General features: G+C 42.1%; 1 protein-coding gene and 1 non-coding gene across 2 annotated transcripts; one reads left to right on the top strand and one right to left on the bottom strand.

Moving 5' to 3' along the window:
- Window positions 1-57,955: 57,955 nt before the first annotated feature.
- Window positions 57,956-473,626, top strand: LOC126428177 (ubiquitin carboxyl-terminal hydrolase 29-like). Its single transcript, XM_050090091.1, has 12 exons — window positions 57,956-58,016; window positions 97,384-97,431; window positions 195,549-195,654; window positions 281,000-282,972; window positions 315,066-315,116; window positions 383,413-383,613; window positions 389,355-389,546; window positions 413,347-413,538; window positions 424,423-424,596; window positions 426,560-426,605; window positions 446,628-446,700; window positions 472,831-473,626. Exons 3-12 carry the CDS (start codon window positions 195,595-195,597, stop codon window positions 472,980-472,982), a joined length of 3,114 nt encoding a protein of 1,037 aa, XP_049946048.1. The 5' UTR covers window positions 57,956-58,016; window positions 97,384-97,431; window positions 195,549-195,594; the 3' UTR covers window positions 472,983-473,626.
- Trnat-ugu (transfer RNA threonine (anticodon UGU)) lies at window positions 288,383-288,457 on the bottom strand. The gene has a single exon. It is a non-coding gene; the product is annotated as a tRNA-Thr (tRNA).
- Window positions 473,627-491,958: the final 18,332 nt, after the last annotated feature.

Below are 491,958 nucleotides of genomic sequence, written 5' to 3'. Positions count from 1 at the left end.
GTACCAACTCAGCAAAAGGCATCAAGCTATATAGAATTTTAAAATAGGAAAACAGGAGCGCGAAATGGCTGCAAAATTGTTCTGAAGAGAAATGGAATTGTGCTGTACAAGTAAAGCTATGTGAGATACGTTGTTAAAATAAATGACTGCAACTAGAATATCGTACTTCTATAGAATACAAATACATACGATTCAATTAGGCTTCATTCTCAATTCGAAATTAAGAGAGATTATGGGTGTTTCCAGCTTTTTCGCAGCCTTGCTTTCGAACAAATGGTGTTACATTTGCTGAAAATAAAATTTTAACTTCCATAAAGTTAAATTATATAATTACAGGAACTTAACAGTAAATGTGTTGTCATGTAGAGCATAGTACAAAATTTCACTGCTGTATCTTCAAAAGTGTGGATAAGGTGCATCTTTTAAATAATATGTGTTTTCAATGAGTGTCCTCACTTAAGAGAACTCTTTCAAATGTCACATACTTTTTTCATCGTGGTGTTGTGTAATCTGTTCGAAATGCTCACTCCAAAGTCATTTCTACTCTATGGAATCGACCATGGAGGTATAATATGAGTTGTCGTGTCACAAACCTGAAGGTGACATCTGCCATGTCAGTTGTTTTGAACATTAGGTTCTGGTGGAAGTGTTTCGATCAAAAATGCCAGACTGTGTCGTTTATGAATGTACTAATTGTTCTAAATATAGTCTAAACTGTGAAGGTCTCACATTTCATTCTTAAGAGAGGACATTCATAAAACTGACCGAAAATATAATGGACTAGAAGATCTCAAAATTTCAGTAATGAAATCGCATCTGAAGTACCTGAAAAACAGCTGTGTGATGCGACCTTCATGCCACACTCGCTTTTTGAAGCAACACTTTAATACTAGCTCAGTGAACAATAATTCCAAGGACTACCTTCAAGCATTCTATGGCTATCTGGTTGCTGTGATAATATTCTTTGGTTTTATAAATCACGCATGACTCTTTCCTTCATCTTAGGAATAATAACAAACCAGCTGCTTTGTTTATGAAGAAGAAATTCCTGTTTTGGCTACGCTACTGATGGATTTCATCCAGAATTGCAATTTATGATGGAGCTCTTGTTTTTAATGGTGGGAATGTAGGGAAGCTGAAGGTATTAGTTCTTGAAGGTATTTTTGTTCTGCAATTGTAACCACAAGGATGCATGATCTTTTTTTTACCTCAATAAAGCGAAATGTTTCTGGTGAAAAAAATCACGCATTTTTGTAGTTGCAATGACAGAAAAAAATACAATCAAGAATTTTAAACAACTATGGCCACACAAATAAAGAATTTGAAGGTATTAGAGAGAATGTGCTTTAAGATAGGAAATTTCACCCAAGACATTTTGAAAAAATATTTACAGCACCACTCTGCGGCTAAAAAGTAGATGAGATCTGGTAAGGCAAAGAAAACAGAAAATAAGAAGTCAAAACAGAGGTCTTGAAGGGAAAGAGGATCCTGAGTACAAATTGGCGTCCGTCTGAAGAGCTGACCTAAGAAAAAACTACATATTGCATTTCCAGAAAATTAATTTTTTAGTGTTTACATACCTTTTCCTTCGAATATATGGTTACAATTATGAAATTTTGTACACTTATTTCTGCAAATCCACTAAATGTTGTTCACAATTGACTCCATCCGAACAGACCTCGGAAGGCCAGATGGCACTGACTGGCCGCTGTGTCATCCAAGAGTGCTCGACAGACCTGGCCAGACAGCCATTCAAATTCTAGCCAAATCTGATATTGCTCAACCTCTGTGATCTGATGGGAACCACCGTTACTGATGCCACAAGACCATTGGCTGTTATATAATACTCACTAATTATTAAAATTCTCCTGTTTGATACATTGAAAACACCTCAAAGAGATTAAGCTGCTAAAATTTTGTAGAAATCTCTTGAATGGTGTGAGGAACATTATTTACTGAAAATAAAATTTTTAAATCCTATAAAAAAGATAATTATATATAATCCAAACAACTAAACAGTAAATATATTAATTTCATGTGAAGCATGGTACAAAATTTAAGTACCATATCTTGAAAATTGTGGATTTGATGCATATTAACATAGTTTCTGTTTTTCATGAACATCCTCCCTTAAGTGGACTCATTTAAGCATCACACACTTCTCTTATTGGTTATCCGAAATATATAACAGAAACGACGCGAAATACATCTTATTACTGAATCAAATATGCATTTCAATCCAGAGAAACGTCACAAAATACCTTTCTGACACTTTTATTCACAAAAGCACTGTACCATTTTCTGTTTAAAACAGCTGTTGCATGCACATGATAGGAATTAAGAGCAGGAAGCAACTGTCTGCTAATGTTTTCGGATAGTTAACATTGCAGGGCTGGCTTCAAAGCAAAGTACCGTATAAGTCTGTAGTGTCATCTTCCATGGAATCGACCATACAGTAGAAATATTTCTGGAGTGAGCATTCAGAGGCACAGGCCAATATTGTGTGGTCAACATACGTTGGTACCATGTTCATGTGGTTTTGGAACAGTGCTAGTTTGCCTGTAAAGCGCCCAGTACATTTAGAATATCATTACATCACTAGTACAGACTGATTCCCTTTGTAAGTTATGATATTTGGTACAGGCATGTTGTAGACACCATAAAAATTTGTATTCGATACCCAGAAAAACTAGACTCTTCACTTTGAACATAAAAAATAAGGCCCATTTTTTTGTTTTTCAGACAAGTGTCATAACTCAATTTACCTGTTTTTTATTTGTGTTACAGTCAGTGCTAATTTTCAGATTTATATGGCATCATTTTCCTGTTGCCGAAGCTGTCCTAATAATCTATAGCTTTGTAGGCGTTGTAAAACGAGTAGATGGTAGCCCACTTCCTTTGAAAGTGTCCTGGAAAACATAGTTTGCCAAATTTTAGTGACTATACCATTCATTATATTATATTTGTGTATTTATTTTTCGATTTTTTTTATGGTCTTGCATAATTTTGCTGACTGGTAACTCTTCGACACTTTTTAGCGCAATTTTTGTATAAGCTGCCATTAAATTATGGAATAAGTAATGTATACTATTATACACACCTCAAAAAAAATTTCCATCACCTTGGTTCCGAGAGTTGCGGAGCATGTACCGAAAATTGGAATAGAGATCATCATAAACATTTTCGCCCTTTTTATTGCTCATGAAAACCACACATTGCATGTTGTACCACCATACAGCGAGACCTACGGAGGTGATGGTCCAGATTGCTGTACACACTGGTACCTCTAATAGCCTGTAGCGCGTCCTCTTTCATTGATGCATCCTGTATTCGTCGTGTCATACCATCCACAAGTTCATCAAGGCACTGTTGATTCAGATTGTCCCACTCGTCAATGGTGATTCGATGTAGAACCTTCAGAGTGGCTGGTGGGTCATGTCATCCATAAACAGCCCTTTTCAATCTATCGCAGGTATGTTCGATAGGATTCATGCCTGGAGAACATGCTGGCCACTCTAGTCAAGCGATGTCATTATCCTGAAGGAAGTCATTCACAAGACGTGCATGAGGGGGCCTGAATTGTCGTCCATGAAGACGAATGCCTCGCCAATATGCTGTCGATAGGGTCGCATTATCGGTTGGAGGAGGGCATTCACGTATCGTACAGACGTTACGGCGCCCTCCGTGACCACCAGCAGCGTACGTTGGTCCCACATAATGCCACCCGAAAACAGCAGCTAACCTCCACCTTGCTGCACTTGCTGGACAGTGTGTCTAAGGTATTCAGCCTGACTGGGTTGCCTCCAAACACATCTTCGAAGATTGTCTTGTTGAAGGAACATGTGACACTCATCAGTGGAGAGAACGTGATGCCAACACTGAGCTGTCCATTCGGCATGTTGATGGACCCATCTATACGCACTGCATGGTGTCGTGGTTGCAAAGATGGACCTCGCCTTGGACATCGGGAGTGAAGTAGCGCATCATGCAGCCTATTGTGCACAGTTTGAGTAGTAACATGATGTTCTGTGGCTGCACAAAACGCATTATTCAACAATGTGGCGTTGCTGTCAGGGATTATCCGAGCCATAATCTGTAGGTAGCGGTCATCCACTGCAGCAGAGGCAGCGAGGTATGTCATCGACAGTTCCTGTGTCTCTCTATCTCCTCCACATCTGAACAACATCGGTTTGGTTCACTCCGAGATGCCTGGACACTTCCCTTATTGAGAGCCTTTTCTGGCACAAAGTAAGGACGCGGACGCGATCGAACCGCGGTATTGACCGTACAGGCATGGTTGAACTACAGCCAACATCACCCGTGTACCTCCTTCCTGGTGGAATGATAGGAACTGATCGGCTGTCGCACCCCCTTTGTCTAATAGGTACTACTCATGCAGAGTAGTTTACATCTTTGGGCGGGTATAGTGACATCTCAGAAAGGTGAAAGGGACTATGTCTGTGATACAAAATCCACAGTCAACGTCTGCAGGAGTTTGGGGAATCGGGAATGCAAAACTTTTTTTGATGCATGTATAGAGGCAAGTTGCAGTTTGACACTGTTACAAAAATCTTGAATGTTTCTTGACCTATTTACTTCAGATGCTTACACAATACTCGTATGAAAGTTCAGATAGAGTACACATTTTTAATGTGTATCGTACATGATAGGGAAGTGTTTTTAGCAAAAATCTCGAAAACTTTCTGACGATTTTAATTTCTTTGTTACAAAAATTAGGGCAGGCATATGCTGTACATTTTTGAATATACAGAGTGTTGCACATAAAACCGGCCCAAACCAGACTGCGAATGTGTGAGTCGCATTACTAGCTTGTCAGTCTCTTTGCTACCTTCAAACAGCAGCAATTTATTATTATTTCTTTTCTCTTAGCTTTAGCTTGTTTTGCTTCTTGTTTCGCTGAGACTAATCGTACTCCTTTTGATTTTTCTGAAGGTGACTCTGAGTTAGTTTCAGGCTTTAATATCGAATATAGTGCAGATGGCTTTACTTTAATTTTTTTAGCTCAGTATCCTAGAATTGGTTTTATAAGAATATTGTTAGCTTTAATTTTTTTAGGTGGTGATTTTTATTCTTTTATATTTTTTATTAACCTTGCTATTATATCTTTTGGTTTTCTTTGGATTAGAGGTACTTTATCATGGTTCCGTTATGATAAGTTGATATACTTAGCTTGAAAAAGTTTTTTACTTTTATCTTTAATTTTTTTTATTTTCTTTGTTGGTTTAGAATTTATTTATCTCATTTATTTAGTGAAATTTTTTAAGAAAAGGTAATAGAAGAGTTAAACTTCTAGTTTATGTTTTCAAAACATATTCTTTTCCTAAGCTAATTAACATATTTATTACTTAATTAGCTTATCTCATGCATTTGCAACATGGACATTAATTAAGAAGTTTGTAAAGTAGATAATTGTTAAGATTTGACCGGTTATGATATAAGGTTCTTCAACTGGTCGTTTACCAATTCATGTTAATAAACATACAACTGCTATAATTCAGAATAAAATCTGATTGATATAATAAAATTGGATACTCGGAATGGTGTTTTGTTATAGAATGGTAAAGTTATTAAGATTCTAATTGATAAGAATAGTGCAATAACACCTCCTAACTTCTTAGGAATTGATCGTAGAATTGCATATGCAAATGGGAAATATCATTCTGGTTGAATGTCAACTGGTGTTGCTAATGGATTGGCGGGTACAAAATTATCGGGGTCTCCTAGAAGTTAGGGGTTAATTAAACATAATATGATTAATAACGATGTTATTATTTCAGATGTGATAGAATCCTTGAAAGTGAAGTATGGGCGAAATGGAATTTTTTCGATATCTCCATTTAGCCCTAATGGGTTACTAAATCCTGTTTGATAGCGGAAGAATAAGTGAATTGCTGCCATAGATGCAATAATAACTGATAATACAAAATGAAATGTAAAGAATCGATTTAATGTTGTGTTATCAACAGCAAATCCTCTTCACACTCATTGAATTAAATCTGTTCCTAAGTATGGAATTGCTGATTAAAAATAAGTAATTACTGTTGCACCTCAGAATGATATTTCGCCTCTAGGTAAAACGTATCCTATAAATGCAGTTGCTATAACTAAGAATTGTAACACTTCTGTCACTAAAAGTAACTGGGATTTCCCTTTTGATGCTAGTCAATTGCCAAGATGAGCATTACTGCAAAGGGCATTTGATTCTAAAGCATTCTGCCAGGGTGAAAATACTAAATTAATTACTTTTTCTCTCTTAATAACATGTGGGCAGGGTGGGTACTTCCTTGGCTCGGGTATGAGGTAGAATGAAACAGCATTTTTACATAAGATAACTTTTATTGAAGATTTGTACAACTGTTTCCTTATTCGATGTTCTGGCCCAGAGAACGGCAGCTGTGTCGTTTGTGAAGCCTTCTGCTGCGGCAGCGGCGGCGTCTGATTACGCGTGGTAGTGCGTATCTCGTGTCGTCGTCTCGCCCAGTTGACTGGAGACGTGCAGCGCGAGGTGGCCCGTTCAATTATTGCGAGCGAAGTCGTGCTTCGGATAGTGATACCTTGGATGTGGCGTCCCAGTGTTTCTCTTCTCTAAGCGGACGCGTGTGTTGTGCGTCGGCCAGCGGAGCGGCGCGGCGGGGGAAGGCCAGTGTCCCGGACTCGAACAACGGACTCCCGCTTGCCAGTCTTCGGCTGTCAGATCTTCATCCCAGCTCACAGGTGACTGCTGATGTGAGGCCGTCTCCTTCCCATCCTCACAAGTCACCCGGGTATGTAAAAATCCGTCTTCAAATACCTTTTAACTTCTGTCTTCTGGCGCCGAGGCTGCTGCTTGCTATTCCATTACAGCGGCGGACTTGGTGCGTCTGTGCATGATGTAGTCTCTTCTTGCATGACGGTCTTCAGCACCGAAACTGACTGAAAACTACTGCTACTCTTCTTCACTTCTTTTTCGGGTCCACTGTGTCTCGCGTATTCATTCACTTCAGTTCACTGGAGGTGAACGACTTCACGGTCATTGCCTCTTCTGTCACATTCAAAACCTTCTCGAAGAATCTTCTTAACGTCGGTCATTGGCTCTTGGAATGTAGGCAAGGGCCTTTGATCACTTGCGACAACTGAGAAACACGTGAGCCGGTCGGGCGATGCCCTGACGGCTGAATCGACAGCGTCTGCTTATGTGGGGAGGGTGATGGCGTCTTCTGAACTTGCTGACTTCACGGTCATTGTCTCTTTCTGCTCTGCTGTTCTGCCTGCTGTTTGCCAGTGTGTAATTCTTCTAAACTAAACGAAGTTTTTCATTTATTTTCTAATTGCTACTTCACTTTGATTTCACCTATTTACTTATCTTAAGTACCACTCAACAGAATAGAATTACTGTATCAATGATTCAGGTGTGCATATATATATATATATATATATATATATATATATATATATATATATATATATATATATATATCTCTAAAAACAAAGATGATGTGACTTACCAAATGAAAGTTCTGGCAGGTCGACAGACACACAAACATACACACAAAATTCAAGCTACCACAACAAACTGTTGACTCAACAGGAAAGAGGGAAGGAGAGGGAAAGACGAAAGGATGTGGGTTTTAAGGGAGAGGGTAAGGAGTCATTCCAATCCCGGGAGCGGAAAGACTTACCTTAGGGGGGAAAAAAGGAAAAAAGGACGGGTATAGACTCGCACACGCACACATATCCATCCACACATATACAGACACAAGCAGACGTATTTAAAGACCATATATATATATATATATATATATGATCGATAGTAAATTACTCGTCCTACATGCAAAAAAATGCAAATAAAAAATATAGATGCTCCATTTTCCATTTGCATGTAAAGTTCGAATAATTCAAGCGTTATTTACGTCTCGGAAGATGTGTACTACACTACTGAATGCTATTTCAACATTTGATATATAATGTATAGCTAAAAATAGTCCAGTTACGATTTGAATTACCAAACACAATCCTAGTAGGGACCCAAAATTTCATTAAAATGAAATATTTGTTGGTGCAGGTAAATCAACTAAGGATTTGTTAATAATTTTAATTAAAGGATGTCTTAATTGTAAGGGTTTATTCATTAGTAAATTATCTTATTTTACGAATAAGCACCTGGTTAATATTAGTAACTTTAACTACTGCATATAGTGCCAAAAATAAATAATATATTTTTATTATTGTATAAATGGTTGTTGGTCTATCATATAATTTTTCTAAGGATATTGTTATTTCTTGGTAATTGATTGAATTATCAATATTTATAGTTTAGGTATTTTTGAAGAAGTCTATAAATATTGTTATGTCTAGGATAATTAATGTTGATATAGTAAAGTCCCATAGTGTTAAGGTGATAATTATGGTAATTGATTTAGGTTGAAATATTTCGTTTGATGCAATTCTTGTAATATAAATAAATAGAATTAATATACCACCAAGAAATTTTAAGAATAAAATGTATGATAATCAAAAGCTTTCCACTATTGTTCCTGTTATTAATCCAACTAAGGAAGTTTGAAGGATAATGAAAAGTATTATTGATATTGGGAGTCTTAATTTAATAAAATTAATATTTATTACATTTTATTATGATATAATTATTATTTTAATCATTTCAGGGGTTAGTTTATTTAAAAATATCGGTTTTGGGGACTGACGATGGAACCTTTCCACCTCTGAAGTTTTAAAAGTGGGGGCTAGACTTATTTCCGGTTTACAAGACTGTTTTTTTTACCATTAAAACTATTGTTTATTTCTCTGTTTTTACTTCTTTGTTGGTATATTTTTCAGGTGTAAGCATTTGTTAATGGTTCTTCTGAGATTGGAGTATATTGTTCTTTCTTGATTTATATTAATTATTGTTATTCTTATTGAATTTGATTATGATTATTTCTTTTCTGTTACTTTTTTAATTTTTTCTGTTTGTGAAGGTGTTTTGTTTCTTTCTATTTCGGTTTCAATAATTCGGTCTCATGGTAATGATTTTCTAATTCCTTTGGTTTATCTTTATGCTAAATAATTTATTTATAACTATTTTTGATCCCTCTTTGTTTATTAAATAATTGTAGGTGTTTGGTTCATTGTTTAATGTTTTTGTCGAATTTTGTTTTTATAATTTGTGTATATTCGAATGCCGATTTAAATATAATTAGATATTATTTTGGTATTGATTTTTTTGTTGTAGTTTAATGTTGTTGAGTTTTTGAGTTGGCTCTTTAATAATTGCTGATAGAGGTTCAGTTTATCTTAAGTTCTTAGTATTCAAATTTTTTTGTTTTTATGGTTTTAATTTTAGTAATTATGCTCTATTGTTCATTTGCTAGATTAAGTCTTCTTTCTTTTTATATTATTTTTAAGCTGGATTAGTTCCTACTTTGCTTTTGATTTTAGGTTGAGCTTATCAACCTGAGTGTTTGCAGCTTGTTGTTTATTTAATTGTTTATACTTTCTTTGCTGGACTGCCTTAATTGTTGGTTTTCTTTAAGGTTTATGATTTTATATTTCCCTTTAATGGTTGATTTTCGTTCTTATTATTTTATATTTTGTGTGTTTATAATTCTGGCCCTTTTAGTTAACATGCCAATATTTTTGGTTCATTTATGACTTCCTAAGCCTCATTTAGAGGCTCCTATTTCAGGTAGAATAATTCTTACTGATGTTTTATTAAAGTTATGGAATTTTTCGTGTTATAAAGATTATTTCTTATTTTGGTTTAAAGTTTAATTACTTTTAATTGTCTTTAGGTGTTTCTGGTTAGGTTTATTTGTTTTCCTCAGGTTGATTTGAAGCCTCTAATTGCATATTCTTCTGGTGCTCATATAAGAATAGTTATTGGTGGATTGATAACTATGAATTGATGGTGTTGTATAGGTTCACTTTCTTTACTGGTTGGTCATGGTTTATGTTCTTCTGGATTGTTTTATTTATCTATTATTATTATCAAATATAGCTGCTCCTCTATCATTGAATTTGCCAGGTGAACTTAGATTATTATATAGAATTTTGTTTTGATCTTGTTTTAGAATTTTTGCTTTAATCTTTTTATTTTTTTTAGAGCTGTTTATACTTTGTATATATATTCTTATTTTCAGCATGGAAATTATTATTCTGGTATTTATACTTGTTCTCTTGGCTATTTTTAGGAATATCATCTTTTACTTTTTTATTGATTGCCTTTAAATATTCTTTGTTTGACAGGTGAGTATTTCTTTATATAAATAGCTTAAGCATTTTAATTTAAAATATTGTTTTGTGGAATCAATGTTTAGAAGTTTTTCATCTTAGGCCATGAATTTATTTTCTGCTTGTTCTTTGAGATTTTTTGTTTTTCTGAGAACTGTAATTTTTAATTTAGGGATTTATTATTTAATAATTGATTATAGAGTTTGTGTTGAATGGCTCTATAGTTGTTATAACTATAATTTTGGATTGAATATCTCTTATTTTTAAGTCTTTTGTTATGCATATTTCTTCTTTGGTGATTAACTATAGAGAGGATTATATATCAGGAGAAAAAAAAATTGTTTTATTATTTTTGTTTCAATATTTATTCTTTCTATATGGTTCTTAATTATCAGTCCTAATTTGATTGGAATTTTGTTAGGATGGGATGGTTTAGGTTTGGTTTCTTATTGTTTAGTTATTTATTATCAAAATGTAAAACTTATAGTGCTGGTATCTTGACTGCTCTTACTAATCGTATTGGTCATGTTGCTATTTCAGTTTCTATTGCTTGAATATTAAATTTTTGGTGGTTGAAATTATATTTATTATTATGATTTTATTTCTAATTTTTTTAAATAAGGCTTATTACTATTTAATTGTTTTGGCGGCTATAACTAAAAAAGCTCAAATTACTTTTTCTTCTTGACTTCCTGCTGCTGTGGCTGCTCCAACTCCTGTTTCTGCTTCAGTCCATTCTTTCACTCTTGTTACTGCTGGAGTTTATTTATTGATTCGTTTTAGACAAATATTAGATACTTATAATTGTGGTTGAGTTTTACTTTTAATTGAATGTGTAACTATATTTATGGCTGGATTGGGTGCTAATTTTGAATTTGATTTAAAGATAATTATTACTCTTTCTACTTTAAGACAATTTGGTTTAATAATAAAAATTTTGGCTATAGCTTATCCAAAGCTTGCGTTCTTTCATTTATTGGCTCATGCTTTGTTTAACACATTATTATTAATGTGTGCACGTTCAATAGTTCATGATTTAAAGGATTCTCAGGATATTCGTTTTATAGGCTCAATTGTTAATTTTATGCCTTTAACTTATGTTTGTTTTAATGTTTCTAGTTTGTCTTTATGTGGTATACCTTTTTTTCAGGATTTTATTCAAAGGACTTCTTTCTTAAAATGGTTTGTTGAAGATGAATTAATTGCTTAATTTTTTTCTACTGGTTTAACTGCTTCTTATTCTTTTCGTTTTCTTTATTATTCAATATCTGGGGATAATAATCGTTATTCTAGATTTTCTTTTGATGATGAGAGTTGTTATATTTCATTTGGTATGATTGGTTTATTATTTGTTGCTGTTTTTGGTGGTAGTCTTTTATCTTGGTTGATATTCCATATTCCTCATGTGAATGCTTTGCCTTATTGTTTAAATTTTTTGACGATTACAGTTGTTGTTTTAGGTGCTTATTTAGGTTATCTTATGTCTAAGTTTGATTTATCTCATAATTTATTTTCTTTAAGTATGCTTTCTTTTGTTAGATTTCCTGGTTCTATATGATTTATACATTTCCTTTCAACTAAGTTTGTAAGATTTTTTCCTTTAAAGTTGCATTATTATTCATCAAAATCATGTGACTATGGTTGAGGTGTTATTAGGTGGTCAGGGTTTATATTGATTATTTATTTATTTAATTGGTTACATCCAGGGTTGATATGATTCTAACTTTAAGATTAATGCTTTAACTTTTATTTTTTGAGTGTTTATTTTAGTGATGTTACTTTTCTTAACTTTAATAGCAAATAATTAGAGCATGACACTGAAGTATATTTACTTTTAGGTATTTATAAATATGAATATATTATTTTTACAGTGAAAAAATGATGTTTTATTTACACTATATAAATTTTAGAAATGTTAATGGAGTTTAACCGCTAATATAAGTTAGCAGCTTTCATATTGGCTATACATTTCCTTAATTGGAACTTAATAGTTACTAACAGTAATACGCCTCTTTTTGGCTTCAATTAATAAGAATAAGAGCATATTATTTACCAAACTTACAGGTCGAAACTGACTGCAATATTTTGCTTCTCATTCTGCTTAAGGTTGGTTGATTATATCAATACTTTTTTAAGCAACCCAAATGTTATAGTTAACTACAACCCTTTATTCTGCTCATTGTAAGGCTTCTTGATATAATTCGTGGTATAGTCCGTCAAATAGAAGTAACATAAAAAACATTGTTGGTACTGTTCAGATTATAATGTCTGAAGTTTTGAAAATAATTACAATTGGTAGAATTAATGCAATTTCTACATCAAAGATTAGAAAAATTATTGCAATTAAGAAGAATCGAAGGGAGAACGGTATTCGTGCTCATCTTTTTGGATCAAAACCAGATTCGAATGTTGATTTTTTCCTGGTCATAGATTAATTTTTTTGATAACGTTGTTGCAAGGATTGTAACAATTATTGAAATAAGAAAACTAATAAAAACTCTTGTAGATAGGATTAAGATTGCTTTTCTTGATTTATATCAAGCTTTCTGATTGGAAGTCAAATGTACTATTTATACTAGAAAAACAATTATCTACCTCCTCAATAAATACAAATATATAAGAATAGTCATACTATATCTACAAAGTGTCAATATCATGTTGCTGCTTCAAATCCAAAGTGGTGTCTTGGTGAGAACTGGTTTATTGAGCGTCGAAGTAGACATGTTGTTAAGAAGATTGTTCCAATAATTACATGGAACCCTGTTGCAACGAAGAATGTTGATCCATATACTGCATCTGCAGAAGTGAAAGGTGCTTCTCAATACTCATATGCTTGAAGTATTGTGAAATATAATCCTAATAGTAATGTGAAGAATAATCCTTGTAATGCTTGTGTGTGGTTAGATTCTATTAAACTGTGATGCTCATGTTACGGTTACTCCTGAGGCTAAAAAAATAGCTGTATTAAGTAATGGAATTTGTATATTATTAAAAGGTTAAATTCCTATTGTGGGTCATAATATTCCTAGCTCAATTCTTGGTGCTAGTGTTCTTCTAAAGAAGGCTCAGAAGAATGGTACAAAGAGCAATATTTCTTATGCAATAAATAGGATTATATCTCATCATAATCCAATTGATACAATTCCTGTATGTAATCCTTGATAGGTTCCTTCCCATACTACATCCCGTCATCATCTAATTATAGTTAATAAGGTAATTCCGAATCTGATCATAAATAAATTAATGTTAAATAGGTGGAATCATTTTTTAATCCCGATACTAGGACTACTGCTCCAATTGCCCCTGTTAGTGGTCAAGGAATGGTCGATTTGAGTGAGTTGTAGACATAGGTTTAGTATACTTCTCTAGAATATAAAGTTCTTAAAATTGAGAAAACATAAGCTTGAATTATAGCTACTGCTGATTCTAGAATTAATAGAAGTATTTGTCCAATAATTAGTAGTGAAATTAAATTTATTGCTATAGATGGTCCTGTGTCTCCTAATAAGGTTAATAATAAGTGTCCTGCAATTATGTTTGCTGCTAGTTGTACTGCTAGTATACATGGTTGAATGAGGTTTCTAATTGTTTCAATTAATACTATAATTGATATTGATGCAGGTGGTGTTTCTTGTGGTACAAGGCGTGTAAATATATGGTTAGTATGATTAATTCATCCAAATAATATATATCTTAATCATATAGGCAGAGCGATTGCAAATGTTAATGCTAAATGGCTTGTTCTAGTAAAAATGTAAGGGAATAGTAGTATCAAATTATTAAATAATATTATAATAAAGATTGAGATGAAGATGAATGTTGTACCATTAAATAATACTTGTCCTAATAATGTTTTAAATTCGTTGTGTGAAGCTAAGTTTAATTTATTTCAGATAATATTAATCCGTGATGGCGTAAGTCAGAACTTTGATGGGATTAATAATAGTCCTAAGAATGTTCTAGTTCAATTTAATGACAAGTTGATGATCTTAGTTGGTGGATCAATTGTTGAGAATAAATTTGTTATCATTTTCAATTTAGGTTTTTTATCTCAATTCATCTTTTTTCTGCTCTGTTAATGAGGTTAGGTTTAAATGAGAAAAAGTTTATTTGTTTGAGTAGGAATAAGGTAGCTGAAAATATAATGAATAGGGAGAATCATATGAGAGGAGATATTTGAGGAATTTTGATTTAAATTTCCCCATCAGAAGTAGTAGTTAATTTACTATTGTTTGGTTTAAGAGACCATTACTTACTTTCAGTCATCTGATGTTTCAAGGTATACTAATTGTTTAGTTATTTTAGATTGACACTCTAATGTTATACATTTTAACTAACTCCTTAGATAATCACTTGATAAATAAATTTACTGAAGTTTTTTGAGTTACAGTTGGTATAAATCTGTGATTTGCCCCACAAATTTCTGAGCATTGGCCGAAAAATAGTCCAGGTCGGTTTATTGTTAATGTTCCTTGATTTAGTCGACCTGGTGTGGCATCAATTTTAACCCCTAAAGCAGGTACTGCTCATGAATGAAGAACATCTGATGCTCTTCTTAATACTCATACTTCTGTATTTATTGGCAGAATGGGTCGGTTATCTACATGTAAAAGTCGAAAGCCATCGTTTTCTAAATCTTGATTTTGTTCTTATGTAGGTGTCTAATTCTACGTCTATAAAGTCTGAATATTCATTTCTTCAGTATCATTGTCGTCCAATTGTTTTGATTGTGATTATTGCATCTACTGAATCATCAAGTAAATAAAGTAGTCGTAGTGATGGGAGAGCAATGAAAATTAGGGTAATTACTGGTAATGCTGTTCAGATGGTTTCAATTAAATGTCCATGAAGTATGTTTCGGTTTTTATAGGCAATAAATACCATATAACTTAGGGCATAACCTAGAATTACTGTAATTAATAATAATACAACCATAGTATGATCAGGGAAGAATGATAGTTGCGCCATTAATGGTGAAGCTCCATCATGAAGGGATAAATTTGATAATGTTGCCATTAATGATTTTTCTAATAAAAGGTCAAACCTTTATTTGTAGAGCTTCAATCTACTGCAATAATCTACCATATTAGAATCTAGAGATTAATGGTAATTCTGAGTAACTATGTTCTCCAGGTGGGTTATTTTGTAGTCATTCTGTTGATCTTCTTATATTAGTTCTAAATATAATTGCTCGGATTGTAATCATTCTTTCTCATATAATTACAATGAATATAATAATTCCCGCAATAGAAATTGCAGATCCAATTCTTGATACTACATTTCATGATGTATAAGCATCTGGGTAGTGTGAATATCGTCGTGGTATTCCTGCTAATCCTAAGAAGTGTTGAGGGAAGAATGTGAAGTTTACTCCAATAAATAAAATTGTGAACTGACTTTTTAATCATTTATTGTTTGTAGTTAATCCTGTAAATAGTGGGTATCTTCGAATACTGCTCCTATAGATAGGACATAATGGAAGTAGGCTACTACATAATATGTGTCATGTAATACAATGTCAAGTGATGAGTTTGCTAGTACTAACCCTGTTAGTCCACCAATTGTAAATAGGAAAATAAACCCTAGAGCTCATAATAATGGTGGATTAAACTTGAATGTAGTCCTATACAATGTAGGTAATCATATAAATACCATAATTCCTGTAGGTACAGCAATTATTATTGTTGCTGATGTGAAGTATGCTCGTGTGTCAACATCCATTCCTTCTGTAAATATATGGTGTGCTCATACAATAAATCCTATTAATCCAATTGTTAACATGGCATAGATTATACCTAACCTTCGAAATGATTCAATTTTTCCTCTTTCTTGACATACAATGTGTGAAATAATACCAAAGTCTGGTAAAATTAGAATGTAAACTTCTGGGTGCCAAAAGAATCAGAATAGGTGTTGATATAGAATCGGATCTCCTCCTCCCACAGGGTCAAAGAATGATGTATTTAGGTTTCGGTCTGTTAATAATATAGTAATAGCTCCTGCAAAAACTGGAAGTGAAAGAAGAAGAAGGGCTGTAATAGCTACAGACCAAACAAATAAAGGTGTTTGGTCTAAAGTTATACTTTCATATCGTATGTTAATAGCTGTTGTAATAAAGTATACTGTGCCAAGAGTTGATGATACACCTGCTAAGTGTAGTGAAAAAATGGATAGATCTACAGATGCACCTCCGTGTGCAATAGCTCCTGCTAGAGGCGGTAAACTTTTCATCCTGTACCAGCACCATTATCTACTATAGAAGATGTAAGAAGAGGGGTTAATGAGGGAGGTATTAATCAAAAACTTATATTATTTATTCGTGGGAATGCTATAGCTGGTGCACCAATTATTAATGGTACAAGACAATTACCAAATCCACAAATTATAATGGGCATTACTATGAAGAAAATTATTACAAATGTGAGGGCTGTAATAATATCATTATAAATCTGGTCATCTCTAATTAGAGATCCTGGTTGACCTTGTTCCCCACAAATAAGTATTGTTATTGATGTTCCTAGTATTCCTGCTCATGCTCCAAATAGAACGTTAAACTACCAATGTCCTTATGGTTTGTTGAGAATAATCATTTTTGCAGTAAGATGGCTGAATTTTAGATGATAGACTGTAAATCTACTTATGAGACATTTGCACTCTAACCATACTCTGGTCTTATATTCAATTATCATTCTAGACTGCAATTCTAGAGGTGTTAAGTTTTACTAAGGCCTAAAAGATTATTCTTTTAATTATAACTTTAAAGGTTATTAGTTTGATATACTTAAGTCCTTCATACAATGAGATTAGGGTTGATGTTCAAATAAATCCTATTGTTGAAACTATTACGGTTATAGGAAGAATAATTCTCTATTTTTGAGACTTTGTCTTTGTAGATCATGAATTTTCGGTATATGACATAATTAGAGCCGAGAATCTAATATGTATGTAATAATAAAGTGTAATTGTAGTTAAAACCACTATAATAGTTATAATCGTTGTTGTGTTCTTTTCTATTAATGATTGTATTACAATTCATTTTGGTAGGAATCCAAGAAATGGTGGTAAACCACCTAGAGATAGTAGGGATAAAATATTATGAATTTAATTTCAGTTTTTATGTTTCTAACTGACTAAATCTCATTTATAAACAATAAATTTATTTACTTCAATAATAAGGCCATGATTAGTCTTAGTAGAGAATAAATAATAAAGTATAGTTCCCAGATGTTTTCTATGACTGTTAAGGATCTGATTATTTGCCCTAAATGTCTAATTGAAGATTATCCTAGACGTTGTCGTTAAGATGTTTGATTAAAACCTCCTATTGCCCCAATAACAGTTCTTAAAATGATAATGGTTCAAATAAAGGTTCTTAGTTGAATACAATGTGATAGTACCATTATTGGGGCAATTTTTTGTCATGTTATTAATGTTAAACAGTTAGTTCAGGTTGAAGCGCCTATGACTTCTGGAAATCAGAAATGAAAGGGTGCATCTCCAGTCTTTAATAATAATCTAGATCTGATTGTTTCCCATCCTGCTGGGTACTTTATTTGAATCAACAAAATTGAAAATAATATTATTGTCGGATCTATTGTTTGGACAGTAAAATATTTATATTTATATTTTTATTTCTCGTTATATGTGGAATAAGTGAAAGTAAGTTGACCCCAAGTCCTATTCAAACCTCAAAACAGAAATTTGATTAAATGGACAGGATCGTTCCTATCATTAATGTTGATAGGAAGTGAAGTTTTGCAGAGTTGTTGGTCATTAAAAAGGAGAGGATTGATATCCCTGTAAATGGGTATGAACCCATTAGCTTGATTAGCTTACCATGTTAAATTAAGGTGTATGATGCACATTAGTTTTTGATACTAAAGGAGGTAGTTTACTTCTGTAATTTTTTTAATGAAGGAAATTCTTATTTACTTATTTTACCATATCAAGATAACCCTTTAATCAGGCACTTCATTTATTTAATATATAAATTAAAAGTTTTTTTTAAAAATTAGGTTGTGTATTGTGTTGGTTATTTTAAATTTACTTGTTTCGATTTAGGCATATTTTCTTCGTTTAGTACATATAAATATGTATAAAATAAATAATTGAATTTAATATATTAAATCTGATTAAATTTAATACCTATGAGAATTTAATTTATTATTATTAAGTGATTAATTTAATAGATTTATTTACTGGGGATTATAGATACTTATCTTTTTACCTTAAAATAAATTATTGTATTATAAGTATATAATAATAATATAAATTAATATGAAATATTATTAAAATTGGATATAATACATAAGATTAATAATATTAAGTATAATATCTTATGTTAATATTAATAAATATATTAATTATCATAAAATAATTATATAATTATCTATAATTAGATTATTTAATTAATTAATATTTAAGTTAACTTAATATGGTTAATTTTATATTAACAACATATTATATTAATTCACATACTGTATCAAATATATTTTTTTAATTATTGAATCTTTCTTTAATATTAGTGAAAAGAAAGATTAAATAAGAAAGAATACAATACACTTATTGGTATATGTGTTCCATATCTTTCTTCATATATATATAATAGAGAAGTTGTTGTGGTCATGAAAGGTGGTCTGTTTCTTTTCTTTTGCTGTTATTTGTAAGTTTCTTCTTTCTTTTTTCTTTAAATATTTTGTACCTTTTCTTTTTGCCTATTTTGATTAATCTTTAACTTGATTATTTTTTGTTCCTAAAGGTTTTATTCTTGCTTCTTTATGTACTTTTTCTTTGTATTATATGTAAGTTCTGTTCTTTTTACAGTAATTTGATTTAATTATCAAGTGATTTTTGATTTAGCAATTGATTTAGTATCGGCATAATTCGTGTCAGCAGCCATGAGTATACGATTAATACAAGTGAATATTATTGGTTTAAAGAGTTGCTTATATTATTAGGGTCAAATTATAAATTTTTAAGGTGAAATGTTAAAATTTATTTGTCGCTGTTTTTATGAGTATGTGAAATTTAAATAACAAACTAGGATTAGATACCCTATTATTTTAAATGTTAATTATATTTAACAGGGTAATATTACTTAAGGTCTTTAAACCCAAAGAATTTGGCAGTTTCACATTCCATTCAGAGAAAACTACCCCACGATTGATAATACACGATTTACTCTACTTAATTTATTTTTTTGCTTATCTCCGTTATCAGAGAATCTTTTTAGAGTTGTAATTATCAAGATTTATAATTATAAAAATTTCAGTTCAAGGTGCAGGTTATAGTTAAGAGGAGGTGGGTTACAATTGATTTTTGTTTATAAGGGATTTGATGCTGAAATACTGTTGATGAAGGTGGAGTTGATAGTAGTTTGATTTATTTAATTTAAGTGATATTGGCTCTGAGGTGTGTACACTTCCCCCGTCGCTCTCATTATTGATTATTCTGTATTGATTATTTTAAAGTAGCTTCAATGTAGATGAGATAAGTCGTAACATAGTAGATGTTCTGGAAAGTGTATCTAGGAAGAGTTTCAAGATATAACTTACTAGTAAAGTGTTTCACTTACACAGAAAATTTTTCTGTGCAAAACAGGATGTCTTGATTACTTATTTAATATATTAATTTTTTGTTTATTTAATTATTTAATATAAATAAATTTGTTGGTTTTGTCTTAGTACATTATATAGAATTGATTTTTAAAATTATAGTATATTGGCGATGTAAATGTTTTATGAAATATTATTTTAAATTTTTTAAAGTCGATTTTAATTATTGTACCTTTTGAATCAGGTTTTATCAAAATTTTAGTATTTATTTTACTTGTCTTGATTTGGATTGATTTGTAAATAATTTATTTTTAATGTATCATAATTATTATTAAATTATTTATAGAACTGAGATGTTAATCGTTTCCTAAGATATCTTGTTTCTTAAAAAAAAATTTAAGTTTTCTTTAGTTAGTTGCTTTTATTTGATTTTTTCACTATAAATATTAACTTATTTATTTTTTAAAGGATAAGCTTTGGAGTTATTAACCTATAATTTATTTTTTAAAAATATAATAGTAAGCTTTAAACCAGCTATCTTTAAGATTACATTTTAGTTCATTATTTTATATTTTGATTTTATAACTGTTTTAGGATTTTTTTATTAAGATTCTTGATTTAATTTTTAAATCATTGTAATAATAATAGAATTAGTATATTTATTTGCATAAAATTCTTAACTTGTAAATTTATTGTAAGGAACTAGGCAAAATTGATTTCTGCCTGTTTATCAAAAACATGTCCTCTTGAAAATATTTTGAGGTCAGGCCTGCTCACTGAGTTCATTTTTAAAGAGCCCTGGTATTTTAATTGTGTGAAGATAGCATAATTATTAGGCTCTTAATTAGTGGCTGGAATGCATGACTTCACGAGAAATCAACTGTATCTTAATAAATTTTTGAATTTAACTTTTGAGTCATAAGGCTTAAATTCTTCTTTAGGACGGGAAGACCCTATAGAGCTTAACATTCGACTTTTATATGGTTTTTTGTTTACCTTTCTATATTTGATGATGTTTTGTTGGGGTGATATGAAGAATAAATAAACTCTTCATTATTATATCATTGATATTGTAAGTAGGCTGTTTAGGTTTTCTTATTGGTAACGCCACGTAGCGCTCTGTATGAAAATCACTGGCTGTGCTGTGTGCAGTCTGTGGCTAGTTTCATTGTTGTCTGCCATTGTAGTGTTGGGCAGCTGGATGTTAACAGCGAGTAGCGTTGCGCAGTTGGAGGTGAGCCGCCAGCAGTGGTGGATGTGGGGGGAGAGATGGCGGAGTTTTGAAATTTGTAAGACTGGATGTCATGAACTGCTATATATATTATGACTATTAAGGTAAATACATTGTTTGTTCTCTATTAAAATTTTTCATTTGCTATCTATGCCTATCAGTAGTTAGTGCCTCCCGTAGTCTGAATCTTTTATTTAGCTGGCAGTAGTGGCGCTTGCTGTATTGCAGTACTTCGAGTAACGAAGATTTTTGTGAGCTAAGCGATTTGTGAAAGGTATAGGTTAATGTTAGTCAGGGCCATTCTTTTGTAGGGATTATTGAAAGTCAGATTGCATTGCGCTAAAAATATTGTGTGTCAGTTTAAGCACAGTCTTGTATAATTGTTCTAAGGGGACGTTTCATATGTCGACTCTTAGCTGAGGATACCTCACTGGAATCTTCTGATTTTTTTCTTGTAGTATGTGTAATTAGTGTAGATTTTGTTTATTGCTACCGCGTAATTGTAGAGAGAATCTCCTTTGTAGTTGCAGTCTTTCATTGTTGTACAGTAAAACAGGTGTGGCACGCATGTAAATTTGCACCAAGTATTTTGCAGCTTGCAATTAACTAGATATTATTTTCAGCGCTATGTTAATGTGTTCTCTTATTTTCTGTGTTATTGTGTGAAATATTGTGACAATAATGGCGTGTGAAAAACGTAATACTAGGCTCCAAAGTAAACTGAGAAATGACAGTGAAGACGAAAGCAGTGTGTTAGCACCACCGTGTAATGAATTAACTAATGTTCAAAGTAGTAGTTTGGTAATTGTACATAGGGAAATGCAGCGGGCTGCAAATAATGGTGCAGGCAGTGAAACAATTAGTGAACAGGGAAGCATTATCGATCGATCGGTCGGCAACAGCTTGCCTCAGGAATCCGAAATGACAGGACACAATCTTGCAAATACTGTAGATTCAGGTTTTGCGTCCTCGCCGTTTTCTCAAATAAGTCAAGACACATTTTCTGCTTTTCAAAATGCGAATATTGGCGGTTCAAATGCATTGCCGAATAGCACTGAGGAACATGTTTTAGACACAGTGCATTGTTATTACAATTAATGCAACAAATGGGGCAAAAGCTTCAAAAGTTAGACACAATGGAACAAAATCTTCAAAAGTTAGACACAATGGAACAACACCAGAGACAAACACAGCAACAGTTAGACACAATGGAACAAAATCAGAGACAAACACAGCAAAAGCTTCGAAAGTTAGACTCATTGGAACAAACTCTCGAACAAACACGTGAAGATTTAACTACTGAGTTAGACAACATTGAATCGAAATGTCAAAAAGTCTGTAATGACGTAAAAACACAAATTTGTGAGCATTTTCAACCTATTTTTTCGCGGCATGAAAATGCATTACAGAATCACGGAGCAGCCATAAAAGAACTGCAAACTATCGTTCGTGAAAATCATGAGACCTTGCAAGCTAAAACTGACTCAGTTGCATCTACCGATTCGGTTACGCAACTTGCAAAAACTCAGGAAAACTTAAAGGACACAGTAGATACTCTGAAAATTGGTTCAGAACGACACATGGAGGAAATTAGTTCATTATCAGAGAAAGTAGTTGAACTTTCGGATCAGCTAAATAATTTATCTATGAATGTAGATGATAATCTGAATGACACAAAACCAGTAGTCTTTAATGACACAGGAGAGTGCAAGACTGGATGTCATGAACTGCTATATATATTATGACTATTAAGGTCAATACATTGTTTGTTCTCTATTAAAATTTTTCATTTGCTATCTATGCCTATCAGTAGTTAGTGCCTCCCGTAGTCTGAATCTTTTATTTAGCTGGCAGTAGTGGCGCTCGCTATATTGCAGTAGTTCGAGTAACGAAGATTTTTGTGAGCTAAGCGATTTGTGAAAGGTATAGGTTAATGTTAGTCAGGGCCATTCTTTTGTAGGGATTATTGAAAGTCAGATTGCGTTGCGCTAAAAATATTGTGTGTCAGTTTAAGCACAGTCTTGTATAATTGTTCTAAGGGGACGTTTCATAATATATGTTTGTTGTTTTGATCCATAATTTATGATCATAATGTTATGTTACCTTAGAGATAACAGCGTACTTGTTTTTGAGAGCTCATATCGACAAAGCATATTGCGACCTCGATGTTGGATTAAGAAACATTTTGGGTGTAAGAGCCCAGTGATTATGTCTGTTCGACTTTTAATTCTTACATGATCTGAGTTTAGACAGGCTTGAGCCAGGTCGGTTTCTATCCTAAGACTATTAATCCATATTAGTACGAAAAGACCATATGGTTAAAATATTTTCAAATATATTTTTAATATTAATTAATTTACTATTTTGACAGTTTATTGTGTTCAATTTAGAATTAATTTATTTAGATTTTTCCACAAACAGCATTGATACTTTGATTTATTTATGTTTATTTTAATTTTTCTTTTGTTACTTATTAGTGTTTTAATTAGTGTTGCTTTTTTAACTTTGTTGGAATGAAAGGTTTTAGGTTATATTCAGATTCGTAAGGGTCCAAATAAAGTAGGATTTGTAGGGATTCCACAGCCCTTTAGTGATGCTATTAAATAAGGAGTAGCCTATTCCTATTATACCTAATTATTTACTTTATTATTTTTTTCCTGCTTTTAATTTAATGATTTCTTTGGCTGTTCGAGTAATTTTCCCTTATTTAACCCATATATGTTTTTTTATTAGGGGTTTTGTTTTTTTATGGTGTACTAGATTAGGTGTTTATACTGTTATAATTGCTGGATGATCTTCTAATTCAATTATTCGTTATTAGGCTCCCTCAGTTCTGTTGCTCAAACAATTCCATATGAAGTTAGTTTAGCTTCGATTTTATTGTCTTTAATTATTTTAATTGGTAGTTTTAACATGTTTGATTTTATAAATTATCAGCTTTATTGCTGATATATTATTATTTCTTTTCTCTTAGCTTTAGCTTGTTTTGCTTCTTGTTTCGCCAAGACTAATCGTACCCCTTTTGATATTGCTGAAGGTGAATCTGAGTTAGTTTCAGGCTTTAATATCGAATATGACGCAGGTGGTGTTACTTTAATTTTTTTAGCTGAGTGTACTACTCTTGTTTTTATAAGAATATTGTTAGCTTTAATTTTTTAGGAGGTGATTTTTTTCTTTTATATTTTTTATTAACCTTGCTATTATATCTTTTGGTTTTATTTGGGTTAGAGGTACTTTACCACAGTTGCATTATGATAAGTTGATATACTTAGCTTGAAAAAGTTTTTTACTTTTATCTTTAAATTTTTTATTTTCTTTGTTGGTTTAAAGATTTTAAATATCTCATTTATTTTGTGTAATTTTTTAAGAGAAGTTAATAGAAGAGTTAATCTTTTAGTTTTATGTTTTCAAAACATATGCTTTTCCCAAGCTAATTAACTTATTTATTCCCTAATTAGCTTATCTCATGCATTTGCAACATGGACATTAATTAATAAGTATGTAAAGTAGATAATTGTTATGTTTTGTCCTGATATGGTATAAAGTTCTTCAACTGGTCGTTTACCAATTCATGTTAATAAACATACAACAACTACTATAATTCAGAATAGGATCTGATTGATAGAATAAAATTGGATACCTCAGAGAGGTGTTTTGTTATAGAATGGTAAAATTATTAAGATTCTAATTGATAAGAATAGTGCAATAACATCTCCTAACTTCTTAGGAATTGATCATAGAATTGCATATGCAAATGGGAATTATCATTCTGGTGTTGCTAATGGATTGGCAGGTACAAAATTATCTGGGTCTCCTAGAAGTTAGGGGTTAATTATACATAACATAATTAATAACGATGTTATTATTTCAGATGTGATAGGATCCTTGAAAGTGAAGTATGGGTGAAATGGAATTTTTTCGATATCTTCGTTTAGCCCTAATGGGTTATTAGATCCTGCTTGATCGAGGAAGAATAAGTTAATTGCTGCCATAGCTGCAATAATAAATGATAATACAAAATGAAATGTAAAGAATCGATTTAATGTTGCGATATCAACAGCAAATCCTCTTCACACTCATTGAATTAAATATGTTCCTGAGTATGGAATTGCTGATTATAAATTAGTAATTACTGTTGCACCTCAGAATGATATTTGGCCTCAAGGTAAAAAGTATCCTATAAATGCAGTTGCTATAACTAAGAATAGAATTACTGTACCCATTATTCAGGTGTTCATATATATATATATATATATATATATATATATATATATATATATATATATATATATATAAGATCCATAGTAAATTCCTCATCCTACACGCAAATAAATGCAAATAAAAAATATAGATGCTCCATTTGCATGTAAAGTTCGAATAATTCAACTGTTATTTATGTCCTGGCAGATGTGTACTACACTACTGAATCCCATTTCAATATCTGATGTACAACGTATAGCTAAAAATAGTCCAGTTACGATATGAATTACCAAACACAATCCTAGTAGGGACCCAAAACTTCATCAAAATTAAATATTTGTTGGAGCGGGTAAATCAACTAAAGAGTTGTTAATAATTCTAATTAAAGGATGTCTTAATCATAAGCGTTTATTCATTAGTAAATTATCTTATTTTACGAAAAGGACCCTGGTTAATAATAGTAATTACTGCTAATAGTGCTAAAAATAAATAAATAATTATTATTATTATTGTAATATTGAATGTTGGTATATTATATAATTTTTCTAAGGATATTGTTATTTCTTGGTAATTGCTTGAATTATAGTTTCGGTATTTTTGAAGAAGTCTATAAATATTGTTATGTCTAGGATAATTAATGTTGATTTAATAATGACCCACAATGTTAAGGTGATAATTATGGTAAGTAGTTCATATGGAAAGTAGTCTTTATAAACCATTACTTCACTGTCATGCCCTACTCCATTGTAGAACAAGTGTTCATTGTCAAAGAATATGTGCAATCTAGTCCAATCAAGTTGTTCATACACTTGTCATGAAAAGATTCCTGAATGTAATATTCCTGCAAAATCGACGACTCAGGATCTAGTGAGAAAGTGATGTTTGACAGGCAGTGTTCTTAGTTCAAAGAGAAATAAGGCACCAACTGTACATACACCAGAAGTTGTGGCAAAGGTGATTGCACACACCGAAAGAAGTCCCTACAAGTAAACATGACGATTATCATAGCAATGTGGAATATCACACAGGTAATGTCAACGCGTCTTTCATGGCTTAAAAATGAAACCTTATCATGTGAGTAAAGAAGCAGACAAGGGTAATTCGTTGCTGGAAATGTCGCTAACGGGCATCTTGATCCGTTCCTCCTTTTTTCGACAGTTGAAGCTTGCTTTCATCTGTCGGGTTAAGTTTATTCACAAAACAAAAAAAAGTGGGCTACAGAGAATCCCCATAGCATACTGCAACTCCGTTATACAATTTAAAAATTGGTGCATGATGTTCTGCATCTGGTAACAGAATTATCGGGCCATTGTTCTTCAATGAAACTGTCAACACACATGTTTACCTGCACCTCTATGATGAATTTTCTGCTCCGTTAACTGTGAACGAAAAATGTTGTGCATGTTTCCAGCAAGATGGGGCAACTTCTCATACATTGGATATGTCCTTAGCTCATATACATACTGATTTTACATAAGAGAGGACCATTAGTAAGGGCTTGTGGCCACCCTGCTCTCCCGACTTGTCACCATGTGGCTTTTACCTCTGGGGATTTCTGAAGGCTAAAGTGTACCGCAACAATCCCAGAACACTTGACACATTAAAAAACGACATATGTGAAGAAATTTCGAACATTTTTCAAAGAGTACTGAAAAGTGTTTTCCTTAACATGCTTCGATGTGCATACTTTGCTTGGATGTTGGCGGAGAACATTTTGAACACAGACTTTAAATTCCTGTTGAAAATATGGTTATTAAACTAATAAATGTAAATCTGTTACTGATACTTCAAATTTCATAGTTAATCATGAAACTGTGCAATAACCATTTCTTGCATTACCATTTCTTCTCTTCAGCTTTTTCAAACAAATGTTTTACATCTACATAGTTTAGGGCATTTAGAAAGTGGTCTTCTTCAAAAGATTTATTAATTATTTCTATTAGTTTTATTTGTATTTATTGATTTTAATTTATTCATTTTGTTACTTTGCTTTGCTTTAGTCGCAAACTACTAATGTTCTGTGATGATTTGGAATTTTTGGATTGTGTATTCTTTCATTAACAAGTTCAGATATATAAAAGCAAAAAAATTATTTAGTTTTTACAGTAATGGACTCCAGAAAACTAGAGGTAATGTCAGGAATTTCGATGATAAATAAGTAGATTATTTGTGTTCTTTCTTTATAAGAACAAACTGGAACGATGTTTACACTTCAAACAACACAAATGACAAGTTTGCTAAATTTTAGGGCCACATACAAACTTTTTTAAATAGCCTTTTCTAAACAAACATCAGTAATATCATGCTAGAATAAAAGGAAATTACATGAAACTTCAAAGCAAGCCACAAATTTTGTTTTTTACTAGTTTAAACAATACAAACTAATACTTAGACAAGTTATATAAAAAGCAAAGGAGGTGAAAAATTGCAAATAAATAGAAAATTCCAGGGCCAGGACCAAGATCAAAGCAACCTGGAATATCATCACAACAGGAACAGAGTCTCTATAATTAGGCACCAACAACATAAAACTTCATGAAAATATACTAAAATAACTGAACTACAGTAGTGGCTAGTAAATTCAACAAGTACTTTTCACACATAGCACAACACATGATTACCAAACATCACAACTCACAACCAACAGCAATGCACTACATTCCATTTCAATAATTTATATGAGAACACTATTGATATCTCCTACAACACCTGAGACATTATCTATAGTAATAAATAGACTACTCAATAAATATTCAGCTGAATCTGATGACATACCAGATATTATCTTGAAATCAAGTGTAGTATTTATCATAGAACAATTAACAGATATTTTCAACTCATCAGTCATGAATGGCATATTCCAAAAAAATCTAAAAATGCCAGAAGTAACACTACTGTTATTGAATTATTGTGCCGTGATGTTATGGACAATGTGAATACACTCTGATGTGATAATACCACAAGGTGACAAACCATGACGGCAGTGTGAATTGGCTTTATTATTCACGAAGTACTGATCTTCATAAAAGAAAGCACATTGAAATGAGAAAATACCTTCAATCAAAACTGTGGACTGTATTCTAACGATACTAGGCAGAAGCATTACCCGCATCTCAATAAAATAAGTACAAACATTTATACAAGAGGAGTGTATCATACTGGCATTATGTTGTATAACTATATGCCATCCTATCTGAAACAGATATAGAATTTATGTAAGTTTAAAGTGAAACGGAAAGAATATGTGTCGGATAACTGATTCTATGCTGTTTCTGACTTTTTGGAATACCAAGAAAATATAATGTAACTGATCACATATCATTAACATTAGTATTCTTTCAATCATCTTATTGTTTTTATAATTATGCTACCAATATTCAACATCTATTGAATGATTTTTCAAAATAAAACTTGTATCAAATCTCACTTACCCTGTGTTGTTTGTACAAAGTATATACTAAATCACAATTTACAGGATAAATAAAGAAATACAAATACAAATCCTGAGATAACCCCTGCACTATTCATAAATAACCACATAAGTTGATGAAGCAATTTTTATAAAATAACATTTCAACGTGAAAATGTCAGCTCTAATGGAAGAAAAAATACAATTGTTTATGATGGTATTAGGTGCTCTTGAAAAAATTATGCATAAGGTACACAGGTTCTAGTTACCTCTTATATATATTGTTTGATGTGTATATAAGTATACATATTCAAAGACAAATACAAGTCATTGTTTTGAAATGATGTTTCACTTCTAAGCAGTTTACCACACAAAATCATTAGTATATATGTTATGAAGTTTGCTTTGGTCATTAATAAACTCTTTCGTTGTAATTTTCTCAATGTCGATAATGCACTCACACTTTTTGTGTAATGGATGGCGTCTCTGAACATAATTTCACTGTTAGGTACTGGCCTAAACAAAATGACATGACATGACATGATATCCAAGTTGTCATGCAACATTTTTAATTTGCCACATAAATAAAGCAAAATAATAAAATGAAGATTAAGAAGAGATAAAACTCAAAATAACTTACAGAACTAAGGTCAGTACAGGGGAGATTGGTTCCATTTATTTAACCATACGCTCAGGGCTCCCCGTTGAGCAGGCCATCCGCCGGGTGCTGGTCTTTCAGTTTGTCGCCACTTCAGTGACCTGCAGTCAAAAAGGATGGTAGGATTATGATGAGGACAGCACAGCACCCAGTCCCTGGGTGGAGAAAATTGCCTGACCCACCCAGGAATCGAACCCTGTCCCAGAGGAAATTACAATCCATCATGCTGACCATTCAGCTACTGGGTGCAGACAGGGGAGATTGGTTAACTACTGATGACTGTATCCATACAACGTATATCGGCAATGGGCGAATAACGAGATTAATTGACTGACTGATGCCAGCAGATGACAATACTGTTTGCTTCATCAACATCACTATCAAAACTTTCTTCCTAAGAAATCTTGACAGGGATGTGATGTGATATCATGTGTGTCACATAATGTTGAAGACCTGTGTAAATGCTAATGTTTCGACATGACATGATATGATAGTGTGAGTTGGCTTCATATCTTCATCAGTAAAATTAGAGCACGAAGGAAGGAAAAATGATCATCTGTATGATCAAAATTTCTGGATGAATGCAGTAACATGTGGTCTTTTTGTAATTGCAGATATCAGTGATGAAAACATCAAATGAGTGATTTGCTTTAGTAGTAAAGTAGAAGGCATACACACACAAGCACGCACACACGCACAAAGCACACACACACACACACACACACACACACACACACACACACACACACACACACACACACACACACACACACACACACACACACACACACACAGACACTGAAAAATTGAGTCAGCATCCCTCCATAATGAGTGAGATGTTGAGCTCAGAAAGTGGAAGAGGTGATAGTATTGTGCTATCCATAGCTTGGGGTTAAGTATTTCCAGAAAGGAAAAAACATGGAAAAAGATATAAAGTGAAGATATTATGTGGAATGTTGGATGTTTTATAATTATTATTATTATTTATTTGTATAACATTTTTTATCAAACACCTACTCTGTTTTATCGTTTTTAAATAAGTGTATTTTTGCAATTTCTTTAATCTCTTTTGTTAATTTATTGTACAGTTTTATTCCTTGGTAGAAAATGCTGTTTTGAGTTTTATGTTTATTTTTCTTGGTAAATGTAAGTTGAGTCTATTCCTTGTTGCATGGTCATGGTCATGGTCAGAGCTGTTTGTGCAGTAATTAACAACATTATTTTTGATGGGTACAACTGACTGGAAATGTATTCACATGGAGCAGTTAAAATCCCCAGTGTTTTGAACAGATCTTTACAATAAGCTCTACTAGTATTTTTGGTTGTTATTCTTATGGTTCTTTTTTGGAGTTTGACAACTGTGTTCATATTTTGTGCATTTTTTCCCCAAAGAAGAATGCCATAGCTAAGACTTGAGTGTACATATGAATAATATGTAGCTAAAAGACAGTGCATGTTAAACACTGTTGATAGAATTCTAACGGCATAACATGCTGATGACATTCTGTTTGCAAGTACCTTTGTGTGATGACACCACTTAAACTGAGAATCAGTATTCATTCCTAGAAATTTTGCATTTGTTACACAGTCTACAGAGGTGCCATCTACACTTAATTTAACATTGTCATTTTTCCTCTTCAAACTGAAACTCATGGCATTAGTTTTCTTTATGTTCAATGTCACTTTATTGCTTATTGACCAATCACAAACTTCCTTGAGAGTTTTATTTGCTTTTTCTGCAGGGAGTTCTCTTGTTTTCTCAGTGACTATAATATTGCTGTATTATTTAATTTCCCGCCACAGCCATCTCACATTTTTTTTATTTCCCCATCATCTTGGTAATGTCATTGCCTCTGCATGCAGACAATTCCTTGCTCCTTCATGTTAAGAACCCGAAGGGCACAAGCTAAAGTGGGCTTGAATCGGCATAGCCACATTGCATATACACAAACTATGAATCTATGTCATTACTCTATGTGAAGTTATTATTGAAACAAAGGTTGTGATTCTGTCTTATTAATGGAATTTGTGAACTGTGATGGTGTCTAGGCCACAGCATACAAAGATGTTGCAGAAATAATGTAAGTAAAAATGACTAACTTGCAGTGATGGGTCTGACAGTTTTACCAATCAAAGCAGAGTCTAAATCGTGTTTTTGTTTCATTAACGACGTAAACTTCACCAAAAGTTCAAAATTCGCTAAAAATACATATGAACTGATGAGTGAAATCATATCACTCTAATAACTTCCATTTTGTTATCTTTGATTTACTTTCTTATTTGAAGTAAGGAGTACTTCTCAACACAGATAACACACACCACTTGGTTTATTCAATAAATTTTAGCGATCACTTACAGTGCGCTATCAAATTTTCTCACTCATTTCTTGTCATTTCTCGATTACACTCAGCATTTGTACTGTAGTGCGGATACAGATGTATGCTGCTTGACGTCTGCCATGTAGCATGCGATTTCCACACGTGGCTGTGCCTTATAGCAATGTAAGCTCACTGGTCAAAATATTACTTGCCTCCTTAAAATAACACACTGTTCGTTATGGAGTGTAGTGGAATCTCTCCCTCGTCAAATTGCGGTTATTAGGAAGGCATTACACTGTGTTATCGAGACATCTACCAAGTTTTTTGACCATTGTGCTGATTGATTTGAGCCAAGTTATGAAGCAGGGCTCACTGATACAGCAAACTCTACTGAGGAGATTCAATAGACAGTCATCAAAGGAACCTGTATAAGGTGGATGTAAATAGCTGTACAAAGATATTTTTGCATACAGTGTATATTCCGGTCGGAAGGTAGCCAAAGAGCGTCAGTTGACCACAATCTTGATACATCAGATGGTCGACCTGCGACAGGGCAAATTCTAACTCCATTGAAGCGTAACGATATAGATCTGGTTTTGTCGGACAGGGATCAGGACACTCTTATTGATGATTACAGTTATCTTGTCTCTAATGAATCTAGTGTCTAACATAATTTAGAATTTGAAGATTATATTAATATCATGAATAGATTTCTTCTTTCAGTCATAACAAGAACCTCAAAAAGATACCATATATGTTGAGGCAAATGCTAGGGGAATAGAAAATCTGTTCAACTCGCTCAAGAGAGGAATGGCATTTCGACATGTTGCTACAGCTGCATAACACTACATAGGTTACTTGGATGGGATGTCTCCTCTTTTAAACAAAGGCAGATTTAAAGCGATCAGAAAAAAAGCATTGGTCATATTCCCTTTTTGGGGAAGATCCTGTGTAGGAGTCAACATGGATTCCGATATTGTGAAACGCGACTCGCTGTCATTGACCTTTGCAGAGCAGATGACAGTGCTGAGGTGTTCCTTGAGTTACAGAAGACATTCGATACAATTCGTCACTATTACCTAATGAACAAAAAACGAAATATTGGACTAACTTTGCGAATGAATCATAGTTTCTAAAGCACTGATCTCATCTTTCTTAATAAGATAAAATCATCTACATCTACTGTCACCATTTTCAAAAACAATAGAAGCAATTATGAAAGAGAGATTAATGAATTACCTGAATAAATACAATCATTTAAGCGAATCACAGTTCAGTTTCCCACATGGAAAAAATACAGAGTCAGCTATAGTAGAATTCATAGAAGTTGTACTTGATGCTCTTGGTAAAGATGAGTGTCACAGGCATATTTTTGGATCTTTCTAAGGACTTTGATATCGTTGATCACAAGATTCTATTAAATAAATTCGAAGCATTAGGAATAACTTTTGCAATTATATAGATTTGTCGCAAGTGAAGAGCAACATTTGAAATAATAAATCTTCTTCAGTTTAAACAATTCCAAGTCTGTGAGACATAGAGAGTACAAAGCACGCTATACAAGATTGGAATAATAGAGAACTGTGAAGGTTGTTCGATGAACACTCTGCCAGGCACTTAAATGTGATTTGCAGAGTATCCATGTAGGGAAATGGGAAAGTAATTGTCTATGTCCTCTGTATTACCTTTCTTAAGCAAAGGTACAAGTCTTACCTGTTTTAACTGCTCTGGAAATGTCCCTGACATGAAGGATTCATTTATTATATTTCTTTTAAGAGGCCTTGTATAATCCCTATGCGTTGTTTCAGTACACACATTGGTACTTTATCTAAGCTTACTGTCTTTCTATATGTTTTTCTGCATTTGTTTGCCACTCCCCATGCCCTTTTTTATAAAATCCCAGACAGCTTCTCATTTATTCTCTGCATTATATATTATTTTGTCATTAAATGACTTTTTGCAGCAATCATCACCTTCCTATAGATATGATAGAAATTTAAGAATCATGCAAACCTTTTTCATGAAACTTAGCTGTTTAAGTGCTTGGGAGGACCTTTTAATAGCTGCTGTTATCCATCTCTTTTTGTGAGATGTTGATACAGACTTGCATACTTTTGGAAATGCCTTTTCAAAGTTCAATTTAAACAATGTGGAGAACTTAGAGACTTCATATTCACATTGGTTTCCTGATTTCATCCCAGTGGAATGCACAAAATATGAACACAGTTTTCAAACTCCAGAAAAGAACCATAAGAATAATAACAGGGAATGATTTGATGCCTGACTTTACTGTTGTTATTTGACAGAGATAGTCAGATAGTCCGAGATCTTTTAAAGCTACATCACATTTTTCCCTGTCCATATTTGTGGCCACATGGTCAGTTACTGATACAGTCATTGTAGTAACCATTGTTGCACTATTGACCAATAGGGACATGCCAGAACTTTGATGGATGTTTATGAAGGTGCTGCTGGATTCATTTATTATATTAATGTTGATGTTAATGACCCCACACAAAATTATGTTGACCTTTGTACTTGAGACTTTACCTAGAACTCTCGTTAATTTATTGAAAAAAGTGTCCATACTACCACTGGGAGATCTATACACACACAAATTATTAAATTCTTGGTGGTATCAAGCACTATTGATTCAATAGCTGATATTTCAAAGAGTTTGTCTTCACTTACTGTACTGAGGTCATATCTTGATTTGAACTGTGTTCCTTTTCTGATGTAAATTAATTATCCCCCACCTCTTGAAGTAGTTCTGCAGTAAGAGTTTGTCCTCTCACATAATGATAATACTACGTGTTGGATTTCTGTGTCTCTACACCAGTGCTCAGTAATACAAACTACTGAGCAGTTCAAAGATTGGAGCTCAACTTCTAATAGTTGTATTTTATTTTTTATCGATTGCATGTTTTGATGGAGGATTGTTAAGTCTGTAAAATGCCCCATGTTACTCTTTCCAATAGTTTGTTTTTCTTTGTGACATCTGGTATGTGTGATATTTGAAGTTACAATCTGTCTTGTGACTGATTGTTGCAGGATTTTTTAAATTGCTGGAGATACTCTTTAGGCAGGGGAACCTGTTGTCTGGATTTATCCTAAAAAGACCTACTTTTCCTACCTAAGACAACAGGTATTTGACCATGTGTGAACTGAGATCCACCCCTTGTCTTTCATGAATCAGCTGTACTAATCTTCTCTTCCCAGTCCTATTTAAGTGCAGGCCATGCCTAGTGAAACCCCATCTGTTGATAGTCCCTACAGGCACCACAGAAACATGAGCAATGTTGGCCATCGTCAGAGCCATCCCTATCCCCACGCTGATTCGCCTCACAGCTCCATCAAGGTGTGGTCGATCATCACGCCGGAACAGATCAACAAAGTGTACGTTGGTGCCATGAGTGAGGGAAGCTATTTGTCCCGGTTCCCACCTATGTCACATGCCCCATCCCTGTCCAAACTGTTTCCTGTCCCACCCACTACCACTACATTGTCCTCTTTTGTAAAGTCCTTACATAAAGACCCTAGGTCATCTGACTTAGCCCTGCATTTTGCTTGAAGATATTTGTGGCCTGGTATGCTTCCCCTACACTTTCCTGCAACTGAGGGCCTACACCTCGCCCATGGCTACTGCCTAGCAGCAGCACTTACTTCTTCCTAACACGTGGTACATTCCTATGCTTCTTGGCCTTGGTTGAAGTGTGCTGCACATTTCCTGCTCCTCGTTCTACCTGAGGCTCTTCTCCACTTAACTCTGGCAGTGGTAGATACCTGGTTTTGGTGTTGATGATAAAACTGTCAGATCGCATTCTCTTTCTTCCTATCTTCCTACCAGCTGCCAGTTCCCAACCACCCACCTCCCCCCTATCTCCCTTGATCCTTATGAGTTCCTTCCTTGCTTCCTCAAACTGTGCCTGAAGGGCACAGATTTTCCTTTCCTTTTCCTCAATCAAAATATTCCTACTGCATACTCTGCAGTTCCAGGAGAGAGCCCCTTCTGTTCTCCCAACATTCTCCCCACTGCATCCCTCCCCAGTGAAAATATTTCCTACAAGATTGGCAACAACTCCCTCTACTCACCAACCTATAACAGCTCCCACATTTCTCACTCATGGTCAGATTCGAATTAAGTTTAAAGATTGTTTTAAATTTGTCAAGGACGCGAGGCTGTGTGTAAACAAAAAACAAAAAAAATGGTTCAAATGGCTTTGAGCACTATGGGACTCAACTGCTGAGGTCATTAGTCACCTAGAACTTAGAACTAGTTAAACCTAACTAACCTAAGGACATCACACACATCCATGCCCGAGGCAGGATTCGAACCTGCGACCGTAGCGGTCTCGCGGTTCCAGACTGCAGCGCCAGAACCGCGCGGCCACTTCGGCCGGCAAACAAAATACAGCACAAAGGTCTTACGTGTGTTGATCGTTGTTTTTATGCTGATTTAGAGATACAATGACACAAGAATGAATTTGTAATTACTTTGTTTTTAGAGAATTTACATTATCAGGCGGGTTTGGTGATCTTTTTAAACGTTTATAACTTGGAAAATTTTGCCCTAGATCGTGTCTATCTAACTAGTAAACAATACGAAATGTGTTGGTTAAATATGATTTAGAAACGTTTAATTACACTTCTATTGCGACAGTAGACACTGATGAAACTAGTACTTGTCTTTTTTAAACGAATTTTTCACTATCAACAAAACTTGAAAATATTTTTTTGTGTTTGTCATGCAAAATTTCGGGTTATGTCGCAATTATCGGGACCGCAACTAAAGAACAAGTCTTTTCAAGAACAAGCTCTGCTGGGACGCTAATACTCAGTTGAGTGACAAGAACGGACACTACACAAAGCATACAAAGCAAAGAAAATTTAAACTTGACACTATTTCCTCTTAAATAAGTTCTTTTAGCTGACCTGTGCTCTCACACGGTGGCCATCTTGGTTTGCATACTTCATGTCGTTAACATCATATGGAATAATTTTGCAGGGCAATTTCACAATCAAAGATTAGCTCGGGACCTTTGCCTTTCGCGGGCAAGCGCTCTACCACTGAGCTACCGAAGCACGACTCACGCCCGGTACTCACAGCTTTACTTCTGCCAGTACCTCGTCTCCTACATTCCAAACTTTACAGAAGCTCTCCTGCGAACCTTGCAGAACTAGCACTCCTGAAAGAAAGGATATTGCGGAGACATGGCTTAGCCACAGCCTGGGGGATGTTTCCAGAATGAGATTTTCACTCTGCAGCGGAGTGTGCGCTGATATGAAACTTCCTGGCAGATTAAAACTGTGTGCCCGACCGAGACTCGAACTCGGGACCTTTGCCTTTCGCGGGCAAGTGCTCTACCACTGAGCTACCGAAGCACGACTCACGCCCGGTACTCACAGCTTTACTTCTGCCAGTACCTCGTCTCCTACCTTCCAAACTTTACAGAAGCTCTCCTGCGAACCTTGCAGAACTAGCACTCCTGAAAGAAAGGATATTGCGGAGACATGGCTTAGCCACAGCCTGGGGGATGTTTCCAGAATGAGATTTTCACTCTGCAGCGGAGTGTGCGCTGATATGAAACTTCCTGGCAGATTAAAACTGTGTGCCCGACCGAGACTCGAACTCGGGACCTTTGCCTTTCGCGGGCAAGTGCTCTACCACTGAGCTACCGAAGCACGACTCACGCGCGGTACTCACAGCTTTACTTCTGCCAGTACCTCGTCTCCTACCTTCCAAACTTTACAGAAGCTCTCCTGCGAACCTTGCAGAACTAGCACTCCTGAAAGAAAGGATATTGTGGAGACATGGCTTAGCCACAGCCTGGGGGATGTTTCCAGAATGAGATTTTCACTCTGCAGCGGAGTGTGCGCTGATATGAAACTTCCTGGCAGATTAAAACTGTGTGCCCGACCGAGACTCGAACTCGGGACCTTTGCCTTTCGCGGGCAAGTGCTCTACCACTGAGCTACCGAAGCACGACTCACGCCCGGTACTCACAGCTTTACTTCTGCCAGTACCTCGTCTCCTACCTTCCAAACTTTACAGAAGCTCTCCTGCGAACCTTGCAGAACTAGCACTCCTGAAAGAAAGGATATTGTGGAGACATGGCTTAGCCACAGCCTGGGGGATGTTTCCAGAATGAGATTTTCACTCTGCAGCGGAGTGTGCGCTGATATGAAACTTCCTGGCAGATTAAAACTGTGTGCCCGACCGAGACTCGAACTCGGGACCTTTGCCTTTCGCGGGCAAGTGCTCTACCACTGAGCTACCGAAGCACGACTCACGCCCGGTACTCACAGCTTTACTTCTGCCAGTACCTCGTCTCCTACCTTCCAAACTTTACAGAAGCTCTCCTGCGAATCTTGCAGAACTAGCACTCCTGAAAGAAAGGATATTGCGGAGACATGGCTTAGCCACAGCCTGGGGGATGTTTCCAGAATGAGATTTTCACTCTGCAGCGGAGTGTGCGCTGATATGAAACTTCCTGGCAGATTAAAACTGTGTGCCCGACCGAGACTCGAACTCGGGACCTTTGCCTTTCGTGGGCAAGTGCTCTACCACTGAGCTACCGAAGCACGACTCACGGCCGGTACTCACAGCTTTACTTCTGCCAGTACCTCGTCTCCTACCTTCCAAACTTTACAGAAGCTCTCCTGCGAACCTTGCAGAACTAGCACTCCTGAAAGAAAGGATATTGCGGAGACATGGCTTAGCCACAGCCTGGTGGATGTTTCCAGAATGAGATTTTCACTCTGCAGCGGAGTGTGCGCTGATATGAAACTTCCTGGCAGATTAAAACTGTGTGCCCGACCGAGACTCGAACTCGGGACCTTTGCCTTTCGCGGGCAAGTGCTCTACCACTGAGCTACCGAAGCACGACTCACGCCCAGTACTCACAGCTTTACTTCTGCCAGTACCTCGTCTCCTACCTTCCAAACTTTACAGAAGCTCTCCTGCGAACCTTGCAGAACTAGCACTCCTGAAAGAAAGGATATTGCGGAGACATGGCTTAGCCACAGCCTGGGGGATGTTTCCAGAATGAGATTTTCACTCTGCAGCGGAGTGTGCGCTGATATGAAACTTCCTGGCAGATTAAAACTGTGTGCCCGACCGAGACTCGAACTCGGGACCTTTGCCTTTCGCGGGCAAGTGCTCTACCACTGAGCTACCGAAGCACGACTCACGCCCGGTACTCACAGCTTTACTTCTGCCAGTACCTCGTCTCCTACCTTCCAAACTTTACAGAAGCTCTCCTGCGAACCTTGCAGAACTAGCACTCCTGAAAGAAAGTATATTGCGGAGACATGGCTTAGCCACAGCCTGGGGGATGTTTCCAGAATGAGATTTTCACTCTGCAGCGGAGTGTGCGCTGATATGAAACTTCCTGGCAGATTAAAACTGTGTGCCCGACCGAGACTCGAACTCGGGACCTTTGCGTTTCGCGGGCAAGTGCTCTACCACTGAGCTACCGAAGCACGACTAACATCCCCCAGGCTGTGGCTAAGCCATGTCTCCGCAATATCCTTTCTTTCAGGAGTGCTAGTCCTGCAAGGTTCGCAGGAGAGCTTCTGTAAAGTTTGGAAGGTAGGAGACGAGGTACTGGCAGAAGTAAAGCTGTGAGTACCGGGCGTGAGTTGTGCTTCGGTAGCTCAGTGGTAGAGCACTTGCCCGCGAAAGGCAAAGGTCCCGAGTTCGAGTCTCGGTCGGGCACACGGTTTTAATCTGCCAGCAAGTTGCATATCAGCGCACACTCCGCTGCAGAGTGAAAACCTCATTCTGGAAAGGTTAGCTGTCGATTATCTAGATATGTCAATTAAGAGTCACACTCCGTACTTCAGAACAAAGGGTCATAGCTATGTTGGAATCGTTTAAGGGCACAACGTAAATGTTGAAAACCTTGACCTGCCAAGCACTTAAAGAGAGAGCCCAGCTATCACACAAAACGTTCTTATCAAGTTTCGAGAATCACTATTACGTGGGGAATTTGGGAATATGCTGTTGATTCCTGCATATCGTTGAGGGTTAAGAGAATGTGTTGCATAATATAGCTTGTTTTACTGATGTAATGTCTTTCTGTGTGTGATATCCTTACCATCTTTGCCACTTCTGAACAGCACGTGCGCATATTTATGTTGAGTTCTAGGGAATGTTCTGTGTCTTGAGTTTTTAGGTGCCTCCATTTTATTCAAGAAATAAAACTCCTTTAGCCATGGCCATTATAATTTAATTATGCCCTGTCCAACTTAGAGTTGCACTAATTACAATACGCACAGAGGCATTTAAGCAGGCATTCTTCCCCGCTAAATGGGCACACGGAATGGGTAGAAACACATGGCGGAATGAGAGTGATAAGGTAGTGGTATGAGTGCATCCTTTGCTATCCAGGTCTTCATCGACATCCATATTCTGAAAACTACTATGAAGTGCATGGCAGTAGTACTTTCCATTGTAACAGTTATCAGGTAAATACAGTGTGCAGAGGCGTAAACTTTGTCGGTTCACCAGCTTGTGTCCACTGTAAACTCGAGTGACCTCGGGTAATCTTGTGGTCAAATTTGTCACTTGACTAACCATCCACCACAGACTCGACTGTCATCCTAAATAGTACCGAACTTTGAACCGGAATCGGATGGTTTTTGTAGTACTGACCAATATCATAACATATGTGTAGGAGCACTTTAGTAAAGAAACGTCCAATTAAACTTTCATACTATTGTGCTTAGGATTAATGTAAAGAAACTTCCAATTAAACTTTCATAATATTGTGCTTAAGATTAATGTTCTTTCAGAGAGTTAATAATTAACATTGTTATGTATAAACTTATTTCACTTTTTTATGTTGGCAAGATGCGTTATCCATTGTACTGTTTTTATGTTGGCAAGTTGAAAACTGTGTGAAAAGCTGTAATGAAGTGAGAAATATTGCGACATTAAACTTGTCATTTTACCTCATGTAGTTGTTCTCAGTTCAAGAATAAGCAAGCAAATAACAAAACCCCAGCCACCTTACAAATTGCGACCCTGCCAGGATGGCAATTGGTCTGCATAGATGACAATAAGTCAAATTAGGAACAAAAACTAAATTTTTGAATTAAAAAATAGGTTTGCGATCGAAAAAATAGGAAGAAGTGATAAGTACGAAGTTAAAAACAATACAACAGATCAATAGAGACGGTTTTTGAACCATCATCACCATCAATCTCATTCTTACTATCCATCGTGATGAAGATGAGGAAGCCATGACCTTTATCTTATAGTAAAATTAAGTTAAATGCAAAAAAAAGGACAAACTAATTTTGATAGAATTAATGATACCTTTTGTAAAGTCATATAAAAATTTGTTTCATGTTTGTAAAGTTGATAGTGTAAAGTTGATAGCGTAATTTAGGGATGTATGGAAAGTAAGATTGTCACATATTGAAGATGAAGTCTGCAGCGAAGGTGCATCATCATTGCAGCCAAATTGACGACAATACTGAGGAGATCGGTTCGGCGTGAGAGAAAGGAACACTGAGTGTGAGTGCCAGGTACATCAGCTTACGAGATAACAAAAGAAGAGGCCTTGGTGGAAACGACGTTCCTAGAGGATAACTCCTCTGTGGAAAAGTTTGGAGAGATACAACGCAGCCTGAATGCAAGCAACTTGTACTCGGAAGTGAGCTTTATTCCTGCAAAAGCCACCCAAAAGCTTATCAACAATGGTTTTTGCGAAAGTGTTCTTCACTTAGTACTTCTATCGCAAGCTGTTCAAAGCTGCATATGAAGGGATAAAGAATGTCCACCGAACCGGAACGGAGGAGGACGTATTATGGCGAGGACCAGTGGAGGATTTGATTCACCACAGGAAGAATAAGAAACGCATTGCTGTAACTCAATACGCAGCATAGCGGAAACTGTCATCACACCATACGAAATTCAACATCTGCTTGACAATCCCAGACAACACATGAGACAGAGCAGGAAAAGGATGGAAGGCTGTTCAACTTATCTAGATGAACAACCGATCACAATGAAGAATAGACAACAACTGTGAAGAAGACGCCATGAGAAAAGATAAAAAACAACGATGTTAAACAGGTCTTCAGTCATAACTACCAGTCCAGAGAAGAACGAAGACACAAGTAAGAAGACAGCAAGAAGCACCAAGAACAGAAGACACAACGCAAAAGATTTGGAAGAAAGAAGAGCCTGGACCAGAAGAGATGAAGAAACCTTTTCAAATACCTTCCTATAAAAGACCATTATTACGTTTAGCCACCAGCGAGAATATAATGTAACTGTTCTAACAGCATATATATTCGATGTTCTTTATGGCAGATTGAACGCTTTTAGAGGGCATAGCAGAAAGATGGAAAAGAACAACTCGTATGGAAATCTACCGACGAAATGACCCATGATGAATCGGCATAAGGATTCGACGAATGTGGAAGCGGAAAGGTTTTGGCTGCCAAAAATGGATCTCCAATTCAACTGCACCACAGGCATATGCATAATGGAACAACGGCTACCAGACATTCACGACACACTCAGACCTTCAGACCTTTCTCTCTGCCGACCATCATTCCGTTGTCGATGGGAACACAGCAAGGCATGGGCAACCGTCATGCCACAGTCAACGGAAATGCGGCTAGACGCATACCAAGCGTCTCAAAGGAGTCACGATGAGGCACACAGCCGACCGTCATTCCACGCTCGACGGAAACACGTCGATACACTTGAAGAAAAAGTGAACTATTGCACAGGTAGGAGAAAGACTTCTATCTAAAAAAAAGGGGACAACAATTTAACTTCTTATTGTATTTAAAGACATGTTAATGTAAACTTTTCCTGTGTTGGTGATAAATCTGTATTAACGATGTTTGGTTGCTCATTTTGACATGTAAATAATATTTTCTTATATTGCAGTTTTTTTAACTTGTATAAGTAAATAAAAGACAACTATTAACAATTTTTGAGTGTAATGTGTTCACAAAAATACATAGGATAGATAAACGTGAATGGATTTAGCTCTTGCAGGATGTCAGTGTATATTTTGTAATGTAAAAATTAGGTTTAGAAATTCAGTGTTTGTGAAAGTCAATGGTGACAGTTTTTGTAAAGTCATGATGCATAGAATTAATATTTCTGGAGAGTTTAAACAGAATAATAAATAGGATTATAGCTGTGAAATCATGAGCTACGTTGAGATATACCTTGTAAAGTTTAATTGTAAGAATTAAACATGTTTTCGATTATGAGTAATCCAAAAGAAAAAAGTAACATTTTTTTGATAAAATGAGGAAGATAATATTTAATGAAGGTTTCCTCAACTAAAATACATGTCCATCATCATTCAACATAAATTAACTGAATAAAATAGAAGTCTCAAAATAAAAATGGTAATTTTAAAATGATACAAATATATAAAGATAACCACATTGTTTGAATTTCAATGTAGACAACTATATTTGAAAGAAAATAATTCCTTAAATTAGTTCAATAAAACAGTGCAAAAGATCAGAAAGTCAAGTGCGAGGTAAATAAAGGAGACGGAATAGAACCACTGCATAAATTATACTACACATTAAGATAGGAAGTTGGTCACTAAACATCTCCATTGCTACAATCAGCAGTTGAACCAGTTTTGTACTATCTTCAAACAATTACTCAACTATTTATTGACCCAGTACAAAATTGAAGATGGAAGGAGGAAGATATGTAAGGTAGCAGAATTAATTGTCAGATTCGCACCTTACATGAGACCTTTACAAATCGCAATGAGAAGGTGAAGGTGACACTTAACGTAAATCGACAGTTATTAGAACATTTGCATATCAATATCTAATGCAAAAAGGGATGACAGTCAATCAGCGGTAATTAACACACCATTCCTATACAATGCACGTCATTGAGCGGAAGGTAGAACAAGGAACTCGAGTCGAGTCACTTTTAGTTTTGAAAAGCCAACGGCGTAGCGAAACCACGCCGCAGGAGTTACGCCGGCAACCACTTAAAGGGGTGGCAGGAAAGAGGACAGCGACCACGGGCCAGGTGATTCACGCTGGAAGGCCGCCTGTAGCGAGAAGGTCGGTACAAGAGCACAGAAGAAGCTTTAGAAAACTGCGTTTCGAAATCCAACGGGATATGAACAAAAGCAAGTGGCTCATTTTTGTCCAGCGAGTGCGACGCACAGAGAGGTCAATGTATCTCAGGCGTCTAGAACGGGCACAAAACGTCCGATTGGAGGAAACCCACTTGTAAGGAGAAAACTACTGAAGTTTCGACGCAGTTTGATAGAAGGGACGTTGTGATTGATAGCCGGCCGCAGTGGCCGTGCGGTTCTACGCGCTCCAGTCCAGAGCCGCGCTGCTGCTACGGTCGCAGGTTCGAATCCTGCCTCAGGCATGGGTGTGTGTGATGTCCTTAGGTTAGTTGGGTTAAGGTAGTTCTAAGTTCTAGGGGACTGATGACCACAGCAGTTGAGTCCCATAGTGCACTGAGTCATTTGAACCATTTTTGTGATTGGTAGAGAGTGTTTCTACAAAATAAGAGGATCACACCTATTGCTCGAAAAAAGCCATCCTCTGATAAAGGAACCCAAGTGGAGGGAGGCAGTTCTGCTGTGAGTAGGACAAGAGAGAAATTTTCTGGCGACTATTCTCTGAACTGGCGTTGGGTGCAGAACAGAGCGCTTAACGCTCCATACGACGCAGAGAAGAAATTAGTGTGGACATTGCGTTCACATCGGCTGCACTCCAGCTAAAAATTAGCCGTAGCAACGTTTAGCTCCAGCTGTGGAGAAACTAACCAGCCAAATTAGTTAATTTGTTCTTGCGAGAACTGAGAAGGCACTAAAATATGCACGCTGCTCTAACAATGTGCGTGTATATCGCCACATAACAAGACTAGGGCTGAGTACGTTTTCTCGCATAACTAGAAACATAGGGAAAGTTTCTGCTGGAAAGTTCAGCAAAGGCCAGATTAGTTTTGTAGGAATTCCAGTGGGAGAGAGCGGCCTTGCAGACAGCAACACGTCGCAGCTTAAGGTAAAAACCGCGTGCAGAGGCGTAAACTTTGTTGGTTCACCAGCTTGCGTCCACTCTAAACTCGAGCGACCTTCGGTAATCTTGCGCTCAAATTTGTCACTTGACTAACCATCCACCGTAGACTCGATTGTCATCCTAAATAGTACCGAACTTTGAACCGGAATTGGATGATTTTCGTAGTATTACCAACATCATAATGTATGTGCAGGAGGAATTTTGTAAAGAAACGTCCAATTAAACTTTCATAATGTTGTGCTTAAGATTAATGTTCTTTCAGAGAGTTAATATTTAACATTGTTGTGTATAAACTTATTTGACTTTTTGGTGTTGGTAAGATGCATTATCCATTGCGCTGTTTTTATGTTGGCGAGTTGAAAACTGTGAAAATCTGTAATTTGGTGAGAAATACTGTGGCATTAAACTTGTCATTTCACCTCACACAGGTGTTCTCAATTCAAGAATAAGCAAGCAAAAACCAAACCCCCGTAACCTTACAAGTTTGCTGAACATATAAATCATTATCTTTGTTCTATTTGGCATTACAACTTTGGTGATTATTGTTGCTACAACTAACTCACTAATTTCTATATAGATAATCTATTGACAAAATCATGTTGGCCATTCAACGCCATCACATCATGGCATCATTATGTCAGGGTGTACTTACACTGTCTGTCACGACACTGCACATCAAGTCAATTCATGTCACGCGATTTCAACTTGCATTGCTGTCCTCAGCTGTTTTTTCGTGGGAATTGGAGTCTTTGTAAGACGATTTTTGACTGTTTTTTTTACATGCAAAATGCAGGTACACAATCCGGTAGCTTATATACAGTGATGCTGGAGTCCACATGGATATGAAAATTACATTTATTGGACTAAAATGGTTCAAAGCTTGTAAAGCTGGTAATAGCTTATAAATTAGAGAAGGGATATAGAAGTGCAGAGCAATGCAAAAAAGACTGTGGGGCCGAAAAATGTCACTATGTGGTACAGAAGGCTCACATACTATACAAGGTGCTTAACCGAGTGAGGTGGTGCAGTTGTTAGCACACTAGATCTGCATTCGGGAGGACGACGGTTCAAACCGGTGTCCAGCCACCCTGATTTAGGGTTTCCATGATTTCTTTAAGTCGCTTCAGGCAAATGACTGACTTTCTTCTCCATCCTTCCCTAACCCAATGGGACCACTGACCATGCTGTTTGATCCCCTCCCTCCAAATCAACCAAGGAGCCTGAGGAAGAAGAATCTGCATTTAATAAGTATTTTAGAAAGTTGAAGCACTCGTTTGTTTTCATTTGTTACATCAAATTACACCCAGAAATACTGAAAGAAACACAGTGATAAGAGCTGCAATCACTTCCTGTGGAGAATGGGTTTGTTTAAGTTCAGTTGCCACTCCAGGGTAAATTTTTATGCAATAGCCACTTGTCCCTCAGTACCTTTCCCTTCAAAATTTGCAGGTTTTTTTCACATCTTGTATTTGGCTTTTAATGGTGAAGCGCCTTATTTGTACTACGGTTAGCTAGTGAAACCACGTGAATGATGACCACTGATGCTTGCAGAACTGTTTCACACACAATTCAGACAGCTACTTAAAAATAAATAATAGTGCCACAAACACATTAATTTAAACAAGCAACTTTAATACATTACTTGATACATATTTCAAAAAACTCATATTGTCATTGTTGCAGTGCCTGAAGGTGTCAGTCCATTTTTTTATGAAACATTACAAATGCCTGACAGCATGCATATAAAGTGCACTTACTAATCAGTTTGATCCACCCACAGTACTTTTTTCACTTCAAGTTGCAGCCATACTGCAATCCATTTCATTGTCAAATATTAAACACAATACCAGTATGTATAAAAATATATTAGTAGGCAAGTAATTTAGTGCACTCATGTCATACCATTTAGATTGCTGCATCTATGCTTCAATTACTCTTTCGACACTCATCACAAAATTATAAATTTTAACAAAAGAAATTGTTGTAACTGCGACCAGGATGGTTGTGGGGTAGCACTGACAGAAGGTGCAGCGCGAGCCGTGGAGAGGCCCGCCAACAACAACACAACGGGAGAGGAGGGACGCGACCAGCGGAGGACGGCACGAATACGACAAGACCGAACAACAGAGTCACAAGGAAACAAACTCGTACACGAACCAGGGAGAAAGCAGTCTAGCGCATGCGAGGTGTAAACCGACGTAAGCGAGATTAGACTGACTGGACGAGCGAGTGGCCGGCGCTTGAGTACACTCTCGGGGGCTCCACTATTGGCCGCTGGGGCCACGTGTTCCACTGTGGCGCCCCCACACTGAAAGCCGGCCAGGAGGCGCGCGCCGCCACAGCTTACGGTGCAGCGACCTCTATGGGTCTTCGACGTCCATGACGTCTGGCGCGAATTCAAATTCCGTGGCGCCTGGTACTAGAGAAATAACGGAACTGAACAATTTATACGAGGGCAGTTCAATAAGTAATGCAACACATTTTTTTTCTCGGCCAATTTTGGTTGAAAAAACCGGAAATTTTTTGTGGAATATTTTCAAACATTCCCGCTTCGTCTCGTATAGTTTCATTGACTTCCGACAGGTGGTAGCTCTGTACGGAGCTGTTAAATGGCGTCTGTAATGGATGTGCGTTGCAAACAACGGGCAGTGATCGAGTTTCTTTTGGCGGAAAACCAGGGCATTTCAGATATTCATAGGCGCTTGCAGAATGTCTATGGTGATCTGGCAGTGGACAAAAGCACGGTGAGTCGTTGGGCAAAGCGTGTGTCATCATCGCCGCAAGGTCAAGCAAGACTGTCTGATCTCCCGCGTGCTGGCCGGCCGTGCACAGCTGTGACTCCTGCAATGGCGGAGCATGCGAACACACTCGTTCGAGATGATCGACGGATCGCCATCAAACAACTCAGTGCTCAACTTGACATCTCTGTTGGTAGTGCTGTCACAATTGTTCACCAGTTGGGATATTCAAAGGTTAGTTCCCGCTGGGTCCCTCGTTGTCTAACCGAACACCATAAAGAGCAAAGGAGAACCATCTGTGCGGAATTGCTTGCTCGTCATGTGGCTGAGGGTGACAATTTCTTGTCAAAGATTGTTACAGGCGATGAAACATGGGTTCATCACTTCGAACCTGAAACAAAACGGCAATCAATGGAGTGGCGCTACACCCACTCCCCTACCAAGAAAAAGTTTAAAGCCATACCCTCAGCCGGTAAAGTCATGGTTACAGTCTTCTGGGACGCTGAAGGGGTTATTCTGTTCGATGTCCTTCCCCATGGTCAAACGATCAACTCTGAAGTGTATTGTGCTACTCTTCAGAAATTGAAGAAACGACTTCAGCGTGTTCGTAGGCACAAAAATCTGAACGAACTCCTCCTTCTTCATGACAACGGAAGACCTCACACAAGTCTTCGCACCCGAGAGGAGCTCACAAAACTTCAGTGGACAGTTCTTCCTCATGCACCCTACAGCCCCGATCTCGCACCATCGGATTTCCATATGTTTGGCCCAATGAAGGACGCAATCTGTGGGAGGCACTACGCGGATGATGAAGAAGTTATTGATGCAGTACGACGTTGGCTCCGACATCGACCAGTGGAATGGTACCGTGCAGGCATACAGGCCCTCATTTCAAGGTGGCGTAAGGCCCTAGCATTGAATTGAGATTACGTTGAAAAATAGTGTTGTGTAGCTGAAAGATTGGGGAATAACCTGGTGTATTTCAATGCTGAATAAAACAACCCCTGTTTCAGAAAAAAAAATGTGTTGCATTACTTATTGAACTGCCCTCGTAACAAATAACAAAAATAATAAACAACATATAACTAATGTCAACCATGAGAACTACAATGGAATGAAATATGGAGATGTGTGCATGGCCATTTATCAGGAGGAAATGAGCTTAGGGGTGACATGAAAGACAGATGCCATCATCCATTAAAACTATTTTCCTGAGAAACCTTGACGGCGCTATGACATCACTGTGTGGATGCCGCCCTTTGCAATGCATTGCAGAATGTTTTGATGTGATGCGACATGATGGACAGCATGAACTGGCCTTCATGAACGTTACTACAGGGTTTACATAAAGTCCAGGAACACTTGCAATTATTTGTTGTACAAGAACTGAACATTGTACAGATGTCACACAAATTGCATTTAGAAGAGAAACTGTGATAATTTTTTTACAAACATTCGATGCACAACGAACCAAATTCTTTGGACTCCTTATGAATGTCTCTTGTATGCACTCCTCATTCAGCTCACACACACTGGGACATCCGCTTCTCTTTGCCAGGCACAAGCATCCCGTCATAACGAATTTGTTGTGCCAGTGGTAAATGGCCTTCCTTGTTGGTACTTCTTACCGCACTTGGTTCTAAACACCCATTGAACAGCTGTAGCGCACTTGTTTTTGTCGAACTCCAACATACAGAAAGCTCGCTTCGCACCTGAACTCGCCATGTTTGCGACTAGCGCTGACTATCGGCAAATTACCAAACAACGCTGTGGCGGTAAACATGAAAAAAAAAATAACTTTCAGGGTTTCTCTTCAAAATGACGTATGTCTGTGTATTACCACTTCAAGGTGATTTGTAGAATATGGACAAATATGTAGATATTGTGATCTTCCTTCCTTTCTGGACAGTTCCTGCAGTTGAGAATTTCTGGGAAACAACGATAAGTAGGGCTTGGCAAATGATACTTGGGTTCGAATGAGCTCAAGGTTGCCCAAGATGCCACAGCGTTCGACACAGCATCGAGCTTGTTTGAACAATCACATGGCCTTTCGCTCCCGCAGCGTGGATGCAGGGAATATGAAAGAAACTACGAACTTGCCACAACAATATGCTATGTCTCTGCTTAAAATTTAAATATTTCATGAAACACTGGAGGAAATAACATTAAATCCTACCACTGTACAAAGTCCTATTGTGTTTGAACGATTTTACAATACGAGTACACATACAATACCGGTATGTACGGATATATAAATATTTGTGCTGATTTGTAGGTGAAGGTAACAGACAAAGACGAAAATTTCGTCCTCCCAAAAATATTATTTGACTGAACCCAGTATAATATTTTTTTTTTATGAGACATTGAATTGTTACAAACGAGCAATGCACTCTCTGTTCGCATATCAGAATAATAGATAAAAATGTTACCAGATTTTAAGCTGTTTGAAAACAAGATGGCAACTTTCAATGAAACAATCAAGCCAATTAATCAAGAATTAATAGCCAAACAAACGAAATAAGTCATAATAAAGTGACAGTCATTTTTATCGTGAGAATGAATTATAATGGCAAGACCCATCTTGGAAACAGTACCATGAGAAGTCACTTGATCGTGGGACGAGTGAAACCTCGATAATTGGGCAGAATTATCTGCACACTGTAAGACATTTCAGTCTGTGTTTCACGGTTACTTTTAGTGTTAAAGTCCACAGTTCATTAGAAACGCTAGGCTGCACGTACTTTGCATCCGAAAGGCGTCCGTTCCGATCCGGTCTGGCGCCAGCTAACGATGGAGTAAAAAACGAACACCAGGTGGCTAATGCACTTGCGTACATTGGAGGGAGAATCGCTATACGCAATACGCCGGATTGGCCCACCAAACATGTTTGTTTCCTGTTTGGCAGTGCAGTCCGGTGACGCACCATGAGTGGGATGATCGAAATGGAATTTCTAGTCATCTCGTGAGGAATGAGCCTCGCTTGTGGGACCAGCGGATTAAAGGCTACCATAACCAAGATATTAAGTGAGAACTGTGGGAATCTATTGGGAAGCAACTATCAGTCAAAGGTAAATATCAAAATTACGTTGCAGTAGTTTTAATGCTTGCTTTCAAATCACTACATATTACTACAAATCAATACTAATTTCAATCATATTGCTTTTAACATATAATTTTGTTATCAAACTATCCAAAAGAAATAAGTTTTTTATTGCTAAAGTACCAGTCCATACGTTCGTTTTGCCATGGAACGGCGCTTATCCCATTGAAGTACGACTTGAATTTGTCTCTGATAATTTGAACCTGTTGTGATGGTCTGTTGAATGTTCCTGATGAACCACTTTCTTGACTTGGTGATGCACGATCTGTTGAATGTTCATGATGAACCACTTTCTTGACTTGGTGATGCACTTAGTCTTCTTCTAAATTTGCAGAGTTGAAGAAGTCACAACCTTCACAGTCACTAATTATATTGTGCAGTAACATATCTTCTGGTAAACCTTCCCGGATGTAAGGCCGTGGTCCATGAAACTCTTCAGCTCCTAACGTTTCGTCCAGAGCTGCGCTGGACATCTTCAGAGGGGTGTTTCTCCTCCGGTAAGTCTTGCCGACTGACGGGTCGGACGTCTGAGAGCGACTTATCTCTGCATATCACGTGTAACTCTGGTCACGCCCACTTTCTACGATACATAAGTCGCTCTCAGACGTCCGACCCGTCAGTCGGCAAGACTCACCGGAGGAGAAACACCCCTCTGAAGATGTCCAGCGCAGCTCTGGACGAAACGTTAGGAGCTGAAGAGTTTCATGGACCACGGACTATGATTGTGCAGTAAGCTGATACATTTCACTATCCTCTCTGCTTTGCCAGGTTCTGTTTTAATATATTTTCCCAGTAAACGCCCCTTAGCGTTGATACCAAAAGCACACTCCGCACATCTTCTAGCCCTCGACAACCTGTAATTGAAAACTTTTTCTTAGTGTGAGAGATATCGTTTGGAGTAACGTTTCATGGAAAGTTTTCAAAGGATATGCATCATCTCCAAGCAAAACAAACGGCATATCTGTAGTAATTCATTCGACAGGCGAAGGGTGAGGTAGTGTAGAATGACAGTTCTCCAAGAATGCAGAGAAAGTAGAAGCGGAAAACGTTCCTCTGTCACTCTGTTTTCCATAATTTACTACATTTTTAAAAATAAATCGACGACAGTAGTCTGCCACAGCTTGTAAAACTACTGGAAAAAGCTTTATGTAGTTAAAAAACGTAGTTCCGTTTTGTTTTGGACATTTAATTCGGATTTGCTTGCCATCAATGCATCCAACTGCACGAACAAAATTCCACTGCTCTCGATACTTTTTCAAAATTTTTCGTACCAGGAACGGGTAGATAACACTCACAGAAATTCCTCCATATCCCATCCACAACTGCACTTACCTATTGCTTAATCACTCAGTCGAAATGTTAGTCCTAGGACCGAAGACATCTACATATACATCTACATCCATACTCCGCAAGCCACCTGACGGTGTGTGGCGGAGGGTACCTTGAGTACCTCTATCGGTTCTCCCTTCTATTCCAGTCTCGTATTGTTCGTGGAAAGAAGGATTGTCGGTGTGCATCTGTGTGGGCTCTAATCTCTCTGATTTTATCCTCATGGTCTCTTCGCGAGATATACATAGGAGGGAGCAATATACTGCTTGACTCCTCGGTGAAGGTATGTTCTCGAAACTTCAACAAAAGCTCGTACCAAGCTACTGAGCGTCTCTCCTGCAGAGTCTTCCACTGGATTTTATCTATCATCTCCATAACACTTTTGCGATTACTAAATGATCCTGCAACGAAGCGTGCTGTTCTCCGTTGGATCTTCTCTATCTCTTCTATCAACCCTATCTGGTACGGATCCCATGCTGCTGAACAGTATTCAAGCAGTGGGTGAACAAGCTTACTGTAATCTGCTTCGTTTGTTTTTGGGTTGCATTTCCTTGGGATTCTTCCAATGAATCTCAGTCTGGCATCTGCTTTACCGACGATCAACTTTATATGATCATTCCATTTTAAATCACTCCTAATGCGTACTCCCAGATAATTTATGGAATTAACTGCTTCCAGTTGCTGACCTGCTATATTGTAGCTAAATGATAAAGGATGCGTCAATTCGCTGCAGATCCTCCTGCATTTCAGTACAATTTTCACGTGTTACAGCCTCTCGGTATACCACAGCATCATCCGCAAAAAGCCTCAGTGAATCTCCGATGTCATCCACAAGGTCATTTATGTATATTGTGAATAGCAACGGTCCTACGACTCTCCCCTGCGGCACACCTGAAATCACTCTTACTTCGGAAGACTTCTCTCCATTGAGAATGACATGCTGCGTTCTGTTATCTAGGAACTCTTCAATCGAATCACACAATTGGTCTGATAGTCAATATGCTCTTACTTTGTTCATTAAACGACTGTGGGGAACCGTATCGAACGCCTTGCGGCAGTCAAGAAACACGGCATCTACCTGGGAACCTGTGCCTATGGCCCTCTGAGTCTCGTGGACGAATGGCGCGAGCTGGGTTTCACACGATCGTCGTTTTCGAAACCCATGCTGATTCCTACAGAGTAGATTTCTAGTCTCCAGAAAAGTCATTGTACTCGAACATAATACGTGTTCCAAAATTCTATAACTGATAGACGTTAGAGATATAGGTCTATAGTTCTGCACATCTGTTGATGTCCCTTCTTGAAAACGGGAATGACCTGTGCCCTTTTCCAATCCTTTGGTACGCTACGCTCTTCTAGAGACCTACAGTACACCGCTGCAAGAAGGGGGGCAAGTTCCTTCGCGTACTCTGTGTAAAATCGAACTGGTATCCCATCAGGTCCAGCGGCCTTTCCTCTTTTGAGCGATTTTAATTGTTTCTCTAGCCCTCTGTTGTCTATTTCGATATCTACCATTTTGTCATCTGTGTGACAATCTAGAGAAGGAACTGCAGTGCAGTCTTCCTCTGTGAAACAGCTTTGGAAAAAGACATTTAGTATTTCGGCCTTTAGTCTGTCATCCTCTGTTTCAGTACCGTTTTGGTCACAGAGTGTCTGGACATTTTTTTTGATCCACCTACCGCTTTGACACAATACCAAAATTTCTTAGGACTTTATGCCAAATCAGTACATAGAACTTTACTTTCGAATTCATTGAACGCCTCTCGCATAGCCCTCCTCACACTACATTTCGCTTCACGTAATTTTTGTTTGTCTGCAATGCTTTGGCTATGTTTATATTTGCTGTGAAGTTCCCTTTGCTTCCTCAGCAGTTTTCTAACTTGGTTGTTGAGCCATGGTGGCTCTTTTCCATCTCTTACGATCTTGCTTGGCACAGACTCATGTAACGCATATTGTACGATGGTTTTGAACTTTGTCCACTGATCCTCAACACTATCTGTACTTGAGACAAAACTTTTGTGTTGAGCCATCAGGCACTCTGAAGTCTGCTTTTTGTCACTTTTGATAAACAGAAAAATCTTTATACCTTTTTTAATATTTCTATTTATGGCTGAAATCATCGATGCAGTAACCGCTTTATGATCGCTGATTCCCTGTTCTGCGTTAACTGTTTCAGATAGTTCGGGTATGTTTGTCACCTGAAGGTGTAATATGTTATCGCCACGAGTCGGTTCTCTGTTTAACTGCTCAAGGTAGTTTTCAGATAAAGCACTTAAAAAAATTTCACTGGATTCTTTGTCCCTGCCACCCGTTATGAACGTTTGAGTCTCTCCCAGTCTATATCCGGCAAATTAAAATCTCCACCCAGAACTATAACATGGTGGGGAAATCTACTCGAAATATTTTCCAAATTATCCTTCAGGTGCTCAGCCACAACAGCTGCTGAGCCAGGGGGCCTATTGAGACATCCAATTACCATGTCTGAGCCTGCTTTAACCATGACCTTCACCCAAATTATTTCACATTTCGGACCTCCGTCAATTTCCTTCGATACTATTGCACTTCTTATCGCTATAAACACGCCTCCCCCTTCACTGTCCATCCTGTCTCTGCGGTATACATTCCAATCTGAGTTTAGAATTTCGTTACTGTTTACATCTGGTTTCAGCGAACTTTCTGTCCTTAGTACTATGGGGGCATTGTGACGGTTTATTAATGAGAGCAGTTCTGGGACCTTTCTATAGACGCTCCTGCAGTTTACTATTAGCACATTAATATTGTTATTCCCTGTTGCATTTTGCCTACTCCTACCTTGCCGCGTCTCAGGAGGCGTCTTGTCGGGCCTAGGGAGGGAATTCTCTAACCTAAAAAACCCACATGTGCACTCCACACGTACTCCGCTACCCTTGTAGCCCGTTTCTGCGTGTAGTGCACGCCTGACCTATTTAGGGGGACCCTACATTTCTCCACCCCATAGCGGAGGTCGAGAAATTTGCATCCGAGATCTCTGCAGAATCGTCTGAGCCTCTTATTTAAGCCTTCCACTCGGCTCCAAACCAGAGGACCGCGATCGGTTCTGGGGACGATACTACAAATTGTTAGATTCCACCCCGCAAGCGAGGCTTTCTGCCTTCACCAACTCCGCCAATCGCCTGTATGAACTGAGGATGACCTCTGATCCCAGACGGCACAAGTCATTGGTGCCGATATGAGCAACAATTTTCAGTCGGGTGCACCCAGTGCTCTCTATCGCCGCCGGCAGGGCCTCCACATCTCGGATGAGGCCCCCGGGCAAGCAGACAGAGTGAACATTGGGCTTCTTTCCCTACCTTTCCGCTATTTCCCTAAGGGGCTCCATCACCTGCCTAACGTTGGAGCTCCCAATCACTAATAAACCCCTCCCACCGTGTGCCTGCTCGGACCTCGCTGAAGGAGCGGCCACATGTCCACTCACAGGCAGAGCAGGCGATACCACACGGCCAGCCTCCACATTGACCCTCCGCCTCGTGCGCCACGAACGCCGCTGAATCCGCCACTCTCCTTGGGGAAAGGGTGGCCCAACTGCGCCCGGTACCCGTGAAGATGTCTCGACAGCAAGGTCAGTGTGTGAAGCATGTAACACCTGGGGTGTACCATGCGACGCACCCGACTCCCCACTGCCGCTACACTCCGAGGCAGCAGCCTGAAGACGGCTGACCGCGGCCATCAACACGTTCAGCTGTTCGCGAACAGTGGCCAGCTCTTCCTGCGTCTGTACACCAGCAGTCACACATCCTATCCATCCTAAGAGTTACTGTAGAGAGTTAATCAACTTTTAACTAGACTGCTAATTCACTAAAGGCGGCTGATAGTTGACTAAACTGTGGTTACTAGACACTTCTTGTAGAAAACAATGAAAATAGCACTACCTGTCTCTGGACTGTATTCAAAACAAACACGAGCACTACTGGCACTATGGCTGACTAAAGGGGCTCTCTCTGACTGTATTCAAAACAAACACGAAATCTATGGAACACTATTACTACCACTCTACAATTAAAGCTTCCTAAAAGCAGACGTGGCGCAGGCGCCTGTTGCTAAGTACCTGAAACAGTGAAATGATATTGGAATATTACTCAAATGATGTTGGTAGCCTTTGTTAATGATATTTTAGGAATATTAAACATACATAAACAATAACAGAAAATTTGTTCCAAGAGCAGAGTACACCTTATGTGCTGATTTTGTGAGATTTATGTTTCCTTTTTCTGGTGAACAGGCTCTAATAATGTGGCAGAACTTGCGAGACCCTTTTAGGAAAAAATATAAAATACAATGTGACTTAAAGAGCGGTCAGGAAGCTGCTGCATCTGATAAATGGCCCTACCTAAAAAGCAAGCTGTTGTTGAACGACAGCTCAGGAAACTTGTCTGCCATAGAGAAAGAATGGCCTTCTCCACGTGATCAAAGTCATTGTACAAGCAAGTGAGAAAAGTACAAATAATGGTGAAACGTGTCTCTCTTCAGAAGAACGAGAGGCGGCTGCTTCTATGTCGTCTTCTGTGAAAGCAGGCAGAAACAGACCAAAACGTCATGTAAAAAAAAAAAAAAATATGATTGTTTCATAGGCTCTGGACATCAAGAAAAGAAAGATCGACCTATTTGAGCAACATGTTTCTCGAAAACAGAAATATCAGGATGATGACGACTACTCCTTCATGAGTTTACTGCCATCAGTCAAAGAACTGGATCAACTGGAGAAAATGAGACTATGTACGAAAATCTTGGGGGACGTCACTGAAGCCTTACAAGCTCACAACTTCAAAAGTGATAAGAGGTCGTTAAGTTTAATACAAACACACACTGCATGTCCTCTACCATCATTACAGCTGTCAACTTACCCATGACAAAGTGCATCTAATTATACCTAAGATTCGTCTTCCTTTGTGAGCGTAGCTCAAATGTGTCCCGCTGCCCATCAACCTGTTTGCAACTCATTTAATGGGCTATCCCTAATGTACTGTCAATATGTCTTTATGTATAAAGTAAGTGTTTATTATCCATAATTTTCCTAATCACATTCAGTGCTGATATTTGTCAGTCTTGAACCAAACAATTGTTTCGTTCTGATTTTCAGATTATTCATGGCTACTTGTTAACAGTTGTTTCTTTGCTGATAACATCTATTACTGTGATGGAATTTAGACATATATTTGTTAATGTTACTAAATATATTTTATTGTAACGGATGCTAGAATTTATTTATAATACTCTAACATTATTTGACCAGTTATGCTACTCACAATAACTAAAAGGCTATCAGCTGTTTTTAACTGCTTATCTGATTGTGATAGTTTTACTTATGGAGCGATACAGTCCCTGAAGTTGGATTGGTCAGTTATATCGTCTCTTATACGTTCAAGTATATAGTCAAACGTTTCTATAAACATGGTGTAATAATCTTTGAACTTGTCTGGAAAATTTCGCAGTGACTGGCAAATTGTAAAAAAATTCCCCTGCAGATCTCTCTTCAATGAAACGATGCACCCAACTCCTTTTCCTCCGTCTTTTAAGGCGAACGTTCTCGTCCAGCAGTAGCCAACACAAAAAATGATCATTCGAATCACTCATGATCGCTTCTCAACAACTGCAACTGCTGACCTATAGCGTGTAACTAAGTCCAGTGAGGAAACTCATGAATGACGACAGTACACTGGGTTGACGCTCGGTGTAATCTCTTCCATTGTCTATGTGAGGGCAGCTGGCAGCCAGTGTCCCACGTGCGTCAGCTGCGCGCCATTGCCGAATGGCTCGGATCCAGTGTAGTAGTGCACTGTGTAGGCATTGAAGTCGGACGTCGCTGGAGCGCGTTTATCGCTCTTCACCAGACAGGTTCGGATGGGACGACTTCCGGATGCAATGTAGGTGCCGCCTAAGACAAGTCGTTGTGATAGTAACAAGAAAAGTCACTACATCGCAGAGCGATCAAAAGTTCGAATAGAGCCCGAGATTTCCGAAACTGTGACGTCAACTGCTCGAACAGCATCTACTAATAGCCCTACTAATAAGATGCAAACAATCACAGAGATCGAGTACCAAAAACATAGTTATACAATTTCGCCGTCTTTGAGTATCGCGTAGCTATGTAGGTTGTAATCTTTGAAAAGCATCTTGGGGTGTGTGTGTTTTGTTTTTTGAATGTTTAGCGGAAGGGATTTTATACGAAGTAAGTGTTTGCTCCGATTATTTTTAAATCACTTCTACACTGTGATATCAGCATTAAACAAGAACGCTTATGTTACGGAAACGATCTGCGGATAGCGCATGAGTCTCAGTATATCATGGCATGGCTTATGTCATTATGTGTTTACGACTAAACAGAAGTGAAGTGTTCATGAATGCATGTTATGCGTTGTAGTTTCAACCAGTTTCGACGACTAGTGATATTTGTAGTTGATGTTTTCTGTATGATTGCATTAGATCGCTTAATAGTGGATACTGATATGTCTTCTCATACACTACCCATTACTAGTTTTCAACTGAAGACCGGGAATGTGAAACGCTGGAAGTGTCAAAATTGGATATTTTAGTTTTTCACGAATAAACTGCTTGATTGTACCATGACTAAAACCTTGGGATACGTTGAAGGGCCCAGAGAAGCCTCCTTGTACTTAAAAGTACCTCCATTAGAGTTAGCCATGTGCAAATTCATTTGTTCCTGACATGAACGCTAAATGTGGCGAGCGTGTGTTATCGCGGTGGTAAACATGCTGTAACCTGTTGCTCGCCCGCTTACGTAGAGGCAACAAGGAATAGTACTTTTTACATCATTTCAGTTATCTTAGACGTGAATGTTTTGTGCCCTGCTTTATGATGGAAAGGCGAGAGGGGGGAACACACAGAAAAATACTCAGCTAAGAACGCAAGAGAAGCCGTATACAGCAAACAAGTGGGCGGTTATTGCTCTGAAAGAAACGGCACAATGTAAGATAAAATCGTTTGATTATTTATTGGGTATTGTGTAGTAGAATGAGGTAAAAACAAATATGTGATTTTGGGGTTCAAACTGCATGATTTTCTCACCTTAGGATATAATCCTCACCATTCACTGATCAACATATTAAGTGCTGGAAAAAAAAGCATCTATTAGCCGTGGTCGATTTTTTTAAGTGTAACTCGGGGACTTTTCTTTCTTATTGTGTAAGTGATGTCAGTACTATATATTTTGTTATTGCTTCCATGGAAGTGAGGCACGACACGTCTTTACCCAAATATCAGTTTATAGATATATTTAATTTCCAAACTTATTACACTTTTTTTGTCAGACATTACAGAATGTGTAAGACTGTTATAATCGTATGTAGCATGTATCTCTTGTGGCTTCTTTGTGTTTTTTGACATTTTGGACTTAAGCGTTTCTTATTTCCAGTGTACAGTTTTTGTATTTGAGTAAACTGGAACTGTGTTTCTTTTTATATATTGTCCATACATGTATATCTTACACACTGTACCAAAGATATTTGCCACCTATGTAAGCCTGATTTACCATTGAGGTATCATTAGGCTGAGCAAATTGTAGCTCCACTTCTTCTTCCTCGAAGTGTACCTCTAATACACTGTTGTTCCAGTAGCTATACTAGATTAGATTATATTAGGTTAATACTTGTTCGATAGATCGTGAATACGACACTTCGTAATGATGTGGAACGTGTCAGGTTAATAAAAGATGTCTGTACAAGATATTACATTAAACAAAATATTGCATGACACTAATGTTTAAGTTTTTTTTTTTTTTTTCCCCCTTAATTTATATCTAAAAATTCAGCCAATGAATAGGAGTTGTCATCTAGAAATTCTTTTAATTTATTTTTAAATGTTAGTTGGCTATCTGTCAGGCTTTGGATGCTGTTTGGTAGGTGACCAAAGACTTTTGTGGCAGCATAATTTACCCCTTTCTGTGCCAAAGTCAGATTTAACCCTGCATAGTGAAGATCATCCTTTCTCCTGGTGTTATAGCTATGCACACTGCTATTACTTTTGAACTGGGCTGGATTATTAACAACAAATTTCACAAGTGAATATATATAGCCCTTCTGTGAGGATCCCTAGATCCTTAAATAGATGTCTGCAGGATGACCGTGGGTGGGCTCCAGCAATTATTCTGATTACACGTTTTTGAGCAATGAATACTTTTCTACTCAACGATGAATTACCCCAGAATATGATGCCATATGAAAGCAGTGAATGAAAGTAGGCATAGTAAGCTAATTTACTGAGATTCTTATCACCAAAATTTGCAATAACCCTAATAGCATATGTAGCTGAACTCAGATGTTTCAGCAGACCATCAATGTGTTGCTTCCAGCTTAACCTCTCATCAATGGACACACCTAAAAATTTTGAAAATTCTACCTTAGCTACAGACTTCTGTTCAAAGTCTATATTTATTACTGGAGTTGTGCCATTTACTGTACGGAACTGTATATACTGTGTTTTATCAAAATTTAAAGAGAGTCCGTTTGCTGAGAACCACTGAATAATATTGTGAAAAACATCATTTACAATTACATCACTTAGTTCTTGGTTTTTGGATGTTATTACTATACTTGTATCATCAGCAAAAAGAACTAACTTTGCATCTTCATCAATGTGGAATGGTAAGTCATTAATGTATAACAAGAACAGTAAAGGACCTAAGACCGAACCCTGTGGGACCCCGTACTTGATAGCCCCCCAGTTTGAGGAATCAGCTGATGTTTTAACATTACATGAACCACTTATTTCAACTTTCTGCATTCTTCCAGTTAAGTGTGAATTAAACCATTTGTGCACTGCCCCCCCTCAAACCATAATGACTTGGCTGATGGGTAACCTAGTATTTCAGTAAGATCTACAGGTATTTGCAGTAAATAAAGATCATCCATGTGTCCTTAAGATAAAAACATAAATAACACTGTTGTATGTAGAATGATTGACATATAATAAATCTGGAAACTCCAGAAATCATTTTCTGCATGTTGCCTGTGCCATGTTACATTTAGCACTGTATCATATCATGGTTGGGCTAGTGTGAGGTGTTATAGCCCCCCCCCCCCCCCCCCCCCCCTTGAAATATTGGTGACAGTGACAGATATGTAGTGTAGAACTATGTCTAGGTTAGGTTGGAAGATGGTGATGCGAGTTGGCAAAGCTCAATTAACGTCAGTGCCTAATAAAGGTTGTGGTTACAGATTGACCTATAGCACACCTAAATGTTAAATTTGCGCCCTATTTACCATACTTTGCCATGTTTACTGCACCTTTTGTTACAAAAACTAAAAGTGTAAGGTAAATTCAGAAAACTAGCAAAATTTTATGCATATTGTTTACACATGTTGTGCATGACCTACAAAAAATGGAAAATGCCCCACTACATAACTTTTACCCATTGCTGAGTAAATTTATCATTTTCCCAACATTATATGCTGTTTTATTGCAAGTATCCTGGGGGTCTAATGAATTGTTGGTGAAACTGCCATAGAGCAGCATCTTGAGGATTGTATAAAATCTTGATGACAGTGTTATTTAAAATTTAACTTCAGTGTACCGACAAACTACATGCTGTAAAACCTTCATCTGGATGTTTTCCATGATCAGTCCAAAAGGAAATTCAGTTAAACATTGTGCAGTAGTGCATTTACTACCCACTGCTCTTAGGTTTGATGAATTTACTGGTTTCATTTAAAATATTCAACTGTTTACTGTTTCCCAGGTTAGTCTCGGAATTGAAATTCTGTGACAATTAGACACATGTTACATTTGTATTGTGATGAAGTAGGTTCGTGGGAATTAGTTCGCAATTTCTTTTTCACAATTTTAATATCTCTTTGCATGTATACCTTCACTGTGCCAGTCTTGAGTTTCTTCTTATTTGTATTTATACTGACATCATAGTTGTTGTGTTCATCAATGCAGTAGATGACTGCATTGTGGTAATCCTTCAGTGCTATTGCAGTGTCATTAATTTTTGCCCAAAGTCAGGCATTGTAAGAGTATGTGGGTCAGCTGAACCCACCATTGTCAGTTGGTGGGTTTGTCAAGTAGCATGATGATTATGTGGCTTATGATGTCATAAATTCGAAAACAGAAACTGGGCAGAACACTGACAGTATTTTCTCTGGGTCTATATGTTGTGCTGTCACTCTGTTCCATTGTGTAGCCTGAGGTCTAATCAAGGTTGGAAGGCGGTAGTTTGGTTGAGAGTTAGCATAGCCAATGAATTCACAGAACGTCATAGATGCAGTGACATACTGATCTGCAGCATAGTCAGAGGCCTAGGTTACAGTTAGGTTGTGAGGTGACAAAGCAGTATCAAATACTTCAGTTAATCTGGATATGTAAAGTGTAAGACACCTACTTACTTTCTACCACCACACACAAGCAGATCCCTGGCTCTTCATGTTTCCACATATATCTTTCTCTGATCCTACTCGTGATGTCTTTTGCACTATAGTATCATTTTACCACTGCGCTCTACCACCTATACCTTAGCAGATGCAGCATAGGAAAAATGATTGTTGATTTGCTTTCATATATGGCTAACTTTCTGATATCCTGTAATGTTTTGTACAAGAGATATGTCGTACGATTTAAGCCTCAATGTGTTCTTGATTCATCTTAGAAGTTTTGCAGAATCATTAATTGAACCTGGCAATATTAGGACCAAGAGGCTCCCTCTTCCATCTAACCAAACAATCTACATATTTTGCAGTACATTCAGTACAATAAAGGTAAGTGACATTCAGTATACAACATGAGTACACTAAGGTGACAAAAGTTGTGGGGTACCTCGTAATATCATGTTGGATCTCCTTTTGCCTGACATAGTGCAGCAATTTGACGTGGCATGAACTCAAGTCGCTGGAAATCCTGTGTAGAGATATTGAGCTGTGCTGCTGTATAGCCATCTGTAATTTCAAAAGTGTTGCTGGTACAGGATTTTGCTCAGGAACTAGTGAGTTCTTGATTATGTCCTATCAATGTTGGGCAGTTTGAGTGGCCAAATCATTTTCTTGACCTCTCAAGAACATTCCTTAAACCTATTGGTATCAGTTGTGGCCCGTGACTTGGCGCATTGCCATCCATAAAAATTCAGTTGTTGTTCGGGGACATGAAGTCCAAGAATGGCTGAAAATGATCTCCAAGTAGCTGAACATAACCATTTCCTGTGAATCATTAGTTCAGTTGGACCAGAGGACTCCGTCCATTCCTTGTAAACACAACCCACAACAATATGAAGCCACCAACAGCTTGCACAGTGCCTTGTTGACAACTTGAGTCAATGGCTTTGTGGGGTCTGCACCACGCCTGAACACTACCATCAGCCACAGTTTTCCAGTCGCCTAGCATCCAACCGATACGGTCACGAGCTGAGGAGAGGGGCTGCAAGCAATGTCATGCAGTTAGCAAAGGCAATCACGTTGGTCGTTACTCCCGTAGCCCATTAACGTCATGTTGCACCGCACTGTCCTAACAGATACATTATTCGTACATTCCACATTGATGTCTGCAGTTTTTCATGCATTGTTGCTTTCTCTGTTAGCGATGACAACTCTAAGCAAACACACCTGCCCTTTGTCATAAAATGAAGCCCGTCGTCTACTGCGTTATCCATGGTGAGAGGTGAGGTGGTATGTCTGAAATGCCCAATATGCTAAAAGAACTCAATACCCAAGAATACAATGAACACAACATCCATCAAGGATGGATGAGTGTTGACACTGTACATCCAGGGCACCAAATCGTGCAGGGTAGCAAAATGGTTAACCTCATCACTGATGCCTCCAGCATTTCAACTAGTGGTCCAGAAAATGAAGATGAAAATATGCTGGCTGCTTTGGAGGCATTTACATGTTTAGGTACTGCTTCGCGATGGTCAGAAGCTCGAGATGAAAACAATCCGTATTAGATATCTGTCCAACAAAAAGGGTGCGACTCAGCTGCTGGTAAGCAGTAGGCTTGCTTACACAGATCAATACATTTTTTTTGTTTGTTTACTAAGCTGTACTAAATACATTCATAGTGTACTTGCCTTTGTAATAATCTCATAAGGGGGAAAGAATGGATCACACCAGGGTGCATGCATAGGTGGTTCATTAAGCTTTACAGATGGCACAACTAACAAATTGTGTGCTTGACTGTGTGCCCACTGCCTCTATGTGAGCATAAGGAAGTAGCGATGAGTGAGACATTTATGTTTCAAGAGGACATTGTATGTAAGGCTGTGACAGAGAGGGTAAAAGAGGCATTCATGTTTGGCCATGGCCATACAGTGTGTGAAGCTGCCGGATTTGTTGGTGTTTCGCAGCAGATGGTTCAATGCATTAACAAGCAGTGGTGTAACACGTGGCCACAAAACAGGACATCAGAATTATCATTGGAAAAAGATCCTCTCACTAAAACTATTTTTTTCCATTTATAATTTTCAACTATTACTTCACTTATACTGATATTCAACCAGAATAATGCTCAGTGTATTATTTATTAATATTTTTATAAAAGGCCTGAAAAGAAAAGGCAAAGTAGTATTTGAGACTGAGGATTGTGCTTACAGTGTTCGGGAGCACTCTTCAAATAACTTTCCAAGAAAGGATTGAAATTTGTATTTCATTAGTTTCATTTTGATCTTCGAGTAGCTGCATATGAACTTTATGTTCCCAGTGCAGATGATATCACAGGGGTTGGTGAAAGGCTAGCTTTGGCCTGGTGGCCATACAGTGTGAATTTTTTGAGAGAATTCTGAGAACACAGTGTGAATATGGTGAAAATATGGAGGACCGAAAATGTACTGGCAATAACATTCATAGCGAAGCACTGATGTGATTGAAAACGGCACTGGATTGCAGTTTACATCTTATGGTTGAAAACAATCTGATCACACCAGAAAGTTCCACAGTAATAATTGAAGAACATATTTAAATTGGAAGTAAAATACAAGAGAAAGTAGGGTAAGTTTTATCAGTGTGTGTTCGACAATGAGTTGATTTGATCCGAAGAAGTAGACTTGCGGGAGGGGGGCGGGGTATGAAAAAGTGGAGGGTGACTCTTCGTGTAACATAAAAAATTAAATTAAAAAGAAAAAATGTTTCCACACAGCGGCTTGTCCCCGTGAATCTCAGATTACCATTCAGTAATCTTTCTGTTGCACCAACTGCTGGCTGGTTACTACCCCAACATCAAATGGCTGTGTCTCTCTTGACCTGCGCCAAAAATTTTATTTTTTCTAAATGCTTAGTCATCTGGAACTCCCATTTCTGTCACTTCAATTTCTGGCCAAGCCCCCACATACACAAAAAATTTGGATAACATTGCTGATGATGAGTAGATGCGGTCCCCTTGTCAGTATGAATACAGCCACTGTAATCTTTTCCTGCATTTGGAATGCAGGCTTCTTCAGTGTAGACTGGCAGTTCACAGAGGTATCATATTGCGCACACCCTAGTAACTCCCTTGTGAAGTTACTTTGATTGCCGTCCCATGTTGAAGATGCACAATGTCTCTTGGTCTTGTTCTCTGCATGCAAATAAAACAATAATTCCACACAGTAGTTGTGCTGCCCACGTAATAAATTGTTTTATCATTTTTTCGTCCACAAGTATTATTCGTAGGTGAGAATGTGTTGAGATACAGATCACGCTTCTGGATTGATATGTAAAAGCACAGCTTACATATTTGTTTGTTATTACTATTCTAGTGGTGGTGCTCTATGATGGTATAATCAAACAGTACTGAATCTTTTCACCAGTTTATGCACGTCGTAATCTTCAGTCTGAAGATAGTTTTGATGCCACTCTCCCAGTCTACATTTTCAGTCTGCCAGCTGAGTTCAAGCCCCTTTACTGTTTATTCCCCACTCCCTTCCTCTCCTCCAGTACTTACATCCATTACCAAATTAATTACTCAGAAGAGTCTCATGCTGCTTTGTGTACTGAAGGTCGAGCTTTAATCATCTGCAACTCTGTATCAGGATTTGCTAACAATATTCATATGATGGATCCTTGTATACATCTGCAGCATCACACAACAGCTTTAGTGTGGTACTGACATTGTTTAGATAGTGTGGAAAAATGTTGGAATCCTCTTTGAAGCCTAGGTATATAACTCACAAGATCAGCTTAGGGGCTAACACTAAGTGAAACTACTGTTGCTGCCTAGGGCATAACATGACTACAATATATGAAATAAAACGAATGGAGACAGCAGCACAGAGAATTTTTTTATTCACTGATCATCAGAATCCATGCTCACATCAATAAGAGGGGTAGGATCAGATATAAACTCTTTGTCTTCCAGACATGATATTCAGTTCTAACACATTACTTTTACATACTGCCGTCAAAAATAGATTGCTAAGAAGCAGTAGTTCTTCTGACTAAGGTATTTTTGAAAGCAGTGTGTAAAAAGTGATGTGTTAGAATTGAATGTTATGTCTGAAAACAAGTTTATATGTGATCGTTTATTATTTGTTCCAATATCAGCTGCTGTCTTGTTGCTGTGAGCATGGTATTTAAGGATCAGTGACTGAAACATTATCTGTGCTGCTGTTTTAAATCTTAAAGCCGTGTACTGATTTGAAAGTCGTCTCTCAGTGCCTGTTTCTCACAGTAGAGCCAACACACTGGAATCAATATTGCATTCACAGTGCCTACTTCAGTACTTTGGTGTGTTGCTTAGTAGCTAAGTTTGGCAACAGGCAGAAATGACCTTTACCGACTTCCACCTATTCGTTCAGCCCTTTTGCTGTCACTTACTTACAGAGAAAGTGGTGTATGATTTCATTAACAAACCTATGGCAAAACTGATAAATAAAATCATCTATATTGCATTTTCCATAACATTATCCATGTCTCTGGATGTGGGTATAGGTCACAAAATGATACTTAACAGTTTTAAGTCAAGTTAGTGTGTTTGTGGGTGAAGCTAACAATACCTCCAAAACCATCCATCCCCAATCACTGGTATTTGTATGGAGTGCTACCCTAGGTTCCCTTATTTTATGCTGTAGTAGTTGTGTCGGTGCAGTTGTTGATGTGGAGATATGACTGTTTGAAGTGGTTGTATCATATTGTGCTAGTCGCCAAGACGTCATCTATCTAATCACTGTATTTTTCAAGGGGGAAAATTGAGCTTATTCTATAATATTCTCAAGCCTTTATGAATATTCTTGAATTTTCAAGAATAAAATTTGGTAACGGCACATATCACATTCATCCTCAGCCTGACACGATCATCTTAACCAATGGGTTGTGCATTGTAGTAAAGACAGAGGAACAAATAAAAAATGTGTATCCACTTATGAAGGGAAACTACATGAACAAGGAGTGGTTGTGCGTGCAAACAATTTTAAGATCAAAAAATGATGTATTTCATCTATCAGTGAATACAGTGTGGTGCCTAGGAAGGCTACTTACTCAGTTTGCTAGACCAATATACAAACAAGTTGTATTAATTAGTTTTATTACATTAAGAAAATTACAATACTTAACTTTTGCAATTATACAGATTTGTCGCAAGTGAAGAGCGACATTTGAAATAATAACTCTCATTCAGTATAAGCAATTCCAAGTCTGTGACACTTGCAGAGTACAAGCGAAGTAACTAGAGTTGATGCTGCTTTTGAACTGGGCCGTCAGCAGTCAGTCGCGGTAATTATGTCCTCTTCACATAGGGGCCGATGCTGTCACGTTGTCGTTCTGGTGCTGTCACGTTGTCGTTCTGGTGCTGTCACGTTGTCGTCCTGGAGAGGGGTCGGTCAACGTGCTATTGGCTGACATCTTCTCACAGCCATCTCTTCTTTATTGTTCCCAACAGGTACACGGGCACTTGACTTTACGCCGTAACATTCTTGCCCCCCCCCCCAATGTGACGGACTGTCGTTATATAAGAAGCACGACAACGGGAGGGGAGGCAGGAGCACGGACACTCTGAGGGACCGGAAGCTGTGGCTACAGGAGACGTCAAGACTTCTGGTCGTACCCCACCATCTGGCCTTCGCTCTGGTGAAAAAGTCCCCCAGAAAACGGCCAGAAGGGTATGTTTCCATCTCCTGAGGCGCATACCCAGATATAGAAGGCGTCAGCTGCTGTGGCGTGGGCGGGTCCAGCTCCATCGGCAGGAGGAGAGGAGGTGAAGGCTCCGTCTCCGTGAGGTCGTCCCATGGTGTTGTCATGACACCCTCTGGCAGCTGTTGTGGCCTCGCTGTCCTGGGATCCGTGAATCTGGGGGAAGAGATACACAAGGATTGACTATGGCGAATTTGATTGTGATGTCGGTGCTGCAATCTGTCTGGGTCTGAAATGAGATTCACGCATGCGCCATGCAGCGCGAAGCGATACTTGTGGCCTTCCTTCAGCTCCGGATGCTGAGGAGGGTGGAGCAGTGTCCGACGGCAGTGGCTGTGAAGCAATTCCACTGGCAATGGTCCACCTTGTGGATGCGAATGATAGGAGGCAAGAAACAGTTGCAGTGCTTGATCCCTGGTGTGTGTGGTGCGATTTTTGGCCATCTGCTACTTGAAGGTTCTGACAAAACGTTTCCCTTTGCTGATTGACTGTGGATGGAACGGTGCACTAGTTAGATGCTGTATGCCAGCCAGAATGTTTCAAATTCATTTGACTGAACTGAGAGCCATAGCCCGACACTATGACTTTGGGCAAACCTTTGAGGCAAAAAATAGAGGACAATGCCTGAACTGTGCTACGTGACGTTGTCGAGTTCATTGGCACAGCATAAGGAAACTTGCTATAAGAGTCTACCACACTGCACTACTGAGTGTTCCAAAAAGGTCCCACAAAGTCTATGTCCACACATTGCTGTGGTGATTGTGACTTGGGTCAAGTAGAGAATTTTTGTGGCAGAGCGGTCTGATTTTCCGCATGTGTATCACACTGTGATATCGTCTGTTCCGTTTGGGTGTCCATACCCTACCAAGTACAGTGTCGATGCGCTAATTGTTTTGTGTGAACAATCTCCCAGTGTCCTTGGTGAAGTAACTGCAACAATTCTCTTTCCAAAGCTTGGAGCATCAACACACGTGACTGTCCACTGTCATTTTGAACAAGAATCACACCATGTTATATAGCAAGGCTATGCTGATGTGCAAATATTGGTGCACTACATTCTTTATGCTATGTGAGGAATGGGGCCAACCAGTGCAAATGTATGTTAGCAAAATGTTCAAATCTGAATCAGCATCTGTGGAATTTTCCTAAAGTTTAGAGGAAAGGATTGAAGCAATTCAGAATCCTGAGCATTGATGTGACAAGGTGCAGCAGATGCGTCAAAGTCTGTATCAGGACCAATTGGAAGATGTGAAAGTGCGTCTGCATTACCATGTTGAGCTGTCAGACAATACACAGTATTGAGACAACAACAAAGCCCACATTTGCAATTTTTGGGCAGTTCATACAGGAACTAGCTTCATCAGATGAAACAAGGACTGTAATGTCTTGTGATCCGTTACTAAGTAGAATTTTCTGCAATACGAATAGTGGTGGAATTTGGTGACACCATACCCAATAGCCAGTGCCTCTTTCTCTGTTTGTGGATAGTTACATAGAGCTGTGGACAACACTTTTTATGCAAAAGCAATAGGCCTGTCTTTATCACTAATTCTGTGCAAAGGTGCTTCAGTGATTCTGTAAGAGGCTTGCAACAAAACTGGATTGTCAGGATCAAAGTGAACCAAGCATCGATCACTGAACAATGCATTTTTAAGTTTTTGAAAAGTTTCGTGGCACTCATCTGTCCAAACAAAGGGGACGTTCTTGCGATGCAATGGAGCTGCAATTTTTGCAACATTCTGTATGAACTGAATATACTACAGGGTTATTACAAATGATTGAAGCGATTTCACAGCTCTACAATAACTTTATTATTTGAGATATTTTCACAATGCTTTGCACACACATACAAAAACTTAAAAAGTTTTTTTTAGGCATTCAAAAATGTTCGATATGTGGCCCTTTAGTGATTCGGCAGACATCAAGCCTATAATCAAGTTCCTCCCACAATCGGCGCAGCATGTCCCCATCAATGAGTTCGAAAGCATCGTTGATGCGAGCTCGCAGTTCTGGCACGTTTCTTGGTAGAGGAGGTTTAAAACACTGAATCTTTCACATAACCCCACAGAAAGAAATCGCATGGGGTTAAGTCGGGAGAGCGTGGAGGCCACGACATGAATTGCTGATCATGATCTCCACCATGACCGATCCATCGGTTTTCCAATCTCCTGTTTAAGAAATGCCGAACATCATGATGGAAGTGCGGTGGAGCACCATCCTGTTGAAAGGTGAAGTCGGCGCTGTCGGTCTCCAGTTGTGGCATGAGCCACGTGTGAAACTTGCCCGCACGCGTTCAACCGTTTCTTCGCTCACTGCAGGCCGACCCGTTGATTTCCCCTTACAGAGGCATCCAGAAGCTTTAAACTGCGCATACCATCGCCGAATGGAGTTAGCAGTTGGTGGATCTTTGTTGAACTTTGTCCTGAAGTGTCGTTGCACTGTTGTGACTGTCTGATGTGAGTGGATTTCAAGCACGACATATGCTTTCTCGGCTCCTGTCGCGATTTTGTCTCACTGCGCTCTCGAGCGCTCTGGCAGCAGAAACCTGAAGTGCGGCTTCAGCTGAACAAAACTTTGAGTTTTTCCACGTATCTGTAGTGTGTCGTGACCATATGTCAATGAATGGAGCTACAGTGAATTTATGAAATCGCTTCAATCATTTGTAATAGCCCAGTAGTTAATTTTTCCTAAGACTGACTGCAATTCTATGATATTCAAGGAATTAGCAGGTCACATATCGCTAATAAATGTGACTGAAGAGGATGTACACTTTGACTGTTTGACATGACCAAGATACTGCAACTCAGGTTTTAAAAAATCACACTTGTCGAGTCTGCACTTTAGTTCTGCTTCAGATAACACACGAAATAAAGCACGCAAATTTGCAATGTGTTCTTCAGGTGTATGACCTGCTATGACAATATCGTCCAAATAGTTTGAACAGTTTGGTATTTGAGCAATCAACTGTTCCAAATACCATCAGAAAATGGTGGGTGCAGAAGCACTGCCAAAAGGCAAACACAGATATTTAAACAAGCCCAAATGAGTGTTCACAACATACACAGTTTGAGATTCTTCATCTAGTGGTATTTGAAGATATGCATCGCAGAAATCAATTTTTGAAAAGTAGCGACCAGTGCTTAATCTGTCTATGAGATCCTCTGGGTGTGGCAAGGGGTAAGTATCAATCACAGTTTGTGGGTTTACTGTGGACTTCAAGTCAACACAGAGGTGAATGACCTGAAGTTTTGGGGAGTAAAACCAGAAGACGTGCCCATTGACTAGCTTGTATGCGCAGCAATAGCTCCACTATCTTGCAGTTAAAGATGTCCAGCAGCCACTTTGTTTTGTAATGCAATGGGAACAGTTCTGGCCCGGAAAAATTTCAGCTGAGCAATGTCTTTTACGGTAATATGTGCAACAAAATTGTTAGTCTTGCCTAAACTTCAGTTTAGGGAATTCTTTCAGCAAGCTAGCTACACTGTCTTTGGCACTGACTGCAGTCACTGACACATTGTCCTGAATTTGAAAACCAAATGAATCAAGGCCAAATATGTTCACACATTCGCATGATTGTAGCACAGTGAAAGTCACAGTTTGCGTATGCGAGCGATACATGGCAGGCAAAGTACATTTTCTGAGAATGGGAATGTGTTGTCCATTCTAAGCTATCAGGTGTGTGTTAGTTTTAGACAGGTGTGGAGAGCACAACAGCTCATATGTGTTATGATTCAGCAATGTAACAGGGGCACCCGTTTGCAACTGAAATTTCACTCATTTTCCACTAATATGCAAATGAGCGAAAAGATTGTCGGGCTGTCATAGCACTGAGGAAACTTTGCTTGCTAGTTTTGCTAATCCCTGCAGGCTTTGAAGACACTGCATTGATTACATGGACCGTGTGACTAGATTTTTGTGAATGGACATAATTCTTATGTTTGATCCATTGCAAACATACGGATTTTATGTGACCTTTCCTGCCACAAGTGCAACATTGTGCTTGTCTGGATGGGCAGTCTTGACATTTGTGCTATGAATAGCACCAAGAGCATGACTTAATTCTATTTACCCGGCTTGGCACGTGTGTGGTGTTGCTATCTGTTGGACCAGTCGTGAGTAAGTGATGGCTGAACGTGACAAATTGGTGGCTGGTCAAATTTATCAGCCTCTATGGCACCTAAATCATACTGATGTAGAATTTGGACTACATGATGAAATGTTGGATATGACTGTTTCAGAATCTGTTCTCTAAATCTGACATCAGTTACATCGTACACGATCGCAGCACGCAACATCACATCTGAATATTAAGCACCACAAGCACATTTAATTTTGCATTTCCTTGTCATACTCCACAGCTCTGTTATCCACGTGCGATAAGTTTGTTCTGACCTTTTCTTGCAACGAAAGAATTGGTACCTAGCTGGCACCACATTCCCTTGTTGGTCAAAATAGTTAGTTAGCGAATCTACAACCTGATCATAGGAAAGATCACATGGAGTTGTGTTAGGGAACAATTTCTGAATGAGGCGAAAGGCTGCACTTCCTACAGTGGACAAAAAGTAATGTAGTTTCACAGTATCTGATACTTCATGAGCAATTATGTGCACTTCATACTGTTGCAACCACTTGAGCCGTCCCTCTTCTTTTTCGTTAAACTGCCAAAAAGGCGGTATAGTACTTGGAGCTACAGGTATTGCTTGTTCTGTTGGGTGCACAGCATGTGCCAGTAACTGCTGTACCCTAGTTAGTAGAGTTGAGATCTGCTGTATCTGAAACTGATACTCTTGGGTTAGCTTCGTTCCATCTATCGCTTGCAACTCAGGTGCCTTAGCAATGGGTGGGAGAGGTGGGGTGCTCATTTTGGAATAGGCAAATGCAATAAACAGAAAATGTAAGCAATAGAATTAAGCACACAAGCAAAGAAAATTCCTGCAACTTCCACCTGAAAACACTGATTACAAAAAAATGCTATAAGACACTGTTAAAACGTGTAAACACACCCCTGCAAAGAATTAAGGCACCAGCAAAACAGAAAAGCCCATGAAAACCAGAGTTATTGCAGCCAGGTTCTGGGTGCGAAACGTAAACAGGTTGTTGTGTTGGTTCTTCATATGCCTTGTCGCCAAATATGTGGTGTGTAGGAAGCCTGCTTGCACAGTTCACGAGACAAACATCCAAACAAGTCGTATTAATGACTTTTTTTTACAATGAGAAAGTTACAGTACTAAACCTTTACAATTGCACAGACGTATCACAAGCAAAGGGCGACATATGAAATAATAAATCTTCTCCAGTATAAGCAATTCCAAGTCTGTGCTGCATAAGGAGTACAAGCGAAGTAACTAGAGTTGATGCTGCTATTGAACTGGGCCATCACCAGTCAGCCGCGGAACTTATGTCCTCTTCAGATAGGGGCCGTTGCTGTTACATTATTGTGCTGGAGAGAGGTCGGTCAGTGTGCGATTGGCTGATGTCTTCTCACAGCCATCTCTTCTCTATCATTCCTGACTGGCATGCCGGCACTAGACTTTACACCGTAACATATACAATATGACACCTGGGGGTAGAAAAGTATTTCAACCCATTGGTAAATGATGCGCAAAGAAAAAAGTGTAAACTTTCCAACAGAATTCATAAATATGCGATGTTCTTAGTATACCCTTGCAAAAAATGTTGTAACTTTGTAGAAATGGAGATATTAAATGGAAAAGAAAAGGCAAGTCAGTATTCATACCACTAATTCAGCTCATTCCAGCTTACTCAACTTTCACTTTTAGGATGCTCCAGTTTACTGTAACATTTGTGTACAGTATGACTGTCTTTACAGCACAAGAGCTAACAGTTCAGTTTTGTGATGTGGAATTAGAAGAACCGTGTTTCTTGCACAGACACCTTTAAGTAGCATGTTTGCAAATTGGGCAACTACGAGCCTTGCACATCTGTACACCCGAAATCAAAACATGAAATGTAGTTCACAGTAGTATACTTTCAATAAGCTAGAAGCTAAATGAATGAGATAAATAAGTGCACATTTTCTTCCAGTTCATAAAAAAGTGAAATAGGTCCTTTCCAAATAGTATTATGTTAATGTTATGTTGCATGGCTGTAGTGGTACATTCTACAAAGAAAGAGTCACATTTCCAAACCACACCAGGTGGACCTAATCTCTCTAAAGTTTGCAAACATAAAACATGATGTCCCATAAGGTTGTATGTTGGGTCTAGTCTTTTGCTTGATAAGCAGAATCTCCAGTATTTCTTGATGACAGAAACATATTAGTATAGTGTCAAAACTTGTTCACCACAGACAGAGCTGAACAGATATGTGACTAGTTTGAGGCAAACAGTTGAAACCACACAAAAGCTTATATTATGTAATTTCAAACAAATAATAAAATTGTGTCCTTTCATTGAATCGTGTTTATGCTCAGTTTGTCATATGAATACATATAGAAACATATCTCACATGTTAAATATATCAATGGAAAGTCCATGTAAAATACAAGTACTGGAAAGAGTGACACTTACCTGTCACCATTTAGTTTTAGATCAAGTGATCAACGGGCACATAGACAAGATTGAAAATGCTGCTGAGCTTTCAGACAATGGTCTTGCTTGGAGCTAACTGGCGTGCGCGCTCACACACACACACACACACACACACACACACACACACACACACACACACAAATGCATTGCTAATTTAATAATAATAGGCTGGTTGTTAAAATGGAGATTAAACTATTGTAAATGTAATTATTCTTTTTTCATTTGTGATGGACTCAGGTTGTTTTCTTTGGTGGTTGTATATTTAGTGTTTTTCAAGAACATCAAGATTTTTGCCTTTGTGTTGGATATGTAGGATGCTGATACTTGTGTAGTTGGCATGGTGTTTTGTTTCGTGCAATTGTGTGGCTATAGCTGACATGATGTGTAGTATTTTTGGTTTTTTACTGCTGTCATGTGTTCTTTGAATTTAATCTCATACGATCTGCTTGTATGACCTACATAGAAATGCCCCCGTCCAAACATTGAATTTTCTACTTATCACTATGGTGCAGTAAATTTCATGTACACTGTTATGAGGTAACTTCTGCATTGTCAGTGGTGAAAGATATAACTATGGCTTTTCATTTGAAGGCGTTGGCAATCTGATTAGAAGTATTACCCAGAAATGGAATTTCATGGAATAATGGATTTTGTGTTCAGTTTTTGTGCTGTGATTGTTTTGTCACTATTGAGTGTCTTGGGTGTCTGCCATGGAGTTGTTATAGTCATTTTCAATGGTTGTCTGCTTTATTATTTCAGTTTCTTCTTTACATTTATCTTCAGAGTGGCAGTTGAATTACTTTGTTTTGTCAACAGAGCAATATGGCAATGCTGCCATGTTGTGGGTTGTGGGTCGATAGGAGGGGCTGTGGAGTTGTGGTGGGCTTCTGATAAATTTCAATTGGTGTCTGTTATTCATTATTCTAATGATGATGTGTGAAAAGTTTGTCACCTGCTTAAAGTTCATCTGTGACCATCATTTTTTGCATGGGAACTGCAACAGTTGGTTTGCCTCACCGATATCATCTGTTGTCCCATTGATTAAAATGATTGTGCCATCGACATTCAGGGTGTATACGACCTGGGACAACCAGGAGATCCGGAAAAAACCTGGGAATTTTTTCATTCAGGAGAAAACCGGGAAAAACCCGGAATTTTTTTAGAATTCCAGGAATTTTACATTTTTTTTAGTTTTCAGTTAAATTTTTGTAACTTTGGTAAGAACCAGTACTCTAACAAAGAATATTACTGTATCTCGCTACTGCAGAATAATGCTGCAGCAATAAAACACGAACGAAAGAAAAAAAAAACGAAAATAAAACTTAAGTTGCAAAGGAAATGCACCATATACAACAACAAAACACAGTGGTCATACAAGCGTCTGCCAACAGCAAAATGTGTCAAAGGCTTCATAACAACAAATTGCCTCCGATGAGCGTGACGTCACAACTGTTTATATTAGATTCGTTTGTGCGGTTGCGAGCGAGCTCATGCGCAGTTGAATCGCTTCTGGCTACAGAAGTGTGGCAGTCAGCCGTATAAGCAACAGCAGCAGGTAGCCAGATGCTATCCGGAAAATTTTTATTGGTGCGACAAAGCTGCCAGATTCACGTATGCGCAACAGGCCAGGAACTAGGGGGCGGGGGCAACTCCATATTATTGAGGAAAAGACCTTGTTTCACAAAGCGCCTAGCATCCAGCGCACGTTGGTCTATCCATTACTCATATGATTTTGAATGCATCCCTGTTGGTTTTTGAACAAATTCTAAGTTGATTTTTGGATGCGTGCATAGTGTACGTGATGCCTCTGCCAGGGGAATCCCCGTCGCATCTAGAAATAAACTTTCCTGTAGACAAAAGGGGACCGGGCTATACGAGCTGATCGGAATAAAGCTGAACGGATGAATGCCAATCGCTGTTTATGTGGTTGACTGGGTTTGCAAAAGATCAGTGTTGTTTATAATTACTAGCGAATTCCGTAGAGTCAGACTACCAGAGTGGAAATAGACGACTAACAGGAATAACAGGCAACAAAGTTTACGTATTGTCTTTTCCGTGTATCTAAGAAAATGAAATTTTGACAAAATTTTTGGCCAGTCCAATACACTATTAAGGGCCAGTTCTACAGTTTCAGGCTAACAGCCTGCGGGATAACTAAACTGGTGATTCTTGCAGGGTTAGTGAAGTTAACTAGAGGATAAGTTTTGACACTGTCGGGAATAGTTACAGAATTAGTGACGACAAGATTGTTTGTTAGAACGAAGAAGGAGAAGAAATGGGGCCTCACACAAATTGCGGAAGAATATGACGATTCCAAATTTATATAAAAATTTCGTACTACTGCTTTTCGATCTCATGCTTCAGAAGCTAGAGAGTATGAATGAAATGTGAAACTATTTCCTAACATAAAACTTTTTGCTTGTAGTAGGCCTAATAGAGATTTGATATTGCTACTTCGTGAATTATATCCTGTCGTGTTATGAAAATGACCATTTGTGCCAAAACAGTCTCGTTTATTTGGTGTGTGTAACAATTGCTGCAATATTAGGCAGGCCTGTTTCGTTTTATCTAGCAGACAGTGACAAAATACACGTAATCAGATCGAGAAACCACACTTGTCTTGGGTACTATTTTACTAACAGCTTTTCTGGTATTAGACAACGACATTTCGTTTTTCCATGTAGCAAAACAATGACCAACTTTGGTGAGGTAATAGATTCTTTGCCAGAAAGGAAAGTACTCCATATAAAGCTGTGGCAAGGTTAGAGAGGAAAAGAAAAAAGAGCTAGGGCTTAAGGATTGAAGAAATGTGTACTGTCTTGCTTGTCTCTTGACTTTACTCGTTTGATGTATCCTACATTTTTAATTTTATGCCCCACAAAACAACAAGTTATTAGCTAATATGCAGTAAAGACTGCAAACTTTCTGAAGAGTTCTTGTTCTGCCAGTTACAAATAATCCCATTCAGTATTAATTGCGAGATTTTTTTTTGGAGGGGCAGGAGAGGCACCACAGGACATTTTAATTTCCACTGGCTTTGAATATAGTTTGATGGCACCCATTACAAAATATTACACGTTTGAATTCCACAGAGCGAAATACAGGGACATGCAATGGAAGAATGCTGTGTGAAAAGGCATGGCTCTGCACACTTAAGACCCAAATAACATGTCTTACATTCCCTCGAACATATATGTTTTATGTATCAGACTCTTCAGAAAGATGTGCGCTACAAAATGAAGATATTTTTGAAAAGTCGATTTTTTAAATTTTTGGCGTCCTACGTCAAACGCTCGAGGGAGGGGGAGCGCCACTATCTAATATTGTCCAGGTTCGGAAATCTCGTAAATCCGGACCTGATGCACAGAGCAGTCTGAGTTGTGGTGGTGAAGGTGGTGGTCTCCACGTGACCCATGTTACCGTTTTGCTGTTTCCTCTTCGTTTATTGCTCTCGCGTCAAATGAAAACAAAACGGTTTCTGTGGCCGGGAGCTATCAAGTGAATTAAAATACATTCACATAATTACGGAAGGGCTAAAATATGTTATTAGTTTCAGATTTTATTTTGTTTCCACCATCCTGACATTCAAGCGTTAATCACCTTGCAGAACAATGAAGTTATTTTTGTCGGTTTGTTAAAGAAATTTTGTTTTTATTAATGTTAACTGCTGAGGCAGTCACTTTATTTGAAACGAAGTGTTTAATTCCACACTATTGGCTAGTTTCAAGTGTTTGATGCATTTGAATTTCACGTTTTCATCTTCTAGCACGTATGGCATTATGCCGTAATAAAGAACGAAACATGAGATAATACAGTACTGGTACTATAAGAAAATTTATACCTGTATCTGGACATACGAATGTGCACTTTAAACCGAATTATGCATTTTAGTTTGGTCTCTCAAAATTCCCATGCTCTTGGAATATCCTCTAATATCTTGTTTCTTTTATGACATAATGTAAGATCTTTTAATGCTTTACACGTACGAACGTACGGTCTTCCTGCGGGCCTGTTATCTGGTGCTCTCTGGCAACTGCTGAAACGAATCTATTTCTAACAGGTCGCAGGAAAATATTCCGAATGGTTGTTGATAATTGTTCCGGGTTATATGGCCGTGGTCCATGGAATACTTCTATTCCTAACGTTTCGTCCAATACTACGCTGCACATCCTTAGAGGTATGGCTGGTCCTGTTGAGTCCTGCCGACTGACGAGTCGGGCAAAGGATGGGGCCCCTCCACGCCCACACCAACGTGGTGACCAAACCAAAAGTTCTACTGTCACCTCCGTATAACATGTTAGTTTTTGAATCAGGAGTCACAGGATGCGGGCTGTGGTGTTATCCATGCGTCTGGGTAAGATTACTCATTAACATGTTCCACCAGGAGATAGAAAGTGGACGAAAGCGATCGAAGGGTAGCGGTTGTTAGAGCAGAGGAAAAAAAGTGCCAAGGCAGGCGCCAAGGGAAAAAAAACTCTGCGACAGTAGGACGGGTAGTAAGGGCAGTAGCGGCTTACTATCTGCGACAGTGCATGCAAGGTGTGGTTGTGTTAGTTCGAGGTATCGTGCATCGTTACCTTTGTCGTTGCTGGAGGTCGTTGCGGTGCTTGCTGCAGTTGCTGCGTCCCTGCAACAGTTCAAGGTCGTTGTACGAGGGTTGTTTCTTAAGTAAGGGCCGTTTTTATTTTTAAAAAAAGATACAAATACTTTTGTAAAAAAAACTTTTATTTTCTGATTCTACACAGTTTTACCTATTTTTCTACATAGTTGCCTTGTTTATTTAAGCACTTGTCATACCGTACAACTAAGTTTTTAATTCCCTCTTCAAAGAATTCGGCCGCCTGCTCCGACAGCCAAGAGTTCACGGCCGCTTTCACTTCGTCGTCCTCATTGAAGCGCTGCCCGCCAAGACGGTGTTTCAGGTACCGGAAAAGGTGAAAATTGCTAGGAGCAAGGTCGGGGCTGTATGGTGCACGGTCCAAAACTTCCCAGCCAAAAGAATCAATGAAATCCCAAGTCTTTTGAGAGGTGTGAGGCCTAGCGTTATCGTGCAGGAGCAAAACTCCTTTTGTCAGCATGCCGGGCCTTTTGTTTTGAATTGCTCTGTGGAGCTTCTTTACAGTTGCTCAGGAGGCATCTGAGTTGATTGTCGTTCCTCGTGGCATAAAGTCCACTAGCAAAACACCGCGCCGGTCCCAGAACACAGTTGCCATAATCTTGCGCTTTGACAGCGTCTGTTTGGCTTTGACCTTGACGGGTGAGGTTGTGTGTCGCCATTCCATCGATTGTCGCTTGCTTTCGGGAGTGATATGGGATACCCATGTTTCAACTCCAGAGACAATTTGACTCGACATGTCATCCCCTTCTTCCTCGTAACGATTTAAAAAGTCCAATGAAGTGGCAAATCTCTTCCCTTTCAGGTCCTCTGTGAGGAGTCTGGGTACCCACCGAGAACACAGTTTCTTAAAGTTTAGGTTTTCAGACACAATTTTGTACAAAACCGATCACGAAACTTGTGGAAATTCCAAAGAAAGAGTGGAAATTGTGAATGTTCTGTCCTCACGAATCTTTGTTTCGACTGCAGCCACCAAATCATCAGTGATCAGAGAGGGCCGGCCTGAGCGTTCTTCGTCATGGACGTTTTGACGGCCATTTTTAAACTCTCTAACCCATTGACGCACTTTACCTTCACTCATTGCATTCTAGCCATAAACTTCTGTTAACTGACGATGAATTTCTGCAGCTGATAGGCTTCTCGCGGTGGAAAGACGTATCACTGCCCGTATCTCACACGCGGCGGGCGATTCAATAATCGTAAACATTATAAAGTAGCACAGCGATGCGTACACGTCAGCTACAGAGCTGCAACTTGCATCAGTGTGAACGGGAAGGATGCCGGCAAGTGGCGCGGTGGCTTGTTGCGGCGTCCGCGTGAACTACGGGACTACACGCGCGAACAGCCCTTACTTAAAAAACAACCCTCGTACATTAGTGGGCGATCGGTCATAGATCGGCTCACAGACGGTGTAGAGGGTGTGTGTGGTTGGTTTGCGTGCTGTGTACAGTACGGTTTCCCTGCGGTTGCCTGTTTTTCGGCTGGTCGAACATCTGGGGTTGCCAGTAATAGCTGTGTTGCAGCGGCTCGCCAGTACTGTCGTGTTAGCGTTCTATGGACCATAGATGTTTAGTTCCTAGCCAGTAGTGTCTTTGGTCTGTTATGCTTCCATCTATGGTTGTGGTCGTAGTTACCCAGAGAAAGGATAAACGGGTTGCGCGAGTGTCTCGTGTTATTTTACAGTCGTGTGGAGAGTTTTTGGAATACCTGCAAGATAGTATCTAGCCGGTATTCCCGGCGAAGGTCCGCGATGCGTGTGTAGCGCGGAGCGTTGCTTATGATTGTGAGTACTTTGTTCTGTATGAGCTGCAGACGGCGCAGGCGAGTTGGCGCAGCGTATCCCCAGACATGGGCTGCGTACGTCATCAGGGGTCGAATAAGTGTCATGTACGTGGACCTAGACACCCCCCTGTTCAGTGTGCTTCGCCTGTTAAGCATAGGGTAGAGTTGTTTGAGCCTCGCGTTAGCTTTGTTGGTCACGTGTTGAATGTGGTCCCCCCAGAGTAGTTTCCTGTCCAGCCAGACACCGAGGTATTTGACCTTCTCGCGGAAACGAATTGGGCGTGCATGTAGTATTATTGGGTTGCAGTGCTGATGTTTGCACAGCTGCTTCGGTCTTTTAGTGAACAGAACGGCTTCGCACTTGTCGACGTTTACTCTAACACGCCATTTCACCAGCCAAGGCTCCGCCGTTCTGAGTGCAGTCTGTAGTCGTGAGTTAATGTTAGACGGCTTCCAATCTTGCGCAAGGATGGCGGTGTCATCCGCGTAGTTTGCTACCGTCGTGTTGTGTGTAGCTGGGAGGTCGTTAATGTAGAGGTTAAACAGTAAGGGCCCTAGGATACTTCCTTGGGGTACTCCTGCCTGGATACCATGTCGTGTCGATTGTTTGCCCTGCACGAGTCAGGCGTCAGAGAGCGGCCTAAATACCAAGGAAAGTGGGTGTGGTCTAGCTTTCACATAGCAGCAGAGAGTAAACTAGTCAAAGATAAAATGTAACTATCGATAATAGTCCGTCATAGATAAAAATCACTTATCGATTCTGTAACGCCACTGTCCATATCCCGCTTAATTTCAAGGCCTCTTCTTTTCTATTAAAATTATTTTCATGTTTATAAATTTCAATAGCCTCCCTATACAGTCGTGGATAATAGTTCGTGGTAGCACTTAAAACTTTAGTTTCAGAAAGCTTAACTACATGGTCACCGTACTGAAGTGCATGTTCCGCAATGGCCGATTTATCTATTTTACCCAGTCGGCAAAGACTTTTTTGCTCCTTTAGCCTCGTATTCACACTTCTTTTCGTAGTACCACACAGGTACACGAAATTTTATACACACCGCTAGATGATAATGGTGGCCTTCTATCTTCAACAGAACGAAGTACTTGTCCTATTTTTCTGGTTGGTCTGAATACCGGTTACACTTTATGTTTCAGCAAAATTTTGCCGATTCGATCTGTAACCTTACTAATGAAAGGTAAAGACACCGTGTTCTTCCATTGTTGTGAACCATTCTTGTCTTTTGGCCTGCTGTAATTAGGTCTTAAAACTATTAATTTCTTTGTTTGAGTACCCATTCTTTTCAAAGGCCTGTTTCAGATGATTCAGTTCCGTGTCCAGATGTTCCGGCGCACAACAGTACCATCCGGTCGCGAAAGCCTTCATTGTATGATTCCGAATGGTTGTTTGAAAAGCGTTACTTTCAAAGTAAATTTCCTTATAAACAAAAAGAACTCTCTTTGCAAATGTCCGATGAATTTCTTAAATCATAGAGTGTTTGACTCTCATTCAAAAATCTGATCTTTGAGGATGTCCATTTACATTATTTTTGAGCCCAGCAGAGCAGACATTTATTTAGTTGTTAAAAATTTTAGTGGAACATTTGTGTGATGTATCTTGAAGTGTAACATGCGCAAAAAAGATCAACATTATGTGTGAAAGCTTAGCTTCTCTTGCAGCTTATTGATCTTAGAGACCAATATATACGTGAAAGCTTTTCTTTTCTTTTCTTGTAGCAACACTGTGTATATTAATTTAAACCATTACCTTTACCTATTGTTGTGGTCGCGCTGCTTAACAGTGATGTTGGTATTGGCTGACTGTCACATGTCATATGCTCTGAATATCCACTGTCATCGGCTGGAGCTATCGCTTGACATGAGCCACGACTGGCTTACAAAACCGCATCGCAAACTCGATTTCAATCCTTCGGAAAATAACATGCGGTGTTTGGAGGAATTCAAATTTATACTTTCGTAATACGAAAATATGCAGTATACATGTTGCTGCACATCAGACGTCTTTCCAAAACGTGTTTTTTCCCCTGAGCTTCATTTTCTAAAGTGCCAGGAAATTCTATGCCGGTGTATAAAACCCCAACCATCGAAAGGATTGATAAGTTTTACAGTTCCGAGGAAGTATACTGTTACTGAACACGGAAAAAGTGTATTTTAATCTGGGAGAAAGAGTGTTTCTAACCGGGAAATTCGCGAATTTTTTTTTTTTCTTCGTCCACGTAGGCTATACACCCTGTAGATACAGGATGACAATTATTTAACTATATGAATAAACCATAAATTAGTTACACACTATGGTGTACACACGCTTTATTCAACATGCAAATGTCGCTACGGATATTCGCATGTAGGTTATGACATGTTCGATCAGTCTGCCATCATTGGTGATTGTTGTGTACATAGTTCCGCATAGTCAGTGCATACACAACTTTCCCTATAGAGCGCGCCCCGCTAAGCACAACAACACAGGCGCAGCGCTCGTCTGTCTCCACAATACGAGATGGCGCTGTCTTAGAGATGGACCAAATTCTGCTTCCGCCGATCCGCATATTAATATGTAACGCAGCCAATGAGATTGCTGCTAACATAGAACGTAGATCACACTCGCGCAGTGATACCTGAACATGCGAGGTATTATAACGAGTGTACAGACCTCCGATTAGTCAGTCTGCATTAGTCTGTACCAGTCTGCATTAGTCTGTAGTCAAGTTTCAGTCTGCGCCTAATAAGATTACCATATTCCTGTACGTAGCCATGAAGATAAATGTAGAGACACTTTGTCAAGTATCAGAGATATGTGAGAATAAGATTAACGTACCAAGACCAAAGGAACTTCAGATTGTCAATTGTAAACAGCATCCAGAATCAAGTTACGTACTATCTATGCTTTTTATTATTTTAATAAATGTGTGTGAAAATTAATCAAGTTCTGTTTAAAGTTGGTCACCGTCAATCTGCTACTCTTAAGCGTGCAAGTGGCATTTATATCGTCTGACCTAACGGCAGAAGATAAACACGCCACGATAAGACCACGAGACATATTCCTGACACTTGCCTACTTCGCTAGAGCGACAAGTCAGGTAATCTGATGGTGTGTGTACGAAAGGTCTTACCGTACGCACACCACAGTGATGGTATGGCACAGATGAATAGTGAAATTCTGCATGACCCACTGAAGTGTCAAAACATTGATACTATGAGTGATCACCTCTATGACTTTTCAGCTTAGCAACGGTTTTGGGGTTATTGTTGTACACATTGTCTGTAATATAACCCCAAGAAAAGGAGTCAATGTGTTCAGATCTGGAGAATATGGCAGCCAATCGAGGCCCATGCTAGTGACTTCTGGGTACCCAAAGTACTCCTCCAGGACATCACTCTCCTGCTTCAATGGGGTTGAGCTCCATCTTACGTGAACGACACGTCAAAATCAGGGTCACTTTGAATAATGGGGATGAAATCATCTTACAAATATTCATGTACTGTTCAGCAGTCACCGTGCCATCAAGGAGCATCACACCAATTATTTCATGACTCGATGTTGCACACCACAAGGTCACCGGCTGAGGGTGAAGAAACCTCTCGATCACGAAATGCGGATTGTCAGTCCCCCCCACACCAATGCGCCAATGTTGCTTATTGATGAACCCATCCAAATGAAAGTGGGCTCTGTCACTAAACCAAACCATGCATGCGCATACAAATTCCCATCTTGCCCAACTGTGCAGTTTGAATGTCTAATGCAAACAATTTAGAAGTTATGACGGTTTTATTTCATATAGGTGAATAATTGTCACCCTGTATCTAGTAACAGTAGTAATAGTTTGATCTCATTCCTAAGCCATCAGGTCCATTAATTCCGTAACGTGGGTAGAAACTATTTCTTTTTTTGTGCTTTTGTAGGTTGACATTGTCTGTGGTGTAGGATGTATCGGTTCAGAGAAATAAATGTTTTGTTTGTCAAATGAGGCAAGTGTGGCTTCTTCAGGAACTTGTATTTTTTTAACATGTTGTGTGAATTCTGCTGTGTTTCTAAGTGTTCTGATATTATTGAATGTGTACGTTTCTTCAAGATTTGTGAAGAACCTTTTGTTGAATTTGAATGCTGGGCTGCTCCTACAGTTCGTTACAGGCCTGATTGGAGTCTCATTTTGGTTCTGACTTAATGCAACATGCTTGTATGCTTATTGCTACAACATTTCTAGCATCATGAATTGTGAGTAGGAAGTTTATGTTATTTGAGAGATGTTTGTTATTTGAGAGGTGTTTAATTTCTTTATGTATCCTGGCTGTTGTATCTTTAGGTATTAGTCTTTAAGGTATATGTGAGGCCCCATTCTCTTTTCTTTTATGCTGGGAGATTTTGTGGCAGGTTGCTATTCTGTCATGTTGCTTCTCGAAGGTGATGGTTGTAATTTGTTTGCTCTCAAAGGTGATGGCTGCAATCTGTGTGATGAACTTCTCTTGGTCCATCGGAGCTTGAATGTTGTTTTTTAATCTTTTGCTGAGTAGAGTCATAGAGAAAGTGTGTAAACCGTCTGAGAATGAATCACAACAATTCGAAACCGATAACAGTTTCCTTTGAATAAAGGAATTGAAAGTAAATTTGAGGCTGGTTGCTCTCCTAACACCATCAACATTTGTCTTCAAACAACAACCACGGTCTCCATCATGTCATCATGTGACAAAATTGCACAAAGAGTCTCTTCTTCTGTAGTGTATATTATGACAGTATTGATGAGGAAAGTTGTGTAAAATGTATGTTTCTTCAGCTGTTTTCTTACAATTTGGAAGATAACTGTTGTTTGATAAGATTAGTTAGTTTCCTCTTCTGTGTGACTTTATTAAAGAAACACACACATTCAATAATAGTAGAACAACAGTTAGAAACACGGCAGAATTCACACGGGCTGTCAAAAACATAAAAGTTCCCAGTGGAGCAACATGTGCCTTGTTGACATGCAAACATGTATTCCTATGAACCAGTGGATCCTACACTACAGACAATTAATACAAACCAACAAAAACACACAAAAAAATCCCTTCCACTAAGTTCTACTGAACTATTGGACATATTGGAATTCACATTCTCACACAACTATCTCAAATTAGACAATAAACTCTACAAACAGACGGTCTAGCAATGGGATCAAATCATTCTGGATTGTTAGCTGAAATATTCATAAAAAAATTAGAAGACAAAGTTCTGAATTTCAGCAATCACCCCCTCCAAAACATCATTTACTGTTGCGGATATGTAGATGATACCATAATCTTTATCAATGGCATGAAAGATATCAGTGAATCAAACAAATTGTTCAACAGCTCCCAAGAAACCCTTCAGGCAGAAGGGTTGAAGGGGAAGGAAGAAGGGTGAAGGAAAAGGACTGTACATAGAGGTGTCAGACAGCTGTCGTAGACCTTCATTAACATATTCCTTTCGGTCAAGTACTACAGTGGTAGATCCTTTGTTTGCCGGGAACGTAGAGCCTGGAGTTCTGCACTCCATGATGAAAAATCAGCATTTAGTGCAGTGAAATGGGAATGTGCATCATTGGACCCACATCTATTGACACTACCCTCAACATGATTGCATATATGGAAATTTTTGATACATTTTGTGTTCAGCTCACTGAATATGAAAGACAATGTTGCTTCTTCCAACAAGATGTGGCAACATGCCACATGTCTAAAGTATCCCTGGGACAAGTCCATGATGTCTTTACTGAGGAACGAACTGTCAGCAAACATTTATGGCTATCATATTTCCTGGATCTAACAACATGTGATTTTTTTCCTGTGGAGACACTTGAAGAGCAAGGTCTATGAAACAAATCCATACACAATAAAGGAAATGAAACAAAAACAGCCATGAAGTTGCCACCATTGATATCTGAACTCAATGCCTGGTGTGTCTGAGAACACTTAGATGTAAACAGCTGCCTATTGATGTTGCAGGGGGTCACTTTCAGCATCTTCTGTAAATGTAATTTCCCTGTATTTTTCATTGTAAATAAATAGTAAGTTGATTACAACTCTTCATTTCTGTAATTTCACTGCATTTCATTATACATTATACTTACATGGACTACTTTTATCTGCACGATCCTGTATTTTCAAAATTGAGAACTGACTTGCCAAACCCACAAAATTCAGTAGTTCCACCCAAATGAAACCACCAGTTCAACTCCATGTATGCCTGATGTTACGTATATCTGTTTAATGAGTACATCTATCTGAATATGTTTAATTTTGTATCAGTGTATGCTGAGGATCTCACAAAGGCATTCACATGATTTCTTGTGTCATACCCCCGCATACCCTCAACCTTCCCACTGACCCCAAGAACCAGATACAAAGGAGTCCACCTTTCATCACCTGGTACCACCCTGGACTGGAACAACTGGAACACATCCTTCATCAGGGCTTTGGTGAACGCTATGAAAGTCTTTTGCGTACTAGCATCATGCCATCCCTTCACCAGCCTAAATGTGTGGGTAGGATAACTTTTATAGAAGACGGTGCTCCTCTGCACATTTCACACACAGTGAAGTGGCTGCTACAGAAGCATTTCTGAAACGCTAGAATTTTCAGCCATCATTTCCCTACAGCTTGGCTGTCAAGATCATATGATCTTAATCCTTGTAACTTCTGACTGTGGGGTTTTCTGAACTAACCAATTGTGTTAATTGTGATGCTTACATCACACATACACACAAAAAAAAAAGTTTTTCATCACCCCGGTTCTCAGAAATCCTGAAGATAGACATTGACTGTTGATATTATATCACAGACACAGTCCCTATGACTGTTCAGAGATGTCACTAAACCCGCCCAAAGATGTAAACAACCATACATGAGCAGCACCTATTAGATGGAGGGGGTCCGACAGCCAATCAGTTCCAGTCATTCCACCAAAAGAAGGTACACGGCTTGTATTGCCTGTAGTTCAACCATGCCTAGACGGTCAGTACCGCAGTTTGATCGCATCCCCATTGTTACTTTGTGCCAGGAAGGGCTCTTAACAAGGGAAGTGTCCAGGCATCTCGGAGTGATGCAAAGCGATGTTGTTCAGACATGGAGGAGATACAGGCACTGTAAATGAAATGCCTCGCTCAGGCCGCCCAAGGGCTACTACTGTAGTGGATGATCGCTACCTACGGATTATGGCTCAGAGGAACCCTGACAGCAATGCTACCATGTTGAATAATGCTTTTCGTGCAGCCACAGGACGTCATGTTAAGACTCAAACTGTGCGCAAGAGGCTGCATGATGCGCAACTTCACTCCCAACATCCGTGGCGAGGTCCATCTTTGCAACCATGACACCATGCAGTGCAGTACAGATGGGCCCAACAACATGCCGAATGGACCGCTCAGTTGAAGAGAAGCGACAGTGTTGTGAAAAGAGAATACTAGATGAATGCCAACAAAAGCAAAATGAGGATAATGGAATGTAGTCAAATTAAATCTGGTGGTGTTGAGGGAATTAGATTTAGAAGTGAGTTTTGTTATTTGGGCAGCAAAATAACTGATGATGGCGGAAATAGATAGGATATAAACTGTAGATTGGCAATGGCAAGAAAAGCGTTACTGTAGAAGAGAAATTTGTTAATACTGAATAGAGATTTAAGTGCCAGGAAGCATTTTCTTAAAGTATTTATGTGAAGTGTTGCCATGTGTGAAAGTGAAAATGGTGAATATCAGTGGAGTAGATCCTGTAACTAGTGAGGAGGAATAGAATAGAATTGGGGGGGACAGAAATTTGTGCCACAGCCCAACTAGAAGAAGGGATCAGCTGATAATAGATATTCTGAGATATCTAGGGATCACCAGTTTCGTACTGGAGGGAAGTGTGAGGGGTAGGAAAATCATAGAGGGAGACCAAGAGATGAGTACAGTAAGCAGATTCCGAAGGATGTAGGTTGCAATAGCTATTTGGAGATGCAGAGGTTTGCAGAGGATAGAGTAGCATGGAGAGATGCATTTAACCAGTCTTTGGACTGAAGAACACCACAACACAGTGACAAAATTGTCTGTTTCCTGTGGAAATCTTTTCACAGCACTTCTGAGCAATGTCAGTATGGGCTTGAAGTCCCCCCTACATTGATGCAAGCTTGAATACATCATGGCATACCATCAATAATATCATCAAATTGTCCCACTCTTCAATGACGCTTCTGTGTAAGTTGCACAAAGTACATCGTCATTGTTAACATACAAAAATGGCTTGTTTCAGTCAATCCTCCATATGTTCGATTGGGTTCATGCCTGAGGGCAGACAGGCCTGGCATACTGAAGGAACGCGTTAACGAGAACAGCACAATGAGCAAGTGAGTTATCATCAATCACGAGTAAATCATCGCTAAAATTTTGGTGATACAGATCTACTATTGGTTGCAGAAAGTCCTCCCGGTACCACCACCACCACCACAACCACCACCACCTTGGTGCACATGTGGGACACAGTGCTGAAGTTTGATATTAGCGTGTTGTCTCCAAACACATTGTCTGCGATTATCAGACAGAAACAGATCCCACTTTCGTCTATAAACAAGGATTGGTGTCGTCACCAATCCTGTGGCATCCATTTTACGTGATTTATTGCCCATCTGAGTCCATGGTGTTGTGGTGTATGGTCCTCAGGAATGGAGATTTGCACCATGCAATCATCTCCATTTGATTCGATCATGACGTCCTGTAGCCTCTTCGAATGCCAAATTCAGTTCTGTGTAGCACTCATCCCACAGTTCCTTTGACTCAAAAATTGCAGATATCGATTGAAGTCCTCAATACTAACTGTCGACTGGACCCAGTTCCATGTACGCATCACACCACATCACTTTGATACGATATTGCAGTGCTTGTGTTATTCTGATTACGAAGCAAAGTTCTAAGGAACAGGCATGGCGACTACAGCCATTATGGAATAAGGAGAACTGTCAGTTGTAGAATGGAATGATGACAATGAAAATTTGTGTCGGACTGGGACTCTAGCCCAGATTTCCCACTTACGATGAATTTACCATGATCATTTGGCTATCCGTGCATGACTCAACGGCCTGATCCAAACTTCCATATGTCATCAACCATGTGTTTATGACCTGTACTCGTACGTCCATTGTGTATATTCCCGTACAGGTCAGACGTTGTATGTGAAAGTCACTTACCCGGTATTGGCACATGGACATGCATGCATGCATGCCCAAGGAACTTTGCATCGTGATCAGAATAACACAGGCACTGCAATATTGTATTTATCTACCAATACCAGGCAAGCGACTTTCCCAGTCTGGCACAAATTTTCATTGTCGTCATTCCATTCTACAGCTGATGGTTGTCATTACTCACAACTGCGAATTCGTTTGATATGCATCACTTTGACTCCGGTGTGCACATCGAGCAACTTCTCTGGTTGAGAAGCCTTCTGCACATAACATGATGATGTGAATTTGATTATTGGTTCTGATTTTCAGTCATGGCAGGATGGATTTTCAGTCATGGATGTTCACTATACTCCTTCACAGACATCTCTTATGCGTCCCTACTGGTATTTTAATTTCACCCGAAATGCTGTAATCCATTTGATTGGAGCATTCTACCTTTAGGTAGCACTCATGTACAAGTGTGTACGTTAACAAAGTTAGGCGTGACCTTCCAATTGGTACAGGAACAGTCAATGCACACCTGCATGACACACATGAGTGTTGAAAAATTTTGTTGACATGTGTGTGTCTTCTATGTTATGTACCATTTTGTCTGCTGAATACATCTCTTTGTCTATCTGAAGCATATTTAGTGTGTGTGTGGGTAAATGAATAAATAACTCCATTGATTGTAAAGGTGAAGTATCCAGAGGGCGATGGGAAAATGGAACAAAACTTCACGGATTGTGAGGATAGGGTTCGCATGATTGATTGATTGATTTTTATTGCCCAAAAACAAAACATTTACAAGGATGTAAAGCTTGTATAAGCAACATCAATAAATGTACAAACAACAATGACAATAAATACATAAATAATTAATCTATGTTAGAAATTATGCTCACAGAAATCTTCCATTGTATAAAAACAATTTTGAATTAATAAAGTTCTTACAAATATCTTAAATTTTTTCAGCTCCAGACTCTTAACTGACTCTGGTAGTTTATTAAGTAGTTTTTCAGATGTGTGTTTGAAGCTGTTTAGAGTTGTGGTATATCATTACAGTGTCGTGTTATAACTATGTACATCAGAATTCAGATCAAATCTAGACAAGTTCTTTTTAATGTACAAGAGACATTGAAATATGTATATACATGGCAAGGTCATAATACTAAGTTTAATAAATAATTCTCTACAGTGAGTTCTAGGTGGTACTTTACATATCAGTCTTACAGCTTTTTCCTGGGCTGTAAATAAGCATTTTGAGCAGCAATTATTTCCCCACAAGAATGTCCCATACGTCAAATGAGAGTGAATATAACTATAATAAACAAAAAGCAAAATTTTCTCATCTACTTTTGCTTGTAATTTTCTGAGCATAAATATTCCTTTAGAAATTTTTGGTGTTAAATAATTCACATGTGCGTGACAGCCTAAATTATTTTGCAAAACAATGTCAAGATACTTTACAGGAACTGTCTCTAAGGTGATTCTATTGTTATAAGAAATGTTTAATTCCTGTGTTTTATTTATGTTCATAGACAGGCTATTGGCATTGCACCAGTCAGAAAGTATATCTACCTTGAGTGAGGTAGAGTTACTTACGTTATTGTTCGTAGGCACTGTAACACTTAAACTGATATCATCTGCATACACGTAACAGTTTGTAGTATCATCTATTACGTTGCTAGGTAGGTCATTCATATATAATATGAACAAGGGAGGACCCAAGATTGACCCTTGAGGAACACCATGGTTAACGGGCAAGAAACTAGAATATTGGTTATTGAAGTAAACAGTTTGAGATCTATTAGATAAGTATGACTGAATAATTTTAACAGCAGAGACTGAGAAACCTACAGTTTTTAATTTCAGCAGCAGAGTGTTGTGGCACACAGTGTCAAATGCTTTTGATAAATCAGAAAACTTTGTACTTACAATAAATTTTTCCTTTTGCTTCAAGACAAAATGGTTCAAATGGCTCTGAGCACTAGGGGACTCAACTGCTGTGGTGATAAGTCCCCTAGAACTTAGAACTACTTAAACCTAACTAACCTAAGGACAGCACACAACACCCAGCCATCACAAGGCAGAGAAAATCCCTGACCCCGCCGGGAATCGAACCCGGGAACCCGGGCGTGGGAAGCGAGAATGCTACCGCACGACCACGAGATGCGGGCGCTTCAAGACAGTGACATATGTAGCTCATAACAGCATCACATATTGATAGATTTTTCCGAAACCCAAACTGGCTATTTGAAAGTAATTGATGAGAATTTAGAAAATTGATTATTTGAATACTCATTAGTTTCTCAGTGACCTTGGATAAAAGTGGTACAAGAGAAACTGGCCTATAATTGCTAGGCAGATTATTGTCGCCTTTTTTGTGGACTGGGCTTACTTCAGCTACTTTTAATTTTTCAAGGAAACGACTTTCATCAAAGCAGTAGTTTATGATGTGACAGAGAACCTCTGCTATATTATGACTACTAAGTTTCAATATTTTAGAGCTGATATTGTAAATATCCAGTGAATCACTTTTGCTAAGAGAAAGAATGACAGAGTGTACATCTTCTACACAAATGTGTTCAAAATAAAACACATTTTCCATAGCATTTTGGTTTTTATAGCCAACATCCAAATAGTAGCTAGGTTCATGTTTACTATCAGGTATCTTAGTAACTACACTATCTTCACTGTTTACAAAATATCTATTAAAACTATCAGCGCTAATTTTGGATCTAGATACAAATTCTTTGCTACCCAATGCTAGATTGCCATTAATGATTTTCCACATTTCTTTTGGTTTATTAATAGTTTGTGCAACCAATTTGCAATTAAATTCTAATTTAGGTTTCTCAATACCCATTCTGTACTGATATTTGCATTCTTTATATCTTACTTTGGCATGCAGACAAGATGAATTCTTTGCTAGGTAGTAGAAATTGTTGCATTGATCTTTAAGTTTTCATAGTTCCTGTGTGTACCACTTATTTTTATTGATATTCGATACCCTGCTCATTTTAACACATTTGTTCTTTAGTGGCAGGCCAATGTTAACTACCCACATGAATAATTCAAGAAAGTTGTTGAACTGCTCCAGTGTTACCATACACACACAACCAAGTAATTTCTCTGAGACATTTTAGAAAAACAGATATATTACAGTCACTAATTGTATGTTGTGTCTTATAAATCACAGAAGTCTTGGTGACATTAAGAATCATTGCATCCATGTTTACATGAATAATAATTCCATGATGATCAGAAAGAAGTGTGTCAATCACATTTGTGTCGTATTTTGAAGAATGGAAAGTTGTAACAATATTGTCTATACAAGTACCCATGTTTGCACTCCAGGTCAGTGATTACAGTATCACATCAAATTTACAAAGAACTTGACAGTACAGTATGTTGATGCAACCCTTGTGGCCTGGGTGTATGCACTGATTTGAACATGAAGGATGTTGTAAAGCCGTTCTATTATCTCTTGTGGCATTCTGGCTCAGAATTGTTGGAACTGGACCTTGATATCCTGGATATTGAGTCTTTACACCCAGTGAGGGCAGATCTGAGGATCCTAATGACAATAGAGGTACCTCAACATAACACAATCAGTTCATAAATACGCATGACACATGACTGAAATATGCCATTGTAAAAACATTGCATAAAAAGGGGGATATGTCGGATGTGAACAACTACCGCCCAATCTCTCTTCTGACAGCTCTATCAAAAATTTTTGAGAAAGTAATGTATTCAAGAGTAGCCTCCCATATTTGTAAAAATAAAGTACTAACAAAATGTCAGTTCGGTTTTCAGAAAGGCTTTTCAACAGAAAATGCTATATACGCTTTCACTGATCAAATATTAAGTGCTCTGAATAACTGGACATCACCCATTGGTATTTTTTGTGATCTCTCAAAGGCCTTTGATTGTGTAAATCATGGAATTCTTTTAGATAAGCTAAATCATAATGGTTTGAGGGGGACAGTGCACAAATGGTTTAATTCATACTTAACTGGAAGAATGCAGATAGTTGAAATAAGTGGTTCATGTAATGTTAAAACAACAGCTGATTCCTCAAACTGGGGGGCTATCAAGTACGGGGTCACACAGGGTTCGGTCTTAGGTCCTTTACTGTTCTTGATATACATTAATGACTTACCATTCCACATTGATGAAGATGCAAAGTTAGTTCTTTTTGCTGATGATACAAGTATAATAATAACATCCAAAAACCAAGAACTAAGTGATGTAATTGTAAATGATGTTTTTCACAAAATTATTCAGTGGTTCTCAGCAAACGGACTCTCTTTAAAATTTAATAAAACACAGTATATACAGTTCCGTACAGTAAATGGCACAACTCCAGTAATAAATAAGACTTTGAACAGAAGTCTGTAGCTAAGGTAGAATTTTCAAAATTTTTAGGTGTGTCCGTTGATGAGAGGTTAAGCTGGAAGCAACACATTGATGGTCTGCTGAAACGTCTGAGTTCAGCTACATATGCTATTAGGGTTATTGCAAATTTTGGTGATAAGAATCTCAGTAAATTAGCTTACTATGCCTACTTTCATTCACTGCTTTCGTATGGCATCATATTCTGGGGTAATTCATCGTTGAGTAGAAAAGTATTCATTGCTCAAAAACGTGTAATCAGAATAATTGCTGGAGCCCACCCACGGTCATCCTGCAGACATCTATTTAAGGATCTAGGGATCCTCACAGTAACCTCACAGTATATATATTCACTTATGAAATTTGTTGTTAATAATCCAGCCCATTTCAAAAGTAATAGCAGTGTGCATAGCTATAACACCAGGAGAAAGGATGATCTTCACTACGCAGGGTTAAATCTGACTTTGGCACAGAAAGGGGTAAATTATGCTGCCACAAAAGTCTTTGGTCACCTACCAAACAGCATCAAAAGCCTGACAGATAGCCAACTAACATTTAAAAATAAGTTAAAAGAATTTCTACATGACAACTCCTCCTACTCATTGGCTGAATTTTTTATATAAATTAAGGGAGAAAAAAAAAACCCTTAAACATTAGTGTCATGCAATATTTTGTGTAATGTAATATCTTGTACAGACATCTTTTACTAACCGACACGTTCCACATCATTACGAAGTGTTGTATTCATGATCTATGGAACAAGTATTAATCTAATCATGCCATATGTGGACAAGACCTGTCCTGTCGAATAATGGCACTTTGTGCCATCACATGAGAGGTAATGCATAAGGATGTAGGAAGTTTGTGACATACCTCTGTGCCAACAGTTTTCTGTCACTAAGGGCCACGACGTGAAGTCAGACCAATGACTCCTCACACCGATTCCAGGAGTAACTCCACTCCACCCATCAAATACTTCAGAAGAGTGGGACCTTTTCCCAAGTCGCTGGCCTACTTACCAGCAATGGTCATCCAGAGTAGAGCAGAACTACTATTCATCACGGAGCGTACTGCGATGCTTTTCGTCAGCAGTCTGTACTTCCCAGTCGTGACACACAGCAGATGCAGTTGTTTGTGTTGTGGTGTTAATTGCAGTAACAGTAATTCCACATTATGATTCCTGCTGGTCTCTGGTGAGGGTTCCAAATGACACAGAATGTTCCAGGGAGCCTGTAACTCATTCTTAGATCGGAGGTCCAGTTGTAAACTGGTTAAACGAGGGGGTTAAAAACGCAATAATATTGCCGTTGGAGGAGCTTGAGCAGTATGCATTTCTGGCACTAGGCATGTATAGCACAACGTATGGCCATTTCAGTGCCATGTGTTGTCGACCCGGCTTGTTCTGTTCATCTGCACTGATTGTTCTTGCTGGCGCCATTTTGTACTTGTTTCCTTTTTTTAATGGCAAGTTTAAGTGAAAAATGCTGCTGCAACTGTTTTAATGTTGAAAACAGCTTACTAAGATGACGCTATGTGAAAAACTCAAGTTTACGACTGGTTTGCTCGATTTCAAAATGCCGATATGTCGATTGATGACAAAATTCGTTCTGGATGTCCATCAGCTGCCCGAATCAACGAAAATATTGAAAACATTCGAGAGCTTGTGCTCGCAGACCGTCGACAAACAACTGATCAACTGTCAGAGATGACTGGGTTATTTACGAACTCGGTTTAGCGAATTTTAATCTAAGATTTGGGAATGAAAAGGGTTCCTGCCAAGGTTTTCGTCGGGTTCAGACATACAATCAAAAGGTACGTCGAACTGAAACGTGTCGTTCTTGGAAACAACAGCTTGAAACTGATACAGATTTTCTGTCAGAGGTCTGTTGATGACTCATGATGCTATAGTTACAACCCAGAAAAAAGGCAACAGTCACCATCAATAAAAACTATTATTTGGAAGTCTTAAGAAGGTTGCACAATAGTGATAGTAAAAAAAAGAAAAGAAACGATTTGTGGCGGACAGGAGACTGGTTCTTTCACGAGGACAATGCACCTACACACACAACCGTCTTTGTTAAACAGTTTTTGGCTAAAAATCCCACAGTTTCGCTGCCCCACGCACCTTACTCGCAATTCGTGGGCGATTTTTTTCTTGTTTACATACATGGAAAGGGGCCATGAAAGGACGCAGATTTAGCAACACTGAAGAAGTTGAAGAAGAAAACTAGGGAGGAGCTGTCGGCCATTCCTAAAGATGACTACAAAAATATTTCGAACGATGGAAGCACCAGTGGGACAAATGTATTAGCTGCAACGGAGAGTATTTTCGAGGGGATAAGGTTGTTTTGTAAACAATTTGAAAATATATAGCTTTTAAGAAATAATTGCTTTTTTGGGTGCCCCCTCATAATCTGCTTGGTGCACTATACGGTGATTCTCTGTTGTTGTGGTCAGTCTGTACGACGACAGTTAGTATGCCTGCCCACGCATTCCTGTGCAGCCCAGCATTGTGCTACTGTCTCATCCAAATGCCCCAGAAACCTGGATGTTGCATGATTTGACCATCCAGCCAGATGTTGACCCACAGTGAGGCATCTTTCAAAGTTTTTCAGGTGCTGAAAATACTGTCTCACATGAGTATGCATCATCATTCAATGCCTGATGCTGTTCATGCAAGTTGTACACCCTACCAGGCCTGGTAACAACACTAAACACGAACGCTAATGCACTGTTCTACCTATAACTCTTATCATTTGCATACTTGCTGATGGTATTTATGTATGTTGAGCTACACTGACGTCAGGTTCTATATTCCAGGTGCTTCACTTTTGTTGTCAGACAAAGTAGTTTTGCATCAAAGACACCATTCCAGTGGAATTTATGAAAACTTGCTCAAACTGCAAAGGCATACGCCAGTCTATATAAAACTGTCAATGATGAGAAAGTGAAAAGAATGAAAGAATATTTTCTCCTCATTTCAGATGGTGGAACACTCCGGATTTGACTGCATAAGAGTCCGTGGCTGATGGGTAAGTGGGTATTTCTCTGTTTTTTTCTTTGGATAAAAAAATTAGTAAAAAAGACATAAGAATAGTAATGATACATATTCAGATAACAAGGATTGTGCGTAATTTGGGTGTAATTATTAGAAGATAAAATGTTTCACAATTCTGATTACAGTGTATGATTTCAGTTGGCCACTCTGTACCTCGGGTATTTGAGCAATTCAGTGAATACCACACATTTATCATTAAGCCAATTGGGTTTTTGCATCCATGATCAAAGTGTGAATCACATTTTTTAGTGGTCTCAGTTTCTGATGTTTCCCATTCATAAACAAAGGCAGTATATAACCGCCTGAAACATTTCCACACACTACGACAGTGGTTCTGTCTTTATTCTTTTTAAAGCCCCTTGCGCTGGACTCCTCAGCTCCCGCCATAACACACCAGTCTCATCAGTGTTGTAAATTTAGTGTGGGGGCAACTTATGCTTATCAACAAGCTTCTGAAGCGTTGTTTTCTACTCATTAGCAGCACACTCACAAGCAGATTTAATTTCACAAGAAACGTTTACTTTACAGACACCATGACTTATTTTGAAATTATGCTTTATGAGAATGAAAGAACGTCATCTGTGGGGAGATCTCATTTCCTCACGAGAAAAATGACTTTTCTATATTTAGAACGTCAAATTGCTATCTATGCACTGAACCACTTACACAAAACTTAATCTGCAGTTTCCAGCTTAAGTTGTTTCAGAGTTTGTCTAATTTCTAGATTCGTAACTGAAGCAGACTGTGACACAAATTTTTGAATCTGTTTTTTTTTTTTTAATATTATATATGATTGGAAAACGCGATATTAAATTCACTCATAATATAGTTTCTATTCTCGCCTTTTTCCAGTCCTCTTATGATGTCGAGTTCCGGGTGGATTGTCAACGTCACACGGTTGAGTTTTGTATTTTTAAGCGCACTTTTATACTGCTTGGAAAAACATTCACCGTGCATACGAACTGTTTGCACAATGGCTTTGTTAAACGAAAACTATAGTCATAGGAATTAACAAATATTAATGCTCTCAATTGCTTTTTAATAGAAAAAATAAAGTTTTTTAATGTGTAAATGGCAAAATATTTCTTGCTATTTTTCTCGGGTTCTTACTCTCTTGGTTATCTCCGTACATCCATGGTTCAAATGGCTCTGAGCACTATGGGACTTAACATCTGAGGTCATCAGTCCCCTAGAACTACTTAAACCTAACTAACCTAAAGACATCACACACATCCATGCTCGAGGCAGGATTCGAATCTGCGACCGTAGCGGTCGCGCGGTTCCAGACTGTAGCGCCTAGAATCGCTCGGCCACCCTGACCGGCCTCTCCGTACACGTCTCGGACAAAAGTTTTGAAGTTAAAATCCTAATGTGTTTTTTAAAATGAATCCCATTTTTTCGTAGAAAATGAAAAATAAATGTGCAACTCTTGCACATACTGAAAAAACTTGTACTGTAGCAGTTTAAATTATGCGTCGTTAACACAAAAAAAAAGATTGAAAATACTCGTGTTAGAAATTCTTAGAATCTCGTGTTAGAAATTCTGAACGAAGTTATATAATATCAACTCTTCTAGCTTTTCTGTTTGCAAAATCGTTAATGATGCTGCGAGTATCAATATCATCTAAAATGTTCCCTTCTATCGATATTATGGCGAAGTTGTAGACAATCTTTGTCGAATCATTTTTGAGCCAAGTAGTTTTTTTTATTAATTTTAATTTTGAGAAGGCTATTTCTGCATTTGCTACTGTGACTGCGATCGTTATTAAAATTCGCAATAAAATTATGAGATTAGGGCATATGGCTGTTAAATTGTCTAAAAATATAAATTCCATAATTTTTGTTATGTCATTGTCGAAACCTTTAAAAAAGGACTGACATGACATAATTTCTTCGCAGAAATCTTGTGAAAACAAATACTAAATATGTTGTTGAGACTAAATAACCTACGAAATCTTTCTTTTACGGACACTAGAGCCTGGTCTAAAATGTGAAAGCAGACATTAACCTTGAAATAGGTTATCGAGTGAATTCGAGACACCATTTCTTCATGTTCATTACCAAAGGTTTTCAGAGTTTTCCGGCACCTTTAGGGATGTATCACGTTCATCATCAAAAGTTTGCGGAGTTTTTCGGCGCCTTTAGGGATGTGTAAGTTTCAAACTCAGTTTCAACTGTGCAGCTATTTCTTTAGAACTATTTACAGCTACTTCAAATTTTTCATCACTTCAACCGCCAATCACAAAATTTTTAAATTTGCTAAAGCATCTAAAGCAATTTGCATATTCACATTAATAGGCTGAAGAATTTGACAAAGAGGAAGTTTTGGTTATTTCGTATAAAGCACTATAAATCTCTGGTAGATTATTATGCGATGGTCTTACGGATCTGTTCTACGTGACCATCTTGTCTCAGACAGAAGTTTTGAAGTTAAAATACTAATGTGTTTTTTAAAATAAATCCCATTTTTTCGTAAAAGATGAAAAACTTATGTGCAACTCTTGCACTGTACTGAAAAAACGTGTACTGTAGCAGTTTAAATTATGCGTCGTTAACAATTAAATATAAACAACTATGGGTGGCAGGCGGTACATAAAAAGTCGGCGTATTTAGCTCCAACAATCCCTTCTGTAAAAAAATCTGCGCCAGTAACAAAAAGATGGTCAAAAATCTTAGAAGTGCTCTCTTATATCCAACTGTCGTGAGTGTGTGTTCAAAGAAACGAATCTAATAATAGAACTAATTTGTTCCACACATGAATAATCGGGGTATAGTCAAGCATAATTGATAAATATTCATTGGTTCGGCAAAAATTTAAAATGTGACTTTGGATTTGGATTGCAAGTACAGAAATCATTTCTTTTTTAAATATATGGATAAAAAATCGTTGGCCAAGATCGTTAAATCTCCTTTGTTTGATAATCACTTTCGGCTCAATGACGAGCCATTTTCAGATCAATAAAAGTATTATTATTAAATTCCATATACACAAAGAGTCAGGAAGTATTCTCTGAAAGTATTTCTGTGGAGTGTAGCAGCCATGTATAGAAGTGAAGTGGACTATAAGTGGTTTAGACATGAAGAGAAAAGAAGCTTTCGAGATGTGATACTACATAAGAAAGCTGAAGATTAGATGGGTAGATCATGTAAATAATGAGGAGGTACTGAATAGGATTGGGGAAAAGAGGAATCTGTGGGACAACTTGTCTAGATTATTTGGTAGGACATGTTCTGAGGCATCAAGGGATCACCAGTTTAGTATTGGAGAGCGGCGTGGAGGCTAAAAATCGAAGGGGGAGACCAAGAGATGAATATACTAAAAAGCTTCGTTAGGTAGGTTGCAGTAGTTACTTGGAGATGAAGAAGCTTGCACAGGATAGAGTAGCATGGAGAGCTGCATCAAACCAGTCTCTGGACCGAAGACCACAATAACAACAACAATATAGGCAGCGTGGCTGAATATTTCTGCAGAGGACTTCCAACGACTTTTTGAACCTATGTCACGTCGAGTTGCTGCGCTACGCCGGGCAACAGGAGTCATACACGATATTACGAGGTATCCCATGTCTTTTGTAACCTCAGTGGGTAATAGTCACCAGGCTGGTGACTGGTATACACAGAATCAATAAAATGTTTATTGATCTGAAGATGGCTCGTTAGGGACCTGAAACTAGTTACTAAGTAGAGTTTTAGCGATCTTGACCTAGGCTTTTTATCCACATATTTCAGCATAACAGATCAAAAATCTACCAATTTGATAATATCAAACATCGTTTCATTTTGAGATTTGTCTCGCAGGTACGTCGACTTTATCATTCATCATGCGTCTTGTGTGCTCAGTAATATTTGGTTCGAATTTTTCCGACATTTCAGTACATTTCAAAAAATTACCTTTCTTTTGGGCATATAATTTTCTGCCCTTGCCACGAAACCCCATGTTTTGTGGACTCCAAATGAATCACATAAGTGTTGTTCCGGTAAATGCTATTGGTGGGTGGGGATACACTACACATGGCCTGCACCTGAATAGGATGGGGAAAAATAAGTTAGCTTCTCTATTAGTAGAAACTGTAAGGGGGTACACAGTCTCACAAGGGGTGATCGCTGTGGTTAATGGGTCCAGGCAGACAGATTTTTTAGGTTAAAGCCAAAGTCCAGACAGATTACAAGATAAATAGAATGAAAGAAACTTCATGTACAGCAAATAGGGTTAAAGCTAAGGGCAATATCAAAATATCAGGGGAACAAAAAATAAAGTAGATGAGCTATTAGTGTGCTTAGATGATCTCAAAAATAAGAATGGGATTGTCTGAACACCATGTAACTATGGGCATGAATAGTGTCAGTATAAGTAAGTATAATTTAGCATCTTACACTTGTAGATCTAGGATGGATAAAGGAGGAGTTGCCATGATCATAAAACAAGGGTATAAATGCAGTAAGCAAGTAAGCAAATTTTGTGTTGATCAGCACTTTGAGGTTTGTGCATGTGAACTTCAGCTAGGTAAAGTAGTATTGATATTAGCAACAGTGTACAGGTCCCCATTAGGAAACTGAGAGCTTTTCATAAAAAAGTTTGACTCCCTATTATGCTGCCTGTCAGACAAAAAGAAGTAGTTATTAATATGTGGTGATTTCAATGTAAGCTTTCTAAATAATTCTGAGGGAAAAGTGAACTAGAAGTGTTATTAACAGCATAGAATCAGTGATCAATTTTCCTACACGTATAGCTCAAGACAGTAGCACGCTAATAGATAATGTATTTGTACAGAAAGGTGATGTAAAACAAACACATGCTTTCCCTGTGGTAAATGGATTGTCAGACCATGATGCACAACTGATTAACTTACAAAACATAACAGGGTGTACAGTTCGGAAACCATTAAGTAAAAGTGTAAGGTCGCTCAACCCAGTATCTACAGAGCACTTTCAAAGAAAGCTTAAAGTACACAAGTAGCTTATGTATTTAACAACCGTTTCTGAAGTGTAGGAGAAAAAATTGGTGGGAACAGTTGAAAAGAAAAAGCCAGGCAGTACACGGAAGAGTCTGTTTTGAAAAAAAATTTGTCAGATTAAGTTTCACCTAACAACCTCTTGTGAAATAAGTAAAATTATTAAATCTTTGAAAAATAAATGTTCTGTCAGAGTAGATGACATCTCTAATAAGATATTAAAACAATGTGTAGCAATTACAGCTGATGTTGTGAGTCACATATGTAATCCATCATTAACTCAAGGTATTTTCGCAGACAGGTTAAAATATACCATTGTCAGGCCGCTCTACAAAAAGGGGGACACCACAGATGTCAATAATTATCGGCCAGTATCCTTGCTTACAGCATTTTCAAAAATCTTCGAGAAAGTAATGTACTCAAGAGTGGTTAGCCATCTCAACAGTAATGGGATACTTAGTAAATCACAGTTCGGATTTCAGAAATGCTCTTCCACTGAGACAGCAATATAAAATTTCACTATCCACATAATAGAGTCTTTAACTAGTAAAATGTCGCAATAGGAATTTTCTGTGACTTGTCCAAAGCTTTTGATAGTGTGAACCATGACATTATGTTACAGAAATTACAGTTCTGTGGTATAAATGGAATAGCATATGAGTGGTTTAAGTCGTACCTACAGAACAGGAAGCAAAAAGTTTCCTTACGTGGATCAAGTGATTTAAATAAGTTTGCCTCTTCATCTAACTGGGGTGAAATTGTATTAGGTGTTCCACAGGGTTTAAATTTGGGTCCCCTTCCGTTCTTGATCTATGTGAACGACCTCCCTTCCTATCTGAAACAGGAAGCTGAACTGACACTGTTTGCTGATGATACGAGCATCATTATTAATCCAGTAAAAGAAACTCCAATTGAAAGTGATACAAATAAGGTCTTTGGAAAAGTCATTAATTGGTTTTCTGCAAATGGGCTTGCTGTAAACTTTGAAAAAACACAGTACATCCAAGTTCCTGCTACAAAAAGTACAGTTCCTTCAATTAATATAGCACATCAACAAAAGTCATTAGACAGGGTAGAGCATACTAAGTTTTTGGGTGTATACATAGATGAGAATCTTAATTGGAAAATTCATATTTTGGATCTTCTAAAGTGACTAGGTTCAGCAACTTTTGCAATCAGAATAATTGCCTGTTTTGAGGATATAGAAATTAGTAAGCTAACATACTTCGCATACTTTCACTCTCTGATGTCATACAGAATAATATTTTGTGGTAACTCAACATTTAGACAAAAAGTATTCACTGCTCAAAAGAAAGTGGTTAGAATAATGTGTGGGGTTGATAGTTGCACATCTTGTAGGCATCTTTTTAAAAGATTGGGAATTCTTACAACAGCCTCACAGTACATTTACTCACTAATGAAATTTGTTCTCAGCAACATGGACCAGTTTAAAAATAATAGTGACATTCATGATTATAGTACCATAAAAAAGAAAGACTTACACTATCCTTTACTCAACCTATCTTTGGCACAGAAAGGGGTATGCTGCTATAAAATTTTTCGACAAATTACCAGATGAAATAAAATGTCTGACAGACAGCAGTAATAGCTTCAAAAATAAATTGAAATCATATCTCCTTGACAACTCCTTCTATACCATAGATGAATTCTTGAATAGGAATAAATAAATCTATAAATACAGTATATGCATTTTCTGCCATTTAAGGGAATGGGGTAAATAATAGGAATATTAATCCTTAACTCTGTAATATATAGGGTGTTACAAAAAGGTACGGCCAAACTTTCAGGAAACATTCCTCACATACAAATAAAGAAAAGATGTTATGTGGACATGTGTCCGGAAACGCTAAATTTCCATGTAAGAGCTCATTTTAGTTTCGTCAGTATGTTCTTCTACCTACGCTCAATGGAGCATGTTATCATGATTTCATAAAGGATACTCTACGTGTGCTGCTAGAAAGTGTGCCTTTACAAGTACGACACAACATCTGGTTCATGCACGATGGAGCTCCTGCACATTTCAGTCGAAGTGTTCGTACGCTTCTCAACAACAGATTCGGTGACCGATGGATTGGTAGAGGCGGACCAATTCCGTGGCCCCCACGCTGTCCTGACCTCAACCCTCTTAACTTTCATTTATGGGGGCATTTGAAAGCTCTTGTCTACGCAACCCCGGTACCAAATGTAGAGACTCTTCGTGCTCGTATTGTGGATGACTGTGATACAATACGCCATTCTCCAGGGCTGCATCAGCGCATCAGGGATTCCATGCGACGGAGGGTGGATGCATGTATCCTCGCTAACGGAGGACATTTTGAACATTTCCTGTAACAAAGTGTTTGAAGTCACGCTGGTACGTTCTGTTGCTGTGTGTTTCCATTCCATGATTAATGTGATTTGAAGAGAAGTAATAAAATGAGCTCTAACAAGGAAAGTAAGCGTTTCCGCACACATGTCCACATAACATATTTTTTTCTTTGTGTGTGAGGAATGTTTCTTGAAAGTTTGCCGTACCTTTTTGTAACACCCTGTGTATATAAAAAAAATCTTGTTTCATATGTGCATTTCTTGTGCACTTGACACGTTCCACATTGTAACGGCTACTGTACCGCTCAATTGATCAATGGAACACGTAACCAACTAACCAACCAACATGTGTAATCCTTTTAATGACATTGTACCAGCGCTCCTTTCCAGCGTCTACAAGTTTTTGATACGCACTGTCGACAGTTTTTTTTTATTGAAGACTGATTCAGCTTAGTCCATTTTTTATAAATATTGAAATGTACTGAACTTTCCTCGTTTCTATTTGAATATAAAGTTAAATGTTGCCAGTCAGTGATTCCCCCACAAAATTCGTTATGTTTTGTTTCTGAAAGCTTACAACATAACCAGACCACAGCATTTTTCGCATCTGAATGCAGTATCCATTCTCTGCGATATTTCTCGCCGTTTCCTAAATGCCTTTCAGGATAATAAGTTGAAACCCTACGATCTGACGTGTCATGCGACGCGGATAATCATGCTTTTTGATTTGTTTGGGGTGGGCTTTCTATCAAATACCGCACCACTCCAGAATTTAAAACTGCAGGTTAGGCTCCAGGATCATCTTTAGAAATACTCGGTATCGATCTTTGTATCCGTGGAGAAAGTGGTCCGAGCGGTGACGTCTGTATGTTTATGGAAACCAAACATCATTTCAGCGGCGTCGACTTATAACTTGTTATCTTCGTTAGCACTCAAGAGATCTGAAATATTAGGAAAAAAATTCTCTTACTTCTTAAATAAATTGATAGTACGAGAAAAGCGTGGCGCAGTGTCAAGTGGCACAAAATATTCTGGTACAATTTGCGAAAAGAACCATTCTCCCTCTTAATTGAAATTTAATACAGCAGTATAAATTATTGTTAGTGAATATTTCAAGAAAGACAAAGAAAACGTGAAGTCACGACCGCACTCGCGCACGTATGCGTGACATACCGAGGTTGATATTGTGGCAAAGAAGCTCGACTCTCATTTCAGTGGCTCAGTTAGTCACCAGATTCGGATTTTCCGTGGTTGTCAATACCGTATGAAGCAAATGTCGTTGTGAGGGAATGAAATGACTACGCCCACTCACGCCTCTTCCAAATACTCCGTTTCTACATCTACATCATACTCCGCAAGCCACCTAATGGTGTGTGGCGGAGGGTACTTTCGGTACCACTATCTGATCCCTCCAACCCTGTTCCACTCGCGAATAGTGCGTGGGAAGAATGATTGTCGGCAAGCCTCTTCTGTATTTGCTCTAATTTCTCGAATTTTCTCCTCTTGGTCAGTACGCGAGATGGATGTGGGGGAAATAATATGTTGTCCGATTCCTCCTGGAAAGTGCTGTCCCGAAATTTCAATAGTAAATCTTTCCGTGATGCACAACGCCTCTCTTGTAACGTCTGCCAGTGTAGTTTGTTTGCCATCTCCGTAACCCCCCCTGCGGGTCCGGGGATTAGAATAGGCCCGCGGTATTCCTGCCTGTCGTAAGAGGCGACTAAAAGGAGTCCATCCCCCTCACGGGGGTAGTTAGCGCCTGCGTCCGGAGACGGACGGTTCCACGACCTATAATCGTGGTCTTTTTGGTTTTTCACTTCTCGTTTCTTCCTTCCTTTTGTTGGTTCCTTTCCTTGCTCTTCTCAACTTCACTGTCTTCCTTACTCATTCCCTTGACTTCTCCTTGCCTTCTCATTGCCTTTTTCTCCTTGCCTTCTCATTGCCTTTTTCTCCTTGCCTTCTCATTGCCTTTTTCTCCTTGCCTTCTCATTGCCTTTTTCTCCTTACCTTCTCATTGCCTTTTTCTCCTTGCCTTCTCATTGCCTTTTTCTCCTTGCCCTCTCATTGCCTTTTTTTCCTTGCCTTCTCCTTGCCTTTTTCTCCTTGCCTTCTCATTACCTTCTTCTCCTTGCCTTCTCTGGTCTCCGCCTCGGCGTTTGAGACAGTCTGTCCTCTTTCTCCCTCTCTCTCTTCTTTTTCCTCTTCTTCCTTCCTCCCTGTGCGTGCCTGAAGGCCGACCCACGCGTTCGCACGCGTAGCCGGTGACGGGGTAACGCGTAATTCCCCGCCCTGGGTAGACATGTAAGGCACGCGCGTACCCCCTGGTAAAGGCCAGGCCCGGGGAGGGGTGATTGCCTGAGCTGATACCTTCTGACCATGCCGATTGGTCCCTCCGTCTGTTTCTCGGGAGGTGTGACCTGAGGTGTAAACATTCACCTAAGGCGGGAGTGCCCTCTGAGAGGGTCCCCACAAGGAAGGAGCGCGCCATCGGAGACGCTGGCAATCATGGGGGATTCCTCCGCAATGGATTCTACTCCATCTCTTTCGACTTCGACTCAAAAACGGAAACGTGACCAGCCAACAGTGACAAAAGTACTACCGCCTGCCCCACAGTTCCTCGTAGTTTCTCGATCTGAGGACGGAAAGGATTTTTCCTCTGTCAACCCTTTCGTTATTCAGAAGGGCGTAGATGCCATAGCCGGATCTGTCAAATCTTGTACCAGGTTGCGAAACGGCACCTTATTACTAGAAACTGAGAGTGCCTTTCAGGCACAAAAACTGCTTCGGGCCACCCTCCTGTACACGTTCCCTGTCCGGGTGGAGGCCCACCGAACTTTGAACTCGTCTCGTGGTGTAGTGTATACTAGCTCCCTCGACGGATTGACTGATGAGGAGCTTCAATCATTCCTCGCTGAGCAGGGCGTGACGGCTGTCCATAGGGTCATGAAAAAGGTCAACAATGACCTTGTACCGACCCGGACAATTTTCTTGACCTTCGATAGTGTTAAGCTGCCATCGCGCATTAAGGCGGGATACGAGGTTATTTCTGTTCGCCCCTATGTCCCGACACCTACGCGCTGTTACCAGTGTCAGCGTTTCAATCACACTAGACAGTCTTGTTCCAATGCGGCTAAATGTGTCACTTGTGGCAGGGATGCCCATGAGGGTGACTGTCCACCTCCGTCTCCTCGTTGTGTGAACTGTCAGGGTGACCATGCCGCATCCTCCCGCGACTGTCCTGTCTATAAGGAAGAACGCTGTATCCAAGAAATTCGGGTCAAAGAGAAAGTGTCCACCTCGGCTGCTCGCAAGCTATTGGCTAGTAGGAAGCCCACGCTGCTCCCAGCGGGGAAATACAGTACTGTCCTCGCCTCTCCTCGGACTACCCGGGAGGTAGCAACCCAGACATGCGATCTGACCTTCAGCACCACGGTCGTCCGTTCGGCCAGTGCTAAGATCGCGCGGTCGACGTCTCCTCTTCCTCCCATCACCCCACAGACACGAGCACCTTCCTCAGCTTCTGCTAAGACGAAGACATCGAAGTCAGATGCACGGGCCTTCAAGAAGGAACCATCCCGTGCAGACTTCCTCCGTACCTCGACCTCCCAGCCTTCGACCGGTACTTCCACTACACGTCCTTCCAAAAAGGCGCATAGGAAGCACAGTTCTCCTTCTCCGCCACGGCGCATTCCTTCTCCTGCGCCACCCAGCGGTTGCCGCCCCAGGCCGTCATCTGTTTCGCCTGGCCGCACTGCTGGTAGCCGTACATCTGGCCGTTCACTGGCGGAGGAAGCTCCCCCTCCCGGCCATCCTCCCGAGATGGCCGATGACCCTATAGACCACATGGACGATGACTGTCCGCCTACTGATAGCGGCAGCAGTGCTCGCTCGAAGCCAGGCCCTAAGCGGCCTTCGAGGTGACCACTTCTCTCATCTTCCTTTTCTTACGATGGCACTTATTCACTGGAATATTCGCAGCATTCGCTCCAACCGAGAGGACTTGAAGTTGCTGCTCCGCTTGCACCGTCCGCTCGTCGTAGCCCTCCAGGAAACGAAGCTACGCCCATGCGATCAAATTGCCTTGGCACACTACACCTCTGTGCGTTTTGACCTACCCCCTGTGGTAGGTATCCCAGCTCATGGAGGGGTTATGTTGCTGGTCCGGGATGATATTTACTACGATCCCATCACGTTGCACACCGGCCTGCAGGCAGTTGCCATCCGCATTACTCTCCCCACTTTCACGTTTTCCTTTTGTACTGTTTACACTCCATCGTCATCTGCCGTTACCAGGGCAGACGTGATGCAACTTGTTGCTCAGCTACCTACACCACTTTTGTTAACTGGAGACTTCAATGCCCACCATCCCCTTTGGGGCTCTCCAGCATCCTGCCCGAGGGGCTCCTTGTTAGCAGACCTTTTCAACCAGCTCGATCTTGTCTGCCTCAATACTGGCGCCCCAACCTTTCTTTCGGACACATCTCACACCTATTCCCATTTAGACCTCTCTATATGTACTCCCCAACTTGCACGCCGGTTTGAGTGGTATGCACTTTCTGATACATATTCGAGCGACCACTTCCCGTGTGTTATCCATCTCCTGCAGCATACCCCCTCTCCGTGCTTCTCTAATTGGACCATCTCCAAGGCAGACTGGGGGCTCTTCTCTTCCAGGGCGACCTTTCAGGATCAAACCTTTACATGTTGCGATCGTCAGGTCGCACACCTCACGGAAGTCATTCTCGCTGCTGCTGAATATTCCATCCCTCACCCTCCTTCTTCTCCACGTCGCGTACCGGTCCCCTGGTGGACCGCGGCATGTAGAGACGCTTTACGTGCTCGTCGACGTGCTTTACGCACATTTAAACGCCACCCTACAGTGGCGAATTGCATCAATTATAAACGATTACGTGCTCAGTGTCGTCGTATTGTCAAAGAAAGCAAGAAAGCCAGCTGGGCTGCTTTCACAAGCACCTTCAACAGTTTTACTCCTTCTTCTGTTGTCTGGGGTAGCCTGCGCCGGCTATCTGGCACTAAGGTCCACTCACCAGTTTCTGGCTTGAAGGTCGCGAATGACGTCCTTGTAGCCCCTGAGGCTGTCTCCAATGCCTTCGGCCGCTTTTTCGCAGAGGTTTCGAGCTCCGCTCATTACCACCCTGCTTTCCTCCCCCGCAAACAGGCAGAGGAGGCTAGGCCACCTAACTTCCGCTCCTCGAATTGTGAAAGTTATAATGCCCCATTCACCATGTGGGAACTCGAAAACGCACTTGGCCGATCACGGTCCTCTGCTCCAGGGCCAGATTCTATTCATATTCAGATGCTGAAGAACCTTTCTCCTGCGGGTAAAGGTTTTCTTCTTCGTACATACAATCGCATCTGGATTGAGGGACATGTTCCCGCATGCTGGCGCGAGTCTATTGTTGTCCCAATTCCTAAGCCGGGAAAGGACAAGCACTTGCCTTCCAGTTATCGACCTATCTCGCTTACCAGCTGTGTCTGTAAAGTGATGGAGCGAATGGTTAACTCTCGATTGGTTTGGCTGCTCGAGTCTCGACGCCTACTTACCAATGTACAATGTGGATTTCGTAGGCGCCGCTCTGCTGTTGACCATCTGGTTACCTTGTCGACCTTCATTATGAATAACTTCTTGCGGAAGCGCCCGACCGCGGCTGTGTTCTTTGATTTGGAGAAGGCTTACGACACCTGTTGGAAGGCGGGCATTCTCCGCACCATGCATACATGGGGCCTTCGCGGTCGCCTTCCTCTTTTTATTCGTTCCTTTTTAATGGATCGACAGTTCAGGGTACGTGTGGGTTCTGTCCTGTCCGACACCTTTCGCCAGGAGAATGGGGTGCCACAGGGCTCAGTCTTGAGCGTCGCTCTCTTCGCCATCGCGATCAATCCAATAATGGATTGCCTCCCAGCTGATGTATCAGGCTCCCTTTTCGTGGACGATTTTACCATCTATTGCAGCGCGCAGTGTACACGTGTCCTGGAGCGCTGTCTTCAGCGTTCTCTTGACCGTCTTTACTCCTGGAGTGTCGCCAATGGCTTCCGTTTTTCTGCCGAGAAGACGGTCTGTATTAACTTCTGGCGCTACAAAGAGTTTCTCCCACCGTCCTTACGACTCGGTCCCGTTGCTCTCCCAATCGTGGAGACAACCAAATTTTTAGGCCTTACATTTGACAGGAAACTTAGCTGGTCTCCACATGTGTCCTATTTGGCCGCCCGTTGTACCCGTTCTTTAAATGTCCTCCGTGTTCTCAGTGGTCTGTCGTGGGGAGCGGATCGAACCGTCCTACTTCGTCTATATCGGTCGATCGTCCGCTCCAAGCTGGATTATGGGAGCTTCGTATACTCCTCTGCACGGCCATCCATCTTACGCCGCCTCAACTCCATACAACATCGGGGTTTACGACTTGCGATCGGAGCATTTTATACCAGTCCCGTAGAGAGTCTTCATGCTGACGCTGGCGAATTGCCACTCACCTACAGGCGCGATATACTGCTTTGTCGGTATGCCTGTCGGCTACTGTCAATGCCCGACCATCCGTCTTATCGTTCCTTTTTTGACGACTCTCTTGACCGTCAATACGGGTTGTATGTCTCTGCCCTGCTACCCCCTGGAGTTCGCTTTCGTCGCCTCCTTCAACACCTTAATTTTTCACTCCCTGCAACCTTTAGAGTGGGCGAGAGCCGCACGCCACCTTGGCTCCAGGCTCAGGTCCGCGTTCACCTTGACCTCAGCTCGCTCCCAAAAGAGGTCACCCCCGGTTCGGTCTACCACTCCCGTTTTTTGGAACTTCGTTCAAAGTTCATCGACATGACATTCATTTATACAGATGGCTCTAAGACCAATGACGGGGTCGGGTGTTCCTTTATTGTCGAGGCACAAAGTTTCAAATACCGGCTCCATGACCATTGTTCTGTCTTCACAGCTGAGCTCTTTGCCCTCTACCAGGCTGTTCTTTACATCTGCCGCCACCGACATTCTGCTTATGTCATCTGCTCAGATTCCCTGAGCGCCATCCAGAGCCTCAGTGATCCGTACCCGGTTCACCCTTTCGTACACCGGATCCAACGCTCTCTTCAGCAGCTGGTGGACGTCGGTTCTCCAGTTAGCTTTATGTGGGTTCCTGGCCATGTCGGTATCCCTGGGAACGAAGCTGCAGATGCCGCGGCCAAGGCTGCGGTCCTCCAGCCTCGGACAGCTTTTTGTTGCGTCCCTTCGTCCGATTTTAGCAGGGTGATTTGTCGGCGCATCTTATCTCTGTGGCATGCCGATTGGGCTGCACTTACCGACAACAAGCTTCGGGCCTTAAAACCTCTTCCCGTGGCTTGGACGTCCTCCTCACGCCCTTCTCGGCGGGAGGAGGTCATTTTAGCCCGGTTAAGAATTGGACACTGCCGGTTCAGCCATCGCCATCTGCTGACGGCTGCGCCGGCGCCGTTCTGCCCATGTGGGCACTTGCTGACGGTTAGACACATTTTACTGTCCTGTCCAGATCTTAACACATTGCGCCTCGATCTTAACCTGCCAAATACTTTCGATGCCATTTTAGCGGATGACCCACGAGCAGCTGCTCGTGTTCTTCGTTTTATCAATTTGACAAACCTCGCTAAGGACATTTGATGATGCTGTTTTTTAATCCTATGCCTGTCAGTCTGTCTTTTATCGTGTTTTCCCTTTTAGTTGTTGTGGTCAACTTGTGCCTCGCGGTGTATTCTTAGAGTAGTCAGGGCGCTAATGACCATTGAAGTTGTGCGCCCTAAAACCACAAAAAAAAAAAAAAAAAAATCTCCGTAACGCTCTCTCACCAGCTAAACGATCCCGTGACGAAACGTGCCGCTTTCGTTGGATCTTCTCTGTCTCCTCTATCAGTCTGCCTGATGGCGGTCCCAGATAGATGAATAATACTCAAGAATCGGGCGAACAAGCGCCTTATAAGCCACTTCTTTTGTGGATGAGTTACATTTCCTTAAGATTCTTCCGATGACTCTGAGTGTGGTGTCTGCTTTTTCAACTATCTGTTTTATGTGGCCATTCCACTTAAGGTCACTCTGGATAGTTACGCCTAGATATTTCATGGCAGACGCTCTTTCCAGCTGTTTGTCACCAATAGTGTAACTATACGGTAGTGGATTTCTTTTCCTATGTATGCGCAATATGTTTCTAATGACCTTAGCTGTCGACCTGACGTAAAACTAACTTCCTGTCGTCGTTCGGAGTGTGTGCAATGGATAGGTCCTATTATGCTCCACTGTAGCTTTTAACAATTCATCTGCGAGAAATTAGCTGTCAGAAAAAAAAGTTATTTTTATGAAACTATACATATTGTTTTTTATAGTGCACTCTTGAGAAGTGTGGGAAGAATTGTGGGTTTCAGTCCGCGACACATGCACAGACACAGACATGCAGAAAACGGAGCAAACACACTGCAACTGTAGAATATGGCCGGCCGGAGTGGCCGAGCGGTTCTAGGCGCTACAGTCGAAACCGCGCGACCGCTATGGTCGCAGGTTCGAATCGTGCCTCGGGCATGGATGTGTGTGATGTCCTTTGGTTAGTTAGGTTTAGCTAGTTCTAAGTTCTAGGGGACTGATGACCTCAGAAGTTAAGTCCCATAGTGCTCAGAGCCATTTGAACTTTTTTGCAGAACATGTGGTTGGATGGATTCGAGTACAGCCCAGAAAAGTAATGCTTTTGCGCTAGGTGTTGTACTACATTTACAAGCAATTTTGGAGTATGGAACGGGAAGTCATGTCAGGATCGCATGGGTTCAAAAAATGGCTCTGAGCATTATGGGACTTAACAGCTATGGTCATCAGTCCCGATCGCATGGGTAGAAGCAACATAAAATCGGGAAAAGAGTGAAAATACGTATAAATCGAGGGAAAATATGCCGAAATGGGGGGAAATTGAGGGAGTACTTGCATGCCTTTTGCTTGGTGCAGGACAATTTTTGTACGTGGGGATGAGTATGCTATAGCAAGAGGAACACGAGAGAACGTTGACATGGAAGCACCGGGAACCATGCGAGTTGACTGCTGTCTTTAATGCTTTCCTGGAAAGAAAGTGCGATGGATCTGCATTAAAGAACGATAGGAAATAGGCGGAGTGCTCTGTCGAGAGGGAGAAAGGGAGATGTTGCTGCAGGTCATTTATAACGCATTTAATCATTTTTTCCGTTCTTCTCTCGGGATGCATCAGTTGTGTGGTATAACCTGCGATCGACTCCTGTAGAATTGCGTGCTCTGTGTGCGATTTAGAGCACTATCTACATGTGATCGTTAACAGAAAATGTCTCCAAATCACAGCGTTAGAGGACTTCCAACTCATGTGTAATGAAACATGTACAGCGATAGAAAACCTGTTTCGGTAACCACCTCTAGACGAACGAGGATGTATGCTAAGTAGCCCTTTCTCTGCCATATCTTGGACATAAATCGAGTCTTCAGTTTCATATAGGTAGGAAACGGCTGTTACTATACTTTTCATATTCGTCCTATCCTAAAGGCACGCAAATGGATCATCGGAGAGAGGGAAAGTCTTAGGATTTGTTAGTAGGTTGGTGTACAAGAAGCGCAGATATTCTCGTAGAAAATCAAACAGCACATAAGTATGTCAGCAACATGACTATATACATGTGAAAAACCATGGGAAAAATATGGAAGATGATATAAAATCGGTAAAATTCGAGGAAATCCTGGTGTAGTCACAAAAAATTGATGAGAGAGATGTGAAATTTGAGGGAAATACCATGAAATGTGTAAAATCGTGAAAACCTAGTAAAATTACGGAAATCGACTGAGAATACATAAAATTAGAAACAAATACCATGAAAAGAGTACTGAGCAAAATCAAGAAAATTGCGTATTCTGGAGGAGGAGAGTAGACTGATGCTACATATACCCATCTTAATAGAGGAGAGAGGAGGCATTCTAGAGACGTGACGTCAAGGCGAAACAGCAATATTATCCCGCACATGAGCAATACAGCCAAACAGCGGACCATGACTTGTGTGTGCAAGGGGAAGGTTACCAGGGACAGTGGTAAACTGCAGTAAGACTGTTACCATCTCCTTTGGCTACTAATCGTTGTGTTTATCTGCTCCTATGATGTCATTGTTCTTCGTATGCATTTTTGGCTATCGATGAACATAATATAGGGTTGTTGTGAACATATAATAATTTCCTAACCGTAATTACACATGAACAGCAAGTGACATACACATTCTTTGTTTGTGCTACAAAGAATCGATGTTTTCTTTGGTGTGCAAGGTAGTAGTTTTATCATGCGCTGGGAGGTGTATTTCTTTCATTGGAGTATTAACAGCATTGCATTCCTCACGACTAATAGGTCAGAAGCTGTACCGCTCTCGCGTTATAGTGTATTTTAAGTGCAGAACCTTGTAGCCTTAGGAATGCAGGTGTTCATGTTCTCACTTAGGGGACAAGTATGGCGAGGGGGAGGGATTGTCGGAAATGCGGTCTGGGTTGGTCTTGATAAAAACAGCATTCTCTGCCCAGTCACGGGTCTTACTCGCCTGTCATAAGCTGGGGGATGTTTCTGTTACCATCACACTGCGGTGGTCCGGTTTAATGTTAAGCTCTCTCTATACAGCTTACTTGTTGAAGAATGCGGGTTCTGCTTTCTTGCAGCGCCGATGTCTTTTGCTAACACGGGACGCTTCTCCGAATATTTCACTGTTCACTGCTGGGAAGGGGAAATTTTCACTCCCTCTCTCTCTCTCTTCTTATTTAAAAAATACGCTACTCTTATTTAAAAAATACGCTACTCTTGGAATATCATTCAATGCACCAGAGCATATTTATTTCCACTTTGTACAAAAAAAACAACTAAACTTTATGACGTAAGCCCACACATTACCGGGCACCCGGAATCAGTTAATTACACATTTCTCAACACAATTAATACATAAGCTTTTATCGTGGCTGACTATCCGCGTCCACTCCACGTACTCTCAATAGCAGTTCAACGTATAATGAACAGTCACTATCTCGAGTCACTCCATTTGTTTTTCAATACAAAACTACATTACTCTTTGCAACCGGCCACGGAGCTTCCGGGCCGTATTTGATTATTCCTGGCAGATCGCGCTGAACACTTGCCAGCGCCGACGAATTATCTCCCTTCCAGTTTCGCCTGCATAAACAATAAATGGATGTAGTATCCCATGCTCATCCTTACGCCCTGCTTTAAAATGACGCGTGAGCGAAACGGCTGGAACACAAGTGTCTCCAGACTTTCGTAAAATTCTGGGGGCACTACAACACTCCATAAGAGCTTAACTATGTTCCAGAGTATTATATTCCACAGGGACCTTCTTTTGCAGTCTGATGACGACCTGCACGCCAACTTAGAGCGACTAGGTGTTCATTTCGTCCAGCATGTCCAGCATGTCCATCGTGGTCCGAGGGATAATCAGGTTGCCACCGGTGCCTTCATCTTGGCCTTTGAGGGTGACACATTACTCGAGAAGGTACCCGAGAAGGTCAAGGTGACGGTCTACTGCTGTGTGATGTCAAGCCATATATTTCTTCCCCGATGTGGTGCTTTAAGTGCTGGAAGTTTGGGCATATGTCTTCCTGGTGTACTTCCAGCTTCATCTGCCGAGATCGTGAACGTCCTTCAAATCCTAATACTCCATGTGCCCCGTCTGTGTCAACTGCAGAGAGCACCATTCTCCTTGCTCGCCTGACTGTAGGATTTTACAGAGAGAAAGGAAAATCATAGAATACAAGACCCTGGACCGACTGACCTACACTGATGCTAAGAGTAAATTTGAACGCCTACATTCTGTGTGTATGATAACCTCTTACGCCACTGTTACAACAGTTCCACCCCATCAGTTCCCTCGCTTCCAGTCAGCTCTCAGAGCCATAAGAGTACACCTGCCCCTTGATGGTGTGAGTACCTCCCTACCTGTTGCTCCTGCACCACCTACCTTGGGAGCACTGCCCCCCCCCCCTCCCCCCAACCATCGGGGACATCAGTCCCCATTTCTCAGCTGGAGAAGCTCCTCTTGCTAGGAAGGGGTCCTTTGGGTCACCCCTTTCCCAGGTTCCTACCAGTAGCAAAGCTGACACCCGCCAGTGGCTGAAGCAACCACAGGTAGCAGGTCGTAGGGCTTCACGGTCCTCCTCAGTTTCTGAGACTGAATCAATGAAGCCCTCCCAGCCAGACAAACCTAAGGAGCAGTGAGAGAAACCTAAAAAGAAAAAGACCCCGCAAGAACCCAGGCCTAGTGGTGGCACCTATACCACCACTACCCACAAGCTCTGTGTCTGAGGGTGAGGTGGAGATTCTGGTGTCCCCTGAGGACCTAGATCTCGTTGGACCTTCAGACACGATGGGTGTTGCTCGAACGAGTACTCAGCTGGTGGCAGCAGGTGACTCTTGAGGCATAAACTGCCTCCTTGAGTGCTTCATGCCTTCCCAGCCTCGCCATAACATCATCCTCCAGTGGAGTTGCTGTGGTTTTTCCACCACCTGGCTGAGCTACGGTAACTGTTAAGCTTTACACCTGCTTTCTGCATTGCCCTCCAGGAAACCTGGTTCCCAGCATTGTGAACCCCAGCCCTCCTTAGCTATAGGGAATATTACAAGAACTCTAGCGAATATAATAGTATGTCAGGTGGAGTTTGTGTCTATGTCCTGAACTCTGTATGTAGTGAACCTGTGCCCCTTCAAATTCCTATTACAGTTGTGGCTGTCAGGCTAAGGACAACGAATGGAATAACTGTGTGCAACATATATCTTCCTCCAGATGGTGCAGTACCCCTGAACGCATTGACTGCACTGATTCATCAACTTACTAAACCTTTCTTACTTTTGAGAGATTTTAATGCCCATAATCCCTTGTGGGATGGCACCATGCTTACTGGCCAAGGTAGAGATGTCAAATCATTACTGTCTCACGTCGACGTTTGCCTCTTAAATACTGGGGCCCCCACACATGGGACCACCACACATTTCAGTGTGACTCATGGTTCTTACTCGGCCATTGATTTATCACTTTGCAGCCCAGGATTTCCCCCATCTGTCCATGTGAGAGCCCATGTTGACTTCGGTGGTAGTGTCTACTTTCCCATCTTCCTGTCATTTTCCTGGTGTCATTCCCCCAGATTTCTATCCAGATGGGCTTTAAATAAGGCAGACTGGGAAGCTTTCACCTCTGCTGTCACCGCTGAATCTTCCCCACATGGTAGCATCGATGTGGTGGTTGAGCAGGTCTGTAGAACAGGCAATTAAAGAGCGTCGGCGGGCCCTACAGCGACATAAGCGGCACCCTTCCCTGGGGCACCTAATAGCTTTTAAATGGCTCCGCACCCACATCCACCAGCTTATAAAAAGATGGAGACGGAGTGTTGGGAGAGGTACGTCTCGACCATTGGGTGCCATACGTCACCTTCCCACATCTGGACAAAGGTCAGACGTGTTTTGTGGTACCAGACCCCATAAGGTGTCTCTGGCATTAACATAGATGGCGTGTTATGTACCGACGCAAACGCGATTGCCAAGCACTTTGCTGAGCACTATGCTCGAGCCTCTGCAACGGAGAATTACCCCCCAGTGTTTCGCACCCTCAAACGGCGAATGGAAGGAATAGGTCCTCACTATACACCACAGTGAACCCTATAACGCCTCATTTACAGAGTGGGAACTTGCACATTGCCCTGACACAGCTGCTGGACCAGATCAGATCCACAGTCAGATGATTAAACATCTCTTGTCCCACTACAAGCGACATCTCCTCGCCATCTTGACCCGGATCTGGTGCGATGGCGTCTTTCCATCGCAATGGCAGGAGAGAACAATCATTCCCGTGCTCAAACCCGGAGAAACCCACTTGATTTGGATAGCCATCAGCCTCACAAACGTTCTTTGTTAGTTGCTATAACATATGGTGAGCTGGCGGTTGTTTGGGTCCTGGAGTCACGTGTCCTACTGCCTCCACTACCCCTGATAATCTTGTATCCCACGAGTCTGCCATCCAAACTGCCTTTACCAGACGCCAACACCTGGTTGCCGTCATTTTTGATTTAGAAAAGCTTACGACATGACCTGGTGATATCATATCCTTGCCACATTATATGAGTGGGGTCTCCGGGGCCCGTTCTCGATTTTTATCAAAAAATTCCTGTCGCTCCGTACTTTCTGTGTCCAAGTTGGTGGTTGGCACAGTGCCTCCCATATCCAGGAGAATGGCGTCCTGTAGGGCTCTATATTGAGTGTCTCTCTATTTTTAGTGGCCATTAACGGTCTAGCAGCAGCTGTAGGGCCGTCCGTCTCAGTTTCTCTTATGCAGACGACTCCTGCATTTCATACTACTCCTCCAGTACTGGTGCTGCTGAGCGGTGCCTATAGGGAGCCATCCACTGAGCGCTATCATGAGCTGTAGCCCATAGCTTCTAGATTTCAGCCGCGAGATCGTGTGTTATGCGTTTCTGTCGGCTTCCTCACCTCCATCAGCTTAAGCAGAAGTGCTGGCAGCACCTCAACACCCTCCACTGCCTGAGCAACACCAACTGGGGTGCAGATCGCTCTACGCTGCTGCAGCTGTACAGAGTTCTTGTTCAACCCCGCCTTGACTATGGGAGTGTGGTGTATGGTTCGGCAGCACCCTCAGCGTTGTGTTTACTCAACTCAGTGCACCACTGTGGCGTTCGCCTAGCGACGGGAGCTTTTAGGACGAGTTCAGTGACCAGTGTCTTGGTGGATGCCGGAGTCCCTCCATTGAAGGTTAGACGTCCACAACTGCTCGCCAGTTATGTTGCAAACATTCGTAGTTTCCTCAGCACCTGACTTACCATCTCCTTTTCCCAACAATGGCGGTTCATCCCTTGCATTGGCGGCCCAGGTCAGGGCTTATGATTGTGGTTGGCATCCGTTTCCTTCTGTCTGATCTGGAGTCCTTCTCTTTACCACCTCTACTTGAGGTCCATTCACATACACCTCCATGGTGTAAACCCAGGCTGATGCTTCCTCTGGACCTTTTGCATGGTCCTAAGGACTCCGTTAACCCTGTCGCTCTCTGCTGTCACTTCCTCTCGATTCTTGACGTTCTACGGGCCTATGAAGTGGTTTACACCGACGGCTTCTCCTACGTCCACAGAGGCCATATTGAACAGCATTCCTTGCCCAGTGGCTGCAGTGTATTCACTGCAGAGCTGTTTGCCATATCTTGTGCACTTCAGTACATCCGTTCATGTTCTGGTGAGTCGTTTCTTCTCTGAACTGACACCCTAAGCAGTTATAAGCTATCGACCAGTGCTGCCCTCGCCATGATTGGTAACGACCATCCAGGAGACCATCTATGCCCTGGAACGGTCCAGTTGTTCTGTGGTGTTTGTGTGGATCCCGGGACATGTTGGAATCCCAGGCAACGAACTTGCTGACATCTTCATGGTATAGCGGTTTTAATGGCCACTGGTGTACTACCTTTTAGCGCTGGCCTTACGGAACATCGCTGGCGGAGCAACAAAAAATTGTCCCCATTTCGATCAAGTGGTCAGAAAAGACGGTCCTCTCCAATTAACTCAGCACTACCTATTTCTCCACAGAGTGCAGAAAGTGGTAGACTTGTGTTCAGATCCAGCTTAAATTGGGATGATCACATGGACGAAGTTTCAGGGAGGACGGGATAGAGACTGAGGAACAGTTACAAGATGCAGAGGGACTATGTGAAGCCACGTTGTAGTTTTGCTGTACCAGATAGGTTCGAAAAAGGTGACTCGTTTTGAGATATGAGAGTGGCATGAGTATGATTCACCAGTAGCTGTAATCATTAAAAGACTTCTCCCTGATGGGATACCAGTTCGATTTTACACAGAGTACGCGAAGGAACTTGCCCCCCTTCTTGCAGCGGTGTACCATAGGTCTTTAGAAGAGCGTAGTGTTCCAAATGATTGGAAACGGGCACAGCTCATCCCCGTTTTCAAGAAGGGACGTCGAACAGATGTGCAGAACTATAGACCTATATCTCTAAAGTCGATCAGTTGTAGAATTTTGGAACACGTATTATGTTCGAGTATAATGACTTTTCTGGAGACTAGAAATCTACTCTGTAGGAATCAGCATGAGTTTCGAAAAAGACGATCGTGTGAAACCCAGCTCGCGCTATTCGTCCACGAGACTCGGGGGGGGGGAATAGACACGGGTTCCCAGGTAGATGCCGTGTTTCTTGACTGCCGCAAGGCGTTCGATACAGTTCCATACAGTCGTTTAATGAACAAAGTAAGAGCATATGTACTGTCAGACCAATTGTGTGATTGGATTGAAGAGTTCCTAGATAACAGAACGCAGCATGTAATTCTGAATGGAGAGAAGTCTTCCGAAATAAGAGTGATTTCAGGTGTGACGCAGGGGAGTGTCGTAGGACCGTTGCTATTCACAATATTCATAAATGACCTTGTAGATAACATCGGAAGTTCACTGAGGCTTTTTGCGGCTGATGCTGTAGTATATCGAGAGGTTGTAACAATGGAAAATTGTACTGAAATGCAGCTCGATCTGCAACGAATTGACGCATGGTGCAGGGAATGGCAATTGAATCTCAATGTAGACAAGTGTTATGTGCTGCGAATACATAGAAAGATAGATCCCTTATCATTTAGCTACAAAATAGCAGGTCAGCAACTGGAAGCAGTTGATTCCATAAATTATCTGGGAGTACGCATTAGGAGTGATTTAAAATGGAATGACCATATAAAATTAATCGTCGGTAAAACAGATGCCAGACAGATTCATCGGAAGAATCCTAAGGAAATGCAGTCCGGGAACAAAGGAAGTAGGTTTCAGTACACTGCTTGAATACTGCTCACCGGTGTGGGATCGGTACCAGATAGTATTGATAGAAGAGAGAGAGAAGATCCAACGGAGAGCAGCGCGCTTCGTTACAGGATCATTTAGTAATCGCGAAAGCGTTACGGAGATGATAAACTCCAGTGGAAGACTGTGCAGGAGAGACGCTCAGTATCTCGGTATGGGCTTTTGTTGAAGTTTCGAGAACATACCTTCACCGAAGAGTCAAGCAGTATATTGCTCCCTCCTACGTATATCTCGCGAAGAGACCATGAGGATAAAATCAGAGAGATTAGAGCCCACACAGAGGCATACCGACAATCTTTCTTTCCACGAACAATACGAATACGAGACTGGAATAGAAGGGAGAGCCAATAGAGGTACTCAAAGTACCCTCCGCCACACACCGTCAGGTGGCTTGCGGAGTATGGATGTAGATGCAGAAATCGTAAAGCTATCAACGACTCTTGTGTGTGCCTGTAGAACCAAGATCGCATTTTATGCTGGGTGACGGTAACATAGTAGTTGAGATCGTCTTTTTAATAGCGCAGTCATTACGCGAAATGGGTGTTGCCGGTGACAGAGTCGTTCTGTGGTCAGCTTCAAATGTCAGTAGTGTTCCGCGAAAAGATTGTCGTCTTCCCTTCAGGGATTCCCATTTGAACTACGTGGTGAGTGTAATCTGACTACTGAAAAAAAAAAAAAACTCGCCAAGCACAGTGACTCTCATGATCAATTTAATTAATTGTTGTTGTTGTGGTCTTCAGTCCTGAGACTGGTTTGATGCAGCTCTCCATGCTACTCTATCCTGTGCAAGCCTCTTCATCCCCCAGTACCTACTGCAACCTACATCCTTCTGAATCTGCTTGGTGTATTCATCTCTTGGTCTCCCTCTACGATTTTTACCCTCCACGCTGCCCTCCAATACTAAATTGGTGATCCCTTGATACCTCAGAACATGTCCTAGCAACCGATCCCTTCTTCTGGTCAAGTTGTGTCACAAACTTCTCCCCAATCCTATTCAGTACTTCCTCATTAGTTATGTGATCTACCCATCTCATCTTCAGCATTCTTCTGTAGCACCACATTTCGAAAGCTTCTATTCTCTTCTTGTCCAAACTATTTATCGTCCATGTTTCACTTCCATACATGCCTACACTCCATACAAATACTTTCATAAATGACTTCCTGACACTTAAATCTATACTCGATGTTAACAAATTTCTCTTCTTCAGAAACGCTTTCCTTGCCATTGCCAGTCTACATTTTATATCCTCTCTACTTCGACCATCATCAGTTATTTTGCTCCGCAAATAGCAAAACTCCTTTACTACTTTAAGTGTCTCATTTCCTAATCTAATTCCCTCAGCATCACCCGACTTAATTCGACTACATTCCATTATCCTCGTTTTGCTTTTGTTGATGTTCATCTTATATCCTCCTTTCAAGACACTGTACATTCCATTCAACTGCTCTTCCAAGTCCTTTGCTGTCTCTGACAGAATTAAAATGCCATCGGCGAACCTCAAAGTTTTTTATTTCTTCTCCATGGATTTTAATACCTACTCCGAATTTTTCTTTTGTTTATTTTACTGCTTGCTCAATATACAAGGAATATAATATAAGGAAACATAATTTAATTAATTAGCCTATCAATTTAATTGAGTGACATGCCGGCTGGCATGTGGAAGTGATGGCTAGGGAACCATGGAAATGATCTTTTTTTCGTTGTGATATCTTGTTAACGATTTTGAATCTGACACCTACACAGAGAGAGACGACCACCATAATAAAATCAGATTTATTACCAAATTTATTAAGCGATACTAATATAAAGCTTATACTTACAACTTCTCTGTGCTGTTACGTTAAGAGAGAGTTCGGGGCTGAGGAGGTGTCCTGTGACAGTGGTAGACATTAGCCCTCCATCGTGAGCCAAAAATGAGCTTCATATTCTAGTCCTGTGATGCAGGACGTGACAGATAAGGAAACATATTTTTCTACCTGATGAAGGAGGGAATATAGTCTATGCCACAGCCCTGTACAGCATTTCCACAACGATACTTTAGCGATGTGAAAATGTATTGTACGATTTCTTATATCTTCGAAACTAACGCGTATAAACGGGAGGAATCTACGTTCCACGTGAGGAATTCGAGGTGATCAACAACATTGCTGCCGCGGATAGGGTAAAGAGTCTTTAAAAAAAAAGAAAAAAACTGGGTGGTGCCTGTCAGGATGGAATTGTTTAGAACTGTCCACCTCCGTAGCGCAGCGGTAGCCGTTACCGCCTACCACGCAAGGGGGCCCGGGTTCGATTCCCGGCAGGGGACTGGGTGTTCTGTGTCTATCATCATTTTCATCATCACTGACACGCAAGTCGCCGAAGTGGCGTCAACTGCAAAGACTTGCAATACGGCGGCCGAACTCCGAAGGGGATAACCCGGCCAATAAATGTCATACAATCATTTCATTTCATGTTTAGAACTACTTTATACTTCCAAGCTGCACCTGCTTGTTTCGCAATGCACCGCGGCAGGCTGCAGCGGCGGACACGAGTCGGCAAGTGTGGAAGTAACGGATTACTTCAGCCTGTGACGGGTACAAAGAATGCGCCGACCTGTCTCATCTTGTCCATGGCAGCGAGGGCTGGCGAAGTGACCTGTGTGTGTGTGTGTGTGTGTGTGTGTGTGTGTGTGTGTGTGTGTGTGTGTGTGTGTGTTCATCGGAGGTGAGGGTATCATCTGGAGTGCCCCAGGGAAGTGTGGTAGGTCTGCTGTTGTTTTCTATCTACATAAATGGTTTTTTGGATAGGGTGGATAGCAATGTGCGGCTGTTTGCTGATGATGCTGTGGTGTACGGGAAGGTGTCGTCGTCGAGTGACTGTAGGAGGATACAAGATGACTTGGACAGCTTTTTTGATTGGTGTAAAGAATGGCTGCTAACTCTAAATATAGATAAATGTAAATTAATGCAGAAGAATAGAAAAAAGAATGCCGTAATGTTTGAATACTCCATTAGTAGTGTAGCGCTTGACACAGTCACGTCGATTAAATATTTGGGCGTAACATTGCAGAGCGATGTGAAGTGGGACAAGCATGTAATGGCAGTTGTGGGGAAGGCGGATAGTCGTCTTCGGTTCATTGGTAGAATTTTGGGAAGATGCGGTTCATCTGTAAAGGAGACCGCTTATAAAACACTAATACGACCTATTCTTGAGTACTGCTCGAGCGTTTGGGATCCCTATCAGGTCGGATTGAGGGAGGACATAGAAGCAATTCAAAGGCGGGCTGCTAGATTTGTTACTGGGAGGTTTGATCATCACGCGAGTGTTACGGAAATGCTTCAGTAACTGGGGTGGGAGTCTCTGGAGGAAAGGAGGCGTTCTTTTCGTGAATCGCTATTGAGGAAATTTAGAGAACCAGCATTTGAGGCTGACTGCAGTACAATTTTACTGCCGCCAACTTATATTTCGCGGAAATACTACAAAGATAAGAGGGATTAGGGCTCGTACAGAGGCATATAGGCAGTCATTTTTGTCTCGTTCTGTTTGGGAATGGAACAGGGAGAGAAGATGTAAGTTGTGGTACGAGGTACCGTCCGCCACGCACCGTATGGTAGATTGCGGAGTATATATGTAGATGTAGATGTGCTGGGAGCGCGAGACAGGAGCAGACGTGTGTGTGTTGCGTGAGTGAAGATTCAAAATGATGGGTGTTTGCGCTGGGCGTATTGATAACATCCGAATTCCCTCCACTCCAATCCCCGAATGCCCTCCATAGCTGGAGGCACAAGCTGGCGTACGTGTGTGCCCACGACTGTGCCCACGGCTGTCGTTTCCTCCGTTCCCTGAATGTTGGTGTCTGAGGGGTTTGGTGCCCTGTCTGTGGACGCCAGGGAGTTGAGGGCGCAGCATATGCGAGTGTTTCAGCGATATCCGACATCTACACACAGCAACTACTGCTACAGGCTGGGTCGTGGTTTGTGTGTCGCGTTTAGCTATTCTCAATACGTCGGTGGAGTAGTATTTGCTGTTGTCTCTATCCTGTCATGCAGTAGGGCTTACGAATCTAGCTGAGAGAACCAAGTTATTAACTTGAAATTGAAATTTGTGGTAATGTCTTAGGGGACCAAACTGCTGAGGTCATCGGTCCCTAAGCCTACACACTACTTAATCTACCTTAAATTAAATTAAACTATGGACAACACACACACACACACACACACACACACACACACACACACACACACACACACACACACACACACTCACACACTCCAGAGGCAGGACTCGAACCTGTCAAATTAATTGTTTAGCAATTTACAGGAGTCAAATAGATGGGTTAAGACACTCACCTCCACCTTACGATGATCCTTCTCTATAATAAAATAAATTTTCAACGTTTGAATATCACATGTAAACATTATGCAAATAAAGTAATGAAATTTCCGTTACAAATCGTTCATAGCATGAAATATATCCGAGGTTTTGTATGCGTCGACATTTGAGAAAACAAACACCCTCCTCCAGCACAACGTTTCCACTAAACTTACACTAAAGCGTCAAATAAACTGGTATAGGCATGCGTATTCAAATAGAGAGATATGTGCCGACCGGAGTGGCCGAGCGGTTCTAGGCGCTACAGTCTGTAACTGCGCGACCGCTACGGTCGCAGGTTCGAATCCTGCCTCGGACATGGATGTGTGTGATGTCCTTAGGTTAGATAGGTTTAAGTAGTTCTAAGTTCTAGGGGACTCATGACCTCGGAAGTTAAGTCCCATAGTGCTCAGAGCCATTTGAACCATTTGAGAGAGATAAACAGGCAGAATATGGCGCTGCGGTTGGCAAAGCCAACGCATGACAAGTGTCTGATGCAGTTGTTAGATCTGCTACTGATGCTACAATGGCAGGTTATCAAGATTTAAATGACTTTGAATGTGGTCTTATAGTCGGCGCACGAGCAATGGGACACAGCATCTCCGACGTAGCGATGACGTGGGGATTTACCCGTTCGACCATTTTACGAGTGTACTGTGAATATCAGGAATCCGGTACAACATCAAATCTCTGACATCGCTGCGGCCAGAAAAAGATCCTGCAAGAGCGGGACCCACGACGACTGAAGAGAATCGTTCAGTGTGACAAAAGTGCAAACCCTTCCGCAAATTGCTGCAGATTTCAATGCTGAGCTATCAACAAGTGTCAGTGTGCGTATGAACTTTCAGAGCCGAAGGCCCACTCATGTATGCTTGATGGCTGCATGACACAAAACTTTGCACCTTGACTGGGCCCGTCAACACCGACATTGAACTTCTGATGGCTGCAAACATGTTGCCTAGTCGGGCGAGTCTCGTTTGAAATTGTATCGAGCGAATGGACATGTTGAAGCTGGCGGAAGCTCTCTAATGATGTGGTGTGTGTGCAGTTGGGGTGACATGGAAGCCCTGACACATCTAGATACGACTCAATAGGTGACATGTACGTAAGCATCCTGTTTGATCACCTGCATTCATTCGTGTCCACTGTGCATTTCGGCAGAGTTGAGCAATTCCAGCAGGACAATGCGACATCCCACACGTCCAGAATTGCTACAGAGTGGCTCCAGTAACACTCTTCTGAATTTAAACACTTGCAATGGCCACTAAACTCCGCTCCGCAGACATGAACATTATTGAGCATATCCGGGATGCCTTGCAAAGTGCTGTTAAGAAGAGATATCTACCCCCTCGTACTCTTTACGAATTTACGGACAGCCCTGCAGGATTCATGGTGTTAGTTCCCTCAAGCACTACTTCGGACATTATTCGAGTCCATGCCACGTCGTGTTGCGGCACTTCTGCATGCGTGCTGGGGCCCTACACGATAATAGGCAGGTGTACCTGTGTCTTTGGTTCTTCAGTGTAAGTGGTGGGAAAAAAAAAATCCTGACTCACAAACTCGCGATCACGAACTGCGCCATCCACCGAAGGCAGAGTAGCCCCGTCTATGACGAGGGGGAGACACACCCGCGCCGTACCAAACGCAAGCATGCGCGCGATTCAAGTATCGGAAATGCGATAGCTCTATAGAATTCCTAAATTGGTTCTATCCGCTGCATTTGGAAGGATGGAGAAAGGTTCTACTGTGTGATAGAATAGAGGCAACAACAAATACCACTACAAGACAGAATCCATTGCAATGTAATTTTTTTTGTCGTGTGTCTAGGGCCTCCCGTCGGGTAGACCGTTTGCCGGGTGCAAGTATTTCGATTTGACGCTACTTCGGCGACCATCGCGTCGATGGGTATGAAATGATGATGATGATTAGGACAACACAACACCCAATCCGTGAGCGGAGAAAATCTATGGCCCAGCCGGGAATCGCGCGCGGGCCCTGCGGATTGACATTCTGTAGCGCTGACCACTCTGCTACCGGAGGCGGACATTGCAATGTATTAAGGGGCTCCGGAACGCCCTATACTTGCAATGTTAAAATAACGCTTATAAATTACATCTTTCCTCACAAAGTATTTGAGGTAGGAAGTTGAACTTTTTACAGATTATTTATTGGAATATGGGCTATAACTTAACACAGGGATTTTACAAAATTTTAGTTCAGTTATTAAAGATGATTTTTTTTTCAATTGTAATGAAAATTCACAACATTTTTTTGCAATTTTTTTATTTATATATTCAAAAATATACAGCTTTTTGGAAAAAGGCTGTGTTAAATTATGCAGGAGGTACTGTGTAACATTTACTGAAAGTTTGATACAAACATGTTTGGAAGATCCTTAGAAAACATGTAATTAGTATGAGAAAATAAAAGTTTTGGGAATCGAGCTACAAAGATTGGATTAACTTTTTAGTGCATTCCAGGTCCATAGGATGGATTATCTTCATCCTCTGCAAACTCCTCCTCCAGTTTCCTCTTGTTCCCCCTCCTGTTTACTCTTGCTTGTATTTCTAGACTCTTTACAGCCCTGTCTGCAGCCCGAAGGCGTTCCTTGTCTAAAGCAAGCATCACTCGTTGTTGTGTTCGTAGATTTTGCTACCATTTTCTTCAGTTGCAGTTACTGCAACACTGTTCCAAAAGGTGGTCATGTATGAACACTTATCACATTTCAGTTGTATTTCACTAGCAAGTCCTACGTGCTTTATTATGGAGAGTTCCAGACCAACTTCACTACAATGAATACATCTTACACAGTTTGAAAAAATTCCTTTGAGAACCGACATATCAAATATTTCATTCACATCCGATTCGCCCATAAAACATTCATAGTTTTCACTCATTGAACCAAGCTTCTTCTGTGAAGTTTTTTCTTTCCCACTTTGACTGCTATGGGCAGGTGTACTTGAGAGGTTAGGTTCTCTCACTTGGTTATCGTCTTTATTGTTTACAGTAATAACACATACCTTTGGCTTTCCAACATTTCTCCTTTTCTCAAGAAACAGAATTAATTAGGAATATTTTCGAGGTAACGACAGAGTAAATAAACATGAAACAATCGACAATCACACCAGCGATATATAATGAACCATCACAGGTTAGCCACAACACATACTTTATCTCACATCACTAAAATGTACCTGATGAACACGGACGTTAATAATAACACCATTTGACAGCAGTTTAACAGCGCCACAGTGGGTCACGCCCATGTAGAACACATTTCAAAAAATTTTTAAAAATAGTTGTGGTCTTCAAAATTGAATAAATTATATATCTATTAAAAGGTAATAGTCTGCAGATTCAGAAAACGCAAAAAAGTAAAAATTGAACTTTTCATGATTTTGAGCCTTTCCGGAGTCCCTTAAGAAGCGCTAAATACGACACGCTCAAATCGCGATCGAATCATTAGTAATAAGCTGTTCATGGCTAGATATCAGAGATGGCTATCAATAGGGAATGTGACGTCGCAATAGGCTGCATGGATTATTTCTCTTTATTTTTGATGTCGAAGTTGCGTCTGCTTTACCTTTGTCTCCGGTATTAGGCAACAGGAATATGGTATTCTGAGGAGAGGTGAAAACCTCCATCTTCGTGCTTGGAGATGTTGAGTCACACAGACAAACAGGAAGTGGTCTCCCTCATGGAGCCAGTCTGGAATTTGCCCATCAACAGAATGATGCTTTGTTTGGGGGGCGTGAAATCAAAGGAGGACGATATCCGGTTCGTGCTCGGTGGTATTTACCAACGTGATCTGTAATTAGGACATTGGGCTGTTTCGAGCTTCGTGGCGGCGCCCTGACAATAGACACACACACGAGAGATCTCACACGGTGGCTACTAAACTATACTTCACTCCGTTCACGATCTGTAGACACCTTCTTGCAGTGTTTAACTCTGAGTGAAATATGTAGGTATATTTCTCTATCTGTAAAAAACAGTTTGCTGCTGAAATTCTCGTAATTTGGCCGTGTGTAGAAAGCGGCGGCGGGTTTCGAAATATGCCATGAACTTTTAGATACGCAATTTTTCTGACTTTCCTGTCTGTCATTAGACACCAATGCCCTTCAAAAAGTGAGGAAAAAAAATAAGAGCCTTAATATCACTGACTCCGGCAGCAAATACAGGGTGGGCGATTCATAGTGACCGAGCCAAATATCTCACGAAATATGCGTCAAACGAAAAAACTACAAAGAACGAAACTTGTATAGCTTGAAGGGGGAAACCAGATGGCGCTATGGTTGGCCCGCTAGATGGCGCTGCCATAGGTCAAACGGATAACAACTGCGTTTTTTAAAATAGGAACCCCCATATTTATTACATATTACGTAAAGAAGTATTGATGTTTTAGTTGGACCACTTTTTTCGCTTTGTGATAGATGGCGCTGTAATAGTCACCAACATATGGCTCACAGTTTTAGACGAACAGTTGGTAACAGATAGGATTTTTAAAATAAAATACAGAACGTAGGCTCGTTTGAACATTTTATTTCGGTTCTTCCAATGTGTATATGTACCTTTGTGAACTTATCATTTCTGAGAACGCATGCCGTTACAGCATGATTACCTGTAAATACCACATTAATGCAATAAATGCTCAAAATGATGTCCGTCAACCTCAATGCATTTGGCAATACGTGTAACGACATTCCTCTCAACAGCTAGTGGTTCGCCTCCCGTGATGTTCGCACATGCATTGACAATACGCTGACGCCTGTTGTCAGGCGTTGTCGGTGGATCATGATAGCAAATATCCATCAACTTTCCCCACAGAAAGAAATCCGGGGACGTCAGATCCGGTGAACGTGCGGGCCACGGTATGGTGCTTCGACGACCAATCCACCTGTCATGAAATATGCTATTCAATACCGCTTCAACCGCACGCGAGCTATGTGCCGCACATCCATCATATTGGAAGTACATTGCCATTCTGTCATGCAGTGAAACATCTTGTAGTGACATCGGTAGAACATTGCGTAGGAAATCAGTATACATTGCACCATTTACATTCCCATCGATAAAATGGGGGCCAGTTATCCTTCCACCTATAATGCCGCACCATACATTAACCCGCCAAGGTCACTGATGTTCCACTTGTCGCAGCCATCGTGGATTTTCCGTTGCCCAATAGTGCATATAATGCCGGTTTACGTTACCGCTGTTGGTGAATGGCGCTTCGTCGCTAAATAGAACGCGTGTAGAAAATCTGTCATCGTCCCGTAATTTCTCTTGTGCCCAGTGGCAGAACTGTACACGACGTTCAAAGTCGTTGCTATGCAATTCCTGGGGCATAGAAATACGGTACCGGTAGCGTTGTCAACACCGACGTTTTAGAGATTCTCGATTGACTCGTATTTTGTCTGCTATTGATGTGCGGATTAACCGCGACAGCAACTAAAACACCTACTTGGGCATCATCATTTGTTGCAGGTCGTGGTTGACGTTTCACATGTGGCTGAACACTTCCTGTTTCCTTAAATAACGCAACTCTCCGGCGAACGGTCCAGACACTTGGATTATGTCGTCGAGGACACCGAGCAGCGTACATAGCACACGCCCGTTGGGCAGTTTGATCAGAATAGCCATAAATCAACAGGATATCGACCTTTTCCGCAATTGGTAAACGGTCCATTTTAACACGGGTAATGTATCACGAAGCAAATACCGTCCGCACTGGCAGAATGTTACGTGATACCACGTACTTATACGTTTGTGACTATTACAGTGCCATCTATCGGAGGATTTATGCTCAAGCTAGAGAGGGTTCTTGATTCATTTTATAGGTAATACCGGAAATTAGTTATATGTGATGACTTCAATATAATTTTTTATATGATGGTGCAAGAAAAAGGATGTTAGTAGATCTCTTAAATTCATATGATCTGATGCAGATTGTGTTTTTCCAACTAGGGTGCAGGGGAACAGTAGCACAGCCATAGACAATATTTTTATTCATTCTTTATTACTAGGTGGGCATTCTGTTAGTAAAAGGGTGAATGGCGTTTCAGACCATGATGCACAAATTTTAACACTAAAAGGCTTTAGTACTCAAACAAATGTCACATATGATTGAAAACTGAATAGTAAACTTAATCCAACAGCAATAGAGTTTTTTAAACCTCGTCAAGGAAGAAGAGTGGCAGGATGTTTATAGTGACGATAACATAGATGACAAATACACACATTTCTCATGCTCTTTGAGAGTTGCTTTCCATTAGAAGGTTCTAAACAGGATACCAGCAGTAAAAGGCAGCCGGGGTGGCTGACTGGTGGGATAAGGATATCATGTAGAACAAAGCAGGAGTTTATCAAAATGTTAGAAGTACAGTGGCCCATTACAAACAGTACTGTAAGGTGCTTAAAAATGTTATTAGGAAGCAAATAGAATAGCTAATTCACAGGATACAATTAAAACCATATGATCAGTTCTGAAGGAAGTGTCTGGTCGGCTGCACAAGGTTGATGATATAAAGTCAGTTCGTAGTAAAAATATTTCTCTTACTAATAAATTAGATATATGTACAGTATTTAACAGTCATTTTCTGAACATTGCCAGTGTATTAAATAAAAATTTAGTTTCCACAGGGAATCATATAACTCTCCTGGCAACTGCCTTTCCAAGATTGACATCTGAAATACTCCTCTGTGATACAGACAAGGGGGAGATTGAGTCAATAACTAAATCACTGAAGACTAAAGGACTTTCATGGATATGATGGAGTGCCTAGCAGAACACTACAGTACTGTGCTGCACATGTTAGCCCTGTATTTAGTCATATTTGTAATTTTTCCTTTAGGAATTGTCCATTCCTGAACGATTAAAGTGCTCAGTAGTAGAACCGCTTTATAAAAAGGGAGAAATGGATAATGTAGACAATTTTAGACCAATTTCTATGACATCAGTGTTTACTAAAGTTACTGAAAAGACTTTGTATGTAAGGATAATTGACCATTTTATATCACACGATTTGCTGTGAAAAGTACAGTTCGGTTTCAGAAGCTATTTAACAGCTGAAAATGCTATATTATCTTTTCTCTGTGAGGTACTGGATGGGTTAAACAAAAGGTTTCGAACGCTAGGCATATTTTTTTGGTTTAACCAAGACGTTTGATTGTGTTGATCACAAAATATTGCTCTAGGACCATTACAGAGTACGGGGAGTAGCTCACAACTGGTTCACATCTTACTTTAACAACAGACCGCAATAGGTCATTATTGACAGTGTTGAGAATGGATGTGCAGTCGGGTCTGAGTGGGGTACAGTCAAGTGGGGGGTGCCCCAGGGATCACTGTTGGGGCCACTCCTGTTCCTTATTTATATAAATGATATGCCCTCTTAGCGTTACTGGTCACTCTAAAATATTTCTGTTTGCTGTTGACGCTAGTTTGGTAGTAAAGGATGTTGTGTGCAACACTGGCTCGGTTTCAGATAAGTGCAGTTCATGACATAACTTCTTGGCTCGTAGAAAATAAACTAACACTAAATCACAGAAGGACTCAGTTTTTACAGTTTCTAACACACCATTCAACATAACCTGACATTTTAATTTCACAGAATGGGCCTATGATTAGTGAAACTGAACAGTTCAAATTTCTAGGTGTTCAGATTGGTAGTAAACTGTCGTGGAAAGCCCACTTTCAGGGTCTTCAAAGAGTTATTGCTGCAATTTTTACTATTCGAATGGTATCTGAAGTAAGTGATCGCTCGACACGAAAATTTGTCTCCTTTGCTTATTTTCATTAGTTTATGTCTTATGGTATTACATTTCTGAGGTAACGTCCCATTCTAAAATGATATTTTGGCTCAGAAGCGGGTTGTTCAGGCAATAAGTGGTGTAAGTTCACGAACCTCTTGTCGACCCCTATTCATGAGTCTGGGTATTTTGACACTGACCTCTCTATATATATATTTTCCTTACTGTCATTTCTTGATAACAATATTAGCATATCCCCAAGAATAAGCAGCTGTCACTCAGTTAATAGTTGGCAGAAATCAAACCTTCGTTTGGATCGGACTTCCTTAACTCTTGTGCAGAGAGGAGTGCAGTATACTGCTGCACCCACATTCAGTAAGATACCACAATAATTCAAAAATCTTTGCAGTTATCCACACGCTTTCCATTCGAAACTGAAGAGTTTCCTCACGGGTAACTCCTTCTGTTCTGTCGAGGAGTTCCTTGAAAAATTAAGCTGATTCTTGTTGTATTGTTTATTGCGTTTACTTAAACTTATGGCTTGACTTTTTTCGGGTTCATAAACATTTTTTTTATCTGTTATTACTTTTACGTCGTAATTTCGTGTACTGACACGTTCCATAACCTTGGAGATTTGCTCCTGAATTTGGTCCTATGGAACTTGATGTGTAAAGAAAAAAATAAAATACACTGTAATCGATTTCCCACAAAATTCTTTAAATAAATAAACTATATTCCATACACTGCCATAAATAAACGGTATTTCACACACTGTCTAAATTGTTTGAACAATATTCCATTTGCTGCAATCAATTTCCCACTAAATGGCCAGTCAGCTGTATCTTTTTCCCTCCAATTTCCTGGTGGGGGAGGAGGAGGAAGGGGAGATTGGGAGGTTTCCCAGTGGGGGGATAATTAATTCATCAATTTAATTAATTAGTCAATCAAATTTGTATCAAAAGTGTCTTTGTATCAGCAAGAAAGTTCCAGAGGGATGGAGGGGGAGAAGTGGAGGAACATTAGGTTAAGGACCTGTCAGTCAAAAGGAAGGATTGAAACTTCCTCGCACATTCAAACTGTGTGCCGGACCGAGACTCGAACTCGGGACCTTTACCTTTCGCCGGCAAGTGCTCTACCAACTGAGCTACCCAAGCACGACTCACGCCCCGTCCTCACAGCTTTACTTCCGCCAGTACCTCGTCTCCTACTTTCCAAACTTCACAGAAGCTCTCCTGTGAAACTTGCAGAACTAGCACTTCTGGAAGAAAGGATATTGCGGAGGCGTGGCTTAGCCACAGTCTGGGGAATGTTCCCAGTTTGAGATTTTCACTCCGCGGTGGAGTGTGTGCTGATATGAAGCTTCCTGGCAGATTAAAACTGTGTGCTGGACTGAGACTCGACCTCGGGACCTTTGTGTTTTATGGGCAGTGTACACTCCACTGCAGGGTGAAAATCTCATTCCCCGGGGGGGAGGGGGGGGCGAGGGGGGGGGGAGGGGGGGGGGGAGGGGGGGCATAGTCCTCTTAGCAGGACAATAGGTTAAGGACACGTCAATCAAAACAGAACAATAGATTTGCCCCTGAATGTGTACTTGTCCCTGATGTAGGCAACTTGCAATGTGCGCTATACCCGTTTTGTGCCCCTACTTATCACTAAGTTATGTTAAATGAAACTTTAAGGCGTTCTAATAGCGGGTGATCAAAAAGTCAGTATAAATTTGAAAACTTAATAAACCATGGAGTAATGTAGATAGAGAGGTAAAAATTGACACACATGCTTGGAATGACATGGGATTTTAATAGAACAAAAAAAAAAAAAAAAAACCGCCCCATATTGCTAGACGCGTGAAAAGATCTCTTGCGCGCGTCGTTTGGTGATGATCGTGTGCTCAGCCGCCACTTTCGTCATGCTTGGCCTTCCAGGTCTCCAGACCTCAGTCCGTGCGATTATTGGCTTTGGGGTTACCTGAAGTCGCAAGTGTATCGTGATTGACCGACATCTTTAGGGACGCTGAAAGACAACATCCGACGCCAATGCCTCACCATAACCCCGGACATGCTTTACAGTGCTGTTCACAACACTATTCCTCGACTACAGCTATTGCTGAGGAATGATGGTGGACATATTGAGCATTGCCTGTAAAGATCATCATATTTGCTTTGTCTTACTTTGTTATGCTAATTATTGCTATTCTGATCAGATGAAGCGACATCTGTCGGACGTTTTTTGAACTTTTGTATTTTTTTGGTTCTAATAAAACCCCATGTCATTCCAAGCACGTGTGTTAATTTGTACCTCTCTATCTACATCATTCCGTGATTTATTCAGTTTTCAAATTTATACTGACTTTTTGATCACCCAGTATATTAACACCCATCAACGTTTTTCTGAAACACGGTTTAGTCATGTAGTTTTTATTTGAAAAATCGTGTACAGTCACAGTCTCTATAGTGTTGTGCACTGATTGTCACGCTGTTAATATGCAGTATGAAAATGGCTGAGACTGCTTGCTGCACTGTAGTGAAACATGCGTGTGGAACATGGTTAAAAAGTGCCAAGAAATTGGTTGTCCTTACTGTTTTTCAGATATTTACAGAAAAGGATCGATTTTGAAGTTTGGACTGCATTTGATACAGTTATGAGAGAGGTATAGACTGGACATTTAGCGGAGTCAGTAGCATAGTAGATTGATATTCTGGTGCAGTTCATGGCTCGCTGGTCCAAGTCTCGCCTTGGTCATCTTTTTTTCGTTCAATTTGAAATACCTAAGTAGTAGTCAAGTGGCGGTATCAGCCCAGTTTTGATACCAAATTGATATGCAAATATATTAAACTGATCAGTTAATTAACCCCACCCTCACCCAGGTCCACCTCCACCCCCAGATAACGTCATCTGTGAATTTCGAATTTTGGAAAGAATTTCTAATTTTAGGGGAACTTCGAATTTTGGTGGGAATTTCTTTGTCCCAGGGCTGTGCTGACGACGTACCCCACCCCCACCTCAGAAATGACGGGAAATTAAAAATGGCAGTGCCCTTTCTGGGACTCAAACCCTGGTCCTTCTGGACAGAAAGCCCAACTGCTTATCCCAACACATGGAAACTGCCCAGATGCAGGAGAGGAGGGTTAGATTAGGGTACTTCATTTATTTTGATTGGGGAACCCAATTTCAGTCCTAATTACATAAGCAATCATAAAGATTGAGCCTAATTACAGAACTATATGCATAGCACTACACAAGGAGTACCTAAAATCACAATATAGCTAAAAAATTGGCGATGTCAGGTAGCTAGTGTTATCGTGCTGGGAGAAAATTTCGCAATACCATTCGAAACTAGTAGCTGATGTACTCAGTCTCTGTCCTTCACCTACAAGCTGGCAGGAAGAAAAAGACTGGTGTGAGAAGTACTATCTTTTTCTTTTTGGGTGGGAAATGTCTTCAACTGAAGAGATGTTAGTGTTGGACGGAGAGGAGTTTAATAAGCGTGTTACTCGTAAGCGTACGGCTGAGTACTGTATCTACCTCTGTCGTCAGACTTCTTTACAGGCGCCTCCTGATGCATTGCACGGTAATCACCCTGCAGCTTGCCACAACTGATGGTAAATGCTTCACTGTTCAAATTATACATCGAAATTGTCATGAAAAAAAAAAACTTGTAATGAATGGGTCACAATGCGACACATTGTACTGGGGAAAATCGTCGACCCAAAGGGTTGCAGATAGGTGACAGTTGATGCGCACTCTCCCCAATGTCGGCCAAGAACTGGTGAAATTATCAGTCCTATCTCCCCTCATCTCTTCCCCTCCTTCCCTTCACCTATGGTGGTGACATGACTTTTCCAAATGGTCATTGCTGCTGCACGCCTCATGGTTTCTCTGGGGTCCTTCCACCATCCCTCTGTGGTTGCGGCCACACCCGGCCTGCCTTCAGGCAACGGTCTAGGTATCAGACCCTTTAATGACACAAAAGGATGTAAAGCCAACTCAACAATACGAGATAAATGAGGGCCACCCATAGTACAACTTGTTTGTGCGTCTAAAATGTAATCGCACTGCATTGCCCCATACGCCGCCCCTTGGTCGGGGCGCAGCTGTGTTGGCGTGTTCACAAATGTACACAGGGTAGGCATCCCCCAACACCAACCATTCTGCGAGGAAGACACTTTCATCTAATGTCAAGCTATCTCTTATAATCGAGCATCTATTAAAAAGGAAAACACAATCGTGACGATGATAAATTTCCTTTTTTCATGCAAATAACACAGTCCATTTTCTTTTAGTTTTATGAGCAAAATTGGTATAGTTTTTATCTTTGGTCGCAGGATACAGTTTGCTTCTCATTATTTTGCAAAATCCAACAAAGTAGAAAAAAAGACCTACAGGACCACTGTCGATTACAGATGACCAGCCTGCTGATGTCGGGCTACACATTTCCTATAACTAACTGCCACTATTTTTCCGTGAAAATTACCGATTACCACAGAATGACCTTTTTATTTCGAAACTATCATCAGGATAAAGAAAAAGAGAGAATTTCAACTCCAAAGAAAAAACACCTATGTTAAGCAGTTTGTTTCAGCTTGATGGACAAATTACATGACTTGAGGGCATCTCTTGCATTCAAATCAGTGACTGTAAATAAACTGTCATGCTCATGTGGATTATAAACATTTCAGAATTGTGAAATATCGTTATAGAATACAGCCTTTCATGCCGTTTGCTCACATGTCGGAAAAAACAGAATGATTTTACATTTGACGACAGGTAGCTATAATTCAACGTGATGATGCTTTTTTATACACTACTGCAGGTCCTGTTCACCAGTGTGATGTTCTATTACACTGGCATTTACGAGGCAAATTGTGAGAGGCTGTCTTGTAACAGACCCTCCTATAAGATTTTACTGCATCTCTCTCTTCTGATACATCAAAACCAATTATCAAATGCGTGCTTACATTTGACATTTTTGCTCCATAATTCCCCTCTAACCAACCTGCCTGTAAGGTTTGTATCATACAGCAAACAACCATTCGCGGTAGCAGCGGATTCTTGCGTTCTACAAGGTGTGCAACTTTGCTTCCGCCGCTTTTCCCCCCCGTACATTTGAGGCTTTAATGAAACAAATTGGTTACACATGTATTATTCGAAGTATTTCCCATGGCTGGCCACTACTTTCTCCCATCTTTTGAGCTGTGTACGAATCCCACGTCGAAATAATTGTTCATCTTTTGAAGCAATCCACGAATCGATCCAATTTGTGACTCCTTGATGGACCGCTACGGTCGCAGGTTCGAATCCTGCCTCGGGCATGGATGTGTGTGATGTCCTTAGGTTAGATAGGTTTAATTAGTTCTGATAACCTTAGAAGTTAAGTCGCATAGTGCTCAGAGCCATTTGAACCATTTTTGCACTTCTTCATGAGATCGGAAGTGTTGGTCAGCCAGGCCATTTGCCATTGATCTAAACAGGGGATAGTCAGAGGGAGCAATGTCTGGAGAATACGGCGGATGGGGTAGGATTTCCCATTTTAACTTTTCCAAGTACTTTTTGACCTCTCTTGCAACGTGGGGTCGAGCGTTGTGCTGCAAAATCACGTTATCGTACCTCTCGCTGTATTGTGGTCGTTTGTCTTTTAATGCTCTGCTCAAACGCATTAATTGCGTTCGATAACGAGCACCTGTGATTGTTTCACTTGGTTTTAACACCTCATAGACACGACACCGAACTAGTGTACCAAATGCAGAGCATGATCTTGGAGCCGTGATTATTCGGTTTGGCCGTCGACGTGGAAGCATGGCCGGGATATCCCCATGATTTTTTGCGTTTAGGGTTATCACAATGAACTCATTTTTCGTCCCCGGTCACAATGCGATGCATAAATCGCTTCCATCTTTGCCCCTGAAGCAACTGTTCACAAACACTCAAACGCCGTTCGAAGTCTCTTGGTTTCAGCTCACACGGGACCCAAGTTTCTTCTTTCTGAATCATGCCCACGGCCTTGAGACGTTTTGATATGGCTTGTTGTGCCACTCCCATTAATTGTGCCAATTCTTCTTGAGTTTGATGCGAGTCTTCACTAAGCAATGTCTCCAATTCTGCATCTTCGAAAACATTCTCTCTTCCACCACTATGCCATTCTACGACGTTAAAATCACCATTCTTGTAGCGTTGAAACCACTCACGACACGATCTTTCACTAATAGCGTTCTTACCATACGTACTTGAGAGCATTCGATGAGACTCAACCGCTGTTTTCTTCATATTAGAACAAAACAGTAACACCTCCGGCAAATTACGAGAATTAGGCTCGTAAACTGACATTTTCAATCAAGAACAACTTGATGATGCAGACACAAATTGACTAATGTTGAATGAGGTTATGTTGACTGAGGTCCAAGCTAACTGCCTGACGTCTGCGATTTGTTTCTTTCGACCGCTACTCACTGTTGTTGGCACATCGGCAAACGGCGGAGGCAAAGGTACACACCTTGTAGTTTTGTATGCAATTTAATCATCACAGCCTGTTTCACGCAATCTATTAGTTCAAGTGATGTCTACTTTATAATTAGAAGTTATGACGTATGAAATAACATAGGACTTGTGGTAACACGTATTTTTAAACACACAATTGTGCGACAATAATAAAAAGAGTCGTGATTCCACAAGAATAGATACAGCTGATTTCTGTTAGTTTTATGACCAAAATGGATGTAGTTTTAAGAGAACTACAGAGGGGTCCAAAAAATTGTATCCACTGTTTAATAGTCCATAACTTGCAAACTAATTGACGGAGTTGTCTCATTATTGGTGAAAGTGTAGCTTGAAGTCCAACTTAAAGATATCACTGTAGGTGTTCGAAATGGTCACGATTAACATCCACACACAAATGATGCTGCCGAACTGCAGCACGAACTACTGACTGCAACGTGTTCAGTTGGATACTTGCACATGAATGTACGATGGATTCTCGAAGTTCATCCAATATGCGTGGCTTTTGTCGATAAACGACGTCCTTTAGTGTTCCCCACATCTAAAAGTCCAGAGGAGTTAGGTCTGGGGAACGTGGTGGATACTCCACAGCACCTCTACGGCCTATCCATCTCCCTGGTAGATTTTCGTCGAGATACGCCCTAACACGATTTTGGTAGTGGGCTGGGGCACCATCTTGTTGAAAGTAAACTCTTCCGTCTCCGTACAAGTCTCGGGTGGCAGATAAAATGGATGTCTGAAGCTTCTGAAGGTACACCTCACCGGTAACTGTGCCGTCAAAGAAGAATGGCCCAATCGAGCCTCGGTAAGACAACGCACTCCATACATTTACTCCTGGAAAATTCACGGCTTTGTCTACATGGACGTTCGGATTTTCGGCGGCCCAGAAGATGCAATTGTGGCGATTTACTGTACCACTGAGTTTGAACTGTGCCTCGTCAGACCACACAATCATCTCTGCAAACTCTTCATCGTTGAGCACCATGTTAGTAAACCGCTCGCAGTAGTCCATTCTACGATCTGGGTCGTCCTCGTTCATTGCGTGTAGTAATCGTGGAATGTAGCAGTTCCACTTTGCTGTATTCAAAATTTGCCGAACACTTGAGCGACTCACTCCAGTTTCACGGGCACACTGTCTCACAGACTTCTGTGGTGAGTGAGCGAATTGTTGTAACACGCGACGGGAGTTAGCTGGACTTGTTACTGTTACAGGTCGTCCAGATCGTTGTTTGTGTACATCTTTAACACAGCCTTCGGCTTCAAATTTGTCTCGAATGCGACGAATCGTTAAATGTGTCGGTGGCTCTGTTTGATACTCATTTCGCCATTGGCGTTTAACCTCATTAATGTTTTCGTACTTTAAATACCACTTCAAAACTGACTTCATCGAATGTGAACCTTACGCCAGTCATGTTTACTCGAGTAACTAAGTGCAGCTAAGAACAAAACACTGAGTATCTGGCGACTGTCATCTGACAAAACAAAACAACGCAATACAACGCTTGTGTGGATTGCCGGAACTACAAACTATTACACTACCAAAGATGAGACAACTCCATCAATTAGTTTGTCAGTTATGGGCTTTTAAACAGTAGATACATTTTTTGGACCCCTCTGTATATGCATCCAAACTTTCACCAGTTATACCACTCCTTGTAATAGAACCTCACATAAGATTTTACCGCGACTCACTTTTCCGATATATCAAAAAACAAATAGTGTCTGCATGTTGACATTGAACATAGTACATTTACACATATTTCTCTATTGAAGCGGGTGGCCGGTGGTCGAAGTCACTTGCTCAGGTCTGCGTAAAGTTTTGTCGACTACTGGAGGAAGACCATACCCAACGGTCTATCAGTCACAAGAGAGGGTTCCTGTACTGTTCCCTCACAAGCAGTTTCACATATTGTTTTTTCGGCTGTAACACATCCAAGCAGTGTACGACTACAGCTTTGTACACCGACATACACTTTATTTTTCTACCTTGACTTTTGAGGTCTCTGTCAGGTGCTTAACTGACATTGACCCATTTCGATCCCTTGGCTCTCACAGAAGCTGAACATTGCATGGCATAAACTATACAGCTACCACAACACAGGCTGGTAAAAATAAAACACAGAGGCGATGTTTCTTATTGACAAAAATGTGGAAGACATCGCAACATATGCAAAGTGGAAGACTTTCCGGTATTGTGGAACGCCTCCAACAGCTATTCGATGACCTGTACAGTTAATCTCATCTTCTCCATCGACAGGGTAGCGGATGTCTCAGTGTTCCACTTGGAAAAGCAGTGTTCCTTCCCCGAGGCTGTGGCTAAGCCATGTCTCTGCAGTATCCTTTCTTTCAGGAGTGCTAGTTCTGCAAGGTTCGCAGGAGAGCTCCTGTAAGGTTTGGAAGGTAGGAGACGAGGTACTGGCAGAAGTAAAGCTGTAGGACGAGGCGTGAGTCGCTCAGTTGACAGAGCACTTGCCCGCGAAAGGTAAAGGTCCCGAGTTCGAGTCTCGGTCCGGCACACAGTTTTAATCTGCCAGGAAGTTTCATATCAGTGCACACTCCGCTGCAGAGTGAAAATCTCATAGTGTTCCTTCATTTTGTAGTGAGGTACATGATTACTGTTCCATTGTTAACCATCGCCAGAAGGTGTAGGTAGTACAAATAAAAAGAGGTATTGTTATCTTATTGTTGGAAAAAAAACCATGTGGAGGGCATCGCAGCATATGGAAATAGGATGAGTCTGCAGCATTGACAAACACTTCCAAACAACTGTATGAAGGTGATGACCTCTACATTTAATCCCATGCTCCTCAGTGACAGGTAGCAGATATCCAGTGTTCCACCAAGGCTCTCTCCATCTCAACCAAGTGGTTTCAGTCAATCATTATGTGGTAATCAAAAGCTAACCAGTGGACAAAAAATGTGTGTGAAATCTTATTGGACTTAACTGCTAAGGTCATCAGTCCCTAAGCTTACACACTACTTAACCTAAACTATCCTAAGGACAAACACACACACCCATGCCCGAGGGAGGACTCGAACCTCCGCCGGGACCAGCCTCACAGGCCCTGACAGCAACGCCTCAGACCGCTCGGCTATTCCCGCACGGCTAACCAGTGGACAGATGGGATGAGAGAGACACCATTGATATGGGACAGTATACTGTAATATGCCCCACAGTTGACAGCATGATCAGTCTTAGCAATTTTACCAGTTGTTCTGTAATTTTAGCGCCAGCAAATGTCACAGCAGATTGATTCTCAATTTTTGTGTCATCGCTAAATAACCCTTCCACTACTTTGGAAGTACCATATACTAACTGTGAATGCAGATAGATTATAGTACAGTATGTACGTTCGGTCATATACACCAAAATTTGCCAAACAGCGTCCTATACTGTTGCTATTAGGTCACCTACATATTTGCAGCACATCGGCCATAGTGCAGAATTTTTCTGTGTGGATGGGTTTCAGAGTATTCTCGCATTCGTAGGATAAAGTGGGAGATTGACATTCCTCCCACATTATCCTTCATCAAGCCTCGCTGTAACACTGTCCCAGTTTAATCTGCAGCTGAGCAGAATTATGAGGATCTTACAGCCATTACAGTCCACATCTCGTGAAGGAACAAGACGAGCTGTGTCCGTAACTGTGCTTCAGCAGAGATTGGTCTGCAACAATCTTACCTATGGCACCGATCCAAATTCGCAAGATGTCTCCAGATGTGTGCATATTGAGGAAGGTAGCTCCCCTTATTGGTATGTAGTAGACATGAGAGTGTTGCAGTGATAGAACAGACGGTTAATAAGAAATATGTGGTTTATACATGATGGAGCTTCAGTGGGACGGAGTTTGTAAACATTTCACATAAATCAATTGTGCTATCAGTTCTTAAGTATTATTCCACTGTCTGGAGTCACTACCAGGAAGGTACTGGCATGAGAGAAATGATTGTAGATCATAAACACAAACTCGAATGGCTGCACGGTTCTGCACCTAAAAATGCTGTATTGTTAAAGCCATATGGTTTCCGAAGTATTAGCCATGCAACACTTTTAATACTCTAATACAGGATATATTAATCCAACATTAGACGTAGACATACAACCACCCTGCAAGTTTCCTACCTCAATCACTAGGGTGATGATAAAACTACTTCCATCTACACTATTCTGGTGCCGTAGGAAGGCATCGTCAGTGTATATCTGCTCCTCGAGCTGCTTATAAACCAACCAGAACAAAGTCAAGAGACTGTTGCTCTATCTCTTAGGAAATTAATGGAGTTTTTATGTCTTTTTAAGGGGGTAGGACATCAAAGGGGCCAACATGGAGCAGGAAAGGCACCACAGGACATATTAACTTCCACTGTGTATACTTTTACAAACAAATTCATAAAACTTTGTCAGCATGACCAGAAAGGATTCAGGATTCACACTCTTGGCAGTGGAAGTTCAAAAAGTAACAATTTTTTTTAATGTTTGAAATTTCATCATTTTTTCACTTACTTTTGGCTGCATTTGTTACTATCGGTACACTTTTCTTCATAAATAGGAGAGATTATTGACGAATTTTGCACAGCATACAAACCATACTTACAGGGGTATGCAACTCTAGAATTTCTTTAGTTTACGAAAAAATGAATGAGCTGTTATATTTTAAACTTCATGTTTATAAAAAACTCAAATTCTGCAGTTTATTATCTGAATTTTTACCGCAGTTTGTAATAGATTTGGAAAATTCTAGAGTTTCATACACCTGTGAGTGTGGTTTGTGTGGTGTGCAAAATTCATCGAAGAATTTCTCTTACTTATGAAGAAAAGTGTACCTATAGCAACATATGCTGACAATAGTAAGTGAAAAAATGATGAAATTTGACGTGTAAAAAAATTTATTTTTTTATGTTTTTGAACTCCCACTGGTACGAGTGTGAATCCTGAATCGTTCCTGGTCATGCTGACAAAGTTTTATGAATTTATTTGTAAAAGTATAGACAGTAGGAATTAAAATGTCCTGTGGTGCCTCTCCTGCTCCAAGTCGGCCCGTTTGACGTCCTACCCCCCCCCCCCCCCTAAGTTGGAAGCGTACGGACGGAGTATGCGCTGATACGAAACTTCCTGGCAGATTAAAACTGTGTGCCGGACCGAGACTCGAACTCGGGACCTTTGCCTTTCGCGGACAAGTGCTCTGCCCGCGAAAGGCAAAAGTTCGAGTCTCGGTCCCGCACACAATTTTAATCTGCCAGGAAGTTTCATTAGTAGTAGTATCATCGGTTTTGACAGATGCCGTTACATCTCACTAGGAAATGGAGCGAGGAAAAACCGACACGAACATTTTCAATAGCTAATACTCGAAGGTACCACCCCACACCCTGTTGTACAAAAATTCACACGAAGAAGCAGCAACTTATTACAAAGGAGTAAGCTCCACGATCAGCAGCCAAAGATGATGTAACAGTCTTATTGCTGTTAATAGCAGCATCACCACGGCTCTGCTAGCATTTCTTTTGCACAAAGAGGTCCTGATCTGATTTAGATAGTTTTGCGCATGTGTAGGATAATATAGCAATTTCGTCCTAACACCACGTCTCTCGAGTATGCCATATGTGGCATCGGTCTACTCTCCTACAGAGCACTGTAGGGATAAACACATCGATTCTTCTCCTTAATAGTTAAGGAATCACATTGCTTGTAAGAACCAACTATATCTATCTATCTATCTATATCCGAATCCCGCTCCAGCTACTGCCGGGTCTGGGTGCTGACGAGTCCTCTCCATTTGGCTCGGTCCTCCCACCACTTGCTGCCAGGTCACACCTCTCCTTTCTACAGATATTCTCACTCCCATTTTCCACAGTGTTCTTGAGCGCCCTCTAGGTCTTTTCCCATCCATCTTTAGTTCTTCCATAATTTTGGGGAATCTCTGCCCATGCATCCTCTTAACATGCCCATACCATCTTAATCTCTTTTTTTCTATTTCTTCTCTCATACTTTCTTGTTTAAGGTCCTTTCTAATCTCTTCATTCCGTACTCTGTCCATTTTTGTTTTTCCCTTAACTGCTCTGAGAAATTTCATTTCCCCTGCTTGCAGTCTGCTCCAGTCCCTTTCTGTCATTGTCCATGTTTCTCCACCATAGGTGACAATAGGGAAGTAATAATTCTTATACATAAGGAATTTTGCTTTTTCTGAAACTTCCTTATTCCAAACCAGGTGTTTTATTGTTTGGTAGGAATTGCCTCCCTTCTGTAGCCTCCTATTAATTTCCTTAGTTATTCTTCCATCCCTAGGTATTTCACTCCTTAAATAAGTTAAACTTTCTACCACTTTGAGGAGTTCTCCATTCAAGGTAATATTTCTGTTGATCCCTTTCTGTCTTCCAAATACCATTACTTCACTCTTATCTTTCTTTATTTTTAATCCATACCTTTCCATTATTCCCTTCCACGCATCAAGCTGTAACTGTACATCTACCTCTTTATCACCCCATATTACCATATCATCTGCAAAAATCATCTTTTTGTCTTTTTCTTTTACTATATCTTTAACTGCCCTACACATTCCCTCCATCACAACATTAAAAAGTGCAGATTATAGAATACTTCCCTGCTTAAATCTTTGTCTTATTTCGAAGTATTCAGAGTTCTCCAATGGTGTTTCTGTGTTTTGAAAGCAATATATGAAGACTTTCCTACTGGCTTGCTAGGCCTAACGCAAGAAAGGATTTTCTGTTGGGGTTATCTCCCATAGCCTTTGGAGTTTCCCCTCCACCACAAGGCTGTGGTTCCCTTCTCATTTAATCCCCAGAAAGGAGGGTTGCCTCATCTGCCAGCTACGCCGTTCCGAAGTCTTCCTTCTCTGCCGTTGCTGCCATTAAGGTCTTCACCCGCAAACCTGGGCATGGCTTCCGCGTTATACCCCACGGGATTGGGTCCCTGCCTGAACTCAGCCATCCTAGCACTCCGGCCTACTGAAGTGTGCAACATCGGGGTTTACGTCTTGCGATCGGAGCGTTCTATACTAGTCCCGTCGAGAGTCTTCATGCTGAAGTCGGTTAATTGCCACTAACCTACCGGCGCGATATACTGCTTTATCGGTATGCCTGTCGGCTATTGTCAATGCCCGACCACCCGTCTTATCGTTCCTTTTTTGACGACTCTCTCGACCGTCAATATGGGTTGTATGTCTCTGCCCTGCTACCCCCTGGAGTTCGCTTTCGTCGCCTCCTTCAGCACCTTGATTTTTCACTCCCTGCAACCTTTCGAGTGGGCGAGAGCCACACGCTACCTTGGCTCCAGGCTCAGGTTCGCGTTCACCTTGACCTCAGCTCGCTCCCAAAAGAGGTTACCCCCGGTTCGGTATACCGCTCCCGTTTTGTCGAACTTCGTTCGAAGTTCATTAATATGATCTTCATTTATACAGATGGCTCTAAGACCAATGACGGTGTCGGGCGTTCTTCTATTGTCGGGGCACACAGTTTCAAATACCGGCTCCATGGCCATTGTTCGGTCTTCACAGCTGAGAGCTATTTGCCCTCTACCAGGCTGTTCTTTACATCCGCCGTTACCGACATTCTGCTTATGTCATCTGCTCCGATTCCCTGAGCGCCATCCAGAGCCTCAGTGATCCGTATCCGGTTCACCCTTTCGTGCACCGGATCCAACGCTCTCTTCAGCAGCTGGTGGACGACGGTTCTCCGGTTACCTGGTCGTGTCGGTATCCCTGGGAACGAAGCTGCAGATGCCGCGGCCAAGGCTGCGGTCCTCCAGCCTCGGACAGCTTCTTGTCGTGTCCCTTCATCAGATTGTAGCAGGGTCATTTGTCGGCGCATTTTATCGCTGTGGCATGCCGATTGGACTGCACTTACAGACAACAAGCTTCGGGCCTTGAAACCTCTTCCCGCGGCTTGGACGTCCTCCTCACGCCCATCTGGGCGGGAGGAGGTCGTTTTGGCCCGGTTACGAATTGGACACTGCCGGTTCAGCCATCGCCATCTGCTGACGGCTGCGCCGGCGCCGTTCTGCCCGTGTGGGCAACTGCTGACGGTACGCCACATTTTAACGTCCTGTCCGACTTTTAATACACCGCGCATTGATCTTGGCCTGCCATGTACTCTGGACGCCATTTTAGCGGATGACCCAGGAGCAGCTGCTCGCGTTCTTCGTTTTATCAACTTGACAAACCTGTCTAAGGGCATTTGATTATGCTGTTTTTTTAATCCTATGCCTGTCTGTCTTTTATAGTATTGTCCCTTTTAGTTGCTGTTTTAACCTTGTGCCTCGCGGTGCATTCCTAACTTAGTCTGGGCGCTAATGACCATTGTAGTTGTGCGCCCTAAAACCCCCAAAAAAACTACTGAAGTGTTCGATGCCCACCCCCGCGTCGTGGACGCGCCAGACAGGAATTACCCCAGTGGAAGAATAGGGAAGGGGACCCTACCTCCCTGGAGCCGGGTTAATGATTGTGTATGGTGCCACAATCAAAGGTAAGACGCAACTAAAGTTAGGTAATATCTATATTTGGATGCTTGTGTGAGAACACTGTTATGGATTGGGATATATATGTTTGGCCTGGTTTGTATGGCTATGTCCATGCATGTGATGTTGTTGGACATAAAATGATTGTGTTTTTCCAACATGTGAGCAAATGGTACGAAAGGCTGTATTCTGTAATGTTATTTCATGTCTGAAAGTTTGCAGTACACGCGTGCATTACAGTTTATTTACAGTCACTGATTTGAAAATGAGAGATGTTCTCAGGTCATGTAATTTTGTCCATCAAGCTGAAAGAAACTGCTTAACATAAATGCTAGTTGAAATTGTCGCTTTTTTATTACTCCAATGATGATTTCGAATAATCAGGACATTCTGCAGTGATTGGTAGTTTTCGCAGGAAAATAGTGGAAGTTTTTTTTCCCACCTTTACGCGGGATGGTAATGAATAGGTGATGAATAGCCCGACCTCTTCAGTCTGGTCATCTGTAATATGGCTTGTTTTTTTTCTGATTTCTTTGGATGTTGCAAAATAATGAGATGCGAACTGTATCCTGAAATAAAGTGTATATGACATTTTGTAAGAGGAAAGGTAATGTAACGTTCTGAATAAAAGTATTTGTTTACAGCTAATGTCTGCGTTGGAGTTTTTTTATGCCAACTGGGAGCATATCCGTAATTACCCGGATGATCTACGCCTCTTCTTCCTTGTTCCTAATAATCAGCAGAGGATTGATGAACTTGCTATCACATTTTATGGCAACAGGATTAATTGTTCTGCAAATGTTGTAGCGTTGGAAGAATTGTGGTAATATAAGCCTCATTTGGATGATTTAGAGCGTCAGTTCAGGGACACTTATAGAGAATATGTATTTATGCCAAACGGTATAAGGTGTGCAAACAGGTACTTTAGGCAAGGCCGTTATAGGCCGTTATGGTACAATTATTAGAACCTCCACAGAGCAACCTCACAAGTCATACCTCTGACGCACAGCCGAAGGCCTTCCTAGCAAATGGCCTCACGGTTGGTGAGGTCTCCACATCAGGGTAGAAAAAAATATAGGCTTATACACAAGTTAGTCAAAGAGAAATTGCATTGGCATTGTAAATGTTCTAATAAATTTTGTTTGCAATTGAGGTGGTTGTTATTACCACGTTTGTATTATCTTTTGGACATTTCAGGATGGCGTACAATCTCCGTTCCGCTGTGGGATTCAGAACTGTACCGATTTTGCTCATAAAATGAAAATGGACTGCACCTATTTTCGTGGAAAGAGGACATTTATTATCGTCACGATTGTGTTTCCTTTTTAATAGATGCTCGATTAAAAGAGATATGTGGACATGAAATAAAAGTGCCTTACACATGTTGGAGGGTGTGCCTACTCTGTGCGCTCGCCGACGCAGCTGCATCCTGACCAGGGGGCGGCGTGTGGGCTTGGCGTGGTGCCACTACATTTTAAATGAGGAAACAAACTGTGCTCGTGGTGGTCCTCATTTATCTCGTATTGTTTAGTTGGCTTCACAAACAGGGTGATCAAAAAGTCAGTATAAATTTGAAAACTGAATAAATCACAGAATAATGTAGATAGAGAGGTACAAATTGACACACATGCTTGGAATGACATGAGGTTTTATTAGGACCAAAAAAATACAAAAGTTCAAAAAATGTCCGACAGATGGCGCTTCATCTGATCAGAATAGCAATAATTAGCATAACAAAGTAAGGCAAAGCAAAGATGATGATCTTTACAGGAATGCTCAATATGTCCATCATTCCTCAACAATAGCTGTAGTCGAGGAATAATGTTGTGAACAGCACTGTAAAGCATGTCCGGAGTTATGGTGAGGCATCGGTGTCGGATGTTGTCTTTCAGCATCCCTAGAGATGTCGGTCGATCACGATACACTTGCGACTTCAGGTAACCCCAAAGCCAATAATCGCACGGACTGAGGTCTGGGGACCTGGAGGCCAAGCATGACGAAAGTGTCGGCTGAGCACACGATCATCACCAAACGACGCGCGCAAGAGATCTTTCACGCGTCTAGCAATATGGGGTGGAGCGCCATCCTGCATAAACATCGTACGTTCCAGCAGGTGTTTGTCAGCCAGGCTGTGGATGATGCGATTCTGTAACATATCGGCGTACCTCTCACCCGTCACGGTAGCAGTTACAAAACCAGCATCACGCATTTCCTCGACGAAAAAAGGCCCGACAACGAAAGATGTGGTAAATCCAACCCATATCGTGACTTTCTCGTCATACAATGGAGTTTCCACAACAGTTCTAGGATTTTCGGTAGCCCAAATTCTGCAGTTGTGGGCGTTGACAGGCCGTAGGACCGTGAAATGAGCTTCGTCGGTTCACAACACGTTACTCAACCAATCGTCATCTTCCGCCATCTTTGGAAACGCCCACACCGCAAATGTCCTCCGCTTCACTAAATCGCCAGGTAAGAGTTCGTGATGCCGATGGATTTTGTACGGATAGCATCGGAAGGTACGCTTAAGCGCCACCAACAGTAGTGTATGGAATGCCGGCGCGACGTGCGATTGCACGAGCGCTGACTTCCCCGTGCATAGACGAACCCGCTACAGTCTCCATTTCTTCCTGAACTGTCTCGACAGTATTTCGCCTTGTGCTCGGTCGGCCACTACGGGGTCTATCGTCTAAACAACCCGTGGCTTCGAACTTATAAATCATTCTCGCCACAGCTGCATTTGTCAACGGACCTTTACCCGTTCGAATCCCCCTCATATGGCGATAGGATCGTAACGCTGAACTAGCACATTCCCCATTCTGATAATACAGCTTCACTAAAAGCGCCTTTTCAGGTAACGTCAACATGCTGCGACTGCTGGCGCATCTGATTCTCTCGTTAAAACTCCTTTTATACACGATTGTCATGAGCAGTCACTGACGTTTTGCTGTCCAGCGCCATCTGTCGATCATTTTGTGAACTTTTTTTTTTTTTTTTTTTTTTTTTTTGTTCTAATAAAACCTCATGTCATTCCAAGTATGTGTGTCAATTGTTACCTCTCTATCTACATTATTCCGTGGTTTATTAACTTTTCAAATTTATACTGACTTTTTGATCACCCGGTACTTTCGTGTTGGGCCCATACCTGGACCATCGCCTCAACCACGGGGGGATGGCAGAAGGAATGCAGAGAAACAGCGAGGCGTGCGGTAGCAGTTGACTGAAAAAGCTGTGTCCCTCACCGTAGGTGGAGGGAGGGAGGGAGCTAGGGGGTGACGAGGGGAGGTAGGAATGCCTATAATTTCACTAGTTCCCAGCCATACATCGAGGAGAACGCACATTCAACTGCCACACGTCTGCAATCTCTTGGGACATCTAAATCTACATCCATACTCCGCGAGCTACCTGTTGGTGTGTTGCGGAGGGTACCTTGAGTACCTCTATCGGTTCTCCCTTCTATTCCAGTCTCGTATTGTTCGTGGAAAGAAAGATTGTCGGTATGCCTCTGTGTGGGCTCTAATCTCTCTGATTTTATCCTCATGGTCTCTTCGGGAGATATATGTTGGAGTGAGCAATATACTGCTTGACTCCTCGGTGAAGGTATGTTCTCGAAACCTCAACAAAAGCCCGTACCGAGCTGCTGAGCGTCACTCCTGCAGAGTCTTCCACTGGGGTTTATCATCTCCGCAACAGTTTCGCGATTGCTAAATGGTTTAGATTAGATTAATACTAGTTCCATGGATCATGAATACGATATTTCGTAATGATGTGGAACGAGTCAAATTTTCCAATACATGACATAATTAAGTTAATTTAACAACATAATTAAGTTAATATAACAACTTTTTATTTTTTGTTTTTTAAAAATTTTTGTTTGGTTTTCTTTTTTTTTCTTAATTTTATACCTAAAAAGTCCTCTATCGAGTAGAAGGAGTTGTCATTCAGAAATTCTTGTAATTTCTTCTTAAATACTTGTTGGTTATCTGTCAGATTTTTGATACTATTTGGTAAGGCTTTAGTGGCTGTATAGTTCACCCCTTTCTCTTCCAAAGTTAGATTTAATTTTGAATAGTGAAGATCAGCCTTTCTCCTAGTGTTGTAGTTATGCACACTGCTATTGCTTTTGAATTGGGTTTGGTTGTTAATAACAAATTTCATAAGAGAGTATATATACTGAGAAGCTACTGTGAATATCAAATGGTTCAAATGGCTCTGAGCACTATGGGACTCAACTGCTGAGGTCATTAGTCCCCTAGAACTTAGAACTAGTTAAATCTAACTAACCTAAGGACATCACACACATCCATGCCCGAGGCAGGATTCGAACCTGCGACCGTAGCGGTCTCGCGGCTCCAGACTGCAGCGCCAGAACCGCGCGGCCACTTCGGCCGGCACTGTGAATATCCCTAGATCCTTAAATAAATGTCTGCAGGATGATCTTGGGTGGACTTCAGCTATTATTCTGATTACACGCTTTTGTGCAATAAATACTTTCTTCCTCAGTGATGAATTACCCCAAAATATGATGCCATATGCAAGCAATGAGTGAAAATAGACGTAGTAAGCTAATTTACTAAGATGTTTATCACCAAAATTTGCAGTGACCCTTATTGCATACGTAGCTGAACTCAAACGTTTCAGCAGATCATCAATGTGTTTCTTCCAATTTAATCTCTCATCAATGGACACACCTAAAAATTTGGAATATTCTACCTTAGCTATATGCTTCTGATTAAGGTCTATATTTATTAATGGCTTCATACCATCTGCTTTACGGAACTGTATGTACTGTGTCTTATCAAAATTCAGTGAGAGTCCTGTAACGAAGCGCGCTGCTCTCCTTTGGATCTTCTCTATCTCTTCTATCAATCCTATTTGGTACGGATCCCACACTTCTGAGCAGTCTGGCATCTGCTTTACCGACGGTCAACTTTATATGATCATTCCATTTTAAATCACTCCTAATGCGTACTCCCAGATAATTTATGGAATCAACTGCTTCCAGTTGCTGACCTGCTATACTGTAGCTAAATGATAAGGGATCTTTCTTTCTATGTATTCGCGGCACATCAAACTTGTCTACATTGAGATTCAATTGCCATTCACTGCACCATGCGTCAATTCGCTGCAGATCCTCTTGCATTTCAGTACAATTTTCCATTGTTACAACCTCTCGATATACCACAGCATCATGCGCAAAAAGCATCAGTGAACTTCCGATGTTATCCACAAGGTCATTTATGTATATTGTGAATAGCAAAGGTCCTACGACACTCCCCTGCGGCACACCTGAAATCACTCTTGCTTCGGAAGACTTCTCTCCATTTAGAATGACATGCTGCGTTCTGTTATCTAGGAACTCTTCAATACAATCACACAATTGGTCTGATAGTCCATATGCTCTTACTTTGTTCATTAAACGACTGTGGGGAACTGTATCGAACGCCTTGCGGCAGTCAAGAAACACTGCATCTACCTGGGAACCTATGGTCCTCTGAGTCTCGTGGACGAATAGCGCGAGCTGGGTTTCACACGATCGTCTTTTTCGAAAAACCATGCTAATTCCTATAGAGTAGGACACGATTTTCTCCAGAACATGTGTTGCATTATGACCCATTCATTATGAGCGCTGGTTTTTTCCTTTTTCGTGACAATTTAGATTTGTAATTAGAACAGTGAAGCATTTTCCACCTGTTGTAGTAGCGTTTATTGCCTTCGATTACCAGGGTTGCACAGTGATTGTCAAGCAATACATCAGGACGTGTCTGTAACAAACTCTGGCGTCAAAAACAGCGATAGATCAGTCCTCAGCTGTATGCTTGCAGGTAATAGACTTATTAAACTCCTCTCTGTTCAATACCAGCATCTCTTCAGTTGAAAATTAACATCAAGGGATCGCTGAGGAATGGGATACGACACGTCGGCTTCCACCAATGACGTCAGAAGTTACCAGAGATGATGTATCGCAAAGATTTAACGGCAAAGACGAATGTTGAGAAACAAAGGAATGCAAGACAGAGAAAACAGATGGCAGACACATATCACATACATTCATATTTCGAACATAACGTTAAGTATATCACTTCTTTGAGTCCTATTCTTCAGATAACCTATATAGCTCAACTGAAGAATGGGGTACTAGTACAAACAAGAAAGAAAAAAATGTGACAGAAGTAACGTTAGCATGGAATACCTCAGTTGACATATATTATGAGTTGTATCTCGAACTTCAGTTGATCTGTATAGCTAAGTGTAAGGTTGGGATATAAATTTAATGTATGTCGACTTTTTCGCGTTCACTAGCATTAGTATCCTGTTCTTCACTTAACCTATATATGTCAACTGAAGTACGGGATAGAAATTTTACAGGTGTTGCTTTTTTCGCCTCCGCTGCTACTACTACCATCCTTTTCTTCACTTGATACCAGTACTAGCGAAGGCGGAAAGAGCGACATACGTACAATTTGTATCCCATTCTCCATTTGACCTATATAGGTCAAGTGAAGAATGAGATACTAATGTTACCAAAGACAAAAGAACCGACGTATGTAGCATTGGCGTCCTGTACCTCATTTGAATTACACGATGGCGAAAACAAGCGACATACACAAAATTTGTGGCCGGCCGCAGTGGCCGAGCGGTTCTAGCCGCTTCAGTCTGGAACCGCGCGACCGCTACGGGCGCAGGTTCGAATCCTGTCTCGGGCATGGATGTGTGTGATGTCCTTAGGTTAGTTAGGTTTAAGTAGTTCTAAGTAACTGATGATCTCAGAAGTTAAGTCCCATAGTGCTCAGAGCCATTTGAACCATTTTGAACAAAATTTGTACCCCATACTTCATTTGACTTAAATAGGGCAAATGAAGTATGGGATACAATATTTTCTCGCCTTCGATACTAATAATATCGACTGAAAATTATCATAGTAGTACTAGCGACGGCGAAAGAAACAATAAATTTGTATCCCATACTTCAGTTGACCTATGTAGGTCAACCGAAGAATAGGATACTAACCTTCGTAATTCAACTGAGGCACAGGATACCAATGTTCCATATGCCGCGTTTTTCGTTTTTGCTAGCGCTAGTATCCTTTTCTTCAGTTGACCTATATATTTCAACTGAAGTATGGGATACAAATTTTTCGTATGTCGGTCTTTTCGCCTTCGATAGTAATAGTATCGACTGAAAAACGTAGTAGTAGTACTAGTGTTAGCGAAGTCGAAAAAAAAGTGTCAGCTGTAAAATTTGCATTCTGTATTGCAGTTGACGAACATACCTTAAAGCCTTCCATATTCGTAGGAATCGATAACTTCATACATACAAACGAAAATCGAAAAGTAAAACTTGTCCTGAATGAAAAACAATTCTTCCAAAATATCTCGAAGTCACTGAGAATGAAAATAAGTACCGAACGAACAGGAGCGAAAAAATGATTTAAATTAAAACAAGCGACAAAAACCATACAGATGAATAGCCCTGACTTCTCAAAACACATTCATTTAATTCCATTTACAATGATGATGCCTCGCCGAAGAGGATAACCAATTTATTATCTATGGCTCGAAAATAAAGACATTAATATCCATACCAGAGGTTGTACAGAGTTTCAGGGAGAGCATAAGGGAACAATTAAGAGGAATGGGGGAAAGAAATACAGTAGAAGAAGAATCGGTAGCTCTGAGGGATGAAGTAGTGAAGGCAGCAGAGGATCAAGTAGGTAAAAAGACAAGGGCTTGTAGAAATCCTTGGGTAACAGAAGAAATATTGAATTTAATTGATGAAAGGAGAAAATATAAAAATGCAGTAAATGAAGCAGGCAAAAAGGAATACAAACGTCTCAAAAATGAGATCGACAGGAAGTGCAAAATGGCTAAGCAGGGATGGCTAGAGGACAAATGTAAGGATGTAGAGGCTTATCTCACTAGGGGTAAGATAGATACTGCCTACAGGAAAATTAAAGAGACCTTTGGAGATAAGAGAACCACTTGTATGAACATCAAGAGCTCAGATGGAAACCCAGTTCTAAGCAAAGAAGAGAAGGCAGAAAGGTGGAAGGAGTATATAGAGGGTCTATACAAGGGCGATGTACTTGAGGACAATATTATGGAAATGGAAGAGGATGTAGATGAAGATGAAATGGGAGATACGATACTGCGTGAAGAGTTTGACAGAGCACTGAATGACCTGAGTCGAAACAAGGCCCCCGGGGTAGACAACATTCCATTAGAACTACTGACGGCCTTGGGAGAGCCAGTCATGTCAAAACTCTACCATCTGGTGAACAAGATGTGTGAGACAGGCGAAATACCCTCAGACTTCAAGAAGAATATAATAATTCCACTCCCAAAGAAAGCAGGTGTTGACAGATGTGAAAATTACCGAACAATCAGTTTAATAAGCCACAGCTGCAAAGTACTAACACGAATTCTTTACAGACGAATGGAAAAACTAGTAGAAGCCGACCTCGGGGAAGATCAGTTTGGATTCCGTAGAAATACTGGAACACGTGAGGCAATACTGACCTTACGACTTATCTTAGAAGAAAGATTAAGGAAAGGCAAACCTACGTTTCTAGCATTTGTAGACTTAGAGAAAGCTTTTGACAATGTTGACTGGAATACTCTCTTTCAAATTCTGAAGGTGGCAGGGGTAAAATACAGGGAGCGAAAGGCTATTTACAACTTGTACAGAAACCAGATGGCAGTTATAAGAGTCGAGGGGCATGAAAGGGAAGCAGTGGTTGGGAAGGGAGAGACAGGGTTGTAGCCTCTCCCCGATGTTATTCAATCTCTATATTGAGCAAGCAGTAAAGGAAACAAAAGAAAAATTTGGAGTAGGTATTAAAATTCATGGAGAAGAAATAAAAACTTTGAGGTTCGCCGATGACATTGTAATTCTGTCAGAGACAGCAAAGGACTTGGAAGAGCAGTTGAACGGAATGGATGGTGTCTTGAAGGGAGGATATAAGATGAACATCAACAAAAGCAAAACGAGGATAATGGAATGTAGTCGAGTTAAGTCGGGTGATGCTGAGGGTATTAGATTAGGAAATGAGACACTTAAAGTAGTAAAGGAGTTTTGCTATTTGGGGAGCAAAATAACTGATGATGGACGAAGTAGAGAGGATATAAAATGTAGACTGGCAATGGCAAGGAAAGCGTTTCTGAAGAAGAGAAATTTGTTAACATCCAGTATTGATTTAAGTGTCAGGAAGTCATTTCTGAAAGTATTTGTATGGAGTGTAGCCATGTATGGAAGTGAAATATGGACGATAAATAGTTTGGACAAGAAGAGAATAGAAGCTTTTGAAATGTGGTGCTACAGAAGAATGCTGAAGATTAGATGGGTAGATCACATAACTAATGAGGAAGTATTGAATAGGATTGGGGGGGGAGAGAAGTTTGTGGCTCAACTTGACCAGAAGAAGGGATCGGTTGGTAGGACATGTTCTGAGACATCAAGGGATCACCAATTTAGTATTGGAGGGCAGCGTGGAGGGTAAAAATCATAGGGGGAGACCAAGAGATGAATACACTAAGCAGATTCAGAAGGATGTAGGTTGCAGTAGGTACTGGGAGATGAAGCAGCTTGCACAGGATAGAGTAGCATGGAGAGCTGCATCAAACCAGTCTCAGGACTGAAGACCACAACAACAACAACAATTTCCATGCTTCAGTTGACCCAACATCAATATACCATTCTGATGTCAGTGTCCGCAGCTCGTTGTGTAGTGGATAGCGTTGCTGCCTCTGGATCACGGGGTCCCGGGCTCGATTCCCGGCCCGCTAGATTGGACTGAGTAAAACATTGGAGTATGAAAAGATTGGGACTTTTACGGGCGCTGATGACCGCGAAGATGAGCGACCCACAAAACCGATGTCAGATTAAAAATTATCGAAATAATACTACTTATATGCTGGGTATAATCAGTCTTTAAGTGAAGTCATCGGCAGGACATGTTGAACTGGGTTTACGAGCGTGTAGATAAGTATAAAACCACCGAAATGTTCATCTGCCAGTTAGCAAACGTGTTTTCCAGTCATAAAACACTTGCGCCCCAGAATTAACATCAAGACAGTAATAACACGTGCAATCAACATGGTCTAAAAATATACTATGGAAGTTTTTGTTTGACTGCTGGTCAAATATGAACAACGTAGGTTGCCAGTATATGCTGCATAATCCAAGATTATGGATAGGTCATAGGTACATAAAATCGTACATCTTTGGAAGAATTGTGTTATCTATGAATAAATCTGTAAATATATCTTTGGAAGAACTATATTATCCGTGAATACAAGATTTAAATAATATGCTTATAGCACGAAAATATGACAGCATGCCGAAAGGAGTACCCTACATCATAGACTGATTTAAAGGAGAAACACCTGTCCATCAGTGCTGTGTAGAACAATTATAACAGTGACAGGACACAACTCTCCGTCGAATCTTCTTATAAGGTGGGTCTATGTATCATACATAAATTGGATACAAAAAATTACGGATTGTGTGTTGTAACCAATATGTTGAAGAGATATAATGCATGAAATATAAGGTTTTAAAAGCATAATTCATATAATGATCGGACGCTTATAAAAATGTAGTGAGGAGCTGGAACAGAGTCGGGATTAAAGCATATGGGATGGGTATTAGGGAGGTGATGGCAGATTTATCGATGGGATGAAAGTACAACTATTAGAAGGGGGCGGTGGGGGGGGGGGTGGGATGACATGGAGTTAAGGGATGAAATGGGTGGGGAAGTATCAGGCAAGTGATAGAAAACGTGTCAACGAAGTGGAAGCCAAGGGTCTAGTTTAGCAGGGGATACAACCAGTCGGCTTTGACCAATGACGTCAGAATTGACCAGAGAGCATGTATTACAAATATGAAAGAGCTGAGAACAATATTCAGAAACAAAGGAATGCAAGAGAGAAAAACTGTACTTCACATATATAAGGGCCAGTAGTATTTTCACGTTAACGATATCGCGTGTTTGCATCTTAGTATTTCTCCGAAAAATACAACGGAAAGAAATGAATGAAATATATTACTAGCAAAGAATACATCACGTTACATGTATGTCAGTTGTATCACAGTCTAACGTTGTGTCTCGAAACTCTTTCGGGTCTAGTGAAGCAGAGGATACGACCCCTCGGCTTTGACCTAGGACGTCATACATTACTCATAGATAGTAATGTCTTCACTTCCAGCCATAGATAATAAAACAGTTCTGTGTTCCGGATAAGCACTGTCATTGTACATTAAAGTAATTGAATGTGGTTTTAAAAGGGATCGCTACATATTGCTGAAAATATTCTTCGTGTGCATTTATTAAATTAATTGGTTGTTTCTAATTCATTCGGTACTTAATTTCATTCTTAGTGATATTGAGGTAATTTGGACTATTAGTTTATTGTTTTAGAACAATTTTTAGTATCTCATTTTCGTTTGTAGGTATGGATTTATCTGTTACGATGAACCTTGATGATTTACGAGGGCGAAGACATGTTGGCCACGATTTGTTTTTTTGCAAATGTGTGGCCTCATGTTCGATGTCGTGAGTCCGGCGAACATAATGCGCCTCACAAGTTTACCTCATCGCCGTACTCACGACTTATCCGTATGGCGCTGCAGCAGAGATAGGTTGTGGCGATCCATTAAAAGAGAGACATCATGAAAATCACGTACTGTTGGTGTTTGAGATATCCTGTGTGTGCATGAATGTCGTGTGAGTAAACGTACAGTTGTGGGTTGCTATTCTTTTTATAGGGAAGCGCGTGGGGAGTACATGAAATATAGGGGGCCGTTGGAGAGGGGGGGAGTGTTATGGTCGAAATTGACGAATCACATTTTGGTAAAAGGAAGTACAACAGGGGGAACCTCCGGTGGGATTATGGGTTTGGGGGGCTGTGGTTTCAAGTCAGGAGTATGGTAATGTGTTTAAAGTAGTATCCAGCCGAAGGAAGGAAATTTTGGTCAGCTTAATTGAAGATCACGTTGCAGAGGGCTCCATTGTAATTTCAGACGGGTTTTCTTCATATAGGGATTTAGGGGAAAGGGGTTATCAGCATCTCGTAATAAAGCACAATATTGAGTTCAGATCGTTATCCACAGGGGCTTGCACAAATAACATAGAGGGTTATTGGTCAGCTGTGGAATCTCTTGTAGGGAAAGGGAAACGCCAGATTTCCACGCTTCAAACTCACCTAGACGAATATTCATGGAGACATAGTATTCCCCAAACATATTGCCCGTTTAAATGTTTTATTAAACATGTTGGGCAAATGTATCGTCAGAAATATGTCATCTAATTTCACATTACGATGGGGGGTGAAGGGGTGAATGTGTGTGTGTGTGTGTTTTCGTAATGTTGTGTTTGTTGTGTATGTGGGTATGTGATTTTTGTTGATGTCTTTCTTGGCGAGCTTCGTTTCTTTTAGGAAGTTCCCGTCTGATAAGTTCACTTTTCCATTTTCTTCTTTTCTGCTTTTGACTATTTTGACGTATTTCATTGTTGTATTACACCAATACGTATGTTTTCGTGTAGTCCAGTACGTAATAGAAATTTCGCAGCTGTCGTTCTTCTGTAGTTTCCCATCACTAGTATCAGTAAGAGTTTTTCGAATCAGTACTGGCAATATTGAAGGCGAAACGCCCGACACAACTAAAATTTGTATCCCGTCCTTCAGTTGACCTTTACACTGACACTACGTATTCGAAAAGAACGACATGTGTAACATTGATGAGATTTACCTATGTCAACTGGAGAGCAGGATAAAAATGTTGCGTTTAGCTATATAGCCCAATTAAAGAATGGATACTATTAGCACCGAAGGCGAAAAGAAACTGTACCTCATATTGAAGTACGGGACACAAATTGTATATGTGTCGTCTTATTGTCCCTACGCGTAGTTCAACTGAGGTACAGGTAACGTTCGTCCATTTCCACGTTTTCGTTAGCTGTGTACATATACAGGGTGAAAAGTATTTAAACCGACGAACTCTGGGGGGTTGTAGGGGACATCAAAACAAATATTTTTCCCTAATGTCATTTTTTCCTATGAGGATTATTTAAACCGATGGAGGCCGTATTACGATCTTCAGTTCTTACGCTCTTCAGTTGTAGGCAACTGCTGTCTACCAGTGTAGTAGTGAATTGTCTCTGTTTACTGATGGAGTGATACACCTGGAGTGAGTACACTGACATGGTTGGTGCGTACTACGTAGCACACCACAACGGACGAGCTGCACAGCGGGTTATCAACAACAATATCCTAATCGCCGTATCCCGCATCATACGACCTTTGATGCTGTGTACCAACGTCTGAGTGAGACCAGGTCATTTAGCAGATTACCTGGACAGGGACGCCGTCATACGGTAATAACGCTGCAATTCGAGGAAGCTGTCTTGCAGCATGTGGAGTGGTATCCTTCAATCAGCACTTGTGCAATTGCACGTAACACGGGGACGAATCAGACCAATGTAAGAACAGTCCTTCGAGAGAAATTGTTACGTCCATTTCACTTACAGCGTGTCCACAACCTGGAACCAGTTGATTATCCACCCAGAGCACCGTTTTCGCAGTGGTACGTGGAACAGTGTGAAATACATCCTACATTTCCATCCTCTGTGTTGTTTACCGATGAAGCAATGTTCGGGCGTGATGGAGTCTTCAACATGCACAATTCGTATGTTTGGAGTGAGGATAACCCACATGCCACAGTTACTAGCGCTCATCAAGTGCGGTTCTTCGTTAATGTGTGGGTCGGTGTCGTTGGGGACTGTTTAATTGGGCCGTATCTGCTACCTAGGTCATTAAATGGCAGGCACTATTACAATTTTCTCGCCAGAGCATTGCCAGAATTGCTGGAAGACGTCCCGCTCCCTACAAGACAACGCATGTGGTTCCAACATGACGGGGCGCCGGCACACTTCAGTCGTCGTGTGCGTCGATTCCTGGACCGACGGTTCCCAGAAACGTGGATTGGCAGAGGTGGTACTGTACCATGGTATGGTCGATCCCCAGACATGTCCCCTCTGGACTTTTGTGGGTGAGAAGAGATGCGCAACCCTGTTTACGCAACTCCTGTTGCATCAGAAGAAGATCTGGTTGCCCGGATAGTAGCAGCAGCAGGAACAATTCAGGATACTCCTGGGGTTTTTGCCCATGTCAGACAGAACGTGATCCGATGGTGTAACCTTTGTTTACGTGTCAATGGAGGCATTTTTGAAAATCTACTGTAACTGAAATTGGGTTTTGTTAATGTGTTGTCACGTGGTCAGAAAGAAATGGAAAAGTGTTTGTTGGTTTAATTAATTTGCCGCCAGCGAAATCTTCCTCTACTGGTTTACATACTCCTCATAGGAAAAAATGATATTAGGGAAAAATATTTGTTTTGATGTTCCCTACAACCTCCCAGAGTTTGTCGGTTTAAATACTTTTCATCCTGTATAGAGGTTAACGGAGTATGGGATACAAATATTATGTACGTAGCTCGTTCTGCCATCGTCAGTACTAATATCTAAGAAAGACTGTTAGTGATAGCGGAGGGCCTGCCACGGTGGCCGAGCGGTTCTAGGCGCTCAGTCCGGAACCGCGCGAGTGCTGCGTTGTCGCAGGTTCGAATCCTGCCTCGGGCATGGATGTGTGTGATGTCCTTAGGTTAGTTAGGTTTAAGTAGTTCTAAGTTCTAGGGGACTGATGACCACAGCAGTTGAGTCCCATAGTGCTTAGAACCATTTGATAGCGGAGGCGAAATAAACAACATATGTAAAATTTGTATCCCGTGCTTCCTTTAGGATTTAGTGAAGCAAGGGATACATAGTTCAACTGAACAACAGGACACTAATGCTAGTGAAAACGAAGAAATCGACGTACGGCAAACTTGTATCACGTACTGCACTTGAACAGTACAGTTCGAATAAGGTCCGAGATATACTCAGTCGCAAAAGTATTCGGACAGCACGTAACGGCGCATAATTTTGCAGTTTGCCGCATGAACAAATACAGAAATTGCACTTTGTAATGTATTTGGGACTCTGGGTACGATGTCCCAACGTGAAATACGAAGAATTGTTGTTGGACTTGTGTCTGTTACGTAATATTTCCTGAAAACGGCATGGGAAGGTGCAACAAAAGTATTCGGACAAAGGCGGACAATCTGAGAGAATAGTTCATTCCGAGACGCACATAGGGTGAAGCGCCTGCAGTGTGTCCGACATTTCCGCGAGACGATAGCGATGATTAGTAAACACGTATCGCGAGCCTGTGCAGGTCGACGATGGGACGCAGAGGGAAGTGTTCTACGTTCGAGCAAAGGTAACTTGTCGTTTATCATCACGCGAAGGGGAGAACCTGCAGGGAAATTGCCGCAGTAGTGAACATGAAGAAAAGTACGGTTCACGGCATTATTAAACGGTTCGAGAAAGGAGACCGATTGGAATTCCGTTGCATTACTGGACGGCCACGGACATTTTCACAGATAGATGAACGTGTGATTGTGCGAAAGGTACAACAGAATCCGAAAATATCTACCACACGAATTGCAAGTGAGGTGGAGGGAGACCTTGGTATAAAAGTTCATCCCGAAACCGTGCTGAGAGTACTACGACGATGGCAGTACCTTGGTCGAGTGGCACGGCGAAGGCCATTCATAAATGCAGTGAACCAGAAGAAACGTATGCAGTTTGCGAGGGAATACGCCGAATACGATCAGGCTTGGTGGAATCGGGTGACATTTTGCGACGAATGTAAATTTACATTACGGCAAAGCGACAGAAAGGCAAACGTGTGGCGAAAGACCAATGAAGAGCTGAATCCCAGGAACGTCAGACCAACAGTAAAGTCTGGAGGCGGGAGCATCATGGTGTGGGGATGCATCTCCGGCAATGGTGTGGGTGATTTAGTGTTCATCGATGATACGATGAACAAGGAAGCGTATTTGAATATGCTGCGACGACATTTGAAGCAGAGTGCATAACATCTAGGTATTGCGAACAACTTTCATTTTTATCAGGATAATGATCCCAAGCATACCGCGCATATTGTACAAATGTGGTTGCTCTTCAATTGCCCGAAAGTGTTGCACCCTCCTCCCCAATAACCAGACCTTAACCCAATCGAACATTTGTGGGATAAATTTAAACGGACCCTCCGCGCGGACAACATCTATACGGAGGAGACCTTGAAAGAGAAACTGCGCCAAGAATGGGCAAATATAGGCCCAGATTTCACGAAAAAACTCGTGGAAAGTATGCCTAGTAGATTGGAGGAGGAATTTAAAATGAAAGGTGGATCCACAAGGTATTGACATTTTCGTCGTACAACTTATGAACATTTATTGGACAGTGTCTGAATACTTTTGTAGCAGCAAGGTGTGCAGGATGTTTCATTTTTGTTGTTAATTTTTCTGTTATTTATGTTTTGGAAACCAAATAATACAATAATTCTTTTGTGGGATTGTAAGAAGTGAAGATACTAGCAGAAGGCAGAATAAGGTGGCGACCTGTTGTTGCACCCCTATAACACATAAGAAGTTAAAAGAATTAATAAATAATAATAATCAGTTTGGTAGCTTTCAGTTAAGGTGTCCTTACCACGAGCGCGTACGGACGTGTCTCGCGCGCGCTCCCGCAACTACGGTCTTTTTGTTGGTTCTTTCGGGAACAATCACGCCAGTGAACGAAAAATCAATGATCAGTGATGGATAATAGTGAAGTGAAGCAGTCCTACAAAATTTTCTCGTGTTTAGACTAGAGAAATAGTGCATTAGTGACTTCGCGGGCACATTTACAGAATGTCGGACCTCATCAAAGGTATTTCACTACAGCTAATATCCAAAAACACTACTAATACGATTAGGAACGCTTGACATTACTAACCGCAGTGTTGTGAAAGTGTTAAAAACAATATGAAAGGAAAGTTACCGTGTGACGAATCATCAAAGTAACGTATGGTAGGATTTTTCTCCGTAATTAGACGTTAAATATCCACCAAACTCACGATAACATGTTAGAACAGTGAAGGGTAGCTTCCAAAAGTGTCCCGAATAAAAAACTGATAATAACGGACTTAGACTAAAAACGAAGAATAACATATGGTAGCAAATCTCGCAGAAAAGACTAGCTTAATATGAAGAAAACCAGTGTGAACAATACCCATACAGTGAAGGGAAACGATCATAATTCTGAATTATAGACATATTGTAGGTAAAAGTCATAAACTGTCGATAGTGAAGCAAATTGATTACGAGTAACGTAAAGCGATACGCCGAGCGACGGAACGCAAAGTCCCGAGAGTAGGTCGCAGTGCGCCAGCTGACACGCACTACGCGTGAGTTTCGCAAGTAGGCCAAACTGCGCTGGCCACAGCAAACCGGTGTTCCTAAAGCCGTCGGCACACGGACCGTGCATCCGAACGTTGAGCGTTGAGCGTGCCGAGTTTCTGACGTCATAGCGTGGAATAGCACGTTCGGGAGTCTTTCCGAACGTGCAGGGCAATATCTGGCATGTCAGATATTCTGAGCGTGCGTCTGAGCGTTAACCAATGAGATGGCACAACGCCACCTACGTCACACATACGCCGTCTCCCTTCAGTACAGAGTTGTGAGGCGCCATATTGGCATTCATTTCAAGCCTGTATGTATATATGCTGTTTCTGAGCAACAGCAAATTGAGAATGATTAAAAAAACCGTTGTTAACTGTGTGATTCGTTCCAATCAAATAATGAGAAACATCATATTCGTGGCAAAAGAATTATTGTAACTTGCGTATTATGAGAGTAGGCTATTTGAAGCTAGCGACACACTGAAGATCTACCCAAAAGGCATTGTTCTTGGTACAATTTATTATAATTAAACTTCAATTAGTAACATATCCACGATTAAGGTTTCCTGCAAGAGCTAAGATACTATAATAACACATCAACAGTATGATGTTGCTGTAGCGTAGTGCCTAGCGTCACTGCCTCATAAATTATTTTGATGGGGCGGTGGTTCGTGTCTTGCCACTTCCAAATTTTTTTCCTAAGATTCGCGTTTTTATTCGATTCTGATACTTTATTATTAGTTTAATATAAGTATATATTATAATATTTGATGTTATGTAAATACACTCCTGGAAATTGAAATAAGAACACCGTGAATTCATTGTCTCAGGAAGGGGAAACTTTATTGACACATTCCTGGGGTCAGATACATCACATGATCACACTGACAGAACCACAGGCACATAGACACAGGCAACAGAGCATGCACAATGTCGGCACTAGTACCGTGTATATCCACCTTTCGCGGCAATGCAGGCTGCTATTCTCCCATGGAGACGATCGTAGAGATGCTGGATGTAGTCCTGTGGAACGGCTTGCCATGCCATTTCCACCTGGCGCCTCAGTTGGACCAGCGTTCGTGCTGGACGTGCAGACCGCGTGAGACGACGCTTCATCCAGTCCCAAACATGCTCAATGGGGGACAGATCCGGAGATCTTGCTGGCCAGGGTAGTTGACTTACACCTTCTAGAGCACGTTGGGTGGCACGGGATACATGCGGACGTGCATTGTCCTGTTGGAACAGCAAGTTCCCTTGCCAGTCTAGGAATGGTAGAACGATGGGTTCGATGACGGTTTGGATGTACCGTGCACTATTCAGTGTCCCCTCGACGATCACCAGTGGTGTACGGCCAGTGTAGGAGATCGCTCCCCACACCATGATGCCGGGTGTTGGCCCTGTGTGCCTCGGTCGTATGCAGTCCTGATTGTGGCGCTCACCTGCACGGCGCCAAACACGCATACGACCATCATTGGCACCAAGGCAGAAGCGACTCTCATCGCTGAAGACGACACGTCTCCATTCGTCCCTCCATTCACGCCTGTCGCGACACCACTGGAGGCGGGCTGCACGATGTTGGGGCGTGAGCGGAAGACGGCCTAACGGTGTGCGGGACCGTAGCCCAGCTTCATGGAGACGGTTGCGAATGGTCCTCGCCGATACCCCAGGAGCAACAGTGTCCCTAATTAGCTGGGAAGTGGCGGTGCGGTCCCCTACGGCACTGCGTAGGATCCTACGTTCTTGGCGTGCATCCGTGCGTCGCTGCGGTCCGGTCCCAGGTCGACGGGCACGTGCACCTTCCGCCGACCACTGGCGACAACATCGATGTACTGTGGAGACCTCACGCCCCACGTGTTGAGCAATTCGGCGATACGTCCACCCGGCCTCCCGCATGCCCACTATACGCCCTCGCTCAAAGTCCGCCAACTGCACATACGGTTCACGTCCACGCTGTCGCGGCATGCTACCAGTGTTAAAGACTGCGATGGAGCTCCGTATGCCACGGCAAACTGGCTGACACTGACGGCGGCGGTGCACAAATGCTGCGCAGCTAGCGCCATTCGACGGCCAACACCGCGGTTCCTGGTGTGTCCGCTGTGCCGTGCGTGTGATCATTGCTTGTACAGCCCTCTCGCAGTGTCCGGAGCAAGTATGGTGGGTCTGACACACCGGTGTCAATGTGTTCTTTTTTCCATTTCCAGGAGTGTATAAGTTCACCTTTTTTTGATGGGTGACTTTGTTCGATTGGCTTAATCTACAGGACAGCTTGCGCTACTTGTATAAAGATATTTTGCTCCTTTTTCCTTTTCGCTTCGTAATTCACGTGTTGCAAAGTTTCTGCTACTGATTAGGAACACTGATCAAGTAAGACTGACCTTGCGGTTTTACTAAAATGTAAGAATGATGAAATAATGTTTATTATACACAGAAGTATTCCAAATTTGTACCGCACTGTTTGTAATGGAACTTTTATAAACCTGTGTCCTTATTGATTGGACATAGTACTTTCCTTTTCGTGGACGATGGAGGAAATGTGCGTTTTAACAGCGCTAATGTGGGAATTTTACGCGCGCCCGTTGAGTAAACAGTGTGATTTACGAACTAGAAACATCCCTCAACTGCCGCTGAAGTGCGTTGCGATCGCGTATGCCACGCTTGGGGCCCACGTACCGTATGCACGAGTCGCATCGTTCCTGAGCGTTCTGCAGCACGTTGAACTTGGCACGCTCAACGTTGACGTTCGACGGCACGGTCCGTGTGCCGACGGCTTAAGCACGACCCGTGTTTCCGCGCCCAACCGCGGGAGTCAGCAGCTTACGCGAGCTCACAGTCCCCACCTGGTCCCGCGAACCACGTGGCCGGCTGACGTGCGGAGCTGACCGCGGCGCTCGGTGTCGATCGGACATCGCCGGCGAAGCCACCCAGCCCACATTCGGCCTCGTTCTGTGACGTATCGCTTTAGGGACTTACGTGTCACAATGTGGTGCCGTACACGCAATACACACCAAATAAAGGTCACTCTTTAAGAACTATAACACAGATTCGCAATCCTGGATCGAGCACGCCAACTAAGTGGTGCTAACACCACACCCAAGTCCACGAAAGGGACGCTTAGTAGAGCGCAGAGCAGCACCAGTTGCAAAGTATCGCCTATAGGCATGGCGTCTGGTGCCCACGAATATGCCGTCATGTCACCGAGTCAGAAGATCGCTGCAATTGACGAGCTATTAAATGACATTGGGGCGGAATTAAAGGCCAAACACGTATCGAGTAGCGTACTGAATACGATAAGGAATAAAATATTCCCTTTGGCTTTCCAACTCACGTCAGCAGAAGCAAAGGTCGAGCTGCTGCAAGAGCAGAGCAAAGATCTACTGCGCGAACTTCAGCACTCAGCTGACCCAGTTAAGGACCTTAGAATTGAGTCTCTCACAGAACAGGTCAACAAACTCGAGGAAGACAATACAAAACTCGCTGAAATAAACCAAGAGCTCAGGGACCAAATTAGGGAACTGACAGGAAAGCTTACTGAACATGCACGCCAAGAGGCCAAGACACTGACATACTCTATGGCACTCTCCACCACACCCAAAGAACATAAACGCATTGAGGTGGCAAAAGTCAAGCAGGCAACCACTCTCTTCATAAAGTCTACCAACAACCAAGACACGAAAACAATAAAACAAACGTTGACAAAAAACATCAACCCAAGACGAGACAACCTACACATTAAGTCAATAAGAAACACGAAGACAGCTGTGATTGTCGAAGCAGTAACACAGGAGGACTGTAGGAAAATAATAGAAAAGGCGAAAGATATTGAGAATATCGCGTGTGAAGGGCCCAGAAAGCGGCAACCTTTGGTGATAGTCTATCGAGTGACAGACACTATCTCGGATAGAGAATTTCTTGAGTGTTTACACGACCAAAATCTCAGTGACGATTTCACAAAAGACGAATTCGACAAAGACGTGAAAATCAGATTCCGCACAGGGCCCAAAGGAAAGGGATACAACCACTAAGTGTTGGAAGTCACACCAAGAATTTATTGGTACCTCACCATAAAAGGAAGGGTGTACATAGACTTCCAATCCCTATCTGTCAAAGACTATACGTCAGTGAGCCAGTGTTACAACTGTTGTGACCTTGGCCATACAACCAAAGCCTGCGCAGACACTGGTACGACCTGTTCAAGGTGTGGCAAAAAGGGCCACAAACGCGCGGACTGTCGAGCATCAGAGCCCATCGATTGCATCCCGTGCAGGAACAGAAACCGAATTTGCAATAAGAGCAGGGGTGTCGTCTGCCAGACCTACAAACAGCTGCTTGATAGACTAATTGACAGTACTGACTATGGCAACTGAACACCCCCGAGTCAAACAACATGCTCCATAAATCAACCCCTGAAAAAATAAGATCATACAAGTCACCACCCACCAGGCACAGAAACCATCTACGTGCAATACTCTGGCGTAAGAGGCAAAAACTATTACCTGACGACTACCCCAACAATGGTCACATTCCAGGCTTGATACACAATACAAACCTGGAAGACAGCCATCATGCAATCACTGAATACATAGACGACCTAACACTCACAGGACAAATGTCACCAGAATCCGCCAAACTAATCAAAAGACAAAGAATGTACTGGATGGCATTCCAGACGACCCTTATGAACAGGATACACGAAGTCGAAGACGAACTACTGAGAATAGACATGATAACCCCAAATCCTGATACCGACACACCAGAAAACAACACCACACATGACCAACCAAAGCAACTGCACAAAACAGCGTTGCTGACGACTCAAGATCACCCATCCACTCCAGCACGACGACGCACATACGACACTACAAAATGCGAAGGACGCATCAAACCAATCATTTTCATACAAGGTGATACCTTGAACCCAACAGTGCTAAACACAACCGTAACGCAAGCAAGCACAACTGGAGTCCAAACGGAAAACATGGACAAATCAGACTCCTCAGATTGTAATCAAATCAAACGCAAAATAACTCTCTCTGACTCACTGACAGAGGAAGAAGACGACGTCTATTATTGCCCTTACGCCAGAGATTGTAGTGTTCATAACAATGATATTCGAAACCGTAATACCGACCTTGAACAGGCCACAGCGCCGGCAGACACCGCGAATGCCACACAAAAAGCCGCAGCAACAACCGCAACAAAAGTCTGCGGAGGGTCTGGCAATAGAGGCGACAGTGCGCATAACATACCAAAAGCTGTTATGTCTGTCACAGATAGCGTAGACGAGCAGTCAAGTGGGAACCAAATCACGTCAAATCAATGCAGAATGGAGGCACAAACAACCAACACATCTGATACACATCAAGACTGCACAAACGAAACACACAAAAAACAAACGAATCATCGCAGCCTTTAGGAAACTAAAACCGCGTAGAAAACCCAAACACCCTAAGAGAGTCCCGAAAGTGAAAGCGTGTGACGACCAATCGCGGCAATCGCAGGCTGCCTCAAAACCTAGTGATACGAAAGTGCATACCCCTGATGATACCAACACCTTCGCAGCCCCCCAACCAACAGCCTCAGTGCCGACGCCCAAGGAAACCCCCTCAACAACCAACGAGGAAGTCAATCCAGCGCCCCCCGCAGAGGTGCACAACAACGCCACTACACCATCACGACACGTCACGGCTGCAGAGACGCCAACACACGCCATCGACACCGATAGTTTTAGTTACGACAAGCTAGATATAAACGTAAAATTAAGTAGGCTAGAAAAAAGAGACATCTTAGAGACGGCACAGCGGATGCTCATCCGCACCCTACACCCGTACGGCCAATCTGTTTGTTTCCGTACATCAGAGCAAACCGATAGACTGATTCTCAAAACGGAGAATATCCCAACAGATCCAGACAGCCTACTAGACCTGCTCATGCAGGTGTGCGCCCGCAGGGAGGAACCATTCGATATGGACAAGCTTTACGAGAATCACGTAAGGGCTCATGGGAGAACATACTTCGATTACAGTCAAACTGGCAGCAAGTGCTACGCCACAGTTAAACACCCAAACTGCTAATAGCACAGCTTAATGCTATGCGGAGTATACTTGTAAATTCGGAGCTCCCACGGGTCCTACGTGAACTAAAAAGTGACATTCTGTGCATACAGGAGCCATACACTAGACAAGGGCATATCCCCAACTTTCCTCCAAGTGCGGTGACAGTTGCGGAGGGGACAGGCTGCATGGCATCTGTCATAATCCTAAACAAAGAAATACATCCAGTCAAAATTACAGAACTCTGTTCCGAGCACCTAGTTACAGTTGAAGTCACACACAACGGGGATACTTGGATCATCGCGTCGCTGTACGCCCAATTCTGTCATTGCATCAAACCATACGCAGACCTCATCAGAGATGTTGCGCAATACGCTGGCAACAAAAAACTTCTCATCTGTGCAGACATAAATGCCAGATCAACCCTGTGGCATTCAGACAGAACTGACGACAGAGGTAGAATAATAAATGACATCATCCAAGAAAACAGACTACACGTACTCAACAAGGAAGGACATCACCCGACTCACATCGGACACAACGGTCATTCATCAAACATAGACATCACCCTCGTCAATAATGCCGCCATCAACCACGTACGAGACTGGACCGTACATGACCAGATCACTGCTAGCGACCACAACATCATCACACTAACCTTAAGTGGCACACCAAACGTCAACACAGAAACACTACCAAAAAGACTATTATTTGACAAAACAGATTGGGACAGGGTCAGACAAAAAATACATGAGCACATACCGCAAGACATCACCGGCAGTGTTGATTACAGAGCACACATGCTGACAGATATCATCACACACACACACAGAACACCTGCATACACACACAAAGAATGACAAAACACCAAAATATTCCCTGGACTACACAATTAACACGACTCAAACAAGACTCAAAACGTAAACGTAAACTTTACCAACGAGCAATTTCAGATAGAGAAAGACAATTACGACTACACCGGCTTGCCAAGGATAAATATAAACTTGAGCTGAATAAGACCAGGAAAGACCATTGGAACAGCCATGTAGCAGCACAAACACAATTAAACATTTGGGGGGAACCATACAAAATCGTGACAGAGAAAATTAAGAGCCCACTGGTTCTGGGAACGCTGCGACAGGAGGATGGTGAGATGACTAAGGGCTGGAGACGCACAGCGGAGTTCCTGCTGAGCAAACTCCTGCCCGACGACATCGCAGACACAGACACAACACAACATGCAGCACTGAGACGCGAAGTAGACACAGTATACACCACACGAACCGTCACCTGTCCATTTGCGCAGGAAGAAGTGGCGACAGCGATCTCAGAACTCAAAAACAAAAAGGCGCCTGGACCGGAAGGTATCCACTCTGAGGTACTGAAACAAATTGCACCGCATATCACCCCGTTTCTCACAACGTTGTTAAACGATGCATTAAGGCTGGGCCGTGTGCCTGCAGTGTGGAAGACCTCGAAGGCGGTTATCATCAAAAAGGCTCCAGACAAAGACCCATCAGACCCCAAGTCATACAGACCAATTTGCCTTATCAATACACTCGGTAAAGTACAAGAAAAACTACTCTGCAAAAGACTACAAGCACACCGAACACTACGGGGACTGACACCACACCAATACGGCTTCAGGGAAGGGAAATCTATAGACGACGCAATTAACAGAGCACTCCAAATAGTACACGACACACCCTCCAAATACACACTTGCAATTATGATAGACATCTCAGGTGCCTTCGACAACCTCTGGTGGCCGGCCTTGTTCAAGAGGCTCAGACACCTGCAGGTACCGGAGTCTCTGTATAATAGTTTCGTGGACTACTGCAGAGACAGAACGGTCGTTTGGCAAATGGACAACCAGAAAGTGATTAAACGAATTACAAAAGGCTGTCCACAAGGGTCGATCTGCGGCCCCATCTTCTGGGACATAGTTATAGAACCGCTCCTACGGTTACTAGAGGAGCACATCTTGACAGATGGAGCTGTCGCTTATGCTGATGATCTACTCGTCGTAGTTTCAGCAAATAACCGTGTCCAACTAGAAGAATGAGCCAATGGAACACTTAGGACAATAACCCAATGGTGCACAGATAATAAATTAAAGATAGCAGGAAACAAAACTTATACATTGCTAAAAGGTATCCTGCGCAGGAACCCAATAGTCAAAATCGGGGACACAAACATAAAAAGACTAGCAGTCACACGCTATCTAGGAGTATACATTGATGAACGATTGAACTTCCACGAACACATGCGAATATGCACAAACAAAGCAGAAAAGATACTACACAAACTGGCTAGGCTAAATTCGGAACAATTCAGACTACCCCTGTCAGTGACACGAACATACCATTGCGCTCTCTTCGAGTCAGTACTATGCTTTGCTGCCAGTACGTGGGCCCACAGGTTAAATCTCTCAACCAACAGAACCATTGTACGTCGAGGCCAAAGAAGTGTTCTACTTCGACTAACAGGGGCATTCAACACAACATCAAATGACGCACTATGTGTCGTCATGGGAATTTTCCCCATAGATATCACCATCAGGTACCGCGCAGCAATGTACTGGCTTAGGATGGGGAGAATAGACCAGGTTCGGCAGATCACTGGTGTACCGACTGAGACAACACGCTATGGCGAGTGGATACCTGGCAGAGCGAGTGGGCCAACAGCGATAAGGGCCGCCGTGTATACAACTTCTTCCCTGACATCCGGGAAAGACTAAAACTAAAACATATTGATCCCAGCCGCGGTATGGTACATTTCATCACAGGACATGGCCCTTATCCCACGCACCTGTACCGCGTGAGTCTGCAGCAGACTAATAGATGCACATGCGGGGAAGAAGGTTCCCCTGAACATACTGTCTTCTTCTGCGGACAACGCACGAACATAAGACACACAGTACACATAAATCGCCTGAACACACAGAACGAACTACATGCCATAATACGCGACCCGGAAAGGTGGACTGAACTCAACAAACTAACGGACGAAATCTCGAAGATCCAACAAATAGAATACTTGCGCAACAGACCCTACCTTCACTTGCGCAACAGACCCTACCGAAGGCAAGTCGGTCCAAACAGACGTCACGATGCCCAGGGGGACACAGATATGCTTAGCACCACGAGTGATGAAGAAGAAACAGATACAGACCAGGGCACCAACACAGATATTGAAGCGTCCAGCGCGGATGATCCATAGTGTCAACCAAGTCAAATTCAAAGAACAGAGTGGAACAACCGACAAGAGGTGCACAAATCACATACAATCCTAAAAACAGATTGCACCATATATATAAATAGTTAACAGCATCTCCATGTCCAATAAGAGCTTAAAGCTAGGTACCTCTTCAAGGGACCTACGCCTTCCGTTAAGAGGCAGCGCACAGTCTGTATGGAAGGATCTTAATTATGGTCCCTCTCTTTTGAGCCCAACCCGACGGATACCTATGGTAGATCGGGGAAAATCACCGCTCAGGCTGTGTTGCTGGCGGGGACGGAAGGTGCTAACTGCCACACCACGTATCATTGTAAGTCTCATTGGCTCAGTGTGAACTGTTTGTACAACCAACCTACACAGCCTATACCTCAACCTCCACTATACTAAGAACTTCTCATCTGAAGCTTAAAGTTGGGCACCTCTTCAAGGGACCTACGCCCCCCTGGTAAGAGGCGGCGCACGTCCTGGATGGAAGGATCTTAATTGTGGTTCCTCTCCTTTGAGCCCAACCCGACGGATACCTATGGTAGATCGGGGAAAACCACAGTTCAGGTCGTGTTGTCGGCGGGGCCGGGAGGTGCTTGCGCCTGATGTACTCTACTAGGAGCCTTGTAGGCTCAACACAAACCGTTAGCGTCATTACCTTATTACTTTTACCACGAGTACCCTTCCATTAGCAACTTTGAACCAAGCACAAAATCAGTGGCCTCTCGTAAATAGTTTAGCAGGCTGGACATGGAGGTCTTAGTCTTAGTTTCTAGCTTTAACGTACCCTAATCTCTTCTAGTTAAGGTAGTTTTTAGGATGGTAGATGTTAAAGGCATGGTGAGCAACGGCCAGCGTCTTGAGGGTCATTCCAAGACCCGGGCCGCCGCCCACAACCAGGTGACGGGCAATATTATACCTATAACTTCTCTATTCAGTTCTCTTCCTTCCTTCTTTCTAAATATTTAATTTCGTTTTGTTTATTAATATCTTACTTGATTTTGTATTAGTTATAAGTTTTTCTAATGCTGCACAAAAAAAAAAGATATCAAATGGATCTAAACGGAGCCCGCCTCCACGTGGCGGGACACGGTCAACGGTGTGAGTGGGGACGGGAGCCGGTGTGGTGTTACTTTCAGTCACTGCGGACCCCGGACCCAGTCACAGCGGCTAAGTTGCAATATACGAAATTAGACGGTGGGTCATAAAATATAAGCAGCTAGTGAAAAAAAAATTAATGTTGTTACACATATATATTGCTAATAAATATGTTTGGGTTTCATAGTCAGTGTTTCTCGAGTACTCATTGTGAAACTTCCCACTGTCCAAATACTTTTGCGACTGAGTGTATATGTGACGTGATGTATTCTGTGCTATCAATATTTTCCATCAATTTTTTTCCCTTTAATTTTCCAGAGAAATAATACTACACTCCTGGAAATTGAAATAAGAACACCGTGAATTCATTGTCCCAGGAAGGGGAAACTTTATTGACACATTCGTGGGGTCAGATACATCACATGATCACACTGACGGAACCACAGGCACATAGACACAGGCAACAGAGCATGCACAATGTCGGCACTAGTACAGTGTATATCCACCTTTCGCAGCAATGCAGGCTGCTATTCTCCCATGGAGACGATCGTAGAGATGCTGGATGTAGTCCTGTGGAACGGCTTGCCATGCCATTTCCACCTGGCGCCTCAGTTGGACCAGCGTTCGTGCTGGACGTGCAGACCGCGTGAGACGACGCTTCATCCAGTCCCAAACATGCTCAATGGGGGACAGATCCGGAGATCTTGCTGGCCAGGGTAGTTGACTTACACCTTGTAGAGCACGTTGGGTGGCACGGGATACATGCGGACGTGCATTGTCCTGTTGGAACAGCAAGTTCCCTTGCCGGTCTAGGAATGGTAGAACGATGGGTTCGATGACGGTTTGGATGTACCGTGCACTATTCAGTGTCCCCTCGACGATCACCAGTGGTGTACGGCCAGTGTAGGAGATCGCTCCCCACACCACGCCCGGGTTCCCGGGTTCGATTCCCGGCGGGGTCAGGGATTTTCTCTGCCTCGTGATGGCTGGGTGTTGTGTGCTGTCCTTAGGTTAGTTAGGTTTAAGTAGTTCTAAGTTCTAGGGGACTTATGACCACAGCAGTTGAGTCCCATAGTGCTCAGAGCCATTTGAACCATTTGAACCCACACCATGATGCCGGGTGTTGGCCCTGTGTGCCTCGGTCGTATGCAGTCCTGATTGTGGCGCTCACCTGCACGGCGCCAAACACGCATACGACCATCATTGGCACCAAGGCAGAAGCGACTCTCATCGCTGAAGACGACACGTCTCCATTCGTCCCTCCATTCACGCCTGTCGCGACACCACTGGAGGCGGGCTGCACGATGTTGGGGCGTGAGCGGAAGACGGCCTAACGGTGTGCGGGACCGTAGCCCAGCTTCATGGAGACTGTTGCGAATGGTCCTCGCCGATACCCCAGGAGCAACAGTGTCCCTAATTTGCTGGGAAGTGGCGGTGCGGTCCCCTACGGCACTGCGTAGGATCCTACGGTCTTGGCGTGCATCCGTGCGTCGCTGCGGTCCGGTCCCAGGTCGACGGGCACGTGCACCTTCCGCCGGCCACTGGCGACAACATCGATGTACTGTGGAGACCTCACGCCCCACGTGTTGAGCAATTCGGCGGTACGTCCACCCGGCCTCCCGCATGCCCACTATACGCCCTCGCTCAAAGTCCGTCAACTGCACATACGGTTCACGTCCACGCTGTCGCGGCATGCTACCAGTGTTAAAGACTGCGATGGAGCTCCGTATGCCACGGCAAACTGGCTGACACTGACGGCGGCGGTGCACAAATGCTGCGCAGCTAGCGCCATTCGACGGCCAACACCGCGGTTCCTGGTGTGTCCGCTGTGCCGTGCGTGTGATCATTGCTTGTACAGCCCTCTCGCAGTGTCCGGAGCAAGTATGGTGGGTCTGACACACCGGTGTCAATGTGTTCTTTTTTCCATTTCCAGGAGTGTATACCAACACGCGATATCCTTAGCGTGAAAATTGTACTGGCCGTTATCTATGTCAACTATATTGTTCGTCTCTCGTATTACTTTGTTTCTGATCATTCTTGTCAGCTCTTTCATCTGTGTGATAAATGCTCTCTGGCCAATTCTGACGTCGTTGGTCAAAGCCGACGGGTGTATCCCCTGCTTCACTAGACCCCATTGTACAGTCACTGAAGGGTTAAGTAAAGGAATTAAACTTACGATATTCAAACTACTGATTACACACGTTACATAGTTCGTGAAGGGATTGCTTTATACAGACCAAGAAAAGGTACAAATCGCGTATTCCAGATTACGTACTAAAGCCACAACTGTTACGCATACAGCAAATTATTACAGTCATGTGTACATATATAGAGGTTAACAGAGTATGGGAGACAAATATTATGCACGTAGCTTGTCATAGGCATAGAACGTATGACGCGGGAGGAAAGGGGAGGGGGAGTGAACCGGTAGCATTAGGGAGAAAGTCAAAGAATGTGGAATGATAGCCAACCATGAAAAGATTATCAGTCTTTCTTTACTTGCTGTATGTAGCGCTTTCGTTCTCTTTTGTGAAGTGTTTGTTTTCAACAATGTTTGTACCAAAAGCAGTTTCATTTTGGGAATACGCGTGCTCTTTGTAACATGGTTTAAAAAACAGTTCTGTTTGACCCATGGAACGCTGATTAAGAGTCACTGCACACCTAAGGTCAAGATGTTGTCACCTAGCCGACCGCGGTGGTCTCGCGGTTCTAGGCGCGCAGTCCGTAACCGTGCGACTGCTACGGTCGCAGGTTCGAATCCTGCCTCGGGCATGGATGTGTGTGATGTCCTTAGGTTAGTTAGGTTTAAGTAGTTCTAAGTTCTAGGGGACTTCTGACCACAGCAGTTGAGTCCCATAGTGCTCAGAGCCATTTTGTCACCTATAGGTCCGATTTTATGCTAGAGATGTAACTTAGAAGTATTATTTGTTCGAAAACCTATTGCAGCGTACGACATTTTTAAGCATTGTTCTATTGTTTGTGATTTTTACCATTATATCCCATGGCAACATGTCTAATTTGTTTTCTGGGCCTTATTCATGACTGGTTGACCCATATGTAATTCATATTGTTTCTTGATTTGTCGAGAAGTGTTATTAACATCGGCGGTTTTGTAACTTTTCGCTACAACATTTTATTTCAGTGTATCATATTCTTTATATCTTCAAACTTTATTACAATGGAAGGCGTACTAGATGGTGAATCATGGAGTATAAAAAATCTCTTCTGTAACAATGACAACGACATGAATGGGCCTTTAACATCACATCGATTCAAGTTGATTTTCAGTAGATTACGAAAACACGCTTGTGTTTTCTGGTTACAAGTAAGCTTAGGAAATTACACAGTTGTTATGCTCTAATTAAGGAATGAAGTTGATTTTAGGGTGCATGAATTCATAGTTTGTGCACGTTACCTAATGCTCGTCTTACTACCTTCAACCGCTTAATGCCTCAATAAATTTGTTCATGGAAGAAAAAAATAAAAAATTACGTCGCTCTAGAAGTACCTGAAACACCGAGGACATGACAGCACATGTCAGAAGCGTTGGAAGCTTTGTGTAGAATCTGCACCTACAGGCAATAGCGCTCGAAAACAGTTAACCGAATGCACTGGTATGAAGCGAATTCGTGATGCCCAGCTTCAAGGGGCGAAAGAGATTTGTATTGTCTACGTACCGTTTCTAATAAACGATTTTCTGGTTTAAATTTATTGTATTTCACAAAAACCTTTCTCTCCAGCTCATTGACGATTACGAGATGTGTTCAAAAAATTCCCGAACACTCGTAATTTCCCGCCAGTGCTGAGTTGGCGTGATATGCGGTTGCCATCCCTGCACGCTGTTGAATGTGTAATTGCGGAAAGTTTCATTGTTGCATGTCAGATATTGTTGAGTGCTGTATTTCGTAGAACGTTGTGTCGCACAGTTTGCGAATTGCGAGATGACTTAGAGGAGCAACGCATCTGCGTGAAATTCAAGAAAATCTATATAGAGACACACCAAATTATGCAGTAAGCCGTCGGTGATGAGTTCTTAAGCCGTACTTGGTGTTACAAATAGTTGGCACGGTTTAAAAATGGCCGGACGGAAGTTAAAGATGATCCCCGTTCAGGACGCCCTTCCACGTCTTCCGACGACGCTAATGTCAGGAACGTCAACGAAATTGTGCTCGCCATTCGAAGACTGACTGACTGAAAGACTGCAGAAGAATGTAGGATTTCAGTTGGATCATGTCACGAAATCCTGACACAGCATCTCGGAATGCATCGCGTTGTCGCCAAATTCGTCCCATGGCTCATGAGTCAAGACCAGAAAGGTCTTCGCCTCGCAATCTTGGAGGAGCATTTGGATTGCCCAAATGATTGCGCAAATGAGAACGAGATGTTCCTCACGAGAATCATGGCTGTTGATGAGACATGGGTCTACAGTTATGATGTTGACACCAAGGTTCAGTCTTCACAATGGGTCGGCTTGGTGTTACAAATAGTTGGCACGGTTTAAAAGGGGCCGGACGGAAGTTAAAGATGATCCCCGTTCAGGACGCCCTTCCACGTCTTCCGACGACGCTAATGTCAGGAACGTCAACGAAATTGTGCTCGCCATTCGAAGACTGACTGACTGAAAGACTGCAGAAGAATGTAGGATTTCAGTTGGATCATGTCACGAAATCCTGACACAGCATCTCGGAATGCATCGCGTTGTCGCCAAATTCGTCCCATGGCTCATGAGTCAAGACCAGAAAGGTCTTCGCCTCGCAATCTTGGAGGAGCATTTGGATTGCCCAAATGATTGCGCAAATGAGAACGAGATGTTCCTCACGAGAATCATGGCTGTTGATGAGACATGAGTCTACGGTTATGATGTTGACACCAAGGTTCAGTCTTCACAATGGGTCGGCTTGGTGTTACAAATAGTTGGCACGGTTTAAAAGGGGCCGGACGGAAGTTAAAGATGATCCCCGTTCAGGACGCCCTTCCACGTCTTCCGACGACGCTAATGTCAGGAACGTCAACGAAATTGTGCTCGCCATTCGAAGACTGACTGACTGAAAGACTGCAGAAGAATGTAGGATTTCAGTTGGATCATGTCACGAAATCCTGACACAGCATCTCGGAATGCATCGCGTTGTCGCCAAATTCGTCCCATGGCTCATGAGTCAAGACCAGAAAGGTCTTCGCCTCGCAATCTTGGAGGAGCATTTGGATTGCCCAAATGATTGCGCAAATGAGAACGAGATGTTCCTTACGAGAATCATGGCTGTTGATGAGACATGGGTCTACGGTTATGATGTTGACACCAAGGTTCAGTCTTCACATTGGGTCGGGAAAGATTCTTCAGGACCAAAGAAAGCTCGTGAGGTCAGGTAAAATACCAAAGCCATGCTGATAGTTTTCTTTGACTTTGAAGGAGTAGCCATCGTGAGTCCGTACCACAGGGACAAACTGTTAGTCGATGGTACTATCGGCGCGTGTTGCGACGCCTGCGAGAGAATGTGAGAAGGAAACGGGCTCAAATGTGGCGAGACGATTCATGGCTCTTGCATCACGATAACGCACTCACACATTCATCCCTGTTGGTCCACACGTGTATTTATTGCCCCGCGGGGACCCACCTTTATGTCGCTGCGGGTCAGCTTTGACTGTGGTCCACATCTTGTCGGACTGCCCGCTTTTAACTCCGCCCAGGCTGACGTTTGCGCTGCCTGATACGCTTGTCAGATGACGTTGCGATTTCTGATTTAGTTTTGAGTTTTATTCGTGCAGGGGGTTTTTATCGCTTGAATTGTCTGTCCTTTTTTTGTGTTGAGTCTGGCCTTTGGCCTACGATTTTAGGCTGGGGTTTTCAGTGCGTTTCTTGGTGGTTGGCTTTTCTTTTTTTTCCTATGGCGGGCCAATCACTGTCACACTCTGCGTGATTTTAATTCCTTTTGTCTGGTCTCAGTCTGAGTCTTTCTTGCCCTGTCTTTTTATTTCTTGTGGGGGGTTTCAACTTAATGGAAGAAGGGACCGATGGCCCTAGTATTCTGGTCCCTTCAATCCCACAAACCAACCAACCAACCAACCATCCGTGTTGGTGTTTGACTATTGCCCAAAACCGAAATCACTGTGCTGCCTCACCCTCCATACCCTCCATACTCTCCAGACCTGGCCCCTGTGGATATTTGTTTATTTGCAAACGTGAACAACCCGTTGAAAGGACGAAGATTTGCAACGAGATAAAAGAAAATTCGCAGACGGCGCTTCACGCGATCCGACCTACCAAGACTGCTATCGGAGGCGGAAACGGCATTTGGAAAGGTGTATCAGTTGTGGAGGAATGTATTTCGAAGTAGACCATCACAATAAGTAGCAGGTATTCGTAGAAAAATTTAGTGGACGAAGTTCCGTTTTTTTCAAACTGACCTCGTATTTCTTCCAATGTCCCGGCCATACTTACTGTTGCTCACTGCCAGGCCTACATTCTGGTCATAGATTTTACCATCAAAATTGAAATAGTTAAAAGAGAACACCAATTCTAAAGGCTCAACTGGTACAATTGTTTGTGTGGTACTCATCATTTTTTGTGTTAATACATTTCTTTTTATGGTTTAATAATTGACAACCAATGCTGTACAAGCACAATAGTCATGAGATGTTCAATTGACTCTTTTATTAGAACACGTTACGCGTTTCGGGATTACGCCCATGTTCAGACATCTGTTACAAAAAAGTACAAAACATAAGTGAACAGCACACTCAACGTCTCAACGTTACAGAAAATGAGATCTGGTCATGTGAGTTACATACCACAAACTTCAACTCCTTCCCAACCAACCAGGCGTACAGCCTTGACAACTCAAAGAAAGTGTCCAATAACATACGACTGCGACACATGCAGTCTTCAAGCAGAGCGTATACTGACGCTAAACAAGTCAATAAGCAGCGAAGCGCACTCGGTAGTGGGCGCTGAAGGTCATGTGCTCCATGCGCTCGCATGTAATTTGATAATAATATACTCAGCATATGCATCTAAGAGGGTGTAATTACGACTAACAATCGGAATAGTACTTCCGTACACGTTAACACTACAGGATTCTTAAATTTTTCATTTTTTTTAAAACTCCAAAATTGTTTTACATTGCCATACTATGCCTATAGCCAGAAGTGGCACAAGCACAACTCAAACCATATGTCAATCTAAAATAAATAATAAAGGGGGGGGGGAGTTCCTTCATGAATAAACCTTTCAACCTCTCAAATCTCTAAATTATTTCAGCCAAATTAAATACAACCAACATTATCCGTCATAAACTAAAAACCTGTGATCAGCTCGCGTACGCAAACGTCTTAGACGCTATCTGTTAAAGCCAACGGCAACCACATCGGCGGCAGCCATCCGCGTATCGAATTACAGCCAAGTGATACTCATGCGCCAAATAGAAGCCTTCAAACAACTTACCACCCCTCTACCACATGGAAAAAGTGTAATGGTGAGAGGAAGACCATTTTCATAAAATCCCAAAACACACGTGGGTTATACGCCATCGCTAATTTCACACACAATGATTGTCACCTGTATTGGGGAAGAAAAGCAACGCATAAGCATACGAACAATAAGTCAGGAAATTAATACCAAATGGTTTCAGATAACATATATCAACCATGATCGATTGTTTATCCCCTCCCGCCTCGTCCCCTCTTCTCAAAAGTTTGGAGTTTGAGGGAAATAGGGGTAGTTGAATCTAACGTGTCGCCCGGCTCTTTTGCGGACGGTTGATGGCTGATTGTGACACTTGCGCCGTTGTAGATAGAGGTCCTATATTTAGGCTGAATCGTTCGCCGTTGTTTTTGGGGAAGGAGAGCAGACAGCGAGGTCATCGGTCGCATCGGATTAGAGAAGGATGGGGAAGGAAGTCGGCCGTGCCCTTTCAGAGGAACCATCCCGGCATTTACCTGGAGTGATTTAGGGAAATAACGGAAAACCTAAATCAGGATGGCCGGACGCGGAATTGAACCGTCGTCCTACAGAATGCGAGTCCAGTGTCTAACCACTGCGCCTCCTCGCTCGGTCGTTCGCCGTGTTTTTTACAACTCTGAGGATTCGGTAGTGTTTACCTTTTGGGTGGCGAACATATTTACACATTTTATAATATTTCTTCTAATATACGTTATGTCGCATGTATGAAGTGTATCGAACAGTAATTTCTGTGTTTAGCGATATTTAGAATGTTCTTTCCATATAACAGAAAAAGTGAAATGTAATATTACACGGCTGTAGATGTTTGGGCTCGGAACTTTTGTGGTAGTGTGTAAATATTAAATGTAATGAGTTAAGAACTCGGTTAATGTCTTCAAATACGGGTGTTAAGCAGTGACAACCTGTGTGTTTATTTTTTAATCATAGTTGGTACTTTAAGAACTGCGACATTTTTATTGTACAGAGGGGGGGAAAGTATAGTTTCATGTTACAGTGAAAGGAATTTGCATTAACAGTTTTATCTATCACTTAATCAGTATTCATTTCATGTACTTTGTTTTTTGTTGAGTTCAGGTAAAATCATTATTCTTTGAAGTTTATGCTACTTGTGCAGGTTCCCTCACAATGACCGATCCGGTGTAAAAATATCTTAATTATAACTCGTCCATACCGTACCTACATAAGAAAGGACGGTAAGTAATATGCAGTTGCGGTATGGACGAGTTATAATTAAGATATTTTTACACTGGATCGGTCATTGTTAGGGAACCTGCACAAGTAGCATAAACTTCAAAGAATAATGATTTTACCTGAACTCAACAAAAAAACAAAGTACATGAAATGAATACTGATTAAGTGATAGATAAAACTGTTAATGAAAATTCGTTTCACTGTAACATGAAACTATACTTCCCCCCCCCCCCCCCCCCCTCTGTTCAATGAAAGTGTCGCAGTTCTTAAAGTACCAACTATGATTAAAAAATAAACACCACTGTTGCAAGGGCCTATATATGGGTAAACACTAATAAATAGGCACAGTTTGTCACTGCTTAACACTCGTATTTGAAGACATTCACCGAGTTCTTAACTCACTACATTTAATATTTACGCACTACCACAAAAGTTCCGATCCTACACTTCTACAGCCGTGTAATATTACATTTCACTTTTTCTGTTATGTGGAAAGAACATTCTAAATATCGCTAAATCAGATCAGGACCCTATGCAGGTCAGTCCATTACAGGGATGTTATTGTCGTGTAACCACTCCGCCACAGGCCGTGCATTATGAATATGTGCTCGATCGTGTTGTTAGATGCGATCGCCATCCCCGAATTGCTCTTTGGTGGGAAGCAATAAGGTGCTTAAAACATCAATATAGGCCTGTGCTGTGATAGTGCCACGCAAAACAACAAGGGGTGCAAGCCCCCTCCATGAAAAACACGACCACACCATAACATTAATGCCTCCGAATTTTACTGTTGCCACTACACGTGCTGGCAGATGGCGTTCACCAGGTATTCGCCATACCCACACCCTGCCATTGGATCGCCACATTGTATACCATGATTCGTCACTCCACACAGTGTGTTTCCACTGTTCAGTGGTACAATGTTTACACTCCTTACACCTTACTGGCGTGATGTGTGGCTTATGAGCAGCCGTTCGACCATGAAATCCAAGTTTTCTCACCTCCCGCCAAACTGTCATAGTACTTGCAGTAGATCCTGATGCAGTTTGGAATTTCTGTGTGATGGTCTGGATAGATGTGTGCCTATTACACATTACGACCCTCTCCAACTGTCTGTGGTCTTTGTCAGTCAACAGACGAAGTCGGCCTGTACGCTTTTGTGCTGTACGTGTCCCTTCACGTTTCCACTTCACTATCACATCGGAAACAGTGAACCTAGGGATGTTTAGGCGTCTGGAAATTTCGCGTTCAGACATATGACACAAATGACACCCAGTCCCTTGAACACTTTCGAAGTTCGTGTGTTCAGAGGGGCGCCACATTCTGCTCTCTGACGATGTCTAAAGGCTACTGAGGTCGCTGATATCCAGTACCTGCCAGTAGGTGGCAGCACAATTGACCTAATATGCCGGGTGATCAAAAAGTCAGTATAAATTTGAAAACTGAATAAATCACGGAATAATGTAGATAGTGAGGTACAAATTGACACGTATGCTTGGAATGACATTAGAACCAAAATAATACAAAAGTTCAAAAAACGTCCGACAGATGGCGCTTCATCTGATCAGAATAGCAATAATTAGCATAACAAAGTAAGACAAAGCAAAGATAATGATCTTTACAGGAAATTCTCAAATGATGGTGGACACCATCATTCCTCAACAATAGCTCTAGTTGGGGAATAATGTTGTGGACAGCACTGTAAAGCATGTCCGGAGTTATGGTGAGGCATTGGCGTCGGATGTTGGCTTTCAGCATCCCTAGATATGTCGGTCGATCACGATACACTTGCAACTTTAGGTAACCCCAAAGCCAATAATCGCACGGACTGAGGTCTGTGGACCTGGGAGGCCAAGCATGACGAAAGTGGCGGCTGAGCACACGATCATCACCAAACGACGCGCGCAAGACATCTTTCACGCTTCTAGCAATATGGGGTGGAGTGCCATCTTGCATTAAACCCATGTCATTCCAAGCGTGTGTGTCAATTTTTACCTCTCTATCTACATTATTCCGTGATTTATTCAGTTTTCAAATTTATACTGTCTTTTTGATCACCCGATATGTCATTTTGCAAGACGCCCCCACCTTGCAACACTTGCAATGGTCTGTTTGTACGGAAGCTGAAAAGGCACTCGCACTAAATGAGTGCAGTTCATGACATGAGACCAGTCCGCCATCGGTTTGTGCACAAAATTCGGATGTTCGCCCTGTATCGAAGCAGTTGGCCATCGTACCTTGCGACATGTTCGTTGGTTTGCTGTACCAGGAGTGGTAGTTTTTCTCTGGACAAGTAGTGGTGCAGGTTGAGAGTGAGTCTGCCGGAATCCTCAGTTGAGTCCGCATAAACCAGTGGTTCCCAACCTTTCTTAGACCATTACCCCTGTCTGCCGGAATCCTCCGTAAGTCCCTATAAACCAATGGTTTCCAACCTTTCTTAGACTATTACCCCTGAGAGCAATTAGACATTAGCTACTATTCCCACCTTCCCCCCTGCCGTCCGTTCCTCCCCCCCCCCCCCCCCCCCCCTACTCCCCCACATTATCACCAACCAACTTTAGCACCTAACTATACTGCAGAATGAAGGCTTTTTCTCGGAACATTATTATTTTAAAATGGTGAAACATGAATATTATTTAGTTTGTGTGTGTGTGTGTGTGTGTGTGTGTGTGTGGGGGGGGGGGGGGGGGTAGAATGAATGACGAAGGAATTCGTGGAGCATCGCAGGTGCTACCCACAACTCTTTCTCAGATAAGAAAGCTAACTGTCCATAGTCAGGACAGACACATGCTACGAAACATATTTCTCATGCATTGTTCATCTCCACTGCAGCACGTACTTGACTTGCAAACTGCAACCCCATTTAAAAACAACCAAGTTAAAATGTGTGCACCATACTTAGTGTTCGTAAATCACTTGATTGCTCCATTTCCTAGTTTTTAACTGGCATTTAATACGTATACAGAGTGCGTTCCACAAGTAATGCGATCAATTTTTTCTGACGCAACGGTATACCACAGCGTGTTTTAACCGGCTGGGCTAAGTGGAGGGGGGTGTTAGCTTCAAAACGCTCTTTCTCTCATTCGGCTGCGAGCTGCCGGAGAGCCAGGACGTGCGTTTCCCGTCAACCCCGTTTTGAGTTTATGTAACACGGCACAATGGGTCATTCTGGTACGCTATCAAATTTTGCGTTAAACTTGGGAAGTCCGCCACCGAAACGTTTCCATTACTTCAGCATGACTTTGGGACTGATTGCTTGTCCAAATCACAAGTTTTCCGATGGCACAAGTCGTTCACGGAGGCCCGAGAGGAGATCACCGACGATCTTCGCAGTGGACGGCCATCAACCGCACGGGTCGACGAAAATGTGACGCGTGTGCGCGTTTGTTTGAACTCTGACAGACGGCTGAGCCTTCAATTGATAGCACAAACTCTAAACATGTCAAAAACAACCATTTTCGGCATTGTGACCGAAGATTTGAACATGAGAAAGGTGTGTGCCAAACTCGTCCCAAAAGTGTTGACCGACGAACACAAACACATGCGAGTGCTTCGGTGCCGAGAAATGTTGGAAATGTGTGAAAATGATCTTCATTTTTTAAACTGACTTGTCACTGGTGATGAGTCGTGGATTTTTGAGTACGACCTTGAGACAAAAAGGCAGAGTTCAGAGTGGCACACCCCACCGTCACCCCGTCCCAAGAAGGCACGCATGAGCAAGTCCAGGATCAAAACCATGCTTGTTGTCTTCTCTCGTGTCAGAGGCATTGTCCACCACGAATTCGTACCTACCGGGACTACAGTTAACTCAGCTTTCTACTTGGAAGTGCTCAAAAGACTGAAAAGGAGGGTCTCGCGCTGCCGAAGCGACATCGAGGACACGTGGAAAGTTCAGCACGACAACGCGCCGAGTCACAGCGCCTTCATTGTCAACGACTTCTTGGCCGGGACCAAGACTCCATTGGTTCCCCAGCCTCCCTACAGTCCTGACCTGGCTCCTGCTGACTTTTTGTTTGTTTCCTCGGTTAAAAGGAGTCATCAAAGGAAAACACTGGGACACGATTGAAAGCATCCAGGCGCATGTTACATCAGCTCTAAACGACATTCCGGAAAAGGCATTCCAGGATGCCTTACAGGCATGGAAACACCACCTCCAAAAGTGTGTCGAAGCAAGAGGGTGCTATTTTGAAAATTTTTGATTATTTGTACGAATATATTCAATAAATGATTTTTTATGAATTTGGTCGCATTACTTATGGGACACACCTTGTATGTCTCACTTACCATCAGCGATGTACGGCACAAAGCACAATGCACGTGTGTGCTGAGTGAACTATGTGAGGGACATGTAACCTCCGCCGCATTAATGCTGCTAATTGAGAAAAAGAATTATTGATAACTTATATAATGAAAATTGCAGTCTTTCAAAATTGTGATAGTAGTAATGACCTTTTCAAGATAATTTAGTTTCGTACTGAAAGTGAACCGAATCATTTAGTTTTTATACATCAGAAAACTTCATTTTACCTCTAAGGAGGTAATTACCCCAAGTTGGGAACCACTGCCATAAACCATTTCAGTCAACGATGCACTGATGTCAGCTTTAGAAGGCCTCGGTTGTACACTGAAGCGTCAACGAAATGCGTGTTCAAAGTATGGAAATATGTAAACAGGCAAAATACGGTGCTGCGATCGGCAACGCTTATGTAAGACAAGTGTCAGGTGAAGTTGTTAGATCGCTTACTGATGCTAAAATGACAGGTTATCAAGATTTGAGTGAGTCTGAACGTGGTGTTATAATCGGTGCACGAGCGATGGGACGCAGCTACTCCGAGGTAGCGATGAATTGGGGATGTTTCCGCACGACTATTTTCCGATGGACTTGGCCAATTCCAGCAGGACAATGCGACACTCCACACGTCCAGAATTGCTACAGAGTGGCTCCAGGAACACTCTTCCGAGTTTAAATACTTCCACTGGCCACCAAGCTCCCCAGACATGTACATTATTTAGCATATCTGGGATGCCTTTCAACGTGTTGTTCAGAAGAGATCTCCACCCCCTCGTACTCTTACGGACAGCCCTGCAGGATTCATGGTGTCAGTTCCCTCCAGCTCTACTTTAGACATTAGTCGAGCCCACGTCACGTCGTGTTGCGGCACTTCTGCGTGCTCGCGGGGGCCCTACACGATATTAGGCAGGTGTAGCACTTTCTTTGGCTCTTCATTGTAAATAACTGTAATATCTGCATAAAGTCTAAGCTTACTATTCATATTTTCTGCAAGATCATTGATATACGATATTAACAGCAAGGGTCCCAACACACTTCCTTGGGGCACACCTGAAGTCAGTTCTACATATGACGATGAGATAACACGTTGCGTCCTCCCTACCTAAAAGTCCTGAGTCCAGTCACAAATTTCACTTGATACCACGTGTGATCGTTCTTTTGACAATAAGCGTAGGCGTGTTACTCAGTCAAGTGCTTTTCGGAAATCAAGAAATACTTTATTTATATGGCTTCCTCGATTCATAGCTTTCGGGATGTCATGTGAGAAAAGAGCGAGTCGGGTTTCACTGGATAAATGTTTTCGAAATCCATGCTGGTTGACATTGATGGAGTCATTCTGTCCAAGATACCTCATTATGTGTGAGCTCCGAGTATGTTCTAAGATTTTCCAACAAATCGGTGTCAAGGATGTTGGACGGTAGTTTTGTGTATCACTTCTACTACCCTTCTTGTAGATCGGTGTGTCCTGTGCCTACTACCCTTCTTGTAGATCGGTGTATCCTGTGCTGTTTTTCCCGAGGAATCTAAGAGGGTGAGTCAAATGGAAACCTTAAATTTGTAATAACAAATCGAAATTTCCCGCCGTTATCCTGTAAGTTGGTAAGAGTGCTAGAAGCAGCGCGCAGAATGGCCTGTAGGTGGCAGCATAGTGCAGATGCATACATATCGTCGCAGTATCAGTATAAAGATGGCCGCCCCACTTGCGACTTGCACCAGGGAAGAACGGCGTTCTGTTATTCGGTTTTTGCGTAGTGAAGGTGTGAAACCTATTGAAATTCACCGACGAATGCAGGTTCAGTACGGTGACGCATGTTTGTCACAGCAACAAGTCTACGAATGGAGTAGGAAGTTCGCAAATAGTGTGACTTCAGTGGAAGATGCTCCTCGTCCAGGTCAGCCACAACGAGTTGTGACTCCACAGAACATTGCAGCAGTTGAAACCATAGTGAAGGTAAACCGCCGAGTGACACCGAATGATATTGCAGCGTGTTTACAGATTAGTCATGGGTCAGCACACCACATTGTCAATGATGTGCTCCAGTTTCACAAAGTGTCTGCAGGATGGGTGCCACGGCGGCTGACTCGTGACATGAGAGAACGACGTGTTGGTGCTTGTGAAGAACTTCTTCGGCGCTTTGAACGAGAAGGTGATGGCTTCCTTACAAGAGTCGTTACTGGGGACGAAACCTGGGTTCACTTCCACCAACCGGAAGTGAAGAAAGCGAGCAAGGAATGGCGCCATTCCTCAACACCAAAACCAAAGAAGTTTCGAACAGAACCATTAGCAGGGAAGCGGTTATGCTTGACTCTCTTTTGAGACGAAAAAGGCGTCATTTTGGAGCATTACATGCCTAGAGGGACCACTGTCACCAGTGCACAGATCTGCAAAAAAAAAAAATCATCTGCGGCCTGCAATCAAATCAAAGCAATGTGGATTGCTGTCAGCAGGTGTCCTTTTGTAACATGACAATGCAAGGCCCCACACTGCCCGTACAACAGTTGCAACAATCACAGACTTGCATTTTAAGTGTCTTCCTCATCCACCATACTCACCAGAGTTTGCCCCAATTGATTTCCACGTGTCTGGACCACTCAAAGACCCAATGGGAGGAAAGAGGTTCCTTTCTGATGAAGAGGTACGCCACGCGGTGCACGAGTGGGTGCGCGGACTACCAAAAGAATTTTTTTCTAAAGGAATTTATGCCCTGGAGGACTTGCATTGAGCGTGGAGGAGATTATGTTGGAAAGTGATACAGCTTTGTACCACTTCTGCACAATAAATAATATTTAAAAAAATATTTAAGGTTTTCATTTGACTCACCCTCGTATCATAGGTCATAATTAGAAGAGGGGTTAATTCGGAAAAAATTCACTATAAAATCTGATAGGGATTTCATCAGGCACTGGAGTTTCGTTCAGTTTTCACGATTTCAGCTGTTTCTCAACACTGCTGACGCTAATACTTATTTCATTCACCTTTTCAGTGGTATGAGGATTAAAGTGGGGCAGTTCTCCTAGTTTTTCCTTTGAAAAGCAACATTTGAAAGTGGAGTTATACATTTCAGCTTTTCCTTTGCCACCCTCAGTTTCATTTGCTGTGTCATTCGCTAAGCACTGGAAACTAACTTTAGTGCCATCGCATACGACCATAATTTTCTGGGGTTTTGTGAAACATCAAGTGACAGTATTGTGCTGCGGTAGTCACTGAAAGCATCACGCATTACTCTTTCGACAGCCAAACAGATTTCATTCAGCATCTCCTTGTTTATAGCCCTACGCTTTATTTTACACCTATTAATGTAGTAATCTGTTTCTTAACAGTCATTGTATACTATGGAGGGTCCCCATCCATCTGAGCCATCGAGGGCACAGAGGAAAGAACAGACACCATATCCATATAAGTATACAGGGTGTTACAAAAAGGTACGGCCAAACTTTCAGAGAACATTCCTCACACACAAAGAAAGAAAAGATGTTATGTTTGACATGTGTCCGGAATCTCTTAATTTCCATGTTAGAGCTCATTTTAGTTTCGTCAGTATGTACTGTATATACTCGATTCACCGCCAGTTGGCCCAATTGAAGGAAGGTAATGATAACTTGGGTGCTTGTGTTGACATGCGACTCATTGCTCTACAGTACTAGCATCAAGCACATCAGTACGTAGCATCAACAGGTTAGTGTTAATCACGAACGTGGTTTTGCAGTCAGTGCAATGTTTACAAATGCGGAGTTGGCAGATGCCCATTTGATGTATGGATTAGCACGGGGCAATAGCCGTGGCGCGGTACGTTTGTATCGAGACAGGTTTCCAGAACGAAGGTGTACCGACAGGAAGACGTTCGAAGCAATTGATCGGCGTCTTAGGGAGCACGGAACATTCCAGCCTATGACTCGCGAAAGGGGAAGACCTAGAACGACGAGGACACCTGCAATGGACGAGGCAATTCTTCGTGCAGTTGACGATAACCCTAATGTCAGCGTCCTAGAAGTTAGTGCTGTACAAGGTAACGTTGACCACGTCACTGTATGGAGAGTGCTACGGGAGAACCAGTTGTTTCCGTACCATGTACAGCGTGTGCAGGTACTATCAGCAGCTGATTGGCCTCCACGGGTACACTTCTGCGAATGGTTCATCCAACAATGTGTCAATCCTCACTTCAGTGCAAATGTTCTCTTTGCGGATGAGGCTTCATTCCAACTTGATCAAATTGTAAATTTTCACAATCAACATGTGTGGGCTGACGAGAATCCGCACGCAATTGTGCAACCACATCATCAACACAGATTTTCTGTGAACGTTTGGGCAGGCATTGTTGGTGATGTATTGATTGGGCCCCATGTTCTTCCACCAACGCTAAATGGAGCACGTTATCATGATTTCATACGGGATACTCTACCTGTGCTGCTAGAACATGTGCCTTTACAAGTACGACACAACATGTGGTTCGTGCACGATGGAGCTCCTGCACATTTCAGTCGAAGTGTTCGTACGCTTCTCAACAACAGATTCGGTGTCCGATGGATTGATAGAGGCGGACCAATTCCGTGGCCTCCACGCTCTCCTGACCTCAACCCTCTTGACTTTCATTTATGGGGGCATTTGAAAGCTCTTGTCTACGCAACCCCGGTAACAAATGTAGAGACTCTTCGTGCTCGTATTGTGGACGGCTGTGATACAATACGCCATTCTGCAGGGCTGCATCAGCGCATCAGGGATTCCATGCGACGGAGGGTGGATGCACGTATCCTCGCTACCGGAGGATATTTTGATCATTTCCTGTAACAAAGTGTTTGAAGTCACGCTGGTACGTTCTGTTGCTGTGTGTTTCCATTCCATGATTAATGTGATTTGAAGTAATAAAATGAGCTCTGACATGGAAAGTAAGCGTTGCCGGACACATCCACATAACATATTTTCTTTCTTTGTGTGTGAGGAATGTTACCTGAAAGTTTGGCCGTACCTTTTTGTAAGAGCCTGTATAGTTCTGGCAACACCAGCAGACATATTCCCCGAACTCTTACGGGACTTGGTGAGAATGCCTTCCACTAGTAATGAGTGTGTTGGGGTGGGACACTACGAGTGTAGGACATACAAGGTGAGAATGTCGGGCTCGCGGGAGGCGTGCCAGAGATAAATCCCTGCAGTTGCACTATCCTCTGTGCCCTCGGTGGCTCAGATGGATAGAGCGTCTGCCACGTAAGCAGGAGATCCAGGGTTCGAGTACAGGTCGGGGCACACATTTTCACCTGTCCCCGTTGATATATCAACGCCCGTTAGCAGCTAAAGGTATTAATATAATTCTAATTTCGCTGTAGACGGCTGCAGGTCATCAGTGGTGTCTGTTCTTTCTGACATGTCTGTATATTTAATTTCAGTTTCAGCGAGCTGATTTGTGGACTGAAGATTATTGACCAGCGTGTTCTCAAAACTTTTTGGCTGTTCGCACAAATAATTTTCAGGCCTTTGTAAAAGGCTGTGGTATCCAAAAAATCGCACAACATTACCAAACATTTCAACTTATAATAGTGAATGATAAACTTAATGTTTATATTTTTACCCGCCACACGGCACTAGGGCCGGCCGAATGTTTCATTTGGGCCGCATTAGGCTTGCGAGCCGCAATTTGACAACCACTGTTAGAAGAGTGACGATGCCAGGTAGGCGGTGGGGAGACACACGAGTTCATACCAGCCTGTACCCCGCAACCTTCATGTGCTGACGCAGGATGTGTGTCAGACACGGCAACAAATTCCGAGGCTGTTTAATTCCATGTCACAACGAATTCAAGATATTAGTTGTATCCAGTTGTGTTGTGCTTCCCCTATACAAAATATTTAAACACTAATAGCCAAGCTGTTCTAGGCGCTTCAGTCTGGAACCGCGCGACCGCTACGGTCGCAAGTTTGAATCCTGCCTTGGGCATGGATGTGTGTGATGTCCTTAGGTTAGTTAGGTTTAAGTAGTTCTAAGTTCTAGGGGACTGATGACCTCAGATGTTAAGTCCCATAGTGCTCAGAGCCATTTGAACCACTAATAGTCATATGAACTCCTATCTTGAAAACAAATATTACTTTGTGAATGTATGCTTTCCTGGCGTATACAGCTGGTGAAGAGTTCTCGGGCTTCCAGACACCGCCACCCGGCTGGAAGCCCGAGAACTCTTCGCCAAATATTACTTTATTTTTTCTTGTGTCAATTTGCTATTGGCTGTGTAATAGGAACTTCATTTTATCTTTATTTAGAGATCTTTCTTTTTCTTTGTAGATATGTTTGCTGCAGTATTCTGCTGGATCCACTCCTGATATTAAAGATGCCGGGATCAAAGAAGTTGCGGCCTGATAGGCTAGATTCGACCGATATGGGGGAAAAGGTAAGCTCTTAGTAAATATATTTAATTTTCTACGAGGTTTATTCGGAAAGTAAGGAACGATCTGTCGCAAAATGGAAAATACAGTGAAAATGTGATGAAGCTTTGCACAGATGCATTGGGCACTTTGTCCAGTACGCCCATCGATCGCATCATGTCGCTCTTTTTAGTTCTGAGCTCACTGTGAGAACATAAGGATGGCTAGAAATTAGCGTCTCCCGCCAAGAGTGAGGGCCTGGCGAAAGATTTCGCCTGAAGCTATGCCATCCACATAACATAACTGTCAGGTGGTTCGTTCTACACGACAATTCTCGGCCGCACTCTGCAGGGGCAATGAAGATGTTCCTGCCGCGTTTTCAATGGGAAGTATTTGATCGCCCACAATAGAGCCCGTAATTGGCTACAACTGAGGTTCATCTCTGCTCAACTGAACCGCTGGCTATGAAGACAATATTTTGACACAGACAACGAACTGCAGTCCAGAGTAGAAAATTGTCGAAAAGCACTCGCGGCTGTCTTCTATAACGAGGGAATTGAAAAGTTGGTACAACGCTACGACAGATATCTAAGTCTGAGCGACGACTGTATAGAGATGTAGTTGGAAGGTGTAGCTAACTGTTGCAAATAAAACAGTTTTGATTTTCACAGTGGTTTCCATTTCGCGACCTATAGTTCCTTACCTACCGAATAGCCCTCGTATTTCAAATTACATGTAATTGCAACAAGGACGCTCCACGAAAACTAGACACTCCTTCTATACGACGAATACAGTAACTATCTTTTATTGAATTAGTGTCTTCCTAGCCCCTTATCGAATGAAGACCTATATAATTTGATGTTACAGGTATGAATTCATACGGGATACTTCACATAGTTAATTGTGATACTTGAACAGTGGATTTGATAATTGCAACGCCTCTACTTTCATAAAAAAGATGAATTTTTGATGGATGAGCATTCTATCGCCAACTCAGTGAATTGTGAAGGTGTTATTCTCTTGACTACCATCTAAACTATTGTGGATCTGTTGAAGAAGTAGGTTGTGAAAATGCAACTTTTAGACAGTCCTCTGGCTTGTGAGCAGTGACTGCACATCATATCATCTTGTACCTCATCGTCGTTCTTACGTAACTGTTTCTTTTTGATCAACTATAGCATAGGACTATTATGCCTGCGAGCAATTTTTGTTCGTATCGTAGATGCAGGCCATTTAATTAATAAGTAGAAACGACCGTATTGGAAGTCATATTCCTTCCCCTTGTCTGAGCCTTTGAAGCGACTTAGCGTACCTTTTACGGGGGGGACCTGCAATTTAAATTAGGCTCTGAAACTTTTCACCTTAAAAAAGCCCTTGCAACGGGGGAAACAAGTGGTAAGCTACATAAACAGGAGGCAAAAGTTTACTTCAGGGTACATTCAGCTCTTACATTTCATACTGCTGTTGGTAACGGTTTCCTGTGACGAACACTCGCAAGTGAAGATGACGAATCGTTAAGTCGTCTGTAGGTAGCCAATCACATTGCTCTGTCATTACTTCTTGTGCTTCATAAATGAAGGTGGCTGCTATTTCGTGCTGTTAGGACCCAAGTTACCCACATTCTCGGAAACTGCGCCAAATTCCGAGTGGAGTAGCTGTTTGCATCGACGAGCGTAGACATCGGGATACGCTATATAGCTGTTAGTTACTACAATGTTTTATCTAACTTTCGTATACTTTAGCCGCGCGGGGTAGCCACGCGGTCTTAGGCGTCGTATCACGGTGCGGGCGGCTTCCCCCCGTTGGAGGGTCGACTCCTCCCTCGGGCATATATATATATATATATATATATATATATATATATATATATCTGTGTGTGTGTGTGTGTGTGTGTGTGTGTGTGTTGTACTTAGCGTAAGTTAGGACCGATGACCTCGGCAGTTTGGTCACTTAAGAATTCACACACATTTGAAAATTTTTTTCGTTGCCTTCGCCAACTCACAACCAATTTACCACTGTCCAACCTAATATTGAAAGGGGGCTCAGCTATAGATCAATGTGTCACTACCGTATATATACAGAAGCGCGATAGAAAGTGGTTTAGGCATGCGTTTTCAAATACAGAGATGTGTAAACAGGCAGAATACGGCGCTGCGGTCGGCAACGCCTGCATAAGACAACAAGTGTCTGGCGCAGTTGTTAAATCGCTTACTGCTGGTACAATGGCAGTTATCAAGATTTAAATGAGTCGGCGCACGGGCGATGGGACACAGCATCTCCGAGGTGGCGATGAAGTGGGGATTTTCCCGTACGACCATTTCAAGATCAGCATCATAGAAGTGCAGCCCTTCCGCAAATAGCTGCAGATTTCAATGCTGGGCCATCAACAAGTGTCAGCGTGCGAACCCTTCTACGAAACATCGATATGGGCTTTCGGAGCCGAAGGCCTACTCTTATACCCTTGCTGACTGCACGACAAACCTTTAAGCCTCGCCTGGGTCCGTTAACGCCGACATTGGACCGTTGATATCTGGAAACATGTTGCTTGCTCGGAGGGGTCTCGTTTCAAATTGTATCGAGCGGATGGCTATGTACGGGTATGGAGACAACCTTATGAATCCATGGACCCTGCCTGTCAGTAGGGGACTGTTCAAGCTGGTGGAGGCTCTGTAATGGTGTGGGGCGTTCGCAGTTGGAGTGATATGGGGCCCCTGATACGTCTAGATACGACTCTTGACAGGTGACACGTACGAAAGCATCCTGTCTGATCACCTGCATTCATTCATGCCCATTGTTCATTCCGACGGACTTGGGCAGTTCCAGCAGAACAATGCGACACCCCAAATGTCCAGAAATGCCACAGAGTGGCTCCAGGAACACCCTTCTGAGTTTAAACACTTCAGCTGGCCACGAAACTCCCCAGACATGAACATTAATGAACATATCTGGGATGCCTTGCAACGTGTTGTTCAGAAGAGATCTCCACCCCCTTGTTACTCTTGCGGATTTATGGACAGCCGTGCAGGATTCATGGTGTCAGTTCCCTCCAGCACCACTTTAGACATTAGTGGAGCCCATGCCATGTCACGTTGCGGCACTTCTGCGTGCTCACGGGGGGGGGGGGGGTCTACACGATGTTAGGCAGGTGTAGCAGTTTCTTCAGTGTATAAAGCCTGTGAACACCAATGCACAGTTGTGGTAACAAGTTAAAGCACGTTCGGTCATCAGAACTCAGCGTGCATTCAGGAAACAGTTCAACATCGCGCTTGCAGGTCGTGTTCATCATGGGAAATAAATTGCTATGTGGGTAGACACCGTTATGGATACTGGAAGTGTGCAGAAATAGAAACCAGAACCTTTGAAGAACCACCGGAACGCCTGAAAACATCGAGAGGGCAAGAAAGTTGATTTTGAATTCCCCCAACCTATCTGCACGCGAACACGAGTTGCTCTTGCAATTTCTGAACGCACAGTGAGACGAATTTTTCACGAAGAGTTGAAATTTCATCCGTATCAACTGTCAGTGATGCGCACACTTCATCCATGTGATTTTGTTTCACGAAAAAATGCGTGTGAAGCCACGATCGTTGAGCTGCCTCATGACGCCATAGTGTTTTTCAGCGACGGGGCGCATTTTCATTTGTGTGGCTGCGTGAATAAACAAAATATCCGGCCCTGGAGTGACAAGAAACCCCGACAACTTCATGAACAGCCCCTGCATACAGAACGTGTGACTGTTTAGTGTACACTATCTAAAATTGGCATTATTGGCCCACGGTTTTTCGAACAGAACGATAAGGCAGTGACGGTCACTTCTGAGCGTTACGTTCAGATGATTGAAACATTTTTTATTCCAGAACTTGAAGAAATGGATGAAGAAATGGATGTGGGTGGTCTGTTTCCAACAAGATGGCGCCACAGCTCACACGGCACGAACGTCGATGACAATGTTGCGCGAACACTTCCCCGATCGTCTCATCCATTTGAGCGGCGATCTCCAGTGGACAGTAGCGTTGCTGTCTGTGGATAACGGGGTCCCGGGTTCAATTCCCGGCTGTGTTGAGGATTTTCTCTGCGCGATGACTGGGTGTTTTTGTTGTCCTCATCATTTCATCACCATCATCATTATCATTATTCGTGACAGTTGCTAGATTACAATGAGTTAAAAATTGGACTGTGTAAAAATTGGGACTTTGTACGGGCGCTAATGACCGCGCAGTTAAGCGCCCCCCAAACTAAACGTAAACATCCAGTGGCCAGCACGCTCGACAGATTTAGCGCCATGCGACTTTTCTTATGGGACCATCTCAAATCCTTGGTGTATACCAATCGTCCGCAGATTCTGGCGGGCCGACTTCTGTGGCCGAGCGGTTCTAGGGGCTTCAGTCTGGAACCGCGCAACCGCTACGGTCGCAGGTTCGAATCCTGCCTCGGGCGTGGATGTGTGTGATGTCCTCAGGTTAGTTAGGTTTAAGTAGTTCTAAGTTCTAGGGGACTGATGACCTCAGATGTTAAGTCCCATAGTGCTCTGAGCCAGACTCTGGTGGAGCTACGGAACAATATTCGTGTTGCTGTTGCCAACATCGACAGAGAAGTGTTGGAAAAAGTGGACCGAAACTTCCGATTTTGAATCTCCAAATGCATTGAGCGGAACGGAGGCCACCTTCAAGATAGCGTTTTCAAAACTTAATGAAACAAAACTTTAGATGTTTCTCTTTGTAAAGAAAAAAGAATTAAACTGATGTCTCTAATAAAACTTCCCGGCCGATTAATACTGTGTGCCAGACAGAGACTCGAACTCGAGACCTTTGTCTTTCGCGGGCACGTGCTATACCATGTGACCTACCCAAGTATGACTCACGCCCCCCCTTCACAGCTTTACTTCTGCCAGTATCTCGCCTCCTACCTTCCAAACTTTACAGAAGCTCTCCTGCGAACCATGCAGAACTAGCACTCCTGAAAGAAAGGATATAGCGGAGACATGGCTTAGCCACAGCCTGGGGGATGTTTCCAGAATGAGATTTTCACTCTGCAGCGGAGTGTGCGCTGATATGAAACTTCCTGGCAGATTAAAACCGTGTGCCCGACCGAGACTCGAGCTCGGGACCTTTGCGACCTTTGCATTTCGCGGGCAAGTGCTCTACCATCTGAGCTACCGAAGTACGAAGCACTTGCCCGCGAAAGGCAAAGGTCCCGAGTTCGAGTCTCGGTCGGGCACACGGTTTTAATCTGCCAGGAAGTTTCATATCAGCGCACACTCCGCTGCAGAGTGAAAATCTCATTCTGGAAACATCCCCCAGGCTGTGGCTAAGCCATGTCTCCGCTATATCCTTTCTTTCAGGAGTGCTAGTTCTGCATGGTTCGCAGGAGAGCTTCTGTAAAGTTTGGAAGGTAGGAGACGAGATACTGGCAGAAGTAAAGCTGTGAGTACCGGGCGTGAGTCGTGCTTCGGTAGCTCAGATGGTAGAACACTTGCCCGCGAAAGGCAAAGGTCTCGAGTTCGACTCTCGGTCCTGCACACAGTTTTAATCTGCCAGGAAGTTTAGTTCCCGCGTTGTACCCTGTACTTTGAAGGGTATAATAGTGTTATTTGAAAAAAAAGTGAAATCTTTGGTAGATAAAAAAAAATCACTCTCACTATCTTTCTCATACACCTCGAACTTACCCTAGCATAGGCCTATTGAAATTGTTTTGTGTTAAGGCTACTTGAAAAATGAATTTGATATGAGGTATGAACTAAGGCGAATTAAAGAAAAAGAAAGAAAAAGTGCGCAGTAACGCCATGTGTCTGGTACATTAAGAACGCCATGTGTCTGGTACATGACGCTCTATCAACATCCGAATGGAGAATATTCTCAAACAGTACTTGACTTCAGACTTCCAGTATGTGTTGACAATACTGTGAATATTTTGAGGACTATCAGTACTGCGGGCCAGTACTTCTAGTACTGAAAATAAGTCGACAGGTGCCGTCAGAAGGTCAATATATAGACGGTTTCACAATATTATTGTACATTTGTAAGCCTCTCACGGCTACGGTCACAGTGGCGGAGACATCGGGAGATTCCGCCGTCGACAGACATCGGTCGAAGGCGACCGATCTTTCCAAATCAATACGCCAGCACGTGTGCGGTCTCTGTGCCACGCCCGAACGCGCAGACTTCGGAGGATGGTATGTGGAATTCAGATCAGTCTGTTTTCTTCGTTGGAACTGGAGGAACATTCACGAACGTTAAAAATGGATTGGGAGAAATTTTAAAGTTCAGGACAAGAAAGGAGTGCTTTGTGGCGTCCTAAGAGTGAGAAATGTAATAACAGGGATATATCTGTGAATCTATGCTCTGAAATCGTACTTTATTGGAAACCGCAATCCTCCAACAACTTAAAAAATCAGTAATAATTAATTGAAAGTTACCGTACATTACGGTAAGCATGTTCTGTGCCTATCTAGCCAATTTAGCCTCTGCTCTTTGCGTGCCAACTGCAACACAGGCAAAATCTGTATTGGAAATTTTAAGTCTAGATTATAGCGTCAGAAAATTGTATGCTCAAGAGTCAGAGGTGCCGTATGTCAGTTCTGGTGTTTAAAGTTTATGTGCAGGATCTTTTTTGGGTTGTCGTAGGTGGGCACTAGCTGTCTAGGCGTTATTATTACTGCATACAAGCGTTTTTATGGCAGTGGACTGGTAAGTTTGTTGTGTGTGTTTCTACTTTCCAGTGCTGTACGTGTTCAGGTAGTCTTATTCTATATTTTATATTTGTCTTTCACATGTATGCTGAAAAGGCCAGCAGTGAAGGCTAACTGACGTATGTCTATTTTGCTGAAGGCACTTTAAGGTGCTGCAGTGTATTTGCAATCTTGCTTTCCAGTGTCGCCGTGAATAATTTCGAGTATGAAATGACCGTTTCTCATTTCTTCTCATATACAGGGTGGTCCATTGATAGTGACCGAGCCAAATATCCCACGAAATAAGCGTCAAAAGAAAAAACTACTGAGAACGAAACTCGTCTAGCTTGAAGAGGTAAACCAGATGGCGCTATGGTTGGCCCTCTAGATGGCGCTGCCATAAGTCAAACGGATATCAACTGCGTTTTTTCAAAATAAGAACCCCCATTTTTTTATTACATATTCGTGTAGTACGTAAAGAAATATGAATGTTTAAGTTGGACCACTTTTTCGCTTTGTGATAGATGGCGCTGTAATAGTCACAAACGTGTAAGTACGTGGTATCACGCAACATTCCGCCAGTGCCGACGGTATTTGCTTCGTGATACATTACCCGTGTTAAAATGGACCGTTTACCAATTGGGGAGAAGGTAGATATCGTGTTGATGTATGGCTATTGTGATCAAAATGCCCAACGGGCGTGTGCTATGTATGCTGTTCGGTATCCTGGACGACATCATCCAAGTGTCCGGACCATTCCCCGGATAGTTACGTTATTAAAGGAAACAGGAAGTGTTCAGCCACATGTGAAACGCCAACCACGACCTGCAACAAATGATGATGCCCAAGTAGGTTTTTAACTGCTGTCGCGTCTAATCAACACATCAGTAGCAGACAAATTGCGCGAGAATTGGGAATCTCAAAAACATCGGTGTTGAGAATGCTACATCAACATCGATTGCACCTGTACCATATTTCTATGCACCAGGAATTGCATGGCGACGACTTTGAACTTCGTGTTCAGTTCTGCCACTGGGCACAAGAGAAATTACGGGGCGATGGCAGATTTATTGCACGCGTTCTATTTAGCGACGAAGCGTCATTCACCAACAGCGGTAACGTAAACCGGCATAATATGCACTATTGGGTAACGGAAAATCCACGATGGCTGCGACAAGTGGAACATCAGCGACCTTGGCGGGTTAATGTATGGTTCGGCAGTATGGGAGGAAGGATAATTGGCCCCAATTTTATCGATGGCAGTCTAAATGGTGCAGTGTATGATGATTTCCTACGTAATGTTTTACCGATGTTACTACAAGATGTTTCACTGCATGACAGAATGGCGATGTACTTCCAACATGATGGATGTCCGGCACATAGCTCGCGTGCGGTTGAAGCGGTATTGAATAGCATATTTCATGACAGGTGGATTGGTCGTCGAAGCACCATACCGTGGCCCGCACGTTCACCGGATCTGACGTCCCCGGATTTCTTTCTGTGGGGAAAGTTGATGGATATTTCCTATCGTGATCCACCGACAACGGCTGACAACATGCGTCAGCGCATTTTCAATGCATGTGCGAACATTACGGAAGGCGAACTACTCGCTGTTGAGAGGAATGTCGTTACAGGTATTGCCAAATGCATTGAGGTTAACGGACATCATTTTGAGCATTTATTGCATTAATATGGTATTTACAGGTAATCATGCTGTAACAGCATGCGTTCTCAGAAATGATAAGTTCGCAAAGGTACATGTATGACATTGGAACAACCGAAATAAAATGTTCAAACGTACCTACTTCGTCTAAAATTGTGAGCCACATGTTTGTGACTATTACAGCGCCATCTATCACAAAGCGAAAAAAGTTGTCCAATTAAAACATTCATATTTCTTTACGTACTACACGAATATGTAATAAAAATGGCGGTTCCTATTTTAAAAAACGCAGTTGATATCCGTTTGACCTATGGCAGCGCCATCTAGTGGGCCAATCATAGCGGCATCTGGTTTCCCCCTTCAAGCTAGAGAAGTTTCGTTCGTTGTAGTTTTTTCGCTTGACGCTTCTTTCGTGAGATATGTGGCCCGGTCACGGTTAATGGACCATCCTGGTGAGTCACGTAAGACGTTATCACCTCTTTTACTTAGTAAAAGGTTCCATACATAGGGAATGATAGTAATCAAAGAGATACTTACTTCGGTATTTGATAAAGAGTCTTAACTGTTGTGTGGATCATGATACTGGAACAAGTGCCATTTTAAAAATGGATTGCTTTACTTTTTTATCGGCATCCGAAAGCTCTTGAAAAGACGAGTGCAATGATAAAATACTTGTTATTTGGAGGTTGAAACTCTTCGCAAAAGAATCCGATAATACTTTATCTGTCGACGTGCTTGTGAAACAGTAATTTTCAAGCCACCAAACGATGTGTGGTGGAGAGTACGTCAGGTACCGTTATCTGATCCTTCGTTTCCTGCTCCATTCAAGAATGGCACGAGGGAAGAACTAGCATCCTAAACTTCCGCATAAGCTCTAATTCCTCTGACTCTCTAGTCGTGCTCATATAGTAAGACATGTGGTAGGAAGTAATACAATGTCCGACGCTTCATCGAACAAAGGCTCCAAGAATTTCAACAGCGAAATTCTCCGTGATACCGTTGGTCTTCCGTAGCGACTGTGACTGGAGTCTGTTGAACATCTCCGTAGAGATTTGTTTACACGGACAATAAAAATTGCATATTGCCGACAATGTAGTCCGGCAATGTTCCCCGGCAGCATTGTTCCCTGTTGCGCTGGGCAATGCAATAGAGATATGTCTTTGTGTCGTATGGCTGTCGTTCGACTGTGAACCTATTAAATCCCTATGCACTCCACCAACGTTATCATATCGCGTATCGTATCGCCTCAGAGGAAACCGCGTCTGGTTTAAGTTAAAGATGGAATATTTTCCCAATTTATAAACTGAGCTAAAAGACCCAGTCCTCCCGATTAAAAAGTTTTCTTTCTCAAAAACTGCTAATCCTCCAGTTACGAAGTACTTACTGCTGTTTTATTATGGCACAGCAATCATAAAAGTAGATTAGGAAAAGATTCTTACTCAATTGGTCACCTCTGACACTTTTCACGGGTAAATTTGGTGGCAGTTAAGTTCCGCCGTAACTCCCGATTGCCAACATGCTATTCCGACTGGGCAATTGTTTCCTCTGTACTTTATTCGTGATGGAGTCGCCGTCAGAACACGTCTAATTGTTGGTAATCCGGAGCTACTCTGCAACGAAACTGCCACTGAATTTACCGAGGACAAAGTTTGTTTGAGAAGCGGCCAAATGAATAGGAATTTTTTCCCCAGGTTGCATTACTATTTTATGATTGCTGTGCTGTAATAAAACATCTGTAAAAATTTTATAGCAAGGTACTACCAGCTTTCGAGTCCGCCCCAGTTAGCTGAGTGGTCAGCGAGGCGGAATGCGACGACAAGGGGCGCGGGTTCGATTCCCGGCTGGGGCTGGAGATTTTCTCCGCTCAGGGACTGGGTGTTGTGTTGCCCTCATCATCATTTGATCACCATTTACGACGCGCAAGTCGCCCAATGTGGCGCCGAATGCAATAAGTACGATGGTGAGTCAAACGAAAACCTTAAATTTGTAATAAGAAATCGAAATTTCGCGCCGTTATCCTGTAAGTTGGTAAGCGTGCTACAAACAGTGCGCAGAATGGCCTGTAGGCGGCAGCATAGTGCAGATGCACACATACCGTCGCAGTGTCAGTATAAAGATGGCCGCCCCACTTGCGATTTGCACCAGGGAAGAACAGCGTTCTTTTATTCTGTTTTTGCGTAGTGAAGGTCTGAAAGCTATTTAAATTCATGAATGAAGGTTCAGTACGGTGATGCATGATTGTCACAGCAGCAAGTCTACGAATGGAGTAGGAAGTTGTCGTGACTCCACAGAACATTGCTGCAGTTGAAGCCATAGTGAAGGAAAACCGCCTAGTGACACTGAATGACATTGCAGCATGTTTACAGATTAGTCATGGGTCAGCACACCACATTGTCAATGATGTAATCCAGTTTCACAAAGTGTCTGCAGGATGGTTGCCACGGCCGCTGACTCCTGAAATGAGAGAACGACGTGTTGATGCTTGTCAAGAACTTCTTCGGCGCTTTGAACAAGGTGATGGCTTCCTTACAAGAATCGTTTTTGGGGACGACACCTGGGTTCACTTCCACCAACCGGAAATGAAGAAAGCGAGCAAGGATTGGCGCCATTCCTCATCACCTAAACCAAAGACGTTTAGAACAGAACCATCAGCAGGGAAGGTTATGCTTGACTCTCTTTTGGGACGAAAAAGGTGTCATTTTGGAGCATTACATGCCTAGAGGGACCACTGTCATAAGTGCATCATACACAAATCTCCTAAAAAATCATCTGCGGCCTGCAATCAAATCAAAGCGACGTGGATTGTTGTCAGCAGGTGTCCTTTTGCAACATGACAATGCAGGTCCCCACACTGCCCGTACCATCACAGACCTGCATTTTGAGTGTCTTCCTCATCCACCGTAGTGACCACACATTGCTCCAAGTGATTTCCATATGTTTGGACCACTCGAAGATGCAATGGAAGGAAAGAAGTTCTGATGAAGAGGTACACCACACGGACTACCAAAAGAATTTTTTTCTAAAGGAATTTATGCACTTTGTAAGCGCTGGAGGACTTAGATTGAGCTTGGGGGAGATTATGTTGAAAAGTGATACACCGTTGCCTGGTGAAACGTTGTTATGATGCCTCGTATAAGGAGGAGAAATGCGTACCATCACGTTTCCGACTTTGATAAAGGTTGGATTGTAGCCTATGCCGATTGCGGTTTATTGTATCGCGACATTGCTGCTCGCGTTAGTCGAGATCCAATGACTGTTAGCGGGATACGGAATCAGTGGGTTCAGGAGGGTAATACGGAATGCCGTGCTGGATCCCAACGGCCTCGTATCACTAGCAGTCGAGATGACAGGCATGTTATCCGCACAGCTATAACGGATCGTGCAGCCACGTCTCGATCCCTGAGTCAACAGATGGGGACGTTTGCAAGATAACAACGGTCTGCACGAACAGTTCCACGGCGTTTGCAGCAGTATGGACTATCAGCTCGGAGACCGTGGCTGTGGTTACCCTTGACGCTGCATAACAGACAGGAGCGCCTGCGATGGTGTAAACGACGAATGGCGAAACGTCATTTTTTCCGATGAATCCAGTTTCTGTTTACAGCATCATGATGGTCGCGTCCGTGTTTGGCGACATCGCGGTGAACGCACATTAGAAGCGTGTATCCGTGATCGCCATACTGGCGTATCACCCGGCGTGACAGAATGGGGTGTCATTGGTTACACGTCTCGGTCACCTCTTGTTCGCATTGACGGCACTTTGAACAGTGGACGTTACATTTCAGATGTTTTACGACGCGTGGCTCTACCCTTCATTCGATCCCTGCCAAACCCTACATTTCAGCAGGATAATGCACGACCGCATGTTGCAGGTCCTGTACGGGCCTTTCTGGACGCAGAAAATGTTCGAAGCTGCCCTGGCCAGCACATTCTCCAGACAGCACATTCTCCAGATCTCTCACCAATTGAAAACTTCTGGTCAACGGTGGCCGAGCAACTGGCTCGTCACAATACGCCAGTCACTACTCTTGATGAACTGTGGTATCGTGTTGAAGCTACATGGGCAGCTGTACCTGTACACGCCATCCAAGCTCTGTTTGACTCAATGCCCAGGCGTATCGAGGCCGTTATTACGGCCAGAGGTGGTTGTTCTGGGTATTCATTTCTCAGGACCTATACACCCAAACTGCGTGAAAATGTAATCACATGTCAGTTATAGTATAATATATTTTTCCAATGAATACCCGTGTATCATCTGCATTTCTTATTGGTGTAGCAATTTTAATGGCCAGTAGTGTATATAGTTCTGGTAATATCGGCCATGAGCTTCCTCTTACGGGACCTGGTAAGAATGTCTTCCACGAGTAATGAGTGTGTTGGGTAGGGACACTACGAATGTAGTGTGGACATACAAGGTGAGAATTTGGGTCTCGCGGGAGGCGTGCGCGAGACAGTCCCTGCAGTCGCACTATCCTCTGTGCCCTCGGTAGCTCAGATGGATAGTCTGCCATGTAAGCAGGCGATCTCGTGTTCGAGTCCTGGTCGAGGCATACATTTTCACCAGTCCCCGTTGATATATATCAATGCCCGTCAGCAGCTGAAGGTATTATTACATACTTCTAATTCACCATGTAAGTTGATCGGGTAATACAAGTGAAGCCGATGTGAAAGTGGCAGTAGTAGTATTCCGCATGTGATGCTAATGCGCTGTCATCATTATATTGGTTGTACTTTTCAGAAATAAAAAGTAGTAGTTAACACGTGGACAAATCCAAGTGGTCTGTCGTTATATTCAAATTAATTATGCAGTATATGTCTTCCATTTCTATTTCCCAAATGTTACGTGCCCTCCAAACCTGAACCATGAACTGTAGCATTTTAAAATAATCCAGAAACGGTGCATGTAGAATTCAAAAGAGTTTCTAGCTGCTTTGGTAGATAAACATGGCAATTTGTTGCAAAGAATGCACTTCAGTCTGATTAGAAAACAAAAGTAGTCGCCGGATTCTAGAACTTAAATCCTTTGACATACACTATTATGTTACCTACGCAGTTTTCGCAGATAATGTGGATGTTGTCCTGGCAACCATTCTTGCAGTTCCTTACAAGAGAAACTCCCCATTGCACCCCCCTCATGCTTAGTGGTAAGATGGCCCAGTGGAGAGTCCGTCAAAAACTAAACACAAATGAAGCGCGAAAACATGAAGGTGTACTGACTGTAAAAAAAAAGAAGCTACACATGGAATGCAATATCGAGCGCACTGGAAGAACTGCGCCGAAGTTGTTATCTAGTTCACGGTGTTGGTGCTGGACTGCAAAGCAGGAGATCGGGGTTAAAATTCATTGTCACCCCGTTTTCTTCCCACGAAATTATGAACTGTCCATCTGGTCACTGACTTGTCTCTTCTTCTACTCTATCCTTGGCGATTTCATACTACACATTGGTTATACAGTATGAGTGATGTGTTAAGAACGCACTACCGTCTCAAATAAATGTGATGAATAACAGCAGTAGTAGTACTATGGTCTTCGCCTTACGGCAGGTCTTGTCGTGGGCTCCACTTTTGTCTGTCCATAGCCAGTCTTTTCATTTCTGAATATTTGTCTCCTTTGATATTGTCCAGCATTTGATATCTTCTTTTTCCTCTTCCTCTTTTTCCCTCCACCATTCCTTCTATTCCTTCCTTCAATAAACAGCCCTCCTCAAACAATGTCCAATCCAGTTCCGTTTTCTCTTTCAGATGACTTTCAACATGTTTCTTGAAACTTTCCTGGCAGATTAAAACTGTGTGCCGGACCGAGACTCGAACTCGGGATCTTTGCCTTTCGCGGGCAAGTGCTCTACCAAGTGAGCTACCCAAACACGACTCACGCCCCGTCCTCACAGCTTGCCCGCGAAAGGCAAAGGTCCCGAGTTCGAGTCTCGGTCCGGCACACAGTTTTAATCTGCCAGGAAAGTTTCATATCAGCCCACACTCCGCTGCAGAGTGAAAATCTCATTCTGGGAACATGTTTCTTTCTTCTCCAACTCTTCTTCATACTTCACTCCTTACTAGGTCTTCCCATTTCACTTTTTCCATTCTTCTCCATATCCACATCTCTAGCGCCTCCAATCTTCTTTCATCTTCCTTCCTCAATGTCCAGGTCTCCGCACCATATAGTGAAACGCTCCAGATATAACATTTGGCAAGTCTTTTCCTCAGATCTTTGTTTAGTGGTCAGCAAAATAATTTCTGTTTCCTCTTCAATCCTCCTTTTGCCATTGCAATTCTTTTCCTAATTTCTGTGCAGCAATACGTATCATCCATTATTACACTTCCCAAGTAATTCAAGTTATTAACTCTCTATTTCCTCTACCCCTATTTTCAAATGGCATTTTCTCCCCTTTCCTCCAATTACCATGCTTTTCGTTTTCTTCTTGTTAATCTTCATTCCATATTCCTCTAATTTTGTGTTTAGATCATCTAACATTTGTTCCATCTCTCTTGCACTCTCTGCCATCACAACCATGTCCTCTGTAAATCTTAATACACTCCACTCTCCGACCCCCTATACAAACTCCTCTCCTTGATCAATAATGAGCGCTGGCGAGTTGCATAGACCGCTCACAGAAATGAAAAGCACAAATAAACGGGTGTAAACGATATTACAATAAAGGAATTCAAGGGTGAAAACTTACAAAGCGGACGGAAGAGTCAAAACATGTGGTACTTGTGCGAAACAAAAAATAGGAGATACATCTGAAGGTCCCTTCCTTAACACATCGCTGTTGTAAACAGGACGGTACACCCCAACGCAGACACAAATTTGAATACATCGAACAGACACGTCAATGAGCGGACGGGCAGTTCATATTTTTTTTTTTTTTTTTTTTAGAAAAAAAAGGGGGATTCGAACTCTAATCTCCCCTTTCGCAGTCCAATACCGTGGTCACATAACCACTACGCCGAGGCCATTCAAACACGATCTATGTTCCACATCTTAAGCTCGAACCGTTCAATGTTTCTATTTTGCTTCTTTTTTCACAGTTCAACAGACTTCCTCTCCTTCCTGTTTCATGCTTAATCCTGAACCGTGTCGTTTGCCACGGTTCCCGTTTTCCCCTCGGTTTACTCCTGTCTGGAGTTTCCGCGCTATCGTAGAGGGCGTTGCGGAGACTCCGCGAGCGCGCTGCAAGCTGGATGGGCCCAAAAGCCCGGGGCGTGACGACGCAAGAGGTCGCAAATCTGTGGACAACGGTTGGTTTCCGTTCATGGGTTGGGGAAGCTATGAAGTCCGTCTGCATCTGTCAATAACATCCAGAAGGTGGTGTCGTCACTGAAAGTAAGATTTTTCATCTCGTTAGCGCAACGGTCGTCGTCTGGCGGGGCCAATCTCCCAGTGTTTTGGGAGCTATTAATAACTGTGTGGCAACGTTTCTCTGCTTTGAGTTTGTGATCGGAAATTGCCTTGCGTGTGTGTTACTGCCCCCTTACATGAATATGCATTTTTACGCCATACTGACCTAAGGCGCGAGTCGTAAAAGAAAAAAAAAATTATTGTGGACCTTATGCAAGCCGTTGTTTTGCCTTGGACGGCGTAGATGACTGTTTGGATGAGCACGTTGTAAAATGTTAAACAACTTTGCACTGTCTGGCAGAGAGAGAGACAGAGAGAGAGAGAGAGAGAGAGAGAGAAACTGTAGTTAAATAATTTTATGGATGTCTGAAATGCGAGATTATGTTAATGTTCGCCAATATCTATTGTGTTTCAGTACGTAGGCATATTTAACTTTCATCGTTGTTATTGTGTATATATTCTTATGTTAAGGAGTTTAGTACCCGTGGCATTTAAGTGCTCTATTTAATTACATTTAAGGTAATGCAAGAGTTTCTATTTGGTAATCCCCCATGAACCATGGACCTTGCCGTTGGTGGGGAGGCTTGCGTGCCTCAGCGATACAGATAGCCGTACCGTAGGTACAACCACAACGGAGGGGTATCTGTTGAGAGGCCAGACAAACGTGTGGTTCCTGAAGAGGTGCAGCAGCCTTTTCAGTAGTTGCAGGGGCAACAGTCTCGATGATTGACTGATCTGGCCTTGTAACAATAACCAAAACGGCCTTGCTGTGCTGGTACTGCGAACGGCTGAAAGCAAGGGGAAACTACGGCCGTAATTTTTCCCGAGGGCATGTAGCTTTACTGTATGATTAAATGATGATGGCGTCTTCTTGGGTAAAATATTCCGCAGGTAAAATAGTCCCCCATTCGGATCTCCGGGCGGGGACTACTCAAGAGGATGTCGTTATCAGGAGAAAGAAAACTGGCGTTCTACGGATCGGAGCGCGGAATGTCAGATCCAATTAATCGGGCAGGTAGGTTAGAAAATTTGAAAAGGGAAATGGATAGGTTAAAGTTAGATATAGTGGGAATTAGTGAAGTTCGGTGGCAGGAGGAACAAGACTTCTGGTCAGGTGACTACAGGGTTATAAACACAAAGTCCAATAGGGGTAATGCAGGAGAAGGTTTAATAATGAATAGGAAAATAGGAATGCGGGTAAACTACTACAAACAGCATAGTGAACGCATTATTGTGGCCAAGACAGATACGAAGCCCACACCTACTACAGTAGTTCAAGTTTATATGCCTACTACCACTGCAGATGACGAAGAAATTGCAGAAATGTATGATGAAATAAAAGAAATTATTCAGATAGTGAAGGGAGACGAAAATTTAATAGTCATAGGTGACTGGAATTCGTCAGTAGGAAAAGGGAGAGAAGGAAACGTAGTAGGTGAATATGGACTGGGGGTAAGAAATGAAATAGGAAGCCGCCTGGTAGAATTTTGCACAGAGCACAACTTAATCATAGCTAACACTTGGTTCAAGAATCATAAAAGAAGATTGTATACATGGAAGAAGCCTGGAGATATCGACAAGTTTCAGATAGATTATATAATGGTAAGACAGAGATTTAGGAACCAGGTTTTAAATTGTAAGACATTTCCGGGGGCAGATGTGGACTCTGACCACAATCTATTGGTTATGACCTGTATATTAAAACTGAAGAAACTGCAAAAAGGTGGGAATTTAAGGAGATGGGACCTGGATAAACTGAAAGAACCAGAGCTTGTAGAGAGTTTCAGGGAGAGCATAAGGGAACAATTGACAGGAATGGGGGAAAGAAATACAGTAGAAGAAGAATGGGTAGCTTTGAGGGATGAAGTAGTGAAGGCAGCAGAGCATCAAGTAGGTAAAAAGACAAGGGCTAGTATAAATCCTTGGGTAACAGAAGAAATATTGAATTTAACTGATGAAAGGAGAAAATATTAAAATGCAGTAAATGAAGCAGGCAAAAAGGAATTCAAACGTCTCAAAAATGAGATCGTCAGGAAGTGCAAAATGGCTAAGCAGGGATGGCTAAAGGACAAATGTAAGGATGTAGAGGCTTATCTCACTAGGGGTAAGATAGATACTGCCTACAGGAAAATTAACGAGACCTTTGGAGAAAGGAGAACCACTTGCATGAATATCAAGAGCTCAGATGGAAACCCAGTTCTAAGCAAAGAAGGGAAAGCAGAAAGGTGGAAGGAGTATATAGAGGGTCTATACAAGGGCGATGTACTTGAGGACAATATTATGGAAATGGAAGAGGATGTAGATGAAGATGAAATGGGAGATAAGATACTGCGTGAAGAGTTTGACAGAGCACTGAAAGACCTGAGTCGAAACAAGGCCCCGGGAGTAGACAACATTCCATTAGAACTACTGACGGCCTTGGGAGAGCCAGTCCTGACAAAACTCTACCATCTGGTGAGGAAGATGTATGAGACAGGCAAACTACCCTCAGACTTCAAGAAGAATATAATAATTCCAATCCCAAAGAAAGCAGGTGTTGACAGATGTGAGAATTACCGAACGATCAGTTTAATAAGCCTCAGCTGCAAAATACTAACACGAATTCTTTACAGACGAATGGAAAAACTAGTAGAAGCCGACCTCGGGGAAGATCAGTTTGGATTCCGTAGAAATACTGGAACACGTGAGGCAATACTGACCTTACGACTTATCTTGGAAGAAAGATTAAGGAAAGGCAAACCTACGTTTCTAGCATTTGTAGACTTAGAGAAAGCTTTTGATAATGTTGACTGGAATACTGTCTTTCAAATTCTAAAGGTGGCAGGGGTAAAATACAGGGAGCGAAAGGCTATTTACAATTTGTACAGAAACCAGATGGCAGTTATAAGAGTCTAGGGGCATGAAAGGGAAGCAGTGGTTGGGAAGAGAGTGAGACAGGGTTGTAGCCTCTCCCCGATGTTGTTCAATCTGTATATTGAGCAAGCAGTAAAGGAAACAAAAGAAAAAATTCGGAGTAGGTATTAAAATCCATGGAGAAGAAATAAAAACTTTGAGGTTCGCCGATGACATTGTAATTCTGTCAGAGACAGCAAAGGACTTGGAAGAGCAGTTGAACGGAATGGATGGTGTCTTGAAGGGAGGATATAAGATGAACATCAATAAAAGCAAAACGAGGATAATGGAATGTAGTCGAATTAAGTCGGGTGATGTTGAGGGTATTAGATTAGGAAATGAGACACTTAAAGTAGTAAAGGAGTTTTGCTATTTGGGGAGCAAAATAACTGATGATGGTCGAAGTAGAGAGGATATAAAATGTAGACTGGCAATGGCAAGGAAAGCGTTTCTGAAGAAGTGAAATTTGTTAACATCGAGTATAGATTTAAGTGTCAGGAAGTCATTTCTGAAAGTATTTGTATGGAGTGTAGCCATGTATGGAAGTGAAACATGGACGGTAAATAGATTGGACAAGAAGAGAATAGAAGCTTTCGAAATGTGGTGCTACAGAAGAATGCTGAAGATTAGATGGGTAGATCACATAACTAATGAGGAGGTACTGAATAGGATTGGGGAGAAGAGGAGTTTGTGGCACAACGTGACCAGAAGAAGGGATCGGTTGGTAGGACATGTTCTGAGGCATCAAGGGATCACCAATTTAGTATTGGAGGGCAGCGTGGAGGGTAAAAATCGTAGAAGTAGACCAACAGATGAATACACTAAGCAGGTTCAGAAGGATGTAGGTTGCAGTAGGTACTGGGAGATGAAGAAGCCTGGACAGGATAGAGTAGCATGGAGAGCTGCATCAAACCAGTCTCAGGACTGAAGACCACAACAACAACGACAACAATCCGCCTAGCCACGACTGATGTCGGTTGCTCGGTCTGTCTGAAATGTTGGGCCTACTGGGTAGAGACCGTTGTTGACTCGCTCTCCTCAGTCCCGAATTCCCGTATTGATAATACGGCGGTAGTTCTGCTGGAATCTCATTTGCAGAAGTTATCAATTCTTTGAGCACAAATAACGCTACCTTTACCTCCGCTGGCCAGCAAGCTTTGGTTACTGATTAAAAATCGCCAAATGGTCTTCGTCCAACCTAGTGGCTCGTGTTAGACGAGTTCCCTTTCGAGTTCGGGTAAATGTTTCCTCCTCCTGGTGGAGCCATCCTCTTTCCCGAGCCACGCTGGGTAAGAGTTGCCCGAGGGTCTATTGCCGCTCAGTGCTCCAGGAGAATGAAATAAGAGGTTAATTATCTACTCCACGGTTATGCCCAAGAAAGGTGAATTAGCGTGGTTCTGGATAACCTGGGTATAGCACACTATTAAGATAGTTCTACGTTTGGAGAAACTGCTATTTGGTAAAATTTAGCCTTCTGTGTCGGTAATCCGGCGCATTCTAAGATCCAACATTGTTACAAAACTGAAAGATTTAGTTTTGATACATCTGCTGAGACGTGACTTAATTATTTGTTATTGATAATTGCTTTAAATGAATCTTCTTTAATTTGTGGTTATAATTCTTAATGAGTGATTGTCCTTAATGGTAATAAAAATGGAAATGCCGTGTGGCTAGGACCTCCCGTCGGGTAAACCGTTCGCCTGGTGCAAGTCTTTCGAGTTGACGCCACTTAGCCGACTAGCGTGTCGATGGGGATGAAATGATGATGAAAGACACATAACACCCAGTCATCACGAGGCAGAGAAAATCCCTGGCCCCGCCGGAAATCGAACCCGGGACCTCGTGCGCTGGAAGCGAGAACGCTACCGCAAGACCACGAGCTGCGGACGTCCTTAATGGTGTAACATTTAATGTACACTCTTTGACATAAAACTTGACCGGCGGCCGGCCGCTTCAGAGGCTAAGTCCGCGCCGATCGCGACATGGGACAAAAAAACTGGCCAACTCGCTAATTCTCTAAGTCCGGTTATCTGCACAATCTGGCAACACTGTAGACTGCAGCACTTCCTGGAGGAAAACTTGTCCCATGATAGAGAAACTCTAGTCTGATTACGCCTGTGGTCTAGCGGTAGCGTGCGTTGTTTCTGTTCATAATGTCAGCGGATCGAGAGCAGCTGGCATAAAATATTTTTATAGCCTCTTCTGTCTGAATGCTGAAGACGTGAATGTAATGGTAGCGCAGATTCAATCTATTTCGCTTTGTGACACACCGATATCAAAATTTTATCCAGTAACGACTTTGCGGCAGATTTCCTGCAGACTGTCCTCCTCTGGACGCCGTATGCGGCAAAGCTCCGGGATCCATTTGCTGGTTACTGGCAGCGGCCGTGGCGACAGCAGCGGCGCTGCACCCCCCGTTCTTTATCGAAAGCGCCTGCTACCGCTCATCGCTTTTGATGATTTAAAACGCTTTATTATTAAATGTTGCTCCACAGAAAATTTCTACAATTTCCATTCACGCTCAAAAGCAACGGAGACAGACGCCCTGATTAGTAGGCGGGTATTATATTACATTAATCGGCAAGAGCTGAGTATGGCCCGAAATTAATTTTATAGACTGGGACGAAATTAAACCACCTCACTACATTCGATGAATTTATAAATGCTTCATACCTCGTTTCTTTTCCTTTCAAACTCAATTATTTGTGCAACTTTTGGTCAATGTTTGGATGTTTTCGTCAAGCCAGAGTGAGCGTCTGTGGTGTAAAGTGTATTACAGTTCTTGTTTCATTCCTTATGGTAAGTCTATGAGATAAACTGTGTGAATACCTTGCAATGCATGCTCTGTAGCAGTGCAGGAACACTGCACATTTGGAGTTCCATGTATGGGTTCATGAAGTATTTATTGTTGATCGGGAGTGATAGTTAAGGTCATCAGATTTAAACCAGAAAAATTTGTCGTTTTGAAGGTTTCAGAGAACGGAAAGGAATTGCTAACGCCGGTGTTAGAAAACGTCTACAGTTAAATGCTATTGCAAAAATTTAGAAGAGGGGAACTACATTAATGAACATGTGCACTTCATAAACAACCTTCTGACATGTTAGACCTATATGACGAACAAAGCTCAAATTTATATCGTTGACAGTCGGTTTGAATCTTTTCAGGGTCTATTTTACAGTGAAGCACCTTGGAATTCGCAAAGCAGAAATCCATGATATTAACTTAATTTACTAAGTCGAAATCGGACGAAGATTGATGTTTAAAGGCATTCTTCAGATTTCGCATAAGAAATTTTTACTAGCAGTTTGCAACTCCATTAATTAAAATGGAATATAAAAGGTTGTACTCAGCGGCTTCTACCGTGATTCGAACTGCTATGTCTTATAGTACAAGCACTGCAACGCACAAGGGAACCTCTGAGCTAACGACACACTGGCGGCCAGAGGCGGAATATAGTCACTGCGATGTTGCCTGAGCCTCAAAACGCAACCTTAAACACACGAACAGAGGAGGTGGAGATTACTGTTTTAACGTCCCGTCGACAACGATGTCATTAGAGACGGAGCACAAGCTCGGATTAGGGAAGGATGGGGAAGGAAATCGGCCGTGCCCTTCCTAAGGAACCATCCCGGCATTTGCCTGAAGCGATTTAGGGAAATCATTGAAAACCTAAATCAGGATGGCCGGGCGCGGGATTGCACCGTCGTCCTCCCGAATGCACACACAAACAGGTGTTACTTATGTGAAGAACGCCATTATTGGAGTCCAGAAATTAAATATACTTTCTAATTGTGTCATCTTGCAGTGGATTATATCGTACGAGTCTTCGATGTGGAAAACGAATGTCAAGTGAATTTAGCGAGGTAACGCCGACTTACACACGGGAGTAAATGCACTATCAGAGTGTTGACAAATACTTGCTACGACGCTGCCATTTCTAGGCTCTCTGACGAGGCAGCTCTTCAGCGAAATGCTTGCCGTGATTCTCCGATACGGATCTTCAGAGTGGAGACGCGCGCGCACGTTTGGTTTTTATGCGGCGTTCTTCCCTGATGGTTTCTGACGTCGCCTTCTGGGCTATGTATACATATGAGACATTCAATTATCATTAATCCAGAATGATACAAGTTTCAGCTTCCGGTGTGGAAGAAGGCTGTTGACGCCGACATTATATCATTTCAACGTAGGGAAAGCAAAACGGATCATTCAATGTTTCTCATTCAACATAAAGCATGTGAGATAATTTTCCGTAACGTTCATAATCATCTAAAAATACAAACGAAGTAAAAATACACCGGAAGCTTATTCGAATTGAATATGACGCTTTGCACCTCGATGTCGAATTTGTCCACTTGCGATCTTTTGCAGCATACACACAGAATGTCATGATTACCACGAGAATGAAGAAATATGTTGGTAAGGATGGAAGCAAGAAGAGACGCAGTCAACAAATATTCTATTCCTCATGGCATTCATTTCATTTGACATGTAAGAAGAGGTAAAGCGGGAATTTACTTTCGTTAACACGAAAGATATGCCGCACATATTGATAACGAGGAAGTCTGCGTCTTCATACGTTTCCTCCTTGAAATCTGTATGCTCTATTATATACTAAGTAGCCCGATCATTGTTTCAGTAATGTTACCCTCTTGTTTGACCCCGTAACGATGAACAGATTCCAAATGCATGTCTCCCTTCCTGGGTTGTTTTTTGTGTTTTATTGCTTGGAATTCCTGAAGCAGACCACTGTGCCTTCCCCCCTCGTGGGTTAGGTCTCAAAACTAAACCGCTTTGTATCCAATGGCATAATTTATTCAGACAGCATCAGCATAAGACTATCAAACAAAGCCTTCCATTTACAGTTGCAGCACTCTAACCAGCACTGACCAAAGTGTAATCCACGGTCATGGTCCTAAATTACCAGCTGTCTGCTACTGTGGCAAAGTCCGTACTACACTGTCGATTCCGCAGCACCATTTTATCTGGTAACACTGTGTAGTTGCACAGTTGTGCTACCAGGTCTGTCCTCACACTGTCAATTTTATGCATCTCACTTCTCCTGTAGCGTAGATCACGAGGAGCCGAAGTAAATGAGTGTATTCTGCATGACGTAACATTCAGTATTCCCTTCTTTCATAGCCACTCTTCATGTGCATCGATACCAAATAGGAATGCGAAAACTCTTTCGAGTGAGAGAATGACAATAACAATCGTAACAAGAACAAGCAAATAATGAATGATGTTTATTCCAACGCAGAACGAGAATGGCTTTAAATATAAAAATCTGTATCTATATCTATATCCATATCTATTGATCTTTGAGTTGGCACAATGCAAATATATTCTTAGCATTTAGTTACTGAATTTAGTTCTGGATGTTTGCAGAGAAAAGGAAAAGTCGGTACTTCTCGCTAGTGTAATATAATGTGAACCAGCAACTACCCTTTCCTTAGAACACGACTCAAGCAGGTCCTCAAGTAGGTAGCAAGGCACTGCTGCATTCTGTTCCCTGACATTGCTCTGATGACGGTTAATGCAGATAGTTCCGATTATGAAATACGAAACGTATTGCAGGTTAGTTCCTAGGATAGTAACATTACATTTGCGTTGTAGACGGCACATGAACGTGACGACTATCCATATTACTCATCAATACAAAAGGACAATATTTAGGGAATTTAGCAGGATTACTCAAAATGAATTCTGAAATTGGGTGACTGACTGCACAGGTGCTAAACGTCGTCAAGAGTATACGATGTCCTAATCGCATTAGGAATATGAAGATCGTCTTCGACAGCTCGCAACTTTCACATTGCTATTTCCACCCTACTCCAGACAGCCCTCGGTGGAGTTGCACGACGTTGCCGATGTTATGGAAGGCCTTCGAACGACAACAGACCACATATTGAAAAATACAAGCGAATTCTCTTGCAGCGTAAGCTTATTGTAACTAATCTAAAAATTATTGGAGAGGAACATTGTCCTATTCAAAAAAAGTAAAATGTTACACACTGTTGACGTCAAACGGACATTATCTATGTCCTGTCTTGTGTCCTACTCATCTATAATATCAAGTGTACTATGAAAATGATTATATATAATGGATGATAGGGTAATGCATTGATACCAGATGGTTGGGGCCGGCCGGTGTGGCCGTGCGGTTCTAGGCGCTTCAGTCTGGAACCGCGTGACCGCTACGGTCGCAGGTTCGAATTCTGCCTCGGGCATGGATGTGAGTGATGTCCTTAGGTTAGTTAGGTTTAAGTAGTTCTAAGTTCTAGGGGACTGATGACCTTAGAAGTTAAGTCCCATAGTGCTCAGAGCCATTTGAACCATTTGAACTATTTAACACAAAATGACATTAAAAATTAAAGTTATTCACGAGCAGCTAGTTGAGAATATGTATGAACATTAAATGACACGACGAACTGAAATAATATGACGAAGAGTTCAGCGCTCACTGGGAATAGAGCCCCACACATATCGTTGTTGACTACACACAAAGAGACGTCAGCTACCGAATTTTTCTCCACCAGCTGCTCAGAATAGCATCTTGAACTTACAGTCATCTCGCAAATAGTTCTGTGTCTCAATGGGAGTTAAAAACGTCAAATATCGTTAGTGTTGACAACGAATGAAAATACATTAAAAATCAAAATTATTATCCACCAGCAGATAGGTGTTCTCATAATAGAGCTTGATAATACATAATTAAATCTTTAGTGCCGGGCCAGGATTCGATCCCATTCACGCGTAATATGTGAAGGTGTTGAGGAATCTGCAGTTTTGAACAAACAACAAATTGTAGCCGAGCTGTATTGCCACGAAGGGATCAAATTCCGCGTTAAGGGCGGTCTGAGTTGCATTCCCAGTTTAGAACCAATTTTATCGACATGCAGAAGCTCAAATAAAAGATGGAATAAGTGTCCTGTGACCATACATAGCGTTTGTGTCGTCACTTGAAATAAATAACTAGTATAAGAAAGGTTACTGGTGATAGAGTTTCTATATGTCGCCACTCCAGACTTTATTGTGGTTCAACCTACCGCCTACTTGGTAAAGAAGGAATATCATCTTTAATGTGAATTTTCAGACCACGCAGCCATTATATCTCCTCACTTGGTGTAGCCAGGAGAGAATGGAATCTGTCTCTCCCTATCTAAAATCATTGACGGAAGTGGGAATCGAACCCAGACCAGAGGTATAACAACCTACCATCCGTCCAACAGACCACGAAATCCTCTTCTCTGCGAGTCATTTTTCTATCGTAACGCAGTTGCGCCACACTGGATGAGAATTCTGACACACAGGCTCCCTGTAGTAATTTGCAGCATGTTCAGTTAATTCATTTACTTGGTTGACCGAATCACCATGAACTAGCTGCCTCGGCTACCCAGTGCATACATTCGACTATTTTGTAATCACAGAAATAAAATCACGTAACTGCCACCTACACACAACTGCCAACAGTGTAGGATGCAGAAGTTTAAATAGGAAGTGTTCCTTTCCACTTGAGCTATTCTATTGCGCTATCTGTTACTAGAAAACGTCGTTCAGTCCAAAAGAAAAGCTGTAACTGTTTGTCTCTCAGAAGTCAAGACCTGGCCATATGCATAATCTGACAGTGCTTTGGAATCCAAAAGTTCTGGAGGAATAGTTACCGAGCTCTGGAGCTGCTGTAGCTACGTGTCAGCTTGTAGCATAGATAAGATGTCGCGAGTTCGAATACATTCAGTGCTACATTTTTTAAAACGCAATTTTGCTCTCTGCTGAAGGTATCAATCTAATGGAACTTTGAACATAATTCCCTTCACTTCTCAACCCAAAGTAGTCGCATGTGGAAAAAGGGCTAACTACTGTGACATTTTGTTCTATTCAGGTTTAATAGACAGCAGGCAGCAGATGCATCTCGAAGATGTGCAGGAAGAGCGCATCGTGCCATAATATGTCAGAAAAGTATTTTCTATATTAGCCGTCGTGTGGTAGTGATATTTTATTCTTCTTCAATGTTTGACAGTTTTAACTCAGAACAAGTTTTCTACATGCATGTAATCAATAAACTGCATGTGCATTGTCAGACTGTCATAGGTAACATCTGAGAATTCGCATATATCGTTGATGATTAATTTCTCTCTCATGTTTACCATTGTTTTAACAACACTAAAGGAAACCTTACGAAAATTGTGCACTGTATTATAAGAAATGAAATAAAACTAACCATGGTAACCTTACGACGAAAGTATCTGTAAACAAGCATGCCTCTATCGACACGAATTAGTAAAATACTACTCACTTAGATTTTGATTGGGTCTGTGTTTAATTGGTATGCTGTGTCATACTCAAGAGGTATGCAAATGTGGCATTTCATAAATATAGTTACGTATTCCTAGAAACCCAAAATTCGCTTGTCAGCAGCGGAAAGAGGCCTTACCTGTTGTGCAGCATTGTAAGTTTTTCAACATTGCACTATGAGCTGAAAGCATTTTCTTGCGATTTCCTTATTGATGTTTGATCTGACTGCTTGTAGCTCTTTCACAGAAGGGATAAAAACGTTACAGTCAGTGAGACCGGAACTGCGAACCGTAACAGACGCTTTTTCACAGGTCAGCACGTTACCACAGAGCTGGCGAGGAGGTATGGGTCTTAGCTTCCTATTACGAGGGCAATAGTAACTAGAACTCGTAAACCGCAATTTGAATGTCGAGATTAGTTGCGGTTTCCACCTGCAACGACTTTCCTGGGCTGGAAACCGTAAATTTTCAATCTTTTGTTACCCTGCAAGCGATAATAACTCGGATTATTCAATGGAAATGACAGGTAAAATCAAGTGAACTTTGAGGCTTAATTCCGTGCACACCAGGAAGTAACTCGTCGATCACAGAGTTGCCAAACATACGTTGCCTTGTTGCCAAATCTCAGTTACAGTACCAGCAGGAAGAAGACGAACCGATGTGATCCTACAGCGGTCTGGGAAGTGACCATAGCTGGTGTCTCCAAGTCACGGCTGCTACGGCCTGGAATACGTAATGCGTCTGATTCGCTTTCTGTAACTAGGTTTAGGGACTGGAGCGTAGTTACTAATAATACTCAGAACTGACTGCAAACTGAGCATCATAAATCAGTAACTCTCATTGTTGTTTTTATATTTCTTTCGTAAGTGTACTCAAAACTAAGAAAGTCATTCACAGGCGTTTTCGTGCCTCGCATCACATCGGTTCGTCTTCTTCCTGCTGGTACTGTAACTGAGATTTGGCAACAAGGCAACGTATGTTTGGCAACTCTGTGATCGACGAGTTACTTCCTGGTGTGCACGGAATTAAGCCTCAAAGTTCACTTGATTTTACCTGTCATTTCCATTGAATAATCCGAGTTATTATCGCTTGCAGGGTAACAAAAGATTGAAAATTTACGGTTTCCAGCCCAGGAAAGTCGTTGCAGGTGGAAACCGCAACTAATCTCGACATTCAAATTGCGGTTTACGAGTTCTAGTTACTATTGCCCTCGTAATAGGAAGCTAAGACCCATACCTCCTCGCCAGCTCTGTGGTAACGTGCTGACCTGTGAAAAAGCGTCTGTTACGGTTCGCAGTTCCGGTCTCACTGACTGTAACGTTTTTATCCCTTCTGTGAAAGAGCTACAAGCAGTCAGATCAAACATCAATAAGGAAATCGCAAGAAAATGCTTTCAGCTCATAGTGCAATGTTGAAAAACTTACAATGCTGCACAACAGGTAAGGCCTCTTTCCGCTGCTGACAAGCGAATTTTGGGTTTCTAGGAATACGTAACTATATTTATGAAATGCCACATTTGCATACCTCTTGAGTATGACACAGCATACCAATTAAACACAGACCCAATCAAAATCTAAGTGAGTAGTATTTTACTAATTCGTGTCGATAGAGGCATGCTTGTTTACAGATACTTTCGTCGTAAGGTTACCATGGTTAGTTTTATTTCATTTCTTATAATACAGTGCACAATTTTCGTAAGGTTTCCTTTAGTGTTGTTAAAACAATAGTAAACATGAGAGAGAAATTAATCATCAACGATATATGCGAATTCTCAGATGTTACCTATGACAGTCTGACAATGCACATGCAGTTTATTGATTACATGCATGTAGAAAACTTGTTCTGAGTTAAAACTGTCAAACATTGAAGAAGAATAAAATATCACTACCACACGACGGCTAATATAGAAAATACTTTTCTGACATATTATGGCACGATGCGCTCTCCCTGCACATCTTCGAGATGCATCTGCTGCCTGCTGTCTATTAAACCTGAATAGAACAAAATGTCACAGTAGTTAGCCCTTTTTCCACATGCGACTACTTTGGGTTGAGAAGTGAAGGGAATTATGTTCAAAGTTCCATTAGATTGATACCTTCAGCAGAGAGCAAAATTGCGTTTTAAAAAATGTAGCACTGAATGTATTCGAACTCGCGACATCTTATCTATGCTACAAGCTGACACGTAGCTACAGCAGCTCCAGAGCTCGGTAACTATTCCTCCAGAACTTTTGGATTCCAAAGCACTGTCAGATTATGCATATGGCCAGGTCTTGACTTCTGAGAGACAAACAGTTACAGCTTTTCTTTTGGACTGAACGACGTTTTCTAGTAACAGATAGCGCAATAGAATAGCTCAAGTGGAAAGGAACACTTCCTATTTAAACTTCTGCATCCTACACTGTTGGCAGTTGTGTGTAGGTGGCAGTTACGTGATTTTATTTCTGTGATTACAAAATAGTCGAATGTATGCACTGGGTAGCCGAGGCAGCTAGTTCATGGTGATTCGGTCAACCAAGTAAATGAATTAACTGAACATGCTGCAAATTACTACAGGGAGCCTGTGTGTCAGAATTCTCATCCAGTGTGGCGCAACTGCGTTACGATAGAAAAATGACTCGCAGAGAAGAGGATTTCGTGGTCTGTTGGACGGATGGTAGGTTGTTATACCTCTGGTCTGGGTTCGATTCCCACTTCCGTCAATGATTTTAGATAGGGAGAGACAGATTCCATTCTCTCCTGGCTACACCAAGTGAGGAGATATAATGGCTGCGTGGTCTGAAAATTCACATTAAAGATGATATTCCTTCTTTACCAAGTAGGCGGTAGGTTGAACCACAATAAAGTCTGGAGTGGCGACATATAGAAACTCTATCACCAGTAACCTTTCTTATACTAGTTATTTATTTCAAGTGACGACACAAACGCTATGTATGGTCACAGGACACTTATTCCATCTTTTATTTGAGCTTCTGCATGTCGATAAAATTGGTTCTAAACTGGGAATGCAACTCAGACCGCCCTTAACGCGGAATTTGATCCCTTCGTGGCAATACAGCTCGGCTACAATTTGTTGTTTGTTCAAAACTGCAGATTCCTCAACACCTTCACATATTACGCGTGAATGGGATCGAATCCTGGCCCGGCACTAAAGATTTAATTATGTATTATCAAGCTCTATTATGAGAACACCTATCTGCTGGTGGATAATAATTTTGATTTTTAATGTATTTTCATTCGTTGTCAACACTAACGATATTTGACGTTTTTAACTCCCATTGAGACACAGAACTATTTGCGAGATGACTGTAAGTTCAAGATGCTATTCTGAGCAGCTGGTGGAGAAAAATTCGGTAGCTGACGTCTCTTTGTGTGTAGTCAACAACGATATGTGTGGGGCTCTATTCCCAGTGAGCGCTGAACTCTTCGTCATATTATTTCAGTTCGTCGTGTCATTTAATGTTCATACATATTCTCAACTAGCTGCTCGTGAATAACTTTAATTTTTAATGTCATTTTGTGTTAAATAGTTCAAATGGTTCAAATGGCTCTGAGCACTATGGGACTTAACTTCTAAGGTCATCAGTCCCCTAGAACTTAGAACTACTTAAACCTAACTAACCTAAGGACATCACTCACATCCATGCCCGAGGCAGAATTCGAACCTGCGACCGTAGCGGTCACGCGGTTCCAGACTGAAGCGCCTAGAACCGCACGGCCACACCGGCCGGCCCCAACCATCTGGTATCAATGCATTACCCTATCATCCATTATATATAATCATTTTCATAGTACACTTGATATTATAGATGAGTAGGACACAAGACAGGACATAGATAATGTCCGTTTGACGTCAACAGTGTGTAACATTTTACTTTTTTTGAATAGGACAATGTTCCTCTCCAATAATTTTTAGATTAGTTACAATAAGCTTACGCTGCAAGAGAATTCGCTTGTATTTTTCAATATGTGGTCTGTTGTCGTTCGAAGGCCTTCCATAACATCGGCAACGTCGTGCAACTCCACCGAGGGCTGTCTGGAGTAGGGTGGAGATAGCAATGTGAAAGTTGCGAGCTGTCGAAGACGATCTTCATATTCCTAATGCGATTAGGACATCGTATACTCTTGACGACGTTTAGCACCTGTGCAGTCAGTCACCCAATTTCAGAATTCATTTTGAGTAATCCTGCTAAATTCCCTAAATATTGTCCTTTTGTATTGATGAGTAATATGGATAGTCGTCACGTTCATGTGCCGTCTACAACGCAAATGTAATGTTACTATCCTAGGAACTAACCTGCAATACGTTTCGTATTTCATAATCGGAACTATCTGCATTAACCGTCATCAGAGCAATGTCAGGGAACAGAATGCAGCAGTGCCTTGCTACCTACTTGAGGACCTGCTTGAGTCGTGTTCTAAGGAAAGGGTAGTTGCTGGTTCACATTATATTACACTAGCGAGAAGTACCGACTTTTCCTTTTCTCTGCAAACATCCAGAACTAAATTCAGTAACTAAATGCTAAGAATATATTTGCATTGTGCCAACTCAAAGATCAATAGATATGGATATAGATATAGATACAGATTTTTATATTTAAAGCCATTCTCGTTCTGCGTTGGAATAAACATCATTCATTATTTGCTTGTTCTTGTTACGATTGTTATTATCATTCTCTCACTCGAAAGAGTTTTCGCATTCCTATTTGGTATCGATGCACATGAAGAGTGGCTATGAAAGAAGGGAATACTGAATGTTACGTCATGCAGAATACACTCATTTACTTCGGCTCCTCGTGATCTACGCTACAGGAGAAGTGAGATACATAAAGTTGACAGTGTGAGGACAGACCTGGTAGCACAACTGTGCAACTACACAGTGTTACCAGATAAAATGGTGCTGCGGAATCGACAGTGTATTACGGACTTTGCCACAGTAGCAGACAGCTGGTAATTTAGGACCATGACCGTGGATTACACTTTGGTCAGTGCTGGTTAGAGTGCTGCAACTGTAAATGGAAGGCTTTGTTTGATAGTCTTATGCTGATGCTGTCTGAATAAATTATGCCATTGGATACAAAGCGGTTTAGTTTTGAGACCTAACCCACGAGGGGGGAAGGCACAGTGGTCTGCTTCAGGAATTCCAAGCAATAAAACACAAAAAACAACCCAGGAAGGGAGACATGCATTTGGAATCTGTTCATCGTTACGGGGTCAAACAAGAGGGTAACATTACTGAAACAATGATCGGGCTACTTAGTATATAATAGAGCATACAGATTTCAAGGAGGAAACGTATGAAGACGCAGACTTCCTCGTTATCAATATGTGCGGCATATCTTTCGTGTTAACGAAAGTAAATTCCCGCTTTACCTCTTCTTACGTGTCAAATGAAATGAATGCCATGAGGAATAGAATATTTGTTGACTGCGTCTCTTCTTGCTTCCATCCTTACCAACATATTTCTTCATTCTCGTGGTAATCATGACATTCTGTGTGTATGCTGCAAAAGATTGCAAGTGGACAAATTCGACATCGAGGTGCAAAGCGTCATATTCAATTCGAATAAGCTTCCGGTGTATTTTTACTTCGTTTGTATTTTTAGATGATTATGAACGTTACGGAAAATTATCTCACATGCTTTATGTTGAATGAGAAACATTGAATGATCCGTTTTGCTTTCCCTACGTTGAAATGATATAATGTCGGCGTCAACAGCCTTCTTCCACACCGGAAGCTGAAACTTGTATCATTCTGGATTAATGATAATTGAATGTCTCATATGTATACATAGCCCAGAAGGCGACGTCAGAAACCATCAGGGGAGAATGCCGCATAAAAACCAAACGTGCGCGCGCGTCTCCACTCTGAAGAACCGTATCGGAGAATCACGGCAAGCATTTCGCTGAAGAGCTGCCTCGTCAGAGAGCCTAGAAATGGCAGCGTCGTAGCAAGTATTTGTCAACACTCTGATAGTGCATTTACTCCCGGGTGTAAGTCGGCGTTACCTCGCTAAATTCACTTGACATTCGTTTTCCACATCGAAGACTCGTACGATATAATCCACTGCAAGATGACACAATTAGAAAGTATATTTAATTTCTGGACTCCAATAATGGCGTTCTTCACATAAGTAACACCTGTTTGTGTGTGCATTCGGGAGGACGACGGTGCAATCCCGCGCCCGGCCATCCTGATTTAGGTTTTCAATGATTTCCCTAAATCGCTTCAGGCAAATGCCGGGATGGTTCCTTAGGAAGGGCACGGCCGATTTCCTTCCCCATCCTTCCCTAATCCGAGCTTGTGCTCCGTCTCTAATGACATCGTTGTCGACGGGACGTTAAAACAGTAATCTCCACCTCCTCTGTACGTGTGTTTAAGGTTGCGTTTTGAGGCTCAGGCAACATCGCAGTGACTATATTCCGCCTCTGGCCGCCAGTGTGTCGTTAGCTCAGAGGTTCCCTTGTGCGTTGCAGTGCTTGTACTATAAGACATAGCAGTTCGAATCACGGTAGAAGCCGCTGAGTATAACCTTTTATTTTCCATTTTAATTAATGGAGTTGCAAACTGCTAGTAAAAATTTCTTATGCGAAATCTGAAGAATGCCTTTAAACATCAATCTTCGTCCGATTTCGACTTAGTAAATTAAGTTAATATCATGGATTTCTGCTTTGCGAATTCCAAGGTGCTTCACTGTAAAATAGACCCTGAAAAGATTCAAACCGACTGTCAACGATATAAATTTGAGCTTTCTTGTCATATAGGTCTAACATGTCAGAAGGTTGTTTATGAAGTGCACATGTACATTAATGTAGTTCCCTTCTTCTAAATTTTTGCAATAGCATTTAACTGTAGACGTTTTCTAACACCGGCGTTAGCAATTCCTTTCCGTTTTCTGAAACCTTCAAAACGACAAATTTTTCTGGTTTAAATCTGATGACCTTAACTATCACTCCCGATCAACAATAAATACTTCATGAACCCATACATGGAACTCCAAATGTGCAGTGTTCCTGCACTGCTACAGAGCATGCATTGCAAGGTATTCACACAGTTTATCGCATAGACTTACCATAAGGAATGAAACAAGAACTGTAATACACTTTACACCACAGACGCTCACTCTGGCTTGACGAAAACATCCAAACATTGACCAAAAGTTGCACAAATAATTGAGTTTGAAAGGAAAAGAAACGAGGTATGAAGCATTTATAAATTCATCGAATGTAGTGAGGTGGTTTAATTTCGTCCCAATCTATAAAATTAATTTCGGGCCATACTCAGCTCTTGCCGATTAATGTAATATAATACCCGCCTACTAATCAGGGCGTCTGTCTCCGTTGCTTTTGAGCGTGAATGGAAATTGTAGAAATTTTCTGTGGAGCAACATTTAATAATAAAGCGTTTTAAATCATCTAAAGCGATGAGCGGTAGCAGGCGCTTTCGATAAAGAACGGGGGAGTGCAGCGCCGCTGCTGTCGCCACGGCCGCTGCCAGTAGCCAGCAAATGGATCTCGGAGCTTTGCCGCATACGGCGTCCAGAGGAGGACAGTCTGCAGGAAATCTGCCACAAAATCTTTACTGGATAAAATTTTGATATCGGTGTGTCACAAAGCGAAATAGATTGAATCTGCGCTACCATTACATTCACGTCTTCAGCATTCAGACAGAAGAGGCTATAAAAATATTTTATGCCAGCTGCTCTCGATCCGCTGACATTATGAACAGAAACAACGCACGCTACCGCTAGACCACAGGCGTAATCAGACTAGAGTTTCTCTATCATGGGACAAGTTTTCCTCCAGGAAGTGCTGCAGTCTACAGTGTTGCCAGATTGTGCAGATAACCGGACTTAGAGAATTAGCGAGTTGGCCAGTTTTTTTGTCCCATGTCGCGATCGGCGCGGACTTAGCCTCTGAAGCGGCCGGCCGCCGGTCAAGTTTTATGTCAAAGAGTGTACATTAAATGTTACACCATTAAGGACGTCCGCAGCTCGTGGTCTTGCGGTAGCGTTCTCGCTTCCAGCGCACGAGGTCCCGGGTTCGATTTCCGGCGGGGCCAGGGATTTTCTCTGCCTCGTGATGACTGGGTGTTATGTGTCTTTCATCATCATTTCATCCCCATCGACACGCTAGTCGGCTAAGTGGCGTCAACTCGAAAGACTTGCACCAGGCGAACGGTTTACCCGACGGGAGGTCCTAGCCACACGGCATTTCCATTTTTATTACCATTAAGGACAATCACTCATTAAGAATTATAACCACAAATTAAAGAAGATTCATTTAAAGCAATTATCAATAACAAATAATTAAGTCACGTCTCAGCAGATGTATCAAAACTAAATCTTTCAGTTTTGTAACAATGTTGGATCTTAGAATGCGCCGGATTACCGACACAGAAGGCTAAATTTTACCAAATAGCAGTTTCTCCAAACGTAGAACTATCTTAATAGTGTGCTATACCCAGGTTATCCAGAACCACGCTAATTCACCTTTCTTGGGCATAACCGTGGAGTAGATAATTAACCTCTTATTTCATTCTCCTGGAGCACTGAGCGGCAATAGACCCTCGGGCAACTCTTACCCAGCGTGGCTCGGGAAAGAGGATGGCTCCACCAGGAGGAGGAAACATTTACCCGAACTCGAAAGGGAACTCGTCTAACACGAGCCACTAGGTTGGACGAAGACCATTTGGCGATTTTTAATCAGTAACCAAAGCTTGCTGGCCAGCGGAGGTAAAGGTAGCGTTATTTGTGCTCAAAGAATTGATAACTTCTGCAAATGAGATTCCAGCAGAACTACCGCCGTATTATCAATACGGGAATTCGGGACTGAGGAGAGCGAGTCAACAACGGTCTCTACCCAGTAGGCCCAACATTTCAGACAGACCGAGCAACCGACATCAGTCGTGGCTAGGCGGATTGTTGTCGTTGTTGTTGTGGTCTTCAGTCCTGAGACTGGTTTGATGCAGCTCTCCATGCTACTCTATCCTGTCCAGGCTTCTTCATCTCCCAGTACCTACTGCAACCTACATCCTTCTGAACCTGCTTAGTGTATTCATCTGTTGGTCTACTTCTACGATTTTTACCCTCCACGCTGCCCTCCAATACTAAATTGGTGATCCCTTGATGCCTCAGAACATGTCCTACCAACCGATCCCTTCTTCTGGTCACGTTGTGCCACAAACTCCTCTTCTCCCCAATCCTATTCAGTACCTCCTCATTAGTTATGTGATCTACCCATCTAATCTTCAGCATTCTTCTGTAGCACCACATTTCGAAAGCTTCTATTCTCTTCTTGTCCAATCTATTTACCGTCCATGTTTCACTTCCATACATGGCTACACTCCATACAAATACTTTCAGAAATGACTTCCTGACACTTAAATCTATACTCGATGTTAACAAATTTCACTTCTTCAGAAACGCTTTCCTTGCCATTGCCAGTCTACATTTTATATCCTCTCTACTTCGACCATCATCAGTTATTTTGCTCCCCAAATAGCAAAACTCCTTTACTACTTTAAGTGTCTCATTTCCTAATCTAATACCCTCAACATCACCCGACTTAATTCGACTACATTCCATTATCCTCGTTTTGCTTTTATTGATGTTCATCTTATATCCTCCCTTCAAGACACCATCCATTCCGTTCAACTGCTCTTCCAAGTCCTTTGCTGTCTCTGACAGAATTACAATGTCATCGGCGAACCTCAAAGTTTTTATTTCTTCTCCATGGATTTTAATACCTACTCCGAATTTTTTCTTTTGTTTCCTTTACTGCTTGCTCAATATACAGATTGAACAACATCGGGGAGAGGCTACAACCCTGTCTCACTCTCTTCCCAACCACTGCTTCCCTTTCATGCCCCTAGACTCTTATAACTGCCATCTGGTTTCTGTACAAATTGTAAATAGCCTTTCGCTCCCTGTATTTTACCCCTGCCACCTTTAGAATTTGAAAGACAGTATTCCAGTCAACATTATCAAAAGCTTTCTCTAAGTCTACAAATGCTAGAAACGTAGGTTTGCCTTTCCTTAATCTTTCTTCCAAGATAAGTCGTAAGGTCAGTATTGCCTCACGTGTTCCAGTATTTCTACGGAATCCAAACTGATCTTCCCCGAGGTCGGCTTCTACTAGTTTTTCCATTCGTCTGTAAAGAATTCGTGTTAGTATTTTGCAGCTGAGGCTTATTAAACTGATCGTTCGGTAATTCTCACATCTGTCAACACCTGCTTTCTTTGGGATTGGAATTATTATATTCTTCTTGAAGTCTGAGGGTAGTTTGCCTGTCTCATACATCTTCCTCACCAGATGGTAGAGTTTTGTCAGGACTGGCTCTCCCAAGGCCGTCAGTAGTTCTAATGGAATGTTGTCTACTCCCGGGGCCTTGTTTCGACTCAGGTCTTTCAGTGCTCTGTCAAACTCTTCACGCAGTATCTTATCTCCCATTTCATCTTCATCTACATCCTCTTCCATTTCCATAATATTGTCCTCAAGTACATCGCCCTTGTATAGACCCTCTATATACTCCTTCCACCTTTCTGCTTTCCCTTCTTTGCTTAGAACTGGGTTTCCATCTGAGCTCTTGATATTCATGCAAGTGGTTCTCCTTTCTCCAAAGGTCTCGTTAATTTTCCTGTAGGCAGTATCTATCTTACCCCTAGTGAGATAAGCCTCTACATCCTTACATTTGTCCTCTAGCCATCCCTGCTTAGCCATTTTGCACTTCCTGACGATCTCATTTTTGAGACGTTTGAATTCCTTTTTGCCTGCTTCATTTACTGCATTTTAATATTTTCTCCTTTCATCAGTTAAATTCAATATTTCTTCTGTTACCCAAGGATTTATACTAGCCCTTGTCTTTTTACCTACTTGATGCTCTGCTGCCTTCACTACTTCATCCCTCAAAGCTACCCATTCTTCTTCTACTGTATTTCTTTCCCCCATTCCTGTCAATTGTTCCCTTATGCTCTCCCTGAAACTCTGTACAACCTCTGGTTCTTTCAGTTTATCCAGGTCCCATCTCCTTAAATTCCCACCTTTTTGCAGTTTCTTCAGTTTTAATATACAGGTCATAACCAATAGATTGTGGTCAGAGTCCACATCTGCCCCCGGAAATGTCTTACAATTTAAAACCTGGTTCCTAAATCTCTGTCTTACCATTATATAATCTATCTGAAACTTGTCAATATCTCCAGGCTTCTTCCATGTATACAATCTTCTTTTATGATTCTTGAACCAAGTGTTAGCTATGATTAAGTTGTGCTCTGTGCAAAATTCTACCAGGCGGCTTCCTATTTCATTTCTTACCCCCAGTCCATATTCACCTACTACGTTTCCTTCTCTCCCTTTTCCTACTGACGAATTCCAGTCACCTATGACTATTAAATTTTCGTCTCCCTTCACTATCTGAATAATTTCTTTTATTTCATCATACATTTCTGCAATTTCTTCGTCATCTGCAGTGGTAGTAGGCATATAAACTTGAACTACTGTAGTAGGTGTGGGCTTCGTATCTGTCTTGGCCACAATAATGCGTTCACTATGCTGTTTGTAGTAGTTTACCCGCATTCCTATTTTCCTATTCATTATTAAACCTTCTCCTGCATTACCCCTATTGGACTTTGTGTTTATAACCCTGTAGTCACCTGACCAGAAGTCTTGTTCCTCCTGCCACCGAACTTCACTAATTCCCACTATATCTAACTTTAACCTATCCATTTCCCTTTTCAAATTTTCTAACCTACCTGCCCGATTAATTGGATCTGACATTCCGCGCTCCGATCCGTAGAACGCCAGTTTTCTTTCTCCTGATAACGACATCCTCTTGAGTAGTCCCCGCCCGGAGATCCGAATGGGGGACTATTTTACCTGCGGAATATTTTACCCAAGAAGACGCCATCATCATTTAATCATACAGTAAAGCTACATGCCCTCGGGAAAAATTACGGCCGTAGTTTCCCCTTGCTTTCAGCCGTTCGCAGTACCAGCACAGCAAGGCCGTTTTGGTTATTGTTACAAGGCCAGATCAGTCAATCATCGAGACTGTTGCCCCTGCAACTACTGAAAAGGCTGCTGCACCTCTTCAGGAACCACACGTTTGTCTGGCCTCTCAACAGATACCCCTCCGTTGTGGTTGTACCTACGGTACGGCTATCTGTATCGCTGAGGCACGCAAGCCTCCCCACCAACGGCAAGGTCCATGGTTCATGGGGGATTACCAAATAGAAACTCTTGCATTACCTTAAATGTAATTAAATAGAGCACTTAAATGCCACGGGTACTAAACTCCTTAACATAAGAATATATACACAATAACAACGATGAAAGTTAAATATGCCTACGTACTGAAACACAATAGATATTGGCGAACATTAACATAATCTCGCATTTCAGACATCCATAAAATTATTTAACTACAGTTTCTCTCTCTCTCTCTCTCTCTCTCTCTGTCTCTCTCTCTGCCAGACAGTGCAAAGTTGTTTAACATTTTACAACGTGCTCATCCAAACAGTCATCTACGCCGTCCAAGGCAAAACAACGGCTTGCATAAGGTCCACAATAATTTTTTTTTTCTTTTACGACTCGCGCCTTAGGTCAGTATGGCGTAAAAATGCATATTCATGTAAGGGGGCAGTAACACACACGCAAGGCAATTTCCGATCACAAACTCAAAGCAGAGAAACGTTGCCACACAGTTATTAATAGCTCCCAAAACACTGGGAGATTGGCCCCGCCAGACGACGACCGTTGCGCTAACGAGATGAAAAATCTTACTTTCAGTGACGACACCACCTTCTGGATGTTATTGACAGATGCAGACGGACTTCATAGCTTCCCCAACCCATGAACGGAAACCAACCGTTGTCCACAGATTTGCGACCTCTTGCGTCGTCACGCCCCGGGCTTTTGGGCCCATCCAGCTTGCAGCGCGCTCGCGGAGTCTCCGCAACGCCCTCTACGATAGCGCGGAAACTCCAGACAGGAGTAAACCGAGGGGAAAACGGGAACCGTGGCAAACGACACGGTTCAGGATTAAGCATGAAACAGGAAGGAGAGGAAGTCTGTTGAACTGTGAAAAAAGAAGCAAAATAGAAACATTGAACGGTTCGAGCTTAAGATGTGGAACATAGATCGTGTTTGAATGGCCTCGGCGTAGTGGTTATGTGACCACGGTATTGGACTGCGAAAGGGGAGATTAGAGTTCGAATCCCCCTTTTTTTTCTAAAAAAAAAAAAAAAAAAAATATGAACTGCCCGTCCGCTCATTGACGTGTCTGTTCGATGTATTCAAATTTGTGTCTGCGTTGGGGTGTACCGTCCTGTTTACAACAGCGATGTGTTAAGGAAGGGACCTTCAGATGTATCTCCTATTTTTTGTTTCGCACAAGTACCACATGTTTTGACTCTTCCGTCCGCTTTGTAAGTTTTCACCCTTGAATTCCTTTATTGTAATATCGTTTACACCCGTTTATTTGTGCTTTTCATTTCTGTGAGCGGTCTATGCAACTCGCCAGCGCTCATTATTGATCAAGGAGAGGAGTTTGTATAGGGGGTCGGAGAGTGGAGTGTATTAAGATTTACAGAGGACATGGTTGTGATGGCAGAGAGTGCAAGAGAGATGGAACAAATGTTAGATGATCTAAACACAAAATTAGAGGAATATGGAATGAAGATTAACAAGAAGAAAACGAAAAGCATGGTAATTGGAGGAAAGGGGAGAAAATGCCATTTGAAAATAGGGGTAGAGGAAATAGAGAGTTAATAACTTGAATTACTTGGGAAGTGTAATAATGGATGATACGTATTGCTGCACAGAAATTAGGAAAAGAATTGCAATGGCAAAAGGAGGATTGAAGAGGAAACAGAAATTATTTTGCTGACCACTAAACAAAGATCTGAGGAAAAGACTTGCCAAATGTTATATCTGGAGCGTTTCACTATATGGTGCGGAGACCTGGACATTGAGGAAGGAAGATGAAAGAAGATTGGAGGCGCTAGAGATGTGGATATGGAGAAGAATGGAAAAAGTGAAATGGGAAGACCTAGTAAGGAGTGAAGTATGAAGAAGAGTTGGAGAAGAAAGAAACATGTTCCCAGAATGAGATTTTCACTCTGCAGCGGAGTGTGGGCTGATATGAAACTTTCCTGGCAGATTAAAACTGTGTGCCGGACCGAGACTCGAACTCGGGACCTTTGCCTTTCGCGGGCAAGCTGTGAGGACGGGGCGTGAGTCGTGTTTGGGTAGCTCACTTGGTAGAGCACTTGCCCGCGAAAGGCAAAGATCCCGAGTTCGAGTCTCGGTCCGGCACACAGTTTTAATCTGCCAGGAAAGTTTCAAGAAACATGTTGAAAGTCATCTGAAAGAGAAAACGGAACTGGATTGGACATTGTTTGAGGAGGGCTGTTTATTGAAGGAAGGAATAGAAGGAATGGTGGAGGGAAAAAGAGGAAGAGGAAAAAGAAGATATCAAATGCTGGACAATATCAAAGGAGACAAATATTCAGAAATGAAAAGACTGGCTATGGACAGACAAAAGTGGAGCCCACGACAAGACCTGCCGTAAGGCGAAGACCATAGTACTACTACTGCTGTTATTCATCACATTTATTTGAGACGGTAGTGCGTTCTTAACACATCACTCATACTGTATAACCAATGTGTAGTATGAAATCGCCAAGGATAGAGTAGAAGAAGAGACAAGTCAGTGACCAGATGGACAGTTCATAATTTCGTGGGAAGAAAACGGGGTGACAATGAATTTTAACCCCGATCTCCTGCTTTGCAGTCCAGCACCAACACCGTGAACTAGATAACAACTTCGGCGCAGTTCTTCCAGTGCGCTCGATATTGCATTCCATGTGTAGCTTCTTTTTTTTTACAGTCAGTACACCTTCATGTTTTCGCGCTTCATTTGTGTTTAGTTTTTGACGGACTCTCCACTGGGCCATCTTACCACTAAGCATGAGGGGGGTGCAATGGGGAGTTTCTCTTGTAAGGAACTGCAAGAATGGTTGCCAGGACAACATCCACATTATCTGCGAAAACTGCGTAGGTAACATAATAGTGTATGTCAAAGGATTTAAGTTCTAGAATCCGGCGACTACTTTTGTTTTCTAATCAGACTGAAGTGCATTCTTTGCAACAAATTGCCATGTTTATCTACCAAAGCAGCTAGAAACTCTTTTGAATTCTACATGCACCGTTTCTGGATTATTTTAAAATGCTACAGTTCATGGTTCAGGTTTGGAGGGCACGTAACATTTGGGAAATAGAAATGGAAGACATATACTGCATAATTAATTTGAATATAACGACAGACCACTTGGATTTGTCCACGTGTTAACTACTACTTTTTATTTCTGAAAAGTACAACCAATATAATGATGACAGCGCATTAGCATCACATGCGGAATACTACTACTGCCACTTTCACATCGGCTTCACTTGTATTACCCGATCAACTTACATGGTGAATTAGAAGTATGTAATAATACCTTCAGCTGCTGACGGGCATTGATATATATCAACGGGGACTGGTGAAAATGTATGCCTCGACCAGGACTCGAACACGAGATCGCCTGCTTACATGGCAGACTATCCATCTGAGCTACCGAGGGCACAGAGGATAGTGCGACTGCAGGGACTGTCTCGCGCACGCCTCCCGCGAGACCCAAATTCTCACCTTGTATGTCCACACTACATTCGTAGTGTCCCTACCCAACACACTCATTACTCGTGGAAGACATTCTTACCAGGTCCCGTAAGAGGAAGCTCATGGCCGATATTACCAGAACTATATACACTACTGGCCATTAAAATTGCTACACCAATAAGAAATGCAGATGATACACGGGTATTCATTGGAAAAATATATTATACTATAACTGACATGTGATTACATTTTCACGCAGTTTGGGTGTATAGGTCCTGAGAAATGAATACCCAGAACAACCACCTCTGGCCGTAATAACGGCCTCGATACGCCTGGGCATTGAGTCAAACAGAGCTTGGATGGCGTGTACAGGTACAGCTGCCCATGTAGCTTCAACACGATACCACAGTTCATCAAGAGTAGTGACTGGCGTATTGTGACGAGCCAGTTGCTCGGCCACCGTTGACCAGAAGTTTTCAATTGGTGAGAGATCTGGAGAATGTGCTGTCTGGAGAATGTGCTGGCCAGGGCAGCTTCGAACATTTTCTGCGTCCAGAAAGGCCCGTACAGGACCTGCAACATGCGGTCGTGCATTATCCTGCTGAAATGTAGGGTTTGGCAGGGATCGAATGAAGGGTAGAGCCACGCGTCGTAAAACATCTGAAATGTAACGTCCACTGTTCAAAGTGCCGTCAATGCGAACAAGAGGTGACCGAGACGTGTAACCAATGACACCCCATTCTGTCACGCCGGGTGATACGCCAGTATGGCGATCACGGATACACGCTTCTAATGTGCGTTCACCGCGATGTCGCCAAACACGGACGCGACCATCATGATGCTGTAAACAGAACCTGGATTCATCCGAAAAAATGACGTTTTGTCATTCGTGCACCCAGGTTCGTCGTCGAGTACACCTTGGAAGGCGCTCCGGTCTGTGATGCAGCGTCAAGGGTAACCGCAGCCACGGTCTCCGAGCTGATAGTCCGTGCTGCTGCAAACGTCGTCGAACTGTTCGTGCAGATGGTTGTTGTGCTGGAAACGTCCCCATCAGTTGACTCAGGGATCGAGACGTGGCTGCACGATCCGTTACAGCCATGCTGATAAGATGCCTGTCATCTCGACTGCTAGTGATACGAGGCCGTTGGGATCCAGCACGGCATTCCGTATTACCCTCATGAACCCACCGATTCCATATTCTGTTAACTGTCATTGGATCTCGACCAACGCGAGCAGCAATGTCGCGATACGAGAAACCGCAATCGCGATAGGCTACAATCCGACCTTTATCAAAGTCGGAAACGTGATGCTTCACATTTCTCCTCCTTACACGAGGCATCACACCAACGTTTCACCAGGCAACGCCGGTCAACTGCTGTTTGTGTATGAGAAATCGGTTGGAAACCTTCCTCATGTCATCACGTTATAGGTGTCGCCACCGGCGCCAATCTTGTGTGAATGCTCTGAAACGCTAATCATTTGCATAACACAGCATCTTCTTCCTGTCGGTTAAATTTCGCGTCTGTAGCGCGTCAACTTCGTGGTGTAGCAATTTTAATGGCCAGTAGCGTACTTACATGGATATGATGTCTGTTCATTCGGACATGTCCGAAAGAACAGACACCATGTCCATATAAGGATACGTGGTGAAAGAAGGTCTCCCACAGTGGTGGTACACATTCACCTGGTGTACCGATGGCGGGAGCAGTCTAGAGCGCTACACCCGTCAATTCACAACTAGTTCAAATCTAACTATACTTAACTTGTGTGCTTTTCTGATTCGTGCAAAGATTCTCGGGTCGCCTTTATGAGTTGTTGTCCTGAGGCCTAAGAGTTGTGTACAGCAGGAGGCTGAAGGAGGTAAAAGCGGCGGCGGTCGTGCAGCCCAGCCAGTTGCCAGGGGCAGAGTGTTTCTGGTACTGCGTACACGAGCTCAGCGTAGTGGGAGACAGAGTGCACCAGCTGTCTACGAAGAAGAGCGTTTCAGTAGCTTTTGCTTTGATCACAAAGACGAATCCCTGTATAGAAAATGCAATATTCTGACTGACTCCTCATTGCCCAGCCCAAACCCATAAGGAGAGAAACTTGAAATTTGGAGAAGGTGTCCATTTTATGCTGTGCGCGTCGATTAAGAAGAAATTGTCCGCAGTTCCACTCCGAAGAGAGTGAAGTAGGGAATTAAAGGCTTTTTGAAAGTATGTCAAGGGAATTTCGAAGCTAGAACTACGAAAACTGGTACTTGATTTCTCTGTCAGAAAATAAAAAATACGTGTTTCAGCATTCTTGGAAATTCACGAAGGGGTAAAATAGTGTGTGAAAGTTTTTTTGAAAATAAATAATTACTAAAGAACTACAATAGGATTCTTAACGCTACGTCTATGACAACTAGTATTTTCGGTTGCTAATAAAAAAATGCGTGTTTCATTGTTTTTGAAAATTGTACCCCTAAGAAGGTGAAAGAGAGGGATTAGATCTTTTATGAAAATATTTTATCAGGAAAGCATTTTTAAAAATCTATGAATCCTACAGTAGTACAAGTTTATATGCCAACTGGCTCTGCAGATGATGAAGAAATTGATGAAATGTATGACGAGATAAAAGAAATTATTCAGGTAGTGAAGGGAGACGAAAATTTAATAGTCATGGGTGACTGGAATTCGTCAGTTAGAAAAGGGAGAGAAGGAAACATAGTAGGTGAATATGGATTGGGGGAAAGAAATGAAAGAGGAAGCCGCCTGGTAGAATTTGTGCAGAGCATAACTTAATCATAGCTAACACTTGGTTCAAGAATCATAGAAGAAGGTTGTATACCTGGAAGAATCCTGGAGATACTAAAAGGTATCAGATAGATTACATAATGGTAAGACAGAGATTTAGGAACCAGGTTTTAAATTGTAAGACATTTCCAGGGGCAGATGTGAATTCTGACCACAATCTATTGGTTATGAACTGCAGATTGAAACTGAAGAAACTGCAAAAAGGTGGGAATTTAAGGAGATGGGACCTGGATAAACTGAAAGAACCAGAGGTTGTACAGAGTTTCAGGGAGAGCATAAGGGAACAATTGACAGGAATGGGGGACAGAAATACAGTAGAAGAAGAATGGGTAGCTCTGAGGGATGAAGTAGTGAAGGCAGCAGAGGATCAAGTAGGTAAAAAGACGAGGGCTAGTAGAAATCCTTGGGGAACAGAAGAAATATTGAATTTAATTGATGAAACGAGAAAATATAAAAACGCAGTAAATGAAGCAGGCAAAAAGGAATACAAACGTCTCAAAAATGAGACCGACAGGAAGTGCAAAATGGCTAAGCAGGGATGGCTAGAGGACAAATGTAAGGATGTAGAGGCTTGTCTCACTAGGGGTAAGATAGATACTGCCTACAGGAAGATTAAAGAGACCTTTGGAGATAAGAGAACGACTTGTATGAATATCAAGAGCACAGATGGAAACCCAGTTCTAAGCAAGGAAGGGAAAGCAGAAAGGTGGAAGGAGTATATAGAGGGTCTATACAAGGGCGATGTACTTGAGGACAATATTATGGAAATGGAAGAGGATGTAGATGAAGATGAAATGGGAGATACGATACTGCGTGAAGAGTTTGACAGAGCACTGAAAGACCTGAGTCAAAACAAGGCGCCGGGAGTAGACAACATTCCATTAGAACTACTGATGGCCTTGGGAGAGCCAGTCATGACAAAACTCTACCATCTGGTGAGCAAGATTTATGAGACAGGCAAAATACCTTCAGACTTCAAGAAGAATATAATAATTCCAATCCCAAAGAAAGCAGGTGTTGACAGATGTGAAAATTACCGAACTATCAGTTTAATAAGTCACAGCTGCAAAATACTAATGCGAATTCTTTACAGACGAATGGAAAAACTGGTAGAAGCGGACCTCGGGGAAGATCAGTTTGGATTCCGTAGAAATGTTGGAACACGTGAGGCAATACTGACCTTACGACTTCTTAGAAGAAAGATTAAGAAAAGGCAAACCTACGTTTCTAGCATTTGTAGACTTAGAGATAGCTTTTGACAATGTTGACTGGAATACTGTCTTTCAAATTCTAAAGGTGGCAGGGGTAAAATACAGGGAGCGAAAGGCTATTTACAATTTGTACAGAAACCAGATGGCAGTTATAAGAGTAGAGGGACATGAAAGAGAAGCAGTGGTTGGGAAAGGAGTGAGACAGGGTTGTAGCCTCTCCCCGATGTTATTCAGTCTGTATATTGAGCAAGCAGTAAAGGAAACAAAAGAAAAATTCGGAGTAGGTATTGAAATCCATGGAGAAGAGATAAAAACTTTGAGGTTCGCCGATGACATTGTAATTCTGTCAGAGACAGCAAAGGACTTGGAAGAGCAGTTGAACGGAATGGACAGTGTCTTGAAAGGAGGATATAAGATGAACATCAACAAAAGCAAAACGAGGATAATGGAATGTAGTCAAATTAAATCGGGTGATGCTGAGAGAATTAGATTAGGAAATGAGACACTTAAAGTAGTAAAGGAGTTTTGCTATTTAGGGAGTAAAATAACTGATGATGGTCGAAGTAGAGAGGATATAAAATGTAGACTGGCAATGGCAAGGAAATCGTTTCTGAAGTAGAGGAATTTGTTAACATCGGGTATAGATTTAAGTGTCAGGAAGTCGTTTTTGAAAGTATTTGTATGGAGTGTAGCCATGTATGGAAGTGAAACATGGACGATAACTAGTTTGGGTAAGAAGAGAATAGAAGCTTTCGAAATGTGGTGCTACAGAAGAATGCTGAAGATAAGGTGGGCAGATCACGTAACTAATGAGGAGGTATTGAATAGGATTGGGGAGAAGAGAAGTTTGTGGCACAACTTGACTAGAAGAAGGGATCGGTTGGTAGGACATGTTTTGAGGCATCAAGGGATCACAAATTTAGCATTGGCGGGCAGCGTGGAGGGTAAAAATCGTAGAGGGAGGCCAAGAGATGAATACACCAGGCAGATTCAGAAGGATGTAGGTTGCAGTAGGTACTGGGAGATGATGAAGCTTGCACAGGATAGAGTAGCATGGAGAGCTGCATCAAACCAGTCTCAGGACTGAAGACTACAACAACACGAATATTTAAATTTGACTTCTCAGTTGGAAATAAGAAATATACGTGTTTCACGGTTTTTGAAAATTCAGCCCCTATGGAGAGTGAAACGGGGGATGAGAGTTTTTATGGAAATATTTCATTGTGCAAGCATTTTTGACGCTAAATCTATGAAAATTTATAATTGGCTTCTCTGTTAAAAATAAAACATATGCATGTCACTGTTTTTTAAATTCAACGTCTAAGGGGTTGAAATAGGGTCCCAAATCGCCAGGGATAGAAACCTGGAATTTTAGAGGATGTGAACCTTATACTGTAGGCATCACTTAAGAAGGGACTGCGAAAACTGGTATTTGCTTCCTCAGTCAGAAAGTAAAAAATAGGTGTTTCAGCATTTTTGGAAATTCTGCCACTAAGTGGGTAAAATAATGGGTCAAAGTTTTTGTTGAAAATAAATAATTTCTAAATAACTACTAAAGGATTTTTAAGGATACATCTATGAAAGTTGATATTTGACTTCTCGGTTAGAAATTTAAAAAATAAGAAATACGAGTTTCAGTGTTTCTGGAAATTCAACGCCTAAAGGAGTGCAATAGATGACGAATGTTTTTAAGAAAATATTTCGTACATTAAAGAAATTTTAAAGCTAAATTTATGAAAATTAGTATTTTACTTCTCGGTTAGATATAAAGAAATATTTGTTAGAGCATGAAAGTTGCTGTTGAAGTATCTGCATAAGAACGCAAAATGCATGACTAACAAAAAATTTACGCTCCTGCTGCCAGAATCGTTTTTGGTGAGAAGTACGTTCGGAAAAGACCATGCTTATATGGCCTAAATTAGCGTGAAAAGCTTAGAAGGTGCTGCAATTTGCGAACAACATGAAAATTCGATCAAATAAAAACGAAAGAACATCTCTGCGCGCTATACAGCCAACGCGAACGAAGCAGCGAACGCTAAGCTAGTACCGTAATGAAGCTAAGCCCGATAAGCGGAAAATCGTTGCGGCATGAACGAATAGACGTTTTGTGGCAACAGCTAGCGCTTGGCGCATTAAACGGTCGCAATTTAACTGTCGCTATACGTAGGGCTGGGCGGGACTTGCTTTATGCCCGTCTTTGAAAAAACTGTGATCTAGTCATAAATATTTTAAAATTTCGAAAAATATTTATTGTTTTCAATTCTTCTACCAGATTCCATATACGTTTTAAACTTTTCGGTTTAACCTAACCCAAAAATTTAAGTCCTAGTAGTAGATGTCGCTTTTCCCAGTGGATGACATAGTCAATATTTTCAGTTTCGGGACCTCACGTACACATAAGTATCTCTTTAAAATCTATGTTCTGAGTAAAAGTCAACAACAGATAACAAAATTTTGCGTTTTATAAATAATTTTTAGGGTGGGTATAATGTATTCCGCCCCTTGGTAATTTTCTGAAAGTGCGTTGATATTGCTAAGTGTGTGCCGAAATATATTTTTAAAGTTCTGAACCCTGTGAACACATGAGTATCTCTTGTAACGATTTTTTTTTTAGTTTTTTCAGATGGGCATAAAGTATCCTCCCTACCTCTTCCTTGGTAATACGTGTTATGAAAAATTCGTTGGTATTGCTAGAGTTGAACACACCAAGCATTAGCAAACGTTACAATCAGGTGCCACCTAATTTAAATTTGGCTGAAGCGACGTATCAAACCTCACTAATAAACCACCTCTGTCAATCTCCCCCCAACTGATTGCTCGTTCCTGCTTGAATAAGAGGTGGGCCACCAATACCAATGAAGAGCACGCAGAAGTATCGCAACACAACGGGGCTTCGACACGACTAATGTCTGAAGTAGCGCTGGAGGGAACAGACACGTTGGGTGAGTCCTACAGGGCTGTCCGTAAATCCCTTAAGAGTACAAGGGGGTGGAGATCTCTTCTGAACAGCAAGCTGCAAGGCGTCCCAGATACGCTCAATAATGTTCGTCCGGGGAGTTTGGCGGCCAGCGGAAGTGCTTAAATTCAGAAGAGTACACCTGGAGCCAGTCTGTAGCAATTCTGGAAGTGTTGGGGTATCGCGTTGACCTGCTGGAATTGCCCAATTCAGTTGGAATGCACAGTGGACATGAATGTATGCAGGTGATCAGACAGGATGCTTACGTACGTGTCACCTGTCTGACTCGATCTAGAGGTATCAGCGGTCCCATATCACTCCAACGGCACACGCCCCACACCATTACAGAGCCTCCACCAGTTCAACAGTCCCATGCTGATACGCAGGGACCATAGATTCATGAGGTTGTCTTCATATCTGCACACGTCCAGCCGCTCGATACAATTTGAAACGAGACTTGTCCGACCAGACAACATGTTTCCAGTCATCAACGGTCCAATGTCGGTGTTGACGGGCCCAGGCGAAACGTAAACCTTTGTGCCGTGCAGCCATCAAGGGTACACGTGTGGGCGTTTGCCTCCGAAAGGCCATATCGATTGTGTTTCGTTGAATGGTTCGCACGCTGACACTTGATGGCCCAGCATTGAAATCTGCAGCAGTTTGCGGAAGGGTTGCTCTTCTCTCACGAACGATTTTCTTCAGTCGTCGTTGGTCCCGTTCTTGAAGGATCTTTCTCCAGTTGCAGTGACGTCGGGTATTTGATGTTTTACTGGATTCCTGATATTCACGGTACACTCGTGAAACGGTCGTACGGGAAAATCCCCACTTCATCGCTACCTCGGAGATGGTGTGTGCTCTCGCTCGTGCGCCGACTATAACACCACGTACAAATTCACTTTAATCTGGATAACCGACCGTTGTAATAGCAATAACCGATATAGGCGTTGCCGAACGCCGCGCCGTATACTGCCTGTTTACATATCTCTGTATTTGAATACGCATGCCTATACCAGTTTCTTTGGCACTTCATCGTAAATGAAGGTGGACGAGTATATTGCTGTTAGCAGAGAAGCAGTAATAGCAGAACAGGCGACATCCCTTCTAAAGCGGCATAAGTCGACTGTCGGTAATGTGACTGTGAAGTGCGAAGGAACCAACCACAGCTAGTCCTCACATACTGACAGTCAGGGACCAGCGATTATTGCAGAGGGTGGTAGTAAAAAGTAGCGTGAAATAAGGGCAAGGAATCATTCATGAGTTTCAATGTGCCAGAGGCAGTCCAGCGAGCTCAGTGGCTGACCATACAGAGTTGTAACCAATGATCGAACTGTCCAATACTCAGTGCTAGTCAGTGGTGGAGGTGGTGTAACGACAGACGCCACTGGGCAGTGGTTGACTGGAAATTAGTTATATGTGGTGATGCATCACGCTTTACCCTGCATCAATCCCGTGCAAGGATTGGGTTTTGTGAATACCTGGAGAACGTTACCCACTATGGTGTGCTGTGCCAGCAGTGAAGTAAGGTGTTACAGAATGCTTATCATGAGTGGTCTCCTTATTGCACCGAAGAAAACGCTAAATGCAAGAGGATAAAAACATCTTTTACAGCATTTTGTACTATGGACAGTAGAGGAACAGTTCGGAGATGTTGATTATTTCAGCATGACAATGCACCCTGTCATTAAGCAGCATGTGTGAGGCAGTGGTCTGTGGACAACATTCCTGGAATAGACTGACCTGTCCAGAGTCCCGACTTGAACCCAATGGAACACACACGCACTGAGTTGACATCGACTTCACTCCAGACCCTAGCATCCAACGTCAATAGCTTCTCTGATTTCACCTCTTGAGGTAGAATAGGCTGCCATTCCTCCATGCACATTTGACATCTCATTGAAAGCCCCTAGCCGGCCGGTGTGGCCGTACGGTTCTAGGCGCTTCAATGTGGAACCGCGTGACCGCTACGGTCGCAGGTTCGAATCCTGCCTCGGGCATGGATGTGTGTGATGTCCTTAGGTTAGTTAGGTTTAATTAGTTCTAAGTTATAGGGGACTGATGACCACAGATGTTAAGTCCCATAGTGCTCAGAGCCATTTGAATCATTTCTTTTTTTGAAAGCCCCTAACAGAATTCAAGCCACCACTAAGGTGACGGATGGACACACTCCATATTAAAATGTCCACAGATAAGTGTCTTGAAACTTCTTATCAGAAAGCATATCTCACAATTTCTATTAGAAAGATGATCATTAGCAAATGCTAGGAATTGGGCAAGACGCCACTCTGGCCATTCATTCAGAATAGCAGCAGTGCAGGTCCGCGACTAGCTACCCACGCTTTGGTTTTCTGTGATTTCCGGGGTTTGCTTAGAACAAATATTGTAGTTTTCACCAAAGAAGCTGTTTGTTTTCAGAACTTATTTTATTTACAAAACGTGTTTCAGCATCTCATTAATGCCATCTTCGGTGACCTGTATTTAAGAACATCAAGTATACATATACTACACTGAAGCGCCAAAGAAACTGGTAGAGGCATGCGTATTCAAATACAGAGATATGTAAACAGGCAGAATATTGCGCTGCGGTCGGCAAGGCTTATATAAGACAAAAAGTGTCTGGTACAGTTGTTAGATCGGTTACTGCTGGTACAGTGGCAGGTTATCAAGATTAAAGTGAGTTTGAACATGGTATCATAGTGAGCACACGACCGATGGGACACACCATCACCCAAGGTAGTGATGAAGTGGGGATTTTCCCGTACGACCATTTAACGAGTGTACCACGAATATCAGGAATCCGGCAAAACAACAAATCTCCGAAGTCGCTGCTGCCAGAAAAAAGATTCTGCAAGAACGGCGCCAAAGGCGACTGAAGAGAATCGTTCAACGTGACAGAAGTGCAACCCTTCCGCAAATTGCTGCAGATTTCAATGCTAGGCTATCAAAAAGTGTCAGCATGCGGACGATCCAACGAAATATCATCGATACGGGCTTTCGGAGTTGAAGGCCCACTCGTGTACCATTGATGACTGCACGACAAAAAGCTTTACGCTTCGCCTGGGCCCTTCAACACCGACATTGGACTGTTGATGACTGGATACATGTTGCCTGGTCGGACGAGTCTCGTTTCAAATTGTATCGAGCGGCTGGACATGTGCACGTCTGAAGACAACCTCATGAGTCTATGGGCCCTACATGTTAAGCAGGTGGAACTGTTAAGCTGGTGGAGGCTCTGTGGTGGTGTGGGACGGATGCAGTTGGAGTGATATGGCACCCCTGAGATACCTCTAGATCAACTATGACAGGTGACACGTATGTCTGATCATCTACATCCATTCACGTCCATTGTGCATTCCGACGGACTTCGGCAATTCCAGCAGGATAATGCGACAACGTACACGTCCAGAATTGCTACAGAATGGCTCCAGGAACACTCTTCTGAGTTTAGACACTTCCGCTGGCCACCAGACTCCCCAGACATGAACATTATTTAGCGTATTTGGGATGCCTTGCAACGTGCTGTTCAGAAAAGATCTCCACCCCCTCGTACTCTTACGGATAGCCGTGCACGGTTCGTGGTTTCAGTTCCCTCCAGCACTACTTCAGACCTTAGTCGAGTCCATGCGACAGCGTGTTGCGGCACTTCTGGATGCTTACGGGGGCCTTGCACAGTATTAGGCAGGTGTACCAGTTTCTTTGCCTCTTCAGTGTGTATGTCAAGTATACCACTAGTTAGCATTACAGAAAATGAAACGTAATAATAAGTCCTTAAAACTTACAAATTGCAACGTACAGCGTTAGGAAGAGTACATGCGCACATGAAGCACAACGAAAAACATAAGTACACATATTGTTTAACATCGAAACTAACCGTTTTGACATAACAGAAAAACACTTGTACTTTAACCTGAATGACCGGCAGTCAAAATTCACATAAGTTGAAAATAAAATAACCTGTAAACAACACATCCATTCCTGGATGGAAATTGAAATATCTAGAGATGCACATTTGCGCTTCTGGCGATGGACACTTGTGCAGTGGCTGGGGGGAGGGGGAATTGAGGTGCTGTGTGTAAAATTCACCACAAAAAAGTGTGTGGATTTTTGCCAACGGTTACGCAACCAACCATAGTAGAGTGTTCGAACGTGTGATGTTATATGTACTAGACATGCAGCAGCAACAGTTGAGAATGAAACACACGCGCATTCTTATTCACGAGTAAAATTGTAGCAGCCAAAACGTGGCAAATACATGTGGTCGGAAAGTATGATATTTTCTTGGGGAATAGCGTTCAATACCATACTTCTACACCACATTTCAAGACGAGAGTGCGGCGCTAACTGATGGCAGATGACTGTAGTTACACCAGCGACACAGGAGAGACCACTACAGTCATCTGTTACAATGAATATGAATGGTGTCGCTTGAGAGTTAAGCCGGAGGGCTTGCGGGAAAGACACGTGAAGGATCTAGAAGCCGCATAGTATCACGTTTGATTCATGCGCGCTAGAAGCACAGGCTGCTCTGCAGCTTAGTGGGGCGGACAGCTGTCACTGCTAGGCAGCGCACACCGACTCCTGTCTAGAGTTGCTGCTTTATAAAGGTTTCCAGAATATACATAGTCTCTCTTCTGAGTCTCATAGCTTAGCGGAAACAGCGTGAAAGCCTGTACCTTGTAATAACATAATAATTTCACATGTTCCTTAGACAAACTGATTTACACCGTAGGTATTCCTTGGTGTGATGGGAATATGATATCGATGTAGACGAAATGTTACGCTATTCGGATTCACCGTTAAGAACAGTATGTTATTTGCTAGGGACTCATCAATTCATTCATAATTCCCGCATAAACATTTCAAATTTTGCTCATCTTGTAACACCGTAGAACTGTATATAACACGTTAGAACAGCGAATATACTACAAAGTTGTCAGTTTTCTAAGTACTGTGTGTGGTCTTAGGCTTGCTACAGTGAGTATTGTATTGAAAACATTCAACTTTACACTGAAGTGCGAGTGTGATAGACACCACCAAGGCTGCAAACCATTTCTCCTCTATGGGAATGACTGTGTGATTGAGCGCCTCATACAGTGGTCGCAAACTGTAAGAGGATGAAGCTGCTAATTTGTGTGTGAAATACGACATCGAATCTCTCTGACGCAAAACATTTGCAGGTTTCTGGGGTGTATAAGGTTAACTGTTTACGAAATTCGTGTCCGAATATAATGGAGAAATTGTGGTACGTTCACATCATCCATATACCACTTGTATAATTTTTGTGACAGTGCCGCAACCCTAGCACAATGTTACCCAAGTTAAAATGGCACGGAAGTATAAGAAAACGAGCATCACACTGTACTTCAAACTGTATTGGAAAAAATGCGGCAAGTTCAATATGATGTATAGTCCTCGCAAGTAAAATTTAAAAATTAGTGTCTAGAACTGATCATACTAGCGTTTTCTGTGCTATTCTCATTTTAGTACACAACAGTACCCCAGTTCATATCAGTTAGGAAGTGTCCAGGTGTTCTTTTCGTGAGACATTATTGAGAACGGCCGTGCGGTTCTAGGCGCTACAGTCTGGAGCCGAGCGACCGCTACGGTCGCCGGTTCGAATCCTGCCTCGGGCATGGATGTGTGTGATGTCCTTAGGTTAGTTAGGTTTAATTAGTTCTAAGTTCTAGGCGACTGATGACCTCAGCAGATAAGTCGCATAGTGCTCAGAGCCATTTGAACCCTTATTGAGAACAATAAGCACCATCGAAGCTGCACCAAAGTAATGCTACCTCACCTTTGCCGTGATTACTAATTGACTAATGGCGCTGACTCAAGAAGCAATAGCACTGTGCACATCTCACAACACAAACATCTTTTGCCCATCCAGCACACATCCAAGCCAAATCAGCAAACTTTCTTCTTAAATCGATGAAACTTTTACTGAAAGAATTGAATTTCATGTCACAACGCTACACTTTTGTCTGGACTATACATAAATGTCATGATCCTAGTAAGATCTCTACAGTTTCGTTCTATACCTGTTTTACATGCATTCTAGAACTGATTGTACTAGTGTCTTCCTTTAAAAAACATGTCATTACATGTGTGTGTGTGTGTGTGTGTGTGTGTGTGTGTGTGTGTGTGTGTGTGTGTATTTACAAAAAAAAAAAAAAAAAAACCACTGTGTCGAGAGATGCACATTCATCCTCCTGATGGTGGACTGTTCCATTCTTACCCACAACATTTTAACACGAAAAACAATCGCCAGTGCCAGACGCTAGATCGTAGTGCACCCTGAATTTAACACCAACCACAAGTCAAGAACGGTAACTTTGTGTTCCAGCCAATATTTGACAACGTAATCAAAGAGCAGTTAAGATATATCCACCATAAATGGTCTCCAAATTGCAGAGTACAAATCAGACTTGTTCATCACACTTGAATGCTTAAAGTTACTTGTCACAGGCACATATTCGCCCTTCCATTGCTCCAGATGCAAGTGGAATAGCAAAAGGGACCGAGTAGCAGTGATAAAAGTTATTCTACACAGTGTGTTGTATGCAGGTGTACTATCCATTGAGAATATATTGGAGCAAGGCACTATCAAAGTGTTGAAGACCACACACAACATGCACCAGAAACTGCAAACCATAGGTCTCATTTCCGATGAATTGTGAGAGTGCTTGTTCAGGGACATGTGCTATAATAATTCAACAGACCTGTTAGTCACATTGGCTTAGTTGGTACAGTAGCATACTAACATTTGTAGTAGTACATTCAACTGATTCAAACAGTAGGCCCCGTGGCGAATTCAGACTGAAATAGGTTCCCAACTAACTGTAGGATTCTCAGCCAGCTGTACTATATTGACCCGCACACTCTTAATGGGTGGGAGTATAACTTTATTAACTGACCCCAATTTTCACTGTAGACATGCCTTGGTGTCATGCAAATATGATATCCATGGTAACAAAACGTTAAACTTCAACCGTCATTCTTGTAAACAGCATGTGATCTACTGTCCAGGCTGGCACTGTATTTTACAGTGAGTCCTCACATAAATGGCCATTGTACATAGGACATCCAATATTTTGAGCAGATTTGTGTCCACTACTCACTTGTAGTGTCCCAGCTTACTACCTATCAAGAACATATTGGTTAACACGCCCACCCTGATATAAGATTTCATTACACTGGTGAAACTTGTAGACTGCCAGTTGACATTGTAAGGTATGCCATGTGGTACTGAGAGTGATGCTACTGCTGATGATGATGATGGAAGCTGTAATTTGGGAAGTATTTTGCAACAGTTGGAATGTAGTTTGCTGTACAGTCTGCAGACATTTTCATACAATGTTTTTTGTTGTAACATGCGTGAAGCGTTACACAGTCTTCACTAATCAGTTTCCTGCTTCATATAAATTCCTCGAAGTCCAAACTTCAACTGAATTGATTCTTGAGTTTCTCCCGGCGTATTTGATAATCAAAATATCCACGGGTGTGCTGCCGGTCTATAGTGTCCAACGGGCACAATATTTCGGCGATCATACACGTCGCCATCATCAGGTGAACTGACGGACTGAGCTCCTGTGAACGTGCCGGCACGGAGATCCGTACGCTATGGCTGTTCAGAGGGAATTGGGTGCGGTCGCGGCGGCGGCCGATTTAAATACCCTCCGCCCGCGGCGCGCTCCCTCCGCCGTCCGCGCCCCGCGCCACGGTCGCGCGGTGGAACAGATTGCGACGGCGTCTGAGATGGAGAACTGTATTTCGTAAAAATTGGTACTCAGAGTGGCAGATTCAACGTGCTCTCCGCCCAACCACTGCAGCACAACCTGTTGAGATGGATGAAGTCACGAGGGAGGAGGTAGGCACTGCATTTATTCCATACACAGGCGCACTCTCGGGGAAAATCGCCCGCATTTTGAAGAAACACCGGGTCGGAACTGTGTTTGGTCCTCCGAATAAAACTCGTGCACTGGTGGGGAGCGCCAAAGATGACCTCGGTTTGAGGAAGGCCGGCGTGTACCAGATTCCGTGTCAATGTGGCAAGTCGTATATTGGTCAGACGATGCGTACCGTCGAAGATCGATGCCGTGAACACCAGAAGCACACTCGACTGATGTATCCGAGCAAGTCGGCGGTCGCTGAACATTGTTTGTCGGAAAATCACACTATGGAGTATGACCGCACGAGGATTCTGGTACAGACGTCGAGATACTGGGACAGCGTTGTTAGAGAGACCATCGAAATTCGCACCAATGACGACCTCATAAACCTTGACTGTGGCTATAATCTTAGCAAGGCTTGGGAACCAGCGATTGGGTTAATCGAGAGTAAATCGAGCAAACGAATAGTTGTGACGACCACGGCGGACAGAGCCATCACTCCGACGTCATCTCAGACGCCGTCGCAATCTGTTCCACCGCGCGACCATGGCGCGGGGTGCGGACGGCGGAGGGTGCGCGCCGCGGGCGGAGGGTATTTAAATCGGCCGCCGCCGCGACCGAACCCAGTTCCCTCTGAGCAGCCATAGCGTACGGATCTCCGTGCCGGCACGTTCACAGGAGCTCAGTCCGTCAGTACACCTGATGATGGCGACATGTATGATCGCCGAAATATTGTGCCCGTTGGACACTATAGACCGGCAGCACACCCGTGGATACTTTGTTCAACTGAATTATTTAAGATTTATTGGGAAATTTCAGAAGAAGATCCTGCTATGAGTTTCTGCCATGTTATACATATGTGACATTCCAAGTGAGCAGGATGACAGTATTTCTATGACGTCACCCTACAGGTATTAACCTACATGGTTCTTAGTATAGAATCCATGACGTTCTCGATGAGTCATAATCCAAGATGGCTGACCTTGTGATGTGGGTCTGTCCGAATTCCGTGGCGTCCACAGTTTGCGGTCTAGTGGCTAGCGTTGCTGCCTCTGGATCACAGGGTCCTGGATCTGATTCCCGGCCGGTTGGAGATTTTCTCTGACTGGGGACTGGGTGTTTGTGTTGTCCTCATCATTTTTAAAAGTTGGGACTTTGTACGGGCACTGATGATTGCGAAGTTGAGTGCCCAACAAACCGAACACCATCATCAAACCAGTTCAGTGGCGGTGCGTTCGTATACTGCGTATCGATCTACCCTCAGCATTCAGGCTTACTAAGCATCAAACAGACCCACTACTTGTGCTCTGCAATCCATAGTAAGAGGTTGAGCGTCGTCGTCGTCGTCACGAAATGTCAGCAGAGATCTACCGCCTCCAGGGAGAAAAAACTGACTTGCACACTTGAGCGTAAGTATTTGAGGACATGGGATTGTTTACATTCTTGGACTTTCCACTGTATCCAACATCTACGCCACTCGTCAGGTCGCAGCTAAGTCGCTACAGAGTGTTGTTGATCAACACTACATGTTAATGTTGGTTTAGCACCTGACAGACACTTCGAACGTGCTGGGGAACTAGAGAATGTCCAGCAGGGCACAAAGGTGCAGTTCGATGAGGCGGAGTGCGAACAACTATGCAGCAAGCTCAAACATATCGATGACTGCATGAGAACTGACTACTGACCACTCACTTGTCACGTCAGTATCTTCAGTAGCAACAACGCATCAATCATCAACAAGTTTGGGCTTGATACAATGAAATTAATATCTCAAGACCCAGCACAATATGTATATTTAAAGTGGCCAAGTGTTACGAGCCCGTGAGGCCTGTATGATGCAATATAGACCACCACGGGGAGACTCAGAATCACAAAAGTATGTAAACCACTCTTGAGTGATACAGTCAAATATCTATTGGAACACGAAGTGCACAAAGAGGATGAGGAGTTAAATTTATGTATAGATGTGCGTATGTGTGATATCCCTGTGGCTGTTAATATTAATCCTACACTCCTGGAAATTGAAATAAGAACTCCGTGAATTCATTGTCCCAGGAAGGGGAAACTTTATTGACACATTCCTGGGGTCAGATACATCACATGATCACACTGACAGATCCACAGGCACATAGACACAGGCAACAGAGCATGCACAATGTCGGCACTAGTACAGTGTATATCCACCTTTCGCAGCAATGCAGGCTGCTATTCTCCCATGGAGACGATCGTAGAGATGCTGGATGTAGTCCTGTGGATCGGCTTGCCATGCCATTTCCACCTGGCGCCTCAGTTGGACCAGCGTTCGTGCTGGACGTGCAGACCGCGTGAGACGACGCTTCATCCAGTCCCAAACATGCTCAATGGGGGACAGATCCGGAGATCTTGCTGGCCAGGGTAGTTGACTTACACCTTCTAGAGCACGTTGGGTGGCACGGGATACATGCGGACGTGCATTGTCCTGTTGGAACAGCAAGTTCCCTTGCCGGTCTAGGAATGGTAGAACGATGGGTTCGATGACGGTTTGGATGTACCGTGCACTATTCAGTGTCCCCTCGACGATCACCAGTGGTGTACGGCCAGTGTAGGAGATCGCTCCCCACACCATGATGCCGGGTGTTGGCCCTGTGTGCCTCGGTCGTATGCAGTCCTGATTGTGGCGCTCACCTGCACGGCGCCAAACACGCATACGACCATCATTGGCACCAAGGCAGAAGCGACTCTCATCGCTGAAGACGACACGTCTCCATTCGTCCCTCCATTCACGCCTCTCGCGACACCACTGGAGGCGGGCTGCACGATGTTGTGGCGTGAGCGGAAGACGGCCTAACGGTGTGCGGGACCGTAGCCCAGCTTCATGGAGACGGTTGCGAATGGTCCTCGCCGATACCCCAGGAGCAACAATGTCCCTAATTTGCTGGGAAGTGGCGGTACGGTCCCCTACAGCACTGCGTAGGATCCTACGGTCTTGGCGTGCATCCGTGCGTCGCTGCGGTCCGGTCCCAGGTCGACGGGCACGTGCACCTTCCGCCGACCACTGGCGACAATATCGATGTACTGTGGAGACCTCACGCCCCACGTGTTGAGCAATTCGGCGTTACGTCCGCCCGGCCTCCCGCATGCCCACTATACGCCCTCGCTCAAAGTCCGTCAACTGCACATACGGTTCACGTCCACGCTGTCGCGGCATGCTACCAGTGTTAAAGACTGCGATGGAGCTCCGTATGCCACGGCAAACTGGCTGACACTGACGGCGGCGGTGCACAAATGCTGCGCAGCTAGCGCCATTCGACGGCCAACACCGCGGTTCCTGGTGTGTCCGCTGTGCCGTGCGTGTGATCATTGCTTGTACAGCCCTCTCGCAGTGTCCGGAGCAAGTATGGGGGGTCTGACACACCGGTGTCAATGTGTTCTTTTTTCCATTTCTAGGAGTGTATAAACAGAAATTCCATACAAGAGGAGTTTACAGATGGCACTCCTAAGTCAATTAGTGCCCCAGTTGATTTGCGTGAAATACATGCTGAATTTAAAGCAAATAAAAATCACTTATTTGGAAAGTATTACAGAGTGATTGTGAATAGTATTGATGTAGATAACAGAGGACGACATTGTTGTTATTGTTATTTTTTCCCTCAGATCATGAAGTACAGAATGTGGATTAACAGTATGTGTGAAAACTGTATATAATAAATATATTTTTATAATTTGCATTATGTTTTATTCCATCATACATATATTCTATGCGACTTAACAGATCAGATGTTTGAGAGAGAATTTAGTAGTTCATACATCTGGAATATCAGACACTTTACAGTACAGTTGCTACTATAACCAAAAGACTTAGCATGTTTTTCATGGCATGAAATTTTTATCCTGAAAGGCAGTGTTACATTTTCTGGTACTCTCACAGTTTCTCCGAACATGTGACCATTATCAGGTGCCTTCTGATCACATTCCTACAGCAATGGGAAGAGTCTGTGAGACATTAAACTGCTAGAAAGGTAATTTCCAATGAGGTGTGAATACATGTTTGAAATTCTAAGAAAATAAGCATAGGCTGTAGCATATAGAATCGTAGTAAGACAACATCTAGAAGAACTTATTCGAATGTAATAGTGAAGAGTGACATGGTTGGATTGATATTGGGTAAGACAAATCTACAGTTGATCTTGTACATCAAAGAACAGCTTACAGCTACTGTGATTTTCCCAACAGCAGTTCCATTAGAGCACCAATTTTGTGAGGCAGCTCCAAATTATATGGTTTGTTCACAGGTCTTCTAGATGCTTTCTTGCTGATTTTACCCAGCATTCCTCCTGCTGTCATGTTGTCATCCCCAGTAGTAGACATGGTTTTTCAGTCTTGACAGAGATGAAGATATTATTATTATTCTCGTGTCACAAACGTACAGGTACAAGTACATACATTTTACACAGTTATGATTAAATTACTTTTGACCAAAACTTGGCCACTTTCAGTGCATTTTCTGTTGTTTATTGAAGATCATCTTCTGTACAGGAGATAGGAGACAATCGACACCGAAGCATGTGCCAAACTTTCTGTTCTTCTGCACAGTCACACCAAGTATCATTTGGATCAGTGTGTCCCCATGTTGCCAAGTTAACTTTTAATCTTCCAGCTCTGGATCTCAGTCTATTCAGGGACTACCAAGTTGTCCATTCCCTGTCATGGCCTGGAGGTAAAGCTTCAACAAGTCTTTTCCAGCCACGGGGAGGTATGTCGTAGCCCTCCATAGTTGTAACCTAGCTTTTTCAGCAGCGGCTCTAAGTTCCTTTCATGCCGTATGGAAACTCTTCCTTGATTTCAGTAGTTGCCGATGCGGTTCATGCCCATACAGAGGATGGGTAATTTCCTGTTCCACTGCCTTTCTTTCGTTGTTCGCATATATCTCTCTTCAAACAAGTGGTGGTGTTATTCCTGCGAGGTGGTGAAGCCATTTGACTGGGGTGGATTTCAACCAACCTTTTATATTAGAGACAACCCCCAGGCTGTGGCTTAGCCATGTCTCCGCAGTATCCTTTCTTTCAGGAGTGCTAGTTCTGCAAGTTTCGCAGGAGAGCTTCTGTAAAGTTTGGAAGGTAGGAGACGAGGTATTGGCGGAAGTAAAGCTGTGAGGACGGGGCGTGAGTCGTGCTTGGGTAGCTCAGTTGGTAGAGCACTTGCCCGGAAAGGCAAAGGTCCCGAGTTCGAGTCTCGGTCCGGCACACAGTTTTAATCTGCCAGGAAGTTTCAACCTTTTATAATTCTGCAAGTTTCGTTAAGAGCTGCATCCACCTATTTGGCATGAGTTGAATTATACCAAACAGGACAGGCATACACTGTCCCAGAATAGCATAGTTCCATTGGAGATGTTCGGATTGTTTCATGTTGACTACCCCACTGTGATCTGCCCAGATTCCGTGGGAGATTGTTCCTCGTGGTAACTATCGACTTGCATTTCATGCAGTGCTTTTTGAAAGTGAAAGACCTGTCAAGTGTCACTCCTAGGTATTTTGGAGTCTTGTAGTGTTCCACTTCGACCACTGACAATACTATTTCCAATTTGCGAGGGGCTTCCTTGTTTCTCAAATGAAATGCACACACTTGGGTCATTGAAGGGTTTGGTTTAAGCTGATTTGTGTTGTAGTATCTGGATAGATCTTTAAGGACATTCGTGAGGTTGTTCTCCACTGATTAAAAATCTGTGTTCTGGGTGGCTAGAGAGAGGTCGTCAGCATATAAGAAGCTTCTGGTGTTTGGTGCTATAGGTTGGTCGTTTGTGTATATTAAACAGAATTGGAGCCAAAACACTTGCTTGCGGAAAGCCATTCTTCTGTTGTCTGCATCTACTACGCTGTCCTTGAAAGTCGACGAAGAACCAGCGATTCTGCAGAAGGGAGGCGATGAGTCTGGTTAGATCTAAATCTTTGGTCAGATTGTAGACTTCGACTAGTTGTAGCTGGTGACTGACCGAATCATACGCCGCTGATAAGTCAACAAATGCCACTCCTGTCACATTCCGAGCTTCAAAGCTATCTTCTATAAACTGTGTGAGATTTAGCTTTTACTTGGACGAAATCCAAATTGCTGAGGTGAATTGCGGGTGATAGCTGATTTAAAATCAGTCTTTCCAGCTATTTGTAAAGATGACAAGGTAGTGCAACTGGTCTAAAATTCTTTGTATAATTTCTTTCTTTGCCAGGTAGACAGTTGTTGGAAGTGTTAGTCACTTTGACTCATCCTCTTCCAAGAAGTTGAAGGTTGCTATATACTTTGGAGCGTGCATGATGATTCACAGTCATGTCTAACTAGAATATAAGTATTGAATAGGTGAACAACACAAGGTGTTAGTGGCAGGGACTTTAAATTGTCCTGTTGGCCTAGAGAGAGGGGGTGGGAAGGTTATCTTAGTTTCAGTTCCTGTCCTGTTACAGTGGATGGGTGATATTGAATTTGGCACTTGAGTCGACGCTGTGGGTGGTTGGACAACTTTTTCTGTCGCACTGTTGCCTGAGAGGGGTGGATGGAAGGTTATCTTGACTCGTGACGGGTCTCAGGTTACATCCAAACTTGAGTATAACAGACGAAATCGTCCGAGAGATGTGGAAGGGGTATAAAATTACATATTGGCCTTGAATTTGACCCTTGAACGTGCCCTGATCAACTTCTGTAGTTCTTATAATTGAAATACATATTCACTTTCTATTGGAGTCATCTTGCGGAAATGTTTCCAGACTACTGTCCCTCTGCAAATGAGGAAAATTTGCTACCTGTTCAAACCCATTTGCAACTGATTGCCACATTGCTCTTGTAAGGGGAGATTTACACTTGTTTTTCATAACCGTTGGCAGTGCTTGACAAACATCTCTTAATTATTGTGGTGTCACCGCCAGACACCACACTTGCTAGGTGGTAGCTTTAAATCGGCCGCGGTCCATTAGTACATGTCGGACCCGCGTGTCGCCACTGTTAGTGATCGCAGACCGAGCGCCACCACACGGCAGGTCTCGAGAGACGGACTAGCACTCGCCCCAGTTGTACGGACGATTTTGCTAGCGACTACACTGACGAAGCCTCGCTCCTTTGCCGAGCAGATAGAATAGCCTTCAGCTAAGTCAATGGCTACCACCTAGCAAGTGTGGTGTCTGGCGGTGACACCACATTCCTCCCCCGCAAATCGGCGAACGGTCGTGTTATAAGGCTTCCGCCCGCCGTGGGGAGGACCCCATGTTGACGTATGCGATGTGGTGGGGAGCCTAACAACAGGCGAGGCTGTGCCGCCCGCACCCTGCCATTCGGTCCGAGGGGAGCTAGGAAACGCCTGAAAACCTAGTCCAGGGAGCACGTCAACATGCGGTGTATGCGCCCGTAAAGAGACAGGAGGGGCCGAAGGGTCGACCTCCATTGCGTCGGGGTACCCTACGCGCAAAGACGCCATGTGGTCCGGAGCGGGCAAGAGTTCCATGGCGGAGGACAGCTGATCACGGGAAGCGATCGGCGGCGCGGGACCCAGGGAGGCACCAGGCGGTTGCAGCGACGCGTCTACTGCAGGCGGCGCCGGCGGGAGACCAAGCGGCGGCGGCGGCGACGCGTCGCCATGGGGCAAAATGGAAGGCAGCGTCGGTAACACCTGGGGATGAGGCGAGCCAGTAGATGGGTCCCCAGGGCGCTGACCGGACGGCACCGTCGCTGAAAGCAGACGGGGAGCGGCAGAACCCAGGCGACGACAGAGGCGCAGCTGATTGAGATGGCCGACACAGTGTGGTTTGAGGGGACCGCAATGCACGCTATAAGCTCACGAAGGATGGCGTGAGGTCTGAAACAGGATACGTAATGAATGCTATAAAGAAAAGTACGTAGCTGCTGGAATACTTAACTTTAATCCATCCTTGTTGTACATCGCTATTGACGATACAAGTGAGACTCTGTAGATTCAGGCAATAAACTACTAATAGCGCCTTGCTAGGTCGTAGCCATTGACTTAGCTGAAGGCTATTCTAACTATCAGCAAATGAGCGAGGCTTCGTCAGTGTGCATCGCTAGCTACGTCGTCCGTACAACTGGGGCGAGTGCTAGTCCGTCTCTCGAGACCTGCCGTGTGGTGGCGCTCGGTCTGCGATCACTAACAGTGGCGACACGCGGGTCCGACATGTACTAATGGACCGCGGCCGATTTAAAGCTACCACCTAGCAAGTGTGGTGTCTGGCGGTGACACCACATTTATGACTCTTGCTGTTGAGATTTCTACTCAGAAGGGATAATGAAGGTAGGGGAAAGTACGTAAACCTACTAGTTACCTGAAAAACGAAAAAAAACCTGGTTAATTTCTGAACGAAAAAATTTATCTTGTATTTTTAAGTAACTGATATAGATTTTACTTTATTTTCTTTTTTAGGTAAGGGAAACACCTGTGTGAGACCTTCGGCAAGGCTGTAAAAAGACTAAAGCAAATCTAGTGGCTGACCTGCTATCCCAAAAAAATACATACTTAAGTTATTAAGTAAAAATTATACGAAAAACAGAGACTACAGAAAGCGTAGAAGAAGAGAACAAAGATGAAACTGTGGACAAAAATCTCCTCAGAACACAGAATGTCAAGAAGCCTATCAACTCGAACAAAGGGGGTACCCCTTGTCAATACTCAGTCATGGAGGAATCATAAAAAAATAGACGAAGTAGATATGTGGATATTAAAGACTTTGGAAGAAACAGAGCTCGAGAAATCCAACATCCAAATGTCGTTCTACCACAGTCAGCTGCCTCATACAGAGAATTTTGATTTTAATGAATGGCTTTAAATTCAGTTGGAGGTTTTTCGATTCATGTCCATTATTAAGAACCAAAATGTTGCATCTTTTCTCTATCTAGGTTACAATAAACAGTGCTTCCTAATAACAGCAACAGACCAATCAACGCCATACGAACCCCAACCAGAGACCTACCACAGCCTCCTCAACAACTTATAACAGTTCCTATTACTTCGCACTACTCACAACTTCCATATCAAACACCTTATGTCCCACCAACGATTCTTTGAGTTTCAACTCAAAATGCGTTGATTACTCCAGCATCCCATCCAAAATTCAAAACTCTGGTTTTGTATCGTCCACAATCCCCGTATCTCCCACTTTGTGGTCCACCGTCTTCCCTCAGTTTCAACCCTAAGTGATCTGCCTTACACCACCCTCCCAATTCATGTAGGACAAAATAGAAAAAAAGTGCAGCAGGAAAACTACGAAAGTTTTGACGATGAAGACTGCGAAACAAGTTCTTCAGTAAATTCCTTCAATTCATCTAGAACAGTGGAAATCAGTTTATTATTGTATAGTGTGTAATAAATCTATTTGTGTATCAAGATCTGATAATATGTGTGGGCATTTTGTATGTTTTTACAGAATTGAATCAGTAAGTCCTGTTACTTTAACATTAGTCTGAAAATGATTATCCAACACTTACCTTAGTGTTATTGCCAGCTTTTCTACAGGCTAGATACAAAAAAATGGTTCAAATGGCTCTGAGCACTATGGGACTTAACTGCTGAGGTCATAAGTCTCCTAGAACTTAGAACTACTTAAACCTAACTAACCTAAGGACAACACACACATCCATGGCCTAGGCAGGATTCGAACCTGCGACCGTAGCGGTCGCTCGGCTCCATCCCAACTCAATGGCTCACATAGTGTATCTGCAGCCTCAGCATTGCTTGCCTACTCAATAAATGGTAATTTGTATTCACGATTGTCTCCTTTCTGTTTATGGCACACCTATCGTTTAAACTAGATTTTGTTTCCAATTAGTGAGATAATTAATTTGCAGAGTAGTAAAACCTCTGTAATGGAGTTCATTGGGACAACTGGAGTTGGAACTTAGGAAATTTAAATTATATGAAGAGAGGCAATGTTAGTGTTCTGTTATTTAAAAATAGATTCGATCTTGACGTACACAGTATTATTACACAGAGTAAAGTTATTTCATCACTTAATATACTAGATAGTTATAGAAATCCTGTTCTAGCAGTAACTCATAAATTTACAGTAAACACATGCACATTTCAGACACAAATAAGAAAAGTCATGGGATACATCCTAAGATCGCGTCGGACCTCTTTTTCCCAGTATAGAGCAGCAAATCGACGTGGCGTGAAACTCAACAAGTCGTTAGAACTTCCCTGCAGGAATATTGAGCCAAGCTGCCTCTGTCACCGTCCACAATTGCGAAAGTGTTGCTGGTACAATATTTTGTGCACGAATTGAGTCCTCAATTATGTCCCATAATTTTTCGATGGTATTCACCAATCGTGAACAATTGTGGCCCTGTGACATGGAGCATTGTCATCCGTAGAAATTCCATCGCGTTTACTGCAAATAGTCTCCAAGCAGCCGAAAATGACGAGTTTCAGACCGTGATCGGTTCAGTTGGGCCAGAGGGCTCAGTCCATTCCATGTAAACACAGCCCACACTATTAGGGAGACAACACCTGCTTGCACACTGCCTTTCTGTCAACATGATTCCCTGGCTTCGTGGGGTCTGCGCCACACTCGAACCCAACCATCTGCTCTTACCAACTGAAGTCAGGACTTATCTGACCACCCCAGTCGTGTAGAGTCCAACCAATATGGTGACGAGCCTACCAGAGACACTGCAGGTGATGTGCTTTTAGCACAGGCACTCGCCTCGGTTGTCTGCTGCCATAGTCCATTATCGCCAAATTTTGCCATACTGTCCTAACAGATACGTTCTTCGGGCATCCCACATTGATATCTGTGGGTATTTGCGCACTGTTAGCATGGACAACGCTACGGAAACGCCGCTGATCTCGGTCGCAACGCCGGCCGAAGTGGCTAGGCGCTACAGTCCGGAACCGAGCGACCGCTACGGTCGCAGGTTCGAATCCTGCCTCGGGCATGGATGTGTGTGATGTCCTTAGGTTAGTTAGGTTTAAGTAGTTCTAAGTTCTAGGGGACTGATGACCTTAGAAGTCGCATAGTGCTCAGAGCCATTTGAACAATTTCGGTCGGAACATGAAGACAGTCGGCCCCTGCGTTTGTTCGTGGTGAGAGGTAATTCCTGAAACGTGGCATTCTCGGCACACTTTTGACACTGTGGATCTCGGAATATCGAATTCCCTAACAATTTCGGAAACCGAATGTCTTAAGCGTGTAGGTCCAACTACACTCCTGGAAATTGAAATAAGAACACCGTGAATTCATTGTCCCAGGAAGGGGAAACTTTATTGACACATTCCTGGGGTCAGATACATCACATGATCACACTGACAGAACCACAGGCACATAGACACAGGCAACAGAGCATGCACAATGTCGGCACTAGTACAGTGTATATCCACCTTTCGCAGCAATGCAGGCTGCTATTCTCCCATGGAGACGATCTTAGAGATGCTGGATTTAGTCCTGTGGAACGGCTTGCCATGCCATTTCCACCTGGCGCCTCAGTTGGACCAGCGTTCGTGCTGGACGTACAGACCGCGTGAGATGACGCTTCATCCAGTCCCAAACATGCTCAATGGGGGACAGATCCGGAGATCTTGCTGGCCAGGGTAGTTGACTTACACCTTCTAGAGCACGTTGGGTGGCACGGGATACATGCGGACGTGCATTGTCCTGTTGGAACAGCAAGTTCCCTTGCCGGTCTAGGAATGGTAGAACGATGGGTTCGATGACGGTTTGGATGTACCGTGCACTATGCAGTGTCCCCTCGACGATCACCAGTGGTGTACGGCCAGTGTAGGAGATCGCTCCCCACACCATGATGCCGGGTGTTGGCCCTGTGTGCCTCGGTCGTATGCAGTCCTGATTGTGGCGCTCACCTGCACGGCGCCAAACACGCATACGACCATCATTGGCACCAAGGCAGAAGCGACTCTCATCGCTGAAGACGACACGTCTCCATTCGTCCCTCCATTCACGCCTCTCGCGACACCACTGGAGGCGGGCTGCACGATGTTGGGGCGTGAGCGGAAGACGGCCTAACGGTGTGCGGAACCGTAGCCCAGCTCCATGGAGACGGTTGCGAATGGTCCTCACCGATACCCCAGGAGCAACAGTGTCCCTAATTTGCTGGGAAGTGGCGGTACGGTCCCCTACGGCACTGCGTAGGATCCTACGGTCTTGGCGTGCATCCGTGCGTCGCTGCGGTCCGGTCCCAGGTCGACGGGCACGTGCACCTTCCGCCGACCACTGGCGACAACATCGATGTACTGTGGAGACCTCACGCCCCACGTGTTGAGCAATTCGGCGGTACGTCCACCCTGCCTCCCGCATGCCCACTATACACCCTCGCTCAAAGTCCGTCAACTGCACATACGGTTCACGTCCACGCTGTCGCGGCATGCTACCAGTGTTAAAGACTGCGATGGAGCTCTGTATGCCACGGCAAACTGGCTGACACTGACGGCGGCGGTGCACAAATGCTGCGCAGCTAGCGCCATTCGACGGCCAACACCGCGGTTCCTGGTGTGTCCGCTGTGCCGTGCGTGTGATCATTGCTTTTACAGCCCTCTCGCAGTGTCCGGAGCAAGTATGGTGGGTCTGACACACCGGTGTCAATGTGTTCTTTTTTCCATTTCCAGGAGTGTATAATTTCGTGTTCAGAGTCTGTTAACTACTGTCGTGCGGCCACAATAACGTCGGGCACCTTTTCACATGAATCACCTGAGTGCAAATGACAGCTCCGCCAATGCACTGCTTATTTATACCTTGAGTATGCGATACTACCGCCATCTGTACATGTGGTGTGCGTACTGTAAGACCTTCGGTACACACACCATCAGATTATTTGACTTGTCGCTCTAACGAAGTAGGCGAGTGTCAGCAATATGTCTCGTGGTCTTATCGTGGCGTGTTTATCGTCTGCCGTTAGGTCAGACGATAGAAATGCCACTTGCACGCTTAGATTAGCAGATTGACAGTGACCAACTTTAAACAGAACTTGATTAATTTTCACACACATTTATTAAAATAATAAAAAGCATAAAAATTACGTAACTCGATTCTGGATGCTCTTTACAATAGACAGTCTGAAGGTCCTTTAGTCTTGGTACGTTAATTTTATTCTCACATATCTCTGATACTAGACAAAGTGTCTATACATTTCTCTTCATCGCTATGTACAGGAATGTGGTAATCTTATTAGGCGCAGACTGAAACTTGACTATAGACTAATGCAGACTGACTAATCGGAGGTCTGTACACTCGTTATAATACCTCGAGCGTTCAGGTATCATTGCGCGAGTGTGATCCGCGAGGAGAAAAGGTTCTACGTTAGCAGCAATCTCATTGGCTGCGTTACATATTAATACGCGGATCGGCGGATGCAGAATTTGGTCCGTCTCTAAGACAGCACCATCTCGTAGTGCGGAGACGGACGACCACTGCGCCTGCGCTGTTGTGCTTAGCGGGGCGCGCTCTAGTGGGAAAGTTGTGTACGCGCTGAGCACGCGGAACTATGTACACAACAGTATACATGCATATCACTATCCCGTCACTTTTGTCACCTCAGTGTAAACTATTGTACATATTTTGTTTTTGGGAAAACAGTAGTTGTTAGCAGTGAGGCAGGAACGATAATACCGAATTTGGTATCAAACACCAAATTCCGCTAAAAGTAGCACCGAATTCCTCAAAAATATTGAGTTTGGCAGAAAATAACACCAAACTGGTAAAACGTACATACCTAATGTGACATAACAATGAATTTGGCAAAAAAATAGCTCCTAATTTGGCAAAAACATCGAATTTGGCAAATGCACTGAATATTGCAACAGAATAACGACGATATCGGTAAAAAAAGCACCAAATTTTGGATGACACGAAAATACCAAACTATGCACTAAATTTGACAAGAAACTTCACAGATTTTGGCAAAAAAGACACCGAATTTGGCAAAAAATAACAATGTATTTGGCAAAAATAGCAACTAATTTGACATAAGTAGCAGCTAATTTGACATAAGTAGTAGCTAATTTGGCCTAAGTAGCAGCTAATTTGGCACAAATAGCTATGACTCTATCCATAAAATACAATTTTACTGTCCCTATCTACGGGTGACAAATCAGTATATTCATAACTGTCAGTCGGAATATTCTGCGATCTTCTCATATTGTAGTCTTTCTGGAAGGACTCGTCCCCACTCCTTGCTACACTGTTGCCCTGAGTCCGTCTCAGTCACTACTTCTTCTGCCATTGCACTACTAACCCAGTAGAGATAGCATCTTTCATTTTAAAAGTTGGAGTAATTTTGATTTTCAGGGATGTTGTGTGTACTACCCTTTTCCCGAAAAATTCAAGTTTTAGACCTTCTTCGCCATAGTGCATTTGTCCACCATCTTGGAAAAACCGCTAAGGAATGGCATTTTAGTTTTTCCTCAGTACACTTTAGACAAAAATGTGCCATCATGAGTTTGAAAGAGCGTTAAATTTCCTGAAAGTTTCATATATAACATGTTCGGAAATAGGGAACTGCTACTGATAATCTGCAAAAATATGAAGAAATTGCAAAAATTTAGATATGTCAGTAGTTTCGCTATAATTATTTTTAGTGCACAATGTCCAACAACCAGTGTTGCAGAGGATTTAATTTTCATCAAGATTCATACAAAATATTTGTGACTACTCCATATACACGCCGAGAAACGTTGCAGTAACAATTTTAGTGAAAGTGTACTCCAAACTGAAAATACTGTCCCGAGTCAAACCCGGAATTTCTGATGGTAATATCTTCTTTAAGCCATTATATATACAATTTATACATGTAGTTCATGAGATTCATGCAATTTCTGGGAATAAGTATTTTTGAAAAAGAAAAATATTAATAGTTAACACTTGTGCATAAACTTATATTCAACAAAATGCAGTTTAAAAATAGGTCTTAAATTTTATTTTAATGATGTATACAGAATTTTAAGTTAAAAATTCATAATTTTCTATTGTTTTGGCTCAGATGTGGTTGATGTGTACAATTCATCACTGATAGTATAACTCGTCAGGTTCCATGTTGAATGCAATCTCTGTTGCATTACCGTATGATTCAAATCCACATTGAACACATACAATGGAGGCTCAGAGTCCTTGGTTTTTGCAGTTACATTTGTTGCCACTAGTATTTTTGCACTGACGTGGAATCCTTTTCAGCAATGCCTGCTAAACTGATTCTTTATTCATTGACAGAGTTAGACCACAACTGTCTCTCTTCCAATATCACTTGACAGCGTCTTTTTCATACTCCATCCACTTGTGGACTTGGAGGTAAGTTCTATATGCGTGATATTGATCGGCATCCCTTGTTGGCTGTAGGCGTGCCAAATTGATCTAGTATTTGTATCAGCTTCATAAAAGCGAAAATAATTCATCTATAGAAGTGTTCCAGACACCTCCATAAAGTGCCACAAGGAAATTTTCAATTCCTCCCACGATCTTCTCTTTTCCTGCAGGTGGACCTTTTAAAATAAAAACACTTTTAGTGTGGGAAGCATCACTCTCAATTGTCGTGAAAAATTTAATTTCCCCCTCTCCAGAGTGCAGGTGGTATCGCATCCACTTATCACATGGAGAAATACAATGCTTCACAATATACTTATACACTCCTGGAAATTGAAATAAGAACACCGCGAATTCATTGTCCCAGGAAGGGGAAACTTTATTGACACATTCCTGGGGTCAGATACATTTCCTTCTGTGGTGCGCCCATCGAAGACTGCCACGTTTTGACTATGTCGCCGCTGTACGTAGGTCACAAACCTTTTAAAAATAGCACAAAATATTCGCTCAGGAGCAAGGCACTATCTGCTACATCGGCTTTGCTCTTTTCAACTGCTATGTCACTCGATAAGGGCGTGAAGGCAGAGTAAAATGCAGACTTTCTCTTTGCGAATGCCCTCCTCTCATAAAGTGGCAATGGAAAGGGAGCAAGTTCGTACATGAAGTATTTTTTTCGGGTCATTATCAGACTGCTTAGAGACCATCATCCTGTTGATTCAGGGCACGTGTGATGTTCAAAAGATAGAATTCAAACGCAGTGATCTTTGAAATTGAAAATATATTCATTCAATGATCTAAGAGACAGACTTGGCAGCCCTTCTTCAGAGTTAAACTTGAAATCAGCAGGCAAATTTGCATGCCATTGTAATTGAAATCAAGATTATTTCTGTAGGTAGAGGATGATATCGTACCGAATTCCACAAGGAACGTGCTTATTCACGTATACCTGAGAAACTATAACTGTAGATTCTGAGCTTTAATAACCGTATTTCCTTTTTCATGTAATGTGGTGCTAGGCTCTCTTGTGTGCTGGTGATTTTTTGTGTGCGTGAGAAGGCACAGCGCGTTCGATGTGAGGTGGGTCGGACAGGGAATGCGGTAAAAAAAGGTTCTTTGGCGAGAGAACAGGCAGGTGCAGCGGTTTTTTAATAGTAGGAGGAAATTTTTTGGTGTGATTGGTGTGAATGGTGTCATAATAAGCTGCACCTATCGATTGGTACAGTTTTTTCTTATATATAGACACCACACAGGACAGGACGATAGGTACTGCTTTCAGTCTTCTGCAACGTGGACTAGAAACAGTTTTGAAACTTATTTTCGTATAAATGATGATTACCTCTTCTCTATCGTAGCAAGACAATGCTGACGACGATTCGGCGATCGACCTTTTGAAAATTATTCCCATGCATCCGAAGATTTGCTGCAATGGTTCATGATGCCCGTAGAGTGAAACAGGTATACTTGAAGCTCATAGAAATAAAATACGTTTCTTCCACGAACTACGAGGTGCGGCTAGAAAAAAACCGGACTGATGGTGGGAAAAACATTTATTTACAATTATTTACAATTTCATGTTATCTCCTTCAATGTACTCTCCTCCTCGGTCTCTACACCGCTCCATACGAATTTTCCACTGTTCATAGCAATGCTGCAGATCATTTTCGGTAAGTCCATACATTACTTCCGTCGCTTTTTCTTTTACTACTTCAACAGTCTCAAATCAAGTTCCTTTCAAAGCTGACTTGACTGTAGGGAAAAGAAAAAAGTCACAGGGGACCAAATCAGGTGAGTAGGGTGGATGATATAAGATGGGAATGTTGTGTTTTGCCAAAAACGTCTTCACTGACAACGCACTGTGAGCTGGGGCATTGTCTTGGTGAAGGATCCATGACTTTTTTTCTCCACAAATCGTTCCGTTTTCTCCGTACTCGCTCACGTAGGGTAGCCAGGACGCTAATGTAGTAATGCTGATTCAATGTTTGTCCCTCTGGTACCCAATCAATGTGCACAATCCCTTTGATGTCATAAAAGACTTGATTTTCGATTTTGACATTCGTGCTTTTTTTTTTGTCGTGGAGAACCAGGAGTTTTCCAATGCATCGATTGGCGTTTAGTTTCGGGATCGTAAGTAAAAAACCACGATTCATCTCAAGTAATAACATTTTGTAAGAAGGTGGGATCACTTTCAATGTTTTCCAGGATGTCAGAACAAATCATTCTTCGGCGTTCCTTCTGTTCAATTGTGAGACACTTTGGAACCATTTTTGAACACACTTTGTTCATGTTGAAACTTTCATGAAGAATCTGCCTAACACTTTCCTTGTCAACTCCTGTTAACTCAGACACTGCTCTGATTGTTAAACGGCGATCTTGTCGAACAAGTTTACCGATTTTTTCAATGTTTGCATCAGTTTTTGCTGACAATGGTCTGCCAGTGCGAGTGTCATCACTGGTGTCTTCGCGGCCATCTTTAAATCGTTTAAACCACTCAAACACTTGTGTTCGCGATAAACAATCATCGCCGTACACTTGTTGTAACATTACAAACGTTTCACTTGCAGATTTTCCTAGTTTGAAACAAAATTTGATGTTAACACGCTGTTCTTTCTGTACACTCAACATTTTCCGACGCATAGACAAAACGTCAACTACTTAAAACAGACGCCACGGGCAGACTGAGTGCAGGAGGCAGATGAAACTCGAGCAGTAGGCGGAGCGAGAGTCACGTGACAGGCCACGCGACTTTCAGCCTTATTGCATTCGTTTTATTGTTTCACCAGTACTAGTCCGGTTTTTTTCTAGCCACACCTCGTATTCACTCCTTATTTGTTACACACATACACCACTGCGGACAAGAACAGAAGAGCTACGTTACAAACATTAAAACAAGATGTCTTGTTAAAAAAAATCAGAAGGTGTACCGTTTTTAATTCTTCCGTCGCCATCTTAGGTTATATTAATACGGCTTAATATGAATTAATATATCTTTGGCGCATTCATCTGGCGCCCGTAAGAATTAATACATGTCCTTTGTCTATACAGATAAACCTTATAGGTACTTACACAATTGACATCAGAGAGTAACGTTTTATTTTTAGCAGGATTCCATATGTAGGAAAAGCCTCGTTATTGGACAGCTGTTTTCTGCATATCTCTCTATTGGCGAGCAGGAACGATTCAGGGAAAGGATAGCTTGACTTTAGAATATACCAAAAAGTTCGGACTGCTTCGGAAGATGGTGGTGGTGGTAAGTTCCTATGGAATCAAACTGCGGAGGTCTTACACAGTACTAAATCTAACTTAAACCGACTTACGCTAAGGACGTGGAAGGACTCGAACCTCCCACGAGGGAAGCCGCGTGAACCGTGACAAGGCGCCTGAGACTACGTGGTTGACGTAAGACACGCAAGTGTTCGCATGTAGGACTTCTTCGGGAGACCCGGTAGTATTTGGACATAAAAGATTTTTTTTTGGAAGACACGGTAGAGTTGGCACAGAGATTTTCGTACGCAAATGAAACCAAAACTGATCACGAGGTACTATGAACATGAAGCTGTGCGCACGTGTGCATGTCACCTGTATACGTGGGAGACTGAGATCAGCGCATCGTAGCAGACGAGCCGACCGCAGTCTGCCCTCATCTCCAGCTGATAGGCATCCACACGACGCCGGCTGGGGTGGCCGAGCGGTTCTAGGCGCTTCAGTCTGGAACTGCGTGACCGCTACGGTCGCAGGTTCGAATCCTGCCTCGGGCATGGATGTGTGTGATGTCCTTAGGTCAGTTAGGTTTAAGTAGTTCTAAGTTCTAGGGGACTGGTGACCTAAGAAGTTAAGTCCCATAGTGCCCGTTTTGCAGTTAGTTACTTGGTTCACAGTCACAGTTTTTTTCGTATAGAATTCACAAGCTTTGCCATTCACTTTTTGCTCGATATTACGATCTGTATAGCCTACTTTCTCGTTCAGTCGAGTAGCACTGCTAATCAATTAAAGCCAGTAATTAGATTTCTAGCCGGCCGGAGTGGACGAGCGGTTCTAGTCGCTACAGTCTGGAACTGCACGACCGCTACGGTCGAGGTTCGAATCCTGCCTCGGGCATGGATGTGTGTGATGTCCTTAGGTTAGTTAGGTTTAAGTAGTTCTAAGTTCTAGGGGACTGATGACCATAGCAGTGAAGTCCCATAGTGCTCAGAGTCAATTTGATTTCTAAAATCTATGTTTGTATATCATTGCACATTTGCTCATAATGTATGCCTATACTGTATTTTTACAGACAGTTAGACGCACCTTAATTTTTAAGCAGTTTTTTAAAAAGAACATTTTTATTATTATTAGACTGCAAAGCCAGACTAAAAAAACTCTTAGTTTGTAAAACAGAATTTGGCTTTAAAAACCCCTGAAAATCGTCATCTGAACTTACTACTTCTTCTTCTTCTTCTTCATCATCATCGTTGCCTCCTCCATCTAATATGGTCTTCATTGCCATCTAGAGCGTTACTTACGCCGCACTTCTTGAAAATTTAAGAGTAATGTCTTCTCTCGCTCTACACAACGACTGCTCAATCCACTGACACACTTGTTTGGTTGTAGGTCGTTTTATAGTTCCATTCGGCGTGTATTCTTGTTAGGTTTCATCCCTCATCCATTTGTTCTGTTTCTCTCTCATATATATGTTAAACTGTTTATTTATCGAGACATTAAGAGGTTGTAATTGTGAAGTGAGTTCTCCCGGAATAACAGCAATCTCTGTATTTCCCTGTCTCAGTTTCTCTTTCACAGAATTTTTCAGATGACTACTATTTAACTGATCTAGCACAAATAGAGAATTCTTTTTCAATAAAGCACCTTTCCTTCTTTTCCACTCTCCGTTATCCGTAATTTCTTACGAACCTCGTCCATCCGACCCTTCTCATGTACGTGAACGCCAGAAGGTTTTTGGCTCTGTTTTTCGCTTGGAAATTATCATTGAATTAAGTTTAGTACTGTCGACACAACATGGAAGGACAACACTGTAGTGAATTTTTGCATGTCCGCTTGTTTTTATAGTTACAGTTTTAGCATCTTTCATGGCAACAGTTCTGTTACTCGGCACTTCAAATGTCAGAGAAGTTTCGTCCGCATTCGCTATTTGGCTTAGTTCCACACTGGTTTTCTTTCGATTTTGAATAATGGAGCGATGAAAATACAATATTTTCTCTTCATACTCTTGTAGCATTTTCTGAGATATTTTGGTTTTGGTTCGCATGCTGTGTCCGTGACGTTTCCTAAACCTGTAGCGTCAACCAACTCCACCCTTATATTCTACGTCGAATGTATGGTCATTTTTAAGACTGACGGGAATTTTAAATCAAACAGTGGACATCTTTATATTAATTTCGAGTTTAAGACGCACCTGAATTTTGGAGGCAATTTTTCGAAGAAAAAAGTGCGTCTTATAGTCCGTAAAATAGGGTAATTGATCTTCTTAGAAACTAAATCAACGTATTTACATGGCATATTGTTTCTGTTAGACACTTTCCCTTCAAATTAATTATTCTTTATGTAAATGCCCACTATACGATCAACAGCTTGGGCCATTAACAATTGGCGTTCTCCAATTAAATTGTGTGCACATAAAACTCACACCTTAGGTCTTAAAGGCGTGGCTCTACTCACAATTAATTTTCTGGGTTAGGATAACTTTCCACGCTCGAGGATTTCGCAACCTACTATCAGCTTGTCATTATTATGTCTCATTTGGCATGAGGAGTGAATCTGGACTTCGTTGATGCTATTTAGCAAATCAGACTGTGCTGTAAGTTTCCGCTTTCCACACGACTCACGTGGTTTATTTAAAGCTCTCTTTTCACTAACGGAGTTTCACCATCATTCAAGACTTTCAGTACAGATAAAGCATACAGCCCAATGTGAATCTGACGTTTTGAACGAATGAACACGTACTACACTACTGGCCATTAAAATCGCTACACCACGAAGATGACTTGCTACAGACGCGAAATTTAACCGACAGGAAGAAGATGCTGTGATATGCCAATGATTAGCTTTTAGGGGCATTCACACAAGGTTTGCGCCGGTGGCGACACCTACAACGTGCTGACATGAGGAAAGTTTCTAACCGATTTCTCATTCACAAACAGCAGTTGACCGGCGTTGCCTGGTGAAACGTTGTTGTGATGCCTCGTGTAAGGAGGAGAAATGCGTACCATCAAGTTTCCGACTTTGATAAAGGTCGGATTATAGCCTATCGCGATTGCGGTTTATCGTATCCCGACATTGCTGCTCGCGTTGGTCGTGATCCAATGACTGTTAGCAGAATATGGAATCGGTGGGTTCAGGAGGGTAATACGGAACGCCGTGCTGGATCCCAACGGCCTCGTATCACTAGCAGTCGAGATGACAGGCATCTTATCCGCATGGCCGTAACGGATCGTGCAGCCACGTCTCGATCCCTGAGTCAACAGATGGGGACGTTTGCAAGACAACAACCATCTGCACGAACAGTTCGACGACGTTTGCAGCAGCGTGGACTATCAGCTCGGAGTCCGTGGCTGTGGTTACCGTTGACGCTGCATCACAGACAGGAGCGCCTGCAATGGTGTACTCGACGACGAACCTGGGTGCACGAATGCCAAAATGTCATTTTTTTCAGATGAATCCAGGTTCTGTTTACAGCATCAGGATAGTCGCATCCGTGTTTGGCGACATCGTGGTGAACGCACATTGGAAGCGTGTATTCGTCATCGCCATACTGGCGTGTCACTCGGCGTGATGGTATGGGGTGCCATCGGTAACACGCTCGGTCACCTCTTGTTCGCATTGACGACACTCTGAACAGTGGACGTTACATTTCAGATGTGTTACGACCTGTGGCTATATCCTTCATTCGATCCCTGCGAAACTCTACATTTCAGCAGGATAATGCACGAGCGCATACTGCAGGTCCTGTACGGGCTTTTCTGCATACAGAAAATGTTCGACTGCTGCCCTGGCCAGCACATTCTCCAGATCTCTCACCAATTGAAAACGTCTGGTCAATGGTGACCGAGCAACTGGCTCGTCACAAAATTCGCCAGTCACTACTCTTGATGAATTGTGGTATCGTGTTGAAGCTGTATGGGCAGCTGTACCTGTACACGCCATCGAAGCTCTGTTTGACTCAATGCCCAGGCGCATCGAGGCTGTTATTACGGCTGTTCTGGGTATTGATTTCTCAGGATCTATGCATCCAAATTGCGTGAAAATGTAATCACATGTCCGTTCTAGCATAATGTATTTGTCCAATGAATACCCGTTTATCATCTGCATTGTTCTTGGTGTAGCAATTTTAATGGCCAGGTGTGTATAATACAGCAACAACGCCCATTCACAGCAGTTAAATAGTCAACTGACGGAAACCTTGCAAACTCAAAGGGCTGTCCAGTGGAAGGATGAATCCTGTCGAGGGGAGGGAATGAGGGAAGATAGGGAATTCGCGTCAACATTGGGCGAGCAGTGAAAATAAAGTAAAATTTATTTTAAATTGTGTTTTGTTGATATATAAGTATATTTAAAAGAGTTGAAAATATGAGTTTCTCTTTTTTCAAAACTACTTAGTCCCCAGAAATTACACGAATCTAATGAACTACGTGTACAGCGAGGTGACAAAAGTCATGTGATAGCAATATGCACGTATACAAATGGCGATAGTATTGCGTACACAAGGTATAAAAGGGAAGAGCATTGACAGGGTGGTTGGTTGTACACAGGTGATTCATCTGCAAGGGTTTCCCAAGTGATTATTGCTGCGCGACGATAATTAACAGACTTTGAACGCCGAATGGTAGTTGTAGCTAGAAGCATGGACATTCAATTTCGGAAATAGTTAGGGAATTCAGTATTCCGAGAGCCACAGCGTCGAGATTTTGCTGAGAATACCAAATTCCAGTCATTACCTCTCACCACGGACAACACAGCTTCCTTCACTTAACGACCGAGAACACGGGCGTTCGCGTGGAGTTGTCAATGCTAGGAGACAAGCAGCACTGTGTGAAATAACCGCGGAAAGTAATGTGGGACGTACGACGAATGTACCCGCTAAAACAGTGCATCGAAGTTTGGCATTAACGGGCTGTGGCAGCAGACGACCGATGCGATTGCAGCACCTGTCCTGGGCTCGTGTCCATATCGGTTGGACCCTAGACGACTGGAAAACCTTGGCCTGGTCGGATGAGTTGCGATTTCAGCTGGTAAGTGTTCGTGTGGCGGAGGTCCCATGAAGCCATGGACCGAAGTTGTCAACAAGGTACTGTGTGAGCTGGTATAGCTCTGTAATTGTGTGGGTAGTGTTTACATGGAATGGACTGAGTCCTCTGGTCCAACTGGGAATGGTATGTTTGTCTACTTGGAAATCATTTTCAGCCATTCATAGACTCCACGTTCGCAAAGAACGATGGAATTTTTGTGGACGACAACGCGCCATGTCACCGAACCACAGTGGTTCGCTATTGGCTTGAAGAACATACTGGAGAACTCGAACGAATGATTTTTCCACCCCGACTTCCTACATGAATTCCATCGAACATTCACGGGACGCAATCGAGAGGTCATTTGGTGTACAACATCCTGCACCGGTAACACGTTTGCAATTATTGACGGGTATAGAGGCAGCATGGCTCAATATTTCTGCAGGGGACTTCCAACGCCTTGTTGAGTTCATGCTACATGGCGTTACTGCACTACATCGGGCAAAAGGAGGTCTGACACAATACTGGGAGATGTCCTAACTTTTGTCACCTCAGTATGTATATATATACAGGGTGTTTCAAAAATGACCGGTATATTTGAAACGGCAATAAAAACTAAACGAGCAGCGATAGAAATACAGCGTTTGTTGCAATATGCTTGGGACAACAGTACATTTTCAGGCGGACAAACTTTCGAAATTACAGTAGTTACAATTTTCAACAACAGATGGCGCTGCGGTCTGGGAATCTCTATAGTACGATATTTTCCACATATCCACCATGCGTAGCAATAATATGGCGTAGTCTCTGAATGAAATTACCCGAAACCTTTGACAACGTGTCTGGCGGAATGGCTTCACATGCAGATGAGATGTACTGCTTCAGCTGTTCAATTGTTTCTGGATTCTGGCGGTACACCTGGTCTTTCAAGTGTCCCCACAGAAAGAAGTCACAGGGGTTCATGTCTGGCGAATAGGGAGGCCAATCCACGCCGCCTCCTGTATGTTTCGGATAGCCCAAAGCAATCACACAATCATCGAAATATTCATTAAGGAAATTAAAGACGTCGGCCGTGCGATGTGGCCGGGCACCATCTTGCATAAACCACGAGGTGTTCGCAGTGTCGTCTAAGGCAGTTTGTACCGCCACAAATTCACGAAGAATGTCCAGATAGCGTGATGCAGTAATCGTTTGGGATCTGAAAAATGGGCCAATGATTCCTTTGGAAGAAATGGCGGCCCAGACCAGTACTTTTTGAGGATGCAGGGACGATGGGACTGCAACATGGGGCTTGTCGGTTCCCCATATGCGCCAGTTCTGTTTATTGACGAAGCCGTCCAGGTAAAAATAAGCCTCGTCAGTAAACCAAATGCTGCCCACATGCATATCGCCGTCATCAAATGTGTGCACTATATCGTTAGCGAATGTCTCTCGTGCAGCAATGGTAGCGGCGCTGAGGGGTTGCTGCGTTTGAATTTTGTATGGATAGAGGTGTAAACTCTGGCGCATGAGACGATACGTGGACGTTGGCGTCATTTGGACCGCAGCTGCAACACGGCGAACGGAAACCCGAGGCCGCTGTCGGATCACCTGCTGCACCAGCTGCGCGTTGCCCTCTGTGGTTGCCGTACGCGGTCGCCCTACCTTTCCAGCACGTTCATCCGTCACGTTCCCAGTCCGTTGAAATTTTTCAAACAGATCCTTTATTGTATCGCTTTTCGGTCCTTTGGTTACATTAAACCTCCGTTGAAAACTTCGTCTTGTTGCAACAACACTGTGTTCTAGGCGGTGGAATTCCAACACCAGAAAAATCCTCTGTTCTAAGGAATAAACCATGTTGTCTACAGCACACTTGCACGTTGTGAACAGCACACGCTTACAGCAGAAAGACGACGTACAGAATGGCGCACCCACAGACTGCGTTGTCTTCTATATCTTTCACATCACATGCAGCGCCATCTGTTGTTGAAAATTGTAACTACTGTAATTTCGAAAGTTTGTCCGCCTGAAAATGTACTGTTGTCCCAAGCATATTGCAACAAACGGTGTATTTCTATCGCTGCTCGTTTAGTTTTTATTGCCGTTTCAAATATACCGGTCTTTTTGAAACACCCTGTATATATATATAATGGCTTAAATATATTCAGGAATATTGTTTTTGACTGAGGCTGGTATTTTCAGTACACTTTCATTGAAATTGTTAATGCAACATTCCTCAGCGTGTATGTGGAGCAATTACAAATATTTTATATGCCTGAATAAGGAAGTTAAATACTGTAGAGCATTGTGTACAAAACTGCATTGAAAAAAGTTAGTAGTACGAAACGACTGATATATATAATTTTTTGCGGGTTATTGATATTGTTGCAAATTTTCACATCCTCGTATCTCAGTAGATGTTCTGAATTTTTCACCATGTGCTCTTTAAAACTGGTAATTGCATATTGTTTGGCTAAAATGCATTGCCATTTGATTAAGATCTATTGTTTATTGTTAGTGCTATTAATTGTTCGACCTATGGCACTGCCAAACACATCGCCACTCTCCTACAGTTGTTTGCTGGAAAAAAAACTGACACATTAGAAATTCTAGTCATTTTGTCAAAGAATTAATATCCGTTATGTTGAGTCCTTGGGTGAATTATAGTCAGTTTTGTCGTATCACTGTGTGGTACGGTTCCACTTAATGATGTGATAGCAGAGTTAGGAGGTATTTGGGTCTCTCACCAACTTACTTTCAGTTGGACAAAAATTCTTATAGTGAACTGATGATGTGGCTATGGGGTACCTACTCAGCGCAGTTGTAGCAAATTTATGTTATGCAAAAGTTTGAAGGAACGATTCTTTAGGTGGCAACCATCATGTTGATTTTGCTATGTTGATGACACTTTCGTTGTGTGGGTACATGGAGAAAAAGACCCTTCAGAATTTCTAAATTTTCTGATTGATTCTAATTCTAATGACAGAAAATCCTAGTTTTGTGTTAAATCAGTAAATGGGTCAAATCTGTCTGTCCAGACACTCTGTGACTGTAATGGCATTGAAACAGAGGATGACACAGAAAAACCGGAAATACTAAACGTCTTTTTCCAAAACTGTTCCACAGAGGGATATCGCATTGTAGTTCCTCCTTTAAATCGACGCAATGACGGTTGTTGAAGTGCATTGATTAGCCAGAACATTATGACCACGTAACTAGTATATACCAGCATGTCCACCTTTGGCACAGATAACAGCAGTGACGTGTCGTGGGATGGAAGCGATGCAGCCTCGCAACAGTGCGCTGATAGCGTGTATGGCTCTTTCTGTACATACACTACTGGCCATCCTTGAGTCAGCAGATGGGGACGTTTGCAAGACAACGACCATCTGCACGAACAGTTCGACGACGTCTGCAGCAGCATGGACTATCAGCTCGGAGACCGCGGCTGCGGTTACCCTTGACGCTGCATCACAGACAGGAGCGCCTGAGATGGTGTACTCAACGACGAACCTGGGTGCACGAATGGCAAAACGTCATTTTTTCGGATGAATCCAGGTTCTGCTTACAGCATCATGATGGTCGCATCCGTGTTTGGCGATATCGCGGTGAACGTACACTGGGAGCGTTTATTCGTCATCGCCATACTGGTATATCACCCGGCGTGATGGTATGGTGTGCCATTGGTTACACGTCTCGGTCACCTCTTGTTCGCATGGACGGCACTTTGAACAGTGGACGTTATATTTCATATGTGTTACGACCCGTGGCTCTACCCTTCATTCGATTCCTGCGAAACCCTACATTTCAGCAGGATAATGCACGACAGCATGTTGCAGGTCCTGTACGGGCCTTTCTGGATACAGAAAATGTTCGACTGCTGCCCTGGCCAACACATTCTCCAGATCTCTCACCAATTGAAAACGCCTGGTCAATGGTGGCCGAGCAACTGGTTCGTCACAATACGCCAGTCACTACTCTTGATGAACTGTAGTATCGTGTTGAAGCCGCGTGGGTGGCTGTACCTGTACACGCCATCCAAGCTCTGTTTGACTCAATGCCCAGGCGTATCAAGGCCGTTATTACGGCCAGAAGTTGTTTTTCTGGGTACTGATTTCTCAGGATCTGTGCACCCAAATTGCGTCAAAATGTAATCACATGTCGTTATACTATAATATATTTGTCCAATGAATACCCGTTTACATCTGCATTTCTTCTGGGTGTAGCAATTTTAATGGCCAGTAGTGTATTTTAAATTTTTTCTTATATTGCTTGTGTGGATGACCATGCACGAGGTTGGGAGAGAATGGATGTATTTGTGTAAGGCTTATTCTTTCCCTTTTGTTTACCACTTCAATTCTTACTAATATTTGTAAGGCACTGATAACGTCGCCTTTGAACACCCAAAACACACACACACACACACACACACACACACACACACACACACACACACACACACACACACCATTTTACACTTCAACATTTTCCACTTCCACTCTGCATGTTAATTAAAAATGACAAGAGTTTTTAACATATAATTTATTTTCTTTTCCATTCCAGGAGAGCCATAAAAAGGGTCCTACCCGGAGAACGATAGACATTTTGATGAAGGAACTGGACAGGTCGGAGGTCCCCCGGGAGTTAGGTGAACCCAACAGGAAATGTATTACGGACTCGTGGCAGGAAGACTTTTGGAGGAAGTGTAACAGTGACTCAGAAAAGAGAATTCGTTCTGGGAATGTAAAGAATTTGACCAATCGGCCTTCCACCAATGCCAGACTACCTGTTGATGCCAAAATAGGTAAAGGAAGAGAGAATTTGCTAATGAAAGCGGCGGCATCATTGAAACTATCTAATCTGTTCTACAGTGCAAATCGTTATACTTTGCCTTCATTACAACCTGTTGTGATGGTAGATAAATTACATGATGAATCTACAGAGTTACCAGCTGTCAGTGGTACTACCGTAGCTACATCCCAACCCCGTGAGAGGAGAAAATTTTTTGTAACTGAACCAAAGTGGCCGACTCGCAGCAGCGGTTTAAATGGGAGAGTCAATGGAGTATGCAACGGGAGGTATTTGCCTAGCTCACCTCGTATTAAATTTGGAGGTAAGAAAGATGCCAGATTGCTGGGGAGGGGAAATGGATCTCATGCTCTGAACAGCAATCCATTGGCTACATCTACACCAGCAGAGAGAAGAAATGTTTTTGTAGCTGATCGGAACGGTCATACTATACAATATGAAGAAATGAAAGGTGCCGCTTTGCAGGAGAAAGGAAGTGGGTCCGAGGAAACTGTAGTTGGTGAATCTAGGTTGTCCAGTAGTGGAAGACGTGGCTCGAAGCAAGTGGCTGACTGCAGTGCGGAGCTAGATGAAAAAAGAGCCGAGCTGTCAACGCCCATCCAAGTGAATGGAGTACACGAAGGGAGCAGCATTTGGAAAGAAACCTTGCCCTCGAGGAAAACTGGGCCGGGTGGCTGTGCAAAGAGAAAGACTTCTCCCATTAAAGACAGCAGCATCGTTAAAGTCAGGAGGACAGATGAACGCTCAGAAGAATATGAAAGAGGTACGCGAAGTTGTGTACGTGGTTTGTTTGAAGATGAGTCAGAAGGATGCGAAAAAATACTCGCGGATGTAAATGAACTGCAACGTTCTCAGAATGGTGCTATTGTTAATCAGTCTGGTCCAACCAGGGAGGCTGTACAGTGTGAGCAACAGAGTTCTGTTTACAGTAATAGGAAATGTGTAACATCCGCACTAGAAGTTGGCGTTAGCGGTCATTTGTTTGGGAATGTAGCGAATAGTGACTGTGATTCTTCCACTGCAGACTGTAACACGGTAGAGAGCACAGGAGAGTTAAATGTACCAGGTTGTGAAAATAAAACGAGTAGTGACGATTGTCAGAGCTCTTCATATGCCGTGTCTTCCTCTTTGCAACCAGTGGTTCTGCTCAGAAAGTTAACCTGCGACGAGATCAGACATTATACCTCGGAAAGGCTCACACCGCGAGAGGAAACTTCCCAGAAGTGTGTTGAACAATCTGGAAGCATAGATAATTTGGAGCTATCAAGTGAACCGTCTCTGCTTTCCTTTGAGAACAGAATGTTTTCTGGTGGCTGCACGAAAGGCTACAGGAAGTCGTATGGCAAGAAAAGCAAGTTTTTCAAAAGTGATGCGGCATCACTTGGAGACCAAGGTAATGGGAAATCATGTGAGCAAGAAAGTCCAGAATCTGAAACTGAAGAAAGACTGTTCAGGGCAATATGGCCAAAGCCTGCAACAGAGTTGCGCCTCCCGGATGTGGAGCGAAACAGTGTGGCCAACAGCCTACGGAATTACAGTTGTAATGGTGTGAGAGAAAATGCATTGGACAAAATTGTTGAATGCACTGATGCAGAGAACTTTGTCTCCAAACGCGGGAACGATAAAGTGTCCCCAAATTCTGGTTTCAGCAACGGAGAAGTTGTAGGACCAGATATCTCTTCAGCCGAAGCAGTTCCGCCATTTAAAATGTCAGCCACTGATAACAGGTAAGTAAAATATAATTTTGCTATTACTACAACAACGTAGTTATTTTTAAATATGTTGTAAGTTATCAATGTGTCGAAGATCGATACTAAGTGTGATGGAAGAGAGTGAATGAACTCAGAAATGTGTGTAAGCGTGGGAACAAGATCTCTGTAGCACGAGGGTAATCCCAAAAGTAAGGTCTCCTATTTTTTTACAAGTACATAAACCTTTTTATTTCTGCAATGGTTTACATCAGTTTACAGCTTGAACATTTAGCTATTTTTCGACATAATCACCGTTTCTGTCGATGCATTTTTGTAGACGCTGTGGCAGTTTTTGTATCCCGTGTCATACCAGCTCACCGCCATGCTGTTCAGAAAGTTATGAACCTCTTCTTTCACCTCGTCGTAGGAGCTGAATCGCTTTCCGGCCAAATGTTCTTTTAGCTTAGGGAACAGGTGATAGTCACTGGGCGCCAAGTCAGGACTATAGAGTGGGTGGGTGATTACGTTCCACTGAAACTGTTGCAGGAGAGCAACTGTTTGCCAAGCGATGTCTGGGCGAGCGTTGTCATGTGTACGACCTTGCTCCGGTTCTGAATTGCCTGTTTGAGGCAACCTCAAACAGGCAATTCAGAACCTGTCAGCGTTAATTGTGGTCCCTGCGATTCAGCTCCGACGACGAGGTGAAAGAAGAGGTTCATAACTTTCTAAACAGCATGGCGGCGAGCTGGTATGACATGGGATACAAAAACTGCCACAGCGTCTACAAAAATGCATCGGCAGGAATGGTGGTTATGTCGAAAAATAGCTAAACGTTCAAGCTGTAAACTGATGTAAACCATTGTAGAAATAAACAGGTCTATGTACTTATAAAAAATAGGAGACCTTACTTTTTGGGTTACCCTCGTAGATGACATTCCCTCAGAGTTACTGTGATCCTTTGGTAAGCCATCCATGACAAAATTATTCCGCAAGAGAGCAAGAGAGATGAGACAGGTGAAATTCCCTCAGACTTGAGGAAGAATGAAATAATTCCAGTTCGAAAGTAGGCAGTGTTGCCAGGTGTAAGTGTAATAAGTCATGGTTGCAAAGTATTGAAACGAACTATTTACATAGGAATGGAAAAACTGGTAGAGGCTGACCTCTGGGACTATCAGTTTGAGTACTGAAGAAATGTAGGAACATGTGATGATGCAATGCTGATCCTACGACTTGTCTTAGAAGATAGGTTGAAGAAAGGCAAACCTAGATTTTGGCGATGTAAACTGGACTACAGTCTCTGAAATTTTTAAAGTGGCAGGGATAAAATGTAGAAAGAGAGGTTATTTGCAAATTGTGCAGAAACCAGTCCACAGTTACAAGAGTCAAAGGACATCAAAGGGAAACAGTGGCTGAGAAAGGAGTGCGACAGGCTTTTAGCCAATACATGACTTATTCAATATCTATACTCAGGAAGCTGTGAAGGAAACCATGGAGAAGATTGGGGGTAATCAAAGTTCAGGAAGAGAAAATAAAAACTTGGAGGTTTGTTCGTGATGTAATTCTCTCGAAAACTGAAACGGATTTGGAAGTGTTAGTTGAACTTGCAAGGTTAGTGTTTTGAGAAGGGATCATGAAATGAACTTCAATAAAAGCGAAATCAGAGTAATAGAATGTAGTCGAATTACATCAGGCGTTTCTGAGGGAATTGATTAGAAATGAGGCCCGAAAGGTAGTAAAGGAGTTGAGTTACACTATGTGATCAAAAGTATCAGGACACCTGGCTGAAAATGACTTACAAGTTCGTGGCGCCGTCCATAGGTAATGTTGGAATTCTGTATGGTGTTAGCCCACCCTTAGCCTTGATGACAGCTTCCACCCTCGCAGGCATATGTTCAATCAGGTGCTAGGTTTCTTGGGGAATGGCAGCCCGTTCTTCACGGAGTGCTGCACTGAGTAGAGGTATCGATGTCTGTCGGTGAGGCCTGGCACGAAGTCGGCGTTCCAAAACATCCCAAAGGTGTTACATAGGATTCAGGTCAGGACTCTGTGCATGCCAGTCCATTACAGGGATGTTATCGCGTAACCACTCCGCCACAGGTTGTGCATTATGAACAGGTGCTTGATCGTGTTGAAAGATGCAATCGGCATCCCCGAATTGCTCTTCAACAGTGGTAAGCAAGAAGGTGCTCAAAACACCAATGTAGACCCGTGCTGTGATAGTGCCACGCAAAACAACAAGGTGTGCAAGCTCCCTCCATGAAAAACACAACTACACCACTACACCACCGCCTCCGAATTTTACTGTTGGCACTACACACGCTGGCAGTTAATGTTCACTGAGCATTCGCCATACCCACACTCTGTCATCGGATCGCTACATTGTGTACCGTGATTCGTCACTCAACACAACGTTTTTCCACTGTGCAATCGTCCAATGTTTACGCTCCCTACTAGCCAAGATGCCAAGCGGGCATCTTCTGGCATTTGCCGGCGTGATGTTTGACTTATTAGCAGCCGCTTGGCCATGAAATCCAAGTTTTCTCACATCCCGCCTAACTGTCTTAGTACCTGCAGTGGATCTTAATGCAGTTTGGAATTCCTGTGTGATGGTCTGGATAGGTGTCTCCTATTACACATTATGACCCTCTTCAACTGTCGGCGGTCTCTGTCAATCAACAGACGAGGTCGGTCTGTACGCTTTTGTGCCGTACGTGTCCCTTAACGTTTTCACTTCACTATCACATCAGTAACAGTGGACCTAGGGATGTTTAGGAGTGTGGAAATCTCGCGTACAGACGTATGACGCAAGTGACACCCAATCACCTGGCCACATTCGAAGTCCGTGAGTCCCGCAGAGCACTCCATACTGCTCTCTCACGATGTCTAATGGCTACTGAGGTCGCTGATATGGAGTACCTGGCGGTAGGTGTCGGCACAATACCCTAATATGAAAAACGTATGTTTTTAGGGGTGTCCGGATACGTTTGATCACATAGTGTATTTGGGAAGCCTCATATCAGTCTTCGAACTGAACGCCAGACCAATATTAAGGTCTATTTGTACTCTCTACCAGCCACCACACGTTCTGTGGCGATGTGTATGTACTGGATGAAGACTAAAAACCTGGTATGAAAATCAGTACAGTCAGTGTATATTGAAATGAAGAAAATTTGCCAATTAACCAATGGTCAGGGGTGCACCATTGTATAGCTACAGCCACAAAATAGCAGGCAATTAGTGACTAGTGCCTGAAAGTCAATACCCATGATGAACTGACTGTATGAACTTTTGAGGCCAGAACGATAATTCATAATGATGAAGAATTTTCGATAGAGTGTCTCAATCATTTGTTTACCATAACAGTCATTATGTGAAATAATTATACAGGGTAATTATTAAGTCCAAGAAATATTTTTAAAATGTGGTATTAAACATAATGTAAAAAATTACAGAGTATGCGAAAGAGACTCTCAAAGTTTTCTTTCCTTTTTTTTTACAAGATACTGCCAAGTTAGTTTGAAAAACAGGCTACAGAGGCCCTGTTGACTTAAGTTGCTGAACATTGTGGCGAAACACGCAGACAAAGCATTGTGTGTGCGCAAAAATTTGCCCTTTGTCAATCAGTAGGGAGTGTGTAAAGAGCTATCCGTGGCAAGTTTCATAAGACACTACCAGTTCATATAGTGGAGCGTTACAAGAAAATTCGAAGGGAAGGGTTGTTTATGCAATTGAAATGTTCAGAAGACTGGGTGTGTGAAGGACATGATACTGCAGAGCTCCACAAAGGTGACCTATCAAGCTAGTGCAGAACTGAACATGCCTTAAGAGTGTGGTTAAGAGAGAAACTGTACAGATAGCAGCTTCTGAAAGTCATAAACCATGATGCCAAATTGCACCAGGAGCTTTCCTGAAAAGTTGCGGTTTTCTCTTGTGCAGCTACACGAAGAAAAGTGTATATATTCCACTTCTGCCACATAACCTCGAACATTTGTGACGACTCATTGAAACAGCTGCTGTTGCAGTCACTCTTGATATGCTGTGTTTGGTATAGGTGGATTACAGACTTGGTACTAAATCTCACTATCTGGAAAGAAACGCTGCATAGGTGGTAAATTACGTATCTCCCAAAGGGGTGGGTATGAAAAGGGAGTGACAAAGTGGAATTCATGGGAATGCCTGAGCAATTTCAAACAAATGTTGTACCAGGTGGTTATAATTAAAGTTCAGCTACCCACAGAAGTCGAGTGTTGGCTGTAATTACTGTATGGCAGCGGAACGTGGTAGATATTCTGATGTGTTTAATGAGGAACTAATTTAAATTGGAAAAAAGTAGTTCCCATCTTGCCTGCGAGGTGCAAATGTGGCGCTGTGAATGCAATAAAGATGTGACCGGGCCAAATATCTCTCGAAATAAGCATCAAACGAAAAAACTACAAAGAACGAAACTCGTCTAGCTTGAAGAGGGAAACCAGATGGCGCTATGGTTGGCCCACTAGATGGCGCTGCCATGGGTCAAACGGATATCAACTGCGTTTTTTAAAAATAGGAACCCCCATTTTTATTACATATTCGTGTAGTACATAAAGAAATATGAATGTTTAAGTTGGACCACTTTTTCGCTTTGTGATAGATGGCGCTGTAATAGTCACAAACGTGTAAGTACGTGGCATCACGTAGCATTCCGCCAGTGCCGACGGTATTTGCTTCGTGATACATTACCCGTGTTAAAATGGACCGTTTACCAGTTGGGGAGAAGGTAGATATCGTGTTGATGTATGGCTATTGTGATCAAAATGCCCAACGGGCGTGTGCTATGTATGCTGTTCGGTATCCTCGACGACATCATCCAAGTGTCCGGACCATTCCCCGGATAGTTACGTTATTAAAGGAAACAGGAAGTGTTCAGCCACATGTGAAACGTCAACCACGACCCGCAACAAATGATAATGCCCAAGTAGTATACTTCCAACATGATGGCTGTCCGGCACATAGCTTGCGTGCGGTTGGAGAGGTATTTGAATAGCATATGTCATGACAGGTGGATTGGTCGTCGAAGTACCATACCATGGCCCGTACGTTCACCGGATCTGACGTCCCCGGATTTCTTTCTGTGGCGAAAGGTGAAGGATATTTGCTATCGTGATCCACCGACAACGCCTGACAACATGCGTCAGCGCATTGTCAGTGGGTGTGCGAACATCACGGAAGGCGAACTACTAGCTGTTGAGAGGAATGTCGTTACACGTATTGCCAAACGCATTGAGGTTTCTGGACATCATTTTGAGCATTTATTGCATTAATTATGTATGACGGTAGTATCTGTTCCCGAAAGAACACATACCGTGGATGACCATGCAGCTTTGCTAGAAATGAAATGATAATTAAGTAGACACCCTAGCTGCAAACAGGCGTTGATATACTTCACTGGGGACATGTTGAAAATGTGTGCCCCAACCGGGACTCGAACCCGGGATCTCCTGCTTACATGGTAGACGCTCTATCCATCTGAGCCACCGAGGGCACAGAGGATAGTGCGTCTGCAGGGACTTATCCCTTGCACGCTCCCCGTGAGATCCACATTCCCAACATGTCCACACCACTACATTCGTAGTGCGCCTAATAGATGTTTGCCCATCATTGATCATGAGATAGTGCCTAATAGATGTTTGCCCATCATTGATCATGATGGGCAAACATCTATTAGGCGCACTACGAATGTAGTGGTGTGGACATGTTGGGAATGTGGATCTCACGGGGAGCGTGCAAGGGATAAGTCCCTGCAGACGCACTATCCTCTGTGCCATCGGTGGCTCAGATGGATAGAGCGTCTACCATGTAAGCAGGAGATCCCGGGTTCGAGTCCCGGTTGGGGCACACATTTTCAACATGTCCCCAGTGAAGTATATCAACGCCTGTTTGCAGCTAGGGTGTCTATTTAATTATCATTTATTGCATTAATGTGATATTTACAGGTAATCACGCTGTAACAGCATGCGTTCTCAGAAATGATAAGTTCACAAAGGTACATGTATCACATTGGAACAACCGAAATAAAATGTTCAAACGTACCTACGTTCTGTATTTTAATTTAAAAAACCTACCTGTTACTAACTGTTCGTCTAAAATTGTGAGCCATATATTTGTGACTATTGCAGCGTCATGTATCACAAAGCGAAAAAGTGGTCCAACCGAAACGTTCATATTTCTTTACGTACTACACGAATATGTAATAAAAAATGGGAGTTCCTATTTAAAAAACGCTGTTGATATCCGTTTGACCTATGGCAGCGCCATCTAGCGGGCCAACCATAGCACCATCTGGTTTCCCCCTTCAAGCTAGACAAGTTTCGTTCGTTGTAGTTTTTTCGTTTGACGCTTATTTCGTGAGATATTTGGCCCGGTGACGATCAATGGACCACCCTGCAGAAATTTTCATCTTCTCTTCAGGTATTACGCAGGAATTGCGCGTGTTACGGTACCTATCTCTGTCGCGGTCTTCCTCTGTCTCTTCTCCCGTGGCACTTATAATTTCTTGGCTTTAAGGGAAGTCTCTCACCCTCTATTCTTTGTAGATGTTCATTCCATTTTCTTCTATAATCTCGAATTTTATCATTGAGGCTAAAGATTTGCAGTTCTTCTCTAATATCTTGATTAGCCTGTCTTCTCTTGTGCAACCTTTAACACCTGTAAGGAATTTCATTTCTTGTGCCTGAACCCGGCTTTCTTGCTTCTTGGCAATCACCCATGTCTCACTTCCATAGAGCAGTGTTGGAACTGCAACAGTTTTGTAAAATTTAGTTTGACTGCCTTTCCTGGTTTTGTTTTTTAGGTTCCTGTTGATTGTTCCACATACCCGACTGAATTGACTAAGCTTAATTTCAATATCTCTGCTGTAGCCATATGTCATTTCACATCCGAGGTAACAGAAATGGTTTACTTGCTGTAAAATCTTTTGGTCTATCACTATTTTGGTTCTGATTGGTTCTTTCCCCATGGAGGCCATTGTCTTAGTTTTTTCTTTTGAAATTTCCGTGTTACATTTTTCACTCATTTGTTTTAGCAAGTAGAGTCCTTTCTGAAGGTCATCTTCCTTATCTGCTAAGATCACTGCATCATCAGCATGCAGTAAATTATTTAAAAGAATGTTCCTATCTAGTTAGACGCCTTTCTGAAATTCTGATTTCCTTATATATATTATTTCATTAATGTAGATGTTGATCATAGTTGGAGAGATGCAGCAGCCTTGTTTTACCCCTCTGTTAGTTGGTACCTCATTAGCGGTTTTCCCATTGAGATCTAGAGTGGTATTTGTATCTTGATATATGCTTTTTGTCGCATTTACTAGTTGCTTTGGATATCCGCGATTCGTCATTATTTCCCAAAGTTTCTGTCTATTGAAATTGTCAAAAGCTTTTTTTAAAGTCAACAAAAGCAATGTGTGTTTCTTTGTTATACTCACTCCGTTTTTCTATTATTTGCTGTAGAATAAAAAGTGCACCTGTTGTGGAGTGTCCTTTCCAAAAACCCGTGTGTTCCTCATGCAGAACTGCTTCTGCTATGTTTTTAAGTCTAGTATTTAAAATCTTTGCATACACCTTGTATGCTGAGTCCAGTAAATTTGTTCCTCTGTAATTAACTGCATAGACTTTTATCTCCTTTTTAAAAACTGATATCACTCCGATATCACTCTTTATCTCCTTTTTAAAAACTGATATCACTCTAGCTAATTTCCAGTCTTTGGGAATACTCTTCTTCTTCTTCTTCTTCTTCTTCTTCTTCTTCTTCTTCTTCCAACATCCATTGAAATGTTTCCATATGTAATGGATTAGGAATGGGATGTGGGCAGAAAAGGTCTAACAAACGAGAAAGGCATAATGTATACTGGCACTCAGAGACATAGAACGTGTCCCAGGTAAATACTTGTAGATATTCCCAGAACAAAAGTCACATGGATCCAGATCAGACGATCTTGCAGGCCGTGCATCTGGAATACCCCTGGAGATTACATGTTTGTGGAATGTTGCATTGAGCAGATCCTGAACTGGGTGAGTGACATGAGATGATGTCCCATCTTGCATGAAAACAGTAGTTTCCACAAAGCTGCACTCTTCCAAAGCAGGAATCACATGCTGTGCAAGGAGGTCTCAATAATGTGCAGATGTCATGGTCGACCTGATACACCCTCTAGGTGTATTTCCTTCAAAGAAGAATGGACCGAGAATTAAGTTGCTTGTGAATCCGCACCACACAGCCACATACGACGAATGCATTGACTCTTCGTGGACAACATGCAGTTTAATAGTATGCCAAAATCGGCAGTTCTGTGCATTCACTGCACCCTGTAATGTAAAATGTGCCTCGGCAGTCCACAAAGTATTGCCCAGCCACGTGTCATTAAGTGAAGAGCACGTTCGGAATGTTGCTGTGGCTAATCAGGTTTCAGTTGCGTCACTGTTGGAATATTTTATGGATGTCAATGTAAAATAGACGGAAAAACTATTCGTAATGTTTACTATTGGATGGACAAGTTTAACCAGGTTAGGATGCTTTCCTCTTCCAACTACCACCAAGATCACCCATGTTTTCGAATTGCATCATCATGTGAAACAGAGGATGACAGACTAAAGGCCGAAATACTAAATGTCTTTTTCCAAAGCTGTTTCACAGAGGAAGACTGCACTGTAGTTCCTTCTCTAGATTGTCGCACAGATGACAAAATGGTAGATGTCGAAATAGACGACGGAGTGATAGAGAAACAATTAAAATCGCTCAAAAGAGGAAAGGCCGCTGGACCTGATGGGATACCAGTTCGATTTTACACAGAGTACGCGAAGGAACTTGCCCCCTTTCTTGCAGCGGTGTACCGTAGGTCTCTAGAAGAGCGTAGCGTTCCAAACGATTGGAAAAGGGCACAGGTCATCCCCGTTTTCAAGAAGGGACGTCGAACGGATGTGCAGAATTATATACCTATATCTCTAACGTCGATCAGTTGTAGAATTTTGGAACACGTATTATGTTCGAGTATAATTACTTTTCTGGAGACTAGAAATCTACTCTGTAGGAATCAGCGTGGGTTTCGAAAAAGACGATCGTATGAAACCCAGCTCGCGCTATTCGTCCACGAGACTCAGAGGGCTATAGACACGGGTTCACAGGTAGATGCTGTGTTTCTTGACTTCCGCAAGGAGTTCGATACAGTTCCATACAGTCGTTTAATGAACAAAGTAAGATCATATGGACTATCAGACCAATTGTGTGATTGGATTGAAGAGTTCCTAGACAACAGAACGCAGCATGTCATTCTCAATGGAGAGAAGTCTTCCGAAGTAAAAGTGGTTTCAGGTGTGCCGCAGGGGAGTGGCGTAGGACCATTGCTATTCACAATATATATAAATGACCTTGTGGATAACATCGTAAGTTCACTGAGGCTTTTTGTGAATGATGCTGTAGTATATCGAGAGGTTGTAACAATGGAAAATTGTACTGAAATGCAGGAGAATCTGCAACGAATTGACGTATGGTGCAGGGAATGGCAATTGAATCTCAATGTAGGCAAGTGTAATGTGCTGCGAATACATAGAAAGAATGATCCTTTATCATTTAGCTACAATATAGCAGCTCAGCAAGTGGAAGCAGTTAATTCCATAAATTATCTCGGAGTAGGCATTAGGAGTGATTTGAAATGGAATGATCATATAAAGTTGAGGGTCGGTAAGGCAGATGCCAGACTGAGATTCAAAGCAATCCGAAAACAAAGGAAGTAGGATACAGTACGCTTGTTCGCCCACTGCTTGAATACTGCTCACCGGTGTGGGATCCGTACCAGATTGGCTTGATAGAAGAGATAGAGAAGATCCAACGGAGAGCAACGCGCTTCGTTACAGGATCATTTAGTAATCGCGAAAGCGGTACAGAGATGATAGATAAACTCCAGTGGAAGACTCTGCAAGAGAGACGCTCAGCAGCTTTTGTTGAAGTTTCGAGAACATACCTTCACCGAGGAGTCAAGCAGTATATTCCTCCCTCCTACGCGAAGAGGCCATGAGTATAAAATTAGAGAGATTAGAGCCCGAAATGAGGCATACCGGCAATCTTTCTTTCCACGAACAACACGAGACTGGAATAGAAGGGAGAACCGATAGAGGTACTCAAAGTACCCTCCGCCACACAACCGTCAGGTGGCTTGCGGAGTATGGATGTAGATGTAGATGTAGATGTAGACAATTCTTGTGACTCTGCATTGGCACTGGTACTACCTGGGCCCTTTTCTGCATGGCCAGTTATAACAACAGCAACCGTGTTAGTAACTTTAACCAGGTTATGATGGTTTCCTCTTCCAAGTGCCACCAAGATCATCCATGTTTTCGAATTGCATCATCATCTTCATCATTTAATGACATCGGGCCTCTCCTCAGACCTTTCAGACGGCGATACTCTCTCAATACAACACTGTAATTGCTGCTGTTCACATAATACAGTTTCATTAACAGAACACAATATCTGTTCTTGATAGCCGTACACGTTATGGGTTGTCAAATGACAGCTTGGAGGTCATAGGCATACAAAAAGTGAACAGTGCCAGACTTTCACCTGGCGGCCAAAATTGGAACTGTCTTTTTTTGCTGTATAATTTGGTACCGATCCGATCTAACTGCTTATCTGGAAAAGATGTGGAGAATAGATTATGTGCTGCCCATGTAGCATTCGGACGTCTTACAAAGCGTGTCTTCCTGAATAAAGACCTAACACTGTACTCCAAACTGATGGTGTACAAAGCTGTAGTCATTTCCACCCTACCGAGCGAGGTGGCGCGGTGGTTAGACACTGGACTCGCATTCGGGAGGACGACGGTTCAATCTCGCGTCCGGCCATCCTGATTTAGGTTTTCCGTGATTTCCCTAAATCGCTCCAGGCAAATGCCGGGATGGTTTCTTTCAAAGGGCACGGCCGACTTCCTTCCCCGTCCTTCCCTAATTCGATGAGACCGATGACCTCGCTGTCTGGTCTCCTTCTCCAAAACAACCAACCAACCATTTCCACCCTGCTATATGGTTGCGAAACCTGGACGTTATATTGCTGTGATCTGAAGACACTAGAACGCTTCAACCAACAGAAGTTAAGGTATATCATGAACCTGAAATGGGATGACTTCATATCCAACACGGCTGTTCTTGAGAAAGCAAAAATGTATAGCATGGAAGCTCTTATCATTGGGCGTAAACTCAGATGGGTCGGACATGTCCAGCGGATGAAAAATGACAGACTTCCACGCCAAATGCTGTACAGTGAAGTGAGCACAGGTAAAAGGCCACGAGGTGCCCCTCCCAAACGTTATAAGTATCAGTACAATAAAAATCTGAAAAACTTTAACATCGATCCGAGTAACTGGTCCACAATAGCAGAAGATCGAAGTCGCTGGCGCTCAGTTACCTCAAATGCTCTTCGAAACTTTGAGCTGGAACGTCGAAGAATGGAGAATGACAAACCTCAGGCTCAGCCACGTCTTCCAATTTCCATCAGCTGTAATGTCTGTGGCCGCCTGTTCCACGCTGGGATTGGATTGCTAAGCCATCAACGACACTTCCACGCCTGAACCGTGACAAAGGAACTCTCAGGAGAGAAATGAAAACTCGGATACGAGTATCAGCCGCCGCCGCCGCCGCCGACGACGACTTTGGTACCTTATTAACACATTAGCATATCTACTAAGTTTGTTCCATACAATAATTACAGTCCACATGAACCTCTGTGAATAGCTGCACTGTAATTATAACGACCCAGTCAGTATATACATGACTCGTAACCTGTGCAACTTTAGAAAGATCCTATGGAGGTAATATTTTCCCCTACCACCCGATGAGGTGAATGTGCGATTGGGAAGCCATGGCATGTAAAATTATTCGATAACAACCGATTTAGCATCAAATCTATAATTTTCTGGCTCACTGGCTTCATTCGTGACAGCCCCGAGGATGTCTTATCATGGGAAAGACGGGGGGGGGGAGTTGACTTTAACCTTTTAGCATATCCATGAAACTTCTGAAACCGTTTCTGCCAAACCTGAAACAAATACGTTTTGCTATCTGGAAAAAATTAACTGTGACAGTAAGATACCTGTAGCAAACCCAATGGCTCAAGCTGGGCATGAAAAGGTATTACATAAAAACTCAGGAAGGCCTGATCAATAAATTTCAACCAAATTTGATTATTACACGACTCATTACTTGTCTGTGGGGGTAAGACACTTCTAGGTGACATGTAAAACATAAAATTTACTGGATGTTGTATCTTGTATGCATTTTTTAAACTGCAAAGCAAAATCTGTCTCTTAACCCTTTCGTTGGTACATGCATGCTCTTTGTATTCTGTGCAGAAGCGACTTTTGTTGTGGCTGTACCGCTCGCCTAACGCTGGTGCCTGTGTTGAGAGATGATATTCCAGCCAGTATAAAATATTTATCATCCGATTTTTCGAGAATATTCGGCGAAAAAATTAATTTTTGCACCTTACTGTATGATATCTTCGCTTGAGAAAGGACTGATTTTCTTTTCGGTATACTATAGTTACTGTGCTGCATCAAATTAAGTTAAAACAATGCGCGAAATTTCAAAGATTTTGTAGAGATAAAAGCGCATTGCTTGTGGTTGATTTCAGCTCACACATTTTTGTGAGTGGAATGTAGGTAAGACATCAAAATTTTATTTAAAACAGAGAACAGAAGAATATCTCATATCAGTCACGGGTAATTGGGTTTTATATTCGAAGGATGGTCGCATATGACGCGCTCATTCACGTCCGTGCAAATTGCGAATCGTGGTCATAGCAATCTTCATATCTACATCTACATCCATACTCTGCAAGCCACCTTACGGTGCGTGGCGGACGGTACTTTGAGTACCTCTATCGGTTCTCCCTTCTATTCCAGTCTCGTATTGTTCGTGGAAAGGATTGTCGGTATGCTTCTGTGTGGGCTCTAATCTCTCTGATTTTATCCTCATGGTCTCTTCGCGAGATATACGTAGGAGGGAGCAATATACTGCTTGACTCCTCGGTGAAGGTATGTTCTCGAAACTTCAACAAAAGCCAGTACCGAGCTACTGAGCATCTCTCTTGCAGAGTCTTCCACTGGAGTTTATCTATCATCTCCGTAACGCTTTCGCGATTACTAAATGATCGTGTAATGAAGCGCGCTGCTCTCCGTTGGATCTTCTCTATCAACCCTATGTGGTACGGATCCCACACTGGTGAGCAGTATTCAAGCAGTGGGCGAACAAGTGTACCGTAACCTACTTCCTTTGTTTTCGGACTGTATTTCCTTAGGATTCTTCCAATGAATCTCAGTCTGGCATCTGCTTTACCGACGATTAGTTTTATATGTTCATTCCATTTTAAATCACTCCTAATGCCTACTCCCAAATAATTTATGGAATTAACTGCTTCCAGTTGCTAACCTGCTATATTGTAGCTAAATGATAAAGGATCTATCTTTCTATGTATTCACGGCACATTACACTTGTCTACATTGAGATTCAGTTGCTATTCACTGCACCTGGGAACCCATGTCTATGGCCCTCTGAGTCTCGTGGACGAATAGCGCGAGCTGGGTTTCACACGATCGTCTTTTTCGAAATCCATGCTGGTTCCTACAGAGTAGATTTCTAGTCTCCTGAAAAGTCACTATGCTCGAACATAATACGTGTTCCAAAATTATACAACTGATCGACTTTAGAGATATAGGTCTATAGTTCTTCACATCTGTGAGGATGACCTGTGCCCTTTTCCAATCTTTTGGAACTCTACGCTCTTCTAGAGACCTACAGTACACCGCTGCAAGAAGGGGGGCAAGTTCCTTCGCGTACTCTGTGTAAAATCGAACTGGTATCCAATCAGGTCCAGCGGCCTTTCCTCTTTTGAGTGATTGTAATAGTTTGTGTATCCCTCTGTCATCTATTTCGATATCTACCATTTTGTCATCTGTGCGACAATCTAGAGAAGGAACTACAGTGCAGTCTTCCTCTGTGAAACAGCTTTGGAAAAAGACATTTAGTATTTCGGCCTTCAGTCTGTCTAGCCGGCCGGTGTGGCCGTGCGGTTCTAGGCGCTTCAGTCTGGAACCGCGTGATCGCTACGGTCGCAGGTTCGAATGCTGCCTCTGGCATGGATGTGTGTGATGTCCTTAGGTTAGTTAGGTTTAAGTAGTTCTAAGTTCTAGGGGACTGATGACCTCAGATGTTCAGTCCCATAGCGCTCAGAGCCATTTGAACCTTCAGTCTGTCATCCTCTGTTTCAGTACGATTTTGGTCACAGAGTGTCTGGACATTTTGTTTTGATCCACCTACCGCTTTGACATAAGACTAAAATTTCTTAGGATTTTCCGCCAAGTCAGTACATAGAACTTTACTTTCAAATTCGTTGAACGCCTCTCGCATAGCCCTCCTCACACTATATTTATGTTTGCTGTGAAGTTCCCTTTGCTCCCGCAGCAGTTTTCTAACTCGGTTGTTGTACCATCTCTTACGATCTTGCTTGGCACATAGTCATCTCATAAACAGTTTAAGGTAATGACACGAAGCTTTTTGCAAATCATAGCACGGAATGAGACACGTATGTTGTATGATAAATATTGAAAAAAAGTTTATTCACCGGTATATGGGAATGACGTCCGCAGCACAGACATGTTGATGGCTCAGGACGCATTCAGATGTCCATAGCAATGTAGGGAAACCCATGTAGCGTGTGTAGACACATCCGCAGCACCTGAGGAACGGCGTAGCAGGACATGTATACACGCCCACAACAGTGAAAGGGTTAAGTGTGTTGTTCGAAGCGTCATCCAAGTCAGGAGAATGAGCACTATAATAATAATAATAATAATAAAGATTTTATTGTCTTTAGGCCATTACAGCAATTGACAACGTCAAATGAAGATACAATTTATAATACAGTGTGATAGGGTATTGACTACTGAAATATTTTAGCTTATATTTCAATAAATGTACAGTGGGTCATCTGTTGGATTACTGCATTTTACAGTTGAAGAATTCATTGATATCATAGAACGAGTGGGCAATAAACCATTCGTGCAGTCTTTCTTTGAATGGCTTTCAGGAAGATCCTGTATAGCATGTGGCAGCTTATTAAGTAGTTTGTGCCCTGTGACTTCATAGCTATTTATTGGTTTTTATAATCTGTGGTAAGGCGTGTATATGTGTTTGATGCTTCTTGTGTTGTAACAATGTGCATTTTCTCTACGTTTCACATCTCGTAGGATCTTCTTCGTAAATATTAAGACGTTGTATATATAGGGGTTTGTTACTGTCATAATTTTTTGTTTAGTAAATAAGGGTTTGCAGTGTGCCTTATGTGAAGAATTTGTAATTATCCTAATGGCTTTCTTCTGCAATAATAGGATATCATGTATATGACCACTGTTACCCCACAAGATAATGCCATGGGAATTATACTTTGGGGAAACGCAAAATAAGATGATCTGATGTATGTTTCAGGTACACAATTTCTGAGTTGTCTTAATATAAATAAATTACTCTAGATAGCTTACTACTCATATAGTTTACATGTTGGCCCCAGGAATTTAACAGAACTAGGGTCATCAGATAGTGGCTTGTCTCTGAGAATGAAGATTATCTGCTGAGTTTTATTTTCATTTAGCAGGAAACCATTAACTCTGAACCAACATGCTGCGTGAGTGAGTGTATTTTCAGCACAGGTTTTAAGATCATTAAGATTGTTACTGCTATGAAGAAAAGTCGTATCATCTGCATACAATACAGTGGTGGATCTAATAAACGAGGGGAGGTCATTGATCATTATCAGAAACAGTCATCCCAGCGCTTCTTGGCCAAACACAGGGCTATTCTAAATGATGGAGCCGTTTTCAAAATTTCGTATGCATTGAAGTACAAATCCAAAATGAACAACATTTATACCAATGAAACGAGGAATTTTCAAAGTTTTTGGCTGGTGGCGGCGGGCGGGCGGTGATGCTTTCAGAAGCGGCCGGTAGAGTTCGCGCGGCAATAGGGCCGTCATTCCGTTTCACTGTCAGTTGTGAGTGGGATGGGGAGTGTGGAGCACAAGGTTATGTGCATTCTTGAGTTTGCAGAAACTGAGTCGCAAATTTCAGTGCAGCGGATATTTCGTACCAAATTCGGTATTCGACCACCAACTCGCAAAAGCATTAGCCGCCGGTTTAAGCAATTGAAACAGACTGGGAGTGTGTGCAAAGGAAAAAGCACAGGCCGCGTGTGTCAGAGGGTGATGTCCGACGGATTAGAGAAAGTTCTGTGCGCAGTCCCAGTAAGTCCACCAATAGAGCCAGTCGAGAACTTGGAATATCCCAACCAACTGTATGGAAACTTCTGAGACGGTGTTTGCTGTACAAGCTCCACCGATTAGAACTCGTGCAGGCTGTCAACCCCAATGAGAAAGAGAATAGTGTCGCATTTTGTGTTTATGTGCTAGCAAAGATGGAGGATGACGCGTTTCTGCGTGTAATTTTTAGCGATGAAGCGACGTCCCACCTTAGTGAAAAAGTCGAAAGACCCAGTGTTCACATATGGGGTTTGGAAAATCCACATTCACCATTGCAACACCAAAGAGACTCACTGAAGATCAATGTGTTCTGTGCTGTATTCCGTACAAAGGTTTACTGTCCATTTTCCTGAGTGGAAAGAACTGTAATAGGACTCACATACCTGGACATGTTGGAACAATGTCTGTTCCCTCAAGCTATCGAAGATTTCCAGGACTTCATTTTCCAGCAGGATGGAGCTCTGCCCCATTGGCACCGTGATGTACGAGGCTCTTTAAATGACTCTCTTCCTCAGCGCTGGATTGCTTGCAGGGGACTTGAGAACCTGGCTATGCACTTCTGGCCTCTGAGACCTCCTGATCTCACAACCTGTGACTATTTCTTATGGGGTTATGTGAAGGAAGCTGTTTACGTCCCGCCTCTACCAACCACTCTGAACGATCTGCAGAACTGGATCACTGCTGCCGTGCACTCAGTAACAGCAGATACTCTTTCGTGTGTGTGGGTCGAGTTTGGCTACCACGTCGATGTTTGCCATGCAGCCAGCGGTGGCCACATTGAACATTTATAACATTTCTAGTTATTAAATAATTGTTAAAAATAATTAATTGCAAATTATAACAAATTATTAAATTTATTAAATTGATATCAAGCATTATGGAAAAAAAACTCTGAAAGTTCTTTTCATTGGTATAAAGCTTGTTCATTTTGGATTTGTACTTGAATAAATATGAAGTTTCGAAAATCATTTAGAATAGCCCTGTATAATGTTGCATGGCTGAATACTATAGGTAAATTTAACATAATAATATACACTATCTGATCAAAAGTATCCACACATCTCTGTGCAATGCAGAATGGACCACTAAATGTCATGAGAGGCAGACCCACCACCACGAAAGGAGGCGGGCAGCATCGTGTTGTCAGTACAGTAGCAGTCGCAGTAGAAGTGGCTGGTCAGGAGAAGCCGGCTGGAGTGGCCGAGCAGTTCTAGGCGCTTCAGTCTGGAACCGCGCGACCACTATGGTCGCAGGTTAGAATCCTGCCTTGGGCATGGATGTGTGTGATGTCCTTGGTTTAAGTAGTTCTAGGGGACTGATGACCTCAGCTGTTAAGTCCCATAGTGCTCAGAGCCATTTGAACCATTTGGTAAGGAGAGGTGTGTTACTTCGATCATGGACTAATTGCTGGATGTCAAACGACTAACAAGTCCATCGTGGACATTTGAACCCTTCTAAAGCTGCCCGAGTCGACTGTCGCTGATGTGATCGTGGAGTCGAAACGCAAAGGAACGACCACAGCTAAACCACGAAGACACACACCTTGTGCACTCGCAACAGACAGTCGAGCATTGCATAGGGTGGTTGTAGAAAATACCGTGAAATCAGCAAACGGAATCATTCGTGAGCTACAGAGTACTGCCAGCAGTCCAGCTAGTATGATGAGTGTGCCTAGGGAGTTGAAAAGAATGGAGTACAATGGTCGTAGACCTCCTCGTAAGCTGCACACTCGTGTAGTCAGTGCTAAGCGACACCTGAAGAGATGTAAACAACGACGCCACTGGACAGCGGATGACTGGAAATGAGTGGTTAGGAATTATGAATGATGCTTCCAATGGAATCTGTTGGGAGGGTTTCGGTTTGACGTATGTCTGGAGAGCGTTACCTGCCATTGTGTGTTGTGCCAACAGTGAAGTACGAAAGAGGTTGTAGGTCTTGTTGTTAAGAGTATGGTCTCCTTATTGTGCTTAAGAAAACGATAAATGCAGAAGGATATGAACACATTTAATAACATTTTGTGCTGCATGCAGTAGAGGAACAGTCACAAGACGATGACTGTATCGGCATGACGGTACGCCCTGTTATAAAGCAACATCAGTGAGGCAATGGTTTGTGGACAACATTCCTGAAACTGGCTGGCCTGCTCACAGTTCCTAACCTGAACTGAATGGAACCTCTTTGGGAAATTTTAGAAATTTGTGGTAAGTTCCTATGGGACCAAACTGCTGAGGTCATCGGTCCCTAGGCTTATACACTACTTAACCTAACTTACACTAAGGACAACACACCCACCCATGCCCGAGGGAGGACTTGAACCTCCAATGGGGGCATCTGCGCAAACTGTGGCAAGGCGTTTAAGACCGCGCGACTACCCCGCGCAGCCATCTTTGGGACGATTTAGAACATAGAATTTGCTGCAGACTCCAGCGTCCAACATCGGTACCTTCTCTCGTTTCAGATCTTCCTCCACAGACATCTCATTGAAAGTGTTCCCAGCAGAGTTCCAGTCATAATTTATCTCCAATGACTGGTGTCTGGATACTTTCGATCAGATTGTGAATGTACTTTTATGTGCCTTTCATTGGTACTTAGTTTTTTCCACGTGATGACAAGAAATATGCCTAATACACACAAATGTGTACACACACACACAAACCCACACGAGGGCGTGGCGAAAAGTAATGCCACTGAATTTTTCATGTGAAACTTTTAATAATCAACAGCCTCAGTTGCACAGATTACCTAGACTTACCTAGGTTTCAGCCGGGATAACCAAGCCTTCTTCAGAATAAAAGTAACTACCGTTTGTCCATAGTGGACATCGTCAAGCTAAAACTGCAATTCCATAAATTATCGTCATACTGTAAAAACTTACCTGAAACTGCCTCGGCCCCACTTCGTGACCGCGATGCGGCAGCCACGAGTACCATTTGTCTACTATGGACAAAAGGTAGTTACTTTTATTCTGAAGGAGGTTGGATTATCCCGACTGAAACCTAGGTAAGTCTAGGTAATCTGTGCAACTGGGGCTGTTGATTTTTAAAATTAATATTTATACAGTTACTGACAGGGCTGCGAAATGTTGAAACTTTGCCCGCATCTCGTGGTCGTGCGGTAGCGTTCTCGCTTCCCACGCCCGGGTTCCCGGGTTCGATTCCCGGCGGGGTCAGGGATTTTCTCTGCCTCGTGATGGCTGGGTGTTGTGTGATGTCCTTAGGTTAGTTAGGTTTAAGTAGTTCTAAGTTCTAGGGGACTGATGACCACAGATGTTAAGTCCCATAGTGCTCAGAGCCATTTGAACCATTTTGTTGAAACTTTTAAAGCTTTTTAAATAAAACAAACTTTCCAGAATGAAATTTTCACTCTGTAGCGTAGTGCGCGCTGGTATGAAATTTCTTGACAGATTAAAACTGTGTGCTGGACCACGACTCGAACTCAGGACCTTCCCTTTTCGCAGGCAATTGCTCTACCCCCTCAGATACTCAAGCACGACTCATGACCCACCATCAGAGCTTGTACCTGTGAAAAGCAAAGGTCCCGAGTTCGAGCCTCGATCCGGCGCATAGCTTTTATTTTGTCAGGAAATTTCAAAATAAACTTTGTTATTATAGTCACCATGGCGACAACCGAGCGATGTGGCGCAGTGGTTAGCACACTGGACTCGCATTTGGGAGGACGACTGTTCAAACCGACGTCCGGACACCCTGATTTAGGTTTTCCGTGATTTTCCTAAATTGCTTCACGCAAATGCCAGGATGGTTCCTATGAAAGCGCACAGTGACTTCCTTCCCCATCTTTCTCTAGTCTGACGGTGCCTATGACCTCGCTGTTTGGTCCCCTCCCCCAAATCAGCAATGGCGACAAACACATTCCTGCCGACGGGAGACCAGTTAGTTGATATCGTTATTGTGGAATGTTTCACATCATTGACGGAGCAACAATCTCACCTCTGCTTGCATCACGTTATCACTATCAAATTGAAATACAGGGTGTCTGCAGTGGGACTCCAACATTTGAAGTCATAAAATCTGAGGAGAAACACAATTTATTGACGAACAAATACAGGGAAATCATACAGCAGCTCATCAACTTTTCGTACACAGGTGGACGGTTCAGTACACTTGAACATGGGCGCCACGGTTAGCGCGAAGAATATCAAGTCTATAATCGATTTCGTGCCATGTGTTGCGGAGCATCTGTTCTGTGACAGAGTTGATGACAATTCGTATGCGCTGTTTCAAGTCTTGCAGGTCCTTTACTGGTGCAGCGTATACCTGGTCTTTCACATAACCCCACAAGAAAAAATCGAGGGGGGGGGGGTTATGTTGGACGGAAGTGGTGGCCAAGGAATTGGACCTTTACGGCCAATCCATTGTTGCGGGAAATCGTCATTTAAAAATTTTCGGACATCAAGGCTCCAATGGGGTGGCGCACCATCCTGTTGAAACATCACATTTGGCTGCAGGTCTGTTATCTGTGGCATGGCAAATTGTTCCAACATGTCCAGGTAGATGGCTCTATCCACAGTCGGCTCCTGAAAGAAAAACGGCCCAACAATGCGATTTATCATCGAACCACACCACACATTAACTTTTGGACTGTCGCGCGTGTGTTCCCTAGGTGCATGTGGATTTTCGGACCCCCAAATGCGCACATTGTGACGATTGACAGCCCCTGACACCTGAAAGGTTGTCTCGTCAGTAAATGTCACGCGCGATAAAAATGTCTCGTCCGCGGCAGTGCTATCTAACGTGACACATGCAAATTCTTCTCGCTTTGGTCGATCATTAGGCTTGATTTCTTGCACAACCTGCACTTTATATTTGTACAAAAATAATTGCTGATGACGCACTTTGTGCACTGTTGAACGTTTCATATGAAATTCTCGTGCTGCCTGTCACACTGACTTCTGTGGACGTTGTTGGAATGACCCCCACACATGTTCCACACAATGATCGCTGATCCCGGCTTACCACCACCATGCTCTTTCGCAACACTCCCAGGAGCCAAAAACTGATCACACCACTTCTTTATAGTCTTGAACGACGGGGGCGCTTTGTTGGAAACTCGACGAAAGTTTCTTTGCACTTGGGTCACCGATTTTGTCTCTGCATACCACCAGACCACTTGTGCACGCTCCCTCATACCCTGCACTTTGCTAAAACAATTGATTGCAGCTCCACTATGGCCACTTGGCGTATCAAATTTGCACACCACAAACTTGTTGAGCTGCTCTGTCTGCCCCCTTCAGGATTCACAGGTCCACCATCCGGAATGAGGAAGATATAGGATATTAAAATATTGGAGTCTCATTGTGGACACCCTGTACTGGAAGATTTTCTTTATTTTTGGAAACAGACGAAAATCTGTTGTGGCCAAGTTGGGACTGTATGGAGGATGATAGATTTGTAGGCGCCCCGGTGGTCCCGGTCGCCTACGGTGGACTGGAAGCCGAGCGGTGACCACTCCAGTTGACAGGATGCTAGGAAATGACTGTGGACGCGGCAGAAACGCCAAAGAAACATTATTAATTCATAACACCTTTATTCCTGCCGAGTACAATGTGACGTGGTGATATCAACGACCTTCCCCGAGTCCTCGCTGACTCGGAGCGATGACACCAGCTCCTGGCTGCACCAGTCTTGCTAGCGCAGCGCCGCGTGCTGTGATGTAGCAGTGGAACACCCTTACTTCGGCCGCGCGTGGCTGGCAGCGCCCAGCTGAGCGGCGGCTTGGCTGCGGACAGCAGGCCGCTGCGTGTTGGAGGCTCCGGGTTGGAGTCCCGGCGCTGTCGGCACAAAAAGCGTTCTCGTAGTGCCGAGTGTACTCTATCCCACCCCATCTTCTTCCCTACTCCTCCTGGTGGCTTGTCCGCAGAGGACGGGTGGAACGGGCTGCAGTCCCCCCAGCGTCATCAGCTCAACCGGTTGTGACGGTAGATGCACAGGGCCTAGGCCCCGCACGAACTCGACGACGGCTCACTGATGTGGTCAGCATTGGCGGCGAACGAGTCTGCCGCAATGTCTGCTTATCCTGGGTTGATGATTGACAGCGGCAGCAGAGAGGACCAGAGCTGGTATTGTCCCCTCACACCTGCTGCTGGATGGGCCGCCTTTACGAGGTGCATTCAAGTTCTAAGGCCTCCGATTTTTTTTTTCTAATTAACTACTCACCCGAAGTCGATGAAACTGGCGTTACTTCTCGACGTAATCGCCCTGCAGACGTACACATTTTTCACAACGCTGACGCCATGATTCCATGGCAGCGGCGAAGGCTTCTTTAGGAGTCTGTTTTGCCCACTGGAAAATCGCTGATGCAATAGCAGCACGGCTGGTGAATGTGCGGCACGGAGAGTGTCTTTCATTGTTGGAAAAAGCCAAAAGTCACTAGAAGCCAGGTCAGGTGAGTAGGGAGCATGAGGAATCACTTCAAAGTTGTTATCACGAAGAAACTGTTGCATAACGTTAGCTTGATGTGCGGGTGCGTTGTGTTGGTGAAACAACACACGCGCAGCCCTTCCCGGACGTTTTTGTTGCAGTGCAGGAAGGAATTTGTTCTTCAAAACATTTTCGTAGGATGCACCTGTTACCGTAGTGCCATTTGGAACGCAATGGGTAAGGATTACGCCCTCGCTGTGCCAGAACATGGACACCATCATTTTTTCAGCACTGGCAGTTACCCGAAATTTTCTTGGTGGTGGTGAATTTGTATGCTTCCATTGAGCTGACTGGAGCTATGTTTCTGGATTGAAAAATGGCATCCACGTCTCATCCATTGTCACAACCGACGAAAAGAAAGTCCCATTCACGCTGTCGTTGCGCGTCAACATTGCTCGGCAACATGCCACATGGGCAGCCATGTGGTTGTCCGTCAGCATTCGTGGCACCCACCTGGATGACACTTTTCGCATTTTCAGGTCGTCATGCAGGACTGTGTGCACAGAACCCACAGAAATGCCAACTCTGGAGGCGATCTGTTCAACAGTCATTCGGCGATCCTCCAAAACAATTCTCTCCACTTTCTCGATCATGTTGTCAGACCGGCTTGTGCGAGCCCGAGGTTGTTTCGGTTTGTTGTCACAAGATGTTCTGCCTTCATTAAACTGTCGCACCCACGAACGCACTTTAGACACATCCATAACTCCATCACCACATGTCTCCTTCAACTGTCGATGAATTTCAATCGGTTTCACACCACGCAAATTCAGAAAACGAATGATTGCAAGCTGTTCAAGTAAGGAAAACGTCGCCATTTTAAGTATTTAAAACAGTTCTCATTCTCGCCGCTGGCGGTAAAATTCCATCTGCCGTACGGTGCTGCCATCTCTGGGACGTATTGACAATGAACACGGCCTCAATTTATAACAATGCGCATGTTTCTATCTCTTTCCAGTCCGGAGAAAAAAAATCTGAGACCTTAGAACTTGAACGCACCTCGTCCTGCAACATCTCCTTAATAAAGATTAACATGTCAATCACCGAGCTGAGCGCTACACAGCGACCCAGTACACGTCTAACTGCAAGTCTAGCTGCGAGTGCCTTGTTGCTATTAAAGCTGGCGTATTTAAAGGAAGCACGAGCGACGTCCTGACGTCATGCTCATTTGTAGTGAACGCGTTCATTCCACTTATACTGCTGATTCATCTGTCGTACTCGCCCCTTAGGTATTCTTGCGACAGAGTTGTGTGTTGTTACGGCAGACTTACGCGAAGTTATGAAATGCCGTACAGCTGACGCTATACCTCTGTCTTGCACTCTACGAAAGTGTCCGTCTAAGACAAACCCGTGTGCTAAGCAATTCTCTCTCGCCTGTTGTGTGTAGCCTGGCCATTGCCCCTGCGTGACGACACATTCCGATACATGTGCAATCCTCTCACCTCTTGGCTAACCTACTGCCTCTGTCTCTCGGCATAGGCAACGAAAATTGGACAATATTCCACGTTTCCAACTCTTTACTATTTCGCAACACTACAGATGACAGTGAACCCAAAGCATCGGATTGCTGCAGATGTCACAGTACTTGCACGTGGTCTCACATTGTCATGCTGAAGGACAGGGTGCTCCATGTGTGGACGGACTCTTCAAATTCGTGCTTCTTGTTTGAGGGTCCCAGGATAGCGTGCAGACTTTGTTGGTGCCTTTAACCATGAAATGCAAATGCACCGCACCTCGAACATTTCAGAACACTGTAAGCATGACATTGAGGGCATGATCTTGAACTTATTTTGGCGTTGGTGATCCTTTGTGGTGGAACTCCATTGATGTTCTCGCGTTTCTGGGGTCAAAATTGTGAACCCGGCTTTCATCTACATCTACATCCATACTCTGCAGGCCACCGTACGGTGTGTGGCGGAGGGTATCTTGAGTACCTCTATCGGTTCTCCCTTCTATTCCAGTCTCGTACTGTTCGTGGAAAGAAGGATTGTCGGTATGCCTCTGTGTGGGCTCTAATCTCTCTGATTTTATCCTCGTGGTCTCTTCGCGAGATATACATAGGAGGGAGCAATATACTGCTTGACTCCTCGGTGAAGGTATGTTCTCAAAACTTCAACAAAAGCCCGTACCAAGCTACTGAGCGCTCTCTTGCAGAGTCTTCCACTGGAGTTTATCTACCATCTCCGTAATACTTTCGCGATTACTAAATGATCGTGTAATGAAGCGCGCTGCTCTCCGTTGGATCTTCTCTATCTCTTCTTCCAACCCTGTCTGGTACGGATCCCACACTGGTGAGCAGTGGCCGAACAAGTGTACTGTAACCTACTTCCTTTGTTTTTGGGTTGCATTTCCTTAGGATTCTTCCAATGAATCTAAGTCTGGCATCTGCTTTACCGACGATCAACTTCATATGATCATTCCATTTTAAAACACTCCTAATGCCTACTCCCAGATAATTCACAGAATTAACTGCTTCCAGTTGCTGACCTACTATATTGTAGCTAAATGATAAAGGATCTTTCTTCCTATGTATTCACAGCACATTACACGTGTCTACATCGAGATTCAGTTGCCATTCCCTGCACCATGCATCAATTCGTTGCAGATCCTCCTGCGTTTCAGTACAATTTTCCATTGTTACAACCTCCCGATATACTGCAGCATCATCCGCAAAAAGCCTCAGTGAATTTCCGATGTTATCCACAAGGTCATTTATCTATATTGTGAATAGCAACGGTCCTACGACACTCCCTGCGGCACACCTGAAATCACTCTTACTACGGAAGACTTGTCTCCATTGAGAATGACATGCTGCGTTCTGTTATCTAGGAACTCTTCAGTTGAATCACACAATTGGTCTGATAGTCCATATGCTCTTACTTTGTTCATTAAACGACTGTGGGGATCTGTATCGAACGCCTTGCGGAAGTCAAGAAACATGGCATCTACCTGGGGACCCGTGTCTATGGCCCTCTGAGTCTCATGGACGAATAGCTCGAGCTGGGTTTCATACGATCGTCTTCTTCGATACCCATGCTGATTCTTACAGAGTAGATTTCTGGTTTCCAGAAAAGTCATTATACTCGAACATAATACGTGTTCCAAAATTCTACAAGTGATCGACGTTAGAGATATAGGTCTATAGCTCTGCACATCTGTTCGACGTCCCTTCTTGAAAACGGGGATGACCTGTGCCCTTTTCCAATCCTTTGGAATGCTACGCTCTTCTGGAGTTCTACGGTACACAGCTGCAAGAAGGGGGGCAAGTTCCTTCGCATACTCTGTGTAAAATCGAACTGGTATTCCATCAGGTACAGCGGCCTTTCCTCTTTTGAGCAATTTTAATTGTATCTCTATCCCTCTGTCATCTATTTTGATATCTACCATTTTGTCATCCGTGCGACAATCTAGAGAAGGAACTACAGTGCAGTCTTCCTCTGTGAAACAGCTTTGGAAAAAGACATTTAGTATTTCAGCCTTTAGTCTGTCATCCTCTGTCATCAGCTGTCACAATGTTGTTAAGGAATCGATCATCTTTACGCTCTAAATGCAAAAGAAATTGTTGACAGATTTCCAGTATCCTCTGTTTCATGTCGGGAGTGAGGATTCGAGGCACCCACCGTGCACACAGTTTTCTGTTCTGCAGTGATGGTCTGTGCATGCTCTCTTGATATGCCCCACTTAATTCAGCGCTGGGTCTGTGTTATCTGATGATTTTTTTCCAATGAGTTCATGAACTGATTCCAATGAGTCTCATCGGTTCCCATACGCGATTGCCATTCCGAGCTCTGTCACAAACGTTGAGGTTAGCACCACTGCTTCCTTCAATATGAGCACAAACAACCAAACATCGCACATTGCTGATGTCAGTACAATTATCACCATGCAAAGCTTTCATCCTTCAGTTGGAGGCACATTTTCTGTGGTCAGAAACTACAGGGTGTTGCACGAAAGGTGTTACCATTTTGTTTTTGAATATAAACTTTATTGTCAATACAATCTGAAAGGAACATATACTACAATGAAGAGCCGTCCATGGAGATTTGTTCTAACTCAGCACATGCTCAATATGTCCACCATTTCGTTTCCAAACTTCCTTCAAACGAACACTGAAGTTAGTGATTAACCTATGGCACATGTCTTCCATAATTTCACTGCAAGCTTGAAGAATAAGCCTTCTGAGCTCCATTAAATCACATGGACGTTTCGGGAAAATTTTTTTCCTTTAGGTGCCCCCAAAGAAAAAAGTCACACGGATTGAGGTCTGGACTTTTGGGGGGCCAATTTTGTCCGTCATTGAAGCGACCTGGAAACCCGAGTGAAATGATCTGCACGTCGAAATGCTCGTGTAAAAACTCCAACACAGTGTTTGCAGTATGTGACCTTGCTCCATGTTGCATGAACGACTGCGTGTTGAAGGGCAAGGCAGTAGCAAGAAGCTGTGGAATGAAGCTATTGCGAAGCATGCTCAAATACTGCTCGCTGTTCACAGTTTCTTCAAAGAGAAACGGTCCAATAAGTCCGTGACTGGAAATTGCTGCCCACGCTGTAATCCTTGCAGCATAATGTTGTTGTTCGTGAAGCCTTTGTGTGTTTTCAGTGGCCCAAAAGCGTACATTTTGTTTGTTAACCACCCGTCTAAATGAAAATGCACCTCATCTGAAAACTAAACGTTGTTGAGTGTTTCTTCCCTATTCTCTGCCCACTGAGCAAACTCTGCTGCTTGTGTTCTTCAGTGGGCTTCTGTGCACAGGTCATCTTGTATGGGTACACGTGGAGGTCACTTTTAAGAATGCGTTGAATGGAGCGTCTGGATATTCCCTGTTGCACTGCTGCCATTCTACACGATTTCCCGGGACTTCTCTGTACAGCAACTCGTACCGCTTCAATATTCTCCGGCAAACAAACGGGCTTAGGCCGAGGTCGCTTCACTTCCAATACTGTTCCTTCCTGTACAAATTTATCATACAACCTGTGGATGGTCTTCTTGCAAGGGACCCATCGTGTGTTAAACTGTTGTCGAAAATGCCTCTGGGACACAACAAGGCTTTTCGTTTCATGAAAAAGTAACACAACTGCCGATCGTTGCTGTGTCGTCAGTCTTCCATTGTCAGCCATTGCTGCTTACTAGTCTCCTAGCTGCAGTATAGTGAATTATATGCCATTTCGTAACTCATTTGTTTTCCCAAGCTCAGCTGTTACTGCTGTAGAGATCCCAGCGGGATATCTAACGTGCGTCGTAAATTGTGAAAGAAACAATTGGTAACACATTTCGTGCGCCACCCTGTAGATTACAGCAGGGTGCTTTTCGCGCACCAACATAGTTACGTTACACACCACCATGTTACACACCAAAAGGCACTGGTGCTGGTTCTCGCAGTGTGGCTTCAGTTGCCAGAGACTCTGTGTGTGTGTGTGTGTGTGTGTGTGTGTGTGTGTGTGTGTGTGTGTGTGTGTGTGTGTGTGTGTTTTAACAAAAGCCTTGCTGGCTGGAAGCTTATTTGTGACACTTTTTTTGTTGTGCCTGTCTGCTACTCCACATCTCCGCTATATAGTGAGTGGCAACTATCCCTTTCATAATATTGTTACATTCCATCCTGGATTTTCCATTGTTTTATTAACTCATTTTTAAAGTGATTAAATGTGCAAAGTGCTTTTAAACATGATAGCTTGATTCTTAAAGAATCAGTAGTGGAGAGAGAGATTATTGCTCGTTCCTAACTCGCTCATCTTTCGCATTGTCAGTGCAATCCAGGTGCCAAAGTGACTGAGTGAAGAACACTTGCATCAGCATCTGAGCATCTGTCAGCAGCTGCTGGACGGTAATGCTTATGAGGATGAAATGTTTTTAAAGTAGATCATCTATGGAGATAAAAAATGGAGTCATTACTTTAAACCAGGGAGCAAACACTAGAACCTGGAATGGGAATGCCCCACATCTCCAACCACAATGAAATTCCAGGCTGAACTCTGCAGGGAAATGTGATTCTTCAGGTCCTCAGGGTGCACATGTGGCTATTCCATAATATTGCCTGGAAAAGAGTCAGTACGATATCCTTTGGAACAACATGAAGCTTGCAATTGGAAACTAATGCCGAGGCCTAATGTCAAACGACAGCCTTTTTTTGCGTGACAACATTTGTTTGCATAAGGCCATCCAGATCATTCAGATTCTTCAGAATGTGTATCCCATTACAGTTGCCTCAGCCCATGGATTTCGATTTATGAGGGGACACTGAAAGAAACTAGAATAACATTGCCAAGTGCGGAGCTTGCCTAGTATGCATTTATGCCACTAGCCATGTGTAGCACAACTCATTGCCAGTTCTGTGCCGCCTGTGTTGTCAACCTGCCTTGTTCTGTCCATATGCACAGTAGTTGTTTTTGCCAACACTGGTTTGTCCTTGTTTCATTTTGTATGATGGCAAATTTAAGTGAACAACATGTAGCTGTGAAATTTTGTTTTCTATTGAGTAAGAATGTTGCTTGAACTGTTTTAATGTTGAAAACATCTTGGCAAGATGACACTATAGGAAAAACTCAAGTACAGGGTGAAAAGTATTTAAACCGGCAAACTCTGTGAGGTTGTAGGGGACATCAAAACAAATATTTTTCCCTAATGTCATTTTTTCCTATGAGGATTACTTAAACCGGTGGAGGCCGTATCACACTCTTCAGTTGTTAGAGGGCGTATTAAGCTGTTCAGTTGCAGACAACTGCTGTCCACCAGTGTAATAGTGCATTGTCTCTGTTTAGTAATGGAGTGATACACATGGAGTGAGTACACTGATATGGTTGGTGCGTATTACGTAGCGCACCACAACGGACGAGCTGCACAGCGGGTTTATCAACAACAATATCCTAATCGCCGTATCCCGCATCACACGACCTTTGCTGCTGTGTATCAACGTCTGTGTGAGACGGGGTCATTTAGCAGATTACCTGGACAGGGTGCCATCATACGGTAGTAACGCTGCAATTCGAGGAAGCTGACTTGCAGCATGTAGAGCGGGATCCTTCAATCAGCACACGTGCAATTACACATAACATGGGAACGAATCAGATGAATGTAAGAACAGTCCTTCGAGAGCAATTGTTACATCCATTTCACGTACAGTGTGTCCACAACCTGGAACCAATTGATTATCCACCCAGAGCACAGTTTTCGCAGTGGTACCTGGAACAGAGGGAAATGCATCCTACATTTCCATCCTCTGTGTTGTTTACCGATGAAGCAATGTTCGAGCTTGATGTAGTCTTCAACATGCACAATTCGCATGTTAGGAGTGAGGATAACCCACATGCCACAGTTACTAGCGCTCACCAGTGCGGTTCTTTGTTAATTTGTGGGTCGGTGTTGTTGGGGACTGTTTAATTTGGCCGGACCTGCTACCTAGGCCATTAAATGGGAAGCAATACTACAGTTTTCGCCAGAGCATTGTCAGAATTAACGGAAGATGTCTCGCTCCCTACAAGACAACGAATGTGGTTCCAACATGACGGGGCGCTGTCGGATTTCAGTCGTCGTGTGCGTCGATTCCTGGACCGATGGTTTCCAGAAACATGGATTGGCAGAGGTGGTCCTATACCATGGCCTGCTCGATCCCCTGATATGCCCCTCTGGACTTTTTTGTGTGGGGAGAGATGCACAATCTTGTTTACGCAACTCCTGTTGCATCTGAAGAGGATCTGGTTGCCCGGATTGTAGCAGCAGCAGGAACAATTCAGGATACTCCTAGGGTTTTTGCCTGTGTCAGACAGAACATGATCCAACGGTGTAACCTTTGTTTTTGTGTCAATGGAAGCATTTTTGAAAATCTACTGTTACTGAAATTGGGTTGTGTTAATGTGTCGTCTCTTGGTAAAAAAAAAAAAAAAAAAAAAGTGTTGGTTTAATTAATTTGCTGCCAGAGAAATCTTTCTCTACCAGTTTAAATACTTCTCATAGGAAGAAATGACATTAGGGAAAAATATTTGTTTTGATGTCCTCTATAACCTCCCAGAGTTTGTTGATTTAAATACTTTTCACCCTACACGAGTGGTTTGCTCGATTTAAAAATGGCGACCTGTTGATTGATGACAGACCTTGTTCTGGATGTCCGTCAACTGCCTGAATCGATGGAAAAATTGAAAAAATTGGGGAGCTTGCTATGCTCACATGCCGCCAACAGACAGTTGATCAGCTTCAGAGATTAGTTGGTTATCTTGGAGCTTGGTTCAGCGAATTTTAATGGAAGGTTTGGGAATGAAAAGGGTCCCTGCCAAGTTTGTTCCTCGGGTTCTTACTGACATTCAAAAGGATCATCGATTTGGAACATGTTATGCTTTGTAACAACAGCTTGAAACTGATCCATGTTTTCTGTCGAAGATCATTACAGGTGATGGGTCATAGTGTTGTTGTTATGCCACAGAAACAAAGTAACAGTAAAGCCAATGGGAAATGTTATCCAGAAAAATGTTGTCAAATAAAACATCAAAACAATGCTGATTTGTTTTCTGATGGCAAGGGTGTAGTTCATTCAGGATTTGTTCTCCCAGGTTAGACGGTCAGTCAAACCTTTTATTTGAAAGTTTTAAGAAGATTGCGCAACAGTGTTCATCAACAAAGACCTGGTTTGTGACAGACAGGAGACTGGCTGTTCCACCACAACAACGCACCTGCACACACAGCCATCTCTGTCAGACAGGTTTTGGCTAAAAATGGCATGGTCCCCGCTACCTCATGCACGTTACTCGCCTGACCTGGCTCCTTGCGACTTTTTCTTGTTTCTACACATGAAAAGGGGCAAAAAAGGACAGCGATTTGGCAACAATGAATAAGCCAAGAAAAAAAATGAGCTAAGAGATATTTCTAAAGATGACCGCAAAAAAAATGTTTCAAACAGTGGAACCACTGGTAGGATAAATGTATTAGTTGTGATGTTGAGAGTGTTTTGAAGGGAATAAGATTGTTTTGTAAACAATTTGAAAATTTGTAGCTTTTAAAAAATTATTCCGGTTTTCTTGAGTACCCCCTTATATTTGGCCCACTGAAGTATGGTTTAACATGCTATTGATTTACCGTCAGTGAAGAGATGAAGCTGCTCAATTGAAAAACTTTTTTCCTGAGAAGCAGGGTGTCATACGTTCAAAAATGATGTCATAAATTTTGTAATGTTGTTACAAGTAAATTAGAAAAATGTTGTGCAGGTTTCTTCTTGACTTAACCACCTCGTAGTAGCTGTTCAACAAATTTTCAACATAATCACCTAGAAAAGTAGCAGGACATAAGATTACAGTTGAGAGTATGATTTGTAATGTGTCCTTTGTAAATTATGTCTCTGTGACCAGGTTACTGATACTTCTACCTGTTGTTTGTCATAGGAAGTGTTGCAGAAATGAAATGTGCCGAGTTGCCACTCCAGAACTGATAGGGTAAGTATAGAACACTGCTGCAGTCAGTGTCAGAAGGAGAGTAAATTCATACTTACATGGGTACGTAAGTGCATACTCAGAGGAGCCAAAACATTATGACCACTTGCTTAATAGCTTTGGAATGCAATACAGCAGTGATTTTTCTTGCGTATGGATTCAGTTTCCTCTGAAACAATAAAGTTGTTTTGTCGTGTTTGATGATCACCTTACCTACTTCTTGTATGGCGGTAAATTTTATGAAATGACAAACAGAATGGCTGTGGATTCCCCATTGTCTCCAGCAGTGGCCAACTTTTTTATGGAACATTTTGAGGAATGTGCATTAAATTCGGCTCCACTTCATCCATCTTCCTTTTATTGTTATGCTGTCGATACATTTATGGTCTGGCCACAAGGCGTAGAACCTCTTTAGCACTTCCTGAAACATATGAAGAGCATGAACCCAAACATCCAGTTCACCGTCGAGACAGAGAAAGAGGGAAGGCTGCTGTTTTTAGATGTTCTGGTACAACAAAAGTCGGATGGATGTCTCAGCCACTCAGTGTACTGCAAGCCGACACACACTAATTTATATATTGTAGTGTCCAGAGTTTTGCCATCCAGTCCAGAGGAGAGCAGCAATAAATACACTGGTACATAATCATCCGAGGTATGAGTTCTGAAAGAAAGGCTATGTATCACGTGATATGAAGTCAGCGTTTTGCAAGAAAACGAAATGTGAAAGTGTTGAACATGCACATGATGAGCCACCAATTGCATTTCTTCCCTGCTGTGGCACTAAATCCAGTGAAATAGGTGGAGTCCTGGGAAAACAAGGTTCAGATCTATTTTCTGACCTCCTAAGAAGATAAAGCAGATGCTATGCTCTGTTAAGGACGGTCTTGGACTCAGGATTCCTAGGATTTGCAACAGCCCATGTGAGTGCCGAAGCAATTACATTGGTCAGTCCACCCGCACTGTTCTCAACCACTGTGCAGAACATCAACAACATTTCAAAACTCGAGAACTGGAGAAATCTGCAGTTACTGAGCACAGCCTCACAAACAAACATAAAATACTGTTTGATGAAACAAAAGTTTTGTCTCAGGCTCCGACGTCCTTGGACTCTATAATTAGTAAGGTTTTAGAATTAAGAATGTGTGATAAAAACCTTCAACCATGATGGCGGATGTAATCTTAGGGATGCATGGAAGTGAGCTCTCAATGCAGAGAAGAGCCAGAGATATTCATCGTAATGTTTACACTATGGTGCCACCCATGCAGATGTTGACAGCATCTGCAATAGCACGACGCAATTACCGACCAATCATAAGCAATCTTGGGGCTGTTTAAGGCCACCACAATAGCAGTTTCGACAGTCTGTTGTCCCTGATGATGATGATGGAGGAAGTCATTGAAAGCTCGAGGTTTTACACTGAATTTACACAGCAGGAAGTCTGAGAAAGTTTTACATAACGTTTGGTAGGTTTCTAGAGGTGTGAGGCACTATAGTGTCTGTGCTTGTAAATTATGGGCTAGTGGTTTGTGTTCCATTGGGTTCAGATCAGGCATTTTGGTGGCCAAAACATCAAGCTAATATGGTATTCTGCTGTTCATACCACTGTAGCACAATTATGGTCTTATAACACAGACAGTTTTCCTGCTGGATAAGGTCATCACTATCGGGGAAGACACGAAACTTGTAGGAGTATACATGGTCCGCAATGGTGGTTTGATAATTTGGTGAATTGCTGTGAAAGAATGGAAATTTTCATTGAGCCTTCAAGGTTAGTAAGCCTGATTAGTCTGAAGATTTCATACAGATCATTGCCGACAGCTGTCTGAATTGGTCAGTGTGTCTGTTGCAATTGAAAATGGAAGAAGCAGTGTTTCATGCTGTTATTAAACATTTTAATTTGAAGGGTTGGACTGCCTTACAAATCAACAATTGGATGAAGTTCGTACGGACTCTGTACCATCATTGAAGACTATTTACTTTTGTATTGATGAATCAAAGGGTGGTCAGATGAACACCGAAGACAAAGTATGCCTTGGCCGTCCAATTGAGGTGACCGCAAAGGAAACCAATGACAATATCCATGATATGGTAAACGCAAGACTGCAAAATAAAAATTTGTGAGATTGCTGAGACTGCAGGCATCTCAACTGAGAATTTTCTATAAGGGAGCTGTGTGTGAGGTTGCTCACAGTCAACCAAAAGTGCATCTGGCACAACATTTCAACATAGTGTGTGGTAATGTTTAATCACAATCTGCAATATTTTTTGCACCAATTTGTGACTGGTGATGAAACCTGGATCCATCATTACACACCATAGTCTAAATGGCAGCCAAAAAAATGGACAAAGGCTGGTGAAAGCACACAGAAGAAGGCAAAGGCCATTTTATCAGCTGGTAAGGTTTTTTGGAATTCTCTCGGATAACTCTCATAGATGGCTTCGAAAAAGGCAGAATCACAACTTGGTCCTGCTGTGCTTCATTGCTGGATCATTTGAAACTTGAATTGGCTAAAAAGAGACCTAGGTTGGCATGGAAAAAAGTTCTCTTTCACCAGAATGATGCACCACCCAAACATCAGCAATAACAGTGGTAAAAATGGATGAGTTAGTCTTTGGCTTGGTTGTTGATCCACCCGTTGACCAGACTTACCCCCAAGTGACTTCTTCCTATTCTCTAACTTAAAACTTTGGCTAGCTGGGAAGAAATTGTCATGAAATGAGGAACTGATAATTGCAATCAGGTGTATTTTGCCGAGTTTGACAGAACCCATTTTTCCAGTGGGAGAGAAAAAAGCTAGAGGATTACTCGACCAAGTGTATATCCCTCAAAGGAGACTACGAGGGTTGTTTTTTAAGTAAGGACCGTTCGCGCGTATAGTCCCGTAGTTCGCGTGGACGCCGCAACAAGCCACCGTGCCACTTGCCGGCATCCTTCCCGTTCACACTGATGCAAGTTGCAGCTCTGTAGCTGACGTGTACGCATCGCTATGCTACTTTATAATGTTTACGATTATTGAATCACCTGCCGCGTGTGAGGTACGGTCAGTGATACATTTTTTGACTGTGAGAAGCCTATCAGCTGCAGAAATTCATCGTCAGTTAACAGAAGTTTATGGCTTGAATGCAATGAGTGAAGGTAAAGTGCGTCAATGGGTTAGAGAGTTTAAAAATAGCCGTCAAAACGTCCATGACAAAGAACGGTCAGGCCGGCCCTCTGTGATCACTGATAATTTGGTGGCTGCAGTCGAAACAAAGATTCGTGAGGACAGAAGATTCACAATTTCCACTCTTTCTTTGGAATTTACACAAGTTTCAAGATCAGTTTTGTACAAAATTGTGTCTGAAAACCTAAACTTTAAGAAACTGTGTTCTCGGTGGGTACCCAGACTCCTCACAGAGGACCACAAAGGGAAGAGATTTGCCACTTCATTGGACTTTTTGATTCGTTACGGGGATGTTGATTCAAATTGTCACTGGAGATGAAACATGGGTATACCATATCACTCCCGAAAGCAAGCGACAATCGATGGAATGGCAACACACAACCTCACCCGTCAAGGTCAAAGCCAAACAGACGCTGTCAAAGTGCAAGTTTATGGCAACTGTGTTCTGGGACCGGCGCGGTGTTGTGCTAGTGGACTTTATGCCACGAGGAACGACAATCAACTCAGATGCCTACTGTGCAACTCTAAAGAAGCTCTGCAGAGCAATTCAAAACAAAAGGTGTGGCATACTGACAAAAGGAGTTTTGCTCCTGCACGATAACGCTAAGCCTCACACCTCTCAAAAGACTTGGGATTTGATTGATTCTTTTGGCTGGGAAGTTTTGGACTATGCACCATACAGCCCCGACCTTGCTCCTAGCGATTTTCACCTTTTCCGGTACCTGAAACACCATCTTGGCGAGCAGCGCTTCAATGACGACGATGAAGTGAAAGCGGCCGTGAACTCTTGGCTGTCAGAGCAGGTGGCTGAATTCTTTGAAGAGGGAATTAAAAACTTAGTTGTACGGTATGACAAGTGCTTAAATACACAAGGCAACTATGTAGAAAAATAGGTAAAAGTGTGTAGAATCAGAAAATAAAAGTTTTTTTACAAAAGTATTTGTATCTTTTTTAAAAAATAAAAACGGCCCTTACTTAAAAAACAACCCTCGTATGTTGAGAAGAATAGTGAGTTGTTTATGAAACAAATATTTTTCTTGCTTTTTTAGCAGACTTATCAAGCCACCCTTGTAATTATCATATAGTCCACATCTGTCATGGTGCCTTCAATTACTACCACAGGAGCCACAGAACCCAGGTGAATCTACCCCATAGTACGAGGGTTATTCCAAAAGTAAGGTCCGATTGATTGCCAAATTGAAACCACAGTGAACATCAGAAATGTTTTACTTGTAACAATTAGCTACACCTTTCAGCTACTTCTCTACGTAGTCGCCGTTCTGACTTAGACTTTTGTCATAGCGTTGTACCAAGTTTTCAATAGCCTCATCATAGAAGGCAGTCGCCAGTGCTTTCCGCCAATTCTCCACGCTGGCCTACACCTCGTTGTCTGTGTCAAAATGTTGTCTTCAAAGACAGCGGTTCATGTGACCAGAGATGAAACTCAGGGGGAGACAATTGCGGACTGTATTGTGGGTAATCTCACATTTCCATTTGAAAACGATGCAGGAGCATCTTCATTGCCCCTGCAGAATGCGGCTGAGAATTGTCTTGAAGAAGAAACAGCATGACAGTTATGTAATGTTAGCTGCATAGCTTCAGGCGAAATTTCTCACCAGGCCCTCGTACTTGGCGGCAGACACTATTTTCTAGACATCTTTACGCACTCACTGCGAGCTCAGAAATGAGAAGAGCGACGTGATGCTAACTGGGGTTATACTAGAGACACTACCCAACACATCTGTGCAAAGCTTTATCGGATTTTCATAGTCGTTTCCATTTCGCGACCGATCGGACCTTACTTTTGGAATAACCCTCGTATAACATTGCACCCACTGGTGTGCACCTGTGGTGTGAAACGTATTTTGAGAGCAGCCATTTGGCTGGATGATTGCATATCCAGACATGACAGTCGACTTTGTGGAACCAGAAATATGGTTCATCCAATCAGGCAACACATATCCAAGATCCAGTCTTAATGGTCTTGTGCTGACTGCAATTGTAATACTGATGATATTGTTGGGCCAGCATGGGAACACGCAGGGCTTGTCTATTACAGAGCCCCATGTTTAGCAACATATTCTGAATGGTATGCTCAGAAACATTTCTGACTGCATCAGTTCTGTACTCTGTTGGCAGATCTGACACAGATTGCCACCTATACTGCTTTACCGAGTGGATGAGCCTCCGACCTCCATATTCTGTGATACGCTGTGAATGTCCAACACCTTGTCGCCTACTTGTGGTCTCACAGTCCTTCGACCACTTTCTATAAATGGTCAGGCCATAGCATGGAACAGGTGACCAGCTCTGCTGTCTGAGTTGCTCACTTCCAGGTGTTGGGCCACAACAATCTGCCTTTCATCAAAGTCGCTTATGTTTATGAATTTTCCATTTGTGATCTGTTTCATCACTAGACCCCTATTCCTCTCTGCTCCATATGTAGATTTTTGATACAGTCGCAGGGGGCATTCAGTCTCAAGGTGAGCAGTGATTGTAATGTTTTGGTTCATCAGATGTATGTTCAACTACCCGAACTCATTTCATTAATATACCGGGTGACAAAAAAGTCAGTATAAATTTGAAAACTTAATAAACCACAGAATAATGTAGATAGAGAGGTAAAAATTGACACACATGCTTGGAATGACATGGGGTTTTATTAGAACAAAAAAAAAAAAAGGGTATTGTTAGACGTGTGAAAGATCTCTTGCGTGCGTCGTTTGGTGATGATCGTGTGCTCAGCCGTCACTTTCGTCATGCTTGGCCTCCCAGGTCCCCAGACCTCAGTCCGTGCGACTATTGGCTTTGGCGTTACCTGAAGTCGCAAGTGTATCGTGATCGACCGACATCTCTAGGGATGCTGAAAGACAACATCCGACGCCAATGCCTCACCATAACTCCGGACATGCTTTACAGTGCTGTTCACAACATTATTCCTCGACTACAGCTATTGTTGAGGAATGATGGTGGACATATTGAGCATTTCCTGTAAAGAACATCATCTTTGCTTTGTCTTACTTTGTTATGCTAATTATTGCTATTCTGATCAGATGAAGCGCCATCTGTCGGACATTTTTTGAACGTTTGTATTTTTTTGGTTCTAATAAAACCAAATGTGTGTCAATTTGTACCTCTCTATCTAGATTATTCCGTGATTTATTCAGTTTTCAAATTTATACTGAATTTTTGATCACACGGTATATTAGGTCAGTAGAGAAAACACTTCCACAAGCTTTTATCATTGTACTTTTCTTGTTTTTATATGGTGTTCTAGTTGTGTTCTCGGCTTATTATGCCTTTTGCCGTCAGCTCTCCAAATCTCTGTTAGGATTTTGCTTGACTTACTGCACATCCTTCTTCTTTTTCTCTCTTCCAGAAAAATGATCAGCATGCATATGTCTTGCATGTCCACAGTAGTGATTCTTTAGTACTACTAAATCCTGTCATTTATTAATTTTGTTGATGTTCTTCACAGTTTCTTTCCATACCTATCTCTTTTTGTCTTCCCCTATCATGTTAAAAAACTTAACTTCACATCAGCCACTTCGATTCTTTTCGTATCATTTTCTTTCAGGGTTAGTATTTCAAATGCAAGACATCAAAATGGACGTAGAATAAGTGTGGTAGATGATTTGCTTGCACTTTTGTGATTTATGTTCCAAATAAGGCCTTCTATTCCACTATTTTTTTGCACATTAAAAATTTTGAGAAATAAATTATTTTATAGTTATTCCCTACTCCTGAGTAATGCTGATTTCTGAATGTGGTAAAGTATTTACACTGTCTAGTCTCATTAAAGTGACCACATGTCAAAAGCCTGAATAACCATCTTTTGCAGCACGGACCCACTGCTACAAATGCACAAAGAGAGTCAGTGAGGTTCTGGAAGGTACTAACAAGGATGTGGAGTCACGCCAACTCCAGTGCCGTGTCCAGCAGTTGAGGATCCATGGCACAAACAGCCTGATTGGATGGTCCCACATATTCTTGATTGGGTTTTAATCTGGGAGTTTTGTGTCCAGGGGAGTATGATAAACTCATCCTTGTGCACTTTGTACTATGCATGTACACTGCAAGCCATGTGACACATTGTATTGTCTTGCTGGTAGTGCCATTGTGCCGAGAAAAAACAAACTGCATGTATGGATGGACACGGATGGTCCCCAACGATAGATGCATACATGTTGATCCATTGAGCCATGAAGAATGACCAGATCACCTAAGCAATGCCACAAAAACATTCCCTATACCATAACGCATGCATGATGTTTGCTTTCAGACGTTTCATGCTGTACCTGCCACCGGCCATCTGTACAGTGGAGAATAAAACGTGATTTATCTGAGAAGGCCGATTGTCGCCACTCAGATGTCCAACTGTGGTACTGGTTACAAATTCCAGCTTCTGTCACCAATGAACAGCAGTCAGCATGGGTCCATGAACCGGGTGCCTGCTACAGAAACCCGTACACAACAACATTTGCTCACTGGTTGTTGAGGACACAGTGTTGGTACACCTCAGTCCGTCTGGGCAATCAGTTACTCAACAGTTGCATGTCTGTTCACCCATATGTGTCTCTGCAGCTGTTGTTGACCCCCGCCACCTATGTCCTGTGTTGCACAACAGTTGCCCATACAATGGTGTAGTGTTTTTTTGCCATACACTGTATACTTTAAATACGGCAGCACGCATACAAAAATGCTTCCACCCTTGCCCTGAAAGCCTATGATCATGCTCTTTTGGATGACAGATAAATTGCTGTGCTTCCACATTATGACAACAACTGCACCGTTGTCCACGTTCTGCACTCTCTCCCGACACACTGTATGTGAGTCGTTATGCACATTGACATAAAAAATAAGTGGTGGTCACGTTAATATGACTGGACCATAGTTATAAAAACTTATTTTTATTTATATGAATATAATAGAGGGAAACATTCCACGTGGGAAAAATATACATAAAAACAAAGATGCTGTAACTTACCAAATGAGAAAGCATTGGTATGTTGAGAAATACAACAAAAAACACACAAACACACGCACAAGTTTCAAGCTTTCGCAACCCAAGGTTGCTTTATCAGGAAAGAGGGAAGGACAGGGAAAGAGAAAAGGATGTGGGTTTTAAGGGAGAGGGTAAGGAGTCATTCCAATCCCGGGAGCGGAATGACTTACTGTAGTGAGAAAAAAAGGACTCGTGCGTGCGCGCGCGCGCGCACACACACACACACACACACACACACACACACACACACACACACACACACACACACACACACACGTCCATCCGCACATATACAGACGTATGTAAATGCAAAGAGGTTGGGCAGAGATGTCAGTCGAGGCGGAAGTACAGAGGCAAAGATGTTATTGAATGACAGGTGAGGTATGAAGGGCGGCAACTTGAAATTAGCGGAGGTTGAGGCCTGGTGGGTAACAGGAAGAGAGAATATATTGAAGAGTCAAAGGCAGAGCCACGTGTGAAAGCACCCACGTGATTTACCAACTGACCTGCCTACACTGTGAAGCCTTTTATGTCGGAATGACCAGCAACAAACTATCCATTCGCATGAACGGACACAGGCAGACAGCTTTTGTTGGTAATGATGCTCACCCTGTGGCTAAACATGTCTTGGTGCAGGGCCAGCACATCTTGGCACAGTGTTACACTGTCCAGGTTATCTGGATACTTCCCACTGACACCAACCTATCAGAACTCCGGAGATGGGAACTTGCCCTTCAATATATTCTCTTTTCCCGTTACCCACCAGGCCTCAACCTCCGCTAATTTCAAGTTGCCGCCCCTCGTACTTCACCTGTCATTCAATAACATCTTTGCCTCTGTACTTCTGCCTCGACTGACATCTCTGCCCAACCTTTTTGCATTTACATACATCTGCCTGTGTCTGTATATGTGCGGATGGATATGTGTGTGTGTGTGTGCGCGCGAGTGTATACCTGTCCCTTTTTCCCCCCTAAGGTAAGTCTTTCCGCTCCCGGGATTGGAATGACTCCTTACCCTCTCCCTTAAAACCCACATCCTTTCGTCTTTCCCTCTCCTTCCCTCTTTCCTGACGAAGCAACCTCGGGTTGCGAAAGCTTGAAATTTGTGTGTTTTTTGTTGTGTCTATCAACATACCAGGCTTTCTTGTTTGGTAAGTTACAGCATCTTATTTTTATTTATTTTGAAAACAGATTGTTACGCTTTAGCAATTAAATATCTCCAGTATGTAAATATTAATTTATTTTAATGCAAATGTATCAGTGTATGTTTTGTAAAAGTGAACTGAGAAAGCCAGGATAAATGCATCATTACAACACGTGGGGTGTGCCAGCTTGTGACTCGTGTGCAACACGGCATGTATGTGTCGCCTGACGATAAAATATTGGAACACGAGAGTTAGATGCTGCCAAGTATATTTAGCCATAGGTGGCTGAAAGCAACACTGTCACTCAAAATGGGTTATTGGACTCACAGTGTTTTAAGATGGCTGTTCAAAACCACTGTTACTCGAGAGCCATGTTGCTAATTAAAAGGTTAACAATACTTATCACAAGGGAAGCTCCACCCTCCTCCCCCCTCCACTCTGAGCCCCTTCCCACCCCCAGAATTAGGGGCGAAACAGCACAGTGGATAGCATGTCAAAATCTGAACACAGATTAAGGATGAAATCAAGAAGAATGTGTGTGGAACTGTGAAAAATAGAAACAGTGATCCGAGCTCAAGATGTTCGTCGTGAAGCAAATTGTGAGGACCACAGTGTATTTTCCTTATGCCTCTTTTTTTTCACAATGTTATGAATTTTCCATCCAGTTACAGACACATCTCTTCTTCTTCTGTAGTCTTGGCAGTTGTCATACCATACACTGGTTATAGAATACAAGTCATATGGTAAGAATATATTACTCTCTCAGGTAAATGTGATGAATAGTAAGAGCAGATGAAATGTCTCATAGACTTGTCACAGAAATGAGAACAACAAATAAACACGTGTGAATTACAAAGTCATTCAAAAGTCAAAACTTCCAAAACTGCGATTTATTTGCGGCAGTGTTTAGGTGGTGGATTGTGTGTTCTACTCTGATGAGGCATAGTGCAGTCTAAGTGGCTATGTAACCAGCCAGAACAACAGATATTGAAGTTCAGAAAATCCTCATGTTTTCCACAAGACCCTATTACATTCAGTGAAGATTGGAGATTGGTGTCATATTATGTGCAAAAGAATTGTCGAGTCAATTTTTTTTCTCAGAAATGATAACAGCTGAATGTTATGCAAACATCTTAGTGCAGTTCGTAACATTGTTAGACGCTGAGAAGCAACCCTGTTGGCTGCAGCAAGATGATGCAACAGCACAATGATAATGTTGCGTGACTTCTTTGGGAGACATATTGTTTTATATGACGTGTGGCCACCTATATCCCCAGATTTATCTCCCCCTGACTTTAACCTTTCAAAGGTTAACATCTATAAGAACAGCTCTAACACAATTGACCAACTGAAACGCGACATCAAAGTTGAAATATTCTGCATGTGACGACCATCCAAAAAATAACAGCCCCACAATTGCAGCACATAGAGGGCTTTTCCATTGTCTGTTGTGAAGAAATCTATAATGTGAGTGTACATATTATAAGTACATGAATAAAGATTTGAATTAGTCGGACAAGGGTGCTACCTGTCATTAGCTGAATTTATTGTGGTGTGGCAAACTCTTCGCAGTCTGTGACAAAAACATCACAATTATTTGCAGGTTGTTAGTTTGTCAAAGGTAGCCCCATAGGATAAACTACCCAAGGCATTACATAAATTAAACAGTGTTACCAAAGAATACAATATGGAAATATCTGAAACAAAAATGAAACAACGGAAATTAATGTTGAAGCCTCAATTTAAAAAAGCCTCTTCATCTGTCTCAGCTAGTTCAGTCTAAATCCAGTTTATTACAGATTTTAGAAGTCAATGCTCACGTATTTTGTTTATTCATTCCAACATTTATGACGCCCTCAATAGCCCATATTTTTTCTTAGCCAATGGCCACATCAGTGCGTAGTTAAGGAGTGCACCTCCTCAACTCTCCTCATACAGTCCTCTATATGTCAAAACCTGTTAGCCAATAAACAGTATATGTGAGCATTGATGGTATCCTCTGTAGTCAAATGCACTATGCTCCCTGATGCTCTGCACCAGCAACATTTAAAATTTGAACATGTACATCCATTTGAATCCATTTACTGTTGTCAACCCTTGGTCCGCCACTACAGTTTTTACCTTCGAGACTTCTCTGCATTGCTGAATTGATGATTTCTTGTTGCATCATGATGTATCCTATCAACTGATCTCTTCTTTTTGTTAAGTTATGCCATAAGTTATTATTTTCCCTAATTCAGTTCGATACACCTCATAGTTATTTTCAGCATTTTTCCTGTAGTAACACATTTCAAAGGCTTCTATCCTCATCTTGTCTGAACTGTTTACTGTCCATGTTTCACTTCTGCATGAGGCTAAACTACAGACAAATACTTTCAGAAATATTTGATGTCAACCAATTCCTCTTCTTCAGAAATACTTTTCTTCGTATTACCATACTTCATCAGATATCCTCTGTAACATTGCCTTCATGAGTAATTTTACTGCCTAATTAGCAAAATTCCCTTGATTTAATCCAGCTACATTCCATTATCATTGTTTTACTTTTCTTGATGTTCATCTTATATCCTTCCTTGAAGGCACTATTCAGTCTGTTCAGCCACTGTTCAAAGTTCCTTCCCAAATCCAGTAGAATTGTAACATCAGCATACCGGACTTTTTATTATTTTTTATTTGATTTCTTATCCCTAAACTTTAATTCCCTTTTCGAATGGTTCCTTGATTTCTTTTCTGCATGTTCAGTGTAGATATTGAATAACATCAGGCCTCGGTTAAAACCACGTTTAACTCCCTTCTTAACTAACGCTTCCCTTTCATTGCCCTAGACTCTTACAGCTGCTGTCTGGTTTCTGTACAAGCTGTACGTATCCATTTGCTACCTGTATTTTATCTCCGTTACCATCAGAATTACAATGTGTGTATGTCATTCGATGAATATATGCATAGTACATGCCACTGATGATGGTCTGTATGTGAAAATATCACCTTGCCAAATAAATAATTTTGAAGTGCAGTTCACGGTGTACAGTAAGATGTCCTTTATCAAACACATATTACACGGTCCAGCCACATTTATCCGACCACCACCCACGTTCGACATCAATAGGCACCACTCACAGGTGACAGGCGGCAGCACCAACGGTGGAGGTTGTACAAAGCATGCTGGAGTGATTTATCTGACATCCACAAGGGCGGGATCGCTGACTTTCGTGCCAAGGATGGAAGCACTTCTGAAGTGGCTATATTTGTAAACGGTTCACGTGTTGCCGTGGTTAGAATATACCATACGAGGCAAAATGGCACTACCCAAAACCAATACCGAGACAACTGAGGTGCGCCATGTGCCATAGATGACAGAGGTGAACAGTGAATGTGGAGATGTGTATGGGCAAATAGACGTGCAACTGATGAGCAAGTCACTGTCCAGAGGAACCAGGGGGCCTACCATCAGAGTCTCCTCAGTGATTGTTCAACAAATATTGCTGCATATGAACCTCGACAGCAAGTGCCCGGTTTGTACAACGGACTGCTGTGTATTGGCAACAGAGGCTGGAATGTGCGTGCCAGTACTGCTGCTGGATTTCCAATGAGTGGCAACAGGTGGCCTTTTCAGATGAATCACTTTTTATGCTCCATTAGACAGACGGCTGTTGGCGTGTACAGTGTGAAATGTGTGTAAGCCGTCACCCAGCAACTACAGGGTGGCGCACGAAATGTGTTACCATTTTGTTTTTGAATATAAACTTTATTGTCAATACAATCTGAAAGGAACATATACTACAATGAAGAGCCGTCCATCGAGATTTGGTCTAACTCAGCACATGCTCAATATGTCCACCATTTCGTTTACTAACTTCCTTCAAACGAACACTGAAGTTAATGATTACCCTACGGCACATGTCTTACGTAATTTCACTGCAAGCTTGTCTTCTGAGCTCCATTAAATCACGTGGACGTTTCGGGAAAATTTTTTCCTTTGGGTACCCCCCAAAGAAGAAAGTCACACGGATTGAGGTCTAGACTATTGGCGGGCCAATTTTGTCTGTCTTTGAAGTGACCTGGAAACCCGAGTGAAATGATCTGCATGTCGAAATGCTTGTGTAAAAACTCCAATACAGTGTTTGCAGTATGTGGCCTTGCTCCATCTTGCATGAACCACTGTGTATTGAATGGCAAGGCAGTAGCAAGAAGCTGCGGAATGAAGCTATTGCGAAGCATGCTCAAATAACGCTCGCTGTTCACAGTTTCTTCAAAGAAAAAGGGTCCAATAAGTCAATGACTGGAAATTTCTGCCCACGCTGTAATCCTCGGAGCATAATGTTGTCATTCCTGAAGCCTTTGTGTGTTTTCAGTGGCCCAAAAGCGTACATTTTGTTTGTTAACCACACTGTCTAAATGAAAATGCGCCTCGTCTGAAATCCAAACGTTGTTCACAGTTTCTTCCCTATTCTCCGCCCACTGAGCAAACTCTGCTGCTTGTGTTCTTCAGTGAGCTTCTGTGCACAGGTCATCTTGTATGGGTACATATGGAGGTCGCTTTTAAGAATGTGTTGAATGGAGCGTCTGGATATTCCCAGTTGCACTGCTGCCTTTCTACACGATTTCCCGGGACTTCTCTGTACAGCAACTCGTAGCGCTTCAATATTCTCCAGCGAACAAACGGGCTTAGGCCGAGGTCGCTTCACTTTCAATACTGTTCCTTCCTGTACAAATTTATCATACAACCTGTGGATGGTCTTCTTCAAGGGACCCATCGTGTGTTAAACTGTTGTCGAAAACGCCTCTGAGTCACAACAAGGCTTTTCGTTTCATGAAAAAGTAACACAATTACCGATCGTTGCTGTTTCGTCAGTTTTACATTGTCAGCCATTGCTGCTTACTAGTCTCATAGCAGCAGTATCGTGAATTACACGTCATTTTGTAACTCATTTGTTTTTCCAAGCTCAGCTGGTACTGCTGTAGAGATCCCAGCGGGATATCTTATGTGCGTCGTAAATTGTGAAAGAAACCATTGGTAACACATTTCGTGCGCCACCCTGTATCATCAGAAAGGTGCAGGCCAGATTGCATTCCCTGGGTGATCTCATCATCTTTGAATGCAAACTGGGTGAACACAAGCATGCGTCCACCCTTGGTGATCTTCTCCACTCCTGCATGCTGTTTGTTTTTGCCTGGCTCAATGGCATTTACCAGCAGGATAATGCATGCTGTCTCAGAGGTTGCAGTGTACATGCGTGGTTTGCAGAGCACCAGCACGAGTTTACCACACTCTCCTGATCACCAAACACCCCATATTTAAATCCAGTCAATAATCTGTGGGACCGTCTCGATCGGGCTGTTCGTGCCGTGGATCTCCAACTGGGAAACCTAGCTAAGCTGGCCACAGCACTGGAGTTTGCCTGACTCCACATTTCTGTCAGTACCTTCCAGTACCTTGTTGACTCTCTTCCTGCACATTTCACTGTGGCTTGTGCTGCAAATGGTGATTATTCAGGCTTCGTCACATTAATGTGACTGGACAATATAGCTATGGAGTATCCAACAAAGAAGATTTTCACTTTATTGCTTTACACCCATAGGCAGTTTTCTTTTAAATCCAATATACCAGAATGCAAAATCACACTGAACCATTGAGAAAGTCTGTTATTTTTTTATCTGACAACTGTGTAAGTCACAGTTCATCTGAAACCAATTTTTATTTAGTAATTGCAAATATTACAAAAGTATAAAGGACTGACGAGAGGATTTTAGAACTCGAGAGTCTTTAGAGAAGATTCTTCCGAGATGCCTACTTGTGTGCTTTACACAACCGAACGAGTTGGCACAGTAGTTAGCACACTGGGCTCGCATTCAGGAGGACGACAGTTCAGACCCACGCCTGGCGATCCTGATTTAGGTTTTCCGTCATTTCCTTAAATCAGTTCAGGCAAATACCGATATGATTCCTTCGGAAAAGGCACAACCAACTTCCTTCCCCATCCTTCCCTAATTCGATAGAACGATGACCTCGCTGTTTGGTCCCCTACCCCAAATCGACCAACCACCCAGTATTCTTAATGTCCTGTTTTGAAAAATGAAGCTTGTCTGCTGAATGATTCCAGAAGATATTTCCACAAGACAACATGGAATGGAAGTATGTAAAGTAAGGTACTGCTATTGTCAGTAGGATGATACAATGTGAATTATTACTACGTTTGAAATGCTTCTTGATACATTTTCAGTCTGCTGACTCCATTTCAGGATTGTATCCATTTACACAGCAATAAATTTTGAACACATGTATTAAGTTAATGTTGAATAGTAGTGACATATTTCTGCAACCTACAGGACATTCTTATTAATTTGAAGGTGAGTAATAGGAGCTGTTGTAAAATTACAAGCAGACAGAATGAGTGGCTTGTACTTTTCATTCAGGAGGCAGAACCCTCAGTACTGTCAGTAGACACTTTCTGTGCTTTTGTAATTTTGCAGAAGCTGCTAGGAGTATCATTTGACATGATACTGTGTGTATGCTTATTATAAAAAGTATGACTTACAGAGTATAAAATGAAATTTGTGTCCAGATTGGGGATTAGGTTATAGCGCAATATCGTGAATGGAGGGTCGTCGACAGAAGTAGGAGTAACTTCTTTTGTGCCACAGGGAAGTGTATTGAGACCGTTTCTATTTTCATTGTTTATTAATGATGTAGACAATAGTAATCTAGAAAGTATTGTACGTGATGCAGATGTCTGTAGTGAAATGTTGTTGAATCTTCATAAGATTTCAAAATGGTGCAATAATTGGTACTTTGTGCTTTAAATGTCCAGAAATATAAAACTGTGTTTTTCACGAAATGAGCTGTCAATAACTATGGATACTTTTCACCTCTGACATCATTTTCCAAAATTTTTGGGGAGGTAATGTATTCTAGGATAGTATCTCACAAGGGCAACAACAATAATATCCTCAGCAAATCGCAGTTTAGTTTTCAGAAGAGTTGCTCTGCTGAGAATGCCATTTACTTGTTCATTCACCAAATTTTACAAACATTAAATAATGAAAGAGTGTAGTTCAGTATTTTCTGCCACCTGCCTAAGGCCTTTGACTCTGTGAATCACAGTATTCTGCTAGATAATGTGAAGCCTGACTAGATTGATGGTATAGCCAAACATTGGATAATGCCATATCTAACCAAAATAATACAGGAAGTTGCACTTAATAATCCAACCAGTGTAGTGCAGGGAAATTACTTTGACCAGGGAGAAATCACGTATGAGTTTCCCCAAAGCTCAATCTTAGATCCACTATTGTTCTTCATATATTTAAAAGAGCTACCATCTAGTATACGACAAATGAAATTATTTCTTTTTGCAAGTAACACTAGTGTTATAACCACATTGTAAAAAAAAAATAAATGGTACAAAAGTCCTTAAAAGTGCCATTGACTGGCTTTCTGTAAATGGTATCACCCTCAGTGTTAAAAAGACACAACATAGTCTGCTCTGCTCATCTAGGAATATTACACCAATGATTAGTGTAACACATTATGAGGAAATAATAACTAGATTGGAAACGTAAAGATTCTGCCCATATTGATGAAAATCTAAACTGGAAAAAACACATTTTGGAGCTCGTAAAACAACTTAGTTCAGATACATTTTCATTTAGAATCATTATAAATCTTGGGGAGAGACAAATTAGTAAGCTGACATATTTTGCATGTTTTCATTCAGTAATGTCTTATGCAATAATGTCCTGGGGTAACTCATCTTTAAGAATGTAAGTCTTCACTGATCAAAAATGTGTTGTAAGAATAGTATTTAGTGCTCATCTATGATCATCTTGTAGACATCTGTTTAAGAAGCTAGCCATTTTGACTACTGCTTCACACTATATTACGTCATGATGTTTGTTGTAAATAATCCACTTCAGTTCAAAAGGAACAATGGTGTACATAATTACAATACCAGAAGGAAAAATGACAGTCATTGCTCCATATTTAGCTTGTCTTTAGCACAAAAACAGGGGCACAGTGTCACAACTAACGTTTCCATTATAAAATACCTGACAGCTAACAAAGTAAAATGTGTAAACATCTTATAAACATTCAGCATATATGCATGTTTATAAATTAATTTGTGATGTCTATGTAAAATGACTTGTTCCACATCATTATGATTTATCATGTAAAGTGATCCATGGAACATAAAACTAACTGGTGGGAAAAAGTAGTATGCTTTGACTACCATATCATTGTAACACTATTTATATTAGTGAACTCAAACAGCTACATTTGTGTAACAGTCTTTAGAGTTACGAAATGGAATGATCGTCATATAGGCTCAGTCATATCTCAAGTAAGTGGCAGACCTTGCTTTGATTGGTAGTGTACTAGGAAAATACAATGGGTTTATGAAAGATGTTGGTTACAAGACATTCATACTCAAGTTTGTGGGACCCATAGTAAATAGTTGAATGCATGCAAAGTATGGCAGCATGAATGACTACAGATTTGCGTGACCCGTGGGAAAGCATCACAGAAATACTGCTTCAGAATAGTTGCAGATTATCCAACAAAAACCTGTGTACAGAGTTTCAAGACTCAGCTTTAACCAAGAAATTTGGGAATATACTATAACCCCCTCTATATCACACTCATGGGGATCACCAAGTCAAGATCAGACACACAGGTGTTCAAGCTGTTGTTCATGCTACTGTGAATGGAACAGAAGCCCTAATGTTGGTGTGATGGAAAGGAACTCTTACCGTGCACTTCTCAGTGGTTTGCAGAGTATGGATGTAGACAACAGTTGGCAGAGGTAATGTATAGGTCAAGATGATGATGTACACACTTTTAAGCCAAAACTTTATGACCACTGCCCACTGTGACATTGGATGCCGGCTGGTGGTATTGTGGACACGCAATGTGGTAACAAAAGTAAGCAGAGCAGACATAGAACGGGAATCACCCCAGTGCAGATGTGGGCTGCAAATGGGGAAATCGATTGAGATAGGTGACTTTGACTAACGACAGATGATTATTATGTAGAGCCTGTGAACAAGTATCTCAAAAATGGTGAAGCTGCTCAAATGTTCATGTGCTACTGTCGTGGGCATCTACGGAAAGGTACAGGAGGACAGTGAAACTACCACTAGGTGCTAGATGATTTAATCCGTGACTCTTCACATAGCATGGGGTTCAGAGGATTGTCTGCTTTGTAAAGTAGAATAGACAGTGATCTGTGATATCTTTGCTGAAAGAGCACAATGCTAGTCCATGCACAAGTGTTTTGAAGCACACCATTCGTCGTATGGTGTCGAACATGAACCCCTACAGCAGGCCATCCGTATGTGTTCACATGCCGACCCAATGACATCATCCGTTACAATTGCAATGGCACAGGACCAGCAGGATTCAAACGTCAATCAATGGAAATGTGTCGGCTTTTCGGGTGAATCACATTTTGCTGCACTAGGTCGATGGTCGTCTCCACAAATGCCATCATCGAGGTGAACGGCATCTCGAAATATGCAGTTTGCCACAGACAAAGGGTGGTGGGAGCAATATTATGCTTGTGTGGGAACTGTGGTAGTAAACAAAGACATGCTGACAGCTGCAAACCACCTACATCCTTTCACGCTCAATGTCTACCCCAGCAGTGATGTCACCTTTCAGCAGTATAGTTGTCCGTGTGTCGGAGCCATAACCGTGCTACAGTAGTTTGAGGAGCATTATGGTGAACTCGTGTTGATGTCCCGGTGACCAAATTTTCGTGATGTAAATCCTGTGGAACCCGCCTATGTCACTATCAGGAGCCATCACTGCGTATGCAGATCAGCAGCCAGTTATTTATGTGAATTACATGATTTTTGCATAGACATCTAATGCTATATATTTCCACAAACTTACCAACAAACTGTTGGATCTCTGATATGCAGAATCAGTGATGTATTTAGTTCCAATGATGGACAAACAAGCTAGTAGGCATGTGGTCATAATGTATAATGACTGCTAAATTTTGTCTATTGGCAGTTCTTGAAATTTCAACTCCTTAAGGTAAGTACAGGTGAGCCATATTGCCTTTTAGTATTTCTACAGATTTTTCTACTGAATTTTTTTTATTGGTTTAATGAGCAAAAGAATAAAACAACTTCGATGGGAGGCGAAGTCTTTTGTGGCAGGTGTGCCACCTAACCAGACAGTAATAAAGTAATGGAATCTGTCCAGGTGCTCTATCACAACCCCAGAAGTTGAGTGCTACTTGCTGCTAGGGTATGAGGTGTCTTGCCTGCTTTTGTGGGTGCCCATTCTGAATCGGCTCTTTCTCAGCTTCTCTTTACCATAATAAGAGACCAGTCACCAAAATCTTCAAGAATTAGCACCTCAGACACGATTGTGTGCTGACGATGTTCTGCTGCCTGCCAAGGACGAGAACGACCTTTGACAAGTCCTCAGCATTAAGAAGATTTATACCTGCGCTGGTGACACATTGCACTCGACTGTTTGTGTTATGTCTAATTAGGACGGCTGTACTGCAATAGCAATGTTGCAATAGCAGCCTCTGTATGCATAGCAGACAATACAGGTTTCTGCTTCATCTTGTAAATGTAAGCTACTGGGCAATAACAGTTAGTTTTTGAGTTGCTGCCACAATGACAGCAAAGAAACGGCCGTATAACACTGTAGATATAAGTATAACAAAGCACGCATTTTTGGTAAAGGTACAAAGGAATGCAGAAAATAAGCATTTGACGATGACCAATATCGTGAAAGACTGGAAAGAATCTTAAGTCTATGACAGGGTGAGGCTGCTACTTCTCCTGTCCAGGAGCTACTAAAAAATAAGGGGCATTCAAAAATAAACGAGCCAGAGGCATAATTAACAGTACCTGTATGTTAGAAGTATTGACCCTGGCTGTTGAGACACTTGTCCCACTGTGACCCAAGGCGGTGAATGGCTGTCTCATAAAATTCCCAGGGCTGCAATGTTAACCAGTTTCGCACGTACAGCTGGACGTTGTCGTCCGAGTGAATCGTTTGCCACCTCAGATCCTTTTAAAGGGGACCAAAACTGGTGTAATAACATGGGGAGAGGTCCATACTGTATGGAGGTTGGCTGAGAACATCCCATTTGAATTTCTGTAGGAGTGCTGCGACTGTGTCGACTGTATGAAGGTTTGCATGGTTGTGGAGCAGAATGACCCCACAGGTGAGATTGCCGTGATGTTTTAATTTGAGCGCTTGGTGAAGGGTGGTCGAGGTTCGTGAGTAACGCTGGGCATTAACTGTTGTCCTGTGCTGCAGGAAGTGAATCATAAGGGGGCAATCTTGATCATAGAAGAATGTCAGCATAACCTTTCCTGCACTCGTGTGGATGGCCTTGGCCTTTGTTTTTGGTGGTGGTGACCCCGGATCCTTCCACTGGAGACCTGGAGACTTTGTCGTTTTGATTCTGGTTCGAAGTGATGACACCGTGACTCATCTCCAGCCACCACTCGTGCCAGGAACGCATTCCCTTCCTGAGCATAGCACTGCAGATGAGCAAGACAGTGGCCCATTTGACATGCTTTCTGGTGTGGTCGAAGGCTGTGGTGCACCCATCGGGCACACACTTTGCGCACGTGCAGTCTTTTCTTCATGGTGGTGCGAACACTTCCGACAGTCAATCCGACCGAGGCAGCGATGGCTTTCACTGTCACTCGGCGGTCCTGGGTAATGAGTTCATCCACCAGCCAGACAATGTCATCAGTAATGCAGTGTGGTGCTCCAGACCGTGCATCGTTGGCTAACTACACCCGTCCTTCCCTGAAGCGCTTGTGCTATGCCTTGTCCCTTGCAAGGGACGTGCAGTGTTTGCCGTACACTTGTGACATTCATTGATGAATGTGTGTTCCTCCTACTCCTTCTACTGTCAGAAAATGAACAGCACCTCTTCTTTTGACACCTCCATGCCACTGTTTGCAATGTAACTGGCAGTGTCGGATGACCGATGCGTGCTGCTGCTAGTTCTGTATAGTTACGTGACGTGTACACGCACCCTATAGTGACAGGGTGTGAACTTCCACACTGATTGAAACCGCCCCTCATTACACATGCCACAATATTACCCTCCTGTCACTGGTTTGCACATTCCAGACTCGGACTCATTTCTTTTTGAACACCCCTTATACATTATCTGATCCAAATGCCTTGGAATCTTTACGGCTCACGCCTGCATCTCTCAACTTTTACAGTAACACTCCCTTCCGTACTACTGTTCCTGCACTAATTCTAAGAGTTTTTGATGTGTGTTCCACTACTTTATTGGCAGGAACTGATGGCTGTCCGTGAATACTTGCGTATTCTTTCCGCTGCTCGTAAAACTCCCGAGTTCTCCGTAGTAACCGCAGTGCCTGACTGTCGACCGCCACATCTCGACGCAAAGCATCGTCACTAGGTGATGAAACTCTTTTCTGTACCATTTTTCACATATCAGAATTTTCTAAAGCACTGAACAATGCAAGCACGTTGTAGTAATCAACCACAGTGACTTTGTTTATGTGCGCACAAAACAAAGCCGACAATGCGTGAGCTTTGACATCACGACCAGAAGCAACTGCTGTTCTAGAATCGGTTTATGGTGCATGCCTGCTGTCTAGCACTTTTCATCCTTCACTTGTTAAACAGTTAAGCGAACAACCTGAAATGCATACACTAATTGCAAAGTTTCGGCAGCCTCGATATAATAAGTGTCAACAGATGCTAGTAATACTGAGACCGTCAAGTACGAGTTTGCCAAAGACAAATATCTTCAAGTACCTTGGCACAAAAATCACTGTCGATGATGGGTCACTTGTTCCTGAAACCATAAAATCTTGTTAGCAATGCATGGCTTCATTGGAGACCATTTGCAGCCATTCGAGGACTTCATGTTCCCAAATAACAGTGGAACTTTTATGGATGACAATGCCCCATGTCACTGGTCCACAATTGGTTTGAAGAACATCCTGGATGATTTGAGTGAGTGGTTTGGCCACCCAGATCACCCCACATCAATCCCACTGAACATTTGTGGGACATAATCGAGAGGTCAGTTTGTGCGTTGCCAACACTTTTGCAGTCGTGGACAGCTATACAGGCAGCATGGCTCATTATTTCTGCAGGGGACTTCTGACAACTTTTTGATGCCACTCCACATCGAGTTACTGCCCTATACTGGGGAAATGAGGTCTGACATAATATTAGGAGGTATCCCATGACTTTTGTCATCTTGGTGTAAAAAACTGCCATTGAAACTAAGCACTAAATGCTAGATGATACCTAAAATCTGCATCTGGAATTAATTAAAATTTTGTATCAGTTTCTGTTGTGGATGCAAAGGCTGCAACTATACTATAAAATAAAAAGATGTAATCAATTTCTGGAGAACTTTGTGATAAAATATTATAATTACACCAAGGTATGCAGTAAGTTTCACCAAAAGTAACCTGTCTGTCTTTGTCTTTCCAATACTGTTTCTCAAGAATTTCATCTCACAAGCTTGTACTTTGCTTTTCTCTCTTCCTTTCATAACCCAGGTTTCTGATGCATATGTCAGGATTGGGACATAGTATGACCGGTATATATCATTTTTACTGATTTCGGGCACATCCTTGCACCATATCAGGCTTCTGACACTCTTTCGAAATGCTTCTGCTTTTCTTCCCCACTTGCTTATTTCTCTGTCGTTTTTTCCATCTTCCTGTATCAGGCTTCCTAGGTACTTGAAACTCTCCACTCTCCTCAATCGTTCCTCTCCAATTATTATTGCAGTTGTTCCTCTCTCTTCCTTTCTTGTTGTGATTATCATCTCACTCTTACTTATACTAAATTTCATCCCATATTCTTGTACTGTTTGTTCCCATACGTCCAACTCCTCTTGTACTTCCTCCTCCTTATTCCCCCAGATCATCAGATCATCTGCAAACACCATAGCTTTCATCTTCCTTTCACCAGTTACTTGTGCTACTGTACTCATTATATCATCCGTCACTACAGTGAAGAGTAATGGTGAAAGTGCACTTCCCTGCCTCAAGCCATTCTTCTGTCCAATCCAAGCTGATCTCTCCCCTCCCACTTTCACACAGCTCACACTTCCATGGTACATTTCTCCAGGGCTTTCCACACTTTGCTTCTACACACACTATCATACACTTTTTCAATGTCCGGGAAGGTCATTAGTAGATCTGTTCCATATTCAAAGTGCTTTTCCTGCAATTGTCTTACAACAAAAATTAGATCCACCATGGACCTACCTGTTCTGAAGCCATGTTGCTCTTCTCTCATTCTTCCTTCTAATTTTTCCCGAATTTGTGTTTCCAAAATTTTCTCAAAAATCTTTGCACAATGAATCATCATTGTTATCCCTCTGAAGAAGAAGAATAAGAAGAAGAAGAAGGAGAAGAAGAAGAAAAGATAAGAAGATCAGGAAAGTAATTTGGGACAGGTAATGATGTAACCATCTAATTGTAAACTGAAATTCAAAGTCTGCAAATAGCTAAGATGTGTTACTGACATGTAATCAGACTGTGACAGACTGGTGTACTCACTAAGAGTTAACAGTATTAGATGATAACCCAGAATTGAAACTGGTCCTTTAAGCAAATATACCCATCTTTGGGTGCTGAATTAACTGTTGTCTGTGTACATTGTTCACTATCAACAAACCCAACAACAGATTCCATTTAACTTCTTTATTCCATCAAATAAATGCAGAATCTTGATAACAGTCTTTTGTTTCGTGTTTCATTGACCTTTAGTGATTTATACATTTCAAATTCCAAATAAAGTTGCTTTAACCTTGAATTCTTACACTTTTGATTAAATTAAATTTTTGTTTTCAAAATGAATTGAGACTGTGTCTATAAACAATGTCTTTATTCTATGTTTTAGTTACATGTTAATTACTGAGATATTTATCTTGCTAATATATATTCAGTGTCTGTATGAGTTATGGGTTTTGACATATACAGTGCAATCTTTTTGAGGCAAACTAATAGCGAAATGAGCTACCCAATCCCATGAACTGATGATAAAGTGACCCTTCCTACAATGTACCCAAAAAAGGAGTAAGTCTGCATCAGAATAACTGAATTAAAGGTCGAAAATCATGTCTACATGACTCTAAAAATAGATGTTGTTGTTGTTGTTGTTGTTGTGGTCTTCAGTCCTGAGACTGGTTTGATACAGCTCTCCATGCTACTCTATCCTGTGCAAGCTTCTTCATCTCCCAGCACCTACTGCAACCTACATCCTTCTGAATCTGCTTAGTGTATTCATCTCTTGGTCTCCCTCTACGATTTTTACCCTCCACGCTGCCCTCCAATACTAAATTGGTGATCCCTCGATGTCTCAGAACATGTCCTACCAACCGAACCCTTCTTCTAGTCAAGTTGTGCCACAAGCTCCTCTTCTCCCCAATTCTATTCAATACCTCCTCATTAGTTATGTGATCAACCCATCTAATCTTCAGCATTCTTCTGTAGCACCACATTTCGAAAGCTTCTATTCTCTTCTTGTCTAAGCTACTTATCGTCCACGTTTCACTTCCATACATGGCTACACTCCATACAAATACTTAGAGAAACGACTTCCTGACACTTAAATCAATACTCGATCTTAACATATTTCTCTTCTTAAGAAACGCTTTCCTTGCCATTGCCAGTCTACATTTTATAACCTCTCTACTTCGACCATCATCAGTTATTATGCTCCCCAAATAGCAAAACTCCTTTACTACATTAAGTGTGTCATTTCCTAATCTAATTCCCTCAGCATCACCTGACTTAATTCGACTACATTCCATTATGCTCGTTTTGCTTTTGTTGGTGTTCATCTTATACCCTCCTTTCAAGACACTGTCCATTCCATTCAACTGCTCTTCCAAGTCCTTTGCTGTCTCTGACAGAATTACAATGTCATCGGCGAACCTCAAAGTTTTTATTTCTTCTCCATGGATCTTAATACCTGCTCCAAACTTTTCTTTTGTTTCCTTTATTGCTTGCTCAATATACAGATTGAATAACATTGGGGATAGGCTACAACCCTGTCTCACTCCCTTCCCAACCACTGCTTCCCTTTCATACCTCTCGACTCTTATAACTGCCATCTGCTTTCTGTACAAATTGTAAATAGCCTTTCGATCTCTGTATTTTACCCCTGCCACCTTCAGAATTTGAAAGAGAGTATTCCAATCAACATTGTCAAAGCTTTCTCTAAGTCTACAAATGCTAGAAACTTAGGTTTGCCTTTCCTTAATCTTTCTTCTAAGATAAGTCGTAGGGTCAGTATTGCGTCACGTGTTTCAACATTTCTATGGAATCCAAACTGATCTTCCCCGAGGTCGGCTTCTATCAGGTTTTCCGTTCGTCTGTACAGAATTCGCGTTAGTATTTTGCAGTTGTGACTTATTAAACTGGTAGTTCTGTAATTTTCACATCTGTCAGCACCTGCTTTCTTTGGGATTGGGATTATTATATTCTTCTTGAAGTGTGAGGGTATTTCGCCTGTCTCATAGATCTTGCTCACCAGATGGTAGAGTTTTGTCAGGACTGGCTCTCCCAAGGTTGTCAGTAGTTCTAATGGAATGTTGTCTACTCTGGGGGCCTTGTTTCGACCCAGGTCTTTCAGTGCTCTGTCAAACTCTTCACACAATATCATATCTCCCATTTCATCTTCATCTACATCCTCTTCCATTTCCATAATATTGTCCTCAAGTACATCGCCCTTGTATAGACCCTGTATATACTCCTTCCATCTTTCTGCTTTCCCTTCTTTGCTTAGAACTGGGTTTCCATCTGAGCTCTTGATATTCATGCAAGTGGTTCTCCTTTCTCCAAAGGTCTCTTTAATTTTCCTGTAGACAGTATCTATCTTACCCCTAGTGAGATAAGCCTCTACATCCTTACATTTGTCCTCTAGCCATCCCTGCTCAGCCATTTTGCACTTCCTGTTGATATCATTTTTGAGACGTTTGTATTCCTTTTTGCCTGCTTCAATTACTGCATTTTTATATTTTCTCCTTTCATCAATTAAATTCAATATTTCTTCTGTTACCCAAGGGTTTCTATCAGCCCTTGTCTTTTTACCTACTTGATCCTCTGCTGCCTTCACTACTTCATCCCTCAAAGCTAGCCATTCTTCTTCTACTGTATTTCTTTTCCCCATTCCTGTCAATTGTTCCCTTATGCTCTCCCCGAAACTCTGTACAATCTCTGGTTCTTTTAGTTTATCCAGGTCCCATCTTCTTAAATTCCCTCCTTTTTGCAGTTTCTTCAGTTTTAATCTACAGTTCATAACCAATAGATTGTGGTCAGAGTCCACATCTGCCCCTGGAAATGTCTTACAATTTAAAACCTGGTTCCTAAATCTCTGTCTTACCATTATATAATCTATCTGATACCTTTTAGTATCTCCAGGGTTCTTCCATGTATACAACCTTCTTTCATGATTCTTAAACCAAGTATTATCTATGATTAAGTTATGCTCTGCGCAAAATTCTACAAGGTGGCTTCCTCTTTCATTTCTTCCCCCCAATCCATATTCACCTACTATGTTTCCTTCTCTCCCTTTTCCTACTGACGAATTCCAGTCACCCATGACTATTAAATTTTCGTCTCCCTTCACTACTTGAATAATGTCTTTTATCTCGTCATACATTTCATCAATTTCTTCGTCATCTGCAGAGCTAGTTTGCATATAAACTTGTACTACTGTAGTAGGCGTGGGCTTCGTGTCTATCTTGGCCACAATAATGCGTTCACTGTGCTGTTTGTAGTAGCTTACCCGTACACCTATTTTTTTATTCTTTATTAAACCTACTCCTGCATTACCCCTGTTTGATTTTGTATTTATAACCCTGTATTCACCTGACCAGAAGTCTTGTTTGTCCTGCCACTGAACGTTCCGATCCGTAGAACGCCATTTTTCTTTCTCCTGATAACGACGTCCTCTTGAGTAGTCCCCACCTGGAGATCCGAATGGGGGACTATTTTACCCAAGAGGACGCTGTCATCGTTTAATCATACAGTAAAGCTTCATGCCCTCGGGAAAAATTACGGCTGTAGTTTCCCCTTGCTTTCAGCTGTTCACAGTACCAGAACAGCAAGGCCATTTTGGTTAGTGTTACAAGGCCAGATCAGTCAATCATCCAGACTGTTGCCCCTGCGACTACTGAAAAGGCTGCTGCCCCTCTCAGGAACCACACGTCTGTCTGGCCTCTCAGCAGATACCCCTCCGTTGTGGTTGCACCTACGGTACGGCTATCTGTATCGTTGAGGCACGCAAGCCTCCACACCAACGGCAAGGTCTATGGTTCATGGGGGGAGATATAAAGTTTATATTCAAATGTGAAAAACTATGTGTCAGAAAGATCGTGTTAGTCATTAATCCTGCTATTAGTAATTTCAGTGTGTTGTTTCTCAGTCTGTTGCATTATGAGGTGAAGAAATCTTTCCTTGTATCAGATATTAAAATGAAAATGAAAAAGTTCTTGAAGTGTGAGTTCAGATCACACCATTGCTTGGATGTCAAACATGGGCCTTAAAAACAAGAAGGAAACACTGAAATCATGTGAAATGTGATTTGAACAAAGAAAGTTTTAAAAAATATGAGGGCAAGTAAAGTGTAAAATAAAAAAGTTATAAAAAGAATGTATGAACAAAGAAATTAATTTCTAGAAAGAATAGGTGAGCAAAGAATACTGCAGTAGACCCTTACTGGTAGAAAGGACACCTTAGTGGGACATCTGCAACAGCATTCAGCAATCAACAACTCGACACAGGAAGGGAGGAGTAGGAAGGAGTGGAGCATAGTAAGTGCAGGCTAATAGTTACATAGGATAGATTACCACAAGAAGGAAAAGATAAATGGTACAATAAAACTACTCAAAATACTGATGACTTGCAAATAAATAGTTACGGGGCCATCTAAGAGGAGTCTAAGAAGAGACAACCGCCAGGAGACAAATCAGCTGGAGGTCTGGTGCTGAGGGTTTTGAGGACTGAGTATAAGACATCTTGGCCAGAGACATATCACAAAGTTTTGCAAGAGACTGTGATCTAGGATAGAATTCTGAGTAGTTATAGTCTGGTCCATAGATAGGTTAACTTAGGATCCATAAATAGGTTAACTTAGAGCTGCATCATAGATGTAACAAAGAGTTGTTTGTGCATAGAATGTATGAAGGAAAGGTTGTATAAAAGGTTGAGTTTTGTCATGTTTATGAGAAGGAAACAGTAGTTTTTTAGCTGGACTAGAGATGAGATTGTCAATTTTCAGTGACATAGAAGTGTTGTAAATATCAAGAGCTCAGAAGGAAAACCAGCACTTAGCAAAGAAGGGAAACATTAAAGGTGGAAGGAGTATATAGAAGGGATATTCAAGGGAAGGTAATACACTACTGGCCATTAAAATTGCTACACCACGAAGATGATGTGCTACAGATGTGAAATTTAACTGACAGGAAGAAGATGCTGTGATATGCAAATGATTAGCTTTACAGAGCATTCACACAAGGTTGGTGCCATTGGCGACATCTACAACGTGCTGACATGAGGAAAGTTTCCAACCGATTTGTCGTACACAAACAGCAGTTGATCGGCGTTGCCTGGTGAAACGTTGTTGTGATGCCTCGTGTAAGGGGGAGAAATGCGTACCATCTTGTTTCCGACTTTGATAAAGGTCAGATTGTAGGCTATCATGGTTGCAGTTTATTGTATCGCGACATTGCTACTCGCGTTGGTCGAAATCCAATGACTGTTAGCAGAATATGGAATCGGTGGGTTCAAGAGGATAATATGGAACGCTGTGCTGGATCCCAATGGCCTCGTATCACTAGCAGTCGAGATGACAGGCATCTTATCCGCACTGCTGTAACAGATTGTGCAACCATGTCTTGATCCCTGAGTTACAGATGGGGACGTTTGCAAGACCAACCATCTGCATGAACAGTTTGACGACATTTGCAGTAGTGTGGACTATCAGCTTGGAGCCCATGGCTGCGGTTACCCTTGACGCTGCATCAAGAACAGGAGTGCCTGCGATGGTGTACTCAACGATGAACCTAGCTGCACGAATGGCAAAACGTCATTTTTTCAGATGAATCCAAGTTCTGTTTAAAGCATCGTGATGGTCGCCTCCGTGTTTGGCGACAGCGCGGTGAACGCACATTGGAAGCGTGTATTCGTCATCGCCATACTGGCGTATCACCCGGCGTGATGGTATGGGATCCCATTGGTTACATGTCTCTTGTCACCTCTTGTTCGCATTGACCGCACTTTGAACAGTGGACGTTACATTTCAGATGTGTTACGACCCGTGGCTCTTCCCTTCATTCGATCCCTGCGAAACCCTACATTTCAGCAGGATAATGCACGACTGCATGTTGCAGGTCCTGTACGGGCCTTTCTGGATACAGGAAATGTTCGACTACTGCTCTGGCCAGCACATTCTCCAGATCTCTCACCGATTGAAAACACCTGTTCAATGGTGGCCGAGCAACTGGCTCATCACAGTACGCCAGTCACTACTCTTGATGAACCGTGGTATCGTTTTGAAGCTGCATGGGCAGCTGTACCTGTACACGCCATCCAAGCTCTGTTTGACTCAATGCCCGGGCGTATCAAGGCTGTTATTACGGTCAGAGGTGGTTGTTCTGGGTACTGATTTCTCAGGATCTGTGCACCCAAATTGCGTGAAAATGTAATCACATGTCAGCTCTAGTATAATACATTTGTCCAATGAATACCGGTTTATCATCTGCATTTCCTCTTGGTGTAGCAATTTTAAAGGACAGTAGTGTATTATAGAATATTATATAAAGGGAAGAGGGCATAGATGAAGATGAGATGGGGGATATGATACTGTGAGAAGAGTTTGAGAGAGCACTGAATTATCTAAGTTGAGACAAGGCCCAGATAGATGGCATTCTGTTAAGACTACTGATAGCTTTGTGAGAGCCAATCGTGGCAGAACTCTTCCACCTGGTGTGCAAGATGTTAGAGACTGGTGAAATACCCTCAGACTTAAAAGAAAATGTAACAATTCCAAATGCAAAGAAAGCAGGTACTGACAGCTATGAATAATGTCCAATTATCAGTTTAGTAGACCATGGAGGCAGTTGTGGTAGGTTTCTCAGTGTGATGTGCACAGCCCGATCAAAGTGGTCCCAGAGATTCTCGATTTTATTTAAACCCAGGGAGTTTGGCGGCCGGAGGACTATGATGAAATCATTCTGGTGCTTTTTGAACCACACATGTACACTGCCAGTTGTGTGACACCCTGCATTGTCGTTTTGATAGATGCCATCGTGGTGAGGAAAAACAAACTGTGTGTAGGGGTGTGGTATGGTCCTCAGGGATAGACACTTGTGTCCTCCAGAATGACATCACCCAGAGAATGCCTCAAAAATGTTCTGTAGAACATAGCACTCCCTCCTCCGGCACAGAATCTTCCAGTGATTGTTGCAGGCTGCTTGCCTTCAGAGGTTTCATGCCATGTATGTCAACAACCATTTATCGATTTGAGCATAAAAGATGATTAATCTGAAAATGCCACCTGTTGTCACGAAATTGATGTCCAGTTACAGTATTGGCCTGCATCACCAGCATAGGTGCATGAACCAGACATGTGCTGTGGATGCCCAAATACCGCAATGGTCACTAAATGCTTGTTGAGGAGGTACTGTTGGTAGCTCCTTGATTCATCTGGGTTCCTCAACAGTTGCATGTCTGTTCGGCTGTACACATCTCTGCAGCTTTTGTTCACCCATTATCTATGGTCTGCATCACGATTGCCTCAGCTCGATTTTGGGTAGCACCATTTTATCATGCACATCCGCCCCGGTAGCTGAGTGGTCAGCGTGACAGACTGTCAATCCTAAGGGCCCGGGTTCGATTCCCAGCTGGGTCGGAAATTTTCTCCGCTCAGGGACTGGGTGTTGTGTTGTCCTAATCATCATCATTTCATCCTCATCGACACGCAGGTCGCCGAAGTGGCGTCAAATCGAAAGACCTGCACCAGGCGAACGGTCTACCCGACGGAAGGCCCTAGCCACACGACATTTCCATTTCCATGCATGGCACACTTTAACAACAGTGGCGCACAAAGTGCTGTCATACATTCCTGTTTCAGAAATGCTTCCACCCTCGGCCTGAAAGCCAATGATTGTACACTTTGAGACATCAGATAACTTGCTCCATTTCCAAATTATGACGACTGCATTGTTTTCTGCATCATCCTGACACGCCTTATATAGCCTCCACTGCTAGTGCTGCCACATGCCATCTGTGAGAAATTACTGCACATTGACGACAATCGTAGGCGATGGTCACATAATGTGATTGGACTGTATACTGTATAATAAGAGCTACAAAGTTAGTGGAGGAACGTGTAGGATTCTATGAGACAGAGGATTAGCCTGCATACAGTGGCTTAAAACTGCAGGTTCAGGTCATAAATGCCTTTATTGAGTGCAGTATCATCTTAAAATTCCACAACATGGGTCAATATGCTTGTGGATATTGAAAAACAAGGAGTGTTCAGTTGGCCCACCACGATTCCTCTCGTGTACCAACCTCTTCATCTCAGAGGAGCATGTTGCCCAACATCCTTAGTTATTGGTTGTATGTACTTCAGTCTCTATATTTGCCTCCGCGTTTAGACCTCTCAGCCTCCCTCCAGCAGCATGGAAAATATTCCCTGATGTTCTAACACATGTCCTACCATCCCATCCCTTCTCGTAGCTAGTGTTTTCCAAATATTACTTTTTCCTCATGTCCACATCATTTCTTATCTTTACTAACCCACTTAATTTTAACCGTCCTTGTGAAACACAACATCTCACACCATGATTCTTTTATTTCCCCAATATCCCACAGTTCATTTTCATACACTGCTGTGCTGCAGACATACATTGTGAGAAATTTCTTCCTCAAATTGAGGTCTGTGTTTGATGCTCCACACTGTCACACCTTTTAAATATCTAAACATAACATTCCAAAGCAACATAGCAACATGAAATAGAATGGTCACATAAAATCAGTTGCAGGTAAGGCGAATGGTTGACTTTGGCTTGTTGGGAGAATCTAGAGAATTGTAGTTCATTCACTAAGTAAAACATGTACAGAACACTAATGCAGTCCATCTTTGGGTACTGTTCATGTGTGCAGGGTCCCGAACAGGTCAGATTAAAGAAAGACAACGAAAGAATTCAGAGGCCTGCTGCTAGATTTCTTGCTGATAAGTTCAATTAACACTGGAGTATTACGGAAATGCTCCATGAAATAATATAGAAATCACTGGAGAGAATAAAACTTCCTATTTGCAGAAAGGTGTTGAGTAACTTTAGGGAAGTGGCATTTTCAGTAGATATGAAACAATTGTCCAGGGTACCCTATGCCATGTAGCATCTGGTGGCTTGTGGAGTACTTGTATAGTTGTAGATGTGCATGCTAGTCGGTTATTTTTGGTGAGAAAGGCTCTCTTTTTTTCCTGTCATAGTCTGCTTCTTACATCATCCTGCATTATTTTGTGTGATGGTCATGATAAGTTTGTCAGTAATCGTAAGGACTATTACAGATGAAAAGGTAGATTAACTCAGATATTGGGATTTGGGATGATAATGAGAATTTAAGTAAGCAGTTAAGATCATACTGTATTCCTGAAATACAGTGCTGCAGCATGCTTTGTAGGATGAATTATCTGACTGTAGGTGAATACTTTCCATCAAAAGGTTGTAGTTATTGTATTTCATCCATTGTTTGCCAAGTATGTCATTAGGTTAAGATCAATTTTGAAATCGCAAATGACAGCTCTTCAGGAAATTATAGGATCTGCATTGTCATGGGGGGGGGGGGGGGGGGGGGGGGCGATAGGGAAGACAGACAGGCGTGGTATTAGAGGTGAGAAATTCCTAGAAGGCTACCAGAGATCGTTGGAGTGGCTGTGGATGATGGTGATGGAGGTACGAGCTGTCAGTGTGTGATGATCACGTAGTTGATACTCGGTATCATCTAGCTAAATGGACGTTACAAATTCACATAAGTGTGTGTGTGTGTGTGTGTGTGTGTGTGTGTGTGTGTGTGTGTGTGTGTGTGTGTGCGTGTGCGCGCGCGCGCGCGCGTGCATGTGCGTGTGTGGGCGCTAAGCTGAATACTGTAAATCTTTCATCTTTTGAACATAATGCTGACAGTATTCTGCAACAATAATCCTCACTCGTGAAAAATATTGTTCTGCAGTCCAGTGCCAGTATTGATGAAGTGACCTTAGACATCAAGTTTACAATATTTGAGCAAGAAAATGTTGCTAATTAAAATCATAATTATGTCACAGTTCTAAACATGGCAGACAGTGGCAACTGTAAATAAATTTTCTATGTAGGGTGTGTCAAAAAGAATCACCTGATTGTAAAAAAAATCGTAACTAGTATGTCATTTTGAGATATGTGTGTAAACAACGTACTGTTGGAAAGAGTAAACTCTCGAGTTTTGCATGGTTGCCACTGGGTAGCAGCAATGTGTGCCCATTTCAGTTCTAGTAAAAATAGTGTCGGGACAACAGAATGTGTTTTGTTTTCTACATTTTGTTCAGTGCAGGTCAGTAACAACTCTTCAGCATGACTTTCATACTAGGTATGGCGTATATCCTCCTACAGCATAGACCATTAGATGATGACATGAACAATTCCGAGAAACAGGTTGTTTGTGTAAAGACAAATTATTGGGCCATGCCCGAGTGTCTGACACAGACAACAAATGGATCCACTATAGTTTCACAAGGAGTCTGCAGAAATCTGTTTTTCCTGCACCTCAACAGCTCGATGTGCCCCCGATGTCCATCTGGCATGTGTTGCGTCGTGTTTACACGTGAAACCATACAAAGTTCAGCTACTGCAAGCTCTTTGTGAAGGTGACAAACAACAATGTGTGGAGTTGTCGAACAATGGATCAGTTTCACTGAACCAAATAATTCAGCCTTACATTACTGGCCTCCAAGGTCACCGGACCTGATTGTTTGTGGTTATTTCTTGTGGGCATTTATGAAAGATTCTGTTTGTGTGCTTCTGCTACCAACAACACTGGATGGTCTGAGACATCTCATAACAACAACTGTGCAAGGTGTAACTCATGACTTGGCCGCTGCAGTGTGGGAAAAATTTGAATACCGCATTGACATATGCCATGCATCTCCAGGAGGGCATGTTGAACACCTATGAAAAGGTATGCAAAACATTTTTTTGAGTTTCTCATTCATCAAAAAACAAAATTCATTGTATATGTTTATTAGTTTCAGAAATAAGACCTACTAAATTGGATGATTCTTTTTGATACACCCTGTATAAAGTATACCACCAACTGTTTGCACACACTTAATGCAAAAGCCTCAACCAGGTTTCAATACCACTAAGGGCATCTTCTAGAGAAGGAAAGTCACCTATAATGTTTTAAACATATTGTGAAATAAGCGTCTAAAGTACTTGATACTTGACAATATTCAAATGGAGTACATGGAATAAAACAGGTAGCTATGTAAATTACATGACATTTAAAGTGTAAACATACATGGTGAGCTAAGGAACTCAAGTCAAATCATAGAAAACATGGAGTAAAGTTCTCCATGGAAACAGTAAAAATTGTTACAGAGGTACAGCTTGTTACGAGAGTGGTTTGAAAAGTTCTCGGAATCAGCACAAGAGGTCAGCTCTAGTGTGACAAGTTGTTCATGTGATGCTCATTGGACTGTAGCCTGTAAACATGTGCCACGTCAGTGCTCTTGGAAGAGAGCTGTGGAGGTGATGTGGCTCTGTTGTTGTTCCCATGTAGTTATTTGCAAAGATGGAAAAAAATCAAGATTAGAGCTGTGATTAAGTACTTTGTAAAGAAAGGTATGAAAGCAAAGGACATTCATGCCGATTTCCTTCATATTCAACTGTTGCCAAGTGGACAAATGAATTTAAATTTGATCGGGAGAGCTTAGATGATGATTGATGCAGTGGTTGGCCAAGATGTGTCATTACTCCAGAAATCATTGCAAAAGTGCACAAAATGGTCACGGAGGATCACCGATTGAGAGTGTGTGAAACTGCTCACACTTTTCAGATGTCATCTGGAAGGGTATATCACATTTTAACTGAAGAATTAGAAATGAAAAAATTATCTGCAAGATGGGTGCCACGACTATTGACTCTGGATCAAAAATGCATGAGAATGGACATATTGGAACCATGTTTGGCCCATTTTAGGAGAAACTTGGGTGCACTACTATACCCCAGGGACAAAACAACAGTCAGAGCAGTGGAAACATGCTGATTCTCTGCCACCAAAGAAAGTAAAGACAATTCCTTCAGTGGGAAAGGTCATGGTATCAGTGTTCCGGGATGTGAAGGGGATTCTGTTTGTAGATTATCTCCCCACTGGTCATACAATTACTGGAGAATACTATGCTAACCCCCTGTGCAGATTGCAACAAAAGCTATGTGAAAAAAGGCCAGGCTTAGCAAGGAAGAAAGTCATCTTCCATCAAGACAATGCGCGCCCGCACATGTGCCATCACCATGGCAAAATTACACAAACTAAGGTATGAATTGTTGCCACACTCGCCTTGTTCACCTGATTTGGCTCCGTCAGACTTCCATCTCTTCCCAAAACTGAAAAGTTTTTTTGGTGGACGAAGATTCACTTCAAATGAAGAATTGATAGCCGGAGTTGACAACTATTTTGCAGACCTGGATGAAACTCATTTTCGAGATGGGATCAAGGCACTGGAACATCGTTGGATGAAGTGCATTAATTTACAAGGAGACTACATTGAAAAATTCCGTTTCAGTGATGCAAGTACTCTTTTTCTATTCCGTTCCGAGAACTTTTCAAACCACCCTCGTAAAAGAACAGACATTGAACTGAACATGTGACAACTAGTTACAATGTCAGGTAAGCACAGTGTAGAACATGCCAGTTAGTGGGCACTAGTAGCACAATAAATGCTCAACTGTATGCAGCTGTTACAGTAATACATCAGTGTGGTACATATTTAGGTGTTTTAAATGAAGTAAGTTGTATATAGTAAAAAGAAAGAAGATATAAAACATACAAAAGGAATAAAATAATTTTTATGAAAATGAGTATGACAATATGTAGCAAAAATGAATATGTGTTGAGAATAAAGAACTACAATTGCAGGATATCATCAAGAGGTTACAGGCAGAAAGGTGGAAACGTGCTTTACATAAAATCTGCAAAACAGAATGTGGTATACAGTGCGATCTGCTGTGCTGTCAGTAAGGAACTGCAGAATTCATGAAGGAAAAGAAGAAACAGTGTTTCCGATACGGAAGCGAATGGAAATGTAACGTGATATTAGACTGTATTCTGATTTGACTTCTTCATGCCAACAAAGACTGTAACCCTGACACATTGAACCTCCGTCATTGCACAGCAGAATGTTCATCGACACTGTGTGATCAGAAGTGTTGGGACACCCCTACATAATGCAAAATTGAGCACTAAATGACACAAGAGGCAGAGCTGCCAGTATAAAAGGAGGTAGCGAGTATTGTGTTGTCAGGAGATAAGCTGTAACAGTGGAGTTGGTCAGCTAGGAGAGCTCCCTGACTTCAAACGTGGGTTTTTCATTGGTTGTCACCTGAGTGACAAATCTGTTGGGGACATTTCAACCCTTCTAAAGCTGCCCAAGACAATGATAGTGAAGTGATTACAAAGTGGAAGTACAAACAAACAACGATAGAGAAACAGAGACCAGGCAGACTTCATCTACTGATGGACTGAGACTGTCGAATATTGTAGAGAGTGGTTGTAAAAAAATTGCACAAAATCAGTAGAAAGAACCACTTGAGAGTCCCAAAGTGCTACCAGCAGTCCAAGTAGCACAGTAACTGTGCGTAGGGAGTTACAAATGAGGTAGAATGCTTGAGTAGCACATAGGCAACACATTTCTGTAGTCTGCACTAAGCGATACTTACAAATGAGGTAGAATGCTTGAGTAGCACATAGGCAACACATTTCTGTAGTCTACACTAAGCGATACTTCAGGTGGTGGAAAAAGCAATGCTTCTGGACAGTGGATGACTGGAAATGAGAGATGAGGAGTCATGAATTACAATATATGCTTGTGCAATCTGATGGAAGTGTTTGGAGTTGGCGAATGCCCAGAGTACAGTATCTGTAGTGTGATCAGTGAAGTATGGAGGAGATGGTGGTATGATATGCAGAAGTTTTTCATGGATAGAATGTGGTCCCTTTACAGAGGAAATACCAAATTCAGGAAGGTACAAAAACATTTTACAGCATTGTATACCGCATGCAGCAGAGGAACAGTACGGAGATGATGATTGTTTCATCACCATAAGACAGTGTACCCAGTCATAAATTCAACATCTGTGAGGCATTGGTTTGTGGAGAGTATGCCCAGAGTCTCAACCTGAACCCAATGAAACACATTTCGGGCGAGTCAGAATGTTGACTTGCTCTAGTCCCCAGCGTCCGACATCACTGCCTTCTCTGGTTTCAGCTGTTGAGATAGAATGGGCTTTCAGATGCCTCACTGATGGTGTCCCCGGCAGTCGTAAATGTGAAGAGTGGGCACACCCATTTTAACGTCCACTAATAGGTTTCTAGGTACTTTTGATCAGATTCGGCTGTCTGTCACCTCCACCCATCCAGAAGTTCTAGATCACCAAGCCTTCCCAAGTCCTCAGAAATGTTACGATAGAGTATTGAGCCACCTTTCAGAAAACAACCTTAGGACCTAGTGACAGTAAGCAAGCAAGGTGGCACTGTTCTAAGACTGACAGTTCGAGTCCCTGTGTGGCCATCCCAATTTAGGTTTTCTGCGATTCCCTGAAATAATCACTCGAGGCTAATGCTGAATAGGCAGTTTCTTTCCCCGTCCTTCCACAGTCTGAGACTGTACTTTGTTTTTAATGATATCTTTATAGATGGGACAATGAAACCTAACCCTTCATTCTTTTTCCAACTAACTCAGTTCAGCCTTTTTAAAGACATCAGTACTAAGAAAGCAGTACATGATCTTACAAACTCACTTCTTTTAGACCTAAAAACAAGACCCTGCTCCTATGATCATCTGAAGGCCTTCATGTATGTAATGAGCTTCTCATCTGAGCTATGAAGACGCAAGGGGGTGTCAATCAGCCACTGTCCTTCATGTATCGAAATTCTAAGATTATCCTAGGCAAACTAAAATGCTTTAGTGTTAAGACTGTTCCATTTGCATGTTGGATGTCATATTTTAATAGTAGAAGACAGAGGGTTTCATTAAAAATGATAGAGCAAGAATAAAACCATATTCAAAGTGGAGTCCCATAAGGTTTAGTACTTGGCCCACTCTTATCCTTTAGCTGTATAAATGATCTACCAAAGGCATTGAAAGACTTTCCAAACATGGTGATGCTTGCTGGTGACAGACATTTACTGATAAGGACCCTGTCACACCCATGCCAGATATCACCAGGAAACTTGATGATACTGGCTTACAATAGGCTCACAGAAAACAACCGTTAATGTTTCAGAAAGTCAAATATCATGTAGTTATAAAGAAATAAGGAAAACAGTACCAGATACCATAAGTGGAGATCAATGGGAACGCACTGGATGAGGCTCCATATGTGAAATTGCTGAGTATTTAGGTGGATAACAGACTTGTTTGGTACCAGCATGCAAATAAACTACCCAAGAAGCTCAGTTTGAGCCACTTTCCTCTTAAAACTGCTCTCACTGTGTTGAGCTACAGACAGCGTTGGTAGCATACTTTCACACTGTAGTGTCGTATAGCATAATCATCTGGGAAAATGCATCTGAGCTCAGAAAAGTAATTATTCTACAGAAATATCAAGCAGGAACATTGTGTAAAGTTGGTAACCAAAAATCTTGGAGAAGACTTTTCAAGGCCCAGCCATTCTTACGATTGTTTGCAATACATTTACACCCTAATGATATCGGTGATAAATAAGGAGTGAATTTAAGATGAACTGTGAAATCCATAATCACAATACCAGAAAGAAAAGTAATTTCTGTGTAGATTACATGTCCCTATCTAGGGTTTGGAATGAAGTTTCATATCCTGGAGAAAATGTCTGGCAGGTTGCTGGTGGACGTTTGAAATCTGAAAATGTTCAAAACCAAAGGAAAACACTATCTTATTAGCCAGAACTTGTATAAATTTATCAAAATATTTGACTTGCAGATGTAAATTCTGGTTTACACCAATGTTCATATAAAGTAGGTTTGGGACTTTTTGCACTATAAAGACAGTGCTGTAGTAGTCTCTGAAACTAATATAATGTGAAGTAGTAAATATACACAGTAGCTGAGTCATGCAAGAGTGGAGCATTGACTTTTTCAAAGTACTTCCTTTTCTTCTTATGTGCCTGTCTCAAGTAATCTAGAAGCAATTCTCATAAGTATCAGCAGGAGTTGACTATCACTAGTCATAATTGGTTCTTATCGTGTAATGGTTACTTCTGACTGATATTGTTCAACACTAGTTGTTCTGTGTCCTCTCTTCAGAATCTGATACTTGAAACATGATACATTAGTGAATCAAAGCTTCTTAAAATCCCATGGTCTTTCACCTGTATTCGCTTATCCCCTCTTCCTCATATCCAGCCTCCACTCCTGCACTTCCTCCACTGCAATACATTCTGCATGGTTGACAAAACTAATTATTCACGACAGCTAAATATTACACGGTCCAGTCACATTAATGTGACAACCACCTATGTTCATCATCTACACGCAGTAACCACTCACGACAGCAGGTGGCAGCACTAGCAGTGGTGGGGATATAAAAAGTGTATTTGGAGGGGGGGGGGCATGGAAAACAGTGCACTAATTTTCTGATGCAGAAGTGAATCAGTTTATATGATGCCCAAAAGGGCATGTCTATTGGCTTTTGGGCCAAGGGTGACAGTATTTTTGAAACAGCTATGTTCTAAACTGTTTACATGGCAAAATGGCACTAATCAAAAGATGTCGTGGCAACCGTGGTGCACCAATGGCCACATGTGACAGGGGTTAATGACAGCTGTAGAAATTTGTATTCACAAACTGATGTACAACTATTGAGTAACTCATTGCCCAGATGGACTGGGGGCTGTCAACAGTGTCTCTTCAACAACTGTTCAGCAAATGTTGCTGTGTGTATAAGCCTTTGCAGCAGGTGCATGGTTCATGCAGCTATGCTGACTGATGTTCATCGGCGTTGAAGGCTGGAATTTGCATGCCAATACTGCCCACGGATTAGGGGTAGCGTCTTTGATAAGTAATCAAAACGTCCTCAGTTCCGCGTTCGAAACCAGCCATCGATTAAATTTTGAGCAATAACCACCATTGGAGGCCGAAGACTTCCGGCATAAAAAGTCCCCTCATTCTGCCAATAGTCTTGTCAAAGGGGGCGGAGGAGCGGACAGAGGTTCAGGGCACTCTCTTGTCCTAGGGGTGGGAAACTGCCTCTGAAGGTGGAATAATCGGCAGTGATTAACGGCATGAGGATGCAGAAGGCAATGGAGACCACGGCATTAAAGACACACAACGTGTGTCCACAGGGCATGTGGCCTGTAATTGAAAAAGTGTTATGATGATCTCTCCATTGGCAAAACGAGTCTGGCTGTGGAATGTCAGAAGCTTGAATGTGATAGGGAAACTAGAAAATCTGAAAAGAGAAATGCAAAGGCTGAATCTAGATACAGAAGGGGTCAGTAAAGTGAAATGGAAAGAAGACAAGGATTTCTGGTCAGCAGAAATGGTATAGCAGGATTAGGATTTGTTATGAATAGGAAGGTAGGGTAGAGAGTGTGTTACTGTGAAGAGTTTGGTGATAGGGTTGTTCTTATCAGGATTGGCAGCAAACCGACGTGAACAACGATAGTTCAGGTATGCGTGCTGACATTGTAAGCTGAAAATGAAGAGATACAGAGAGTATATGAGGATATTGAAAGGGTAATATAGTACGTGAAGGAAGATGAAAATTAATAGTTATGAGGGACTGGAATGCAGTTGTATGGGAAGGGGGAGTAGAAGAGGTCACGGGAGAATATGGACTTGGGACAAGGAATGAGATACAAGAGACTAATTGAGTTCTGTAACGAACTTCAGCTAGTAATAGTGACTAATCTGTTCAAGAATCACAGGAGGAGAAGGTATACTTGGGAAAGGCCGGGTGATACAGGAATATTTCAGTTAGATTACAACTTGGTCAGACAGAGATTCCGAAATCAGATACTGGATTGTAATGCATACCCAGGAGCAGATATAGACTCGTATCACAATATAGTAGTGAGGAAGATTAGGCTCAAGTTTAAGACATTAGACAGGAAAAATCAATATGCAAAGAAGTGGTATACGGAAGTAGTAAGGAATTAGAATATACACGTTAAGTTCTCTAAGGCTATAGATACAACAATAAGGAATAGTCCAGTAGGCAGTACAGTTGAAGAGGAATGGACTTCACTAAAAAAAAAAAAAAAAAAAAAAAAAAAAAAAAAGGGGGGGGGGCAGCACAGAAGTTGGAAAGAAAAACATAGAAAACAAAGAAGATAATTATGAAGAAACCATGGGTAACAGGAGAAATACTTCAGTTGATCGATGAAAGGAGGAAGTATAAAAGTGTTCTGGGAAACTCAGGAATACAGAAATACAAGTAGCTGAAGAATGCAATAAATAGGAAGTGCAGGGAAGCTAAGATGAAATGACTGCATGAAATATGTGAAGAAATAGAAGTAGTTGTCGGAAGGACAGACTCAGAATTCAGGAAAGTCGAAACATCCTTCGGTGGCATTAAAAGCAAGGGTGGTAACATTAAGAGTGCAACAGAATTTCCACTATTAAATGCAGAGGAGAGAGCGGATAGGTGGAAAGAATACATTGAACGCATCTATGACGGGGAAGATTTGTCTGATGTGATAGAAGAAGAAACAGGGAGTCAATCTAGAAGAGATAGGGGATCCAGTATTAGAATCAGAATTTAAAAGAGCTTTGGAGGACTTAATATCAAATAAAGCAGAAGGGACAGCTAACATTCCATCAGAATTTCTAAAATCATTGGGGGAAGTGGCAACAAAATAACTATTCACATTGGTGTGTAGAATGTATGAGTCTGGTGACATACCATCTGACTTTCGGAAAACATCATCCACAAAATTCCGAAGATTGCAAGAGCTGACAAGTGCAAGAATTATCACACAGTCAGCTTAACAGCTCATGCAGCCAAGTTGCCAATGAGAATAATGTACAGAAGAATGAAAAGAAAACTGAGGATGTGCTAGATGAAATCAGTTAGGCTTTAGAGAAGGTAAAGGCATGAGAAAGGTAATTCTGACATTGTGTTTGATAGTGGAAACAAGACTAAAGAAAAATCAGGACACATTCATAGGATTTGTCGACCTGGAAAAAGCATTCGACAATGTAAAATGATGCAAGATGTTTGAAATTCTGAGAAAAATAGGAGTAAGCTTTAGGAAGAGACAGGTGATAAACAATATGTACAACAACCAAGAGGGAATAACAAGAGTGGATGACCAAGAACGAAATGTTCGGATTAAAAAGGGTATAAGCCAGGTATGTAGTCTTTCACCCTTAGTGTTCAATCTGTACATCAAAGAAGCAATGATGCAAATAAAAGAAAGGGTCAGGAGTGGAATTGAAATTCAAGGTGAAAGGATATCAATGATACAGTTCACTGATGACATTGCTATCCCGAGTGAGGAAGAGTTGCATGATCTGCTGAATGGAATGAACAATCTAATAAGTACAGAATATGGATTGAGAGTAATTTGAAGAAAGACGAAAGTAATGAGAAGTAGCAGAAGTGAGGACAGCGAGACACTTAACATCAGGATTGATTGATGATCACAAAGTATATGAAGTTAAGGAATTCTGCTACCTAGGCAGTAAAATAACCAATGACGCATGGAGTGAGGAGGACATAAAAAGCAGACTAGCAATGGCAGAAAGGGCATTCCTGGCCAAGAGAAGTCTACTAATATCAACCATACGACTTAATTTGAGGAAGAAATTTCTGGGAATGTACGTCTGGAGTGCAGCATTGTATGGTATTGAAACATGGACTGTGGGAAAACCAGAACAGAAGAGAATCGAAGCATTTGAGATGTGGTGGTACAGACATATGTTGAAAATTAGGTGGACTGATAAAGTAAGGAATGAGGAGGTTCTGCGAAGAATTGGAGAGGAAAGGAATATGTGGAAAACACTGATAAGGAGAAGGGACAGGATGATAGGACATTTGTTCAGACATGAGAGAATGACTTTCATGATACTAGATGGAGCTGTAGAGGGCAGAAACTGTAGAGGAAGACAGAGATTGGAATACATCCAGCAAATAATTGAGGATGTAGGTTGTAAGCGCTACTCTGAAATGAAGAGGTTGGCACGAGAGGAATTTGTGGCAGGCCACATCAGTCCAGTCAGAAGAGTGATAACCACCGAGTGGCGACAGGTGAATCACGTTTTGTACTCGATCAAACAGATGGCTGTTGATGTGTACCGCGTGAAATGTCTGAAGGCAAACAAAAAATCTGGAGGAGGGTTTGTTATGATTTGGGAATGTCTCGGTGACATTCCACGGATGTCTTGTCATTCTGAAAAGCACATTGGATCAAGACAAGTATGCATCTATCCATGGGGACCACATCTACCTCTACCGCAGGACAATGCAACATGTAACACAGCTCGTAGGGTGTCTGCATGGTATGAAGATCACCAGGATGAGTTTAATCTACTCCCCCGACCACCAAACTCTCCAGATTTAAACCCAGTCAAGAACCTGTGAGACCACCTGGATCGAGCTGTGTGTGCCCGGCATCCTCGAGCAAGTAACCTGGTGCAGATGGCCACAGCACTAGAGTTAGCATGGCTCCACATACCCGTTGGTGCCTTAAAGAACCTCAGTGTCACTCTTCACTGCACAATGTGGTTATTCTGGTTTTTGACAGGTGGTCACATTAGTGTGACCAGACAGTATAGCTCTTCTCCAACTGAACAGATTTAGTTATTCAAAATGTCCACTTTCCTAAGATTTTGTGTAGTTAGACATAAACTACCTTCTTTCATCACCTTTCCACACTCCAAACCTCGTTACCCTGCAGTACCCCACTCCTTTTAACATGAGCCATGCCCAGTCTAGTCATTGTTCTACAATGTCTTTCCCATCTCCAGTCTGCCTTCAGACCTGCTGTCACATCAGTATAACCAAATTGATCTCATCCACAACTACTTCTCCACCAAATGCAAATGTACAGAGATATCTGTGACACATCTATGGTTACTCCTGTGGACCCTTGTATGCCAGTGTATTTGCCAATCAGTTAAACATAGCTCTCTTTACCACTCAAATTTTCTGTTGGTTTGGGGTATTTATGACTCCTTGGCAAACTAAATCCTTTCCCAATAGGGCGACTATAAGACTTTTTTGATATCTTATGTTTGCTGAGTGGCAGTTATGAGGGATATTCAATAAGAAATGCAACATATTTTTTCCTGGAAGCAGATTGGTCTTATTCAGGCTTCCAGTCCACCATATTGCTCCCTACCCCTTTGGCTGCAAAACCTCTGGCCTGCCACAGGGGAGTGTTATGGGACCATTGCTTTTCACAATATATATAAATGTCCTAGTAGATAATGTCGGAAGTTCCATGCGGCTTTTCGCGGATGATGCTGTAGTATACAGAGAAGTTGAAGCATTAGAAAATTTGAGCGAAATGCAGGAAGATCTGTAGCGGATAGGCACTTGGTGTAGGGAGTGGCAACTGACCCTTAACATAGACAAATGTAATGTATTGTGAATACGTAGAAAGCAGGAGCCTTTATTGTATGATTGTATGATAGCAGAACAAACACTGGTAGCAGTTACTTCTGTAAAATATCTGGGAGTATGCGTACGGAATGATTTGAAGTGGAATGATCATATAAAATTAATTGTTGGTAAGGCGGGTGCCAGGTTGAGATTCATTGGGAGAGTCCTTAGAAAATGTAGTCCATCAACAAAGGAGGTGGCTTACAAAACACTCGTTCGACCTATACTTGAGTATTGCTCATCAGTGTGGGATCTGTACCAGATCGGGTTGACGGAGGAGATAGAGAAGATCCAAAGAAGAGCAGCGCGTTTCGTCACAGGGTTATTTGGTAAGCGTGATAGCCTTACGGAGATGTTTAGCAAACTCAAGTGGCAGAGGCGCTCTGCATCGCGGTGTAGCTTGCTGTCCAGGTTTTGAGATGGTGCGTTTCTGGATGAGATATCGAAGATATTGCTTACCCCCTACTTATACCTCCCAAGGAGATCACGAATGTAAAATTAGAGAGATTAGAGCGTGCACGGAGGCTTTCCGGCAGTCATTCTTCCCGCGGACCATACACGACTGAACAGGAAAGGGAGGTAATGATAGTGGGACGTAAAGTGCCCTCCGCCACACACCATTGGGTGGCTTGCAGAGTATAAATGTAGATGTAGATGTAGAACCCTGTTTTTCTACATAATCTCCATTCAATATGATGGCCTTTCTCCATCTTACTATGAGGCCCTGTATGCACAAGTGGTACCACCATAATAGTTGTCAGAGCTGTCTTGCTGCATCGATAGCCTCCCCATCATCCACATACTGTTTTCTGCAGAGTGCGTCCTTCATTGAGCCAAATAGATGGAAGTCGTGAGGTGGGAGATCTGGGCTCTAGTGTGGACGAGGAAGAATAGTCCAGTGAAGTTTTGTGAACTCCTCTCAGCTGTGCAGACTTGTGAAAGGCCTTGTGTTGTCATGGAGAAGAATAAGTTTGTTTGCATTTTTGTGGTGGCAAACACATTGTGGAGCCATAACTGCATGCGGCCGGCTGGCACGTGAGAGATCGGACAGGTTTGTGCGACCTCTTTGTGATGCTGATAGGCGCCTTGCCCAACAACTCATTGTGCTTTTGTTTACTGCCAGATCTCCGTAGATATTCTGCAAGCACCTATGAATATCTGTGATGCTGGGGTTTTCAACCTAAAGAAACCCAATGACAACTCTGTGCTTGGTACGCATCTCCATTACATATGCCATTTTGAAGACGAGATACAGCACTGCCACCTATTGGAACTTCATGAAACCGTAGGTGCTGAAGTGGGAGTATTCCACAATGTCCCGTAACAAATTCTACATTTTGTAAACTGAAATTACAAGGTGGCGCATGAAATTTGTTACTATTTTGTTTTTGAATATAAACTTTATTGTCAGTACAATCTGAAAGGAACATATACTACAATTAAGAGCCGTCCATGGAGATTTGGTCTAACTCAGCACATGCTCAATATGTCCACCATTTCATTTCTCAACTTCCTTCAATTGAACACTAAAGTTAGTGATTACCCTACGGCACATGTCTTCCGCAATTTCACTGCAAGCTTGAAGAATAAATCTTCTGAGCATGCTCAAATAACGCTCACTGTTCACAGTTTCTTCAAAGAAAAAGGGTCCAATAAGTCCGTGACTGGAAATTGCTGCCCACGCTGTAGTCCTTGGAGCATAATGTTGTCGTTAATGAAGCACTTGTGGGTTTTCAGTGGCCCAAAAGCATACATTTTGTTTGTTAACCTCACCGTCTAAACGAAAATGCACCTCGTCTGAAAACCAAACGTTGTTGAGAGTTTCTTCCCTATCCTCCGCCCACTGAGCAAACAGTAGTCTCTGCTGCTTGTGTTCTTCAGTGAGCTTCTGTGCACAGGTCATCTTGTATGGGTACATATGGAGGTCACTTTTAAGAATCCATTGAACGGAGCGTCTGGATATTCCCAATTGCACAGATGCCTTTCTACACGATTTCCCGGGATTTCTCTGTACACCAACTCGTACCGCTTCAATATTGTCCGGCGAACAAACAGGGTTAGGCCGAGGTCGCTTTGCTTCCAATACTGTTCCTTCCTGAACAAATGTATCGTACAACCTGTGGATGGTCTTCTTGCAAGGGACCCATCGTGTGTTAAACTGTTGTCGAAAACGCCTCTGAGTCACAACAAGGCTTTTCGTTTCATGAAAAAGTAACACAATTGCCAATGGTTGCTGTGTCGTCAGTCTTCCACTGTCAGCCATTGCTGCTTACTAGTCTCCTAGTGGCAGTATTGTGAATTACATGTCATTTCGTAACTCATTTGTTTTTCCAAGCTCTGCTGGTACTGCTGTAGAGATCCCAGCTCTTTATCTAATGTGCGTCGTAAATTGTGAAAAAAACAATTGGTAACACATTTCGTGCACCACCCTGTAGCTGAGAAAAATAATTGTTGCATTACTTACTGAACGCTCCTTGTAGTACGTGACTTGGAGGTTACTTCGCACATCTGCCACAGTGGTTAGGTCCATTTGAGATGGGCAGTGCCTGTGGAATTCTGCTGTATAGGAAAACTGAAATTATTTTTCGATCGAAATGAAATGAGCGTATGGCATCATTGGCCGGGAGGCCCCATTCGGGGAAGTGCAAGTCTTATTTTATTTGACGCAACATTGGGCGACTTGTTTGCTGGTGATGAGGATGAAATGATGACGAGGACAACACAACACCCAGTTCACAAGTGGAGAAAATCTCCAACCCGGCCTGGAATCGAACCCAGGCCCTCTTGCATGGGAGGCAAGCACATTGCCACCCAGCTAGGCAAGCGAACATTTTTTGATTATAATGTACTCTTTGCAAACATCTTAGTATGTTATTATCTTTCTGCATCCGTACACTCCCATCCCCAGTCAATTAGCACTACTGATAGTTTTTGAGTGTGAGTGGAATTTTCCATCATACGAGTTCAGTCACAGGGGTATGATTGCTAGGTTTGGATATGCCTGAGATCTTCCATTTGTTATGTACATCAAAGCTCTCCAGTGCTCCACACGTTTGCCAAAGTGGGGATCTGGATATGGGGTGGCCACTTCCTGTTAAATCCTGCTGTAAGAGAAGATTGAAATTGTTGTTCATGTTAATGTTCTGATCTTGTAAAACTTCAGCTGTCTTAATCCTCCTATATCTGCATGCCTACTCTTTTCCTCACTCAGTTGCCACCACTAGCAGTTTCTTTGTGGGGTTGAAATCTTTCAATTTACTTCCTGGGTCAGTCATATATGAGTATCATCACTAGATCTGGAGGTCTAGATGTGTCTCAGGTCTTTCCACAGCTTTGCACAATGCTTTGAACATCTGCCGTAAATGGAATCTGGGTTTGAGGTAGTCTGTGCTTATGGAATCCTGGTGTTGGGAAGACTGAAATTGTTGCTGACCTTTATGTACTCGTCATGTAGACCTTACTATGTTGTAATATTCATGCATCTGCTCATGCCTGTCCTCACTGTTGGTACCAACTACCATTTCATGGTTGGGTAGAGGCTTCGTGATGCTGTTCATAGATGATGCTGTTACAGAACAGAGGAGTCAAAGTGCTAGAAAATTGTAGTGAAGTACAGCAAAACCAGCAGATGATTGTGCAGTGATTAGTGGTAGACCTTCAACATAAACAAATGTAAGGTACTGTGCATAAACGGTTAGAATGATTATATAATTGCTGAACAGACCCTGGAAGCAGTCATGCCCGTTAAATATGTGAGAGTACAGAGCAGTTCAAAGTGAACAAGTACAAAAGTAATTGTTAAAAAAGCAGATGCCAGGCAGATGCATTGTAAGAATTCTCATGGAGGTAGGAATATTAATGGCCCTCTAATACTGAAATTATTTTTACTTCTTAACATGTCTGTTAATTAAAAATGACAAGCTGTGTTCTAATTGCAAGGAACTCTTCTAACGCAAAACTGGTGTGCCCCATCTGTTTGCACTAGTGTCATCCCATGTTCCCATTTTTGGAATGTTTGCAAATCTTGTAACTGAGATGGGACATGGGTACCAACCTGATGTTCACCTAGGCGGATGTGGGAAACTGCCTAAAAGCCACATCCAGGCTGGACAGCACAGTGGTCTTCATTGTTAATCCACTGGGCGGATTTGATTTGGGGCTGGTACGAATCTTTGAATTCTGGAAGTGGTTTGCTAACACATGTGGCTGCCCAGGTGAGTCCATCACCAAAAACATTTCCTAGAACTTCTCATTGTATTCATGACATAAGATCACCGGGCCAAAAATTAGCCACTCCGTGTGGATGGACAGATGATCAGTTACTGTGTTACAAATGGCACAGTGATCAAGTCACGTGCTCTAAATGTGTACACACTGCCTCTACGTGAGCATAATGAAGTAGTGATAAGCGAGACATATTTGTTTGGTGTTGACATTGCATGTAAATGTGGGTAAATGTCAGAACGTGACAGAGTGGCAAAAGGGGGCAATTGTGTTTGGCTGTGCCCATGGCCCTATGGTTGTGAAGTTATTAAATTTGTTGGTCTTTTGTGGCAGACTATTCAATGTGTTTACAGGCAGTGGCATGACGCATTTGGCCATGAAACACATGTCAAAATTATGATTGGAAAAAGATCCTGAGGGAGAGGGACTGGAGATATGTTTCATGGTTTGTGAATCAGAATTGATTCCAAACCCAACAGGAATTGCTACAGGCAGTGAACAAAGTTCCATCCCAACCTGTTAGTGAGAAAACATTGTGACAGACACTGCATGACAGTGAACATTTGGAATCGCTCATCTCACAACAGGCCGTTGCTCACACTGGCATATAGAGATGACAACAGGAAACTTCACTGGGTTGGAGGAATTGTGACTGGCTTTCTGAACACTAGCCAACTGTTACGTCTTGACTGGCCAGCAAAATCACCTGACTTGAATTGCACAGAAACACTGAGAGACATGTTGGAACAGCAGGCAAGATGCCGATATCAGTGTCCCTGCAATTTGGTGAAATTGCATGATCAAATTCTCAACGAGTGGCTTAACCTGGATGTGACATACTTGCACATCCTTGTGAACTCACTCACTAATGGAATCGTGGCAGTTATGAAGTTCAGGGATGGAATTATTCAGTATTAAATTATGCCTTTTGTGATTTCTTTACGGGTGACTAATTTTTTGTCCTGTGAGGTTACCTGTCACAGTGTAAGAGCCTAAATGCTTACTGCTTTCTGCTTTTTGTGAAAAATGTGGCCTTCATGTAGCTAGTTAAGCTGCACATTTCATCAGCAGTGACACATACTTTATTCAGTGAGCAGATCTCTTCCTCACCGGCTAGTAATGTTAAGCTGCGGAGAAACAGCAACAACTGGTTGTTATTTTAAGAACAGAAGGCCTTACTCCATTTGGTGCACACCTATTTCCTGAGAAATTTATTTCTTGCTCCAATATTTTGGCTGTTTTGTATCCTTGCCGGAGGAGTGCTATGGACTACCGGTGAAATGCAGACAACTGTTTGATATTGATATAAGAAACAGAACTCAAATAAGTATCCATTTACAGGTGTCCATACTACTAAAGTACAAACAGAAATATCGCTCCTAGATGCCACATGGGATATGCCTACATGAAGAAGTACCTTGAGTCGTAGTGGCATAAGAGCAGAAGGGCACTGAGGATGATCAGTAATATAAAATGTAAATGTCATGTGACGAGGGCCTCCCGTCGGCTAGACCATTCGCCGGGTGCAGGTCTTTCGATTTGACGCTTCTTCGGCGACTTGCGTGTCGATGGGAATGAAATAATGATGATTAGGACAACACGACACCCAGTCCCTGGACAGAGAAACTCTCCGACCCAGCCTGGAATCGAACCCAGGCACTTAGGATTGACATTCTGTCGCCCTGACCACTCGGCTACCACGGACGGACATCAGTGATATGATCCAACATGACATGTGAGAGCATGCCCTCAAGGACAGTGGTGATTCTGGGATGTCGGAGGTTGTCAGAGACACCCGGTCCCTGGACAGAGAAACTCTCCGACCCAGCCTGGAATCGAACCCAGGCACTTAGGATTGACATTCTGTCACCCTGACCACTCAGCTACCAGGGACGGACATCAGTGATATGATCCAACATGACATGTGAGAGCATGCCCTCAAGGACAGTGGTGATTCTGGGATGTCGGAGGTTGTCAGAGACACCCGGTCCCTGGACAGAGAAACTCTCCGACCCAGCCTGGAATCGAACCCAGGCACTTAGGATTGACATTCTGTCACCCTGACCACTCAGCTACCAGGGACGGACATCAGTGATATGATCCAACATGACATGTGAGAGCATGCCCTCAAGGACAGTGGTGATTCTGGGATGTCGGAGGTTGTCAGAGACACCCGGTCCCTGGACAGAGAAACTCTCCGACCCAGCCTGGAATCGAACCCAGGCACTTAGGATTGACATTCTGTCACCCTGACCACTCAGCTACCAGGGACGGACATCAGTGATATGATCCAACATGACATGTGAGAGCATGCCCTCAAGGACAGTGGTGATTCTGGGATGTCGGAGGTTGTCAGAGCACAGCTCGATGATGATAGTTGCCAGTGGATGATGAGGCTTCAGGGGTGTCAGTTGTTGGTGGATGTTGGAGGTGAGGGCTCAGAGGCAATAACTGCTGGTGGGTCAACGGTGCTTTTGGAATGTCGGACGTCAGCAAATGTCAGAGGTGACGGCTCGATGATGGCGACTGCTGTCGGTACGACATGTGGCAAGTTGTGGCACCAATGAGAGGAGGTAGGTGGTCTCGCATAGCGTCGGTGTCAGGTGCTCTTGGCGAGACTGATGGCTCCGATCACTCCAATCAGTGAGCAGCAAGTGTGGCTGGCGTGAGTCCCCGAGTTTACTGGTCGCAGCAAGGCCTGGTGGTAGCATAAACACTCTCTGGCAGAGGAATACCAGTGTGGCACTGAGTGAGCGTGTCATGTGGCGTAACTAGTGGTGCTCTCTACTGTGATAGGCACACTGCTATCGATGAGATTTGCACAGGCGGATAGCGTGGAGGCTGTGTGTATCTACACTGTAACAGCCTGGCCTATGTGAGGCTAGATTTGCAAACAGCTCAGTAAGTTATGTTTATGTGAATTGTGTACTGCATCCTTCTAGAGAGGCGGCAACCCACAATACGTGACTAGTATGTGAAGCAGTGTAGTCCCAGGCAGATACTGTAGGCTGTATATTCTCTGCGATTCCTGTAGGTGAGTGACCACTCTCAGAACTGTGCAAGTGGTGCAGTAGTAAATGGCTTGTATGAGGGTTGTACCAAAAGTAAGGTTTCCATATTTTTTCAAATACAAAACATTGTTTATTGTTATTAATTTATACACCATTGAAAAGATTACACTTTTGTCTTTTTTTGAACATAGTCTCCATTTATTTTATTTATTTATTTATTTATTTATTTATTTTTTGACACACGTTTGATGACAGTGCTCCAGATTTTGTATTCCTAAGTCGAGGAGTCTCCTGTCAACCCGTTGAGGAAGTGTGTGACCTCTGCTCAGACTTCATCATCGCTCTTACATCATTTGCCACCTAAGTGTTCCTTTAGCTTAGGGAAGAGGTGATAATTGTTGTCGACTAAGTCTGGGCTGCACGGGTTTGGGACATGACAGTCCATCCAAATTTCTTCAAAAGCTCCTATGTTTGACGAGTGACATGGGATCAAGCATTGTCATAAAGCACTACTCCCTCCTTCAGTTGTCCTCTCCGGCAATTCTGGATTGCTCACCGGAGTTTGAGCAATGTTTCACAGTATCTGTCTGAGTTTATCATCATCCCAGGTTGCATCAAATCAATGAGGAATACCCCCTTCCGATCCCAATACACGGTCGCCATAACCTTTCCTGCCGATTGTGTTTGTTTGAATTTCTTTGGTGGTGGTGAACCGGACTTAGCCCCCATTGATTATCACCTCTTCCCCAAGCTAAAGGAACACTTTGGTGGCAAAGGCTTTAAGGGTGATGATGAAGTCCGAGCAGAGGTCACACGCTTCCTCAACGGTTTGGCGGGAGACTTCTTGATTTAGGAATACAGAAGCTGGAGCACCATCTTCAAAAGCGTGTAAAAAATGGAGACTTTGTTAAAAAATAAACAAATGTGTAAGGTTTTCAACAGTGTGTAAATTAATAACAATAAACAATGTTTTGTATATGTAAAAAACATGGGAACCTTACTTTTGGTACAACCCTCATATTTGAGAGGGTGGTGATACAGATCCCCATCCAGCCATTCAGATTTATTTATGTTTCCCATAGCATCTGTAAAATTATTAATGTTAGTGCTGGGATGATCAAGTTCAAAAGGACACAACAAATATCATTCCCATTCGATCAAGATTCAAGCTCGTGCTTCATCTCCAACAATCTTGTTGTCATTGGGACATTAATCTCTAAGCCTCCACCTTTCTACCTGTCTAAGATAATTCTAGGATATCTGTTTCCACCAGCCGGTATGGCCGAGCGGTTCTAGGCGCTTCAGTCTGGAACCGCGCGTCCGTTACAGTCGCAGGTTCGAATGCTTCCTCGGGCATGGATGTGTGTGATGTCCTTAGGCTAGTTAGGTTTAAGTAGTTCTAAGTTCTAGGGGACTTATGACTTCAAATGTTAAGTCCCGTAGTGCTCAGAGCCATTTGAACCATATCTGTTTGCCTTGTGTATGTAAGTGTGGAAGTGATGGTGAAATTCAAAATGGATTTAGACTCGGACCCTTTGATGTAGTCTGTGTTCTGGTACTTATGCAAATGTTTTAATCAATAGCACACATCCCGAACTGCCATAAGATAAGAGATTGGGACACTTCCTGTACCAGTGTATAGTTCACTTTTTGGTGACCATTCTTGTGAGTTTGAAGTTAAGTTAGCAGTGGTTCAAATATTGTGAATGTAGTAACTGAGTGCTGTCATTAATTCAGTCCCCAACATCCATACTAGCAGAAAAGTGTTTCCCTCCTATAATTCCTTAAAGGTGGTTGAATGTGTGCTAGTGAAACATATGAGGGGGGACCCAAAAATAACCGGAATTTCTTTCTAGAAAGCATATACTTTATTGTTTTCAAATACAACCTTGATCTCCTTCAAAGTACTCTCCATTAGCATTAATACACTTGTCCAAACGTTCATTCCAGTGTTTGAAGCACCTTTTAAATTATTCCTCTTTGATACCTTCTAGCACTTTCATGACATTGTGTTTTACATCTTCCACATCCGCAAAACGCTTCCCTCTCGAGTCTCTTTTCATCCTCGGGAATAGGAAGAAGTACGAGAGTGCTAAATCCGGTGAATAGGGCATGTGGGTCAAAGTAGTTGTCTTCGTTGAAGCCAAAAACTGGCGAATGCTGAGAGCCGTGTGCTCGGGAGTGTTGTAGTGATGCAGGAACCACACACCAGCATCCCACAAAGCCAGACGTTTTCGCGACAAAATTCTGCGAAGCCGTTTCATAACCTCCAAACAGAATTGTTGACAGATCAAAATCGTTTTCACATTCAATTTCACTTGTCGAGCTTTTTTTGGTCAAGGTGAGCCAGGTAACTTCCATTTTGATGACTGTTGTTTACTTTCCGGATCGTATCCATAGCACCATGACTCATCACCTGTAATGATTTTGTTGAAAAAATGTCGATCATCTTTGAACGCATCCTTCATTTCGAGACAGGCTTGAACGTGACGATCCCTTTGATCTCCGGTAAAAAGCTTCGGCACAAATTTTGCTGCCACTCTTCGCATCCCCAAATCAATGGTCAAGATGTGCCGGATTGAGATCCAGGACAACCCGGACAAGTTCTCGAGTCGGTCGATTGTCCTGCGTCGATCTTCACTGATGAGATCACAGGTTTTGTCGATTTGTCTTTGCTTCGAGCAGTCGAAGGTCGGCCGGAACGGGGCTGATCTTCAACCACCATTTCTCCCTTTTTAAACCGAGAAAACCATTCGTACACTTGTGTTTTACTAAGAGCACGGTCTTTGCAGGCTGTCTGAATCATCGCAACAGTTTCTGCTGCATTCTTGCCGAGCAAGAAACAAAACTTCACTGTCGCACATTGTTCGTAAGAACTAGCCATTTCCTTGTGTCACGTCTCCACTGTACACACACTCAAAGAACTGCCAAAGAAACCACACCTCTCACTGTTGGGTGACGCCGCGTGGCAGAATGACTCAGCAGAGCTCCTACTACAACTCTCTGGCGGCGCAACCTGCTACTACAAGTACACGACGTGCAGCATTACGATTCCGGTTACTTTTGCGTCCCCCCTCGTATGTCTGGCAGGGCACCATTTCAACAGAAATAGGGCAACACAATAGGAAACTGCCAATATCATTTCTGAAGGGTAGTTACAAAACAGTACTTAACTTTGGTGCAGTTTCATGTGTGGCACCTGATGTGCTAAGCCTAATACAAAGATATCTAAATAACTTTGCTGTGTCTTGGCAGTGCACGATATTGTCACTTTGATAGTGCTACAGATAGTGTTGCACCTATTCCTCTGTAAATAGTGACTGCTAAGTCAGATGGTAGCCTTCAGAATACTTCACTGAGGTGCATACAGTGAACTGAGCTGTCTAAGTGTTTCGTGCCTGTCAGTGGAAGACTGTCTGTGTCCACCAGTATGAGGCAGAAGCAATGTACTCCACGATTGACAGTGTGCTCCGTGACAGACATATGCGACGTGCTGAAGGAAGCGGTGTGAATGCTGGTAGAGGTTTGGGTTTGTGAGCACCGTCTGGAGGCTGCCGCTCAGAACAGAGAGGCGCCGGGCGAGTAGTTGTGCCCGTGTGGTGGCAGCTTCTTGCAGCATTGTTCCTCGGTTCACAGAAGCACAGTTTGTACCCATCTATGAGAAGTGATTTACAAGAGAGTCTGGCGGTATCATTGACATCCGACTGCCGGAGCATCTTAGAGTACACTACGAGTTCAAAAGTAATGTGTTAACTCTTTAACAGCGTAACCTCCTTATTGTCCAGTGTGGATTCCAAGAATGTGGGTCGTAAGAAACTCAAACTTCTCTCACACGACATCCTCAAAACTGCATCAAGGCAGTTGTGCAGATTCAATGTTTCCTCACTCTTGCAAAGCAATTGAGTTGACACCACAAAAATACTTGTTAATGAAAGAAAAATCACTAGTGACTGGATTGAAAATTTCTTGGTAGGTAGACTGCAGCACATTATCTCAGACGGAGTGTCATCGACAGAAGTAAAGTTAGCATATTATCTCAGATGGAGTGTCATCGACAGAAGTAAAAGTAACTTCAGGTGTACCCTGGGGAGGTGTGTTGGCAAGTTTGTTTTTCATATATGACATGGTAGCCAATACTAACAGTAAACTAAGACTTGTTGCATATGGTGCATTAATATATGACAAATTACTCTCTGTGAAAAAATAAAACTGATATCTGATCAGATTTCAAAGTGATGTAAGGATTGGGAACTTGCTTTAAATTTTTGGAAATATAAAATTGTGCACGTCATAAAAGACAAAAATGTAATATACTGTGACTATAATTTCAGTCATTCATGACTGAAATCAATCAACTTGTACAAAGATTATTCCTGACTTGTGTGGGACCCGTACCAGACTCCAAGTGCCAGCAACAGGAGCTACATCTACATCTACATCTAAATTTATACTCTGCAAGCCACCCAATGGTGTGTGGCGGAGGGCACTTTACGTGCCACTGTCATTACCTCCCTTTCCTGTTCCAGTTGCATATGGTTCGCGGGAAGAACAACTGCTGGAAAGCCTCCGTGTGTGCTCTAATCTCTCTAATTTTACATTCGTGATCTCCTCGGGAGGTATAAGTAGGGGGAAGCAATATATTCTATACCTCATCCAGAAGTGCACCGTCTCGAAACCTGGACAGCAAGCTACACCGTGATACAGAGCGCCTCTTTTGCAGAGCCTGGCACTTGAGTTTGCTAAACATCTCCGTAACACTATCACGCTTAACAAATAGCCCTGTGACGAAACACACCGCTCTTCTTTGGATCTTCTCTATCTCCTCTGTGAACCCGACCTGGTACGGATTCCACACTGATGAGCAATACTCAAGTATAGGTCGAAAGAGTGTTTTGTAAGCCACCCCCTTTGTTGATGGACTACATTTTCTAAGGACTCTCCCAATTAATCTCAACCTGGTACCCGCCTTACCAACAATTAATTTTATATGACCATTCCACTTCAAGTCGTTCCATATGCATATTCCCAGATATTTTACAGAAGTAACTGCTACCAGTGTTTGTTCCGCAATCTTATAATCATACAATAAAGTATCCTTCTTTCTATGTATTCGCAATACATTACATTTGTCTGTCTTAAGGGTCAGTTGCCACTCCCTGCACCAAGTGCCTATCTGCTGCAGATCTTCCTGCATTTTGCTGCAATTTTCTAATACTGCAACTTCTCTGTATACTACAGCATCATCCGCAAAAAGCTGCATGGAACTTCCGACACTATCTACTAGGTCATTTATATATATTGTGAAAAGCAATGGTCCCGTAACACTCCCCTGTGGCATGCCAGAGGTTACTTTAACATCTGTAGACGTCTGTCCATTGAGAACAACATGCTGTGTTATGTTTGCTAAAAACTCTTCAATCCAGCCACACAGCTGGTCTGATATTCCGTAGGCTCTTACTTTGTTTATCAGGTGACAGTGCAGAACTGTATCGAACGCCTTCCGGAAGTCAAGAAAAATGGCATCTACCTGGGAGCCTGTATCTAATATTTTCTGGGTCTCATGAACAAATAAAGTGAGTTGGGTCTCGCACGATCGCTGTTTCCGGAATCCATGTTGATTCCTACAGAGTATATTCTGGGTTTCCAGAAATGACATGATACGTGAGCAAAAAACATGTTCTAAAATTCTACAACAGATCGATGTCAGAGATGTAGGCCTCCAGTTTTGTGCATCTGCTCGACGACCCTTCTTGAAAACTGGAACTACCTGTGCTCTTTTCCAATAATTTGGAACCTTCTGTTCCTCTAGAGACTTGCGGTACATGGCTGTTAGAAGGGGGGGTAAGTTCTTTCGCGTACTCTGTGTAGCTCCGATTGATGGACCAGCAATGGCGGTAGGCTATTGGACCGGAGCAACTCCCAGTGCGAACTGGCTCGGGTTGACTGAGAGGCTTCCTTTATAGCTGCCGGCAGTCGAATACTGCTGCAAAGGCTGCCAGAGGAGCAATTGATGCTGACAACAAACACGGTACGCTTATGTTTGTGGTCGTACTGTTTACTCTGCGGTAGAGTCACCAGTGGCCTGGAGAGGTGGCCTGCAATACACATCCATGTTGGGTGTTTAAATGATCACATATTTGATTGAAGGAAAAGTATCACAGGGATATTGAAAAGCCTGAACCAGCAGCACATAAGGATAGATATTCGGTCTCACAAAGTGGTTAGTACACTGGACTTGCATTCGGGAGGACGACGGTTCAAACCCACATCCGGTCATCCTGATTTGGGTTTTTCTTGATTTCCGTAAACTACTTCAGGCAAATGCCGAGATGGTTTCTATGACAGGGCATGCCCGATTTCGTTCCCTATGCTTCCCTCATCCGAGCTTGTGCTCTGTTTCTAATGACCTCTGTGTCGACGGGATGTTAAACACTAATCTCCAGCCCCCCACCCCCACCCCTGAAGTCTCCCAAGGAATCTTATTTATGAGGTTTCAAGTACCAATATTAGGTGTAGAATCGAGGAATGGACTACAGCCTCTCCTGTACCACAGAGAAGCTCTGAATAAAGTAATTACAGTGTGCACAGAGGAGTATTTCTTCTGATTCTCAGTAGGCAAATAAAATGAAAAGAAACCCTAATATAAGATACAGTGGCAAGAATCCTCTGGTATGACTTTTCAGTGGTTTGCAAACTACAGATGTTGATGGAAAAGTATCCTAGTGAAGCTTGAAAGATTATAAAAGAACGTCTTTTACAAAAGATCTTTGGTAGAGATTTTTTACAGTGTAATATGGACATAACATTAAGGACTCCAATGTTCGAACTTCCAGCTTTTGTAAATACTTCCTAACTTTTGTAATCCATATTGTTGTTTCTTTCCAGTGATGGATGAGCATCTGTTTGCTTATTCTTTTTTTATTCGCTCTACACATATCAGGCCACTTTTCTGCATAGTAGTGCATTGCTAATGATGCAAGCTTTTCTTTTATGAGGCAGCTTTGAACTGGACCATTTGAGAAAAGTTGTAGTGTTTCAGACACACTGCCTGACAAAAAAAAAAAGCAAAGAAGCGCCTGGGATACACTTTTGTATGTCAGTGTAACATCGCATATGTACACACCAAATGATAAGAGTTGCACACTCCTATGACAGGTATACTGGCCAGCAGAGCGTGTTAGTGTTGTTCATTTTTATTGTTGGTGCTATGCGCAGTATGGTATATAAGAGGTGTGAACAACACAGAGATACAGCATACTTGGGTGGGGCAGTGTTAATGCCAGTTGCCACAGTTTGAAACGGGACTCACTGTGGGTCTAGATTGGACTGACAAGTCAAATCTTTCAGTATCGAGATTTCTGGTGCATATGGATGTGACACTGGCCTGATGGACTTCATGGGAATATGAGGACAGGTGTACTAGTTATCCTCATTCTGATTGGCAACCACATGGGAGAATCGCCATATTGTGCACTGAGCACATCATAACCCCATGACCTGTCATCTGTAACACTGTTTGCGTGGTATAAATCCCTGCACTTTGCAATCAGATTGGTAGCTGAGCAACAAAACTTGTCACACTTTGTATTAATAAGTGCAGTCAACCATCGAGAACAAGAAATGGATTAATGGATTACCTGCAACATTCTGTGTCATCTCATGTATCAGCAGCCACATTAGGAAATTGCCATCACATGCATAGGCTACTATTAACACTTTGCCTTCCGGCGACACCACAGTGGTGTCATGAGTGTAATATCATGCAGTGGCCAGTGACAGCATTTAAGTATCTTTTTCATTTTGTTGGTGTTTTGTTTAGGTAACAATAAGCTACACACATCAACAAGTTTTTTGTTTTTACAAGTACTTGTCCACTTCATCGTGGCAGGCGAAAGAGAAGATACGATTATTTACGATGAATGCAAGGGCGTCTTGTCTGACATTCCGGACAACTTGGCCGATTGGGAAGAAGACATTGGATATCAAAAAAATGAAAGTGAAGGAGAATCATTGGAAAATAGTGAAATATGTCCAAGAAGAATTCGGCGAACGCTATGGTTGCCAACTGATTCGCATGAATCGGATGAAGAAGACAGACTATGATTTACTGAGGACCAATAATAAATTTGAAGGATCTCGGGGTCCACACATATTTCCCAAAGATACACAGAGCGTTGTGGATATCGTAGAATTATATATTGGGAATGATCTATTTGTATATATTATCAATGAAACCATCAAGTATTACAGTCAAAATTTCAATAGAAGGAAACTGGATTTTAAAAAATGCCAAATTTGTCAACATTACGGGACCCAAACTTAGAAAATGGTTTAGGCTTGCTATCCTTATGGGAATTGTAAAAAAAAGCAAGGATCAATGATTACTGGTCAACAGATCCGTTGATAGACACACCGGTATTTCGCAAAACGATGTCCCGCAACCGATTCAGACAGATATCATTTTTCCGACAACAACAATAAACCAGATAATGCCAACTGGCTTTTCAAAGTGCAATTCGTAATTGATTATTTTTCCAAAAAGTTTAAAGAAATGTTTAATCTAAGTAAAAACATCTCAATAGATGAAGGAATGATACCGTGGTGTGGACATTTAAATTTTAAAGTTTACAATCCGTAAAAAATTTTGAAATATGGGGTACTCATTCGGATGCTGTGTGATTTGAGTACGGGGTACATTTCCTCATTCAAGATATATTCCGGCACTGGACAAACTTTAGCAAAAACATTGATGGAACTATTTACACCTTCTTATGGAAAGTGGCATCACCTCTACACGGATAATTACTATAACAGTGTAGAACATGCAGATAAGTTACTTGAAAAGAAAATTCGAGTTTGTGGAACAATATGGCAAAATAGAGGATATCCGGAAAAATTAAAGTGCGCAAAAAGTCAATGTGTTTGAAGCTTGTCATCAACGGAAAGGTGACAAGTGGCCGGTGACAAACCTTGTAATCCGAATTAGCGCTGCCAACGCCAAATGAATACATTTGTACGAGGCATGTGGATGGCAAAGTGTTAACACTGTAATGCAGACTGCTGTGTTTGGAGTGGTACTGAGACTAGGGAGAGTGGACTGCTGACGAATAATGTCACATAGAGTTGAGTGATGAATTGTGGTTATGCACTACCCCAGACAACCATCATCACCAGTCAGTACGGTGGTAACCTGGGGGAGTTCCAATTCTTTCAATGTTTAGGAGAGTCACAGTGGTGTTATTCCTGGTGTAAGTGTAGGGACTCATTGCGTGTGACTTCAGTGCACGGTGTACACAGCTCGTGGTCTCATGATCGCGTTCTCACTTCCCGAGCACGGGGTACCGGGTTCGATTCCCGGCAGGGTCAGGGATTTTCACCTGCCTCGAGATGACTGGGTGTTTGTGTTGTCCTCATCATTTCATCATCATTCCTTAAAGTGGTGAGTTTGGACTGAACAAAGGTTGGGAATTTGTATGGGCTCTGATAACCGTGCAATTGAATGCCCCGCAAACCAATAATCATTGTCATCATCATCATTCAGCGCATGGCTGGCAGTGATTGAGGGAATCCTGACAGCACAGTGGTACACCATGGACATCCTGGATCCTCACATGTTACCTCTCACGCAGTAGAGTTAGGGTGCCATTTTTCAACAGAGCAATGCTAAACCACATGTGATATTTATATCTATGAACTGTCTGTGTGATGCTTATGTTTTCTTGTGGCTGGCAAGGTCCCTAGATCTGTCCCCCACAGAACACATTTGGGACCAATTCAGATGTCAACTGCGTCCCATCGTCAGTGTGCAGGATATAGAGGACCAGTTACAAAAGTTGTTGGCCAGCTTGCATCTGGACAGGATACTATGGCTTAATGACACCCTTTCTAACCAAAACTTTCATGCCTTGAGGTCAGAAAGGGTGCATTGTCATGCCGATAAGTGGGCTCATGCTGCCAAATTCCTTGTAGATTTGAATGGATTTTGTGATCACTGAAACAACACACATACCCAATCAACCAATATGGTTGAGGCCCCATATGGAGAGGGCCCGATGGAATCCTTGTCAGATTCTATACTGGATTTGCTGCTGAGCTACCCCGTCTTCTAACCATAATCTGTCGTAGATCCATTTAGTAAAAACTGTGCCCAGTTCTTTGAAAAAGGCACAGGTCACACTCATCTACGAGAAGGGTAGTAGAAGTGATCCACAGAACTGCCATCCAGTATCCTTGACATCAATTTGTTGTGGAATATTAGAACATATTCTGAGCTTAAACATAGTGAGAGATCTTGAACAGAATGACCTCCGCGCGGATTCCGAGAACATTGATTGTGTGAAACCCAACTCGCCCTTTTCTCACATGACACACTGAAAGCTTTGGATCAAGGCATCCAGATAGGTAGATGTAGTGTTTCTCGATTTCCAAAGACCATTTGACTTGGTACTGCACCTATGTTTATTGTCAAAAGTACGATCATATCAAGTGAAATTTGTGACTATGTTGAGTACTTTTTGGTAGGGAGGACACAGCATGTTATCTTGGATGGAGAGTCATCATCAGATGTAATAGTAACTTTGTGTGTGCCCCAGGGAAATGTGTTGGGACCCTGTCTGTCATGGTTGTATCTGGTGACCTTGCAGACTTTATTAATAGTAAAATCAGCCTTTTTGCAGATGATGCAGTTATCTATAATGAAGCACTATCTGAGAGAAGCTGCACAAATATTCAGTCCATAAATATTCAGTCAGATTTTGATAAGATTTCAAAGTGGTGAAGAGATTGACAACTTGCTCTGAATGTTCAGAAATGTAAAATTTTGCACCTCACAAAATGAAAAAACGTAGTATCCTATGACTATAATATCAGCGAGTAAGTGTTGAAATCGGCCAACTCATACAAATACTTGTGTGTAACACTTTGTAGGGCAATGAAATGGAATGTTTATAGGTTCAGTTGTGGGTAAGGCAAGTGGTAGACTTCGGTTTGTTGGTAGAATACTGGGGAAGGGCAATCAATCTAGAAATGAGATTACTTATAAATCACTCATGTGACCATGTCTAGAATACTGCTCGAGTGTGTGGGAGCAGTACCATATAGGACTAACAGGGGATATTGAACGAATACAAAGAAGGGCAGCACAAATGGTGACAGGTTTATTTAATCCATGGGAGATTGTCACATAGGTACTGAAGGAACTGAATTGTCAAGACTCTTGAAGACAGAGGGAAACTATCCAGAGAAAGTCTATGAACAAAGTTTTATGAACTGGCTTTAAATGATCACTCTAGGAATATACTGCAGCGTCCTATGTATCTCTCGCATAGGAATCATGAAGATAAGATTAGAGTAATTACTGAATGCACAGAGGCATTGAAACAATCATTCTTCCCGCACTCCATTCATGAATGGAACAGGAAGAACCATAATATCTGGTACAATGGGATGTACCCTCTGCCATGCGCTTCATGTTTATTTGCAGAGTATAGATGTAGATGTAGAGGATTTCATTTCATTTCCTTCTCTCATTCTGGGTGCTTCACTATTATTATTATTATTATTATTATTATCATCATCATCATCATCATCATCATCATCATCATCATCATCATCATTTATGACTGATTATGCCTTTCAGCGTTCAGTCTGGAGCATAGTCCCCCTTAAATTCCTCCATGATCCCCTATTCAGTGCTAACATTGGTACCTCTTCTGATGGTAAGCCTGTTACTTAAAAATCATTCTTAACCAAATCCAGGTACCTTCTCCTTGGTCTATCCCATCTCCTCCTAACCTCTACTACTGAACCCATGAGTCTCTTGGGTAACCTCACTTCTCCCATGCGTGTAACTTGACCCCACCATCTAAGCCTGTTTGCCCTGACTGCTACATCTGTAGAGTTCATTCCCAGTTTTTCTTTGATTTCCTCATTGTGGACACCCTCCTGCCATTGTTCCCATCTACTAGTACCTGCAATCATCCTAGCTACTTTCATATCCATAACCTCAACCTTATTGATAAGGTAACCAGAATCCACCCAGCTTTCGCTCCCATACAACAAAGTTGGTCGAAAGATTGAACGGTGCACAGATAACTTAGTCTTGGTACTGACTTCCTTCTTGCAGACGAGAGTAGATCGTAGCTGAGCGCTCACTGCATTAGCTCTGCTACACCTCGCTTCCTGTTCTTTCACTATGTTGCCATCCTGTGAGAATATGCATCCTAAGTACTTGAAACCGTCCACCCGTTATAACTTTGTTCCTCCTATTTGGCACTCAAACCATTTATATCTCTTTCCCACTGATATTACTTTCGTTTTGGAGATGCTAATCTTCGTACCATAGTCCTTACATTTCTGATCTAGCTATGAAATATTGCTTTGCAAACTTCCAGTTATTATTATTATTATTATAATTATTATTTTGGCAGCAAGAGAGGGGAAGAAAACCAATGTGCACTCCGTGTGGATACCGGGGAGAGTCATTCCAGATGTGGAAAGGGCCCTTCCGGATGCCATGAAGGGTACAGGGTGCACCCATCTGCAGGTGGTCGCTCATGTCGGCACCAATGATGTGTGTTGCTATGGATCGGAGGAAATCCTCTCAGCTTCCGGCGGCTATCTGATTTGGTGAAGACTGCCAGTCTTGCTAGCGGGATGAAAGCAGAGCTCACCATCTGCAGCATCGTCGACAGGACTAACTGCGGACCTTTGGTACAGAGCCGAGTGGAGGGTCTGAATCAGAGGCTGAGACGGTTCTGCGACCGTGTGGGCTGCAGATTCCTCGACTTGCGCCATAGGGTGGGGGGGTTTCGGGTTCCGCTGGATAGTTCAGGAGTCCACTACACGCAACAAGCGGCTACACGGTAGCAGGGGTTGTGTGGCGTGGGCTGGGCGGTTTTTTAGGTTAGATGGCCTTGGGCAAGTACAGAAAGGGCAACAGCCTCAACGGGTATGGGGCAAAATCAGGACATGCGGGCACCAAGCAGCAATCGGTATTGTAATTGTAAACTGTCGAAGCTGCGTTGATAAAGTACTGGAACTTCAAGCACTGATAGAAAGCACCGAAGCTGAAATCGTTATAGGTACAGAAAGCTGGCTTAAACCAGAGATAAATTCTGCCGAAATTTTTACAAAGGTACAGACAGTGTTTAGAAAGGATAGATTGCATGCAACCGGTGGTGGAGTGTTCGTCGCTGTTAGTAGTAGTTTATCCTGTAGTGAAGTAGAAGTGGATAATTCCTGTGAATTATTATGGGTGGAGGTTACACTCAACAACCGAGCTAGGTTAATAATTGGTTCCTTTTACCGACCTCCCTACTCAGCAGCATTAGTGGCAGAACAACTGAGAGAAAATTTGGAATACATTTCACATAAATTTTCTCAGCATGTTATAGTCTTAGGTGGAGATTTCAATTTACCAGATATAGACTGGGACACTCAGATGTTTAGGACGGGTCGTAGGGACAGAGCATCGAGTGACATTATACTGAGTACACTATCCGAAAATTACCTCAAGCAATTAAACAGAGAACCGACTCGTGGAGATAACATGTTGGACCTACTGATAACAGACCCGAACTTTTCAACTCTGTATATGCAGAACAGGGAATCAGTGATCATAAGGCCGTTGCAGCATCCCTGAATATGGAAGTTAATAGGAATATAAAAAAGGGGAGGAAGGTTTATCTGTTTAGCAAGAGTAATAGAAGGCAGATTTCAGACTACCTAACAGATCAAAATGAAAATTTCTGTTCCGACACTGACAATGTTGAGTGTTTATGGAAAAAGTTCAAGGCAATCGTAAAATGCGTTTTAGACAGTTACGTGCCGAGTAAAACTGTGAGGGACGGGAAAAACCCACCGTGGTATAACAACAAAGTTAGGAAACTACTGCGAAAGCAAAGAGAGCTTCACTCCAAGTTTAAACGCAGCCAAAACCTCTTAGATAAACAGAAGCTAAACGATGTCAAAGTTATCGTAAGGGGGGCTATATGTGAAGCATTAAGTGAATTCGAAAGTAAAATTCTATGTACCGGCTTGACAGAAAATCCTACGAAGTTCTGGTCTTACGTTAAATCAGTAAGTGGCTCGAAACAACATATCCAGACACTCCGGGATGATGATGGCATTGAAACAGAGGATGACACCTTTTTCCAAAGCTGTTTCACAGAGGAAGACCGCACTGCAGTTCCTTCTGTAAATCCTCGCACAAATGAAAAAATGGCTGACATCGAAATAAGTGTCCAAGGAATAGAAAAGCAACTGGAATCACTCAACAGAGGAAAGTCCACTGGACCTGACAGGATACCAATTCGATTCTACATAGAGTACGCGAAAGAACTTGCCCCCCCTTCTAACAGCCGTGTACCGCAAGTCTCTAGAGGAACGGAAGGTTCCAAGTGATTGGAAAAGAGCACAGGTAGTCCCAGTCTTCAAGAAGGGTCGTCGAGCAGATGCGCAAAACTATAGACCTATATCTCTGACATCGATCTGTTGTAGAATTTTAAAACATGTTTTTTGCTCGCGTATCATGTCGTTTTTGGAAACCCAGAATCTACTATGTAGGAATCAACATGAATTTCAGAAACAGCGATCGTGTGAGACCCAACTCGCTTTATTTGTTTATGAGACCTAGAAAATATTAGATACAGGCTCCCAGGTAGATACTATTTTTCTTGACTTCCGGAAGGCGTTCGATACAGTTCCGCACTGTCGCCTGATAAACAAAGTAAGAGCCTACGGAATATCAGACCAGCTGTGTGGCTGGATTGAAGAGTTTTTAGCAAACAGAACACAGCCTGTTGTTATCAGTGGAGAGACGTCTACAGACGTTAAAGTAACCTCTGGCGTGCCACAGGGGAGTGTTATGGGACTATTGCTTTCCACAATATATATAAATGACTGAGTAGATAGTGTCAGAAGTTCCACGCAGCTTTTCGCGGATGATGCTGTAGTATACAGAGAAGTTGCAGCATTAGAAAATTGTAGTGAAATGCAGGAAGATCTGCAGCGGATAGGCACTTGGTGCAGGGAGTGGCAACTGACCCTTAACATAGACAAATGTAATGTATTGCGAATACATAGAAAGAAGGATCCTTTATTGTATGATTATATGATAGCGGAACAAACACTGGTAGCAGTTACTTCTGTAAAATATCTGGGAGTATGCGTGCGGAATGATTTGAAGTGGAATGATCATATAAAATTAATTGTTGGTAAGGCGGGTACCAGGTTGAGATTCATTGGGAGAGTGCTTAGAAAATGTAGTCCATCAACAAAGGAGGTGGCTTTCAAAACACTCGTTCGACCTATACTTGAGTATTGCTCATCAGTGTGGGATCCGTACCAGATCGGTTTGACGGAGGAGATAGAGAAGATCCAAAGAAGAGCGGTGCGTTTCATCACAGGGTTATTTGGTAACCGTGATAGCGTTACGGAGATGTTTAATAAACTCAAGTGGCAGACTCTGCAAGAGAGGCGCTCTGCATCGCGGTGTAGCTTGCTCGCCAGGTTTCGAGAGGGTGCGTTTCTGGATGAGGTATCGAATATATTGCTTCCCCCTACTTATACCTCCTGAGGAGATCACGAATGTAAAATTAGAGAGATTAGAGCGCGCACGGAGGCTTTCAGACAGTCGTTCTTCCCGCGAACCATACGCGACTGGAACAGGAAAGGGAGGTAATGACAGTGGCACGTAAAGTGCCCTCCGCCACACACCGTTGGGTGGTTTGCGGAGTATAAATGTAGATGTAGATGTAGATTTTGTGACGCAATGTATTTAATTCTTGAGCTGTCTTACAGTGTCTCATATTTCTGGCCTACTTCATCACAATTTAAATTTTAAGCTGTATATGACATTTTATAGAAATCTTATTTCTATTTTTGTAATGAATGAAATTTCTTTATAGGCTGGAAAATCCAATGACTTCCAACAGATGCTGGATGAACGTTACCTTGCAGACTCTGTTTTCCATGGAAAATTTCATGCAGAGCATGATACAAGCATTTGAGAATGTGAATGTGGAGAACAATTCACTGATCTCGTGCATACTAACGGTACACTATGCGAGATCTCTTGGGCATCAAGAGTGTGTCTACGAACAAGCAAGGTAAGAGGCATTACATTTAACATTCATCACTTTGCATTGAGGTGGCAGACCTCATCAGATAGCGATTTGCGCATAAACAGATGGTGGTAGTACCGCTTACACAAGATATAAAGGGGCAGTGCATTTGCAGAGCTGTCATTTTTATTTGGGTGTCTCATTTGAAAAGGTTTCCACTATGATTACCACCACACAATGGGAATTAGCAGACTTTGAGTGCAGAATGGTAGTTGGAACTAGATGCGTGGGACATTCCATTTTAGAACTCATGAAGGTATTCAGTATTCTGAGATCCACAGTGTTAAGAGTGTGTCAAGAATGCCAAATTTCAAGAATTACCTCTCATCTCAGACATTGCATGGCCAACAGCTTTCTACATTTACATCTACATCTACATACATACTCCGTGTGGCGGAGGGTACCTCGTACCACAACTAGCATCTTCTCTCCCTGTTCCACTCCCAAACCGAACAAGGGAAAAATGACTGCCTATATGCCTCTGTATGAGCCTTAATCTCTCTTACCTTATCTTTGTGGTCTTCCCGTGAAATGTAGGCGGCAGTAAAATTGTACTGCAGTCAGCCTCAAATGCTGGTTCTCTAAATTTCCTCAGTAACGATTCACGAAAAGAACGCCTCCTTTTCTCCAGAGACTCCCACCCGAGTTCCTGAAGCATTTCCGTAACACTCGTGTGATGATCAAACCTACCAGTAACAAATCTAGCAGCCTGCCTCTGAATTGCTTCTATGTCCTCCCTCAATCCGACCTGATAGGGATCCCAAACACTCGAGCAGTACTCAAGAATAGGTCGCACCATCGTTCTATAAGCGGTCTCTTTTACAGATGAACCACATCTTCCCAAAATTCTACCAACGAACTGAAGACGACTATCCGCCTTCCCCACAACTACCATTGCATGCTTGTCCCACTTAATATCGCTCTGCAATGTTACGCCCAAATATTTAATCGACGTGACTGTGTGAAGCGCTACACTACTAATGGAGTATTCGAACATTACGGGATTCTTTTTCGTATTCATCTGCATTAATTTACATTTATCTATATTTAGAGTTAGCTGTCATTTTTTACACCAATCACAAATCCTCTCCAAGTCATCTTGTATCCTCCTACAGTCACTCAACGACGACACCTTCCCATACACCACAGCATCATCAGCAAACAGCCACACATTGCTATCCACCCTATCCAGAAGATCATTTATGTAGATAGAAAACAACAGCTTACCTACAACACTTCCCTGGGGCACTCCAGACGATACTCTCACCTCCAATGAACACTCACCATCGAGGACAACGTACTGGGTTCTATTACTTAAGAAGTCTTCGAGCCACTCACATACTTGGAAACCAATCCCATATGCTTGTACCTTAGTTAGGAGTCTGCAGTGGGGAACCGAGTCAAACGCTTTCCGGAAGTCAAGGAATATGGCATCCGTCTGATACCCTTCATCCACGGTTCGCAAGATATGTGAAAAAAGGGCAAGTTTCATTTCGCAGGAGCGATGCTTTCTAAAACTGTGCTGATGCATGGACAGCAACTTCTCTGTCTCAAGGAAATTCATTATATTCGAACTGAGAATATGTTCAAGAATCCTGCAACAAACCGATGTCATGGATATTGGTCTGCAATTTTGAGGATCCGTCCTTCTACCCTTCTTATATACAGGCGTCACCTGCGCTTTTTTCCAGTCGCGCGGGATTTTACGTTGGGCAAGAGATTCGCGATAAATGCAAGCTAAGTAAGGAGCCAATGCAGTAGAGTACGCTCTGTAAAACCGAATTGGAATCCCATCAGGACCTGGCGATTTATTTATTTTCAACCCATTTAGCTGCTTCACAACCCCAGGGATGCCTATCACTATGTCCTTCATACGGGTCTTTCACTTAACATGCGAGAACAGCAGTATTTGCATAGAGTTGTCAGTGCTAACAGACAAGCAACTGTTAGCACAGTGAAGCAAACTTTGGTGTTAATGGGCTATGGCAGCAGATGGCCGACGTGAGTGCTATCAGCACGACATTGTCTGCAGTGCCCCTCTCGGGCTCCTGACCGTATCGGTTGGGTGCTAGATGACTGGAAAAGCCTGGCCCGGTCAGATGAATCCTGATTTCAGTCGGTAACAGCTCTTGTTAGGGTTCACGTGTGATGCAGACCCCATGAAGCCGTGGACCCATGTTGTCAACAAGGCACTGTGCAAAGCTGGTGGTGGCTCCATAATGATGTGGGCTATGTTTACATGGAATGGTCTGTGTCCTCTGGTCCAGCTGAACAAATCATTTAGTGGAGATAGTTGTGTACAGTTACTTGGAGACTATTTGCACCCATTCACAGACTTCATGTTCTGAAACAACAATGGAAATTTGCGAATGATGATGCACCGTGTCATTGGGCCACCGTATGTTGTAGAGAAATTGAGTAAATGGTTTGGTCAGCCAGACTGCCCACGTGAATCCCATCGAACGTTTATGGGACATAGTCGAGAGGTCAGTTCAAGCACAAAATCCTGTACTGGCAGTTATAGAGGCACCATGGTTTGATGTTGTAGTGGCGCGGCAAGACAGCCAAGCCACTTGGAGGTAGTCGAAAGGCACGCGCTAAGCTCACGCAGATTGGCGTGAGGTCTGGAACAAGGTAAAGTAATTATCCTATAAAGAAAAGAACGTAGTTCTTGGAATACTTAACTTTAATCCACAATTGGAGAGCATCGCTCTTGTTAGACATTATTACACTGAATATAAACTGGTAATGGCGCCTTGCTAGGTCGTAGCAAATGACGTAGCTGAAGGCTAAGCTAACTATTGTCTCGGCAAATGAGAGCGTATTGGTCAGTGTAGCTTCGCTAGCAAAGTCGGCTGTACAACTGGGGCGAGTGCTAGGAAGTCTCTCTAGACCTGTCGTGAGGTGGCGCTCGGTCTGCAATCACTGACAGTGGCGACACGCGGGTCCGACGTATACTAACGGACCGCGGCCGATTTAAAAGCTACCACCTAGCAAGTGTGGTGTCTGGCGGTGACACCACAGATGTTTTGCCAGGGGACTTCCAATGACTCGTTGAGTCCATGCACCATCAAGCTGCTGCAATACGCTGGGCAAAAGGAGGTCCAACATGATGTTAGGAGATATCCCATGACTTTTGTCACCTTAGTATATATTGAGCTGTTGGTACCATTTGTTTAAGTAAAAGATAGTAGTAGCCATAGCCATTTAGTTGTGGTGGTGGTAGCAGCAGCAGCAGTAGTTTTATTTTCATTAACTGAATTTTCCGTTGGTGCTTGACAGAGCATGTTAACAGTAGAGCAGGATAACAGTATTAAATGAGCAAAATTATATTTGATCACAAACCGGCTTTCAGCTTCTTTTGCCATCACCAGGTGACAAATGTATGTTGCAAACACAGATAAAATGATGTGCCACCCACATAGATATTACTTTTACAAAAGATACAAATGATACAAAAATGATGAATATAGAGCATTTACGTACTAAAGTTCCATTAACTAAAAAGGGAAACACACAGTTTTATACGTGGAGATACATCTAACAACTGCTGAGAAATAGAGTAGAATCTACAATTGTAATGTAGTATTTGTAATTAAAACTAAATCGAACAGGGTGGAAATGGAAACTGTGTTTGGTTATTTCGTACTAAACCGGCATTCTATGTTATGTGTTTATTGATATTTGAGTAGGGTCATCTTTCAGCTTTTCTTAACAGAATGTAAAACTTAAATTTCAGTCATATTATGTAGAATAAGTTCCTCATTGTGTTAAGAACAGCAGCAAGATGACCCTGCTGGAAATAATGGAAATCAACAAACTTATGACACTGAATGCGAGCTTAGTATTAAGTGATGAAACTTAGTTTCCTTTTTCCATCTCTATTAAATTAACTTTTATCCACAAATACTACCTTAAAATTGTAAATTCAGCTTTATTTTTCATCTGTTGTTAAATGTGTCACCATGTTAAAAACTTCATTTTTCCCATCTAGTTAATGCAGCTATTTCTGTGTGACAGTCCACCTGCTTAGCTGGGCGTTAACGTGCTTGCCTCTTGTGCAAGCATGCCCGGGTTCGATTCCCGGCCGAGTCGGAGATTTTCTCCGCCCGTGGACTGGGTGTTGTGTTGTCCTCATCATCATTTCATCCTCATCACCCAATGTGGTGTCGAATGAAATAAGACTTGCACTTGGCGGCCAAACTTCCCCATATGGGGCCTCCCGGCCAACGATACCATATACTCATTTCATTTTGTGTGACATAAAAAAGTAATACTTTCCTATGTAAACACTGTAAATTTCATATTTTTTTGTCTTTTGTATGTTCCGTATAAATAATATCTATGTAAGTCACAAATCATTTTACCTGTTTTTGCGACACTGCCGTCACCTGACGATGCCTAAGAAGCCGAAAGCTGGCTTGTGATCTAATAAATATAAATTTGCACAATGTTACAAAGTATTTCCTATTTAATATTATTGATTTTATATTTATTAGCTTGTTTCAGCTGTAGACATCAAATGCATAATGCATTTGTTACTTAAATATATACACTGATGAACCAAGAGACTATGATCTTTGCTCACCACGAGACTGAATGCCACTTTGTGGCATTGCGGTGTGTGATGTGAGTTTGCCAGTAATGAATGGGCTTTCGTTTGCTGATGACATCATTATTATTCAAAAGAATGAAGATTACCTCCAAAGATCAGTATACCAACTGAACAAAATTTGCAAGAAATAAAACTTTAAAGTTTCTAGCAATAAAACAAAAATAGTGGCATTCCAAGGAAAATATCTAGTCCAATCAAAAATTGGTTTAGATAATTCAGTTTTATATCAAGTGACTCAAATCTCTTATTTAAGCTGTACTTTAAATGTTGATTTTGACTCTGATATTGAAAACAAAATACACAAATCCAAGCTATCTGTGGTACCATTAGCAGTACATTGGGCCATAAAGTACAAAAAGAGATCATCATGAAAATCTATAAAGTAATGATGGTTCCTATAAAAGTGAAAGCTGGGTTAACAAAAAAAATTCAAACAGCAGAGATGCAGTTCCTAAGAAAGACAATAGGCCGCAGAAGAACAGACATGATTAGAAATGGAGATATTAGAACAGAATTAAATATTTTCAACATGTATTCAAGAAAATACATAACAGTATTAATTGATATAGGGAAGTTATCACTATGAAAAAATTTAGCATGAGTTAAGTCTTACAAGAGCTTATGCAGATATCAGTTTGTGTGAATAGATTTGTGGTAGATGGAATGGCTCAGATTTGTGTCCTTCTTCCTTAAGCTATGTAATTTTTGACATTTTGTAAGCAGATTCATTTCTCCTTGAAGATACAGTTTTAGTAATAATTGCACTCCAGATTGAATTTTCAGTGTGCAGTGGAGTGTTTGCTGTTTTGAGACCTCCTGGCAGATTAAAACTGTGTGCCAGACTGGGATTCGATTCCAGTTTTATTTATTTATTTAAGGAAATAAAAGTGGGAGAGAGGCAATGATGGAAGTAAAGCTGTGAGGGAGGGTCACGAGTTGTTCTCTGGTAGCTCAGTTGGTAGAACACTTGCCTATGAAATACAAAGGTCCCATGTTTGAGTTTTGGGCTGGCACATAGTTTTAACCTTACAGGAAGTTTCAATAATTGCCTTCATTTTACACATTGTTGTGCAACTTCCTTGTAAATTGTATTTTTAAATGTGTTTTTCAGGAAACTTGCAGAAGTGCTTGGCACATTGAATAGTGACTACAATGTAAATGACCAGCAGGATCCTTCAGAATTCATTCTCTGGCTGTTCAATGCATTTGAGCCAGCACTGGAGAAATACGGGCCCAGCTGGGCATCTGGTTTGATAACTGAGAATTTCAGATTTGAAATGGAGGAGAGGACCTGTTGTATGGGGTAAGATTTGCTTCACAACAGATAACTTTTTTTCAGTCATATGAGTTCTTAGCTTAACAGAACTGAAGCATTTCTGAACTCTTAGATTCTCCTATTTTGTAATTATTTGCCTTGATGAAGAGATTTGTCACTTAAGTTACTAGTGAAGGAAAAGATTGTTAGTTGTTAGCATGTTCCATGGACTCTCCGTACGATGTGGAAAGTGAAACTTACTTAATGTAATATATTGTCTAAGTGATAATAATTATTTAAATCAAAAACTTCTTAATATAAAATACATTTATAATGGGCTGAAAAGTATAAAATAATTTTCTCCAAGCCTCATACCGATTCCTGATAGCATACACGTACTTCTGAAAATTTGCGATTGCTAATTTTTAATAGCTATGAAAATACTTGTAAGATTTATAATGAAACATGAGGAGTACATGCATTACATAATACTTATGGTTCGGAAATAAAATATTAATGCACCAGTGATTTATTGCATGTGCCCCATGTTTTTTGGTATAATCTTACAAGTATTTTCATGGCTATTAAAAAATTCACAGTCACAGTTTTCAGGACTAAGTGTATGAAGTTAAGAAGCTGTGTGGAGCTAAGAGACATTACTTTATGCTTTTTAGTTCATTTTTAAAATGTAGTGTATTAAAAAGTTTTTGATTCAGATAATTCTTTTCTGCTTTTTAGTCTTGTGATTATGAAATTTTTCGATGGATTAGAAACATTTTGATGATATTATATCCTCCCTCCCTCCGTCTCTCCCTCCCTCCGTCTCTCCCTCCCTCCGTCTCTCCCTCCCTCCCTCACAAACGTAAGGTTTATGACTGGTTACTCAAACACTCATTTTATAACATAACAGAATATTTTGAAATAATCGTTGACAGTAGTGTATAAGAATATTCCTAAAAGAAAAGGAATTAAATTGTAAAAACTTTACTGTAAAGTTATTGTTAATTGTATATTTAATGTTCAGACCTATTCCGCTGTAAGTGGTCAATGGTGAATAAACTGAATACTGAATACTCTCCTCCTTGTGTTACATGCTGATGAGCCGAAATGTAATGACTGCTGTCCATTGCAAGAGTGAATATTGTCGGGTAGTGTTGCATGCATGGGATGTGGTGAGGAGATGTATATAAGTGGGGCAGAGACAAATGGTGATTTATTCTAACAATGTTGTGGGATGCATTTATATTAAGCAGAATGGGCATATGATTATTGAGTCTGAACAATTCTAATTTCTAAGAACGTGGACTTTCTTGTAGTAGTTTACTATCTGAACACCCAGATATTTGAATTGTTCAGACAGCCCATGTTCAGGATATTGCTCGAAATCTGGATGTACCATTAGAACAGTGTCTGCAGTAAGTGAGGGTCCAGTGCAAAAATTAGCCCTCTTAGCTTATTTTCATTCACTTCTGGCATACATCATTATATTCAGTGATAAATCTGCCCACCCACATGGGGTATTTTTGGCTCATAAAAGAGCAGTTCAATCAGTAAGTGATGTAAGTTTGTGAACATCTTTTCACCCCTGTTCTTCAAGAGTCTGGGAATTCTGACAATGGCCTCTAAAAATTTATTTTCTTTTATTTTGTTTGTTCTTATCAATTTGAACTTATTCTTAAGAATTAGCAGCTTTCACTCAGTTAATACAAGGCAGAAAGGCCAATCTGCATTTGGATCACACCAGCTTGACTGTTGTGTAGAAAGGCATGCAGTATTCTACTGCATCCATTCACATTAAGCTACGACAAGAATTAAAAAATCTTAGCAGTAATCTTCACACACATTCAATACTAAATAGAACAATTCCATTGTGGATCACTCTTTCTATTCTGTTAGGGATTTCTGGGAAATAAATTAAGCTAATTGCTGTGTTATATTGTTGATTACGGTTATATATAGTCACAGCTTATAATGTGCTTAGGATTTTTCTCCATTTTGCTTCTCTATGTTAATGTCCCTACCCCCATGAACCACGGACCTTGCCGTTGGTGGGGAGGCTTGCGTGCCTCAGCGATACAGATGGCCATACTGTAGGTGCAACCACAACGGAGGGGTATCTGTTGAGAGGCCAGACAAACGTGTGGTTCCTGAAGAGGGGCAGCAGCCTTTTCAGTAGTTGCAGGGGCAACAGTCTGGATGATTGACTGATCTGGCCTTGTAACATTAACCAAAACGGCCTTGCTGTGCTGGTACTGCAAACGGCTGAAAGCAAGGGGAAACTACAGCCGTAATTTTTCCCGAGGGCATGCAGCTTTACTGTATGGTTAAATGATGATGGCGTCCTCTTGGGTAAAATATTCCGGAGGTAAAATAGTCCCCCATTCGGATCTCTGGGCGGGGACTACTCGAGAGGACGGCGTTATCAGGAGAAAGAAAACTGGCGTTCTACGGATCGGAGCGTGGAATGTCAGACCCCTTAATCGGGCAGGTAGGTTAGAAGATTTAAAAAGGGAAATGGATAGGTTGAAGTTAGATATAGTTGGAATTAGTGAAGTTCGCTGGCAGGTGGAAGAAGACTTTTGGTCAGGTGAATACAGGGTTATAAATACAAAATCATATAGGGGTAATGCAGGAGTAGGTTTAATAATGAATAAAAAAAATAGGAGTGCGGGTAAGCTACTACAAACAGCATAGTGAACGCATTATTGTGGCCAAAATAGACGCGAAGCCTATGCCTACTACAGTAGTACAAGTTTATATGCCAACTAGCACTGCAGATGACGAAGAAATTGATGAAATGTATGATGAGATAAAAGAAATTATTCAGGTAGTGAAGGGAGACGAAAATTTAATAGTCATGGGTGACTGGAATTCGAGAGTAGGAAAAGGGAGAGAAGGAAACATAGTGGGTGAATATGGATTGGGGGAGAGGAATGAAATAGGAAGCCATCTGGTAGAATTTTGCACAGAGCATGACTTAATTACAGCTAACACTTGGTTCAAGAATCATAAAAGAAGGTTGTATACATGGAAGAATCCTGGAGATACTAGAAGCTATCAGATAGATTATATAATGCTAATACAGAGATGTTGGAACCAGGTTTTAAATTGTAAGGCATTTCCAGGGGCAGATGTGGACTCTGACCACAATCTATTGGTTATGAACTGTAGATTAAAACCGAAGAAACTGCAAAAAGGTGGGAATTTAAGGAGATGGGACCTGGATAAACTGAAAGAACCAGAGGTTGTACAGAGTTTCAGGGAGAGCATAAGGGAACAATTGACAGGAATGGGGGAAAGAAATACAGTAGAAGAAGAATGGGTATCTCTGAGGGATGAAGTAGTGAAGGCAGCAGAGGATCAAGTAGGTAAAAAGACGAGGGCTAGTAGTAATCCTTGGGTAACAGAAGAAATATTGAATTTAATTGATGAAAGGAGAAAATATAAAAACGCAGTAAATGAAGCAGGCAAAAGGGAATACAAATGTCTCAAAAATGAGATCGACAGGAAGTGCAAAATGGCTAAGCAGGAATGGCTAGAGGACAAATGTAAGGATGTAGAGGCTTATCTCACTAGGGTTAAGATAGATACTGCCTACAGGAAAATTAAAGAGACCTTTGGAGAAAACAGAACCACTTGTATGAATATCAAGAGCTCAGATGGAAACCCAGTTCTAAGCAAAGAAGGGAAAGCAGAAAGATGGAAGGAGTATATAGAGAGTATATAGAGAAATGTACTTGAGGACAATATTATGGAAATGGAAGAGGATGTAGATGAAGATGAAATGGGAGATACGATACTGCGTGAAGAGTTTGACAGAGCACTGAAAGACCTGAGTCGAAACAAGGCCCCCGGAGTAGACAACATTCCATTAGAACTACTGATAACTTTGGGAGAGCCAGTCCTGACAAAACTCTACCATCTGGTGAGCAAGATGTACGAGACAGGCGAAATACCCTCAGATTTCAAGAAGAATATAATAATTCCAATCCCAAAGAAAGCAGGTGTTGACAGATGTGAAAATTACCGAACTATCAGTTTAATAAGTCACAGCTGCAAAATACTAACGCGTATTCTTTACAGACGAATGGAAAAACTGGTAGAAGCCGACCTCGGCGAAGATCAGTTTGGATTCCGCAGAAATGTTGGAACACGTGAGGCAATACTGACCCTACGACTTATCTTAGAAAATAGATTAAGAAAAGACAAACCTACGTTTCTAGGATTTGTAGACTTAGAGAAAGCTTTTGACAATGTTGATTGGAATACTCTCTTTCAAATTCTGAAGGTGGCGGGGGTAAAATACAGGGAGTGAAAGGCTATTTACAATTTGTACAGAAACCAGATGGCAGTTATGAGAGTCAAGGTGCGTGAAAGGAAAGCAGTGGTTGGGAAGGGAGTAAGACAGGGTTGTAGTCTCTCCCCGATGTTATTCAATCTGTATATTGAGCAAGCAGTAAAGGAAACAAAAGAAAAATTCGGAGTAGGTATTAAAATCCATGGAGAAGAAGTAAAAACTTTGAGGTTCGCCGATGACATTGTAATTCTGTCAGAGACAGCAAAGGACTTGGAAGAACAGTTGAATGGAATGGACAGTGTCTTGAAAGGAGGATATAAGATGAACATCAACAAAAGCAAAACGAGGATAATGGAATGTAGTCAAATTAATTCGGGTGATGCTGAGGGAATTAGATTAGGAAATGGGACGCTTAAAGTAATAAAGGAGTTTTGCTATTTGGGAAGCAAAATAACTGATGATGGTCAAAGTAGAGAGGATATAAAATGTAGACTGGCAATGGCAAGGAAAGCGTTCCTGAAGAAGAGAAATTTGTTAACATTGAGCATAGATTTAAGTGTCAGGAAGTCGTTTCTGAAAGTATTTGTATGGAGTGTAGCCATGTATGGATGTTAAATAGTTTGGACAAGAAGAGAATAGAAGCTTTCAAAATGTGGTGCTACAGAAGAATGCTGAAGATTAGATTGGCAGATCACATAACTAATGAGGAGGTATTGAATAGAATTGGGGAGGAGAGGAGTTTGTGGCACAACTTGACAAGAAGAAGGGACCGGTTGGTAGGACATGTTCTGAGGCATCAAGGGATCACAAATTTATCATTAGAGGGCAGTGTTGAGGGTAAAAATCGTAGAGGGAGACCAAGAGATGAATACACTAAACAGATTCAGAAGGATGTAGGTTGCAGTAAGTACTGGGAGATGAAGAAGCTTGCACAGGGTAGAGTAGCATGGAGAGCTGCATCAGACCAGTCTCAGGACTGAAGACAACAACAACAAATGTTAATGTCATGTGCTGACTCATTCAACAATCATGGACATCTGCTCCTCAATTTGTTCCTGGGGAACTAGACATATGGAAAAAAAAGAAAGAAATTGTGGTGTGAGCATATATTGAAAGTGGTTGCAGGGTAGTAAAACGACAAGTGGACAACGGAGTGCCATACGCCCACACATTGCAGACATCAGAGACTTTACTGCTGGCTAAAGCAGGGCAGACAGTGATCTGTGGCAGATGTGATGGCAAAGTACAGTGCTGGTTCAGGCACAAGAGTTTCAGAGCACAACGATCAGCACATGTTTTTGAATGCGGGCCTCTGCAGCTGATGACCTCTGTGTGCTGCCGTGTTGACCCATCGATATTGTCAGTTATGATTGCAGTGGGCCTGGAATTGTCATAATTGCTACTACTACTACTACTACTACTACTACTACTACTAATAATAATAATAATAATAATAATAATAGTAATAATAATAATAATAGTAATAATTTCCATTCCGGTTCCATTCGCAAATAGAGCAAGAGAGGAAGTCTGTCTATATGCCTCTGTATGATCCCTAATTTCTCGTATGAGCCCTAATTTCTCTTATCTTATCTTCGTTGACCTTATGTAAAATATACACTGGCGGCAGTAGAATCATTCTGCAGTTGGTGCAAACGCTAGTTCTCTAAATTTCCATTGTAGTGCCTTGCGAAAGGGGAGTTGTCTTGTTGTCTTTCCACAGGGATTCCCATCTGAGTTCACAAAGCATCTCTGTAATAATTGTATGCTTATCGAACCTACCAGTAACACAAATCAAGCACATGCCTCTCAGTTGCTTTGATGTCTTGCTGATGGGGATCCCAAACGCTTGAGCAATACTCAAAATTGGGTCACAGTAGCATTCTATGCGGCATCTCCAGTATACGTGCGCTAAACTTTCCCAAAATTCTCTCAATAATACAAGCATTCACCTTCCCTACCACCAATCTGAAGCGTTCATTCCATTTCATACTGCTTCACGACATTACGCCTAGATATTTAATAGATGTGACTGTGGCAACTACGCCCTAATAATGCGGTATTCAAACATTGCATTTGCGTTAAGTTACATTTTTCTACATTCAGGGCCACCTGCCATTCACCTCTGCCTAAGTCATCTAATTTACTTCAACAATCGCTCAGTGATGACACCTTCCCGTAAGCTACAGTTCTGTCAGCAGCAAAGAGGTGGAAGTTGCTTGTCACCCTGTCTGTCAGATCATTTATGTACACTACTGCCCATTAAAATTGCTACACCAAGAAGAAATGCAGATGATAAACGGGTATTCATTGGACAAATATATTATACTCGAACTGACATGTGATTACATTTTCATGCAATTTGGGTGCATAGATCCTGAGAAATCAGTACCCAGAACAACCACATCTGGCCGTAATAACGGCCTCAATACGCCTGGGCATTGAGTCAAACAGAGGTTGGATGGCATGTACAGGTACAGCTGTTCAAGCAGCTTCAACACGATACCACAGTTCATCAAGAGTAGTGACTGGTGTATTGTGATGAGCCAGTTGCTCGGCCACCATTGACCATATGTTAACAGTTGGTGAGAGATCAGGAGAATGTGCTGGCCAGGGCAGCAGTCGAACATTTTCTGTATCCAGAAAGGCCTGTACAGGACCTGCAACATGCGGTCCTGCATTATCCTGCTGAAATGTAGGGTTTCGCAGGAATCGAATAAAGGGTAGAGCCACAGGTTGTAACACATCTGATGTAACGTCCACAGTTCAAAGTGCCGTCAATGCGAACAAGAGGTGACCAAGATATGTAACCAATGGAACCCCATACCATCACGCTGGGTGATGCGCCAGTATGGTGATGACTAATACATGCTTCCAGTGTGTGCTCACCGCGATGTCGCCAAACGCAGATGCGACCATGATGATGCTGTAAACAGAACCTGGATTCATCCGAAAAAATGACGTTTTGCCATTCATGCACCCAGTTTTGTCATTGAGTACACCATCACAGGCGCTCCTGTCTGTGATGCAGTGTCAAGGGTAACCGCAGCCACGGTCTCCGAGCTGATAGTCCATGCTGCTGCAAACGTCGTCGAACTTTTCATTCAGATGGTTGTTGTCTTGCAAATGTCACCATCTGCTGACTCAGGGATTGAGATGTGGCTGCACGATCCGTTACAGCCATGCGGATAAGATGCCTGTCATCTCGACTGCTAGTGATACGAGGCCGTTGGGATCCAGCACAGTATTCCGTATTACCCTCCTGAACCCACCGAATCCCTGTTCTGCTAACAGTCATTGGATTTTGACCACGCGAGCAACAATGTCACGATACGATAAACTGCAATCGCGATAGGCTACAATCCGACCTTTATCAAAATCGGAAACATGATGGTACGCATTTCTCCTCCTTACACGAGGCATCACAACAACGTTTCACCAGGCATCGCTGGTCAACTGCTGTTTGTGTATGAGAAATCGGTTTGGAAACTTTCCTCATGTCAGCACGTTGTAGGTGTCGCCACCGGCGCCATCCTTGTGTGAATGGTCTGAAAAACTGATCATTTGCATATCACAGCATCTTCTTCCTGTCGGTTAAATTTCGCGTCTGTGGCATGTCATCTTCATGGTGTAGCAATTTTAATGGCCAGTAGTGTATACAGGTTGTTACAAAAAGGGACGGCCAAACTTTCAGGAAACATTCCTCACACACAAATAAAGAAAAGATGTTATGTGGACATGTGTCCGGAAACGCTTAATTTCCCTGTTGGAGCTCATTTTAGTTTCTTCCACCTACGCTCAATGGAGCACGTTATCATGATTTCATACGGGATACTCTACCTGTGCTGCTAGAACATGTGCCTTTACAAGTACAACACAACGTGTGGTTCATGCACGATGGAGCTCCTGCACATTTCAGTCGCCCCCAGGGGCTCAGCATTGATTTGCTGAGTACGGGCTTGGCGACCCCGGGGTCCTGAGCTGGGGACTGGTCAGCGCCGCCAGTCTCCTGTCACCGTAACCCCCGGACACGCTTCAGCGACCACCGCATGGCGCGGCAGTGGAATGTTGTGTGCTGCGGGGAATGGTAATCTTGGCTTGACCGCCTGGATTGCGAGGAAGGCCAACCTCTATAAAAAACCCTCAATCTTACGGTGTTCTCCGCGCCTATGAGATGCGTGGCTGTCGGGGTGGAACAGTCGCAAGCGGGCAACCTCTGGGGCACCTGCCGCACCCCAGTTGTATAAGGCTTACTCAGGCACGCGGGGCTCTGTCTGAGCAGACCTTTAGTTCCCTAGCTGCTCGTGGGACCACAATGGACCCTTCGATCTCTACATTTCCCCCTACCAGTGGATTGGGTGGGCCACTGGTAGGAAAACACACCCCATCGAAAAAGCGACTTCGTGCTGAGAGTCCTCCAGCTCCTGGTGTTGCTAGTGATTTATCAGACTGTCGTAACAGAACACATGCTGATAATCAGAATGTGTTTTTGATTATTAAACGGAAGGAGGGCAGCTCTGAGAGGGTTTCTCCCTTTTACATCCACAAGGGTCTTGTGGGTATTGCAGGAACACTGAAATCTGTGAAGCGACTGCGCAATGGGACTCTGTTAGTTGAGACTTCCAGTTCCCGTCAAGTCACTTCTCTTCGGAAAGCAACCTGTCTCGGAGAGTACGTTATCGAGACCGAGCTCCACTCCACTCTGAATTATAGTAAGGGTGTTGTGACATGTAGTGACTTGGTGGATATCTCAACAGACGAGTTAAAATCTGAGTGGGCTGACGAAGGTATTGTTGACGTGCAGCATATTATGAAATGAGTCGATGGGGACCTCGTCAAATCCGACTCGTTTATTCTCACGTTCAGTTGCCCGAGACTCCCAGAGCTTGTTAAAGCGGGGTTCTTACGTTTGCCAGTACAGCAGTATTTCCCCAACCCAATGTGCTGTGGTCAGCCTGCCCATGAAGGAGCCGATTGTTCATCGCCTGTGAAGTGTGTGAATTGCTCTGGGAGTCACCCTGTCTGGAGCCTGGTCTGTCCCATCTATCTCAGGGAACGGAAGATACAGGAGATCAAAACATCTAAGCGCATCCCCTATGGTGAGGCCAAGAAGCTCTTTAAGGCCATGCCACCTCCTGTGTTTACAACAACTTTCGCTTCCGCTCTGAAAACACCGGTACAAATGGCCACTGTTGCTACGCAAATGGAGGTTGCTAGTGTTAGCACTAATACCTGCGTTTGCCAGTGCACTTGTGCTGCTGCGGTTGTTTTGAAACCTGCGGCTCTCCCCGCAACATTGGACAAGGCCGTGGTTGCTGACATTGGGGTACTTCCTCCCTCTCCCCATATGGGGCCTTCTGCCCAGGCGAGTAATGCTCCACCTGCATTCTAAGCCCCCCAAGACAGAGACGCTGAAGGTGAAGGTTTTGCCACCTGAGGAGACTGGTCAGGGTCGGTCCGATGACGAGGCCATCGGTCTGTCTGACATCTCCTGTGGGTCGTCATCGGAGCTGATGGACATTGATGTCGACCGGGGGTGATCTTCTCGCGCCAGGAATAAATCTCCGGCCAGTGCGGGCTCTCCTCCAAAACACAGAGGCAGGGTGAAAGTTCAGCCACTCTGATCACTGGCTCCCATATTACAGTGGAACCTGAATGGGTTTAGGACGCATGTGGCCGAATTACAACTCCTTGTACGAGAGTGCCCTTTGTGCTTATGTCTCCAAGAGACACATTTTCGGGCCACTGATGCTCCTTCTTTACGGGGCTATACCGTATATCGGAAAGATGATCTGAGGGGGGAAAGGGCAAAGGGTGGTGTTGTGGTTTTTGTCCGTGAAATGCACCCCTCATCTGAGCTCCCTCTCGTTACAGACTTGCAAGCAGTTGCAGTTAACCTTCTTGTGTGTCGGAGGCTCACAGTCTGTTCAGTTTATTTACCGCCTCAGGATGCAATAGACTCTGAGGCTCTCACAGACCCTATTAGCCAACTCCCCCGCCCATTTCTTCTTCTGGGGGACTTCAATGCTCATAATGTCTTATGGGGCTCTTTGACTACTTGCCCCAGGGGTCGCATTCTGGAAAGCCTCATGACGTCCGAAGAACTGTGCATCCTCAACTCTGGTGCTCCCACTCATTTCTGTACTGCTTTCGGGTCGTCATCAGCTATTGACCTTTCCTTTTGCTCTCCAGCACTCGCGGATTCTGCTCTGTGGGAGGTTGCTGCTGACCTCCATTCTAGTGACCACTTCCCCCTTTGGATTCGCCTCATGGATGAGACGGTGGCATTACCAGTGCCGCCCTGGTGGCACCTCTACAGAGCTGACTGGACACTTTTCAGCCAACTGGCTGTTTTGGAACACCGTGCCAGCGTCCACGAATGGGTAGACCATGTTACGGCCGTGATCTCCCATGCTGCTGAATTGTCAATCCCCCGGTCATCCGGTCATCCCAAGAGGCGTCCTGTCCCTTGGTGGACCACTGAGTGCCTCTCAGCCATCCGAGCCTGCCATGCAGCTCTGCGCCGCTTCAAGTGCCGTCCCTCAGCTGACAATCTTGCGGCCTTTCGGGTGGCAAGGGCCAAAGCGTGGCGAGTGATTAAATAGAGCAAACGACGGTCATGGCAATCGTTTTTGAACTCCATCTCCGGCTCCACTAGTTCTACGAACGTATGGGAAGCCATCAGGAGGATTTCTGGGAAACTCGGCCAGCTACCTGTCACGGCATTGCTGCATCAGGGAAGTCTCCTCACGGCGCCAAGAGACACTGCCCAGACACTGGCCATGCATTTTGCGGAATCTACCGTCACTATTAACTGTGATCCAGATTTCTGCCGCTGCCGCACCGCCATCGAGAGGGGTCACTTGGACTTCCGGTCTCCAAATTCTGAACCCTACAACTGCCCCTTCACAATGTGGGAACTGGATTCGGTGCTGTCTGTGGCTCGTGATACTGCGCCTGGTCATGATCAAATCCGGTACAGCATGCTGCAGCACTTGTTACTGCCTTCCAAGGAAGTTCTCCTGAATTGTTTTAATATGATATGGTTATCCGGCATGTACCCTGACTTGTGGAGGGAGGCGATTTTGATTCCCCTCCTCAAACCGGGGAAGGACCGAACGCATCCCAGTAGTTATCGGAGTATTGCTTTGATGAGCTGTGTCGGGAAGACGTTGGAACGCATGGTCAACCGTCGCCTGGTTTGGCTGCTCGAGACCAGGCAGCTCCTTAGCCCCTCTCAGTGTGGCTTTCGGAGATGTCGTTCAACTATAGACAACTTGACCCTGCTTTAGGCGGCCATCCAGCAGGCCTTCCTATGCAACCAGCATTGTCTAGGTGTATTCTTTGATATTAATAAGGCGTATGACACTACTTGGCACCGCCTTATCCTCAATCACCTCCATCAGTGGGGCTTTCGTGGCCACCTCCCCATCTTCATTCGGTCCTCTCTTTCCCACCGCCTCTTTCGATATCGGGTTGGTACTGTGCTTTCTGATTTGTACGTGCAGGAGAATGGTGTTCCTCAGGGAAGCGTTTTGAGTGTCACCCTCTTTGCCGTCGCTATTAACAGTATCGCGTCCACTATCCGGAGTCCTGCCCAATGCTCCTTGTTTGTGGACGATTTTGCTGTTTTCTGTTCTTCCTCTAGTCTTGTCACTGCTAGTCGGCAGTTGCAGCTTACGATAAAGCGATTAGAGGCATGGACTGCGAAGACGGGTTTTACGTTTTCTGCAGACAAATGTGTGTGTGTTCATTTTAATCGTTCTCGACGTCTTTTTACCTACCCTGAATTGCATCTGAGGGACACCATTCTTCCTTTTAGAGACACTGTGAGGTTCCTGGGCCTCACTTTTGATTCCAAGTTGTCGTGGTTGCCGCACCTTAAAGACCTCAAGGTGCGGGCCCTGAAAGCACTGAATATTTTGAAGTGTCTGAGCCATCGGTCCTGGGGAGCAGATCGGACGCGTCTGCTGCAATTTTATAGGGCTTTCGTCCGGTCGCGTCTTGACTATGGTTGCACCGTGTATGGGTCAGCGAGACCTTCGTATCTGAAGATTCTTGATGCAGTACACCACGAGGGTATCAGGCTGGCCACTGGTACCTTCTGTACCAGTCCCATACCCAGCCTGTGTGCTGAGGCAGGGGAACCGCCGCTCGCCATCCGGCGGAAACTCCTCACGGTGCGACGCGTGTGTCAATTCCTTGCCCGTCCTACCTCCCCTGCGTACCCTACCATTGCCTGACCACCTGTGGAACGTCTCTTTTCCAGTCGTCCCAGGGCAAGGAGACCATTTGGGATTCGTGCCAAGCATTTGCTTGCGTCCCTTGGTGTGGAGCGTGTGGCCCCCCAACGACAAGGTGCTCCAGAGGCCCAGCATCCTTTTAGACTTGTCGCAGTACCGGAGGAGCTGTACTCCTGCGTTTGTTTTTACCTCCTTATTTTCCAATATTTTACACCAGCGTCCAGACCATGTCCCAGTATTTACGGATGGCTCTAAACAGGGGAACTCTGTTGGTTGTGCTGTTGTTTTCCCTGATCGAATCGTCAAGTTACAGCTTCCTGCGGCGTTTACCATCTTTGATGCTGAATTGTTAGCGATCTTGTGGGCGTTGGTGCAGATTAGATGTGTTCCCAGTCTTAAGTTCCTCATCTGTTCTGACTCTCTGAGTGCCCTTGAGACCATGAAACACTTGTACCCAGCGAATACGCTTGTTCAGAACATCCACGATGCCCTACTCCACCTGCAACGGCAGGGGAAGGAGGTTTGTTTCTGCTGGGTGCCGGGGCACGTGGGTATTAGGAGAAACGAACTGGCGGATGTGGCTGCCAAAGATGCATGTTCCTTCCCTCACTTTGTTGAATGTGCCATCCCCCTCCATGCTGTTACCTCCCTCCTGCGTTTTCGTGTTATGCATCAATGGGAAGAGGAGTGGCTGGCAGTTGGTGAAAATAAGCTGCGTCTGGCCAAGGCTACCACGCGGCCATGGCGTACGTCCTACCAGTCATGCAGGCGGGATGAGGTTCTCCTCACTCGCCTCCGCATCGGGCACAGTCCCTTAACGCATGGTTTTTTACTCCGGCGGGAGGACCCCCCAATCTGCAGTGCTTGTGGCGTCCAGATTACTGTCCGCCACAGTTTACTTGACTGTCTTTTATTCTCTGACCAGAGGGTGGTTGTTTCTTTGCCACCGGATTTGCCCTCTATTTTTCAAGACGACGCAACGACTGTGGTTAAGGTCTTACGGTTTTGTGTCCTGTCCAATTTGTTGCCTCGGATTTTAGGGAGAGGGTTTTAATATGCTGCTGGGTGACTGGCTCACCCGGGTTTTAGGTAAGAGGTCCGCCAGTCACGATTACCTCTTTGTTTCCCTTCGGTTTCTGTTCTCTTTTCCTTGTGTTTCCTTTCCTTTTTTAGTGCGTTTCTTCTCCTCTTGTTTTGCTTCTGTCTGTGAGGATGTGGAACTGTGTCAGGTCTGTGTCTTTTAGCCATTCTCCTTGTTTGCTGTCCGTCTCAGTCCCTTCCCTTCACTGCATCTGTTCCTGTTTTTATGCATTTGGGCGCTGATGACCATGCTGTTTAGCGCCCGTAAACCTCAAACACACACACACACACACACACACACACACACACACACACACACACACACACACACATTTCAGTCAAAGTGTTCGTACGCTTCTCAGCAAGAGATTCGGTGACTGATGGTTTGGTAGAGGTGGACCAATTCCATGGCCTCCACGCTCTCCTGACCTCAACCCTCTTGACTTTCATTTATGGGGGCATTTGAAAGCTCTTGTCTACGCAATCCCGGTACCAAATGTAGAGACTCTTCGTGCTCGTATTGTGGACGGCTGTGATAATACGCCATTCTGCAGGGCTGTATCAGCGCATCAGGGATTCCATGCGATGGAGGGTGGATGCATGTATCCTCGCTAACGGAGGACATTTTGAACATTTCCTGTAACAAAGCATTTGAAGTCATGCTGGTACGTTCTGTTGCTGTGTGTTTCCATTCCATGATTAATGTGATTTGAAGAGAAGTAATAAAATGAGCTCTAACATGGAAAGTAAGCGTTTCCGGACACGTGTCCACATAACAAATTTTCTTTCTTTGTGTGTGAGGAATGTTTCCTGAAAGTTTGGCCGTACCTTTTTGTAACACCCTGTATAGAGAAGAAGTGCGACCCTATCACACTTCCCTGAGGCACTCTTGATGATGTGCTTTTCTCTCTTCGACACGTGCTGCCAAGGAAAATGTACTGAATTTCATTACCTAAAAAGTTTTTGAGCCTCTCATATGTCTGGAAACCTATTCTGTATGCTGAGATGTTTGTCCACAGTCTGCAGTGGGATGCCATGTCAAATGCTTTGCGGAAAAATTAGGAATATGGAATCTGCCTGTTGCCCTCCATCCATGATTTGTAGGATATCATGTGAAAAGGGCGAGCTGAGTTTCACACAAGCGGTGCTTTCTAAATCTGTGCTGATTAGTGGGCAGAAGCCACTCCATCTCAAGGAAATTTGTTACATTCGAACTCTGAATGTGTTCAAGAATTCTGCAGTAAACCATTGTTAAAAGTACTGGAAAAATAAGTGCCTTCTTCAGCCATAGAGGAAATAGATATGCTGCTTCTTAAAGAGAAATAGAAAATGGAAAGAATGTGAAGAGAACACCTGAGCTGTACGACAGACGGAGCTGACCAGGATTAAGATTTCAGCGAATTTGCAAAAAACTGGAAGGACATTGGAATGCTGTGCAGAGGCTGAGAAGCAAGTCTGCAATGACTGGAGTGAATGAAATAAATTTTGTGCAGCTGTTGCTCCTAAACAACATGTTGGCTCCAGAGAAAATGCGAGTCCTTAGGAATAACTTAACTGAACTTTTTTGAACTTTCCACACAAACGTGTTCCATCCATACTTTGTGTCACTTCAGTGGCACTTTTGCTGCTGTGGGCATGTATACACGTCCTGCTACAACAGTCCCCTGTATTGTGGTTGTGTATACGTGCACCACTTTGGTTTTCCTACAGTGCTATGGATGTTTGAATGTGTCCTGAATTGCTGAACTCTCACTGCTGCAGACGAGTTACTTCCGTATCTCGGCGAATAAAAAGGTTTCAAGTATTTATGATACAACATTGTGCCTCATTGTGTGCTGGCATTTGCAAAAGCTCCGTTTCAATATCTTGAATTGTTTATGAGACGTGGCGATTGTTATGACCACATGGTTTGTGATGCGCAATGACCTGAAGGGCATGTTGTGTCTGACCAGTTTTCTGATATAAAACCTGATAACTTGAGAATGAAATGAGATATCTTTCTGCTCTCGGTTTTTAAAAAAGTTTCAACATCTTATCTACATTTTATTCACTTCAGTGTACTAACTAAAATCAACCAAACACAAAAGTTTACACAGTGCCTTTTTACCACTGTGAAATCTTTAAAACTTTTTGCAGTGTTTTACTTAATTTGGTGCAGCACAATAACTATGTCATATAATGAAAAGAAGTTCAGTCCTTTATCAAGCAAAGATATCGTAGTTTAAGATATGCAAAAATCAAATTTTTTCGCATAACAGTTTTCGTACAAATGGATGATAAGTATTTCATAGCAGCTGGCCTGTCTGCACAGACAGCTGAGTGTGTCATGCCCAGCTGTCCATTGGATATAAAACCCTATAACTCAAGAACGAAATGAGATACTGTTCTACTGTCAATTGTAAATAAAATTTCGATATAGGATGAGCTAAAATCGACCATATGCAAACTTTATGCAATGCCTTTTTACCTCTGCGAACTCTTTAGATTTTCATTCATGTTTTGCTTAATGTGATGCAGTGTAGTAAAGATGACAGATAATGAAAAGTAATTCCGCTCTTAAAAAGGTGAAAATATCAGACGGTATTATGAAAAGGATAGTTGCCACTCACCATATAGTGGAGATGCTGAGTTACAGGTAGGCACAACAAAAAGACTGTCACAAAATAAGCTTTCCACCACCAAGGCCTTTGTCAAAAACAAACACACACACACACACACACACACACACACACACACACACACACACACACACCCCCCTCACACGCACATGACATAGCGAGATCGCACAGTGGTTAGCACACTGGACTCGCATTCGGGAGGCCGACGGTTCAAACCTGTGTCCAGCCATCCTGATTTAGGTTTTCTTTGATTTCCCTAAATCGCTTCAGGCAAATGCCAGGGTTGATCCTTTTCAAAGGACACAGCAGCCATTCTTACCTAATTCTATGGGACCGATGACCTTGCTGTTTGGTCCCATCCCCCGAACCAACCAACCAACACACACATGATCGCGGTCTCTGGCAGCTGAAGTCAGACTGCCAGCCAGACTAGTCTGGCTTCAGCTGCCAGAGACTGCGAGTCCAATGTGTTAACCACTGTGCCATCTTGCTCGGTCATGTGTGTGTGAGTTGTGCGTGTGTGTGTGTGTGTGTGTGTGTGTGTGTGTGTGTGTGTGTGTGTGTGTGTCTGTTGTCTATTTTTGACAAAGGCCTTGTTGGCTGAAAGCTTATTCTGTGACAGTCTTTTTGTTGTGCCTATCTGCGACTCAGCATCTCAGCTTATGTGCTGAGTAGCAACTACCCTTTTCATAATATAGTTACATTCCATCCTGGATTTTCCATTGTTTGAAGCTATCAGACAGAGAGATGCACAAAAATCAGATTTTTTCACCTAATAGTTTTCAAAAAATCAGATGAGTATTTCATATCGGCTGGAACCCTATATCTCAGCATTTGGTGAGCAGTTCAGCCATAACAAAAGCCGCCCTCAGTGCAGTATGCAGAGAGTGTGTCTGTAGTAGCGAAAGGGCTAACCAGACTTATTGTAGAAGATCCATAGCATTCTGTTGCTCGGTTGTCATGTGATGTCAGGACAATAGCCATTATTTTCAGAGAGTTCTCTTTATCGATAAAGCTACCTTTAAAAATCGTGGAAATCTAAACGTAAGAGGTTTGCATTACTGGACTGCTGAAAACCCACGTTGAATGAGGCAGACTGACCATCAGAAGCAGTGGAATTTGAACTTTTATTGCAAGATTATTGGAGACTGCGTAATAGAACATTACTCCATTGAAGAAATGTTAAATTGTGGAAGTTATGCACAATTTTTTACCAAAGTGCTACCAACTCTTACTGAGGAAGCACAACTTGAAATATATCAAGGTGTATACACCCTGGGACAACTGGGAAGTCCAGGAAAAATATTGGAAAAACCCAGTAATTTTTTAGAATTATAGGAATTATTCATTCCTTTCATTCCCCGTTAAATTTTTGTAATTTTGGCTGTTAAGAATTGATACTCTAACAAAGAATTTTACTTTAGCCCACTACACAGAGTAACACTGCAGCAATAAAACACAAAGAGAGAATAATACCAAAAAAAATTTCAGTTGTGAAGAAAATGCGCCATTTACAACATCAAAACACAGTGCACACACACGTGTCCGCTGACAGCAAAATGTGACAAGAACTTTAGCATAACACTATGCAATACTATGTAACAGCAGGCTGCTTTCGATGAGTATGTCGTCACAACTGTTTACATTTGCAGCAGGTCGCAGAAAAATATCGCGAATGACGATTGGAGAACCCTTACCTTCAAAGTAAATTTCGTTTTATGCAAGATGAATTATGTTACATGTGGTAGTTAGTGTTGAATTTATTAAATCGTGGAGCATTTGATTCTTATTCAAAACTCAACACTTTGAAGTCCAGCCACTTAGAAAAATTTATATGTCTTAAAAGGTAACACATGCTAAAAATGACCAATATTATACATGAAAGCTTAGCTTTTGTTGTAACTATACTGTATGTAAATTAATTTAAACAATTAACTTTTGCTATTTGTGTGTTCACACTACTTCACAGTCACATTGCTATTGGCTGACTACATCACGTCTTATGCTCTGAATATCTGCTGTCATTGGTTGGTGAGACCACGTGTCATGACCTGTGATTGACTGACAAAAGCACACCGCACAGCACAACCTCGATTTAAGTGCTTCGGAAACTAATGTGCCGTAGCTGATGAAATTCATATTTATACTTTTGTAATAAAAAAAAATATGCAGTGTACATGTCGCCGCATGTCAAAGATCTTTTCAAATTTATTTATTTATTTATTTATTTTGCTGGGTATCGTTTCCTAAAATGCAGGAAGTTCAACACCAGTGTATAAAACTTTTACCATTCAAAGGGTTGATAAGTTTTACAGCTTTGAGGGAAAGGATATTGTCACATAACATGGAAAAAATGTACTTTCACCTGCGGTACAGTGTATTTTCATTCATAGTATAGTGTATTTTCACCCAGAAGTAAGTAAATTGGTAACCAAGAAATCTGGGAAAAATCCAGGAATTATTTTTTTGCTGTCCATATATACACCCTGTTTGTAGATGTATGTGTTACCAGCATATAGGGTGCTCAGTGGAGATCAGACGTGACATGATTACGAGTCCATTGTTGGGGGTTGCATACATTAGAAATTGAGGCACTGCAGTTTTGTCATTTCCCACTGTAGCCCCCACGAGTAACGAGTTTGAGAATGGTGTCACTGCTGTCGCTTTGTACCCATTGACTCATTCTCTCTTACTAAAGTGCACAGGATTTTAAAGCTGTAATGTAGCATGAGAGTCAAATGCACAATCTTGCTGTTGTACTGTAACACTGGTAGAGGAAAAAAAGACCGACTCTCCGGATTAGATGGCCTTTAATGATGCTGTGTTTTGTGAGAGTGTGGAGGTTGTAAGATGAAAGTTAAGTGTGCGATGTACACTCCTGGAAATTGAAATAAGAACACCGTGAATTCATTGTCCCAGGAAGGGGAAACTTTATTGACACATTCCTGGGGTCAGATACATCACATGATCACACTGACAGAACCACAGGCACATAGACACAGGCAACAGAGCATGCACAATGTCGGCACTAGTACAGTGTATATCCACCTTTCGCAGCAATGCAGGCTGCTATTCTCCCATGGAGACGATCGTAGAGATGCTGGATGTAGTCCTGTGGAACGGCTTGCCATGCCATTTCCACCTGGCGCCTCAGTTAGACCAGCGTTCGTGCTGGGCGTGCAGACCGCGTGAGACGATGCTTCATCCAGTCCCAAACATGCTCAATGGGGGACAGATCCGGAGATCTTGCTGGCCAGGGTAGTTGACTTACACCTTCTAGAGCACGTTGGGTGGCACGGGATACATGCGGACGTGCAGTGTCCTGTTGGAACAGCAAGTTCCCTTGCCGGTCTAGGAATGGTAGAACGATGGGTTCGATGACGGTTTGGATGTACCGTGCACTATTCAGTGTCCACTCAACGATCACCAGTGGTGTACGGCCAGTGTAGGAGATCGCTCCCCACACCATGATGCCGGGTGTTGGCCCTGTGTGCCTCGGTCGTATGCAGTCCTGATTGTGGCGCTCACCTGCATGGCGCCAAACACGCATACGACCATCATTGGCACCAAGGCAGAAGCGACTCTCATCGCTGAAGACGACACGTCTCCATTCGTCCCTCCATTCACGCCTGTCGCGACACCACTGGAGGCGGGCTGCACGATGTTGGGGCGTGAGCGGAAGACGGCCTAACGGTGTGCGGGACCGTAGCCCAGCTTCATGGAGACGGTTGCGAATGGTCCTCGCCGATACCCCAGGAGCAACAGTGTCCCTAATTTGCTGGGAAGTGGCGGTGCGGTCCCCTACGGCACTGCGTAGGATCCTACGGTCTTGGCGTGCATCCGTGCTCGCTGCGGTCCGGTCCCAGGTTGACGGGCACGTGCACCTTCCGCCGACCACTGGCGACAACATCGATGTACTGTGGAGACCTCACGCCCCACGTGTTGAGCAATTCGGCGGTACGTCCACCCGGCCTCCCGCATGCCCACTATACGCCCTCGTTCAAAGTCCGTCAACTGCACATACGGTTCACGTCCACGCTGTCGCGGCATGCTACCAGTGTTAAAGACTGCGATGGACCTCCGTATGCCACGGCAAACTGGCTGACACTGACGGCGGCAGTGCACAAATGCTGCGCAGCTAGCGCCATTCGACGGCCAACACGGCGGTTCCTGGTGTGTCCGCTGTGCCGTGCGTGTGATCATTGCTTGTACAGCCCTCTCGCAGTGTCCGGAGCAAGTATGGTGGGTCTGACACACCGGTGTCAATGTGTTCTTTTTTCCATTGCCAGGAGTGTATATACAACTGTAAATTTGCTCCACAACAGTAAGAGTGATGTTTTGAGAAAATTTGATGCTGTAGTCAACACTTCAGACTGAAAACATACAAAGATTGCTCAGTGCAAACAAATTATAAGTTTTTAGCATTTTCAGTTTTTTTACTAGAAAACAAAACAGTATTCACCACTAACGTACAGGTCAGTTTATTGGTATATGCAAGGTCCATTCGATAAATATCTGGAAAAGTCATATAAAAGATACAAAACTTCAATGAAGTTGAAGGGTCTTGGTTATTTTTTGGTGATATCCTGGAACTATTAAGAGGTGGGGCTTGTAATGTATCGTGCATTTGTAACGATCATTTTCTGTGCATTTTATCATCACTGTAGATTATAAATTTTACCTTCTTGCACTTGGAAGTAGTTGCAGAAATACTGTGGTCCAGGTATCTTGCTTCAGATGCCTTTCCCTCCATTGCGATGTCCATGTCAGTCTGCAGAGTTATTTGAAATACCGGCTATTGCTCGCTGAATGATTTTGGACTCTGCGTCTTTGCTATACATGTGTTCACTTTACATTACAAACAAATACATTGCATTTGTACAGTTGGCTATACTTCAATTTACAAAACATTTACTTCGTACAACTTCTCTCATATATTCTGGATGTCAACCAATGACTGACTTATTTTCTTAGAGATGTCAACAACAAAGTTTCCAACTCTGTGGGGTCTGTGGATCAGAATGTATCTCCTAGGTAGGATGTAACGGGCACACGCTAATCGCTTGCTGCAGCAAGTGCCACAACGCGGACAAACGGTGGGAGGTGAGCAGAGCTCGGACACGGGACACTCGCAGCTGTCCTGCCACGTGAACTGTGCTCAGGCTTTGGACTCAAAGTGTTAAATGTGCCATTGGAACATATAAGGTGGAGCAGAAGGAATGTATGTTTTTTAAACTGCTAGCACTTGGTGACAAATGGGGGTACTGATCTGAAGCACTGTTAGTGAACAGCCCAGACAGTGCCATTTCAGTTCCTATGGACCATCAGAGGGTAGAGCATTGTTTGTATACACGGTCAGGGAAGGGGGAAGAAGGTTGCTGCATTTGGTTTATTATAACAATGTACGGGAGGTCAAACAGTCAGGACTTGTAAGACAGAATAGGAAATTAGGTAAAATAAGCAAATATATTTCAGTGTACAGTATACAAGGGGCGCGCCTAGGGTCGGAAGCTACCAGGTTTAGGCCAGTCCAGGATGTTGGACTACTAATTGAAATGAGCAACAGAAGGGGAGGTGTTTCACGTTAATTGATGTCGGTGGCTGGTCACGGGGTGCAGAGACAGAGGCTCTGCTTCCCAATCAGATGTCTGTTCTGCTGAATGTCTTGTTCACAAGAGTGTGAAGCAACTGCGTTCTCCACTGCAGAATCTTCCAGCATTCACACACATGACCTGTATCCCACATACGCTATTGGCTAAAACTGATGGCGTGAATTTGCTAGCAGTTTCAGTGTAGGGCTCATGGCATCTCTTCAGCAGTTTTAACTGGACAGAACAGCCTCAGCTCTGACAGACAGACAACTTGTGTCACGTAGGCACAGCAGAAGTTGTTCAGGGAGGAAACGTGTAAAGATTTGACTGGGCCTTTAAAATAAATTTTTTAAACCATTTCCCTAAAATACTTTTTGACTGGCTGCCACCCCGCACATTTGTTCGTGACTGAGCTGTTCTTTAGGAACAATGATTATGTGGTCACGGTTGAATGTCTTTTCCACGAATAGTTTGAGGTTGGACGTTAAGATGCAATCCCAGATCAAAACACTATACTCCGATCAGTTGCAGTGTTTAGAAGTGCTGTATCTGTGATGCAATTGAAACTCTGAAAAATGTAGACAGAGTGAGAACAGCAGTTCTTGCTAGTCTGAAATTATCCACTAGATGAAAGGCTGTATTGCTGGCATGTCACTTCTTATGCTTCATCAGGTCTCACATGATCATCTCCAATTTCACCCATACAAAATAATGATTGTCCAGCAGTTAAGTGAAACAGATTTTGTGCAGCACAGAGAATTTTGTGGTGTAATGGATGTTATTTTTTTTCAGAAGATGCAGATGTCCCAGTATTTGAGTGATGAAACCAATTTTCATCTAGTTGGTTATATTAATGTACAGAACTGCCTGTAATGGGCATCAAACCCACATGAACTACACCAAAAGTCTCTCCACAGCTCAAAAGTAAGACTGTGGTGCAATATCTCCAAGATAGGGATTGTTGGACCTTACCATTTTAAAGAGCTGTTAACCACAGATACTGTGCCATCAGTGTGTTACATCAAAATGTGTAACAACTTTCTTCATCCAGAACTTCAAAGGCATTGAGTGAACATGAGAGAAAAGTGGTTCCAACAGAATAGTGCTACAACTCATACGGCAAGAGCATCCGTATAAGTAGTTCGGCAGATGTTCCCAGGACATTTCATTTCATTATTTGGTGAAATGCATTGGTCCCCACACTCACCGGTCTATCGATCTGTGACTTCTCTTTTTGGGCCTACTTGAAATCACGAGTGTACGTGAACGGGTGCTGCACAATTAATGACCTCAAGATTTCATTAGACAGGAAATTGAAGCTGGGTTGAAAGAAATGTTGGCCAGAGCCATGCATAACTTTTGGGAGAGGATCTAAATTTGTTTCCAGCAAGGGCGTAATCTGAGTGACATTATTTTCTGAACCTAATTAAGGTATCTAGATTTCAAAAATGCATAAAAGTACTATTACTGAATGAAATATTTTTTAAATAAAACAAGGTTTCAGTTATTCACTTGCGAAAACGTGTTTCCTCTGCTCCACACTCTTTAGAAGGCATGTATGTGGTACTGAATCAAGAGCTTTAAAAATATCCAGAAGCACCGAATCACCAGTTTCCTCTCCATGTGGCTGAGGATATTATTTGTTAAGATTGAGAGTCAAGTTTTGTATGATCGGTGTTTCTAGAACGTGTGCTGATTTTTAGTGAGGAGTGTATTTTGTACCTGGTAGGTCATTTGTGGAAGTTGAGTGGTGGTTCAATACATATTGCTAGTGCTTGAGTTTTCTTCTCTGTGACACTGTGTAATTCGGGATAGGTGTGTGTGTGTGTGTGTGTGTGTGTGAGAGAGAGAGAGAGAGAGAGAGAGAGAGAGAGAGAGAGAGAGAGAGAGACCCTCCAAACATAGTTACACTGTAAGAAGCCAAAGCAATGGTCAAATTGCAACATTGGCTTAAGCCACAAATAAACCTATTTATTTAATTAAAGCAAAATGACTTTATGCATTTTTATTTGTTTGCAGTTGTCTGAATTATGATGTAAAAATCAGCTCTTTCCTGATTTTAATGCTCGATATCTCTGTTGGGACTTCAAAAATACGGTCCATTATTGAAGCGTTAGATGCGTATGCTTCCACCAAAACGATCAAGAGGACTTGCTCACATTGTGGAGAAGATAAATCACTTGTGAAGACAGCATTTAAATCAGTTCCAAGGTAACTAACAGATTCTAGTTTTTTATTTTTAAGATATTCTTGAAGTTTAATTAAAAGAATAAGAAATTATGTCTGTTGCACATTTCATGTCATATTGAGTACTATATTTACTAACTGATACTTCTATTCTTATAGTTGTCGAATGAATGAGTGAATGAATCAGTTGTGATCTAAAGAACACTAGTTTGCCATGCATTCTCTGCAATGATTGCCAAACTACTCACAAATATCTGGATTTTGTGTCTAAATGTTCAGTTTCCAGGAGACAATGTAATGACTACCAAAGTTACATTTGTAAAGAGACGTGAGAACTTAAACAGTTTTCAGGAAGGCACCTAATCCTTGTATCTATACTTTGTCTGGAACCTTGACGAGGGTTGTAGACTGACGTGTTAATGTAGTTTACTTGTATTCCATCCTGAATAAGTTGATATATGGACTTCAAGAGATGAATTATTGGATTGGTGCATAAGTTTGTAACATTTTTCTGTAAGTTTATTAAACACAACAGATACACATAACAGACACTTTAGTCATCAATAATATATTCTCTGTCACTATTTACAACAGTCTGCCAATTCTGAGGTAACTATTTGATTCTGCAACTCTAGAAAGCTCGTGGTTTTGAGGTGAAGAACTCATCAAGCCATGTTTGGAGCACATTTTCATACGGATAGAAAGTTCATTGAAGGGCGTTTGAGAAGAGTGTGGAAAAGATGGAAATCTTAGGGCACAAAGTCAGATGAATAAGGTGGGTGCAGAATGGCTTCCCAACCTAACTCCCCTTAGTATTTTTTGTCAGACTAGCAAAATGCGGGTAGGCATTATCATGGAGTCGTCTTGTTGACAGTAAAGGTTAGCAGTGATGCTTAAACCTCAGGGAAGCAGTTCGTAGTACACTACACCGTCGCTGTTCCATCAGATTCAAAACATTATTTCGTGGATGCATGCAGGTTTTTGTAGGGGGTTGCTGCCTTGTTTCGACTCAATCATCCCTTTCTTTTCCTTATGTTAGCATAAAAATTGGAACGGTGACCAGTAATGATGTTGTTGTTGTTGTTGTGGTGGTGGTCTTCAGTCCTGAGACTGGTTTGATGCAGCTCTCCATGCTACTCTATCCTGTGCAAGCTGCTTCATCTCTCAATACCTACTGCAACCTACATCCTTCTGAATCTGTTTAGTGTATTCATCTCTTCATCTCCCTCTACGATTTTTAGCCTCCACACTGCCCTCCAATACTAAATTGGTGATCCGTTGATGCCTCAGAACATGTCCTACCAACCGATCCCTTCTTCTAGTCAAGTTGTGCCACAAACTCCTCTTCTCCCCAATCCTATTCTATACCTCCTCATTAGTTATGTGATCTACCCATCTAATCTTCAGCATTCTTCTGTAGCACCACATTTCGAAAGCTTCTATTCTCTTCTTGTATAAACTGTTTATCGTCCATGTTTCACTTCCATACATGGCTACACTCCATACAAATGCTTTCAGAAATGACTTCCTGACACTTAAATCTATACTCAATGTTAACAAATTTCTCTTCTTCAGAAACACTTTCGTTGCCATTGCCAGTCTACATTTTATGTCCTCTCTACTTCAACCATCGTGAGTTATTTTGCTCTCCAAATAGCAAAACTCATTTACTACTTTAAGCGTCTCATTTCCTAATCTAATTCCCGCAACATCACCCGATTTAATTCGACTACATTCCATTATCCTCATTTTGCTTTTGTTGATGTTCATCTTATATCCACCTCTCAAGACACTGTCCATTCCATTCAGCTGCTCTTGCAAGTCCTTTGCTGTCTCTGATAGAATTACAATGTCATCAGCGAGCCTCAAAGTTTTTATTTCTTCATGGATTTTAATACCTGCTCCAAATTTTTCTTTTGTTTCCTTTACTGCTTGGTCAATATACAGATCGAATAACATCAGGGAAAGGCCACAACCCTGTTTCACTCCCTTCCCAATCGCTGCTTTCCTTTCATGCCCCTCGACTCTTATAACTGCCATCTGGTTTCTGAACAAATTGTAAATAGCCTTTCGCTCCCTGTATTTTACACCTGTCACCTTTAGAATTTGAAAGAGAGTATTCCAGTCAACATTGTGACCAGTAATGATACACTATAGAAATGGTCCGTGTTGTTCAAGACCCAATTGATGATGAGCAACTGGAGATGCAAATATGGCCAACCACAGATTTTTTTGGGATTTTGGCTTAGAGCATGTGGTACGGTACACCCGATTTTTTAACCTTCCTCATTGCGTGTAATTGTCACGCAATGATGGAAAGATCAAAGTTCATTGGTTTTGCCAATTCTCGAGTACAGTGACTTGGATCATTATCGACTGATGCGTTTAAATCATCTTGATCAGATCCCTGAAGGTCTTCCTGAACTAATGTCAAAACGATCCTCCTCAAAATGAGAAAACAATTTTCTTGTTGTGCTCTGTCCATTGGCATTATCCCCATACATGGCGCATACGTTTCTGGCTGCCTCCACTGCTGTCCCCCCTCTATTGCACTCAAACAGAAGAATATATCGAAAATTTTCTGATTTCTCCTCTTGGCACTCCATTTTCTAGCATCCACAGTTCCTCTCGCTATCTCCACATGACAAAATGGTTATATATAAACTCAAATAGCAACAGTGAACTACAAATAAAACACAACAGTTGGTAAATAAACCCATAGCAACTGGATTATTAGCAAGCAAAACAAAAACACTACAAACTTGTGCACCAACAAATCATTATGATTTTGACGTATATGCGCAATACATCCTACGTTCCCGTAACCCTCCTGTCCTCAACCTTCGTTAGTCACTGTCCTCACCCATCCAGCCCCCTCCCTGTTCCCATTCCAGCACTACACAGCCGTCATTTCACCGCCGCACCCAGTCTTTTAATTTCTTTTTTTTCTCTCCTTTCCGCTACTTACCCCCTCCCTCCTCCGCACCTTCTCTCCTGCTCTCTGTCTAAACTGCAACACTTGACTGTCCGCCACTCCCACCATACTATCCCTCCCTCTCCCCGCCCCAGCCTCCTCTTTACCCCCACCCAGACACCACTCCCATTATGCACTGGTGGTGCTGTTCGCAGTAAGGTCTCAGCTCTCTGAGACTGCAGATTTGTGTGCAAGTTGCGTTTGTGTGTGTGTGTGTGTGTGTGTGTGTGTGTGTGTGTGTGTGTGTGTGTGTGTGTATGCACTGCTGACAAAGGCCTTAATGGCCGAAAGCTTCAATTGTGTGAATCTTTTTATTGTGACTGTCGCGACTCAGCGTTTCTGCTATATGGTGAGTACCGACTTTCCTTCTCTGGTATTGTGACGTGTATGTGTTAAGTCAGAAACTTATGTGCCATGTCTGAGGAGGTATTGAATAGAATAGGGGAGAAGAGGAGTTTGTGGCACAACTTGACTAGAAGAAGGGACCGGTTGGTAGGACATGTTCTGAGGCATCAAGGTATCACAAATTTAGCATTGGAGGGCAGCGTGGAGGGTAAAAATCATAGGGGGAGACCAAGAGATGAATACACTAAGCAGATTCAGAAGGATGTAGGTTGCAGTAGGTACTGGGAGATGAAGAAGCTTGTACAGGATAGAGTAGCATGGAGAGCTGCATCAAACCAGTCTCAGGACTGAAGACCACAACAACAACAACATGGGGATAATGCCACTGCATAGAGCACGGCAAGAAAATGGTTTTCTCATTTTAAGGAGGATCGTTTTGACATTATTTCAGGAAGACCTTCAGGGATCTGATGAAGCTGATTTAAACGCATCAGTCGATAATGATCCAAGTCAATGTACTCGAGAATTGGCAAAAGTGATGGAGTGTGATCTTTCCATCATTGCATGACATTTACACGCAATGAGGAAGGTTCAAAAATCGAGTGTACCGTACCACATGCTCTATTCCAAAATCACAAAAAAATCTGTGGTTGGCCACAAGTGCATCTCCGGTTGCTCATCCTCAGTTGTTTCGTGAACAACACAGACCATTTCTATAGTGTATCATTACTGCTCACAGTTCCAATCTTTATGCTAACACAAAGAAAAGAGGGAAATGGTCGAGTCGAAACAAAGCAGCAACTCCCCTACAAAAACCTGAATGCATCAACGAAAGATAATGTTTTGAATCTGACGGAACAGCGATGGTGTAATGTACTGTGAACTGCTCCCCCGAGGTGTAAGTGTTGTGTTGGCAGAAGAGCCGACACCGTGTTACGAATGGAGGCCGAAATGCACGTGTTTTAGCTCACACAGGCTGGCGTGAAGAGGGAAGAACTATACTGACGTGAGGTCTGGAACATGACAATGAATGAGAATTCAGAAAGTGGACGTAATTAGTTTGACAAATAACTTTAATCCATTAATGATGAACGTCGCTCTTGACGGTACATGATTCACAATATTATCTGTTCAGAATACATTCTTGAAGTAACAGAATATGGCGCCTTGCTAGGTCGTAGCAAATGACATAGCTGAAGGCTATGCTAACTATCGCCTCGGCAAATGAGAGCGTATTTTGTCAGTGAACCATCGCTAGCAAAGTTGGCTGTACAACCGGGGCGAGTGCTAGGGAGTCTCTCTAGACTAGACCTGCCGTGTGGCGGCACTCGGTCTGCAGTCACTGATAGTGACGACATGCAGGTCCGACGTATACTAACGGACCGCGGCCGATTTAAAGGCGACCACCTAGCAAGTGTGGTGTCTAGCAGTGACACCACAGTGAGCATCACTGCTAACCTTTACTATCAACAACTGAGGCCATTCTGCACCACTGTATTCATCTGACTTTGTGATTTCCAACTTTTCCACACTCTTCTCAAACACCCTTCAAAGAATTTCCTGTCCATATGAAAATGTGCTCCAAACATGGCTCGAGAAGCTCTTCATCTCAAAACCATGAGATTTCTAGAGTTGCAGAATCAAAAAGTTACCCCAGCATTGGCAGACCATTGTAAATAGTGAAGGAGATTATATTATTGATGACTAAAGCCTCTGTTGTGTTTAATAAACTTACCGAAAAACACTACAAACTTATGTACCAATCCAATAATTCATCTTTGAAGTGCATACGTGAAGTTCTTCAGGAATGAATATGAATAAACTACATTAACATGTCAGTCTCCAACTCTTCTCAAATGTGATTACTAGGTTCCAGAAAAAAAAGAAACACTGTCTTAATGAACTTGTTGTGCAGTCCTCAGTGGCCTAAGGAATGTTGAGCAACTACTGTGTCACCCATTGCATTGCAGCGTTGTGTGGGTACAGTACGGAGGAACACATGGTCGGTGCACTTCTCTAGTGGCCATTTTGTGAACTTTTTAGATCGTGAAAATGCTACTTCGCATTTGAGTAACTTCTCAGTTGGCATCATGAGGCTGAGTGCACCTCATTCCAGTCCTCTCACTGATGAAAAATCCTCAGCAGAACTGTGAATCGAACCTGGGTCCACCTGTGGTGATTATCTACACTGACTATTAGGTTATGGAGTCAGTCTCTTAATGGTCATATGAAACAGATAAAGATATGCATTTCATCCATGAATACATCAGATGTGAAATACCAAATACAATACAAATACTGAGTGCCAGGTATAAAGAAAAACTGCAGTATGCTTGTGGGGAGCTGAAAATTCTAGTCATAATGAATCTGAAGAATTACTATCCAATCTTCCAGTGAGCTGTCAAACAATGCTACATTGCAAATAAAATTGGGAAGCTACTATTAAGTGAATACCATACAAGGGATTCTCATACAAGGTTATTATAAACTATTGAAGCCGTTTCACAGCTGTGCTGTTGCTGTGTTATTTGACCCACACATAAAAATCACACGAGGTTACGTCAGCATAGTGTGGAGGCCATAACATGAATTGCTGGTCATCAACCACACCATAACCCAGCCATCAGTTTCTCAATTTGCTGTTTAAGAATTCACAACATCATGATGGAAGTGGGGTGGGCACCATCCTGGTGATAGACGAAGTCAACACTGTCAGTCTCCAGTTGTGGCATAAGCCAATTTTCCAGTGTGTCCAGATACATGTATCCTGTAACAATCTTTGCGTAGAAGAAAAAGAGACCATAAAAAAGAATCTCGAATCTCGAACATACCGTTGGAAGTCAATTTCTTCCCAAACTCGCTCTAGCATTACAAGTGTAACTTGTTCAGTGGCAGTATAAATTCTTGCTCTAAGTTCAGGTAGAGCAGCCAGCACAGGAGGTACAAACACGATATCCTTGATCCATAAAAAAAAAAAAAAAAAATCAAGTGGTGTCAGTCTGGGAAATGTGGGGGCCATGCAGTTGGCATATCATGGCCAATCAGTTGACCTGGAAAGCGGTCACTGAGAAAACCCTGGATGTCAGACAGGCAGTGGGATGGTGCACCATATTGCATGAAGTAAACATTTCGTTTTTGGTCATCCTCATCACTCTGTGGTGTCAAAAATTGTTGTGACGTATCCAGGCACACTATCCCGTTGATGGTTCTCTCTCAGAAAAAAAGGGACTGTTCACTTTGTTCTTGGTCAATGCACAAAAAATGTTCAGTTTAGGGCTTTCATGAACATGTTGCAATGTTTGGTGTGGACTTTCAGTGCCCCAAATTCTACAGCTATGTGTGTAAACCTTGCAACTTAAGTGAAAAGTCAACTAGTCAGAAAAGATGATTTTATCCAAGAAATGTTCATTCTCATGTAATCGATTTAACATATCTGCACAGAAGTTCTTGCAGGCAGTTTTATCACTGTCTTTTATTACTTGTACGATCATCAGCCTGTACAGTTTCAAATGCAAATGGTTTTTCAACACACGCCAAACAGTCATACGTGGTATGCAAATTACACTGAACTGTTGTCGCCGACTTTGATTCTTCAAAGCGAAACACAACTAGCACGCTCGGGTCCAGTGAAGGCAGCCATCTTAAATGCAACTGCTGCTGGTGACCTTTACAGTGCGATTCGGCACTAGTGAGTTATGCAAGATAAAACTTGATGTGTTTCCCTACAAATTGATACTACAGTCACCTATGTAGGTACTTTGAATTAATTTATATGCATTTTCAAAGTTGTGAAGTCCTTTTTGTATAAAGCTAATACAGGATTTTCCCATTAATCAGACGGTTTCTGTTTTCGAAATTCTTGCCAACAAAATAGCGGAAAATCTCTTGCCTGCCACATGTAAATGAACAACTGTCAGACTACTTAACCATATTTAATAAATAATATATGAATGTGATAACGTCTTCAGTTATTTACATTAAAAATGTTGGACTGTTGTCCAGTATATCTTTTTCTTTACGATTATTCAATACACTAGCGTACATTACATTTTGTGTCTTTTTGGATCAACATAACACTCTGTGTTGTACATACAATAATATATCCCTATGTAAGTCTGTTTACTATAAGTTCATTTTGACCAGGTAATTAATAAAACAAATAAAACAGATAGAATCAAACAGTGGAAAATACAGGATGAAATAACAACAATATTATGAAAAGGATAGATTGCTACTCACTATATAGAGGACATAGTCGCAAACAGCCACAATAAAAAGACTGCTATACATATGAGCTTTCAGTCAAAGAGGGTTCTTCTAAAGTAGAAAACACACACACACCTTCACATAAGCGCAAGTCACACACACGACCACATCTCTAGCCCCTGAGACCGTACTGTGTACAGCAACTGTGCCTGAAGAGAGAAGCAACCTGTAGGTAATTGGGAGGCTGAGGCATGGAGGTGGAAGAATAACAGGGTAGGAGTTGGGACCAGTAAAGTGCTGCTTGTGAGATAATACAGGGACGAGGTGGGGAGAGGGTAGGCAGCTAGGTGCAGCCAGAAGGTTAGGCAGAGGCTGGGAGAGAGCAGGGAGAGCTGGAAAGGAGAGAAATAGGGAAGCGGAAAAAGGAGACTGTGGGTGTATTCTTGGAATAGGAGGCTGTGTGGTGCTGGAGTGTCTAACAACCCTACCACAACAAAGGTCAAAATTTAACGATTGTGGCGTTGCTCACACTGCCAAATACTGCATTTTCGGGCAACAACAAAGTTATTATGTGGCAGGTGTCATTAGAGCACAGTTAATAAAGTCATTTCATGTAATAATGAATAAACTAGGCACTCATCTTTTCGTGTTTCCCACGCTGGTCTCATTGTAAAATTATGGCTCAATCATCGAAAATCTAGGTGGTGGTGATTCCAAGCTCAGATGCAAAGAGGCCTAGGTTTTATTCTGCTATATTCAAAAGTTTTGTAGATGCGCTTCACAAACCATTCTTGAAGATTAAACCTTTCAAAGTTAGCACAATGGAAATGTAAAAAAATAATCAGCACTCCGAATTTAAGTTACACTTTTTTTTATTACTTTTGTTGCAATGGCACATAACACACAAAACATCACTTCACAATACAAAACATACTTGAAAACATCTTCCTCACAGTCACTGTTAAAGTTCACATTTTATAAGCTGACTACAATATGCGTCTTTCCAACATGACGTCCAAGACTTGACTTTTTCAAGGTACGACTCTAGCATCTAACTAATAATCGCTTACGCGCCCAAAAATCAGAGTTACAAGTATGTCAAAGATCATAGTGACAAAAGAAAGAATACACATAAGAATAATATCATTGCAATATAAACATACCCATGTATCGCAAATGAAATCAAATCTGAATGTTGTCTCAGAAATATGTTAACTACTTCTACAGAAACACAGTAGAATATTGCTGGTATCGAGAGGTTGAGTTGAGGTGCCATAATGGTTGCGTAATTCGAGTACCATTACAAGTGGGAACAGGGAAGGGAATAGGTGGGCGAAGGACAGGGACTAATAGAGAATGAGGCCAGGGGGTTATGGAAGTGTAGGATATACTGCAGGGAGACTTCCCACCTACACAGTTGAGAAAAGCTGACGTTGGCAGAAAGGAACTAGACAGCACAGGCTGTGAAGCTGTCATTGAAGAATGTTATGTTGGGCAGCATAACTGAGTGCTCCAGTTGTCTGTCGGCCTGTGTGTCGGTGGCCAATCGTGCAGACAGACAGCTTAGCAGCTGTCGTGCTCAAGTAGAATGCAGTACAGTGGCTGCAGCTTAGTTTGTAAAACGTGTGACTGCTTTCACAAGTTGTCATGCCTTTGATGGGATAGGTGATTCTTGTGACCAGACTGGATTAGGTGGTGGTGGGAGGATAGGTGGGACAGGTCTCGCATCTAGGTCTGTTGCAGGGATACGAAACATAAGGCAAGCGGTTGGGAGCAGGGGTGGAGTAGGGACGGTCAAGGATATTGCATAGGTTCACTGGGCAGTGGTATACTCCCTACCAATGCTCCACTAAATCCAAAGCTGAAACAATTCCACAGCACTGTTGTTAACCTGTCCACCAAAATCCTCCAACTGCAGAAGTTTCACTCCTATCCAAATGCCTCACCTTCATCCCTACACCCAAATTTTAACTACATTCTACTTCTAGATCTGCATCATCATGGTACACCATAAATCACACTTAAGTGCCTGGCAGAAGGTTCATTGAACCACCTTCGTGATAAATCTTGTATTATTCCAATCTCAAACAGCAGCTCTGATTTCTTTTATTTTGATGAACTTTTCTCCCTATGTGGGCCAGCATTAATGAAATATTTTTGTATTTGGAGGAGAAAGTTGGTGATTGAAATTTCATGAGAGGATTCCACCGTATCAAAAAGTGCCTTTGTTTTAATTATGTCCACCCCAAATCCTACAGCATGTCCGTGACACTCTCTCCCCTATTTCATGATAATACAAAACATGCCACTCTTCTTTGAGCCTTCTCAATTTACTCTGTTAATCCTATCTGGTAAGAATCCCACACAGTGCAGCAGTGCTCCAAAAGAGGACAGACAAGCGTAGTGCTTACAGTCTCATTAGCGGTTCTGTTGCATCTTCTAAGTGTTCTGCCAATAAAATGCAGTCTTTGGCTTGTCTCCACCACAACATTATCTGTGTGTTCTTTCCAATTTATTTTGTTTGTAATTGTATTTTCTAGGTATTTACTTGAATTTAAAACCTTTACATCTTACTAATGTATTGTGGAGCTGAAGTGTCATGGATTCCTTTTAGTACTCATGTGGACGACCTCATACTTTTCATTATTTAGGTTCTGTTGCCAGTTTTCACAAAATTTTTTCTTAATTGTTTTGCAATTTGTTTTGATCTTCTGATCACTTTACTAGAACCAAAACGCTGCGCCCGTGAAACTGACAACATGTGCACATAACAGCGTGCCTTTTCCTGCACAATGGGTTATTGCCGCCTCAGTTCTAAAATAAAATGATGATTTAATGTCATCACCTTTCCTCATCTACAAGAGCATGGGTGTGACCTATAATTTCCCCTTAAATGATGTGTCACACCTCAAATGCAATTGAACGGTCATTAAACTTACAGTATCTGTGAAACAAAGGTCAAGGTTAGACGGAATTACATGTTTAAATCCACGATAATTCTCATTCATTGCTCCACTCTACGATTTCATAGGCAACTTGCAAATGGTCGCCAAATAAGGTTACGCAGTAGTAGGACACCGAATTCTGTCAGTAAAATGTCAGTTCAAATCCCTGTCCATCGTCCAGATTTAGGTTCTCCAAAGTTTCCTTAAACCTCACAAGGCAAGTGTCAGGATGGTACCTTTAAAAAGGACACCGTGGATTTCCTTTCCTATCTTGCCCAACTTTGAGCTCGTGCACCATTTCTAATGAGCTCGGTGCTAATGGGACGATGAATCCTAATTTTCCTTCCTGCTTTCTTACATAAGGTCTGTATCTAGTGCTTGAGCTTGCTTGTATCTGCACACGATTAATATCTAATGTTTCTTCCTATCATATTTTAGGTACTTAATAATAAATTTGAAGAGGTATTCTGTGAAGGACGGAGAGGTGATACGTGATGAAACTCCAGTCAGACATACCAGCACACTCTCTCTGGGAAAATATTCAGTTCCTAACAGCATGATTTCTAAGAGTGCAGTTCCTAACAGTGAGACTAATTGCTCGAAGGCTACGAGGTAAGTATCACCAGGCTTTTAGACTGTCATTTAATATGTAACAAACTGTTCAGTTAGACCTGCAGGAAGCAAATTTTATATTAACCTACAGAGATTAAGAATCCTTTATAGTTTTTTTGTCTAGCCATTGATGTGTTGTTGCAGTAGCTTTACAGACGTTTAAAAAATGATGGTGCAACATTTTTTGTGACTTTGTGAGTACTGGCTGCTTGGCAAATCTTTCCGGAAAGGTACGTAGAGGCTGCTATGGATTTGGTACAGATAGGTGGTGCAGCTTGTTCAGTTTGACACAGAGCTAGCAATGAAGAGAGCCAAAGAGAGATTTTGAAATGGAGGTGATGTTAACACAGAAGAAATAGAAACATAAAGGATTACTGACAATATTATTCTGTCAAGGGGTGGAAGATTAGTTGAACAGAATGCATAGTGTTATGAAAAAGGATAGTGTTATGAAAAGAGATTACATAAAGGTGAAACTAGGATAATAGAGTGTAGTCTAATTAAGTTAGGTGACAGTGGGACAGTTAGATTAAGAAATGCAATGCTGAAATGTAGAAGATGAGTTTTGCTATTTGCGCAAGAAAATGACTGAGAGTTGCCATAGTGCAGAGGGCACAAAATTACCAGAGTAGTGACAGCAAGAAAAGTTTCTCTGAAAAAGAGAGATGTATTAACAAGGAACATAAATTTTAATGTTAAGAATGCTTTCCTTAAGGTGTTTATATGGAGTATAGCCTGATATGGAAGTGAAACTTGGACACTAAACTGTTGGGATCAGAAGAGAATTGAAGTTACACATGTGGTGTTACAGCAGAATGCTAACAGTTAGACATGTAGAAGAGCACTGAATTGAATTGGTGATGAAAGAGGTCCATGGTGCATTTTTACCAAAAGCAAGGATGGGTCAGTGGGCCACATTCTGAGGCATGGCAGCAAAGTTAATTTGTATGACATGATTGTATGAATGCATCATGTCGGTTCCTTCTGATGTGTCCAAAAGAACAGGCGTCATGCAAAGCCCATGGCTGTGATACATGTTATGTAAATTTACATAATATGTGTCACAGGTGCGGATTTTGTGTGGTGTCTGTTTTTTTGAGTATGTCCGAAAGAATAGTCACCACACGTTCATATAATTGATTTGTCTCAATGGGCAGTGAATCCACAATCTTGAGTGTGGACGCATAATATCATTTGATCTCCAACAGGAATCCAAAGTAGTGAGCATGGAGGACACGGAGAGGGATTACGGATAGGTGGCACTAACTGGGAATATGGGTCAGCCGGGGAGTATGCCGAGATAGTCTGTGCATTTGTGATAAACACTGTGTCCGAATGGTGCAGTGGTTAATGTAACCGACTAGCAAGCAGGAGATTTTCACTCATCACCGCCGATTCTGCAGAAAGCCCCGATGCGGCTTATATCATCAGTTCCTTCCCTTTCCATTCTTTTCCGCTTAAATGATGTGTCCCACCTTCAGTGTACATAATAAGTTAATTTGGTAATTCAGGGAACTATGGGGGTGTTAAAATTGTAGAGGGAAACAAAAAACAAAAACTTGAATGCAGTAAGCAGGCCCAAATATACATGTGTTGCAGTAGTAATGCATGGATGAAGCAACTTCCACAGGATAGACTAGCATTAAGAACTGCACTAAATAGTCTTGAAAGTATAGTCTGCTATACACAGCAGTGTATAGTGTTTTCAATTGCCCCTATAGCACTCATCTATCTTATTCATCCTATTGTAATGTATGTCACCTTGATTAATGAGTCAATCTATTGCTCAGAATGTTCTGTACAAAAAGAGTGGACAAGCTTTTCTCATACTATTGTTTGTATTCTACCAAAAATGTTCTGTTAAGATATTAGATGTTATTTTTTATGTTTGTTTATGATACTAGGAACAAAAGTAAATGCAGTATAATGATGACACTGAATTGCTGAATAATTCATGTTGCAGAAGTGAAGCAGTTGCCAGTCCTCCAAAACTTAACATCGGTAGAAAGGTGAGGAATATTTAAAAATATCACTTTTAGTTCAGTTAATCGTATGTTAATTTGAAGAAAGGAGTTGAAACCTCCTGGCAGATTAAAACTTCGTGCCGGATCGAGACTTGAACTCGAGATGTTTTGCCTTTTGCGGGCAAGTGCTCTACTGACTGAGCTACCCAAGAATGAAACACCCCTAGGCTGTGGCAAAGCCATGTCTCTGCAGTATTCTTTCTTCCAGGTATGCTGGTCTTGCAAGTTTCACAGGAGAGATTCTGTGAGGTTTGGAAGGTAGGAGTCTAGGCGCTGGTCGAAGTAAAGCTGTAAGGACGGCTCGTGAGTCGTGCTTGGGTAGCTCAGTCGATAGAGCACTTGCACGTAAAAGACAAAGGTCCCGTGTTTGAGTCTCGGTCTGACACACAGTTTTAATCTGCCAGCGAGTTTTACCATCAGTGCACACTTCAGTGTAGAGTGAAAGTTTCGTTCAAGAAAGGAGTTGATAAAACAACTTGTGTCACCAAATTGTGGTCTCCCCCTCAATCATATCCCTCACCATCTTTATTTCTTTGTTTCACCATCTCCTTCCATATCTTCCATTCTCCTCTGCCTCACCTCTCCATTTCATCCATAACACCTTCTCTTCTCCAGCTCCTCTGCCCTTCCATCTTCTCTGCCAGTCCTCTTCCCCTAACCCTCCTCTTCCCCTGGCCCTCCACTTCCTCTGCTCCTCCACTTCCTCTGCCCCTCCACTTCCTCTGCCCCTCCACTTCCTCTGCCCCTCCACTTCCTCTGCCCCTCCACTTCCTCTGCTCCTCCACTTCCTCTGCCCCTCCACTTCCTCTGCCCCTCCACTTCCTCTGCCCCTCCACTTCCTCTGCCCCTCCACTTCCTCTGCCCCTCCACTTCCTCTGCTCCTCCACTTCCTCTGCTCCTCCACTTCCTCTGCCCCTCCACTTCCTCTGCCCCTCCACTTCCTCTGCCCCTCCACTTCCTCTGCCCCTCCACTTCCCTGCCCCTCCACTTCCTCTGCCCCTCCACTTCCCCTGCCCCTCCTCTTCCTCTGCCCCTCCTCCTCCTCTGCCCCTCCTCTTCCTCTGCCCCTCTACTTCCCCTGCCCCTCCTCTTCCTCTGCCCCTCTACTTCCCCTGCCCCTCCTCTTCCTCTGCCCCTCCACTTCCCCTGCCCCTCCTCTTCCTCTGCCCCTCCTCTTTCCCTGGCCCTCCACTTTCCCTGGCCCTCCACTTCCTCTGCCCCTCCACTTCCCCTGCCCCTCCTCTTTCCCTTCCCCACCTATCCCCCTCCCACTTCCTCTGCCCCTCCACTTCCCTCTGCCCCTCCACTTCCCTCTGCCCCTCCACTTCCCTCTGCCCCTCCACTTCCCTCTGCCCCTCCACCTCCCTCTGCCCCTCCACTTCCCTCTGTCCCTGCACCTTCTTGCCTCCTCCACCAACCTGCCCAGTTTACCTCCCACCCCATCCATCTTCTCCCACCAGTGTCACATCCCCACACACCATCCACCCTTGGCCACCATTCTTCCCCAGAACCAACTCCTCCCTGCCCCCCATCCATCACTACCTACCACCTCTCCCCACACACCAACCCCCCTCGAACCACCAAACACTCCCTGCTCACCACCTCTCCCCACACACCAACCCCTCCCCATTAACCAACCCACCCGCCCACCTCCCCTCCATCCATAAACGCTATCTGTGATGATCTCCTCTCCCTCTACTTTCTCTCCCCACCACGCCCCCTCCCCCGAGCTCCACCTCCCGTCCCCTCCCCTTCCTGACATTTTCACTCCTCTCCACTTCCCCTCCCTGCCATCGTCCCTCCCTGCCCGCCACCTCTCACAACTTCTCTCCACCAACCTCTCCACCCTATCCTCTTCCCCTCCCCATAGACATCGCCTCCTGACCCATGTCCCCTCCCAGACCACCACCCCTCTCGGCCCACCACACCTCCCCTCCTTTCGAACCACATTTACGACCACTGCCCAGTGTGATATTAAATTCCACCTAGTGGCATTTCAGGTACAAAAAGTGTATGAGTGGATCAAAGAAGAATGGGAATCATTCCAGTAACAAATGGGACAATTCAGTGCCATACGTGAGTTTGTCCTAAAGCAGATTATTATAGTGCTGTGCCTGGAAGCTAACATCTGGGAGATTGGAAAGCTGGTTGGATATTTGTGTACCACTGTGTGAGCATCTACAAAAAGTAGTTCGAGAATGGTGAAGCCACGAGTAGGCAACACAGTGTCAGACATCCACACCTCATCACAGAATGCCGAGTTGGGAGACCCACCTATCCTGTAGAGCAGGGTAGGCAGTGATCTATGGCTTATCTGGCAACAGAGTACAGAGCTGATGCTGGCACGATTGTTTCGGATTGCACCATTCAGCACACATTATTGAGAGTGGGGTCTTTCTGCAGATGATCCCTCTGTTTTCCCAAGTTGACCCTGTGACATCACCATTTATGACTGCAGTTGGCAAGGGATCATCAAGGTTGGATGGTGGATCAGTGGAAAGGTATCACTCAGTCAGATCAACTGCATTTCTTGTTACACAAGACTAGTGGTTGCATCCCGATACACTGCCATCCGAGGTGAGCGAACAGCTACTCGGAACCTGCTCTGCACCTCTGGCATGGGCCAATGCTAGCAGTATTATGCTGTGCGAGACGTTAGTCTCAGTTTCTGTGGGAACTGTGGTAATAATTGAAGACACCGTGACATCATCGACTATGTGAATATTATTGCAGACTACCTGTGTCATTTACACTTGATGTCTTACTCGATGATGAGGCTTCTTCAAGCATGATAACTGCCTGTGTCACAAGGCCAGAATAATGCTACAGTGGTTTGAGAAGAATGATAGTGAACTGATGTTGATGTATCAGGTACAAAACAGAATACAAGGTATGATCAATAAGTAATAGGAATTTTTTTTAATTTTGCGTGCTTTATACATCTGAATTTCAAACATATTTTTTTTTTTTTCCTTTCTTTGTACACATCTTCGTGATGTACGTCTGCATTTTCAGCTGTTTTGAATATTTAGTTTATTGTTGACAGTTGAGAAGATTACATGTGTTTTCAAGTGCTCAGCCAGTTTTTTGTTTTCAAAAAATGGATCAAAGAATTTGCATTAAATTTTGCTCGAAAAATGGAATACAGTACAGCATCGCATCTGAAATGTTGACTGTAGCTTTTTGTGAATCTATAATGAATAACACAAGCATTTATGAGTGGTATAAACATTTCAAAGAGGGCTGAGAAGTCGTTGAAGATGGCTATCGCCCAAAAAACCCTAGCACATCAATTACTGATGATAATTCTGCAAAAACCATGAATCACCATCATGGAGGTTGCTGATAATGTTGGCATATCCTTTGGCTCATACTAAGCAATGTTTTGGGCATGAAATGTATAACAGCAAAACTTGTTCCAAAATTGTTGAATTTCAAACTAAAAGGACATCATGTGGACATTGTTCAGAAATTGCTGAATAAAGTCAACAGTGATCCAGAACTTCTAGAGAATGTTACAACAGGTGACGAAACATGGGATATCATAACTGAGGCACAATTGTCCCAATAGAAACTGCCCGAAGAGCCAAGACTGAAAAAGTTTCAAATTTTAAATCACATGTGAAAGTTCTACTCACTGTTTTCTTCATTTAATAAGGGATGGCTTGTCATGAGTTCCTGCCTAATGGTTGTATGTCAATAAGAAATACTTCCCAGAGGTTAATCGCCGTTTGCATGGAGCAGTCTGAAGAAAATTACCAGAACTGCAGCAAAACCACTCATTGAAATTGCATCATGATAATACTCCTGCTCACACCTCAATAATTGTTCACGATTTTTTGGCTAAATACAAAACCGTTATATTTCCTCAGCCACCCGTATTCACTAGACATGGCCCCCTGTGACTTCCTTCTATTCCCGAGCCTGAAGAGAATGGTGAAACGATGTCATTTTGCCAAGATTGGTGAGATAAAAACCGAATAACTGAAGGAGCTGAACATCATTATGAAAAATGAGTTCCAGAGATGCTTCCAAGATTGGAAAAAGCACTGGCACAACTGTATTATAGCTGAGGGGGGGATTACGTTGAAAGGAACAAAGTTGATGTTGGTGAATAAATAAGGAGTCTTTATGAAAAACAAAAATTGCCATTATTTTTCAGTCAAACCTCATATATCTGGGACAGTTTTGGGTGCCAGCACTGTGGTGACAGATTTATGGCCTGTAGTTTACAGGAATTCCCTGACCTATGCATAGGCATCTGGTGTCATGTACCTCCTGAAACCTAATGAGGACTTGTCAAATCTGGGCATAATTGCTGCTTGTGTTTCAAAGATGGATCAACAAGATATTATGCTGTTGGTCATATTGTTTTTACGTATCAGTATACATTGGCTGTTGTGCATTGTCTAGCACTAATTGAATGCACATTACATTGGTGGCTCAATGTAGATGCGCTAGGACTTCAATATCTAGTCAGTATTAGGGCTTTTAACTGTCACTGTACTGTGGTTCAGAGCCCACATTAATTGGTTGGGTAAGTAAATTCAGAGGAAGACAACTGTATACGGGCTCCAACAGGACCATGCCTAGTAACACATTGTGGTATTCAAAACAGTCTCTGTGATGATGGCTGCCTTTCTTTATTGGAGTGAACTGCACTGGGATGACAAAAGTTTTGGAATACCAATATGCACATGGCAGTAGTATTGCATATATGGGATATAAAAGAACACTGCATCGGAGGAGCTGTCATTTGTACTCAGGTGACTCATGTGAAAAGGTTTCTGACATGGTTATGTCCACAGCTCATGGTATAGTGGCTAGTGTTGCCACCTCTAGATCACGGAGTCCCGGGTTCAATTTTCAGCCGTGTCGGGGATTTTTTCCACCCGGGGACAGGGTTTTTGTGTTGTCCTCATCATCTCATCATTATTCGGGAAATGGCGAGATTGGAACTGTCAAGATTGGGAACTTGTACAGGCACTGATGACCTCAATGTCGAGCGCCCCACAAACCGACATCATCATCTGATATGATTATGGCTGCGATATGAGAATTAACAGACTTTGAACACGGAATGGTAGTTTGAGCTAGACACATGGGCCATTCCATTTGAGAAACAGATAGGGAAGTCAATATTCTACAATCCACAGTGTCAAGAGTGTGTGGAGAATACTAAATTTCATGCATAACCTCTCACGAGGGGACAACGCAGTGGCCTACGGCCTCCACTTACTGACTGAGAGCAGCAGAGTTTGTGTAGTGTTTTCAGAGAAGCAACACTGCTTGAAATAACCACAGAAATTAATGTTGGATGTAATAGTAACGTATCTGTTAGAACAGTCTGCCAAAATTCGGTGTTAACGAGTTATGGCAGCAGATAATTGGCACAAGTACGCTTGCCAACAGCACAGCATCGCCTGCAATACCTCTCCTCAGCTCGTGACCTTATCGGTTAGATGCTAGTTGACTGGATACTGTACCCTGGTGAAATGAGGATACTGTACCCTGGTGATATGATTTGAGATTTCAGTTGGTAAGAGCTGATGCTAGGGCTAGAGTGTGGACAAAAGTTGTCAACAACGCGCTGTGTGAGCTGATGGTGGCTCTGTAATAGTGTGGGCTGTGTTTACATGGAATGGACTGGTTCCTTGGTCCAACTGAACCAATTATATACTTTACATACACTACTGGCCATTAAAATTGCTACACCAAGAAGAAATGCAGATGATAAACAGGTATTCATTGGACAAATATATTGTACTAGAACTGACATGTGATTACATCTTCACGCAGCTTGGGTGCATAGGTCCTGAGAAATCAGTTCCCAGAATAACCAACTCTGGCCTTAATAACGGCCTTGATACACCTGGGCATTGAGTCAAACAGAGCTTGGATGGCGTGTACAGGTACAGCTGCCCATGCAGCTTCAACACGATACCACAGTTCATCAAGAGTAGTGACTGGCATATTGTGATGAGCCAGTTGCTCGGCCACCATTGACCAGACGTTTTCAGTTGGTGAGAGATCTGGAGAATGTGCTGGCCAGGGCAGCAGTCGAACATTTTCTGTATCCAGAAAGGCCTGTACAGGACCTGCAACATGCGGTCCTGCATTATCCTGCTGAAATGTAGGGTTTCGCAGGAATCGAATAAAGGGTAGAGCCACAGGTTGTAACACATCTGATGTAACGTCCACAGTTCAAAGTGCCGTCAATGCGAACAAGAGGTGACCAAGATACGTAACCAATGGAACCCCATACCATCACGCTGGGTGATGCGCCAGTATGGTGATGACTAATACATGCTTCCAGTGTGTGCTCACCGCGATGTCGCCAAACGCAGATGCGACCATGATGATGCTGTAAACAGAACCTGGATTCATCCGAAAAAATGACGTTTTGCCATTCATGCACCCAGGTTTGTCATTGAGTACACCATCACAGGTGCTCCTGTCTGTGATGCAGTGTCAAGGGTAACCGCAGCCACGGTCTCCGAGCTGATAGTCAATGCTGCTGCAAAAGTGATCTAACTGTTCGTGCAGCTGGTTGTTGTCTTGCAAACGTCCCCATCTGTTGACTCAGGGATCGAGATGTGGCTGCACGATCCATTACAGCCTTGCAGATAAGATGCCTGTCATCTCGACTGCTACTGATACGAGGCCGTTGGGATCCAGCACGGCGTTCCGTATTACTCTCCTGAACCCACCGATTCCATATTCTGCTAACAGTCATTAGATGTCGACCAACGCGAGCAGCAATGTCACGATACGATAAACCGCAATCGCGATAGGCTACAATCCGACCTTTATCAAAGTCAGAAACGTGATGGTATGCGTTTCTCCTCCTTACATGAGGCATCACAACAACATTTCACCAGGAAACGCTGGTCAACTGCTGTTTGTGTATGAGAAATCGGTTGGAAGCTTTCCTCATGTCAGCACGTTGTAGGTGTCGCCACCGGCGTCAACCTTGTGTGAATGCTCTGAAAAGCTAATCATTTGCATATCACAGCATCATCTTCCTGTCGGTTAAATTTCGTGTCTGTAGCAAGTCATCTTTGTGGTGTAGCAATTTTAATGGCCAGTAGTGTAGTTATATTCGGCCACTTGGAGACCACTTCCACCCATCCATGTACTTCATGTTCCTAAACAACAATAAGTTTTTATGGATGACATTGCACAATAACACCAGGCCACAACTGTTTGTGATTGGATTGAAGAACATTCGGGACAATTTGAGCAAATGATTTGGCCACCCAGTTCGCCCGACATGAATCCCACTGAGTATTTATGGGACGTAATTGAGATGTCTGTTCATGCACAAAATCCTGCGCCAGCAACACTTTTGCAATTATGGGCAGCTGTAAAGGCAGCGTGGCTCAATATTTCTGCAGTGGACTTTGAGTGACTCGTTGAATCCATCCTACATCAGGTTTCTACACTGTGACAGATCTGACACGATATTAAAAGGTATGCCTTTATTTTTTTCACTGTAGTGCATGTGCTATGACAGTCAAACAAAACTGATTATTTTCTTTAATTGAGTTACTGTTTATTTACAAAAAAAAATGCAATTATTTTATCATTCTTTAATCAAGCATGTTGAGGCTCTTGACATTGCGACTCACGTCTTCTTGCAGTTGCTGTCCGTCGGGTTTAACAGGAGGGACATTTTGAAAGTAACTTTCATCATGGTTTTTGAAAGAGAAGAGGGTGAATCAGGTGACGCAAACAAAAGGCATGCAAATCCACACCTTTTTCCAGTTCAACGATGATGATGATGGTGATGATGATGATGAAGTCTCATACTCCGAGGAGCGTAGGGGACGATGCAGGAGACCCCCGCCGTACTAGGCAAGGTCCTAGTGGAGGTGGTTTACCATTGCCTTCCTCCGACTGTAATGGGGATGAATGATGATGGTGAAGACAACACCCAGTCATCTCGAGGCAGGAAAAATCCCTGACCCCGCCGGGAATCGAACCCGGGGTTCTGTGCGCGGGAAGTGAGAATGCTACTGCAACACCGCGAGCTGCGGACACCTGTTCGACAGGGAAGGGGAATCAGCAGAGGAGGAATGATGCAAGCACAGAGTTCCAAAGAAGAGAGAGCAGCAGCAGAGTGACGTGCCTGGGGTTATTTGATTACACATCACGATCGCGGACTGTGTGGTCACCAGTGGAAGTGTTTGCTATCATCTGATATGAAAGAGCACGCAGGAATGGTATGTCTATCATCCGTAAATGCCTGCAGCTTGTGTATGGTGAAGAGCTCATGTCTCATTAGACAGTTGGTCCCTGGTGCTACATTTTCAGAAAAGGAAGGCAAAGTATAGAAGATGAAGTTGTAAGTGGCGTCCGTGTACATCCACAAATGAAAACAACATTGCTAGAGTACAGGACACTGTGTCAGTGGACAGATGCATAACAGTGTCAGACACGGCGTCCACACTGATTATGGAGTGCTCTGGCCCAACCCGTGCACCGCAATGTGTTGGATTACCAAAAAGTGTCTGCGAGATGGGTGCTGAGGAACCTGACCCCCGATCACAAGAGTGCAAGAACTGGAATCGGCATTTATCACTCCGTGTGGTACAAGTGAGAGGGAAATGATTTTCTGTTCAGAATCAGCACAAGTGATGAGACATAGGTGCACCAGTTAACACCAGAGTCCAAGGCCAGCTCAACGATGTAGAAGCATCCCAGTTCGCCAGTGAGGGAAAAATTCAGTGTCACCCTCCTAGGGAAAGGTTATGGCCACTGTGTTCTGGGCACAAAAAGTGTGGTTCTCCTGATTTTCTCCAGCGAGGGACCACCAGTGCGGCATACCACTACGATAACCTGCCAAACTCGGGTCCGGCATTCGACGAAAGAGATCAGGACTCTCGAGTGAAGGTGTTGTACTCTGGACAACAATACAAAACCGTGGACGGTGAGACTCTCACAGGATTGGACGGTGAGACTCTCACAGGATCAGATTCGTCGCTTTGGGTGGGAAAGATTGTATCACCCAGCCTACAGCTCCAATCGTTTGTTCCCTGCTTTGGAAGCCACACTCTCGAGATGTCAGGTGCAAACCGAGGCTAAGGTGGAGCAGGGTGTGTGACAATTCCTTGCACTGCAGGGTAACAAGTTTTACCACAATGTTTTCTTCATACTGTTTGCACGCTACAACAGATGCCTCAGTGTCAGTGGCAACTATGTTGGAAAAGTAGTTCAAAGTGTATAGTTCATGATGCCATGGTTTTTATTTATTTATTTTTAAGGGGGGCAATGAAGTGTCCATGTGGGAAAACAATGGTGAAACTTCATTCATTTTGGACAGTCCGTCATACAATGTGACATGCAGCACTGAGCTGACATGCATCAAGAGAGAGAAAAGATACTATGTTGTTGGAGTTCCTCTAACTTAATAATAAACAAAGAAAGAAACATATTTCTGAGGGTATATTGAAATTTGATTTTCATAAATATGTTGAAATATTAAAACACTAATATACTGACTGAAATTGAATGTTAGACCACAAATATCTTGACTTCGTATTGATGTTGGTGGTGGATGTCATTAATATAACATAGAATCACATATTCAGACTTACCATGAGGAGCCTCTAATCACCTGGGCAGAAACAGAGACAGTCTTAAAATCCATGCCTAAAGGAAAATCTCCCAGTGCAGATGAAATGAACGTGGGCACGATAAATACAACGAGCGTCCAGGGCCTACAGTGGCCGCACAAGACAGTGCATTACGAAAGGAAGACTAGATGATGTGACAGAGTGTAGCAAGGATGTTATAAGTCCTCTGTTTAAGAAGCCCACTAATTATAGACAAAATTCTAGAGGAGATCATAGAGCGAAGACTGGGAATGATGGTGTAACCTCAGCTTGAAAAGGAACAGTATGGCTTCAGAAGTAACAGTGGACCTAATTTTTAGTACTACATGCTGGTGGAAAAATACTGAGAGAAAGGCGTGAACTTGTTAATTGTGTTTCTATAAGGAGCCACAAAAAGTTTCAGATTTAGGGTGGTGTTGCAGCGTATATGCAATGCAGCATAACTCCAACCTGCATATGTAAGCAATGGACCTGCACGGCATTCGTGCCACTCTGAGATAGATGCAGTAAATATGGAAATGTGAACTGTGGCAATGTTATTACCAAATTTGGCATAACAAGACCAATGTATTGTTATTCTTTTCTTGGCTGCCAATGGACCAACACTGGTAGATATCCATCAGAGAATGAAGAATATGTATGGAGCAGCAAATCTGTCAGAGACTGCCGTTGTGATATGAAAACAGTGACAAGGGGTGCTAGTGCTTCATATCGAGAATCCCCATATCCAGAATGTTGTAACGCAGAAGTTGTGCCAACTCAAATGGGAGTCACTCGACTATCTGCCCTGTAATCCTGATCTCCCCCCGTGCAATTATCATGCCTTTGGTCCTTTAAAAAGGGCCTCGAAAGGTTAACAATTCCTATTTGATGAGGAGGTGCCACAGGCTGTTATGGACTTCTTCACGCAGCAGGACACAGCATTTTACCAAATGGGTCTCTTCAACTTGGTGCTTCCATCGGTGCAATGATTGCCTTGAATGCTTACAGTGATTTTGCCTGGTTGGCATATCAATTCTGGACTGTATGGCCATCGAATGTGTCGAATCCTGCCTACTCGTTGAATGTGGTGTGTCTAGGAAACCTGCCTTCTCATATTGCTCGACAACATTGAAACAAATCGTATTAACGGGTTTTATTATGAAATGGACAGTGACAATACTTCACTTTTACAATAACACAGAAGTGACGCAAGCAAAAGGCGATGTGCAAATAAACAATGTTCTTCTGGATATGCAATTCCTGTCGCTGATCTTGAAGTGCTTAATTTTGATGCTGCCGTAAAAGTGGACTGCGACCAGTCGCCATGGCGCTTGTGTCCTCTTCGCCATCGCATTGTCAAAGGGCACTGCAATCGTATTGTCATCCTGGAGAGGGGTCAGTTAGCGTGCAGTTGGCTGACGTCTTCTTCACAGCCCTCTCTGCTGTCTCATTTCCGACTGGTGTGCTGGTGCTTGACTTCGTGCCATAAGAGAACGGAAAATTTTTGGATGTGCTTTATAGATCTAAAACAGGAAAATGATAGTGTTGCAAAAGAGATGAAATGGAAGTGCCTGAGGGAAAGAAATATACCTAAAGAACTTGCAAGCAAAATCCTGATGCTGTACAAGGAATGCCCTAACTGTGTACAAGTTGGAGACAGGCAATCTTCACAGTTTCAGATCAAGAATGTAGCTTAGCGAGGCAGTGAACTGTCCTGACTACTGTTCAACTCTGTTACTGATTCTATACACATCAGAAAAGGTTTTGCATCACCCCGGTTCACAGAACTCCTGAAGATAGACATTGACTGTGGATATTGTATCACAGACACAGTCCCTTTGACTGCTCAGAGATGTCACTAAACTCGCCCAAAGGTATAAACAACCATGCATGAGCAGCACCTATTAGACGGAGGGGGTCCAATGGCTGATCAGTTCCAGTCATTCCACCAGGAAGGAGGTACGCGCCTCATGTTGTCTGTAGTTCAACCGTGCCTAGATGGACAATACTGCAGTTTCATTGCATTCACATTGTTGCTTTGTGCCAGGAAGCCTCTCAACAAGGGAAGTGTCCAGATGTCTCTGAGTGAACCAAAGCAATGTTGTTCAGACATGGAGGAGATACAGAGAGATGGCAACTGTCGATGACATGCCTCACTCGGGCTGCCCGAGGACTACTACTGCAGTGGATGACCGCTACCTATGGATTATGGCTGGGAGGAACCCTGACAGCAACGCCACCAAGTTGAATAATGCTTTTCGTGCAGCCACAGGACATCATGTTACGACTCAAATTGTGCGCAATAGGCTGTGTGATGTGCAACTTCAATCCCAATGCCATGGCAAGGTCCATCTTTGCAACCACGACACCATACAGTGCAGTGCAGATGGGCTCAACAACAAGCCAAATGGACCACTCAGGATTGACATCACATTCTCTTCACCGATGAGTGTTGCATATGCCTTCACCTTCAACCAGACAATCGTCGGAGATGTGTTTGGAGGCAACCTGGTCGGGCTGAATGCCTTAGACACACTGTCCAGCGAGTGCAGCAAGGTGGAGGTTCCTTGCTGTTTTGGGGTGGCATTATCTGGGGCCGACGTACGCCGCTGGTGGTCATGGTAGGCGCCGTAATGTCTGTACGATACGTGAATACCATCCTCTGACCGATAGTGCAATCATATCAGCAGTATATTGGCCAGGCATTCGTCCTCATGGATGACAAGTTGCACCCCCATCGTGCACATCTTGTGAATGACTGCCTTCAAGATAACAACATCGCTCGACTAGAGTGGCTAGCATGTGCTTCAGACATGAACCCTATCGAACATGCCTGGGGTAGATTGAAAATGGCTGTTTATGGATGACATGACCCACTAACCACTCTGAGGGATTTACACTGAATCGCCGTTGAGGAGTGGCACAATCTGGACCAACAGTGCCTTGATAAACTTGTGGATAGTAAGCTACGATGAATACAGGCATGCATCAGTTGAAGATGACATGCTACTGGATATTAGAGGTACCACTGTGTACAGCAATCTGGACCACCACCTCTTAAGCTCTCGATGTGTATGTTGATCTCTGTTCCAATTTTCTGTACAGGTTACGTAACTCCTGGAAATGAGGTGATGCTACACTTTTTCTGATGTGTGTATAATAAAGAACATAATGGAAGATTTTGGTTATCTTATTGCAGTTGCCATTGATAATGATGTCATGATCTGTGGTGAAATAGAAGAGGTAGTTTGCACCAAACTCATTGTGTGGAAATACTGGTTCCAGGAATACAACCTCCATATCAGTGAGACCAAGACAATGGTGATGGCAGTCAACGCAGATGGGCATACTGTAAGCGTGACTCTACGAGTCCACTAGCTAGAGTCTGAGTACAGTTTTCAGTACCTCGAAAGTATAATCTAGAGGGATAATTTGTGTTTACAAAGATCATTATCGACAGAGTCTGAAAGGGTTCTGAATTCTACCGGCATTCTCTCATCGGACATGATTCCAGAAAAAGCAAAATCTGTCATGTTCAGTAGCTACTTAATACCAGTATTAATCTATAATATCGAAGCATGCACCCTCACAAAGAGGCAGTCTTCAAGACTCCAGGCAGCAAAAATGAAATTCCCTAGATTCAGGGTCCAAATGGAGTGAAAAATTTACTACCCATTATGTGACGATCATCTCTACAGAGGTTTGTTAATATTAGTTTGGCTCTTCGTAATGTAACTCCTTACATTTTTGTCATCAAATTCACCTGTCATCACATGAGGGATAACATAACAGTTTTATCAACAGTGTGTAACAGTGCTGCTGACTTTGCAGTTCCATGTGAATGACTTTCCTGTCAACAGTATTCTAGGCTATATGAAAATAAGAAGTTGGAAACAAATATCACATAGTTTATAAATGACATATATGTATATATAGTCAAGGATGAGGCTGCTTATTTTATATTTTTATTTTTCTGGGCTGCTATCAAGCTACACACTCATTATAAGCAGCCATTTATTTCATTCTCATGCCCTTGTAAAATTTTTGTAGACATTTATGAAGAAGATGTATTAATTGTATCTGGTTGCCAGTGCCTCCATGTACTGTTATGAATGGTGTTAAGTGTGATGTGTTTGAGTGTTTGATGAGTCTGGTAAAAAAGGAAGAATTTTTTTTGTAAACAATTCATTTTGCTTCTTGACATAGTCTCTTTTGAGGAATATACACTTGGTCCAGTAATCGTTCAGCTTTTTCACCCCATTGGAGAAGTAGGTTCTGTCAAACTCTGCAGCTAGCACTTCCTCATTTGATGAAAATTTCTTCCCTGTGAGCAAAATTTTCAAGTTATAGGACAGGCAGAAATCACTTGGAACGAAGTCTGGTGAATAGGGTGGATAAGGAACCAGTTCAGAGCTTAGTTCATGCAGTTTAGTCGTTAACAACAGTGAAGCGCAATAGCACATTTTTTCCAAGTAATGTGTGAGTATTATTCCTTGAAAATCCCAAAAAAACATTGGCCATCAACTTACCAACTTTTCCATTGTTTTGACTACTGTTTGGACTGTGGTGTCTCCTGATGGATACAGGCTGCATCAAAAGTCACAAATTGGTGCAAAAAGCCTTTCAGATTGCGAGTATACATCACTAGACATTGTGTTGAAATGTTTTGTGTGCTCTTCTGGTCGACTGTGAGCAATCATGGCACCCTTTCATAGCCAATTCTGCAGGCAGGATATTTTGCTTTTACTGAATTAAGATTCCTACAGTCTCAGCAATCTCAAAAATTTTTATTTGGCAGTCTTGTATTACCATACCATGATTTTGTCGATGGTTTCGGCCGGCTGCTGTGGCTCAATGGTTCTAGGTGCTTCAGTCTGGAACCATGCGGCTGCTGCGGTTGCAGGTTCAAATCCTGCCTCGGGCATGGATGTGTGTGATGTCCTTAGGTTAGTTAGGTTTAAGTAGTTCTTAGTCTGGGGGGCTGATGACCTCGGATGTTAAGTCCCAAAGTGCTTAGAGCCATTTTTTGTTGATGGTTTCCTTTGCAGTGACTTCAAATGGTCAGCCAGAACATGTGTTGGCTTCACTGCTTGTCCGACCATATCTAAATTCATTAATTCAAAAGTAAATGATTTTCAATGATGGTGCAGAGTCTGTGTGAACTTCATCCAGCTTTGTTTTGATTTATGCAGCAGTCCAGCCCTTCAAATGAAAATCTTTAGTGAAGCACAAAACTTTGTTTCCTTCATTTTCAATCGCATTTGACACACTGACCAATTCAGACAGCTGACAACAATGAACTGTATGCTGTATATTTTTGAAATTCTGTATGTCATCTTAGGAATAATCAAGCTTACCAACCATAAAGATGCACAAAAAATGTTCCATTCTTTGATGGAAATTTACCAGAATCATCAAACGGCCCTTGTACAGCACACTTAGTTTCATTCTTAACAATACAAGGACATGTAGGAAACCAGATAAAATAAATACATCATCTCCATACATGACTGCAAAAATTCTATGATGACATAAAAGCAAAATAAACAGCCACCAGTGATGAGTGTGTAACTTAATAACAGTCTGGAAAAATAGAGATATGAAATAAGCAGTATTGACATTACCTATACACACAATAAGCAAAGTGAGGTGTTTTGCTAAAAATCTGGAAAATGTCGTGGTTAGATTCCCCTAAAAGCAAAAACCTATGAGAGACTTGTTGGAGCTATGATGAATGCAGTAAAGAATGCAATCCATAGGAGCTACCAGAAGTTATATGTTCCAACTTGGAAAGACAGTAAGAGAAACAGAATGATGAGTTTCTGAAAAGCAGTGACCCAGAATAGCATTAATCTACTTCATAGCCTCTGTACAACCAGATGTAATAGGTGGATAGAGACTGTTGAGACACTCAATTTTCAAACATCAAGTAGAGAAGCATGGTCATTACTAAGGAAGTTGGGTGGAAACAAAATTAAAGTATGGGACAACACCCATACATCATCTAATAGGATTGTGTCACATTTACTGTCCACATCAAGAGCACCAAGGGATAAAACTCATACAAGATACATCATACGCGAACTTAAACTGCTCAAAGAGAACACTAACAAACAATATGCACGTATACATATGGCAGAAGTATCGCGCACACAAGGTGTAATAGGACAGTACATTTAGCGGAGCTACTATTTGCACTCAGGTGATTCATATGAAAAGGTTTCTGACGTGATTACGTCTGCATGACGTGAGTTAACAGACCTTCGCTTAATGACCGAAAGCAGCGGTTCTCAAAAACTTTCTCTGTATCTCAAATTTCTGATGCTTCTAAAATGCTAAAACCTAGAAGGGCATCAGGAAATGATGAAATTCATCCAAAATTTCTTCTGCACAGTGGGAACTATGCAAAAATATGGCTGGTCGATTTCTCCTCTGACAGTATGATAAATGGTTCAACCCCCCCCCCCCCCCCCCCAAAAAAAAAAAAAAAAAATAAAAAAAAAAAAATGAAGCAATCAAAAATCATACTAATACTCAAGCCTTAGAAGGCATGAGACAAGCCTAAGAAGTGTCGAAGTGTCGCCCAGTCGCCTATTTACCAGTTCCTTGAAGGAATTCTATACAGTCAGATTAGCCCACGGATCTTGCAGAACCTTCTTATTGAATAAGCTGTATTTGGACCAGAATGGAGCTGTGCTGATCAAGTCTCATCCTTAACAACATTTATTGAAGCAGGAAACATCAGTTAACTTTCATTGATCAAACTACAGCACAAATATACAGATTGCAGTAGTATCATGAACACAAGGTATAAAATGGCAGTGCAGGTGATTCATGTGAAAAGGTTTCCAACGTGGTTATGGATGCGTTATGGGAATTAACTGACTTTGAACAGGGAATGGTAGTTCGGGCTAGACACATGGGACATTCCGTTTCGGAAATCGTTAGGGAATTCAATATTCTAAAGATCCGCAGTGTCAAGAATACCAATTCTCAGGCATTACCTTTTCACCACATACAAAATAGTTGATAATGGCCTTCACTTAATGTCACATACATATTAAAAACTTTCTAAACAGACATACTGATGGAAAAAATCGAAACATCAAGAAATAATTCATGTAGAGTAATGAAATTGCCCAGATAAAATCGAACAATGGAAAACCCAGGATGGAATGTAACAATATTATGAAAAGAATAGTTGCTACTCACCATATAGCGGAGATGCTGAGTCACAGATAGGCGTAACGAAAAGACTGTCACAAAATAAGCTTTCGGCCAACAAGGCCTTGGTCAAAAATAGAACACACACACGCAGAAACGCAACTTACACACACATGACCACAGTCTCTGGCAGCTGAAGCCTCACTATGAGCAGCAGAAGAAGCAGCAACAGCAGCAGTGCAGGATGGGAGAGGTTACGGGGGTGGGGTTTAAGGAGACTAGAGTGGTAGGTGCAATCCGGAGGTTAGACAGAGAGTGGGGAAGAGAGGTGGGGGGTTGGTGGAAAAGGAGAGAAGTAAAAAGACTGGGTGCATTGGTGGAATAGAGGGCTATGGAATGGAAACAGGGAAGGGGCTAGATGGGTGAGGCAATGACTAATACCTCCTCCCTCCCCCCCCCCCCCCCCCCCCCTGCGCCTTTCCCACCTCTCCCCTGCCCTTTGTCTGACCTCCTGACGGGGCACCTACCTGCCCTACCCTCTCCCCACCTTGTCCCTGCATGCTCCCCAGTAGCATATCACCATCCCCACCCCTACCCTGAAATCCATCTCCTTCCCCACCTCAGCCTCCTCCTTAACCCCACCCAGTTGCCTCTCCCATCATACACTGCTGCTCATAGTGTGGCTTCAGCTGCCAGATGTGTGTGTGTGTGTGTGTGTGTGTGTGTGTGTGTGTGTGTGTGTGTCTTCTATTTTTAACAAAGACCTTGTTGGTTGAAAGCTTATTTTGTGAGTGTCTGTGACTCAGCATCTCCGCTATATCGTGAATAGCAACTATCCTTTTCATAACATTTGTCCAGATAATATATTTAAATGATAATATTGCATTGACAGTCTAAGCACGAGAGAAGCCATTCCAAATGGTACCTTTTTCTTGTGTGAAAAGACCGTTACAGGAAATTTCTGGAAAATAGGCTCATTCCACAACTGTAGACCGACAGTGCAGGCTTATCTACCAACCGAATGGTGCTCCACACCTTTTTCATCATGATATTAGTGAATTATTAAACAGGAAATTGGGATACTGATGTTTTGGTCGTGGTGAGGTCGGTGATCAGCAATTCGTGTCATGAACTCCACAGTCTCCCAACCAAATGCCAAGCAATTTTTTGCTTTGGGTTATGTGAAAGATTCAGTGTATATACCTCCTCTACCAGGAAACCTATCAGAACTGTGAGCTCGCATTAACAGTGCTTTTGAACAAATTGATAGTGGCAAGCTGCATCAAACATAAGCTCTTGATTATTAACTTGATATCTGCAGAGTTTTTAGGGGGCGCATATGGGGCACTTGTTAAAAAAAAAAAAAGCACCTTTTTGAGTTTTTCTATGTGTGTGCAAAGCCCTGTGACAGTATGTCAAATTATATAGCTAAAGCAAATCTGTGAAATTCCTTCAGTTAATTGTAATAACCTTGATTACAGAACAGGGCATGGGTTTAGTTGTTTGTTTGACTCACAGAAGAGGATCTCTGAAATTTTGCTCGAACTTAGATGCCAGTTACCCCATGAAAACCTGTTTAGAGAGTTTCAAGAACCAACATTAAGTGAAGAAGCTGGAATTAAGTGAGAATATGGAGCTATATGTCAAGGCATATAGGAGATTTTCTTCTTTCACGAAATCAAATATGCATACCCTCTATTTTTTTTCTGTGCGACATCAATAACTCACATAATAAATATTATTGTGATTTATGATGACACTGCCAACTCGATTCCAAACAAGAGATGCAAAAATATGTACTCATGGAGTAGGTCAGCATTCTAGAACTTAATGTTTATTTGATACATGAAACACTAATATACCCAAAACATATTTATTTATTGTTTAACATCAAAATAACATTATTATTTATGTTTTCATTCCAAAGTTTTCTTGATACAGACAAGATAAATCTTCTAGTGTTCTTTTACACAATGTAAAAAAATTAAGATATCTCACTGCCTGTGCTGTCAAGAAATAAGATTCATTGTTCCATACGAAATTCCATCAGTATTGTATCCAAGTGCCTGAGTGATCACTTCGAGAATAAACACAGAGTATCTCGTACTTAATTGACACCTATCTCGTGCTGCTATTAATTTTCAAGTATTTGTTTTACCAGGTCCGGGTTGTATGTTATCAATCACAGTTGGAAAATCTTATTGCAAATACAGAATCAGATGATCAGTCATTTTTGTAACAGTTTGTAATATGTTATCAAAGAAGTTGGCATGGAAATATTTAGCATGTCACTTTTCTTCCTCAGTAGTTCTGAGCTATGGGCCCTTTCCTGTTCATTAGACAGCGTTTTGTGCACTCCAGCTAAGTGACAGACCGACCTGGCTCTCTTTGTCACTGTAAGATGATCCTACCTTCATTTATTTTCAATAATTGAAGCAAATTGGCGTGTGTAAGGTCAAACAAATTATCTAAGTTATTGACAAACTCTTGTCAGTGCTGTTCAAATACTTTTGGGTTTTTGTGTATTTTTGTAACTCCCTCTACACTTGATATAGGTTCACTAGTTTCTCCACATAGCCTAATTAGGTGAAGATTTGGTAGGTATACACAACAGATGATACATTCGAAAATAGTGAGATTTACACTTTTGTTGAGAGTTAAATTCACTTCTCGGATATTATAAAATAAAACTGTCAGAGCTTATCCATTAGAGGGTAGTTTTTAACCTCCAGTTTGATGTTTTATGCCACCTATTAAAAATATAACTGTATTAGAACTAGTATACATAGTTCTCTAACATGTTCATGTATTGAAAAAACAGTATGTTTACCAGCAATGTTACAAATGAATACAAACACATAGAGATGTTAGTCTTCCTTAGCAGGTACTGATATGTTTCAATACAAGTTGGCATGGGTTGCTGGGTCCTACACGTATGAAATTTTATTTACAGTAGTTTTGACATTGTGTGAATAAATTAAGAGGATGTGCTTTCAGAAAACTACTTTGACTTTTTTGACACCCTACATTCTTCCCGCGACCTGTATGCAATTGGAATGGGAAGAAACCTAAACTGTGCTACAGAACTAACCATCCTCTGCCATGCACTTCACAGTGGTTATGCAGAGTATGTATGTAGATGTGGATATGGAATGTTCTTTCTTGTGTTAATAGAGTGGATGCACTCTCTACATTTGTAACTTAATGCCGTTTACTAATCAGTGTGACTTTTGGTTTATTACAGAGTCTCAGAAGAGGTGTAGGAGACTACAATTTGATATCTATTATTCACCATTCAGGTTTTTCTGTTTCCAGTGGTAAGTACTGTGGTTCATTAGAGTTCTTAGTGTCTTAGTGATTCTCTCTCTCTCTCTCTCTCTCTCTCTCTCTCTCTCTCTCTCTCTCCCTCTCTCTCTCTCTCTCTCACTCACACACACACACACACACACACACACACACACTCACTCACTCACTCACTCACTCTGCGGCTCACCTTTCCCTCCTCGGGTGAGCCCTTAAATAAGATTTCCTATCTCTTAAAAAGCAGTGTGTATGTCTGGGATCTCGTCTGAAATGCCAGAACCAAATGCAAGCAAATTTGGTACTGGGACAGCAGGCATCACAAGTAACAGCACTGTGGGAGGTTATAACCTCCTAGCTCCAATAGAAGTAGAGATATGGGGAGAAATGTTTCTCCCCAGCCCCTGGCACTTAGGCTGCCCTGCACAACAGGCATGTTGTGAGAGAGCAGTATCATGCTGTCAAATCAACCTGCTTTGCATGGCAGCCTACATGTCAGGGGCAAGAAAAGATTTTTCCGGACTCCAGTGTGTAGGCTGCCCTGCATGACAGGCGTGTTGTGGGAGTATGTTGCACTACTTCATTGAACAGCATTCCAAAGGGCTACATGTGCTGATTAGAAAGACTGGGGACTGGTTGAAATGGGTAGAGGAGGTTATGGACTGAGGTAGGGGGAGGGGGGAGAGGAGGAAATGGAGAGAGAGAGGGGGGGGGGGGGAAAGAAGGGGAGCTGCATGAGGCAGGTGGAAGGTGAAGAGGGGTAGTGGGCAGGTGAGAAAGGAAGAGGGGACGCAGAAATGGAAAGAGAGAGGAGAAAGAGGAGGATATGGTCAGAGAGAGGGGGTAGAGGATGTGGACAAAGAGGGGGAGAAGGAGGTGAAGAGATATAGAGAGAGTACCAGGAGTTAGTTAGAGGTGGGAGGATGAGGTGGATTGGGGGGGGGGGGGGGATGGACACAGAGGGAGGAGATGAAGGATGCATATTCAGTATACAGGGTTTATCAAAAAGAATCATCCAATTTATAAAAAAAAAAATCACGACTATTATGTTATTTGAGATTTGTGCGTGATCAATGTACTGTTGGAAAGAGCAAACTCTTGAGTTTTATATGGTTCATGCTATGTAGCAGCAGTGTGCACCCACTTCTTTGCTGAGAACACTGTTACAAGAAGCACGTATCGTGATATGCTTGAGAACTTCCTTTTCCCACAGTTGGAGACTGATACGAATGACTTAATTTACCAACAGGGTGGGGTACTGTCGCACTGACCTCTGGAAGTGGGGGAAGCTTTAAATAAAAGGATTATCGAACAGTGGATCGGTCACACTGTACCAAATGATTCAGCCTTACATTACTGGCCTCCAGGGTCACCAGACCTGACTGCATGTGATTATTTCTTGTTGGGGTTTATAAAAGACTATGTTTGTGTGCCTCCGTTACCAATAACAATGATTGAACTGAGACTTTACATAACAGCAGCTGTGGTGTAACTCAAAACATACTCACTGCAGTGTGGGAACAATTTGAATACCGCACATGCTGTGAATCTATGAGTTTCCCGTTCATCAAAAAACAAAATTCATTGTACATGTTTATTAGTTTCAGAAATATACAGTTGCCAAATCGGATGATTCTTTTTGATACAACCTGTATGTGTCAAACATATACGCAAGCAAAACTGTTGGGGAAAAGCCACTTTTTTTAAATACAGAAAGAAACATTTATTTTCACTAACTGATACATCATTTTAATGCTTGAATATTTATCTGTTTTTGCGTATATTCATCATTTTCCTAGGTGTGTATTCATAGACTCTTGGACAGTTTTTGAATGCCCCCTTTGTACCAGCTCACCACGATGTCACTGAGAAAGCATAGGAACTAGAATCAGTCGAGGTGGTTAAAGTGGCGGTAAGGTGGTGCACTCGTATTCAGGCAGACGGCATCATTCCTGACGAGCTGTCCAGTTTTCGGTTTTGCACAGTTTCCCTAAATCGCTAAAGGTAAATGCCGTTACACACTGCCCAGTCACATTAATGTGACGAGCTGTCACAAGCGTGTAGAAGTAGTTTTGCAGCACGGACTGACCACTGTGAGAGACGCAGGAAGGGCGTCCGTGAGGTTCTGGAAGGTACAGAAAGAGACGTGGTGCCGTGCAGACTCCCGGGATGTAGCCAGCTTGTTCGTTTCTCGGTTGAGTACCTGTGGTGCAAACAACCCAGTTGGGGGAGTCTCAATTGGAAATAAATCTGGGGAGCTCAGTAGCCGGGGGAGTACAGTACTCACACTCGTGCTCTTCAGACAACGCACATACACTGCAAGCTGTGTGACATGCTGTATTGTCCTTCTAGTAGGTGCCATCGTGACAAGGAAAAAGTGCATGTTCCGGTCGACACAGTTGGCCAAGGGTAGTAACACACTTGTGTCGATCCATAGTGCTGTACAGAATGATGCGATCATCCAGCAGAAGATGCCGCAAAAACATTTATCAGACCGTAACACGCCCTCCTCTGGCTTGGACCCTTCTGATGACGGTTACAGGGTGTTTGCTTGCAGATATTTCACCCCGTACACAATGGCCATCTGTCTGATGGAGCATGAAACACGATACAGCTGAAGAGGGCACCTGTCGCCACAGTCCGTGGACGTCCAGTTGTGTTCATTGCCAATGAACAGCAGTCAGCCAAGGTGCATCAGCTAGGTACCTGCTGCGGAGGCCCATACGTACTAACGTTTGCTGAACAGTCATTGATGTGACACTGTTGGTATCTCGTTGGTTCATCTAGGCAGTCAGTTGTTTGGCATTTGCATATCTGTCTGCCCATACTAATCTCTGCTACTGTTGTTCACCCATGTCATCTATGGTACGTGGTGCACCACAAATGTCTCAGCGTCACTTTTGGATAGCGCCGTTTTGCCACACGGTATACTTCACACAGCGGCACACACACAGTTTACAAATTCAGCCATTTCAGAAATGCTTCCAGCCTCTGCCCGAAAGGCAATGACATTGCCCTTTTGTACATCATATAAATCACTGTGTTTCCCCATTATGACGACAACTGCACTGTTTCTCTGCATTCCTGTGACGTGCTTTATACACTACTGGCCTTTAAAATTGCTACACCAAGAAGAACTGCAAATGATGAACGGGTATTCATTGGAAAAATATACTAGAACTGACATGTGATTACATTTTCATGCAATTTGGGTGCATAGATCCTGAGAAATCAGTACCCAGAACGACCACCTCTGGCCGTAATAACGGCCTTCATACGCCTGGGCATTGAGTCAAAGAGAGCTTGGATGGCGTGTACAGGTACAGCTGCCCATGCAGCTTCAACACGATACCACAGTTCATCGAGAGTAGTGACTGGCGTATTGTGACGAGCCAGTTGCTCGGCCACCATTGACCAGACGTTTTCAATTGGTAAGAGTGCCAACCTTGTGTGAATACTCTGAAAAGCTAATCATTTGCATATCACAGAATCTTCTTCCTGTCGGTTATATTTCGCTGTCTGTAGCACGTCATCTTCGTGGTGTAGCAAATAAGTGTACTGCCAATTTCCTTCCCACGTCTAAGCTTGTGCTCCATCTCATCCTACCTCATTACCAGCATGATTTTAAACTCTGATTTTTCTTCCTTTATTGTCAGCAGTATTTTTGTATCGTCAATCTTCTGACTGGTTTATCAAACCAGCATTACCACATCTTCCTCTCCTCCGCCAACCTCTACATTTCAGAACAGCTTAACATGCAATGTCTTCAATTATGTTACTATGGGAGACGGTATTGGTTGACACTATAAGAAAAGTTCCCATAATGATACACCTGGAAATAAAAACCTATCGGTGTATGGGCTCATCTGTCCTATCCTTCCCGTCTCGGTGTTACACGGAAGTAAATTCCACTTTTCTCGATTTCCAGGAAGTGTTCGACATGGTGTGCCGGTGCAGACTGTCAAAGAAGGTACAAGCATAAAGAATAGATCCCCATATTTATGAATGGCTTCAAGACTTCTTAAGTAACAGAACGCATAATTTTCACCTTGACAGCGAATGTTTATCAGAGACAAGGATATTGTTGGGAGTGCCCCAGGGAAGTGAGACAGAAGTCTGCTTGTGTCTGTATATGTGCCGATGGATATGTGTGTGTGTGTGTGTGTGTGTGTGTGTGTGTGTGTGTGTGTGTGTGTGTGTGTGTGTGAGTGTATACCTGTCCCTTTTTCCCCCTAAGGTAAGTCTTTCCGCTCCCGGGATTGGAATGACTCCTTACCCTCTCCCTTAAAACCCACATCCTTTCGTCCTTCCCTCTTTCCTGATGAAGCAACCGTGGGTTGCGAAAGCTTGAAATTTGTGTGTTTTTTATTGTGTGTATCTACCAGTGCTTTCTTATTTGCTAAGTCACAGCATCTTTGTTTCTTAATATATTTTTCCCACTATTATTTTCTTTATATATAATTGGTCTGACGGATAGGGTGAGCAACAGTCTGAGTTGTTTGCTAGTCATACTGTGGTGTATGGTAAGATGTCAAAGTTTGGTGACTGTAGGCACATGCAAGATGACTTAGACAAAATTTCTAGTTGGTGTGACGAATGGCAGCTTGCTCCAAATGTAGAAAAATGTAAGTTAATGTGGATGAGCAGGAAAAATAAACCCATAATGTTCAGATACAGTATTAGTAGTGTTCTGCTTGGCACAGTCGAGTCACTTAAATATCTGGGTGTAACGTTGGGAAGTGATATGAAATGGAACGAGCATGTAAGGACTGTGATAGGGAAGATGAATTGTTGACTTCGGTTTATTGGGAGTATTCTATAAAAGTTTTGTTCATTTGTAAAGGAGAATGCATGTAGGATGCTAATGTGACCTTTTCTTGACTACTGCTCAAGTGTTTGGCATCCATACCAGGTTGTATCAAAGGAAGACATTGAAGCAATTCAGAGGAGGGCTATTAGGTTTGTTACTGGCAGGTCCAAACAACACGCAAGTGTTAGGGAGATGCTTCATGAGCTCAAATGGGAATCCCTGGAGAGGAGGCGGCATTCTTTTCTAGGAGCTCTACTGATAAAATCTAAAGAATCAACATTTGAAGCTGTCTGCAGAACAATTCCACTGTCAGTGACATGCATTTTGCATAAGCAGCATGAAGATAAGATATGAGAAATTAGGGTGCATATGGAGGCTTGTAGACAGTCATTTTTCCCCTCCGGAAAGAAAATGATTAGTAGTGGTACAGATTACCCTTCACCACACACAGTATGGTGGCTTGTGGAGTATGTATGTAGATGTTGGACACCACAGGCCGTGGTGCATATGATTACCATGCATCCTGACACATCCTTCAACCTTCTCTGCACTGACTTGTGCACTCTTTCAAGTGCATCTGGCATCATTTGCCCTTGGTGATCAGTTAGGTATGCACCAACGCATGTAATGTCCACGTAGTAAGAAATTCAACTGGTTCAGGTCCAGTGGATGAAGAGGCCATCATAGCGAACCACCTCGATCAATCTGCTATTCCTAAACATTGCTGCGAGATTCTGTTGCATGATTCTTAGAAAATGGGGCGCTACCCTGTTGTGCATAAAACATAGTAATTGTCTTTCTTTGCAGAAATATTGTGCAAGAGCAGTGGCAGTTAATTGCTCAGAAATTGGTGACTCACAGTGTCTGTTATACTTTTTGGTAAAGTGTATGACGCTAAGTGTCTGTCAATGACATTTCCTGTCTATACATTGGTACTGAAGTGATTGTGATGCCTCGTGTCCACAACTGCTCAAGAACTTGCATCTGCCCACATGTACATACTGTGATGGTAAGCTATGCCACTGACACCACCAAATAGAGCACATTACTGTTCACAAGTTAAAACAGCCCATATCTCAACAGATTCTGGTTTCTGGGAGTATCTTTACAGAAACTTTTCTCCTACCCTATATACTCCAGTCTCTGTCTTGTCCTGTAATTTTTACCCACTACAGCTCCATCTAGTGTGGTGGGAGTTCTTCCCCGTTGTCTTAAGACTCATCACATTGAGCCATCCCTTCTTGTGTAGTGTTCTTTTCTACATATTCCCTGATTTCATAGAGAACCACATCATTTCTTATGAGTCCACCTGATTTTCAACCTCTTTCTATAGCACCACATCTCAAACAGCTGCACTCTCTTCTTTTCAGTTTTTACCACACTTTTTGACTTACTTCCATACAATGTTGTACTCCAAATGTCCATTCTTTGAACCATCTTATTGAAACATTTGATACTAGTTGGTAGTCCTATTATTGTTCTCTCCTTTCTTCATCTGTCATGGATTATTTCATTCCTGAGGTAGCAGAATTCCTTCACTTCATCTGCTGTGTCACCATCTCAGTTTTTTTTTTCTGCTCATTAATACTTTGGTCTTTCTTTCACGTGTTCTCAATCCAAATTGTGTACTCAGTAGACAGTTCATTCTATTCAGTAGGTTGTGTAGTTATTCCCTACTTTCACAGAGCAATTTAGTACAGGGTGGCCAGAGAAAATAAACACACACGCTGAGTGTTTTATGATTCATGTTACCCACTTCTAATGCTCATAGAGGGGACTTAGTAGATCAAGTTAAACATAGGAATCCTTGTCTGGAAACAACATTGAACGGCACTACAGAGCATTAAAGTTATAGGTGTAAACATATGTATATACAGGATATTTCTGTGATGAAATTACAAACTTTCTAGGATGATGGAGAAAGATAAATGTCAAAGTTGTGATGCAGTATACATAGGCATGACATGCAGGAATTTTGAAACAAGATACAAAGAACATATCATATCAGATGTTGGAAGTATGAAACAAACCATTCCACATTTGCAGAGCATTTAAAACACTACAACCATCATCCTACAAACATGGAATAAGAAATGAAAATAATGAGAATAAGCAACCATGACAAACATCTTATACAAATGCAAGAAAACTTCCACATCCAGAAAGCCATAGCAGAAAACAAACATGTGATAAATGAACAAACACACATCAGCACAGGCTCCCTACTACACTTTTTTTTTTTTTTAAAAAAAAAAAAAAGAACTCTTCCCCACAACATCTGAACACACACACACACACACACACACACACACACACACACACACACACAGCACAAAAAAATATATTTCACACCAAAACACACACATACACACACGTGCGCACGCACGCACGCACACACACACACACACACACACACACACACACACACACACACACACACACACACACAGGACAAAAACAAAAAACAAAAAATAAATAAATAAATAAATAAAAAAATTAATATCACACCAAAACACACACACACACACACACACACACACATATACAAACGCACACACAAATGCATACACGAACAGACCACAGATACTTCAATAGTTACACTCATAAGTTTGGCAATAATATTTGATCTTTGGCAGAAACATTTGACAGTCGGCAACAGAAACCAAAACATTGCATTAAAACAAGCGTTCAGTGCATAGTGCTGTGGAATGTGGAAAAAACCGCAAATTGGCGTTCATAACAAGAACAACAACACCAAAAATGCAACAGGAGCGTAATATGTAAGAAACTGTCCACGCAACCTGTAAGTACAGTTCAAAACATTACTACTTAATAGGAAATACCAACCACCAGAACTGTTTATAACCTATAGGCACAGTGACAAAAATGTAAATAAAATAGCTAACATATGTACATATTCCAGGCCACTGATGATGCCTTGCAGAAAATAAAGGCGAAACGCGTATGCCACTAAAATTGTGTTCAATTCAGTTGCTGTCAGACGGTCCATAAGTAAAAGTTATCAATATACTGTAAAAGATAAATGTATTTGAGGTGAGTGTCCCTGTACGAGAAATGAAGAATGAGTTGAAAGTTATAAGCAGAAACTGTTCTGATACCTCTGACAGGGGAATACTTGTACTGTTGCTAAGAATGTAGGATAGGCAACTTTTAGAGGTGGTAGTATATACCAAAACAAGGAAAAAAAGGTCTAGCGAATATGGGCTCTAAAATGCTTACATTAAGAGCTATGGGTGGATGTTCAATAGACGTTTTTCACAGTAGTGAAGATGAACAAGTGCTCATAACTCTTAAGGTATGCATTTTTTATTTTTTTTTTTGCGTTCACACTACCAGCTCTGAAAGTTGTCTACTCTACACTCTTAGCAACAAGAGCACCAGTACACACATTCCACTGTCAGAGGTGTCAGAACAGTTTTTGCTTGTAACTTTTGACATGTTCATTTCTAGTACCGGGAGCCTTATCTCAAATTGATGCATTTATCCTTCTCCATCATCCTTGAAAGTTCATAACTTCATCACAGAATCACCCTGTATATACATACATTAACAAGCATTGGCGCCTAAAACTTTGATGCACTGTGGAGTCAAGGGATGACGTTTCCAGACGTGGGTTCCTCTGTAAAACATGGTCTACTAAGTCCCCTCTACAGTCTCTAGAAGCAAGTAACATGACTTGTGAAACTAACTCTCTCTCTCTCTCTCTCTCTCTCTGTGTGTGTGTGTGTGTGTGTGTGTGTGTGTGTGTGTGTAAGTAAATAAATAAATTTGGTTTGGCCTCTTAATGACTACATGAATATCTCTTTCCAGTAGTTTTTCATTCTTTCCCAATATTTTTCTCTTCTTTCTTCCATCCATACTGCACCTGCATTTTTCTTTGTTTCCTCATGGAAGCCCTTGAAACTTTTTACTTTTGCTCTGAACTTTCCTCTTTCTCCTATTTCTACCTCAGTTCTTTCATTTCTCTCAGGTCTGCTTTAACTTCTTCGATCCACATCATTGATGTTTCTGGTTTCTATCAAAATTGTTAAAAATTCTTTTTGAGTCCTCTTTTCATCTAGCTGTTTTAGGTACCCATAGAATAAATCTTTTCTGTTCCTTAATGTGTATGATATTGGTCCTGTTTTTCCATAAATTTCCTAATTATTACATTGGTGCGTAAGTTTGTAGCATTTTTCTGTAAATTCAGTTATCAATAATATATTCTCCTTCACTATTTACAGCAGTTGACCAATTCTGTGGTAACTTTTTGATTCCATGACTGTAGAAATCACATAGTTTTGAGGTGAAGAACTCATCAAGCCATATTTGGAAAGCATTTTGATCCAGAAGGAAAGTTCATTGAAGGTTGTTCGATAAGGAGGAAAAGGTGAAAATCTGAGTGTGGTAGATCAGGTGCAGAATGACTTCCAAACCCAACTCCTGCATAGAGTCTTTTGTCAGTCTAACAGAATGCAGGTGTGCATTATCGTGGAGTAGCATCTCTTCATGCAGTCTTCCTAGTCATTGTTCTCAGATTGCTTGTCATTGTTCTTAGATTGCATCTACAAGATGTCTCAGTTGTTGACAATAAATATCAGCAGTGATCGTTACACCTTGGGGAAGCAATTCATAGTAGACCACACCATCATTGTTCCACCAGATGCATAACATTATTTTTATATAGATATATATCTAAGAACAAAGATGATGTGACTTATCAAATGAAAGTGCTGGCAGGTCGATAGACACACAAATAAAAATTAACATACACACAAAATTCTAGCTTTCGCAACCAACGGTTGCCTCATCAGGAAAGAGGGAAGGAGAGGGAAAGACGAAAGGAAGTGGGTTTTAAGGGAGAGACTAAGGAGTCATTCCAAACCCAGGAGCGGAAAGACTTACCTTAGGGGGAAAAAAGGACAGGTATACACTCGCACACACACACACACACACACATATCCATCCGCACATACACTGTGTATGTGCGGATGGATATGTGTGTGTGTGTGTGTGTGTGCGAGTGAATACCTGTCCTTTTTTCCCCCTAAGGTAAGTCTTTCCGCTCCTGGGTTTGGAATGACTCCTTACCCTCTCCCTTAAAACCCACTTCCTTTCGTCTTTCCCTCTCCTTCCCTCTTTCCTGATGAGGCAACAGTTTGTTGCGAAAGCTTGAATCCTTATGTTAGCACCAAGACACCATTCCTCGTCACCAGTAACGATACAGAATAGAAATGGTTGGCGGTGTTCATGAGCCAACTAATGGCCAACAAGCAAAGATGCACATATGACCACCCACTGATTTTTGTGATTTTGGCTCAGAGCATGTGGTATCCATACAACCGATTTTTGGATCGCATCACATGCAAATCTTACGTGATGATGGAATGATTGCAGTTCATCACATTTTCCAGTTCTCAAGTACTGATGTGGATTATTGTGGATTAATTTGCTTAAACGATCTTCATCAAATCCCAAAGGTCTTTCTGAATGTGGAGATGCCAAACGATCCCCCTTAAAATGGGAAAACTGTTTTCTTCCCATGTTCTCTGTTGAATGGAATTATCCCCATGCACGAAGCAAATGTTTGTAGCCGCCTCCACTACTGCCACCCTTTTTTGAACTAAACCAGAATATGTTGAAATGTTCTGATTTCTCCACTTGACACTTTATTGTCTAGCATCCACAACTCCACTCACTATCTACATATGACAGAATGGCAATACGTAAACTCCAATAGCAGCAGTAAACTACAAATAAAAAGAAGAAAAAGAAATTTGTAAATATACCTGTAGCAGTTAGTGATGCTCATTAACTTTTTCGTGTACAGTTACTGTTGACCCATTTAAGACATTAATTTCCACCTGGACAATAACCAGGGACTTATGAAACAAACAGCAGTGTGTTCTCATAGCTTCACTAATAACTAAGATAAAGGTATCAGTGCGGTTTTTTGAAATGGACCTGTGCTATTTTTTGCTCCTAGAATTGCAAATCTCAATGAGATAAGTTCAGTTATGTAGATTTTTTGTAGATCTATCACAAAATGGATATTGAAAAAATGTTTGATGAGATAAAGGAAATTATGCTGAACAGGGGACAAAAATTTAATTGTGATGGGTGACTGGAATCCAGTGGTTGGAAATGGAAGAGAATGCAAAACAGTAGGTGAATATGGACTGGGGGAAAGGAATGAAAGAGAGAGCTACCCAGTAGCATTTTGCATAGAGAATAACTTAGTCATTGTTTAACACTTGGTGTAAGAATCATGAAAGAAGGCTGTATATGTGAAAGAGACCTGTAGACTCTGGAAGGTTTCAGATTGATAATGTGGTGGTGAGACAGAAATTTTGAAGCCACATTTTAAACGGTAAGAAATTTCTAGGAGCAGATGAGGACTGCCTATTAACATTGAAGAAATTGTGAAAAGATAGAAAATTAAGGGGATCGGATCTACATAAATAGATGGAACCAGAAGTTCTTGAGAGTTTTAAAGGGAGCATTAGGCAACATTGGACTGAAACGTAGGAAAGGAATACAACTGAAGATGAATGGGTAATTTTTAAAGGATGAAATAGGGATGGCAGGAGATCATCATATAGCTAAAAAAACAAGTCCTAGAAGAAATCCCCGGATAATACAGGAAATATTGAATTAATTAATGAAAGTAGAAAATGCCGCAAGTGAAGCAGTCAGAAGTGAATATGGCTTTCTAAAAATGAGATTGACAGGATGTGCAAGATGCCTAAGCATGAATGGCTCAAGAAGAAATGCAAAACTGTATAAGCCTGTAGAACTAGGGGAAAGATAGTTGGTGCTAATAGGAAAATTAGAGAGATACCTTTGGGGAGGGGAAAAAAAGAAAAGAAATTGGACTAGTGTGAGTAGAACTCGTGCACTGTGGGTTCAACACAAATTTAGTTACGTGTATAGATAGTTCATCCAGCATGAGAATAAAAAATCTCAACAATTTTTGCCAGTTGTTGATATCAATACTGGCAAGATATCACCTTGGGAACTCCAAGACTTTTTTGTGGGGGGATTCATGTGGTATATTTACCAAGCAATAATTTTCAGATTTTTGTCTTTACTTGTACTGTAAAACATTGCTTGTCAAATTTTCATGATTCTAGGTCAACAGGAAGTACTATATACATTTTGATGTGTGAGTTTGCATAAAAAAGTGTGACATATATGGCAGTATATTTTGATTACATTCAGTTAGAGGCTCCAATGTTTTATACCACATAGAGACCATAGACCATAGTATGTGATGTAAATTTCAACATCATTGTCTAACCATTTGTGAAAAAACAGGTTTTTAACAGTTGGATGGACAGACAGACAGACAGACAGACAGACATACGAACGGGTGGATAGCAAAATGATCCTGTAAGGGTTTTGTTTGTTGTGATTGAGGCACAGAAACCTAAAAAGAGAGAGCAAGCAGTGCTCCATATTCAGGCCCAGGCAGGCCAATTGGGAATAACCAACTGACATGTTATTCACCTCCAATGCAGCATAGAGGGACGCTAGTTCATGAAACCACTGTCCTTGTCAGTTTTCTAGAACTCGGAACTGCGACTTTACACTCAACTGACTCCGCAATTGACATCAAGAGGCTGAGTACACCCCATTTCAGTCACCAAGAAAAAATCCCTGGCAGTAACGAGAATCAATCCAGGTTCTCCACATAGCAGCCACACTGACGAGTGAAGTGCAGAGGTGAATGGAGAAGAGAGAATCAACTGTATAAAAATCAGGAGCTCAGATTGCTACACAGTACTAAGCAGAGAAGGGAAAGTAGAATGGTGAAAGCAACATACAGAGTGTCTATTCGGGGTAAACTTGAAGGCAATATTATAGAAGAGGAAGAGGAGGTAGATGAAAATGAGGTGGGAGATATGATACAGTAAGAAGAATTTGACTGACCACTGAAAGAGCTAAGTAGAAACAAGGCCCCTGGAGTGGATGACATTCCCTCAGAATTTTTGAAATCCTTGGGACAGCTGGTCATGACAGAATTGTTCCACGAGGTTTGCAAGATATATGAGATGGGGAAATACCTTCAGACAATGGCGGCTGTTGTGTAAGAGCACAAGAGTACATGAACATCCTAACTTTTGACACCTTGTGGATTTATTGGTTATTTTTCTTTGAATGCTATTAAATGTAATGTAGATGCTGTAAACTGAAATACACAGCACTAAGTCTACCACACTGTGCTACATATTGCTCCTCTAGACATGGCGAAACTTGGGATCAGGGTCGCGAACACACCTTCACTTGTGCAAGTTTCAAGGAGCTTCTGCACTTGCGCAACTGGTGTGGTGTAATTGACTTATGGGTGAAATATTTATGGACTAGATAAACAATGTGTACGGTTCACAGTGTGCGCAACTAGCCCTTACCGTTCAACTACAAGTTTACATCAATGCCACCACATGATAGCACACGGCTTGATGTAAATCCCGCTAGATGGTAGCACTTTCCTCAGATATGCCAATTCCCTTGCTATGTAGTAAAATTAGATTGGACATCAGCATATGTTATAGTTATACTATAGAAAAACCTGTTTTGTGGGATTCTGAATGAGATATATCATATTGAGTTTAGGATTTTATCACACAGTAATCCATTTGAGATGCTGCGAACAACAAAGTATATCATCGTCGATTGTGAGACTGTAGTATTTATTCATGCTTCTGATGTCTGTTGATCGTATGGTGAGTCAGGTTTATTGTGCTGTAGGCTTATATTGTATGTATGTAGGTTGGAACTTGAATAGTGGCAACACTGCTGTGGAGACAGTAGGCAATGGAATCTACGATTGTCGATGATAGTATACGTTGTTGACATAGCTACCTTACCTCCGGGCAAATGGACTCACCCATCCCACATCACCAGTGTGTGCACAATCGAGGGACACACAGTCACTTGTGAGCAGGCGGTCTAACATTGTTTATCTAGTCCATAAATATTTCACCCATAAGTCAATTAAGCCACAGCATTTGCGCAAGTGCAGAAGCTCCTTAAAACTTGCACAAGTGAAGGTGTGTTCGCGACCCTGATCCCAAGTTTTGCCATGTCTAGAGGTGGCTTGCGGAGTATGGATATAGATGTAGACTATGTTTTCGAAACAGGAGCAGTGGAGTTGGATTAAGATTGAATGTACCAGAGGTTGTACAGCACGACAGTGTCATCAAGGTCTTCAAGAGGCATGCGAGGAATCACCATTGCCGCACAGAACAGTGGCACGTTGGGTAAAAGCTTTCAACAGAGGTCGGCAAACTGTGGCAGACATGCGTCGGGCAGGTCGTCCTAGCATCTCTGAAGAAGAACTGCATGCTGTTGTGCGTTAGTCGACAGTGATTGATGCCATACGATTCGTGAGCTCCTCCAAGAAACTGGATTAGCACATGCAACTGTGCTTCGCCTCCTGAAGGAACGCCTGGGCATGAGAAAACTTGCACCACGATGGGTTCTTGATGACTTGATGGAAATGCAGAAATGAATGTGTTATGACGCTGCTCAGACACCTTGGAGTGCTATGAATGGACGCACTTGGAGTGCTATGAATGCAAAGGAGAGGCTTTCTTACGCCATATCGTAACACTGGATGAGACATGGGCCACATCTTACGAGCCAAAACTGAAATGCCAATCCAACGAATGGCATCATTATGGGATGTGAAAAACAGTGCAGGTCTTGTTGTGATGCAGAAATGGAATAATTCATCTGATGTTGAAAAGAGCATGGTCATTGGCTTTTTGGACCAAGGGTGGAAGCATTTCTGAAATGGCTAAATTTGTAAACAGTTCGCATGATGCCATTGTTAAAGTATCCCATGCATGGCAAAATAGTGCTATCAAAAACTAGCACTGAGGCAACTGTGGTGCGAATAGACGTGCAGCTGTTTGGCAGCTGACCACCCAGATGAACCAAGAGGCACTACTGATAGTGTCTTTTCAATGACCATTCATCGAACATTGTGAGTGGTGACTGGTGGCTTTTTCAGCTGAACCACATTTTGTGCTCCTTTGGTCATGAAATGTCTGAAAGCAAACACCCTGCAACAATCGTAGGTGTGTTATAGTCTGGGGAATGTTTTCACGGCATTACCTGAGTAATCTTGTCATTCTGTGAGGCACGATGATCAACACAAGTATTCATCTATCCCTGGGCACCATGTCCTGCCCTGCAAGGAGTTTGTTTTTCCGCACCACTATGGCATCTACTAGCAGGACAATGCAATGTGGCACACAGCTTGGTTCGATGAGAAGCACGGTGAGTATATCGTACTCCTCTGGTCACCAAACTCCCCAGATGTAAACCCAGTCAAGAATCTGTGGGAACACGTAGATCAGGCTGTTTGCACCGTGGATCCTCAACGGAGAAATGTAGTGCAGCTGGCCATCCCTCTTGGTGTCTTCCAGCACATCTTGCAGCGGTCTGCTCTGCAAAAGATGGTTATACGAGTTTTTGACAGTTGGTCCCATTAATGTAACTGGACAGTGTAATATTAGCAACAAGGCTATTAGAATGTAGTCTAATTAAATTTGATGATGCATAGGAAATTAGATCATGATATAAGACAGTAAAGTAGTTGAGCTATTTGATTAGCAAAATCATTGATGATGGCTGAAGCAGAGCAGATACACTCGTAAAAGCAGATTGGCAATAGCAACAAATGCATTTATGAAAATTAGGAATTTTGTTAACATCTAATATCAATTTAAATTTTAGGAAATATTTCCTGAAGGTATTTGTAATGTAGCCTTTAATGGAAGTGAAACAGAGATTATAAGCAGTTCACACAAAAAGAGAATAGAAACATATGAAATGTGATGCTACAGAAAAGTGCTGAAGATTTTAAGGGTAGATTGAATAAGAGATGGGTTAGTACTGAATCAAATTGAGGAAAAGAGAAAATTATGACATATCTTGAGTAAAAACAGGAGACCAGTTGCTAGAACACATCCTTGAGGCACCATTGAATTGTCTATTTGGTAATTGAAGGAAGTATGGGGGGAAACTTGCACAATGGGGCCAACACTTGAATACTTTAAGCATCTTCAGGTGGATGTAGGTTGCAGTAGCTACCCAGAGTTGAAGAAGCTCATACAGGATCGACTAGCGTTTAGAGCTCCATTAAATCAGTCTTGACCACCACAGCAATAACAACAAAACAAAATTGCAGAATAAAAATACATTGAATACTGGAATTTTGTGCTGCCATTGCAGCCATTAAATGGCTCATTATCTGGAAGTGTACTCTGCTTTCCAATCAAACTTGTGCCAGTAAGGCAATAGGCATGCAACATATGTGCTACTCTCAGTGCAAACTTGCATAATATGGAACTGCTGTCTAAGCATTTAGGGTTTGTTATGAGGAATGCTTGCAGTGCACTCACATTATGTAAATCTCCTCCGTGTCCAATCCAATGATTTGGGAATTGTCTCTGCAACTGGTTTCTAGCCATCAGCGAAAAATGTGCCGGACACCCATCGTGTTGATACCACATACTGTTCCTTGTTCCTAAAGGTGTTTCTTCCAATAGCAGACCTAATGTTTCTTGCAGGAATGTGGTGTTCTTCTTACCATTAAGATTTCCTTTGATGAAATAGGGGCCTGTAATTCTGCCTTCCAGAATCCCACACCACACATTCACCGATCACGCTTTTTGGTGTGCAGTTTGCCACAGCCAACATGGATTTTCCGTTGCCCAATAATGCATGTTATGCAAATTAATAAATGTGTCAGCCTTCTGAATCTGAAGTTGAGCCCATCGGCATAATTGAATGCTTTGCATACAATCCGTACCAGTTAATACGGTAAGGGTGATATTTATGCTGATGCAGAATGTGAACAACACTATTGTGGCTCATGCCAGGTTCCCTTGTGATTTGATGCAAACTAACACAAGGATCTCGACTCACAGTGGCAAGAGAACCAATTTCTGTTTCCTCATTAGTAACTTTCCTTTGCCGGATATTTTTGCAGTGCGTCAAAGATCCAGTGGTTCTCAATTTATCATACACATATTTAAATGTACGACGAGTAGGGTGAGTACGTTGACGATATCTTTCAGCGTATAATTCTCTAGCTCTCACTGAATTTCGTTGGCGTTCTCTGTAAGTGAGAAGCATATCGACTTGTTCTTCGAAGGAATACATCATTGATTCGACGATACTAATCTTAGTGTTGTATTGCAAAACTGTCGAATGGTGTTTGCATGTCAAAGGCATGTTAGATGGATATGCCATATTTGGCAAATCTTTACTATTTGCACGAGCACGATATACGAGAGAGAATTGTCAGAGCATGTGCTTCGATAAGTGCTGATATGATAAGGAATCCCACTCAATCCATGATAAGAAGATTGCAGCACTGCATTGATACCAGTGGTCATTGTTTCAAACACCTTCTGTAAATTGATGTTCATGCCACCTTTTCGACCTTTGTTGACCTACAAAGACCTTACGGTTACACATAATTGGATTTGTCTCGAAAGCCGCTATCAGAAAATAAATACCAAACTATACCATTCCATTTGAAAAAACAAAGTTGACCTTCATATCTCTGACGTAATCCCTCCTAGCAACAAAAAACCACCGTCATGTTATGACACCCTTGTCCCATGCAACATTTGTCCCACAAACTTTTCAGCTACTATCATACTTTCACAGTTAATCTAAGTGGCAATAGTTAGTGACTCATCCTCTATAATGGTGTGTTTGAAAAGCAATGCCTCTGAATTTTTAATGTGAAAACTCTTTAAACTTTTTCAACAAAACAAATGTTATTGACATTCTACATTGTTATTCTTCACGTCTACTTATTTTTTCCTCAGTATAGCCACCATGGCGATGAACGTATTTGCCCCAACAAGAGACCAATTTCTTGATACCATCACCGTAGAATATTAGACTGTGTTGACGGAGGCACCACCTCACCTTAAATTTCGGAAACAGATTAAAATCAGATGGGGTGAAGTCATCACTGTATGAAGAATGATTGATGACAGTGATCCAAGCATTGGATTATGTCGCTGCACTCATGTGTGGTCTAGCGTTATTGTGTAAAAGGAGAGGATTTTCCATATGTGGACAAATATTTTCTGTGGATAGAAACCCAGTTACAGCATGCTGATTAGCACACACCAACATATTTATCTTCCACACAACTGTGTTGCACACTACAATTCGGTGCCCTGTAGCAGCAGAGAGCTGCAGGTATATACGAGGCGTGTTTTTCAAGTAAGTACCGTTTGAAATTAAAAAAAGACATACTAAGATATCTCAATAATTTCATTTTTACATGAAAGCCTGTACCTGAATCTACTTTCCTACATAATTTCCGTCAATATTGAGGCACTTGACATAACGTTGTACCAGTTTTTGAATACCCTCCTCATAGAAGTCTGCCGCCTGACTTGTTAACCACTGCATCACCACTGTTTCGACTTCGTCGTCGTCTTGAAGACGCTGACCGCCCAGGTGCTTCTTCAAGTGCAAGAACAGATGGTAGTCACTGGGACTGTACGGTGAATGATCTAGAGATTCCCATCGAAAAGATGTGATGAGATCTTTGGTCTGATTCGCCACATGTGGACGGGCATTGTCTTGCAGCAAAAGGATGCCCTTGCTCAATTTCCATGGACTGTTGCTTTGATTCTGGTGTGACATAGGCCACCCATGTTTCATCACCCTTAACAATTAGTCAATGTACTGACTAAACGTTTGGTTTTGTGCACATCCGTCAATATTTTCAGTACCCAATGTGCGCACAATTTTCGGTAATTCAAGTGCTCGGTCACAATGCCATACAAAACACTACGAGAAACATTAGGAAAGTCATCCCGCAAGGAGGAGATCATAAAGCGTCTGTTTTGTCTCACCTTATTGTCCATTTCCTGCACCAAACTTTCATTAACGACCATTGTTCATCACGCACATTTGTGCAGCCATCTTTAAATACTCTCACCCACTTTCTTACCATTCCATCACTCATAATGTTTTCTCCATAAACTGCACAGATCTCATGATGAATATTGATCGCTTTTAGGCCTTTAGCACTAAGAAATCTTATAACAGCCTGTGCTTCACGGTTGGCGGGACTCACAATTATCGGAGGCATCTTAAACACTCAGTACACAACGTAAACAAGGAAGAATCAGACTGTTATGGCGTCAGTGCGTAGATTAAGGTACAGGCTTTCATGTAAAAATAAAATTATTGAGATATCTCAGCACGTCTTTTTTTAAATTTCAAAACGGTACTTACTTTAAAAAAACACTCCTCGTAGAATGAAGAATACAGATGTAGAATGTTTATAATGTTGGTGGTTTAAAAGAGATTTAATAGTTTTCACCTAAATAATATGGACGTGTTACTTTTCAGCACATCCTCGTACAAACTGATTCTTTAAAAGAAGAAAACAGCAACCAACCACCGTCATTATGCTATTTATTTACACAAATAGCTCCATTACTAGTTTTGAACTGACAGGTTCATCTTCAGACAGATTTTTCACATTTGTATTAAATTTATCCTTTTCTGTAACAGTAGTTGGACAAAAAACAGCCAACAACTAATGTGAGCAATAACGAATGTGTTCAGCCATCTGAAGATGAACCTGTCCATTCAAACTAGTAATGAAGTTATTTGTGTAAATAAAGAGCACTAATGACAGTGGCTAGTTGGTGTTTTCTTCTTTGCCGAGTACCAGCTTATAAGAACTTTTTTATTGGCACTTAATACCAGCCAGTTTCCCAGCATAGCACTTGGAGCATTCTTAATAAAGTATTTATTTTCTAATTTGTCTCATTATGATGGTGCATTGTTGTCACAGACTTCCACCAACTCAGTACAGATTCTACATGGTATTTCACTTACCAGTGAGGTTTTTGATTTCTCTGGCTTCTCTAGCATCATGCTATGGGCCAGTGGTGTGTGCCAGAGCTGCTGACATGTTCTTGTAACAAACAGTAAATCAGTTACGTAACTTTACTTTTCTGGGGTGATAATTAAAGTTCTGTGAGCACTCCTAAACTATTTCAATTCAGATTACACCAATGAAGAAAAGACAGAAAATATTGAAGATAGTGATGACAGAGAAGAGTATATGTGTGAATGTCCAGGTGGTGCCTAATATGACCTGACATTTATTTATGCAACAGATTTTTTAGACTAATGATTTTTATTCTTCTTAGCTGACGAACAAGCATTGGTGTCCCTCTTTTTCCTTTTTCCCTTCAAGACAAATTGGCCTGAGTGTATGTGTGTGTGTGTGTTTTCACAAACTGGTTCACTTCTGCCATGTATGATCTATGAGATTAACTTCACCCTTTACACCAGGCATGTAGACCAAAAGTATCACAAAGATGCTCAGCCAATTCTAGTGGCAGACGCAAGAGAGGCGGTCTGCATCATGTTATGATCTACTGTTAAAGTTCTAAGGATTTACATTCCTAGAAGAGTCAAGCAATATATTGCTTACTCCTATTTATATGTCGTGGAAAGACCATGAAGGTAAAATTAGAGATTTGAGACCGCACAGAGGCTTAATAACAATTTTTCTTCCTGCAAACCATATTGACTGGAACAGCGAAAGGGGGAAGTGACTTTGATACATAAAATACATTTCACCGTGCATTGTAAGGTATCTTATGCTATATAGATGTAGATGTCTGTTTTTGTGGATGTTGTGAAGTGAGGTGCAGTAGCACTCAAAAGTATTTTGCAGAAGTGTGTAATAGAAAAAAAAAAACAGTGGATAGTTGAAATGTGTGTAATTATAATCCATTCAGTACAAAACCTCATTTAGTTTAAACAGTTATTGTGCATCGAACCAGAAATAACAATTCTTCTGGCTCAAAAGTAATTTGTAGGTCTAAGTATGTAAGAAAAAAACAGAGATATTTTAGAATCTAAAGAAAAAAATCAGTCTTTCACTGCATGCCCATGGGCTTGGATCACAGCTGCGGATCTATTTGGCTTTGAATCCACAACGTTTTGTAATAGTTCAACTGGGAGTTTTGACCATTTGTCCAACAAGGCAGCAGCAAATTGAGCCTTGTTTGAGCAGCTTCTATTACGAGCACATCAATACACAATGCGTCCTGAGTGGATTTATCCAGGCTCTGGCTTGGCCACTCCAAAAGTTTGACTTTTTATCTGAAAAGAATTTTTTTAAATGGTCGGAGGTGTGTTTTGAATCACTGTCCTGCTGAAATGTCGAAATACGCATGCGGCATATTCTTTCTCCCAGATGAAATCGTATTTTCTAAAATGTCACTGTGCACGAAACTATCCATTTTGCCGTGTATTTGACCTAGAGGATCAGCATCAGATTCAGAAAAGCATCTCCACACCATGTGCTGCCACAACCGTGCTTAGTGGTTGGAATCTGGTACTTTATGCTGTCCTTTTAGTTTTTGATTGATATATGTACTGCATAACTCCACAAAACATTAGACCATGTTCGATGTTTCTTTGCAAATTCTACCCTGGCATCCCTTTTTTTTTTTAAATTTGTGAATTGTTTGTGTGATGGTTGTCTACCATTTAAATCACCTGCTTCTGGGTGATGTTTTACAGTTGAGACATGTGAGTTCAGTCCATGATGCTGCTCCAGATCATTCCTAATTTGTCGAGCTGATTTTCTTGGAGCCCTGACCTCAGCTAATTGGCTTTTCCTTGCTCCTGTTTTGCCATCGAATACACCCACGTATTAATTGTTGTAGTATGCAATGATCTCTAGCAATGCTAGATTGCCAATTTCCCTTCTTCAAAGCATGGAAAACAGCTTGTTTTATATCAGCTGAGTATTCTTTGTGTTTTTGCTTGCTTCTAGTTATCTCTACAAATAAACAAATACTGTCTGAATGCTTAATTGACAGTAGTTGATCAATACTGTACAAAATGCCTTTCAGCTAAAGGAATACATACTTACATTGTTATTGTATGATCTTGGTCATTTACTAGATACAGAACCACAGTGACTGGAAACTTTTGTTGGAGTGCCACAGTTGTGTGTGTAGCTCTGTTATGAATGCATTCAAATGATACTGGCAACATAACACCATAACTAAAAAATACTTTTGAGTGCTACTGTACATGTCATATGTTGGAAATTCTATAACTGATGCATCACCATCAACTTTTTCATCTTCATATTGATGTACTTTGATCACAAACACAATTCCTCTCCTTTCTTTATTGCCAGTACCTATTTTTCCAGTACTCATTCATCTTCTCTCCATGTTATATTTTCCCTTTTCTGTCCATTTTGTTCACAATTTCTTATCTCTTCTGCCTTGTGAACCTTCTAAATTTAATGCAGTGTGTCCTGAAATTCTCTCTGCAGCGGTGAGCTCCACTTCTCGTGTTGCAGGGCACGTAAGGTTGGCAGCATGCTCATATCGCTGTATAAGCTAGTGGGCTGGGACGCACTGCTAGTGGCTGCAGTTATGTTTGGAGATGGGATCAGTATTATTAAATTAAAACAATGAAATTAATTAATTATATTAATTGCATTTAAATACACTATACTCGCCAGTATCACAGCAGTGCTTTAAGCGTTTTCCTCCTCCTTGAATGTGTAGTTCAACATGTTTACATATATTTGTGAACACCTTTACCAATGTTTCACATGTAACCGAATTCAGATAATCAATTACCTCTGTCTTTTGTTCATATATTGTGTTTGGGTTATTCTGATACACAAATGTTTTAATCGCACCCCAAAGGAAATAGTTGGGCGGAGACAGGTCTGGTAAGAGCAGAGACCTTTCATAATTGCCCTGTCTCAAAAGATTTCATCTAAAAGTTATATGGGATGGTGTTCCGTGTAAGCAGTAGCATTGTCTTCTTGGAAAAATGAATGACTGATCTCATTTTCATTCAGCAGATAAATTATTTGGCAACAATTGGCATAGGAAGTGATGATAGTATCAAAAAAGATCGGTCCTATAATTTGCGCTTATGTTATGACAACCCACACTCTGATTTCTCTGCGTGCAATGGTGTTTCTCTTATGGCATGTGAATTTTCTGATGACCAAATCCGTGAATTTTGGGAATTAATGTAGCCAGATATGTGAAACCTAGCTTCATCAGTGGAAAAGGTTCAATCTAAAATGCAAACTCCACATCGGTTAGCAAATCCCTGAAACCATTCACAGTATGCTGTTTGTTTCACACGGTCCATACAATGTAATTAATACATAGTAGAAATTTTTTATGGATACACCCCAGTTCTTTGGTTACGGCCTTACATGCTGTTGTATAAGAGACTTTCACCTCTTGCAATGATCCCCTCGATGATTTTCTCAAACTCCACAACACGATGTCCGAAATGTTGTCAAGCTTCCATTCTATTAAAATTGTGAGTCTGCCAGTTTGTGAAGCATCATGAACTGGACCTTAAATCACGTACAGTGTCACGATGTGAATGCCTTGAAGCAGCAAAACGCAACCTAACTTGCTGCTTCACATACTCTGTAAAGTTTCCTCTTGCACAGGAAACGTCTTCCATTATAAATGCTCTCTCAGCTATAGTAAGAATTCTCATTACACACATCACAGTTTACACAAGAACTAGACAATAATACAGCTAACAGCTGCAATGCATACAGAACCCTACTACCCCCACCCTACCAATGCAGGTCGATGGGACTACAACACCATCATTGGCATTGTATCGAGAAGGAAGTGCTTCTCTGGGCGGTATCACTAACCTGGTGTCTTGCTGCTTCGGTAAGTCCCTCGTAGCACAGTAGTAGCGCTCAGTCGTCAGGTTCCACGTAGGTGGTGATCCTGCTGAAGTGGAGTGTTTAAGGATGCCAGTTGTTAATTGCCAACAACGTTTGTACTATACTTGTTTTAATACAGAAATTGCTTTGTCACACACATCACAGAATCAGCAATTGCAATATGGCGGCTCTGGACTACGCCGTTATATTCAACCCTTTACACACATTAACACTGTTTTCTGACTTTGCATAATGATAGATACTGCCCACGACACGTGGTGTTCTTGTAACTAATAACTTTACTTTATATCTTGTTGAACATCTGAAATATGCACTTGCGACCGTTCTTTTAGAGCCGCCCCGGTTACTCGACCGTGCATTTTGTGTGGCTCCTCGTGACTGACTCGCGCTGTCTTCCCGAAGGACGAGAGAGACCACCCCACCTTTCTCCCTCAGCCAAGAAGGACACTTCTCTCTGGTAGGTAGACACAATAAAAAACACACAAACACACACACAAATTTCAAGCTTTCACAACTCAAGGTTGCTTCATCAGGAAAGAGGGAAGGAGAGGGAAAGACGAAAGGATGTGGGTTTTAAGGGAGAGGGTAAGGAGTCATTCCAATCCCGGGAGTGGAAAGACTTACCTTAGGGGGAAAAAAGGACAGGTATACACTCGCACACACGCACATATCCATCCACACATACAGACACAAGCAGACATCTGCTTGTGTCTGTATGTGTATACACTCGCACACATGATATGTGTGTGTGTGCGAGTGTATACCTGTCCTTTTTTCCCCCTAAGGAAATCTTTCCGCTCCCGGGACTGGAATGACTCCTTACCCTCTCCCTTAAAACCCACATCCTTTCGTCTTTCCCTCTCCTTCCCTCTTTCCTGATGAGGCAACAGTTTGTTGCGAAAGCTTGAATTTTGTGTGTATACACCTTCAACTTTTGTGTGTATGTTTGTGTTTGTTTGTGTGTCTATTGACCTGCCAGCACTTTCGTTCGGTAAGTCACATCATCTGTGTTTATATAATCTCCAAACCTTCAGCCAACGGGTGTTCAGATTGCTGTTGCTAGGCGGATCTGACATCACATTTGCGGACATTGTGACGGAAACTTGTCTCGGAACACTGTCTCAGATTGTAAGATCCTACTCCCAAATAGTTGGATCCTGTCCCTACAAAGGTTGCACAACATTGGCTCCTATGATTTCATCACTAATACTCCTTGCTGACGCTTAATTGTCAAATGTACGTGTTGCCTTGCTGCTACTGAGCATTACCGATCGCATAAATATGCATAACACTTGGCTTAAACACATGAAGGGAATGCATCTATGCATTATGGGACACTTGCAGGCGAGAGATACGAAGCATCCACTATGGACTGACTTTGCGGACACATGGTATTTTATTCTTGAAAATGTTTCTTTCTGTTATTTTCAATTCTTTGATGATTTTCCTTCCTAGTTATTTTGCTTTTTCTGTAATGCAGCTATTGTTTGTTCTTTTTCCAGAAATACAGAAATATTTGTTTTGTTAGCCTGGTCTCATTCAGGTAGATGTGTCCAAAAAAGATGAATTTTCACCTTGCCATTACTTCTGATGTTTTCTCTATATTTTTTTAGATATCTTCATTACTTCCAAGTTTCCAACCATTTGTAGTTTGTATTCCAAACATTATTTTTCTAATAATCTCCCATCCCATTGTTTAGCATTCACTTGTGTGTAAACATTCGTGTCCCACCATTGTGGTATAGTGTTTTATTTGTTTTTTCCCCCTATATATACATTTCTTGCTGCAGATATTTTTTTCCATCCCATACGCTCCTTCCATATTTTTAGCTTTTACATCTATTGCAAATTTTTCTAGTCCATTCTGCTGTATATTTTCACTAAGATATTTAAATTTACTATGATGCTCTATTTTACTTATTTATGTTCCTATGTGTTCTGGTGCTTTTTTATGTTTGTAGTGAATTGTGTTCTTTCAGTTGAAATTTTGAGACCAGTACTATCCTCACTGTCAAACCTGTAGTTAAATGCTGTCTTTTTTCCCTTGTATATTCTCATAAGTGTAGTCAGCAGCTCATGGTCGCATTCTTGCTTCTCGAGCACGGGGACCCGGGTTCGATTCCCGGCGGGGTCAGGGATTTTCACCTGCCTCGAGATGACTGGGTGTTTGTTCTGTCATCATCATTCATCAAAGTGGCGAGATTGGACTGAGCAGAGGTTGGGAATTTGTACAGGCGCTGATAACTGCGCAGTTGAGCGCCCCGCAGATCAATCATCATCATCATCATCTTCATCTTAAGTATAATGCACTAACATTTTGTGGGTGTGTATGTGTGTGTGTAGTATTCTTATTTCATCATTTTTGAATTGAGATTTCACACACACACACACACACACACACACACACACACACACACACACACACACACAGAGAGAGAGAGAGAGAGAGAGAGAGAGAGAGAGAGAGAGAGAGTGAATATGCTGCTTAGCTAGTAAAGTAGACATAATTCGTCCTGAAAATAATAAGCTTGTTACTAATGTTATGTTTCTTCAACACAGGTCATTATGTCTGTGATGTGTACCATAGGACAACAGGCAAATGGTATTCATATAATGATAAAATGGTTAAAGAAATGTATGAAACGACATTATTTAGTGCAAAGAGACAGAAGACAGGATATATTTATGTGTATCAAAATAAAAATTGTTGATTGATGAAATGATAAGCAACTGGATATTTAAGAAGAATGAACTCTGTTTATACCGATCAGCAAAGGGAGTCTCTTCATTGTGTGTTTTTATCGTTTTTGTTACCATTGCTACAGTTCTGTTTTGTCACTGTTTTCTGATCAGTTACCATTATAAGTCAATTTTGGAATGTTAGGTACTTAGACATTGTTCCCTTCAGTACTTAATTTATTTTAAGTTTATTTTCTCTGTTATATTTGTTGAATGTGGATGCTCAAGATATGTGCAACCATTACACATATTCATCTCTTTTATTTCTTTTTTAAAAATAATTTATTGTGTGAGTATCAAATTTTGTGTCTGCTTTTGTAAATTTTTATATGACTATTATGTAGATATAGATGTAGATGTGATGTGTCAGAAACTACGCTTTTTGTAAATTTTTATGTGATTATTGTGTGTGACTTATGTGCTGTATCAGAACCTGTGAGTTACGTAAATTTTTATGTGATTATTGTGTGCTGTATCAGAGCCTGTATACAGTTTTTTCCATAATGGAATTTACTTTTAGAACTTACTGTTCTGACATTTAAAATACTTTTGTGTTTATTATTACATGTAATAAACTGTACAAAGAAATGATCTGTGAATATACATATACTATTTTTCTAGTGCTGGTATTGTATTTATATTCAGAGAAAAAATTATGAGGAAGTGCAGTGAACTGAATAAAATGTCATGTCTCTAAGTGTATTACTTCTCACTTGTTTGCTATTAGGTGTAGATACTACATCCTGTAGTTTGTGTACCCCTTTGCTCATGCTGTTTGGAATGAGCCTAAGCGTAGCCATTGTGGCCAGATTCCATTTCAATAACATATTATTAGCTGTATTTGCATCATGATGAGAGAAAACTACACTACTAGCCATTAAAAATGCTACACCAAGAAGAAATGCAGATGACGGGTATTCATTGGACAAATATATTATACTAGAACTGACATGTGATTACATTTTCACGCAATTTGGGTGCATAGATCCTGAGAAATCAGTACCCAGAACAACCACCTCTGGCCGTAATAATGGCCTTGATAAGCCTGGGCATTGAGTCAAACAGAGCTTGGATGGCATGTACAAGTACAGCTGCCCATGCAGTTTCAACACGATACCACAGTTCATCAAGAGCAGTGACTGGCGTATTGTGACGAGCCAGTTGCTCGACCACCATTGACCAGACGTTTTCAATTAGTGAGAGATCTAGAGAATGTGCTGGCCAGGGCAGCAGTCGAACATTTTCTGTATCTAGAAAGGCCCGTACAGGACCTGCAACACCCAGTCGTGTGTTATCCTGGTGAAATGTAGGGTTTCGCAGGGATCGAATGAAGGGTAGAGCCACGGGTCGTAACACATCTGAAATGTAACGGCCACTGTTCAAAGTGCCGCCAATGCAAACAAGAGGTGACCGAGACGTGGAACCAATGGCACCCCATACCATCACGTTGGGTGATACGCCAGTGTGGCGATGACGAATACACGCTTCCAATGTGCCTTCACCGCGATGTCGCCAAACATGGATGTGACCATCATGATGCTGTAAACAGAACCTGGATTCATCCAAGAAAATGACATTTTGCCATTCATGCACCCAGGTTCGTCGTTGAGTACACCATCGCAGGCACTCCTGTCTGTGATGCAGCGTCGAGAGTAACCGCAGCCGTGGTCTCCGCGCTGATAGTCCATGCTGCTGGAAACGTCGTCGAACTGTTCGTGCAGATGGTTGTTGTCTTGCAAATGTCCCCATCTGTTGATTCAGGGATCGAGACATGGCTGCACGATCCGTTACAGCCATGCGGATAAAATGCCTGTCATCTCGACTGCTAGTGATACGAGGCCGTTGGGATCAAGCACGAAGCTCCGTATTACCCTCCTGAACCCACCGATTCCATATTCTGATAACAGTCATCGGATCTCGACCAATGTGAGCAGCAATGTCGCGATATGATAAACCGCAATCGCGACAGGCTCCTTACACGAGGCATCACAACAACTTTTCACCAGGCAACACCGGTCAACTGCTGTTTGTGTATGAGAAATCGGTTGGAAACTTTCCTCATGTCAGCACATTGTAGGTGTCGCCACCATTGCCAACCTTGTGTGAATGCTCTGAAAAGTTAATCATTTGCATATCACAGCATCTTCTTCCTGTCGGTTAAATTTCGCGTCTGTAGCACGTCATCTTTGTGGTGTAGCAATTTTAATGGCCAGTAGTGTATTAATACACTGACAGAAAAAAAATCCCAACACCAAGAAGTAGTTGTGGGGCATAAATGAAAGTTGGTAGACATGTTTCTACATCAGAAAGATAATGTGTATTCAAATTCCATGTAAGTCGCATAAGAGTGGCGCTAGTATGAGGATGCAACTCAGGCTTGCTTTAACTATGCGCCATAATGATCATGAGAGTTAGTTACCTTTGAGACTGCATGTGGTGAGTTGATGTTAGTCAAAAATGCCTTTAAAGTGACAAAGATGTCTAAACACCAACTTACTGAGTCTGAACGAGGTTGTGTAATTGGGCTTCGAGAAACTGGACATTCCTTCTACGATATTGCAGAGACTTGGCAGGAATGTAGCCACTGTGCAGGATTGCTGGCAGCAATGGTCACGGGAATACTTGGTCACAAGAAGCCGAGGCTCCGGACGGCCACGTGGCACTCCTGGGAGGGACGACCATCGTGTTCCAGTTTTCAAGAAGGGTCGTCAACAAAACTATATATAGGCCTATATCTCTGACATCGATCTGTTGTAGAATTTTAGAACATGTTTTTTGCTCGCTTATCATGTCATCTCTGGAAACCCAGAATCTACTCTGTAGGAATCAACATGGATTCCGGAAACAGTGATCGTGTGAGACCCAACTTGCTTTATTTGTTCATGACACCCAGAAAATATTAGATACAGGCTCCCAGGTAGATGCCATTTTCCTTGACTTCCAGAAGGCGTTCGATACAGTTCCGCACTGTCGCCTGATAAACAAAGTAAGAGCCTACGGAATATCAGACCAGCTGTGTGGCTGGATTGAAGAGTTTTTAGCAAACAGAACACAGGATATTGTTCTCAATGGAGAGAGGTCTACAGACGTTAAAGTAACCTCTAGCGTGCCACAGGGGAGTGTTGTAGGACCATTGCTTTTCACAATGTATATAAATGACCTAAATAGTGTCGGAAGTTCCATGCGGCTTTTTGCGGATGATGCTGTAGTATACAGAGAAGTTACAGCATTAGAAAATTGTAGCGAAGTGCAGGAAGATCTGCAGCGGACACGCACTTGGTGCAGGGACTGGCAACTGACCCTTAACACAGACAAATGTAATATACTGTGCATACATAGAAAGAAGGATCCTTTATTGTATGATTTTATGATAGCGGAACAAACACTGGTAGCAGTTACTTCTGTAAAATATCTGGGAGTATGCGTATGGAATGATTTGAAGTGGAATGGTCGTATAAAATTAATTGTTGGTAAGGCAGGTGCTAGGTTGAGATTCATTGGGAGAGTCCTTAGAAGATGTAGTCCATCAACAAAGGAGGTGGCTTACAAAACACTCGTTCGACCTATACTTGAGTATTGCTCATCAGTGTGGGATGTGTACCAGTATTGGTTGACAAGATCCAAAGAAGAGCGGCGCGTTTCATCACAGGGTTATTTGGTAAGCGTGATAGCGTTACGGAGATGTTTAGCAAACTCAAGTGGCAGACTCTGCAAGAGAGGTGCTCTGCATCGCGGTGTAGCTTGCTGTCCAGGTTTCGAGAGGGTGTGTTTCTGGATGAGGTATCGAATATATTGCTTCCTCCTACTTATACCTCCCGAGGAAATCACGAACGTAAAATTACAGAGATTCGAGTGCGCATGGAGGCTTTCCGGTAGTCGTTCTTCCTGCGAACCATATGCGACTGGAACAAGAAAGGGAGGTAATGACAGTGGCACGTAAAGTGCCCTCCGCCACACACCATTGGGTGGCTTGCGGAGTATAAATGTAGATGTTGTAGATGTCGATCTGCAGCAGCAATTTGAGCAGCAGTTGTCACCACAGTCACACAAAAAACTGTTATAAATTGATTATTCCAAGGACAGCTCCGAGCGAGATGCCTTGTAGCGCACACTCCATTGACCCAAAACCACCGCCATTTGTGACATCAGTGCTGTCAAATCTGAGCTCATAGGAAGGTAAGCTGGAGCCTTGTTTTGTTTTCTCATGAAAGCTGGTTCTGCCTCGGTGCCAGTGATGGCTGATATGTTGGCTATGAAGAGGCCAGTTGAGGTCGTGCAATCAACGTCTCTGTGTGCTAGACATACTGAATGTACTCCTGAAGTTATGGTCTGGGGTGCGATTTCATATGACACCAGGAGCACTCTCGTGGTTATCCCATGCACACTGACTGCAAGTTTGTACATCAATCTGGTAATTCGACTTGTTGTGCTACCATTCGTGAACAGTATTCCAAGGGGTGTTTTCCAACAGGATAACACTTGCCCACATATCACTGCTGCAACCCAACATCCTCTACCGCGTGCCGACGTGTTGCCTTGACTTGCTCGATCACCAAATCTGTTTACAATTGAGCACAGATGGGACTTCATTCGGACAACGCCAGCTTCATCCACAACCAGCATTAACCGTGCCGGTATTGATCGACTAAGTGTAACAGGCATGGAACTCCATCCCATACACTCACATCCGGCACCTGTACAACACAACACGTAACACATTTGTGTGCTTGCATTCAACATTCTGGTGGTTACACCAGTTATTAATGTCGCAGCATTACACATTTGCAATGGTTCATCTACATCTACATGATTACTCTGCAATTCACATTTAAGTACTTGGCAGAGGGTTCATCAAACCACAATCATACTAATCTCCCTACCATTGCACTCCCGAACAGCAAGCGGGAAAAACGAACACCTAAACCTTTCTGTTAGAGCTCTGATTTCTCTTATTTTATTCTGATAATCATTCCTACCTATGTAGGTTGGGCTCAACAAAATATTTTTGCATTTGGAAGAGAAAGTTGGTGACTGAAATTTCGTAAATAGATCTTGCTGCGACGAAAAATGTCTTTGCTTTAATGGCTTCCATCCCAACTCGCGTATCATATCTGCCACACTCTCTCCCGTATTACGTGATAATACAAAACGAGCTGCCCTTTTTTGCACCCTTTCAATGTCCTCCGTCAATCCCACCTGGTAAGGATCCCACACTGCGCAGCAATATTCTAACAGAGAACGAACGAGTGTAGTGTAAGCTGTCTCTTTAGTGGACTTGTTGCATCTTCTAAGTGTCCTGCCAATGAAACGCAGCCTTTGGCTTGCCTTCCCCACAATATTGTCTATGTGGTCTTTCCAACTGAAGTTGTTTGTAATTTTTACACCCAGGTACTTAGTCGAATTGACAGCCCTGAGAATTGTACTATTTATCGAGTAATCGAATTCCAACAGATTTCTTTTGGAACTTGTGTGGATAACCTCGCACTTTTCATTATTTAGCGTCAACTGCTACCTGCCACACCATACAGCAATCTTTTCTAAATCGCTTTTCAACTGATACTGGTCTTCGGATGACCGTACTAGACGGTAAATTACAGCATCATCTGCAAACAACCTAAGAGAACTGCTCGGATTGTCACCCAGGTCATTTATATAGATCAGGAACAGCAGAGCACCCAGGACACTTCCCTGGGGAACACCTGATATCACTTCAGTTTTACTCGATGATTTGCCGTCTATTACTACGAACTGCGACCTTCCTGACAGGAGATCACGAATCCAGTCGCACAACTGAGACGATACCCCATAGGCCCGCAGCTTGATTAGAAGTCGCTTGTGAAGAACGGTGTCAAAAGCTTTCCGGAAATCTAGAAATACGGAATCAACTTGAGAGCCCCTGTCGATAGCGGCCATTACTTCATGCGAATAAAGAGCTAGCTGCGTTGCACAAGAACGATGTTTTCCGAAAGCGTGCTGATTAATGTATCAATAGATCGTTCCCTTCGAAGTGATTCATAATGTTTGAATACAGTATATGCTCCAAAACCCTACTGCAAACCGACGTCAATAAGATAGGTCTATAGTTTGATGGATTACTCCTACTACCCTTCTTAAACACTGGTGCGACCTGCGCAATTTTCCAATCTGCAGGTACAGATCTATCAGTGAGCAAGCGGTTGTATATGATTGCTAAGTAGGGAGCTATTGTATCAGCGTAATCTGAAAGGAACCTAATCGGTATACAATCTGGACCTGAAGACTTGCCCATATCGAGCGATTTGAGTTGCTTCGCAACCCCTAAGGTATCTACTTCTAAGAAACTCATGCTAGCAGCTGTTCGTGCTTCAAATTCTGGAATATTCCATTTTTCCATATTTTATTTCATGCTTACATTAAGATGTGATCTTGCAATGCTAATCACTTAAATCTGCCACCTAGACAAATGTATTCCTGAAATTTCATTACTCTACATTAATTATTTTTTGGTGTTGTGATTTTTGCGTCACTGTAACTTACCTACTATTAGCCACCCTGGTGAAGGCTGCTTGCAATAGTTGTCAAAATACTGGTAATTGTATCACATTGTGACACTGTCACACATCCAGCAGAATTTTATTGCATAGGGGAAGGGAGACAGTGTGTTGAGTCAATTTTTGACCATAGAAACTAAAAGCAGACAATAAATGACGCGCATTGGCCCAGAAGCATGTGACATAACTATGACTCTTGATAAAAGCTACCTTACAAAAAATGGATGATACACAACCACAGAAAAACATGGGCAAAGTTTCTGACATGAAACTCTTGTATAACCTAAAATTACCAACACAAGGTAATTAAATCAATGATGGAATCACACATTTTAAACTGTTAGAAAGAGAAGATGGACCAAAAGCTCTGTGGGAAGTATCACATTCCATTCCTGTCCAGGAACTAAAGCTTTACCACAAACAACCCTGTCGAAGGAACATCAGCAACTGAGCACTATACCAATGGTTGAAAATGCCACTAAATTTGTAAGCTTCATTTATTTCGGACACGACCGGTTTTAGGCTCTTATATGCCCATCTTCAGATGTTAATAGTTTGTGCTGTGACCCGGAGCGCTGTGGTGGATGAGTACTTCTCTGTGCTCTGCACTTGTTGGTAATACCCCGTCCTGTACTGGTCCACCGCAGAACTCGTAGTCACAGCACGAACTAACACCTGAAACCGGTTGTGTTCTAAATAAAAGAAGCATACAACTGTAGCGGTATTTTGAACCTCTGATAAAGCTTTATTATATGAATTGTCATTATTGCTCTGGACAATGAAATGCTAACTGGGTTTGTCTACGCTCTGTTGTGTCCTTTAATTTGTTGGGGCAACTCAAGGCAATAAGAATACAAGGTACTACACGAAATATCTGAGATTTCCATTGTACCAGTCAAACCAGTAACAGTACATTTTACCGCCACATGTCTTAAGGTACTGCCAGAGAACAAAAACTGTGAGCGAATAAAGATAACTACCATATAAAAGTACCGACATCTGAAAGTTATTTCCATAGTCGCTTGGATTCCTTATGGTAGCTCTATTTGTACTAACTAAATGGACAAATAAGGCGGTGGCTTTAAGGAATGACCGTACATCTCAATCAATGACTGTACTGCAGTTCCTATCAGCCACTGCTCTGACATGAACTTTCTTTAATTGTTCGTGTTGAAAGTGGTGAAGGCGCACGAAATACTACACAGTTGTATCAACAGATGGCGCGCAGTCTCCCAGTTATTTCCACAACCTATAGAACGCTCTCGAAATGGTCTGTCCCTCCTGTTGATAGCCAGATCCCCGATGATTTGACACCAGTTATCTCTATACTAGTATGGAGATCACTGGTTGACGCGAAAGTGTAGTACGATCTTCGGTCAACAGATAGCGCAAGGCACTGTTGGCAGTTATTGAAATAACTACCAGTATCAGATGAGTGGACAGTAACCGTTACTTCTCAGTAACCGGTTATTTCTATCCGTTATGTTATTTTTTGCCACCTCTAATCTCTAACTTGGAGGTAAGAAAAGTGCACCGGGTACATATTTTTTTTTATGCTTTGCACTATGCGTTTCAAGAATTTATTCTCATTCTCAAGTCAAAATATTTACGTAAGTATTTTGTGTGTTCTGCCTCTCTTCCTCTATATTATGTCGTCTTTTTGAGGTTAAGGAACCGTATTGTGCCTACTGCATTATGCAGAAAAAAACACACGCACTGAAATTTCACAAACTGTATGAGTGATTGTGTGCGTGTGTCTTATTTTCTGCATAATGGAGAAGAGCCAGTATCTTATATGCACAAAAAGATGGCTACAATCCAAGGCAGGCAGCACAACTCACAAATACTAATATATTTATTTGATCATGACGATGATAAAATCTCGAAATACGTCATGCAGATCATAAAAAAATACGTAAGTGGTGCAGAGTTTCATTATTTAAAGAATAAATAACAGTCGCAGGCTTTCCAAAAGCATCGATTAAGATGAACGAAATGATGTCAAACGTTTCTGCTTCCCACTTGTGGTCAGCACTTCTTGGAGAACCAGTGATACACAAAGTTAACTGAAGACATTCGTTATTATTCCTGACACATGTTTCCTCACCAGCATCCTGTTTCCTCTCACATATTTTGATGATAAGCATGTGATGAAAAAAATTGATCAGTTTGCCTCAATGATTTTGGTAACACAAATTTTGTTGCTGACTGACAATTCATTGCAAATAATTAGTACCAATGTTAATGAATAACAAAGTAGTAGATACCCAAACATTACAAATGCCGGAAATTATCTAATTTGAAGAAAAAATTCACTAGTTTATGTGTAACAGCATAGTATCCTGATTTCTACCTATGCCACCTATCCTCTGAAGTGAGCAACCTGATGTGCTCGTGTCATTTATAGCAATGAGTGTAGTATGTGACCCCCCATTATCGGCTCTTGTGACTGGATCCTTGTATGGAACAGAAAAAGTTTTCATTTTGAAAGTGGCGTTCAAGGACGGTGAGAGCCTTTTGCTTTTCATATCCCATGCTAAGTATATGCAACACATCTCTACAGAAAACCTTTGTTGTTGTTGTGGTCTTCAGTCCTGAGACTGGTTTGATGCAGCTCTCCATGCTACTCTATCCTGTGCAAGCTTCTTCATCTCCCAGTTCCTACTGCACTCTACATCCTTCTGAATCTGCTTAGTGTATTCATCTCTTGGTCTCCCTCTACGACTTTTACCCTCCACGCTGCCCTCCAATACTAAATTGGTGATCCCTTGATGCCTCAGAACATGTCCTACCAACCGATCCCGTCTTCTGGTCAAGTTGTGCCACAAACTTCTCTTCTCCCCAATCCTGTTCAATACTTCCTCATTAGTTATGTGATCTACCCATCTAATCTTCAGCATTCTTCTGTAGCACCACATTTCGAAAGCTTCTATTCTCTTCTTGTCCAAACTATTTATCGTCCATGTTTCACTTCCATACATGGCTACACTCCATACAAATACTTTCAGAAATGACTTCCTGACACTTAAATCTATACTCGATGTTAACAAATTTCTCTTCTTCAGAAAAGCTTTCCTTGCCATTGCCAGTCTACATTTTATATCCTCTCTACTTCGACCATCATCAGTTTTTTTGCTCCCCAAATAGCAAAACTCCTTTACTACTTTAAGTGTCTCATTTCCTAATCTAATTCCCTCAGCATCACCCGACTTAATTCGACTACATTCCATTATCCTCGTTTTGCTTTTGTTGATGTTTATCTTATATCCTCCTTTCAAGACACTCTCCATTCCATTTAACTGCTCTTCCAAGTCCTTTGCTGTCTCTGACAGAATTACAATGTCATCGGCGAACCTCAAAGTTTTTATTTCTTCTCCATGGATTTTAATACCTGCTCCGAACTTTTCTTTTGTTTCCTTTACTGCTTGCTCAATATACAGATTGAACAACATCGGGGAGAGGCTACAACCCTGTCTTACTCCCTTCCCAACCACTGCTTCCCTTTCATGTCCCTCAACTCTTATAACTGCCATCTGGTTTCTGCACAAATTGTAAATAGCCTTTCGCTCTCTGTATTTTACCCCTGCCACATTTAGAATTTGAAAGAGAGTATTCCAGTCAACATTGTCAAAAACTTTCTCTAAGTCTACAAATGCTAGAAACGTAGGTTTGCCTTTCCTCAATCTTTCTTCTAAGATAAGTCGTAAGGTCAGTATTGCCTCACGTGTTCCAGTGTTTCTACGGTATCCAAACTGATCTTCCCCGAGGTTGGCTTCTACTAGTTTTTCCATTCGTCTGTAAAGACCTTTAAGAGAATAAAATCTCACTTCGTTGTATTAAATTATCAGAAGTTTGGCATATACAATTCCTTTAAAAGGCTAACGGGAACACACAAATTCTCATCTTCCACGGGAAACTATGAGAACAACAACATTGAGAGCAGTGAACAACAAAAGTTCTGCACATGCACACGCTTATCTCTTTGGGGCAAGCTTATTAAAGGCTTTGGAGCCAGTCAACAATTTTGTCCGATCAGTCGAAACTGGATGCAACCGTCCATTGGCCGCAACTCAAGCAGCTTTCACCCAATCACAAACCACAGAACCTGGGAGAATGACTACGTCGAATGGTTGCAACTGTATCTCGAACGAACCTATTTTTTTATAGTAACATACAAGTGGAAGTGGAATGAAATAACTGAAATCGAAGTTTTCCTGTTCTTCCACGGACGATGTGGGCTATATGTTCCTAGGTTGTGGTATTTTAATGAATTGTCATTAGAGGACCGAGTAGAAGAGAATTCTTTTTACATACTTGTGTCTCCTTTATCAATGTGAGGGTGAAATAATGCAAAACAAGATGATAAATGTTTCACTGTCCATCAACATAACATTTCCACTAACAGGTTTTTAGTTGTATATTTCTGTCTCGTTTTAAACCATTCCCTGGACCAACGTCTTGTTTCCTTATTCAAACACCGCGCCAGAGTCAATGTTATTGTTGCAGTCTTCAGTCCGAAGGCTACTAGAAATGCTTTCTCTGCATTGGCGTCGATTTGTACTGCACAATAAAGAACAGACTCCTCTCTCATGATATTACATCTTAACAAGAACAAAAGCTTACTGTCTAAGAATAATTATGTAAGCGCACTACGCCGCAGAGTAATAAAGAATATCTTTGTCTATCTCTCTCGTACTGTCACATTAATGCATAGCGATCTTATTACATGGCACATAATTATAGTGGAATGTAATGGAATTAAGTCGGGTGGTGCTGAGGGCATTAGATTGGGAAACGAGACACTTAAAGTAGTAAAGGAGTTTTGCTATTTGGGGAGCAAAATAACCGATGGTGGTCGAAGTAGAGAGGATATAAAATGTAGACTGGCAATGGGAGGGAAAGCGTTTCAGAAGAACAGAAATTTGTTAACATCGAGTATAGATTTAAATGTCGGGAAGTATTTTTATGGAGTGTAGCCATGTATGGGAGTGAAACGTGGACGATAAATAGTTTAGACAAGAAGAGAATAGAAGCTTTCGAAATGTGGCGCTACAGAAGAATGCTGAAGATTTGATGCGTAGATCACATAACTAATGAGGAGGTGTTGAATAGGATTGGGGGGAAGAGGAGTTTGTGGCAAAACTTGACTAGAAGAAGGGATCGGTTGGTAGGACATGTTCTGAGGCATCAAGGGATCACCAATTTAGTATTGGAGGGCAGCGTGGAGGGTAAAAATCGTAGAGGGAGACCAAGACATGAATACACCAAGTAGATTCAGAAGGATGTAGATTGCAGTAGGTACTGGGAGATGAAGAACCTTGCACAGAATAGAATAGCATGGAGAGCTGCATCAAACCAGTATCAAGACTGAAGACTGCAACAACAACAATAGTGTACAAGCTTGTTTTGACACACCCGTGGCTAGATAAGAGCGAACTTGACAGACAAGTTTGCCATGTTACGAAGGGCTTAACAAGTTTTAGAAATTTTTCACTGTCCATTCGAAGAAAGTTGATATGATAATAAGCCTCTGAGAGTAGTATTTCCTTTGACAGATTTTCATAGGTTTAAGCCACCCTGCACCAGTCATATTTTCTTCTTCAAATACAGTGCCAAAGTCAATGCCGGGGATGCTTTGCAGTTGTGGCCGTTCTCAGTACTGTCAAAGTACTCGTGAACACGAGCAGCATCTTCTTTAAAGTGAGGTTAAACTGACAAACGCTGTTTGAACGTGTACAGGACTGCTTTAATAAGTTGCAGCAGGTACAGCAACCGTTGCGCAAGAAATCACCACTTCATAGAGCCATTTAAGTTTTATTGATGGAACTTTATTAGTGTATACTAAACACCTAATTGAGAGTCAGTAGAGAACTGCAAAATGTTTGGTACATGAGTGATCGAAGCAACAGTAGCGGTTAAAATATTCCCAGTTTACGGCATATTCTTTTCACTCCACTTGAAAGTCACACAAAGATCTGCAAACTTAATGCTTCTACTATTAAATATGTCTTGTTATCCTACTCGCAATGCTGTACTACTGCCCACACTTTGTCAACAGCAAGAATTAATTCAGGTTCACAACAGATTAGGGTCCACTTCCTGGTCATCTTGCAGAATTTTGGAATGCCGTTTATATCGGCTTTTTCCATGTCATTTTAACATGACTGTTAAAACTGCTCAAAATAACAGGTTTCTGAAAATTTCTGTTTTTATTCCTATTATTTCCTTAATAAACGTACAAACAGAGCAAGGATTGAAAAATGTTGAGTCAGTTTCACGATACATAGACTCACTGCTTTTCTCAAATAGTCATAAGGGGATGAATACCACAAAAAAAAACCACCAGTTTCTCCTACTGATTCTAACATTTTGAAATCCTGCTCAAAAATCATGTTGTAATCAGAGACCATACCATTATGTGGGCATTACCAATAATAATCAGCGCTAAAGGATTAAAAGTGGGGTTGAAGGATTTTATTTTTCCTCTTAATTTGTCCGATTTCAAGGGCTACAAGCAGATGAAGGCAGCAGATCAACTACTTCTATTTTTACTGCATACTATGAATGAATTGTTAATCAGTTTTTAATTTATTACTGTTACCATAATTTCATACCTCTTTAATTATTTTACAGAAATTACCGTACAGACCAGGAGGAGCAAGCCTTACACACTGCACATACAACTGCACCTTAAGGTGGGTAGGACGTCAAACAGGCCGACTTGGAGCAGGAGAGGCACCACACGACATTTTAATTTCCACTGTCTATACTTTTACAAATAAATTCCTAAAACTTTGTTAGCATGACCAGGAAGGATTCAGGTTTCACATTCTTAGCAATGTAAGCTCAAAAATGTAACAAAATAAATTTTTTCACATGTGAAATTTCATCATTTTTTCACTTACTATTTGCTGCATTTGTTGCTATAGGTACACTTTTCTTTATAAGTCAGAGAGATACTTCGATGAATTTGGCACAGCATACAAATCATACCTACAGGTGTATGAAACTCTAGAATTTTCCAAATCTATTAAAAACTGTGGTAAAAATTGAGGTTGTTGTTGTTGTGGTCTTCAGTCCTGAGACTGGTTTGATGCAGCTCTCCATGCTACTCTATCCTGTGCAAGCTTTTTCATCTCCCAGTACCTACTGCAACCTACATCCTTCTGAATCTGCTTAGTGTATTCATCTCTTGGTCTCCCTCTACGATTTTTACCCTCCACGCTGCCCTCCAATACTAAATTGGTGATCCCTTGATGCCTCAGAACATGTCCTACCAACCGATCCCTTCTTCTGGTCAAGTTGCGCCACAAACTTCTCTTCTCCCCAATCCTATTCAATACTTCCTCATTAGTTATGTGATCTACCCATCTAATCTTCAGCATTCTTCTGTAGCACCACATTTTGAAAGCTTCTATTCTCTTCTTGTCCAAACTATTTATCGTCCATGTTTCACTTCCATACATGGCTACACTCCATACAAATACTTTCAGAAATGACTTCCTGACACTTAAATCAATACTGGATGTTAACAAATTTCTCTTCTTCAGAAACGCTTTCCTTGCCATTGCCAGCCTACATTTTATATCCTCTCTACTTCGACCATCATCAGTTATTTTGCTCCCCAAATAGCAAAACTCCTTTACTACTTTAAGTGCCTCATTTCCTAATCTAATTCCCTCAGCATCACCCGACTTAATTAGACTACATTCCATTATCCTTGTTTTGCTTTTGTTGATGTTCATCTTATATCCTCCTTTCAAGACACTGTCCATTCCATTCAACTGCTCTTCCAAGTCCTTTGCTGTCTCTGACAGAATTACAATGTCATCGGCGAACCTCAAAGTTTTTATTTCTTCTCCATGAATTTTAATACCTACTCTGAATTTTTCTTTTGTTTCCTTTACTGCTTGCTCAATATACAGATTGAACAACATCGGGGAGAGGCTACAACCCTGTCTTACTCCCTTCCCAACCACTGCTTCCCTTTCATGTCCCTCGACTCTTATAACTGCCATCTGGTTTCTGTACAAATTGTAAATAGCCTTTCGCTCCCTGTATTTTACCCCTGCCACCTTTAGAATTTGAAAGAGAGTATTCCAGTCAACATTGTCAAAAGCTTTCTCTAAGTCTACAAATGCTAGAAACGTAGGTTTGCCTTTCCTTAATCTTTCTTCTAAGATAAGTCGTAAGGTCAGTATTGCCTCACGTGTTCCAGTGTTTCTACAGAATCCAAACTGATCTTCCCCGAGGTTGGCTTCTACTAGTTTTTCCATTCGTCTGTAAAGAATTCGTGTTAGTATTTTGCAGCTGTGACTTATTAAGCTGATAATTCGGTAATTTTCACATCTGTCAACACCTGCTTTCTTTGGGATTGGAATTATTATATTCTTCTTGAAGTCTGAGGGTATTTCGCCTGTCTCATACATCTTCCTCACCAGATGGTAGAGTTTTGTCAGGACTGGCTCTCCCACGGCCGTCAGTAGTTCCAATGGAATATTGTCTACTCCGGGGGCTTTGTTTCGACTCAGGTCTTTCAGTGCTCTGTCAAACTCTTCACGCAGTATCATATCTCCCATTTCATCTTCATCTACATCCTCTTCCATTTCCATAATATTGTCCTCAAGTACATCGCCCTTGTATAGACCCTCTATATACTCCTTCCACCTTTCTGCTTTCACTTCTTTGCTTAGAACTGGGTTTCCATCTGAGCTCTTGATATTCATACAAATCGTTCTCTTATCTCCAAAGGTCTCTTTAATTTTCCTGTAGGCAGTATCTATTTTACCCCTAGTGAGATAGGCCTCTACATCCTTACATTTGTCCTCTAGCCATCCCTGCTTAGCCATTTTGCACTTCCTGTCGATCTCATTTTTGAGACGTTTGTATTCCTTTTTGCCTGTTTCACTTACTGCATTTTTATATTTTCTCCTTTCATCAATTAAATTCAATATTTCTTCTGTTACCCAAGGATTTCTACTAGCTCTCGTCTTTTTACCTACTTGATCCTCTGCTGCCTTCACTACTTCATCCCTCAAAGCTACCCATTCTTCTTCTACTGTATTTATTTCCCCCATTCCTGTCAATTGCTCCCTTATGCTCTCCCTGAATCTCTGTACAACCTCTGGTTCTTTTAGTTTATCCAGGTCCCATCTCCTTAAATTCCCACCTTTTTGCAGTCTCTTCAGTTTTAATCTACAGGTCATAACCAATAGATTGTGGTCAGAGTCCACATCTGCCCCTGGAAATGTCTTACAATTTAAAACCTGGTTCCTAAATCTCTGTCTTACCATTATATAATCTATCTGATACCTTTTAGTATCTCCAGGGTTCTTCCATGTGTACAACCTTCTTTCATGATTCTTAAACCAAGTGTTAGTTATGATTATGTTGTGCTCTGTGCAAAATTCTACTAGGCGGCTTCCTCTTTCATTTCTGTCCCCCAATCCATATTCACCTACTATGTTTCCTTCTCTCCCTTTTCCTACACTCGAATTCCAGTCACCCATGACTATTAAATTTTCGTCTCCCTTCACAATCTGAATAATTTCTTTTGTTTCATCATACATTTCTTCAATTTCTTCGTCATCTGCAGAGCTAGTTGGCATATAAACTTGTACTACTGTAGTAGGTGTGGGCTTCGTATCTATCTTGGCCACAATAATGCGTTCACTATGCTGTTTGTAGTAGCTTACCCGCATTCCTATTTTCCTATTCATTATTAAACCTACTCCTGCATTACCCCTATTTGATTTTGTGTTTATAACCCTGTAGTCACCTGACCAGAAGTCTTGTTCCTCCTGCCACCGAACTTCACTAATTCCCACTATATCTAACTTCAACCTATCCATTTCCCTTTTTAAATTTTCTAACCTACCTGCCCGATTAAGGGATCTGACATTCCACGCTCCGATCCGTAGAACGCCAGTTTTCTTTCTCGTGATAACGACGTCCTCTTGAGTAGTCCCCGCCCGGAGATCCGAATGGGGGACTATTTTACCTCCGGAATATTTTACCCAAGAGGACGCCATCATCATGTAATCATACAGTAAAGCTGCATGCCCTCGGGAAAAATTACGGCTGTAGTTTCCCCTTGCTTTCAGCCGTTCGCAGTACCGGCACAGCAAGGCCGTTTTGGTTATTGTTACAAGGCCAGATCAGTCAATCATCCAGACTGTTGCCCTTGCAACTACTGAAAAGGCTGCTGCCCCTCTTCAGGAACCACACGTTTGTCTGGCCTCTCAACAGATACCCCTCCGTTGTGGTTGCACCTACGGTACGGCTATCTGTATCGCTGAGGCACGCAAGCCTCCCCACCAACGGCAAGGTCCATGGTTCATGGGGGGGGGGGGGGGGGTAATTAACTATAAAATTTGAGTTTTTTTCTAAACATGAATTTTAAAATGTGACAGCTCATTCATTTTTTCATTAATTAAATAAATTCTAGAGTTTCATACACCTGTAAGTATGGTTTGCATGCTGTGCAAAATTCACCGAAGAATCTCTCTTACTTATGAAGAAAAGTGTACCTATAGTAACAAATGCAGCCAATAGTAAGTGAAAAAATAATAAAATTTCACACGTAAAAAAAATTATTTTGTTATATTTTTGAACTTACATTGCTAAGAGTGTGAATTCTGAATCCCTCCTGCTCATGTTGACAAAGTTTAATTAATTTATTTGTAAAAGTATAGACAGTGGAAATTAAAATGTCATGTGGTGCCTCTCCTGCTCCAAGTCGGCCCGTTTGACGTCCTACCCCCTTAACCCACGACTAATGGCAATAGGGACACCATTATCTCAGCAGTGCTGTGCCAATTCTCCAATTCTTATGCCATGTTTGTTGCTTGTTTCTGGTGACATTGTTGTTAAAATAGCACTAATCACTTTTCCCATTTTTGTATAGTAATGCAATAGTTCAAACCAATGCAAATTTTACGAATAAAAAAAGTTTTATTTAAAAACGAAAAATTTTGGTACTGCTGATATGGTTAATTTTAGTAGAAAAACAAAAAACATCTGTTGTAACCGAGACCAAACAAAATACCGAAGAAATACAGGTATCGGGTTTAACCAGTTGGTTTTTCCCATCCCTAGCGGATCTCCTCTTGAACTTGCTTTCAACAAAAATATCCTTTGCATAAGGAAGGATGTGCAGTTTTCTGTCTGTCCTCAACATTGTGCACCTTTTTTAATTTCATAATCAAACAATGGAAACTCAAGATTGGAATATCAACAATATTAGGAAATGCAATGCAATACAGCTTCAACAAAATGTCTGTCACACATTTAGCTTTTGGCCAAAGCTTTCTTCAACAAACACCAAATGCACACATGACTGCTATCTCCAGCAGCTCGGACGGTAACGCCAGTTTTATTGAAGTTATATCCTTTTCTTCTGCTGGCACTATTGCTGTTACAGATGGACCTGTATCATAGTAGTTGTCGGCAGTGGTGGTGTTGCTACCAGTGTTTTGTATAGCTGCTGTAACTGTTGTTGCTTTTGCTGATGTCACTTTTGCTAGTGCAGCTGTTCGATATTTAGTGGATATTCTACAGGGTTCACATTTGAAGGTGTAGAGCAATTTGGGAGGGTTGTGGTTAGTCACAGGTTGCAGCAAATGAAGACACTGTAGAGTAGGACACTCATAAATTACAGATGTGTAATTAGCATCATTACAGTTGTGAAATAATAAAATTACGCAAATGAAAATGTATTGTTGTGGCCATCAGGCAGTGTTCCTTTAATTTTTTAACGATACTATAGCCATCAACAGTTACTTTATGCCCCAAAACCAAATAGTACCTTCTATTATTACTGTTCTCATCCATTTTCTTGTGCATTGCCAGATTTAATTCGACTTAATTTTAACACCATCATTGTGTTTCTGATGAAGCTAACACCATAACTTCTTTCCAAGGCACTAACCATTCCACTCAGCTGCTCTTCAGTCCTTTTCTGTCTCTGACAGTTACAATAACATCAGCAAACTTAAAAATCTTTATTCCTTCTCTGTGGACATTAAATTCTATTCTAAGAAGGGGAGAAAGAGATGGTGAGCCAGGAACGGGTCCTAGGCCTAACCCCAGAGCAGCAGAAGAAAAAGGAGTAGTTTATCCCGTATTTCCTTCACAGCTTGCATTGGAATAACATCAAGGATAGGCTACAATCCTCTATTATCATCTTTTGAATTTCTACTTCCTGCTACTTTCACAATTTCATAGCACGTAGTCCAGTCAACATTGGCAAAAGGTTTCTCAAAATACACAAATGTTATACATGTATGTTTGCCTTTCTTCAACTTGTCTTCTAAGGTAAGTTGTAGGGTCAGTATTGCCTACAGCATGTTCCTACATTTCTCTGAGATCATCCCCGAGGGGGCGTCTACCACTTTTCCATTTTTCTGTAAATAGGTCT

The sequence above is a fragment of the Schistocerca serialis genome, chromosome 12 (genome assembly GCF_023864345.2).
Source record: "Schistocerca serialis cubense isolate TAMUIC-IGC-003099 chromosome 12, iqSchSeri2.2, whole genome shotgun sequence".
Taxonomy (NCBI): domain Eukaryota; kingdom Metazoa; phylum Arthropoda; class Insecta; order Orthoptera; family Acrididae; genus Schistocerca; species Schistocerca serialis.
This window is presented reverse-complemented; position numbering and strand designations above follow the sequence as displayed.

Coding starts and splice junctions, on each gene's coding strand:
- LOC126428177 (XM_050090091.1), top strand. CDS start 195,595: ATGCCGGGATCAAAGAAGTTGCGGCCTGATAGGCTAGATTCGACCGAT. Junction 282,973..315,065: donor ATGTCAGCCACTGATAACAG/GTAAGTAAAATA, acceptor TGTTTGTCATAG/GAAGTGTTGCAGAAATGAAA. Junction 426,606..446,627: donor AACTTAACATCGGTAGAAAG/GTGAGGAATATT, acceptor GGTTTATTACAG/AGTCTCAGAAGAGGTGTAGG.